The sequence below is a fragment of the Tympanuchus pallidicinctus genome, unplaced genomic scaffold (genome assembly GCF_026119805.1).
Source record: "Tympanuchus pallidicinctus isolate F22 unplaced genomic scaffold, pur_lepc_1.0 scaffold23, whole genome shotgun sequence".
NCBI classification, from domain to species: domain Eukaryota; kingdom Metazoa; phylum Chordata; class Aves; order Galliformes; family Phasianidae; genus Tympanuchus; species Tympanuchus pallidicinctus.
The window spans coordinates 4,169,158-4,629,465 of record NW_026294740.1 but is presented as its reverse complement, the minus strand read 5'-3'; the positions used below and the strand labels follow the sequence as shown (position 1 = coordinate 4,629,465).

Below are 460,308 nucleotides of genomic sequence, written 5' to 3'. Positions count from 1 at the left end.
AGTGTGACTTCATGCTGACTGGCTGTGTTCTGCTGATGTCCTGCAGGTCCTGGGGCTGCTGGATCAGAAATGGTCACAAAGAGAAGGAAGCCATGCAGACAGGACCTTTTAAAAGCTCCTTACAATGCCACGATGGGAAACTGGTTCCTGATTTTTTTCTTTCTGCTTATGTTCAGTTTCTCACTTTCATTTCTGTGTGAGTAAAGAACTGAATCTGAGCACAGCAATGCTTGCTCTTGATCGTAACCTGGTGTAACTGTGCTAGATGAAATAGCTTGATTACAAGGAACCATTAATTACACACCTAGTTAAACATGTCAGCACTTGTATCTCTGTATGCTCTACCATGTCAGGTGAAGTAAGCATGGGAAACTCTGTAATTATTATTATTATATTTTTTGAAAGTAGCTACCAGAACACAGCTGAACGTGAACCAAGGGGATACAGTGGCAAGAGGAGAAAAAGAGCATGACAGAAGAAGTGTTATCAGCTGTGAATTGCAGCTGGGCTCCAGCCTGCTGCTTGGCACCTGGCACAGGGCAAATGCCCCACGTGTTTGGGAAGATGAATCATTTAACTACAGAAGCTGCTGAATGATGTTTAAGTGCAAGTATCTTACTTGTATCATGCATCCTGACACCCCACCCTTCCTCTTTCCATGCCCCCCCCCATGCCTTCTTGCTCTGCAGTATCCACAGTCATTCCAGGCCTTTGGATTTCTTTGTGTGCTCAATGACCAGAGCTGTTCATGGCATGGAATGACAGCATCCAGGCAAAATACTCATCAGTATGGATTGGTCATATTCTTCCAAACAGGCTCTTTGGTGGGCTGAGACAAGCTGAGCAGAGGTGGCAGTGGGGCACCTGGAGCAGCAGCTTTAGAGTGACTAACAGGCTGTGCAGCTTGTTCTCATTGAGTACTGTATAGAGAAAACTGCCCTGAAATAGGAATGATTTGGGTTTTTTCCCTCTCTCCTTTCCAAAAAGCTGAAATAGGGGTGCCAACCATTACATAACAAGCTTGCAGCGAGAACAATGGGCTGTTACTCTTGTTTATCTCGTGTGCTGCTATCGGAAGCAATACAGATACACAGTGCAGATGGAGGGAAAAGCTTCTGTGCAGCTGCTGAGAGCATGGCATGCAGGTTGGTAGCTGTGAAGGAGGGAGAGGTGGGATCAGGTGCTCACTAGTGATATACAGATGGGAAGTGCTCTTTCCTGGCCTGTGAGAGCTTGGCCCCCTGGAACAGGAGCATCGGCTGGTCAGCTTGTTAGGTATCTGCCTGGTTGTGGTCCTGCTGAGGGCTGTGTGACCACTGCTGATCTGCAGAGGGCTGAAGGAACCACATTCCTCAGCTGAATGCTATCTGCTGGTCCACCTTCAGTGCCAGGGCAGCTGCCTCCCAGCCCTGCTGAAATCATTCTTGGCAGCTCGGTTCTGCCTCTGCCGCCCTTCTGAAGCCTTATTCTCCCACCTCCGTGCTTTGAGGTGTTGGTTTTGTTTCCTATTCGCTTGCTGTGATTGAGGGAGCCATCCTCCTTTAATGCTGTTGTGGGGAGGGGTTTGTGCGTCAGGGATTTGCTTTCTTTCCATGCCCCACCAACTGAAAGAGCAGGTGGGGAAGGACAGCCCTCACCAGCCCTGCCTCAAGCTGAAAGGTGAGCACCTGAAGCTATGTTTTACCTGGCCTGCTGCTCTGCTGTCTGTTTGAACAGGCTGAGGCTCTATAGAGGACACTCTTGCCAAGGCTTGGCTGACCACCACCTGCACCAGCTCTGTTCCAACTCTTCATCCTAGCCGAAAATAAACCCAAAGTCTCCTTGTCCTCTTGCTGAGCACTTACACCAGCGTGCTTAGGCATCACTGCTGCAGAATAGTTTCCCATCTCTCAGCCTTGCAGTGCACAATGCTCCTCCCAGTGTTTATACCCAGCTTCCTTCCTTTTGTTCCAAGTGAGAGCCACGCACGCTGGTGCCTTCCAATATTTGGCCTTTGTTTATTTGGAACTGCTCTCTGCCTGGCGCTGGACTCGTGCCTTTGTTGCCAGCAAACAGCAAAGCAGGGCTTCACAAGGAAAGGTTTTGCCTTTTCACGCAGGAGGCGTCTGTCTGTCTGTCTGTCCTCTGTACAATGCACATTAGGCAGCAACCAAGCCATGGGCCTGCCTTGTAGAGTGCCTGTACCCAGTGAGTGTGCCCATGCTTGTGCCTTCTCCTTTCTGCACAGCTGTAGCACCGTTGGAAGGTGGTTCCATCAGAAGAGGGGTGGCCAGCAGGGGCAGGGAGGTGGTTGTCCCTCTCCACTCTGCTCTTTTGAGGCCCTGTCTGCAGTGCTGTGTTCAGGTCTGGAGCCCCCAGTACAGGAAAGATGGAGAGCTGTTGGAGGGGATCCAGAGGAGCCACAGAGATGATCGGGGGGCTGGAGCACCTCCACTGTGAAGGCAGGCTGAGGGAGCTGGGCTTGTTCAGCCTGGAGAAGAGAAGGCTGTGGGGTGACCTCATTGCAGCCTTCAGTACCTAAAGGGAGCCTGCAAACAGGAGAGGAGTCAACTCTTTGGAAGGGTAGATAACTGCAGGACAAGGGGAAATGGTTTGAAGTTGAGGGAGGGAAGATTGAGGTTGGATGTCAGGGGGAAATTCTTTACTGTGAGTGGTGAGGTGCTGGAACAGCTGCCCAGAGAGGCTGTGATGCCCCGTCCATCCCTGGAGGTGTTCAAGGCCAGGTTGGATGGGGCCCTGGGCAGCCTGGGCTGGTATTAAATAGGGAGGTTGGTGGCCCTGCATGTGGCAGGGGGTTGGAGATTCCTGATCCTTGAGGTCCCTTCCAACCCAAGCCATTCTGTGATTCTGTGTGGCAAATGGTGGCTGTCTCTTTGCTGCCAGTTGGGGCCATTGGTTCCTTGTACGTCTGACCCACCCAATAAAACCAGGAGAAAAGCAGAGCTTTCCCAAATCTTTCTAACACATCAACGTGGTGAGGTGCCCGTTTGGCCCTGGGGGGTCCTGTTGTCATAGAAATGTCCATCTCTGGTGGGGTTAGGATCTCCACCTGGGGACTGAGGGCTGTTTGTTAAGCAGAGATTTCCCTTCACGTATGTGCTGATGGCATGGAGCATCCATGACAAAAATATGGATGCAAATGGTTATGCTGTGTTATGGAAAAGGCTGAAGAATGTGGGAGAACTTCATCCTTTATTTTTAATTACCTAGATAATTATGTTAACCCTAATTTAGAGTAATAAATTATATGCACATTAATAACACTACCAAGCATTCCTTAGATTTATGCAGATAGTCTATAGCATATTGCCAGTGCAGCAACTTGTGTAGCTCTGTGACCAGAAAAAACACCTCTTTCTTTTAGCAGAGTGTGTGACCAATTTGGAATGGGATCTGCTGAGCATTGGATGGAGCTGCTCTGGAGATGTCCCAGAGCTGCCCCTGGTGCACCGAGGTAGAAGGAGAGATGGAAGAGATTCTGTAGAAGCAGGGAGGGATGGGATGGTACACAGTGCCCTCTGGGCAACCTGTGCCAGTGCTTTGCTGCCTTTAGCATAAAAACCTTCCTTACATCCAAGTGACAGAGCAAGAGGTCTGAAGGTGTGGGAGCAAACACCCATCTGCTCTTTGCCGTAGCATGAGTGTCTCAATCCCAGCAGTGATGCTGCATTCAGCATTTGTAGTGGTTAAAAGCAAAGCAGGCAGCCCCCAAACCTTGCACATTCAGATTCTTCCTTTGAATCTGAGCAATGACCTCTCCGAAAGTGCAAGGAAAACACTGAGGTTTCCAAAGTGAGAGTTGAGAAACAGGGAAACACTGGAGCTCGAGTGCCCGTGCCATCCTTGGTTTCCCCTGTTTCCCGTTTGCTGTGATTTTTGACGGTGCAAACACATCCTCCTTTTTCCTGGTTAACCCATTTATTCCCACTTACTCAAGCTTCATTCTTTCTCCCAGCTAAAAGAATCCCACTGCTGGGCGGATCAGAGCTCCACCATCCAACCTTTGCCTTCATTGGGCAGCAGTGCCACAGAGGGACGAGCCCTGAGCCCCACCAATAAAACAACCGGTGGCAAACGCAGCCCTTTCCCAGGGCTGGATTGCTGCCGGCTCAGCCCTTTTCCTTTGGGATGGGGATGAGTTGCACGGGGGGAGGCAGCGCGGCGGCTGCGGGGCTGTGCCTGCCTGTACAGGTGTGCACAGCGCGGAGGAATGCCAGCCACTGAGTCACGGCCCCCTCCCACCTGGCCAGCATAAAGCCCGGCCTCACCTGGGCACGGGGCTCAGCTCAGGGCTCAGCACTCGGCTCGCACCTTTGGGCACCGCGGGATGGAGGAACGTGGAGGACGAGGTCAATCTTTGGGCATGTGAGCCCTGCGGGACGGAGATCGGCGTTTAACCGGAAAGGGGACAGAAAAATAGAGAGGAGGGAATAAAAGGGAAAAGAAAAAAAAGAGGAAGAAAAGGCCCAGCCCAGAGCTGAGCCGGTGGCAGCGGAGCACTGCGTTCCCTGCTGCTGTTGGAGGAATTCCTTGGCTCGCTGTGTGGGTGCTGTTCTTCGGGTCACGGTGGAGGTTTGGACGCTGTCAGCACCGGCGCTAATGAGGTTTGTGGAATTAATTCATCTGAGCTCCGTGGCGTTGGGTTTGTTTTTAATTTGGCGGTGCCGATTGACTCGGGGGCGGATGAAGGCACAGGGCAGGTGGGCTCAGCTGCGTGCGTTTCCCCTTCTCCTTTAGCGATAGCTGCGTGCTTTCTGCTGCCTTTTTGCTGCTGGCTGTGCTGCTCGTGCCTGGGCAGTTCTGCTGTGCAAAGCGCTTTTCCTTTCTAAAGTTATTTGGTGGAACAAAAGCTGCCCGGGGGGGGGCCGTGCCTGTGCCATTGGGACTGCACACAGCCTGCAGCGCTGCTGCTTTTGGAGACAGTTCCTTCCAGGTTTCAAAGGTTACAAGAGGAAAGTCCTCCTGCGGAGGCACGACTAAGAGCTCACGGAGGTTATTTTGCACAGCAGGTCGCTGGCTGCAAACCCTGTGAAATGCGGGTCAGGTTGGTGGTGCTTTTCTGGGGGTCTGTTCTGGTGGTTCCTGAGTTTTGTGAGATCTCTGCGTGTTGCCCACCTGGGTGCTGGGCTCTCCCTGGCACAGCACTGGATGCTCTTCCAGCTGCCTCCCACCACCATCCCCTCCTCCATGCTGTGGGTCCCACTGCACCTCAGGGGGGTCTGTAACTGCAGAGTGGGATCAGGCGGTGCTGGGGCCCTTGACACACTGTCCCCAGTCCCGTGGGTTGCTTTGATGCTGGGTTGGATCCCTGCAGACTCCAGTGTCGCATGAAACAGAGGACAGAGGTGACACACAGGATCACTGTTTGGGAGGAGGGTGTGTTTGGGTGCTTGGATACCCTGAGGCTGCCGTCCCTGAAGTGAGCCGACAGCCCTGTCTCCAGTGGTATTTCATAAGTCTAAATGCAGCAGATAGCTGCTGTGCCCATCCCAACCTCCAAGCTGTGCAGATGAAGGCCTACGAGGGGGGTATGCACGGAGCTTAGGACATTGAGTTCCCATTCCTCAGCCCTCTTCCTCTATGTGCTCCAGGGCAGTGCTGGCTGCAGCTTCATCCTTCCCAGCACCAAGCTGACAAGGGAAGGTTCTGCTGTCCCCACACTGTTCCTGCAGTGGTTCCTTTGGAGGAGGGCCTTTTTGCTCAGGTGTGAGCAGTGCAGCCCAGGGGTTCCTTGGTGCTTTCTGGAGCTGCGTGTTGGCTGTGCCAAGGCAGAGATGGAGACTGGGGGCAGAGGAAGAAGAGCAGGAGCAGATGTGGCTGGGGAGAGGTTGGCTGCTTTTGTGCCACTGGGATCAGCTCCACTTTGTCTCCTAATCCTTCCCAATTGAGCAGATTTCTTTTTTATTGTCATGTAAACCCAACCAAAGCACAGCACCTTTTCCTAAGTTAGTCTCTGTTCGTGGCAGGGGAGTTGGACTAGAAGACCTTCAGGAGTCTCTTCTAACTCAGAGGATTCTATGACGTTACGGCCACTTTACTCTGCTTTTACTCTGAGCACGGATTGCTGGCAATGTGGGGTGGGACCAAACACTTCAAAGCTGGCAGTGCACAGGGCACCAGGATGTCAACACCAAGCTGTGCTTTATGGCTGCTTATCTCAGCTCTCAAAAGGACATAACTGCGTCGGTGTACCCAAAGGCCAGGGAGTGCCATGATGACTCTGCCTGGCCTCGTGGGCAGGAGAGGAGCTGGGTCTGCACCACAGGGCTGAGCTGAGCTCTGGTCCCTGGAATGGGAGATTTTTCCCTGTTTCTGCAATGGGGCTGTTGCCATGTATCCAGCTACTATGTGAGCACTCAGAGAGAGAAATCCCAGCACTGGTGCCGTGTTGGAGTCCTTGCTGCCACGACTTCTGCACCTGCACAGCTTTGTGCACTCAGTATATTTCTGTGGGCTCCCCTGGAATCTGTGCAAGGGACCCCAGTGCTCTCCAAACCACGCAGCCTCCTGACAGCTCCGGGCAGCCCAGAGCTCTGGGTCTGGCATTTCCCAAGACCTCACCCTCTGTTTGTTGTTCGGCCATCCTGGAAACTCTTACTGCAATAGGAAATAGCGGGAGGGACGGCGCTGTGTTGTGCTCTGTGGGGGGGTACAGGTGGACGCTTTGCTCTCTCCCAGGACAATCCAGGGCTGGATCCAAACACTGCTGCTCTCGTGTGTGGAGGATGCTGTGCTCTGCCCAGCAATGGGGTGGCAGTGGGGTGGCAGCCACCCTGCTCCAGCACAGGAGTCTCTTGCGTGAGCCTGCATGGAGCACGGGCTGCTCTTGGTTCTGCTGCTGTGCCCTGCCCTGCTCAGAGCACAGATTGTGCCCATGCTCCAGCTCTCCCAGGCACACCACTGTCTCCTTTTGGGATGTTTTTCCCCCAGCCTTGGTTTTTCCACTGCTCAGCACCCCATGTGTTGCAGGAGGAAGAGGATGGCCACGCTGCCAGGGCCGTGTGTGGGGCTGCTGCTGCTGGCCCTGCTCTGCACCACCATTCTTGGCCAACGGAGCAGAAGTGAGTGCAGCCCTCCTCCATCCGCCCCAGCAAAACCTCCGACTCCCTGGGAATAGGGTCGGCCTTTGCACCTCTCATCCTTATTTATTTTCTGCATTCCTTGTGCTGCAATCTTCCCCCTCCAGATAACCGCTGTGTGCAGAGCCGGGCAAAGAGCTGCACCGAGTGCATCCGTGTGGCCAAGGAGTGTTCCTTCTGCACCGAGGAGGTGAGGGCAGGCAGGGCTGTGGGGCTGTGATCCCAGCTGCTTCCGCACCCTGCATCCCATCACTGGAAAATCCAGGGGAGGAACCCAAGAACGGAGTCAGCCTCTGGCTGCAGACCCAAAGCTCTGAGATGTGGATTGCCCTTAACTCAGACACTGACTACAGGGAGGCAGGGAAAGTTTGGGGCAAGCTTCCAAAATACAGGAATTTATCAATGAATGCCCTTTGGCCAGAGCTGAAATTTTTCAGGGATTTTGGCCAGGGCTGAAGTTTTTCAGGTATCCCAATACAGGGATTACCCATAGGATGGAGGGAGAGCTGTATCCCAGGTGCTCCCATTCCCCAGTGTTCTAGGGGACACTGGATCTTCTGGGCAACACTTGTCTCCATCTCTCTGCCCTACAAGGAAGGGCTCACCAGGCCCAACTGACTCACTCAGGATTCCACTGTGGCCTTCCTGCTGAGAGTATGGAATCATAGAATCGCAGGATGGTTGGAGCTGGAAGGGACCCTAAAGGCCATCTGGTGCCACCCCTGCCCTGAGCAGGGACACCCACAGCTCCATCAGTGCTCACAGCCCATCCCTGCCTTTGGCTGTCTGCAGGGATGGGGCACCACTGCCTCTATGGGCAACCTGTGCCAATACTTCACACCTTTTTATTCTTATTCTTATTTATTTATTTATTTATTGCTTTTTTGCTTATTTTGGTGCCCTTAACACGGCTCTCATAATGATGCAGAGCTTTGAGGAGCCGCGCTGTGACCTGCGGGAGAACCTGCTGCGCTATGGCTGCGGGGAGGCCGGCATCGTCTACACGAGGGGCGAGATGCACACTCAGCAGGTGGGCACTGCAGGGACCCCCATCTCCAGATGTTGATGTCTGGGAAGGCACCCAGCTGGGCATATATGGGCATGGGGGAATTGTTGCTCTGAGGGCAAGGGAGTGGGCTCATAGATTCATAGAATGGTTTGAGTTGGAAGGGATCCTCAAAGGCCATCTGGTCCATCTCCCTGCGTACAAAGGCACCCACAGCTCCATCAGTGCTCAGCGCCCCGTCCAGCCTGACCTTGGGTGTCACCAAGACTGGGGCATCCACCATAAGTTACCTGCCTACAAGAGGTGGAGTGTATCCCATTCACCCCGCTCTTCCCCTGCAGAACATCAGCATCAACACATTCCTGCAGAGGACCCAGGTGGCCCCCCAGGCCATGTTCATGAGGCTGCGGGCCGGGGAGGAGATGAGCTTCAATATGGACGTCTTCCAGCCCCTGGAGAGCCCCGTGGATCTCTACATCCTTATGGACTTTTCCTACTCGATGTCTGATGACCTGGATAATCTCAAGAGCATGGGGCAAAACCTGGGTGAGAGCAGGGAGCACAGGGTTCCATGTCAGGATAAAACTTTTATTAGTTTCTTGTTGCTGCTCTGTTGGGTGGATCCCTCCTGGCCCATCATGTGTTCTCTCTATGCCCTGTGGGGTTGTTCTGTGCAGTGGCTTTGGCACCTCGAGCCTGTAGGCATGGGTTGTATTGGAAGCTCCTGTCTTGGAAAGGAGCTGCCAAAAGTGGTGTAGGTTTCTACCTCAAAAAGACAAGATCTGAGCCCAAAGAGTTTAAATCCCTGGGGTTCAATCTGAGATGTGACCAGCATAGATGGCACCCAGGAAAGGGCACCTTTCTGTGGAGCAGCAACGCAGTGGGCTTATCCTCTTTCACATCTGTTCCTCTCTCCCAGCCGAGTTCCTGCAAGCACTCACCTCCAATTACACCATCGGCTTTGGCAAGTTTGTGGACAAAGTCTCATCCCCACAGACAGACATGAGACCCGAGAAGTGAGTAAGGCTGGGGGGCCGTACAGGTATGCAGCTCCCCATTGAGGTTGCTGGAACGTCTCTTTGCCCTCCTGCTCTCTCATAGGCTCCGTGAGCCATGGAACAACGCTGACTCCCCCTTCTCCTTCAAGAACGTCATCCGCCTGACCAACAACATCAACTACTTCAGCCAGGAGCTCAGGAAGGAGCGCATCTCTGGAAACCTGGATGCACCTGAGGGTGGCTTCGATGCCATCCTGCAGACTGCTGTTTGCAAGGTGACAGTGGCTGACAAATGGTCAGGTTCTGGTCTGGATGGGCTGAGTATTCCAAGCCCTGCCAATGACCAAAATTGCTGTGTGGTGGGCTCAGAAGTAAAGGTTCTTTCTCCCCACCTGTAGGACAAGATTGGTTGGAGGAAGGACAGCACACACTTGCTTGTATTCTCCACCGAGTCAGCCTTTCACTACGAAGCTGATGGCACCAACGTCCTGGCAGGGATCCTGGCGAGGAATGATGAGGAGTGTCACCTGGACACCCATGGCACCTATGTGTATGACACCAAGCAGGACTACCCCTCGGTGCCCACGCTGGTGCGCCTGTTGGGTCAGCACAACATCATTCCCATCTTTGCTGTCACCAACCACTCCTACAGCTACTATGAGGTGAGGGAGCTTCATGGGATCATCTTTCTTCCAGGACCATCTCTTGCTCCTCTTTGATTCCCAAGTGCTGAAGCAATGTCTGTCACTTTGAATTTGTGTCGTGGTGTCTCAAGTTCTGGTTTGGGTGGTGAAAGGCCCCAAGATGGGTTGTTGGGATGCAGGAATCTGAGCTCCTAGGAGTCTCCTTTGTTCGTGTGGAGACACAGAGCCAGAGAGCAAAAAGACCTTGAGACCTTGGTCAAGACCTCAAGCTGAGCTGAGAACATCCCTAAGGACATACATGATTGACCCCTTTTTCCTAAGCACTTCCCCACCTCTTTTTCCTGCTAAAATCACATTTTTATTTTTTTCTACTAAAATCTTGTCTATTGATCACAGCAGCCCATGAACAAAAGCATCACCCCGATCTTGGGCTAAGGAGAGCTGTGGGCTCACTGCCTCAGACAGTGCTAAGGAGCAGTGACGGTTGGACTTGCCACCATGGTGCCATACCTCAGTGTGCCCCTTTTTCTCTGCAGAAGCTGCACAAATATTTCCCCATCTCTGAGATAGGGGTGCTGCAGGAGGACTCATCCAACATAGTGGAACTGCTTCGTACAGCCTTTGAGGTAACGGTGCTCTGCAGGGCTTTGCTCTCGCTCCCAGGGTGGGATGTGGTGTCAGTAGGGCTGATGATCTCCTTCTGTCCACCCAGCGCATCCGCTCCAAGATGGACATCCGAGCTGACTTTGTCCCCAAGGCCCTGAAGACGGAATTCATCTCCTCAATGTATGAAAAGACGGAATCTGGGTCCTTCCACATCACCCGTGGGGAAGTGGTAGGTCACAGAATCACAGAGAATCTGGTCCCTGGGAGGGCTGAGCTCCTGACGCATCCCAGCTTCCTCCCTCCTGGGATTTGGTGATGGAGTCACTCCTCTGGGCTCACCCACCTGCCCCATCCCTGCAGGGCAAGTTCCAGGTGCGGGTGAAAGCTCTGGAGCACGTTGGTGGGCAGCACGTCTGCACCCTCCCTGAGAAGGACCGGCAGGGCATTATCCATGTGAAACCCACCTCACTGAGCGACAGCCTCCAAGTCCAAGCCTCCGTCGTGTGTGACGTGTGTCCCTGTGAGCAGGTATGTACTGGTCCTGCTTGGCCCTGGGCAGGAGGTTTGGTGTTCCGGGTCAGGAGGCTCAGGGATGCTGCTTTGAGCTCATGATGTGCATGATCCTACTGCAAAACTCAGTTTCATGGGCAAAGCTTTTCCCTTGGTTTTGCCTTCTGATGCTTGAGGTGTCTGTGGGGGAATTGAGCCCACTCAGCAGCACCTCTAATCTATGCCCTTACAGCAACCAGATTTCCGATCACCCAAGTGCAGCTTTCATGGGGACTTCATCTGTGGGCAGTGCATCTGCCATGCAGGCTGGTAAGGACCTCACGGGGCCTCATGTCCCTCTGCCATGTCTGGGGACACAGCATGATGCTCACACATGCCCTGAGGATTCTGCCCGGGCGCAGTCTCCATGCTCTGCTCCCACCCTTCTCCATGTCACCCCAGGCGAGGGGACACGTGTGACTGCTCTCCGGCCTCATCCCTCAACAACGAAGCCTGCATCCGCCCTGGGGATGTGGAGCCATGCTCAGGTCGGGGCGAATGCCTCTGTGGGAAGTGTCAGTGCTACCCTGAGGACCTGATGCAGCGCTTTGATGGGGACTTCTGCCAATACGACGTGCTGCAGTGCCCGCGCACCTCCGGCTTCCTCTGCAACGGTGAGAGCCATTGAGTGGGACTCAACGATCCGTATGGGTCCCTTCCAGCTTGAGATAATCTATGGTTGTTATGGATCGCTTCCAACTTGGGATATTCTGTGATCCTTATGGGTCCCTTTCTACTTCAGATATTCTATGATCCTTATGGATATCTCCCAACTTTGAATATACTGTGATAAGGGATATTCTACGATCCCTTCCTTCAGTGCCTGCAGGTCCCGGTGAGCCCAGTTGGTGGCACTGGGACATGAGGATGAAGAACGTGATGGGTCTGGGGGACTCTACACTTGCACATGTGCATGGAGATGGGGGCACTCCGCTTGCCCAGGCTCAGGGATGCAGCCCACGTCGGGGTGCCATGCAGTGATGTCTCCTCTCACCTTGCAGATCGTGGTCGCTGCTCCAAGGGCGCATGTGTGTGCGAGAGTGGCTGGGAGGGTCCTGGCTGTGAGTGTCCCACGAGCAATGACACCTGCATTGACAGCAGGGGGGTATGTCCCAGACACCCACAGCAATGTCCCAGCAGCAAAACCTGGTGTCATGGCCTGTGTGTGAATGCTCTGTGACACCCACCGTCCCCTCTGCTCCCCCAGGGCATCTGCAACAACCAGGGGAGGTGTGAATGCGGACGGTGCATCTGTGACAAGGCATCCCTGTACACCAGCTCCACCTGCGAGATCAGCTACTCCCTGGTGAGGATCTGCATGGGGTCCTTTGGGTTTCTCACTTCTCCCTCCCAGGGTGAATTGCTGGGGAAGGAGTGCAGAGCTTGGGGGGATGCCATGCCCTCCAGCTCCCCAGCAGTGCGGATGCTGAGTGTGTGTAGGGTGTGCATGCGGCAGAGGTCTTGACTATTGCTTTATTCAGGTTTGCCTCAAGGCAAAAAACTCTTTTCTTGGCTCAGTGCCTCAGTTTCCCCACTGCTAATCCCTTGGGAAGAAAGATAGCTCAGTCGTATTTTGGGAAGGTCACCTAATGTGGGTGCTGCAGTACTGGGGATGGCATCTCTGCAGCCTGCTCTGGGTGTGATGCTTCCCCCAGGGCTGATCTCCATCTGCCTCTGCCCAGGGCTTCCAGGCTGTGTGCGAGAGCATCAGGGACTGTGTGCAGTGCCAGGCCTGGGGAACAGGCAACAGGAAGGGGAACTGCAGCACATGCCACCTCCACGTGCAGATGGTGGAGGAGCTGAAGAAAGGTACTGAGATGCAGAGACATGGGATCTGTCTGCCTTGTGCGTGGCCTGGGGGGGTGCTAATCCTGGTGGCCACAGCCTGATGATGGTGTTCCCAATCTGTTTGCAGAGGAGGCCAATGAGCACTGCTCCTTCCAGGATGAAGAGGATGACTGCACCTACCACTACACACTGGAGGGAGACCCCAGTGTTCTCCCCAATGCCACCGTCCAGGTGCAGAAGAAGAAAGGTGAGCAGAGAAGTGGCAGAGCTCTCCCTGGGCAGCATTGCTCGCTGTGAGCGTTGGGAGAGATGCTCCCAGGCTGAACCTGGCTCCTCACATCCCTCTCGGACGCTGATGCGCTGCTGATGCTGCTGTTGTTTGCAGAGTGCCCTCCTGGCAGCTTCCTCTGGCTCATCCCACTGCTCATTTTCCTCATCCTGCTCCTGGGGCTGCTGCTGCTGCTGTGCTGGAGGTTCTGCGCCTGCTGCAAGGTGAGTGACATCCAAACCCAGCCCACCTCCACTGTAGCCGGGGCATCAGCTCTGCCTCTCGACTGACATCCAGCACCACTGCTATGAATTGCAGTGTGACTTCCCCCACTAAAAGGCTGCCAGGTTAAGGTCATCTTCCAGATCTCCTTCTGTCCTCACTCCAGCACTAAATCCTCCCACCTGAAGATGGGAGTTTAACCCCTGACTACAGAGTGACTGTGTGTTTGGTCATTTATTTTCTAGGCTTGCCTGGCCCTGCTCCCCTGCTGTGCACGAGGTAGGAGCCCTTTGAATGGGGAGAGGGGTTTGTGGGGTCACTGCCTGCTTCTGGGGGGATACACAAAAGTAGGCATCCTCCTCCTCTTCCTGTCTCAGTTGGGAGATGAACTGGGGCAATGTCTTATCAGAGCCTCAGAGAAAAGATAATGCTCATCCTCCCTCCCCAACTGGAACCCCCCTGCTGGCTCTCCAAGCTGGGTTGCATGCTGTCCCCATTCTTGGACACCCCCACTCTTGCCACCAACTTGTTGGCTCCACTGTGCTCCCAATACCCTTAGCTTGGTGGAAGACTCCCCAGGACGAATCCCTGCTGTTGGGGAATTGATGGTTGGCATCCGTTGCACCCAGGAGTTGGACACAATAATCCTCATGGATCCTTTCCAACTTGGGATAGTCCACGCTTTTATGGTTATTCGACTCTGCTCCTGCTCTGCAGGTCGCACTGTTGGCTTTAAGGAGGACCACTACATGCTCCGCCAGAGCCTCATGTCCTCAGACCACCTGGACACCCCCATGGTGCGCAGTGGATCCCTCAAGGGTCGGGACACCGTCCGCTGGAAGATCAACAACAACGTCCACAAGCAGGGTTTCACTTCCCACGCTGCCCTCAACCCCAAGGACCTCAGTAAGTGACAGACGTGAGGAACGGGGCCTGGAGGAGATGGTGGAGGACGTGAAGCCTCAGTGGTTGCCCCCAGTAGCCATCATGTCACCTCCAAAAGCGTTGCAAAGGTCTTCTGGGCTGATGCTGGATGGGATTTAGCTGTTGGCAGCATGTGATCTGGACGCCATGCATCCAGCTGTTGGCTGGGTTGTCAGAGTGGGGAATTTCTTCTTCCAGTTCCCTATGGGCTGTCGCTGAGGCTGACACGGCTCTTCACGCAGAACCTGGTGAAGCCAGAGAGCCGGGAGTGCGAGCAGCTGCGCAAGGAAGTGGAAGAGAATGTAAGAGTCTGAGCACCGTGGGGATGGGAATCTTCAAAGAAGTGATTTTTCCCTCTTACTAAAAGAAAGCACAGATCCTCAGGATTATCAAAGCATTGCATTGGGTTGCTCCAGGTGCAGCCTCTAGCTGTGTCCTGGGGACAAGCTGTATGGTCATCCCTGCCTTGGGTGGGGGGAAAAGGTGAGGACTGGGTTTGGCTCGGGGTGATGTACATCTACAAAGTACCTCTTGCTCCTACAGCTGGATGACATCTACAAGCACATCCCAGGCTGCTACAAGCCCCAGCAGACCAAGTTCAGGTGGGTCACTGTGGGAAGACCTTCTGTCCGGGGTCTGGGCCAATGCCCAAGAGTGATGGGAAGGATGTGAAATCTGTGGTGTGGGATGGAGCGTGGTCTGTGAGCCATTCCCAGTGCTCACATGGTGCTCAATGGGAAAATTCAGTCCTGTGCACAACAAGAAGTGCTGCTGCAGCATGGGGATGCTGGCACTGAGCAAGGAGCACCATCCCCTCCCTGCGGCTCTGAGCAGCTGTGGGTGCCCCGTGGGCTTGTTCCTCACTGCATTGGGAAACCTAGGGCTGGAGGGAGCAGCCTGACAGGAGGGAACATGAAACGGGGCCGTTGTTTCTGTAGGATGGGTTGGCATTGGTCCCTATGGCTGCAGCCCGCAGGGCAGCTTCTGCAGCTCAGACATGTGCAGGGCTGTGATTCATGCAGAACTTTGTCTCCCCAAAGGTTTTACTCACTCTGATTGTTTCTTTCTCCCCCTCCCAGGGTACAGCCCAATTCTGGGAAGAGGTAAGTGAATCTTCCAGCCTTCTATGCTGTTCTCCAGCAGCAAGCAAACCTCATTCAGCTCTTTTCTTCCTCTCTTCCAGACAGGACCACACCATTGTGGACACGGTGCTCACCGCCCCTCGCTCTGCCAAGACAGAGATCATCAAGGTCACTGAGAAGCACGTTTCCCACGAGGCTTTCAATGACCTGAAGGTTTCGCCAGGATACTACACTGTGACCTCTGACCAAGGTGTGGAGCAGAGCCCGATGCTGTGTCCTGGGGCAGGACGTTTCCCACCTTCCATCATTGTCCCTTCCCCCAGATGCTCACGGCATGGTGGAATTCCAAGAAGCTGTGGAGCTGGTTGATGTCCGCGTCCCACTCTTCATCAGGGAGGATGATGATGATGAGAAGCAGCTGCAGGTGGAGGCCATCGATGTCCCCACCGGCATCGCACAGATTGGACGCAGGATCGTCAACATCACCATCATCAAGGAACAAGGTGAAGGACGGTGACCATGGCATGAGACAAAGGGCAGATTGTATCTGTGTGTCCCATGTCCAGATGGACTTGTGGTTTGTTAGGAAGGTGCAGTCTGTGTGCTCCCATTGGTCACAAGCCAGAGACTGCTGTCTTCAGGTACTGGGGTCTAAACCACAGCATCTTTTAAAGCATAAAAAGAAAAGTTATCACCCCTAGTGACAGAGACCAAAATATTTGACCACCACAGTTTACTTCTTACTAATTCCATGGCAAGAGTTCCATGGGTTGGCCATAGGTCCCTGCAGTGCTTGGGGCAGCAGGTGAATATCCCCAGTGATTTGCTTCTGCTTCTCATAGGGTGGTTTTGAGCAGGGAGAAGAGTCAGGACTGGTGAAGCCACCAGCCTACGCAGTAGTATTTCCAATGTGGTTTATAGCTTTGGGTGGTAAGAACTCCCCACTCGTTGCAGGGGAGTTGGACCAAGTGACCTTTGGGTCCCTTCCAACTCAAATGATTCTACGATTCTATGAACTCTCTCCCTGGGCACTTGTAGTGTGAATCTTAGTGCATTAACACATCTGTTCTTTCCTGCCCCTTCCAGCCAGCAGCCTCATCACCTTCCTGCAGCCAGCCTATTCCCACAGCCGCTTTGATAAGGTGGCCAAGATCCCTGTCCTGCGGGAGATCATAGACAACGGGAGGTCCCAAGTTACCTACAGGACCCGAGATCTCACTGCCAAGGAAGGCAGGGTAAGGATGGAGCTCCTGACCTGGGCAGGCAGAAATGAGCAGGCACCAAGAAAGGAACCAACCTGCAGAGAAACAGTGAACTGGGCTCAAAGGAGATATGGCCAGGAAAAGGGAGAGCCAAAGGTTGAGAACCATCTCGTGGCTGCTGTGGGCTATAATCACGCACTACTCCTTTCTCTTCCAGGACTACGTCTTCACAGAAGGTGACCTGGTCTTCCAGCCCGGGGAGACCCGAAAGGAAGTGCAAGTCTCCCTGCTGGAGCTAACTGAGATAGACACCCTCCTGCATAACCGCCAGGTCAAGCAATTTGCCATCGACCTCCTCCATCCCAAGTATGGGGCCAAGATTGGCCGATACCCCCAGGCTACGGTGACCATTGCTGACCCAGGTAGGGGCTGGCAGCCAGGTGCTGGGCGATGGCAGCAGGAGGGGGTTGACCCCACGCAGGATCGGTTCACCTGGAGTGTGCCACGAAGCTCCAGACTCCCACCTCCCCGTAAGAGCTGCGATGAGCAGCGTCCAGCTCCGACCGGTGGATGTGGGTCTCCCTCTAGAGGCATTAGAGAGTATAGGTGGGAAGAAGATGGATGGTCTGTACTGAAAAAGGAAATAGAGTGCATTCTTCACTCCTTTTCCTTTAGGGATTTGAATTAAAAGCTGTAAAAATAGGGGGAGAGGTGGTCAGCATTAGATTGAGCCAAGCTGAAGATTTCCAGCTGCAAGAAGCCAAATTCTTCCGAGACTGGGAGAAGAAGCAGGTGGTGCAGGACATCAGGGGATCAAAGCCAGACTTTATGCCAGCTTGCTGCATGGTTTGGGGGGATGGCATCACCAAGTGGCCTCAGTCTCCCTCCCCTGTGATGGATATTTATCCTTCAGTAACGCTGAATGGCCAGGCAGTGCCAGGAAGGTGCCCATTTCTTTTATTTCCATCTCCTTGGAGGACTGGCACTGATGCGTTCTCTCTCCCTTGTGTCTACAGAGGTGGTGGATGGTGTCCCCCCACTGACTGGCATGGGCCAGCTCACCCAGTCTCCCAAAGGCCGCCTGAGTGCACCCCTTAATCCCAGTGCCCAGGCCCTGAGCTCCAAAGAAATCCACTTCAGTTGGTTTCCTCCAACGGGAAAACCTCTGGGGTACAAGGTGAGGAGTGTGTGGATACCAGGGGAGGTGTGGGTCCTGTCATGTGGCTCTCACACCCGTATTCCTTCATGCTGAAGGGATGGGGAGAAGAGACTCAAAAAAGGGAGCGAGTTCTTCCATCCTGGTTCCTTTCATAGAATCATTAAGGTTGGAAAGACCACTAAGATCGCCAAGTCCAGCCCCAATCCACCCCTACCATCCCCACTGACCACGTCCCCCAGTGCTGCATCTCCACAGTTCATACCTCCAGGGATGGTGACTCTTTCCTGGGCAGCTGTGCCAATACTTCTCCAACTCTGATGACCATTTTCGGTCGGATGTGAGACTTGCAGGAAAGTTTCCTGTTGGGCTCATCCCCCTTTCCATCCCTTACCTTTGGGCAACGTTGCAGGGAAGGTCCCAAAAGACACCTACCTGTTCTGGAAGGGGGTGCAAATGAGGCAGTGAGGTCTGGAGGTACCACAAAGTGTTCTGACCCCTATTTTGGACAGCTGAACACCGCCCTAAGAACAGATCTAAGAAGAGACGAGGAATTCCTCACCTATCACAGTGAAGATTTGAAGGAGTTACAGCTATCACTTGTTTTGTCAGGTGAAATACTGGGTGCAGGGTGACCCCGAATCCGAAGCCAACGTCATGGATGTCAAATCACCAGGGGCAACACTGAAAAACCTCTACGCCTTCTGCGACTACGAGATGCAAGTCTGTGCCTATAATGCTATGGGTGAAGGGGCCTACTCTGACATCATACACTGCCGCACGCTGGAGAGTGGTGAGATTCTCTATGTAGCAGCAAATTGTGCTCATCTGTCTGCCATTTATGGAGCTCCAGGCTCCTGATTGCTTTGCTCCTAGCTGGAGTAACCCGGCCTCTTGGCTCTTGCCATTACAGTTCCCAGTGAGCCTGGTCGCTTGGCTTTCAATGTCGTGTCTTCCACCGTGACACAGCTGAGCTGGGCTGAGCCTGCAGAAACCAATGGGGTGATCACAGCTTATGAAGTCAGTTATGGACTCGTTAATGATGAAAATGGTAAGTTGCTTGTTTTCTTGCCAGGGCAGCTCTACCAGTTGGAGTGCACTTCTCACATCTGGGCTGGTCCCATGTTGCAGCAGGAAACCTGGAGGTTTTCTAGGAAAGGATAGATGTCACCTTGAGGGATGAGGGTTGGTAGGCATGGTGGGGATGTGTTGATGGTTGAAGTGGGTGATCTTACTGGTCTTTTCCAACCTAAATGATTGTATGAGACTATAATTCTAGAAACAAAAGGGCTCCAAGGATGTTTATTGTGAAAACTGGGATAAGATATCATTTCTAGGAAGAAGGAGCACAGCAAATCGTAACTTAGGATTGAATCCTGCAAAGTACTCTCAATTCTCATTCATTTCTGTAGTATTTTGTGCTGTTTTTCATGTTTAAAACTTTGTTCATAGGTCTAGACCTAGATCTATGGTTGCAGTAGGAGACTTCTGCTATAGGCTGACTTCAGCATTCAGTGTGGGAATTTCCCCAAGACAATGTCATGCCTGTCATGAGCGTCCCAGACAGCCTCTACGCCTTGTCCCTGAGCCGAGCTGTGTCCTGACACCAAGGCTCATCAATCCTGTTGTCCGAGGACGCGCTGCTGTGGGGCTGTCTGTGCCTCATGACCTCATGGGGGGGATATGTGTACCTCTACTTTCAGTCCCCATTGGCCCCATGAAGAAGGTGCTGGTTGAAGACCCGAAGAAGCGCATGGTGCTGATAGAAAACCTGCGGGAGTCCCAGCCCTACCGCTACATGGTGAAGGCCAGGAACGGTGCTGGCTGGGGACCTGAGAGAGAAGCCACCATCAACCTCGCTACGCAGCCCAAGCGTCCCATGTCCAGTGAGTTGCTGCCCTGTCTGGATGGGGGGCAGTGGAGGCAGGAGCAGTGCTGGGGGGCTTCCTTCATCACCCAGCTGCTCCTCCACACCCTGCCCTCTCCACTGTGCCGTTCACCCTGGTGAAGGCTGAAGGCCTGAGCGCGGTGGGTCCAGCGCGGTTGTGAGCTGTGTGTCTAATGGCACTCCCCACCTCCCCTCCAGTCCCCATCATTCCCGATGTCCCCATCATTGATGCTGAAGGAGGTGAGGACTACGACAGCTACCTGATGTACAGCACAGACGTGCTTCGCACTCCAGCTGGCAGCAAGCGTCCCAGCGTCTCTGATGATTCAGGTACGTTGCTCCAGGTTTTGCAAAGGTCGCTTCTAACATTCGCTTTCCTCAACAGCTTTCAGCAATGAGCTTCACTGCTCTTTTCCTCCTCACTGAGATGGGGAGATCCGAATCATCTCCGAGCTGGTGGAGGTCAGCACTTCCAAAGCACAGGAGCTGGGAACACTTGACTAATGTTAGCCTAAATAGGACCACCTGTTCTGGCCAGGAGGCAAAAAGAAATCTCAGTGTGGGGTGGTGAAGTTCTTCATAGCCCTCTGTGTTCATCTTCCTTGTCTGTTACTGTCTGAATGGACCAAGAAAATTACTGTTAGCCAACCAGAGATGGCAAAGCACAGATCTCTGAGTCCTTTGGAGGTTCAAGGTCTCAGTCAAGCCAACGGGAGGGAGCACACCAGGAAATAGGGAGGCACTGGTCAGGGAATTGGATCCCACTGGATCCCAGTGGCCTCTCATCTCTTCCTCCATCACTTAGCTTTCAGGATGAGGCTGGCTCCCTTGTCTACTGCAGTGGGACAAGGAGGGTACGACTGGCCATAAATTAGTGGGATCTGGAGGGTCTTTCCTTGGGAGTTCTCCAAAGCCTGGGATCCGGAAGCAATTCCCAGAGAGCAGAAGTAATGGGAACACCAAGTGTCTGACCATCCTGCGTGCACACTGCAGAGCATGAAGCCTCCCCTGAGCAGGGGATTGGTGCAGCAGATTGCTCGTGAGAGGCGTGATATGGTGGGACTTCAGCTCTCACTTTTTGTCATGATGGACACAGGGCTGGAAAACAGTCCTGGGGTTGAGGCACATTGTGCTTGTCATGTTCCCTCCATCTACCAGTGATGCGATGGTGCACCGCCTGAACTCACCAGCCAACGGGTGCTGTTCCCCTTCCCCTTCCTAGCAAGCAGCACGAAGGCGGTTGGTGTCCCGCTCTGTCCCCTCTAGACCATGCCAACACGGGTGCTTACATTATCCCAAAGGCTCCCGATGGAAATACGTGCCGCTGCTGGGAGAAGACTTGGATCTTCGCCGCATCACCTGGAGGCTCCCACCTGAAACCATTCCCCGCCTTTCTGGCAGCAGCCACCTCTCCTCGGACACCGAGGGTCTCCTCCGTGAGGAGGATGGCGACGTGGCTACGGGCAGCCCCATGAGGAGCGGGACCCCCCGGCCCCAAGCAGGTGAAGGACGACTTCATATGGCACTGAGTGTCCTGTCTCGTCCTGCCCTGAGCCAAGGGGGCTGCGGCTGCGTCAGCCCCCTTCCTCCCCCTTATGTGCCCGTCCTCCCGTTGGCATGATGTCCACGTGCTGTAGAGTCTCAGTGTGTCTGTTCACGAGTGTCAAGGTAACCCCCATCTCGGCATGGACTTGGGAGCCTGCTAGCAAGTTGCTTCTACAAAAGGCTGGACCTTCAAGACTCGAGCAAACTCAAACAATGCCTGGAAAGTACCGCCTCCAAAGGCAGCTCCTCAACTTAATTAAGTGCCCTGAGCTCCTGGGGTAGAAATGCTGGACTGTTAAACAGAAATTTGGACTGGACAACCTTTAAGGGTTCCTTCCAGCTCAAACGATTCTATGATTCTGTGGTAGCTGATCTCTCCTGGCCTGCTGAGGATCTGCCAAGGACCAGAACAAGGAAGCATTTTGCTTTTTAGATCCAACTGAGATGGGATCCAGAGAGAGATAAGGAGAAACCGCCTCCATAAAAGGCTGTTTTTCTTCTTCTGCTTTCTTTTTGAACCTGAAATTATAAACCTGCGCTTGCGTCAAAGGAGAGATGTGAGGGAACGTGTTGAGAACTGCAAGCAGTGCCCCAGTGAGGCCGAGGTCTGGAGTTACCTTGGGCACCATGTGTGTCTGGTGCTGGTGTAGGGCAGTCTCTGTTTACCCGTTTGTTTCCCCCTTATCGTGTTGGGTGATTTGTTCAAGACGGAGAGCTCCAGAACGACCTGCCAGAGCAACTGAAGCCAGGGCAAAGCCAAGGCAAAGCCATGGAGCCTGGAGCAGAAGCCCACCCTCAGCCAGGCCCCTTACGTGTGCCCTCTTTCACAGAACACCTGCTGAATGGCCGCATGGACTACTTCTCCGGCAGCAGCAGCACGCTGACCAGGACAGCAAACACCAGCTACCACCAGCACGTGCAGCAGGAGCACAGGGTGATGGGGAGCTCCTCACTGACCAGAGACTACTCCACCATGATGTCGGGGCACGGTGAGTACGAGGTGGTGGGGGCTGCTCTTCCATTCCATGACCACCTTCGGATCCGTGCCCTGCAGATCTTTTTGGAGTGAGGGCTGTGTTTGCAGCCAAAGGGGCTGATGAATCAGAGAAATGGCAGCTCATGTTCTTAGAGGTTGGACTCGATGGTCCTTATGTGTACCTTCCAACTCAGAATGATTCTATGATTCTACCACTGATGTGCTAGGGCTTTGGTAAGGCTGCTCTGCTTCCAGACCACTCTGGAAAGGGTGCCCATGTCTGACTCAGGAACAGGAGTTACATCCTTGTTTCCACACTGCAGAGCTTATGTTGTTGCCCCTTACTATGTCTAGCAGCATGATTCCCTTTCAGCTCCATGCGTGTACATCAAACTGGTGTTGACAAGAGGTTGTGAAAAAACTTCAAATCTAATCCTTAGAAATTTCTCTCTGGGCAGGAGTCAGCACCTGGGCTGAACCCACTCTGATGTCTTCAATGGTGTTTTTCTTTTTCTTTCTTCCCCTATGCTGGTCTGTAGATTGCTCAGGGAGATTCCTTTCTCCCATCCTTGAAGATGCTGGGAGGAGAATCCCACGGCCCAGGGACGTGGGTTTCAGGAGCAGGGTAAAGGTGAAGGGTTACTACCCCAGCACTGGCTGTCGAGACTCTATAATCATGACTGATGGGTCTGCGGGGATTTGCAAGTACATAGGTACAGCTTTGTCCAGTGCCTCCTTCAGTCATGCATCCCATAACCAGCCACGCCGCTGGCCCTCTGTGAGCTACTCCCAAAAACCCTTTCTCATGGCTTTCTGTGTGCCACACTGATCTACCTCCTGACCTGGCTGAGCCTCCATCACACCACCTTTCCATTTGCAGGAGATTTCAGCTGTGTCCCAAGCCATGTGGGCTGATTAACCTTCACCACTGCTGCCACTGTGATCTAATGAGCTGATCACCTCATCGCCCCTTTCCTCTTCATTCCTAACAAGCTTCTTGTTCTCATTCTTACCCCACAGGCTTTTGGAGAACTCCTGGGGAGAACGTGGGTCCCGGCCTTGAGCAGTCCCTGGAGGTGTTGGGTTGATTTAGGTGTAGATCAGGGCTGTGCTCGCTCTGAAGATGTCCACAAAGCATTTGGCAGACTGGACAGAGAGCTTTGGGGTGAGCCAAGAGGGCAACACACAGCACCAGGTCCCTGGCCAAAGGGCATGAAGATTACCTTGCCTTCTCCCATGCAAGGGTGGCACCCCAAGGCCACAAGACATCCCTGTAGGTGTGCAGAGTCCCCCTCCAGACAGACTAGCTTGCAGAGAGGACATCTCCCCACGTTCTCCCCGCGTTCTCTCTGGACCATCAGGACCATCCCACGCTTGCGTGTGCTGCCGCCTTCTCTCACCCAGCCCAATTAACCCCAAATTCCTGCTGTGACTGTCCCATTTTGCTTCAGATTCCAGGTTTCCACTGGGTGTCCCTGACATCCCCACACGGTTGGTGTTCTCTGCTCTGGGGCCCACCTCACTGAAGGTGAGCTGGCAGGAGCCGCACTGCGAGAAGGAGGTACAGGGCTACAGCGTGCAGTACCAGCTGCTCAACGGAGGTCAGTGGGCAAGGAGAGGGCTCATCTGGGTGCTGGGAGCTTCTGGTGGTGACATCTTGGCCAGGTCTTCTCTTGGCAACCTGCTGTCGTTGCTTGGGCTGGGGGGTGGACCAGATGACCTCCATCACAACCATCATCTCAGTCAAAGGTTTTGTCGTCACGCTGGATTTGGAAGAAGGATTGGAATATAAGAATGTAATATTTTTACATGAAACTTGGGGGCAGTTCATGAAAACGTGGTTCTCTTTGGTACTGAAAATCTCCAAGTTTTCAAGAAGCCAATGCTAGCCCCAAGCAACATCTGGTCCTGCACTACCCACTGCGTTGGCAAGGTGTGATGGAGGTGGTTTGGGAGGAAGTTCTCTGGCTCAGTTTTCTGGATAGACCATTTGAAGTAGGATTTAGGAGAAAGTCACGGCTCTGTCATTGTGCCTGCAACCCCCCTCTGATGTCCCTGTTCCCTGTGTGTCCCAGGAGAGGTGCACCGCCTCACCATACCCAACCCCAGCCAGAACTCAGTGGTTGTGGAGAACCTGCTGCCCAACCACTCCTACATCTTCAAGGTGAAGGCACAGAGCGAGGAGGGCTGGGGCCCTGAGAGGGAAGGAGTCATCACCATAGAGTCCCAGGTGGACCCACAGAGTCCACTCAGCCCTGTTCCAGGTGAGGTGAATGGGAAGCAGGGAAGGAGGCACTGATGTCTTTGTGGTTATCTACTGGCCTTGCTGTTTTCTCCCCCCTAAACTCATCCTGAAGTGCTCCTTTCCTTCCTTTCATTTAGAAATGGGAATTCATTTCCCATGCGCTCACTTTCTTTTAGCTTTCCAAATGGCTGAGACCTCCCTGCTTCATTACATATATGCCCTCACAGGTTCACCCTTCACGCTGAGCACACCCAGTGCCCCCGGACCTCTGGTTTTCACTGCCCTCAGCCCTGACTCCCTGCAGCTCAGCTGGGAGAGACCACGCAAACCCAACGGGGCCATCCTGGGTTACATGATCACCTGCGAGATGCTGCACGGAGGAGGTATGGTGTCAGGCTGTGCAGAGAACAAGATGCCTCCAGCAAAGGCAGTATAACGGAAGTGGTGGGAAGACTGACCCATAGCTCAGTGCAGCCCAAATCCAATGGAGGTTATTGGTTGAAGGTCAGCGCTGTGCTGAAACAGCAGGACTGGGTGGTGCGATTGCACTGCCAGTGTATGGCACAGTGTTTAGGGAAAGCTGAGACATCAGCCAGCAGTGGAGAATGTTTGCATGTCCACCTTCTTATTGGACGCTCACGGGACAGTCTCATTGGAGACTCTCATTCTGTCACATATGTGTGTGCATTAGGGGAGCCCAGGAATATCTACGTCGAAGGTGACAATCCAGAAACGACCCTGACTGTGCCCCACTTGAGTGAGAACGTCCCGTACAAGTTCAAAGTGCAAGCCAAGACCACTCAAGGCGTTGGGCCGGAGAGAGAAGGCATCATCACCATCGAATCTCAAGATGGAGGTACAGAACCACGTCCTTCTGGAAATGCAGAGATAAGAAAGCTCTCAGAGCAGGGAATGTGCCTTCTGGGCTCCTTTTCTGAACCACTCTGGAAGCCACCATTCTCGTGGTGATTCCAATTTCCATAATCTCCATAAGGAAGGCAATGCTGTGCCTTGTGAGCAAAATGCACTGAATGTGGGGGATGAGAGCAAGACAAATCTCCTGAGCTTACTGCTGGTCCCCACTGAGCGGGGTTGAGATGCTGGAAGCTCCTTGCCATGCCCTGGCTCATTTGTCCCTTCTCCTTCTCCCTAGGAACTTTCTCACAGTTCGGAGGACAGCAGTACACAAGAGAGGTGTACAACTTCCCCATGGAATACACCACCAAAACCAGCATCAGCCATTCCTCTCTGGACCCCCACTTCTCAGGTAGGGACCAGAGGAAGATCTGAACCGTGGTTCTTCCTGCAGAGATACATGATGACCATCTTCAGCCACCTCACTGTGGCTGCCCCATGTTGTCCCCTCAAGGTCAAGGACTCACAGGCTCATGTTGCAAGATGGAAAGTTTGGGAGCTGTTAGGAAATCCTGAGCTGCATCAGGGGTCAGGTGGGGGTTAGGGAAAGGCTCTGCACCAGAGGGCGGCAGGCATGGAACAGTTCCCCAGGGCAGTAGGCATTGCCCCAAACCACCAGAGACCAGGGAGCATTGGGGCTCTTGTCCAACATAGGGTTTGGGTGGTGCTGTGTGGGACCAGGGATTGGACTCACGGTCCTTTCCATCTTGGGATGTTGTGTGGCTCCATGAATCCATCCTCTCGTTGCAGACGGCATGCTGATGACGTCCCAGAGAGTGGAGAGTGCCAGCAGCACCCTCACCAAACAGGTCACCAAAGAGTTCATCAGCCGCACCGTGACGTCCAGCGGGACCCTCACCAAGCAGGTGGAGAGACAGTTCTATGAGGCCTGAGCTGGGACAGCAGGACACTCCATTGGGGCTGACAGAGCTTTGCAGGACCATCCAGGAGGGCTTCACCCAGACTGTGCTTGGGCAGCTCCTCCAGACCTTCCGTGGCACTTTGAGCTCTGCACACTCAAAGCTCACGGTTGGCTCACCAGCTGTGTGCTCACCCTGCTCCCCATCCTGCTCTGCAGCCTCAGTTCTGCAGAATGTACTTGGATCTCCTCCATAAGCAACCACTGCTCTCTCCAATACCACTCCTCAATGCCCACCCATCCAAGCACACCTCCTGCAGCAGATATTCCTCCGTGTCTTCCTTCTCCCCAGATAAATCAAAGAAAATTATTTATTCTCAGGTCCTCAGTTTTGAAAGGATCCCTGCTGACGAGATCCTGATTTATAGAGGGTCACCACTTATTGGCACAGGCTGCCAAGGGAGGTGGGGGAGTCAGCAGCCCTGGAGCCATTGAGGAACTGTTGAGATGTGGCACTGAGGGACATGGTAGGGATGGGGTGGGGTTGGACTGTAGGATCCTATTGGTCTTTCCAGCCTTAATAATTCCATGATTCTACAATTTCCATCTTTGGCCTGGGCTCTATGGCAGCTTGGCTCTCTGCTGGAGATGGTGGTTTTGTTCTGTTCTGTTATACAAGAGCTGCAAGGTAGTGGGTCAAGGTGACATCTGCTTTCTTACTGTGCCTATTTGTGTCTGTCTTTTGCTGCTAACATTGGTACCACACTAGCAAAGCATACCCTTCCATTTGAATAGCACTACTTATGATGGCCTCTGATGCTTTTTTTTTTTTTTTTGCATACAATATTGTACAGTTTTGGTAGTATATATATATATAAATATATAAATGTATTTTATTATTTTATATTAAAACAAAAACCAAAAAATGGAGGTGGACGAGATCTATGCAGAGTGATGAGGATACATTTGGACCATTTGGCTGATGGGAAGCAGTGAGAACAATGAGTTCAGGCCCCTTTGCAGCATCCACATGGATCCATCCAAACGTTGTTCTGCCTATAGCAGAGCACAGCATGCTGCTCCTGGCAGCACACACTCCCTGTGCACACGTGTGCTCTCACGGCTGCGTTGTGCCCCAAGTGTCATTGCTTTTTAATTCTCACCTGGTCCCCAGGGCTGTTGGTGATTCGGGTCAACCCAACAGCAGCTCTGTGCGCTCAATAAATATTTTCTCTACAGTTTGCCTGTTCCTTTTTGTTTTAATTACATTATTCCCCCACCCCCAACAGCAGATGGAGGAAGATGCGCTCCAGGTGTTTGTGCTCCTTGGGAAGGAGGTGATCCCAGCAGGGATGCTGTGCTGGCTTCTCTACAAGGGCAGCACCTTTGCCCCATCGGAGGGTTTGGTGATGTAGAAGGTCGCTGAGCCGCTGTACTTCTCCTATAGGCACAGGAGGAGCATAAGTGCAGATCCATAATGCCAGGAGCATGCATTCACTGCACTAACAACTTTCCCAGCCTGCAGCTACCAGCACTGAGCTCCTCAATGCCTAGAGATTATTGTTCCCTAGATGGATTTAGCCGCCCCAGAGCTCACCTGGCACCTTTTGCTCTTTTTCTCAATGTAATAAAATCTTTTTGCGGTGCTTTGCAGTCAGCACAGTGCCAAACTGCCCCCCAAGAGTTCAGAGCATCAATGGACATGGGGTGCCCCAGCCCCTGAGTGCCTTAGGATCTCAGCTCCACCATCATCACCTGGGGTGGGCATCATCTCCTTGAGGGGTGGCTTGGGGAGCTTTAAGTCAATCTCTGGGCGCTTTGCTGTGGTGTACCTGGATGTGCTGCTGGGCTCTCTCTGCAGCCTCGGCCACCAGCAGTGTCACAGTGCAGCCCCCAAATCCTCCCCCTGTCATCCGGCTGCCATAGACCCCATCGACCTCCAGGGCTGCCGCCACCAGCTGGTCCAGCTCCGGGCAGCTCACAGCATAGTCATCCCTACAATGATCACGCAGAACAGTGGGGTTGGAAGAGACCTTACAGCCATCCCGTTTCAACCTGCAGCCACGAGCTGGTTGTCCCCCCACCATATCACATTGTGTAGAAAATGTAGAAAGCCCCGTGCCGTCACATCCTCACCGCAGGGAGTTGTGGCTCTCCACCATCAGCATCCCAAACGTGACATAATCCCCATCCCGCAGTGCTTGTGCTGCCCGCGCCGTGCGCTCGATCTCCCCAACCACGTGCCTGGCACGGCGGTACACCTCCTCATCCAGCTGGCTCCTGGATGCTGCAGAGACACACACAAACCCTACAGCAAACCCCACGCTGCCTGGAGCCGACGGATGCTCAGTGCCCACCTTCCAGCTCGGCCATGGTGACATCCCGCAGGGTGGTCCTGCCCAGTGCTGCTGCTGCCTCCTGGCACTGGCGCCGCCGCGCGGGGTACTCACTGCCCGTCAGTGTGTGCCGCACGTTGGAGTTGGTGATGAGGACAGCCAGGTTGGCATCACGCAGAGGGACGGGGACAGCATCCAGGGACCTGCGGGGAGGTGACAGCGTCCACCCCCACTGCGGCCACGTGGCACCCAGCAGGGTCAAAGTCTGTGTGGTTTAGGGTGGTGACGCAGTGGAACAGGAGGCCCAAGGAGGCTGTGGATGCCCCATCCCTGGAGGCATTCAAGGCCAGGCTGGATGTGGCTCTGAGCAGCCTGGTCTGCTGGTTGGCAACCCTGCACACAGCAGGGGGTTGGAACCATAGACCATAACGACTTTGCCTGGGCAATCAGCACAAGGAGGAACCATTTCCTTGGATGCTCCAATGGGTCTTTTGGACACTGAGGGCTATCCCCAGCCCCACAGTGGGCTTTTGGGTTGGGGGTTAACACTTCCTAGTGCTCCTGCATGGCTGTGTGTATATCACAGCCATGGGACCAGCAGGTGGTGCCCAGGAGGTGCTGACCTGCAGTCGATGAGCAGCGCATGGTTCTCTTTGCCCATCACTGATATGAACTGATCCATGATCCCGCAGGGCATGCCGGCAAACGTGTGTTCTGCCTGCTGGCACGCCAGAGCCTTGGCCACCAAATCACCATCGTCTGTAGCAGGGAGGAGAGGAGCAGGTGAGCAGTGATGGGATGAGCACCACACAGTGTGCCCAGCACTGAGCCTTCGTTCCTCCCTTGGGAGGATTTTCAGTTCATGGGATGTGGGGAAAGCCTTGCAGGATGAGGTTTGCATTTCTGGGGACATGAGAGTGGGGAGAAGATGCTCCAGATGGAATGCTCCACCCATGGGCTCTAGGGACATGGGCAGCTCAAGTGGGAGCTGTGCCCCGTCCCACAGCAGCGTCTCCCTAGGACCTCCCCAAGGACGATCCCATCCTACAAAGAAATGGGGGCCTCACCGGGGCAGAGCTGCTGCAGGAAGGTGTATGTGGCCACTTCCAGAGAGGCAGAGCTTGAAAGACCACCACCCAGGGGGACATCGCTGGAGATCACAGCATTGAAACCCGGCACGGGACCGCCTGTGGGAACAGAAGGGAAAAGAGGGCTGTGAGTTCCCATAGGGCTTGGGGCTGCCCTGCCCCATGGGGATCCCAGCAGAGGGGAGAGCCCCTTCAACGTCCCATTTTAAATGCATGGTGACCATTGTGGTCACACAGTTCCCCCAAAGCTTGGTCCCAACAATAGCTGTGGGGCGGCAACATGATGCTCCAAAGGGACTTCTGGCGTGCACCAGCCTCCAGCCCACTTGAAGCCCCGTGCTATGAGTGTGACCCTACACGAGAGGCTCTGACCTTACCCCGGTAGTGCTGGATCACACCTTTGACGTAGTTGGCCCAGTGCGGTCTCCCCGGGCTCAGAGGGCGGCTTTGGGTAGGAGCCGGGAACTGCACCCTATGGGGCTCGTCCGCCCCCGGCGCGGTGGTGAGGATGGAGATGGTCCCGTCCTGCGTGGGAGAACCTACCAGCACCGTTCCCAGCTGCAGGGCCTGCGGGGGGCACACGTGCTCGGCGCCAGCCCCACGAACACGTCCCCGGCGGTGTCACCCAAGGGACAGCCGGTCACAGCCCTCTGGACACCGCAGGGCACGTTCGGGTGGCGGCGGGGGGCTGATGCGGGGGCACGGCCCTCCCTTACCATGGGCAGCACGAAGCCGCCGTTGTAGTCGGTGTGCTCGCCGATGAGGTTGACCCTCCCGGGAGCCCACGCAGCCACGGCCGCCGCCCCACCGAAGGCCGCCTCGTACGCCTCGCGGGCGGCCGCCAGCAGCGAGCACGGACCCGGTTCCGCCACCGCCGCCATCGTCTCTCCGCTCCTCCCTGCCGGGCGGGGACAGGCTGCCCGCTCCGCCCTGCTCCCGGCCCCGATCGGAGCCGGCGGCGGCGGCGGGATTCGAACCCGGGGATGTGAGGGGCGGCAGAGCGCGAGTCCCTGTGCGAGACGCGCGCCCCTATAGATGCGTTATGTCTGTTTACACCCAGATCCACATCCATATCCATACCCCTCTATGCTTTATTTTTACTTTATTATCATATTATTATCACTCGTATATCTATGTGTATGGAGATACGTATCTTTATATATCTATGTATGTATGAATATTCCTCTACCTATAAACAAATATATACATAATAATAGAGAATACGATAATACAGAGATAGATACCTACACATTACGTCTATGTTCTTCCCACATACCTACAGATCTATGCCGACGTGTCACGCGCCGAGCCACGCACTGAGCCGCGCACCTGAGCTGGGTGCGCCCCCCCCGGGCCGGGCGGTGCCTCCCGGCTGTGCTGCCCCGGGCCAATGGCCTCCAGGGAACCGCTGCTGAGCGCCTTTAAAGGTGAGCATGGGGTAGGGGGTGCCCCATAGCACGAGCCCCCCCCATTAGGGTCTCCCTGTTAGGGTCTCTACACGGCCTGACTCGCTGGTTGCGTTGCGCTGTGCCTGGCTGGGAGGAAGTTCCCCTGACTTTCCAGCCGGTTTCTCCCTGCTCGGAGGTCCCAGCGTGGCTCCCATGGGTGCAGCTCTTCCCCGGTCCCCACACAGGTGCGGTGCTGCGGCTGCGGGGTGACGGCTCTCCGTGCACCGACGCTTCCCCGCACCTGGCGGCCGCCTGCGCGCTGCTGGAAGGAGCCCTGCGGAAGGGGCTGCGACGTGAGTGGCACCGGGGGGGTGAGGGAATGGAGTGGGGGTTTTGTGTACAGTCGAGGCCCCTCCGCTTGTTTCGTACTGCAGAGCCGCTGTGGGGCTTCAGGAGAAGGGATTATTGGCAGTGCCTGGAGCAGCTTTCCCTCGGGGAGGGAGGGAGGTGAGTGGAGTTGGGGGATGGGGGGGAACAGGGAAGGGCATGGTGGGGTCACCCCGGCTGAAGGGAGGATGTTTGTCCATGTGTTAAACCCCACAGAGCCTGAAGGCTGCCCCAGGGGTAAACCCTAAACTGCTTCCCCTCTCTGTAAGCAGGCTGAATCCCAAAACCCACTATGCTGTCCCATTGGTTAAACCCTAAACCCTTCCCATCTCCCGAAATCCCAACTGCTCTGGATGTTCCTCTATCTATTAACCCTCAAACCTTTCTCTCCAAGCAGACCAAATCCCAAAGGCTTCCATGTGGGTTAAACCTTAAACCCTTCCCTTCTCCCCAGACTGAATCCCAAAGACTGGATGTTCCCCCTTTTGATTGGATGTCAGGGGGAAGCTCTTTCCTATGAGAGTGTTGAGGTGCTGGAACAGCTGCCCAGAGAGGCTGTGGATGCCCCATCCATCCCTGGAGGTGTTCAAGGCCAGGTTGGATGGGGCCCTGGGCAGCCTGGGCTGGTATTAAATGTGGAGGTTGGTGGCCCTTCCTGCGCTTGGGGGGGCTGGAGATTCATGATCCTTGAGGTCCCTGCCAACCCAAGCTGTTCTGTGATTCCTCCATGTGTTAAACCTCAAAGTGCCCAAAAGCTCCCCCATGTGTTTACCCCCAAACCGTTTGTTCCCCTCTCCCCAAGCAAACCACATCCTAAAGACCATAGATCCCAAAGACCATGCATTCTGTCCCCTATGTTAACCCCTCCCCTTTCCCCAAGCAGACCGAGCCCTCTCTCCAGCAGCCTCCATAGAGCCTCTACCTGCACGAAGGCACTGACAGCACAGGGCCGTGGCCGCTGCTTCCTGCGCTCAGCTCTGCAGTGCAAAGTGCTGGCAGTGGCCATGCAGCAGCTGGTGCAGAGCCCTCAGCTCCTGGAGGTGCGACATGTGGGGACTGCTGGGTTCCTGGTGGCTCTGAGGTGGTTTCATGGAGTCTTGTGCTGTGTTTCAGTTCTATGACTCGTCGGGCTCCATCCTGGGTAATGAAGAGCTGCGGGGTAAGATGCTTTGCAGGTGTTTTCTGTGTTAATTCTTGTATCAAGGATGCTCTGAGGGGTGCAAAGACTGTGTGGTCCCTGCACCCCTTAGGAGACCAGGCCACAGCAACAGCCTTTCATCTTGGCTTGGATGAATAACCCCAGGTTAACAGCCTCCCTAAGCGCTGGTGCAGCTCCTCAGGAGGCTGCCAAGAGCTGGCTCTGGGTGCTGCTGGGGAGAATTTAGGGGGGTTGCTCCCTACAACATCATTAGTGATGCTGCAGATTGGCTCCCTGCAGACCTTGGCTGCATCCCTGAGAGACTGCAGCCACTGGGACCCTGCAGTAATGCTGCCTCTGTCCCTTCTCCCTTTGCAGAGCCGTTCCTCTCCCTGGTGCTTGTGCTGACAGAGGTGGATTTCTCCCTGAACCTGCAGGTGCAGGAATGAATGGTGGGGTGGGAGGCACAGCCCCCTCCTCACCAGCACCAACAGCACGGCACTGCTTTGTTCACAGAACTGCAGCTTCTTGGATGAGAGCTGGCTGCTGCCGGTAAGCACTCCCTGCTGCCGCCTGCTCCGGCCCTTGCTGGGATGTCAGATGGGAAAAACAAGCATTGGTTGGGGTTGCAGGGATGGCAGCACAGCTTCAGCCATCTGCAGTTGGAGGGATGCATGTGGAGCTGCCTCTGTGCCGGGGTTGGAGCTTGCTGGGTGCCTGCGCTGTCACCAGGCGCTGATCCAGCATTGCCCTGGGTGTGTAGGACCAAGCCAAGCAGCACTGACATAAATGCAGCTTTCCTGTGCTGCCTTCCCCGCTTCATTGCCAAAAAAATCATCATTTTTCTGGGATGACACGCAGTGCCTGGGTCACTTGATCTCGCTCTTGTGTTCGCTCAATGAAATATCTACGCGTTCCGAGGCTGTGAGCAGCAGGGATGCCTTGATGGCTTCCAGAAAAAATGAAGAGCATCCCTCTGCTGCCTTATAACTCCAAAATAAACCCCAAGGAGTAGCCCAACGCTGGGACTGTGGTCAGGAGGCAGAGCTGCTGCCTGACAGTGTTCATGCCTCAATGGACATGAGTGCTCCCAGCTGAACCGGCTGCGTTTTGGGGCTCTGAGTAATGCGATGTGACAGCAAGAGCTGCTGTGAGCAGCCTGGGGCAGGGGCAGCGGCTGTGCAGGGTGAGGGAGGGGGCTCAGAACTCTTGTATGGGGCTTATTTGCTTATGAGATGAGAGAAGGTGGCTGGAAACTCCTTTATAAGGCTCACTGTGAGCTTTAGGTCGTATCTGTTGGGATCTGTATCTCCAGATCTGGGCTCAACAATTAAGCACAGGGGGACAGGAGGCCACTGATGGTCCTCATCATGTCAGGCACTGGGGAGCAGCTCCTGAAGGCCTGGTTTGGTTTCTGTGCCAGAAGTGACCCCCAGGGAGGGGTCCCCATGTTGCCCTACCCTGGTCACACTGCTGTCACTTCTGCTCTCTTCCAGGTGTGCGTCATGTATGAGACGGTTCCATGCCGAGCGCTGGGGATGGTGGTGAGGTGGTGATCTGTAGACCTGGACGGCCCCAAAAAGGGGCACATGAGGAGATGAGCACCCCCAGAGCTGAGGCTGTGGATGTCTCCGGTGCTTTTCTCCTCTGTTGGTTCCCCATCCATGGGGTGATTGTCCCTCTGTGTATGGGCAAAATGCTGCCGATGGCACAGAAGGGCTGGGGGTGATCTCTAGGGCTGAGCTGCAGCTTGGATGCATCCCACAGGTACGTGGATGGCCGTGTCATTGTCATTGAGGTGCTTCCTGGGAGCCAGGCAGAGGTGGATGAGGTGGTGCTGGCTGGGGACGTCCTAGATGAGATCAATGGATGCTCCTTGAGGAACGCCTACAGCGGGCAGGTGGGTGGCATGACTTCACCCTCCCCACGGTCCTCCCTTCTTGCCTCCCCCTGCATTCTTCTCCCATCCTCCTCTCCAGGCCGGGGCGATGCTGCAGAAGCTGAAGGGACAACCACTGAGCCTCCGTGTGCTGCGGTGGCAGGGGCACGATGGTGAGGTCTATGAGCCTTTGCTGCCCTACCTGGAGGCCGTGAAGAAGAAGGAGCCCCATTTCCAGCTCCAGTGTGGCCCCAGGCGCTGTGACAAGGGGGAGAAGCGGAGGGTGCAGGGGGGCAGGTAGGGTTGGCACCAGGAGGTGAGGGGTCTCTGAGCATCTCCCCCCATGCAACAAGCAGCAGGAGGATCTACAGGTCTCTTTTTCCCCCAGGCTGCTCTACAACCTGCGGTACCTGGGCCGGATCGGTGTTGGGATGGTGAGGAGATGGGCAGAGATGGGTGGTTTTTTTTCTTCTGAGCTTGTTCCTCCATGCTTGTGCTTCTTGCTGTTCCAGTTTGGAGGCAAAGAGGTGCTGCAGAAAGCCATTCCTGCTGTGCTGGAGAGCAGCTCAGCACCACGGGTGAGCGATGGGCAGCAGCGTGTGTCCAACTGGAGAACCTTGGGGAGGCTGAACCCGGTGCTGGGGTGTTTTGGGGCTCAGGAGGCTGCTGCTGGAGCCTCCAGAGGGTTTTAATGAAATTAGCAAAGAAGGCAGAGCACAGCCCTGGTCCTGAGTACATGTGGGCAGAGCGTGGAGCCAGCCCATGGGTGATCTGCTCAGCCCAAGCTGGTGTCCTGAGAGCAGGAACACAGCCACAGCGCTGCTGTTTCATGGATCCACAGTGCTGGAAGATCCTTGGAGGACTGGTGGTCCATGCATTTTTTTTATTATTATTATTATTATTATTATTATTATTATTATTATTTTCATCCTGTTCTTCCCCTTTGTTTTCTTTCTTTTAACCCTGCATCTGAAGCACAATGAAGTTACTCCCTAATTTGCAGTCTATCTCCCCTTTCCATCAATGGAACACCAGCAGCAGGCAGCTCCGTGTGAAAAGCTGCACTTCATCACTCTGCTCTTGAATAATCTGCCTCGCAAGCAATCTTATTAAAAATAGAGCTCAGGTGCTGCGATCACTGGGGCTTTACTTTCCCCTTTCTCCTCTCCAGGAGGTTTTATTTGATGTGAAGGAAACGGAAATCCTTGTACAAGAGAAGGCATCTCCCAGGGTGAGCACAGGACACCCGAGGCTCTGTTTCTGGCTCATGCACTGAATTGCAAAGCCCCTTGTCCCCAATTGCCCCCAATGCAGGTCCTGTTTCGCCACCCCTACCCTGCAGTCTCCTGCGTGGGACGCTGCCTGAAGACCAGCAATGTCTTTGCATTCTGTGTCCTGTGAGCATCCCTGTGCATGGATCCCCTCCCCACAACTGAGCAGGGGGCCCTGAGCTGACACAGGGCTGGGATTGGGCATCCCACCCAATGTGGGGATGCAGGCGTTGGGAGCACAGGGCTGAGGCAGCGTGGCTGCTCGTGGGGTTGCTCTGACATGCTCTCATTGCAGGCCGATGCATTTGTTTCCATATTTAGTGCCTCCTCAGGGAGCCCCAAAGGGAGCACGTTTGACTGCCTGGTGTTTGCATCGAGTTCTGAGCAAGAATGCGAGGAAATCATCCAGAGAATTGGTGAGGGAACGTTTTATTTCTTCAACTATAATTACAGTAAAATGTGGAGTACCAAGAGTTGCCATTCCATTCCACCACATGCAAGAGCTAACTTAATCTTTGTTGAGATCACTGAGTGGATACTTTGATAGTTTGGGGTTGGTTTTCTTTGATTTTATTTCTTTCCTTTAGAGCAGCTAGAGCATTATTTTCAAAAACAGCTTCCAGGCATTCCCAGATGTTTCATTGTTTTCCACTTGGAGGCAACTCTTGTTTTCGAGGGATGCTATTTTATAACACACTTCTCCTCCAGGAGCTCAGCCCGCTGCTGCAATCCAACACCAGCCCAAGCATCAGTAAATCTCACCACTTACAGTTTCTATTTTTGACTTGCCTAAATGCAAAGCTATGCTGCTCCCCGGGCTGGGTGCCCCTCAGGGCTCTTGTGGGATGTCCTTGCCACGTGTCCCCCCAGCAGGCTCTGCTGTCACCTCAAGCAGATTCACCGTCCATTCCTGCCTTTCAGGTGGCTGAGCAGTGCTGGTGGATTTGAGGCAGCCAGCTTGAGGTGCTGCTGGCCACAGCCCAGTGCTGTGAGACAATTCACTTCACCTTTTAGACAGAGTGAAGCTTAGCAGTGAGGAAAATAGCTGCTGAAAAGCTCGAGTCACTTGAAAACACTTTTAGCGGGCGATAAAGGTGGTGAGCAGTGTCTGTATTTGGAGCAGGGAAGGAAGGGGTGCTGAGGCTGTTGTGTAAGAGCCCGTGCTAATGAGCGTTTGTTTCTCCAGCTGCAGGATTTAAACACACCGAGTGGTTTGTCTGATAAGGGAGGGCTGTGGCTCAGCTCTCCTCAGGCTCTGCTGCCCCAGCTGTGCAAGATGCAGGCTCTGGCTCCTCGAACTGGAACTAGGAAGGTTTCCTTATACTTGCAGGACATTGCTGTGGAAGGAAGTGCAGCAAAAGCAGCTGGTCTTTAAAAAAAAAAAATTGCATGGAGAGGCCAGTGCTGACTTCCTGCGTGCCTTCATATATGAACTACTGCTTTTCTTCTTCCTAAAACGTCCCTTTGTCTCGATTTTTCAGTGAAATAAATCAAGCTGGACTAGCTCATAGTACTCCCTGTGCAACTTTTGTCTCAACTTTAGCCCTGCTGGCATAGCCTGTTCTTAAGAACTGGCCTAACAATGTAATTTGCATGTTAATTACCTGCTCCAGCTGTAGTTTGAGCAGCTTTCCGGTGCCACAACTCTGGCTGTTCCCAGAGACTAGTGAGAAAACCAGACCTGTCAGCAGCTAGCCTGCAGGGTTGTCCTCAAGTGCAGGTTTACATCTAATCCCGTTTCATCAAAAAAGCTTAGATGGGAAATGAGACTCTAGCAATTTGCTTAGCAGCCTGGATGCTCTCTGGTTATATAATGAGTGTTTCTGCTTGCTCTGGCATGGCTGCTGCCTTGCCCTTAGTCACAGGCTGAGATCCCACAGGAAGCTGGGAGAGGCGGAGGGCTGTGCTCCCACAGCCTGCATCCGCTCACAGCCCTGACCTGGGCAGATGCTGCTGGATTCGCTTTAGACAAACCAGTCCCACCACTGCAAAAAAACAACAAAACTTCCCTTCAATGTGGAAGGAAGAGGGAGGGGGGGAAAAAAAGCAGAAGTTCTGAAGCTGGGCCTGTGCTGCTGCCACTGATAAGCAGCTAAGCTTCAAACAAGGGAGCCCCACAGGGAGGGAAGAAAGCTGCCTCCTAGCCTGTGCCTGTCAGACCGCTCCTCCTGGCTGAGCAGGAGATGACTCAGGCCTCCTAAAAACATCAAGGGGAGCCAGGGTGAGGCACTGCTTCATCGGCAGAAAGCTAAGCTGCAGCAGCAGTCCAGTATCACAAGCATCTACTGCTACCATACTGGAGCCAGGAATAAGCTTCTCCAAGCCCATACAAACCAAATGACAAAGACTCCTCGCATGTGAATGTAAAACATTTAATTTAAAAATGTTGACACTACAATATATAAAATAGCTATTATAAATGCACATAGTGTATTCTATAGCTGCCAGGTTTACGTTTTAGGAAACTGTAAGTTACACTGTGGTTAAGAGTTGTAGTTTCACCCTCTGAAAAAGTCCACATTTGATCACAGTGATGTATGGTCAGACTAACAGCCCCAATTGTTAAACACTTGGATCAAGTCATAACCAGTTTTATTGCAAAAGGACCCTGTACACATTTATATCAATTCTAGTACCTTACAAGTTTAGCTACCCAACAAGTCATTAACATACAGAAACATGCATGAGAAGCAAGAAAGATCACCCATCCCTTCTGCATATTAGCAACTTGTCACTCCTGAGCAACAAGGCTCACATCACTGAGGTTTATGTGAACAGTCACTTTTAGCATTCATCCTGAGTGAAAGATGGAATGACTTAAGTACAAATGCAACATATTATAAACAATTTCTTACAAAAAAAGTCACAAATTAAAACCAAAGTATTTTACAGAATTTACTACAAAACACCATAAAAACAGCCTTCACTTAAGCTCTCTCTCCCCGTATCCTGCGAGCCAACTGGATATCTTTGGGCATGATGGTGACTCTCTTGGCATGGATGGCGCACAGGTTTGTGTCTTCAAACAGACCCACCAGATACGCTTCGCTCGCCTCCTGTTCCAAGAGGACAAGAAGAAACGTTAGAACCGACGTTAGAGCCTTTCGGCAAAGCCCTCAGCAGGCCACCAGCACTACCTGCAGCGCACCGATGGCCGCACTCTGGAACCTCAAGTCCGTTTTGAAATCCTGGGCTATTTCCCTGACCAGCCGCTGGAAGGGCAGCTTGCGGATCAGCAGCTCCGTGGATTTCTGGTAACGACGGATCTCACGGAGCGCGACGGTGCCCGGCCTGGGTGGAATAGGAAGGATCGGTGAGGCGGGGCACGGCAGCGGCAGCCGGGCCGCAGCACAGCGTGCCGGCAGCCTTACCTGTAGCGGTGAGGCTTCTTGACGCCGCCGGTAGAGGGAGCGCTTTTCCGGGCCGCCTTAGTGGCCAGCTGCTTACGCGGAGCCTTCCCCCCGGTGGACTTGCGGGCGGTCTGCTTTGTACGGGCCATTTTTTCCTCACTTACCTACGAGGACACGCACCCGTCAGGCAGGGCCCGTTTCCCCCCGCTACGGCAACGACCCGCCGGGCCCTGCGATGCGGCGCTCCCCCCGCCTTCGATCTCCTCAAGCCCCAGAAGCGGCAGATGCCGGCGGGCCGCCCCCCCCCCCTCCGCCGTCGAGGCGGGCATGCGGCCAGCGGCCTCCCCCGGGAGGAGGAGGAGTCACGGTTCCTCCTCCGCCCCCGCTCCGCGTTGTGGCCCGACCGCTCCCCTCCCCAGGGGAAGCGCACTGAGTCACGCCACCTCCTCCTTCCTCCCGGGCCACCCCGGAGGAGAGGGGGGATGGGAACCGGCAGTGACTCGAGGCACGTAGACAAGGCCCGAACTATCCGCCAAGCTCAGGGAAAAAAAAAACAAAAAACAAAAACCCACAACCGAGGCTTCCGAAGGCCGCGCAACAACGCAGAACGCGCCCGGCGTGCGTCACTTACCTGCTAGAGAAAAAGGACGCACCGGCGCCGATATCGCTACGCACCGAAGCCTGCGCTGCCCTGACAACAACCGACTCCGTCAGCACCTACCCCCACACTGCGCCCTCCCCGCCGCGGGGACGCGGTTTTTATAGAGGGGGCGGCACACGGCGCGGTGACCTCACAATGCCTGGAAGCAGCGCGCCGCTCGATTGGCCGGGACCTCCGCCGGCGCCGTGACGTAATAAGACACAAAGGCCGTGCTCCTGTTCCTTGGCGCTGATTGGGTGCCTGCCCGGCCGCTGATTGGTTGTTAAAGTCGGCGGCTGATTGGATATTGTGAGACGAGAAGGGGCCAATAGACTTTGGGCGGGCGCTCTGCGCGCTGATTGGACGAAACGGGGCACGGTTTGGATCCTACCCTTTGTTGCAAAGCTCCACAATGGGAAGTCAATAGGAGCGGGGCGAGCGGCGGTGGGGCGCGGCGGGGCGGCGGGCGGCGGACTCCTGGCTCCCCGGACCTCAGCGGGCGGTCCCGGAGCAAGGGCTGCTCGGCCCCGCCGCCTGCCGGCCCGCCCCTCCGGCCTCGCCACAAAATGCCTTTCGCGGCGTGCGGTGCGGAGACTGCGAGCGGCGGGGCCGGTCCGCGCCGTAGGGAACGGCCGGGCTCTCCCCGGTCATGGGGACAGCGGGGACACGCAGACGCTGGGCGCACGCTATGGGCTGGCTCGGCTGGTGTCGGAGGAGAGGTGGAGGAGCTTGTTGTATGGGCTCGCTAAGGGACTGCCCGGTTAGGCACCGTGCAGCTCCAGCCCCATCGCGGCGCTTACAGCGTCCGTCCTCTGGCTTTATGAATGGGAGCAGCCGTATTGTGCGATAGGAACGCTTGCCACAGGATTTGGTTTTGAATCGGGGCAGTCCTACTGATGTGTTGACCTCCAAAAGGCACCGCTGCTCCCTGCCAGCGGGAACGTCACCCTGGGACGTGCGTGTCCTGGGGGAGAGCCTGGTAGTGTGCAGATGCTGCAGCTGGGCCCCTCTGTGCTGCTGTTCTCCACCTCCCTAAAACCACATTCCCACTCACTTTGTGGGTTGTCTTCTAACTCCATAGCTAATTACAAAGTTCTGGGAAGTAGGAAACCAAATCCTTAATGCCTGTTGGTTGCATCTAGGAAGATAATAGCAATTAAGTGAAAAGTTGTTGTATTTTGGAGGAGGTTGCTCCCTCCAGTTGTGCCTTGCTGTATGCTGTTATGTTATTATATTCGCAGCAGCTGCTGGGGGTGGAGGCAGGTCCTGCCCCCATGGTCAGGAAGAACAGGTCCCAAATGCCCTGCAGTTGTAGCACACAGAACATGGAGTGAACGCAAACAGCCACTCCCGAAGGTATCTGCACTCAGCGCGCAGATGCAATCAGGCAGACTTTGCATGAGGTTTTGCATCCTCCCCAAATGCCTGCATCCCTCAGGCCAATGCCTGGTGCAAGAGCAGATCTGTGGCGGCTCCGCACGTAGCGTTCTTTGCTTCTCCCCTTCCTTGCAAGTCGAGCAATGCGCTCCAACACGGTGCTACAGGAATGTCATGTGCAGCTGCTGGGGGGACGCTGCCTCACGTGCATCTATTTTGTCCCCAACCACCTTTGCAGGTTAATTTTCTTTTGGTCCTCGTGAAGAAAAACACGAATTACTTCTCAGAGACAAAAAGCAGCGCAGCAATAGGATGGCCCAGGAGGTGCGTAAACAGTCATTTGCATTCGACGTGGCTTGAAAAATTGAGATCTGAAATAAAGAGCTGCCCTTTAATCCGAGTTGTTCATGCTTGGGAAAAAAGAAACCTAGAAATCTGTTCTGATAGCTTCATGTATTTTAAATTTGATGTTTGTAGAATCGTACCATACTATTGCTGACGTGAGGGGACAAGAGCATGGTGTTTGTTATCAGGAGTTGAAAGGCATTGCTCCTCTGATATTTCCTCTCCTATTTCTGTTGCAACGATTGCTTACACTTCTAAATTTAGACACTTTTGAGCTTTGTTCTCTTGGAATTAAGACTGGAGAAAAGCTCTACGTCCCAGTAGGTTAAACAGAGGATGAGGAAAAGGCGTATGCAGCAAAGCTGAGGAGAGAAAATGAACACTCTGTGTTAGCAAAGATGTGTGTGCAGATAGAGGTAAGTGCACCCAGGGCACACATAGCTGCGTGCTCTGAGCACTGTCACCTGGCAGAGTGCTGCGTGTTCCCGACTGCAAAACAGAAGACAGCTGAAGAGGAAGCAGCATCTGCATTGGCTTGTCAAGTAAACAAAAAAGCAGCACACAATGCCTGGAGTCAATGCTTTCCGAATCCCTGTGCTTCAGCATTAGCAGCTGTTTGTCGAAGGTCTTTTTCCTGCAGCTTCATTGCTGGTGGTGTTTGTGCATTGGACACAGAGATGCATACACATAGGTATTAACTGAAGGACTTCCACGTATACTCTTCTTGAAAAGTTGCCCAACTTGATCAGAAGCTGTATAATTATAGTGCTCCAGCCTCCTGGGGAGGGGCTGTACATGGATGTTGTGTTGGTGGCATATGGCTGAGCCCTGCAGACGCAGGGAAAGAGCTGCCAACATCCCACAGTAGGTGCTGCACCACTGCGAGCAGCAATTCAAAGAGCAGTTTGCCTCAATGGCACAGACCAGGCCTAAGAGTTTATCATTAACACCACCCAACCCCTGCCAAAGGTTTCATAAACAAATACAGGTGCTTGCCATTTAAACGCTTGGTGCCCTTTACCATGCACTGGTGAGTGAAGCTGTCCCATGTGGTGCAAGGGATCAAAGTCCCAGCAGAGCAGCTCGGTGCTTCCTGTGGGGTGGGGTGCCGTTGTCCAGGAGGCTCCGTGTCGAGCACAGCCGGGCCGAGGCACGTAGGCCTGAGCTGACCTGGAGTCCCTGAGGGTTTTGTGTCACCTGCCCAGAGGTAGGCCACCAGCTGCTCCCCAGATCCTCCTCCTCACCTTCCTTCTCCTCACCTTCCTCTTCTTCATCTTCCTCCGTGTTCTCTTTCTCCTCATTTTCCTCCTTCTCAGCTCAGGCCCTGTCACAGACCCGGGCCATGGGCCCCCACCGCACGGGGGCGCCGTCGCGCTCTATCCTGAACTGCAATTCCCGTCATCCCCCTCGCGACCGGAAGCAGCTTCCCCCGCCGCCGCGGAGCGCCACTGGGAGTTGTAGTCCTGACTTCCCGGAAGTCGCCGCGGGCCGCGTCCCGGGTTGGCGGAGAGCGCGCGCGCGGCCGGACTACAAGTCCCACCCCACCCCGCGCACCGGGGCGGCAATGGCGGCGGCGGCGCCTGCGCGCGGCGCCCTCCGTGCGGACCGCGCAGAGTGAATAATAAAGGTCTCCTCGGCGGGAGCGGCGGCGGCGGGCGGGAGGCATGTCCAAGGGCCCGGTAGCGAGCGGCCCTGCCGCGACCGGGCCGGCGAACGCCGCCAGCGCGCTGCAAGCGCAGCCCGAGAAGCCGCAGCACTACACGTACGTAACGAGAGCTTCCCCCGCCGCCGCCGCCCGCGCGCCAACACGCGCCTGACGTCAGCGTGCGGCACGCGCCGAACCCCGCGCACCGCCTCGCGCCGCACCGGCTGCGACCGGCCCTGGGCGGGGGGGGGGAAGGAGGAGGAATGGGGGGGGTTGGAGGGAGAAAGGGGGGCCGGGCGGGGAGCGAGGGGCGGGGGGAGCGGATCCCCCTTTTCTCCCGCCCGCCGCCGCCGCTGCCGCCACGCCCGGCATGCACCGGGGCCCGGAGGGGCGGGGGGGGGCGGGGGGCCGCGTTCCATCGGGCTGCGGCGGGGCCTCGGTGGGATGCGGCCGGCTGACGGCGCGGGGCGGGGGCTGTCAGCGTGTGGGGGCTGTCAGCGAGGGGCTCGGCCCTGTGATGGGTGCCTTTTGGGGGAAAAGTCGGCTGTGGGAGGCGGGGCGGGGGTGTGTGAGGTGAGCCCGGGCTGTGCTGGGTGTTGTGTGGGCACTCAGTGCTCTACCAGGGAATGGCGTAGGGCTGAGGGCTCTGCTGACCCCGCTGTGGGTCCCCACTTATGGGGAGAGGTGACTGAGGAGGGCAGGAAGGATGAAGGGAGCTCAGGTGTTGTCCCGTTGGAAGAATAAAGTTAGAGAGCGTTTGTAAATCAACTTCCCTCCTTGTTCTCCTTGTGCTGCACACCTGTAGGGCAAAACAGCACGGATCTCCCCTGCTTCTTGCACACATTGGTGCCCTGGTGCAAAACTGAATTCAAACTCTATCAGCACAGATTCGTGTGCCTCCTGTAGGGCTGTCAGCTGCACACCCAACCTGGGCTGTGCACAATGTCAGGTCTGCCGTAGACTGAGGGTGGAAATCCTGTGGTGATCCTTACGAAGCTGCAAAGCACGGGTCCACAGGTGGCTTTATTTCTGGTGGTTAAAGTTTGACAGCCCTATAGGAGTGAAGGAGGCAGAAGTGCATGGATGCGTTGGGTCCCTGGACAGGGAAGCGATGGTCAAAGTAAAAGGGAAAGCCCAGGGGAGATGTGAGATGTGACACAAAAATGAGGCTGCGGGGACATCAGGTAGAGGGAAATGGAGATAGCAGCATGGCTAAGCATGGCCGTGGAAGAAAGGATGTCAAAGATCAAGAAAGAAAGAGTGGAAGAAAGCTTAGGAAATAGAAAGAGAAGGAGGAAGATTTGGGACCAAGCAGCTGAAAAGGACAGAGGAGGAAAACAGCGCGCTGTGGAACAAAGGTGATGGTGTAATTAGCTTTATTTCCGGAGGGGAAAAGCACTTATTTGCGGATGGATGCTAAAAATAATTCAGTGAAAACAGTTGGAAGAGCGCTTTAACCATACGTGAGAGATGGGTTTGGGGCTGCAGAGCGAGCCGTGCTTTGGGAATTGTGCAGTAGGTCACATCGTGCTGCAAACTCCTCCTGATAACATATGGGAACTTACTTGGTGGTCGTTGATGTAAAAAAGTTGTATGTTGTCAAAATGTAAATATTTTCTTCCCCCCTTTTTTTTTTCTTTTTTAAATGTAGTTTGTTTCCATAAAGTGACACGAAGGTTACGAGTTGTAAACTCAAGGAAGCTTAATTATCTGCATGCTTTGCTGTTCCCTGGGGACAGGCAATCTGGTACCGTGGATCTCTGGGAAGTTTCTGTTGTATTTATTAGGAAGGGTTCCAATTTCTATATTAGTGTCAATTTCTAAACTCTTGGTATTTGTGTGAGATTTTTAGGTAGTTTGTAATGCAGTTCTGTATCTTGTCTGGAAACCTTTCTGCTTATTCTAGATGTGCAACAAAATAAAAGCTGGACAGAATAGAATTACTGATGATATCCCACTCCCTTTGGTGCAGTTTGCTCGCAGAAGAGGAATCTTAAAGCCCCCTTTGATTACGTCCTTGCTGGCTGTTGCAGGGTGTAGCTGGATGCTCCTGGAGACGTTCTGGTTCCACGCTTCCCTATTGAATTATGAATGTTGTATTTCACACCTGAGGATCTGATATTCTGTTTGTGGAATTCAAGTGAGAGACTCAGCAGCTGCTGTTACACTCACTCGGGTTATTGGATCACAGGTCTGTGGGGCTGTTCCTTGTGATCCCACAGCTGCTGGAGCAGGATGAGCTCTGTGGGTGCCATGGGTGCAGAGTGTGGCTCGTTGCTCAGGTAGCTTTGGTCTGTGGGAGATATACTGTGCAGCTTAGCAGGTCGTGTGTCCTGGGAAGTAGGTTTGCTTTGGGGATGTACCATCAGACCTCAGCTGCTCATTGACTCGGTGCTGTTCTCAGCTCTGGCTGGTTGTTGCAGCTCATGGTTGTTGCTGCGTGCATCTCCGTCTTTAATGTGTTATTACAAATGTGAATAGAGGCTGAGTTCAAAGAAACTGAAAGTAAACCATCAGTCACTCAGTGCTGTAGGTGCTGAGCGCCGCTGTAGCGCTGGGTTTTGGCACACTCTGTCCATTTGGCTGTCACTGTTGTCATTGGTTTTCAGTCAGAGCAAACTCATTAATTGTGAATTATTAAGGCTGTATGCTGCTCGGCTGTTTATTGATCACACAGAATTTAGATAAGTGCAAGCAGAACAGTGCTTTGTTTGCTGTGCATTCACCTGAATGTCAGCTTAATAACTCCGCAGGAAAGGAGATGTTCAGGTGATGACAAATTAACCCGTTCAGTTAGAACAAAGCCAAACAGAAGTGCATTCATTCAGGTCTGTTAAAAATGCATGCATTCAAAAGCAGCACTGAAAATATTCCGAGGTAGGTTATAAACTCCTGGGCACGTTGGGCAGGTCATCCCTACTTGTGATAATTCTTTTGGGTGTGCAGGTTTTAAATACGAGCTGCTGTCTTGGGGACAAACGTGCAGCTCCTGTATGGCTGCAGGCTGTGCCTTCACTCTGGGTCTGGGCCTGAGAGTGCATCCCATCCTTCCTCATGCAGCAGCAGCACAGCTCTGTGGATGTGCCTTTGCAGCTTAAAAGGCAAAACCTTGACTTCTTCAGGAGGGGAAGGAATTGTGGGAAATTCCTGAAGGATTAATGCCATGTACTTTGTGCTCTGCCTGCATCCACAGGGTTGGTTGTGAACTGATGGTAGAGGCTGCTGGGCTGCGCTCACCAGGGCTTTATCTTGCAATCTTTTTCTGCCAGGCGAAAGGAGCCGTGCACTTGAGCTGTAAGTGGTGATGAAAATGAGGCTGATGGAATGTTGTAACTCAAATTAACTTTGTATCCAAGGCGTTCCTGTGTCTGCGTGTTTGAGGAGCGCCTTGCCTAGTGGTTCTCAGCTTTAAGTAGGAACTCGGATTACAGCAGTGACAGAAATGCAGAATGAAGAAGAAATAAGAACAACAAGATCACAGATGGATTGATTCCAATGAGGAGCTTGCAAGCAAAGCCTTACCTATCTCAAAATCTTACATTTAAATTCCTATTCAGAAGCAACAAACACACCTGAAAGCATTTATAGTAGCAGAGAGCAATCCTTATCTTCCTGTCAGTGGACAGTGTTTGATCGCTATCGGGGCAGCACAGTGTGGCTGATCTCAGCTGTACAGACTGGCTGCCTGTGGAAATAAAACCAAAACCCAGGTGTGAAGTGAGCACATTGTCAGTCAGTGCTTTTCTGTACGTGGTTTGCTCTTCTAGGACCCTTAGCACTTGCACTAAAAGATGTGTGCTGTTAAATGATGCTTTGATGTGCCTGGGCTGGCTGGTTTTTGCAATGCAGTGAGGAGGTTAAGTCTTAGGAAATCGGTTTTAGAAGCCTGTGGGCTTCTTAACCTAACAACACTCTGAAATAAGTGTTGAGTCTGAGTGTTGCCCTCATTGCTCTGCTTTTCCTTAGATGAACAAAATGATATGGACTTAGGCAAGCATAAGATCTATCTGTTGTTTAAAAAAGCTGAGAGTAAATGCATTGTTAGACTTCAGAGCTGGTGGTAGAAAGCACAGAGTGAGCTTCTAAACAAGGGATTTCCTATTGGCCTGCTGCACTGCTACCTGTGAGCATTGGTGTATCTCATCAGGCGAGCACAGGCTGCTGTTTATGAGGTCTCTGAAGTTCTCTGAACACGAGTACACTACAAACTGTTATTAGGAAGTACAAATAGTAACAGGAAGTTGGAAATATAAAGTCCTGGAGCATTAACAGGAAGGGCTGCACTCACAGTATGTGCTTGCTGTTGAGTGCATGCACTGGAGCAGTCTGCAGCATGAAAGTCTGCATTTTAGGGTTCTGAAAGCTGACAGCTTTCCGTGCAGCCGTGCTGTGTGTTGCTGTTTAATGCATGTGTGGCTGCTGGAGGGTATTTCTGCATTGTCTCAGAGCAGGACTGGGGCACTTAATGATGGGGTAGTTTTGGGGATCAGCGTTGGCAGGGAATCGTGCCTGATGTTAATGCACGTGGCTTTATTCTAAGGAGAGCTGTCAGTCTCCAGCATTTTACTTCCTTTAGACTCCCCAGAATAAGGCTTCTGATTTCCTATGAGGCACTGGAACGTGCAGCCACCTTCTGGCAGAGGTTCTGACCGTTTTATCTCTTACTGAGAGCCAGAGATGTTAAATTGAACATAGCCATTAGGACACCAGCAGAAGGGGAACTTACACTGAGTTTGTTGTCAGCTCGCTGTCTGTTGGCCAGCACTGCAAATGGATCTTGGTAGAGATCACTCTTTTATTAAGAGTGGTTGCACCGTTCATTAAAGTTAAGTAATTATTTGAACCTCTTTTTATCATTGCATGCCTAGAATTTCTTTTTAGATTAAGAAATGCATCTTGAAAGGAAAATAGTTTCTTGAATCAACACCTGATGAGTATCTGCAGAAGTCTGAATTGGAGTCGATATTGTTTTACTTGTTAATCTTCATCTTCCACATGTCACCACAGTTAATAAAGAAGCAGTCAGCGCACCCAATGTGCTCAGAGGCAGCTTTTCTCCTCTTCATTTCAATCAACTGGGAGCTTTTATTAATAGCACTTTAATGTTACCATCATAACAGGAATAAAAGCAGCAGATGCCTCGGGGCAACCGTGCAGCTCTGCTGCAACAAAAAGAGTTTGCACGTTTAAAATATCTCGAGTGCTACCAGATTAGTTGGGATATGGATTAGTCACACTGCAGAGCTGTGGCATAGCCTGGGGTTTGGCTGCTCTTCCCTGCTTGTGCTGGTGTACATCTCAGTGCTGCTGATGTACCTGGTGTGAGCGCAGGCTGGCGTGGCAGTGCAGTGCTCTTTTGGACCTGCATCTACGTGCAGCTCTCGTGCAGTGTGGGAAGAGTCTGCTGGGCTGCAGCAGGCACGACTGAAGTATGATGTGCTGAACGGGGAGGGAAATCAATGGGATGGCATTGATTCTTTAAAATTGGCCAACAAGAGCTGGCTGTTATCTTTGTGCTGGCACGTGTGTTACGGGATGCGGGTCCGTGCCTGCTGGATAATCGCTGTGTTTTGTTTCAGACTCAAAACAGAAAGTGTCTGTTCACAAACATAAAGCTTTACGGGGAGCTTTGCTGCACATCTGGTTGGCACTTCATCTGGAGAAAAGCAGATCCCATTTTGTGTTCAGATGCAGGCTGCTCTGGATAGGCCATCGTTCCTCGTGGAGCTTTGGTTTTTTGTTTATGGTTCAGATCTTCAAACAGCGATGCACCATCTGAAAGCTGCTGTGAGGACGGGGCTGCAGCTGATCTATGAGCTGCATGTTAAATCACAAAGGCTCTTGGCATATCCGGGAGGGGGAAGGCTACCACGTTGATTTCTTGTGTGGCGACATGTTAAGGGATAGCCTGAAAAAGGCCCATAAAAATCTGCCATGGAAAGCCTGAGCTATGCAATGGTTTGAATGGAAATAAAGCTTTGTTTCAGATTTTTGCCTTTGCGGATTCTTGCGTGCATTTTGTTTCAGGGAGCTCTCAGAGCAGTAACAGTGCTTTTGGAGCAGCCCAGCCCTGTTCCCAGCCTCCACAAGTGTTTCTGCAGTTGCAAACTCCGGCTGGGCTTTGTTGGTGATTGAATGAATGGTGAGAGATGTACCACATGAAAGAAGTTGACTGGAAGCTGTTATTTTAATTTTTACAGCATAGGACATCCACATACTGTTCAGATCTTAGCTCTTTTTTAGTCTAATCCAGCAAACTTGATGAATATTAACTCCATATGAACTCTGTTTCTCAGTGGGCGTTCTCCATGTTTGGGATAGGCTGCAAGCTCTAAAGCCCACGGATGGATGTGTTTGCTGGGTAATTAGCAGTAAAATACTTGCTCGTATTTGAGATGTGTTTTAGTGAGAATTAAAGCAGGTGTGGACCTTTAACAGCATATATCTGTTCATCTTCAATACGTTTGAGGTTTCCTTGCTGAAATAGCTGCATTCAACCCACGTTTAGTTGAGAAGCACTTAGCATCATACAGTATCCCAGGTTGGAAGTGACCCATGAGGATCATTGAGTCAAATTCTCACGATCTTCAGTACTTACACAGATTCTGTAAGGAAGGAATGGTGTGCAGGTAGATGGGTGCAGAGCAGAATCCAGCCCACAGAGAGGGGAGGGTTGTTTGAATTGGGGGTGAGCTGTGCTTGAAAACAGAAGCTTCCTTTAGGCACAGCTGTGTTGTTTCCATAAATTAACAGTGTCAAGTTGGAAATCTGATGGTTAAACTTGGGGGGGATCGGATGTGTTTTCAAAACATTGCATGAGCTGTCTGAATGCTTAGTTAGTGCTGAGGTCGTATCGAATAATTCACGGCCAGCTGATTTGGAGATCAAATTCCATGAAATGTAAATGTCAGCTTCACGTCGAGTTCTGGATCCTGCTGAACGGCCAGGCTGGATGTGGCTCTGGGCAGCCTGGTCTGGTGGTTGGAATCCTGCACATAGCAGGGGAGTTGGAACCAGATGATCGTGGTGGCCCTTTTGTGATCCTATGAATGGCTTTGAAGGCAGTGTGTCTGAAATGCACTGCGATTACATGTATGCGTGCGCCCATCCTTGGATTGTTTTAATTACTAAGGTGAAAGCTCTTGTGTAAAGAGACAGTTGGATTTGAAATGGGTTTTATTGTTATGGATTGGACATACAGCTTTCATGGTCTGCTGGTACAACAGGTTTCTGATTTTTATTTTTTTTTTAAAGAGAGCCAAAAAAAGACTCAAATTATTTAACTCCTCTGGTTTGAATGACACAACTCCACATAGCCCTGCCTGAGGGGTACACGGCTCCAGGGAAGCAGAACAAGCATCTCTTCCCCTCAGCCTCGCAGGCTGTGATGTGGTTGTAACCCAGTGAAGCTTGCATCTTGGCTGCTGGCAAACGGGATGTGATCAATGAGTGCTGATTTATTATTGAATTAACTCAGAACTGAAGGCCTCAACTTGCTTTCATCATCAAGGCAGAGCGTTGGTGAGCTACCCGAACTGCAGCATAGTAGTTCTGTCAAAATGAAGCCATTTTTGGCTGTAATTCTGGAAAGCAAACCGTGTTTTGCCTGAAAGTGGTACAGGGCTGTCTTCCTGCGATGCCTTGGCACCATGCTGTAGGGTCTCTTTGTTTTTTCTTGTTTTCTATGTATAGACAAGAAGCAACTGTTGGATGTTTTTCTTCTCATTGTAGAATTTCATGCAAATTTCTGGCAGTTGCCAGTGTTTTATTTTTAGAATGCACGTGGTTATTTTCAGCAGTCAATTAAAGTGCTCATCTATAAAGTGATGGTGCTATATCATTCTTTCCTTGCAGTTTAACTGAATTACTTGCATTGTTTTCCACTCCGTAGCATGCTTTGAAATCCAAACACGCAGTTGCAATAGCAATCATGTTACAGCTCAATGAGACTGTTGTATGTTTTTGTTGGTTTTCTGTCTTTAGCTTTCTGTAATCTAGCAGTTTGTGCTTTACCTTCTGTGACACGTGCTGTTCTTTAGCATTTCTTCTAGGAAGAAGTTTTTCACCCAGAAGGTGGTGAGGCACTGGCACAGGTTGCCCAAGGAGGCTGTGATGCCCCATCCCTGCAGGCATCCAAGGCCAGGCTGGATGTGGCTCTGGGCAGCCTGGGCTGCTGGTTGGCGACCTGCACACAGCAGGGTTGGAGCTGGATGAGCACTGTGCTCCTTTGCAACCCAGGCCCTTCTATGATGATTAAGCTCTGAGTTCAGCCACATCAATCAGGTGTCCAGGAAAAGGAAAACTTGAGTGCTGCCTACCTATTCCTGCAGCAGAACTGAGGGAGCCAGCACAGGTGGTGTGAGCTATGGGTGCACACACAGTCATCTTGGCCATGGAGGTGCACAGTGAGTTATATATGGACTCTTTAAATAAATAAAAAAAACCTCCACAACAAAACAAGCCCGACTTCATGCATCTGTAATAAGTCTCTCCAACTTTCACTTTCTTTATTTGCCCTTAGACTGACATTATTGTCAAGCTCTAATGGAGAAGGGGAAATCTAACAGCCTTCAAGTCACACGGTGCTGTCTGCTGTGTGACCTTTTTCCAGTTGATGGTTCAATTTATTTAGGTGATAAAGAAAACACTGGGGCATGTGAAGTCTGTCTTCTTGACAGATGTGAGCTTACTGGAACTTTGTCCTCATCCTTTTCTCCTTCCCCACATTCACAGACAGCCCTTAGTTTTTAGAAAGAGGTCCATATATTCTTCTTTGAGGTTTAAATGTTTTCTAATCTTTTCAAGGTTTACCAAAGTGCAGCTGGCTGTCAGCATGCGAAAAGGGCAGCAGTTGTTGGGATGTACTGCAAAGGAAATGTCTGTGTTTTGTGTCAGGTGATGCACAGCAAAAATCCCTCGTGATATGGGGTGTGAGGTTGTAGAGAAACAACATTATGTGGGTATTTTTGTCAAATGGGGGATATCATGAGACTGTATCAGAGCTGTGGAGAGCCACAGCGAGTTGTAAGGGCTGTTGGTAATGCTTTGTCAGGAAACTTTCCCTGAAATCACGATGAAACTGTTCAAGCTTGCTGCTAAAAATGCTTGTTGTTGTTTGTTTGATGCTTAGCAGTGATCAGTGCAATGCTCTATTTCTGCAGTAGGTTACATCTGCTTGTAAGGCATTGGGACCCTGTGGTGGCCAGGAGCAGAAGCCCAGGGCTGGCAGCTTGCTGACCTCCTTGGCATGCTGAGGAATTCCATAAAGACAGAGCCTTGAGTCACCCTGCTGGTCTGCCAGGAGATGTGTAAGGCTGCTGCAGGGAACTGTGAGTGCAAAAGAATTGAATGGCTTTGCACAACGGCCGTTCTTGTCCAGGAATGCCTTCTTTGCCCTAAGAGCAAAAGCTCCCGAGCAATGTCAGAGCTGCATATCATATCGTTTTTCCTCGATCAATAAGGATATGTTAAACAAAAGGTGCATTAGTAGGGTTTTTATTGAGTATGCTGTTGGAATAAGTAGATTCTGTCATGCACTGCTGGCTCATTTCAATTGGAATACCACAGTTCAGTAAAGGAAAATAATTGAGTCGTAGGTTTCTTACTTAAAGTGTGTTAGATATCATCTTTTGTAATAAAATTTTATGAGGGTGAAATGAATTTAGAGAGCTGATTAAATAGGGACAGCTCTTTTCCTTTCCCTCTTGTGTGAGGTTGGCTCTTTGAGCTTCACAACAGCAGTTTGGAAAATATTTTCAATAGATAAGCCTTATTGAATTAGAAACATCTATATCTGCTGTTTGTTATTTTCTCCCGAGTTTTGCAATGCTGCCTGCTTTGCAGACAGCCTGTTGGGTAAGCATGTCGGGTTCACTTCAGATAATTTTATCAGTGTTAACACAAACCGCTCATTTAAACTTTTGAAGCAAAACTGGTAACGTATTTTTTTTTCTCCCTTTCCTATGCTGAATTAGGAAAACTTCCTACAGCTTGCTGTCTGGGCAGTCGGATGCCAATGGGAGTCCCAGTGCAGAGCAGTGAGCACTGTCATTCAGGCAGCAGTGTTCAGAAAGGTTGGCTGTCTGCATGAGCAGTGAGCTGGGACCGTGTGAGGCTTTACGCTGAGGTCTGTGGCGCAGCCTTGTGCAATGCTGTCGGGAAGAGCAGGATGTGACTGGTGTGAAAGTGCCAGCAAAGAGCCCACGGTGTTTCCATGTACTTTGATGCCAATAAAATTGTATTTTTGCTGTTATGATCCTCTGTTAGGAGAAGCAGAGAGGCAGGACTGAAAGAAAATGTGAGCATTTTCTTCCTCATCTCCGAAATCTTATCAGGAAGTTTGATGTTTATTTAAAACAAAACAAAACAAAAACTAGCGCTCTATTTGCAGACTTCTTGGCTAGATTTAACTCTGCAGGGCTTTTTTGGAAAGACCAGTGCAGTTAATCCATTATACATAACTCAACTAGTGATTCCCATGCCAGCAATGAAGTGCAAGCATACGTGCCAGGCTGGACTTCCCAAAAGCAGCCAGACTTGGGCTGATTTCTTAGTGTGCCCTGTGCTGTGTCCTGGAGTGGTTGCTCACTAGAGCTGCAGGGATGGAGCCCCGTGGACACGAGGCACTGCTTCCAGCTCCAAGCCACTGAACTCTTAGAAAGCTGTCCCTACCTGTGGGCTTACACCAAAATAAACAGCGCTGGAACCAGGTGCTATTAAGGGTGTGTTAGTGCTGTGTCATGGATGTAAATGCACACCCATGAACACACCAAATCTAGGTGATACCAGGCTTGATCTTGCTATTATCCTACTTTTACAGGCACTGTCTTAGTCAGGATTAGCCAAACAATTATCTAATGGTTGTCTCTGTGGTGTCATCCTGCTGCAGAGGATTTAGATCCGATTGATTAGCCTCAGTGCTCTCTTGGATCTCCAAATGAATTTTGGCAGGGAGGGAATTGACAGTGAGGAGAAAGGAGGGCTGCAAAGGAGAGGAACTGGCGCTGAAAGATTGCAAATAGGACAGTGTTAGCAGTATGGGAAGGGAAGAGTCATTTTTTTCTTCTTTCTTTTCCATCTTTTCTCCCCAGCCTTCCTGATCCCTCTGCTATAAAGCAAAGATTTCTCCCTTGGTGTCATTGTGAGTCTTCCAGTGATTTCGGGGAGCTCTGGGTAAGGCTTTTAAGAAAGAATTTAGAGCTCAGCTGTCTTCAGGCATTACCAATGCACTTTCCCGAGTTGAGATCACACCAGTGCATGCATGACTTCAGGAAGTTTGGCAGAAAGTTTGCAGCCCTGGATGCAGGTAGCCCTGTGCTGAGCTGCCTGGGCACGCCGGGTGCAGCCACAGCCAAACAGCAAAGCTGCAGCACTGAGCATACAGCAACGGTGAGCAAAGCAAGGCTGCAATCACTGAGTTTGAAAATGAAGCTGCTCAGTTTCTTCAGAACAACTTTTTAGTTTTAAAGTTGTTTGGTGATGTTTGGAAGGGTGTACGTATATATATTTTTTAATTTTATTTTTCAGCTTCCTCTTGCTCTTCTTTGTCCCTGCAGATCCCAGAGCAGCTCAGTCCGTGCAGGCAGAAGGGAGCAGCCTGCAGTGCTGGCTGCAGACACAAGCACTTGCTGTGCTGCCTGGGGAGCAGAGCTGTGCTGGCAGTTGTGAGCAGTTGGCGGTTCTCCTACGGCGTGAATTACAGGGAGCAATTATTGCTCTTTCCCACTTCCCACCCCAGAGGAAGTGGAACGATCTTTTATCCTCCCTAATGCTTCGCCCCTCCTTTAGCCTCTGGGAGTTCTCAAATTTAGTTTAATAACTTCTCCTCTTGTCTTCCTAGTGAAATAAGTCTTCATTTCTAGTTGTGTCCATCCTGCTCAGCTGCGTGCTCGTTTCAGCCTGGTGACTTTGCTGCGTGTTCTTCTGGCCAGCTGTGGCTTATTTGTTTAGAATTGCATTTGTCTTTGTTGAATAGGAATCAGAAATGATAAGCGTTCCTCCGGGAACCTGGGTGTTGCTGTTGACATAAAGTGATATCAGAAGATCAAGCTATGTGCTTGCCACTTCAAAACTGGAGCTTGGAAATGCTACATCCATACACATACAAGTGGAAGTGCTCCTGAAGTGACTTGCAGAGTACTGATGAATCTTCTGTCTTTTAAAAGTAAATACAGGAGTAACTGCTGTATGAAATAAGGGTGGGAATGTCTGCCCCTCCTGTGTCTTCGTGAGACCTTTAGAGAGAAGTTGAGAAATGCAAGCTGCAGTTACTAGAGTTCCCCTTCCTGCAAAGGCACGGCGTGGGGCTGACGTGCTGTGAAATACGTACTGCTGCTCTACATGTTTGAAGGGTTGTTCAGAAATTCCTTTTCTCAGCTCTGTTGGGAAAATACCTGCAAGGACCACGTGCACTGGGAGGATCTGTGTGTTTCTGTTTGGAGCCTTTGCAGAAAGACCACTGAAATATTCATAGCATTCTGCTCTGTGAGCCATCAGTCGTGCAAAGGCTGTGTATCCTTTCTCTGCTCCCAAAGCACGTGGGTTGGACGTCTTTCATGTATTTTAATACAGAGTGGTTGGTTGAGTGGCCTGTGTTCTCCCAAAGGAGACAAAACTCACTTCATCAATCAAGAAAACACAGGGCTGTGAGGCAGTTTACCATTCAGGCCATTGTGGAGAAGGGTAATTTGAAACGTTACAGTGGGCTGAGAAAAGAAAAAGCTGAAGCAGTGATTGAAGGGCTTGAAATGTGTGAGTTAATGTGACTGTGCTGGTTTTCCTCTGTTGGGCTCCATGGTGGATGATGGGGTGCTGGTGGGGGCTTAGCAGCACCTGTTGGCAGGCCTTGCTTTGAAATTAAGAGTGAGAGATCATTTGTTTAATAGACAACATTAAAGAATGAGTTTCTGATGAAGCAAGTTAGGTGTTAAACACTTCTCAGGTGAGCCATTTACTTATGTAATTATCTCTCATTTACATTATAATAAATGTTTCTCCAGGGAGTTTAGCCAATCATGAAATGCAATTAATTTTCAAATGCTCTTCAGCATCAATTGACGCTCCAGAGACCCAAATCCCTCATCAGTGTGTGTGTTTTTAACCTCACCAGCTAAAAGAAGCTGTTTCAGCTTGGCTGGTCGTGCAGTTTTAGTGTTTCTTTTAAGGCTTTTCTGTTTCTTCCTTTTGTGTTTTGTTTTTTAATGGTATTTCATAAAAGCCCATCTCTTGCTAGAGCACTGGAGTGTTGGGCTTGATGCTTTGTACCTGGGTTGTTTGGGTCTGATGTCTCCCCTTGGTTTCCAGAGAACCAGAGACAGCCAGGAGTTGGCCCCAACAGTCCATGTGGGTCCCTTCCAGCTTGGGATGTTCTATGAACCTCATCTCTCCAAGGGCGTGCATGGAGATGTATGGGTAGAAGGGGGTGACTGGTGACCTTGCAGTGCCTCTGCAGAGCAGTCTGAGATCATACTGCTGAAATTTCATTGAATCATCAGAGAATCACAGAATGGTTGGGTTGGAAAGGTCCTCTGCCACAAGCTGGGTGCCCAGGGCCCATCCATGGCACTGGGTATCTGCAGGGATGGAGCACCCACAGGTCTGGGCAGTGCCAGGGCCTCACTACCCTCTGGGTAAAGAATTTCTTAGTGGCACCTCATCTGAATTTCCCCCCAGTTAGCTTAAATCCATTCTCCTTCTCCTATCACTATCTACCCATGAAATCTACTTAATTCACTTTCTAACCTAAATGTTGTTACAAGTCTTAGTGCACTGGTAAGACAAAATAATGTATAGAATTCCACCTTCTAGACCTGTTCTTGACCCAAGAGCTTGGAAAGCTTTTCAGGCATGAATTAATTTTATTACAGTGTTCATTTTTTAAATGAATTATGCTCATAGTGGGGAGCTCCCATTTGAACCAAGTTGGCTTTTTGAAAGTGAAAAGGAACCCAGCAGTGTTGTTAGCCCTTACCTATCCCATGTGAACCGTGTGCTGGCACCATGTTTTCTGGTACTGAGCTTTAGTCCCTGTGCAGCTGTTGTTGTGGGGCTCCTGGTCAGCCCTCAGCCTTTGTGGGTGGAGGGCAAAGCATAGCCCAACTGTTTGGAGGTCGAGAGGAAGGAATGCTGGCAAAATCCACTGTAGGAACGCTCCTGCCACTGATATTCTCTCCTCACAGCAAACAAATAAAATCACTTTTGTTGGATGCGTGCATTTTCCTGAGGCTTTCTTGTCAGCCAGGCTTTCTTGTCAGGGGTAAGGGGAAAAGGATGCTTTATTTATGGATGTTGCTTTCTGAATGAGTCTAGTATGCCGCCGTCTGTAAATACATCTTCAGGCATATTTCCATTTATTTAGAGCCATGAGAGATGGTATCTTGTGGGGATGAATACTTCACAAATTCCTGAACTGTGTTGCATTGCCCCAGAGTACACATATTGCTCCGAACGAATCCCTGTCTGCTCTTACACCACCCTGTTGCTTCCAGCAGGACCCCAGCACTTCTTCTGCCTGACAGATTGCCTTACTAGGCACTTTAACCAGACCTCCAAAGATAAGAGCCCAGAAGATGACTGCTGCGTTCCCCCTGCGTTGCTCTTGGAGCCTCACCTGGTGGGATTTGGGTCCTCCGGCCATCCCTGCATTACCTACAGATACAGCTGATGGGTTTCAGGCAGCGTAGGTTTTGTAAGCACCTCCACTCAGATCACAGTCAGATCATCGTGTTGATCTAAACCATTTTGTAATCCTCTACAATCTGGGTTTAGAGGCTGTTATTAGTGTCACAAATAAAAGCTTGTGGCTTCTTTAGTTCTCGGGATGAAAAGAGGCACGTACTCTCCAAGAGTGACATGTGGAAGTGAAGCAACAGAAGCATCCAGGAGGTGAGGTGTTATCCCCTCCTTAGGAGCGAGTCCTGAGGTCACAAGACTGCAACAGAGAGATGGATTGATGTTATCCTTGTGGTTGATCGTGTGCCTGAAGGAGGAAATAAGATAAACCAGGTGGAAAAGGGAGGAAAAAGTTTCTTATCTGTGTATTTATTTACATCTTTTTCTCACAGTAACTTGAAGCTTTAAAGATGGAAGCGTAGTTTGTGTTTGTTTTTTTTTTACCTGGGCATGTATCTCAAAGCAAGGCAAACCCTTGTTTCCCCAACAGGTCTCCAATTCAGAGCTGGGTATGATTGGAAAGGGGCTTAGGAGTTGTACGTTCTCACAAGCTGTTCCCAAAGTTGGTGTAGTGCCTCTTTGCAATGATTCTGAAAGACGCTGTAGGAAGTGATTTCAGCTGCCTTTAGCACTGATGTTTGGGCTGACCAAGCTGGGCACTGCTCTGCCCCTTACAGACAACCAGCAGCCTTTAGCACTGGACGAAAGTATGCTGGGTTCAGCTCAGGGCTGGGTGCTGCTGGCCTGGCATTGACTCTGCGGGGAACTGAGTATTGCCTCCAGCCTGCAGCCCCTGTGATTCTAAGATTCCTGTCCTGAGTTCCTGTTTTTGCCTTTCTGTCTGCAGTTACCTGAAGGAGTTCCGCACAGAGCAGTGCCCTCTCTTCGTGCAGCACAAGTGCACTCAGCACCGGCCCTACACTTGCTTCCATTGGCACTTTGTCAACCAGCGCCGTCGCAGATCTATCCGCCGTCGGGATGGGACGTTTAACTACAGCCCTGACATTTACTGTACCAAGTATGATGAGACCACAGGAATCTGCCCAGAAGGAGACGAGTAAGTGAAATCTGCACCCTGCTCTGCTGGCATGAAGCTTTTGGGATCAGTCCAGGTGATGATTCCAGCCAGGTCCTGTAGAGATGAGGCAGGTCAGCAGCAAAGCAGCTTTGTAACATACATAACATGAGAACAGATGTAAAAACTGTAGTAGCAATCCGTGTGTGCCAGGCCTGTTGCAGTGATGATGGCAAGAGGGAAGAGTTTGTTTTGTTGGGTCATCCCTGGTCGTGAAGCTGGTAAGCTGAAGTGGAGCAAGATGCAAATGTATGTGGCCGTTTCCAGCAATTAAAGGGTTAACCCAGTAGTACAGCTTCACCCACGTGACAGATATGAAAGATAAATAGTGTAGTCAAACTGTGGTCAAATATAGAGAGTGTTTTATATAGAGATGCTATAGAAAGATGGAATTTCAGTTCGCTTTCTTTGTGCCAGTACAAACACACACAGAAAAAAAGGCTCTTTATTGGGAAAACAATATTTTTTGCCCAATTAAGTAAAGTTCTTGTGGCTGCAGCAAAATGGAATAAATCCCCAGCCTGAGGCCTCTTTCAGTGCTTTCTTCCTTGTTACAAGAGAGCTGGAAGGGACTGGAAATACAACATTTGGGGGCTTTGGCTTCTAGGTCACTGCTTCGTACCTGGCTCAAACTCAACCAATGAAAACTGATGCTATCTCGAAACTGCTGGCTTGTAGTGTTGGCTTAATACTGCAAATACGAATTTCACCTATTCCGTCTCGTTCTTTTTGTATTTCTCAATGTAAATGATATTTTCTCTGCCTCAGAGGGGGAAACAAAACATGAGTTAAAGTAGTGGGGTTGTGATTCTCCTTCCTTGTCCCGTGCTCTGCACGAAGGATGCATCTGGCTATAGATAGACTGTTGCAGCCCTATAGGAGTGCATCAGCAGGAAGCAGTAACAGCATGAAGTCTAGATGGGCTGCTGAGGAAATGGTACGTGCCATGTGATGTCCCTTCAATCATGGCTAGTATATCAGAATGCTTTGACAGTGTCCTTGCTCTTTCCAGATCCCTGGCAGTTACTAGGCTAGAATAACAAGCTGCTGCTGGCTTAGTAATCCAGTTGTCTGCTTGGGAGGGAAACCATTGTATACTATGCAGTGACAGATTTAAGGGTTCTGTGTAATGTTGAAAGGCACAATATAGGAGAGTTGGCGAAAGTATGTCAACTTACAGCATCCTTTATCATCACTGTGTCTTCCAGTAATGTTGAGTTCACTAGCAGTGTGACTAAAGTTTGGCTTTTCTTCCCTTTCTCCTGTACCTCAGATGTCCCTTCTTGCATAGAACTACTGGAGACACAGAGAGGAGGTATCACTTACGCTATTACAAAACTGGAATCTGCATCCATGAGACAGACTCCAAGGGAAACTGCACAAAGAATGGAGTCCACTGTGCTTTTGCTCATGGGCCCCATGATTTACGCTCTCCTGTGTATGACATCAGGTTAGTGGAGCTTATAGCTCTGAATGAAAAGGGTGATTGCTATGCTCAGATGATTGAAGGATCGTACTGCTTCCCAACTACTTAGTGTTGGGGTGAGATGGTGCATCCATTCCTAATAAGGCAAATCTATAAAATCTGCAGGGAGGATCCTCAAAATGGGGGGAGGGAGCACAGTGAAGCAGTGGGGATTTGTGGGTGCATCAAAATAGTGCATCTGGAATTGCTTGGGAATGAAGAACATGTATTGCAGTTGCTGTTTGACAAAGATTGTTCTGCCAAAAAAGAAGTATGAAATAAATATACCCACTTAAGGGTTGTTGCTGTGTTGGTATCACAGTTTTTACTATGTGCTTATCTGTCTCTCCATCTACTCAATCTGTCTGTTGTTCACTTAACACCAAGGGAGCTTCAGGCCATGGAGGCTTTGCAGAATGGTCAGACTACATCAGAAGGTGGCATAGAGGGTCAATCTGCAGTTGCTGCTAGCCATGCTATGATAGAGAAAATACTCAGTGAGGAGCCAAGGTGGCAAGGTGAGTGCCAGTAAGCTCTATGGGACTGAAAAGGTCTGTTTTGTTGTTGTTTTTTTTTTTTGTGGAGTGCATGCTCCTTTCAAAGCTTCTGTGTATCAAATATAAATCATGGTGATCTCTGCCTAACTGGTTGTATTTCTTGCAGATACAACGTATGTATTGGGAAATTATAAGACAGAGCAGTGTAAGAAGCCTCCTCGTCTCTGTCGCCAGGGTTATGCCTGTCCATACTATCACAATAGCAAAGACAGAAGAAGGAGCCCAAGGAAACACAAATACAGGTACCCTGCTCCTGGGTCATCTGTTTCCCAGCTGAGTAGTGAGGTATAGAAGGAGTCTGTAAGGGGAAGGATCTGGGATTTTCTCTGTCAGACTGTTTTTTAGTGTGCCTCCAAGACCTGTCCTGACAGCTGCAATGGACTGTTACTTCTGTCCAGGAGATAGGGCAACAAAGAAGGACTTCTGCTTTAAAGATGAAGCAGTGTCTCTAATAAATAAGTAACTGTTGCTAAATCATGTTACAGCTCTGGTTTTATAGTAAATAGTGACTGTGTTAGTCTTCCCCTTCTCATACAAACTCTTATTTTAAAATAAGCAGTGCAAGGAAGAAAAAAAAAGACCCCTACTAGAAACAAATTTACTGAGCAATGTTTTCATGGGTGAGGAATTCAAAATCATCAAGCTGCTTGTTGTCTGTGCCTAGTGATGGGGATCGTGAGGCACAGTGTGACCAGTACTGTAGCTGGATGTGCATTCCTAACCAGATGCTAAAACTGCCTTTGAGGCACCAGGGTGTTCTCATCACTCAGCTGTCACTGGATTTTTCTGCACGCTGTGTCTCCCTCACCAAGTTTCATCCAAGTTATAAGTCCGTGTTTCCTCTGACACAACAAAGCTTTTGTTGAGGTCTCAGTAGGGTTTTTCCTTAGTTCCTTTTTGAAAAACATAAGAGCAGACCAGAAAGCAAGGAGAGAAAATGCCGTGGATGTTCTCACTTCCCTTCTCCACCCCCAGCATTCACAGAAATTTTTGAATTGGTACAGAAGTCCTGTATTTAAAAACAATAATTAAATATATATATGTGTATATATATAAAAGGAACATTAATACAAAGACATTCAGGAGAAATTGGAATCCTAAGTCAGTTTTCAAAGCAGCCATGTGCTTTCTACCCCTGTTCGGCCCTTTTGGGAAGGGGAAAGGAGAAAGCTTCTCCCTTCCTGATCACTGCTTACTTCTGTGTTGCTTTCCCCACCCCCAGCTGATGTGACTGCCTCTTCTGTGCAAGCATCTGCTGCTGCTATCTGCTTCCCTCTGCTGTTGTTTGAGGGAATGAGTAAGAGCATAAAGAGCAGAGGAAGTAGGTCACAGCAAAAATTCAGACCTGGGAAACAGAACAGTTCCAAGCTGGGAGAAAGAAAATGGGCTTGCCTTTTCCCCAGTGACCTGACTCAGCCTCTTTTCCACATGGCCACACTATAACCCTGGAAACATACCTCTGTAAGGGTATTACGTGTTTTAGGATTAGCCAATTAACTTACCAGCTTTCTATGAATGTACAGTTCTGAAAGAGAAACCAGACCAAGCGTCTCTGACACTAATCACATCAGCTGCTAATTTTGTTAAGTTACATTGGCTCAGGTTGTATTCAGTTTCAGATGAGAACCAAGCCGTGCTTCTTTCACTGAAAAAGGAAGAGAGGGAGGACGATGTAAGAGCAGCACTGTGGGGGCAGGGAAGCAGCAATAAGCCAAACAGATTGTGCAGCTGGGGGGGTGGGCAGCTGAGCCTGTTTGCTGATTGAGGAAGCAAAGCTCAAAACACGTTAGTGTATCTCATACGGTCTATCACTACCTTGTTTACACAGATCTTCACCATGTCCCAGTGTGAAACATGGAGATGAGTGGGGAGATCCTAGTAAGTGTGAAAATGGAGACTCGTGCCAATACTGCCACACTCGCACAGAACAGCAGTTCCATCCAGAGGTACAGTAACCTCCTCAGACCATTGGGTAGCTGAACGGAAAAGCAAACGTATTCCAGGCTGATGAGATGCATAAATGTGCCAGCTGGGAGAGTGTGTGGGCTGCTTGCAGCGTGGTCCTGGGATTCAGAGGAACTGCATGTTGGAAGCTCAAATTCAGCTGCTTGACAGAGGTGCCTTTTCATTCAGTAGATTGGATGGGAAGGGGTAAGAAAAGTGGGTGAAAATGCCGGTCTGCAGGAGAGCAGATACCTGGGTGGGGGAGTGAAAACAAGGTGTGGATTTTAAGCATCTGTTTTTATGAGGAAAAATCTTCCTTTGATGATGGTTGCACTAAACAGTTAATACCCACAGACTGATACTGTAAGCAACCACGCTCCAAGTGAGCATGCCCAGAGAGTTCCAGTGTCCTTACAGGATGTGGAATTGAGACCTTGTCCTGGTCTGCTTCGTGTTACGGTGTTGAAAAGCTTTGTTGGGCTTGTATCAGCCAAGTAACCATTGTCACTGCCTGTCAAACCTGGGGAGGGGGAACAATCCATTTCCCACAGTCATTGTCAATGGTTTGTCATTTTCCTTGCAAATGTGGCTGTAGCTTTCTGTGCTGTTATCTATCAACTGTTTCCTACCTTTTACCACTTCCGTGGAGCTGCAAATGAGACTGAGAATGGATGGCAAATGGTGATCTTTGGGTGAACTGACTGTATGGGGTGTTCTTTGCGTGAACTTAACTGTAATGGGCATATTTTGGTGTTTCCATAACCATAGTGGGTTTTTCTTTCATCGAAGCAAAGCAGTGAAGTGGTGATCCCAAAATCTGTTGGCCTTTGTGCCTTTTATCTGTGTTTCTATTTTGCTGTTAAGTCTGTTCATAGTACTTTTGTACCTGGGCTGCCAGTCACTGTTTTTCCTGTTCATGTCTGGTTGTTTTTGTTTTTTTTTTTTCCCAACCTCAGATCTACAAATCCACCAAGTGCAATGATATGCAGCAGTCTGGCAGCTGTCCCCGAGGACCCTTCTGTGCCTTTGCACACGTAGAACGTACGTGGGCTGATTCTCTCATCTTTCATGGATATTTGAACTATGGAGAGCTTCTGGCCAGAATAGATAGTGTAAAATTTAGGGCCATAAAGCTAGAACTTTTGTGAAGGATTTTCAAAAGCTGAGTATTAACTTGGACAATTCATAGAATCATTATGGTTGGAAAAGACCACTAAGATCACAAGTCCAACCATCGACCCATCCCCACCGTCCCCACTAACCGTGTCACTCACTGCCACGTCTGCCCTTTTCTTGAGCACCTCCAGGATCAGTGACTCTACCACTTCCTGAGCAGCCTGTGCCAATAAATCTGACCATTGGTAAACTGGTGATGGTGTTCTTTTGTGGCACTTTTGTTCGTAGCTAACAGTTAGCTCCTAAGTCCTGTGACTCCTGCTCAGTTTCTGCACTCCAGTCTCACTGTTAAATTTACAGTAATTAGAACAGGTTACTTATAACTCAGTAGATTGGCTCTGATACTGACACAGTTTGTGGCCTTGAGCAGATCTTTGTTATTTGATTATCTTTTGTTAATGGCAGAATTAGTAATTGCTGCCTTTGTCAAAGAATGGTGAGAGTAAATTCCCTACGGTTTTCAGAGTTCCTTTTATAGGAGGCCTTGCAGACAAGCAGTAATTATAGCTAGGGCTGTGGGCTGTAATGGCCCAAGACACAATAGTGCAACTGCTCAGCAAGCTTAAGAGAGAATTTAATCTTAATAACGAAATGGTGTTTAACAAACTCCCTTGTGGATTATGTAGTATTTCTGTTTAGGAGATTGTTATTTATAACCAGATAACTGCACTCAGTACTACGTTCCTTTCAAGTCAGAGTAACATTCTTTGGCCAGCTAGCTCACTGCATCGTGGCTGTTTCTTGTGCCATCTTATGGAATTGCACTTTTTTAGTCCTTTCTTTTTAAGGTGAGCACTGAAATATTCACCTGAAATTTAACAGGAGTCCATTTACTGCATATGCTCTTAGTTTGAGTTTTGCTGGTTGTTAACGAGAGACGTGTAGAAGTCAGTAATTTAAAGACATTGCAGTATAGGTGTGGTGCCAGTTGTGTAGATGGTGTAAAGATGCTGAGCTGTATTAGATGTAAATACTAGAAGTCAATGCCACTTTCTTTTTGTGCAGTTGACAGCTGTATTCCTTTCTGTGTGTGTTACTTCTGGTAATAGTTTGTACCCAGAGCAGATGGAAACTTATCTCTCTCAGCTAATTATAATGTATCCATCAGCTTTGTGCCTAGCACAGAAAGAAGCCTTGCTTAGTTCAAGGCAGCTGAGTGAATAACGTGCAGTTCATGCAAAGAAGATAATTTTGGAGCAGCGTTAACCAACTTAGAGCAGAACGCTCACTGTACAAGTGGTGAAAGTAGAAACATAAGGAATCCTAGCTTAAAAAAAGTAGCTCTTTGTCAGATAAGGTTTCTCTTTGCTTCTGTGCTACTTCTAAACAGATGTTTGTGGAATGTTTCTTCTCTCAGAACTAAGTATTCTTGTTCCTAAATGTCTTGTGGTCTGGTGTAATTGGGTCTCTTTGAGTAATGTTCCACTTGCTTTTCTTCCTTGCAGAGCCTCCACTCAATGAAGACCTACAGCAATCCTCAGCTGTGTCCAGCCCCACGCAGGCAGGCCCAGTGATGTATATGCCATCAGCAGCTGGTGATTCTGTTCCAGTCAGCCCTTCCAGTCCACATGCTCCAGACCTCAGCAATGTAGGTAGCACTGTGGGGAGGCCTTGTCTGTGCTTTATACATCTGGGTTGCTCTGAGCTGATGTACTCCTTTCACCTAAAAAGAGCAATCTTAGGTTTCCAAAGACAGAAGGATATGACATCTTTCTTTTAGATCTAAGCACCATGCTGTTTAAGAGAGATCTTTGTTTGGAACATGCGGTTCAGTAGTTTAGTTTTGTCACTTCACCTATAAAATTTCTCAGCCTTCCTTCCTGTGCAAAGCTTGTTGATATACTTTCAGGAAGGTGGAATGCAACTGTACGTGAAGTCCAACGCCTCCCTTTCTGGAGGTACACATTGGGCTCAGTTTCCAAGTACTCCTTAAAGGCTGTGAGCCAGTATAATCTAAAGTACATAACTACAGTTGAGTTTGTTTACATATGTAAACGCAAAGGCTTGGCCTGTGCACATTGTTTTCTGATATAGAATATCCTCGATTCTCTCCTTCTCCTCCTTAGGAGATGGTTAAACTCTGCAGAATGTTTAAGTCATGCTTCAGAGCACTGATTTTATTCTGGTTAAACATAGGAGAGGTGAGATCTTCAAATGCTGAACGGAAAGTGGAAACACACAAAGGAAGACAAGTGCACGGAATGCCAGAGCACTTCAATTTTGCTGAGGATTTTTTTTTTTCTATTAAGCCCTTCCTGTTTGCATTGCTGTTGAAAAGCTTACACACTCTATCAAATACTTGGTCAAGGTTTCAAGAAAGTTAAACGGCAAGAGTTTAACCCCTTCCAAGCTGACCAGAATGAGGTGAACTCGTTTGGGACCTCTGTTCAGTCAAATTCTCCTTTGAGAAGAAAAATTGATAGTTTGATTTTTTTTATCAGCACCGAAGCCAGCCTTAGTTCTGTTAAATTTGATTGCAAATAAAATTCTGCATAGATCTTGGAAAGACAAGGCATGCTGTGTTCTCTTGGTAAATATCACTAGAAGGAAGTGAGAAACAAAATCCCTGCATCCTTCAAATGAATTGTCTGAATGCTCTGAAAGTCCAGAATTGTCGATCTCTTCCACGTTTAGGTCTTTTTCTGTCCTCAAGCTCTTCAGTCTTTTAAACAGTCTCTTTACTAATCCCTAGATATAAGCCAGAAGGCAGTATGTGTATTTCTGAGACATAGGGCATCTGCATGTAGCTTGCAAACAAATACAGCTTTGCTGGTGATCATTTTTACATGATGAATTAATCAAAGAAAAAGGTCCCTCTAGCAGCCAGCCTCACGTGGCCTGTTCTGTTTTGTATTTGTACTGTAGGTGTGGAATAAATCAGGAACTCTGCCAACTAGCCCCACCTCCACCACAGTGAGTAGAAACTTTGCGACTGTAGGGAAGCACAGACAGCAGAATGTCTGTATAAAAAATAAAATATCAAAATATTGCAGGATATTCCCTCTCTCTAATGCCAGCCCCAACTGTGCCATGTTTGAATCTCTGATAGGAGTAGTTGTCTAAAAGTTGCTTGAAGCACAGTCATGCTTGCCAGTGCAGGCAGGTAACTTCCCATCCCAGGAAAATGGGGTATCTGCACTGAGCCAGGTAGGAGCTTTCTCTAAATCTCCTTTGCTGCTGTCTGTGGCTTCATCTGCAGTGCAAAACTAGCCTTGTTGCATGTGGTTGTGATCCCTGGTTACAGTCCAACGAATAGAAATGTTGGAAATCCTTGTGTTTTGGGGTTTTTTTTTGTCTTCTTTAATGCAGCTGTCAATACTTGGATTGTGCCTGCATTAAAACTCTCAAATTTCCCACTGAAAAACAAAAATAATACAGTATTACTCACAGCTCAAATACGTTTGGTTGTTGTGACTGCCACAGTACCCTTCCAGGTTTCACACTACTTCTCAGAGCACAGATAGGTTCCACAGCACTCTGCAGCCTAAGGGCAGTGAGGAGGGTTTTGGTCAGGTTTAATCATATCCAAGGCCTCAGAAAGAGTAGATGTTTCTAGAGCTGTAGGTTGTCTTATTGTAAGCTTGCATTCCAGTACAAAGTATTGGCAAGAAAACCATAATAGTGGGAATGTATAAATCCTGTCTATCCTGGGGCTTTTTCTTGTTTTTTAATTCCTGTTTTCTGTGAGCTTTTACACTTGTGTTGACTGTCAGTAAAACTGATCCACACAGAATTGAATGAACTCTTCCTGTGATGCCTTTCTTCTTCGAGGTGGTGCCACGAGCTGGCTGTAATTTTCTGACACTTGTTCCTTCTGTTAGATTCTTTGTAGGAACAGCAGTCTCGGAAGCCCATCTAATATATGTGGGTCTCCTCCTGGTGCGATTGGAAAGCCACACAGCCTGGAGAGCATTGGTTTTCCTCCAGATTCAGTAACAGCAGCTGGCAGCTACAAGAAAGCACCGGGGTTTGAGCGAGAAGATCAGGTGGGGGCCGAGTATTTGAAGAGTTTCAAATGCCAGGTTAGTAGGAAGCATGGGCTGGAAGAGTTGGGGGGATGAAGAAGATGGAGAAATTGCCCAGTCTAGCTTGAATGTGTTTTCATTTTTCAAGGAACGAAAAGGAGACAGGGCTATACTCAGTAGCAGTTCTCAGATCTGTGCTTTCGGCATCAGTTTGAGTCTCTTCCATCCCACATCTGTTCCTGTCTGCCCAGCTGCCATCATGTGCTCAGTTTGTAGAAGCTGAGCTGCTTGTTGTTTTCATAATCCCTGACAATTCTGTCCTTTGTTGACCCCGGGTATCTTCCCACATACCACGTCTTGCTCTTTCTTTCTTCATATTTAGGTCCTTGTTAAGAGTTACTGCTTCTTTTGCTACGTTGTCTCATAGAAACTCATCCTTCCTTCTCTGACTTCATTACGGACTCCTACCTTCATCTCCATAATTTGGTTTATCTTCTGCTTCCAGCATTCATCTCTGCACTGTGTTACAAATGTCCTTTGTTTCTCTGGCTGTATCATTCTGATCCTTGACTCTCTCTTGGCTTCTTCTTAAATTCCTTTTTCTCATTTGAAGAACCCTTACCTAATCCACATCCCTAGTGACACACATTGTACCCTTTTGAATACCCCGGTCTTGCCTCGCTGCTTCCTTCTCAAAGTCACGTCTTGCACAACTGCTCCCTGTGCCTCAGTCTCTTCCATCTCTTCTGCCACATTAGCTTTTCCACAGCCAACTTCTTTCTGTGAATTTCCTTTCTTGATGTTATGGTTAAATAGTTTTCTCTGCACCATCCTTTCCAAGTCTGCAGTGTCCAACCCAGAGCTTGGTTTTGATTCCTAACTGGGTTTGTAAATGTAATAAAACAGTAACTATTGAGGGGATGGGTTAGCTACCCTTGTGAGGAGGCACATGCAGAAATGTCTCTGATAAGCTCTTGTTTGTTTTTCTTTTTGTTTTTTTTTAAGAAAAAAGCATATGTTGCTTGAAAACAGAGATAACAATAAATGCTGCCTTCAACCTGGCTACATATGAACTCTTCTTGTAGTCTTAAGAAGCCTTAATAAGCTTTTTGCCTTGCTAGTATTGCACTGCTGTGAGAAAGCAATGGAAATGCCCTGGCCAAATAAGATCTTGCAGAAAGCAGTCGAATTTGGAAGCAGGCTCAGTGGGTTTTCTCTTATTTATTTTTACAACTTTGGGAAAATATGATGAAACTTTGCAGTGGGACCAGTCTCAAACACTGTTTAGTCTAATTAAAATGATTTAGTGACACATACAGATGAAGCTGTATGCACGTAGGCTTTCTTGTAAATGCTTCCATTGTTTTTATTTAAAGCACATGTGAGTTAGGAGATTGCAAATTGGTGCAGCACATCTTTGGAGGTAAAGCGCAGCCCGTGCTGTGATCCTGGCACTGCTTGCAGGCACGACAGCTTGTAGCAGTTGTTTAGAAACAAAAGAAGAAAGCATGTGCTCCTTCTCTGTTGCCTCTGCTGCAAAGGAGGAGTGAACCCAAAGCTGAAGGGCTGAGAGAATCCCTGTTTCCTGCCAGCAGAGGCAGGGTGCCAGGGAGGCCCTGCTTTGGAGAAAATGGGCAGCAAGCCTAAGCCAAGGAGAAAGGAGATGGAGCTTGAATAGAGCTTTTAAAAGGAGCCAGATGATGAGTATTTATGTCTGAGGTCCAAGCTGTGTTACAAAGATACTGTATTCAGGTAGTTTCTTACTCATGTGGCTTTAATTAAGTAAGAAAAAACCTGGTGTTAGCAGCTATTTATTCCAGTCATTAAACAAAAAAGATGGAAGTAATCACAGTTGCCTTATGTTAGGTTCTGAAGACAAAATTAGGTGTCTCATAAGCATCCTGATTAAATTTTGTGTTAATGTATAATTACTTACTTTTTTTAATCTCCAGTAATTCCCTTTGGCTGCTGTGGGCACCAGAGATTCTCACGCATGCTGTAAATTACACTGGTAATTAGGCACTTAACTTTGTTCACTCCTATTTGAAAATTTAAGAGGCATTCGGGCTCGTCACTGCCTAAGATTGCAATTCTTTTCCTCTGTAGAATTAGTACAAATAATTCCTATCTCTATTAGAATGAAAAATGTGTTTGCAGATTCCACATAGTTTGTGGTAAGGCTGAGCCAGCAGCGAGGGCTAAAAATACTGTTCCAAATTCTCGGAGCTGGAAAATGCAGCACTGGAAGGAGCCGAGTGCCACAACCAGGAGGTGTTTGGGAAGTCCAGCAGCCTTGTTCCGTGCTGGTCATACAAGATTCAATTTCATTCATAATTTATGGCCTCTGTTTGCTTTCCTGACTGCCACAGCATGAGCTGGAGAGTTTCAGCCTGCCCTTTGCGTTGCTGTGTCGGTGTGTGCCCTTCTAGAGCTAAAGGAGACTGGCTTAGCAGTGACAATTGCTTTACTCCATTTTACACTGATGTTACCTGGATGCAAGGTGGTGAGGAGTGGGGCTAGCTCACAAATGCATTCATTTTTTTCTTTAAAGGAGGAAAAAAGCACAAAGCTTCCAGGAAGGCTGGGCAGCACTGGAGCCAGCCACGTTGGCAGGAAAACCTCACACTGAGGGGGCACAGCTGTGTGTGCCTTCACTTCAGCTGCTGACATCTGTTGGTAGCACATCTTGTGTTCAGATGAGTGTCAAACAGGGCAGGGATGTGCTGGCTAATCTAGCAGGCATGTTATCAGGCGCACACAGATGCAGTAATGCGGCGCAGCCATTGCACACAAAGGAAGCCAAGCCTGTGGCTGGTGTGGTAGCAGTTTGGCTGTATGTAAACATGCTGTATGCAGCTCGGAGAAGTGTGAGAGAATGGTACCTGCTGCAGAAGGATCTTGGCTGCCTATTTGCCAGGCCTTGACCCTCTCCCCCCCCCCGCCCAAATCTGCTCAAAGGCAGAGAGTTCAGCAGAGAAAACGATCTAATCAGGGAAAATGGGGGATGGATCGTGCTGCTGCTACTCTTTGTACTGCCTGACTATGTCATACCTCTCCAGCACCTGGTTATCTTTTTTTTTTTAGACTGTTTAAGCCAAGAAATCAAGGTGTATTGCTTCAGGCCAGCATGACATCTCCTGCTGCTGTTGTGCATTTTGTTCTGCAGAGATGGTGATGCAAACGATTGAGCAGACGTTGTGCCTCGACCGCGTCTCTGATTCAGATGGAGAGAGCTGGCAACCAAGCAGACCTGACTCTGAGCAGTTACTTTGCCCCCTTTCTGTGTGCAGAGGGTGTTATTGATCTCCCTGTGCATTGCTATTGCACACGTAGCAGCATAGGAGGAGCAGAGCACAGGCTGCAGACGGTTACAGGCCAACAGGCTCCTGAGACCACATCCTTCCCAGCTCTGCCTGGTGTAGCTCAGCGCTGACTGATGTCTTGAGGCAAGAGGGTTGAAATCCGTTAAGGACAAAGTGCTGCAACATCCTGAAGCTGAATTTTTAGCCTGGATAGTGGAAATCTAAATACATGTTGGCAGTTTTGCGATTCCAGCCAGTGTTGATAGCCTTGAGGCCTCTGTTTCAAGCGATGGGAGAGGGATGATTTTGCTTTTAAAATTGGTCTGTTATCACTTTATTTTTGTTGATGATGAAAGGAATTTGATGAGATGATCCACTTTCTTCCCCATAAAATTGCTCTCTTTAATGTTACATCCGTTCTCTTCTTCTAGAAACTGCGACAGGCTAGCTGAGAACTAGGAGGGACTGAGAGAAGACATAATCTGCATACTTTATTTTCCCAAAGCTGCAAAATATTTACATAATTTAAAAGTGCAGTGTGCCTCCCACTGGTTCTGGCCCTATTTTTATTTATTTATTTTAGATACTGTTAGGGGTGGTGAGTTATTTACGGCAAGGCAAGATAAGTCGTACTTGGTCTTGGTTCTTATGATGTCCTTTGTGCCAGCACAGGAGTATAGCAGCACTGAAGAGCACTGAAGCCAACTGTAATTGTGTCAAGTCTTTGCATAACTCCAAGCATAATGTCTTGGTATATAGAAAGCCAAATAGGTTGGAGTGTTCTCAGTTTGCTGCATACTCCTGCTCCCTCAATTCTCCAGTGCCCAAAGCAGAGCATGAGAGAGGTGGAGACTGTGCTTCCCATGGCCTCTCCAAAGGAAGCCAGCACTCAGCCATTCTTAATTTTGCTGCTAATCCCTCTGCTTATATTCTGTTTTGTTTGTTTACTGTAGCAAGCAAAAATGAAGTCCCATTCACTGGAACACAGGAGCCAGGAGCAACCTTTGTTACAGCCCAAACAGGTACAGTACTGCTAGCTTAGTGCTCACGCTGCCACAGACAAGGACAGGAGGTCTCTATGGATCCAGACGACTCTGCAGGGAGCAAATGTCAGTCCAGACACCATGAGGGATGCTTAGCTTGATGGATTATTTTATGAATATGGGGTGATTTGGGGGATGAATTATTTGTGAATGGCTGGGCCTGTGTGAATTCAGGAAAAATGCACAGACCTGGACAGTAGTGCCAGAGAGTGTTCCAGTGTTACAGAAAATAGAGCTGGAATGGATCTCCAGAGTCATCTAAGTTCAAGGATTTGGCAAAGAGAATTTAATATCAGGTTCTAAGTCGTGTACTGAACTAAGTCTGAGTGAGTGATTGTGGGACCCATCCCTATGATTGCATGCAACCTGTGGGTCACAAGAGTTAATTCTGGGGCAGCCTGAAGGATGTTTGTAATACTAGAGGGAAAAAAAGAAGTCGGCAGAAATTAAAGAAAAGCTGTTAATCTCTCCCCCACCCCCAGCCCAGTAGTAGCACCAGCCATCTGTCAGGTTGGAAGCAGGCAGAAACAGGTTTGCTGCTAATCTTTGGCTCATGCCTGCATGTTTTTGAAGGGATTTTTCTATATAGATGTCTTATTTTGTGCATCTTTCCATTTTAAAACTCTCTTTTTTAGGACATACTGGGTATTCTCCCAGTGGGGAGCCCACTGACATCCAGCATCTCCTCCAGTATCACCTCCAGTCTGGCTGCAACACCACCAAGCCCCGCTGGCACCAGCAGCATACCAGGCATGAATGCCAATGCCCTTCCTTTCTACCCAACCAGTGACACCGTTGAGTCTGTCATAGGTAACTTTGCCATTTTCACTTGCTAGTTGGGCTTCCTCAGACGTGGATCACCAGGTATGAGAGCTGGGATAACACAGGTGTTCCAGTGAACTCCAGTTTTTCATCTGTGTCAGTGTTGGCAGATTCCTGAGGCTGTAGGTTTTTTCTGTGACCAGGACATCACATGTTTTCCACAGGTCATTATAGGTGAAATTCACCCAGAGGACAAACAGAAGGCCTCTGCCACTTATTTGAAATGTCAGATGATGTAAAGGGCCTTAGTTTTAGGTTTGTCAAATTGATGAAAAGGGTTTGGAGCAGGCAGGAAATCAACAGGGCATTTTCTACAGCTACAACACTTTATATTCTAAACTGCAAATTTATAGCAAGGACCACCAGCAGGTAGATTGCAAGGACTTGCCCTTTACAGAATGTGGGACAGAGGCTGTAAAGAAAAGGAGAACAGAAGAGTTAAGAGTGGGGAATCATTCCTTTTAGGTAGGTACACTTTTTTTGACCACCTGTTTTTTTTTTTTTAATCCAACATTTCTGAGGTGATCTCATTAATTTGTTAAAAATAATAATAGAAATGAGTGGGCATGAGTGGGATGAAACTATTTTGATCGAGATTAGTGATGAGGTACGTTCAGGTAGATGTAACACTCAGGCATTCATAACCTTTCTTTATTTTTTCTCATCTTTGAACCTCAGAGATGATTTTGAAGTGTTCCCTTCTGCTGGTTTTCCTTTCCAAGCGGCTCTTCATCAAAGTAGGGACAAAGCAGAAGCCAGACCCAGACATTCACAAGCTAGTGCTGTTGCATATTGAGGACGGACTTGAAAGAGCTGTTTGGGGAAGACTTATGGGAACTTCTGTTATTTCATCAAATATTTGTATTTTTTTTTTTAACATAACAATTAGAAGTGCTTTGAGACAAAGAGAAATTGGATCTGGCAAAAAAACCTGAACTGAAAAGCTGCCCATGACACTTCTGCCAAACTGTTGCACAGGACGGATAGTAGGGCTGTGCAGACTGACAAATAGAGAGCAAAGGCTCCTCTGCATGTAGGCTCTTTGGGCCATCCTATCTCTTGAAGTTGTTGGTCCTTTATAACATAATTGGTACCTCTGTGTCTGGCAGAGTCTGCCTTGGATGACCTGGACCTGAATGAATTCGGAGTGGCTGCCCTGGAGAAGACATTTGACAGCAGCACAGTGCCCCACACGAGTGGCATCATGATAGGTACATGAAAGCAACAGAGCTTTCTTTATCTTCTGCCAAGCAGTGTTGCCCAGTCACCTCAGTGGAGCCAGCCTAACGAAGCTCTAAAACCAGTCCCAAATAACATTGGTTAAAAAACAGCTATGATAACAAACTGGCAACCGCTGAGCATCTTTCAAGTGAAAGCTTGCCCTAGTTGACTAGCAGGGCTGAGTTCTTGCCATTAGGCCCAGGTGTCCTGGGGATGTTTCTTAAGACTGAATGGGACTTGCTTGAATTTTTTTTGTTGTTTTGTTTTGGTTTTTTTTATATAGCATGTAAGTAGACTGTAGAAGGTATCTGATACCTTTAAAACCAGTCCAAAAACGATTTGCATCTTAAGCAGAAAATTCTCCTTAGTAGTAACAGGAAACTCAATGACCTGGTAATGCTATCCATCTGTCTCAGAGTGTTGCCATGAACTGCTGGTTTGATTCCTGTAATGTCTGTTTCATCTTTAATGTGTGGAGGTAGGCAGGGGCCTCTTCTATCTGTCTCCATCCAGGGAAAAATGAGATCTCATAGCTTTTCAGAAGTGGTGTAGTTTCTGGTTGCCCTGGTTCTTGAAGATGGGTTTTGATTTGGAGCTAACTTTGCTTTCCTGAAAGTTTCCAAGGGAGCTGCATTACCTGGAGTTGTACTGAGGTGTGGAAGGATCCCTAAAGAATATCACTTCCACTTCCTTTCCAAAGATGAGAGTCTGGTCAGAGAGCTTATTGTGAGAGTGCACTGGTAGCCTTGCTTCTGCCACTGCCATCTGCAGAGGCTTCAAGATCCTCCACACTGCTTTTCCTCTGCTGTGTCAGGGCTGGGTGTTACCTGGTGGTCTTCCAAGAAGGAAGATCAGAAAAGAGTGGGCAGCAGGGCTGAGATCTTCCTCAATGTGTGTGTGGCAGGCAGACCAACCTCTTGAGTAAGGGAAGTGTTTTGTCTTTGGAGGTTAGGTTTTTGTTTGTTTTTCATTACAGATAGGTCTAAACATGCAAATATACCTAAAGCTAGTCACTGATTTTCGAAAGATCAGGTCATGAGCTGGCTCAGCATGACAGTCTTCTCACTGCAGGTTGTTCAGAAGCGTGAAAGGCAGAGGAACGTGCTTTAAAAGGGAATTTTTCATTACCAAGTATTTCAGCAGATAGCAGATGCATCTTCTCTAGACTAATAGGGGCTGAAGTTGGCTCAGAAAACCTTTTGTTGCTTTGGCTAATGATAGAGCAGTGCACTGAACTCTGCAGTCTTACCCTATGTGGCTCGTGGAACAGCAGCTTCAGTGCTCCTCCTAAAGGCTTAGAGGGGAAATCAAACACAGTGAGAAGTGGAGGGAATCCTGAGGGTCTTAGCGGAGAGGGAAGCTGACGCCTTCTGCTCTGAGCTCCTGCGCTGTGCTCTGGCCCATGCTTCATGGTCATACATAGCCATCCTCTCTGTGTGTTCTTTGTCCAGGTGGGAGTTTGCTGCAAAGTTCTGCTCCTGTAAATATCCCCGGGTCCCTTGGAAGCTCTGCCTCCTTTCACTCTGCCTCTCCTTCTCCACCGGTCAGCCTCTCATCGCATTTCCTCCATCAGCCCCAGGGACACTTAAGCCAATCAGAAAACACGTTCCTGGGGACATCAGCTTCTCATGGATCATTAGGTAAATGCCCAGTGTGTGTGTCCCATGTACATGCCTGTCTGTGCCATGTAAGTATTTTCTTTTAAGTTAGTTTTAATTTTAATGTATTATTTCACTGCTGCCATTTATCTCTTCTTCCCATGAGAACAGCAGCAGTACCAGAAGCTGCTTTACCGAGAGCTGGTTAATATCCTGAGAACAAGGGAGCGATTCTCTCTGTTCCCCATGCTTCTAGACTGAGAAAAAGAACAGGAAAAAGAGCTCTGTCCTTTCCTACCAGCAGCATTCTGCTGTGACTTCACTAGGGTTGAGTTCTCAGCTTTGCTGGGTTGAGGTGGGGATTGCACTTTGCTCTTGGGTCTGCTTCGTAGGTTAGGTTGGCTTCTGAACCAACTGAGTTCATTGAATTGTTTTCCATATTTGGTGCAGTGTGGACCAAAGTCAGTGTTCCAGCTGTGTCCACTTTGATAAACAACTGATGGCCTCAAGACTACATGACACTTGCTCTGCTGACTTCTCTGTTTGTAACAGTAAATACTAATTCTGTTTATAGTAGAAGTAAATGCTTCTTCAGATGTGATATGTGCTCTAATCTCTAATATTCAGCTTAACATAATAAAATGATTAAATGCTTTTGTAATCTACTGCTGCATGCATTTATCTGTGTAACTGCATCACTTGTTTGCAGAGGCCAAAGCCATGCTTCCATGCCTTGTGATTCCTATTTGTTTGGCTGTAACAACTTCTACAATTGCAGTAATAAGAAAAGAGACCTCAGAGGGCATCTCTGCTATTACTTAATGGTTTTCCATATGATTTACTGAATGAATATAAGCTGCTGTGTAGTTATTGCTTATCTGTATTGCAGTTTAGTTGGAAAGACCTAGTCCTGGGCTGGTTCCCATTGTGTTAGATGCTCTATGTGCAGAGAAGGCATTCGTGGTCAAAGGGACTTGCTATTTCAAATGTCCAATGAGAGCATCAGGTGGAAAGGGAGTAAAAAGAAGCCATGAGGTGAGCTTGGTCAGCATCACGGCAGCATCTGTGACTTGCCAGAAGCCTGCTCAGTGCTGGACTCCTTTTCAAGAGCTTTAAAAACACAACGTGAGTTGGGGTCCTGTTACAACTTGCTCTCAACTGAGCAGTGAAATGCACCGACAATAAGTGGCTTCAGTCAGTGAAGAGCCCTTCCTGCTCTGCTGCATGACTTGTTTATGCAGCTAAGCCCAGAGTCAAGTCAACTTAGTATTTTTCAGCTGCTGTTGGCTTGCCCTGACTGGGAAGTAGGTTGTGTTGGGTTAGCCTTCAGTGAGAGGCTTGCTTGCAAACACAGTTTGATCTGTAAGATCACAATCTTCACTGCAACAATGTTTGGCAGTGCCCACACACAGTGGGAAGCACCACTGAGTGAAAAGGACTCCTGCATCAAATGGATGCACCAGAGGGAGTCATCCAGCTCTGCCTGTGTGGGAGCTTTCCCTGCCAGTTCTCCCCATGGATGCTTATTTTGTGTAAATGCATTTTGGTTCTTAAAGCTACAAACTTCAGAGTCTGTGCAAAAACAGTCAGCTTTGGTTCAGCTGTTCCTCTGTTGCTTTGTCTCTTAAGCCTTGACTCTCTTCCTGAAAGAGCAATGACTTGAACATCCTAAAATAGGGAAGTGGCTGGTTGGTCCTTCTACAGTGATGGTCACTAATTTTAGGCTAAAACTCTGCAGGGGACTCTGTGTGGCTCCCCTGTGAATTGCCACTGTGACGGACTCCCGGGTCCTAGGGATGAAATAAATCATAGGATGATCTTCTCTTTCCTCTGTGCACATTTTTGAATCCTGTATTTCACAGGGGTAGGGAGGAAATGGGGGAATTGCCAGCACCTGTGACATAACCCTCTCTATTTCCCTGTGAAACAGGTTTAAATGGGATGAACAGCAGCATATGGGAACACTTTGCTTCGGGGAGTTTTTCGCCCAGTACCTCACCTGCATTTCTGTCAGGTCCAGGTGCTGCGGAGCTGGCACGGCTACGGCAAGAACTGGATGAAGCCAACGGCACAATAAAGCAGTGGGAAGAGTCTTGGAAACAAGCCAAGCAGGTATGGGGGCAACTTCTTAAAGAGTGCGGAGGTGTAGGAGGGTGTCTTACGAGCACTGAAGTGTTTGACAGTCTCTCAGGCCCGGCAGTTCGCTTAGATGGATGAGATTTTATTGCTATGCCAATTTTCATCCCATTACCTCTGTGGGCCAACTGTATGGAACTGCAGCCCAACTGGAGGGGTACCCAGAATGTGAGGCAAAGCACGATGGGGTTTCAGAATTTGGGAACTGGGCAGGTTGATCAGAATACATTCCTGGGAAGGAGTGCATGGAAATGGTTATTTTTGCCCTGGATTCTCGCTTGGAGGCTGATCAAGTATTTAAACAGCTTCTTTTACCATGTTGGTTGGAATTTGCAGGCTTGTGATGCTTGGAAAAAGGAGGCAGAGGAAGCAAACGATCGCGCCAACACAGCTAACATGGAATGTGAACTGGCTCGGGAGCAGAGGGAAGCCTTGGAACTGCAAGTGAAGAAACTACAGGAGGAGCTGGAGAGGATCCACACAGGCCAGGACCCTCAGTTTCTGCGCTCCTTCTCTGACCTGGAAACCCTCTCACTCTCTTCACTTTACACCCTCCAGAAGCAGTTGCGGGCAAACCTGGAGAAGGTCGATAAGGTGAGTGGCAGGGCTCTGCAGGGGGTGGCTTTGCTGCCTCTGCTCCTACTGATAGCAGCTGCCCTGCTTTTCTGTACTACTGCCAGCAATCAGCAGCCTATGGAAGCAGTTCTATGTGAATGTAGCCAGTGTGAGTTCTAGGAAAATAGAATTCTCTTCTCTGTACCTAAGGAAACTGAATTTCCAGTCCATCAGAACTGCTCTGATCCTAATGCTCCTACAGGAGGGCATCGTGCTGCGCCGCGAGGCGAACGGGTGTTGCGGTTCCCCAGCCCGTGCAGCACGTGGCCCTGTTGTTTTCCCCATGCAACGCTTACGTTTTGCCCTGTGCTGGTCTCTCGCAGGCAGTATTTCAGATGCAGTCAGTGAAATGCCTTAAGTGTCAGGAGGAGAACCGCGTGGTGTTACCGTGCCAACACGCCGTGCTGTGCGAGACGTGCGCCGAGGAGGGCGAGTGCCCCATCTGCCACCCCAACAGGCCCCACGCCCTGCAGTCGTGACCTTCCCAGGACGTTTGTTCTGATCATATCATAGAACTTTTTAACTTTATACGTACGTACATATATATGTATGTGTACATATATATATGTATGTGTAGATATATCTATGTATGTGTGTATGTGCGTGTCTGTGTATGTGTGTATATGCACACGCACGCACGTACCCGCAGAAAACAGAAATTAGTTGCAGAGCACTTTTTAATATTTTACATCCCGTATCTAAGCTGCCCCTCACCCGTGCCCCACTAATTCTAACTCTTGAGGAACTTTGAGAGCTGTTTTTAATACAGATCAAAGGGCCATTTGCAAAGAGTCTGCGTTTCTCCTCTTTTCTATTTAGGTGATAACAAATTTTTGACTATTTCCAGAAGGATTTAGAGTGGGCAAGAGGGGCTTCCACGTGCTTTCCAGAGGAAAGAGTTGAGATCGTGGGGAGGATCGAGGTGGATTGAAATGACTGTTTCACGTCTTCGGTCTCCCTGCTCTTTCACTGACCCAGCTTGGTTAAAGCCGTCCTCCCCGATGGAAGCTCTGCTGGGTCCCTGCCTGGTGGGCCTCACGTTGCTGATCTCTGAATGTGCAGAAACTTTGTCTGTCGTTTAAAACAGCAAAGTTCACTTTTTAAAGTTTTTTACACTCTTTGTATATTTATATGAAAAGAAGAAAAGGGGGGAAAAAAATATATATTGTACCTAAAGCAAGCCAGGCCCCCAGATTCAGTGACCAGTAATCATTGCTGATACAGCTAACGTTGCAGGTTTGAGCAGCCTTTCAGTCGTCATCCTTGTGTCAGCTGAAGCCCTTTGTGAAAGGGGAATGGATACACAGGTTAGTTCTCTGCAGACACCCCTTTACTTAGTGGCTGCCTGAAGAATTTGTACCGCTTCAGACCAGATTGGTTTTCTTTTAGCCACAGAGACCTCTTTTGTAGTCACTGCTGGATCACGTGAAACAATTCCAGACACAGTCTAAGGACTCTTTTTTTTAACTGTTTGGACAGAGTTGGCGTTCCCTGTTTCAGCAGCTCAGGGGTGAACCGTGGGCTGTTAAATCCAGAAGCCTCATGCCAGCCTGTGGTGGGAGAGAGCCCTGCATGGAACCAACTGCTGATAAATCAATTGCAGCTGGAGGCTGGAGCTGGAGAGGAACGTACATTCCTTGCTTTCTGCTGCTCCTAGGTGGGGATGCTTCTTCCTGCTCATCGCTGTGGCACAAAACACAGTGCATGTTACCACTGAAGCTTATGAACACAGCCACTGTTTGTATGTGCATATGAAAGTGTTGTTGATGGGGAAACTCTAAAGCTGGTTGGTCTCGTGATGCCCTGTTTTTCGTGTTAGTAATGTTACAGAGAGGAGGGAGCAAGCAAGGAAGAGGACTTTAATTCAAATTCTCATTTAAGTGTTCAGAACTCATCAGCCGCTCTATGTGGTGCTGTGATTGGTGGCAGTGTGGAGGTTGCTGTGTGTGGCTGTGTGCAGGCTGGGCTGCTGAACCAGCCAGCTCAGAGCAGAAGGAAGCATCTCCATCGGAGGGACGTGACTGCAGGGCTCCGCAGCCCTCTCACTCTCCTTCCTCCCATCTCAGCCTCCATTCCTGAGCACAGGCCTTTCCACCGCCCTCCTGTAGCTCTCACTGGTGTCTCTGACCTGCTGAGTTTGTTTCGGGCTGTTGTCCCCAAACACCACCTGCAAAAAGAGCTCAGGGACTTTCTCCTCGTGAGGATCCTCTTTGTGGTTGAATTTAATCTCAGATCATTTCAGAAAGGCAAAGGAGGAAATCCCTCAGACCAGTCCAACACGAGCCACGCTGTCCGGTGCGCTTCTTTATAGGGAAAAGAAATGCCTCCAGCTTAGACCTGCCAGCAGCTGAGCTTTCCCATGACATCCTTTACCAGCGCATCCATCGGATTTTCCCCTCGGGTGGATTGCAGTAACCTGCTGGGATCTCAACCAGAAGGCTGCTCCGTTCTCTCAGTACTGTTGCTCTGTGCAGGGATGCTGCCTGCGCTGCCCCTCCCAGCCCTTGGGAAAGCACTGGAACCTCCAGCAGCCCACTGTTGTTGTAGGAGCACCCAAATCATTACCAGAGCCTCTCAGAAAGCTTCCTATTTTAACACAAAGACATGATTAGGTTTGCTTCTGTAATTCCACCTTTCCTTCGTATGGCAAGGGTTAATATGCATTCCCAGATGATCTCTTAAGTACAGCTCTGTGTAGTTCTTTTGTTTTGTTTTTCCCATTAACGTGTTGGGTTTTTTTGTTTTTTTTTTTTATTTGTAAAAATGCTCTTTTTCCCCCCATGTGTATTTTATTGTAACTAGCATCAGTTTTTTAAATTTTTTTAATTTTAAATGGAGAGACACTGTTGGGTGAACATAGTGGCTATGTTGTTTGGTTATATAGCCTTTGAATGTCTGTGCCATGGGGCAGCACATCTGCCTCGGTCTGATCTTAAGGAAAGACCTTTTATTAAAATATGTGAACATTTCTCTTTTTTTTTTCTTTTTTTTTCTTTCTTTTTTTTTTTGGAGCAAAAAGGAAGGGAAGGGAGAGCGCAGGAGTGGGGGGAGAAGGAAAAAGCCCAATGAAGGTATATATTTAAAAAGTATTTTTTTTTTTAATCTAAATTAAATAATAGGAAATAAACCCTTGATTCAGGTCTCTGATATTCCGAAGAGGCAGAGCCCAGCAGCCTGCTTTGCTCTTCATGCTGTCCCCTTCAGCTGAGACTGGCCTGCTGTGTGCCCATAGGATCTATGGGGAGGTGATGCTTGCCCTTGGTCCCCATGGGGCTTCCACAGGAACATTCCAGACCACAGTAAGCGTGTTTCTGTTGTTTTGTTTTGTTTTCCCCCCCTTTTCAAAAGGTAAAACAACTTCTCTCTTTTAAAACTGATACCGAAGGACCAAAGAAATCTAAGCTTATGGGTGGCCGTTGCATTTTACCTTCCCTGTCCCCATGCCCTGCCGTGGCCCCAGCTCAGCCCTCCTTGCACAGCCTGCCAGCTCTTCTCTTTCCTCCGGTGCTTCGAGAAACACTTCTTAAATCGAGGTCTCTATGAGTTTGTTTGCTGCTTTATAAACAAAGTATCTGAAATGTGAATGATTTTCTTATGCAGCCGGTGGGAATGAGGAGGTCAGCTTTGTGAGCTGAGCAGCATTCGCTGCCTGAGGCAGGGCAGGACAGGGGAAGGCAGCGCTGTGCCCCGGGCCATCAACCATCCTCCCAGCACTGCGTGGTGGCTTCAGAGCTTTGCAGCCATCCTCTGCGTGCTGTGGTAAGACTTTGTACAAAGCAACCTGGTGCTATGAGGTGTGCAGCCCCTCTCATGTACTGTTGAGCTTCTGGCCGAGGCAGGAGCTCCCTGTTCTGAGCTGTGCAGCAATCCAGCAGAACCAAGGGCGGCAGGGCTGGCTCCATGTGATCCCTGCCCCGTGCTGCCCGTGCACACAGGCTCCCTGGTGGAGATGGACTTTTTCCCCCTTTGGGAAGCGTTGACCTCGGCGATGCTTCTCAGCTGAGAGCTGGGGGGAGGAGGGGAGCCTGGCTTGTGTTGTGAAAGCACAGTATCTTAAAGGTCAATAAGCTTTTACTTCGTTATAGCGAAACAATATAGAAGCAGATGGCTTGAGACAACGATCTCCTGGGTAGAGAGATACCAAGAAAACAAAGCTGTAGCTGCAGAGGGGGCTGAGAGGTGTGGGGAGCTGCAGTTCGGGGCCCTGAGCTCAGCCCCAGGCAGGCAGCAATGCGGCACAGCACCGAGCTCCCCTTGAGCAGCCCCCAAAGCTTTGTGCTCTCCGTGCTCTGAACCTGAGCCGCGTGTGAGGCAGCCTTTCGTGCCGAACGGACTCAGTAAGCCATTGCTGTTCCTCTCTCTCTCTCTCTGTCTCCTTTTCCCCCATCTGAGAAGGAAGAATATCACCCGTGTTTTCCTTTACTCCTTGGAGCGATGGCCAACAGCAGCCTCGCCGTTACCGCCGTATCGCGCAGTGTTTCTTTCCAAGTGAAGTATTCCTGCAACCACTGACTGCAGTGGAGAGATTTCTGGGGCTTCCCCCACTCCGTAGCTTCCAATGTTAAAACAAAATAAGTACAGTATACATTAAAAAAAAATAATAAGAAGAATAATACACACTGCAGTATTTCTGGTGGCGATTCGTGGCCCAGCTCCTCCTCACCACCCCCAGGAGGATGGAACTGGGCAGGAACGCCCCGAGTCCGTGTAGAAGTTGGCAGAATGGTGATCAATGGTGTGTAAACGTGTTGTTGATTCCATGTATAGAACTGTGATTTCAACTGTCGTTTCTCTCGTACTCTGTAAATATGTGTTTTGGCTGTCGGAAATCTGGTTTAGACTCTTTTCTTGGCAGAATGAACTTGCATGTGGGGCTGGAAAGATCTCAATCTGTGTCACAGTTTCCAAGGGCAGGATGGATTTTTTTTTTTTTTTTTTTTTTTTTTAGAGGACAATAAATTTTTATTTTTTTGCTAAGAAAAAATAAGAAAAAAAAAAAAAAAAACCAAAAAAGAAAAGCGAAATAAAGCAGTGTGTGTGTGTGTGTGGTGTGTGTGTGTGTGTCCATGTGTGCATGCAGCACGGCCCCGCCGTGGCGATTGATGGGGGGAACAGAGCGGGGGGGTGGGGGGGTCTGTGCCATCACAGCACGTTGCTCCCCTGGACCAGGAATGCTTTCTTCCCCTGCTCCCTCCTGCATTGACCCCCTCAGTGTGGGGCTGATTTAGGATAAGTGGGGTGAGGTGAGGCGGAGCCTTTGGAAGTGGCACAACCACAGATCCAGATGGGTTTTGTCCCCCACTTTCTTGCTCAGAATGAGAGTGAGGTGAGCTCGGCAGAGCCCCCGTGGTCACAGTTTTGCTGTGTATGGCACTGGACATAACATTGCTCTCTTCAAGTGTCCAAGAATGAGCTTTTATTTAAGGCTGTATTCACTGCTTATTCTACAAGCACAGCAATCATCCGAATCGCCCCATTAAGGACTGTTAGTAATGTGACAGCATCGTGTCCCCAGCACAAGTACCAGCATGGGACGGCATCCCCTCCACAAGCAGAGACCCTTCTTCACATCCCACTGCTGCACTGTGCTGCTCTGCAGAGCTGCATCCCCAACATGGGGACAGAAGCAAATGACTGCAGCGAGCAAATGGCTGCTTTAATCCCTCGGTCAAGCCTGGCCATGGCAGTCAGCACCAAAGGAGCTTTGTTTCCACCCCCATAGACAGCTTGACCTCAATTGCCTGCAGAGCAGCCACAGGCAGGAGGGTGATGCTTTTAATTCCCCTGCAAACAGGGACCCTATGAGCTAGGCTGGGGCTGCCTGGGGGGGAGCTCTGGGTTCGTAATTAGTTTAATTGCGGCTAAAAAAAAACCAAGCACATACACAGTTAGCAGCCAGCTGCCTGCTGGGTGTTGCAGCTCTCACACCTGGGAATCCCAGGGGTGTTCTGGAGCCAGAAGCATGCAGCTGGTTAGCACAGGCTTGGGTGATGCTAGGCTCTGGTTCTGGTGTTTCAGAGCCCCAGTCGCAGCTCAGTGTGGTACCCATTATTGCACTGCTGGGTGCTGGGAGCTCTGCAGGGATGCTTGCTGCCTCAGTGCGTTACAGCCTGTGACCCCTGCAAAGGGAAACCCTCACCCCTCAGAGCCCCAGCAGACAATGTGGCAGGTGCTGCTTTATTACCCTGCACCGCCTTCTCACACCTGCTTGCTTTTAATTTAAAATAGAAGGAAAAAAGAGACAACCAAGGAGGCAGCCCTGCACTGATGTTGCTGCCCCACGCAGAGCCCTGGGGACACGGCCAGGCAATGTAGTGTTAGTCTGCAGGGAGATCCCCAACCACCCCAGGACCCTCCTGAGCCCCATGGGGGGCAGTGCTGGGGGCAAGGAGCCCATTCTGGACCCCCACATTTAGGTCCCTCTGCTCCTCATGCTGCCTCCTTGGACTGCTTGGCTCGCTGCTTGCGCAGCTTGACAAAGGCCTGGGCCTCCTTGTCTCCCTTCCTGCACTCCAGCAGCTGCAGGATCTCATCTCCTAGGGGGAAAAAAGAGGAGCGATGTGGGGTGGGGAGGACGCACGGTGTGGGGTTGGTTGTGGGGGTGAGATCCCACCCCTCCGTACCGCCAGGTTTGGGGTGGGTAAGGGGGAGGCGTGTTTGGGGCACCCAGCCCATGTCAGCCTGGTCCTCATCAGCATCCAGGCCCGGCACGTGGCACAGTGGGAAGAAAGCTTCTCCCTCCAGGTCGTTGGCACCCAGAGTGTCGTAGTCGAAGACAGTGAGCAGGAGACAAGCCCCGTCCTGGCGGCATTTCTCAGAGGGGATGAGGCTATGGGGTGGGACACACGGGGACGTCTCATCCCATCATTCACTCCCCCCATTTTGAAGCTGTGGGGTGGAAGCCCATAGGACACCCCAATTTCCCCTGCTGTGTGTCAACCTCTTTCCCCCCAGCGTCAGCCCCAGGAGAGCAGACAGGAGGTGAAAACCCACCGCAGGACCCACGTCTGTGGGGTAGGGATGGGGAGGTGGGGGCTGCTGGGTGCTGAGCTCTACGTACAACTCGAAGGCTTCATCGAAGAGGGGGTGCAGCTCATTCCTCTTGCATTGGGTGCTGCGGGCCACCACCTCGGGAAACTCATGCCGGGGCTCCAGGGTGAGCTGCACGAAGGGGTCACTGGAGCCTGGCAGGGTGCAGCCATCAGCCCTCTGTTTATGGGGCATCCTGGGCATCATCCAGAGCACCCGGCCCTGCGACGGGGCTGAGACATCCCTGCCTGGCCCACGGTGACTCCATACAGGGAAATAATCCCCTTCTTCCCTCAGCAGACCCTGGGTTGCAGCCCTGTGCTCTCACCGTTGGAGTCCAAGGGGATGAGGTTGGCAGCATTGAGCACCTCCACGCGCAGCTTCTGCTCCGAAGGGCGGTACAGCGCTTTGATGGTCACAGCCCCGTACTTCTCTGAGCTGATGCCCAGCTGCACAGCATGGTAGAGGGAGCGTTACGGGGGCCTGGGGGCATCCTCCCAGCTGCCACAGACCCCAGCACTGGGATAAAACCACTGCTGACAGGGCAAGGACTGAGGGAGGCCGTGGGCAGGCTGTGTGGGGGGCCCTGACTCCCACCTGCTCCTGGATCCTGTTGCTGAAGTACTTCTGGATGAGCTTGCGGCTGGTGGAGGAGCAGAGGGCCAGGCGGCTCTCCAGTGACTGCAGAGAGGATAAGGGGTGACTATCGGGGTCTGCAGCCTTGGGGACACCCCTCTGCATAGAACACCCAAAGGACATCGTGGCCCCCCCCCAGCACCATACCAGGAAGGCAGTGCTGTGCAGGGTGTCCAGAGGCAGCCCGCAGCCCTCAGCATGGAAGCACAGCTCCAGGCTCTGAGGAGGAGAATGCTGTTAGCAGCAACCAGGTGCCCACGCAGGAACCCCCCTACCCCCCCCAGGTACCTTCAGGGCACAGTGCAGCTTCCTGCAGTGCTGCACCAAGGGCACCTGTGGGCCAGCAGCTGCTGTCAGCACGGCCAAGGTGTGATGCCAGAGCAGAGCAAGGAGGCTGCGGGGTAAAGGAGGGGGCAGTGAGCTGGGGGATATACAGAGCACACACAGGTAACCAAGCTCATCCCACTGAGCTCAGCCCCACAGCCCCACACCAAGGACAAGGGGTCACCTTTTGAAGTTCTCCTGGACCAGGTGCTCATTCAGGTACTGCAGCTCGGACTCCAGGAACTTCATGAGAGGGAGGATGGACTGCATAGCAGGAGAGAGGCATTGGGGTGGGCACGGGAGGGGGGGCTGCATTCAGCAGGGCACAGCAGAGGGGTTGGGCCAGGTGCTTACATCCTCAGGCTCCTGAGCATTGCTGGGGGCTGACAGCTCTTGAATGTGCCTGGCGATGCCTGCTTCCAGCTGCCAGGAGAAAAAGAACACAGACACAAGGAGGTTTATTTCCATCCCCTTGGGTTAAACTTCCTCACTTCGGGTCAGGTGCAGGGCAACTTGCGGCAGGGGCTCACCTTGGTGGCCAGGGCTTGCACCACGTCCTGAATCTCATGGTCCAGACAGCAGACGGTGCTGTTGAGCTGATGGTGCAGCGTGTGCTGGATCTGCTGCTGGTCAATGACAGCCCCCATGCGCCGCTCCAGCTGGGCCCAGTCCAGCTGCAATGGCAGCTTCAGGATGAGCAGCCGCAGCTGCTTGATGTTGTTCACCACGATGCAGAGCTGGGGAGGAAGGTCATTACTCAAGTTATCCCTCTGGCTCCAACCCCAACCCCATTTTCATCCTCGTCTCTATCATCCCTCCCACTCTCATCCCTACCCTAATTCCACCCTCATCATTCCCATCCTCATTCTTATCCCCATCATTTTCATCCCGTACTCATTCTCACCCACGTCTCCATCCTCTTTCCCATCTTCATCCCCACCCTCATCCCTACCATCATTCCCCTCCTCCCCTCTCCCCAAACACATTTTCCCTCCTGATTTTCCACGATGACAGCCATCAGGTCCAGCTGATCCCCATGAAAGCCAGACCCAGGATACTGGCTGCTCAGCTGCTCAGGAACAACGGCCAAACCTTGCCTCCCCCCTAAGCCCAATGTCCTGCCCCAGTACCAACCCTGTTGGCTGCTTCACCCTCGTTCTGCTTGCTCAGTGACAGAGCCTCAGCCCTCTCCTTGATGAGCCGGCAATACATCAGGGCGATTTTGCACATATCCTGCATGGTTGAGAAGGAACAAGTGACACCAGCAGGGCAGCACGGAGAGACCACTATGTTGGCATGGGACACTGGCCCCATTCGCTGGGACCTGACTCTAAAAGTAAGAGGAAACTTCTGCTGCTTGTGTTTGCTCGACCAGTCCCAAGAGCACAAACCTCCACGAGTTTCACCATGATCATGAAGGCTTCCTCAGGGTCCGGCCAGTTGAGCTGCTGCCAGGTCTTCACGATCTGGGCATAGCAGGTGGACAGGTCAACAGTGGACGTGCTGTGCTTGTTGTGCTCCCCGAAGGGCGTCAGCTGGGAGGGCACAGAGCAAAACCAACCCAGTCATCCCCGACTGGAGAGCTGCTCCTTTTGTTTTAGGACCATCACCAGATCTTTCCTACAGCCACCCTCAATCTGTGCCATCACCTGACCGCTCTGGGGAATGGAGGAGATGGGAACGCAGCGCCCCAGGCCTTCCCTCATTCTCCATCCCAGTGTTGAACGGCAGTAAAGAACAGGGTGAGGAGCCCCTGGCCCCAAAGCTGCCTTCCCTCTTTCTGAAGGCCAGAAGAACCAGCTCATAGCATAAGCCAAATCACAGGGAGAGAAACCAGGCTGCAAGAGGGACCTCCGTGGTGGCATCAGTGCCATGAAACGGGCACGGAGGGAAAGACCACAGAGGAGTAAAGAGCCATAGGAAAAAGAACCCATTGGGGGTGTGTGAGGGAGCTGGTGGGACCCCAAATGCTGTGGGAGATTTCTCCTCCTGGGTTACCTGGTCCATCTGCACAGCCCTCTGTGCTCTCTCCAGTGCGATGCTGTAGGCCTTCTGCAGCCACTGAGGCACAGCTTCCTTGAACCACTGGTGGAAATCACTCAGAGCCAAAGGCCCATCTCTGTGGATGGAGAAACCAGCTGAGAAACCAGCTTCTCGCAGTGCATGGTGATGGCATGGGGCTTCCAACCCTCCATCATCTCATACATAAGAAACAGAATAAGGAGAAGACTCCCCTTTTGGATGCCCCCATCAAAACCCACTGAGAAATGAGCATAAAAAATCATAGAATGTAGTTGGAAGGGGGCCATCACGTCCAACTAAGGATCCCAATAAGGATCATTGAGTCCAAGCCTGAAACTCTTCTGATGATGCTCCAACACCAGGCCTGCTCTGGAGTGTAATGAGGGGTGGAGTGAGAGCGAAGGCTTTGGTGTTCTTCCACACTGACTGCTCAGTGCCCCATTCCAGCACCACCCCTCTGGCAGGCTGATACCTCTTCGGGAGGAAGTCCTTCATCTTGTAGAGCTCCTGCAGGTTCAGGTAGAGCTGGAAGAGGCTTTCAGCTGTGGGTTTGGACATGCCAGCGTCGACCTCGCGCAGCTGCTCCTGGACGTGCTCTGCAACCTGGCAGCGACAATGGGGAGAAGGGCAGCTCATGGGCCACAGGGTTAGGGGGGTCCAGCTGGGAAGGCATGGGCTGTCTGAAGCCATGGGGAGAGGGGCAGCTCACGGCACTCCTTTTCATGTGGCATTTGAGGAGATCTTTTGGGTCAGGCTAATAGATAAATAATGATGGTGACTCTAAGGGAGTGCAGGGAAAATGGAATTTCTATGGCTTGCTTTCTTCCCAGGCTTGCAACAAGAAGCCAAGCCTGAAGGCTAGCTAAATATCTCAGCCAGGCTTTAGACCTCAGCCCCAGGAGTGCAGAGCAGCCACAGGATCACTCACCAGGCTCTCCAGCTCCAAGTAGGTGATGGAGAAGAGATTCAGCTTCAAGGTGCTACAAAGAGAGAAACAGAATCAGGAGCCAGTCCCAACCCAGCAAACCCAGCCCATCCTATTCCATTAGAGAGAGGAGAGCACTGCGGGACAGAACTGGGACTGCTCAATGATCTCCTTTTGCAGGTGGAACCCAAGGACCAGGGAATGAAGCATCAAACTGCCTCATTGCTCTTGGTCCTGTGGAAGGTGGTTGAGGAGGGGTTTGAGCTCCACACCCCACCTGATGAAGAAATTATTCCAGATTCTGTGGCATTGCTGGAGATCTCCTATCACCTCCAAAAGGAGTTTGGCCAAGGCTTTGCCATTTTCCTCCATGCTCTGAAAAAGAAGGAACAGCTCATTTGGGATGCTCAGCGATACTGAAGTGACCTGACCTCCATTTGAAACGGATTCATTTCTGTGATCTGTCCTTGTGAGGCAGCAAGCTGTCATTGGATCCACATGTGGAACACTGAGCTTGTAGGGCTGGTCTGAGCACCATCACTTTGGAGTAGCAGAGGTGAGAACTGACCTTCACCATGGGCTGGAGGTGCAGCTTCTTCATGTGGAACCACTCTGTCGTGCCTGACTGCAAGAGAGGAGCCTCAGTGTCACAGCACTGAAGCTGCAGCACCAAGCCAGCCGTGGGGCTTTGCAGGAAGCCAGGTAGAGGTAGGGGGTGGACAGGAGGCCCCACTACCTTGAGTGCCTCAGAGACCATTTTGGGGAGATCAGGGCTGAGTGTGCACAGCTCTCTGAAAGCTTTCATCTTGCACATCTGGACCAGGACCCTGCAAAAGGGAGAACCATTGATAAAACCCATCACCAGCCCCTCCAAGACAACACCTCTTCCCCAGGAGGCCCTACACAAACAGTTCTCCCAACAACCAGACTCACCGGAGCAGGGACTGCAGCCTCTCTGTGGACCTCGCGACAGAGAGGGGGAAGATGATGCGATACCTCCTGATGAGGGACACCCCATAGGTCAGCAAGGACTGGAAGGACTCTGCCAGCTCTGCTTTCTGGGGGATGGAAGGGAACACGCTGTTGCGCACGGTGCTGGGACCGTTGTGCCTCAGTGAAGAGAGCCCAAGGCTCTTGCTGCTTTCCTGAAGCCCCCAGAGGGGCTGAGCTGAGTTTTGTGCTGAAAGCTCATTGCTATGTGTGAAACGTTCCAAATCTCAGCATGGGATTCAGATGCCCTGGGAAAACAGGCCATGGGGAGGCAGCAGGAATTGGGTCAGATTTAATAGTCATTGGGCTTGGGACCTAGGCATGGTTGGACAGCAGCAGCTTCTCCGTGATGGGGAACAAATTCCCTGGTCTGTCCCGGTCCCATAACTGTTTCCCACCAGTAATGCCCTGCAGCCCATCCCTGTGGTCTCTGGGCAGCCCCAGAGTTCCTCTGGGCTCTGGGCAGCCCCACAAGTTCCTGCCCTTCCCTAGAGGGAAATGCAGCCAGGAGATGTGAGGTCACACCTCCCCGTGTCCCACCTGCTCCGGCCGCAGGCGCTCCTGCACCCACTGGTACTCGATGCCGGTGATCTGGTGCAGCAGGCAGCTGCTGTTGAACTCCAGGCTCTGGTACAGCTTGCTGTACGCCAGCCACTGCCTGGGGATTTGGGGAGAGGTTGAGGTGAGCCCCAAGGGGGTGGCACAGGGTGCTCACCAAGGCTGTTACGGCCAGAATGGGGAAACGGAGATGGAATACTCACGCCATGACCTGGTGGAAGTCAGAGAGATCCTTTTGTGTGGCATGCAGGTACAGCACAGTGCTGGCATGTGGGCTCAGCTCCCCGTCCCAGGCGGTGCTGCCAGCCTGCCAGGATGCACAGCTGGGTCAGGAACTCTGCAGTAGGCTGGGAATGTTGTTCATGGGGCCCCAGTTATGGCCAGGCGTCTCCTGACCCCATCACGGTGCTACATGCCAATGTGGCAGCCACCAAGATCATCATCCCCCATCCCATCCCTGCTGCTCCTCTCTCCTTAGAGCACCTGGTGCTGCAGGATCTCATGAGAGACCAGCTGCTGCAGGAGGTGGCGGTGCACGGTGTAGCTCGGCTGCGTCCGGCTGCAGGTGGTGGCCCTCTGGAATGAGACAAGGCATGCAAAGCACGTGAGCAATAACCATCCCCTGCCCAAGCAGTTGGAGAGCTGGGAACACAGCTGGGGACACAGGGACGCAAACAACGTGGGGCTGGAGAACCCCTATCTGAACTCAAGTCGAAGCGTGAAGTGTGTCAACGCCTCCGGTCCCAGAGATGGGACACAGAGGATGGGGATCTGGGGGCGACCCTTTCTGCCGAGGCGATGGTTCCCTCGCTCCTACCTTCTTGTGGGTCAGCAGGAACTGCAGGTGACATTGGCCCCGGTTGGGGTACGTCTCTGTGCGCGGCTCCAGTTGGTACCACCGGTCATCCCAGCAGTGCAGGTCCTGTGTATGCAGAGGTGAGGTGCAGGGAGCTGTTCCACTGTGCTGGGGACTCAGCATCACTCCGAGGATCTGGGAGCTGTGCTGCCATGCTGCCACATCACCTCCCCAGCCTTCACTCACATCCAGGGCTCACCTTCAGACGGAGGACCACATTCCCCAGGAAGTCATCCTGCCCTTTGTCCTTCCGAGCATCCTTAAAGATCCTGAAAGACAGGAGCAAGAGGATGAAAGGATCCACACAGCCACCAACAGGCTGTGATCCAGACAAAGCAAGGCAATATGGAGACAGCAGAGAACTGCTGCCCTCCCTCCCATCCTCCAAGGACATTCAGTGAACCCAGGGAGCAAACACACGATGCCCACAGCCCCACGTGGCAGCACGCACCGTTTGAGGCCATGGAGGTCCGTCAGCTCGCCCAGTTTGTGCCGCACTGATTCCACCGTGTCTGAGTCCCTGGGAGCAGAAGCAGCAAGGGAAAGGAATTCATGTGATCAGAGAACATTCCAAGGGGAAATGGAGTCCAAGGGGATTTTTGTGCTTGGAAACGTGTGCAGATCTGAGGGTCACCCCACTGACCCTCCCAGCCCCATGCTGGAAGGCAGAACCCTGCTCCAGCTGTACTCACCACATGTCCAAGTAGAAGCTGGCTGTTTCCATGTCTTCAAACTCCCTGGAAGGAATGGTTAGCAGCACACGTCAGGACAGCGGCCTTTGAGAGGTGGGGATGGAAGTGGAAATAGACAGAGGTGGAAGTGAAGATAGATGGAGGTGGAGATAGAGATGCAGATGGAGATGAGGTGGAAGCAGAGATGGAGAGACAGAGAAGTGGAAATGGAGACCCCAGCCCACCCCACACAGCCTCAGAGCCCTGAGACCCCTTAGTAGCAATGGGAGGAACGGGTGGCAGATTACAGGATAAACGTCTCATCCCACACCGGGTTGAGGGTCTGGCTGATGATTTGGGTGCGATGGATCTGGTCTTCAGGGATGAGGTCCTTGACCACAGCCTTCAGCCTCCTCTTGCTGTTGGGGTGGGCTGGCTCCTGGCTCTTGGACTCGATGCCCAGCAGGCAGTACGGGTCGCTGTACCCTGCGAGAGCCAGCAGTGCTGTCCCCACTGAGAGCAGCAGCTGCACTCTTTCTGCAAAGCCACCCACCCAGCTCTGCTTACCGCTGACGTCTTTACCCAAAATCCCCTTGGCTTCTTTCACAGTTGCTTTCAGACAAAAAATTGGGCTCTGGCAGAGAGAAAAGATTGCTTAACGGAAGGGGAAAAGCAGCCACAGTGTTTGCTGCTGGATGCACCCCAGGAGGTGATGCTGCTGCGTGCTCAGCTGGGTGTCACTGACCCCAGGAAACGGTTCAGTGCCCCCTGTCACAAACAAGCTCAGTTCCTGCACAGACCTGGGGCATCCCAAACCCAAACACCCAAATCCAGCAGCACCCCAGCACAAAGCCCACCCTGCTCCGTACCTCCAGCTCCTGGACCTGCTGCATGATGGTCCTGTGCTCCTCTGCATCCATGCCAAAAGCCTGTTACAAACATTAGGGCTGGTAACGGATGTGGCCCTGCTGATGGTGGCTGGAGGGCAGCCAAGGACTTTCCAGCTGGAGCAGCAGGAAGGCTGGGAGAGCTCATCAGGGAGAGCCTTCTGAGCGCCCCGGTGCCATCCCCAACCCTGTGAGATCTTTAGGAATTGCCTTCTGAGGGTCCCATGGAGAAGCACCCACCTTCTGCACATAGGCACAGAGCTCCTGGCTGTCAGCAACGTGCTGGGGCTGCGGTTTGCCCAGACGGTGCCGGATGGTGTAAAGCACCTCCTCGTAGAGCACGGCCAGCTGTGGGGACAGTGCCGTCACATCACTGCCTTTACAGCGGCCTCCCTTATCTTTGCTTGCCCTCCCCCCCCCAGTGCACCCAGGGGATGCTGACAGCAGGGTGCTCTCCCCCCCCCGGTGGCCCCAGTGATGGGGAACCCACAGGAACCCACAGGAACCCACGTGCTCGTACCTCTTGCTTGGAGAAGCGGTGTGAGAGATCCATCTGGAGAAACAAGAGGGGAAGGAGGGATTTCCCATCAGGTCTGGGGGCACAGTGATGGTGGGTAGAGGGAACAGGGTGGGCTTGTCCCAAAAGTGCCATTAAACCCCAATGGCACTTAAGGCAATGAAATGAAAACCATTTTCCTTCCGCCTATCTTCACCTGGGGATGGCGACCCCAGTGGTGCTGTGTGCCATCTGGGACAGTTTGCAATGTTTGAGCCCCTCAGGGTGCAGTGGGGTGACTCAAAAACAAACAGAACAACAACAAACCCCCGTACTCATATTTTGGAAATGTTTGAAACTCATTTGGTCCTTTCTGTGCTGAGCACAAACACAGCTCACATTGGGCTGGGGTGTTTGGGCGGATGGATGAGCCCAACCCAAGACCCCGAATGACCTTGGGATCCTCCTAGTGGGAAAAGAAAAACACCCACTGGATCATCACTGTTTGCTTATGGCAAATCTAGGGCTGCCATAATCCCCTGACCATCTGTGCTGGGTTCTGCTCCACCACCACTGCAGGTTAACACGGGAGCTGCTCCTGCTTATGTGGATAACGGGTGCTGAGCTGGCAGCAGGAAGTTTATTGTTTGGGGGCTTTCAGTCCTACTTCTTCTCCCTTGGCTCCAGCACCAGCCCGCTCTGGCCACAGGCTCCTCACCCCTTTTCTCCACCTGAGCACATTTTCACCATACATCTGCCAGCCCTGCACCCTGCGCTCCCACAGCCACCTCGCGCCGAACGCCGTCCCCATCCCACAGCACCTACCTCGGGGTTCTCCTCCTCCCTGGGGAGGCTCCCCATAGGTGCTCCACCAGCAGCCGCCATCCTGGCGCTGGGCTGAGCAGCCACCCCAGCACTGCTCTGCCTGCCCCCCCCATGATCATGTGCTCAGAGGAAACCGCAGCCCCCTATCGCATCACGGCGACTGGAGCAGAACGGAAGCGGAGTTGCAGCACCCACAGCTCTGTGGTGCAGGAGTGGGGTGAAGGGAAGGCATCGCATGCAAATTCAGCCATTAATTGTGAGCGAGGGGTTGGGAGAGAGTGGGCAAAAGCTGTCACAGAAGGCAAAAATCATTGGAGGTGAGGAGGACACGCAGTGGTGGCACGGAGGGCCTGGGCTGCTCTGTGCTGGAGCATGGCAGGGGGACCCCACAGAGAGCAGAAGTCGACTCCATGAATGGAAGTGGGATATAATGGGATATGCAGCACGGCCCCAAAGCTGTGGGGTGAGAAACTGCAGCACACAGATACCCTGCGGCACCCCGAGCAAGTTTGGGCTGGGAACTGATGCAGTCACTGCACACATGGATGGGGACAGCCATGGGGTTTTCCAGCATCGCAGCTCATTGAGCAAAAGAGCAGGAAATAAGTGGGAACCCAGGGCTGCTGATGGCCTTCGTCCATGTAAACACTTCATTTGATTGCAGCATGCAGACTTTGGCACCAGCAGCGCCCTTCTCTCCGATCCCTATCAGAACATCACCCAGGCTGAGCTCAGCATCACATCCTCTCTGCTCCCCACTCTGGCGCTGCCACGTGCTGCCCTTTGTGCTGCTCAGTGCTGGGCTCAGCCCATAGGAATCCTGGATTAGTGTTCCCTTCACCTTGGGCAAGCAGCAGATGGGACACACAGAGGAGGAGGCCCAGCCCAGCCCTACAGACAGAGATGCTGAGCATTGACGTGGGACATCAGCACAGCGTGCAGTTCTTATCAGAGTAAAGCAGAGATGCGATGACGTACGGTGCTGCTGGGAAACAAATGCTTTCGCCTCTGAGTTTGGTTTTGGTTGCAAAAGCAAAATCTGTCATAGCAAAGAGCAACTGCAGAGATAAAGGCACAGCAGGCACAGCACCCCCGAGCTGCTCACACCTCTGCTGCTTCTCACCAGTAGAAAGTTAAGGGCAGGGCAACACCATCCACCCCAGCACCAAGAGCAGCTTCCAGAAGTATCTCAGCTTTCTGCTTAGCAGGGATAACCCCATGGAGCTGAATGCTCCCCACCTGCAGGCAATCTGCGGGACCTTGCACTCCCCTGCTCCCAGAGGTCACTGACAGCAATCAGTGCTGCCCAAACCAGCTCCCCCTGCACACCAGTCCACCCCCACGAGCACAGCCAGGGGCACGCACCACAGATACGCACAGTACAGAGCAAACCCTTCCATCCCCTTTAAAAATAATTCACCCTAAAGGAAAAACCTCTTCCTCTATAGGCCATAGGGCTACATAAGGCTACAGGCTGCCCGGGAACAAATTGAGTCCATAGTTAATAATAGGGGTTACAGCTGCTGCTTTGGGGTACCAGAGCTAACAGGGCAATGGACAGCAAGAGGCATCGCAGCCTTCAAGATTTATCTCATCTCTAGATGAGAACCTGGCACAGAGGGACCCACGAGCACAAAGCACTGCTGATCTTCCTACCTCTGCACCTGATAATCCTGAAGCCACCGCCTGTCCTTATCTGAAGCTGAGCAGAAATGGGCAAAAAACTGATTTCAACACACATCCCTCCCTCACTTCTCCTTTTAAACCCCGGCTCCGATGACTGCGCAAACCCTGTGATGGTTTGGCAAACCATGCCACAAATGGGCAGTGAGGGGAGTGGGAATGGGGTGGAGGGAGCTTTCACAATGAGGGCAGTGTGGGCCCAGCCCCCCCTGCAGCTTCCTGCTGCCCCAGACCCCCCGGTGCTGCCTGCCCTGGGTCTGGAGAGACGAGACCTGAGCGAGGCAAAGACAAAATGTAGATAGGCAGCATTTGCTGAGCCAGGCTCACAGCCCAGCTTCAACAGCACAAAGCAAATCAATACCTTTTGCTCCAGGATCCACCTGTCAGCAGTCTGTCGTCCCGGGGCAGGCAGGAGGACACAGCAGTGACCATGACAGCACAGACGGCTCTGAGTACAGTGGGTGCTGCAATACGTTTCCAGCTCAGGCTCAGGAGAGAGCAGCATTTCCAGCTGACTCACCCAGGGTTTGCAGACGGCTGAGTAATGGCAAGCCTGACTGTGGAGAAAACCCTTGTCTGAAATTCACTTCCTCACCTCGCATGGCCTGGCGTTTCAAACCAACACACAACAAATAATAATAAGGGGAAAGAAATAGAAACGCCAACATTTATCACTCGGTCTCACTCAGCAGAACGGTGTGGTGAGGAGGGCTCAGCCCCTTCCTCAGGCTGCAGGCATTCCTGAGCAGGTAGGCACAAGCCCTGCAAACACCTTCCCCAGCCCAAAGGATTTCAACAGGACTTTCAGGTCCTGCCATAGGACGTCTGTGAGCAGCTCCTGCAGTAACTGCTTTTACACAACATCTCAGAGAGCTTTGGAAATACCTCATTTCACCACAGCCCAGCAAAGGGGGGAAAACAGCCCCGTCTCGGAGTAGGGAAGCAGGCACCAAGAGTCACAGCACAGAGACAGGACTGCAGACATCAGCTCAAAATCTGTTTGTCCAAAGGTTTGCTGGATCCAACACGAACTGCTGCCCACGCCCTGCCTTTCTGTGCCACGGTGTAACACCACAGCACAGACCTCATCGGTTCTGACCTGCTCCTTCTCCCCTTCTCACAGCATGCAGGAACAGCAGCATCCATTAAGAAGCCGTTGTAAAAGGCTCCCAGCTCAAAAGCCACTGATTTAGCTCACTAAAATCCACGTTAAGAACAGGAATATTTCATTTCTTCCAGCCTGATTCACCCCAAATATTTTTCTTTATTTTTTTTTAAGGCAGCAAACACTACATCTTCTCTGCCGACTTTACTGCTTGCCCACACCAGCAGAAGAGAGATTCAGCTTGAACCATGGAGCCGAGCTGCCATGAAAGTGATTACAGAAAACTTTCTTCCCTGGAGCACACTTAGTAGTAGTGGAAGGATATCAGAAGTAAAAAGAACCAAGCCAACACTCAGATGTTTGTGCTGCTTGTATGAGAGCTGTACTGTAAGTGGTGCTGGCAAGAGACTTGGGAGCTTCACACAAAGTGTGCTTACTTACAGACATTAATCCTAGAAGAGTGTAAAAGGGAAAGAGCCCTTTTGAAAGCAGGAGCCGTGGTGTCCCAAGCTTCCTGCAGCTTCTTATGCTGAGCTGATGAGATACAAGAAAACCAGCACTGATGTATTTTAACTCACAGAACAGGGATTGCATTGTTCTCACTGGGCTGTAACGTCTTCTGTCTTCATGTTTCCCTTCTCCACCCACTTCTTGCTAAAGAAATCAAGCCCGAGTTGATGGGCCAGCACAAAAATTCATTAATGCAGTTATGTGGGAGGACAAACAACGCTGAGAGCAGAACTTGGAAGGTGTCCCTTGACTACTTTCTCCAGCAACAGATTACAAGGAGCTCTTACAAAGACAACCGGTCTGGAAATCAACAAATTTGGGTACAATGCTGAGCAGCTGCCTCACCAGTTTCTAACAGGAATTGGAAAATGGGCATCTGTGAAGATTTAATACCTTGCTCTCATTCCACCAGCGAGCCTCAGCCAAGAGAAATGCCCCTTCCCATCCACAAACACACAACGTTCCGCTTCGAGCTGATTTCGCTTTACTTCAGTCTTGGCAAAACAAATCTGCATTCAGAAGTCATTTCACATTAATATATTAATCAAACATTGTCAAAATAAATATATATATATATATATAATATATGCATATTTAAAATAACCATTTCTTTACATCACTGCAGTAGCAATTCTAGAAAAGTCAGTGCACAGAGAGCAGCGATTTGATTGATCACCTAAACTCAGACAAAAAGAAAACAGGAGGTGGCCCTTTTTCTCTCCAAGCAGGCTGCATGCAGCAAGTCTCAGCAGCTCCCGAGCACGTGATCTTTCTCCACACTTGCTGGGACGGATCTTCGCCCTCACAAACAGTCAGAAGTGAGTAAAATCTGATTGATGCAAAGCTTTGTACCATGCAGTTTCACAGCCTGGTCACTGATCAGTGCTGCAGAGGTTCTGAGCACCACAGACTTTGCAAATGAGATGAATGTCGTGGAAGGAAAATGCCTGAACCTTCAGTGCAAAGCGCTGACATTCAAACAAACTCACAGCTGATCCAGGAACACTGACAGCATTAAACAACATCCAGCTGCACAGCTCAGTTACACCTAACAACTCACTTCACCTTTTCATACATTCCCTCAAGTGTTTCCAGGGCAGAAGCAACTATTTTCTTCCCATGAGCGACTAATTCACCAGTTAAATCACAGCAGTAAGATACTTCACTGGCCAAAGTGTAACTTGTGTTACAGGGAGGAAAAAAAGTGCATTAATGACTACAAGGATAATATTCAGGGCTTTGTGATCTCAAGCCCACGTAGTGGAATGGAAAAAAGAGATAAGTGAGAATGAGTGTTCCCATGTGATCTGTAAGCAGTCAGATGCTGCTGATCAGCCCTGCAAAGGGCAGCTTTGTTCAAAAAAGGAAGCTTGTCAGCATCATCACAGTGCAGAGCAGAACAATCTGGAGGGCTATCAGATTCGTTGTGACAGTTGGGAACAGCTTGGTTTGTTAAGTTTATCAGATATCTGCATAATCTGATGGACACTTATTTTCTCTGAGATTCCAAAGGTTCCCACTGAAGCCCTTTCTCAGTAACAGAGGAAGAAGTTGGGTGTGATACTACAGGTTTAGAGAGCTATCTAGAGACATCTCTGTGCCCACAGAACCCCAAAGTAAAGACAAGACTCCCCAGGTGCCTTGTTTCCATGTGATGAGCTTGTTAATTATCACTCTGCAACAGCAGCTTACTCTAAAGAGGTGTAATTTAAGTATCAGAAGAAACAGAGATAAAGGAAACTATCAGAAAGAGAACCTTGAGATCTAGTGTTGGCGTGCAAAGGGAGAAGGGAAAACTGTGGTAGGACTGCAAACCCTCAGAGCTCTTGGAGGTAAGCCAGGCTGCTGACATCTCCCCTTGCCCTGCTCATATCTACCACTAAAGTCCAGGAAAGCTACGTGCCTTGAGGTAAGGCTCTACTCCTCAGTGCTATGGACCATGCCCCAGGATTCAGCCAAAGTGGGAAGTAAGAAAGCAACGAGTTGTGGAGGAGTTCTGTGGTAGCTTATTGGTTTTTCTTGTCCTCTGGTGGGAAGTACGGAGGAGGGGGTGGCTGGTCCTGAAGGAAAGACAGTAAAAACACATCAATTTGTGGCTAAGGAAAACCAAACAAAACATGCAACAGATCAGTTCAGACACACTTTGCTGTGTCACTGAGTAGAACTGCTAACGCAGCATGGCAGCTGTAAGCCTTTGTAACTTGCACATGATTCTGATTCTCTCCCAAGTAAGAAATCCCTATGGAAACTCGATTCCAGCACGTACCGTGGGCATGTAGACGTTGTGTGGGTTTACTGGGTTGTAGTAAGCACTGGCAGCAGCTTCAGCAGCCTTTGCTTCAGCTGTCACAGAAAAAACAGAAGAGACAAATTTGGCGGCGCACGGGGAATTTTTATAATCACAATTTCACATCCTCCTGGCCATCAGCTGCTGCAAATAAAGCACTGCCTTATCCAAGCTCAAGCTACAAAACAGCTACAATGCATCTGCTCTTGAGAGCACCAGGCCGGCCTTCAGACTGAGCTGGAGGTTAGAGGAGCTCCCTAACTGCTCCTTCCCAAACAATTTTAACTTAATTGGAGCTTCTAAGTTGACTTCACGTTCCCAAGGACATTACAGATACGAAACTTCAACAATGGAACAAAATTCTGACTTTTCTGAGCAATAACATTGATGCTCCACGTTCTCGATCTCACAAGCAATAATTTGACACCAAGTTTTGCGCAGAGAGAGAACTTCTGCTGCAGGCACCACGAAGCAGCTGTGAGCTGATTCCCTCTAAGATATTTCTTACCTGCAGGAGTGGAAGGCAGATCTGGACCACCAGAGGGCGGCTCCATGGGCCCAGGGTACGGCGGGGGCGGCAGATGCATGTAACCCATGTCTGCACCTCCCATAGGGGGAGCAGGATAAAACTCTGTCAGGAAAGGAGACAACGTGATAAAGGACTTAAAACCACCCCGGGTGGAGTCACAACGTGCAGCCAAAGCAAGCTAAAGGTAAATATCCTTAAGCTCAGAAGCAAAAGCTGCACAAGGCATCCGATCCAACGTCAAAGATAACGCAACATTTCTATTCCTCTCCCTTTTTAGCTGTTGTAAATCTTGTCAGCTCCAAGTATCCTCGTCTGCCACTCCCAGGCTCACCAGGGGGAGGCGGTGGGTACGGATAGCCCCCGTTGGCCACAGGTGGTGCGAAAGCATAGGATCCGTTTGGCATATAGGAATAGCCGTAAGCTCCGCTGGGGACTTCACCTCTGGAGGCTGGAGAAGGAAAGATAAGTTCACTTCAGCAAAACACCGATCACAAGCCAAGGCCTACAACAGACTTAAAGAGTCCTTATCTGAAAACCAAAGAAAACAAAGCAAAACCAAGTTCCAATGCCAACAAACCCACTGCCTGCTGGACGTGAAAAAGGTGTTGTTTTAAGGCAAGTCAGCTCCAGATACAGCCTGAGATTCACGTAGACTGGAATCCAACCTGCCCCAGCTTCAAACTGCCCTTGCTGTAAGATTAAGGCAAGGCCTCCTGAAACCACAAAGCCAAACAGCAGAGAGCATTAAGCCCCCCTACCTTGGGATGCCACCTGCAGCATATGCTGCCCAAACTCGATAGCACCCCCAGCTGTAAAGGTCATCTTGAAGGTGGCAGATCCTTCCCAGCCGCCTGCAGGGAGAGAAGACAGAATTGATGAAGAAAGAGAAGCCATTTTGATGCTACTTAACTTCTGTGCTTCAGCTACAGAGGCCCTGTCTATAATTCTTTAAAGAGCTTATCCCAAATATACAAGAGAAACCCGCAGAGAAAGCAGCAGAATTACCTTTAGCATCAGAAAATTTCACGTTGGACAACGTTTTCTGATCAAGAGATACCTGAATAATAGGACCATCAATAAGGGAGACATTCAAAAGCTTGCTAAAGTTGTGCCTGCTATCACACAGGCTGCCAATAGCCCAGGCTGTCAGGAGTGCTGGATTTACTCTAGCTTTGAACATGATGAGTGCACAAGACAGGGATTCTGTTAATCCCATTTGCTAAAAGGTTTTTGCAACTACACCTAACTGCCCGCTGCAAATTCGTTTGGGAGTTTGAGTGCCCAGTGAAGCAAAGAGCTTAATGAAGAAAACAAGTACCACATCAATCCATTAGAGTTCATAGAAAATATTTCAAGTGAGGATAATAATAAAAAAATAAATAAATTAGCCACATCTCTTATTACAGGCTAAAAAAGAAAAACATGCACAGCCCAGAGTGCCAACAATGCATCAAAGCAGTAGCTGTGTCAGTAGATAAAAGAGCCTTTTGAGCTAAGCCAGACTCCTCTGGCTGTTGGAGCAACCCCCCCGTTAACTAAGCCAGCCTCTGGGGGGAACTCGCAGAGATTTTGCTAAAGCACTTTGCCTTTCACACAGTTTGCAGTTTGTCCTTACTGCTCAGCTCTCCTCTCACGCTGGAAGGTCCTGTTTTGCTCCCATACAGAAGCTACAAGGTTGATTTCAGGGTAATAGGCTGAAGTCCTCTGAACATTGCACTGCATTGCAGTGCCACAAGTAAGGGAATAAATCAGGCTCTGGATGAAATAAGTGCCTTTGTAAAAAGTAGAAGCATGGAACAGTGATAAAAGTATCTTCTTATTGAAAAAAAAAAGTTTACCACAACCTTCTCATTAAACATTATGAAGCTGCCCTCCAAGATTCCCTAAGCTCAAGGTAATCCACTATTTTCCAAACAATACAGCAACGCTTTTCCTAAACTGCACAAGAAACAGATGTCAGAGATTTGAACCTTAAAATCCATACAGAACCAGAACAGACCACGAGTGTTTGGCACAGAAGGATCTGGAGGCATAATTAAGGCAGAAGCTCAACTGACCAAGGCCAGGCGACGCCCTCAGTGCCGCTGCCACAGCCTGCTCCCTGTCTGATGTTTACCCAGTGAGATCACTTGGCTGACTGAACTCAGTACAGAGGGCAGGAATGGGATCAGTCACACAGCTAATCTGTTCACTGTAACTGTACAGAGCAGACGGGGGGAATATTTTTAGCTGCTGGATTCAAAGAGAAAAACCACATTTTAGCAGTACTGCAAGAACCCCTGCATTCAGCATCCACTTTACATTACACAGAATAATTACTTTACTACGAACTACAAAAGTTCTGCATCTTAGTTCAGCTTGGTATCAGCTTGGTATCAGTGCCATACATACCTCCTGCCTCTGCTTTCACTGTACCCTTGATATAATTTGCTCCAAAGACAGGCTGCTTAATCTCACAGTCTTTCAACAAATAAAAGGCCATCCCAAAAGACTGCAGAGCATCCTTCCCCTTCGATACAAAGATAACCTGAAAAGGAAACAACATTACAAAGGACGTTTAAAATAAACAGGAAACGCTGCTCCAGTTCATTATCTGAGAGAGATTTGTGGACTGAAATGCCTCCCACACTCAAAGATCCTTGAAACTTCTGCAAGCCCCAAGTTTCTCAGAACCGTCACAAGGGTAAAGTGATGCCCCAAGGCAATAAAGCCTTCCAGAAAGATCACACTTGCTCAGATAAGAGTCCCCCAGTTCCTACAGAACTCACAGCTCCACACAGCTGTGATTCAGTAGCTGAACTGTTGCATTCAGCATTTCCAGACCACCACTTATTTTCAATCTTGAAGATGCCTGGTGGACTGAACAGCTGCCTAGGTAAGAACTAATCAGATTTATTATCTTATGACAAATAGACAGACTATGCAATGAAGCCATAGAGCTCCCCACAAGGACAGGAGGGGCCATAATTCAAGGAGCAGAACGTTATCCAGACGTTTATGCACTGGAGAGCGGATGTGTAGAAGCACAGAACGATGAGGAGCTCTCATCTCCTACAGCCTCCTACTACTTACTCGGTAGGGAGTCAAGAAAACACTCCCTTTCTTGGTCCCTTTGAAAGCCTCTGGCATCGGTTCGATCTCACTGAAGGCCATTTCTACGTGATCATAGGTCATCAGAACACTGCAAACGAGATGAGAAAATGCTCAATGTCACAGCTTAGGGCAAAAGTGAAACATGCAGAGTTTACTGACCTACCAAAACTGGCTTAACCTCAGGCCAGCACTCAGCAGATCGCTCTGCCTTGCCCTCTTGCACTTTTTCATTTTGCTGCTTGCAGTAACTTCAGTAGTACTGACTGCTTGTTCTCAGCCTAGTGTTCCTTCTCCAGTGTGCTGACACAGCTACTGCTATTTGCACAGCTTGGCAGTGAATCTAGTCAATTAAACTCAACAAGTTCTGAATAAATTTCTCACATTATGTTGAATTTCTGCTGGATCATTTCCCTAAATTGGTTCACCACAAGCAACACGACAGAAAAAGGGCTGCTGTAGCAGGAACCCCTCAGGCTGGGTTATGTAATGAGGCTACCAAAGGTCACAAGAATGCACCTCAGTCACTAAAATGTGATCTGGATCCCTCCTCTCATCACTTGACTTCTATAGCCCTGAGTCCCTGCACTGACTCCTTAAGCCTCAATTAGAAACCAACCAGATTAAGACCAATGCAATATATCCATACGGATGCAGGTGGTATTGTCTTAACATGACAGCATCCATGTCAGGTACACCAATCCCTAACAGCAGAGGGGCACAGCACATTCATGCCTATCACCATCCTCAGTCATTCATTCTCCTCTCCCTTCTGCCAGGAAGCACTTGGCCCTGCAGCAAAGCTACAGAAGGGCACAGAGGCTCTGCTCACTCTGAATCAAGCAACACAAGCAGCCTGGGCTGCAGCAGCTTGCCTGTATGCTCATACAGCAGCAACCTCTGATCCAAGGGGATGACAGCTGGGAGCAGCACCGCACCGAGCAACTGCAAGTGCTGGTTTCACTGAACACGAGTTTAAGCCACCAACTGGAGTTGATTCCATTTCACAATGATTCCCATCCCAAATGGAAGCCAGACACACAACTCCTACACCCAATCTCCGCTGGCCTTGAGGAAAGAAGCCCTTTTGTCCCCAAGGCAGGTGACCACCACGTCAGGAGCAAGGCATGCAGCGAGGCACACTGCCAGACAGGCAGCCAACACAGCCCACTGCCAGGCAGGCAACGCAGCCCACTGCCAGGCAGGCAGGCAGAGGCAGCGCTGTGTGCTCGCTGTTCCCACGGCTGTGGCCCAGCACCTTTTTCCAGCATCGCCATTTGCTGAACACACAGCAGGGCTGAGCTCTTGCCACCCTGTGACCCAAACGGGGCTCAAGGCCAGCCGTTCCTGGCACAGAACCCAGCGGGGCACCTGGCTGGGACCTGGGCCCCACCTGGGAGCAAGGAGGGAGAGCCAAGCAGGGCCTATGGGGACGGCACTGAGCCAACCGCGCCGGCACACCAAGGGTTAACCCCCAACATGGCGGGGGGGCGGGCGAGGAGCCCCTCAGATCACGTGACCCGCCGAGGGGAGCCAGAAGAAGGCCGCTCCTCGGCATTCTTCGACGGAAAGGGGCTTGGAGAAGGAGAGAGAAGAGGAGCGCGGCCCCTCGCCGCCTCACCTCTCGCTGTTGTTAACGATGACGCCGCCGCCCTCCGAGTGGTTCCTGTTCAGCGCCATGGCCGCTGCCGCCCCCTCGCTGCGCCGGGCCCGCTCTGCGCTTGCGCGGAGGAGAGGCGGACGGGGCGGGCCGCTGCGCGCGGTGCACGCTGGGACTTGTAGTCCCTGGAGCTGGTGGTCCCGGGGCATGCCGGGAGTTGTAGTCCTCTCGTTCAACAGCCATCCGAGGGAGCTTTTTGAGGGCTGTTCTCTGCCCCGAATCGTGTCTCACTGCTTCACTCAGCCTCGTCTGCCATCCCTGAGGAGCAGTGCCGCCTCCTCTGCAATTAATATCACTATTAATTCACTGAGCTGAAGCCAGCTGCGGAGATTGTATTAACATTTCTGTACGTAACCCAAAGTGCCAGCCTCCTTTTTGGGAGAACCTGTTTACCGACCCATCAGTCACCCAATTATGCAGCCCTTTGACCATATATAATAAAATGATTTCAGTTATTTGCAGTCTGCGTGACTTGGCAGCGCTTCCCCCAGCTTCCTATTTTAGGTGGCACCACAGTGCTCACAAAGAAAGCACGAGGAGTTTGCCCCGTGCCCTGACTGCATTCCAATTCCTTTTATTTCCCCTTCCAAGATGTTTTATTTTGCTGCAGTTTGCACATTTTCAGCGCTCAGAGTAAAAATCCCATGAATCTGGCGGTACTACACATCAACTGAGGCTCAACCCCTTTAACAGCAAAGGTTCTCCCTCAGTTTCCAGGCTTCCTAAATTCATGCTCAAAGCCCATTTTGTGCCCCAGACACCTGAGCCCAATCTTGGGTGTGCGCTGTGCTGTGGGTTCCTACAATTACCCCTCTGAGGGTTAAACTGGAGGGACTAAAAAGTCACCCCATAGACAAGACAGAAATCTGTCTCCTCTCATGGGCAAGAAGAAATCTGGGGACAGGAAAATATCTGTGGTGTTGGCACAGCTACAGTTTGGGTATAACCCACTGCTTCCAACTGGAGTTGACTCCTAAAACAATAATAACGCTTGCATAATTTCATTGAAACTACTGCAAAATTAAATGTTTTGAAGGACTCTGAGCAGCATAATGCATGAATATGTATTAAGAGCTGATATTAGCCTAAATTACATCTTTTTAGATGGATTTGAGCTTTCTCTGCAGGGTTTGCAGCCCAGCCCCACCTTAGTGCTTGCAAATCCCCAGAGGCAGTGGGGAAACAGAAAAGCTCCATAATGGAAACCAGATTTAAATAAGCTCAGTGACATAATGTGTGCAGCCCTTGGCAAGAACAGCACAAGTTTGTGCCTTTCATATCCGCTATTTTAATAAGTTGTAAGTTTCCCTTTTAAGAAATGCTCCTAACAGAAAGCCCCAATTCCTCTCCTATTAAAGTCAGTAGCACGCATCCACACAGCTTCCCCCAGTGCTCCCAGCCACTTCTCATGAGCTAACAGTGCCTGATAATGCTCTTCTCATAGCCCCAGCTGACATCTGGTATTAAGAAGCTCTGTCTCCATGTTAAGAAGTGCTGGCGTGCATGGGAAGCTCCAGAACTCCCTGTTTCGTGGAAATGTACACAGATTAAAATGCAAAGGAAAAAAACGTCTCATCTGTTCAACTTTGCTCTTTCAAAGTCAAGGACAGAAGCAGAAGAGAGACAGAGAGAGCTGAGACAATTCATTGTTTGGAACTGCCCAGCACTGTCAATATTGCTGTTGGATTCCAGGATTCTTCCGCTTCTTTTGTAGTCGAGCGATAGAAAAAATGTGTGCTTGGCACAAACCCTGCAGACACACTTGGAAAATAAAACCTCTGTTATTTTTTGCCGGATGCACAGACACAGAAAAAAAAACAAGCAAAGGATAACGGGACAACGGCAGTGGTTTGGTATTTAAAGGAATGACAACCCACAGCTATGTTTGTGTTAACATTTAATGGCAAATCAGAGTCTCTGTCACAGAATCACAGAATGGCACGAGTTGAAAGGGACCTCAAGGATCACGAATCTCCAACCCCCTGCCACAGGCAGGGCCACCAACCTCCCCGTTTAATATCAAACCAGGCTGCCCAGGGCCCCATCCAACCTGGCCTTGAACACTTCTTCACACACTGTAAGAGATTCTCAGTAACTGTATATTTAAAAAAATCTAATTAAAAAGAGGAACACTCTGTGACAACAAAAAAAATAACTCGAAGGAGCATGGAAAGGCCATTGAAATTGCAAAGTGCTGCCTATCTAAACTCACCACGCACAGTGCTCACAGCAAAAAAATCAGAGATCCAGGGCTGGCATAACATACGTTTCCTAATCATTCCAGTACAACCCAAATTATTGGCAACACAGAGCAAACTCTGATCCAACACCAGGGGGTGGGAACCCCTGTCTTACGTCAGTCAGAGTTTGCTTTATGCCCTAAACCATGAGGATTTCTAGCACTTCCAGCCTGGATGTGAAGCAGCAGGAAGGAGAGGGTTTGTAACACATTATAGGAGCCCTCCAAACCCCTCTGTGAGCTGCACGCCAGCACCCAGCTATAGGGCAGGAGCAATGGAGCGATGCCCTGGCTGTGGGAAGCAGCAGAAGCAGAGCCCAGGCTCCCAGTGCTGCTCCCCTGGGGCTGCAGGGATGGAAAAGGAAAAGCACCGGATTCCAAGGAACCAGCTGAAAGCTGCAAGGAGAGGAATCTCACAGCTTTGGTTTGGGCAACACAGGGAAGGGAGGGATCATGGCTGGAGCGCACCGTTCCCCCCGGGAGCCATCCATCCACCCACAGCCAAATGAAACGGGGCAAAGGACCAGATCCACTCTATTTACTCTGGCAAAACTCCTTGCAGCAAAAGGTAGGGCTTTCGCCTGAATAAATGACATCTGGGGCTCGGACACAGCCCACGTGCCAGATCTCTTCCCACAGACGTGCAGTGCAGATCAGGGTTACCTTCCTCTTCCTCCCAGCACGTTGCTGCTGCACGTCTCCAGACTTCTAATCCAGCAAGGCACTGCTGACCCCGCTGTAACCAAGCAGCCCCGATGCTCGCAGTGTCACCGCTACCGCCTCGTGCAGGGCATTTTGCAGGAGGCTGGCCGAGTGAACCACAGCATTTCCGAGGTAGGAGCTCAGGTAGGAGCTCAGGACACAGGGAGTGAATTCCATCTGGGCAGCATTCCTGAAGGCCACGATGTTTCCATCCAGAGATGCAGCACTGGAAGCCCTACACCCTTTCCCAGTGGTTCAGGAGGAGCAGAGGAGGAGTAGGAGCGGTTTCAGGCACATCCCAGTGCCATGCTAACATTCCTGCCCTGTCCTGCGGCTGGATTGCTGCATTCAGATCGTTCGGCCCCATTTGAGGGCTGAAAGCAGTGGCTGTTTGCTGGGGACGGGCAGCTCTGTGTGCAAAGAACACCCACTCACCAGCAACAGGAGCCATTGGAGCCGCGGTGTTTATGTAAACGTGGCTAAACTCTAAACCTCCTGGCTTTATGCCTGCCTGTTTTTCACATTCGTTTTTTTTTTTTCCCTTGGCTCCCTTTGAATACATCACTATGACTTCCAGCTTATCCTTTGGGGAATACATATATACATATTTTGTATATTTAGCTTAACGGACCGTTTTTCCACCCCTGTTGACCGTTGGTGCGTCATCACTGACTCATTCACGCCAGCAAAGAATCCGGCCCCATATATTTTTATTACCCAGCATTACAATTCTGTAAAGTGAGCTTCGGGAGGTAGGTAGCAAACTAACCCCAGGAAAAATAAACTCAGAGGAAGGCAGGGAGGGCTGAGACAGGAGCTGCACTGTGCCGCCTCTGCAACATCATTGGGGCAGTGCTGGAAAAGCTCCTGTAGGACACGTGAATGGGCACTGTGCCTGAAGCCTCCACCTCTCCCAGATGGGACGGTGGCTGGAGAGCAGTTGTTAATTGTTACTTGTTCCTGGAGTCTAAAGGGATTTAATCATTAGCTTTCATCAATGTGCCTAAGAAACACCGTTTACCCCAGGCTGTACTCATAGCAGCTCTTGGTTGTTTGAAAGGCTCTCTAAGCTACAGGTTGCATTTATAGCTCAGATGAGCCCGGGGTGCCTGAAGAGCTGGGAGTTTATCGGTATTAAAATCTCCTAAAATAGCAGGGTCATCAAAAACATGAGGGGAAATTTGACAAAAAGGCTTCCGTCAGCAATTCCCATAGAACGTGTCTACCATGAGCACATCCAGAACTGCTCTGTGCTCCGAGCAATGCTGGCGTTTCCCAGCAAGTCCCTTCCTTCTCCCAGCAGAGACGTTTGGATGCAGAATAGCCCAGAGCTCCAGCACACGTAGGAAGGACCACGGCTTTTCCACGGCGCGCCAAACACGAGGGATGCAGAGATCCTCACTTCTTGTTTGTGGCATTGATGGGCATCGAGAGGCTTTGGATGTGGGTCAGTGTTGGGACGTGGGTTGGCAGTGGGACTCCAGCTGACAGTCAGTCAGGATGACGCCCGGCGGTCTTGAAGGCTTCTTCCAACCCAGATGATTCCATGCTGCAGTTCTGGAAAGCGCTTCGCCAAGTGGGGCTGCCCCGATGTACGGAGGGAAGCCACGATGCGTGCTGCATGGAGGGCTCCTCTGGGCCTGCTCCTAGGGCAGTTACCTGCGCTTCAGCACCGAAACACAATCCTTCTTCAGCGGCCCGATCTGCAGGTGGGCATCGACGCTCTCCAGGAAGAAGGCGGGTTTCAGCTTGAAGGAGAACAGAGCTGCAAACTGCTGGTTGATCTTGTGCTGGAAAGGGTCCGACTGGGCTTTTGCAAAGGAGCCGGCCTTGAGCTGCTTCAGGCACGTCATCTTGGAGTCCTTGACTCCATAGAAGGTCAAAGCCTTCTCCGAATACTCCAAAAAGACCCCGATGGTGTGGAAAAACGGCTGCTGGATGACAGACTCTAAGCCACCGAACCAGGCGGCGTAGTTCTGCCCATTCCACTGCAGGCAGCAGGACCACGTGTTGCGGCCCAGGCGGCTGTGCTCATAGGAGTCCTGGGGGTTGAAGACCTCGGCGATGACGCCGATGCTGACCCAGCCATCGATGAGCTCCACCTCCCAGTAGTAGTTGCCCCGGTTCATGAGGTTCACACCCAGCACCTGCTCGCAGTTGATGAAGCGGGTCGGGCTCTCTGGGTAGGGGATGGGGCAGAGCACCCGCTTGGCTCCCTTGGTGCCAAAGAGCTGGATGAACTTGTCAGCCGTATCGCTGTCCAGGTCGATGATGAAGGCAACTGCGTGGGACAGGGAGAAGACAAGAGGTTGAGGAGAGAGGAAATTCCCCCAGCCCTCCCTGCTCCAGCACTCAGCAATTCCTGTGCTCTTTTTCTGACTGCCATCGGCTCTGTTCCTGCAGCATCCTTAAGCCATCGCCCTGACCTCCTCCTTTTAAATCACCGAATTGCAGAATCACAGAATGGCTCAGGTTGGAGGGGGCCCTAGAGGTCATCTGGTTCATCCAGTTCCACCTCTTGCTGTGGGCTGGGTGCCCCCCAGCTCGGGCTGCCCAGGGTCCATCCACTGCCTCAGGCACCTCCAAGGATGGTGCACCACAGCTCTGCACAGTGCCACGGCCTCACTGCCTTCTGAGTAAAGAATTTCTTGCTAACATCTAACTCAAATCTTTTCCCTTTTAGATTGAAGCTATTCCCCATTGTCCGATTGCTATTAGATGGTGTAAAAATCCCATGGCTGATTTCAGCTGTTGAGAATAAAGGTACTCAAAGCTGTGGTGTTCCCATACACAGATGAAAAGATGTCACTGGACAGAGGAGAGAGCAGGCAGGCTGCTCAGCTGTGCTATCAGACATCAGAGGACCCACCTGACAGAGCAGCAGCAGGAATATTCTGTGTGAAAGAAGGCTGTAGGCAACCGGAGAGCCCAAGAAGACAGGAGAGCTTTGCCTCCCTTCTTTGCTAGCCCCAGGGAGCCTCTCTCCCATCTCCTGCCTCATTTTAGACCTTCCTCTTCTTCTCCCCTTCCCTACCACTACAGTGCTCCCTGCACAGCCCCCAGATCCCCCCTCTGCATCATGCAATTGACGCTGACCAGTGTCTGACCCAAAGCAGACACACCAACCCTGATCTAATTTAACACAGGATCCAATTTGCTGGAAGGCAGCAGAAATTATACGGTGTGCTCGCAGTCCTGTGGCGGCTGCTCTGGCAGAACCACAGGCTGGGGAAAAAAACAAAAAAAAAATCACTTAAATAGATTATGGCCGTTGTCAGGAAAGCGAGGAGACTTCCTCGTTAGCTGAGCAATATTTCCTCTGGCACGCAGCAGTGGGGCCAGGGCCTGTGGGATGGAGGACGGACCATAGCAACAACTGTCAAAGCAAAACCCCATCGCTTACATTTCAGGAAGTAATCGCGGCTCTCCAGGCAGGCGGGATTGTTTGACTTGTCTGGAAATTGAGACTTGGTCATCGCTGGGGAAAAAAAAAAAACAGAGACAGAAAGGTTTGTCACAGCAAAACTGCTGCCATCAACCGGGGTGCTCCTGAAGCATCACCACTGCGGCCCCATCGGCATCCGGGAAAATGATGGACAGGAGGGAGCTCAGCTTAAGTGAGAGCACAAGAGGGAGCATCCCACACCTCCAGCTGCTGTGGTTTTTAACCTTGCAGCTCTGGGAGCCCACAGCCTGCCCGGTGAAGGGGGCTGTCTGTCCTGGGAAGGAACAGTCCCCTTTCACAGCGCTTTGGCCACTTGCCCCCTCCCACAGGCCGTGCATAGCTCTCAGGCTGTTTGTTGCCTCTCAAGCTTTTGGTCTCCGTGGAAAAATTCATAAAACCTCAAGGAGGAGGCGTTAGCCCAGACAGCGATTGTGCAACCGTGCCCGGGAGAGGGGCCAGCGCCTCCAGGAGCCCCAAAGCCCACAGGCATCTCCCAGCCCCATCAGGAGGATGCACCCTTGGGTTCCCCACGTGGGCATGAGGCCAGGTGGGCACAGACCTTCCTCCATCTTTGGGAAGCTCATCCCATCCACTCCTTTCCCCTGCAAACAGTCCCACTGGCTTTTGCGGGCAGCTGACAGGGCGTCCTTGACGGCGCAGACGGCTTGGGAGCACTTGGTGAAGTTGAGCTCGTTCTGGAAGCTCGGAGCCGGAGAGAGGTTGTCTTCCATGGCTATTTTTAAGGCTTGAAACTCCTGAGCCAAAAAGACAGAGTTTCAGGAGGTTTCAAACAAGCCGAAGCTGCCTCTTGTTCCGCAACCCCACCCGGCCCTGGAGGATTTGGGAACTGGCAGCTCGAAGCACTTGGCCCTGAAGCAACCTTGCAGAAGGGAGGAGGGTGGCCACGTGTCCCTGGCTCCTTCTCCTCACTCTCTTTCAAACCCAGGCTCAGGCCGTGCCCATCTGAAGAGCAGCATCTCCTCCTCAAAACATCAAAGAATACTGCATCCCATCCCCATCCAGGCACTGAGCCTGGGCTGCAGTCCTGGCTGCGGTGGGGGTGTGGGTGATGGAGGACAAAGCTCTGCCAGCCCAGCCCAGCAATGGGAGACAAGAGGATGCTGCAAACAGGAGGGAAATCCCACAGCCTCACATCCCCCCAGCTCTGTGTGACAGAGGACTGAACCTAACAGACATCACCCGCTCCTCCTCCTTGCCTCTGTGCCCATCACACACCTGAAGGAAGTAGATGGTGTCGGTGCTGGGGACATTCTCCAGGTTCTGCTTGCCCTGGGCCAGCTTGGCTCGCCTCTCCTCCTTCCAGCGGAGGTCAGCCTCGGCCTCCCCCAGCATGGAGCGCTCGCTGTCCTCAATGAAGGCGGCCACCTCCTTCTGGAAGGTGGCCAGCAGCTCAGAGGCTTCTGCAAAGAGTTTCTCCACCCGCTCCTTCTCCTTGCTGGCAACACCCTGAGTGTGAGGAGAGATGGGTCAGCGTCACTGCAAGCAAGGGAGGGGGCACACAGGGCCCTCCCAGCTCCCAGCAGTGCCCCATTAACGGGGCAGGGCACCTTAATGAGCTCCACCATCTTCCTGGTCTGTGCGATGGTGACAGCCAGCTCCTCCAGCTCGTTGTCCACACTGCTGAGGAATTTGGCTTGCTGGGCCTGCAGGCACAAAGGATGAGCATTGAGCTCCACATGCACTGGAAGCAGAGCACAATGATAAACCCAGCCCAGCTGCAGTCCCCTCTTCCCCCCAACCATGGTTTTGTTATTGGATATGTAAGAATCACAAGTTACTTTCCCTATTTCCTCCCTGTGCAACCCTCTGAACCCACACAACCCGCAAACATCCCTTCTTCTGCATGCTCAGCAAGGTGTTCAAGGCTGGAAAAAGCTAAGTGAGACCAGTGCAGGAACTCAGCACTGCATTCCTGGGACATTTCTTGTAAGAGCAGAGCGAAACAGCTCAGGAACACGAGGTGCTGCTGGGCTGCAAAGGAAGCACTGTTCCAGCACACCGTTTCCTGATGGCTATTGTTAGCCCCAGCCTGCTGCCCACCATGGGGACAGGCCCCTTGGGAGCCTTTTGGGAGCCAGGGGAGCATCACGTGTGTTATTGGGTCGATATCCTCCAGTACTCAGCCTGGGGAAGTGGGAGAGGAGCTTTCCCAGTCCCTCCTTCCCACCCTGCAGACAGCAGTGACGCTGATCAATGCCTTTTGAGGAGAAACAGCTTTCTATTTCAAGGGTCCTATGACTAATGGAAGGGTTTCCCCATGGCCACAAGTGCCCACAAAAGAAGGGCAGCCTGCCTGGGGCTGCTGCTGGGTGTCTGAATGACCCTCTGGGGAGGGGGTCACCGCTGAGGTCCCCGATGGCCCCACACTGAGACAGGGATGCCCCCATGCTGCCAACCTGGCAGCTCCAGCTCCCCGCACTCAGAACCACAGGGAGGCTCGTGGGTGCGAACTTGGGAGGTGACTCAGCCACATCTGGGAATGGGAGTGACGGAAAAAATCCCCGCTGCCAAAAGGAGCAACACAAAGGGCTCATGGAGCGGGAGAGGCGGGCGGGCAGCGAGCCAGGGCGAGGAGAAAAACTGCCTTGATGGAGCTGTGGGAACCAGACAGGGAAGGCAGGCACCCTGTGGGGGGGGGATGGGGGGTGGGGGACCCTTGAGGGCTGCACCTCTAAACCCATGGAGAGGGCAGGACTGAGTGTAGTGCCCCAGCAACGGGGTCGGGAGTCCCACTGCTGCAACACCTCATGCAAGCAGCCCACCTGCTGGGATGAGGTCCCATGTGAGGATGGGGTGCAGCACCCACCCCACCCAGGGCATCCCGTCTGTCCGTGTGCCAGGACAAGACCCCACATGGGGAGAAGCATGCAGCCCTCGTCCCATTAACAGCACTCTGCTTTATTCCCCATCATGCAGTCACTATGGTGCAGCACCTGGGGCGTGGGGGGGTCCCAGGTGTCCTCACCCCCAGCCCCAAACCCATAGGGACTGCAAGGTCGGTCCGTCCTCCCTATTCCCTTTCCGCACCGCACGCACGGGGCACCGTGCCACCCCTGTGCCGGGCTGAGCCCCTCAGGGACAGGATCAGGGTTCCCATACAGAACCACGATTACACCCCTCGTCCCTCTCTGCCGCCCACCGTTTGCCCCCCACGCACCTCCTTGTGCTCCCGCTCCTTCTCGAGGGACACCACGTCGTGGCCGCGGTGCTCGTGGGCGCGGCAGCGGGCGCACACGCAGGTCTGCTCTGCCCGGCAGAAGCCGTCGAGGGGCTGCAGGTGCCGCGGGCACAGCCCTTCTTCCAAGCGCCGCAACGGGGCTACGAGGCGGTGAGAACGGAAGGCGGGGGAGCGGCGGTGGGGCTCCAGGTGGGCCCCGCAGAAGGACGCCAGGCACACCAGGCACGAGCGGGCAGCCGCCGCCCGACCCCCCTCGGGGCACACGTCGCACAGCACCGCCGCTGCCCCCTCTTCCAGCTCCGCTTCTCCCTCCGGTTGCTCTTCAGCTCCCGGAGCCATCCCGGAGGGCGAGGACTCGGCTCCGATGGGTCCCGTTCCGCTGAACTCGGCGCTACCGGGGGAGTTTCCAGGCCCGGACTGAGGGGATGGAATAGCCGGGGGGGTCCGCGCGCCGTCGGGGGACGTCCCGGCCCCGGCGGCCCCCAGCAGCGGCAGCACCTCGCACAGGGCGCGGTTCTTGCTGAGCCGCAGAGCCGCCGGGAAAGGCTCCTGGCAGAGCGGGCAGCGTGCCGCCCCGCCCGCCGCCCCGTCGGGGGGGCCCGTCCTCCCGCGGAGCTTCCCTAGGCAGCCCTGGCAGAAGTTATGGCCGCACGGCACCGTCACCGGGTCCTTCAACAGATCCAAGCAGATGGGACAACCGAAAGGACCGTCGGGCAAACCCGGCACGGCCAACGCCAACCGCAGAGCCGCGGCGGTGGCGGCGGAAGGGACCGGCGGGGCTCTCCCGGTCGCACCCTCCATCCCTGCGCGCCCCGACCGAGCGGCCCCGCAGGCGGGATGGGGCGGTCGGACACCGCGCCCCGCCCGCTCGCTCCGCCCTCTGTCGCCTTAGAGGGGGGGCTCGGGGCCTCCCGCCGCCCCCGCGGGGATCCGGGAGCCGGATGGAGGGGTCTGTGCTCTCCACGTGCGAGTGGGAGCCCCGTGTCTGTGTCACCAACGGAGCAAAAGTGCCCCGTGCATCCACCTCATCCATCCTTGGGATGAACCCATCTGTCCACCAAAAAGGAACTTTCTCCTTCTAAGCCTTTTTTTCCCCAAAGGGAACAGGCGGACCTGATTCTCCCCCCTGAACAACGGCAGCACCTTTGAGCCCAGTGCCCGATTTCACCCACTTACTTACATCCCCAGGGATGAGAAGCTTCAAAGCTTCGAGGTTTTATTTTGGGTCAGATCAACCTTGGGGCAGAGACATAGGAAGCCACATTTCCTTTTCTCTGCAGTGCTGTAAACGAAGCCCTGGCTGTTTCTGCTGCTGGACGTGCAGGGATGCAGAAACAGGGCACCCAGCTCAGCCCCACCGGCACTGAGGTCAAACCAGCAGGAAATCAGAATTTTATTGGGGAAAGCAGCTTCTTGCAGTGAGAAACGTGGCACCCCAAAAGGCAGCTCTGCCACCTCTGAAAGCAGTGTGAGGGGCCGAGGGTGGCTGGGAGCACAGGACCTGCCTGCAGCCCCCACTCCTTCTCCTGGGCTCCTCAAACCTCAGTTCTCCCCGGGGCAAAAGGAACCACATCTCTGCATCCCGTCTGCACCACACACACAGCGACTGGGGCCTTCATCCCCGCTGCAGGAGCATCACCATTCCCTGTGTGCCTTTTTCCCCACCCGACGTGTCACAGCCCCAGCTCTCCTTCAGGCTCCCCGCAGTCCCTATGGCGCAACGTAACGGTGCGGCCCTCGCACAGCCAGAACACGGGGAACAGCGGCTCCGTGAAGACAGCATGGAAGGAGTGGATGAGCTGCAGCCCTTCCCCGAGGCCGTAGAAGGAGAGCAGCCCTTGGTCGTAATCCAGGCAGATCCCCAGCTCGGTGTAGAGCCTCAGCTGGATTTTCTCCTCCTGCCCCTTGTGCCAGGCCAGGTAGCTGTCCTCCCGCACCTGCAGCCCCCAGGAGCCGCCGTCCAACCCGATGCTGAACATGCAGCCCCTCCTTTTGTGCCGGGGAATCTCACCGTACGTCACCCCCAGCACGACGGAGTGGCTGGAGATGGTCACCTCCCAGTAGTGGCGGCCCTGCCCGTAGCTCTGCACACACAGCACCTGCCAGGGCTCGAAGCGGCGGCCGCGTTCCTGCCAACCAACAGCAGCACTGGGGCCGTGCTTGGCTCTGCGCTGACCCCACGACAGCTCCAGGTACTTGTTGGCCGTGTCGGGATCGAAGGTGAGGTTTCTGTGAGCTGGGGACAGCAGTGACATGGGGACGCTTCATCCCATCCCAAAAGTTTGCGGCAGCCCCCCTCCAGCAGCACGCTTGCCTCCAAAACAGATGGGTTTCAGGAGGGAACATGGGATCGTGGGATTTAATCATCCCGGAGCAACCTGGTCCCACTGGTTATTCTGGGCTCATGTCTGCTGCTAATAAATGATGTTGTTTTTTTTCTATTAATAACACTGAGAATGGCTCATAGGGCTCAGTGGAAGAAATCCTTACAGGTCCTGTATGCACTGATTGCCTTGCAGGGAAAAGTGACCTGACCAAAGCGTCCCAGATATTACAAGTCCCTTGTAAAAGGAGATGGGAAAGGGAGCATTTAGGAAACGGGCCCTAAAGAATGGGAAGGGGCATTGGGGGCTGAGTGCAGGGTGGGCTCTGGATCAGCCCTGCACATCCCTCTGGGTGCTGGCACTGCCTGCCCTGGGAAAATGTCACATCCAAATCTGGGGCCTTGGGAAGGGTGGAGGTGGGGTGAGATTTAGGGCACGATCTGCAGGGGCTGACCCTAAGCCAGACACTATGGGGAAGCCATCCCTGGTGCTGCTGCTCCCTACTAAAGAGCCCCCCCCAGCCCCACAGTGCTGCCCCAGCCCTGCAGCATCTCCCCCTCCCCACTCCTCACCCTTCAGCAGCTCGGCACGCAGCTGGCACACGGGGACAGGGGTGGACACCAACTTCACCACTGTCTTCTCAGGCTGCACCGGGCCTGTGGGTGACAGGGACAAGAATGGAGAGTAATGTCACCCAACTGCTGAGAGCAGAGGTGAAGGGAAATCATTGGGTGCATGCTTGGAAATGAGCAGCAAGGAGGGGACATGCAGGAGCCACCCTCCTGTACCCCAACACCTGTCTCCATCCCATCTATCCCAGCACAGTGACAGCAGCGAGGGTAAGGTGGAGCCTTTTAGGGCAACTTGAAGCTCACCTGGGGCAATGGGGTCGGGGGCTTCGGGGGCACTGGGGCCCAGTGAGCAGGGCAGCTCCTGCAGCAGCAGCTTGGAGGCAGCAGAGAGGATCTCACTCATGGGTTCCACCACGTCAGCCACGTTAAACTCTACTAACGGTGGCACCTCTATGCTCTGCGGGGTCAGGAGCTGCGGGAACTCCTGCAGATGGACACAGATATCTGGGGGAGGCGTGGCAGCCCCAAAATGCCCATTTGCCATTCTTACGGCTGGGATTTGGGATGTACCGATGGTACCTCGAGGAAGGCCTGGTGGTCAGTGCAGTTCAGCAGGCACTGTGCCCGGTCCCGGTGCTGCCCAAGGGCCTCCAGATGATCCTTCAACATGTTCCGGTCCTTTTCTATGTGTCCCAGAGCCGCCAGCTCCTCCTGTTCCACCTTGGCCACCATCTGCTCCCGGAACTTGGCCAGCGCTTCCTCCAGCTGGGTGAATTTGCTCAGGATCACAGCTCGGAGCCTCTCGGAGGAGTCCTGCAAGAAGGGAGGGCAGTGAGGTCCAGAGTGCTCACACCCAGCCCAGCCCTGAGGTGGCTGTGGCCTCACCTTGATGCTCTGTGTCCGTTCCTTCAGCCCCCGCAGCGCCTGCTCCATCCTCTCTGTTTCTCTCTGAGCTTCTTCCAGGGACGTTTCCAGCAGAGCCTGCAGAAGGAGGCACCTCGTGCTGCAGCCTCTAGAAGCAGGCTGGGAACGGAGAGGCTGCATCCCTTTGCTGCTTTATGCCTCTACAGCCCTTTCCTCTAAACCAGAGGAATCACAGCCGTGACGCAGCGGGATTCCCCCCGTACTGCTTTTCGGGGTGCCTCCACGCCCCGCAGCCACGCAGCTCAGCACGCAGAGCCTCCACCTTCCCGCAGGCAATGCACCCACCCCCCCACGTTCCCCACCTGCTTCTCGGAGTGCTCCTCTTCAAACAGAGCCTTGCGGTGCTGCTGGCACTGCCGCAGGATGCAGACGCAGCAGATGCAGCGCTGCTCATCCTTGCAGTACAGCTCCAGCGGGTGCCCATGCAGCGGGCACAGCCCAACGTGCCTCAGCTCACGGCCCTTCGCCTGCACCCTGCCCGCCCGTGCCAGCTCCACCACGGCGCTCAGCGCCACGTTCTTCTTCAGCTCCAGGTGCCTCTCGCAGATGTAGCGGCACTCAGGACACGTGTAGCCCCCCTTGGCCCCGTCGGCTGTCTGCTCCTGTCTGTTCCTGTGGTTGTCGATGCAGCGCTCGCAGAAGTTGTGCCCGCAGGGTAAGGTGACGGGCACCCTGAAGAGCTCCAGGCAAATGGGGCACTGCAGTTTGTCCTCCAGCTTCTGCAAGGTGGGAGAGGCCATGCTGGGCTGGGGATGGGGAAAGGAGCAGGGAGGTGGGAAGCGGCCTGCAGAGCAGGAAGAGATGCGTGACGCTGAGCAGAGGCGGGTCAGGGCTCCGGGCCAGGAGAACCCTTAAAGCGACACCCAGTGGGTGCAGCTGCTGCCCAGGCACAGCACAGCAGGGTGCAGGAATTGCTGCACTGACAGCACGATGCAACAGGCTAACAGGGCCCAGAGCAAGGCATGTGACTGCAAATGCATATCCATGGAGACGCTGTTCTGCGTCATTCAGTTTCACTTCTTGTTTGTTTGTTTACCATTGCTCTTTGAGGGAGAATCCTCACCTCCCCCAGAGCATCTGGCAGGGTGGTGTGCTCAGAGCAACTGTTTGCCCCCTCTCTCTGCAGTGACAATGGCTGTAACACAGTCAGCAGCCAGCCCAACCTCACATCTTCCCATTTTATGCAGCTCATGCTGCTCTCGTGTGCTCAGGCACTGCTGCTTGCAGAGCAAGGTGGGCATTCTCAGTCTGCTCCTTGCCACTTTTCAGTGCACATCAGCAAAGCTGTGCATTGAAACACAAGAAAACAGGCTTCTGGGCAATCAGCCCTCACTCAGTCAGCAGCTGGAGCCTGCAGCCTGGAAGGACTGCATGCCCTGCACAAACCCCCCCCCCCTTTTCACACAGTTCATTTGCAGAGGTTAAGGCTCCCAACCTCTCAGTGCCCCCCTTATCTGCTTGCCCTTGCAGACCCCTTATCGCTGCACACGCATTACTGGTTTGCAAAATATTTGCAGGCTGGAGTTAAGCTGCAACAGTTCTGCAACCTCCTCACGTGCTGTGGCTTTGTGCCCACCTGCTGAAGCCAGGGCTCACAGGAGGGCAGCTTCATGTACCATGGGGCAAGGTTGGACACCACCCCAGTGAGGTGACACGAGCTCTGTCACCATTTGCTGCATGTCACAGCATAGCTTCAGCCCCCAAAATGTTTATTTTGGCTGAATCTGCAAGTTCTGATCAAATATTAAAAGCTCAGAGAGGAGCAGAACATGGCATTTTCTGCTGGAACTGCGTGACACCAGCACTCCCATTGCAGTCACCCCACCAGCTAATTCATCTCTGTTGGAATCAGGCTGGAAGACCCCTCAGGGCAGCAGCACAACGCCCTGCATGTAATGGTGCTGAGCAATGGCAGGAGGTGGGCACTTCCATGCAAGCTTCTCTGCTGGCTGCAGGGCCTTAGGAGGTGTCTGGGGAGTTATTTAGAACATGAAAGTGAGGGATTGCATTGAGGTCACTGCAAAGCAGAGCAGAAAGCACAGGCTGCAGCAGTGCCAGTATCTGCTCCAGCCCTGCCAGCTCTGTGATCCATCCATGCACATCAGGCACGGGCTGTGGAGGGAGCAAGGGGAAGGAGACTGATGTTCACATGCTTCAGCTGCTGTTAGGAGAATCCAGCTTCACAAATGCTGACCTTGTACATCTTCAGCACCTGTGCAGTTGTGCTCTTCCCTCCTTACGATGCCCAAGAGGGGAAGGAGATCCAGATCAGAGCTGTGCTTCTCAGCTGAGCTCCCCCAGCTCTGTTCCATCTGGCTGATATACCAAGCTCCTCCCAATAAAGACAAGTTAGCATCACCAACATCACTCAGAGTGTATTTAATTTGATTCATCTCTTTAAAAGGACTGCAGAAATGAAAGCTGGCATAGCCCTGAACTGCAGCACAGAAAAGGGAAGGAGACACAGGTTGGCCTGGTTTGTTTGTTTCAAAGGCAGGTGAAAGGAGAATGGTGATCCTTCCAGAGAAGCAAGGCAGGGCATTTCTGGAGGACTCTGTCCTGCTGCCACTACTCATCAGCTCTGCTACAGAACCAGTAGCAGGATTTCAGCCTGGACATGGATTAGTTTTCATCCACGAACATGTTCTGAAATAGCCTTTTTCCCCATACAGCTGCCAACACTGATGCCTGCTGCCCTCAGCTGCATGCTTTCCAGCAGCACCAGCAAAGTGGAACTCAGAGCCAAGAGGCTGAGATTCTGTCCTCTCTCCTTCGAGAGGCGCAGAACGCTCCTGACCGCCCAGCTGGAAGGGTGAAGGCAGGGAAGCCGACAGCTCCATCTGCTGGACCTGCACTGCAACGAACACCAGAGCAACAGGAGGACACCAGGGCCCTAGTAAATGCCATAGGTGGGCTCCTCGGAGTCTCGGTATCTGTCCAGGTATCTCAGAGGCTGCCGGCGTGGGAATTTTAACTGTGGAGGATGGTAAACGGGCGGCCGCACGAATTCAAACACAGGCTCTCTCATATCTGCAAAGGGACAATGGAGAATTTTAACAGGACTGCTCAGATCCAAACCCCATCCTCCCCCCACATGCACATGAGACCAGGGCTGGTCAAGCAAACTCTGGTGTGGCTCTTCTTGATGTTATTTTAAAAAGCTTATTCAAAATGGCCTTTTAGAGGTTGTTCCCTCAGACTGCTGCCAGTCTGGTGGAAGACAGGTCTGTAAGCACCAGGTCTGTGCTGTAAGAGATCTTAGACAAGTGCCTCAATGACAGCCAGGACCAAGCAAGAGCTTACAGCCACAGCTCACTCACTGAGGCTGCATGTGACACACAGGGGCACATCCCAACCCACAAATGGGCCCACAGTGCATTTCTTACTGAGTAGCTGGTGGAAGATCCAAGTAACAGAGCTGTCCCACTGACACTGGAAAAACGCCAGCCCTGCTGGGGTCATGTCATCCTCGTGCTTTCTGTAGAAGTCAAAGGTGCTAAAGGTTCGCATCTTGAGGCTGTAGCTGGAAACAAGACACAAGCACGAGAACTGAGGTGAAGCTTTTTTCCTACAGCAGCTGGCTAAGCAACAACTTCCCCATGTCACGCCAGAGTCTATAGCACAGAAGTGCAAAAGGCAGTCACCAAAAGAACATCTCCCAGCTTCTCCAGCTCTGTACACAGCTCTTCTCTCGTAACAGCCTGCTTCACAGTAACAGGACTCCACAGCGCATGGCTGAGGTCATGGCTTCAGGGCAACACATAAACACACAAAGCAGCCCAGAACATCTCCACAAACTGGAAAGAATTACTCTGCTACAGCAGTACAAAGCTTGTTGTAATAGGAAACAAGAGCTGCTTAGCCAAAGGAAGCATGAAACTGCCTAGAGAAAGCCTTACCATGGCTTGGGCCGGACATCCTCGCTGAAATCTATGGGCCGGTCTTGCTTGAAGAGCAGGAAGATGAAGCGATGGTAGCCGGTGCCCATGGCAGGGAAGGGGGGCAGGTAATGGCACATCTCCTTGCCCGCCTTGATATCATTGCCTGGAATGTTTGTCCTGAACACAAATACATTTATTTCACTAAATATCCATCCATTCCCTTCCGCTGTGACCAACAGTTCCATACAGGACTGTGGGTGACTCTGAATCGCTCTGAACTGTACTTGGATTTGACTGATGTGTTGTTTGACATGTCGACAAATAGTACAAGTTGATTTCACTGGAAGAACAGCCAAACTCAGTGATCTGAATACCAAGCAGTAGCAACATTTGGAACTACTGTATCTTCATCAGGACCAAAACCACCAGAGTAAAGAAGCTAATGGCAAAAAAAGCAGGGAAAGCCATGGAAGTGTCTTAACAAAAGCTTCCTCCCAGCCTGCACCCCGCACAACGATGTGCAATACTCACACCAGCCAGTGGAGGTACTCCGAATCAGTGTCTCTTAAATGTCCATCTGTAAATGCACACAAAGGAGAAACAGACCTTAGTAGCAACTCAATGTTTGCCTCAACCACAAAATGAGAATGACCAGAACCTACTGCAAGGGTGGGGGCGGCTCAAAACCTCCCAATGCTCTTTTCAGAAAAATAATTTGTTATAGGACTGAGCTCAAAACAAGGCATGAAGAACTTTACAGATGTCACTTCTTTGGGTCAGCTGCTTCACCTCACTGTGCCTTGGTTTCCCCTGGTGAACAGCGTGGACTGCCAAGCAAGAGGAGAGCTTGGAGGTAAACAAGTGACTGGAGTCAGCAAACCACTCGCTCTGTATCTGGCATCAGTCATGCTGCATCACTGCCCCATCTCTGTACTGCTAGATTTTAGGATGCTACAAAATCTCCTGCGTATGCAATCTGTTGTATAAACAAACACTCAGTTCTGCAAATATCCACTTTCTGTCTCACAGGTGACACAAACACTCTGTCTTAGAATACACAGCTGCCCTCAAAGTAGAGAAATTGTAGTTCAAAGATACAGCCTTTGAAGTTGTTTTCTGTACCTGAGCTTAGGGGACAGTCCCTACTTAGCAGGTATCATGTATCTGATGCAGCCAAAAGAAAAAGGAAACCAAGAGCAGAATGAAACAACATACTTAAACGTGCTTCTGAGAACTCACCTGGATTTGTGAGCAACAAAGTCCAGAGAGAGCCTTTATCTGCCTCATATGACACTTCAGGAGGATTGGAAGCCTAAATAAAAGACAACAGAAACCACTTGAACAACAACTTCCATTGAGATCAGTTCTAACTGTAACGCAAAGAATGTGAATTTGTCACAGGCACAGTTATGACACAGTAACAGATCCAACCAGAGAGCCCCAGGAGGGATAAGAGCCTGCCAACAGGCAACAACCTCGTTGCAAACTTCTGCCCTTCTCCCATCCAAGAAACGTATCTCTTTCACCATAGAGGAAATACTTTAGTAACAGAAAGCTCCCAGAACAAACACCAATCACAGGAGTCTGACAAAAAAAACCAGAGCCTTCCCATGGGAAGAAGCCCTCGCACACCTCCGACGGAGTCACCACGTTCCCGTAGTAGACTGGCACCAGGTGCTCATCTTCCTGGTTGTATCCCACCTTCAAGCCAACCCAGGGGGTGAAGGTGGCCCCCTGCAACAAGTCACGAAATATCCCGCAGTGCTCGGCCAGGCGCTGCTTGTGGAAAGGGCCGCTGGTCTTCTCCCACTCTGCCCTGACCTCATCGAGAGGGATCAGCGCTGTGGAGAGAGACACACACTGCAAGAGCTGCTGGGGGGAGGGAAAGGGCAGCATGGGGGCTGGAGGGGCACGCACCGGTCCGGAGCCGTGCTGCTCTCTCCATCTCGATGTTCTGGTGGTTCTGCTTCAGGATTCTTTTCCTTTCCTTGACTTCTCTTACCCGCAGCACCTTATCACGTGGCAGGCTGATGTCAGTCTTTGGCTCTTTAGAGAGGGGTAATAAAATCACACATGAAAAGTCTGAACGCTCCCCCCCAAAACACAAATTGCAAGAGATTTAGAAAGTGTGGGAAAGAGAAGCAGACCTCCAGCCATCAGCTACTCGATTCCACCACCTCCATACTTCAGCTCCCTCCTCCCCAAGCTGGCTGCATACTCAGCTCTAGAAGTCTGCCAGCTGTCAATCAGGTCTGGCCCTGGGGCTGCTCAGCATACAAACCAAACTGCAAGTAGTCTAAAAGGTCTGTTTTCAGGTCTTTCTTGAGTACTGTAAGTGCTTTAAGAAATCCCCACTTTACTCCATTATATCTTTTGGAAGGTCCTGGCCAGTCCCTTCTCCTAGGAAAGGGCTGTCAGACTTTTTATGTGCTCTGATAATGACAACACAAGAGGGAGTAATTTCTTAATAGAGGGGAGTTTTAGATGAGATGCGAGGAGGAAATTCTTTACCCAGAGGACAGTGAGGCCATTGCACTGCCCAGGGCTGTGGGTGCCCCATCCCTAGAGGTGCCCGAGGCCATGGATGGGTGCTGGTGGGAAGCACCCAGCCCACGGCAGGGATGGGGCTGGGGGTGGCTGTAAGGTTCCCTTCCAATCCAAACCATTCTGATTCTATGATTTTTCTGAAAGAATCTGTGCTCTACAGAAAGACCAACCTCGTGCCAAAACAATTCACCAACTGTTTACAGACCAAGCCTTAGAGCAAAGCCACTGCAACATCAGCCAGCAGCTCTGACCCTCAGGGACAGGGCGAGGCACGGCCGTTCCCGCACTACCTGGCTCGGGGTTCGTGTACTGCCGGTACGTCTTCCACCACCGCGGCTTCCTGCTCTCCTTCTCTGCCAGTTTGAAGTACCGAGTGAAACTGCGGTATTTTTCCAGCGCTTCCAAATTGCTGACATCGATATCCTCGTTCGGCATCGGGCCCAGCGGGGCCGCCCGTTTGCAAAGAGCGGCTGGAAACGGAGAGAGCCCTCATTATGGGACGGAATGAGCTACGCGGCGCCCGAGGGGGAGCGAGGAGCAGAAAGGCTGCAGGCACCCCCGCCTCCCGGACCTGCCTCGCATCGGCCTTTCCCGAGAGCTGCCCCTCCGCATGTCCCCAAGCAGCCTCCCGCAGGGAACCCGGGCCCAACCCCGGCCCCATCTCACCCGCGGTGCTGAAGGCCCGCCCGCTCCAGGCGCCGCGCAGCGCCGCGCTCAACAAGGGCGCCGCCATGATGCGCACCGCCCCCAGCGGAAGGCCCCCGTTACCATAGCAACAGGGCTGCACCGCTCAGAGCCTGGCTTGAAAGGCCCCCGCTGCCATGGCAACGGGGCCGCCCGGTGCAGTGCCTGTCTAGAAAGGCCCCGCCGCCATGGCGATGGAGCTGCCCCGCGCAGGGCCTGTCTAGAAATGTCCCCACATCCCCACAGGGTCGGACTCTCCTCTCGTCCCCAATTACATCTCCATCCCTCGTTTCCTGTTTAGATTACTTAAGTGGCCTCCATGCCAAAAATGAAGCCAGAAATGAAAACAGTAGCAGTACCCCTGAGTGATGAAGACCTGACATACTTCAGAGCCATGGGGAAGGACTTCACACTGAATACTTCAGAGTTTTTAAAGAAAAAAAGGACAGATTCTTTAAACAGACATTATTTATTACTTGTTTCCTTCCTCTCTCCCTCCCCATTTGCACAGCCCAGCCCTCAATGCAAACACAGCTCGAGAGAAGAAAGGAAATGGCTCCTCACGCTGACAGAGGTGAAGTGTTGTAGGACGCCTTCTTCAGGGTCTCCAGGAAGAGCTGCTCGTCCTCCAGGAAATTGCGGTCCTGAGAAGAGAGGATGCTCAGAGCTTCACCCTGCTCTGCTCCCAACCCTCTGGCTCAAAATCCCTCCCAGTCCCGCTCACCTGCTGTGCCCTGTGCTTCAGCACCAGCAGTTTGGCATAGAGCTCCATTGAAGCAGTCGTGTCCACTCTCCTGTGCCCTGGCAATGTCCTAATGGGAGGTGGAAAACCTGCAATGAGAGCACAAGTGTGCAGTCCCCTCTGCTGTTAGAGGGAGGCAGATAGGGGCAAAAGAGCATGCCAGTTTTGCTTCCTGAGTGGGGTCCTCCCCAGCCTCCCAGAACAAATGGGCTTTAGCCCACCTGTATCTCCCTTTACTCCCCCTCTTGGCATCGCCCTGGCTCACAGAGCTCAACAGAACTCCCTAAGAACATGAAGCAGCCAACACCAACTCAGATCTGATGTTTATACTGTATACAAACAACTAAAACAGGCCCAGTAGTATCCCAATATTTCTGATAAGTGAATTAAAAGTGCAACAGCTCCTCTGCATGCCCCTTTCCACCAGCAGTGTGCAGAAGACCTTACTCAGCGTGCTGGAGAGCCCCTTGGTGGAAGCACTCAGATCCTGGTCTGTGGTCAGCAATAGTGTGGGGTTGTTGGGCAGCTTCTTGTGCAGTTGTTCAAGCTGTCTCCTCTGGTGAGCCATGCTCAACCTCTCCTGCCCCGTCCCAAGGAGAAAGGGAGAGGTCATTGGCAAAGGTTCAGATCCTTGGCATGGTGGCTCCAGGCTAAGAAGGGAGGGTGAGGGGACATTACCTGTTGCAGGTGCTGTTCTTGCTGCTTGAGCTGCTCCAGGTGCTGCTGCATTACATGCAGCCTGGCCTGGTGCTCAGACTCTATCCTACATGCATCCTGCAGGGCTCGCTCCCCTTCCTCATACTTCTGTGCTGAGAGCTGCAAGGCAGAGGATGGGGATGAGGGGAAGAGGAACCCTCACTGCCCTGGGACAGAGTGTCTTTGTGCATCCTCTCATTTCCCTTTCAGGACAGGACCAGGATGCATGGCCTCAGGAGGGATGTGATGCCAGCTTTGCTGCCAGCCTGTGTGCAGCTGTGAACTGCAGTGCAAATGTTCCACCTACCTTGTTCATGTTCTTGATCTCCTCCTCCTGCTGCCGGATGCGCAGTGCAGCCCCTTTCACCTTCTCCTTCTCCAGCCTCAGCTCATGCCAGGCCTCATCCAGCAGCTCTCTGTCCCTCGCCAGCTGCTCCTCCTTGACCTTCAGCTCACGGCTCCGTATCTTCAGCTCTGCTTGCTCCTAGGATGGACATGGGTGCAATGGATGTGTACCCAGCCCTGTCCTGGGCACTATCTCCTGTCTTCCCAAGCTATGGGAGTCATCTGCCCACTGAACTCCTACTGTGCACCAGGTCTGTTCTGCAGAGCAACACCAAAGGGTGCCCTCAACCATCCACTCTTGGGGCCCAGTGCCCAACAAAGCTGGGATTGTACAGACACACATTACCACTCCGTTAGACCTTAACAATGCAGTTCTTGCTGCACTGTCCGTGCCACATCCCTTCTGAACTGCCCCAGGAGGGAGCAGAACTGACTCTAGATAAATCCTCGTGTCACGGTGAGGCTTTTTTTAACCTGTCATGGGTGTTTCCTTTCACCTGACTTCAGATGTTTATAACAGGGGCTGTGCTGCTCAAACTCCTCATGGGCAAAGGGGAGAGGACTGATGTGACTGATGTCAATCTAAGTCAACACCTAAAACTGGCTGGCAGGAGCTGCCCAGGGAAGATCCCAATTCTCACCACCAGACACGATGTGATGACTCCATCCTGAACACCCGAAGCCAGCTCTGAACCTCTCCCCATGTCCCTGCAGGTAGGATCATGGGGATCCTTGCTGCCTGCCAGGCAGTCCAGGTGCTACAGGAAGAGGCTCTGCTGCCATACCTTGGCTAGGCTGATGATGGTGCCCTCCCTTTGGGAATCCAACTGCAGGGCTCGGTCAATGTCACGCTCCATCCGCTCCTTGCTAAGCTGCTGCTGGGTGTGAAATTCAGCCCATTCAACGGCCAGCTTCCGGCGCTCCTCTGAGCACTTCTGCATCACTGACTTCTGCTCCTCCAGCAAAGCACTCTGCAGAACACCACAAGAGGGAGGTAGGCAGCGCTAAGTATTCCAGCCATAAGATTTTCTCCTTTAAAAACCATCTCTGCCACTAAACCACACCTGACATCTACAGGCTGGCCAAGTCGGTTGCCTAGTGTGAGTCCTGCAAAGGGAGCTCTGGCCCCGTGCTCCTTGCAAACAGACTCCATCACACATGCTCACTCCAGCCTTTTGCACCCAGGTGCCAGACAGTTGGTGTGGTCATGATTCACTGCACCGCAAGGTGTGGGATTGAGCAGGCAGAGGACAGAGGGGAGATGAGGGATGCTGTCGCCCAGAATTCAGTTTTTCACCCACCATACACAGCAGCGCGGCCCTAATCAGACTCATGGGATGTGAAAAACACGTGGAGATGCCCACCCCAACTCACCTTTGCCCTCTCCAGTTCTGCCCGCTCCATGGAGAGCTGCTGGCTCATGACTCGCCGCTGCTCCTCCAGGGAGCGCTGCAGAGACTCCACTTTGGATTGCTCTGCCGTCGCCCTCCATCGCTCCTGGGCCAGGCACGGAGGAGAAACAAATGCCATTCACAAGCTCCGAATCAGGGATCTCCAATGGGGAGACGTTATCTTCCCCATAACCAGAGGGCCGACCCAGACAGAGGACAGGCTGTGCACTCACCTGCTCCAGCAGCCGGGTCTGTTCACTTAGCCTGGCCTCCATTTTGGCAATCACCTCCTGGAGTCGGCTCCTCTCCTCTTCCATGTCCCTCTGCTGCTGTGACAGCCTGTCCTGGAGCACTGGGGAGAGGCAGCAGCAGGGCTGTGAGCTCCAGGGTTCTGCACATTCAACCCACACCACCCTGAGTGCATCACCACCACCCTCTCCAGCATCCTTCATAGCGTTGGGGTTGCAAGCTCCCTCTATATTCACCATATCAACAAAAAAAAAACCCAAAAACCAGCAGTGTGATTTTGTGCTCATCATCTTCTGCATGTCCCCAGGACACTGTTTTGTAATGGGGAGACACTGAGGAATCCAATGACCACAGTAGAGGGAGCTTTGGCTGGATCTCCTTATTTTCTGGTTGCAGGGCCCTTACAGCCCTGTCAGCAGGTGAAGGGCAGACGTACCCTTGAGCTGCTCATCCCGCTGCCGAGCTCCCATGGCCAGCTCCTGGGAGGTGGTGTGGTGTGTGGCCTCCACCCTGTGCGAGAGGTTGTGCAGATCACTGGAGAACCTTTCCATCTGCTCGATGACACCATTCAGAGACCTGCAGAGAAGAGCAAGAGGACAGGTCCCCCCTACAGGACGTGCTTCACATCTCTGCCACGCGGAGGGGCATCTGTGGCTGGTTCCTGAGCCAAGGCTGGTTACTGCAGGACAGGGAACGTGATGGGCAGAGCCCAGCGTGGGGATATGACGGGGAGCACCATCAGTACCTGGTGTGTGACGTGGCACTGGTCACTGCATCGATCTCCTGCTCTTTCAGCCGCTTCAGCCGCTGGAGCTGCTCCTCGTGGTCTTTGCGCATCTCCTGAACAGATGACCTGCAGGACACAGAGGAAGGAGGCCATCAGGGGATGGTGTGAGCTGGTGCTCCCTGGGATGGGCGCTGTGAAAGAAGCATGGTCGTGGGCTTGAGCTGGGGCATCCCACTGATAGTGTTCACGTCTGGGATGGGCTACGTTTGAGGGTGATGGGTTTCTCTGCCAAAAACTGATTTCTCATTGCTACGGCTACGTGAATATCAGTGACACAGGGACCTGAATAAAAGATGTTTGGGGGATGTAAAACATTTGGCTCCTCTTCTTTCAAAATACAGTGCATTCACTATGAAATTATGTCTACAGCCAGGTCTTGATCTGCTGACCTGCAAAGCCAATCTCACTCCAAAATCCACCACAACCCAGTGCTCCTGGAGCCTGATTTTTCCTTCTCCCGTGTCCCCAAACCATCTCCTGCTTCCCTTCCCAAGATGGAAGAGACAAGACTAGCACCACATGCATGCTATGCTCACCTCTGCAGCTCTCGCAGCCGCTCCAGCTCCTGGGCACTCTGCTGCTCCAGTGTGGCCACACGCTGTTTGTGCTGTGCCACCAGATCTGCCCTGGCCCGCTCTGCATCCTGGCTCTGTGACAGCAGCTGAGCCTCCAGCTGCTCCTTCTCCCGCCGCAGCCTCTCCTCCCGTTGCCCATAAGTCTCTTCCACCACCTTCACCCGGCTCCTGCCCAGAAACAGCCCCCAAGGGTGTTAGGGCAAAGAATAAGTGCTGCTTTCATGGCATTACCTGGCACTCTCCATCCAAAGTGCACATGGGGGGTCTAGCAAGGAAATCGGTGTTACAGTATGCATGGGGAAACTGAGGCACTTTCTGCAGACTGAGCCCTGAACTCTCCCACTGCTGCCCAGTAAAGTATTCCAGTTGAGGACGTGCCAGCAATGGCACTGGTCCCTCTCCTGTCAACAGGACAGTGTTGGTGAGAGTAGATCCTCACTTTGGCTCACCTATGAATCCCCAGTGGGTCAGCAGCAACATTACTTTGTGTCTGCCCACCCAGGGATGGATTTGGAAAGCCTTCTTGCAGACCCACCCACGGAGGGAGGAAAGGGCCATAGGCAAGGATGTGACACAGGGGGAGAGTGGGTGAGAATCCTGTACCTGTGTGCACTCTCAAGAAGATCCAGGTCCTCCTGGTGCCTCTGCTGAAGGCTCTCCAGCAACAATTTGTGCTGCGTCCGCTCCAGCTCCAGCATGCGGACCTGTTGGACGTGCAAAGTAGGTCTCTGTGCTGCCCTAAGGACACAGCTCCCATAGCAGCACCTGGTGGCAGCAGGCATTCCTGGACTGGGAGGTTTCTCCTCTCCCCTGATGCTATTTGGAGAAGATATGGTTCTCCTCCTGCTAAGTAACTTGTAGCCCCCCATCCAGCAGGCAAAAATGGGGTTCACCTGGCTCTCCAGCTCTGCCACACGGGCCTGGGCACTGAGCAGTGCTGCCCGACAGCCTGCTGCATCATCGTAGGGCTGGACTGTGGGAGCTCCTGGCCTCCTCTCATGTACTGAGCCCAGAGGTGGGGATTCAGCCTGTGGGAAATGAAGAGAGAAGACTGAGATTTAAGCATCAGTGGCTTTGTGGCACGGCCATCAGCTTCTGAGTGACATCACGTGCTTCACCTGCAGCTGTGAGGCAGCCTGGAGCGGTGTGCTGGGAATGGTAACCTGCAGAGACACGGATGCTCTCAGGGAGGCAAAGCTTGACACTGGGGAGGGCCCAATGATCTCTCTGATCCTGCACCTCTAGGTATGGTCCCAGCAGACGTACCTGAGCAAGTGAGGCAGGGCCCTGTATCCCTTGCTCTGCTGCAGGGCCTGAAAGTTCAATGAATTCATCGTTCAGACACAGCAGTGGGAATCATCCCCTTCCAGAAGGATGGGGGTCCAGGTCTCCCAGACAGAGCAGAAAGGCTCCTGTTCTGCTCCAGCAGCTGGCCATAGGGACACAGATTCAGCCAAGCTGCTCAAAGCGGGCCGTGCTGTGACCCAAACCGACCCATCATGTGAAACACACCGATGTGGCTGGCATCTCTCAGGGGATCCCTCTTTGCAGGCTCCGATGGGTGAACTGAGGCTTGTGTCACAGTGCTGAGCCAAGGGACTGGGTGCCTGTGTGGGCAGAGACACACATGAGACACAGCATGCTGAGACACAGCAGTGTCCCGGCTCATGGCGAGAGGCAAGGACGTCACCCTGCATGGCATGTCTTAGGTTTAACAGTGCCCCTACAGAGCTGCATTCCCTCTCTGTTACAGAGTCCCAGGTCAAACTGATCAGCGTTGGCTACTGGCTCTCCCCATTCCCCTATCTCACCCACACAGCTGCTTTCTGCTGGACACCTCTCCCACAGAGGGGGTCTGAAATGAAAAGGAAGCCTCACCCAGAGCTGTCTGCACTCGCTGCCTTGTCCTGCAGGGCAGCTGCCTGTGGTGCTGCTCCCGTGGAGGTGGCTGGCTGGCTGCAAGCAAAGAGCATCACATGTGATAAAGCCAGAGAGGAGACAAGGAAAAGACAAGATCCTTTCCCTCAATTCCACATGGGTGAAAGCCTCTGAACCCCTGAGCCGCGGCAGGATTCAGCCTTCTGGCTGCAAAGGAATTCCAAAACTCTACCACCTGGATCCTACCTCACTGCATCCATCACTCCTCCTGGGCAGCATCAGCTGCAGCTAACACATCCCTGCCCAAAACATATTTGTTTGTCATCATATTGCCTTACAGTCCCACTTGAATGGCACAAGTCTGAGTCTGTGTCCATACAAACACAAACTGGAGGAGGTTTGCCTGAAATTAAGAGGAAGGAAAAGGAAGGGGACATTTGGGCATGAAAAAGGCAGAGCCCCTGGGGATGCACTGATTCAGGACAGCTTTGCATGATCCAGGGTAACGTGTGAAATCTTGGACACAAATGGAAGAAGACCCAGGGGTGTGAGGGACTGCGGGATGGATGATCAGCATGAGAACGTCCTGCACTGATACCCCAATCTGTGATGAGAAAACAGTGCTTAAAATGAATTCCTAACAACCGAGCCAAGGCTTTCCTGGAGCTGCTACATGCAGAGCAAACAGGAGCCATCAGTCATGCCCCTACCTGACAGGAGGGCTGGGCTCCAGTCCTTTGCCTGGGGTCTCCAGGGGCACAGCACTTCTCTCCTGAGCCTTCACCTGAGCTTGAGCCTTCTTGCGAGACAAGGCAACGCTCAGCCAGTTATCCTCTTCCAGTTGGTTGGGTTTGGACGTTGCTTCTTCTGTAGCCAGGAGCTGCTGGGAGCTCACGGCAGGACTGGTCTTAGCTGGAGATGGAGGCTCCGAATCCAAAAAATCCTCATCCTTCAGGCCCAGCCAGTCACCCCCAGCCCTGCTGCCCCGTGCAGGGCTCTGGCTGGCTGCAGGAGGAGGTTTGGAGTGAGGGTCTGGTTTTGGTTCACTGCTGTTCTCAGCTGAAAACCTGCTGCAAGGAGAGGGAGTTGCACGCCTGCCTGTGAGGGCGACCAGGGAGCTCTGCCACTGTGGTCAGCGGATGGAGCTACAGTCACACACACAGCACAGTACCTCACAGACTGCCTCCTGGAGGGACGGCCCTCAGGCGTGGTGGCCACTGTGGGCTGGTAAGCTCCAAAGATAAAATCCTCCTCGTCCCAACCCTCTTCCTTCTCTGTTCAGATAAGCAACTTTGAGTCAGCACCCAGAGCAGCAGCAGCTGCTAACACGCCAGCCCTCCTGCTCCTCCCCTGCCATTCCCACTGGCATCACTGCCTCTGGGAAATCACAGCTGGAAAAACACCTTCCCTGGAAACCTGCGAGCAATGTGCCTCCTCATTGTGGCTGGGAAAAGCATCTTTGCTGGAAACCAGCTCATGTTCCGAGGCAACCGAGTTACTCAGTAAATTACCAATCATCAGCTGAGCTGCAATGATTGTGCAAATGCTCCCAGCTGCCCTCCAGACCACAGTATTACATTTTGTGTTAGCCACCTTCCCCGCAGGGCTGACAAGGAGCTCATCAGCAACCCTGCTCACCATTGCAAAAAAGGTATTTCCCCTGTAAGTGCACTGAGATATCCATCTCGCTCTCTGGAGCCAACACCATCACCTTCCCAGCATCGCTGGCTGCACTCACCTGGCTGCTTTTGGTACTTCTTATCCAGCTTGAACTCTCTGTGCTCTCCTGCTCCTGGCCGTTCCAGGATTTTGGCGATGGAGCCTCGTCCCAGTAACTCATCCAGCTTGGAGCGGGCCGGACGCACCTCCTGTCTGCTGGGGACAGAGCAGGAGATGGTTTCTCCAAGAAGCAGGGCCATTCCCAGACACACAGCCTTGTCAGGATGTTCTGACTCTTCTCTGCAAAATGAGGCTGCTCTGGGATCCAAGGGCAGAAGTGTTGAAATCCTCCAGCAGCCCTCAGTATGGTGGCATCACAACTAAGCCCCTCCTTTACTCCCATTCTCCTCCAGTGCCCAAGAATGCCTTACTCTTCCACCTTCTTTCCCTGCTTCTGGTTTCCTTTTCGGCCATCACCAAATCCCAGCACATCCATCAGGTCATCATCATCATCTTCAAACGTGAGCTCCTCCCTTTGCCGGGCTGGGGCTGCAGTGTGCAGGAGTGTCTGGGCTGGGATTGGCTCTGTGGATAGGATCACAGAAGCAGAAGATTTGATCAGGGCTTTGTTATTGTATTTCATTTTTTTCCCAGCAGCAAGAGCTCAGAACAGCCCCATCTGCTCTTTCTTCTCAAAGTCGCTTTGAAACAGTGCTTCTCAGCAACCAAACCCTACAGCAAGTGACTGATGGGACATGGCTGAGTTTTGTAACATGGGTTTCCCAGCTCTGTCTAACACCAGATTTTTGGCTTTGCAAGTTTCTTATCAGGTAATTCCTGCCCCCCTGCAAAAGATTCCCCACTGCACCCTTAGGCCTTGCTCTAACCCACCAGCTGCTGCGTCCATCTGTGCAGCAGAGCAGATTACTGGAGTGCAGGGACTAACAGCCCTTCAGTATCCCTACTGCAGGAACAAGAGGTTCATACTTAAGTGCAGCCCCTGTACAGCTGGATTCAACCTGGAGGCGGCCTGACTGGGCTTTGGCCTGGGCTGATGGTGCTCTCAGCCACCTCAACCCCCACCCAGTAAACTTGTGGTCATTTGGCAAGGCACGAAACAGGCTGGATGAGGTCAAATGGAAGAGCTGGGCTTCCAGTGCTGTAACCTGTGGCACACTGGAAATAACAAGCACTCAGTGATGTGTGTTACAATTAACCCCGTCATGAAGTTGCTTTATAAATGACCATAATGATTCATAAGAGATGGAACCAGGTCATTTGAAACTCACACAGACTAATTGAAGTTGCCAATTTAATATGAAAGGGGAGCACTGAGCATCCCTGCTTACCTTTCTCTTTGCCCAGTTCTGTTTTCTTCTCCGGACTTCCTTCGCTGCCTTTTGGAGATGGCTTCTTGGGAACACCCTGCTCCTCTCCAGATAGAAGCCCGGCCAAAGGATCATTTACATCTAGGAATTTTACCCCACAGGGACAGGAAAGGCTGATGATAATAATAGCAATACCAACAACAGTAACAAAACAAACAAAAAAGAACAAACCCAACGTTATTTAGAACAACCCCGCTCTAAGCCAAGTGCTCCACAGCCACCAGTGACAGAAGAGGCAAGCTCTGTGCAAAGAGCAGAGAGCCCTCAGCTGCTGCCAGGCATCTCCATGTGGAAGAGAAGGGAGAACTACCTTCAAAGTTAAACTTCTTGTACTGTCGGGAAGCGGGTGGGGATGAGAGTGGTTTCTTATCCGTCTCAGGTGCAGATTCTCCTAGAAAGAAAGGCCACAGCTCACTCAGAGCATGGCAGATGGAGGTGCCCCTGTCCCACCCCAGCTGAAGGCTGCTTTTCTTGCAGTGTTCCCCCTTAAGCACCCCTATGGAGTGGGAATCTCTCTGGAGGAGCTGCCTTGCAAGCAGGGAAGGGGAGAAGTGCCTTGAGAAGAGCAGGACATACTGGGAACTGGGGTATCTTTATTGTAACCCCTCTGGCTCTCCTTGCATGCAGAACAAGTGACCAGGAAAAGGAATGTGGAATGCAAATACGCCATACTTGCTCACAGTCAGGCTGTAGAAAGAGGAGCAGAATTTCCTTTTTACCTGTCTCAGGAGCTGGCATCTTCCCTGAAGTTTTTACTGCTCCTTCTGAGGTGTTACATTTCCCTGGGCCTTTCGTAGCTGCCTTTCCCAGCCCAGAACTGGGTTTTGACATTCCCAGAAGATCAGCTTCCATGTCATCCATTTCCTGGAGAGCAATAGGATGAGGATGGGAGCTGTGTGAGTGATGCTAATGCCCCAGTGCTGCTGCTCCTTTGGTACAACACTGCCTATCAAAGAGGGGTGTTTCATGCCATAGAATCACAGAATGGCCTGGGTTGAAAAGGACTTGTGAACTTACCTTCAGGGTTTGCAGCACAGCCTGTGGGTCTGCATCAGAGATACTAGATTCCTGCATGCCAAAGAGAGGAGAGATCAGATAGACAAACTCTGCAAGCTCCTCATGGCAGAAGTAGTAGCCTGGAGCTCAAAATCCAGGTGCAAATGTAGACCACCTGCATCTGCTACAGCCCTAAGTAAACTGCTCCAGCACTTGGAGCCCTGATTCTCTTCATTTCATGAAACTACACGTTCAGTTCACCCTGGTGCCTTCCTTATAGAGGAAACCCACTGCGCCTTGATTCCTTTGCTTAAATTCCTGCTGTCCCTTTTAGAAACATCAGGAACACCCAGTCTGTTACTTTGGGTCCTTCCTGCGATACTTTATCTGAAATTCAGCCAGGAAGAAGGCTGGGCTGCACTTAAAAGCTGTTCTCCCATCATCTACCCACTCTGCCATCCCACCTTCTTTACTCCACAGTGAAACCAGAGAGGGCATAAGCCAAGCTTCAAGGTTCCTCCCTGACATCCCATCACAGTCCTGGATGGAGTGATGCCAGGGCAAGCTTGGCCCCACTCAGATCCAGCCCTCAGGACACCCTGGGTATCTCTTGAAACGTTGGGCTCACCTCTGCAGCTTCCATGTCCTCTGCAGGGAGTTTGCTAAAGAAATCATCCTCCAGAAATGACCTGCAACACAAGCCTTGGGGTTAGCAGCACCACACGTGAGCTGGGGAAAATGAGGCTGAAAAAAATACAAGCAATAAAATCTCAGTGCTGGAACTGCCGTGTTTAAGAGCTGTTGTAAAACGTACAGGACGTGTGCAGGGCTGGGAGACACCCAACTCTTTCTGGAAAGCTTCAGGATCTGAGTTCCCAATTTCCAAAGGGATCACAGATAATTCTCCTCATTCAGTTTCTATTGGGGCAGGGGGGGGAAGGTGGAGGAGCCAGGGATGGTGCAGGTCAGAAGGACATGGGGAGCACAGAGAGGCTGCGTGCCAAAGGAACTCACTTCTTACTGGCCTTCAAGCTGCTGCCCTGGGCTCTCCCACTGCTGACACCAGCTGGTTGGGAAGATTTATCAGGGCCTTCATCTGGAAACAAGACAGAAAGAGATTAGGATGATAGACATAGGCATATTTCCTGACCTAGGAATGCCAAGGGGGAATTTGCTGCCTCCTTATGGGCCAAAAAAGGTTTTAACTGGAGATGAACTCCGTTCTGCCTCCCCAAGCCAATGCCCAATGCTGTTCAATGGACTCTGAGAAACCACGTTCTCAGCTCTGCTCCCTGCTTCATCCCCTCTCACAACTGGAGCCCTTTTGGAGAGCAATAGCTCTTGCACCAGCTCCTCCTGCTCCTAACAGAGTGTGAGGATGCTGCCCTTCCAGCTGCAATCAAGGCATATTTTACCATCATATCCCAGGAGGTCACCCAGCACGTCATCGATGGAGCCTAGGACAAGAGAAATTAAAGGAGCTGAGGCAGGTGAGACAACCAAAGCAGATGTAAAAAACCTTCCTATTTCAGTAGGCCTTTTTCTTTTGACCCCCAGAATAAAGGTTTGCTCTCAATCAAACATCAGTGTACAGCCCTCCTTTACCAGTCTAGAGAGAATTGCCAGGACCAGGACTTGATCAGTATTTGATAGATGCACAGTTTAGCTTCATTTAGCCAGAAATAATATGCCTTCTTTCCACTCATTCACTGGCCACAAGCAGCCCTTTATCTGTGAGCTCTCTCCCCACAGTAGCCAAGGGCCCTTAGGCATCCCCAAAAGCACTGCTACAGAATCCAGAGCTGCAAAATACCTCTTAACAAGGACCTCTGGAGCAGCTGTGGGGAAGAACTGAACTAAATGTGAATGTCCTCCCCGGGATTTGGAAAAATCCCCAAGAAAGCACAATGCACCCAACAGCAGCTTTCAGACAAGGAGCACGAATTACGATTTCAGCAGCAAGGACTGCTGTGTGTGACTGTGACTGGTGAGTGACCCCCCCTGCTCTGCTCCTAGCAGATCAAAGCACCTTCGGATGGCGGAAGGAAAGCACACAGGTGTACGTACCTCGTGAACTTCTCTTGGATTTTGTAGCCTAAGAAGAAAGGCAAATTTCCTTGTTACAAAACGAAGATCAGACCTGGGCTTTCCCCACACAACTGAGCAGCAGTGAAGCCCTCCCCCTGTGGTGCTGTTTGAGAAATGGCACATGAAGCGTGGGGGGGTTAGAGAGAGATTTACAACTTTTGAGAGCCCACTCGTGCACAGCCCTCCTGGACACCAGCAGGGAAGAAGCCTCCGCTCCCAAGACCCATTCTGCCTCCACATAGATGTGCCAGAGCCATAAAACTGGATTTCCCAGGCCTACGTTGTGCTGTATCGCACTCACCATGGCAGAAAGTTTGTTTGTTCTTTGCTCAGGGCAAGTTTGTTTGCAGGTTCACCTGAGCTGCACCTTCAGCTCTCAGGCGGTCTGACAGCATTGCTCACATCCACGCCAACCTCCTATCTGCAAGGACAGGAAAATGCACCGAATTGCCTTAGTGAACGTTGCACCTTTGTTAAAAAGATTTCCTCTGCAGCTTGCAGACTGCCTCCATGCTGCTCAGGCCTCTCTAAGCCACTCACAAAAGGTTCAGTGGGAATTTAAAAGCAAAACACAAAAAACCCTGAATGGCGTTGAGCTCCTGAAGCGGTTTGCACAGGCAATGTCCCGCTGGCACCATGGAGCTGCTCTGCAAAATAACCCCCCCACTTTCCGGATCCGTAGCACCCAGGGATCCCAAACAAGAGGCACAGCCTGTCCCACTCGGCCCAAGCAGAAAACAAAGCTGCCTGCCCTCTGTGTGAGCAGGATGAAGCCCCCAGCTTTCAGCCCGCCTTGCTGCAGCCATCCCTGCCTCCCATCAGCGCGGCGCACGCAGCCCACCGGACATGCAGCACCCCGGAGCTGTGCTCACGCTGCTCCTCTCCCCACATCCCCAAACTCCTGCCCACTGCATCCCACACCCGGAGCACCGTAACGGCCGCCCTCATCACCCCAAACACCCACCAGCCCCGGCTCTCCCCCCCCGGCTCAGGAAGGCCCAGCCATTCCTTTCCGTTCCCTCGCAGCCTGCTGGGAAGTGTAGTCAGCCAGGACCTGATGCAGACTACAGCTCCCGACAGCACCAGATGCTGGGCAGGCACATGGAGCCCAACAGCCACGGAACCCTGCAGGGAGGCCCCGGCAGTTGGGGCCGCAGCTGGACCGGAATGCGTTCAGATCAGCCATGGCAGCTATGGCTGCAGGGAAGATGCCACAAAGGCGCCTCTTACTGGGATCTGCCCACTGAGGCGCTGGGACGGAGCGGTGAGGGCCAGACCTCCAGCAGCACAACTCGAGTCTTCCCAGCATCAGTCAATGCTCGACTGATAAAAGCAACCACCTTGCAGCCAGAGCCCACTCTGAAGCAGCCAGACCCCAGTTCAAACGCACAGATACGAGGTGCTTGCAGGATGCTGTGTACCAGGGTGCTCAGCTCAACACGTGCTGCTCAAGTGTTTTGTTTCAAACCCAAGCACGGCAGCCACAGCCTTCAGGCTTCGAAGAACATAAAGGTTGGACTCGCAAACCTCGAAGGACGAGCTCGCTCAGTAGTGCTCCTTCTGCCAGAGCTGCTCTTTGCAGCTGGTCTGTTTTCTAACTGAATGACAGCGACCATCAACAGGCAATGTTAAGCAAATCAAATGCCAGCAGTCACTGCAGCAAGGTGCATCGGCACTGCTAGAGACAACTAATGAGTAACAGCAGAAATTTGGGTTGAAAAAAAGGCTAAAGCTGAGGTCAGGGCAAAGCCAGCCCTACTCCTGAGGTGCTCCAGCTTATTTAGCTTGTTGCTTCCAGTGAAAGACAGGTATTTCGCCAAGGTTTAAGATCTCAGATCCCACAGACCCACACAGCACTTGTGGCGCCCATCCATCTGCAAGCGTGGGAGCCTTTTAGTCTTCAGCAGAAGGCCACATTTCCAGGGGTACACCATTCAAATACAGATATATACACACACACACAGCTTAGAAGTGTCATTATTTGACACAGAAATTGCTCATACGTGAGCAGAAGCAGCTCACTTTTGGAAATGATGCCAGTGCAGTTTGTTAAAGGATGGGGAGTCCTAATCAGGATGCAGGGCCACGTGGCAGAGCAGAAATGCCCTGCGGAGAGCAGACAAGGCAAGGACAGCAGGCCGTGCCATTCAAGTAGTGGCACTGAGCAGCAACAAGCTGACAAGGATACAACATGCTCACCCATGGCCATGCACAGCACAGTGCTGCTACATCACCATCTACTCCAAAAAACAGTAGGAAACAATTGGTAGAACAAAGTTCTTGCTGCCAAACAATATAAAGTCTCTGCATTGGCAGTGAGCAGCTTGCTGGCCCATCAGCAATAATGACCAAGTAATGCATCATGTGCAGTTTTGCTCTCAGTTTTATTCTTTCTGTACTTGTGATCAGCGTGAGAGGCAAGACAAAATCCAGCTAATTTAAGGTGGGTTCTTGTAGGAATTCTATGGCAGGCAAAGAGAAGCCTTACATTTCCTCATGCAACTGCCTGAGAGCAGCACGATCCTCTGCAAAGGTCATCTTTGGAGCAACTCATTCTAATTCACCTCTTATTTTAAAGATGATCCACCGAAGGGAACGGAGGGGAGTCAAAAGAAAAAGACTTACTGTGTGAACACACTTTGTGTTTGTCATTTATTACATCTGTACACATGGAGCTAGCACTGTTCTCATTAACAAATCTTCAACCTTTCCCTGCTCCTCCATCATCCCTCCCCAGGTCAATCTGCTCACCTGGATAAGCAGAAGGCAAAACCATTTGGTAACCTGAACAGCAGCAGTTTCATTCAACCCAAAAGATTCCTAAGGCGTGTTTGCTTTAAATGAAATAAAAATTAAAATGAAGCGTTTCTCTTTCTGTTGAGCTGCTGTGCACGGTGCTAAAGATCCTGACTAATGATTGTTAGTACCACAGAGCACTTCTCCAGGAGAAATGATGGAAGATTAGTGAGCGATACCAAAGTTCAGAGAATCAGCTTCCCACACCTTGCCTCCGAACTGCAGGTTCATGCTGAAGTTTTGGGTGGTTTTGTGGGGATTTTTTTTGCCATGTTAAGCTCAGAGTTTCTCTGATCTGCAGAGGAGAAAGGTTTTATTGTCGCTGAACAGAGTTCTTGACGTTGAAAAGCAGTAATTTTGCTCATTGCACTGATTTCATTGGGCACCGGGAGGTTCTGCTAAAACTAAATGATCTGTTAATTCCAACAGCGCTGTGCAAGTCGTAAGTCAACTCTTAAAACACAAAGCAAATCAGAGACAGCTTCTTGGAAATGCATGAGTGGGGAAAAGACCTGGACTCTACAGCTGGGATTGTTGCTTTCTTGAAGAATGCCTTTAAAAACCAGAACATCCCAGGACAATCTGAAGACCCCAGGACTCTGGCCAACCAGTTTCTGCCCTCGAACACTGGCTTCATTGTTCCCTATCAGATTTGCAGTTTCTCCTATGACATGTGGTTTTTTTTCCTCACATCAATCAGCATAATTAACATTTGTAAAGTGCTTTGAGATAGCATCGTGAAAATATTAACAGTTAAAAGGGCAGAACAGTCTATTATCAGCACCTAGCTGATTATTACTACTTGTTTTGTCCTCAGAGCAGCATCACTGTCCTCTCCTTTTACTTCCTGCTAACAAAGCCTAAGGTGACAGTGCTGGCACAAAGGGAGCTTCTGCAGGGCAGTGAAAGAAGGATGTACTGGAAAACATGGAGATGTTTTCTGGAAGGAAAACTGAAGCACAACTCCCGACAAGGATACTCATTACTTCCCAGCTGCATTAGGTAAGTAATGCTACAGGCAGAGTTTCTGTGCACAAAACCATGCAGGAGGCTTTAGACAGCATAAACAATTGTGAAACAAGGAGAGCTGGTGCTAATCTTGGGGAAAAAAAGCACCAGGACGTGGATGCTTTTAGGGGTGGGGAAAACAACTGCTCACTCCAAGCTACTGCCTGAGGGCTGTTAACTACTCAGTAGTAAAATTCTGCTACTCCTCCAGTTGACAGTAACTTCTCCACCTATCAGCTTCACAAAAGCAACTCTTCATGACTTCATAAAGCTTTTCCAGATTTTAAAAGGTTAATTTTACCATTATAATTGCACTTTAAAAACAGGCATCAATCCCTAGGCACTCTCCCCAAACACTTCCTCCATTTATAAAAGTGAAAAGAAAGGCTATAATTATTCACTGTCCTACAGCTACCAGGATTTGAAAGGTTTGATTCAGGTGCCTGAAGAGAGGACACAAACATCCAGTTTTCAGGGCAAGAAAATTGTGCATTTTAAAAAGACAGCAGGCTTCACAGCTTGGATTGCATTGGCTTCAGGTGTTTGTGGAAGGACTCGTGAACCTGTAAAGAAGGCAAGAGAGAGGTTACAGCAAGACCAGGCCCACACTTCGAAACACTTTTTTCAAGATGTGTGAAGCTAATTCTGAATCAGAGGCACTCTGAGGACTTAGAACAGCCACCTGAGTCCTTTGGGATGAGCACTTGGGTGCCTGAATGGCAAACGATGAGAATATAGGCTCAAAACAAATGTTTCTCCACCACTTTGTTTGGAAGAAGGGAAAAAATGCAAGCTATTTTATAGCCACACAGACAGCTCTTAAATAAGGTCAGTAAAGACCACTATGACAGGATTTACAGTTCTGTTCTGACTGATGGAAGAGGGACATTGACTCTTAACCAGTTTAGTTTCTTTTATTAGCCACAGTTGAGCTACAGCCTTTGCACCTGCCATCTTCAAAGCACTACAAGGGAACAGATTTCCTTCCACAGTCACTGCTGCTGCCTCGAGGCACTGGAAGATTTGCCAGATAAGAGGTAGGCTTCCACAGTTATTGTCATTAAACAGAATTAAGAGCAAGTGACAAGCGTTTTTAAATTCCATTACATTACCCAGTAGGGTCTCTAGGCAGAGCATGATTCCCACATGCAACTGAGGAGCTCAAAAGCATCCTGCAGGACTGCATGTGAGGTACAGGTGGGAGTGTAGCTACAAAGTATGCTGAAAGCAGAGGACCTGAAGCAGGTTAACTACTTTTGGTCCACTAACACCAGTGATTTCGGCACCTCCCCACCCTGAGATGAATAACTAGAGCAAAATTAACAACTCTAAATTGAGTTATTTGCTGGACACACATAACCTAAGAATAAATAAGGTTTCCTTACCTCTGTTTTATTGAGTGGGGATTTCTTTGCCCACTCAAACATGTTCTCATACACATTGCCATCATACCGGCCAAGCACAGATGCAAGATGAACATCGTGGAAGTCAAAGGAGTCTACCAGTGCTACTGCATTGGGACGAATCACAGCCAGGAGCTCCTTCACACGCTGGTTCACCTGAGTAATCTGGGTGTCTGTCAAAATACCCGCCTTGGAAAAAGAAAACAAACAGGCCAATCGACCAGATTATCACACCAGTATGCAAGTGACAAGAACCTTCCCCCCTGAGAGCATAAGTTAGCCTTCCCCCACCCAAAAATCCAGTGGTTCTTCAGATGCAAGATTCCCCCCTGACCCCAGTGGCGATTTGTCACAGGGTACAAGCATGAGAAGATGCCTGGCACAGTTACCATTTATCATCCAACTCTACTTCTGTCGGAAAACAAGGGAAACCTCATAAGAGCCTTCCATCAGAACTGCATTGCTACTGACCTTACTTAAGTGAGCAGTCAAAACATTAGGCCTAACCATTTGTGCAGCTCTGCATTTGAAGCATCTTTGTGAACAAGAACTCTGGCTCTAGAGACTGAAGAGTACTGGAGAAAGACACCAACCTGCAGAAAATCCCCTGCATTCTTACTGATCCCATACAGCGCATACAGGAGGCACAGCTCAGTCAACACAGCACAGACAGCTGCATTACTGACTTCAGACAGCTTTGCTGTGAAAAGCTTCACAATTACGTAGTGACAGTGTGCCTACAAGAGACAGGAGGAAGGTGAGCCTTTGGTCCTTGGTGGACCTTTGGTCCACGAAGGGGTGAGCAGTCCTATCACCCCCTCTTCACCAAGTACATCACAGACCTCAGATGCTCGCACAAGGTCAACAGAAGTTTTGTTCCAGGCATCCTCTTTGCTCTTTCTGTGATTCAGTTCAGCTTGCAAATTCTTTGCTGCAGCTTCCACAAGCCTGTTATAGGGAAAAGAAAAACAGGTTCTGTAATAACACCACTTTAACAAGATGACATACACCAAATTCATATGAATTTAATCTAACATACAAGAACTCAGAGATTATGCTTGAAACCAGAATACATAGCCTGGGGCAAGCATTAGTTCTAGAACACCTACCATCAGTGCAGTCACAACACAGCTGGGTAGGGAGAAAAAGACACTTAACAACAAAACGCTGGTGCTTGAATACCTCTTCATGTGTAGGTAATCTGTTCTACTCTCACACTTCCTTCACAACACATTTCAGTATCAGGATTGTTTCTCTCCAGATAGATCACTAAGCAGTTTAAACAACGTTGGTATTATTTGTATGCTTGAATATACTTCATATTGAAATGAGAAAGATATTTCAGAGTAACCAGGCTGCATGTAGCCTCCTGTAACCTCCGAGCCCTTCAGTCTGCCCCAGCCTGGTGAAGTGGCACGCAAAGCAAAGCTTTACAAACTGTACCTTGAGAACCTCACACGAACAAGCAGCACAACACCACCACCTGCCAACACACCCGACTTCATTAGGGCCTTGCTCAGTCTAACCAGCACAAACTCACCGGGCTGCACGTGCTTTGTAGGCCTCTACCAAGCTGAGCGGATCATTGATGCGCACAGTTTCAGTCCTACCAGCCACGTGCTGTGGCTGAATGCGTTGCCTGGAGAGATCATTAAGGTAGGAGACCATGCCAGTAACACGTTGACCAGAACTAACCTGGTTGTAACTTTTGACAAGGAATCTGAAAATAAAGACAACAAACAGCAACTCTTAGTTGTCTCAGTGAAGTCATTTTACCTGAGGTCGATGCAGCAAAGAACAGTTGCAGGTATTGTGCGTTTATCAAAACCAGAGTCCTGCTCCATAGCAATACACCATTCAGCTGCAAATATCCCAATGCCAAGACCAGAAAGTCACGGCCTGGAAGCTACCACACCTAGCAGTCTGCAGCATCATGACTGTGTTTTCTCCTTCGTAGGTGCAGGATGGGGTGAAGGTGACATAGATGTCAGGAATGCCGCTGCAGCGCGAGTAGCCGTGCCCACCGCAGGCCATCCGACATTCCTCAATGCCAGCATTGGCAGTCCAGGAAGTGAATGCCTTCAGCCCTGCTGTCAGGGCATGCAGCTGATGGGCAGAAGGAAAGCAAGTTAGTTATTTTAATAATCCATTATTACCTTGCACATTATTACCTCCTAAGCACTGCAGCTCCCAGAAAAAAGAAAAAACACCACCCCCCGGGGTCTTGTTTTGTTTGTAAGGATTCCTTCCTGAGCTGAACTTTTTATATGAAAGCCTCCACACTTGTAAAGACTTCTCTTGAGCATCCCATCCTTTCTACACCACGTGTAAAGATAGAAAACTGTTCTGAATTGCCTTTTGTCACGTCAGCTTCTCAAACAGAATCCCCAGCTGAAAACTAACATTTTACAACAGCAATCCCTCAATACCTTTGATAACACGTCAGTTCTACTCTGCTCACTTGGAAGAACAATCAAGCTACAGCACAGACCTAAGCCCAGTCTCCACTTTCAAGTGAGGGATAGATCCCAATAGTGGGAGCTATTGGGAATAGGTGAACGGTTGGACTGGATGATCTTTTAGGTCTTTTCCAACCTTGGTGATTCTATGATTCTATGATAAGCTGTCACTCCTGGAAAGTGAATTTTTATATATGATATTTATATAATACCTTTACATTATATATATACACACACGCTTGCCTTCTGCCTTCTTTGCAATCTATTTTTTCTCGTTAAGCACTGCTAAATGAACAGTGCAAACAAGACAGTGTAAGTCCCACGCACACACTAGATTTGTGTTCACTGAATCTAAATTACAAGACATCTCAGGAGTGAAAACAAAAAAGGCTTGATGCCTTTCCTCCCAATGCTGTGAGCACTTCTCAGATAAAATCAGAACCCCCCAATTCCCAAAGCATACAGTACCTCTGGCAGCTCACTCAGATCTCCATCGCTGATGTCCCCACTAACACGATGATACGTGTCTTTTATGTAGGCTCCCACAAAATGAAAAGCATATGCTGTTGCCAGAAGTGGAAACAGTTTGTACTGCTGGGTCTGATAATCCAAAATCTGGGGTTCTGGTGCCCTAGAGCAAAAGATTGATGAGTTATAGCATGCCAGCAACTGGCAAATTGCTCGTAACTCCTATTCAACTCCAACAGAAGCAGCTGCATCTGTCTCACATCAGAGTATCCCAGACTGTGCAACGAAAGTCTCCGGCAGGGCAAGGGCAGTCAAGTACAGGAGATTACTCACTCTGCAATGTAAAACTGCTTGAAAACTATCAAACGCCAAAGCAAACACTTTAGAGTCCCTTCCCCCTCCAGTATTCAGGAATTTTCTGTCAGCATTCAAGCTGCTCTTTTATTTCACTGCACTTACCCAGGCTTTAGCTCAGACTGGTGCCTGACTGCACTGTAGCGGATGGCAATGGTGCAAGCCCGGGACAGGGAGCGAGCTGAATCCCCTACAATCAGAGAGCGGATGAACACCATGGTCCCATAGGTGAGCTTATCACTGACAGGTTTCACATAGGTGCCATCTGGTTCAACCTACCAAAAAAAAAAAATACAGCCTGTTGATTTTTAAAGCTTTCTCCCTTTTACACATTCTCATTTCGAAGCTCAGAAAGTACTTCCAAGCAGCCCACCTAAACAAGGAGTCGCTAACATGCAGTGCTTAGGGCACCGTGCAACTACAGCATGTGAAGCATTGCTTCTTAATGGCATCTGCTGAAATTCACTGCTTTACCTGAGCATATTTCATCAGCATGTTTTCCCGAGGAATCCTGAAGTTGTCCATTTTCAAGTAGCCATTATCCATTTCATCGTAACCAAACTTGGGCCCGATGTCACCCACTGTAATCCCTGCCACAGACAGAGCCATTTGCATTACAAAAGAGGAACACTTCACACGAGGTTTAAGATGCCTTCAAGAAAGCCCTGATGCTGTAAGGACCAACAGCTAAGTAGGACCTTAATGGGCAAAAAAAAAAACAACCAACCTCAAAACAAAGGGCATTCACTGTTTTTATGCATTCCTACTGTATGGTGACTGGGGGTAGTTATCTCTAAAAATAATCCATCTCAATTCTAACTATTATTTTGCCCTTTTCAGGATGCAGAAGCATGTGCTGCCTCACAGAATCCCTACCTGGCAAACAAGGGAACAGAATCAAATTCCAGACTGACCCTCACATTGAAAACGTGACACGGAAGTCAGCAGCAGCCCAGTCACCAGTAAGACTCCTGAAGTTTCAAGTCCTGTGGTCTACAATCCACCACCCACTAAAACCAGCGAGTGCAATAAGCTGCTCGTTAACAAGACACACACGGCTGTACGTAGCCAAAGAGAAACAGAAATGAAGATGCCCCACGAGCACTGAATCCTTAAGGGAATTTGTTACCTGGCAAAGGTTCGTGGGTGCCCAGCTGCCGTATGGGAACAATGAAGGCATGCAGTCCCTTGCATTGGCCCTGAGTGTAGAGCTGAGCCAGAACAATGGCGTGGTTCGAGGTCTTTCCAACTACAGGAGTGGGAGTCAAAAAGGCAACACACAGAAGTCTTATTTCCTTTAAAGCAGGATGCAAAGTTCACATTTTTCATGTTATTAGATTAATAACACTGATTACCATCCAGATTCCACAGCTAGACAAACAAGGTCGCCTATGCCTGCAAATTATTATTCTTTAGGCTATACAACACTGAGCCCGTGGCACAGCTGGCAGTAAGGCCAAGGGAAGGTTCTTATTGAAGTCTCAAATGCTTCACTGAGATTTAATACTGCAGAGAAAAATATACCAAATCTGCACAGAGTGAATGATTCAGAGCAATAATCCAGAGCACAGAAGTTTATGTAAGCCCTGATAAATTTGTTACTAGTGCAAAGGGCGACTCCTCGCACCAAGCCTCCACCATCATTCTGTTGCTGTGATACATGTCATCACTGCCTCGGTTTTTCACATATCCTGAAGGTTCATACAGATACACTTACGTCCACCTGGCCACCACTTAATGGAGGTCACAGTGGGGCTGTTGAGGATGAACTCCTGGGTAGCAGGGTCGTAAGTGGCCGTAGTTTCCAGACCCCGAAGGTGAGTTCCTGAAAACAAGCAAACGCATTATTTTGGCAGAAAGTCAGTCAGAAAACAAGTAACAACTGAACTGAGCAATGGAAAGTTGAACTCCAGTAGCAATGGACAAGTTTTAACTTTACTTTCTGGCTTTCTAAAGGATTAAATATTAATTAATTGAAGAATAAATGAGATTCAGATCATATTCTGGGATCTGAAGCCAATTCTCTGAAAACGTATTATTGTTTCAGTGGTCTAAAATTTGTTTCCAAGCACCTCCAATCTGACACCTGCTTCTTATTACACACCAGAAGCCCTTTGTCAATAATAAGATCCACATCACTACGATTACCTGGCTTTCACTAAAACTGCAGGCTGATTAAGTGCAAAATGAACAAACACACTTCTCAGCCACAAGATGAAACTAACTGCACCCATCATCTCAGGCCTACATCCTCCTCTCCTGATGGAGCAATCTGTCATTCATAGCTCCCAGACAACAAGTAAGGGCCTGCATTTGTTACTGATGCAGTCAGATAAGCAGACTGCAAAATACCTCAACGACTCCATGTACAAACAGTTTTCTGCCTTCAACCCTTTGCTCCACAACTCACACAAACCTGCCTCAGCAGCGGCAGCCTCTGCATCAGTGAAAAAAATCACTGTGACTACATTTTAAACTGGACAAGCTGCAAAACTCGTGACAGCCTGGACTGACAAAGCACAGCAGAGCCAGCAACTTTACACCAGAGTTTCAAGAAGAAAAAAAAGGACATCACCTTGATGCACCTGCATGTTCCCAAAGCACAGAGCTTAATGGTAGGCTTCCATGGGCAGCTTAACACTTACTCTGCTGGTAAAGTCTTCAAACCTCACTAGATGCAAGGAATTCTTCACAGATTTGCAGCTGTGTTGTGCTTCATAAAGTCTCCACGCTGCCCTTCAGCACAAAGGTGAACCCTGCTCGTTTTTAGAGAGTAATTCTTATCTGCAACCTTCAGGTGTCAAACTTAGTTTCCCAAGGTGTAAAACTTGGATTAAAAGTATTGCAATCAATACTGCTGGAGTTGTCACAGTCCATTTCAAAGCTTGAAAGCAAACAAGTAGCAATAAAGAACAAAACCTACTTCAGATAAATACATAAAAAATTGTGGTCCAATTAAAAAAAAAAAAAAAAAAACACATTAGAATGAGCTGAAAAACTGGGGACCCCACAAAACATGAGCATTGAAACCAAGTCATCCACATGTTCTCTGATCCAAGGTCAGTCCCAAGGTGACAAACAGCTCTTACTCTTTTGGCATCTTGTTCAGTGTCTGAAAGCTTTGTTCCTTTGGTCTTCACACTGACTGTGAATTAGGGCAAAGCAGAAATCACACTGGAAAGAATGGTGAGCATAGAAATGCACAGATGTCATCAGACTGACACCACAGCAGTCGCACCATAGCACGAGGTGTTCTGCTGGTTTCAATGGCACAAGAGGAGCACTCAGTCTGCTTTTACTTACAACTACAAACTCTCCCATCACAGGGGATAAAAGTGTGGTATTATGGACTACTAAAAAAACAACCTCACAAGCAGCCCACTTCTCCCTGTAAGCCACAACCACACCAGTACAGGCCATGGGATAAACACACACAGTTCTTCCCAGGCAGGGGAATCCTTCGTATACAAAGCCATTCTTAACAATAGCATGTATTGAATGTACTGTACCATGGCCCATCTCAGTCTGGGCATAAGTGCCAATGATCTCCAGGTTCCAGGCAGGCATGAAGAAGCGATCCTGCTGCTCTGGGGTTGCCTGGGTGAGAAGGGTGGGGAGGAACATGCCCAGATGAAGATCCAGAGGCTCAGGCCGTCCACGATGAACAAAGCTGTGAAAAGGTGCCATGGGATGGAAGTTGTGAAGGCAGTGTTATGGGAGGGAAGCGAGCGAGAAGATTCGTGGTGGAGGTTGAGGAAAAGACAAAAAGAAAAAAACAGGGTAAATCAGAATTCAGCAAGTGTATTTCAGCAAGCCAGAGCACTGTCCTTTCCTCAGATCTGAGCAATACAAAACATGCTTACTTTGAAATAAGCATGATGCAATTCATTTCTTACTAATCTTGTACCAAATGCATTTGTAGCATGCACGTCATTTCATGCTCAGTACAATCGAGAAGGCTAAATCCAAACCAAAAAAGGAAGACCAGACCCTCAGCATGGCTTGGAAAGCAGAGCACACTCAGTTAAAAACTGGGCTGAGTCAGAACGGCAGTCTGTTGAAGATGTGGTCGGGCTGGATGCAATAAATCTCTGAATGAGCAAAGTCCACGGTCTTTTTCATTATTTGAGGGCACAAAGCATCCAAAGTCCCAGCTCATCTCGTTCAATTAGCCAGGCTTTTACTGGGACTTTCCTTATTAAGAGCCTGTTTCCTTATTAAGAGCCTAAGAGCCTAACTCCTTTCAGTAGGAGGTCTGATACACATCCTATATACTGCCTTAACCTCCTAAAATCCCAGCCACCATCTCCTCCCTTCTTGCTGTTTCTAACAGCTCTCTTAACAAGGCAGTGCTCTGCGTGCGCAACCCAAAGTTGTGAACATCATTTGGTCAGAAAGCCAACATTTTTGGACTTGGAAATCAAAAGTTCAACATCTCTCCATGTAAACACGGGTTACTGGAGTTACTCTTCCACCAGACATCACTGTTGGGTGGTTCCATGGTCCATTAAGCCTTTGGATATAAAAATAAGAGCTTCATAGAATCTCTTAAGTATTATTTGCTTTGAGGACTTGCAGCACTCTTCCTTCTTGTCTCCTCACTCCACAACAAACCATTCCTCTGGAGATTATTTCATCTACATGAAAAGCCTCTCAAAATTCAACTCTTTTCAAAATTATTTCCTAGCTTACAAATATAAAGGAAATAAACTAAATAGCATCAGTCCCTAACGTGCAAGGCTGACAATACTGCATGCTACAGAATGCAAGCCATTAAAACAGCTGGGCTGTAGATTCAGGATCAGTACCTTGTAGTTGTGCCACCCCTAAACACACACAGACATGAACTCGTTGTGTCCTTAGAGCTTTTTAACAACTGAAGGTGAGCTTATCTGCAGGTATCTGAAAATACCAAACACAGTAAGCTCAGCAGCAATGTTTTATACCCTTTCTGGCTGAGCAGTGATCAAGCTCAACTGAGGACTAGTGGTTATTTTCATCTGGAATCCCAGATTTTAAGTGAGTGCAGCTGACAGTCAGAGACTGAAAAAAACCACCCTTACTTACTAATAGATATGAGCCAGGTAAAAACAACACAGTGCTTCAATTACTCCTTTTTGTTTCCCTTTCAGCTCTGTGCTTCGGTTTTACTTTGTTTCAAATAATCATTCACTACAAATAAGTTAAAACCAACTCAGGCTACCAAGAAGGCACACGCTGCGTTCAAACCACCCATCCAGGCTGGGGTTTGAGTCAGTAACCCAGAGGCTTGTCTCCCCACCACCAGTTCCTAAATATCGAGTTTAATTTAAGTAGAGCTTAGTGGCAATTATTGCAGAAGCTTTGCTGATGAAAATAGATCTTCAACATTCACAGCAGGAATGCCAAACAGTTGTATTTTCATTATTCAGTATGGAAAGTGTTCACTTGCCCATACTATCACCAGGTTAGTTCAATTAAGTGCCAAAACAGAAATTTTACCACGAAAGGTGAGAACAACAAGCAAATCAAACCATCACCAGGCAAGAGAGCGCAATGATCTAATGTGAAACAGCAAGTAAATCCAATCACTTCAGCATAGCTGTGTGTCTGAATTAAAGCAGTTTGTGTGAAAAAGCAAATCAAGTTAGGGAGCTTTATTTTTTTGGTCATCCTTTGGACTCAGCTTCCCGTGCTGCGTTAGGCTTCACACTTCTCTCTGGAGCAGAAGGGTGGAAAGGATTTTCTCCGTTGCATCTTCTATGAAGATTTCTCACTAACATGAGTGGCTGTAACCCAACAGACAGACCATCCAGCTCCAGCAGATGTCCAGGCTTGTATATATCTTGCTTTCCAGGTCCAGATGCCAGCATAAGAACCAATAAATGGTTTGTTAAACTATTCTTGTTAGCATTTCATGCCCATAATTCCACGTTCTGGCCTAAAACATGTTCTTATCCATTGAGCACTCTTCCATTTGAAGAAGTGAAAGCAGTTGTGCTCAATGGTGGGAATAAGATGTTGCCATTCTTTGGAACCAAAATCTTTCCATGAAGCTCTACAGCTGCAATAGAGTAGCATCTGGAAGAAGAGTGCTTGGGACAAAGCATACCTCACTTTTGAAGACACAAAGTGCAATCCCATCACATTACACTGCAGGGTCTCTGTCTGACTCGTCAATGCAGGCTGAGCACACACAAAGAACTCTGCATGTACATGCCTTGGACTTGGGCAAAAAAACCACAGCACAGTGCTGTTGACTGATATGTTCCAACGAGTTCAACCAAAATGCAGCCTCCCAGGACTCTGCACAACCTCCTGACATTAAAACAAAGGCAAACAGCTATGAAGTAAGTGATCAGCTAAGAGGTGCTTTCTGGAAAAGACCAAAAGGAATCCTGTGATCGTTATGATGAGCAATGAAACAGCTGTCCTGCTGTCAGGCAGTAGACAACGGTTAACCAAACTATTTCACCTTCCCCCTTCTAGATTTACCTAGGGAGCATCACAAACTTACAAACTGGAGTTACCAAAGCGAGGTTTCCCACTGATCCCTGAAGGAACTAACCATGGCCCATTTCGGTTTGGGCGTAGGTGCCAATTATCTTGACTCCACGAACCAGAGGCAGCCATTTCTTCTTCTGAGCATCAGTCGTTTGGGTCTCTATGGTTTTATGAAACATGCTGAAGTGCAGACCGAAAGGTTCAGTGAAATTGCCCAAGCATGCTCTACAGGAGAGAAATAGAGGGATCTGGATCTCAGTCTCACCAAGAACGCGATCCTGAACGGCTTTTCTCCAGCTGCAGCACCAGATTATGTTTGCTATTTCCACCTTTCCTTATTCCAGCCTCCAAATACGGAGGCACTGGAAGCAGTGCTAATGGGAAACAAATGTTGATTTCAGGCATTTTATTCACCCTGTGATTCCTGCTGTTGTTGTGTAGTTAAATAGTATTATTCCACAAAGATGCATTGGGAACTTAAAATTCAGACAGGAAAACTAAGTTTTCTCCCCCCATCCCTCAGATTTGGTGGTAATCAACCCCACAACTGCCACAGGTCTAGAATGAGGTCATTACTTGTACTTCAACACATAGAAGCACTATGTACTGAAAAGGAAAATGGCCTGTTAGGATACCAAGTGCTTTTCTGAAGAGTTCCATATTATCTCTATCTGCCCCTATCAGCTGTGAGATCACGACCTCACCTTCAGTTAAAATTACTGCTACAAGCTAATGCTGGAAGGAATGCAAGGGAAATCAGATGTTTTAGATACATTTCATCAAAACAAATTATGTTATGATTTGTAGCCACAATGGCAGGCAAATAAAACAAACTCCATGACAAAACTGCTACCAATTTTCTTTGTGTAAAAGCTAGGCAGTAAATGACAGCACCTTCCCTTCACCATTCTGCAGAGCCTGAGCAGTTTCTTCCATCTTCCACTGACTGTAAATGAATGCTTCGTTCATCCAGACTCGAAGATGGGAGAAAAATGTGTGCTCTCTCTGCACATATACATAAGATCTCCTCAAAATGTTTAAGAGACCTCTGAGGGAAATGCATCCTTCCATTGCTGGGTATCAACACCTGCCCAGGAAGCACGTGTGAGAGTTTGTTGCCATCAGATCTGCACTGAGCAGCAGATACCACCTACAGTTTTTCAAATTACAGCAACGTTTGTGGCTGGTATTTTACAACATGCCTGGAATGATTGCCTGGGAGTAGAGAATAAATGATTGACAATTCAAGAATCCCTATGAAAACTGTACAGATTAGCCTTAAGGTGAGAAAGGAGGACAAAGCTTTACCAGCACCACTGAGCTGCACGTTCAACATGCACAGTTTTAAAGGGATGATACCAAATGAACTAGGAGCAAAACCAGTGTCATCAAGTAACCTATCACTGCTGTTAATGTTCTGACTGTGCTCTCAGGCGGTGTGAATGCAAGTACAGCATCCAGAGTTCTCGGGATCATTGCAGATGCTTTTCCTACCAGAAAATCTGCTGCTGCCTACAGCAGGAGCACCCATTTACAAAGCAGAAGTTACCATGTTGATCAGGGGCTTACATATGCTACAAGAACGAGGAGAAAGAATAATTCTCAGCACTGTTGTAGTTTCCTCAGTGAGTTTTTCTTCTGCTGCGGGATCTGTGTAGCAATAGCAGCACTGCTCCTCACTGCCTACAGTGCTCTTACCAGCTGTCCATTCTTTAGGCCCCAAAGGACAAGAGGGAGAAAACGTGCTGACTTTGAAATACACTGCCTTACAGTAGCCTGGGAAGGAGTCCTCTGCATGTTTTCAGAAGCCATTGACAGAACTTGTGCAAAGGTGCAGCACGTCCTTTGTGGTCACAAAAATCAGGTCAGACCCAGCTTCTTTGAAGGCAATGCTCCAGAAAAATCTTCTTAGAATTGACAGCAGCAACTTCCATTGCTTATCAGTACATTTAATCACAATTGCCAGATGCCTTGTGTTTACCTAATACCTTCTCAGACTGAAGACAGGTGTTCTGCAGGCTGATACCTAATAACATCCTGGTGTTGGGAAGTCATACTATTTCTTTGACCAAACCTGTAGAACTTTAACAGCTTCCTATGTTAGCAAAGCTGAAGGCAGAACTCAAAGCTAACTAATTACAGCAGAAACTTTCCACTTTGCTAATCCAGACTGACCAGCTAGGATTTGATTAACGTGCCTTTTAATGGTCAAAATGACAAGAGAGAATCCTGCTTTCAGGGCAAACTGACGAGGTACTGGCTGCAAAAGGAGGGCAAACAGATTCTCTTTTGTTTGTATTTTTTTACTGCTTCCTCTCTGTTTCTACATTCCCGTTTAGCACTTGCCACTGCCTATACAGCTTGTTCTCTAGAGACTGAGTTGTGCAACTACATCAACACTGAATGTGAACAGCTACACTTAGCACAAGCAATTCGAGCGGTGAGCAAAGGTCCCCATGCTGGTCTGAAGTCAGATTTGCTACATCAGTGAGTCAATAAGCAGACTGCAGTTCCAAAGCCACTTACAAGAGGATGTGTAGTAACACCCTACTTTGGCAACGTAGCTCTTTCCAAATTTCACAGCAACAAATGCCACCCACACAGGAAAAGGCACTCGGATCTGACAGATTAGCCTGATGGAGAATCTACCCACAGAGTACAACACAAGCCAAGACTGTTTTCCTGTGACTCCAACGCTAAATTAACAATTCCAGACACTGAGGTACAGGACAGCATCACTTCCTTTAGAGCAATGCCTGCAAGCAAAGCTTTCTAGCTTTTGTATTTCTTCAGGTAACTCTCAAGGAAGAGTTTGGAAGGAGCTCCTCAGTGGGCAAGGAGCAGGGCTGGGCCTGCCTGACCCACACTGACTGGGCTTCAGAGGTAACCACTACAGTTACTTGCACTCTGCTGCAGTTAGACCGTAACAGAAACCTCAGTTAATCCAAAATTCCCCAAGATGCTCACTAACAATCACTGCCTTTACAAGCAAATGTGTCCCTGCCATCTTTGGGGATGATCACGAGGTGAGAGAGATTACTGCAAAACTTCCTGAACTTCCATATGTAGGAATCTGATTGCTAATCACAGTAAATCCAACTTGACAGCTGAATCAAGGGCTTCAGTGTTTCATAAACTTCATTAAAGGCGTGTTGCAACACCAGAACCATTCTGTTTTCCTGTTTAAATAAATCCAAACCATTTCTCCACATCAGCTTTTAAGAAAGTCACTGAAATCTATTATTGGGCTGCTTCTGAGGCAGCCTGTTTTCACAAAATGCTGTCAGCTACGTGCTAAAGCTGCACATCTTTTAGAAAAGACTGCATTTATCCTGTAAGCTTCATAGAAATTATCAGCTGTATACTGCATATAATAACCTAAAGTTTCTCCATGAAAATAATCCAATAAGTTCCCTATTGCTTCCCATAGGAAAACTCCTGTCTAGCAGGAAATGCATCATTAACTTTCACCATCTGTAATGTAATACAATCACTGAAGTTCCTTGCTATACTGATAACAGCTTTCAAAAGAATGCTTACCAGGTTCTCCACAAAACCTTTCATGACTGAGGTCAGCATAGATTAAAAGTTCTGGAACTAAAATCACAGCAGACAAGGTGTTCTCAATTAACCAATTAACCAAGGTGTTCTCAATTAACCAGTCCCAATATTCTCGTCCTGAGGCCAGTGACAGCTTTTCTACAAACCCACTCAACAGGGCTTGTGATCCTACTGGTGTGTTACTTCATGTACACTGGCTATGAAATCTGCCAGGGGATACATCCTCAGCCCTATGTGCAGAGTTCTACAGCTGTGCAATCTCTCTGTTAAGCAGCTCATTTGATTATGACAGAAAAAGCTTAATAGAGTTAAGGGCAGAACCACGTCAAAGTCAGGAACCAAGTTCCCTGCAAGCTGGAAGCAATGAAACTCAGATATAAAGACAGTTTTCTTTTTATCAACTTTACCCAAGGCTAATATCATCAGATAAACAGAAGTCAGATACAATAAATAGCCTCTAGGTCAAAGGGAACCATTACAGCACCAGCAGCTTGAAAGAGACAGGACAGGGAAGGCACAACCAACAAGAACTTACAAGCTGTCTTGGAATACTTTCAAGTATGTCTGCAATGCAACATTATTAGGCCTAAGTGCAAAGTGAAGTAAACAGCTTTAACAGATTTTCTCATAAGCTCCAGCCCCACCAGATCCATTCAAAGCTGAAATATTTCAGTGTATTTTTTACACCTTCTGGCAATTCAGCCTGCAAGCCCCATTTTGGACCTTCTGTAATAAAATGAGTAATTTTTAGTAAAGTATCTCTAGCTAAAAATCTAGGAAAGGACAATATTCTGATCAACAGGTATTCATCTGAAATCAACAGGTTAGAATTCAACAGGCTTTAGCGCAGGTCTTTTTTTCTATATAGAAAACTAAAGTGCAGCCCTAACGTATGGAATTTTATCACACACAAAGCACATTCTACAGCTCAGTACCTTTTGAACCAGTAGATTTCTTCCGGGTCTGCAATTCCATACTCTCTTAACTTCATCACCATCAGAGAGCTCTTCCTGACGGCTTGCTCATAGCGTTGGCTGCGGGAGAGGAAGTTCAAATCTTCGTGCTGGAAGTCAGGGTCGTTAATCACTAAGGCCTCTGGAGACAGACAGAGGAAAACAAACTCAGTTATTACAGTCCTCGATAAACTGCACATGAAATGGTTCAGCCTTTTGCTTGTTGTGCCTCAGGCTGCAGATACCAAAATACTTGAAACCCTGAGTTAAAAGGTAATGAAATTGGAAAGAAGTCACAAAGCTCTCAGAGCATTTTGGGCAGCGGGACACAGAGTATGGTGCTCGCCATAAGCCAAATTTTAAACTGGGCACATTCTGGACACGACAGGAGATTCACTCAGTGATGTGAGACCAGCAGGGCACCCTCCCACGGCCCGGCACTGCAGAATCAGATTGCCTCACACACATCTGATCGCCACGGGCTCTTGGAAGGAAGGCGCTGCTCTTGTTCCCCCTGCACTGACTGGGAACGGAGGTACCCTGAGGCTACAGATTTTTGCCATCCCCTTTGGCACAGAAGTTGTGCAACAGCAGCCTGTGACAGTCACAGAATCACAGAAACACCAAGGCTGGAAAAGACCTACGAGATCACCCCGTCCAACCAGCCACCTATCGCCAGTAATTCTCACCAAACCACGTCCCTCAACACCAAATCTAAACATTCCTTGAACACCTTCAGGGTCGGTGACTCCATCACCTCCCTGTGCAGCCCATTGCACTGCCTGACCACAGAGAAGCAGTATTTCCTAACGTCCAGCCTAAATCTCCCCTGGTGCAGCTTGAAGCCATTCCCTCTGGTTCTTGCCCCACTCTGGCAGGGGCAGAGAAGGAAATGGGAGCATTTCAGAGGTGCCATATACCATGATTATGAGGGGAGAGAAGCAGGTTACAGCGTGCTGTCGGGTAACAACTCTAGGGTGAGCCCATTGTGGCCTTCCAGTACTTGAAAGGAGCATTTGAACAGGAGGGGAACAGCCTTTTACATGGATTGATAGTGATAGGACAAAGGGAATTGGTTTTAAGCTGAGACAGGGGAGGTTTAGGTCAGATATGAGGGGGAAGTTTTCCACACAGAGGGTGGTGACGCCCTGGAACAGGTTGCCCAAGGAGGTTGAACCCCTGGAGGCATTCAAGGCCAGGCTGGATGTGGCTCTGGGCAGCCTGGTCTGCTGGTGGGCGACCCTGCTCATAGCAGGGGGTTGGAACCGGATGGTCACTGTTGTCCTTTGCAACCCAGGCCGTTCTGTGATTCTGTCAACAGTGCAGGACGAGAGCCAGCACAGCCGCGGGAAGCCACCTCCCACCCGGTGAGAAGGGGAATTCATGGCGAACCAGGCCCCGTTCCAGGCTCACCCCAGTCCCGTGCAGGGCTCCCCGCCCCCATGGACACGCTGGGCCTGCGGACCCCTCCAGGCAGCCCGAGCCGCTCTTACGAGCCCCTCTCTCCCCTCCCCCTCCTCGCAGAGCCGGCCCGGACCCCTTTCCCCGCAGCCGGGCCGCCCTCACCGATCTCCTTTCGGCGCCGGGTTCGCTCGGCGCCTCCATCCAAGATGTGCGTGAGCAGCTCGGGCTGGAAGGTGGCAGCGGCGCGCTCCCTGCGCAGATCCTCGTTCATCATCGCGGCGACTCCGTTCGGCCCCGTCCGTCCCCGACGTCCACCCGGCTCCGCGCGAAGCCCCGCCCCCCTGACGTCACCGCCCGCGACGTGGCCACGCCCCCTTTCCAGGGCTGGGCGGGGCGGGGCGGGAGCGGCCGCGCGGTGAGTGTGGGCGCGCGGGGCTGCATTGCGTGCTGTGCCGCGTGCGCTGCGCCGCGCTTCGAGCCGTGCGTGCGGCCGGGAGGCGGCCGGCCGCGCTCTGAGCGCTCGTGCAGCCAGGCGAGCGTTGCACGCCGCTTTCAGTCGCGCGCCCGGCGTGCTGCAGCTGGGAGCGCGTGCGGCTGCATAAAACGCGTGCGGCTGCAGCTGGGTGTGCGGCGCGTGTGTGCTCGGTGTGCAAACAGCGTGTTGCATCTGGGGCTGGGCGTGCATTGCATGGTGCTTTGAATAGATGTGCTGCATGCTATGAGGAGCTGGGCGTGCATTGCATCGTGCTCTTAATGCACATGCAACATGCATGCTAGGAGTGCATTAAACTATGCATGCAGTTTTGCAGCTGTGTGTGCAGTGCACGTTGTGTGCACATTACGATCTGTACATGTGCATACAGCATGGTGCATCTCGGCTGGGCTTGCATGGAATCACACACAGCATGCTGCACCCGTGGCCGTGCCCACCCCAAATTGCATTAAATGCACACAGTGTGCTGCATCTGGGATTTGGCTTCCTTGTGAATTAAGCATGCATTGAACTCTTGGTGTTTGAGGCTAAGCTTGCTTTACATGGTGCATTAAATCTGTATGCAACAGGCTGGCTGTGCATTAAATAGCACATTGGATGTGCACATAACTGCTGCAACCTGGGGCTAAGGATGCATTCAGTTGTGCATTAAATAGCAACATTGAGTGCACATAACATGCTGCACGTGCAGGCAGGCATTTCATAATTGCTTTGTTGAATAATTGGTTAAATCTCCATGTAGCATATTGTATTTGGGACCGGGCAGGCACTAAATAGTGCATGAGAGTGCACTAAGTGTGCGTGCAGTATGCTGTACTTGATGTTGTGCATGCATTAAGCAGTGCATTAAATAAATGCATGGCATGCTGAAACCAAGGCCCTAGAAAGGAGAGAATGCAATGCCAAAAGGAACTGTTGCAGGGCACAGTCATGTACCTGGCCGCAGCTTTGGCTGGGCAAAGCTAAAGCCATGCTGAAGTTGCTTTGCATCCTGTTCCAGCTCACTCTGCGTGCTGTGGAGGATGCTCAGGGCTCAGTGTGAGCTCCTGCAGCCCTCTGCTTGGAGGACCTGGGCACAGGAGGACTTTTGGGATGCTGTTACCCAGTTCTGGTTCAAGAACTGGGTAGCAGGAGCTCAGATCTGCTTTTGCAGAGCCAGTGGTTGGTTGCGTGAGATGCTGCCAAGCGCTGGGGTGTACTACTTCCCATGGGAAATCAACAGCTCCATTCCAGAAGGGGAAGCACTGAGGACATTTGGCAGGTGAGGAGGGTATCGTGGGCTCCTTGCAGGCCGGGTTGCTCCCCCACTGGCCCCCCTGTACCCTGGCTTTGTTTGCAATCTCAGCTGTGCACCTCCCAAATCCATTGCTCCCAGGCTAAGCTGCTATGACCTGGCCCGATCCGAAGCCACTGTCAGCACTCAGCATGGCTCAGCCCAGCACCACGTCCACATCGACACCACACTGGTGGAACCGTTTGAAGCCCAGCTGGGATCTCTCTACATGGTCCTGGGAGAGGCTGAACGCAGGGAAGGTAAATGCTGTCTCTGTTTGGCTGGATACACTAGATAATGAGTAAAGGAAGGTTGGCTTTAACCAGAAATGCTGCTGCACAGTCTCCATTCCTGTCCAGTGGGTTCAGGCACTTGATGCTGAGAGTCTGATGAACCTTTGGAGCCCTGGAAGCTGTTTTGCTACCCCTGCTCCAGCATCCATCTCCATACCATGGCTACAGCTCTTATCAAATGAGCCCCCCTGCAAAGTGCTGGAAAATGCACAACACTGCTGGACTGCCCTCTGCTTGAGGAACCAGTGCCCTTATCTTGATGAAAACCCGGTGCTCTGGCACAGATTTCTTCAGAAGCCAGAAGTGCCTGAGCAGCACAGCTCATGAAACCAACGGTCAATTGCCTTCGCTCCGAGTGTGGCTGACTGCAGCAATACCGTGTTGGGAGCTGGCTGGGTTGGTCTTTGCCATCCTTGAAAGGCTTTAATTACACCCTGCCCTCAGAGATGGGGCGTGTGGAAAATGGGCAGGCTTTGTCACCCTGTTGTCACTCTGTTGTTATCCTGCTGGCCTTCCTGGGGTGCCCTGAGTGTTATTCCAGCTTTGCATGGGATTTCAGTTGGGCTGTGGGGCTATGAAGCAAATCCCAAATGTTGTCCTGGCCATACCTGATAACAAACACTCACATTTGTGCCCTTTAAACCCTCAGCAATGGGTGGAAAGCCACAGTGCATGTGGCATCTGGTGAGTCACCTGCTAAGCCTCTGCTGCAAAGCTCCTTTAGGAAGGCATGTTATTTTGGTTGTCACTGCCTAGGAGCAAGTTGACCTCATTTTGTAGGCATGAAAGGGCAGGAGGCTGAGAGGCTGTGTGCACAAGGCTGATTGTGTTCACGAGGCTTGGCCCCTAGCGCAGCACCTGAGTCCATCAATGAACCGCTGGTTCATTGAACCTGGCTCAACAGGCAGCGTTGAGCCTCTTTTATGCCCAGCTCTGTTGTCCCCTCTTCTTGCCTGCAGAGGTTGGCTTAAACGCAACCCTGATGCTTTTCATATAGGAAAAGCCAAAGCTGCTCAGTTGCAGCCGTGGAGTGGATGGATGCTGTTTGGTATCCTGGGCTCTGCCTTCACCTGGCAAAGGGAGCTCAGTGGCAATCATTGGCATTTGGCAGCTGACAAGGCAGAAGGAAGGAAGCACATCATGAATTAACCTGCTGCTTGTGGAGGCGTGCAGCAGAGCAGCGTCCTGCAAGGTCTCAGCCTATGGTTATTTGGCCACCTGGAAGTGTACATTGCCAGAAAGGGAGCTTTCTGTGTGCCGCAGAGCTTCTACTTCTCTTTCTCTTCCTACAGAAGCTTCCTCTATATTTCCAGGTGAGAATCCTGTGATAAAAGCCCGCATATTGACCTGTGTGGAAGGGATGAACATGCCTCTGCTGGAACAAGCCATCCAGGAGCAGAGAAAGTACTTCCAGGAGAGGCAGCAGCAGATGGAATCTGGCACGTCCTGACAGCAGCTCTGACCCCAGCCTGTGCTGGTCCCCACCAAGGCCGTCTGGCAGCTGCCATCTGTAGAAAACATTTGGAAAGTGTATTTAGAAGGTGGGTTTGAAACATTGCTGCTTTTTGTCATGGCAAAGAGAGAAGTCACTAAATAGGAAAGTACATGAAGATTGAACCAGTACGTAAATGTGGAGCTGCCAGTTTGTGCCAGTTGTCACCATGGAAAATGACTGGGAAGCAAATTTGTTGTTTAAGAGAGTGGTTAAGGAAAAAGGGTGCTTGAGTTAACAGCAGTTCTTTTGTAATGCAGGGCTTGGAGAGGTCAGTAAAAGGCAAAGTCTCTGAACCTCTAGTTAAACATCTGCACACATCCGCATGTGCTGCCAACATGCTGCAAATGAGAGGTAAAGGGCAGCAGTGCAAAGTCTGTTAGCCCTGCATGGCTACGGGTTCACGAGTGCATGCGTTGGGTTGTGGTGACTCGGCTGCCACACAGGAGCATTCGTGGAAAAACACTCAGGTCTGGACTGAACAGCAAAGGAACAAAGAGAGCAAGGAGCCTCTACTTCACTGGGACTGCCTCTTAGAAGGGTCAGGAGCCTGCATCCAAGATGCATGGTTGACTTTTGCTCTAAATTAAATATTTGCACTGCCCTGACAACCGTCACTTGACTTTCTTCCTTGACACATCTAAGTTTAGGAGACCTTAAATCATTATTTTTGGAAGCATCTAAAGGTTTTGACTGATATTTTCCTAAATAAAGACAGAAAGAGAATGTGGTTTGCCTTTTATTGATTAAAAACCTTTCTTGCTAAGGCATGTGCATTAGGCCCTGCAGAAACACTGTGGGTGATGTAAGAAGACACAGCAAACTGCCTTTTTCCTTCTCCTCCTAAGGTCTGGGTGTGTAAGGAACTGCTTGGCTTCGATAAAGTTGCAAGAAGAGGAGATGAAATTACATCAGAGCCAGCCTGGCTTAAGAACACGGTGCCAGGCCCAGCAGGATTAAACTGTCAATAACATGACAAAATGGCTAATGTGAGATGAGAATAAAATTAGAGCGTGACAGACTTCTTTGTGCAACAGAAATTGAGAGATCTGGGGTGAGGTTTGTCTGCGGTTCTCTGTAACTCAGCCACCTGCAGCCTTTTCTGTTTTTTTGCTCAGATTCTCTGCTGAAACGTTTGGAAAACATGGACTGAAGCCATCCAGTGAACAGAAACAGAGCAAAACGGCACCAGACATTGCCATAGGCTTGATTCACAATCCTGAGGTTGCTCAGTAATTACAGTATTTGTGATAATCTTTGATCATAGTTGAGACTTGTGTATGCTCATGCAGTTACCAAGCTCTGGAAGCCCTATCTCTGCACACGTTAGCTGTTCAGCCCAAGTCCAAAACCATTATCTCGAGAAGCAAGATTTTGTCCTGGTTTTATAAGTCAACTGTTCACATGTTGTGACGTGTTTATATTTATATCTCATCTGTTTATTCTCCTGCCTTTCCCCCTGGGCTTAAATTTTAGCCAAATGGCCATGTTTACCAGATAATTGTGAGTATCCAAGCTACGGCGTTCCTGTAAGTTCTACAGGAAGGGGGAAAAAAAAGGGGGAAAAAAAAAGGTAGAGCAAATTTGGCAGTGCTTTCAGATGAAGATCCAAACAAACTCAACCTTTCCAACCCAGTGGAGAACTCACGCAGAAGCCTTGGACATACAGATCCACAGTTATGGATCTGCCACCTACTTTTGATTCTTCTGTGCCAGCAACATCAGGATTCATTTTAAAACAGTTTGAGCTGGTGGCTTAGGATGCACTAAAACAGACTATTTAGATCACACAGAAGTGCCATGGAACCATGCATTCAGTGGGCTGCCATGTCCTGCGCCCAGCCCAAGACCCAGGTCTCTGTAGCTCCACCTTTTGTTGTGCCACCACGTGTAATAAGCCTTTAACCTGCCAGCTAGCGAGTCAATTATTAATTCCCCCACCAAGGACATCTTCCAAAGGGCTGACCAAGCAGCACAGCCCTTAGTGGGGAGGCTCACGGGACAGTTGTGCAAGACAAATTACACACCACATCCCCTTCACACCAGGCACAAACAGAACCAAGCATTGGCCCTGTGTAACCTTTCCCACAATCCCCGAGCAGCTCTTTGGGTGCATTCTATTCCATTTCCGCTGTATCCGCTGCAACAGAACAAGCTGCCGGCCCCAGGTTGTCACTGTGGGGCTCTTTGGGTCTACACAGCTGCTCTGTAATCCAACAGCCCTCACCCACAGCTGAGCTCTGGCTCGGAGGAGTGGTGCGGTGATCAAGCAGACGCTGTGCTGCGCTCCTGCACCTTTTCTCCTTTTGTTCTTTTCCTCCTTCCGTGTCAGCAGCCACAAGGCTGAGGCCATGCAGGCCTTCCAGCAGGTGTTCCAGAAGGTGGAGAAGATCGGGGAGGGCACCTATGGTGTGGTGTACAAGGCTCGCAACAAGCGCACGGGGCAGCTGGTGGCCCTCAAGAAGATCCGCTTGGACGCGTGAGTGGGGCCATGTCCTCCCCTTGGGGACACCACAGCCTAGCTCAGCCTGCTGTGCTGCAAGGGCCCCGAGCACAGGGTGCAGAATGGCTTCAGAGGCTCTAAAAAGCCTGACACGAGGGGGAAAAAGTGTGTCTAGCGGCTAATGAGAGTGATGAGAGCACAGCCCCACAACCGCAGCTCAGGGCAGGGGAGGAAGCCGCCATTTTGGGATGGCGCCATTTTGGGGTGCCGCCATTTTGGGGTGCCAACTCTCCCTCAGGAGTGCAGCACTGGGGCCTGGCGAGGCCCTGTACCGACTTCAGCCCCTTCGGAATGGGGACTGAATGTGTACAAGGTTAATCTACTCTTCTGGGCTGTCCAGACTGAGGAGTGTGGGTGCAGACTGATGCCTATAGTGGTGGCACTGCCCCTTCCCCCCCCCATCACTGCCTCTCTCACCTTCCCCATGGCTCTGCGTCCCCCCATGTCCAACCCAAGCCTGTGGTACCAAGTGTGAGACCCTCCCCTAGGCCCAGAATGGGGCACAGTGACAGGAAAAAGGGAGGTGGGATAATGCCAGGCTGTACGGTCTGGCTATGACATGGGGTGCTCTACAGCCCACTTCTGCCATAGGGAGACAGAGGGCGTCCCCAGCACTGCCATCCGAGAGATCTCGCTGCTGAAGGAACTGAAGCATCCCAACATAGTCAGGTAAGAGCCACGTGAATCCTCCCCACCAGCTCCACATCCTGCTCATCACCACAGTTGGCTCCAGATCAATCTTTCACAGCCCGTACAAAAAAAAGCAAAAGTAAAATGGAAACAAACAAAATCAGGCTGATACAAGTCCTCCTGTACTGCATACCTGACCTTCTGCTCTGCCTTAGAGGGCTTTCAAAGCAGAGACACCTAAGGAGAAATGAGGGATGCTTGGAAGTTGGCAAAGGCCTGAACGTCATCCCAGGTGCTGTGACATCCCTGTGTAGCACCAATTCCCATGCAAAGGCATTGAAGGGGGTGCTTGAACTTCTCTTGCAGGCTCCTGGATGTTGTGCACAGCCAGAAGAAGCTGTATCTCATATTTGAGTATCTCAGTCAGGACCTGAAAAAATACATAGACTCTACCCAAACTGGAGAGTTTCCTTTAAGCTTGGCCAAGGTACAGTGCTGGAAGGAGAGCTAATAGGTCTGCAATAGAGTGAGTCCTTGCTGCCTTCTGCTGGTCAGAGCCAGCACTGAGCTGCTCTTAGCCAGGCTGCACTGGGGAGAGACTCATCCTCAGCTGCAGTCAGTCAGCCTTTCTAATCTAAAACTTTTCAGCTGGGAAAGCCTCCTGGTGCAATTGCTCAGTGCATTTGTTTCCCAGCTGTTTCCAGGCTCTCTCACCCGTCTCATTTCTGAACAGACTGTTAATAGGACAATAGAGGGATCTACTGCTAATTGTTTTTCTAGACTAGTGGATAGTGGATTTGTGACTGCTGCTGCTTGGACTGGAGTGTCTCTATCTCCATACAGCAGGAGCAGTTTGTGTGGATCTCTGGGTAGTGGCCTGCAAGCCTGGTGTTGCATAATTGCAAAGTCATATTCCTCATTAAAGTCTATAAGTGAACTAAAATGTGCTGGTTCATGTAATCAGATCTTTGAAGTGGTTTAATTGCTGTGCTGCCTAAAATCTCTTCTTTCCTTAGAATTACCTTTTCCAGCTGCTGCAGGGTGTGAGCTTTTGCCACTCCCACAGAGTCATCCACAGGGACTTGAAGCCACAGAACTTGCTCATTAATGAAGCAGGAGCAATCAAACTGGCTGATTTTGGGCTGGCAAGAGCTTTTGGAGTTCCCCTGCGCACATACACTCATGAGGTACTGTTAAGACTCCCTGCCACCTGAGAGTGAGGTACACAAACTATAGTGGATGCATGACAGCACCACAGTGACATATCCATAGCTGACCTGCAGTTAAGGGTCACCTCGTGTCCCCACAAATTGTGCTGACCCCTTCCACCCCAGCCTGCCTGTAAACTGGTTTCTTGCTTTCTTTTCATAGGGTATATTTATTCCAGTGCCTCATTAAAAAATGACCTTTAATCCCAGACATGCTGTCAATAATTAAACATGGTCATAGCACACTCTGATTTGTACAGTCACTGTTACAACAGAGAAAAAAAAGGATTCCATGCCTCTAGTTTCACTCAGGAAAACTAGACAGGGCTTGTTGTTGGTTCCTTACCAGGTGGTGACTTTGTGGTATCGAGCTCCTGAAATACTCCTGGGATGCAAATACTATTCAACAGCTGTGGACATGTGGAGCATCGGCTGCATCTTTGCCGAAATGGTAGCGTGGGTTTTAATGTGTCTTTAAACGAGGGGGGAGAGCCCAGCTGCAAGGGGAAGTGGAGAAGGAGGGGCAGGATGCAGAGTATCTGTGATACTGATCTGTGGTCCCACCCCGTCCTGGGGTGTGTTATGGAAACTCCACCCTGAGGGTGAGCTGATCCTCGTGCTGTCAGAAAGAGATCTGCTGCCAGGAGGGAAGTGCCGGAAGGTAAAGCGGCCTCTGTAGTCTGGCTGCAGTGTCGGTACGTGACAGCGTCGTACTTCAGTCCTACCGCCGCAGCATTTTGATGCCGGGAGGAGCAGACTCTTGCCGATGTCTCCCAGCAGGTTGCAGAGAACTAGCATTTCAGAACAGGTCAGAGCATTGCTCTGTTTGGGTCTCCTACAGAACTACAGTCTAGTTCAAAGAGCTCAATATCCCTGCAGCAAGACAGCACTTCCCCCAGCTCCCAAAGCCCCTGAGCTGCTGAGCAGAACCTAAGCAAGCAACTGGTCTTCAAGAGAGGGTGGTAGGAAACTTGAGACAAAGAGGGTTAAAGGACCGATTGAAAGTGGGACAGCCTCAGGGGAGTCCTGGTCCATGGGAGGAGCAGGGGACAAGCATACACCCTTCAGTCTTCCAGCTGTTGCCTGACAGAACTGCCTCGACTTGAGCAGTTTTTTTGCATCTGCTGGAACAAAGGTTTGTTTGCAGGGAGAAATAGGGCACAGAGCTGATGGAAAGCTGGGTCCCGGCTGCTTTTTTTTTTTTTTTAAATTTATTTTATGTATGTATTTTTTGCTGCAGGTGACCAGGAAGGCCCTGTTTCAAGGGGACTCAGAGATCGATCAGCTCTTCCGGATCTTTCGCACCCTGGGCACTCCCACCGAAGCAACCTGGCCTGGGGTGTCACAGCTGCCTGACTACAAGGGTGACTTTCCCCAGTGGGCAAAGAAGGAGATGAAGGAAGTTGTTCCCAGCTTAGATCAACACGGCAGAGACCTGCTGGCGGTGAGTGTGGGCTCAGCGCAAGGCCTGTGGACAAGAATATAGCTGGGGCTGATCTACCTTGAAACACATCAGCTGAATTGGCTGTAACGTTCATATTGTCCATTGCAGAAACATCAACTCATTGAAAGGTGTATTTGTTTGAGGAACTTTGTATTTGCATACACAGTATTCGGGGCACAAAATTCAGAGCGTTTTCAAGTACATGCAATTGTGTTTTTATTTAACATACTGATTGAATCACTGGAAGAAAAAAAAACCAAAAACCACTTGCAATCTATGCAACCTTCCTAATGTGTAGAGCTGAATCCTGGCTGTCAGTGTAAGTTCCCCTAGGGCTCTGCTTCAGCTGGGGGTTTTATTCCTGAAGCCCAGAGAAGTGCATCTGGGCCCAGCCACATGCAGGTGCAATTGATCATCTGGCTTGTAAAATCCTAAACCTGATGTTTGTTTTCTCTTGGCAGCAATTGCTCCTGTACGACCCCAGCAAACGCATCTCAGCCAAGGCAGCTCTCAGTCACCAATACTTCTTATGGAAAAGCCCCCAGAGCACTGAGGAGCAACACGTGCAGCAGAAACACTGCAAATGAGATACACAGCTCTCTCCATATACCTCTGGAGAGCAGTGCAGATCTGCTTCAGTGCACTTAGCAAGAGGCTAGTCCTGTCCCCGGGCCTTACTTTTCCTGAGAAGTCCATTTAGAGTCTCTCAGCCTGTTGCTGGGGGAAGGTTTGCTTAAGTTACGTCCGATAGAGCTGTTTTCATGTTTGCCATGTGCAAAGGTGAGGTTACTGTCAGCATAAAACAGTGACATGTAAAAAAGGGAGCGTGTTTCAGATGCTTGTCCTTGCATTAGCCAGCAAGCTAAGGTGACTTACACACAAAGATTTCTCTCTCTCCAGCACTGGAGCACCCCCAGATCTCACTGCAGGTTTGATGATGCAGTTCCTGACACCAGGGTGTGCTGGAGCTCTGCTGTGAGTAGGACAGTGCTGCTCTGCTTACCGTTCACTGTTAGCAAAAACCAGATTTGTCAGTGTTGGATATGTTGAAGTTGAGCTGATTAACAGAGGTGACAATCTGCTGTTCTGAAAGCTGAGGAGCACTGTAAAGTATCTTAATTTATGCCTTAGCTGTGAGAAGCCAGAAGATCCAGCTAGAATAAAGCACTTGCTGCATATATTGGAAACTGACATCTGAAGCACCAGCTTTCCATCATCAGCCCAGGTGTAATGCTGACTCCTTTGCTTTATTGTCTTGGAAATGCTTTTGCTGTTCAGGTGTTTGGAGAGTTACCATTAACTTCTAGTGTGGCTTTGGCATTTGTGGCCTTGTGGGGTTTTTTCACTGTAGAAAAAAATAAAGGCTTGCCATTTGTTCAGAAACATCTGTGTGTATTGCTTGGTATTGAGCTAGTGAGGCAGGGCAAGCTGCTCCTGCACTCTTCCTTTATTCTTTGCAGCCCAAGTCCTTGGCAGGAGCAGAGCTCTCAATTCTGTCATGGCACAAAGGGCGAATGACCTGCCTGCCTGAACCAAGCACTTTTACCCTTTCTTTTGCTCCTTCTCTCCCCCTGAGGAAAGGCAGCAGGTGGCTCTGCTTCACTCCCAACATCAAAAAGACCTTTGTCATCCCTACTGTAGCAGCCCCCCCCAACAGCAACACCCTGGGAGCTGTTGCTCACCTCCCTCTGGGCCTTGCCCCACCACCTGGCTGCATTCCCCCTGCAGCTTCAGAAGCCGCCAGGACCTGGGTAGCTTGCTTGCCTCTGCAATTTGCACAAATTAGGTTTTGGGGAGGGTTGCTTTGCTTTTGAAGCTGTTGGTAGGAGTCATGCTGGAGTGCCTTGCCCAGAAGAAGCTGTGCTGCCTGTGCAAGGGAGGCACGGTTTGTGATTGAGGAGGGCAGGCAGCAGGGCTCTCCCAGCAGCCTGCAGAGCCATGTGGTTGGAAAACCGAGGGCTGCCGTGCATCTCATGTCCTCCACATGATAACAAGCAGCTTGCAGGGACTCTTTGGAGAGACCTGGATGAATTCTGCTGTGGGAATAAGCACCTTGCCTTTGCATACACGTTTTAAAGTCAAATCACTTTGTACAGACAATGCTCCATTGTTTGCGCTCTGCAAACAAACCATCACTTTGTACCTAATAAACTGTTGGCAGAGCAGTGTTTGCTTTTTTTTTTTCCCTCAAGACCTACATTAAGAAATAAATATCAAGGGCAGCCATGCAGACCAGAACCATACATAAAAATAGCATGGCTCATCGAGCACAGTAAAATGAAGCAACAGGTTGGATTTCAGACATTTACGACCCAAGCCAACAAAAGGCACCAACAGCAGCTGTGTTGACCTGATCACCACGATCCTGCCCCACCATCCTGTGCTGGAGAAGGCAGGCAAAGCACTGCCTGCTTCCTCCTGAGCAGCACTATGTGACGGCTGGCTGGGCTGTGGGAAAGCCCTCAGCAGCACGGGGCTTCCTTTGGATGTCAGGTTGCCATGCAGGTGGCTTTCTGCAGTTGAGGAACATTGAACAGAGACAAGGGAGTCTCCAAGGGAGACTGCTCAGCCAGCCACACCGCTCACCCAGCTAATTGTCTCTTCACATCTTCACCCAGCCCTGGATAAATACCCATTATCCCCGTCATACAGCCACAGAGGACATTTATACAAAGCGATTAACCGACGGCCTAATTACCAGAACTCCAAATCCCTTAGTTATGTAGCATTCCTTAAAACTTTCAAAGCAGCACTTCAGGAAAGAGTCACCACATGACCGTCCTGTTGCTTTAATAATGTGAGGAATCTCATTAGCAAGAGGAGCAGCAGGGAGGAGGGTTTCTTGGAGCCCAAACTCCAAATCCCACGTAGGCAATGTGGAAATCCAGGCTACGCTGCTGCTCTGATGGGGAAGGATGTGAAGAATGTTATGGATTGCTTTGGCTGCGTTGGGTTTTCCCAGCAGCATCAGCTAAAAGAACCTTTGCTGGAGATGGAAGAGCAGCTCGTGTCGGTAAGAAGTCATTTTTCTCATCCCACAAATCTGGGGACTCTCCATAATGGGGTAAAGGAAGAACATTTCACCCCTTCTATCCACAGGGAGATGTGTGAGATGGGACCTGTTTATTTCAGCAAGGGCTGAACACTGGAAGTGACAGAGGGAAAGCTTAAAAAAAAAAAGCAAGTGTAGATTTTCAGGTACTTCTGGGTGGATCCCATAGCCAAGGGCTGCAGAAAGCAGTTTCACATCACTATGGATTGCAAACATCAGCAAACTGCTCCTGAAGGTCAGCCCATCCCTTGCAACACATCTGCCTCAGCATGGGTGCAGGACAAGCCCCAAAACCTCCCACTTCAATGTGGTTTGATTGGGTTTTTGCTTGAGGCATGTCTTCATCTGTCGGCAGCTCAGTGAACCAACCCAAGGCATCTACAGCACTGGCACCAGGTACAGGAAAATCTTTAAAACTGTGAATAGCAGAATAGTATTTCTGCTCACTTCAGTGCTGTGAGATCTGTGGAATCAAGAGTCTTCAAACCCCCTACAGATAGGGCATGTGGTTTATGGGAACGCATCCCTTACCTTCAGCCTTAGGTTACAGAAAGAACACAGCCACAGAGACGCACTTTCTACGTTTATTGCATGCAGAAGAATGACCCAACTTGAAAACACTCTGCCTCTCCCCCTTTCTGTCTACAGCCATGTTTAATCTACTGCCATCAGAGTTCTTGCAAGCAAACCCCTTCTGCTGTCACAGCAACCCTGGGGGACAGTGGGACCTGCGTGCCCAGCTCCTTGCACGTGTTCGATCACGCTTTCTTCCTCACACGACCAAGCTGTGTTGGGAAGCAGGGATAGCTAAGATAGAAGAGTATGCAGCTCTAAATGCTAGATGCTCCATTCCCGTGATCGCTGCTGCTTCCGCAGGGAGAGATGCTTTGAAGGGATGAACTCCTGAAAGGACCGATCCGTTCAGTGCCTGAACCGCGAGAGCTTGGGGGAGCGGTAGGGCTGGTAGCCCTCTGATGCGGCTGGGAGGAGCAGCAGGCTGCCCAGAGAATCCTTCTGGCAGAGAGCCATGGCCTCCTTGTAATTTATCTTCTCCTTAGTGATGGGGTCGACGAGGTCTTTCTCATAGCTGGACTCATCCTGGAGCCTGTTGGCCAGGTCACCCGTTATCATGCCCATATGGGCAGCTTCCAGCACGGGGATGCGACCGGTTTTCTTGGGGTCAATGAGCCCTCCAGTTAGATGCTGGACCTCCAAATAGGGGAAGGCACTGTCCTTGGTCATCCATCCCTTCTGAACTGCTTCCCCCACAGACAGCCTTCTCTTGGTCACTGGATCCTCAATCCCCGTGAAAGCTTTCTGGGCGTTGAGCAGTCTCTGCATGTAGGTCCTGTCGATCAGCCCCCGCTCAATTGCCTTATGGACCGACAACCGGTCCCGAGAAAGGAGGTCTATGATGCCTCCCGTGGCAGCCTGGGCTTCCAGGAGCTTCTGAGCAGTCATGGGATCAAGCAGCTTCTTTGTAACAGCAGTCTTGATGTTGTACTTGGTGTCAGTGGTGGTATCGTACACCCCGGCGATGGGGGACGTGTCATCACTGAAGCCCTTCTGTGAGCCTGGGGGGAAAAAGCTTTGGGTTTGCGGCGTAGTGGGGGATTGGATTGGGGATTTGGAGATGATGGAACCAATAGAAAGGGATGAGGGAGGCTTAGATTCCCCAGCCACCAGCAAGGCAAATTCAGAGATGGGAATCTTGCCATCCCGGTACAGCTGGTACTCCTCCTTTGTGATCCTTCTCAGCCGCAGTGCATCATCGATGGAGTACTGCTTCCCACTCTTCTTGTCCAGCAGGACCGAGACTTCTCCGTTTGGGCCCAGGCTGGTGATCTCCTCCCAGTCACACTCCAGCTCTTGCAGCTGGATGTACTGGCCTCTGTCTATGATGCCTCTCTTATAGGCCTCGTAAGGGGACATGTCCTTCCCCGTCTCAGGGTCCAGTATAGAGATCTTGGTGGAGAGGTTGGTCTCTCTCATCTGGGTCTCGTGATTTATTTCCTCCCTGCTGACTCTTGACCGGAGATCTCGAATGAACCTCTCCTTGTTGTAGATCTGGTCCTTCTCCCTCAGGATATCTGCCTCCAGCATGGAAAACTCCTGTTCCAGCTGCTTCTTCTTCTGCCGGTCACTCTCAGTCCTCTGGTTGAGCAGTTTGGACTCTTCCCGAAGGAAAAGAACTTTCTGCTGTTTCTGCCTCTCCAGCTCCCGCAGCTCACTCTCCAGGCTGGCTCTCTCCTGGATTGCCAGGTTCCTGGCTTTCTGCAGCTCTGTCTCCTCCCGAGCCCACGTCCTCTTCATGCCTTCAGCTCTCTCGATCTTCTCCCTGAGCCTCCGTACCTCCTCTTCTGCCTTCTGCTTGGCCCCTCTCTCCCTGCTCAGCTGTTCCCAGATGCGGGCGCGTTCGCTCTCCAGCGCTCTGTCCTTTTCCACCCGAATCACCTCCTTGTAGATGGTCTTCTCCTGGGACTTTGCTTTCTGGAGGACATCAACTTGCATCTGCAGGTTCTTGCACTCTCTCTGCAAGTTCAGCACCTCCATCTTCTCCCGGTCCAGCTCCAGGCGCAGGTTGCTGGCAGACTGCTCAAGGACCGGATCCTTCTCCAATTTCACCACTTCTTCCATAATGATCTTCTCTTGCACTGGGGCCGGGCTCTCCTCCAGCTCCTTTATTCTCAAGGTAATTTGCCTCATCTCTTTCTCCAGTGCAAGCCTCTTACTTCGATCCTCCTGGAAGTTGAGGAGCTTCTCTTGCTCTTCCACCAGCACACGAAGCTGCTGCACGTCGCGTTCCAGACGCCGCCTGTTGCTCACCTCCTCATCCAGACTCCGGCTCAGCCTGTTGTGCTCATCTCGGAGCTTGGGATCCTTTTGAGTCAGAATCACCTCTTGGACGATGACCTTTTCCTCTGGCTTTCTCCTCTCCAGGAACATGTATTTATTCTGCAGGTCATAAATAGCATCCTCTGCAGCTCTCCTCTTTTGAGCCATGCTGCGCACTTCTTGACGGAGGCGGTCAGCTTCCTTTTCCAACAGCGGATCGTTCTCGTACCGGATGACTTCCTTGTTGACCAGCTTCGTTTCCACCTTGGATCTCTCCCTCTTCCATTCATCCCTCTCCCCCTGCAGCCTGATGAGCTGCTCTTGGGTCCTGCCATTGGTGTTCACTAGTTCATTCAGCTGCTGTTTCAGCCTGTCGATTTCTCTAAGAATTTCAGGACTCTTCTCATGCTTCACCACCTCCTCTATAACCTCTTTAAGCTCCACCTCTGGTTTCTGTGACCTGAGGACACTGAGCTCTGCCAAGGCCTCTTCCACCTCGCTGTCGATCTTTGTCCTTTTCAGAGTAACTTCCTGCAGCTCTCTTTTCAGGTGTGCAATTTCCTTCTCCGTTTCGGGATCCACCATGAAAATCTCATTGATTCTCTCTTTAACTTCCACCCTTGGTTTTTGCTTCTCTGCAATGCTGCACTGGCTTTGCAGCTCTCCCAGCTCACCCGCGAGCGCCAAGTTCTTGCTCCTCTCTTCTTCAATCAGAGTTTTAAGCTTGGAAGACTCTTTCAATAACTCCGGATCCTGCTCTACCTGCTTCACCTCCTTCACAATAATTTTGGGTTCTGCAGCATCAATTAGTTTTTCTACCTCCTCAATCTTGGTCTTCACCTTCACAATCGCTTCCTCTGCAGACTTCCTTTTGAAGGCCTCCTCATCAATCTGTAGCTGCAGGTTCCTCACAGACTTCAGCATCTCTGGGTTTTTCTCTGTTTTGATCAGCTCCTTCACCACCACTTTCTCTCGGATGTTGGGCTGCTTTCTCTCTAGCACGTGCAGCTCTCTCTTACACTGCTCCAGTTCGGAAGCAGCGGCCAAGCTTTCTTCCTGGAGACGCCTGATCTCCTGCCGAAGGCTGGCTGCCTGGCTATCCAGGCTGGGATCTTTCTCAATTTTTGTTATCTCTTTGGTGAGAAGCTGGGCAGGAACAGCCTTCTTCTCACTCTCCATCTGGGCAAGCTTCCTGCTCATCAGTTCGATGTCTTCTTGCAGGCTCTGCCTCTTTCTGCCTTCCTCTTCGATCTGCCGCATCATCTTGGTCAGGTTGCTCTCCAGCTGTGGGTCTCTGTAATACTCCACCACCTCCTTTTCTTCCACTCTTTCGATGGGTCTCTGAGTCTTCAGCGTGAGCAGCTTGTTCCTGTGCTCCTCCAGGTCCTCTTCAATCCTGGCCACGTTCCTCCTCTCCTCCTCCAGCTGCAATTTCAGCCCTTCAGATTCCCCGCTCGACACAGCTTTGCTTGCAGATTGCTGGGTCTGCTCACGCACGCTTTGAATGTCCTCATGCACTTCTTTCTGCAAGTAGAAAGCAAACGAAAATAAAAAAGCTGGGAAAGCAAGTCACTCTGAACCTAGCACAGAGCAGGGCAGGGCAAGAGACAGAATGGTACATAACCCCAGGGAGCACCTAAATGGGGCTGCTTGTAAGGGGCAAACGAGGACGAGGACACGTTAGCACCACTTCAAGCAGCTAAGTCTCAAAGAGTTTCCACCTGTCAGGGAGGTGCTGCAGTGCACAAGGTGCTTCGTGCTGCTTTGCTACGGCTGCAGAAGGACCGTTTCCAGCTACAGTGCAGTGTTCCCCCACTGCCCACAAGCTCTTAGCTGGTACCTTCTCAACAATCTTCTTGGCAAACTCCAGCCGGCTGAGCTGCTGTCTGTTTTCTGCCGCCAGCTCCATGTAGTGCTTGGATACATCATTTTCCTGGAAAAGGAGCAGCAGTGAGAGCCTCGTCCCACTCATCCCCAAGCCCTCCTTTCACCCAGCACACGTTCGATACTGCACTATCCCAGGGACTGCTGTCATCACATCTGACTTCTTATGCAAAATGAGATACAGAGCAACTAAGTACTTATGCAGGAGAACATGTCCCCTTTGATTGAATGGCTCTTGGATGCCTAGCGCCCTACATAGGGTTTAGGCTTCCAGATTCATCCTAAGCCACACAAGGATGGCAGTTGGTAAAGCCAAGGTGATATGGGAGATATGGGCTGCAATTGGGAAGAGCACAGAGGAGCTCTGGCTCAGTCCTGCCAAAGGCTGGTGACATCTGTCCCTGGGTTTAGGGTCACAACGTGCCTCTAATTGTGGATGAAGGCTTGCAGAGCACACAGGAACAAGATAACTGTTTCCATGTGTTTGTCTTAACGTTGTACCTGGGCCTGGATGCTTTCTTGCAGAGGGGTCACCCGCAGCCTTTTGGCAGCAAAGTCTGTCAGGGCAGGGTCCAGAGAAGAGCTGTATTTGCCTGCCTGGAGCTCATAGTCCTGTTCAGAGCCAAAACAGAAGAGTCAGCTGGGATCTCTCTGGTGAGGTGGTGATAAGGGAGTGCTACATAGGAAAACCCAGCCATACATTGAGGGTGGACTGCACACTCCGGGACAGTCTGACCACGGCGTTCTTCTCAGGCTCCTTGCTTTCAATCTCCTCCAGCAGTCTCTGCAAGACAGATGAATGATGTTAAGGATGGGTTGAAATACCACCCAGAGGCCTCCGTTCCCATCACCTGAGTGAGCCAGTTCAGGGGCTGCTCAAGCTGGTGCCATTCGGCATGCCACTTCCAACATCAAATTCCTCTCATACTTGTGATGTTGTGGTCCTTGCCCTGAAACACACCTTCTGTGCCTGCAGCTTGTAATTGATCTGGCTTGGCCCATCTGTCGTCTTCACCTGGTTCTTGGGTAGGTTGTTCATCCAGAACATCAGGTTCTCATTGGAGTTCTGGAACTGCTGGTAGGTGAGGCTGATATTTCGGAGGGTCTTCTCTCTGCATAGAACAGGAATATTAAGGAGAAGGGTAAAGATTCACGTGCAAGTTCCTAAAAAGACACCTTGGTATATATGTCAAGCCAAGATAACAAAAATGGCTCTCTGTGGAGGGTCACCGGCTCAGCAAACGGCCAGAAGTCATCTGCGTAGGACTACAAGTGCTCAGGGAGCTGCGGTTCCTCACCTCTGGTCCAGCTGGTCTGCAACAGCGTGGTAGCGGTCATTGAGGAGCTGCACCTCACGCTTCTGCCGGGGCAGGTCAGGGCAGTACTCCTGGAAGTTGTTCTGCACGGCGCTGCAGCTGTGCTCAGCATCCTTCAGCCCGCGGTTGAGCTTCAGCACGCAGTCCTCTTGGGCCACCAGGTCCCGCTTCATCTTCTGTAGGGCGAGATGCATTCGGGTTGGCAGCAGCAAAGAGAAGTGTTCTGCTCAGCGCCATCCCTAACTTGCAGCTCTTAGGGATCTCCAAGACAGACAACCGATACGGAAGAATATGGGAAACAAGACAGGCTGGATGGAGCGTGGAGAAGAAGGGAGAAGTTTTGGGGTCACTGTGAGTCAGTGTAACAGAACCTTAGAAAGGCACCATCGCTGGGTTCTTGGAGTGCTCAAATAAGCCAAATCCGGCTCTCCCCACTGGGCTGAGAGATCCCCCCACCCTAGCAAAGACTCTGATGTTCCCTTACTTGCAGGTCATTGGCTCGGTCCTGCAGGGCATTGGGAGATGCAGGAATGATGCTATCCTGGGCCAGCTTAGCCTCAAACGTGCTGACAATCTTGTCTGTGTTCTCAATCTGAGTCTCCAGGTTCAGGGCAGCCTTAGCCCTGAGGAAGGGAAAAACAACAAAGTTAGCTACACCAGACTACTTTATTTTTTCCTCTTCTCTCCAATTCCGCATTTTTAAGCTTATTTAACAGCAAAGCTTCTGCAGGCTGGGAACAAGCAGCGTGCACTCACAGCCCTGCCAGAAGCCAGGTGTGTTGTGCTTGACAGCATGAAGCATTGCTGGGACACACATCACTTCTGTGGACTTCGTACAGCTTTGTGGTATCTGACCACAGATTACGTACAGAAGGTCCTGCAGGGATACCTTTGATGATGGATGGAAGGTTCCCAATCTCCCCTGGGCTACATGGCCCTCAACCCATATGCCCACAGACCACACGCCCTTTGTTGGCACATCTGAGCAGCACCTTGCTCCCTTCATTCCCACTCACTTCTCATCGTACAGGCTGGAGAGCATGCTGACATCGCTGTATTTGCTCCTGAGGGCGTTCAGCGTGACGGGGAGCTGGGAAGCTGAGGTGCTGGTGGGCTTTTTGGAAAGATAGGTCTCACACTCCTTCTGCAAGGCATCCTTGGCTGCCCCCAGGCTCTCAAGTTTCTTTGTTGTTTCCTGGCAGGTCAGATGGGAGCAGAGTCACTGAGCGTAGTCATAACAGTGCTGCTGCCAAAACGTGTCTCCCTCAGGGGTGGCTTTTGGGGCTCTGGGTGTGGTGGCCCTTCTCACGGGCATCCAGACTGCTGCTGTCTGGCAGTGGTGGGGTGTGGGGAAGGAAGATGGAAGAAACGTATCCAAGCCCATCATCTACCAGGGCTGGGTAAATACCCATGGGTGAAGATGCGTTGAACTACTTCTACAGACCAGAGAACTGGGAGGAGGCTCCGGGGCACTCTCTCTTCTCCTGTTCCCTTCACATCCACCAAACTATTGACCCAAAGCTTGCCCTTGGATTGATTCCTTCTATCTTATTGTCTTTTATGCTACAGACTTGAGAGTAAACGATGACAGCATCCCCACTATAAGAGTGAGGATTCCCCAAGACTGGCTGGTCCATGGCTCCAAAATGAATGGGCCATCTGGCTACAAAGCTGGGCCAAAGGAAGGGACTGCATTTTTCTAACCACCCTATCCAGTCCCACTGCAAGGGCTGTAGTGTCTCCTGTGTATCTCAGGTGTCAGCTCTGTTTTGGGCCAATACCACAGTGCTTCCCTCCCCTCCCCATAGAAGCACCCACCTGCTGCTGTTTGATCCTCCTGGCCAGGTCATCGGTGGGGTCAGTGTAGCTCACTGGGGACCTCACTCGGTTCAGGACCTCCTTCTCTACCTGCACCAGGTCCTTGCCAACACGATCCAGGCTACCCAGAAGCTGGTCGGCTTGGGGGTCATCCTGGACTACAGGAATGCTCTTGGGCAGCACTGCAGTGAGACACAGCTTGGGTTCAGTCTCATTGCACATCTTCCGTCCCAGTCCTAGGACACGAGCTCTCCCATGCACAATCCCCAGATCTCCAACTACTTCTCATGACAGGTAGCCAAGGGTTGGCATTTCACCATCATTATCTCTTCATCCCATTTCCCTCAGGTAGTGAGCAGACCCAACCCCAAACTTCATTAAGGTTATGATAGGCACATCCCTCCATTAACCCTAAATACCCTACAACAGTCGATGGAGTGAAGATCAGACTCAGAAATCTCAGAAGGGCAGCAGAGAATTGAAGTGCACAAGGTTGGCAAGCTCTTGGACCCGAGTCGCTCCATCACTGCTCTTTCTGGGAGGACACAACGCATCCCAGTGCTAACCAGGCCTCCCAACACGTGCATGGGTTGGCTGTGAGCACACATACCCTGCTGGCTGGGCTGCGCCGTCTCCTTCTGGCTGCGCCTCAGCACGCTCTGAGCTGCTGCTCGCTTCTGCTTCACCGCGTTCAGCTCTGCTTCCAGCCTGCAAGATCAGCTGTGCATCAGCAACCACAGTACAAGCAAGTCCCGACACAGCCCCATCTGCTGCAGGAGCCTGCAGCCTGCTGCTCTTATCTAGGAGGACGCTGCAAACTTTTTCTTTTCTGTTTGAAAGCCCTCAAAGTCCATAAATCCAAATTCCATAATGCAATGATCACACCCTCGTGGCTTGGGAACAAAACTCCCACCACAGACTCACCCAGTGTTGCTGAATTTGGGCTGTGGGCAAATTTTCACAGCATATGAGCAGTGCTGATTTATCTGAGCACCCGAGGCCAAGAGCTCACGGCATTCTCCCCTCCTTCTGTGGGAACCTCACAAACCAACTGAGCAAACGGCAGTGAATGGTGGTTCATGGTTCGAGGAACATTTGTCATTCCCCCACTGGGGCAGGCAGAAAGGAGATTGCACAGATAGCTCCATCCTGTTTGGCAAGTCGCAAGCTGCAGTCTGATTCTGCAATGAATTTAGTCAAACCTATGCAGGTCACGTGTTTGCGTGAGGAAATCCAACCTGTCTGCCAAAAATGCTTTGACAGCAAGGTCTGTGTGGTGCACAACATTGAGGAGGAACGGGGACAGGAGACACTGGGTCAAATGGAACTACCCTTTAATGGGGAGACCAGGTGGTATTTTGTGCTGCTTTTTGCCTGGGGTTCAGGCAGTCGGGCTGCCGATGACCTGCACTCACCTGTTGACTTTGTCCGTGGCCTCGGGGTCTGGTGGAGGGATGGAGAAGCAAGCAGAAGGGGCCTCCTGGACCACACCAGTGCTGCTCTGCACCACCCACATCTCTGGGTTGCTGTTGTCCTTCAGGGTGTACTTGTCACCTCTGGTCAGCTGCACCTGGGACAAATCAAAACCCATGCAAAGGTTCACCTCTGCAGCACCAGGCACGAAGACAAGATCTGGAGAAGAATCCAATTCCTGCTTCTTCTGACGGACCCACCAGTCAATCTCTCACCTCTCCTGCATCCCAGTCACACAGGGTGTCCAAGGTGAGGGGCTGGGAGGAACGCATCCTGCGCAGTTTCAGAGGGCTGATCTCCTTGCTCCTCTTTTTCAGGTCAGCAATGCTTTTCTCTGCCTGCTTCACTGCCTTCTCATCATTCTAGATGAGCAGAGGAGACAGTGAATAAATGAAGAGGAAGGGATCGCACAGCAGTGGGTACCTGGGGGGGGGGGGGCAGTTCTCCATCCTTGTGTGTTCACTATACAATGGAAGCAGCAGCTTCTCCATTCTTGAACCCTTGGTGTCCCCTCCTCTCCCTTTTTGTTATCACAGAATCATTAAGGCTGGAAAAGACCTCTAAGATCATCCAGCCCAATCATCAGCCCATCCCCATCATACCACTGAACCACATCCCTCAGTAAACTTATATCACCACTCTTCTCTGTTTCCTTCCCTCCCAGCACATCTGCCCTGGAAGGGACAGCCTGAGTTAACCTTTGGGGATCCCACAGACTCATAGGGTTGCTCCTCTTAGGGATGTTTCGATTTCAGACGAGGAGCAGAGACTTGCCAAAAGGTGACTGCATTCCAGTGTCAGAAGTTCCTGAGATCCCAGCACCTCTTGGCAGTGAAATGTATGGGAAGATCCCACACTGGATGTATCCCTACCCTCTCTCCCGGGCAAATGTTCCTTTCCATCCCACATCTCCCCCTTGAGGTCAGACTTCTCTCTTCCCTCCCTTGCTCTTGGTGGCACTGAGGTGGGAGGAGCTGCCCCAGGAGGGTCACTCACCCACCTCATCTCATTCCCCACTCCTACTTAGGGAAGAAGCCATAGCATTTCTGTGCCAGAGATGCGCAATTTCTTTATGTCTGGATGGTGCCAGCTGTCCTAAAGACCTCACCTCCAGATGGAGCAGCAGATCCGACACCACGCCAGGGCTGTCCTTGTTGAACTTGGTGTATTTGGTGTCCAGATCAGAGCTCATCTTCTTCAGGGAGCGGCTCACAGTCTCAGCATCATCCTGGAACTGGAGTCACAGGCAAGAAAAGTCAGAGCTGGGAGAACATTACTGCCTCCACCTCTTGTGGGGTGTCTCCGTTCCCAGCTAAGCTCCCACAGCTCACAGAACTCCACAACCATCCTAGAGCATAGGGTTGGACAAGGGCTGTCTATGGTGTGAGCTGTGCCAACAGACACGTACTGGGCGACAGCAGCAGACATTCTGACCACGCTGGCACAGCCACGTATCCCCGTGGTCTCCGCTCCCCTCCCTGCTTTTTACCTTCTTGTAGTTCTCCACACTTTTCAGTTGACTCTCCTGGCAAATGCAGAGATTCAGGAAGTTCTGCCACTCATTCTTCAGGGCTTCCTGGTGAGCCTGAGGTGGCACAGAATGTGACTCAGTGGGCTCCTCCAACCTCCTGGGGCACAGATTGCGTAAAGCATCTTCATTCTCTTGTAGGGTTTGGAAGGAGAGCCCTTTCCTCACCTGGATGGGTTTGACAGCGGGATGCTTCAGCTCAATCATCCTGTCCCCATCGTCCTGGAGGTTGTTGACAAACTCCTCCTGGCTGAGCAGTTCTTTGGACTTGAAGTCCTGAAGAGGAAGAGAAACTTGACAGGATGAGAGGCGATGGCCTTCAGTTGTGCCAGGGGAGGTTCAGGTTGGTTAGTAGGGAAAACTTCTCTGAAAGAGCGTTAGTGTGTTGGAAGAGGGAATTGCTGGAGTCACTGTCCGTGGAAGTGCTCAATAACCATGGAGATGATGCCCCTGGGGGCATGGTTAACAGGCACGGTAGGGATGGGCTGACAAGCTGCCACCCCCGAAGCTCACCTCGTACTCCCGCCGCATGCTCTGCACGTCTGTCATCTGGTCACTCCAGTCCTGCTTCAGGATGCGGGTCTGCTGCTCCGTCAGGTAGCCCAGCTCCTTGGTGCAGCCCTGCAGGTGGTGGTACAGGCTGCCCAGGCTCTGCCCTCGCCAGATAGAAGCTTTCTGCAGAGGAGAGACAGGTGTTGGTGCTCCCCAGATCCCCCGCACTGCACATCCACCAGAAGAATCCCGGAGACCTCGGTGAGATAACTCTGCTCATTCCTATCTGATGGGGCCTTTCCCTCCCTCGCAAACAGGATGAGTTTGTCTAACCAGACTCCCAGGTGTGGAGCGATGCCCCAGGCAGTCTGAAAGCAGCCCCAGCTCTGCTACGTTTCTCACAATGGCATTCCTCAATGTCAAACCCTACGGACCCAGCAGGCCAAGCCCAGGATGCTGGGTCACTTCTTTTGCTCCAGATTCCCATCTCCTCTCCGCAGTCCTTGTTATGGATCAGGACAAGCCTCAGCATTTGCAATCCCACAGGATGTTCTGTGGGATGGGGTTTCCTGCTGCAGCTCCAGACTAACGGCCCATAAAGAGGTGCAACCTTCACCCACAGCCCTCAATTTGCACCCAAGAGAATGAGGGACATGACTCCACCGTGCAACCCCAGAGGAAGTTCCTGCGTGACCTGGACATTCCCTGCCCATTGGGAAAGGAATTACTCTGCTATGAGATCCCAATCTGTCTGGAACACCACCAAGATCCTTACCAGCAAATCCTTGTATTGGCTTTTCAGATCTGTCACATCCTGAGTTATAACAGCCAAGACCAAGAAAAGAAAAAAAGGACAGAACAATAAGCTGTGATCAAAACACCATCACTGATAGACGCCGGGGAGCCGATTCACAGAACCACCTCCCTGGCCTCTGCCTGAGCTCCAGCCTCCTCCTGCCCTCTGCAGCACCATGGCAATTTGCACACAGGACTCAGGGTTGGGGTCTCAGGTGAAGCAGAGGGGGCAGAGGATGCCTTACCCTGCAGCGCAGGTTCTTGATCTGAAGGCCATAGGCTTCGATCTCCTTCTGGAGGATGTTGTGCTCAGCTATTTGCTTCTCCAGCTCTGACATGCCGGGGCCGTACTGTCCTGCATTGACTTGTTTCTGTGCAAATGAAGTAAGGTGAAGCAAAATACCTTATTTCTGAGAGAAACCACAGTGCGAGCTGGCAGGGTATGGAAAGATCCGATACCAGCCTGGGAGGAAGGGAGGGAATCTCAGTGTTTTATACCAAATTGGGCAGTCAAGACACCCAACACCTTACAGGTAGGTGTACCCTAGGATGCAGGGCTAAAAGGCCTTGAAGACACCACCTTCCCTATTCTTCTATCATGGCATCTCTACTTAATCCCCTTCTATTTGCTCTTAATCTGAATGGGTCAACCCAGAGGGGTTTTAAGGGTTTTAAGGTCTGAAAGGAGTGTTCTCCCATCCAGATCACTTGAGTTAGCTCCACCACCAAACCCATCACATCCCTGCGTGATGCTGGGCACACGATGGCCGGCAGAGCTCTATGGGCATTATCAGATCTTGGAGGAGTTGTAGGGACATGGGGAAAGCAGCTGCTGTTACCATCTTTTGGTCCAGAATCTTTGTCCAGTCCACCCTGGGCCCGATATCGGGGACGTTCAGTTTCTCATAGAGGTCCCTGTACTCTGCACACAACTGTGTCACACGTTCGTGGAGCTGCTGGATGCTGCCGAGGAGAAAAGGCACATTTTTGTGTGGCAGCGTGGAATGAGGAGAGCCAAGGAGTTGTTTGAGGAGCCCACCTTTCACCCATAAAAGTTTGTTATTGTCCTACACTGGCCCTGGGGTTCTCCATCACCAGGGGTGTCCCAAGAGTTACTTTGCAGGAGGTGGGAAGTCCTCCATCTCCCTGCTGGGAGTTCTCCATCCCACCAGCTCCCCCAGTGCACTCACTCTTTCTCTATCTCGTCAGCCTGGGGGTGTTTCAGCCTCTTGGCACGGTCCACGTCCAAGAAGAGGTCCTTCAGCAGCGTCTCTGCCTCCTTGAGGTTCCTGGCATTCTCAGCCTGGAACTCGAAGGCTTTGTTCTTCTGCTCATTGCTGACATCCTGGAGACCGGGAAAAAACAGAGGGAAAAAAAAAACTCTGATGCACAGAGCAGACACCTCACCTGTTACTGCAGGCACCGCACTTCCAGCCAAAGCCTTCCGCCTTCCCACCGCCCTGTGCCACGTCTCACCTGTGCGAGCAGAGACTGCGTCTCCAGGATGTCCTTCTCCACCTGGTCAGCATTGGTCTGCATGCGGGCAATGAGCACGGCCAGCTCATTGCTCGAGGACCTGAGGGTGGGAGCAGCACAACAGGCGGGTGGGGAAGGGCGATCTTCGTCATTGGGAAGAGCTGGAGCTGCAGCAGTGGGGTCAGCTGAAAGCCCCAATGGCTCTGCCAGGCTCCAGCAGCGCCGTGGCTGAGTTTGTCAGTTCAGGGCAGCCATTTGTCACAGCCCCAGGTGACAGCAAAGCGTCACTTAGCATTACAGCCACACCAAGCCAAGCTCATGTTTCAGCTCAGTCCACGGCAACTGCAGCCCCATCAAATCTGTGCCCCATAACCTGCAGTGCTCAGAGAGATGCAGGGTGGCCCCAAGCCATACAAGAGGCACAGGGCCAGGGCTCGGTCGCTGTGTCCCTGAGCACGCAGGAGCTGCCCCCTCCCCAGCGGGTTACACAACATCCCACTCCTCCCAGCACACCTGGAATGAGGCGGCGTCCCATGAGCAAACACCTCAGCACCACCCAGCTTCCCTGCCCAGACTGTGCAGGGAGGAGAATGTGAGTCACCCTGCAATGCCCAGAGGAATTCGGCTCCCACTGGGGAGGAGCTCAGTGTGGGATCCTGGTACCCAACCTCCTGCAGAGGGTAGGTGGCCATAATGCTTCTTCCTGACCAAGGAACCGCTGGGATGCCCCAGTTCTGGGTTCACAAGGACGGGTGCACGGAGCAGCTTTGTTTAGAGCAAGCCACGATGAAACTATGGATTGAAAAATACTGCATGCTTGGAGAAGGACCCAAACCACCTATCCTGATCCCAGGCCATATAGAGAGGGAAGCTGACTTCTTCCATCCACACTGACACCGACCGCACAGCCCCATCTCCATCCTTTAGGGCTGTCCCTCCTGTCCCATCCCACGGACGAGAAGCCTTGCCTTCCACCCCAAGAAGCCTCCCCACACTAAGAACCACGCACAGCACAGCCCCACATTTCAGAGTGAAGATGCTGCAGGAGGGCAGCCAGCAGGAAACAGGAACCGCCACCTTACTGGGATAGCTGGGAACAGCACTCTGCTCCTCCCTAGGGCTACCTCGGGCCTACAAGAGGCACAGCACCATTATTATCATTATTAATTGGTCCATTCCTCACACCACTTTCTGCCTTCCAGACAATCCAACTGCACACAAGGGACAATGTCACTCCACAGGCGGAGGACTGTCCCCATCCCAGTACCTCGTTAAGGTGGGACCACGGCACCCACTCACCAAGCAGGGACAAAAAAGGGCTCTGGGAGCTCCACTGTGATCCCTGGGATGGAAATTGGGATCCCCAAAGGCGTCACCAGAAGCACTCACTGGCCACCAAGGCGCTCTGGGGACCACCTGCAGAGCGTGTGCTGGTGGCTGGACACAGCTCAGCCACCTTCATTTTCACATCCTGGTGGCAGGATGGCTCTGACTGAGCCCCAAAGCAATTAGCCTTCATGAGCTGAAGACCCAAAACTGAGCAGGACCAGCCTGGCAATGCTGCAGCTCTTCTTCCAGCTGCCGTCCCACACAGCCCTCTTCTATGGCTGTTTGCCATTGGGTTTGGTCCCCGTAAATGGGGCAGCTGGCTGTGCACGCCTAGGGACCCCTGCAGGACCCCTCTGTGATTTCCTCAGCCTTTCACCCCGAGATTCCTGCAGAACTGGTCCCCTGGCACTGGGAAACACGAAACTGCTGAGGGAAGGTGGAAAATAACCCTGAGCAGAACCCACAGCACAAGGGAGGGGCGAGCGCACCGCTCTTGTAGTCACTGAGATTGGAAAAGATCTCTGAGATCATCCAGTCTGACCATCCCACCACCAACAGCGCCCAATGGCCACATCCACACATGAGATGGAGACACATCACAGCTGGGATGAGGACGTCTCTTCCCTCCTGATCCCATCTCACACCTCCTCCCTGGAGCTGAGCAGATCTGCACGGAGGAGGATGTGGCCGTTGGGTTCTTGGGGTGCAGCCTGAGCTGTTTGACCCGCAGCCACCAGGATGGATGAGTGCAGCCACCAGCAGAGCTGTTCCTCACCCATTGTTACCATCTGGGAGCCCAAATTGAGCATCCCTCCTGGAAGCACGCTTGGCAGGCAAGCATCCCACCAACCTCACTCAGCGAATCCTGGGATCCCAAATCCCATCTGCCTCACCGATGAGCAAAGCCTGCTCCACTCAAGCAAGGAGACTGCATTTGTCCTCCTTGCTCCTTGCTGCCAAAATGAGGATTGCTGCTCAACTAGCAGTGCTCCAAGTTCACGTTCAGGCACTGCACACCCCGGGAAACACCACAACCAGAACACAAAGCCCACCAAAAATGAGGGCAACACAACCAGGGCCACCACAAATCCCAGCCAATCCCAGTGCTGTTGCCGACCCACCACGAGCGACGCTCTTAGGGCAGCATCCCAAAGCCCTCCACCTCCCACCTCCCCCCCTCCCGGGTCGTGGTTGACGGCACACGAAGAGGATGGCACTTACTTGTTGGGTTTGGCTGGAGAAGCTCTGCTGGGGGCATTTTTGCTCGGGGAGCCTTTGCCCACCGCCTTGAACATGCTGGAGAGGCTGCGGCCGCGATGCTGGAGCTGTCGGGGCGGCGGTGCTGCAGGCTGCGGGGATGGGACGAGGGACTCAGGGGAAGGAGGCAGAGCCCAGGAGCGGCTCTGGGAGGCTCCTCCCCGCGGAGATGGAGCTGCATGAAAAAAATGACTCGAAAAACCAGTTTGGGGGGGGGATGGAAAGAGCTGAGCCCCAGAGGGAGAATGGGAGACCTCGCCCCGGAGTAGGGAGCGTTCCAGTGCTGCGTCCCAGCAGAGGGACTGCGCCTTCATAGGGGGTAAAAGTCCAAAACTGCAGCTGAGATGCTGCGGCTGTGGGCACAACTCGACTCACAGACACACGGGCAATTTCAGGTGCTAGAGAGGCTGCAGGAGCCCTATGGACAAAGCCAACCGAAGCAGCACCACCACAATTGGCAGAGCGTGATGATGCTGGCGTGGGTTTGTGCTGCTCTGCCCCATTTCCTACAGCCTAAAACAACCCAGGGCCAAAAGCAAAACCTGGCACCCACCAGCCCTTCCCAGCTGACCTCTGTCCTTTTAAACCAGCACAGAACGAATCCCATCAGAAGGACAGGTGCACGGGACAGGGCTCTGTTGCAGGGCAATTTGTACCCACGGTTTTGCTCTCAGACAAAAGCAGAGCCTGACCTCCTCCCGGTGGTTTGGTGATGCTGCTGATGAGCACCGCTGCAGAACCAAGGACGAGAAGCAGCACAGCGCAGTGGGAGCCGGGCTTTGCTGCAGGAACCCCCAGCACAACAGCGGTGCTGCAGCTCCCAGCACCCATCCCGCCACGCTCACGCGGCCCCTGCAAGAAGCAACAGGCTGGGAGACGAGTCTGACCCGTTCTGCCCTCACCACAGCCACCCACATCTGTGCCCGCTTTGGGCCCCAGCCCAAAATCTGTGGGCAGGAGCATCGCAGCTCCTGTGCCAGAACGCAGCTCTCCAAAACCACCCAAGCGGCACCACGAGGGCTTTGGGATACAGGGTCCCACCTCTCCTTGTCTGCGTTCCCCGCGCTGCCAAACCTCACAGACCTCTCTGCTGGGGGAGGTGAGGGGTTAACATGGCTCAGAACGGACTGCCCCCAGTTAGAACTATTTGTCCCTCGGGATGGAAACACGTCTGCCTTCTCATTGCCTCCCTGTGTCCCTCCTGAGCCCTTTCCATACTCCAGTTCTCCTTGTTTCGAATTTCTTCATTTTTGGGATAATTCCCCTGGGTCCTTCTACAAACAGTGCCAGGCCCTGGCTGTGCAGAGATCCCATTTGTCAGGCAATAAGGCCCGTTCACCCCGTGCCGTGCTGATCGAGTTCAGCAGCCCAGCACCTCTGTTAGCTGTAGGGAAGAAGTTCTGCACGGAGATAACGCTCACGGAGATGCCGAGCTGCTGCATCCCGGCGTCAGGCATGCTGGGAGCAGCCCACGCAGTCAGCAACCCGCGCTGCAGCCTCACCTGTGCTGTGTGCTCTGGGGGATGAACGGGGCTGAGCGTCGGGGCCGCGTCCCGCATGCTGTGCTGCCTCTGCCAACAGCACCGCAGCCGGAGCGAGGATGCAGGTGGGGAGGGCAGAAGGGAGCTGCTCCTCTTCCTTTCCAAGCGTTGGGTGGGTGGATGGAAAGTCCCAGCTGCGCTCCTCTGCCTCTCTCTAAATACAGGGCACCATCTCCCTGCTCATTAGCGGCTCCATCCCAGGGCAATGCTCACCCTGACCCCTCAGACATCAAAAGGACGCACTGCCCCAACCCGCAGCTCCCTGATCTCATGGCATCAACACGCGGCTCCTCAGAGCTCCCTGCCCTGTAGCACCCATTGCTTTACCCTCATTTTCCTCTCCCCGGGAGCCAGCAGGGCGGTGACAGCAGCACTTACACACACACTGAGAGCAGATCCTCACAACACCTCGCCTGCACAACACGTTTTGTTCCACAAACAGAGCGACTGGATCTGAGCACCCATCAACCAGCCCAGCAATGAGGGGCAACGAACCCACGGGACGAGCGGAGCTGCTCTCAGAGCACTGCTTGCACACTGCCTTGCACCAGGCCCACCAACCTGCAGGGCTCAGGGTGGCACTGATTGCACTGCCCAGCGCGGCCCAGAGCTTCTCGTGCTGGAGATGGACCCCGTGCAGCTCTGTGCTGGGGCTGCCATCACCCCACCCTGTTCTGAACACGGCACATCCATCCCTCAGCACTCACCCTGAGCAGCCAGGCACTGCCTGCCCCCATTAATTGGATGCACTGAGAAAATTAGAAGCTCTCCCTATGGAAAAAAAAAAGAAGAAAAGGTGGTTCAGAGGCTTTGATGCTGCTCCTCAGCCATTCGGGCTCCCTGTGCTGACCATGGCATGGAGCCACTAATTGTGTTTCTTGCGTGGGGGCCGTGGGCAAAGAGCTGCAGCTCCATGCGTGGATGGGGAGCAGCAGCACGGATCCCCAGAGCAAACAGACCCAAGGAACGGCGCTGCCTGGTTTGTGCTGCAAGCTCTGCAGCTCCAGGTGCCCACCAAGGCTCCTGCAGTGATGCGACTCCCACAGCAGCAGCAACTGTGCTGGCTTACAAAGCTCTGAGCTGCTCCCAGCCATCAAGCAGCACGCTGAGCTGACCTCACCCTAAGGGCGAACCCCCAGAGCACCAACCTTTGCTGTGCCAGACCCAGGCACAAATCCCAGGAGAAGAGGGGCTGCAGCAGTGACCCACGCAGCCAGGAGCTGCTCAGCACTTCAGAGCAGGGACAGGGAGAAGGCAGAGGCTGCAGCCACAGCCAGTAGCACAGCCCCAGGCTCAGCACTCCTCTTATCGTGTTCCATACTTCCTCTTGGAGCTTCCTGTTAGAGTCTGGGGGCACCAGCCTCGCATCCTTCCCTGCTCTCATCAGACCTCCCTCTTTGCTTCTTCCACAAGCCAACCCACCTCCACCTTTTCCTACGTGCTTTGGAACAACCCATGCATCTCAAATCACACCCTGAGCCATGGGGTGGGCAGAATCACTCCTGCTGTCAGAGAATGGGGATTTCCCAGCCCTCCATCTGAGCTGCTGGTTGAGCTGGTTGTGTGCTCAGAGGGCGACAGCCACAGTTCCACTCACCTGGAATGTTTCCACTCTGAAGCACTGCAAAGCGCTGTGGGTTTGTTGTAGTAACAACTCTAAAACACCACCTTTAAAAACAAGGAAGATTGTGTTGTCTAGGAGCTCTCAGGTCAGACCATTCCCATCCCACGTTACCTCTCCCCTGGTTCTTCCAGCCGCCTGCTTTGCTTGACGTTCATCATTTCCCCTACTGACATCCATCCATCAACTCCTCAACACCAACCTGCTGTCACTGGGCCCTGGAGTGAACGTGGCTGAAGGCACCACCTGACCACGGCAGCCCTCAGCAGCGATGGATCCCATCTTCTGATGGATGCAGCCATAGCAGGCACGAGCTGCTCAGCCCGTAATTAAAACAGCACTGTGAGACCAAAGGCACCGCACTGCACAACTGACTGAAGGCCATCACAACCCTTTGCTTCCTGCTCGAGGAAGGAAGGGACTGCATGGCATGGGAGGAGAGAACGTCCTATGCAGCCAACAGCAGTCCGACCGAGGAGCTGAGCAATAAGGAAGCAGGTTTCTACCATCACCAACCCGCACTCTGCTCCGTGCTCCGGTGGCACAACTGAACACACACCAGTTCCGAGGGAACCCTTCTGTTCTGTACAAACATTTCAGACCTGCCTGTGCTGCTCCCTCACAACTCCTGCTGCCCGCCCTTATTTTTGCCATTCCAGCCTTTGGTGTCAGGCTGCCTCCGAAGCCTCCGTCCTCTGCTCAGCGCGTTGTGCTCAACCAACTGCACGCCTCAGAGGTCGGGAAAAGGCCTTTATTTGTTTGCAGGTTCCTTATCTGCATCCAACAAATCAGTTATCTTCTACACGATGCTTTATGTTGCTCCTGGCTTTCTGTAACAGTGACAAATTAGAGTGGTGGCAATACCAGTTTCACTGGAATCAATCCAGGCACCACAGACCTGTGGCAGGAGGGCAGAAAGGAGCCTGGCTCGCAAATCAAACAGGACGACGGCTCTCAAACTGATGGCAGAAAAGCAGAAGAGAGCTCAGATTAAAGCACCACGAAGCCATCAACCAGCTGACAGCTCAGCTACTGCATGACCTCTCCTCGTGCAAAGGGAAACTGGCTTCATGGGAAGTCTGCCATCCAAGGCTGAGAGAAATCATCACCCGGTGAATGAACAGCCCTCAGTGCTTCATTTCCACAACTCCCCTCTGCTGTGAAACCCCCTGCTGTACGTGGGCTAATGGAACTTGCCAGAACACCAAAAATCTCCATTGAAAGAACTGCACACAAAACAAGAGGCTCCCTCTCCTCCTCCTCCTCCTCTTGAAAGCTGCTCTGTACTCTGAGAACCCACCTATCAAGCCCAGAACAAAGCAGAAAACATTCAGCCTGAAATGATGGGAATTAATTCCCCTCATTCATCATTCCCACAACAGTCAAATCATTTAAAGCCATTCTTCTGCTCCCACCCCTATTAACTGCAGTGCCTCAACACGGGGACACGGCACAGTGCAGACAAGGCAGGCAGAACAATGCAGCGTTCCACTCCCAGCTGCAAACACTGAGAACCCAAACGTGGCTGATGAGAGCTTCCAAACACTTTATTTAGGACCAGTTCTGCCCATGTGCTTTTTTTTTTCCCCCTCCCCCCTTCCCTCTTCAATGAATGCGATTATGAAGTTACTGGCATTCTGGAAGTGCCCATCACCACAGCACCCAGCTGCTTCAGGGGAACCAAGAGCCAACACTCAAGAACCCAGCAGTCGCTTAGTTCTGCTGTCGGGCTCATCTACCAGCAAAGGATGAGGAGAGAGCAACAGACAAGGTTTAGATCAGAGATAGAATGAACACCCAGAGCCCCAGCTTCCCGTGAAGATCAAGCAGCCATCCCTACAGCCACCCACAGAGCTGCAGCTTCCCAAGAAAAGCCTTGCAGCAACGGGTTTGATACTGCATTTAGTCACCTAACAGAGCGTGGATCAACAAAGAACAACCCTATCAGCCCCAAGCACAAACTCCAGTTACACGCCAACACAACAGGGGTAACCATTAGCATTTGCTACAAGAGTTACCATCCTTACTGATAAGGAAAGAGGCTCTGGTTTGTGACTGCTGAATGTTAAACAATAAAGAAATTTCTCTTGACGTAACTATACATGATCCTCAGCAGGGGCTGGGAGCTGAAAGGCAAGGAGAAGCCCCCCCTGGCTGTTCCCACACTGTTCCAGTGTCGCCTCATTTCCCCATCACACCCGAATTTCTGGAACAAAATCCATGCCAAATAACAGTGCAGGGGGAGAATCAAGTTATGCCTGTGCCTTGTAAGTGAACGTGTACCGACCCCCAGCACAGCCACCAAGCACACTCCAACTCCTCCGAGCAGAATGGCATTTGTCTGTGCTCCAAATTATTTTCAGCTATTTATAGTGTACTTAAGTTTCTGAACAGATTGCTTGTCTTTAATACACCAGGAGAGAGTGTGAGTGCACAGACATACACACAGAACACAGGGAAGAAGATGGCAAAGCCTCCCCCTCTGTTGGTTTCAGGTGCAGATGTTTAAGTCCTAGAACCTCTTGGAGCTTCTCCTTCAACACAGATTAAAACCTCTGTTCCTCAGAGGGGTCCTGGTTAACTTTTGAATCCAAAGATGCCCTTTATGTATCCCGTGAGGCCACTCTTGGCCTTCTGCTCCACCTTGTCCTCCAGAGGTGGGAAAGCAACATGATTAAGGGCCAGGTCAAAGAACAAGGGTTTGCATGGGATGGGCTGGAAGCCTGGAGGGAAGTGCACGAGGCTGACTTGCTTGCTGACTAGAGAAGGATCCAGACAGAAGGTCTCAAACCGTTCTGAGAGTGGCTGAAAGAGAGCAACGCAAAAAGGCAAGTTAAACACAGCCCACGAGCCCACCAGGCACAGAGAAATCAGCAGCACTGACCAAAGCTGAAAATCCCACGTGTGACAGCTTGGGCCCTTGGGAATGCTTTGATCCCCTCCCAAAGCCCTGCTCTAGATAACCTCCTCAAACACAGGGAGAAAGCTAACCAAACAACAATACAGAGTGGCACGTAGGAAGCTGCAAGCTGTTCCAAGCTGAGGAACTCCACCCTGTCATCCACCTTCGGCACTCACAGAAGGAAAACAAGACGACGAAAACCTCTCACCCACTGCAGTCCTGACAGAGCTCCAATTAACCTGACATTTCTTGATTTCAAGAGACACTCAGGTAACAGGTTTAAAGCAATATTCATTAAAGAGCACTTCTTTAATTTGACAGAACTCTTAGCTCCTACCTTGCCATCCTTGACCTGAGACGGAGACTCAGTCTCATGATTATCATTTGCATCTGCAAAATTAAAGAAAAGGTGCTAAGGATAATAGACAAGATCTTCAGCTGTTCCCTAGGCTGAGCTGTGTCCTTGCTTTCTGGGATGTACAAAACAACATTTGTGGTAGAGGCAGCTTGCTTTCTAGACAAAGAGAACCACGCAGATTGAGTAACAGCCACCACAGCACTCCAGTGATGGAGAGCTTCTCCAAGTCACGGCTGCAGGAGCTCCTGCAAGAAGCACCAATTTGAGTTAAGCAAGAGCTGATGAAAGACAACACCAATAAGAGGCAATAAAAGACAAGGCAGTTTGTCACTTATCTTTATCCAGCAGCAGGCCCTGCAAAACCAGCAGCTCAAGAAGTCACAGAGTTCATCCACCCCCCTCAAGCTCCCCTAACCTGGTCCACACTCACATTCTTAAGCACTTTTCCCAGATAGGCAAATATAAGGTAAGGTCAACGAGAGCTGGTGCTGCTGTCAAGGAAGTGCTACGTACTGAACCCAATTTGTTTGCAGGAGGAAAATTAAACACTAAACAAAGTATTCTGAGCAGGTTACCAAAACAGATGCATGTCCTGAGGAAGCACATTTGCAACTCCAGGCAGGGAGCAAGATGCCAAGCGTCCAGTCAATGGTTGCCTAGCTGCACTACAAGCAGACTGAAAAGCTGCAACTGGGAAGAAACCATTTTCAGGAGCCTCCATAAGTCAGAGTTTATGTGGAAAGACACTTGAACTTCAGAAATGAACTAAAAGAAATTGAACAGCTGCAGGAGCATTATTCAAGACAAGTTATAACTCTGGTACAATTCTAGAACTCACCCAATATAGCTGCTGCTTGCAAGGAGTATTTTTCTGCATTGACTTGAGTGATCAGATCCTGCACGTCAGGCAGCTCCTAGGGCATGAAAAAAATGAAGTGCAAGGCTGAGACACGCCAGAGTGAGGGCAAAAGTAAAATCTGACAAGGGACTGAAAAATTAAGTGCTAGAGCTAATAAGCCTTTCCAGAAGAGGACAAACTCCAGGACAGCCCTTAAGAAGCTACAAATACAGCATGACAGAAAGCATGGAAAAGTGCTAGGGAGCTCTTACAGCAAGGCCACCTCCTCCAAAGCACACGGCCTGTCAAAACATCTCCACATCACTACAAAGTACAGCAGGTCACGAAGTCATACTCAGATTATTAATTTTGCCACTTGAAGATCAGCCTTGAATTTTAATGGCCTGGTGCCTAATTGACAATAAATACTGGGCCAAGGCTTTCTCATTAACTTCAGCTCCACTCTGCACACAGCACTGGGTTCCTACCTTCAAGCTGTTTGTAAAAGCTCCAGCTCCTGACTGAACTTCACCAGCGTATTTCAGCACTCTTTCATATAAAACCAGGGCTTCACTCCACTTCTTGACCAGTACATAGGACTGTGCAATGAAGAAACACCTGCAACAGTAAAGAGAGTCCCTGACGTGACCGTGTTTGTTATCCATACCTTTTACAACTCAAATCCCTGATAACAGAGCCCATTAAGCACGTCTGGCCAGCTTCCCCTTAGCAACCACTCTTCATTTCACAAAAGGGCAAAGGAAACTGCATCAGAGTCCTGTAATGTGCATAAAGCCTTGGGATAACAACCTCTGAACGTGTAATGCCTGCTGGAGGGCACCTGGCTGTTTCTCAGTCACCTGTAAGCTTTGTACACAAGCGTCTTCAATCCAATCTCTTTTTGGAAATTCTTGTCCTCTTCCAGGCCAGGAAGCTGTGTCAGTTCCACGAGGTTCTGTGCAAAACAGAGTAACAAATTCAGGCATTGTTTTCCTCTGGAATCTGGAAAGCTGGCCCTTTTAATACTCAGCACTGCACTCCCATGAACATAGTTTCCAGTTTTCTAATTATCAGTATGCTAATCTTACAAAGGACACTGACTGAAACTTGTACATGTTTGCCCTCAGGACAGATTTCCTGACACAAACAGGAATTAGGACAAAGACTCCTAAGATTTCACATGAAGCAATTCTTTCCTAAGCCTCCTTTCCCATTCAGAACCTCCTGAGCCAAGGGCTCCCACAGTTAATTGAAAACATATGTGAGAAATGGAGAAACTGCTTATGAAGCACAAGCACAGGGCTTTTTGAGCTGCTGCTTTTTCCAGCCAGCAGAAACTACGGCAGCTGTATGAAACAGTCAGAAAAGCTACAGGAAAACTGCATGGGAGAATAAATGGCAGGGAGGACAAAGTGCGGGGAGGACAAAGTGGAGGCAGGCCGTTCTGCACCCACCTGTAGAATGATATCATAAAGGCGGATCAGGTCCTGGGGCCGTGGGGTGCGTTTGCCATCCTCTTCTGAGCGCTGCTGCTGCAGCAGTGCCTTCTGCAGGGACTTTGCCATGCTCTCATTGCGCTTGATGGCGGTGGACAGCTTGATGTAAGTCAGATAACTGCAAAGAGATCTCATTTAGGGGGCTGTGGGAACTGCTGGGCCATGGCTCTGTTCTGAAAAGGCTCCTCCCCCCATCCGGGCTGATACTAGTAGGAGCAGAACCATCCGAAAAGTCAACCTGGAAGTCTTAAGTAAAATCCTTTCAAAGCCACATGAATCAGATCTTATCTGCACAGTCATCCTGTGAGACCTGAGAGGTCCGAGACAAAAAAACCTCACAGAACAAAACAAACAGAAATAAAACACTGACACGAGTGTGATTTCTTCACGCTGGCAGCAGTGTTTGCCCATTACCTGTGTAAGTACTGTATGTTGGACACCTTCCCAGAATCACCTTCCAGAGAGTGCTCCCGTTGCTTCTGTGGAAATCAGGGACAAAATGCTGTGTGACAATGCTTACACAGGTTGCTGGTGAAAGAAAACATCAGGAACAACTCGAGGGTCAGGTGAATCACAGAGCTGAATCAACTCTGCACTGCCATTCACTCTTACCGACCCTGAATACAATCAGAGGTGATAAACTACCATGGGAATTTTTAGTAAAGAAAGTCAAAATAAAGATTCTTGCTGTTAAGCAAGCTTGACAATAATGAATCAGTCCCAGAGCAGAACTACATGTAGAAGCTATATTAGCAGAGTTAAATGTAGGACTGCTGATGTTTGGTGCTTACCTGGTCTGGTTTCAGGTCTTCCCGCACCGCCTGAATGGCGTCTCTGCACTCACTGAGCAAAGACTCAAACAAACGTTCCCTGGTCTCCTCATTTTCTGCCTGAGAGGGGAGCAGAATGAAGACATTTGTCACACATTTCTCTCTTTCGCATCCCACACTACAAGCGTTAACAGAGGGGATGAAAGCAAGTTTCTCCCAAACTACAGCATCGACACCCAGGGCAGACAGAACCCAACCTGCAGTTCTGATGCACTTCAGGGGACCAAGTGCCAGGAACTGAACAGAAGCTGTAGGGCAGCTGGTCAGAGCTCCACAGCACTGCAGGCCCAGCACAGGCAGCTCTGCTCACCTCATCCTGCAGCTGCTGCCATCCCAGCAGCCCACAGCAGCTCTGAGAACTGCAGAGGTTGGGCTGTGCTGGAGGAAAGGCCCAACAAACAGAAGAGCTGAGCCTTACTGACCTGGCAAAGCACCAATGCAGATTGCTCTTGTTATGCTGATTTAGCTTTTCCTCTCCTGCTACAAACTCCTAGATGACTATCTTTTCTACACTCCCACTTGAGTGATGCTCAGTGGCAGTAATTAGTTTGTTTGAAGCATTTGGTTTTTTTTTTAAGCAGGCCTGTATTTCAGTAGCTGTGAATGAGCTGTTAGGCGTTTTCTGCTGTCACGACAAATCTGATCAAAACATGCAGAAGTTTTTGGCCTCCTGCCCCCCAAAACAAGATTTGGAAACACCTTCGAAGAAAGCAATAACAAACTACCACACAAAAAAACCAAGGTGAAGCCTGATTTCTGCCAAATGGACTGGCACAGCCAATTAAACAACGTGCCCAAAACCTCTCTGACTGATTTGGTAAAACGAAACTGCCCAGAAACAAATCCCAACCTCACCAACTGTAGGAATGATTAAGCTGGGAAGAGCAAAATTTAATGCAGTGAACTTGAGACTGGCCAAAAAGAAAACAAAAACCAACGGCCCAAAGACATTTTTGCTTGTATTACTTTCAGAAAAGCTGCACAGCCCCCTCTTTTCAGAGCTTAAGTTCCTGTGAAAAACTGCTGAGCTTTACCATTGACAGCCTCTCCTCTCGTAAGGTTTGCAAACCTAGGAAGGAATGTTATCTTTTTGTTATTTGCCTCACAAAGCCTCACCTATCCTGACCTAAAAGGGAGGTGGGGGGGTTCTTGGGGTTTTGGGGTGGTGTGTGTGTGTGTGTGTGTGTGTGTGCTGCAGGAACTTTTGAGGTGGGATGGACTACTGAGAACAACCAGAGACAAGTCTGGCAGCATTCTCAGCCTCACCCAGCAGAATGCAGCCATCTCACTGCACGCACAAAAATGAAAACAGACAGAGATCATCAGTCAAGCACAAACAGGAGAGGGCTGGGCCATGCAGTGGAACAAAGGCTTTCGTTTCTAAGCAGAAATTCCTAAGGTGAAGCAGGTTGTGCATGGAAATACGTTGGTGCTCTGATTTGCAAGATAGCAGAGAGAAAAACTGAGAAACAAGTGCACCTGCCTAGGGAGAACCAATGTGGCTCTTGAAGTCATGCATTCAAGTCTACAAAAAGGGTGGCAGAAACAATTTTAAGCTTGGAGTTGTTTCTCCAGTTGCCAACAAGACACTGGAGGCTGAGAATCTCTGCCTTTCCTCAAAGCACATCCACCCCTGTTTGCTTCTCAACGAGCTCTGAGGAATGCTGTTGATGCACGAGTTTCTGCTACTCCTCTGAGCTGGAAGGTGCCAAAGATCCCAGCAATGACAGCTCATGGAGGTGAAGCTGGACTGTCCATCACAGCTGACCCTCTGACTGCAGAACAGCCCAGCTCCAGCCCTCTGGTAACGTAAATACTGATCTCTGTGTTCAGCTCTCACCACTGCTAGTTGTGATGACACAATTCCTGTTTACAGAGGTTCCAAGGACCACAATGCAAGACTAAAGATTTCAGGTTGCTGCTCTGCCACTGCCTTATTGAACAAAGAGGGTAAATTCACTGACACCATCCATCTGCTGCTCTCACAGGATGGGAATTAAAGCAGGCAGCAGGAACTCTAAGCTGCACTTCCACCTGCTGGCCATACCAGTGTACACCTACCAGAACTGTAACAGCACCACCAGAGTCATTATAGCCTGGCAAAACTAATGAACACTAATGTTTCCTACCCTACCTGTCCTATCAGACTGCCTCCTTACTACTATCTCCTGCCCCTGTCCCGCCGTATGCTTTTGTGAGATTTTCATTTTATCATTTAAATGAGTATTTATCTTCATTTTTCTCCTGTTGATGTGCAGTTTTTTGGTGCTCCACAAAGCCCATCACCAGGGGCAACAGCTGCTGCTAAAGCCCTCTGCAGTGCCTCCTCCAAGATGCTGTCTGCAGAACAGACCATCTGGACACCACAGAAAACTCTTGGCTGCAGTATTAAAAGCGTGCATAGTGTGTGCTTCTGGAAGAGTTACATTCGAGATGAATTTGCCTCCTGCCATTTACCAATCATCTTCCTGCTTTGGAAGATTTGCTTAAGGCAACAAGAGAGTGCTCTGAACTTCAGAGCAGCTACTTCATCTGGCAGCAGTGCTTTTTGTTGCTGGAAAGAGGTGATCTTTACAGAACGTTTCCTTCTGCTTGTCTTCAGTTGGAGCAGCTGAGCATCATACTTCTCCACCTTTAATTTTAGCCTTTTGACCACAAGTTTGAGAAAAGGTTACAGCCCAGGCATCAAGTTTTATCTCACAGGGTGAAGTAAAGAGGACAATTAGAACAGACATTGGAGATGGTTCCTGACTTACCTGGACAATGGCAGCCTCATTGTCTGCCAGGCCCAGCAAGAAGATCCTCACTTTGTCTATCTTCACAGGAACAGTTCTTCCTCTCCACTCCACTTCACTCATTGTGGCTGCCTGCTTTGCTCGAGTTTGGGTAATCAGTGCCTGTGCAGAATGGACAGAGATGATGAGTCCAAACATAACAAATCCAAACTTAAGGAATCCAGAATGGATTACATTGAAATCTGAAGGCTTCTCCCCCCACCTCCCCAGGAGTGAGGCTTCCCACACATGAGCTTACTCGTGCTCTCCTGATACACACTGGCTCTTAGTGGTGTGCTGCAGCAATATTTATGCTCAAAGAAGTGATGTTTGCATGTTTGGGTTCCAATATTCAGGAAGTTACCTCCAGTTTTTCAGCAAGAAGGCCTTCAGTGCCACCAGACCTCAGCCTCATCTGCATCAGCTCATTCATAGCCGACTGGTCACCTGTAAGATTTAACACATCAGGGTGTATTTCATCTGAATTCAGAAATTATTTTAATGGATAACCAACACACCTTATACTGGAGAACTGGGGATTTGTGGGCAAGAAGGATACATGTTTATTTTTATTCTGACTTCATATGCAAACTACTAAGAATTAATATTTTGTCTTAAAGAAAAAAAACAACCTGGAAAACTGTATCTGTATCTAGGCTTGCTCCTATGTCACTTAGAGCAGTATTTAGAAGCCAATGTTCCCTTCCCATGAGCAAGCTCGTTGGTGCCTGGAGCTGAAGCAGCCACTTCCCTTACCAATATTATAGGCACAGTAACGAATGTTGGGAGAGATCTCCTCCACACGCTGGTTGTACAGCACAGCTTGTTCTTCTGTGAAAGCATTGGCCAGCTTCTCATAGATGGTCCTAGCAGAAAAACACACATTAACACCACAGTGGGATGTCCATAATCTGGAGACTGCTACTCTTCAGTGGCACCTCCTGGTTGAATGCAGTTACCTGACCAGCTCACAGCTACTGCACGTGCAGCCTTCAACCCCATGCTTACCCCCATGCTGTTTAGTAAAAGTGAGGGACTCACTTGCACTTGTTGAAAGCCTCCATTGCTGCTTTCCACTCCTGGTGCTCAAAACGAAGCATCCCTGTGAGGTAAGCCATGTATGCCTGCAGACAACACAAGGGTAAGTGAGCTGATCTTCCCACGACAGCCTGGTCTTAGCATAAAGGCTGCTGTGACATCTGGAGTAAGTGATCATCCCTTACCCTTGTTGTCTGATCTTCCCACAGAAACAAACTGATTTAAATTACATGTAAATGCCTAAGGAAGGGTTTTTTGTTGTTTTGTTGAACTGACATTGCTAAGGAGATGGAAGAAAACATGTTTCCTGCTTGTTATATAACCAACACGGCCCACAAATGTCACAAGACATCTTTTTCAACAGCAAACCACAAAACAAGCATTTAGCTGAGTACCACTGCAACCCTTATTCAGAGTCCAGGCTCACAACACAGCTGCTTTCTGTGTTCCAGGAACTGAAGCCACAAAGCTTATATTCCTGGTGTCTACCCTGGGACATCAAAGAAGCAGAAAACAGGTAAGTATATTTATGGGGCTGTGATGTATCAGCCAGGCTGGATGTGGCTCTGGGCAGCCTGGTCTGCGGGTTGGTGACCCTGCACATAGCAGGAGGTTGGAACAGGATGAGCACTGTGGTCCTTTTCAACCCAGGCCATTCTATGACATGATTCTATGAACTTATTCCCTACCAATTCTTTTTACTGTTGCTTTTTAAAGTAAAGACAACCACTTGACACACATAAACAACTTAGAAGTCCTCAGCCTGGCTGGTGTCACTGTTACTTCTCCAATCCTAGCAGCTGCAAGAATCCAAGCATGGAGACATCACCTGATTCCAGAAACAGCCCATCCTCATCACCTACTGCCAGGTGAGGACAATCTCTTCACCTAAAATCCAGAAGTTCCCTCTTTGGCTTGAGCTGTAAAACAAGACCAAAGCATCAGTGAATACCTGAGCTTCCAGCTTTGTTTTGGCATCCACTCTGTTACTCTCACACAGCCTCTCCAGCTCCTCAGCATGCTTCACAGCCTTGCGCAGGCGGGACAGCAGGTGGAAGCGTTTGCGAGGCTCCGTGTTGGCCTCCTGTTTGAGCTGCATGGCGTAACTCCACGCTCTCTCTGCATCCATCAGAATCAACAGCAAATACCTGCAGAGAGAGGAAGATTTAATGAGAAAATGATGATGTTTAAGCAAGTACTGCCACATCGCTGAGAGCTCTTTGCCAAGTGACCCGTGATTTGGCCAACAGAACTTTAGCTTGGCTAATAAAAGGCATACATTTTTGTTTCTGCACTTTATGAGGACATAAACTTGTATTATCCTTATCTCTTCTTCTGTATTTCTCGTTACAGAAGTGTAATTAGTCAAACGAGGAATGCCCCGTCCCTGGAGGTGCTCAAGGCCAGGTTGGATGGGGCCCTGGGCACCTGGGCTGCTATGAAATGGGGAGGTTGGTGGCCCTGCATTGGTGGGGGGTTGGAGCTTCGTGATCCTTGAGGTCCCTTCATCCTGTGACTCTGCGAAGAAGAGATTTTGATACAATTCTGTAGCAGCACAAACACTGCTAAGAAGCAGCGACCTGTGATCTCAGGTTGCTTTTCAACCAGGCTCAAAATGGGCAAACACATCTGTGAGCCCCACAGCTAAGGCTGCAACGTGTCTGACTTAACAACACCAAGAAAAGACAACACAGCACACGTTGCAAGTGTTTCTAAAAGCTGGGAAATGAGCCCAAGCCCCTGGCTATGCCCACACACCAAACAAGCACTCTGCCAGGTGTTGGAAGCCTACATAAAAACAGCGAGCTTTTGTTCAAAGGGAATGGGCTCTATCTCCTGTCACGTCCTTGCTGGCATTCATTATCAGCATTCATACGGCTCCCCTAGCTGCATGTTTTTGTAAGCATTTCCTCTTTAATACCCAGGTAATCTTTACTATGAAAAGAAGCCATTTCAGTGACTGGGAGGTATAAAAAAAAAAAAGAAAAAAAAGGACTGACTATTGCTGCTCCTTCCCCATTTATTCACAAGATGAAAGCAGCACACGAGCAGTTCCCCTCCCCTGCACAGCAGCCAGAGCATTCATCTTTTATTAATATCAACAGCACAAATAGAAATACATCTACATATGCTGCACAGAACCATTTTCCACGACGCCCACATGAAAACAAATGCTCAGGAAGAAAGCAACCACTCACTAACACAGGATTCCAGCCAGCAGCCATACCTGTTGTCTGAGAGAATCTCTTCTGTTACTTTCTTCCCAGTGAACTTGTGCCTGTTCCCCATCTTGAAGTTGAGGGTTTTTCGGAGCCGCCTCAGCCGCCGGGAGCAATAACCCCTAAGGGAAAGAAGAGGTCAGCCTGGCCACAGTTGTGCAGATGTCTGAGCCAGGCATTGTTTGAACAACTCAGAACTTCATAAGGTGAGAGGTGTTTAAGAAATGACCTGTAAAGCAGTGCTTAATAAACAGAATAAGAGTGGGAGGACACGCAACAAGTCTTGGTCTTGAAAAATCAGAATAATGCTCTCCCTGTTGTCTAACTTTATGCTCACTCATTGTGTGTTAGAGCACAGTGAGGTGTTAGCAAGCTCTTAAAAAGGAACTCCAAAACAAGAAGCAGTATTTATACTGCTCAGTGGAACAGTCATAAGAATTAGGCTTCATTAGGAAAAAGACACAAAGCAACTTGACAAGAGATATTTACCTGGCAGACTGATTTTGCTGACTGCTACAGCAGGTTTATATTTTCAATGGTATTGTGCCAATAGAGCAAACCAAGTCACAGCAGCTGTGAGACAGACAGCAACTCCAAGACATCCACGCTGCTCACTCACCTGTACCTCTGGAAGTCCCCATGTCGTAAGCCGTGCTGCTGCTGGGATTCCTTCACAATCTGAAGGACTGGGACTTGTGTTAAGGCAGGCTGACAGTACAGCGTGCTATCAGTTCTACATTCTATCCCCAAAGAATGCAGTAAGCTCCATTAAGCAAATACGCCCTCAACAGAGGCTGGTGGAGAGCACCCAAAAGCTCTTCAAAGACACAAACCCTCAGTTGTAAGAAGTGACTGAAAGAACCATCTCCTCTGCTTACCTGGAGCTTTTTGTCTATCGTGACAGGCAGGACTAACACATACTGCAAGCATCTCTGTGTACAGAGGACCACAAGATCCTGCTGCTGCCATACTTTGTTCCCAGCTAAAAAGATTAAGCATCTGGGCCAGTGTGACTGCCTGCCCTACCTACACCTCAGCACCTCCCATCTTATCTGTGACAGTTCACACAACTGGAACAGGGCAGCCCTCCTGCCCTTAAACATCCCACCTCTCAGGAAAAGGAGACATGTATTATAGAGTGCTGAGCAGAATCACTGCTGCCTATCAAAAAGTCTCCACAGCTTAAGCACTGAAAGCCTGCATTAGTAAAAGAGTTAGACTGCAATGAATAGGAGGGCACACATTCCTCACTCCTGCTGCCTGCTTAAGATTTACCACTAGATATTATGAAGAAATTCTTTATTGTCGTGGTGGTGAGACACTGGAACAGGCTGCCCAGCAAGGTTGTGAATGCCCCCTTCCTGGAAGCACTCAATACCAGGCTGGATGGGGCTGTGAGCAACTTGGCCTAGTGGGAATTGTCCCTGCCTACAGCAGGGGGTTGAAACTACATGATCTTAAAGGTTCCTTCCAACCCAAACCATTCCAGGATTCTAAAAAGATTTTTTTCAAATTGTTTCCTTAGCCTGTGCCATTACTTCCTGAAGCCATATCCTCTATTTAATTCACATTTGCTGTCTTAGGTTTTCTCCCTGACAGTACCAGAGAAGCTATGGATGCCCCATCCTTGCAGGTGCTCACAGCCAGGCTGGACAGGGCCCTCAGCATCTTGATCTGCTCCAGTGGTTGGCTGCCCTGCCCACAGCAGAACGGCTGAAAATGGACGATCTTTGAGGTCCCTTCCAACCCAAACCACCCTATGATCCCACCACAGCAGTGGCTGGCTCTGCCTCCTGCTCTGCAGTCACACACCTCCTAACATCTGCCATATGCTGACCTGAAACCCGCAGCCTCGTTTCACGTGGATCACCCAGAAGGTAAAACAGCCTGATCACAGCTGTGAAGCTGGACAGGTTTCACACACACACAAAGCCGCCTTCCATGCCACATCACACTTCAGAAACTCAAATCCAGCAGAGCTGCCGGCACACCCGTTACATTTATCAACTGCTGCCCCCTCCAAGCATTAACATTGCGACCACAGCACGCAGCCTGGCGCTCAGCTCTGCTCCGAAAGCTGACGTGTACCTGGGAAGGAGCTGCGAACAGAACAAAGCCACCATTCAAAGGGCCAAAATCAAATCCAGACAGAAGAACTCAGCCCAGGCCACGCAGCCCCGCTCCCCTCACCCCTCCCGGCCTCTTCTCCCCATGAGGAAAGGCCCCGATGCTCCCCGGTCGGCGCTGAGGGAAGCGGCCAGGCCCGACCCCGCCACGTCCACACCGCCCCGCAGGGCCGCGCCTCCCGCATCCTGCCGCATCCCACCGCATCCCGACGCCGTTCCGAAGGATACTCTCCAACCCCAGGCTGTCACTGAGGCCGTCGCTCCGCGTCCCCGCCGGCCGCTCGTTCTCCTTGTTCTCCTCCGCCCCGCCGCGGCCGCCCTGCCGCTCCGCCGCCATCTTGCACGCGGGCCGCGCTCGCCGCGGTGCATTGCGGGCCGGGGCAGTAGAGCCGCGCGCAGACGCCGTGGCCAGAGCGGCCGCCGCCGCGGGGGCTGATGGGATCGCGGAGGACCGCGGCAGCCCGGGGCGCGGCGGTCGGTTCGTGCGCTCATCCAGCCCACGCGGAGCTCCCTGTGCCCTCCTGTGCCGGCCCCCGTTCGCCCGCTGCTGCTCGCTTTAACGCGGGCCCCCAGCAAAACGGCTGCTGTGCCCTGCCGGGCGGGCTGACGCTGACCTCTCCTTAGTGTGGTTTTTGGGGTTTGGGTGTTGAGATTCTAAAGAAGAACTGCTCAGTCGAGCTGGGTCTGAGGGTGTAGGCTCAGAAGCAGGTTGGGCACAGGAGGCAGAGCTGCAATAAGGCCTGGAAGGGCACCTCGCTAAGCAGAGCGCCCAGGGCAGGGCATGGGCTGTGTGCTCAGCCATAGCCCTGGGTAAGCAGGCCATGCCCACCACAGCCCCACAGATGCCTGTTTTTGGGAGCAGCCCCCTGGGGCGATGCTGTCCTGGCCTCTCACTGCCATTCTGGGACTTCTTCCATTCCCATCTGCCCAGGGAGCCATTCCTTCCCATGCCGTGGGCTCAGCCTGCTGCTGCAATACAACGAGCTTTTCTTGCTCATTGCCCCTCCACGGTTCTGAGCTGTGGCCTCTGCTTACCAATTTCAAATCTCTCATTTCCTCTTCTGGATAGGAAAACTGAAAGGGGAAAAACAAAGCCACATTCTCGTGCTGCTGCAGCTTTTTGCTGCGAATCTTTTTGCCCGACCCCCAAGTCAGCCAATTTCTGCCCAAGTAATGCATCCACGTCTCGAGCGAGAGGAAGAATTTGTTTTGGAATTTCTGTGTGGGATCTTGATAATGATGTTTGTATACGAGCCTGCAGGCTGCAAGTTACACCAAAGTTTGGGAAGAAGCTGTTATGTGTCCTTGCACCAGTGCCTCAGGGCTGTGAGCATCCCCTGATGTACCAGCACTGCCAGCAGGGGTAGACTGGGGCATCCATCAAGCTGATGGAGAAGCTGCAGAGTGGGTTAATTATTGGAGTAATTGATGCATTTAATGTTTCCCTCCACAGGAACAAAGGGAGGCAGCCTGTGGGAAGGTGAAGTGTTCTTGGAGAGCTGATTGCACTGAGCAAACTGAGACTTCCACTTGTGAAGACTGGGAAGGAACAAAGCAGGCAATTTTTGCAGGCAGGAAAAAGAAGAGACATTAAAAAGATTTGTTCTTACTGCAGTGTATTAACCTTACACCCCCACCGTAGGGAGGAAGAATGGATTCTCATAGAAACCTTTACTCATCTCTGCAGTGTTCTGGTGCAGGGATCTGGCTGCATGCTGGGCAATTTACCCATTTGCAATCTGAGAGAACTCCCACTCCTAAACCCCTGCAGCCCCAGCTCTCAATAACCAGCTCTTGTGCTGCAAAAACCACCTGAGCACTGGGGGCTCTCCCTTTGGGATGCGCAGCCCCATCTCCCCCAGATCCCAGCACTCAGGAGCTTTTGCTGTCCCACCACATCCAGCTCCCCAGTGCTGTCTGGGGCAGCAGGCAGGGCTGGGGGTGCAGATTTCAGTGTTTGTCCCCACGGAACAGCCTGCGAGGGGCTGGGCTGGAGCTGCCACCGCCCCGGAGCCCTCCTCCTCCTCCTCCTCCTCCTCCTCCTTCTCGGGGGGGAGGGAGAGCACGGAGCAGCACAGACTGGCTGCTGGCTCCCGAGCAAGACGGAGGCGAAGCTCTCTCGTCCCACCTGCACCCTCCTAGGATTGCTGGCTCCTTGGCACCCCTCGTGCTCTGCGTGGCCCCCTTTGGGCATCCTGGTGCACCACTCTGCAGCGCTCTTTGCTCTCCCTCTTCTCCACGCACCCCTGGCCATGAACGGGTCGGCAGAAGGTTCGGGTGAGGGCTGGCATCCCGAGTCGGTGCTCATCCCCCTGGCATACCTCCTCATCTTCCTCGTGGGCACCGTGGGCAACTGCCTGGTGCTGGCGGTGCTGCTGCGCAACGGGCAGGTGAAGAACACCACCAACCTCTTCATCCTCAACCTGGGGGTGGCTGACCTCTGCTTTATCCTCTTCTGCGTCCCCTTCCAAGCCACTATCTACACCCTGGAGGGATGGGTGTTTGGGTCCTTCCTGTGCAAAGCCGTCCACTTCTTCATCTACCTCACCATGTACGCCAGCAGCTTCACCTTGGCCACCGTCTCCCTTGACAGGTAGGAAAGGGGATGGGGGATCTTGAGCAACGCAGCATCCCCTCTGCCAAAGCCCACGCAGGCAGGAGAGGGCAGTGAGTACTTGTTGGGGGCCCAAGGAGCATTTCCCTGCTTGTGGGTGCAAGGGGATGCGAATGCTGAGGGCTGGGAACCTGCTGCAGGATGGAGGAGGGTGGGATTGGAAGCTCCTGGTGCTTTCAGACCCCAAAGGTGAAGGATCTGGTGAAGGATCCAGGGTTGGAAGGATCCAAGGTGAAGGATCTTTGTCCTAAGGCTGCAGCAGTAGAAAAGGGGATGGTGAAACAGTGAAGCAAAGCTCTGTCCCTGTGCAACACCGGCTCTTGCTGGGGCTCTTTGTCCACTAAATAGCTCGCAGCCCTCGAGGAAGAGAAAACTTAGGGATGTTTCAGCTTGGACACTGCTTTTTCCATCTTCCCCTTTCAGGAAGGAATAGCCAGTTTCTGTCCCTGTGGTGTTTCTCACTGTGGCGACTGTCCCAGCCTGCTCAGCAGGGGGTGCAGGGAAGGCAGTGTAAAAGCTCTCTGCTAAAAAGCAGCCTATTGCCTCACCCTGGTCCATCTCAGCTCCTGGCACCGCAAGCGCTCCCAGTTCCAATCTCACAGCAGCCAGAGGGGATCTGGCTCTGCTCAGTGTGAGACCCGGGGCAGTTCCCTCAGAAAGCGCTGGATGTGTCCTAGGGATCCTGAGACAGGAGGGGGCCGTCCCTGCCTGCCCCCAGGAGCAGATTGGGTGTCAGCACAGGGTTGGAGAGGAGGACGTTCCTCAGCCCGCTGTGCTGCCGAAATCCCTGCAAACACCAGGGAATCGCCGATAGCTTGGGAAGCTCAAGTCCATCCCTTCAGCTCTTTTCCCAGCCTGATCTCCATGCCTTGCCCAGAGCTGCAGCTGCACCCCTCTCCTTTCCCACGCAGGTACTTGGCCATCCGATATCCCCTCCACTCACGGGAGCTGCGGACGCCCAGGAACGCACTGGTGGCCATCTGCTTCATCTGGGCACTCTCCTTCATTTTCTCGAGCCCCTACCTCAGCTACTACCAACAGTTCCAGCTGGCCAACCTGACCGTCTGCCACCCGGTCTGGGCCATCTCCCAACGTAAGGTCATGGATCTCTGCACCTTCATCTTCAGCTACATCATCCCGGTGCTGATCCTCAGCCTCACTTACACGCGGACCATTCGCTACCTGTGGAGGTCTGTGGATCCTCTCCAAGAGATGTCGGAGTCCAAGAAAGCCAAGAGGAAAGTCACCAGGATGATCATCATCGTGGCCGTCCTGTTCTGCCTCTGCTGGCTGCCCCACCACCTGCTCATCCTCTGCGTTTGGTTCGGCTATTTTCCCCTCAACCACGCGACGTACGTCCTGCGCATCCTCTCCCACCTCGTCTCCTATGCCAACTCCTGTGTCAACCCCATCGTCTACGCCCTGGTCTCCAAGCACTTCCGCAAAGGCTTCAAGAAGATCTTCGTCTGCCTCTTGCACAAGAAGGCAGCCAACAAGGTGCACGTGGCCCAGGGGACCAACACGGTCAGCATGCTGGAGGCAGAGCTCAGCGAGGTGACTCGTCTCAGTGAGGCCGGGCCTGGCTGCTCCTCGGTGCGCTGCAGGGCTCAGCCCTGGGGGGAGGCAGAGCAGGGGGGAGGTGGGCAGAAAACTGGTGGCTCCTTCCTCACCTTCCGTGTCACCTAGCAGCGCTCCCTTCACGCTGTATTTGCAGTCTCCTGCAGTATGGCGGGCCTGGGGACGGACCGCGCGTTGGGTTTGTGTCAAATCTTCTCCTTTTCCCCCCTCAAACGTCAGAACTGTTGAAACGATGCTGATTCCTATGGGCTCAGCCAAAGAGCCAAGTGTAGGATTTGCAGAGAGCAGGGAGATCCAAACCCCGAGTCAATTTTAAGGTAGGATCACCTGTTCCTCTGCTCCCTGCTGCATCTACACCCGGTCACTCATGAGAGCTCTGACCTCCAACCACAGCAGCCTTTGGCTTTCAATGTGGTGCAGGCGAGGCCCCGGAAGTCTACAGAGACTGTTGGGGGATGGAGACTGGGTGCTGGGGCCTCTTGGAAGAGGTTCCAGTGCCAGGAGCGTCAGGTGAGACTGGGATCGGCACTGGGGAAGTGTGGGCCCTTCAGGCAGGGCTCGGACCTGAGGCACTGGCACTGCCCTTCCCATGGGGAAGAACCCACACAGCCCAAGCATTACATCCCCACAGAGCAAGGCTGGGCTGCAGGGCCCCACGAGGTCCACGTGCTCCAATAAGGACCTAAAGGCTTCTATCCTGCAGATCGTGTCATCTCCCTTAGGATACCTGCAACCCCCTCCTCCATTTCCCTCCTGCTCAATGCAATTGGGGCTGGGATGAAGCTACTCCTTGCTTCACTTTGCTTTGCTCACCCCTGGGGTGAGGGATGCTAAGGAGCTGGGGGAGAAATCATGGGCAGAGGTGAGGACTCTTGAAAACACAGCATTAGGACACCCTGTGGGGGCTGTGACCCTGCAGCCCCGCTCCTTCTTGGTACTGCGCTGTCTCCCTTCCAAGGCTTTGCCTTCCCTCCCCTGCTCTCAAAACACTCATTTTCCCCCACTGAGTGTTATTATAATCAGCTTCCTGTCCCCACGTGGAGGGCCAGAAACCAGCCCCTGCCTCCTATCAATAGCCATTATATTTAGTCTAGGCCTGCTAACAGCATAAGTCACAGAATGTGATTATATAAACAGCACCATTACTCATATCTGTATTTACCACCCCTGCTGAACCCTTTCCAGCCAGGGAAGCGTTGCAACAGCCACACCAGCTCAGCTCAAAGCCTCCTCCTGCCCTCAGCACCCTGCACCATGGGGTGCAATCCCTGCTCGTGCTGGGGACAGAGACATTGTCCCACCATCTCCTCACTGCCCCAATAACACGTTCCCCATGCTGGCATGGCTGGGTGCTGATGCAGAGGAGACAGCAGTGATAAAAGGAAAGCTGTCCCCCAGGTTGCTGCTCAGGATCCATCTTCAGCTGGAGACACGGGAAAGCATCGCTGTGGTGCTGCAGTCAAACACAGGATCAATACATGCACTATGTGGAGGTGCAAAAATATCAGCAAAGGAAGGACGAGCAATCTTCTAACAAGAAATGATTTAGTGAACAAGGAAAATGATTTGCAGAGACTTTCAGCACATCCATTAATTACATTTAACACAACCTTCCCAAAAACCGACTCCAGTGACTCACGGCTGCCTGGCTCCCCTGGCTGGTGGGTGCCAGGAGAGCTGAGATGGAGCACCCAGGGATGGAGCACCCAGGGATGGAGCACCCAGGGATGGAGCACCCAGGGAAGGGAGCTGCACTTGGAGACGCAGCACATTCTGCCACTACCATCCCTGCTTTGAAGAGCACATCCCAAAATTCACATGGATCTGCTGACCTCCTTTTCCAGCAGCCCAAGCCCACTCTTCTGACACCTCCTTGCAGGTGGGATTTGAGTTTTAAAGTCTCTTGCTCCTTGTGATCTCTACTGTGTGACATATCTGCCCCTGCCCTCCCTGTTGTATGGATCCTCACCTGCTGATCCATAGCTGCTTGCTTACAAGCAACGAGATGGAAGCCTGTGCTGGCTGCTGGCTCATTACACCATTTACAGGATGGTGCAGAAATAGAGCAGATGCTCCACTGCCTCTGTGACTGCTGCCAAGGGCTTATAAGCAGCACAAACCCAGAGAGGTGGGAAAGCCTGGAATCAAGGATCTGGGTACAAAGGTGCACACAGAAGGAGTGGAGATGCCACAAGCAAGGAGAAGCAGATGCGAGATGCTGAGCCCCAGCATCTTAAAGTTTAATAAAATGCAAAGGTTAAAGTTTAATAAAAGTGAATTCAATGGGGAGAAGGAAATAAATAAGCTAAATTCAGCTTTCACCAAGCCCAGCAGAGCTCACAGAAACAAGACTGAAAGCTCAGGTTAACATGAGCTTGCCAGAGCACAGTTTTAATGCTGTTTTTCCAGGAATTGCTTTTAAATGCTTACCATGTCAAATTTCCTGCCTGGTATTGCAATGGAATCCAGGGGGGGGCTGAGGTTTTTGAGCCCCCATCTTGCTTTCTGCTGTACCTGACTGCCAGCAGCAGGAAATCTGCAGGGATTCTGTCCCACGTCCCCATCCCTGCTGAGTTTGACAAAGGCCTGTTGTTCTGGGGCAGCAAAGGAGGATTTCACCAGAGCAGGAAGCACTCCCAAACTCTAGCACAGCCCTCCAGTCTGGCCCCCCGCAATAAAAAAAAGTTCTCCTGAAGCAGATCTCCAGCCCCTCAATTCCAAATAGTGGGAAACAAAAGCACTTGTCCATGGGCATTAGTGGATGCACTGTCAGCCAGATCAGAACCTGGGGCTGTAAAGGAGGAAGAGGGAAGGGCCTTAAAACCAGCAGGATCCTTGGAGGAAGCAAGGGGGAAAAGTGTGTCAGGCCCAGCAGCACTGTGCAGCTTTCAGCTGTCACCTCTGCCAGCAGTCTCAGCTGGAACCACTGCACTGTTGGCAGGGTCACTCTCATTTAACGTGTTGCACACACATTCCTTACCATAAAAAGCCAAGGAGCACGCAGTGCTGGTCCTGAGCACCGTGCAGAGTTGGCCACTGCTAGAACCCTCAAGGCAGCCCAGAGGGGCGAGGGCTCCTTCCTGTACACCAGGTTGCTAAGAGCCCACCCAGCCTTGTCTTCAGCACTGCCAAGGATGGGGTACACAGCTTCTCTGGGCAGCAATGCCTCACCATCCTCCAAGTGAAGCATTTCTTCCTAATATCTAATCTAGACCTCCCCTGTTTTAGTTGAAAACCATTCCCCCTCGTCTTATCACCTAGACTCCCTGACAGAGTGCCTCTCAAGCTTTCTCGTAGGCCCCTGCTAGGTACAGGAAGGCTGCTAAGCTCCCCCCTTCCTTCCCTCAGCTTTGCCTGCAACCATTCCAGGTGAATCGCTTTGTCCTGGAATCAGCTGCAATAAAGCACATGTTTTATAGCCTCAGCCTGAGCACATCAACAAATTCCACCCGCTCTCCCGGAGAAAGAAATACACATCAGATCACTGCTGTGGCAGAAACAGATCCAGAAAGATGGAATCCAGATCATTCTGGTGAATGTCAGAGCGTGCATCCAGCATGCTTGACAGTGCACATAACATGTGCCAGCAGTGCTTTGCTTTATGCTTAAAAACACTCTGTCCAGGACCTGCCAGCCTCAGAGAAGCTCTCAGAGCTTGCAGAGGAAAAACAGACAACTCTGAAATCTCAGATTTCCTCAAGCATTGGAGATCAGAAGGCAGGGAAGAGGGCTCTCAGGTGGGTACTGCAAACCCAAAGGGCCAGGCAGACGTGACTGAGATTTAAACCCACAGAGTGGAGCAAATCTGGGCTGGACTTAACCTCTCAAATGGCATTGCTGCTGTTTTATTGTCTTAAAGGAGTTTTCTACACCACCTGAGTGTTTCAAACCATACTTTAGATCTAGGCTTATAATTAAAAAGTCAGGGGTTTGGAAAGGCCAAGAGCTACCTGAGAACAAGTTGTCTGTGCAGGCAGCAGCCCAGGCTCTGCCATGGCAGGACCTGTGCTCTCATCCAGGCTCTAACATCCAACTCTTGCACACCATGAGAAGAGAGATGCTCTGGGCCAGTCTTTATCCATTGGCACTGCAACCCCCTGGGTCAGGCTGCTCCTAGCACACAGCCCACCTCGCAGCTCTGAGGCAAGCTGTGTGGAAAAGAAAAGGCAGGGTTGGTGAATGCACAGCAGCAGCAGGGTTAAAATCCTGCTCCCTACCTTTCTACCACCTGCTCTCACTCTATTTCACGCTGAGGTCTGCCCCATTGCCTCCTCTCCTCCTCCTCCACCCCCATTCTGCTTTGCAGTGCCCCGATGGTGACACAATGGCTCTTCCATTGCTGGGCTAATTAGGTGCCAGCATACATTCAGTTCTGTAAACACACGCTTAGGTGAATAATGGACTTGCTCCAGATTGCAAAGTAGCAGCTATTGTGAGCACACCTAGCTCTATGGAAACCCCTACTTCAAGTGTTCCCATAGGGAAATGATAGATAAGACCCCACAATGGAGCAACAGCAGAAGTGCAGTGGGAGAAGGAGGACTGAGAACACAGAAAGACAAACATGCTCCAAAGCTCTGAAAGGCTTTGGTGTGAAGATGGCCAAATTCAGCTTCCATAGTCAAGCCTGCAAGTACCACTCCAAGTCACACTGCTGGCTGGACTAGTGCCCAGAAAATTGTCTAGGGAAAATTGGCTAGGGACGTAGCATTTGTTTCTCATGTGATACTCAGAGGTTTTATCAAGAGAATGGACTTGGCTGCTTGCAGGAAAGAGATGCATCAGGTACCAAGACAGGGTGCAAAGAAGAATTGGGAAGAAGGTCCTCTGCAGACATCAATATGGAAACATTTTGACACACGTTCTGCCTCACATCAAGGAGCAGCAACCAGTCGGGATGCCAAGGATCTCCCTCTGCTTCTCACTGCCCTCCAACCTGACTGCAGCATGCTGCTGCCCTTTCTACCACGGCCTCACACAGGACAAAGTGCTGCTACTGGGACAGCTATTGAAGCTTTGGGGTAAAACATTCCCTGCACATAGTAGAGCTGCAGGTCTGCTGAGCTCCAGCACTGACAATACTACACCTCAGAACGATCATCTTGCCTCCTTACTAAAGAGAATGAGAGTTAAGAGCAACCACGGGGAAATCCTTTGGTATCCTACAGAAATGTGATTCCCAAAACCCACCAGGGAAGCAGGCAGCACAATTCAGAGCTTACAGCCTGCTGTCCTAAAGAGAAGGACTGTACCCAAAAGGATTCACAAGCTCCCTGTGTCAGCTGTGCATTGAAGTTTGAGTATTTACAAAGGAGCCTGAAGATGTACAGATATAAATCAAGACACAGCACTGCAGTGCACACCTTCAGTATTTGCTCAGTATCCAAAGAAGGCAAAGACAGACAGGAGGTTGTGTGTCCACAGCTTTATAAATCTGATAAATACAAGTATAACACCCTGCCCACAACAATGGGGTAGGGGAGAGGGGAAGGGAGTCACAAAGGTTGCTGAAAGAGCACTGACTTGTACTTGGCAGCTGAAGAGTACAAGTTGTAGGTTTATGCTGATGTGTCAAACAGCTTTTCAATCATCTCTCCCACCTGGTCGACCTGGTATTTGATGTACTTCTCAGGGTTCTTGGTGAAGGGCACATTGCTATACCTGCAAAGGAAAACAACCCCCAGGTAGCAAGCAAATGGAACAGAGCAAAAGACTCATCAACTCTCACCTCCTCTTCTCCACACTGAGTGAGGCTGCTCCCACCTGCACCCTTCCTCTGCCTGAGAAATCAGCTCCACTCCAGCATTTGCACTTCAATCTGACAGGATATCTACAGTGGGTCTCCTGAGGTTGACACGAACAATGTCAAGTGGCTCAAAGCTTTGTGCTAAGTAGAACACCTGCACTCACTGAGCAAGGAACCAGGGTGACAAGCAAATGTTGACAACTAATACAACTCCCCCTGGGGGACATTTTAACGTGCAAGATAGCAAAGCCAAGACAGGAGAGTAGAAAAGTGCCTTACCTCTGGCTAGCCTAGGCCCCAAAAACTCCATAAATCCACAGAAGAGATGACAGTGTTGCAAGAGGTTCTCACCTGCTCAGGAAGGCACCATAGGACTCTTTCACAATGGTTTTCTGTGCCCGCCGAATTTTGTCCCGTTGCTCCACGTCTGGGATTGCCCAGGCTTTCTGGATCTTGCACAGCTCCTCCAGCCCATCATTAAAGCCCTGCCCAAAATAAAACCTGGTGAGTGTCCCGACTGCAATCGTGTCTCTACTGCAGTATTTTTCCCCTCCATTGGTGATCTCCACTGGACAGGCCTCCTCCTTAGGCAGATCTTAGTTCAGTCCTGTTTCTCTGTCCAATCAGCCATGGGATGTTCCTATGCCATCTCTTCCCTCCTTACCTTAAAGCGCTCCTTGATCATCTGCCTCTCCTTATCCTTGAGCTGCAACAAGGAGGGAAAGAAGTAAAAATCCAACATCACCGTTTGCCCACAAATTCCCCATCCAAGTGAAATCCCACCTATTTAGCTCAAATTTCTCCTAAAGCAGGGAGGAGAAAAAGCTGCAGTGAGCAGTGCACCCTACATACAGCAACTGGCTTTCGTCTGAAGTACGTTTAAAGAGGGTAATTTTCAGCCAGAACAGGCATAAAAATAGACTTCTCTATGCTTTGAGCCCCTTCTAAGGAAAGGTATCCAGCTTTTGCAAATCCAAAATAGCAGTATTTGCTCAAGTGAAAAGACTAGAGGCAGAAATTAGAAAGACTTGTGTGAATCTGGACAGGGGAGATTAGAAGGCAGTGCTGCTCCCTCTCTTGTCCCAGACACAGCATTCACTGCACACAGCAATACTGGCATGAGATATAACAAAAGTTTCTGGGACTTTTTGAAAGTGACAAAGGACAAGATTCTGGCAGTTTCTATCACCTAAAAAACATCCTTGTCCATCCTCTCACCTTCACTCCTGGTTGAAAGACAGGCAGATTTCTCTCTGAGATGTAATCTGTCACCTTTAACCAGCTGAATTCAAAATGAGATGGGAAAAGAACAAAGAGGAGGAGTTAGTAATACCTCACCAGAGCTATTATGCTCTCATCCAGGACACAAAGGCCAAACTGGATTAAAGCACCCACCGAAGCCTTCCACAGTGACCAGCTTCTAAGTTAGATCAATTGCTTGGCAAACAGAATATTTGGGTTTGGTTTCAGACTAGTTTCTGGTTTAGGTGAATCTCTCCCACCCTCCACCAGCACTGGCCACGAATCTCTCAAGAAGCTCTAACAAAACCACAACAAAACTGAGGGAAGAACTGAGGGGATGCCAGCTGACCTGCGCTGGTAGGTCTGGATCTGCTGTTCAATGAGCTCCCTGTAAGACCTCTCAGCTGTCTTCTGTGTCACAGCTACCAACTGGATCAGCTCAGACCTGGAACAAGAACAGAAAACATGAGGAAGCACACGAGCCAGCTGCTATCAGCAAGATCTGTGCCTTTTTACTGTAAGGGGACCTTGAAATGCACAAACTGGGAGACAGGAGCTACTCCAAGTTGCTTTCCAAAGCACCACTGTCAATCCTCTCAAGATGAAAGGATTCTCTGCAACATAAGGCATCTCTGATGCTTTCATCTTCCACTCTTGTGTAACATAATGTTTATACGTAGGGCAAAGTTTCAAAAGAGCAGCTTCAAGAACTCAATGTAGCAGAGTTGGGACAGAGGTGCAAGCAAACGCACTCAATACACCAGAGTCTGCTTGAAAACTGCACTGAGCATCAGCCTAGGCTTCAGAGAGATTAACTGCAATACATACTTACTTCTCCAGAGATTTCAGAATGTAGTTGTAGTTGTTGTGCAGAAAAATGGCACTCAAAGCTGGGTCTTCATAAACCTTGGATTTACTAAGAAGGTTAAGCTGCAAGTTGCCCAGCACTTTGCCTTAAAGAGGACAAAAAGTTTTGCAGTGAGACTTTTGTTACTGAAAATTCAGAGTGCTTTGTGCTGTTCTTGGGAATCCACAGCAAAGCAAATAGCACAGCCTCAACTAAATGTACAGGCAAGGGTACAGCCATTGTACCTTGCAATCCGACAAGCTTTACACAGATCTTTCCTCAGCAAGTCACCAAAACCTCCCAGTTGAACGAGTGCTTGGTTGCAGCTGGCAACACAGAGCAAGTTCCAGGTCCAGCATGGGTGATCAGGCTCAGCCTCACCACAACACAGGTTCATCTCAGGGAACCTGACAGACCTGACCACCATGACAACAGATCACCACAAGGCAGTACTGTGAACTCACCTGATGGTTTTACTGTTAAACAGAAAACTGAGATTTTACAGAGACCCTCCTGCACTCAGGCAGGACTGAAAGGTCCAAAGAACAGCGTGAAAATAGTTTAAGGCAACTGATAATCAAAGCAAAATGAGATTCTGCACTGTACTTTGTCTCGTCTGACTGTAACAGGACAAAACACCCAGTCCAACTATTTCTATCCAACTTCTGCATAATACTCCAGCTCAAACATGGAAAGATCACACAGAGTGGAGAGTACCCAAGAAGTCAAATGCAAAACAGCCCATGCAAACATGGGAAGATGTGCACAGTACTCACAGATGTAGGTACTCAGCAGCCGCCTGCTGAACTCCGAACTGTAACTACTAGCTGAAGAGCTGGTCTCTGAAAAGAAAAGAGTCTCGGGCCAGTTAACATGCAAAGGAAAAGAGGAGGGCACACGTGGTCAGCCTGATTCTATGCAGGCAAGCCCCTTCCCTGTTGCTACAGAATTAGTGCTGAGCTCTAGTTGTCAGTGACATTAGCTTCCTGCTTCAGTGATGACCATCAGTGGATTATCCAGGGTGAGGATGATCCTTGCATCTGCCTCAGGTGCTGAGCACCCTGGCAAAAACCTTTCCCTAGTGCTCAGACGACACTTTCCATCTTCTTCATTAGAAGCACACCCTCCCCTTCCTATCCCCACCACCCAAAATGGGGTTTTAAGCAACAGCAATTTGCAGGCAGAGAACAAACGAGCTGGAGCTGTTAACAGCAGGCACACAGCAGTAACTGAAACAAGCAGAACTCTGGAAAGTTTCAGCCATCCCCACAGTTGCTGACAGGGCCTGCTTGGCTCTGTACAAGAGACCACACCAGCACGAACACCTGCTCATAGGCAAGCAGTGACTGCAGGCTGGCACGTCCTTCTGTCTGTGCGCCACAGGGATGGCTTCCTGCCCCTGAGGGCCTGTGGGCTTGGGACATACAGGGCAGCTATCTCCTCCTTCCCCACCAGAGAGTTTGGCAGCCAGGCCTAGCTCGGGTGGTCTGAGTTCGTAAGCACCCCATGGGAAAGGCCTCAGGGCTCCTGTTGCCAGGAGTTGGACAATGAGGAAGCAAGCACACATAGCATAAGGCATGACACCAGCTGGGCCAATTTGCTGCCCATGCCAAACAGACTCAGTGCCATGAGTGCCTTCAGCCTGTTTCAGCTCATGTGGCATCCCTCTTTGTCTGCAGGTGACAAGCCCTATTCTTTCCAGCCCATTGGCAGAGCTACTTACCCTCCCCTTTTTCCCTTTTCAATTGTGTGTCTCTCCCCCTTTTTTTTTTCCCCCCCTTTTACGTGTTAATTTATCACTCCTGGAGAACAAAGAATTAACTTACATTACAAGGCAATATAAGTGGGCATGTGAGGGTGAGTCTGCTTACCTCTGGGATCTAAAGGAATATTGTATGTGTCCCCAAGAACTAAAAGGATTAAGGCAGAGCAGAGAGAAAAAGGGGAAGGGAGGAGAGAGAAAAAGAAACGCAAAGTGCAAAAACACAGGTTAGAGACCACCTTCCCTTTGAGAACTAAGCAGATGTTAACACAAAGCAGCACAGTTACACAAGACAGCAGGCAGGAGTCCCTCCAAGGCCACAAATGGAGCTGGAAATAATGGAGAAAAGGCTGAGTCTAACCTCCTTCCCCTGCTACAGACATGGTTTGTATTGTCATTGCTTGCATTTAGCAAGACACCTTGTCAGTTCAAGCTAACTTTTGAGACAAAAAAAAAGCCTTCTCATACATCAGCAGCACTTCACTGGGCCTCAAAATGAACTGCACGACCCACGTAACCTTTCCAAGAAGTAAAACCATCCCACCCTACCTCTGCGTGGTTACACAGGGCCCTGCTGAGCCACCCAGCAGGCAGTAAAAGCATCAGATTGCAGTCACTGCCTTTAACTGATAAGCTTTGCTCTTGTTGTTACTACTTGAAGGGAACACTGCAGAAAAAAATGCATGCATTTCCCATCACTTGGGATCGCTATGAGAGCTTTCAAACTCAACTCCAGACATCCACATCTGAGCAAGCAACTGGAAAGCGTCACTGGAGAAGCACCTTTGGGTGCAATTCACCATCCCAGAGCAGACGCCTCTGTTAACAGAAGTGAACGTTCCCAAATTCCTCTGATCTGATGATGCTCTGTCTAGAGTGCTTCAGGTCACTTGAACAGGAACCAGACCTCGACCAAAACTCAGTAACCAGAGTGAAACCCAAAATGAGAACAGCCTTGCCACGCACCGACGTCCTGCGCTGCGCTCCAGCTCTGCACCTCACCGGCCTGCTCTGCTCTGACCTGTCTGATAGCATGAGCTCTGCCTAGGCCAAGGGCTCACCACAGAGCTGGGAGCTGCTGTTCTGTGCAGAACCAGAGGTCAAGCTCTAGCTGATAAGCAGCAGCATCCTCAGCATCGTTACTCTAGGCCAGTACTCTCAGCTTCCAACACACGTACTTCCTTCTGGAATTAGTTTCTTTAGCAACCTCAAGAGCAGAGCTAGAACTTTTCCCACTGATAACTTTTCACAGCACATGAATAGCTGAAGAGTCCCAGCTGGACACTGAGGAGACTGTTCTTGCTACTGCTGTTGTACTCTGACCAGAGAATGTGGCAGAGAAAGAAGGCAATTCATCACCTTATAACCCGGTTACAGCTAACTGAGATGGACCTTGCTCAGTATAGTCACAGATAATTGGTTCTGTGTCAGATTAGAGCTAAATGTCTAAGGCATCCTCTCTCAATACAACCATATCTATCAGTCTGACAAGTACCTGACAAGAGCATGTGGAAATGGGGAAGGCCAACAAGGAAACACTGCATACCCTGGAGCTCTCCAGAAAAACATCTATATGGTCATGGCAGATTGGAGGACAGGACACACCATAAGGCAAAGGACAGGAGCAGAACCAGTTCACAGTGCACACAGAGGTTTGATCTTTTTAGGGAACACGTCCAGGTGATTTGGGAAAGGAACTGCATGCCCAAATAAAACCCCATGCATGTACCTTGAGATGCCAGCATGGCACCTGCTGTCTCCTGGAAATCCAACAATTGCTGTAGGAAAAGGATGGCCTGGAGGAGAGGAAGGGAAGTTAGGAAATGCAGAGTCAATTGCTTTTATACTCTGCTACTAAGGATCACGAAGGAACACATCTCTTCTTACTCAAAAGCCTTCAAAAAACAGATTCCTAAGCTCTTTTGAGTTGGTGGGCTGTACCCACACAACCACATCACAACTTAGAACGAGTAATCAGCTGATTTTCCACGGAAGCTGGTTAATTGCCCTTCTAACACCAAGACAGATTAATTTAAAACCAGAAAATTCCCTGCTGCTTTTTCTAAAACCTCTTCAGATGCTGTTTTTGACTACGAACGACTCAAATCACCATCACCTACGTTGCTGGTGAGTTCGTGAACTGTCCCATCTTTTGGCATGTTATATTCCTTGTCTGGATCATTCTAAGAAGAAAGAAAGAGACATATGGTGAGCACGTAAGGGAATTGAAGGCATCTACAATACAACTGCTGCTGCAAGCGGGCTGTGTGCTCGTTCATTTAGCTTCTCAACACCTCCATCCTCGTCTCTCACAGTGCCACCTTCTGGTGCTCAGTAAACACAGTTCCTGAGCATTGGCAGCTCAGGATCACCGGGTTTTATTCAGGGCACGACCATCGAACGTTCAGCTCCCTTACAGGTCACTGCACTGATCAAACCCCACCTGACAAAGGGACAGTTTAGCCTGAGTCCTCCAGAACTTCTGAAGTCAGAAGTTTTCCTTTCTTTTCAAAGAGGATTAAATTCTGAAATTTGACTTGAATATCTGTGGAGGTCTCTTGTATTTGAAACCAGCAGCCAGCGTTCAGTATTTGCAGCTGAGCCACCAATACAATCCAGCAAGCAGAGCCCTGCTTTAGAGTCAGAAAGTAGGTGGTTTCCTTCATGGGAAGTGAAAAGCTCAGCTAGGAGTTCTGCTCATAAAACCTCCCTTTCTAAACCTGCTTGTCTTGGTAGAGGGAACAGTGAAGGTAATCCTACCTTAATGTTGTCAGCAAACTCTTCCAGTGCCTTTGCACCAGTTGTCTCCATGGAAGTGATCAGCCCTGGCAGTTTGTTCTTTGTGCCTGCTGCAGTTCCCTGAAATAGTCCCATAACAGAACAAAGAAAGCAGTATCTGACCCTTAGTCCAGCACATATCCTTCTCTTTCCTCCATACCCAATCATCTCATTCACCACGCATCAAAAGAATATTTATAGCCCTAATCAACAATGAGTGAAATCCTGCATTCTTTGGTGTGACAGGAGAGGAAGATGCTGCGACATTAATGACAACCAGGACTTGCTCCCTCTTGTATTTCCTCTTGTGCAGTACCTAACAGAGGCTGGTGAATCAGTCATCAGCTCCAGCTGGAAGCAGATGGAAAGGAGCCTTGCTAAACCTGGATGCCATATCTGATACCTGGAGTACCTTGTGTCATGGTCCAAGCAGGCTCTCCTCGGAGGAGGTGATGGTCCAGATGTCAGCAAGCACAGTTTAAACTAAGCTCAACAGTGCAGTGTCAGATTAAACACTGCAGTGGTGATGTATGTTACACAATAATGTAGATAGTCCATCACCAAGTCATGACAAAGGAGATACAACTCCTGCTTAGAGGTGCTGGCCCAGCATCACAGAAAGAAGCAATGCTGGGAGTGACGGGTGCAGCTGTGCTGAAGGACAGAGGTGACACCGCTTTGTGCAAAGCCACTGCAGTCATTTCTTTCAAAACTCTCCAGAAAACCCAACTCATACGATTGTCTTCACTCCCACTGTACTCACCTGCAAGACCTGGTCAAATTCTGGCTTCATCTGCTTGAGGTGCTTGAGGATGGGGAAGATGGTGAGCACAGCTGAATAGTCGTGTCGGATGATGGCTTTCCGGGCTGCTGAGACAATGTTATCGCCCTCCATGATCAAGTTATCTAACGACTCCTGTAACAAAGCCAGTCAGTCAGAAGTAAGCAGTGACTTCTGCCCAACCAGCACAAGGGGCTCAGGATACCCCTCGAGCATGTCAATTTAGCTGGTTCCCTGCACAGGTCCAGGAGGACAGCATTAGCCGTGCTGGTGCTCTTGGGCACCCACAGCAGATGGAAGAATCCACGTCCTCATAATGAAGAAGAAGGAAAAAATACTTGGTATGTATTCTCTACAAGAGATACTGAGAGGAAAGGCCCAACTGACCTGGATGAGGGAATCAAAAGTCTTCTTCTGGTGGTGCTCTGGGACGATTTCTGTCAGGAGCTGGTACTCACTCTGGGCCAGTTTGACAAAGGCACTCACACAGTGAATATACGCATCGATCTCGATGTCGAACACATCATCCCTCCCTGTAAGGGCAAGATGTTTTTAAGAGAACCAAATATGCACTGAGCTTCCAGCAGCTCTGCTCACTCCAAGGCCTCGGATTACACATGGTTCTTCTTAAACAAGCACTTCTGGCTTTGTGCCCATCCTGGTGCCCCCTTGGTTTGTGCATGGAAAGCTCTGCAACCCTAGAGGAGGCATGCAGAGTCATCTGTGGTTCAGGCAACTGACACATCAGGATAACACCAGCTCTTCTCAGCCTTGTGACAGAAGGCAAGTTTGAAGCTCTTGTGGGATGCAAACTAAAATTAAACAAGGGCTTGAACACAGAGTACTAAACTGGTCAAGGAATGTCTGAGGTGAATTATTCAATGCCTCTCCTCGTATTTTTAGACCTCCTTATCTCCGTTTGTCAGGTAGATGAAGAACTGCCATACTGCATCAGCATTTCTGGGAAATCAAGGCTGTACTGGAAGACAGCCTCTTCACATAGGCAGTAACTAAAGAGAACAACAGGCAGAAGGATGACTAACTCCTATGAAGCAGGAATATAGACACAGTTAGGTGAGGTATCTGCCACAAAATGTTAGACACAAATGTGAATATTCAAATTCTTAGCATATGAACATCTCAAGACCCAGCAAGGAACCTAAATGGTAGGCATAAGTGCCAGTAAGATACAACTCATGCCAGCCACTAGCTGGATTTGTCAACAGGACAGATACAAACGGACTCAAATCATCCTGCATCGCTCCGATTCCTGTAGTAACCACTACAGAGCAGCAAAATCAATGCAGAGGGGCTTTCTCTAAGCTGCAGGCTGCTGCCTCCTTCCTGCCAGCAGCAACTGTAGATGGAGAAAGAACCAACACTACAGGTACCTCAGGATGATCTTTTGAAAGTTCTGGTCAGCAAGTGACAAGTCAACGTGGTGTGGTATTACACATGGCCTGCGGTGTGCTACGTGCCACACGTGATCCCTGTCTGCTGCACTTCAGCACTAACCAAGCCAGCAGCCACCTACAGGAAAGAGCCCCTCAGCACGGGGGCCATCAGCTTTTGCTCAGGCAAAACTGGGGTTCCCCGTTTGAGAGCTCGGGCTGTGTGCAATTAGTAGGAGTGAATTCTACTGAGAAGAGCCAGAGCTTCACAGCCAGAAAAGGCCCGTGCTCAGGACTACCACGTAGATGAACAGCCGCTGGCTACGAGACTACTGTGAGACATGCTGAAAAGAAGGGATGTTAGCCAGCTTGTTATGAAGTGACAACATGGTACTTACCAGCAACCGGCCCATGCTTGTCGCTCAGGGTATCGGAAAGGTGTTTAACTCGTAAGTCATGCTCATGACCTAGTGAGATGTCAGCCGGCACAAACAGAAGGCGCAATTTATCCAGGGTGGTTACAGCATGGATGCTCACACTGGCTGGAAGCTGCTTCAAGCTTGGCTTATTTCATCTGATCCACATTTTTTCCCTACGCAGTTCCAGGAATGCTACCTAACCAAATGCCTGCATGGGGCTACGTAGCAATAGCAACCCTTTGAAACCTGATGAGAAGTGAGAGTTCAATCGTTTCCTGGGCCACAGGTGTCGCCTGAACCTCCTCAGAGTTCATAAGCTCTGAAATGAATTGCGGGCACCACAAGTGCAATTTGTACCCACAACCGTTACAAACCAAACTCAAAGCCCATCTCCTGCTCAGCACTGAGAACTTTTTTCCCCAGGTAAGTGATTCTAATCACTGCCTGGGAGCCAGTAGACTACAGTGTAGGTGTTGAACAGCTCTACTTCAAACGAATACGTAGCAGGAGCTAAAAAGCTCTTCCAGATGCTTTGAACAAGCGACCTTTCTTCTCTGATAAAGACAGGAGATTGGAATATGGAAGGAGACTGTTGAGGTAGGCCTTCACAGACGATGCACTGGGCTCACTGTGGTGTAACACTTCTACATCAGGTTTGGAAAGGTCGCTAGGAAACTGAATGTCTCAAAGTCCAGGCAAAAAAGAACAGAACAGAAACACCACAGGCAGATGTCATCAGAGCAGAGCTTCCATTAGCCACGTTCCCATGATGGACCGATTGCTTTAAGCTAAGACTCCTCACCATCTGCACTAATGTCTACAGAGACTTGGAAATTTAGCCACTACATTTAGGGACCTCATTTGGCCCTCCAGTACCTCCCCAGTTCCCCAAGGATAGCTGTACTCATGATGCTGTCCACCAAGCACTTGGCTAATGGAAGCCCCACCTGGAAAAGCAAGGCTGATAACACAGAGAAGCTCAAAGGTGAAGTAGCTTGAGCCGTGATTACCTTCCATAGGAATGAGGTTAGAGGCCCCCTTTTTCCCATCTAGACCATGCTGAGAGTACTGTTTCAGAAGGTTCTGAGCCTTACGGATCGTGCCTGTCACCAGAGCCAGAGAGAAGAGACAAGAAGACCTAGAAAATGAGTGAAAGAAAACAAACCCAGAACACCAGCCCTTCACCAGCAGCTGTCACCTGGGCCCAGCGAGAGGATGCTGGGCTCCACTGAGCATGCTCAGTACGTGAAGGACCCAAAACTCATGTCCAAACGTGCTGACACAGCAGTGTTTTCAGGTTGTCTCCCTTCTTCAAGGGGAGGCTATGAAGTTCAGCCAAGGCTACGTAACACACACAGCTGTTCTGCAGCTGAGCCTCCCCTGAGCTGTGGCGTGGACAATTTCCATCCAGCACAGCACTGCGTGCTCCCAGAGCCACAAACACAGCTCATCCTCAGAGCTGCAGGAAGGGGTGCCCTCCTGAGGGGTATTTGCTGAGCATGCTCAATACAGATCCCCACAGCCAAGACAAGGAATGATCTCTGGCATTCTAGGAAGCCATTCTAGGAAGCATAAAAGAGTGACAACCTCTGCACTCGAGAGAGCAATTGCAGCAGCAATTCCCATCATAGGAATCAGAATTAACAGATGCTGCCCACCCATGTCTAACTCGTATTAAGTCACCCTAATCCCCAAGACACTTTTCTTCCAAAGGAACCTCAAATCAATTAAAACCATGGGGGGGAAAAAAAACAAAACAAACAACAACAGTGGGTTAAAAGATTTGTACTTAACACACACAAATAAAAAACAGACAACTGAACAAAAGCTGGTGCTGCATATACTGCTAGAAAGCATACACAAAAATGCATTAATGGGACAACTGAAAACCAAGCACTGTTTCCACATTAGAAGGTTAGTGGTCATGCAATAAGCTACTGTTATCACAAGCACATGGACACCCTCCCATAGCAGAGCTTCACCTTCGCCTGCACAACAGGGAACAGAAAGCTGTAGGAAGGCAGATGGACTCTCCATAGAAAAAGATGAAACAGAAATGGGCTGAGTAAATGAAAGAGGATCAAAGAAATAAAAATGGGGCTGCCAACAACACTAAGAATCATTTCTCTATCTTAAAGCAATAAATACTTCAAAAGTGCAGAAAATGCCTGCATCCCCCAGTAAATGTTAAACGAAGTGCAGGCAGGAGATGAGTGCCAGCTGCCAGAAGCTGAGGACTAAGCTAATCCTGGGAGGAAAACGAGAGCACACTGCAGAACAGAGCCCTGAGGCACAGGATCACAGGGCACTGCACTGTCTCTCCAGGCGCTGACCGGTTCCAACAGCCACCACATTTGGGGTCATCTTGAAAAGGACCCTACACTGAGACCTTTTGGCACAGTTCATCTTCCTTTGCAACCTCCCTCACACCAGGGCTCTGTGCTTTCTTGCTCCCCAGTCCCTAATCCTAACCCTGCACACTGACCAGGTGTCTGGCAGGAGGATGGAATCCTCACATCTTGCAGACACGGCATCTCAATCTGAGCAGCACAGCAATGGGACAGAGGTTCCCAGTGAATTACCAAGGTGCCTCCCCAGGGCTTCAATAAACAGAACATGCATGCTTGCTTACAATAAACAGGAGGAGAACATCATCTGCAAACCACAGGCTGGCAGGAAAACTCTAGACCCACACCAGGCAAGCGGGACGACTCATGACCTCGTGCTGACGGATTCACCCTGAGCTGCTTGTATGTGGTCAAGTGAGAGGGAAGAACATCACTTCTTCCAAGCCTCCTGAGGCTTTTCACACCTAACTCTCCCACTTCACCCCTAGCTACATTCAGAAACCTTGCTTTTGGTTTAAAAATCAGACAGCACTACTGCTGCTGCCAGCAGGATCTCCCCTCGCAGGGACCTTAGGGCACTTCACAGCTCACCCCCATGGTTTTCCTCTCTGGTGAGAGTTGAAACACCTCTGCCTTCATTTACATAAGAACAATTAGCATCGCACACACTGCCACACACCCTAAATGTTTGTAGACATCACTTCAGTGCTGCCATATCCCTCCTACTTAGCGTTGGCATTAGCCTTTAATGGATTCTAGTGCAAAGCAAACGCTTTTGTTCCACGATTGCTTTCCCTTGTTAGGCAGCTCTCAGACCAAACGGGATGGCATTTCAGCTGCTAATGAAAGCATCACATTCCAGCCAGGCAGTGATCAATATGGGAAGCAGGCACAGTCTCTTTATTCTGCCACACAAAGACTGCACACAGCCTGTCTTCAGGTAGCACCCTGCTGCTAGGTAAAACCGAGCTGCTAAGGAAGCAAACTGGGGAAGAGCTCCCAGCAAACTGCTTTAAAAATAATAAAAACCAGAGATTGCTCCAACTCAACTTGGCAAGTCTCAGATCAGAGGAGGCGATCTGGCTTTAAAAATCTGACTGCTGGAGGTGTTTCTAATTGCATGCCTTAACAAGAGGAGACAATGCAGGGAACACCAAGAAATGAAACAGTGATGGAGATGAAGACTCTGACACAATACAAGGAATGGAGCACGTTCTCCAGAATCCAACACGCTGCCTGGGGGAGGGGGATGTTTCTGCCTTGTTACTCTGTTCCTAATATCTCACTTTGCCTTTAGCTGCAACTCCCCTTCCACTTTGCTCTGTGGGTGAAAAGGTTATTAGAACATCAGATTTAGTTTGTTACTGATCCCCTGCAACAGGTTAAAGTGTGCATTGGGGTGTGCACTGGGATACTCTTCCCTGAGGATCAAGGGAATCCACTCCCTTGTTCAAACAGTGAGAAAACCCCTCACCTAAAACACAAATGTGTGGTACTTTCCTTACTGAAACAATAGCAGAGAAAAAAACCCCAAGATTATTTGCCTGTAATTGAACAAAAGCTAAAATCAGGTGAATTAAATGCCATCAGATGAATATTGTTATTAAGAGCATCACTGTACCAACGTGGAAAGAATATGAGAGTTTCACCTCAGGAGCTGTCCTTGAAAGCTGACAGAACTGCAGAAATACTGGTGAATCTTGGTAAGGAAAGATAAGCTCCCTCAACTCATTTCACTACAATTTAGTGCCATACGAGATGGGTGTCCTATGAGGTTTAACCACTCCTGCCCTTCAAGAGCCACAGTCTGGTTCTCTGCCTTTGCTCACAGAAGACTGGAGGCAAATCTGAGACTGACAGCATCCCCAGTGGATCATCTGAAATGCTCTGTCCTTCATACCCTGTCAGCTGTGAGTGCATCCGCTGTGCTCTGCGACTGCTACCTGACCCATCTCACAGGCTGTGATTAAACTGAGCAAAAAGAAGCCAGACCTCTTGGCAAGTTTACAGGTATTCAGAAGTTCTGGATGCCCAAATGCATCCATTTTGGAGGAGCCTTGTCTGTAGAAAACAAAAGCTTAGGTGGACTGCTTTGGCACTGCGTAAACAGCCAAGATTTGAGACTCATTTAAAAAAAATACTAAAGAACATTTTTAAAAGCTCCACAGGAATGTCAAGTGACTTGTGAGACATGCCTTTGTCAGGCAGTTCTCTGCTGACAGGGAACATCTGTTAGAATGCTGCCTGCATTCACCGACTGCAACTCACACATCAGCTCTCAGGAACAGCTCCAGGGCACAGCAGCAATGGCACAGATTGATTGGAAAGCACCAGATGGGCATCTCTGGATGTACAGACTTCTGAAGGCAGCTTTCCCTCTCCCAATATCCCAGGCACACCCTCTGCTTTAGCACGAAGAGGTCCAACAGAGCCTCTCCATTCAGAAGTGAGGAAAGCGAGCACCAGGGCAGCACACACACACAGACATACGTTACCTGGGATGAGCACTGCGTTCACATCAGGATTATAAAAATAAACACAACACAATTAAAATGGATGTTTTGTTCCCCCCTTTCTCTCCCCACCCCATCTATTCCCATCCCCTATCCACATTTCTCGTTTTCCTGAACCCATGGGAGGTGTTTGGACAACACGGCAAAAATTTTGGACTGGAAGAGAGTATTTTACTAAACAAACCCACAACAGTCCATTCTTTTCTGACTTCCACCCCTATTTACTCTGGAGATAGCAAGGTGCTGGGATAGACAGAGGGAAAGCATCACTGCTTTGCCATGGGAGGCACGTGCCAGCTTTTGCTGACCTTCCCAGCCGTGCTCCCACTGATGGCATATCCCAGAGCCCAGAGCCCCAGCTCCACACTCCAGCTGGAGCAGCACACAGGAGCGCTCAGCCTCATCAGCTGCAGAGAACACAGTAAAACTCCATTACGAAGGCAAGCAGAGTAATTCAAGAGCCAGACAGGTTCTTGAGGCAAAAGCTTGAACAACCCTTTCAAAATTTGACCAGCACAATTTTGGCCCTCCTGGCTGTAGGCACCTGTAGGCTGTAGTCCCTGCTTCAGCTCCTGATGAATCCTCAGCTTCCTACAGCACAGTAATTATTTACTCATAACTAGAGATCAAAGTGATATGCTTCATCAGGTCTGAGTTTCCCACTTTGCTGTAACACAGGAGATATTCCAAGGCTGAGGACAAATGTTGTCAAATCACATTAATTTCCTTCTCTCATCAGTCTCTTTTTGCCAACTTCCTCTATTAAAATAATGCCTTGATCTTTCCCTGTATACAGAACCCACCCCAGAGAACAGACCCAGCGACTTGAGTAATGGAGATAAGGTCTGTAATCTCAGTATTGAATCCAAGGCAGAGAAGAGGTGCTAATTTCTGAAATCCCATTCCTCTCCTGCCTGGAAAGCGCCCAGAATCTACTTCAGCAGCAAGAGCTCCTGCACAAGTGTGTCAAACACCCAGGCAAGATGATAGAACCTACAGAGATCCCCAATCAGGGACTCACCTGGTCTCTTGATTGGCTTTTTGGTGGGAGTGTCCTTCCTTTTGTTCTGGATGGCAGGGGAATAGGGGACCCCTGTAGAAGAGCTGTTCTTACGGAAGTGGTCTTTCAGCCCCTTGATGGAGCGGTCGAGCTGGACTGAACGGATCTGGAAGTACACTGTCATGAAATCTAAGGAGACAAAGCAGAAGCAGGGTTATGAGCAAACAGGAAACACTGCATGGCAAAAAAAGAAAGAAAAATGTTCCTGAAATACCGTGGCCCAAGGGGGACTTGAACAGCATTGATGTGGGAAACTAAAGAAGGGCTTTCCCTTCCCAGAGTATCAAATCCAACCACCCAAATCCAGAAACCAAAACACAAATGGACTCAGTAGCAAGAGCAATGACAGTGCAGAGGAGACAGATGTCTCTCTATCTCATAATGGAGAAACTGAAACAGATAGAGAATAGAGATGGTGAAACCTGAAGTGGAATCCAGGCAATCCCTGTGAATCCTCCATTCCCACCCTTCTTATCCTGCCACAGCTCTAAGGTTGACTTTGCAACCAAGAAGCCACAGAGTGTTCTACCACACCTCTCACACCAGACCCAACCAAATCACCTCCAGGCCTTTCTTACAGAAGGATGCTTCGAAGGACAAGCCAATTAACCCTGCATTCAGTACAGTGCTCTCCCTTTCCATCCTGTTTACTCTTCCTCCAGCTCCATCCCCTTCCCTAATGTCACTACCACACCCTGAACCTCTTCTCCAGCCCAAGTCCCTTAGAACCCATTCCTCAAGAGTCTCCTGCATTTGACTCCAGCGCACAAAGCACCTGCCCACGCTTCAGGCTCAGCTGCTGTCCTGTTGATACACGACAGCTGGAAAAATTCTCCTATTTTCTTAAAAAACAGGCTTCCTTCCTCTGCTGTATTCACTCAGACTCTCCCACCACAACCAAGAGAGCATCAGCTTTGGAACTGATGGGAAATGTTTGTGCAAGACATTCTGAAATCAATTCAAGCACTTCATTTTCACCATGAAAGACTTCAAACAATTCTCAGGTTTCAGGGCCTACAGAGATTAAATGGGGGGTTCACTGTCTGAAAGCAGAACATAAACTGCCTAATAAGAATGAGCCATATATACTTCAGTTGCTTCCTTTGATCATGGAAAAATTCTTAAGCAGCTTTTAAGGCTGTTTGTCATACTTGCTTGGCACAGTAATCCTCACTCAGAATTAAATCACTGGAGTGGGGGTAGTTCTAGTAGCTGCATGTATATGAAAGAACAGCCTTCCTGTAACAGGTCCACTAAGTCATCTCATAGCAAAGGAAAAGTCAACAACAGAGTATAAGGATGCAGGTAAACTCTGATGTTGCAAAACAGGGAGGATGTGTACAGACTGAAGAAAACATTCTGTGCTGCTTTCATTTTGGTCCCGTTGAACTAAAAACGGTCGACTCTCAAATAGTTCACACAAAGGAGAAAGTCATCAGTGCCTTGCACCTCTGTGATAGCCGAGCAGCCAATGACTGCAGCTCCAACACCCTGCTTCTGCCCTCAGCCTCAGGTGACGACCAGTGGGAGAGCACTGACTCAGCACAGAGCTACAAGGGCACATCAGGCAGTGCTGCCAACCTTGATTCCTGCCATTTTCCACCAGCCAGCCAGCAATGCGGATGACGTCGTGCAGGACGCTCTCTGGGAGGTGCTCCAGTGACATCTCCTCCTGCGTGTCCATTTCATCATCCCCACTGATCAGGTCCAGGATGAGGATGGGTGGGACAGGTTTGGTGTGCCGTGTCATCAAGCTGCGGAACTCTGATTCCAAGGACTCTTTTCCCCTCTCAAAGAGGGATTTCTGGCACAAGACAGCAGGGGACAGAAGAACAGGGTTTCTGTAATCAGTCACTCACAAGTCTTTCTGCATGAGATTGCACTTTCTGCAGTGTTTCTAATCACTGTCAAGTGCTGCATGCTTCAAACTCCAATGCCTGTAGCTAAGAGACTTTTAACGACTTAGTTACATACAAAAATTCCTGGGAGTCGCTCGGTACACAAGTGGGATTGAAAAAGATCTCCCATACTGCTCCAGCAACTGAAGGGCTGACAAGAGCTACTCAGAGGGAAGGTTCTAGCATCTGTATCTTGCGTGCAGGGAATACTTTTAGAAATCCTAATGGCATAAAGCATGAAAAGAGCAAAATATCACAAGCAGAAACGCTGCTGGGTTCAGACTCAAACAGAAACCAAAGCAATCATTTTTCCAGCTGTGCCCAAACCCCTTCTTTACCAGGCTGCAAGCCCCCCAGCCTCTCACAGCAAGAGGGCAAGTGGCAGGGCTGTGGCTGGCCCTGTCTCTCCCATGTCAGCTTCCAGAGCTGTGACCTACCACACGGTTCAGCTCCGGGCTGTCTGGATTGTTGTCCTGGAAGTATTCCACTGCTTTCTGGATTTTGTCCATGCAATTCAAGTACTCCTCCAGCCTCCCAGTGGGGCTAAAAATAAAAGCAAAAATAAAAAGGATCAGAGGAAAAAAAAATACAAAGTCAGCAGCAGGACAGACTCAGGATGAAAATAATACAGAAAAATTCCATCATTTTCTCTCCAGCTTGAAGGAGTTCATGAATTCACTCTTGCTTCCACTCAGTGCCACAGTTGAACAGCCAATTCATGCAGCAAGCACAGAAGTGTTGATGACTGAGCACCCCGGAAGGAGGGCCATCACATCTCCTAGAGACTGAAAGCAGGCCCCAGCACAGCTTCAGTTCATCATGGAGGCAGCGACAGCACCGACAGGGAAGAGTGAACTTTTGGGAAAAGGGTAGAGAAAAGAAATGAAGCCAACAGTGGTCGTGAGCTTCATATGGCAGCACACGTATAAAATCTGGAAGAGACATCAGTGCAGTCTGAGCAGACTCTGCCCTCTGAGGATTGCTGAAAGCAAAGTCAGAAAGGGGATGAGTGGTGGAAAAGGAATGCGAGAAAGATACGAGGAAACTGAGCGCGCGGAGTCAGCGCCTTCTCGACCCCAAAATTGGTAGGATGAAGCACCCCAGCAAGACACAGCTACTGAACTCACCCTTCCTTTATGATCTTCTCTGTGTCCTTAGCCACATGGTAGTAACTGATGACGTGATCCAAGCAGGACAAGGTTTTCTCCACGTTCTCCTGCAAGCGCTGTAGATTCTCTGTCTGTTTATGGACAGGGATGATCGAGTTCTCCAGCTTCATCAAACGACTTTCAAAGGAGGAAAGGATAGAAACCTACGTGCCAAGAGAGACAGAAGAGTTGAGGACATCCCTCCACACAAATTCACACTACAGGTCAGCAGTTAGAGTAGGGCAATCCGGCACCTTCAGGCCCCACTTCTGTTCCAGGCTTGATATAAATTTGCCATGACTCCTTAAGACAGACTGTTTAAACTTTCTATGTCCTAATGAATAAATTACAATACAGATCATCTGCTGTCAAAGATAGGCCAACCTTACATTTGTAAAGCATGCAAACATACCAAAACAGTACTAAAGAAGAGCAAAATTTTATTTGACAAGACACAAAGCCACTGGAAATGCCTGGAGGTGCCTTAGATACAAGAGATCAGTAAAAACATCACCTGGCAGCCACCTTGCTCCACAACACTAAGATGTAAAACAGAGCAGTAGAACACAAAGGCACAGTACAGCACGAACGTTCTTCTATGCTGTAAGTATTTGTTTTCCCAAAGGATCTGTCATTTCTGAACTGTGGAAAACCTTAGCAAGCCCACAGAGGATGTCTTAACATCATCTCTTCTGGGTCAAAATGCAATTCTTTCAGGATGCTCTCTTATGATGAATCCTCCAGACTTATCTGGTGGTGCTTCTATGACTTTTCTAAATTGCTGAACACAAAACTGAATGTTATACGCCAGTTAAGGGCTTACTAGCACCAATCAGAGTGCAATAATTACTTTCTACCTCTTAAGCAAAGTATTACCAAATAAATTCCAAATAAGACCAGCCTTTGTGAAGCAAGAACAAGATGCTGTTGCACAAATTAGTTTGGGGCCTATTAATACCTCTCTCCAAGAGAAAGGACAGACTGTAAGGAGATGAAGCCTTTCCTTTGCGCCCACACCTCCCTTGGAGAAAGGCATGGATTTGAAACCAGCCTGTGGAGTGTAAAAGCATTCATGTATCCTTCAAATAAGTACAACACCACCCTCGAATATGACTTTTCCTAAGGATGAACAGACAGTGACCCAACGTTAAGGCTGAACTTCAAGGAGCTCCTTACCATGTTCTTTGTGAGCTGGTCGCTCTTCTCAAGACTCTCTTTGATAAAGGACAGAGTTTCTTCTTCCTGCAATTAGGATGAAAAGCAGTTTCCATTTCAGACCACCAAGCGCCCAGTTCCCTAAACACCACACGCGGGTTTGTACAGGTCTTGCTAGATCTGCGTGCTTGATCTGAGGCCACACTGTAACAGCCACCTCTTGAGAGAAAACAGCATCTAACCCGAGGCGAGAAGCACTATGCAAGGAGCGGGGCTGCCAAGGATCGCTCATTTCCCCGAGCCCAGAGCCTCACGCTCAAATCACAGCACAAAACCAACGCCTCCACCACCCCGACTCACACCACGCACTTCCACCCACAGCCCAGCTGCGGCTGTGAGACCGAGCCCTCAGAAAGCCTCCGTGCCCCAGGAGCGGGCAGGGACGCACAGACACGGCCCGGCCCCGAGGAGAGCTGGGGCGGCTCGCAGCTCACAGCACCAGGCCCGTCTCCGAGGCAACGCGCTGAGGCTGCAGGCCCAGCTCCACATCCACGCACCGACAGGACCTGCGGCTGCCCCCCGGCCCAGCCTCACCTGCTTCAGCTTGTCCTCGATCTCCCTCCTGCGGGCCGACATCTCCTCGGTGGGGATCATCGTGCAGCGGAGCGCCGGGGCCGCGCTCCACAGAGGAACCCCGCTCGCACCGCCCGCTTCCGGCCGGTCACCGCCACGGCGCCATCTTGGGAGCGGCAAGGGACGTTGCGCATGCGCAGAAACGCAAAGTGCCATCTAAAGAGTGGCCTCCGGCGCGGGGGGGCCGGAAGGAGAGCTGCGCTGGTGCGCGGATGCCTTGAATGAGGCTGGCGGGGATGTAAGGCGCATGCGCAAAAGAAATATCGGCAGCCACCTTGGGTGTGGCGTACGGTCTGCGCCGCCATTTTGGGAAGGGTGTGGTGCGTCTTACTGTGGCACCCTTTCTCTGCTGGGATGTACAGAGTGACCCCAATGTCAGCGACGGCCCTGAAAGACACGAGAGGGTCCCAAAAGCCACCTGTGAGAAACCAGTGTTGGTGGTCCTGCAGGAGGGCTGTGGCAGCCAGGCTCATCTGCCTCCTGGCCTCTGACACATCCCATTCCCTCAGCTGCTCCCCATAAGATTCTTGCTCCAAACCCCCCATAGCTCTGCTGTGCACCTCTGAACACACTCCAGTACCTCAATGCCTTTCTTGTAGGGAGGGACCCAACACTGAACACAACACTCGAGATGCAATTTCACCAGTGCCAGTACAGAGCGATGAACACGTCCCACCTTCCCCTCTGCTCTGTCACACTGCACTGGGCTCATGCACAGAGGCTGCCCACGGAAGGAGGAAATGCAGCAGCTCAATGTGTCCTGGCATTGTTTGCTGCCAGAAAGGTGCTGCACCCATTGCAGGAAGGCGATGCACAGCAGGGAAGTGCCCCAGTGTGACCTTGCCACCAGCAGCAGCTGGCTCTGCTGATGTCAGATGCTGCTCTGTGCATGCCACAAATCAGACCCCCAGCCTCGTGCAGCCTGCTGCTATCGGGGGGACCGCTGTGTCCCCATCTATCTTCCCCTTGTCAGCCCACCCTGTGCTTAGGAAAGGAACGGAGACAGCCCAATGGGTCTCTTTCATTCAGCAACGGGTGCATTTTATGATGCACCTTATCATGCTGCAGACAGCTGTGTACTGGCCGACAGGAAGGGCAGTGTATTTTCTGCGTGTGACACAGCCTGGCTGTGCTTGCCCACCGGGGTTAGTGGGGACATCTGCTAACAAGCACTGCGTCCCTGAGAACTGAACTGTCTGGGCTGAGCACGGCTGCATTTGGAAACGATTATTTTTCTTTTCTGCCAATCCACACCATTTCTGTAATCGCACACTCCCTCAATTCTAAGGGCAGAACAAAGCCAAAAGGAGATCTCCCCCCTCGCTGAGCCGTGTGCACCCACACCCCAAAGTGACACCGGACAGATGGGGATGTGAGCACTGCGACACGTCCCAGGTGCGTGCACACCCCAAACCACCCTTGGCCTCTCCTGAAACAAAAAACAGCACAGGTTGCACCCCGTCCCGCCGGCTGCTGCTGCCGTCCCGCCGCTCACAGCCGCCTTCCCACCCCTCCAACAATCACTTTCCCCGCCGAAGCTGCCGCCGCGGAGGATGAAAGGCAATGACTCAGCAGTGGATGGAGGAATGCCGCTTCCCCCCTGCTCCTTTTTCTCCCTGGCAGGGTGTCACCAACGGCCGAGTTGGCGCAGTGCATGGTTGGGGCTGCGGTGTGCTAACGAGAGTGCTGGTGAGTCCATTTGGCACCGAGCAAAGCTGCTGTGCTGCTCCAAAACTGGAGGTCGGGATCTGATCAGAACCCGATGGCTTTGGGCTGTTTGGACACAAAGTTCGGATGACATCACGGCCCTGTTGTTCAGCAATGGGAGTTTTTGGTGCTGCAGACACAAGGAAGTGGCTGCTGCTCCCATGGGGACGTGATGGTCATTTTGCTTGGTGGACAGCAGGTTTGGGGTGCTGGGCTCCCAAAATGCTGCTAAGGAGAGAAAGGACCTGATGTGCAGCTGGGGGCAGTGAGGCAGGAAGCACCTTGCTTTGCTTTGTGTGCTCTGTGCTGACCCCATGGCACATCCCTCCCAGCTGCCTGTGTAGAAGCAAAGTTCACCCCACGAAAGGTGTAATCTTGATGACATCCAGGTACAGTCAATTAAGAGCAGCCCTCAGAGCAAGGACTTGCTGTCCCCTCATCGTGCCTTGGTGCTACCCACCCCAGGAAGAGTTCCACTGCAGAAATGAATTCTGCCTGCCCCTGTGCCCACAGAGCATGGGTGCACCCGACTGCTGCTGGGGTGAGCTTGAATGGGGTGAGAAGGAACCAAACCCACCAAAGGGCTTTGCCTCTCTGGCAACAGTTGTCTCAAGCCCTACCAGCTTTGCTCTGAGCCATGATGTCTCATGGCGGTTCTCAGCACGCAGGAGAGCCATGCCCACGTGTGAACTGCTGCAGCTCCCCAGTCCTCCCAGTGCAGCACTGACACCCCAGGGCAGGACAATGCCAAGGGGTGCAGCATGGCAGCGATTGCCCCAGAGCTGCACCGCAGCTGTTGGCTGAGTCCCTAAAACAAAACAAAACAAGATGAAGCAGCAGAGCTCAGCCCTTGGCTCATTGTAGGCTGGTGGGGATCAGTCCCTAAGGGTTGGCCCCAGAAGTCCCCCCACAACCCCATCCACTGCCATGGCACAGACACAAGCTGTGCTCTCCTTACCTCCGGCTTTATTTGCAGAGGGAATTAAGGTCCTGCTGGGAAATCTTCCCCAGTGCTCTGATAGCTGCCTGCATAGCCGGCTCTAAATGGCTTTTTGTAAATGAATGATCAGGATTAACGAGGTTCCCCCAGCACAGTTTACTTAGTGCTGCCGTTGTGGATGGGGATGGGGTGCAGAACCCCTCCTGCAGCCAAGCTCAGGGACCACCACAGCGTCCTGTCTCACATAGCAAAGCCCTTCAGTTCTCGATCTAAGGAGGAGAGGAGGTTCTGGGCCAGGTCTGGGGCAGTGCACACTATGAGCATCAGTCCTGGCACGGACTGACGGTGCTGTATTTCATGCTTTGGGGCCAGGATGGGGACGACGCTCATTTTCTCCCTACGCCGCGTTGCTGGGAAAGGCGGGGGGTGTTTGCCATCTGGGTCTGCAGCCCCGCACACGATGGGGCTGAGGAGGAGGTGTGGGGCAGCAGCCAGAACCATCCGCACAACTGGAATGTGTTCTGTGACCCCTAACAGCCACCCGGCAGGAGGAGGGCACAGTGATCAGTGGAGTCCGAGGAGCCCCGTGCCCGGGGATCCCCTGCATTGCCCTCATGGGGTTCTGCCTCCACTCACTGTGCTGTGGGCTTTGCAGACGCCTTACCCCCGACCTTTGGCTGTTTGCACATTCCTGCCTGTTAATGTGTCTCCTAACCAAAAGCTACTGCGACAGAGCATGGCATCCCAGTGCTGCTCTCCTCATTCCCTGGCTGGAAATCAACACCTACACCCCAGCAGCCACCTCACTGCACCCCAACATCCCATCCCCTCAGAACAGGGGGGCTCCCCATGCAGATGCAAGCTGCCAGTGCTGGCTCTGCCCAAAGAAACCGAGTGCTGTTTGGGAGCAGAGCCATGGCTCCTCCTGGCTGCCAGGCTGGCACGCCTCCCACCAGCACCACGCCAGGCCAAATTCTTTGTGATTCCTGGGTTAACACCTGCTGCTCGTAATGCTGGTGCCCTCCCAACCCCATGCATGGGATAGGAGCATCCCATTGGACCCACGCCCCCACGTTAAGCCCACTTGTGACTCCTGGCTATTCAGACCCCATGCACCCGCAGGTGAGCAGGGCCTGCAGAGCTGCACCCTGCGGGGCACTCCTTCCCCAAACAGGTGGTGGGGACAAAGCTTCCAACGCCCCAGGGCTGGATGTTCCTCTACTTTCCTGCTGCAACAGTGTGGGTCAGCTTGGAGGACCCCCCACACCCACCTTGGGCATGCTTGGAGGAGGAGGAGGAGGAAGGGGCACAGCCCTACGTCTCCTTGTGACAGCCGTGACGCAGGGACCATTGCCTGCAGTCAGGGGAGTGCTGGACAAGCCTCAGCCTGCCCCATTGTGCCAGCCCTGTCGTGGGGAACGGCTGCTGGCAATGGCCCACTGAACCCAACCGGGCATCCCTGGGGCACAGAGCGATGCAGGGAGCTGTGCTGTGCTGTGCTGTGCTGGGGTGGTGCCAGGGTGCAGGAGGGGTGGCTGCACCCCTTGTGCAAGATCTAAAAATATGGATGAAAAGATGAGGATGTGTGTAAAAGGGCTGCAAGACCACGTGCGTGGCAAAGCGCTGCCCAAGATCAGCTTTGGGGTGCAAAAGCTCCCAGCGCAGCCCATGACCTGCAAAACCACAAAGGCACCTAAAGCAGCTTCACAGAGGAGCAGGGATGGGGGGCAAGGCAGGGCGTGCTGGGAATGCTGGGGGGTGGCACTGCTGTCCCCTCTGTGCACAGCCTGGCACGTGGTCAGCTTCAGGTCCAAAATCACAGCTTCAGTTGCCCCATTGTGGCACTCACCCCCACTGGGCAGGTGCTGCTGGTCCCACAGGCTTCAGCTGGAAGAGCAGACGGGGGGCTTTGCCCCTTCCCTGTTTTCAGAGCTGCATTTCCCAGAGCCCTCCTGACCCCACAGAGCTCCCAACCCAGGGCTGGGAAGCCTGGAGCAGGAGTGGGTCCATATCCAGCCCAAACCCTCCAAGTATAACCACTGAGGACCTAGCACAGCTTTCCCATCATTCTTCCCCTGCAGGCTTTGCTCTGACAGCTCCATCCCTTTGGGTGTAAACCCATCCCAAATCAGGAGCGCAGGAACCCCCAAAGCCATCCCCTGGCCCTGCTGCTCTCTGCATCCTCCCTCCTGCCCCATGCCATCCCCACCCCATCGCTGCAGGGTCCTGCCAGCTCTCACCCACCTAAGCCCCTAGGTTTTCCCAAACATTTGTTTTCCCAAACTTTGGAGGTTCTCTCATTGCTATGCAATGCGCGTCCATCCCCTGCCCTCCTCCATCCTGCCTCCCCCTTCTCCCCGCACCGCTCCAACCCATCCCAGCCTGGGATCCTAAAACAGGCTGATTTTTTATTTTACTCCTCTAGGAGGAAGAAATAATAATAATAATAATAATAATAAAACCCAATCTGGGAGAAGGGAAGGACCCTGTGAGCTGTGACCTCCTCCAAACCCCCAGCACCGAACCCGGAGAAGGAAACAAAAGGCGGTGGGATTTGCATTTCCACACAGCGCAGAGATGGCCCCAACTTGGGGCTGTTTATTCTAGGCGTAGATTTTCAATATTTGGGATGATTAGCAAGTGAAAGCCGGCTGTTGCCAGCATGGCTCCGTGCCAGCGCCGCGCTCAATGGAGGAGAAAGAAAGACACAAGAAAAGCAGAGAAAAGAAGGGGCTGTGTGTATGTTTCCCCTTCTCTGCAAAGCAGAGATTGGGTTGAGGTGTCGTCGTTTGCCCGTGGGGTGGATGATGGATGAGGGGCGTTGCAGGGGAAGAAGAGAAACCACCGATAGAGGCTTTATGGCTGCGGGTTGAACAACCCAAAGGTTATGGGGCAGAGCAGGGAGTGGGGCACTTCCCATCTATATGGCATGCCCAGGCAGGTCGGTGCCACCCGCGGGCAGGAGCACCGTGTCCCCATCCCATGGCTGACACCCAAACCCCAAAACCACCCCTTGGGTGGGAGGGGAAAACCCATGAGATCCACGTCCAAGTTTGCGGCGCTGCTTTCAGGAGCTGAACAAAACGGGGTTGTTTGGGGCCTCTCCTGGTGCCTGCTTTATGCTCACCCTTTTTCCTGGCTGGCAGGAATGCTGGCTGCTGGCAGTGCCTGTATGGGGTGGGTGCCCGGGGCACTGCTTTTTGCAGGGGGCGAAGCAGAAACGTGGGCTTTTCGCCAGCAAAAGAAGCAGTGAACCATAGGAGCGAGGGGCTGCTGGCTTTTCCCAGCCCTGCTAATAACACTCTTAAAAAGGAGAAATAGAGAGCAGAGCCCACGTGCTGACAATAGGGAGCGGGGCAGGAGGAGATGCGCTATTGAGATTTCCAGCCATAGAATCGTGGAAGGTTTTTTCCAGCCTGTGGGATCCCACCTCCCCCAGCCCAACCATCAGCATGACCAAATCCCAGTGCTAACGCAGGTCCTTCAGTCAAAGAGATCCTCGTATCTCTTTAACACCCCCACAGTGGTTCTCCACCACCACCTCCCATCCCATCCCATCCCATCCCATCCCATCCCATCCCATCCCATCCCATCCCCTCATTTCTCCTTTGGGGGCTCATGCTCCCCAGGCCAAAAGGAGACCCAAGCCCTGCCTCACCAACTCAATCGCACCCTGCCCTCTCAGCACTAAGCAGGACCACCTCCAGCAGTGAGCCCAGCCCTTCTTTTGGGCTAAGATTGCCTAGATTGAGAGCAGCTGTGGTTGTGAGCACCTGCTGCTGCTGCTGCTGCTGCGCTGCCCATCCAGTCCATAAGGCACAGGGGCTGGGATGTCCTGGAGCAGGTCCAGCTGAGGTTCTGAGCCCCAGTGAGGGTCTGGAGGGGACATTGCTGCCTTAGGGGTACTCAAAGGTGAGCAGAAGCCTCTCTTTCTCCCACCGTCCCATTATACAGGTGTGGGTCCCCCCAGTCCGTCCACCCCAACACTGAGCTCCATGTCCCAGCCCCCCACCCTCCCCACACAGACCCCCACACCAATGCTTGCTTTGCAGCCGCTGCTTTGCTTTGCTGCTCTTGCAGAGCCTGAGCTGCTCCTCGGTGTAATTGGCCCCACGAGGGTTTGTCTATTCCTGCAGAGCTGTGCAGCTCCTCTCACCACCCCGCACCCAGGAGGGCTCGCAACCTGTTTGTGTTCCTATGAGAAGAAACAGGGACAACCACCCCCCAGGAGCAGAGAAGGACACACCAGAGCTTGGGAGCAGCTCCCAGTGTCCCCAAGACAGCAGGGCCCCCTGATGTGAAAGTTGTGCCATGCATGAGGTTTGGGCCTCAGTTTTCCTATGGGGGATTGCTGAACCCCCATAGGGCTGGAGAGCAGGACTGGGATGGTGAGATACTGAGCCCCACGTGGGAGAGGCTCAGACACAGCCAGGCAGTGCTGGAAGGAAACAAGGAACCAAAAGTCTTTTTTTTTTTCTTCTTTTTTCCCCATTTTTTCTTTTCCTTTTTAATTTGTAAATAACTCTCCATGAAAAAGGTTATAATTGCACATGTATCTTTGCATTCATTCGCCACAACCCAGGAAAATACAAAAACAACAGATGAAAAGGAGCATCACCCATACAAGTACATACATCTCCACCAGCCCCAAGGCTGTGTGGGCTTCAGCTCCTGGCCCAGCCCCACTGAAGCTGTGGGGTATGGAAGCCTTGGTGCCCGACCCCCCCGTTGCCCATTGCAAATTAAACCAAGGCCATTTCTCGTTGTATTTTTTAAGGCTGGTTTATTGACTCTAGTGCTACAGCTACACTCCTGCTATGTTACTCACAACAACAATCCTAAGAGCTTCTGCAACCAAAAAAGAAAACCTTTACAATCTCCCATTTCTTTTTTTTTCTGCGAGTCTAAGACACACAGCACTGGTACTACAGCTTTTCCTTACTCCTACACAGCAGCTACATCACCCAAACCACCCATGGGGAAGAGGAGCAGAGGAATCCAGGAGCTTTGGGTCAAGTTTCGGCACGGTTTGGCTGCAGGAACGGTGCTGACATTGACACAGAGTTGGGTGACCCAATGCTGATCAAAGCCACCGTGCAGGTCTTGGTTTGCAGAACAACTAACAGAAGCCAAAGTACAAAACAACCCCCAACCTACATTTCCCCTACCCCACTCTGCAAAGAAGTCCTAATGCTAAAAATATAGGTTTCTTTGAATATATAATATATAATAGATTATATAAAAACACCTAAAGAGGCAGACTGAATTTACGGATCTTTCCTTCTTCCCCAGGCACAAGTCAGGAGGGAGGTTGAACTCGGAGAATCCAGAGGGGACTCTATTTGCCTGCTAACTAATTAGCTACACCTACAAATGAACCCAGACAGAAAGAGAGAGAAGAACAGAGAGAAGAAGGAGAGAGAAGATTGCACGTCGTCTACGGAGTCCGAAGCCACCAGGAATCTTGTCTGTTGGTTCTGTAGAGGAGGACTGTATGCCGTGTCCATTTCCATGCAAAGAAAAGTGGTAATTTACATTTTGTTTCTTAAAAAGTAAAAAAATAAGTACTGTTCTATCTCTTCTCTTGAGGAAACTCGTGGACCTCAGACTTCTGGTGTGTCCTTTGAAGATATTTCAAGCAATTTTTGTGTTACTGTGTTCTCCCCATTGGTATGTCTATGAATAACCCTACCACGAAGCTGATCAAGCTGCTGGGGGAGACTGTCCATAGCAAGTATTGTCCATTGCAAGTTCCAGCAGCACAAAGGGAGCATCCTCTCAAAGCCCCGTGGGTTTGGTTCGGTCCTTTGCTTATAGAAAGGCTCCCGCAGCGCTCCACTCATTGACGTCCGCAGGCAGCGAGGCGTCACCGAGCTCAAAGAGCTGCTCCATGCTGACGGAGCCGGACAGGAAATCATTGCCATCTTCATCCCAGGGGTGCTGCAGGAAGGAGGTGGCCATGAAGGTCTCGTCAAAGTCCAGGTTGTTGGGGTTGGGCTCGGTGAGGGGCTGCTCGGACCCGGCCATGCACCACTCCTGCGGATTGTCGCGATATCCATGGCCCGCCAGGTCAACCTCGCGCTCAATGGGGCTGATGGGCGGCGTGAGCTCCAGCTCCTCAAACGTGGCAAAATCTCCATTGAGGTTGGTGTCGAAGACGACCTCCCAGTCGAAGTTGCCCTTCAGGGAGCCCAGCTCGGTCTGCTCCTCCTGGGTGAGCAGGGCTGTGTTGAGCAGCCGGGCCGCCTTGGCTGTGCGTTTGGGTAAGGGCTGCTTGCGCTTGCGGCCGCTCTTCCCATCCCAGCTCTGCTCGCCGGTGACCTCTTCAAACTCCTTCAGCAGCTGCTGGGACTCCGTGTTGACGTTGAGGACGTTGCCGTTGGCACGGCTGGAAGGCGCCGGCCCGGTGACGCCGCACGCTTGGTGCTGGGCCCTGTTGGTGAAGGCTGGGTGGATCTGCACCGGGGGCATCCTCCGCTTCTTGAAAGCCCCGTTCATCAGCCGGTCGGCGTACTGAGGGTCGATCTTCCAGAAGCCGCCTTTCCCCGGCTCGTCCTTCTCACGGGGCACTTTGATGAAGCACTTGTTCAAGGAAAGGTTGTGTCGGATGGAGTTCTACACCCAAAAGAAAAAAGAGAGAGGTTGAACGTTGCTTCCTGCATGGCTACGCGTCATCAGCTGGGATCCTGGGGGGAAGCAAGGCAGAAATGATGCTGTCACGTCATCCAGACCATAAGCCCAACAGCCCCTTGGGCTTCCAGTGTCATTTCCCTTCCTCCCAGCCAACCAAGAAGCAGGAGAAGACAAGGGTTTGAACCAGAACTTGCCAGACATCGGGAAGCATTTGGGAAAATCTCCTCGGCTGTGAAGTGGGGCCACAGGGTTTGAGCACTGGGAGAAACAGGCCAGACCCACCCTAGGAGCTTTAGTTCTGCACAGAGGGTGAGGAGGGACTCACACCCATGGCCCTATTTCAAATGGGGCATTTCAACCCACAGCAATGCATGGCAGCATCATGGGGTTGGCATCATCCATCCCTGTACCCCCAAAGGTCATCTGTGCCAATTGCTAGGGCAAGGGGAGGTGGGCAAAGCTATCCCAGGCTATCTGCCCCAAGAGGTGCCTCCTGGCCCAGGATGTGTGAAATCACCACATCTTCATCAGCCACAGCTCAAAGCAGCTGGAAAATAAAAAGAAAAAAAGAAAAAGAGGAGTTTCTGCTCCTGTTGAGCTGTTCTGAAGCCCTGAATGTGCCTAGAGTGATGTGAATAATCAGAAAGGAAACTCAGTTATCGGGTAAATAACACAGCGTTGAGCTCCACAAAGCCAAGACTGTATTAAGAGATTGGATATGGTAGAGGGCTTTTTTTTTTTTTTTTTTTTTTTTTTTTTTTTTTTTAATGTTGCCTGGATATCTTTATGCTTATTCATCCATAATCCGTAGTGCCGAGTAGGAAAAACAAGGCTTGAATGCTCAGAGCTGTTGAAAAACACACACACACACATAGGCACACACACAACAAAACCCAGTGCTGGGCTGGAGCTCCTTGGGCGCGCTGGCTCCCCTCCAAAGCACTCAGCTCCCACAGGAATAGATCCATCTCCCCCCGGAGTACGGGTGGGATGACCTTTCGAGGCTGTCTGCTCATAGGGGAGTTGGGGTAGGGGAGGAGAAAACGGCCAGGAAAAGAAAGAAAGGGGGGAAAAAAAGAGAAAGAAAGGAAGAGGGGAAAAAAGAGAAGGGGGGGGGGAAGAAAGGGGAAAAGAGGATAAAAAGGGAAAGGGGGCAAAAAAAGAAAGAGGAAGAAGGAAGAAAAAAGGGAAACAAAGAGAATGGAAGAAGAAAAAGAGAGAAAGGGAGGGAAAAAAAAGGAAAAAAAAAATAAAGAAGTGGAAAAAAAAAATAAAGAAGGGGAATCACAGACATCCCCGCAAACATTCCAGGCTGCAGAGATTCCAAGTTTACCATTTAATGACATTTTACAAGGGTCAGAGCTTTGTGGGCTGAATTCCGGGCTCCCCATCTCCCCTCCCCATCCCACATCTCATTCAGGCCGGGCCACCCCTCGTTACATGGACATATTTATCATTCCTCCCTGCCACAATCCTGCAAACCCCCCGCATGTCTGCGGGGAAGGATTGAAAACCCTTCTTTCTTTCTTTCTTTTTTTTAATAAACACATTTAATTAAAACCACGGTGATTAGCCAGCCAGGAGCTTGCAGGGCGAAGTCAACATGCTGGCATGGTGCTGCTCCACCCCAAAAGACCCCCACCAGCAATGCACACTGCCCCAATGTTCCCATCTGCCAGAGCTGTGCTGCTCTATGGGGTGGCCCCATAAGGAGGGTGCAGGGAGGATCTGGGGGGTCCCAGGTGCTGTCCTCACCAGGAGGATGCAGGTGTTGTGCAATCCTGGAGGATAAGGAGTTCCCTGCCCTGGAATGGGCTTTGGGAGCTGCTGGAGATGTGGGCAGGGGGCAGCCTGGGGGGGTTTGCAGTGTCTTTGCCCTGTGCTGTAGATTGGGTGTGGGAATTCTTTGGGATCTGTGGAGGTCCTCCCTGCCCTGCCGCATCCTGAAAGCCTCAACGTGACCTTGCATGGAGGGCACAGAGATGGAGGGGCTGGGAAAAACCCCCAGGTTCAAGCTGTGCATAGAACTGCCGAGGGCTGTCCCCTACCTCTGAGGATGGGTTCATTTGAGATATGGGACAGCCCAGCCTCTCTCTGAGGCTTCACATTTCATCACAGCGATGGAGTCTCCTTGGCCTCTCCAAGAGAAGCAACCTCCCCTCTGCCCTGCTCGCAGACCTGCAGCGTTTCTGCTCTGAGCCTCCCCAAAGGGGGATTTATCCAACAACGTGCAGCATCACCCCGTGAGCCCACCCCATCCCTCTCCTCAGCACTCAGAGCCTTCATTTGGGGGTTTCACACACTGAGCTCTAAGGGGGGCTGCAGGAAGGTGGAGCTGAGGACAGAGACATCCACATGCCAGGGCCAAGCATGCACCTCCCCGCTCCTAAAATGGCCCTGGGCTCTCCCCTGTAATGGCTCCTTCCCTCCGCCATCCCTGCACACTCAATCCCTGTCCCTTCATCCTTCCTCCCTCTCCCTTCTCAGTACCTCCATCCCTGCGCACACCACAGCAAACCACAAACCCCACAGGAACCAACCCCCCTCCACCCGACGGCGCATCCCCCCGCATCCCAAACCCTCAGAGCCCAAAGCACCCACCTGCCAGGTGGGGTCGGCGTGTCGGAAGTAGCAGAAGTTATCAGTAATCCATTTGTAGATGGCAGAGAGGGTGATTTTGGTCTTCTTGCTGGCTTCCATCGCCATGCAGATAAGAGTGGCATAGGAGTAGGGAGGCTTGACGTGCGGGTTGGTTTTGTAGTCGATGTCCTCGGGTGGCTGTGCGTGCAAACCCGGGTGTGCCGACCTCGAGGTGGAGGAGGAGGTGGGTTTGCCGGGGGTGTGGGGCATCCCCATACACGCCGGGTCGGCAGCCAGGGGTGAGCATGGAGCGGCGAAGCCGGGGATGTGGTGGCAATCGTGAGGATCGGGGCCGCTGGGGCACGAGGAGGATTTGCCCACGCTGGCGTTGATGATGGAGAACTCCTGCAGCCACTGCAGGCTGGTCAGGCTGTCGTCCAAGTTGCTCGAGTCCCCCATGCTGCCCTGCTGCCCCTCGGCCGCCCGCAGGCTCAGCCAGCCCTCAGCCATGCCTGGGCGCTGCGGCAGCTCCAGCGTCCACGGGGAGCAGCGCCGGGAGGGGACGGGGACGGACCTGCAATGACATCGGGGAGGGAAAAGGGGGTTGGGCCGGGTCAGTTTCCCCGAGGTGCAGCTGCTCTCGGCAACCCAAACCCCCAAAACGACCGGTAAGAAGCTGAGCCTACCCCAGAGCGAGCTGATGGGTTCAAGCTTCAGTCGTTCTTGCTGAGTTGCTGTTCAGCCCCCAGCGTGGCCATGAAGCTGTCACCCAATGCCTCCCGGTGTCACCCGGTGAAGGGACGGCCCCTGAGCCGGCCTGGGCACTGGCAGCCCTTGGGCGGCAGCCGTTGGGCTGTGGGTTCTACCATTCAAATAACGCAGCCCCCAACAGTCAGGGGTTGGGGGGGGAGGGGGGGGGAAGGCAGAAAACCCTTTGCCCCGCTGCTCAAAAAGGAGCAAACCCCCCAAAATGGGCTCAGCACAGCGAGAGCCCTTCCAGCTCTCAGCTCCTATCACCTCTGCCGGCTACAGCCAGGAGTGGGGAGATAACAGAAATGAACGACCCCCTCCCATCCCCCGCTCCGTGCGCCAACCGTGCAGCCCCACGGCCGATGTCCCCATCCGAGCCGCCCCGTCGCGCCCTCACCGCCCCGTCCCACCGCGCTGCCCCTTACCCCGTCCCAGCGACGTGCCCCGGCTCCTAAAGTTCACGGGAGAGCAGGAAGCTTCTGGAAACACCAACCAGGAAAAAAATAACGGATAACAAAACAAAAAACCCCACGCACACAAACCCCCCGGCCTCGGGCTCCGCTTTCCCCCCCTTTAGGGACGAGTTGTGCCCCCGGCGCTGCCCGCCCCGCCGCCGTGATTTGCCGGCAGCGCAGCGCCCGCCATTAAGTAGCGGCTCCGCAAGGCTTCCCGTGTTGCCACGGCGACGCCCCGCCCCGTAAACAGCTTCGCGCTCTCTGATTGGCTGCCGCGTCACCATGGCGAGGAGCTGTTACCCGCCGCTTCGCCCCGCGGTTGGGGGCTGGAGGGGCGGGCGGGGAGTCGGGCGTCGCGTTGGTCCGAATCAGCTCCGTCCAGACCGGGAGAGCGGAGCTGGAAAGAAGCAGCGGGGAAAGGCTTGGGGTTACAGCCACTGAGCCCCGGGATACCGCCCGCCCTCACACAGCGACTGCGGACACTGCGATGGACGTAAGATACCCTTTATTAAACGTACTCTTCAAATCCATAACATGCTGGAAGCAGAGTCGGAAGCAGCAATCTGGTTGTTTTCTTTCTTAAATCCCTGATGGGTGGAGGAGTGGGGGAAGGAGGGCTGCCCTCACCCACACCACGGGGCTGCAGCCAGAAAACCCCACTGCTCACCTGCCAGGACCCTCCGGAGCAACGGCTGCCTCCCCATAGTCACACACAGCTCTGAGCTGGCTGCGTTGGGATGCTGAAGTCCCCAAAGGTGTGTGGTTGAAGCCCTACACCCCTCTGGGCCCTCCTTGCCCATTGAGCAGAACCCACGTGTGCAGCCCAACGCTGGCTGCAGGGATGGCGATGGAGGGCTGGGGGCAGCTCCCCTCCCCTCTGCCCATCCCTGCTATTCCATTATGTGATGTTAAGAGCAGTGCAGGGCGACTGGGTGACGATTTTGGCACTTGTTCCAGAGAGAGGACACAGCCCCGAGCTCTGAGCTCGTGGTGTGGTGGAAGACAGTGAAGATAAACTGGTGATGTCCCAAGGTGTTGTCCCCATCCCTGGGCACAAGCCACCCTGCGGGAACCCAGACGCTGCCCATGAGGAGAGAGGGGATGGGGATGGGGGGGGGGAGCTCCATCGCCACCATTGGGACATCCCATGGCACGGCACAGGGATGTGTCAGCATCCCGGGGGGGTCCAGCCTCCCACCACAGTCACCAGAGTGAACCTTGGCTGCTAATGCTGACACTTGTCCTTAACACACAACCGTGGACACTTTCCTGCCATCTGGCTATGCCCCAAGACCCCACATGGGGCAGGAGGAGGATCCCAGCCCAACCTTGGTGTGTAAAGGGGAAGGGAAGGTGCCGATGGAGGGCTCTGAGGTGACACAGCAGCCAGCCATCCTGCAGTGGGAGACAGGGAGGAAAATTCGAGGTTACCATCACATTCCAATGGCTGAAGGTGGAGGTGGCAGTGCCTGGGACCCTCCGTGTATGGCAGGGGGCTGCGAGTCCCCCAGGCTGAGCCCACCCATGGGCAGGGCTCCCATGGCTGCTGCCTGCTCCGGGTGGCTGATGCCAGAGGGGAGGGCACGAGAGCCACACATTGGTGTTGGCTGCCTCTGGGCCTGGGAGAGAAAACAGGGGGTTAGAGGCTGATCACCTGGAGCTACACCCCAACACCCCCAGGGGAGCGGAGGCCCTCTGTGCTGGGGGACATGGTGCTGCCAATGTGGGCAGTTTAGTTGGAAACCCCAAATCTTTGTTCCCATGCTAGAATGTTGCATCAGACAGGGGTTTCCCTTCCAGCACCATCAGGCTGCCTCTTTCCAGGGCGAGATGTGGGTTCCCTGACATGGGATAGGGCATGAGGGGAGCACCGTGCAACCTGGCTGGATTTTAACAACCCAAACCTCTCCCCTACTCCCTCATCCCACTAAGAGATGTCACCCAGGGCTCTCATACCTATTCCTCAATGTCAATGGGGCAGGAGTCCGGCACTGCAGCTATACGGCAGGGAGAGACCAGAAGGCACATGGTGAGTGTGAGAGGCACGGCATCACGGCACGCAGGAGCTCAAAGGAACTGGCACTGGGGCTGCTCCCCTATGGGGATGATATGGGAAAAGGAGGCCCTGCTGATGGGCACTGGGGGTGTCACAGATGGTGACCCCGGGGCTTCGTGCTGGGGACGACGGAGCACCTCCACCCGTGGATGGGCACAGCTTGGGATGTGCTCACCACCACCTGCACCACAACCAGCTCGTGGTGCTGCTGGAGGGGGTGCACCCACAAAGCACATCATGGTGAGGTTCAGCCCCGTGCCTGGGGCAGCTCTGAGCCCCGGGGGCTGTGCGGAGGCACCCCTAGGCTAAGGCTTTGTCAGAGGGAGTAACAACGTCCCCACTGAGTGCTGATGTCTGGGAGGTGACGGCTGCGATCTCCAATGGCTCTACACTGTGAGCTGGAGCTGAAGAACAAGGCAAGGCTGCAGATCCTGGAGGGACTGGGTAATTAAAGACCACACACACACACACACACACACACACACAGCAATCGCATTAAGGGCTCACATTGCACAAGTCACTCTGGTGCCTCTGTACAAATGCAGGGCGTCCTGGAAAGGCTCCCAAGGGGCAATGCCAGGAGCGGGATGTGGGGACACAGCCACGCAGCCATCCCTGCTGTGCCTTATCCCAGCAGGGGCTGTGCTGCTGCCTGAGGATGCTCTGCCCCAGGGAACCCTCCTGGGGACGCAGGTCTGTGGGTTTGTCTCAAACTTTGCATCCTAAGCCCCCAGGACGTGGCATTTTGACTCTTCCCAAAGCATTTTCCCAGCAGATGAAAATCTGGAAAGATTTCCCAACAGTGCTAGGGATGGACAAGCACTTCCACATCGATGAGCCACGTCCTGCACCTTCATTCATTACAGAGAGAGTGAAAAACAACTCGTGGATCTAATCACAGCTAAACCAGTCTCTAAACCATCTCTGGTCAGGATGATACTAAGCTTTCAAGATACTCCAAAGGAAAAATCCCTGCTGCTTGTGTCTGTCCTGTGGATGCACTCACATCTGAACCAGGAGGGAAACGCTGCCCTGGTTCACTGCTAAAAGCCTTCAACCTCTTCCAAATCTCTGGCACCAGCGCACCCAAACCAGCCCAGCACCACCACCACGAACATTAAGCTGTGCCTCAGATTATCTCTGGTGCAAAGCCGGCTGGTGAGCGCAGGCTGAATGCAGCTGGGGCTGGGTGAGGAAGCAGCTGCCCCGCTCCCAGCAAACAAAACCAACATTGCCCAACACTGATGGCCACTGGCAAACGACCAGCGTGGTCCATCCCGGTTCATTCCGTGACCCCCTGCCCCACAGCACCCCGACTGCAGGGAGCAAGTTGCATTCTCCAAACCCTCAAGGCAGAGCCCCTGCCTTCCCTGCATGCCTCCAGCTGTGCTCCCGTCCCCTCTGCCATCCTGCAGCGCTGCAGTCCAGGCAGCCCCTTCCCCACTCTTCCCATCAGCCCCAGAGGCAATGCCTACAGAGGGTTCGCAAGCAGAGCAGCTGCCAGGCAAACGCAAGGACCAAAGGATGGAGACCTCATCCTTCGCTGCCAGAGCATCTCTGCGGCTGCTTGGGCTGCAAAGCTCTCCGTCCCTCGGCACGACGGAGGGGGATGCACTCAGGGATGGCTTCGGCACCAAAAAGGGCACCTGAGGGATGCCAGGTGCTGCTGGAGGGACGTGGGGCAGCTGTGGCAGGTGCCTGTTCCTCTGCAAGAGCCTCGCTGTGTTTCTCCCAGGCAGAAACCACTAGGAACAGGGCAGCCAGGTGGCAAGGCAGTGGCGTGGGAAGCTTTCCCAGAGGGGATGGGGAAGGAAGGGCATTCCCAACCCAGTGGGGCCAGGCAGTTCTCACCTCCCTCCCCCCCCATTCCCCTTCTTCAGCCCCTGCCAACAACCCTGCCTAAAGTGACAGGCAGGGTCAGAGTTGCTTTCAGTTTGTCCACAAATGTATTGCCACGGAGCTGAACAAGAGGGCTCTTCTTGGCTTTTTTACCCCCATTTGTATCCCTCTGCACTGACGGAGAGGAGCCTGCTGTAGCTGCAGGTCCCCTGCCCTTGTTGTCAATACATTTGTCACCTTTCAGCAACTCTGGGCAAGGAAGGGGACACAAGCACGGGCAGAGAAAACCGTGTTGGCACAGAGTGAACATGAACTTTCGCATGGACGGAGGAGTCTGGGGTGGGGAGAAAGAAGAGAGAAAAGGAATGGAGAGAAGGAGCGAAGAAACAGAGGAAAGGAAGAAGGAGAGGGGAGAAACAGTGTGAAAAGATGGAGAAGAGGGATGGAGCTTTGGGGCTGTGCTGGAGGACATCAGGAGCTGGAGAGCCTTATCTCCCTGGCTGATGAGAAGGGAAGGCAGGCAGCTCAGCGTCCCAATCCAGCAGCACCTGGCCAAGGTTGGAGCACCTCTGCTTCATGTCCTGACCCAAAACACTGCAAACCACACCGTGGGCTCTGGTTGTGCCATGCAGCCATTCGTGGGGAGGCTGGAGCCTGTCCAGGAGCAATGTCCCAGCAGGCAGCAGCCATGGGACAAAGCCCTCAGTGAAGCACATCTGCAGGCACTGTGGTGGGGATGGGAGGAAACCCAGACCAAGGGGTGGTTATGTGCCAGCAGAACGGGTTGTGAGGACCACTAGGAAGGGACGGGATGGAGATGGATGGGATGGAGATGAAGGGATCCGAAGGGCAGGGGCGATGCAGGGAGGAGTGGAAGCACCCCCCCCCACCCCAAGTTCATGTTCAGCAAGTGGCCACTCACCAGGTAAGCAGGCCTCAGAGCACAGTTTATTGTCCAGCGCTTTCACGTGTGCGATGCTCAAGTCATTGTTATTGTCACACCTCAGACCGAGGAAAGCGCCTGTCCTCGGGCCTGGAAGGGAGTTAACGCAGTTAGCGCGGCGGGGTGCACGCGGGGAGGGGGGCACGGGGAATTTCCTCTCCCCACCTCCTTTCAAACAAAGCAAACAAAGCACTGTGAGCTGCTCCTTCCTCGCGCTGAGGGCTCAAGGCCCCTTGCTCTGGCACCGTCAGTGCAGCCGCGGGGACGGAAGGAAGCTGAACAGCCAAGCTTTGCACGGGGCATGGAGGTTTTGGGGGCCAAGAGAGGCAACTCTGCTTCTTAGCACTGGGTACATGACAAGTGACCAGCTCTGGGGTGACGTGCATCCATAGGATGCAGGCAGCAGAGCTGCGGGGAGAGGGGCATCTCAAATGGCACTGGCAGCACTGCTGATAGCACACATGGGTTCATGTCCTAAGGCACAAAAGCTGGAGACTTGCCATGAACGCCTTAATTCTTGGTGCCTGATCAAGCTGGCTTATAGCTGAGCCGAGCTCCCTGTGAGGAAGGTGGTGCTGGCTTTTGGGGTGCTAGGAAAGGCCAGGAGCAACCCCCATGTTCTCCCTGCCTGGGCCTCACCAAGAACAAGAGCCTTCCTGCCGGACAGGGATGTGCTTTGCTCTTTTTGCTGATGGCAAGACAGCCAGGCTCATGGTTCTCAGCTTGGCTGGCAGTTCAGATCGAAAGGGAAAGAGGTCTGATGCCTTTTTGTTATCAAGAGCCTTGCAAATACAGGAGGGGGCACAATGGGGGCCTTTCTGTCAGGAAGGGGGGAAACATCATCTTTCCTTGGTTATTTGAGTGCATGGGAGGAAGCAAGAGGAGCCTTCAGTGTGCACATGTTGACTTGTGAAAGCACATCGAGGACAAGCAAACACAAATAAAATGAGGAAAGTAGCCCAAAAAGGAACAGTTTTGCAACCCCTTCCTATGGAAACCAGCACAGACAGGGATAGTGAGGGGAGAGGTTTTCAGAGATGCTGAGAGACCTTCTTGGCAAGGAAAAAAAACCCTCTCAAAGACACTTTCTCACTTGGCACCGTGGAAGCAGCTCCAGCTGCATCCCATGGAGGGACTGCAGGAGCATCACCCTTCCTGCACGGAAAGCCTTCGAGGAGCTGCTGCTCACCCAGGTGCTGCATCCCCCAGCACAGCCCGTGCATGGGACACTCTGCCCCACTGGGTACCTGGTTCCACACTGCCACCTATCCCACTGCAGGGATTCACATCCTAAGCTCCAGTCGTCACCTGCTACGTGCCCCAGGGTCCCCATGGCCACCCAGCTGTCCCCATCCTGCTAGTGTCTGACCCATCCAGGGGCAATTCGACTGTGCCAGCGCTTCCCCAGCCCCGGTGCCTCCAAAGCAGCCGGTGCTCTCCCCTATGACACGAGAACTGAGGACAGCACAGCATCACCCCGCCAGTGATACTGAACAGAAAGTGGAGGGGAAAAACAGCGATCTGGGCCTTTTACCATCTTCCTGTGTGGGTGACACATCCTCATCCTCCAGCACGTCATTGCCCTGCGGCACAGAGAGGCAGTGGCTGTCAGCACAGTGGGGCACCCCATAGCACTGGGAGTGCCGGCTCCCCGCGCCGCGCCGTACCTCAGCATCGTGCTCCTCTGAGATGCTGACAAAGTTTAAATCTGGGGACTCCACAGGTGTCGACTGCAGGAACAAGTGGGAACGGGGAAAAAAAGAATAAAATCAAATTAATTATTTTCTTTCAAAAAAGCAATGGCGTCTCACAAGGGCTGCCACCCCCTGTACCTCTCCATCAGAGGCGGTGGCACTGGCGGCTGCAGGCGAGGGGAGCATGTCCCCTTCTTCCTCTGTGCCAGGGGCCACGTAGGAGCCGGACATGGAGGAGACAGTGTCGGTGCTGATCTGTGAGTGTTGGCTCTGGGAGGAGGCCATGGACATGACAGACTGGGCCAGGCTGCTGCTGGCAGCTTCTGAAGGGAGCACAGCACCGGGTAATTAAAAGGAGGTCTAATAAGAGGAGTGGGACATGAAGCAAGGGCCGTGCAAACCCTCTGAGGACATGGAGGTGTGTGTCACATGTACCTTCTGGAGACGAGATGGTGGAGGACAGCGGGGTCCCGGTGCACGAGGACTGGTCAATGGCTCCCGATGAGGACAGCGTGAGGTTCTCACTCTCTGGTGTCATGCCACACTCCTGGAAGAAGAGCCGGTGGGTGGGAGCCTTTGAGGGGCGTTTTAGGAAGGGATAGAGCCACTTGCCGTTGGGGATGGCACCAAGGCGGTGCAGATCCACATCTCTCGGGTGTTCACCCAAAGGATGCCCAGGAGAGGAAAAAAACCCACATCCAGACTCTGTGGTTCCCAAGAGGATAAACCACAAACCTCCTCACCCAGGGGCACACAGAACGCTCACCTCCTCCAGCCGGGCAGGGGATTTCCTCCTGCAGACCCTCAGCTCTGACTCAGTACACGACTTCTCGTCCTCCTCTTCGGGCAGGATGGAGGAGTTCTGGGATACCGACCTACAGAATGGAAGAGTAGGATAGAGGGGTCGCTCCCCCCACAGCTCCCCCCGCACCTCCCACATCATCTTACTCACTTGGAGAGGCTTTTCTTCAGCTTGAGCCCCGGTGGGGCACATTCTGAGAGCCGCTCGAGGGGTGAGAGGGCCCGCAGGGGGGGCAGGCGGCCGGTGCTGCTGTAGGAGGGCAGCGGTCCTGCACCGGGGGGGCCATCGCCAAGCATCCGCATCGGCCCTGCACCCGGTGAGGGAGTCAGGGGCCCATTGAGGGCCTCGAGCAGCGACACCACCTCGTAGCCTGGGGGGATGTTCTCTGAGGACTGCGAAGGGGGAAAGGGAGTGAGAGCCCCCCCCAGCTGTGACGTTGTCCCCTCCATCCCCACCAAAAAAATGGAGACCAGGCAAACTCCCATGAAAGCCCCAAATCTGTGGTCTTTCCAACCAACCGGGCATTACTACATAAGGCAGGCAATGCTTTCTCTTACCACACTTTTTGCAATTTTTCAGCCTGCGTTTTTTGCTTGTGTTTCCCACCTTGCATTTCAAAACCCCTGCCCCCCCTCCATTTTCCCAACCCCAGCACTTCCCAACCCACCCCGGTGGGGCACCCGAAGCTCTCCTGAGCGCTGACCGAGTGCTCTTCAGAGTCAGAGGTCTGTGAGGAGATGATGGGGTTGAAGCTGGTGGGCGAGAGGGGCCCCAGCTTTTTCCTCATGGCTCGGATTTGAAGCAAGGCTCGGAAAGCTGGGTAAGAGGAAAAAGGGGAGGAAGAGAGAGAGGTTGAAAACTGGGAACTGGTGCATTCCAGAGGAGCTCAAAAGCCCACGAAAGCCACCCCATTCTGGAGCCTGGGGCTCTCCCAGGGAAACCGTGGGACCCAGAAAGGGACCCTCTCCCAAGGTGGGAGCTCCTCCCTTACGCAGCCTGCAGATGGGGCAGTTGTTGGCCTGGTAGCGCAGGGTGTCAGCGCAGGTGTTGCAGAGGCAGAGGTGGCGGCAGGGCAGGATGAGGGTGTCACGGACATCCGAGAGGCAGACGACGCACTCAGCGCTGTTATCGCTCACCTCATCCTCAGCGACCTGCATGGCAGGGAGATAAGAGGCATTTGGGTCCGAGTCCTCAGCATGGAGCAGGGTTAGGGTCACATCTGAGAGATCTGACCCACGCTAAAGGAGTAAGAGAGGGGTAATGAAAGGCCCAGGGCAGCTGGTTGCAGCTGACAGCCCTCTACCTTGGAGTCCTGTGTGTTGTACTTGTTCTCGATGCCATAGATCTCCTGCAGGAGGTAGCTCACCCCATCCACCTGGAAGTGCACAGGGAAGGTGAGGAATGGAGACAAGGTGTGACAAGTTCCCCCAGGGTTGCAGTTCACTCACCACTTGCTTCTGCTTGAGGGGCTTCACGCAGAAAGTGCCATCAGTATGCTGGGGGAGAAAATAAAGAGGTGGACCCACCTGGGATTGCCCCAGTGCACCCAAGTGCCTGCCTGCCCCCTGCTCCCATGGCACCTTCTGGAGTGGCCCCAAAGCAGCCCAAGCCCCTTCCTGAGCCCCAAGCAGATTCTCCTGGCTAGGGTCTGGGAGGGGGCAGGATGGTGCCAACCCCACACTCACCTTCTCAAAGGTTGCCAGCAGCACGTGGCTGTGCCCGGCGTGCTCTGCAAAGACACAAGGAGGAGGCAAGCTGAGGGCACAGAGAGCCATGGTGGGACAGAGGTTGAGTCCCCACAAGGAGAAGGGGGATGGCATGAGGGCAGGAGCTGCCTGACTGTGCTGCCAGCACAGCCCTTGGCAGCAAGGAAAATGGATTTCCCCTCTCTCACCATCGCCTTCATCCACTACTGCATGCACCACCATGGGAAACACTTCCCGGTCCAGGTCAAAGCCCAGCTGTGAACAGACCAAAGGAAAAGCTCAGTCAGGAGCAGCAAGGACAGAGGCTTCGTGTCCCATCCATAATGAGCAGTTCCCAACAGCTGAGCTGCAGCCCCAAGCCTTGCAAACCCCCCCCCCGGCTGTGACCACACCAAGGGAAACGAGCTCCTGTGGGGGCTCCCAGCCAGCCTGCAGCCAGCAGTGTTTTAGAGCCATTTCTACAGCTGTTTAGAACTGCAGGGCTCACACACCCACCCCTTTCCCTACTGCTGCAGGGCACGCTATGGGCTGGCAGTGCTTACCTCCTCCTCGGTCCATTCCGAGGGGTCAACAGTGTGGGAGGGCACGCAGAACTGCTGGCACACACCCCGCTTGTAGTGCACCGTCTCCGACTGCAGGCTGGTGTCCCTGGGGACGTAGCTGTCCCTCGGAGAAAGGAAAGGGTCAGCACTCCTGCACTCCTCCAGCTCATGGAGAACAGGGGAGCAAGCAGAACTGGTTCTCTGCTTCCCTGCTGGATGTGTCTGAGGGCTGGGGCAAGAAGTCCTAAAAAGGCTAAAATAATCCATGGGGCAAGAGGGCAGGTAGGAATAGGATGGGGCATGGTCACAGCTCCAACATGGAAGGAATAGGAACGAGACTGGGCTGGGGGGTGTGGTGCCTGCAGAAACCTTGACCATATGGGACCAGTGATGGGGATGGACTCGCGGGGGTGAGGAGCCCACCTGCAGCCACAGCTCCCCGAAGGAGAGGAGGTGCTGCTGGGAGCAGCAAGGCCACCAGCAGAGCCACAGTTCCCGGCTGGGGGGTCACACCGTGCTGGAAGGATGCACATCAGGCTGGGGCTCCTCACCTCGCCACCCCGTTGTGGAACTCCTCGCTGGCCTGGTAGTAGATGGTTATGGCCACGCGGGCGTCCGTGTCGAAGGTGAACTCCACGTTGTAGTGCACCTTGGCTTTGCTGACCTCTTCCCCTGGGGTCTTCACCTCCTCTGAACACCTGGGGAGCACAGAGGGTGTCACCAAAGTCCCCTCATCACCCAACGAGCAGCTTTTAGGGACGGACTGCCCTCCTCTTTGGGAAGCCGAGGCACACAGGAGGGCGCGATCTACCCAAGGGCTGCAGGAGGAGGGGTGCTGCAGGCGGCTCTCAGCCCTAATCCCAAACCTCAGCCTCGCTTTGGCAGAAGTGGGGGAAGGAAGAAAAAAGCAAATCTCTTCAAAGGCAGTGCTAAGCCCTGCTTAATCCTGCCAGGCTGCAAGGGTGGCCCAGTGCAGCCCGGTGCGACCTAATGCAGCCCAGTGCAGCCATGAAGACCGCAGGGAGGGCTGTGCAGGGATGGGGACGGCTCTGTCCCCTCGGTTGTGACGCAGTGGGGTGGGACCATCCTGGGGTGCTCACTTGACGAGGCGCAGCGTGTCCTTGCGGATGTTGATCAGGCTCCGGAGGGTCTTCACGGGTTCCTGAGGAGGTGGAGCAGCGTAAGGGAACTGAGGATGAGAGAGACACAGTTACGTGGCCGCAGCCCTGCTCCTGCTGTGATGGTGAAGCCACTCCCTGCCCTGCAAAGCCCCCAGAGCAGCCCCCAGTCAGTGCTGAGGGACAGCAATGTGCCCCCAGGATGGGCAAAGCTGCGCTGAAGGGTAGCATCTCTCCTGCAAACCCCAAAGCCACCATGCACACCATCACAGAGGCTGTTCTCTCCCGGTCTGCTCCTCTTACATAGCTGCATTCACTGGGACTTGGCTCGTTTCTGACTATGGGGGCTTTAAATACCCCAGCCATCCACAATGGGGCTAAAACAGATCCCAGCACTCCACCCTCAGCAGACCACACATCCACGCTCAAATACACAGCAGTACAGCAACGGGGACATCACCCTGCAGGAGATAGCTTTCCAGGGGACCAGGATGGGTGCAGGATGAGGGGAAATAGGGTCGAGGTGCATGGCTGCCTCCCCCCAGCCCCGCAGGCAGCTGCTGTGTATTTTTAGCCTGCTGATGCGGCACGGAGCTGATGGACAAGGCTGGGCAGAGGGAGCTCGGAGCTATCTCTGTGCCTGGCAGCAAAGAACAGACCCACATTCCCCTGTCTTTGTCCAGCAATGGATAGGATTTGGGCTGTGGGGTCCCTCTGTGTCCACACTGGAAACTGATAGGGTGGCTGTGCAGGCAGCAATGCTATGAGGGGTGACACGTAGGGGTGTCATACCGCCCTCCAAGGTGACCTTGTGCTTCCCATGTCACCTGCAGCCTGCAGGGAAACACTGCTGCAGAGAGGGGATACCCACCCTCTTCTCGGCACTGCAGCCACCTAAGGAAGATGGGAGATACTGGGAGGGACACAAGGACCTCTCTGCATCTCTCCCCATTTCTGCCCCTTCTTCAGATGCCTCCCAGGTGGGCTCACCTCCCCTGCGGACTTTGTAAATGCGGAGTGACAGGAGCTTGGAGCAGCTTATGCTGGGATTAATGTCTGGCTCACCGACGAGCTGTCACTGCATGCCAAGGGGACAGCAAGCACCAGGAGAGCCCCAAGTGCCTGCACAGATGGCAGACACGGGCAAAAGCCAAAGAGGTTTGAGTTTCACTGGTGCTTTGGGACAGGGACCAAAGCAAACCGAGCTGCCTGGGTCCCCTCAGTGCTCAGGTCTCCTCATCCCTCCCGATGCCCATTTTCCATGTTCCAGGCGCCCTCACGTGGGAAAGTCACTGCTGATTTCCCTGTGGCTGCAGAGCTCAGTGGGGCAGGGGACGGGCAGGACCCCATGGCCAGCAGGGTCTCACAAGCATCAGGACCTCAGGGGCAGCAGGACGGTCCCTCTTGTTCCCACAGCTCTGCTCCTGATGGCCACGGGCAGGCTGAATCCAGGCTGGCTGAATCCAGGCTCAGCCTGCAGGACCAGGCATGGGAGGTGGGTGGCACAGGACGCTTTGAGGATTAATCCATGGCCCCTTGAAATTGCCACGCTCTCCTTTCCCTTGAGGGAGGAGAAAAGGGCTGCTGAGTCATTAATCTGGAGTTAATGAGATTTGTAACGAGTCACGGGCCCTGGCAGAATAGCATGGTGTGGCTGGAAGGAAGCAAATGCCTGAGAGCCAAGCATGACCCACAGCCCTGACCCACACAAGGAGAAGCTCATGGACTGGACCTACACCACTGCACGATCCTTCTTCCACCACGAAGCCATCCAACCTGTCTGCTCATTTGCACCTTGGCATCTTCAAAACATCCCACAGCCCCACGAGGCTGTCGGGAACCCATGGGAGCAGCACAGCGCTCACGGATGGGTGGTGGAGGAGCACCCAGCACGTGCCCCAGGGTACATCACTCCATCCAGCCCTTGTGGGGGCCCTTCTGGCCACCCCCACAAGTTTGGGGTTGCAGGCAGGCACTGGTGGTTGGGCTGGGCAGAATGGGGAAGCACCGCAGGCAAATTTCTTGCTACAGAAACTGGTTGTCACTATTGGGCTCCTTCACACCCACATGTGGGCCCCTTTTTGGTAGTTTAGTGGGGGTTTTTTGGTGCAAATCTGGCTTGCAAAATTTCATTAATTACAAAAGGGGCATTTAGAGGAGTTTTTCAATCCCCTTGATTTAAGCCAAGCTGAAATACAACAGAAAAAAAACCCTCGCTCCAACCACTGCTCTCTCTCAGAACACAGTCCACACATCCTTAGTGATGTTTGATCCAGGCCAGTCCTTGTTGAAGTCAAAAAATACCCTCAAAAATATTCCTTGAGGCTTTTTCTGCAGGTGCACACGGGCGGTGTTCATCTCACCACGCTCTGCAGAGATCCCTCCCCATCCCCTGCATCGCTGCAAAAGCCCCCTGTGTGCAGCACGGCGCCTCCCTGCAGCTCAGTGATGTTTAACGGTTCACCCCAGCTGCACAGCTTAGAGAGGATTTAGGACAATGTTTCCAAGACATTAGGCTCTCAGCTCTTCCAGGACTTCAAAGGAGCCCAAAATAAAACCCCCAGCAAAAAGCATCGGTGTGCTCCTACATTTCCAGCCCAACCACATCTCTGTCACAGCAGCCCAGAACACAAAATAGCATCCAAGAAAAGGATTGGAGGCAGCATCAGAGATACCTACGTTGTTTCTGCCCCAGTGCCACGTCCAGGCGCCATGCAGCACCCCCTGAGCCCCACTCCTTGCACACCCCATGACCCCAAACCTCCCCCCATTCATGGGGACAGCAGCCCCAGAGCAGAGCGCAGCCGCTCGCATCCGGCGCTAATTAAGCCTGAGCAATGTGATTTCATTTGCAATGCTATATTAATTCTTTCTGCTGTTTCCAAGCTGTTAGTTTGCCTTCCCTGCTGCTCCTGACAGCCTGCTGTCAGGATTCCTGACACTGGAACTGCACGGTGGGCAGTTTTGAGGCTTTTACTGAGGCTACTCCTGACTCCCTGTTGGAGCGATGGCACGAAAGCCAAGCGTTCCTTACTGAGTAAGCAGGCAGCAAAGAGAGAAACATCCAAAAGTTGCACTGTTTGGAGTGGGCAAGCTCATCTGGACTCAATAGCAAAGCTTCGGTGCCATCAGATTCCTCACCTTGAAGTTTTTGCTGCCTGACCCACAGATTTGAAGAACACAGAAACTAAGGACATCTTGAGCCCAAACTACTCATTGCAGCCACCGCTGCCCTTCAGATGAACACAAAGCAGCAAGCACAAAACTGCCTCCATCTCATGGGAAGGAGCTGAACCGCACTCATTTACCAGCAGCAGTTGGAAGAAAAAGCACTGCAGGGCCAAGCAGAGGGGCAGAGGAGAAATGGGCAACGGCAGAGCAGCACTGAAGGGAGCTGGCACCCAGCCTCTCACAATCCTATCCACCAGCTCAGAGAGAGGAGGGACACGGCAGTAACTTCCAGTCCTGCAGATGGACAGACAGCCCCACAGGGGACATGGATCGGGACCCAGGGGGGCAGCAAGCGATCAGCCTTTATATTAGACACCAGAGAATCCACTGGGCCCACCCCCAGAGCGCTTGGCTGTCTCTGCCCTCGTGCAGGATAGAGAGAGGACAGACAGACAGCAGGCAGAGCCCACTCCCACTGATCCCTACCACCACGGGTCGGTTCCCCAAGAAGTTGAGGTCGCTGTTCTCGCCGAAGAGGTAACCCTCAGGGTGCGTTGAGTCGAACTTCTCGCCTCCCATGATGAAGTGGTTGGCAAAGTAGCTCCCTGGGGAGGAAACACAGAGCGTGGCTGAGCACGAGGGGCACGCGGAGCTCCTGAGCCCTCGGCAGCAACGCCACCGCAAAGCCACCACTGGCTCCGAGTGGTTTGGTCCCCAAGGCCGCATCACTGAAGTGGGGACATGGGGCTGCAGTGCTCCAGATAGGAAAAGCCGACCGTCAATTATTGATGCGTTCTGGTCCCATTTTCCACGTGCATAATTTATAGGTGGCTCCCACAGGAAGGATGCGGCCACGTGAAAAAGCCCAAGAGCAAAACACAGCTTGGGAGGGGGGGGGAGGAGGCTGGAGCCATCCAGAGCTTTTTGTGATGTTGACTTTGGAGAAGAAGAGATGGAAAAATGCCGTGTTCAAACCTGCAGGAAAGCATCCAGGCGGTGAGAGGAAAGCTGAAAAGCAGAGCAGGCTCTGTGCAATAGCTGCAATCATGGCTTGCTGGGGGCTCCTACAGTGTAACCTTAACCCAGTATCAGCTATGAGGACCAAGCTGCACCCAACTTCCACACTGGGGGTGGAGAGCACCTTTGGGTGCTGCAGGCTCCCAGGGCACAGCCGCATCCCTCAACGTCCCTTTGGCAGCTCCTGGGATGCAGCCCTGACCTCACTGCTTCCAGGCGTGCAGCCTCACAGCAGGCTCATGCATTTTACATGGGCTGAGTGCTGCAGCCATCAGCGGCAGCAAGAGAGATTAAAGAGGCAGGAGGTAAAAACCTGGCGATTTTGCCTTCCCCACGGGAAGGAGGCTGAGCAGAAGGCGCTGAGCTCTGAGTCGTGCCAGGCTCTGCCCTATAAACCATTGGGACACCGGCAGCACGGAGCCAGCGACTGCAGGCGCGTCAGACAGGGAAGCACCTCTCCAGCGAAAGCCCTCTTATTATCGGCTAATTATAATCCCTTCCCCAACACCTGCCCCAGGGGAAGGAGAGCCTGTCAAGGACAGTTACATTGCCGAGGGAAAGCTGAGCTTTAATGAGATATTAAACTTCAGAGGCCCAGAGAGCGTGTGGGAACGGCTGTGTGCAAGGGGAATGGAGTGGCTGCTTAAAAGGAATAAAACCAAATTGCTCAGTGATCCCAGCAAACAAAACCACATCCACACGCCTGCCAGCACCGTGCTGCAGGATGTGTCCAGGCACAGCCAACGCTGCTAATGCTATCAGCCCCTTTTCTCCTTGAGCATCTCCTTGGGGGGGATCCATGGGAACCCCCCAGACCACTGACCCACGGCCAGGTGCTTCTGTGTTTCTGTGTCCCTGCTTCCCCAGTGGCAGTGAGGAGCTGCGCACTGCGGGCTGTTTTCATTCTCAATTTAATTTGCTTCAGAGAGGGAGGAGAAACCAAACCCCAGCTGAGGATCTGCTGTGTCAGCCCTCGCCCCACCGCCACAGGAACCCATGGGGTGTCCCTGGTACACGGGGTGTCCTCACCAGGTTGACCCCTTCATCCTGTCCCCAGCCTGTGGGTCAGCATCAGCCTCAACCAGAGACTGGGGCTGCAACCAGGGACCTGCCCAACCTGGGGACCCTGCATCCACCCCCACACTGAACAGCCATAAAACAGCCCTCAATCATTCTCCTTTCCAACCTCCCTGCCAGTTTTGAGCCGCTAAAACAAATCCCATCCTTCACTTCAAAATATTAGCTTTAATTAATCTTATCTGTGCCCTGCCCAGAGGAGGTGGAGACCTCCAGGAGGAGAAAAGGAAAGTCTGATGGGGACAGGGAGTGGCTGCAGCATCACCCCGCAGTCACATCCACAGAGAGGGCTGTGCCCCACAGCCTCGCACTGCTCCATCCCCAAGCTGGTGGCTGCTTTCACGAGCACTCAATGCAATCGCTGCCAGCAGTGCCAGAGGCAAATCCCTCTCAGATTAAAAGCAGGACAGCCCTAATCTCCTGCAGTCACCAGCCTGCGCGCAGTGCAGATGGCCCCGTCCCTTCCTGTCAGCTGGGCACCTCCTGCCCTCTCCCCAAGGATGCGGCCCCACAGCTCTGCCAGTGGGAACACCTGAAACCCCACTGAGCACACCTGAAAACCTCAGTTTCTCTCTGAAAGCTGTGGGTAAGCATCAGCCAGATGTCCTCTTCCAGCTGAGATGCATCCGGGGATGCTCAGCTAGGCGTAATTGGGCAGGGACAACATTCCCCAGCACAAAAACCTGATATGCACACAGAGCTCCAGGCCCCTGCCAGACCCACAGAGGGGCTGGTCTGGCTCCAGCTGGCATCAAGGTGATGGAGGCCTTCGGACTGCACAGAAGCAGGAGCTGGGGAAACCCCAGGGCTGACAATGTCAGCTGCCTCAGCCCCCAGTGAGCCCCCAGCAGATGTGCAGCCCTGCTTCAGCTGGGCTGAGGGGTCCAAATCAAACAGAGAAGAGCCAGGCGCAGCTTTCATGACCAGGGTAGGGTTTGAGCTGGCTCTGATTCTTCCTAAGGAGGTCTTTATTCATAATTAGCAAGTAATTTGTCACAGCGCTAACGATCCGAGCATTTACCTTTATCCTATTAACTACCAAAATAGTTACCTATTAATAATATTCCGTGCCACAGGGATGCTGTGGCAATTCCTACAGTGCTCCTGGGCACCATCCTATTTTTGCAGTGTCCCCCGAAGACACACAGCGCCCCTGCTGCGACCCCCAGGACACAAACACACACACACACACACACACGGTCCCCCCCCCTCGGTCACCAGCTCCATCCAACCGAGGCACAGAGGGGAGGGACCAATTTTCCAAGGTCACGCAGAAGGTTTGAGACAGGGCCGGATTCAGGGTGGCACAGACATCCCTGCTGCGGCTTCAGTGAGGGCAGAGGAGCTCGACGGGCAGAGCTGGGGGGCTGCTATGGGGCAGAGCAGAGGGGAAGGAGGGCTCCCTTCCAATCCCTCCCACCTCATCCTCCTGCGTCCTCCCGGGAATTTAAACCCAAGCATCAAGCAACTCCGTGAGGAGCTATAAAGAGAGTGACGGCTTTCAGATCCCATATACAAATAATCAGGGAATTAAATTAGCGGCAACTCAGGCAAGTTGTAGGAGCTGCGTTAGCGACGGGGCTCCTGGAAATGGGCAGCCCCAAGGACGTTCCCAGGGATTTCCCTGCCCCCTGCGAGTCTCCCAGCACCAACCCCATAATTTTAGGGCTTTCAGGCTAAGCGTCGGGGTGCACAGGAGCATCCCGACAATAGCGAGGATGCGGGTGAAGGGAAACCCTCCATAACCGGAACAAGGTCGCACCTGGTCCCCCCTCCCCAGCGCGGAGCAGAGCCGGCACCCCCCCCCCCGCTTACCGGATTTCGGGGGATACCTATAGACGGAATTAGCGGGGATATCCACCTCCTCCACCCCTGCGTTTTGTCGGCTGGTCAAAGCCCCCATGGCCGGGCCGGGCTCAACGGGCGCCCTCCGGCCCGGGACCGGCACCGGGGCTGAGCGGCGGCGGCCCCCGCCCGCAGCATCCCCCGCTCTGCGCCGCGCCCGGCACCGCCTCCGCGTTAGCGCCGGGGCCGCTGCGCCAATGCGGGGCCGGGCCGGGCCAATCCGCCCCGCCCGCTCGGCTCGGCACGGCACGGCGGTACCGCTGTCCCCGGTGTGACCCGTTTGCCTCCCTCTCTCATCCGCCGGGACCCCCCCAAGTGCCCACCGGCAGCACCTCCTGCCCTTGATGTCACCCTCCTCCCAACCCGCACCCCAGCAGTCACCCCCTCCCCAGAGACCCCCAAGGTAGGGATGGGGACGATGTGGACCGCTCCACCATCCTGGGGTGTCCCCTGGGAAAAGCCGAGCGTCGCCCCCCCCGCCCCCCCACCTCCCCCTTCTTGCACCCAGAGCCGCAGCACACCTCGGGTGCCCAGCACAGAGCAGATGGGAGCACTGAGCACCTTCGGGTTTTCCCTTTGGAGGAGGAAGGCTGAAAACGCCGGTGATGAATTAATCCTGCAGCGCAAGTTAGTGGAGCGTCACATGATTTTGATTCGAGTTGATAACATGAATGCTATAAATATCAAAGCAGAGATGTGCGGGGAGGCAGATGAACTGCCCCGATGTCCTCAGCTACTCAGCAGTGCCGTTCCCCAGGGCTCCCCGCTTGGTGCCCCCCTGCACAGGGCCATGCATGTCTCTCTCCCCCTGTGCTCTGCTTCTTGGCAGCACAGCCCTGAGCGCAGCTGAGAAAAGCCAAAGCACAGAGAGAGTGTGAGAGTGTGTGTGGGGGGGAGGGGGGAGTCCTGCAGCCTGACTGCATCTCACTGCCCCCACCCTGGATCTCACCCACCGAACCCAACACCTGCCATCGGTGGAGATGGTTGCACAGAAGGAGCTGAGGCTCAGTGCGTCTCCCAAGGCTTAGGAAAGCAGGTCAGCTCCTGGCTCAGGTCATGCAGAACAAAGAAGGCCCCCCCAGACCTCAAAGCTCCCATATTTCTGCACAGGGCGGCCCCGTGGGGTCAAACCCATCCCTGGACCCATTCCTCTGTCTTCTTCCAGCAAGCAAAAGCCCTGCAGGAATGAGAACCTGGGTGAGATGGAGCCGGCACGTCATTTGCAGCACACAACAGACTGCAGGGCTTTAGTGCAGACAATAACTCAAAGTTAGCCCCATAAAGATCCATAAAGCAGCGCTCATTACACGCAGAGCTGCTGCATGCAGGCTGCACGGCTCGTGGCTTTTTTTTCAGCGCCGTTCTGCTGCAGAGGATTTTGTAGGACAGCGCCGCAGCGGAGCGAGGAGTGCAGGCACTGACAGCACAGCTCGGGGCCGAGCTCCGCTTCCCTTCTGCTCTGCCCCATCCGTATCAGCCCCAGGCACACAGACAGCTCCGATAAACCGCAGCAACGTGGGGAAGAGGGGACAAAATCCGATGCACAAAGAGAAAACAGCGTTAAACCCCAAAAGGCACCTGTCAATACTACCAGTAAGCTGCCTCCCAGGGCTGTGTGTGACCACAGCTCTCTCTTAGGGCTCAACTCTGGCACCAGGGCTGTTGCTCACATGCGGCCCTCAAAGGAGCTGCGGGTATTTGTGGAGAGAAAAGCAGCCTCCACCGATCTGCAGGCATCACATCACCTGCACCAGTTCCCATCCCGTCCTGCTCCACCCCATCTCATCCAACCCCATCCCCATCCTTATCCCACTCCACCCTCACCCCTGTCCATATCCCACCCCTGTCCTCATCCCACCCCCTCCTCGCTTCGCTCATTGCCCATCATTGCCCTCCAATCTCCAAAGCCTCTTTCCAGCCTTTTATTTTTCCCCAATATATATATATATATATTTTTTAAACCAAAACCTTCCAGGCGCCCTTCGCACCCGACCATCCCTGAACCATCCGGGGCTGTCTGGGACCCCATGACGGGGGTGGCGACGGGGGTGGCGACGGGGGTGGCGACGGGCCCCGGCCGCGCTTTGAAGCCCCGGCCGCACGGCGCCGTTCGCAGCCCCGGGGCTCCGCCGGGACCCCCCGCCGCGCCGCTGAATGAAGGTGCTCAATGAACGTGACGTCACAAACGCCCAACGAAAGCGACCAATCAGCGAGCGCTCCTCGCCTTTCCCCCATCGCCCCGCCTCCGCGTAGACCGACGACCAACGGCAGCGCCGTCTGCAGCCAAAACACAAGCGGCGACCAATGAACGAGCGGATGGGCGGGGCGTAGCGGCGGAGCAGCTGGAAGATTCGAACCCAACGCCCGTCGGGGCGGGAGGCGCGGAGGCGACCAATCGGAGCGCGGGGAGGAGGGGGCGTGGCTTCGCTTTCGCCCCGCCCACCCCCCCCCCAACCCAGGTCCCGGTGCCGCCGCCGCTCCCCACCCCCACCCCGCGCGGTGTCGGCGCGGCGCGGGGCGCGCTCCGGGCACCCACGGCGGGGGTCCCCCCTGCCACCCCCCCCGCCCCCCCGGGTTGGGCCGGCCCCGCCATGTCGGTGAACATGGAGGAGCTGCGGCACCAGGTGATGATCAACCAGTTCGTGCTGGCGGCCGGCTGCGCCGCCGACCAGGCCAAGCAGCTGCTGCAGGCGGCCCATTGGCAGTTCGAGGTACGGGCACCCCCCCTTCGGAACCCCCCCCTCTCCGCCGGCCCTATACTCCCTGCTCCCTTCTCGCCACCCCCCCCCCCCCGCTCCCCCGGTGCCGCAGAACGGGGCCGCGGCCCACGCACAGGCGCTGGGTTTGGCCAAAGGGAGGGGGGATCGGGCCCCCCCAGTGATCCCCTAAGGGGTGTTTGGAGGGGGGGAAGGGGGGGAAGGTCCCGCTTCGGGCTGCCCCTGTTTGTACCCTATTTATACCCGGGCCGTAACCGGATCCGCCGGCCGGGCCGCGGGGGGGGGGGGCAAAACCCATTAGTGGGGGGGGAGGGAAGGGGTGTAAAAAGGGGCGGGGGGACCCCATGAAGGGGAAGGGGGGGTTGGATCCGAGTGGGTTTAGGGACTGTGGGCCTGGCAACAGGGGAGAGGTCAGCGAGGGAGTGGGGTCCTGAGAGCATTGAGGGGGTCGGAGAGGGGGTGGGGGGCTCCCTTTGCCTCTTTTGGGGCTCTCCTCCACCTTTGGGGCTTTTTGTCTCTCCTGACGCACACCCTGTGCCCCCCCAGACCGCCCTGAGCGCCTTTTTCCAGGAGACCAACATTCCCAACAGCCACCACCACCACCAGATGGTAAGCCCCCCCCCTCCCACAGCCCCATACACCCCATAACAACCCTCCCACCCCCCAGCCCTTCTCCACAACCCCCCCCCATATCCCATCCCGGCTCCTGTTGTCAGCCCCGCCACCATGTTGCTGTGCCACCGGCAGCACGCAGCCGGCGAATGTAAACACCACGAGCTAAGATGTCTGCCAGGAAGCGGCTGTGCCGCGCGGAAGGCCGCAGCCCCGCTCCCCTCACACCACCATGGGGACACGTTTCATCGTCTGTTTTCTTCCCCTTTTTATTTTCGGGGCTGGGTTCTGCTGCTTTGTCCCTTTTCTGTCCGTCAAGGCCGGCCCATAGGCGCTCAGCAGGCCGCAGTCTGGGCCTCACGGTCTGCACCTCTGGGTTTACCTCCCTCCCCCACCTTTGCTCAGGCTGGGGTGGCTCCCACTGTGATTTTCTCCTATATTCAGAGTGTGAGGGGTCCCACAGAGCCCCCCAGCAGCTGCTAGCTGTGCCTCATCCCCGTGTTTCCATCTACTGGCAGAGGGAAGGTCAAACCCCGCACCGGAGCTTCGCCCCTCCTTCAAAAACCCCATTTAGAGCTGGGGAGGGGAGGCAGGCGGAGCTGCTTCAGGCCTTGCAGGACTCACCAAACAAAAAACCACCCTAAAAAGTAGGGCTCAGTGCAGCCATTCTGCCCCACCAGCCCCGGGAGGCTGCAGGAAGCACCGTGCAAAGCAGGCAGCAATGCTGCGTCCATTGCTCCAGGAAAGGGCCCACGATCTGCTCCCCTCCCACACGGCACTTGTGGGATTCAGAGCTCCCCCAAGCCCACTCTGTCCTCACGTGGGGCTGTGCTGCTGACACCAGTGCACAACAAGGAGAACAGTGCTCACCGAATCCTGCCGTGTTGCATTTTTGGCATTTCTTGCTGCTTTCCCCCCTTCTGGCTCTGAGCAGCCCCTCCTCGCAGTGGGACACAACAAGGGGCTCTGTGATCCACGACAGCCAACAGCTCCCTGAAATAATGATACTGGAGGAAGAAGGCAAATCGTTACACCGCTTTTTTTCTTTTCTTCTTTCTTTTGTTTAATTAATTGTGCAAACACCCCACAAAGCCTAAGCTGCATCCGCTCCTCTTGCACCTGACTCCAGGTGCCATGTGGGGCACGAGGTCCTTTATGTACTGAGGACACAAGTGAGCCTGAACAGGAGCGTCTGGGACAAGGACCCACTTCTGGAGCAGCCCAGCCCAAGCACATCCCCATCCTCTGCTATAGCAACAGCACAGCTGGCATCTGCAGCTGGTCTGGGAGCACTGCAGTGCTGCTGGAAGCACATGGTGCTGTGCTTCCTGCTAGAAGATCTTCCTGACCCCACATTGGTAGCAGCATCTTCAGGCTGCGGGGAGGAGCACTGCTGGACCCTCTGCTGGCTCTGCTCAGCTCCATCCCAGCACTGAGTGCTGCATCTCCATGTGGGGTGCAGGCACTCGGACCCCTCAGGCCAAAACCCTGTGCAGGTGCTCCATCTGTGTACCTTACAGCTTTCATCAGAGCACCGAGCCCCAACAGAGTTCCTCCTGGAGACCCCACAAATCAAACCCCAACGCTGAGCAACCCAGATAAAGGGGCTGGGGCCTCAGGATGGGCACCCTGCCCCCGTAACCAAGGTGGACAAGGAGAAGTTTCTCTGCACTTTCCTTCCCCTGGTTTGGGGTGTGTGACTTTAGCAGCCTCACACACTCTCCCTGTGGGTATTCCTCCTCTCCCTGGCTCAGCACAGCCCCTGCTAAATTTAGCCAGATATACAGAAGCTCCGGGTGGCACCGAGAACCTCGGGGCCCTTCTTTGTTTTGCTCTGCACTTCAGGGAAGGAACTGCAGCAGGAACAGCTGGGTCCTGCAGGGACCCCCAATCACTTGGGCTTGTGCCACTTTGGGAAGTGGCAGTGAGGAGAACCCCCACCTCGTTGCTGGGGGTGTCCCTGTCCCACCAGTGCTCTCAGCCCCTTCTGAAAGGGGAGAGCACCCGCTGGGCTATTTTGGGTTGTGTGAGCTGCTGCCAAGTCCTGGTTGCACAGCACAGGGAGGGTTATTTGCAGGGGCTGCAGCGAGTCCCTTCTCTGCTGGGTTGGCAAAGCTGGCTGTGTGCTGGTGAGGGAACTTACAGCCAGGGCAGTGCTGGCTTTGCAGCATAATATGGAGGAAAATACTCTAAAAGGTGCAGTTAATAAAACTGCTGAAGCTTGGTGCTCCCAGCGCAGTGGAGGTGGTGCTGGGCTCTCACACGTCCCTCTCCTCCCTGTCAGCATCTGACTGAACGGGAGCAGTGGGGCTGAACCTCCCCATGTCAGATTCCCAGCTTTGGGATCAGCTTTAGGGGTAGGAACCTCGATCCTGAGCCAGCACAGGAGTGTGACCAGCACAAACCCTGGGCCCTGTGGGTCTCACCCAGAGCACGAGCACTGCGTGGGGACCCCAGCACTGCGCTGAGCTCAGCTCTGAGCATCCCTCACGTGATGGGGTCCCCCCTACTGCTTCTGCACCCACTGGCGGGGCTGTAGGACCCCTGCAAACCCCGTGGGCACCCAAAGCTGCCCACAGGGACCACAAACAACCCTTAGGGACCCAAAATGACCCACGGGGAACCTGACACCCAGCGTCTCCTCTCCCCACAGATGTGCACCCCAAGCAACACGCCGGCCACTCCGCCCAACTTCCCGGATGCTCTCGCCATGTTCTCCAAGCTGCGAACCTCCGAAAACCTCCAGAGCAGCAACAGCCCCATCACCTCCATGGCCTGCTCCCCCCCGGGCAGTTTCAGCCCCTTCTGGGCCTCTTCACCCCCCAGCCAACAGCCCTCCTGGCTGCCCCCCTCCTCGCCCACAGCCCACGGCCTCCATCACCACCTGCACCACCCGCAGCCCTCCTGGCCCCCCGCGCCCCCCCCAGCCGCCCCCCCACAGAAAGCCATGGCCACAATGGATGGCCAAAGATAAGGGGGGGGGGGGGGAGGGGGAGAAACAGGGCCAGGGCGTTTGCAGCAGGGGGGGCTTCCTGAGAAACGCACTGGAATCATTTTCTAGGTTTTATCCTTTGTTGGTTACTTTTTGGGGTGGTGGGGGGGGGTGGTAGGGAGGTGGGGGGGGGGTTTGGGGACGCTGCCGGGAAGGCCCATGCAAGTTGCTTGCTGGTCTTTTCTCCCCCTAATTTTTTATTTTAAATATATAACTATAATATATAAATATATCTAATGTATATAAATCCAGAGAGAACCGAGCAGAGGGTGCAACCCCCGGCAATGCAAGCAAGGGAATGGGAAGGGGGGAGGGGGGAGGGGGGGGGAAGATACGAACCCAAAGGGATGGAGACGGCTGCCTGCACCCGGTCCCATTGGGACAGCCCCCCCGTGACCCCCCCAGCTTGGGGTGCTGAGAGCAAAACGCATCTCTGGCTTTTGGGATCAGCCTGGCTTCTTGCACAGCCCCCCATCCCTCATCCCAGCTGGGGGGTGGGGAGCTGTGATTTCAGAAGGTGAGGGGCTGTGATGCGACGAGGCGATGCTCCCCCCATCCCCACAGCCGCTGCTCGTGGGCCCTTCCTGGTGGAGGCAGTGGGGAGAAAGGGGGGGGGGGGGGAGGCTGGGGGGTGAATTGGGGGGGGGGAGGGAGGTTGGGTTGGGTTGGGGTGCTTTGTTTTTTTGGTTTTCTTTTGTTTTTAGTTTTCAAATCAAATCTTGCTTAAAAAAAGGAAAAAAAAAAAAAAAAGACAAAAAGGCTGAAAAAAAAAAAAGAGGAAAAAAAAAAAAAACGGACAGAAAACAACAGAAAACAGCTCAAAGGTTTTTTATTAATTTAAAAAGAATTAAAAAAAAATAATAATAATAATCACTTTTTTAACAGCAGCTGTCCCTGCCTCTTCTCTTTGCTGGGGGAGCACAGCGCCCTTCCAAAACCACAGCCCCAACCTTGGCATTCCTTTCCAACTCGACCCCCGGCTCAACATGCAATGAGAAAACGGGGCGAAACCCCCCCGAACGTGGGGTGCAGTGGGTCTGGGGACACGCAGGTAGGGCCAGGGATGCTCCACAGAGGAAAAGCAAAGCCCATCCAGGTCTGCTTACCTGCTCTGAGCACAGCAGCGCTGGGATCGAAGGGGTGCTGGTGCTTATGGGACCAGCGGTGTGGGTGGGCACTGATGGGGTGGGGGGCTGAGCACCCACAGGTGGGGGCTGAGCTCAGTGTGTCCCAGCTGAGCCTTAACCTGTTGCTCTGAGTTCCCCCTCTTTTTGCACTGCCCAGACCCTGTTTGTTGGCGCCTCCCCCACCATCCTGCCTTCATAGCCTCACTCCCCTCCCCCCCATGGAAAACAAACCCCAAACAAACACGTCTGGGGAGGTGGGAGCAGCGCAGAGCAGCTGCAATCACTGCAGCAGTAAATCAGGGCCTTGTAAAATGTGATTTAAGTGGATGGACTGTCGGGTTCCAACGTGGCGAGGCAGGGACAGGGACATGGAGTCCCAGCTCCTGCACTGGGAGCAGGTGGGGCAGGGGATGCCCTGTGTGAGCATTCACCCCTTGGGGCTCAGGATAAAGGATGCTGCGTGTGTATGATGCTGCTCTGAGTGCATGATGGGAAAATCCCAGCCCTGTGTCCCCCTGCATCCGCACTGAGGTGCCGGTTGGAGGGGGGTGAGGGCCAGCCCCATAACCTGCATGAGCAGCAAGGAGTGGGGATGGGGGGATGGGTGGGTGGGTGGATGGATGGATGGGTGGATGGATGGATGGATGGATGGATGGATGGATGGATGGATGGATGGATGGATGGATGGATGGATGGATGGATGGATGGATGGATGTGTGGATGGGTGGATGGATGGATGGATGGATGGATGGATGGATGGGTGGATGGATGGATGGATGGATGGATGGATGGATGGATGGATGGATGGATGGATGGGTGGGTGGATGGATGGATGGATGGATGGATGGATGGATGGATGGATGGATGGATGGATGGATGGATCGATGGATGGGTGGATGGGTGGATGGGTGGATGGATGGATGGATGGATGGATGGATGGATGGATGGATGGATGGATGGATGGATGGATGGATGGATGGATGGATGGATGGATGGATGGATGGATGGATGGATGGATGGATGGAGGTAGTGAAGGACAAGGTGTCCATACAAACAGAAGAGGGATGCTGAAGGCAAAACCAACCCCATCTCTACCCTGACCATGCAGATGCATCTCATCCACTGCTCTTTATTGCTACTGGCTGCAGCCTGTGGGTCCACCCGGTGCCCATGGGTGGGTTTCAGACGGGGTTCCCCCTCCTCTCTCTGCTGTGGGGCTTTCTCTGCCCTGTGGTGGCCAGAGGTGGGGCAGGCGGCCGTGGGATGACATTGGGCGCTGCTCCAGCAGCCTGGGGGTGCCTGGGGGGAGCACAGGTGTCAATGCAGCCACTTGAAGGCCTCGGCTTTGGGGTCAGGATGGGCACTGGGTCCAGGACCCGTCCTGTTCCATGCAAGTCTTCACGCTCCCATTCTGCCCACACCCCAATCCCCCATCCCACCTTGCCAAGCTGTGAACACAAAGCCTCCCATCACCCCAACCTGCTGTAGGACACCTCGGTGCCCTCCCCACCCTGATGTCCCCAGGCCATACCTGGCCGGCTGAGTGGGGACAGGGCGCTCTGGGGCCGCACGGGCAGGAAGTTGGTGTCCTGAGCACCCCAGTGCCTGGGGGACAGCTTGGGCTTATCCTTCAGTGAGCCTGGAGGAGAGACCAGAGGAGGGGAGACATGAGAGCAGTTGGGGTCTCCACATTGCAGATTTAGGGTCAGCAGGATCACCCCACACCCCAGCTGTACCCTCCTTCCCTGCGAGGGCAGGCAGCTGAGCGTCCCACCGGCCCTTGTAGATGTGCCCATCCTGGCCCAGCAGCTCCATCTCGCCGTGCTGGGAAGGAGAACAGGGAGCAGTGCCAGTGCTGGCTGCACAGCTCAGGCAGGAGCCCCCCAGCACCGTGCTCCCAGCTGACCCAGAGCTCCCACAGCATCCCCACCACCCCTCAAACATCTCCCCAGGCAGCCTGCAGCTGTCTGTGAGGATTCAAGAAGTGTTCATGGAGCACAATGGTAGAGCGAGTTGTTGTGAAACGCCCGTATGGATGCAACTTCCCCCTCCATCTGCCCATGTGCAGCTCTCCCTGGGGAAACTGAGGCACGCTGATGCTCAGCATCCCCTCCCAGAGTTGCTCAGCCTCAGATCCCTGCCCCCTCGGTGATCCCACATCCCTCCTTCCTTAGTGGTCCCAGATCCCTCCCTCCATGAGGCCCTAAACCTCCACCTCCACGGACATCCCATTTCCTACCTCCTTGGTGATGCCGCCATGGGGTTGAGGCGGCGTGGGGCCGTAGGCTGGGAGGTGCGGGGGCCGTGGGCAGCGCTGCAGTGGGTGGATGACGGTGTGCTGCCCCCCGCAGCGCCGCGGCACCTGCAGGAACCCAGACAGGGGCCCCTGCTCCCTGCGGGGCGGGGATGGATGCTCAGGGCTGGGACCACCTCTGTGCCACAAATGATCCCCTTGTCCCTACGTCCCCCACCTGTGGCCTTGCTCTGGCTGGAAGGTGGCACGGGGACGCACGGTGACGCGGGAAGGCAGCGGTGGCAGCGGTGGAATGGTCACAATGTGCCTGGAGGACAGAGAGAGGGGGAAGGGGGGCAATGAGCCACGCTGCCCTGCGGCCATCCCCCGGGGTGTCCTGCAGGTGTGTGCCCCCCCCGGGGCTGTGACCGCATGCCCTGCTGCCAGCTCAGAGCCGGGTAGGACGGCACAGGGCAGGGTCCCACCTCCAGCACCCACCCAAACCCCAGGGACGCCCCAGAACTCACGGTCCAGGCACCAGCATGTGCAGGGGACGGTCGCAGGACACGCAGTGGAAATGGGCCAGCAGCTGCCTGCAGGGAGATCAGGGGTCGGTGGCAGCACTGGGTGCTGCAGGAGGGATGGACTCTTGGGGTCCTGCTTGGGAATGTGGCTGCAAAAGGGGGCACTCGGGGTGCCACGAGTCCCATGGGTCCATGTATTCCATGCATCTCTCCTGTCTCTAGGAGCCTGGGACAAGTTCTGCCACCTGAATACCAAGGAAACCAGCAAAGGGGTAATGGAAACCCTGGCTGTGCTGTGGGGTCTGTCTGACAGCGAGCGTGGCAAATTTAAGGGCCTCATGTCGTGATCCTGTGTTAAATCCCTGCCCCAAGCTCCTCGGTGCAGCAAGGAGGCACACAGGGCTGTGTGCAGGAAAAAAAGAACAGGCAGAAAAAGGCACAAATTCCATCTCCACATGGAGAGAGCCTTCCCCTCCGCTGTCCCCAGTGCACCCACTTCCGAATCCCTGCAGCATCATCAGCCTCCACCCGCGGTGTTTTCTCCTTGAGCTGCTTCAGGATGCTCCTCCAGCGCTCCTCCAGCTGCTGCCGCAGCGGGGCCAACTCCAGGCGATCCAACTGGGGGTGGGCACAGAGCCTTCGTGTCCCCATCAACGCCACCAGAAGGAGGCAGGAGGGACGGGGAAAGGCAGGAGGGCTGACCGTGCTCAGTGGGTTGCTCAAAGCCCAGCTGTGCCCACTCCTCCTATGGCGGGGACGACCCTCCCTGTACCTTGGAGTCCAGCTCCTCAATGAGCTTCTGCTGGACCTGGTGCCAGTCCTGCTCCTGCCCCGTCACCTTGCTCAGCATCTCCCCGATCATTCCGTTCAGCTGTTCCATGGCTGCATCAAACTGGGCACAGCTGACTTTGCCGGCCAGGGCGGCTCTGTCTGCTTTCTGGGATGGGGAGATAGCAGAGCACCATGAGGTCCTGGCCGTGCCACTCTCCCTTCCCACACTGCAAAGCACAGGGATGCTCTGACATCTTACCACGTCGATCTCCAGCACAAGCTCCTCTTTGTCCACCTTCTCCTTTTCCAGCCTTTCCAGGGACTGGAACAGAGCCTGCAAACACAGAACGGCCCCGCTCACAACCACCTCCCCTGCTCCCCTACGCCTCTGTGATTTCTGTAGGGCTATAAGCAGTGGGGCTGCCCTCAGGATGCTTCAAGCCCCACCTCAATGTCCCTCTGCCTCTGGTGGCGGTCATCCATGAGGTTCCCAGTGACAGAGCTGAGCTTCTCGCAGTCCCCTTGCACCTGAGTGACAGCAGCCTGGATGTGCTTCAGCAGCTCCTCGTCCTGCTTTGGGGAGGAAGACAGCAGCCCAGCGCCGTGTGAAGGACGCACGACGGGAGCCGTGCAGAGCAGACACAGGTTATCGGGCCGGAGGCTGCGACACCAAACCCAAACTCGCCCCAAAGCAAACCGGGGTGGGGTGCAGCACTTCCCTACCTGCTCCCTGCCCGCCCGCTGCCTGCCCGCCTTGCCCGCCGCCTGCCGTGCTGACACCGACTCCACCAACTCCTGGAGCTGCTCGTAGCGCTGCAGCAGCCGCCCCAGCTGTGCCCCCACATCCGTGCTGCACACCGGGCACGGGGCCTCATCCTGCTCTGCGCTGCTGGGGGGCTGCGTGGTGCTGCCCAGCACGGAGCGCAGCTCGTCCAGCTGTAAGGGAGAGGGGTGCTGTGGTGGCCCCGAGGGTCGTCCCTACAAGGGTGGCTCTGTGTCCCCTCCTCGCATCCCCACCTGCTCCTGCAGGCCGTTGGCAGTGTCGGCCACCAGCTGCTCCAGCATGGCTTTGGCTGCATCCTGCTTCTCCCTCAGCTCCTTCAGCTCCCTCCTCATTTCCTGCAGCGCAGACCTAGCCAGCAGGATGGGCGCATGGATGGAACCCCCTCCTGGCCCTCACCATCAGCTCTGCTCTCCTCTCGGGAGCAGCAGACCCTCTCCCATTTTCTTACCCCAGCTGCAGGCTGCCGTCCACTTTCCCATCGGCCCCCATCACCCCCAGCTTCCCGAAGGCGTCCTGCAGCTGCTCGATCTGGGAACAGCAGTAGCACGTGGTCCATGTGCGTGGCTCCTTTGGTGACCTCTCCCTGCCCACCCCAGCGCTGCTGCCCGCTCACCTTCTCCTTCTCTCCATGCAGGTCGCTGGCCATGCCCTGCAGTGCAGACACGCGGCGCCAGAGGTCGGTCAGCACGCTGGCGATGCTCTCCTGGCCTGGAGGGATGCGATGCCATCAGGGTCTGGCTCCAGCTGCCACCAAACCTCACCTCCAGGTGTTCCCATTGAGAAACCCCCTCCAGTTCAATGGAGAGAACGCAACCCACTGGGCTGAGCCCCCAGACCCCCATCACCACCACCCGTAGGGCCCAATGTGTTCCCACCTTCCTCCAGGAAAGGCAGACGCAGCTCCTCCAGCTCGGTGCGGTCTGACTTTGTGGCCTCCAGCTGGGCCACCCGCTCCTCCAGGGCACTGCAGAGGTGGCTGAGCTGCTTGAGAGCCTCCGCTGTGCCCACGTCATGGCCAGAGACCTCAGGCATTGCCAGCCCTCGTGCAAGGGATGTGGAACCAGTGTCGATGCCAGGGGACGTCTCAGCTCCCAGAGCAGTGGGTGATAAGAGCTGCAAAGCTTCATCTCTGCCCTTGGAGCGTACATCATCCACCCCTGCCCCCATGGCACCGGGGGTGGCTTTGGAGGGGACGGTCTCAGTGTGAGGTGCTGTGCTGGGTGGGGATGGCTGAGCCCCCACTGCTCCTCCTTGGGACCACGGGGGTGCTGGCTGTGTCCCCAGGGTGCCAGGGGACCCTGGCTGTGTCCCCAGGGTCATGGTCTGTGCACCAGGGGACCCCGGCTGCATCCCTGGAGTGGTGACCTGGGTGCCAGGGGACCCTGGCTGTGTCCCTGGGGTGGTGGCAGTGACACCAGATGTCCCTGCTTGATCTGAGGCAGTGCCTGCCCACTTCTCAGGGGTCTGTGATGCCCTCCTCATCTTTGCTTGTGCCCCCAGGGAATCCGGCTGTGTTCCTGCAGTCTCTCTGCCAGCCGTGGGCACAGACTGTGTCCCCGGTCCCCCTGCAGGTCTCCTCAGGCCGTCCTCATGTTGGGTGTCATCATCAGACTCAGAGGATTCAGAGGATGAAAGTCGGTCCCTGTCAGCTCCCTGGGAAGAAGAAATCATGGGAAGAGAGCCTGTGGGCAGGCTGAGCCTTGGGGTGGGGACACGAGGAGCCACTGTGACTGGGGACGTGGGGAGCACTGTGCCGTGTGCCCTGGTACATCCACTCCTACCAGCACGGGCTCAAGGTGCTTTTGTGGCCGTCCCACATCACTGTCTGACCTCGCTCCATCACGGCGGCCCCACTGCTGTGCCGTGGTGTCCTGGCCATCCTCCTGAGAAGGCAGCACAGAGCAGGGATTTAACGGGACCACCCCAAAGGGATTCAGGCTGGGTGTCCTCACCCACAGCCCAACCGGGTGGGGAGCGAGCAGGGGTGCAGCAGTGGGGTGATGTGGAGTGGGGCAGGGCTGGATGGAGGGGATGGGGGTGACTCACCAGGCCCAACATCCCCTTAATCATCCGCAGGTCCTCTCCCATTTGGGATTGTGCTGCCTTCATCCCACCAAGTTCCTCGAGGAGGTCCTGGGAGAGGGGCAATGCGTGGAAGGGAGAGGAGGTGGGGAACCCCACAGCCGTGCTGGGGCCTCTTAGTGCCCGGCTGCATCAAACCGTGCTTTGAGACCAGCAAAATCCAATCTACAGAACGGCACCCTGCAAAACCTTTACCTTGGAGCCCCTGAAGTCATCGCTATCCTTTCCTTCGCTCTCCTCCTTCAGCGCATCAGGCGCTGTGGAGCTGCTCGCAATGCCCCGCTGCTCGGCACGCTCCCCGGGTGCCGCTGCCCGCCCCGCGGCCGGGAGGTGCTGCATTCCCAGGTGCTGCAGCATGGCGCGCAGCAGGCTGTGCAGCGCCGTGAAGTTGACGGCCCCGATTTCGGGCGTCCCGATGGCCGCGTCCAGCAACTCGGATAGACTGAGCGAGGCCATCGCCGCGAGGAACGGAGAGCGGCCTGCGGGGGTCGAGGGGCGTCAGGGCGAGCGGGCAGAGCGCCCAGCGACTGAATCTCACCCGTAGCAGAAGGCGGGCAGCGCAGGGCCCCCCGGGGCAGGGCTCCGGTTGTAGGGGAGCCCTCTTTACCGCTCCCCCCGACGGCTCAGCCTCTTCTCCATCTCCCCGGCACCCCCAGCTCGGTTCTGTCCCCCCCCGCTGCTACTCCCACCCCCACTCCCCGTTCCCCCCCAGCCCGCCCCCTCCCCACGCCCGGCACCTCCGGCCCCGCACGCTCCGGCATTAGCCCCGCCCCCCGCACTGAGCCCGCCCCTTCCCCTTTCTCATTGGCCGCCGTCCCCCGCGCCCGGCAGCTCATTGGCCGCGGCAGCCGCCCACGTGTCGGTGTTTACTGGAGACGGGACCGGAGCGTTCCCCCGTTGCTACGCGACGCGGTGACCCGGAGCCGCGCGTCGCCACCGCGCAGCGCTCGTTTCCATTTCAATGCAGCGGGGATTCACGCGGCTCCCGCGCTGTGGGACACCGCCGTGCTGCCGCAATGCCTCCCCGCTGAAGTTGGGTTGAGAGGCGGCAGCTCCTCCGCCCGCGGGCAGCACAGCTCAGTACTCAGCAGGGACCTACAGCATCAGAGCAAAAACAAAAGGAAACGAGCGCGCCGAGCTGCTTTCTGTCTAACCTTGAGCTCCAGCACCTGGCAAAGCCAGCAGCAGCAGCTCTATGCCGTGCAGGGTCCATTCACGCTGCAGGAGGCACCCGGTGCACGCAGCTGTGAGCGCTGTGAAGGCACAGAGCCGCGTTGCAGCAGGAAGAGCACAGCAGCACTGCTGCAGTGACAGCTGATGGGGGTTCAGGCAGTGGAAGGGGGGCAGAGTTGGCTCAGTGCTAGACGTGCACTGGGGCAAAAGTTGAAGGGAACAGAAAAGCAGTGCTGCTCCTCTCCTGCAGCCCAGCTCGCAGGATGGAGCACAGCCCAACGCAGGCATTCAGTCATTCCGTTCAGCAGTGCTTCAGCCCAGCACTGCATTACCAGCCCCAGGCCTAAAGAGCTCCCCAGCCCTGCACAGCCGCTGTGGGAGGAGTGCTGGATTCCATACAGGACCTCACTGCGCTCAGGGCTGGGCTTTCCCACCCCCTCCCCAGCCCTCAGACAGGACACCATCCTGCAAAACAAACCCCAACAGCTCAGGCAGGTTTGTCTGCATGCACTGAAGGCTCTGCCTTCTCACAGCACCCCTGCTGGCCCCGTGGCACCGTTCAGATCCCCATCTCTGAAATAGGATGAGACAGGAGAGACAGCCCTCCACCAGCAGGCTGCCTGCTGCAGGCTTTGTTCATCACACCACCAGCTAGAAGGTAGTACAGGCTTTACTGCAGCATGTTTATTTGCTTCATTGAGGGGGAAGATCACAGTTTGGGAACTTCTCCTTGTATCAACCTGGAGATGATGCCCTCCACAAGCACTGCACGCTGCTTTCTCCAGCGTCCCCTCCGGCCAAGGATTTGTGTCACTCAAGAAAGGAACAAGTAGCAAGTCCTGCTTCCCCAGGGAAGAAGGCGACAAGCTGCCAAGAGAGCCTACTTACAGCAGAAGCCTCATGGTTCAGACACAGCAGCTGTTCAGAGGGTAAAGGGGTCACTGCAAGCACCAAAAAAGGAGAAATCCCATGCATTTTATCGCAGGTTGAGTGTTATTGTTTCAGAGAGCTCAGCTGTGCTGGAGGCAGACGCTGCTCCAACCCCCACCCCGAGAAGATTCTGCCCTCATTCAGTAACTTCAGGCAGCTCCAGGAATCACGCCTGGTGTTGCAGGGCAGACAAGTGTTCGAGTGCTGACCCAGAGCCCCACACGACTTTGCAGTGAAGCACAATAACGACCCAAGGCTCACAGAATGAAACGGCCCAGCACCCCTGGCCCTGCTGGGAGGGACGTGCGAGCCTGTTCCCAGCGCCCCGAGCAGCCCTGCACTGACACAACTGAGCTGCCCTTTCTGCTACCTTGGATCTGATGAAAGCGCTCGCTATGCCATGCAAGAGAGCACAGGGTGCTCAGCTGGCTCTGCTCTGCCAGCAGTGAGTGGAGCAGCCCAGCAGCTCAGCGAGCCGTTCCTCTCTGTGCTCAGGTAAGCCACAATCAGAAACAGAAACCCAAACGTTGCTTCCTCTTGCAATCCACACGCAGCAACGAGCGCTCTCTATTCCTTTCTCAGAAGCTGACAGCTATTCTTTTCACACTTTTCTTCTCCCCCCACCCTTCAGAGCAAGTGATAACACTAAAAAAAAGAATTAAAAAATAAAAATGGAGTTTAAAAATTCAAACCTTCCTCATTTCTTCATTTCTCTCAGAGTTGTAAACCCTCCCCACTGCCAGTGGCCTCTTCTGTTCAACTGTAAAGTGCTGGTCAGGTTGATCTTTTTCTATTGGATCTCATGGCTCAAGACCCTGAGAACTCTCACCCTTCCTACAAGAATAAACGGTTGTGTTACGCCTATAATTTATGGAATTGCCTTTTCATGCATTTCTCCTTCTCCTGTGGAAGCCAGGACGGGGGCAGGGGCAGCTCTAGTCATCAACAGTGATGTTGCGGAAGAGATAGGCCATGGACTCGCCGTTGTGGATCCGCCGGATGGCCTCAGAGAGAATCAAGCTGATATCCACAGTCTTTATCTTGGGGCACTGCAGCTTCTGTACTTCGTGAGGAACTGTGTTGGTCACCACCACCTATGGAGTGCCAGAAAGAAAAGACCATCAGCTGCGTTGCTGATGCTTCGTTCTCACTGAGCTGCTATCCCAGCTCTGCAGGGCACACCTGCAGCTGCACAGGCTGAGGAATCCATGTTTAAATTAATTAATTCCATCAGTTAATTAAAACAGTCCAACTGTTCAGAGGACCGCTGTGACCAGCAGCCTATGACAGCTACCACCAGCAAGGTGGATTGGCCCATTTAGAGCACAGGACCTGATGTATTTTGTCACCAAGATTCGGGTCCAAACGTTTTTCCTCACAAGGCACCCATTGGCCCATCAGCACTGGGGGAAGAGAGGGGCAGAAGGCCTGTGAGAAAGCAGTCACACACAGCAGCTGTGCTGAGGGAAATGCCCAGGCAGGGATGGCTCATCCACACACCCTGCAGTTCAAATTGATGCCCACCTCATCGATGGAAGACTCCTCTATGAGACGGGGTGCATCTGCAGACAGGAGCCCATGAGTGGCCATCACAAAGATCTTGTAGGCTCCACGCTCCTTCAGGATCTCTGCAGCAGCTACAAAGCTTTCCACGTCATCAATGATGTCATCCTGAGAAGAAACAGAAACGGCATCAAACCCAGAAGCTGCTCGTGCCTGCAGTGCAGAAATGGGTCTGCAAGGTATTGTGGCTTTGGCCCTGAACAAAGGAAAAAAAATAATAATCCTCAGGCAATTTCAGCTGCTGTTTAGATGTAAAGCCAAAGTCTGTGAATAGCATGGAGCACATTACAGATCCTTTTGAAGAACACCAATATTGTGTTTTGGAAACAATAAGGTCCCAGCACACATAAGCAGCACAGAGCTTATCTTGAGCAAGGTTGTTTTTTCCTTGCTGTAGTAGCTGCATGATAATTGTTGCACAGCAGCATGGCACAGGATGTATGAGAAACTCTGCAAGGTTTTTTGTTTGTTTCAAATCCTTTAGGAGATCTCTTCACATATCCTAGATTTGTTGAAGCTCTGCAGATGTTGATATTTGTAGATTCAAGGGGACAAGAAGATTCGGGGTTTTCCGAGGCTGCACTGTGAACAGTTCTCAACAGAAAGTTGAGAATAAAGAAGGAAACCAAAGTCAACAGCAAAACCAGAGAAAGAAGTGACAACAATCACATTCCCACCAGCAGCCCCTCCTACCCTCTGGGACAGTGCAGCTCAAGGAAACAAGCTGAAAGCAAACCATCCCCACCCACTCCTCTCCATCATCTCGTACCACAATGATGGCAATTCTTCCTCCGACGTCTCCAACCACAGTTATTGGTGGTTTCTCCTTGGCCATCATCACTAAAGAAGAAAGAAACAAAAGCAGTCAGTCAGCCTCGAGTCCAACTGCAGCAGCCCCACTTAGCAGAGCCTCACGGTGGTGCACAGACACAGACGTGCTCTACATCATCCTGATCCCCACCACAGTGGGTAACCATGCTTTAACCACTGCCTTTCTCTTTAAATAAATAGCACTGCTGCTCGAAGATGAAGCTCAGTTTCTGCAGGGACCAACTATTCATCTCTGTGACAGAAGCAGCTCCAAACATCTAACAGACCCTTGTGCAAGAGTGCTACAACACAGACCTCGCTGGTGGGTAATGGCAGCGACTCCAAAACAGGACCTGGGGAAAGGAGCCTCACGGCTGGCAGCAACCCATGGGCCTCTCTGCACAGCCCTTCTCCAAGGGCACATGGTTTGCAATGCTCCATTCTTCACTGGCTGTCACTGATTTGTCTCAAGGATTTGACTCAGCAGCTTGCTTGCTTTCTCTGGTATCACCAAACGTGCAAGGATCTCCCAGGTAATGGAAGCACCTTACCAACACCTGCACAGGCAAAGGAAACCCCAGGCAGCTTTCAGAATCTGCTGAGTATTTTTAAATGAGTTAACAGAAAGAGCAGGATAACATTCAGTTCCAACTCGGTTCTACAACCACAGTGCAACCAGTAAGTGGAAGCAGAAATACATGTCGATGAGCTACGCTGACACACGGTCAAGAGATGGGCCAGGAAACAAGGTTCCACACTTTGCTGACTCTACTTTTGCACCAACAAGGCTCACGCAGAAAAAACTACACGTGGAACAGCCTTTATCCTTCATCCTGAAAAACCCCCAGCAGCAGCATGGGAAAAAAAGGAAGGAGACACAAACTAGGAAGCACTGTTCAGATGTGACACGGCCTTCAGACTCCTGCCAGCCAGGGATCAGCTCCAGCACTGGATGGGGACGTGCTACCAACACTCCATGCCTCTCACTTGCCAGAGGGTGCTTGGGTATGCAGTAAGCACTGCAGGAAAACTCACAGCATGGCAAGGACACAGTGGTGGCTATGGAAGTTTCATCAGGTGACAGTCTGAGCTGATCTAACCACTGCAGCAAACAACACCTCACGTTCTGTAACACCCATGGGCCCGCAGCCCCCAGCTTTCATGCTATCTACAAGGCATGCAGCCAAGTGTCCCACCAGGGATGCTCCTCTTTGTAAACTTCTGGCCACAACAGATTCCTGAATCCAGAGGAGTTTTAGACCTAGGAAAAACATTTTGCTATCTATCGTAAGACAACCTACTGCCATGCAGTAATTCACACTTGAGACACGAGCTGCTGCCCATCACAAAGCCTTGTCTGAGCACTGATTTCTGCCCTCCTGGGTCAGAGGAGTCCTGCACGAAACTCCCCATCCTGCACAGCAGGCTGATCCAGTACTGTTCCCACAGCTCATCAGGGCCTGGGAACACTCACAGTCCATGCACAGCAGGGTGAGTCACACTGAGGGATGTGATGAAAGCAGTTATGAGAGCACAGCTCCAAGGACTCGTGTGCAGTGCTGTGCTTCATGGGCACAACGTGCTCTGCTCCCTGGTCTCCCTTAGGCCCCTCAGAGCTGCACAAAAGGCACCCAATCCCTCTGCTCTGCCAGAGGAACGTTACTCCTTGCAAAGCAGTGTGAATCAGAACACCCAGCTACCCAGAGCTCAAGGGTTAACTGCTCCCAGCTACCCAGAGCTCAAGGGTTAACTGCTCGTTGCACTGCACATTCCTCAGTCTCTGCATTGTTATTCTTGAGTCTCTTATCAAATGCAAAGTCACGTCTAAATCCTGAAGGGAAAATACTCTTATGAGGAGGAGGAGGAGAACTTGTAATAAACTCGGATTAAGCTTCAGAAGAGATAAGCAGACCATAGATTTCAATTACAGGCACTACCTACCTGCTCAGATTAGTTATTAACAAAACTCCAGGTGGGAGCTATGGAAAAAATCAGAAGGATTACATCTGGCTGCCATTCCGTCCTGCGTGTGCACCCAGAGCGCCAGCTCTGTTTACAAGAGCCAGCATAGGGACAACTCTCAGCCATAGTTAATGGATACAGGAACTGAAATTCAGCACTGTTTTACTGACAATCACATGAAGTTTCAGCAGACCTGTGCCCTCCCAGTTCCATGAAGGAAGCAAATACATTCCTTGCTATGCTCAAAGGCCAACCAAGCAGCTAGCAGCATGAGCAGTGCTTCACATCTTTTGTCTGCTTTATTTTTCAAGTATGGTAGGCAACGTGTCGACCTACCCGGATCCTAAAGAGAGGTTCTCCCTTTTTCTTGTTCAATTTTCTCTGCAAAGAAAAGAAAAAAATTGCAAGCCAAGATCCACCCACAACCAACCACATCAAATTGCAAGAGAACTTTGATCACTGCAACGTGATGAGAGCGTATGCAAGGGTTACTGTGGCCAACTTCTTTTTCTTCCAAGTCTTTTGACATTATCTGTGTGTGCCCATCAGAGCTGATACAAGAAGGTGGCTTGAAAAATAGTTCCAAATAGTGAAGAGCAGCCTCTTCCCAAACACAAAACCCTTTGATTATTGTGAGTTTAGGTCAAAAGCGTTGCTACTTTTTCCTGGTAAGTCAGAACAGATGCTTGCTGCTTTGGTAGCTTTAGGAATACAAGAGAAAACAGCCATCATTTTTACAGCACAAGGATTTAAAGAACATGGGGGTGCTGGGGAATGAAGCCCATCAGCCTAACCTGCACCGTCAGCCTGCTGTGAGTGACACACACCAAGCACCACGTGTTGAAGGTGAGATGACCATGGCACGAAGCAGCACAATTCCCAGGTGCTTAAAGCCACTGCTTCAGTTAAGCAGTCAAAAATGGGTTAAGGAATGCTAAAAGAAATTCTGTTTGGAGCTGAACGTTATCATCACATGTATTAAAGCAATAATCACTGGGTGAAATAACAGCACATTGACCACAGAGCCTGGGAACAAAAGGCTCCTCCAAAACTGTTACACAGACAGAGCTGGAAGGACAGGTGACATTCCTGCAGCCCAGCCAGGACACGGATAAGAGATGGGGGGAGAACATGGGAACAGACCCAGGATCACCCCAGTTCTCCCATCCAACTCTCTTCTCTCACAGCAGCTGGCTGGGCTCTGGGTTTGAAGCTGACCATTGCCTCTGTGGAGAAAGCACCACACTTCCAATCCTCTGAAACAAATGAACACGGGGTGCTCTGCACCTCTTCTTTAAGATGAGGATGCAAAGTTTCCACACGTTTGCTGCAGCACAGCCCCAAGCCAGCTGCAGGCTTTCAGACACACAGTGCCTGATCAAAGAGAGCAGTTCTGAGTGACATCCTGCCTCAAAGGCTCTGGTTTCTGATGCTGGAGTGACAAACACTTGGAGCTCCTGCTGCCACTTCAGCACAGCACTTGAGGAAGTGTGTCTGGAAACACCTCTGGCATTCCTGCAATAGCTCCACGTGCCACCTGATCAGAGCATCACATCAGCTCACACTCTCAGGACAATAAATAAGCCACGATGCTGCATAAGAATTATTAATTAAAGGCACATGATTGCTATTAGGACAGGGAGGAGAGGTGCGTGCCAGCTGCAGGAGCCTGGCCAACTCACTAGAAAGCCCACAGGGAATTGCAGGAAGCATAATTGCTCTGGGACTGCTCCCAGCCCTGGGTTTTACCTCAGTTCTGGTTGTGACAGTGCCCCTGGGGACCCCAAACTGTGGAGACAGGAGAGGGAGGACGCTGCACACCAACATCCATGCAGCCCACAGCGGGGCCCTCAGCCTCAGCAGCCCCCCAGGAGCGTTGCCACTTCCCAAGTGTTTGTGGCACCTGGGCCAGGCAGACCTGCAGACTGACTGCTTTGGCAGCCAGAGGCTTTTTTGGCCTGTTCACAAACACACACACACACACAGCCAAGCCATGTTTTACTCTGCCATCAAACCTTGTGATGCTGAGACTGCTGGTGATGGAATAACACAGGAAGAGCTGATCAAGGGTTTTGTTTAATGCCCCACTTGAGGTGGGAAGCCACCTTTCCAACAATTGAATCAGACAGGAAGGGAGGTTTAACACTCACAGCACTGCCATCTTTAACCCTGCCACACAGATAACAGATGGGTGGCGGAGGATAAAAGACAGGTAGGATTAAGTAGCAGCTTACAGACTGCCCTCAGACAGGTACAGCTCAGCATCCTGCAGCTCCAGTAACAGAGCCCAGCTCACACTCAAAGCCAGGCATCTAGTAAGGTTAGAAAACAGGAGATAAAAAACAGTTTTCTTCAGAGAGTTTTGGACAAGCTTGCAGCATAACCCTCCCACCTCCGTGACAGACAGCAGCCAAGCTACAGATTGATTGTCTGACATGTGCCTCAGGTCATTAGTCAAGTGCAGAGCTTCTGCAGGAGATGAATAGTGGTGGTACACAGCAAATTAGTTTGTTTGGATAGCTGAGGACTGAAAACATTCTCTCACTGAAATCATAACTGAGCTGGACAAAGGCAAAGTTCTGCATGAGCTGACACTGATGGGGCTGCACAGCAGCGCCAGCTTCCGCAGCTGAGATTCCTTGGAGTGACACAGCTGGAAAGAAAGACACAGTGGCATCAATTCCCTGACAGCAGACAGATGTGAGCTGGAGGATGGAATCCCTTCAGAGTAGGACAAGAAGGAAAAGGCCAAGGGCAACCGTGCAAATTCCTGCTTTGCTGCAAGTGCACGAAGAAATCTCCTATCAGAAAGGAGACGAGCAAGATGAAGTTCCAAACATCACTGCCAAACCCCACCTGTCCCCCAAGGCCCAGGAGGAGTTTCACCAACAACATAAGCTTTGTTTAACTGATTTCATTACGGCAAGCAGGACTGGGCTAATGTAAAATGCCTGCAGTCTTACTCGCCTTCCTCCTCCCTGACTTGTCCTCAAACTGGTTGGATGTTCTCCCCAGACTTCAAAAGACAGGAGGAGCTGCTTATCAGTAGCCCCAGCCAAAACCAGTATAATCAAGCTGGGCTGCCTGATAGATAGCTCTTTATCACACACAGCAGCATGCTGCATTTCCCACAGTCAGCTCCCAGCCTCATTCACTGCCCCCATCACTTCTGTCCTATCACCATTTACCTAGGAAACTAAAATCCTTCCAAACAGGAGCTGGATTCTGACTGTATTGTTATTGTTTGACTGCTGCTATTGCAAGAATACAAGCAGTGCTAGTAGGACCACTTTTCCCAGAATATATTTCCTGCTGTTTTCTTTGCACTGTGCTCTCAAGAGCAGCTTATCAATTGATAGCAAGAGCAAAGGAATCAGCCCAACAGTGCTCCCTAAGAACCTACTCACACCAGCCACACAAGCATCAGAAGTATGTCAAAACAGACACTGCAAGGTGACTGCGTGGTTCTCCAGATAAAGAAAGCCTCCAGCAGTAATGATGGCTGGAACAAGAGGGGAAAGCAGAGTCCAACCCATCCCTCCAAGATGAGGACAGCAGCCTGTCTCAATGTCTGCTCCCTTGTTAGTTCCACTTTTGCACTTCTTGTTTGATTTTAATGAGTTCATTATTCTGCAAGCTTCGAGCAGAACTTTTTCAGTCTGGCACAGCTGACTGGTCACCCCAACAGGAGCAATCCTGGTGCTGTGCATGGCCACTAGGAGTTAAACAAGGACTTCTCCCTGTACCTCCTCCAGCTATTTGCTACCATCGACCTTTCCATGAGAAAAATTCCACTCGTCCAGCCGCCCTTAGGCTGATTACACCTAACAGCCTCTTTCTTTCCCCTCAAGCATAAGCAGAGAAGCTCGATCTTACATGGCAGCTCCAGACCAGGATGCACAGTTGCATTTTTGACCATGGGAGGGGAGTGACGTCCATCATCCATGTCCTGCTCTGTGCACTGAGCCTCGCCGTGGATCACTGCCAGCCCCAGCCGCAGCCTCTCAGCGTAAGACTGAGCCCTGTGGGACAAGCACAGCAGGTCAGCAAGATGCTGGGCTGCAGCAGCTTCTCAGCCCAGCGAAGCAGAACTCTCCCACAACTCCCCCTCTCCACCAGGCAAACAAAGGCTGCACAGTGGTTTTAAGAGACAAAAGCCTCTTGGATCAGATTGGTGAGTTATTTGCACACCCTCCCATGTTTTCCCCCTGCTGTATTTCCCCATCAGCCCAGATTTTTTTCTGAGCTAATTTTAACCAGCTAGTAAAGAATCTGTTTACCTTTTAGCTGCATCAGGAGACTTGGCCACAATAACGGCGTTTCTATAATCTGGAATCTGGATGTGATAAAAAACTATTTAAGTAAAGATCTTGAGAATGCACAACTGATTTGACAGGCAGCTTTAGAACAGCTTCCCCCACCCCCAAATCTTCATTCTGTGGTAAGAATTGCAAGGCAATTGCACTCCTCAACATCAGCACTGCATATTCTATGCAAAACAATACAAATAGGTTTAACACTGGGCAAGACCACACATGATGCAATCTTTTCACAGGTCCCACTGTGTACAAGACTGCAGTTAGGTGCCTCCTTTCATTACTGGCATCTGCAGGGATCACCTGCAGTGCTAACTGCAGCTGCCTGAGACGCACAGCACAGGGAAGGGAAGGTTTAGCAAAGGCTCTGGGCCCACAGGCTTCAGCTTGCACAGAGCAGGTGTCAGTTTTGTGCTCAAAATGAGCAAGGGGGGTGGGGGGGGGGTTAAACAATGGATGGCACCAGATGTGGGCCCAATGCAGGTTGAAAGCCAGGGCTCCCCCCCATGGAGAAGCACTGCTCTCACCACACCACCAGAAGTCATAATCTTGTGCGTTTGGGAGGTAAAGCCTCCACTCCCAGGCCCCCCATGCTCAGCATTCCTGAGCACAGCCCAAGATAAAGTCTATCAATAATTCAGATCAGCCAGACATCCAAAGCAGAACAAAGGGTGAGGAAAGACAGTTTAACAGGATTTAAGAGGTGGTGAGAGGCAGGAGCACAGATAGCATCTCTCAAACAGCACTAGCTCCATAGAGAGCAATGAATTTCAGCTGAGGGCTCAAGTTCCTCTTCTGTTTACGGTCAAGAACTCGACTTCTATTCCAGTACAATCACACAATCTTATTTAACATAACATTTTCTCACTTCCTTGAGAAATATGCAAGATGTATTCCCTAAGAAAAAATACAATAAAAATGAACAGAACAGTTAATGTAGCCTGACAGCACAACCTCTGCATAAGCAGCACCTCAACTCTGCTACTGCATTAAGACAAGTGGATATATACAGAACTAGAGTAACCTCACTTCTTCCTGTATGTACTGAATCAAGAAAGGGGATGCTCTCAGGTTGTCTACAGGGAAGCTGAAGAAGCCTTGAATTTCCTTCTGATGAAGATCCATAGTGATGATGTGTGTTAAACCTAAGAAAAGAACAACAAAATAATTCATGGAGACAACTCCCACGTGGCTGGAGTTCCTGAAGCATCTCCACTTTGCAGACCAGTGTGCCATGAGTTAAAATAAGCTGAGGAAGGTAACGTGAAGTTTCAAAGACGTGATAAGAACTGTATGAATGCAATAGGAGTCACAGCACCAGGCTGACAATGCATCTCAACGTGACACTTCTAGGCCACCTCCCCAGCCATGAGTTCAAGAAAGAACAAACTGAGGAAAACTATCTCCCAGAAAGGAGCTCACAGGTCTGGCAGCACATCTGTACATCTGATGGGGGACAGAAGGACGGCACCCCTCGGATGCCCACAGCACTCACCTGCCTTGGCAAGCATGGATGCCAGCAGCTTGCAGACTATGGAGCCTCTCTTCCTCATTTTGCTCTGTTTGCTGTAGGGGAAGTAAGGAATGACCCCAATGATGTTCCTGGCACAGGAAGTCTTCAGTGCATAAGCCATTATCAGCAGCTCCATCACAGCAGTATTCACATCCCTGTGAGATTTCAAGATCATCCCAAATATTAGCAGCAGTACACCCATCCCCCTCTCTCCTCACCAAGCTTTCACATAAATTGTGCTCTACTTTATGCCAGACCCACACTGTAATCCCACAGCTCCTTCTGTTGTGCCACAGCACACTGCAATCAGCTGCTGTGTGCACAGAATTTGACTCCAACATAGAAGCTGTGGAACAGCATTTGGTTTTTGTATCCTGAGATGAGGTGTGTGATGACTTCCTCCATCACCACAAAGAAAAAAACGCCCCCCCAACTTATCTCCTGATTAAAGTAACAGCACTACAAACCCCAGCCATCTTTATTTGGAAAGAGAACAAAAAAGTGATGGAAGCAGAAAATACATATAGATCACAGAAGGAACACAGACAAAACTCTATCTTCAGTTAGCTTCACCACGATGACCAGTGTGGTAGGAGTGCATTCATCTGCATCTGACTTCATTTTGGAAAGTGAGGAAAAAAAAGACATTGGCCAAGGCCTTTCAATTCCTTATAACCAACACCAAGGGAAGCCCAAATTCCACACATTGTCTGCATTATCACAGAGCAACTCCAGACCAAAAACTGAAGAATCCACCCTTGCTCACGTTTTCCAGCTGCCCCAAACGACACACTACATCTCCAGGGCAGGAGGGCAGTGCTGCAGAGCCACAAGATAAGCAAGCAGAAGCTGACCTGGCCATGCAGCAGAGCAGCAAGCAGCTCCTGGCCACCCCAAGAGCTCAGACACTTGTTCCTCTTCACATGCCACACATCACAAATCAATAACTCCTTCCATTCCTCCACTGCTCCCCACTCCTTTGTGAACTAACCTCCATTTGCAGCCCTCTTGTGCGTGCTCTGTGTCCCTTTATTCTCCTGCTGGCTCTGGCAGCCCCCGTGCACAATGCTGCTCACACACAAGAAAGCTCTGTTGGCCCCGAAGCATCCAGCCAAGAATTACATAAAACAGAATCCCTGCCACACAGGACAGCAAGCTAACAAAGAACCACTTCTTCCCTTTGCTGTTTCAGTTGTGCCAGGGTGGCTGGGAAAGGAGAAAAAGATTCTGCTATCGGTACAGAATAAAAACAAAGTGGCCAACTTGAAGTCTGTTTGAAGGTCACCCCAGAAATCCAATACCTTTTTCATTATCGCTTCTCAAGTCACTTTAAAACAAAACAGAAGGAACAGAAAACAGACAGAACTGCTTCTGTAAGAGGTTGCCCTCATTTCAGGAGGTACCAGCAGCCCCGGAGCTGTGCTGGGATCCTGGCAGCAATAACCCCACACCAGAGCAGGGAGTGCTGGAGGAGGAACATGGATGCTCTGTGTCCCTCATAGTCCACAGTGCGTTCCTCGTCTCTACCACCACCACTCTGCCCAGCAGCTTTCTGATATGACACACTCTTGGTACAGGCAACAGTAGGCAGGAAGGAGATTCTGAGCTTAAACAACTCATCATGGAAAGCACCACCTCCTCCTCCTTGTTCTCACAGAGCAGAGCCCCCAGACCTGTTCCAGGCCACTCAAATCCAAATATCTCCAGCAGATTTTCTCTTTACCTTCCCTTGCTCAGTGCTAAGCTACTTATTTTTGCCTAACCAGCACTAAGCTAGTTATTTTTTCCTCATACAAATGCAAACCCACTCTAGCAGCCTCAGATGATACCTGTCACTGTAACTGCTGGACTTCTGCCATATTCGTTTTGGGCAGGGAGCTTGCACCAAATATCTGGGTCTTTCTGTTCTCTCTGTGCACTTCAGCTGCAGGCTGTGGATTCACACTGCAGCACAACAAGGCTGTTTCCCCTCTCTATTCCCTTCCTAGTAATTCCTACTGTTTTGCTTGCTTTTCAAACTGCTAATAAGCGTGGAAGTCCTACTTTCAGGTTACCCAGAACTGTTGATTTTGCTCTATTTAAAAGCTCCCCAAAACCCTGTGCAAAATGGAGATGTCCTTGAACCTGTCCTCTCAAGCAATGCAGCGAGGCAAAGCTGCAGCTTAAGAATAACAGACCACTTGTCTGCACAACAGTGGCTCATCACCTGGAGGAGTCGAGCCCTTTTGCTAAAAGGACCCATTCTCTGACCTGGAAACACTCGGTTCAGCCTACAGAAAGAACAAAGGGATTGACAATATGAGGGCAGAAGAGGTTTTCCCCTCCCAAAAATCATTGTCAGACTGAGTTAGCTCTCTTACCTTACCTGTCTCATGTTTACAAAGCTCTCAGTTACAAGTTATTTCAGAGAACTCTCTCCCCAGGGAGGACAGAATGGCACCATTCACCTGAAACACAATCCTGCATCAGCGGGTTCTCATCTCATGGAGATTTAGCTGCTCCCTGGGGGAGGAAACACTCAAAAAAAAAATAATCTCTCAAGAGAGAGGAGCTCTAGGAAAGTGTCTCAGCCTCCAAGAGGCACTGCAGGAGAGAGCAAGCTGACCTTGGAGTCCTACTGTTTTCTTTAGCAACAGGCCAAGCATTACAAAGAGGAAATGAACTTGAATTCTCAGTGGACTGTACTTCTTAGGCAAGCTGGGAAAATATTGGTTTCCAGGTTATTTTGCTACCTGCTTGAATGCTGGTGCTTATTATACCTTGAGATCTCCAAACACTGAGCAGAACTTGGTAGCTTGGAGAATGCTATCACAGCATGAATACTTTTATTCTTGCCTGGTATCAATATATATATACCTCATCCCTGAAAACAACATATCATCATTAGGAGCTACAAGAGCAGAGAAGGGAAGCTGAGGGTTTGAGGGCTTCCATCTGAGTTTTACACCACTATAGGGAAAGAGGAAGAGCAATCTAGCTTGTAACAAGAGCCACCACTGATGTTCATTGCTGGTTCTGCTGCTAGGTAACTGAGGCAGAGGAAATTACACATCCTGAAATGAAAACACCAGTCAAAAATCACCAAGGAACTGATCCTACAAGGACAGCAGCACGCAGAGCAGGGATGTTTCACTTAGACCATCCATCACACTTGTACTTGCCTCAGGTGACACGCATGCTATTCGATGGGAAGCTTCTCAGCTCGCCATGGTGCAAATGATCCTCTGGAATTTTTAGCAGCTTAACACTATGCTGTGTCTTAATTTAAGAAGTCAAAGCAACAACAATACTGGAAAGAGACACTGGCATGGCTGGCAAGCCAACCAGAACCATCAAAAGCACATCACTGTCACGAAATGAAGTCACACGTCCCTTACCTGGGGATTGTCTGTATGATGAAGATATCCTGACCCCGGACAGATTCTTTTATTTCAACTCTTGTTTCTGGAAAGGATGAAAAACCACAGTTTTATTCCCAGATGTCAGATTTCCAGTGAAAAGGCAACTTGGCCCACAGGGAGGTCAGCAGGAACTGCTCCTTTTTGCCACATGCATACAAGGGGAGCTAAGAGGATTTTCCAAAAGCCCTGGGAAGCAAGGAGCTGGCATCACAGACTGGTGAGCTAGCTATATTCACAGTGCTAAACCAGGCTAAAATGTTGTTACCATTACTTAACTCCTAATGAGAGATCCTTTTCATTTCTCTGTGCTCAATGCTGAAAGCTGTCAGTACCACATTCACTAGATATCAATGAACCATGCACAGAACATCCCCAGCAGTACCAGGAGGTTAACCTGGCTCGTTTGCAGCTGACAGGGCCAGCTGTGTGCAGGCTGGAGAGCCTACCACACCAGCAGCAGTGCTCACAGGGAGGTCTCCCCATCTTCACTACCAAGGAGAAGATATTTCAATGCTGACATGAGCAGGAAGTCTGCTGAAATCACTTCCTATAGCCCTCACTCAAAGCAAGAGCCCAGCCCTACAGCAGCTCAGCAGGGCCCAAGCAGTGACACCAGGTTTTCCAAGGGGCCCTCTTTAGCCACTCCTAACACACACAGCTGTGAGCCAGAGGGCAGGGATAAGTTAGAGGAGAGACAGATCTACCAAGCCAGAGAATTCACAGTCTAATCGCCCAGACATCTGCAGCAGCCTGAAGGGACTCTGATGAAAGGAGAGAGATCTGTTGTGCAGTGATGAGGAATGACTTCAGGCCTCCAAGCAAGCAGCCTGATTTAAAACTAACCCCAGAGGGCAGGAAACTCTCAGTAGCATGAACAGACAGCACGAACATCCCATCACAGCCACACACAGCTACAGAAGTTCATGCATCGCCTGCTTGTCCTGGCAGCCAGCATCCTCGTGCTTCAGCCCAGCAAGGATATCTGAAAATGGGCACTTGCTACACTTAAAGAGATGAAAACAACCTTCTGGAAGCACAGCTCCCAGCACGGCCACACACCTGCTCTCTTGAAAGAGAAACAGGTGCCATAACCTGCCTGCAGAAAGGGGAGGACTAGGAGTAGGGAACGACTGAAATTTTGCAAGGCAGACATTTAGAAAGAAGGCCATTACTTCAACCTGGAAGACAGTTTCCTAAGCACAACAGCAAGTATTCTGCAGCTACTAACAGCTGAGGGAGGAATCTATGTCAGATGAGACAGCTGACAGGCAGGAAACGAGGCCATATGGGAAATGAAGGAACACACTTAATTGGTTCACCTAAGGTTAGATGCAGAAGTTCAGCAGTAACATCACAGATGAATCACTGCACTTACCAGGCAGGTTTGGCCAACAGAGCCATCTATCTGTATGGCTAAAATGAGCCCAGAACAGGCTTGCAAGTACTAAAGAGTTCTCTTACCTCCATTGGTTTCCTGGTACACCACAGATTTCCCCAACTCAGCACCAAGACGCCTGGAGAGAGAAAAGGAAATTAAAACTGGAAGCACTGAGCAGATCTCCATGCAGAGCCCACCTGTGTGCACACTGACAAAGCAAAGCACTGCCTAATGAGGACCCAAACGTAGCAGCTGAGCTGCAGAGCAACACAGCTTCCCCATTCATACAGGCATGCACTCAGGGGCTCAGCTGCCTGAACACACGTCCTGTGTGACTGCTTTCCACCCACGTCAGTCGTTGACCCTTTGGGAGCAGCCCTGGTTGGGCCCAGGTTCCATCTGAGCAGCAGCAGCAGCCCTCTTTGATTTTGCTTAAATTTGTTTTTCAATAATGATTCATTTTGAAGAGAATTTTAAAACACTCTATAGTCCCAACTGTATCCTCAGGTGACACTCTGTATTTAACCCTGCTGACAAGTAATGCATTAATACCTATTTAGAGACAGGTGTGTTCACCACCAACATACTGCTGACCAACCAGTGGCTTCTGGACTCAGCTGAGCCCCAGGCTGGAAACCTCAGCCAGAAGCTGTCCTAGGAAGTGATGAGACCAGGACAGCAGTGACAACAGAAACTCCAACACAAACTCCAACACAACAACTGGCTGCACTGGTTACAAAGCACTTGGTGCTCATCTGGCAGCACGCTTTGCCAGGACTGAGGCTGGTGAGCAAATTCTACATGTGGGTGATTACCTGCAGACCCAGCCCAGGTCAGGGACCCACTGCAGCACATGCAGATGCTGTGCAGAGCAACAACTCCACCCAGACCTCTACTACAGCTTCTCTCACCAGTCCCACGCTGTGGAAAGCAGCAGCAACACAAAGCCAAGCCCTGGGATCTCCAGGACCGACTCTGTGTACATCAAAGGTGAAGTCTGCTCACAGACCTGCCAGACACTCCCTGTTGCCCCTTGGGATCCTGAAGTCCTGATAACAGCGGCACATTTGCAAACGTTAAGGTGCAGCCCAACCACTGCTAACAAATCCGAGTTGAAACAAGCTGGACAATCAAACACAAAACAAATCAGTGTGTGGGTAAACACTGAATGATTCACTTGTTCCTCCATGACCACACAGCACGTCTCACGAGCTCCCTTTGGAGGCACATATGCCCTCACTTCACTGCACGCTGCAGTGCTGGAAAAATCCTCCATTAAGCAGAACGTGCAGATGCCCTTAGTCAGCCCCACAGCCCATGACAGGAGGAAAAGCTTCAGGAACCATCCAGCTGGAAACACCTCTGCAAAACACCCCCCAACGGTGGCACATTTGTGACACGTGGTGAGGATGTAGCTGGAAAGATCCCAACCACGCTGGAGAAGAAACAAGAGCCCAGTGCTCCTCAATTCAAACAGCAATGCAGTTTCTGTGCTCCTGGAGCAAGAAACAGGAACGGCATGCTTGCTTTCTGATGGAAAGAGGGACTCAGAAAACAGCTCAGCTTATCAAAGCTGGATGCAGATAACAGCAGAAGAGACAGTAAGCAGCCGCCAACTGGCACAAGCAGTAGCAGATTGCTCTGGCCAGACAATAAATAAAATGTCTGCTCCAACTGTTGACTGCAAATAAACAAGAGAGGCAGCAATGGGAAGGATATGAGATAAAACTGTCCATAAAGTCATATATCAACCCTGCCTGCAGTGTTCTGCGATGATCTGAGCTGCAGACACAGCGAAAGGACCAACAGGCAGCTCCACAGTGCTCCAAGCTGAGGTGTGTTTACTCAGCAGCACACCTTTCCCTCCATCTGATGCAGAAGCTTTGCACAATCAGAGACTTCAGCCTAAGGAGGAGTCTGATAAAACCTAGACTTAGTCCAGGCTACTAAAAGTGGGGGGCTGGCCCTGCAGGTCCTGCTGTAAAGGAGCAAATTGCACGGGACATCAAAAGGAAGATGGACACAGGAGCCAAGGGCAGAGCACGCCTGCACCACCTGACAGACTCTTACGTGGTAAGAGACCAAAGAACAGCTTCCACTTGCCATCACCTCTCCCTTTTCAGCATCCACTCCCAGCTCCTTGCCCTCTAAACTGCCTCCCTGCAGAGGTTCACAAGCACTTGCTGCTTTAGGCAACAGAGGAATTAAAGCGACAGCAAAAGCTTCTGCACGTGGCTGCAGGAGCACAGCTCTGTGAACAAGGCTGTCAGAAACACCAGACCGAGGTGACCACACACACAGGCAGATCTCCACTAGGGAAAGCCACCACCACAGTTCATGGCCCTCAAAGCAGCAGAAAGCCACAGCTGGTTCTGCCTAAAAGAATACTTCAGACTCTGTAGCTACAACAGGACATCAGGCAAAATGAGGTCCATCAGCAAAAGCACTACGACGTGGTGCAGTGCTTGGCTGCAGAGAACCTTCTGCTGATACTCAAGTATTTAAGACTGGAAAATGGTCAGGCTGATTTCACGCTGCTTGCAGAAATCTCACTTGTGCTCTCATGCCTGCTGGCTCACAAGCACACTTTGGAAGCTCACTTCTCCACCCCAGAGATAGGAACTTGGTTTGGTGTTGGCCTTGCCTTTAAAGACAGCAGTCTTTAGAGGTGAGATGTGCTGTGTACAGCCCACCAAGAAGAGATGCTGCTGCTCCAGGCTGCTCCATCTTTTCAGGATTTTAATGCGATCTCCATTCAAGCACTCACAGCTCCTAAAAGGCAAAGCCTCCCTCCCTGCTGCCCTGCAGTCCTTGGACCAGCTCTGCCACTGACTGAGTTCCTCTGGGACCTGCTGGAATGCAAGAGAAAAATCTCTTTTTGTGGCTTTAAAAAAATATTTACTCAACACAATTAGTAAAAAATGTGTATTGATCTGTAATATCCCTTGCTATGATCCAACTTCCTAAAGTCTCAGCAGGTGCCAGGAGGATATTAAGCCGTGGACACAAGAGTGACTTTAAGACCTGTGTTCAGTGCAGTTTAAATGTGAACAGCCCAGAAGCCATTTGTTGTTCAATAAGGAAGAGACACACAGCAGGACTGCAGGTTCTACATCAGCCTTTAAAGAGCTCCACTGAAGGAGGTCAGAAACCACAGCACCAGGCTCCCGAGACAAAGGACAATCCATTAAAGAGACCTGATGAATCAAAACACGAGATGTAAATTCACTTGCAGGGCTTTGTTTCAAACTGAAGCAAATCCTTAAGGATCACAGACAACTTGTCCAGCTAACACAGCAGCAGTTCTGGGGTGCATTTCCTAACCTCTGCCTTCAAGGACCAGGGAAGGAAACAAAGCACCTTTCTGGATACACAGCAATCTGCTCTGAAACCATCTAACCATTTTAGCCTCTCTTACCTCTCTCCATCCACGCAGCACAAGTGGATTCTGGAACAGTTTATGCCATCCATCTGCCACTTGTACAACAGCACGTGCATCGTTTGCTCCAGCCGCTGCAAAAGCCATGCACACAGCACAGATTTTGCCCTGCTCTTGTGTGTTTCTGTGGACTGAGCAGCTCCCACACTTGGCACCAGCCAGCACACAGAGCTATCACACAGCCTGCTCAGCTGTGTTAATGCTGAAGTCACACAGATAACCTCAAAGCCCAACTCCATGCTCACCAACGCCCCTACTCCAGCACTGTGCCCCATCTCTAACTCCCCCCAACCACACTGTCTGACTGGTTGTTCATTTCTCTCTGCCCAAACAAAACCTTTGGTGCAGTGTTACCTTGCCACATCTATCAGCTCCCTGTCTCAGTGAGTGCTTCCGTGTCCAAGACAGAAAGGAGTTGGTGCCAGCTCCTCTCCTGACGCTGGATCGTATCGAGCTCTTTCCAGACAGTAAGAGCAGAGTCTGGAGACAGAGAGCAGGAGGATATCACTTCTCTTCCATCCCAACAAAAACGCTCCTTCCTTCAGCCAAAAAAGGTTACTGCAAGACCTCCTAACACACCATCTCTTCCAGAAGCAGGATCTGCCTTCAGCTCTGCCTCAGAAAGCACTGCACTTGTTTCACTGCTGCACACAGAGCTCTGTGACCAAAGATCAGGATAAAGGTCTCCATCTTTTCCTCATTAATCTGCTTTGCTGGGGTTTACAGTATTGCTCTCACCTTCAGACCACCACCATACTGTGTGCTGCACACAAATGCACGTGTAGAATATTCAGTGCCTGCAAGGAGTGCGTGACACCATGTCCAACACAACACAGGCCTGCAGGAGCAGTGGGGACACATCAGCAAGTTTCAATCCTCAGATCCACGCAGCAAGGGAAATGCAGTAGTTAGAGACCCCGTGTGCCAAACAGTGCAGCTAGAGGGAGATCTAAATTCATCTGCTACAGACTCCATGCTGGTAAGACCTCCCTCTCCCTCCCCAGCAGCACACAAGGTCCATCAGAGATAAGAACTATTCACAGAAATCATCTTTCTTCCTAGCAGATGCAGCTTGCAATCAGATGCCAAGCGTCCCAATTACAGCAGGAGATTTCCTTCCTCCAGGGAAAGGATTAAACAAAGAGTCCCAATCCATTTACAAGATTGGAGAAAACATAGGGTTTATTTATGTTTCAGTCATCCTGACTCCAAGAAGTCATCAGAATTCTCACAAAGCATTTGGCTCCCATGAGTCAGCACCAGCTCCTCTTCCTGGCAGAAACTAAACTAACAGAAACAAAAGCTCAAAACGAAAGCTGAAGCGAGCCTTTAGGCCTCACCCTACAGCCAGCCCAACTCCTAATATTGTGTGTTATTTTAAAGTTCTTTTACCATTTACACCGAAGGTCATTTAAAAAACTAACTTTTAAAAGAACGCACAATATTAGATGACAGACTCACCCTTACAGGACTGCTCCAACTCTATTAACAGGTGCAACCGACCCCCCAGCAACGTACGTGCTGGGAAGGGACACAGTGGGAAGCCAGAGCCAGCAGTCGCTCATCTTTTGCAACCTGAAAAAACAAGGGATGCATTATAAACGTGTTGAAACAGCTCCTGAGCTCTTAAGGGAAGTCAATACAAAACTACAGCACAAGAGGCTGAGAAATACCACTGAGTTTCTGGGAGACTTTGTTGTTGTTGTTGTTGTGGACAAATCCACATTATTCAGAGTTGCAGGTTTTGCATTTGTCTCCAACAAACCTCCTCTCACAGTGACCTCAGACACTTCCATCTGAGTGATAACTGTCCTCATTTTATGGACAGCAAGGATTTAAGCCCCACTTGAAGCACTACCTGTGCAACACATTCACGTGCTCATACCGCTGCTCAAGCATCCAGCGCCCTCACCACTGCTAGAGCAAGGCAGGGAGCCCATCTTGCCTCTGTCAGAAGTTCAGATCACGAGGCATAGCCAGAAGGTCACTCTGCATTCTGCTTCTGTTCAGCCTCAGAGCATCACTGGAAGACCTGCAGGAGATCACAGCCCCTAGCATGCCTGGGAGCACCTGTGCTTCCCTATGGCAGGGAGAAATTCCAGACGCTTAAAACCTCACGTATAACTCACTGGCTGACAGGGAGAAGTGAGTGCAAACAGAGCACGTCACGCAGCCAGCTGTGTGCCACAGCCTGAGGAAGCCTGCTCTGCGTCTTTCCACATTACATCTTTAGAGGAAAGTGAGTTATTTTTGAGACAGAGAGCGGAGAATAAAGATTGCCTCTCTGCTCTTTCAGTCCTGAGAACTTGGAGCTCGTCCCCTATCCCCAGGGGACTTCTGTTACTTCCCCCGTTGACGCAACAGGACAGGTCTTCCCACGTCCCATCTATTGCAGCAAGAATGTCTTCTTTTTATACAGATTTCATTTTCAGAGTTTTAACGGTGAAGGGAAAGCGATATGGAACTGACCAAATATAGCAAGAAAACAACAACAACCAACCAAACCCACCTGTGAACCAGTAACACCTTGCCAAGCACAAGGATTTGCCACCTCACCTCACATAAAGGAGCCTGTCGCTATTATCCAACACGTGTCCCATCAACACCAGTGGTCCCTGCCAAACAGCACAGTCAGCCTTGTGCAGATTACCTGTGCTACAGACTGAATGCACTGTTTGTTACGCTAGCTGGAGAAGCAGCAAGATGTTCTTGCAGTTTAAGGCAGCAGCACATCTGTATTCAGCACTATCTCCAGTTTGAGCAGGAAGCAGACAGCTGCATGGACAGCGGTAAGGATGCCATCCTCCACACCAGACCAACAAGCATAAAGGCCTTTTAATTTTGGGAACAGCCTCCTATAAGCCGTATCTGATCAAAAGCAGAAAGGAAACACATATCCAGCCTTAGAACAGCAGCCTACAAAAAAGAAAAACCCAACGCATCCCTGCCTCCCAGAAAAGCCCCCTCAGCAGGCAGTGCCCACCTGTTGGTCGCCCCAGTCCGAACCAAACAAACCCAACCCAAAAGTGTGAGTGGGATCCAGCTCCAAGCGCTGCACGGTGGGGAGCGTTGTTACAAACAGAGCGGGACCAGCGTGTAAATTTCTACCGAGCCGAGCTGAAAAGCAACGGCCTGCAAAAAAAGGGGCACGCTTCTACCCTCAGCTCCTCTTTGTCAGCATTTCCAGGGCACCAGAGCAACAAACCCCACTCCAGGCTGGGGCCGCACGTCGCTCTGCCGACAAAGCAGAGCCACGAGTCCCCGCGCAAAGCCCCGAGCCCGCGCTCACACCGCACGGCCCCGTAAGCACCGCACGCCGAATCCAGCTGCCCGCCCACCGCCCGCACCGCATCCGCACGGCTCTCCATCGCCTTCGGGGACGGCGCCACTCCACCGCCGCGCGGAGCAAAGCGCCTCCCAGCATCGCTTCCCCCCCCCCTCCTTTCCCAAACAGACACCGGCTCCACAGCTGGATGAACGCTGCCAGCACGGAGGGGAGGATCGGACCAAGTCTCTCCGTCCCACAGCCGCTCGGCACGGACTCGGGCTGCTGCCGGCTGCCGGCTCCGGGCTCACTTACTCGGTGATGCGCTTGGCCAGCTCGGTGCAGGCCGCCGTGGAGTTGGCCGAGAAAACCCGATAGCCGCTCCTGGCCGCGTTCATCGCCACAGCGTCATGCAGCCCCTTGGGAGCTCGGAAAGGAGGAAAAAGAGATTTATAAGGCAACAGCAGCTTCCGTGGCATCCTTTTCTTCCTCCCCGCCGCTATCGCCGCCCCCTGAGGGGTGGGAAGGAGGAGGAGAGAAGCCGTCCTGCCGCCCCACGGCGCTCCGCGGGCCATCCGCGCCGCGCGCCTCACGGGGCTCCTGCTGGGGGCTGAGGGGAGGCCGAAGGGCGGCCGGGGGGCGCTGTGCGCGGGGTCCCGCTCCGCCGCGCCGCCATTTTCTCCGCGGGGATCGAGAGAGAGAGAGAGCCCGCCCCCGGCCCGCCGCCATCTTGGGTGAGGGCACCGCCGCCGCGCTTCGCCCCCACAGCGGGGCGAGGGGTATCCGCTACTACGGCTCGAACGGAGCCGGTACCTGTGGAGGAGGAGGAGGGTAAGCACGGCGCGAGCTCTTCGGGCTTCACGCCCGTTTCGCAGATGCGGCGCCGCGTTCCGCCGCTTCTCCCACTCCTCCAAACAGCGCGAGGCACAGCCAGAGAGCTGCGGCAGCTTCGCTGCCCGCACCCAAGATGGCCGGCGGAAGCGGCTTGAGGGCGCTCTACGCGCACTCTATAGCCGGGAAGGCGGGGCGTGGTGCTCGGTCCTCCACGCTCCTTGTGCTGCCTGCGGGAGCGGCCGCAGAAGGGCGGAGTTTCGCTGCTCAGAATCTTGACGCGGTCCCAAAACTCAGCAAGACCTTTCGGCAAGTCCCCCCAGCCCCTTGCTGGTCCTCCATCCGTGTTTTAGCCCAGCATGGCCCTTCCCTGCTCTGTGATCCACTTCCGCCGCCCGTGCACCCCCTGAGGCCCTCCTGCCTCAGCCCCACACGGGGACGTGGTGACTGCAGGCCTGCTCTGAGCACAGTGCGGCTCCAGAGGGGTGAAAAGGCAGCAAACACAGCGCTGGGGGGTCCTGAGCAGAGCTGGGGGGCAATGGGCAATGCTAGGGGGGAGAGGGGGGGTTCTGATCTGTGCTGGGGGGAAATGGGCAATTCTGGGTGGTCCCAAACAATGCTGGGTGGGTGTGAGTGGTGCTTGGGGCATCCTGAGCTGTGCTGGGGGGGAATGGGCAATGCTGGGGCGTCCTGAGATGTGCTGGGGGGGAATGGGCAATGCTGGGGGGTCCTGAGATGTGCTGGGGGGGAATGGGCAATGCTGGGGCGTCCTGAGATGTGCTGGGGGGGAATGGGCAATGCTGGGGGGTCCTGAGCTGTGCTGGGGGGGAATGGGCAATGCTGGGGTGTCCTGAGATGTGCTGGAGGAGAATGGGCAATGCTGGGGCGTCCTGAGCTGTGCTGGGGGGGAATGGGCAATGCTGAGGGGTCCTGAGATGTGCTGGGGGGGGTGCTCCTGAGCAATGCTTAGTGGCCCTGAGTGATGCTGGGTGAGAACAGGCTGTGCTGAGGGGGCTCTGGGGGAGAACGGGTAGCGCTTGCGTGTTCTGAGCAATGCTGGGTGGCCCTGAGTGGAGCTGGGGGGGTCCTGAGAAGAGCTAAGAGGGGAATGGGCAATTCTGGGGGGTCCTGAGCATTGCTGAGAGCCACGCGGTGCTTACTGTGGGAGCAGCCTGCTCTGCTGTCCCCCAGGTGGTTCCCATTGCAGCCTCTGAGTCAGCTCCCAAATATGCCTTTGCTCATCCCACTACAGGAAACCGCTGCTGGGAAGTGGTGGAAGCGCTGCCACAGCCCTGCATCTGGGGGAGAGGGGGGAGATGGAGCGGCCATGCTTGGATTCCAGCGCTCCGGTGCTGGGCTGTGCTTGGTGGGGTGTGTGGGAGCGCAGGGAGGTGACCTCAGAAATATTTCTGTGTAAGTCATCAGCTGTGGGAATGAGCTCAGCTCGCTGCCTCGCCAGGGTGATGTGTGAGCGCCGTGCTGCTGGGCTGCACGGGGATTCCTGCTGGGATTGAGGAGCTGCTCAGGTTCCAAAGGCTGAGAGCCCTCCTGGGCCAAGCTCTGGTCTCCAGTACAGCTTTTCAATCCAGGTGCTGTCCCTACACAGTCACAAGAATTTCCCGGTGCCCTGCAGCAAAGCTGGTAGCCCCAAGCCCGGATCCTGCAGCCCCAAACCTCGTGCGATTCCATCCCCTCCTGCTCTAGGCCTGCTCCTGGTGTCCCCAGCTTGGTTCATCCCCTGCTGGAAGCTTCCCATTGCAGCACCTGTCCCCCTGCCAAGACCTGCAGCCTGGCCAACCCCAGTGCAGCACATCACTGCTATTTCTGGCTCCACCTTGAGACTCGTGCCGTGCTGAAAGAAACCAATGCGGGCTGAGCAGGCGTCGGGAGCATCTGGGACACAAATGGCTGCAGTTCCCACTGCACACAGCTCCCACAGGCTCTGTGCAGCAGGCAGAGCTCCACATCATGCCTTACACCAGAGGGGGGAGCAGTGGGGGGGGCAGTGGGGATCTGGTGCTCTCTGCATTTTTTCCCCAAAGAAAACCATCTCACTCGCCGCCTGGGAGCAGGAAGAGACCGGGGACAGCACAGAGCAGAGATGGGTTTAATTGCCGTGTATAATCCTCAGATTCTTGCACAGATCTGGGCAAATCTTGTCTGCTTCTCCTGCCTCAGTTTCCCCAAGTTGAGCATCCTGCAGCCCTCCAGCAGGGAGCAGGGGGTGCCCGAGCTGATGTCTGCATGGCAGGGGGATACACTGTGAGAAATGTGTGATGATGGGGACCAGCCCCTGCGGGGCCACCTCCCGGTGGGTGGGGATGAACCCAATGCCCACACATTCCCAAGCACTGAGATCCTCCCGTGCAAGGGAGCGCGTGGAGGTTGCTGTCATTCAGATGACCCCAGTCAGCACCGAGCCGTGATGGAAGCAATCCCATGTCTGTACCGAGCCCTGTGTCTGGGGGCAGACAAACGGTGTCTGTGCGGGATGCTGTGGAATCGGCCGCGGGGGGAGATGTGCTGCTTCCCCACGGCACGTGGGCAGGACAGGGGCCGGCAGGCGGAACCCCATTCCCCCACCGCACAGCACAGAGCTCACTCCCACCGAAGCCCCAGACGCTCCCACCTGCCAGCAGCCGTTCTCATTTCCTCCCTCCGCGTCCCGTGCTGAGCGGAAATACAACGTTTGTTAGTCACCAGGAAGGCTGGCAGCGTGCGGCTGCTTCCTGCACCGGCACCGTGCGGGCTGCGAGCTCCGACCCGCGGCACAGCCCTCCCTTCCCCCAGCACTGCGCGGCTCTCGGATCCGCACCCCCCCAACCAAGGGCCGTTCCGCCCCGCTCTGCCTTTGAGCAGGAAAGCGCCGAGCATCGGAGCCCGCTGTGGGGCTCCTCTGTTTTTAGGTATCCCGATAAAGCAAAAGCCGGTCAGCTCTGCCGTGTGCCCGTCTGGGTGTTCGTCCCCCGTCCTCCCTGAATCTATAGGGTGGGTTTCACTGGAGTGAGAAGGCTGCTGGAAGTGGGAGGAGTATTGTGTCCTGCTGCTGGGAGTTAGGGGGTGTGCGCTGGGTTTGGCTCTTTGTTCAGGGTTATGGGGTCTGTGCTCAGGGTTACGGGAGTCTGGGCTTAGGGTTGTGGGGTCTGGGTATGGGGTTGTGGGTCTGTGCTGTGTTACGGGGTTTGGGCTCAGGGTTGTGGCTCGATGCTGGGTCACGGGGGTTTGGGTCACTTGGGGTTGTGGGGTCTGGGCTTGGTGTTACGGGGTCTACGCTGGGTCACGGGGGTTCGTGCTTGGGGTTGTGGGATCTGGGCCGGCTCGCGGCACCCGTGCTCGTGGTTATCGGTCTGACTGCCAGCACAGCAGCGCAGGGCGGAGGGCACCCGCGGGGCAGAGGGCACCTGCAGGCGCAGGACGGCGGGGGCCGTGCCGGGACGTCCCGCACCTCGGCCGGGATCCCTGGGAGCCGCCCTCTTCCCCCTCCCCGCCCCTCGTAGGGCAGCCCTCGGGGAACCCGAAGCCGGGCGGCGGGCTGCGCGCGTCGGGGGGGTTGGGGGTGTTGTGTTAAATGGGGCCGCCTCCTGCCATTGCCGAGCAGCGCGCCGGGTGTCAGCAGCGAGCAGCGGCGGGCGGCGCTCCCGGTGCGTGCCGGCCCCGCTCCGCGCTCCGATGGCCGCCGGCCGCCGGGTTCCCCCGCACGGCGACGGCGGTGCGGTGCTGCTGCGGGGCCGCTTCTCCCCGGGATCGTCTCCCGGTTCGGTTTCGTGGTCCGTCGCTCTGACCGAACGGGAGCTGCAGGTGCTGCGTCCCGGCGGCCCCGACGCGGCGCTCCGTTTGGCCGATTGCGTGGGCAGCGCCGCGTTCCCGTCCGGCCCCGCCGCCGCCTGCTTCTCCCTCGTGGGTTACCCGTTCCGTAAGGCCCGATGGGGTTCCCCCGCCCGGCAGCGCCTGCAGAGGACTTTCCGCGTTTCCCAACACCCCGACGCCGAGGAGAATCTCCGCATCGCCCAGGCCTGGAGCCAACGCATCCGAGAGCTCTCGCTGCCCGCAGCGCCCACGCGGGACGGTGAGAAGCGGCGGTGCTCCGCGCGTGGTTCGGGGCGGGGGCCGGGGGCTCGGGGGGGGCGATGCGGGGAGAAAAAGTTTCCCGGTCGGCGCGGCTCCGCCGTACCGCCTTGTGCCCCCACGGACAGCTGGGGGGTGGGGGTCGGAGCCCTCCCGTGTCGGGGCGTGCGGGGATTTGGGGAGCGGGAGCGCAGCCCTGAGGTGTCGGGATGGGGAGAGGGGTTGGGGGACGACGCGTGGGACGGAACCCGCGTATGCCCCCCCCCTCCGCCGGCCCTATGGGAGGGGGACGCTGCGCGCCGCACCGTGAGGTCCCTCCATCCGTCCCCGCTTTCCCCTTTAAAGCAAAAGGGCGGCGCGCAGCGCGGGGCCTTTTTGCCCTGTCCTCGCCGCCTCCTTCCAGCGGTTTAATGAGTAGCGAAGCTTTAACAAAAGCGGCGTCCGTAGGGGGGAAAGTCCGCCGCTGACACACGGAGCGCAGCGCCGGGGGGGCACAGAGCTCCGTCGTCCCCACCCAGCCCGGAGCCCCGCGAAGGGGCAGAGGATGCAGGACGTCCCCCGGTGTCCTCCGGCCGCGTTGGAGCAGAGATTGAATCCCTCTGCAGCGCAGCGTTACCGCGGCCGCCTCGCTTTGCTCAGCGGAGCCACGGCTCCGGTGGGTGGGAGGGATGCTGTCACATCGCTCTCCTGCCCGCGTTCTAAAATGCAGCCTTTTCGCGTGAGCCGCAGCTAGAAAGCAGCTCGCTGCCGCTCTCTGTAAATAAGAACAAGCGAAAAAGCCGAGGCCCGATGTGGGAGCGGACGGCCGCCGGGCTCCGGCGCTGCTGCGCGGTGGGGCTGCGGCGCGGCGGGGCGGTGCGGAGCGCTGCCGAGGGACGCAGCGGTGCGAGATTTGCAGCTCTCCGCTCGCCGGGGATTTACGAACCTCCTCCCCCGGTTCAGAGCTGCGCTACGGACGCCTCTCGCCACGCCCCGCGCTCGCCGTGCTGTGTGCGGGGCAGATAAGGGCGCCGGAGTGCGGGGCGATCGGGGCACCCCGTGCCTGCAGCGGGGGGCAGCCGCCCCGCCCCACCGCACCGCAGCGACATCCTTGGGGACGGAGCCCGTTTCTCCTCCTGATGGCCCCCAGGGATGAAAGATCCCCCGGCGACGACTGCGTGGGGGGTGCCGGCCCCGTCCTGCCCTATGGAGTCGGTGGGTCTGATGGGGTCACCCGCAGGCTGGTCCCGACACGTCGGCTCCTCATGCACTGCGGCGGTTTGTGGGACGATGTGGCAATTCGTGTGCCGTGTGTGGGGCACGTGGGGTGGGGGCAGAGCGGTGCCCCTTCCTCTTGCTGACGCTGCATCCACCCCCCCCCCACAGCCCACAAAGTGCCGGTGCCGTGGAAGGGAAAGGGACAATGCGGAGATCCACCCCGCCTGCCGCGGGGAGAGGGGAGAAAGCCCCCATCAGCCGGCTGTGGGGCTGCATTCACCCATAGGGGATTCGGCGTCTCCAATGCGGCCGGAGCGGTGCAGTGCTGAGCTGCGGCCATCGCTGCGGGCAGCGCCCCGAGGGCGGCCGGTCCGTCCCGTCCCATCTGCTGCCGGCTGATAAGGAGCTGGGCAGGGCAGGGGACATCGGGTGAGGGCCAGCGCCGGAGCCAGGCTGCAGGACAGGGGAACGGCTCCGTGCTGCGCTCTCAGGTTGTGTGCAGCCCCGGTGGCCTTTGCCCTGCGTTCATCGCGTGTTTCTGCACTCACGGCTCCGGGCGAGTGGAGCAAGGGGCTTCCCGGGCTGTGCTGTGCTGTGCTGGGAAACGCTGTCAGCATTCGTGACTCACTGCTGCTGACGGAGCGTGGCTGCGTGCCGTCAGTTGGCAAAACCTCAGCCCTGCGGAGCCCCCCAGAACCTGTGTTTGTTGTCTGGGCCGTTGGGCTCCAAGGAGCTGTGGCACAACGGCAGGGCAGGACCCACAGCATCACGGTGCTGTGCCCACACTGCGTCCCTCTGGTCCTCGCACGGAGCCCGCGGGGGCTGCTGGGTGCCATGGGGTCACAGCAGTGCTCGGGGAGGGCATGGAGTGACCGCTGCTGGGGACGTGGGGACAGCAGGGAATGGAGCAATGACAGCCCGCACCAGCCCTGTAATTACAGCCCGGATGGGGCCTGCGTGTGCGAAACCTGAGCCCCGTGGGGAGCGAAGCATCCATCTGCCAGCACAGGTGTCCGTGCTGGCCCTGCTCCAGCAGGGCTGGATGTGGGCAATCAATAGCTTGACCCCTCCCCAAAGCCCCCCGCCCTTGGCTCACTGCGCAGGGGACCCCCACATCTCAGCGCAGACCTCCTCTAACCCCCATCAGCGCTCCGTGTCCCTTAGGACCATAGCAGCTGCTCACTAAGCCCACCAGCCCCTTCGTGCTGACCCCCTGCTCCCCCCAGGTGCCAGCTATGGGGTGCTGCCCCGGCCCTGCCGAGCTCTGGTGCTGCTGAACCCGCAGAGCGGCGCTGGCCGCGCGCTTGAGGACTTCCAGGCAGTGGTGCAGCCCATGCTGGCTGATGCTGACATCACACCCACCGTCTTTGTCACTGGTGAGTCCTTGAGGACCCTCCTCCTGCCCAGCACCCACCTGGGATGGGCTCCTATGGGGCTGCGGTCACCATGCAGGGTGGCAGCGGGCGGATGACTCGGTGTTCTCACTTGCACTGCAGAGAGACCCCACCACGCCCAGGAGAAGGTGCAGGATGAAGACCTGTCGCAGTGGGATGTGCTGGTGGTGATGTCTGGGGATGGTCTGCTGCACGAGGTGAGCGCCTGCTGTCACCCCATGGCCAGAGCTGGGGGCAAAACAGGGGGAGATGCGGAGACGGAACCCTGCTGGAAGACACTGGGGTGGCACAACCTCTGCTGAGGGCACTGTGGGGTCACTGGGGTCTTTGTGCAGCCCCACGTACCACCAGCTGCCCCCCCCCTTCCTCCTGCAGGTGCTGAATGGGCTGATGGAGCGGCCGGACTGGGAGCAGGCCCTGCAGACACCGCTGTGCATCCTGCCTGGGGGCTCTGGGAATGCCCTGGCTGCCTCCATCAACTACTATGCAGGGTGAGTGGGGTGGAATGGGGACACCAGCCCAGCATGGTTCATCCCTGTAGAGCACAGGGGAAGCTGGAGCTTTCTCCTCTCCAGGCCTTGAATGTGCCACATTTTCACTCCAATGAGCTCCGTGGCTGATCCTACTGCACAGTCACATAGCACAGGGGTGGGACTGGGGCTGGCCCAGCAGTCCCATAGCATCCTCCGGGTTGGGAAAGACCTCAGTGGGAACCATACCCAACCATCAGCCTCGGTGCATCAGTTCCCTTCTGGGAGCTGATTTGTGCTTCTCCTAGAAGCTGTCCCCAGCAGACACCGTCATCATCTGGGACGTGTCCCAGCCGTGGCACAAAGGCAGCGTCCTTAGGGGGGGTCACAGCCCACGCTCACCCTTCTCTGCCCCCCGCAGCAACGACCACGTGGCCAAGAAGAAACTGCTGACCAACTGCACCTTCATCCTGTGCAAGGGGCTGCACGCTCCGATGGACCTGGTCTCATTGAGCACAGCCTCAGGCAAACGCTTCTTCTCCTTCCTGGGCTTCGGATGGGGTTTCATCGCCGACGTGGACATTGACAGTGAGAAGTACCGGCGGCTGGGCAACGCACGCTTCACGCTGGGCACGCTGCAGTGCTTGGTTCGCCTGCGCGTCTACCAGGGCCGCCTCTCCTACCTGCCTGCAGCCACCGAGCCGGGCAGCGCCAGGGACCCCGAGCCGCGCCGGGCCGCACCGACGGCGGGGACGGAGGCGCCGGGCGGGGACAGGGAGCCGCTCGCCGACGCGCTGCTGGCGCCGCTGGGGCAGCCGGTGCCGCCGCATTGGGTCGTGGTGCCCGAGGAGGAATTCGTCTGCGTCTACGCCATCTACCAGTCCCACCTGGGCACCAACCTGCTGATGGCTCCGGCGGCGCGGCTGCACGACGGCTGCATGCACCTCTTCTACGTGAGGGCCGGCATCAGCCGCGTGGCGCTGCTGAAGATCTTCCTGGCCATGGGCAGAGGCACGCATCTGGAGCTGAACTGCCCCCACCTGCACTGCGTCCCGGTGCGCGCCTTCCGCCTGGAGCCGCGGGGCAGCGCCGGCATCATGACGGTGGACGGGGAGGCGCTGGCGTGCGAGCCGGTGCAGGGGCAGATCCACGGCCAGCCGTGCCGCGTGGTCACCGGTTCCTAGGGCCGGCAGCGGGCGCGCAGCCCTCCTCGCACTCAGGAACCTCCTCTTCCAGCAATAGCTCCCCGCGCCCGCGGGCGCTCGGCCTTTTGCTTAGCTTTACCCTCCTGGGGACGGCGCCGTCCCAGGAACGAGCCACGAGCCGCGGCAGGTACTCGAGTGCCGGCTCCGTCCCGGTGCCATCGGTACGACGTCCCGGTCCTGGGCGGCTGCGCCGGCACAGCCTCGGCCCCAGGTTCGGTGGCACCGCCCGCGTCCCCGCCGGGCTGAGCCAGGACCAACGATCTACCGGCAGACATCAATCATTTGTTGGTTTGTTGGTTTTGTTTTTTTTTAAAGAGTGTTTCTACCCAAAGCTTCCCGTAGAAGCAGAGTTTATTCTTGTGAGAAATGCAATAAATATTTAGCGTTTGCAAAAAAAAAAAACACCAACAACAACCCAAACCCAACCCAAGGACGCAGCCTGGGCGTTCGGTGCCCGCAGGGGGGGAGGTGAGGCTGAAGGCAGCCACGGGGAGCCCGCATCTCCCCCCACAGCCCAGCGAGGGGCCCTTCCCAGGAGCTGCGCTGGGGCGGATCACAGCCTTCTCGCGGTAATTACAGCTCATTTGCTGCTCTCAGCACAAAGGAGGGCAAACCGCACATTTATTCATCTACAAAGCATGCAATTAGGATGGTGGGAACGGAGAGAAGAGCGCGGCTGTTCTCCCCAAAGAGCCGGGGGTCCCAGCACAGCCTGCAGGCAGGGGCTGAACGGGGGGGGGAGGAAAAGAAAAGAGACCGACAGCCCAAACTACTCACAGAGGCGGAATTTAATGGCAAGTCATCTTCCCTCCTTTATTACACCTCGGTTAGCCAAACCACCACCAACAAAAAAATAATTCTGCAGGTAAAAAAAGTTTTAATGGTCACACAGCACTTTATACATATATCGGTAAGCAACCAAGCATCCACATCTGCACGTGAACGACACACCTCTAAGCATGGCCTCAATGGTCGGGTCTGGTTTGGTTTTGTTTTCTTCATTTAAATACTGTACAGAATTCAAAGGCTACAAACTGATTTCGTAATGCTTCTCCCCCAACCCCAGCACTTAAAACAGTTACAGGCTGCTCGGATTTGTACATCACACAGTCGTGTAGCCAGTTTTAAGGCTAACAATATGCATCATCATGCTTTGGCTTTTTTTTTTTTCTTTTTAATTATTATCATTATTATTATTAATTTTTTTTTTAAGGTTTTAAGCCTTTTTTTTTTAACTTTTGTTACCCTTAAATATTACATACATACACGAAAAAAAAAAAAATTACATAGCTGCAGTGTGCTCACCACCAACCTGGTCACCAGGGAGCTTCACATTATCAAAAGCTTAGAAAATCTGTAAACCTCCGTGCTGTGGTGGGGGCTGAGCCCCCCTGCAGGGCAATGCCTGCTCCCGGGGGGGCCCTGGGCCAACGCTCTTTGCTGATCATCAGTGGAAGAGAAAGCGATGGGGAAAACCTGGCACCGGCCTCTCTGAGCAGCTCACGCTGCCCCCCGTGGCAGCGTCGCGTTCTGGAGGGTGAGAGCAAAGGGACGCGGAGCTGTGCCAGCAGTCAAGCTGTGGCCATGGAGGGTTTTTCTCCCTCTGACCAAAAGCACTGGGTGCCGGCTCCTTCCCAGGGGGTGAAGGACAGCGCGGGTCGGAAGCACAGCAGGGAGATGCTGAGAGCAAACTGCTGGGCTGGGTGTCAGAAGGCCGCGTCCAGGCTGGGATGGAGGGAATGCAGCAGTGCTGACAGAAAGGGATCTGCCTCCATCCTTACTGCTGAACTCTCCCAGCTCTCCACAGCCTGACTGCTCCTGTGGGTGCAGCAGCGTTGATGTGAGCTCCCCAGCTCCAGAAGTGAACGTTAAGTGCGTGCACACAAAGGCTCCAGCAAGGCACCCAGGCTGCTGCTCCTGCAGGTCGCTGCTGCAAAGTGCTGAAGGTCACCGGCTCCATCAGTGCTGTGCTGCCCTGCCAGCTGTTTCCCAGAGGCCCAGCAGCAGTGTAGCAGCACACAGATAGGATGTGCTGTGCCCACAGCCCTACCAGCCACAGCAGGTTCGGGCAGTCGCAGGAAACAGTTGGCTGGGGGGGGGAAAGAGCAGCAGCCCGTGCCAGTGTGTGATGTGCTCCAGTTACTGGCTGAGGAACCACCACAAAGCGCTGCTCCCACAGGAGTCGGCCACACTGCATGAGCTCCTGTCCTACGGGTGGCCCTGGCTCAGAAAGGCCCCCAGCCCCAGCAGCAGCAGGTGATGGAGAGGCAGCAGATGTGCCGTGCTCCCCCCCAGCCAGGCAAGGCTGAGAGCTGAGGTGCACCCAGTGCTGCCAGGGAGGACCGAAGGGAAGATTCAGACAGCTGAGCAAGAGGCAGAACCCCGCATCTCGTGTATTTCTAGAGGACAGGCATGCATGGTGGGGAGAGGGAAGTCCGCCTTACTCGGAGAATAGACTGTGGATGGTGGAGCTGATTCCAGAAGAAAAGAGCAGAAGTCGCAGGAGCAGATGGAAACCCCACGGCACTACAGGGCAGCACAGAGTTCTGGTTCTGCCCATTCAGTTCTGATCAGAAGAACCTCATAGCTATCGGTGAACGACTACGACTAGAGCAACTCCGTACGGTGCAGACAACTTCAATGCAAACAATCCAACGTCTGAGCTTGGGTAGACTTCAGAAAACCCACGGTAATGCAGAGAAAAATGAAAGAGGGCAGCGCCCTTCGCTTCCAGATCCTACAGCAATCGCTTCTGGCTCGAACCCCAGCAGCAGAATCCGCTGGGTGGGAAAAGTCTGCGTGGAAAGGTGCCCCAAGATGAAAGTGCAGAGGGAACGTGGCTGCAAGATGCTTCTGTGCGGGTCTCCGATCTTACCACTGCAGGGTCAAACTCGCAAGAGGAGCACGTGTGTGGGGCAGGGGGAAGGAAGGAGGGCTGAGGGCAAATTCATGCGTAGACAACCTTTCCTCGGAGGAGCAAATCAGGCCTACCACCTTCTTTGGAACAAACCAAGCTGAGGAAGAAAAGCTGGAAGGAGAAGCCAGTTTACTGGTAACAGCATTTGCCAATTTCCTTTCTGCTGCTTTCCCTTCTCCTCTGCACCTGCCTGTCCCTAACCCGACGGTCTATTTCTCCTCTGTCCACTCTGGGATATTGGCCCCTGCTAAGGCAGCCCGGTACTGCTGCAAGACACCACGGATGCTTTTAATGAACCCCTTGGACAAAGGGAAGAGGGGGAACCCAATATCGGGGTAACCGCTCTTCTCCGGAAGGAAACTCCTGTAGCTCTTCCTCCTTTTCTTTGGTTTGACGCTTGGCTGCGCGGCAGAGTCCTGGGCAGCCTTCCCCTCGTCCGTTCGGTCTCTGGCCAGGTCCACCCCCCTGGCTCGGCCCGCGCCCTCCGAGTCTGAGCACTGGTGGACGTCGCCGGCGTTGGGCGCCGAGGTGGCGAATTCCGCCTCGTCCAGCTCCTCCTTGCCATCCGGCGCCGAGTCGGAGAATTCAGCCGCCGCTCCCAGCTCCGCTCCGCCGCGCTCCCCCCCGTTGTCTCCGGGACTCTCGGCCAAGGCGCTGCCCGCAGACAGCAGGGAGGCAGAATCCGCCCCGTTGCTCTGCTCGTGGCTCTTTTCCACCAGCTCGTTGGTCTCCAGCCAGGACTCGATGCGGGACACCAGGCGCCAGCCGTTGCAGCGGAAATGCTCGCGGATTTCGTGCTCGAAAACCTCCACGGGTCTGCGCAGCAGCTGCATCATGGACTGCACCACCCGGATCAGAGTCATCTCGTTGTAGCAGCGGCTGTTCTCGTAGCCCTCCTGAAGGCCCCGGTCGCTGTCGAAGCCTGCCTCGTTGTAATAGGGCTCGTTCACTAGGATGAGACCTGGCAAAGGAAACGGAGGGCAGCGGGTTAAAGGAGGGCCGGCTCTGCTGACGGGCGCCCACAGCGCATCGCTGAGAGGCAAATCCAGCACAGGAAGGACCGAAGGAGAAGGCGCGAGGGAAGCTGCGCTTTGGTTCCTGCCACCTGCTTTTGAAGGCAGGCTGGACAAACAGGATTCTGCCAAATGCACTGCAATCACAGAACGGCCCAGGCTGGAAGGGAACTCAAGGATGATGAAGCTCCAAGCCCCCACCACAGGCAGAGCCACCAACCTCCACATTTCATAGCAGCCCAGGCTGTCCAGGGCCCCATCCAACCTGGCCTCCAACACCTCCAGGGATGGACGGGGCATCACAGCCTCTCTGGGCAGCTGTTCCAGCACCTCACCACTCACAGTAAAGAATTTCCCCCTGACGTGCAATCTCAATCTTCCCTCCCTCAACTTCAAACCACTTCCCCTTGCCCTGCAGTTATCTCCCCTTCCAAAGAGTTGACTCCCCTCCTGTTTGTAGGCTCCCTTTAGGTACTGCAGGCTGCAATGAGGTCACGTCACAGCTTTCTGTTCTCCAGGCTGAACAAGCCCAGCTCCCTCAGCCTGTCTTTGTAGGAGAGGTGCTGCAGCCCCGATTATCTTCATGTGAACGGCTCTGCAGCCTTCTGTTCACACACTGAGGATCCCAGACAGCACCAAGAACAGCATTGAGGAGACAGCTTCCACTGGTGTGACGCAGAGGGCACACAGCAGCAGAGGAGGTCAAAAGGGTGGAAGGAAAAACATTTCACAACGACTTTCCCTCTATTCTTAGCAAAAAAAGAACGCAAACGTAGCCCATACGTTTTCTAAAAAATGTTCTTAAATGCATTTTTTCCCCACTCCACCTCTTACTAAGAAGGGAAGCCATACTTTGACCTGACCATCCTGCCCAGTATCGTCCCACCAGGGCAGCACAGAACAAGGAACAAAGCGACAAGCCACCCACAGGGAGCTTTCTCTGCCTGCCTCTGCCAGATTGCAATGCTGTGTAGGTAGAAACGACACTGATATTGCCATGCTGCTGGCAGCCTGTCACAAGCTGCCTTAGAGCTGGTGGAGGTGACAACACGAGTCTCTCCAAGACCAGGCAGCAGGAGGGAGGGTGGGAGATTTTCCACTATCACCACGTTGCTCCAGTGAAACATTCAGTAGTTCAGCTTCTAAATTTGGATGCTCAGCTCTGTAAATGAGAAAAGGCTTTTGTTGTGGCCCCCCAGCAGGAGGGCACGGGCAGCTGGGAGGCTGTGCAGGAGCAAGAGTCCCCGTGTGCTCCAGGCAGCAGCCTTTGTTCTGTGTCAAAGATTTCTCAAGTCACATTCCTGGGCTCCCTGCATAGAAAGTTGGCCGTAAGGTGGAGAATTGATTTAGACTGTCTGCCTCCAAACTGGATATTATAGGGCAAAGCTCTACAACAGGAAGCCCTGGGGCCGGTCTAGACACACCCCTGATTATTCTGCTTTAGGAGTGTAAACACCAACATCACCAGCAAAAATGTGCCCCAAGTAAATGACTCAGTGGGGATAAAAACAGTCCTGCAAATTAAGTCCAGTTTAGCAGCAACTTTGGTAACTGGCTGAGAACAAAATGGTCCACCTTTGTCAGCTCGGAATAACAAGCAGAACAGCCCTGTGGCTGCAGGAAGAAGGGAAAGCATTGTCTCAGAGACTTGGGACACAGCCAAAAAATCAAGGCATGAGAAAAGCTTGTACCTGCTTGGAATGCTGAACTGCAGAGATAAGGACACTGCTTTGTCCAGCGAGGTGAGAGCAAAAAGCAGCAGCAGCCCAATTGGCACGGCATGTATCAACCCCCTGCCAGACATAAGCTTGCATTCCCCCCTGCTTTTTCCTGTCCCACAGGTTCTGCAGGAGCATTTACCTTGGATGGAGATGAGTACTTGGAGGAGGCTGGATTTACTGGTCCACCTTTCCGTCCCCTGAAATACACATAACAAACGCATCAAAGGGCAGAAGCACCACTGGTTTGCTCAGAGAGAACCACTGGATGAAGCAAGACCCCAGTTTCTCTACATCCCCACCACTAAGATCCTGTGGTTTGCAGCAGGAACAAGGGACTGACTCAGCAAGCACGCGATGCACTGGTGCCCCTGCAACACCGAGTCATCTTCCTCACTTTTTGTCAGCCCAGCATGCTGCCTGGCCATGCTGCCTGCCCAGAATGGTTCAGAACTGCACACCACATCAGTCCCAGTCCTAGCATAGCTGTCCCTGTTGATCCACCTCCAGGCATCTACAGCCTGAGCCGCCACCAAGTTTAAGCACCAGAGACCAGACGTCACCCAGGACTCCTGGCCTGGATGGAAGCGTTTTGTTCCAGCAGTGGCCTGGCACAACCACTGTGACCTGTGGTCGGGTAGAAGGAAGCATTACCTTGCCTATCCACGTCCCCAGGAGGCTGACACACACTTTGCCATTGTCATACAGGTTGGGATTCAGTCTCCCGCTGCACTGGGAGAGGTAGCGAAAGAGAGGTGGCACAGCAGGGTAGATGTTGGGGAGCTGGATGTCAAAGAGGAAGAGGCCATCTTCATAGGGCGTGCGTGTGGGGCCTTTTATAAGTGCTGAGAAGAGGTCCTGTGGAGGAAGGTGATATAAGCCACCGGGCTGTGTGATCACAGCCCATTCATCCCTCTTACCCCCTTCAGCCCTTGCTAAGACCTGCAGTTCACACATGTCAGGGCACCTTCTCCCTAGAAGATGTGCTTCTGCTATGGCCCTGCTGTGCCCTCTGCTCACACATCCTCTGCTGCCTGCCCACCTGCCTGTCCTGCTCAGTGGGACAGGCGGGCCAGTGGGCAAAGAACCCAACATGGATTTCCTGCCATGAGAATCTGTGGTGTTTGCCACCCCACCAAGGGAATGCGAAAGCAACCATTCACGGTAATTACAATTTCACATGCTGCTCACATTCCTGTGGCTCTAATGTAGGGGATTGAGGCTAAGCAGGGAGTTCCAAGCCAGCTGGACTTTGAGCCCAGTTCTAACACACATAAATTGGAGAGCAAACACTTGCCATTCGATCCTCAAAGGTTTTAACCATGATGCCATCTGGCAGGGAGGTGGCCAGCAGAGCCATCTCCTTCCTCACAGTGCTAAAGAACTTCTTTGCTTCTGGGGGCTGGAACTCCATTTTCTTGAAGGCATGACTATCTGTGAGTCAAGAGAGAGAGCAGAATTAAAGCCTGCCACCAGCTCCTTACAAAGGCAGATCCACCCATGCATTAGATGTATCATTTGGACAAAAAGAGATAGGGGACATCAGCAGGAGGAAGTACCCAAATATCTTCCCGAAGAACCCCAACCCCTGCAGTGAAGACAGGAAGCCCTAGAGCTTTTCAATATATCCCAGCTTACACATCAGCCCAGGGCAATTCAGCTTACTTTGGTGCTGAGCCAGGAGGCAGCCCAGAGATTATTTGCTTTTTCCCACATGGTACAGCAGCCACAACCTGTATCTCCTGTTCTCTTGGTCTTGCAAAGGGCCCTGTCACTCTGCTGGGATGACCTCCTGCCTGCAGAAATCTGAGTGCAGCTCCTTGCTTTTATTTGCATGCACCTGCAGGTTCAGAACAGCTTGGCCACCTCTCCTCCCCAGCTCTGGCTTAGCTGGTGGGCTTGCCGAGCACCTCGGGCTCTGCTGTCACCTGTGTTCCACACAACCAGATGCTCTTTCTTTATTTTTGGTAGATGAATGTTAACAAGGACGCTCATCCAACCAAGGACACCCAGCACAAGAGCACCAGCTGTTCCTGTTCTGCTCCTCAACCAATCCACCCCTACAGAAAAACAGCCTGAACAAACCCCATCACTTCAAACTGTCTGATCCACGCGGCCCTCCAAAGTTCATTTCCAGTGTGGAAGAAAGGCAAGTCCATTTTATGGCTTCAGAAGTGGTTCAGTGCCTAGAGAAGCAACCTGGAAGCCAAGTTTAGCTCCCAGAATGAACTGCTCTACCAAAGTCCTCTTAATTTCTCCTCTCCACTTAATCAGCTATGAGACAACAGAGGATACCCAACCCCAGAGGCCTAGATGCAAATATCTCGGAGCAAAAGAAACATGGCAGCACAGAGCCTTCCCAGCAGCCTGCCCTGGTGCACTCACCTGGAGCAAACTCCAGCACAGAGAACACCTCTCCCTTGGCACTGGTGAAGGTGACTCCGGGTTTGCCCCCACTCTGCTGGCACAGCACTGGTGTCTCACTGGGCCACTCTGACCTCACTGGCGTCTGTGCCTCTGCTTTTTCTTCTTTCTTCTCCGTCTCCACCATGGCTTCCATCTTTTCCTCCTCTGCTATAGCCACGTTATCCAAGGTTTTCTTGAGATTTTCCTGCAGCTTTTTAATATCGTCCAAGAATTTCTTCTCCCGAGTGGGTTTTTCCAGCTCCACAGTCGGGGAGGTGGGAGAGCCAGTCAGCAGCTGCTCCACAGTCATATTTTTCAGGCTTTCCAAGATCTTGATGGCTTCCTTCAGCTCCCTGAAGCTCTTCGGGGCTCCGTCCTTGCCAGCTTTCTCTGCAGCAAGATCTGCAACTGCCATGGCCACAGCTCCCTGGACTTGTTCCTCTACTTTTTTTACCTCCTCTGCTGCTGGCTCCTCGGGCTCTAACTCCTCAATTCTTGGGTGGTCGTCCTCCATGAGGCCGTTGTCCGTCTCCCAGCTGTCGCTTTCATCCTCCCACTCAGAGGACGCCCCGCTGGTGCTGCCATCAACAGAATCATAGTCCGACTCCTCGATTTCCGACTCAATGTTGTATAAGTGCTAAAGGAGAGCAGTTAGAAAAGGCACAGAGTGTTTAAGGCTGAAGCGCAGAGCTTTAACTGTTATTAAATGCAGACGAGTCGGTTCTGCCCACGAAACGGGAGCTGCCAGCGAAAGTTTGTGAGGCTGCTCCAACCCCTTCCATCTACTCAGGGTGGGTGAGGTACGATCCAAATAACATCCTAACGATGACCCACACAGAGTGAACCAGCAGAGCCCCATCCTCCACCTGCCAAAGTAGGGCTCTGGTCTAGGTGGGCTGCAACCTTCCCTGTGGCTGGGACAGAGCCACCAACAAGTGCACGTTAATGCCACCCAGCTACCCAAGTGCCCCAGGGGCTCTGAACACAGAGCTAACTCAGAAGGTGCTGGGTTTTATGAGTGGGGTTTGTATTTCTAGCTGTGCTGGCACTGAATGCTGCTTTGGCTGCCTCCACACTCTGTCCTTCCACACAGACAATGCTGGAACCAGCGAAAAAATTCACACACCAGATTTCTGCCACACTACTTGCTGTCAGAGCTCTGCTATGCTGCTTTAGCTGCTGTATGTGACTACTGCTTAAAATTCAGCTGGGACAATAAAGTCTAACTCAAGCTGCTGAATAAGCTCTTACATAAAATGTTCTCTTCCCCTTCGGTACCGAAAGCAGAACCCATCCACGCTCCATCTACCCTCATCTCCTCTAATCATGCTTCTGCACACACTACATCTCTCATGAGGTTCTCTGCAGAGGCTCAGAGATGCACTCGACGCCATCAGAGAAGCAGAAGGCCCAGAACAACTTTGCTTCTGACGCTTGAATGACGGCCCAAGAGTCCTCTCAATCTTGTAAGACATGATTCCAGAGGCTGAAGCACACGGACACTCAGTTCTCTTGTCAAAGCCTCGAGCTGAACCAGCCCTGCTCAGCCAGTTCTGTGCCATCCAGAGACAGGCAGCCAGTGGGGGTTGGTTGGGTTTCACGCAAGTGACTGCAGGCAGGAAAAGCCATCAAAACACACCGCCCTTAAAGCTAATCCAAATTTGAGATGGAACGTTAGCCAGTTATGCCATCTTTATTTTTAGAGCTGAGAAAAAGCACTCAGACAGCTCGTCTCTGGCATGGGGGCAGGCATTGATAAATCACAGTTTTACTAACTGATAATTCACTCCTGACATTCCCCCAACTCCCATAATTACGCAGACAAGCAGAATGGAAGGGACTGGTGTGACACAGCAGGAGCTGCTGGAGTCCCAGCACTGCAGTATGAGAGCAGCCCTTTGTGGAGCACACAGCAGACCTCTGATTGTGCCTGGCATCCAAGCACATGTGACAACAGGGGGAAGGGAGACAGCAGCCTGCTTTGTAACGCTCTAGTCCACTGCCATAGTGCAGGCATTGACTATTCTACTGTAATTAATGCAGAGATGCTTGGTTTAAAATGGAATCTTGATCAAGTACTTTCTCCTTGCAGAAGCAATGCTGTTCACTGTCATGCTGCAGGAGATGGGACCCTACAGAAGCAAATCTGCTCTCCTCTTCAGGCTGCCTGGGTTAATTTGAAGCAACAAGGAGAAGAGTCATGGGATGAAACTATGTGGAATAGTGAACATGATTACAAGACCATACAATATAAGCCTTAAAATAGAACAATGCAGAGGACAAATGAATGGGGCTGCACGGATCGCAACATGGCTCCACATTTTTAAAGCCTGCATTCAACTCCTCTCCCTCCCTGCCTCAGGAAGACATTTGGGTCTGACCCTTATGTAGGTAAGGTCACAATGTGTGGCTCTCATCCAGCTTCTGGGGGAGTTCTTAAGAGAAAACACTACAGCACTGTTTCACAAGCCAGACAGAAGCAGCAATAGTTTTTCAGCTGTGCTTTAGTTGTGCAACACAGTGAATCTGGGCTCAAGTTAAAGCTGACGACCGCTGAGCTCTGCAGCCCACTCTGCAAAGCAGCAGGTGCTGCAGGCTGTGGTCAGAGACATGAACAGGCAGCAGTGTGTGTGTAAAAGGACCAGAAGTCTGTTTACAATTCCCTGGCAGCATAATATTCTCTGTATTCAAAAGCCGTGCTGACTAATTAACTGATCAGTCATCCTAAAAGAAAAAAAAGAGGATTTTTGTGTGCTACCAGAAGTGGGAAGCCCCACTGTCATGGGAAGGTAAGAATAAATAGAGCAGGATTCCCTCATGGACGACTTTCTTTGCAGCCTGCATTTGACACCACAACTTGCGGAGCTGGGAACGGCAGCTCACCTGAGGCAGGATGATGGTCTTGGAGTTATCAGCCCACACCACCTCCACTTTACTGCTGACATCCACGCGAGCCACCTGCCCGACCGAAGGCTGTGGAAACAAGGGCAGTTTGTCAGTTTCATCTCTTTCCCAGGCACTTCAGTGCAGAATCCCCCCCAGGCTGCTGACCTGCAAGCCTGGACCTTCCCAACGCAATGCTTGCTTTGGGTGGAGAGCCAGCTGAGCAGAAGTAACAGCAGTCCTGGGGCTGCGGCCTTTCTGAGGGCAGCACCACTGGGGAATCTGCCAGGAAGGGGACACCACAGTCCCCTGGAGCAGGCTGCCCTCTAGTGGGGTGCCAGGAGCCGGGCCCTGAGCTTGGCCCCCCCTGGGAAGGCTGGCAGCAGCTTTCCCAGAGTGCACAGACACATACAGACATGCTACAGCTGGCCCAGAGCGTGCTCATTAAGTGGCACTGGAAGGAGGTTATCTGGGTCAGCCGAGCAAGCGTGGATGTGTTCCGTGCTGCTGAAACTAGAACTGCAGCAAGAGCCATCCTACACCAGCTATCCCTTTTTAGGGCAGCTGTCTCAATGGCTGGAGGGCTTCCAGGCAAAATAAGGAAACCTGCTTCCCAGCAAACTCCATGTTCTCTACAAAATTGAGTCCTCTCCCTTTCTCTCCCCAGACCAACTCAATGATCCAAATTAACATGTGTATAGTAATCCAAAAACAAGAACCCCACTCTTATGTGGTCGATTGAAACTGGTTACACAACAAACTCACCTTGCACAGGAATCCACAGAACATTCTCATGTTAGAGGTTACTCAAATCCTAAGCAACCCTTAAGCCTCGTCTCAACTCTGCTGTTGTTCTGCTACAGTCTCCATCAACCCAATCATTTCAGCACAGAATTTCCACCAGCCCTGCAGATGTTTCTCACGACAGCAGGGGATACAATAAAACAAACCCAGCAAGCTAGAGAGTGAAGGATGCCCACACAGAGCCTAAGGCCATGACCTCCCACGGACTCCTTCCACACGCCCCAACACTAAGGGCAGGTGATGCCACAGTCACATAACTGCACTGAGAACCGACCTCATCCTCATTAGCCGTGGCTCCGTCCGAGTTGCCGATGCGGATCACGATGTCAGTGGTGCGGAAGCGAAAGTCTGGGTGGTCAGCAATGTCATAAACACTCACATCTTCCTCCTCCCCAATCAGCTGCATTGGAGACAGAAGGCAGACACGTCAGCCCTGGATGCTGTGCTCATCTTCCCAGCGTACCTCCAACACTGAGCTCCATCCTGTCACTTTTCTGTTGCTTAACAGACTGCAGGAAGGAACTGCTCGCGTCCCTTCTGTCATCTCACCCTGTAGCACATCAATCAAAGAACTATAATGAAAGGAGATGGGTAGCACTGCTCTTCCCTGCTCACCCTCACCTTCACCTCAGGTTCCACGTCACTGCAATCACAAGACGTGCAAGGTTGTTTCATTCCCTTCTGAACACCCAGATTTCTCAAGGCAGTTCAGTGGGGCCCAAAGAAGAGCATTTACTTTAGAAACGATCTGAGGCAACAAGAAGTGTTTGATAAAAAGTTCATCAACTGATGAGCAAAGGAAAATATCTTTCCTTTTATTTATTGGAGAAGTTCTAGGAGCTCCCAAGTAATGAGAAACGAGCAGTAAAGCGGAACACCTCCCCAGACAAGCCTGATAATTTGTTCCTAGCCCACCAAGAATCTGTGAAATACAGTATTTCTACAAACCCCCTCAGAGTAGGATAACAAGCTATGGATCCTCTCTTTCCACCAACTAGTGAAGACACCATGGGGAAAAACTGACACTGAACTCAACTGCATGTGAAACCAACTGTATGTGATTACTTCCAGGCCCAAAAGTACATGACTGCTCCCAGCCCCAAGGACCAGCTGCACTGCAGATCTGACTGCCAAGGTTTATCTACAGGAACCTCACTGCTGTGTGGCTCTTGCACTTACCTCCACATCATCTCCACTGGATTTCAGCTTGAACCACTTCACCACACAGGTTCGGCCGATGTGGTCACCAGACTGCACGACTCCATACACACCAGGGTCCTGGGAGCTCTGAGCTTTTGGTCACAGTGATAGGAGAAAAAAAGAAACAGGCAAGTTCAGTGGAAGAGCACAGATTCTGCACACAGCCGAGGCTGCCAACGTGCCAGCTCTCAGCTGAAACCTTCCACCTGTGAATGGCAGAAGGAAAAACAGTTCTTCCTAAACAGTCAAAACTGTCCTCAGGTAAGGAGCTGCATTTTAATAGGGTATGAATTGATGGTGAAACAAGATGATGGTGCACTGGACAGTGTGAGCACGTTGGGAGCCCTTTTATCCAGCACAGTGGTATCCAGACTCCTTTCTGGAAAAACTGAGGGTCCTGACAGGAGGTCCTTCAAGGAAAGCAGCACTGTGTGAGTTGTTCGTGCCTCCTCTGGTTTTGGGACACTCAGAGCCATTCGCACTTCCAAAGAGAAGGCAGGCAACCTCTACAGAACACTGAGCATCCTGGCTTTGTTCCTCGTATTTATTCCTTTCAAAACTTGCCTGTCACAGTTCAACCTTGGTATTTAAACAATGGCTGTGTGCTGACACCTGTCACCTGAATCACTGCCTGTTCCTGGTAATGCTCTCATGTTAACTTCACCTGACCATTTCTAACAGCTACTGCAGCATGGGCTGCAACACACACTAGGGGATCCAGAAGGAAGAACGCTTTGCCATTAAAAGCACGTTTACTCCCCAAGGAGAGCATATCTGTGACACTCAGTACCTCTTTTGTCCACCACAAAATCCCCAGGGCAGAATTCGTTGTTGTCCAGATGATGGACTGGAATCAGCTCGTTGGAACGAATGTTGGTCTCCACGGTGCCATCCTGCCACATCACGTCAGCTGAAGTCATCGTGGTCACCACCTCCACTGCAACCCTGCAAACACAGTCATGAGTTACCAGAGGGAACTTCAGCATCTCTCTCAGCTCTCCCATAAAGACAAACACACTGAACACAAGGATTTTTTTTAAGAGAACTCCTTCCCAGCTGCTCAAACACGTATACATCTGCCTGCAGCTCAAAAATGAATCCCAAGCATGCAGCCACAAACCCCATGCTGGCACTCCACCACAGAGTGTGACGGCTTGGATGCATTCTGTGCGCAGGAGACAAGAGGAAGGAGGAGGTTCTCATTAGCAGAGTTTGCCCAGCTTGCCTGCGCTGCGTCCTGCCTGACTCCACACAACTTGCCTTTTCAATCTTGTGCTGATTTTAAGCACAACCTTTACTTTGCTGGCCAGGCCTCGTAGACACAACATAAGTGCTGCACTGGTGTTGGTTTCAAGTCGAACTGTGAAGACGACACCAGAGGCTGTCCCCCCTTGTTATGAATGTCATCAGGGAAAACATTTTTAAGTGGAAATAAGATCAGTTTGCATTCTCAGGGGTCCACGTGCTGCCCGGAGAGCTGCAGGAAGTCTCCAACTGATGGTAAAGCAGAATGGTGAGCTGGCACCCTGTAGGTAGAGGTGGCCCTGAGCTGACACATCAGATCTGGTGAGTGACCCACCCAGCAGTGCCTGGCAGTGCACCCAGCAGTGCTTCATCTGAATATTCAGACAGCAAAGACCACTCACACTGAGCTGTGACCAGCTGCCACATGTGCCCTGCAAAGAGATGCACAGAGATAAAACCCTAGCTGGAAAAGCCTGCATTTCTTGTACTTGGAGACACAATCATTGCTGCAAAGTGTCTTAATGCCAGGTCTCTGAATTTCCCCATGTGGAGTCAGAATTGCTATGGGGATTTCTCCCAGCTAAGCTTTCCCTAGTGAAGCCTTTAATGAAGGACAGACACTCAGCAAAATGTGTAAATGAACTGAGAATGAGCCCACAGCATTCTCAGGAATGCTATCCTGTGTTCCCATTTTTGCTTCCGTTCCAGAAGTGTTCTGCTGAGGTTTGTCACCTTCTAACACAGTTTCTCCAAAACCTTCAGGAAGTAAAAGGAACAACAGAGCTAAAACACCCAAACAAAACGTGAACAAAGTCCAAGGCATTCTCAAACTACTGGGTTCCTTAAATCCCAGTGTCACTTTCTTGGAAGGACTGTCACATGTTATTTGCATCAGTTTACTTCTGATGCAGCATTTTTATACAAGCAGTCCAGGAAAACCAGCAAGACAGGATCCCCAGCTGTCAGTGTCCTTGCTTCCCCTGAAAACAGTTCAAACATTCTCCAGTTCAGAAAGAGGTAGAAAATGCTAAGAGATGCAGTTATTTCCAGAAGTGGGCTGATAGATGCAATCCTCCCTCCCTCAAGCTACTGAAATCAATTCCTCTGAGGCTCTCAAGCACTGCATTTTGTCTATTACAGAAAACAATTTGGCAGAAGCTGCCGATACCTATGCAGAGCAGGATGAGGACAAAGCAGAGCCCACTGCAGTACGAAGCCTTGCCAGCAGTGAGCTCTGTGAGGATGAGCTGTCCAGTCACACTGCTGTGGTTTGTCCTCAGCCTCTTTGCACAGCCACCACCCAGGTACCCAATTAGTGTCACATCCAAGCTGTGTGATCTTCATTCACCTCCTGCTCTGCGCGCAGAGTCGAGCGCAGCACAGATATTCTGTTGATGCCCTGAAGCACAGCTGAGCTGGACCAGCATCAGTGTCACATCACGTGGCCACGGTTTCATCAGAAGCTGGACTCAAATCAAGTTGATTTCACGCAGGCCACTGCACAGTCATCGCAAGGTAATCACTGCTGGTTACTAACGAGCAGTGTCCCAACGTGAGGCACACCATCATTGTCCACCCATGCTGATTTACATCCAAAAGGGATTTCAGCAACTCTACCTAGGTTTGGAAACCCAACTCACCTGTCTCCTGGCTTAAATTCTCTTGAGATCTTGGTCTTCTTCTTCTTGTGCTTCCGCTTCAAGTTTTTGATGGAAAGGGGGATGCTTTTCTTGCGGCTGGTGCCGCTGCCGCTCTGGGATGAGGCCGTGGAGCTGGCAGAGGAGGTGACAGAGCTCGTATCATCTGTGTCATCAGCTGCCTCGTCATCAGCATCCTGCTCCATGGACTGCAGCCTGTAATCAGCTGATCCCTCATCTTTCAGCAGAAAGGGAGGCTGCTGTCTCACTGCTGCTCCCCCTTTGTCCTTCCCTGTTTCTTCAGGCTGCTCCTCCTTCCTCTCCCCTACACTTGGCGCACCATTGGAAGAGTCCTCCAGTTCACACTTTGAGCCAGGCTTAAGGTCTTCTGATTTTTGGTCAGCAGCTGGAGCAGGCTCTTTGTCCGGGGCTTCAGAGGTACCCTGAGATTCTGGGGAGCACGACATGATCTTCACTATCTGCTTCTTCAGCAGTCTCCTCACCTGCAGAAAGCAGATGCGGGTCAAACAACGTGCTTATACACAGCAAACTGGCAGACAACCCCAGAATGGTGAGCTGTACAGAGAGAAATACAGCACCCCAGGGGTCTCTGCAGAATACTCTGGTATGGAGAAACGTACAAACTAGCAAGAGTCGTGCTAGTGATAACATCACAGCCATCTCACCACTGCTCTACTCAGGAGCAAACACCAGCTGCAGGCTACCCCTCAGCAAGTCAGCTTTGCTCTTTCAGGCTATTTTAAGCAAGCTCTGAACTTTCTTGTTTCAGAAGGTCACAACAGGCTACACAAGTTAATCTATGCAACAGACACAGCTGCGCAGGGAGGTCACCATCCACACTGCTGATATCCTGTTATTCTAGGAACACCACTGCTCTACAGCCAACATGTAAAGTCACAGCATGACTCATTTGGCCTAGGAAGCAGACATTCCTCAGTATCACTGCAGAAAGGACTGAAATGGATGCTCTGGCTCCAAAATAAATGTGAGGATAGGTGCATGTTTTTGTTAGAGCGAGTCCAGGCTGTCAGAGCACAGCTTCGCCCCTGCAAGTTGACACCCCTGTGTTCAGTGTCCTGTTCACATTCTCGTGGATTAGCTGCATGCCTCTCCCAGTGCACTGAGACTGCTGCACAAGGTGACTTCGCTGCTGGCATCAAGAAGCCATTACTCTTTACAATCACTCCAGGAGTCACATTTTGGACCACAAGAAGATTGATGCTTTAAAATCCACAGCGATCAGAAACGGTCAGAGAAGTCACACGTCCCTCCCTTTACCCCCCTAAGTTCACCTTTTTGGCAACTGATCCTTCACCCAGGACACAGTTCCTCTCTGGGCATTCACAGGTGATTTTTGCAGGTTCCACTTTGTCCGGGAACACATAGAGGCACCTTTCTCCAAGCTGCCTCTGGGCATGGTCAAAGCACCCCAGACGCTTTACCCTGGTAAGATGAAAGGAGAGCCGTGAGCAAAGCAAAAGAGCAATAACAGAACCTTGCTGCAACCAGAGCCTTCACAAGGCTGGCGTGTCCTCTTGACAACAGCACTTCTCCTGGAGTGGCAGAAGCTAACGCCACACCAAGCCTTCCCCAGGCACACAGCTGTAAAGGAGGAGTGGAAAGTCTCACAAAAGGGACACAAAGGGGTCGGGTGGAACAGCAGTAACTGCTCTCCCTCTAGTCCTCCTTCCCAGAGGCAGCTGCCAAGACACATTTCAAGTTGGCAGTGCTTTTTGCTGCCATCTGAGAGCTGCTCTCCTCCAGTTTCCCCATGAGCTCCAGGCAGGACTATGCTTTGTTGTGCTGTTACTCAATCTGACTTCTCTTTCTGAATTTTGTCCAGCTTGTTTTTGCAGCTGCAGCCTGCAGAGGGCACCAGATGCTCCCTCAGCATCAGCGTGGGCCCAGCGCAGGACACTTTGTTTCCCTACTGCACGCACAGTTAACAGGTGAAGCCTATTTCAGGCACCAGCTGAAGGACAAGGGTAGGCGCTCGTTGACTGGAAAGCGTTAGAAGAGGACGGTGGGACGTCAGGATTTTAGTTATTCCTTCACTTTTTTGAAGTTTTGGAATATAGGCATATAAGGAGAAGGGGAAAAAAACCAGCTTTGTGTCTAATCAGCTGCAGGCACATCACCCACGTTTGTGCACACCCTGACAGTGCAGAAGGTTTCCAGCTGCTCTCACCTGGACAGGTTCTCCTGGCTGATTATTGAGGGTGGAGGACTCACACTGTCAGTACCTCCGGGACAGAAGCTTTTAGTGATCCAAGTAACCTTTAGTTCTACCACCTGCACCTGCAATGTAAAGAGAAAGGGGTTTGTTTTTTCAGCTTTCCCAAATCCATGCCTAGGATCTAAAAAATCGAGTAAAGGAAAGCAGCAAAATCTGCTTTTGTCATTTAAGTGTAGTTTCCCAACATCGGAACCACTTCAGCTCCTCTGTAGCTCGGCTGTGGGCAACACTGAGCGCTCCTACAGCTTCTAGCTTCAAGGAAGATGGCACCTGGCTATGGAAGGAAGCTGTAATTCACACAACTCTGCAGTCCAATGTCACAAAGACACACTAATGGACTTGGAGCTGCTCCCTCTTTCAGCAAGGAGTCAGCAACATTTCTCCCTTTTTGGATAGCACGCGCCATTAACTTTCAATGGAAGAGGTGCTTCTACTACCCTAACGATCAGCCCCAGCAGCCTCTGAGTGCACTGGCACATGGTCACCTTACACGGGGCGCCAGCAGGGACCCTTGGGAGGAAAAGCCAAACCACGCTCAAAAGTCCTGTCAGCCCACGGTGAGGAATTTGTCACTTCAGAGCAGAACCACAGCGCATTTGCTCCTGGGAGGTTACCATGGCCAGCTGACTTTGCTCCAAGCTGCCAGCCAGGGAGCTGCTCCGTGCAGAAAGCAGCCCTGTGTCAGCCTGGCAGCTCTTACCTCTTCCACCACCACTCGGAACTTGCTTTTTGTGCTCAGAACTGGCTTCACACCCGAGAGCCATTGCACGCTGGAGAAGACTTTAGAAGGCCCGATGAGGACTTGCCCAGGATAAAAGCCGTATGAATCATCAAAGAAGAGACCCTGCGAGGGAAAGGGAGGAAAAAACAGCATGAAGGATACAAGTTTTAAGACTGCAGCCTTTCCCTTCCCTCGTTCGTGATCAGCAAGGCTAATATAAAGGAAAGTCTCACTAGCAAGTTGCCCATCTCTTAAAGCTCGTTTCTGAAGCCAACCCAGCAGTTTCTATAGCAACCTGCTCTATCACACATTCATACAGGATTATGACTCAGTAGGGGAGAAGCAAAGGTATTTGCAAGAAACAAAAGATACGGATTTCACACCTATGTTCTCAGTAACAAGGCGGCCACAGAGGCCACAGTCCTGGGCAGGGACACCTGATCTCTTTTCCATGCTCCAGTTCAAGCTCCTGCAGCTATCAGCCAGCCAGGGGATTCCTGCCTTCACTCCTCCAGCTGTCACACTAACTTTGTGAGCGTTCTTCCTGCCCTGGGTGGATTAGTCAACACAACAATCCTATGAAAACAGAACAGGGCTGTAGAGAAAACAATTATTTCCTAGAACTCTTTTCCACTGATATTCAGAGTGATTTGATGAGCCAAGATTCAGGATGTGGGGGCGGACAGAACAGTTTAGAGTAGATGGAATACAGAGCACAAAAATGCAGCAAGTCTTGTAGTTTGTCAGAAAGGATAAGAGCAGTGCACTGAGATCGAGATCAGGTGTGCACCCAACACAGCAGTGCTGAGCACAGGATCAAGGGTAACACTGGAGATAACTCAAGTTTAAGACAAAACTGTGGGTCTCTATGGGACTCCAAGTATTTTGAAGGCAGCCTGACTCAAAAAAGATCTCCAAATCAATGCCCAAAACGTGGATGCTGCTTCAACACAGATTTAGCAAGCACAATAATGCTGTGCAACCCAAAATAGCAGAGACTAAAATACCAGAGAAGGTCCAGCAACAGACCACACCGTTTCTGTGCAGAACAAGAAAACCACGGCAGCGCATCCTATTACAATTATATTCCATTTACTCCTCATGAAACAGAGGAACAGAAATGCAGTTTTAGATCTCTGCTTTGAAGGCTGGGAAGGATAAGGGTTGACAGCATTTTAGCTTTTATGAATTATATGCTATTCTCGCAGCCAACTCCAAATAAAGCTGCTGGGAGCACAGCGAGGCCCTCCTGATGCCATCTGGAAGGAGAAGCAAGCTGCTGCCTGCTTTGCAAGGTGAGGAAGCTGAGATCCCATCAGCACACAGCTGAAATGCCAGCAGAACCTTCCCCACCACGATATGGAAAAGTCCAGCACGATGGCAGCTCTCCATTCAGAGAATGCAACAGACAACAGCAGCAAGAGAGTATTCTACACCATCTAGAAACGTGCTTCGAGCAGAACATCATTTACACAGCATGCCCTTTTCCAGAAGAAGGCATTACATCTGCAAGTATTAAATGGAGCAAGAGCCTTTTCAAGCACATACAGATGTATTGAGCAGACAGTGAAGCACCTTGACATGAGCCATGTGACTGCATACTGCCTGACTTGTTTGCAAAACACAGTGGGATACGCTAAACATAACATCTGCTGAAAACCTGCTTGTTAGTAATCCTAAAATGGTTTGGGTTGGAAGGGATCTTTAAGATCATCTAATCTCAAGCCCTCCTGCTACAGGGACACCTTTAAGCTACATATTGTTACAGCTTACTTAAGAGAAGATCCAGCTAACTGTTTTTCAGACATAATGCATCACTTAACTTTTAGCATCTATAAATAATGGTGGTTTTGCCCTTCCCCTCTCCCTCCTATGCAAAAAGCTTATGAATTAAAGCTGATCAAACAGGCTCCCAGGAGAACCAGAAGCTCACCGAGTCACTGACGTGAGGACAGACGTCATACAGCTTGGCTCCATCTTCTGTGCTCATAGAACACCTGGAGAGCAGACAGGAGACACGGTCACATTTCCAGAGCCAAACAGCACCAGATTAACTGCTGCTGCCCGAGTGGGTCTGTCCATATGCATACTGCTGAGCCCTTATGGTCCAGAGCAGAACTGGCTACAGATAAGTTGTAAAAAACACTGCCTGGTATTCAAAGGCTCCATTCAGTGAGTAAAAAATAAGAAAATCAAGTAATATGCGAGGTACTGGTCAAGATCTTTCTGCTGCAGAGGTGCCACTGGTTATCCACACCAAGGAAACTCAAGGCAGTTTGGGTATGCTTGCTTCAGTAACAGCTTTATGTCCAGACTAAGTTCTGGTGGGATTTCAAATGATTCATTATAAAGACTTCAGAAACAGTTACCTCATTTGACACAGCTATGCACGAGTTGCTAACAGAAACCAAGCAAGGTTTTAAGTTCCACCAATAACTGCAGGCGGTGCAGATAGAGAAGTGCAGCTATTTTCACTGCCAGTCTAACAGATGTGTAAGAGCCTTCCATTCTGGGTTAACCAAAAGCTCAAACAGTCAAGAAAATCAGAGAAGCATCCGCCAGTCGTCGTTTATAGCTTTTGCAACGCTCACTTCTCTTAGAAAAAGCAGAAGGCAGAGCTGTTTTTTCCCTCTGTTTTAAATCACTACCATCCAATTTACACGACAGATGGGTTGGATCCCAGCTGCCATGCCTGTGTGCCTCCCAGCCCTCCACTGGCTCCTCCTTTCCTCTGCACCACTAAGACCAGGCAGGCCTCAGTAACAGCACAGAGTTCAAAGGGCTGCAATTCACACGTTCCTGTCTGACATGCACAAGGAACAGAATTCAAATCGTTTACTGGCTCTGCAGAACCACACGTTAAGGTAACAAGAAAACTCTTGCAATGCTTCTGGTTAAATCCCTCTCAGGAGGTACGGCTTTAGATTACATCCTCATTAAAAACATTCCCAACGCTGCTGTAAATAACAGGGCAGATAAAGCAGAGCTGACCATAAGTTCAATCTTGGGCTGCTTTTTCATCATTAATAGGAAGCACCAGCCTGCGAGCTTCCACATTCCTGCAGATGCTTTAAGGTAAGAATCCTCCCTCCCTGTCTGTCAGAGGCAGCACACTCTCCTACTGAGCAGTCTGGAATTCGTGATATGTCAAAACAACCATTTTTTCCACGGCAGAAGTGCAGTTTTAAAATCCAACATATTTCAGTTCTGGAGGGCTGATCTGCTGGGACTGACAAAAATAACATCCTTCAGATAACACGTTTCCAGAGGGCAATCGGTGACGTTTTCAGATAAAGATGTGTTTGTACTCTATATCCAAGGATAAAGCAAGCAGATGACTTAACAGGAGCACATGAATGAGAAGCTCAGCCTGCCTCGCTCTCCTAAAACAGATCAGGACCATGAAAGCTAGGGGGCATTCAATAGAAGGAAGTACCTGGCTCCGTTGGAAAGCTTAAGGATGACTTGGTTCTTCAGATCATACACCTTGCCCAGCCAGCAGTCATAGGCTATGTAGTCACCATACATGAAGGGCTGTGAAGAAAACGGGAAACCAGCTTTATAAACATCAGCCCTTGTATTTTGAACCAGTGAGTAAATCCTCACGTAACACAGACCGGAAAGCGACCTCGGGGGGGATTTCAGGCAGCAGCTGCAGACCTTGCTGTAAGCTTGAATTAAGGCACACTGAAGAGTCAGAGCACAGTACAGATTCTCCATTTAAACAGCCCTGAATTTCTGTAGTCGATAAAACCTTATACCACTCAGCATCCAAAAATCCCCCACCCGCACAAATGGGAGAACCAGGAATGTTTCAGTTCAACAGAAAGCTGCCCGACTCCCCTTAGCATTCTCACTGCTTCAGCACTAACAGTACTGCTGAGCCAGTGCTGAGGGGCTCTGGTTGTGTTGTCACCTGACAATCTCAATACAGAAGCTCTCACAATTTAGAGACAACCCCACCTTCCAAGTCAGCCCAATCCCAGCAACGTGCTCAGAAACACAGAACAGATGGGCAGAAGAGGAGATGCTCCACCTTCTCCCAGGGAGGATGCTTTAAAATAAAACCAAGTTGCAGATGCATCTTGCACAGATGCCTCCTTAGCACAAGTTACTTGGAGCACAGCAGCATTCTTCCCATCACCAAAACCCTGGCTCCACTTTGTTTTGGCTGCGTTCTCACCCAGATATGTTGCAGGTCTTTGCTGTTGACAGGGTACAGGATGCAGTTGGTTCCTACCAGCTTCACAGCACACTCTATGTTGACATCAATTACAGTCCCACACTGGCTGTCCTGGAAACACAAAGAGAAAGGTTTAGAACCTAGAGGAGGCCTTGCACACAAATGCATGTGCTCTGTGCACAATCCATGCACAGCAATCTGTGACTTCTCATGTAAAGCCTGATTGTGCAGCATGTTGTAAATGGGCTTCACCTGCTGCCATACTAAAAAGATCTGGCACTTTTCAGATGTCAAGGTTTCACATCAGATAACTTACAGTTGATTCAATTACGCGGTGGTTGTCATTGCCTCTGTCACTTTTTAGCAAAGTTTTAATCCTTTTTGTCCCAAAGAAAGTACCACATGCTGCCAGGAGCCTTCTGGGGATAGCTTGGCAATACGTGCACTGCTTACACATATGGCAGAAGCCTGCGAGGACAGGCTGCTAACCCAAACACTGTCAGTCACAGCAGCTGCCCTGGCCCTTGACAGCTGGGACAATCCATACTTTTATTTATTAAAGCCCACAGTCCACCATAAAAGTGGACTGAGGGACAGTGTGACAAATGCCCTGCTATCAGCAACTTCAAGGCTGTCCTTATCTCAAACATGAAGGTCACTGCTCCAGCAGGACTTGAGCACAATGCTGGGAGTGCTTACACTTGGTGAGAGGTGGATTTGTTTGCTCGGTCCACTTATAAGCATGTTGTTCTATTGGCTACATCAAATATTTATTCAAGGCTTTCACCCAGAGCCCTGGGTGGCCCCTCTAGAAGGCCATGAGTTTGCTGGTGCTCAGCTCATCAAACCTCCTGTTGGGAGCCCAGATGTCCCACAGCCCAGAATGGCACCTGGGCAGACTGTTCAGCACAGGTTGGCTGCAATCCTCTTCCTGGAATTACAGCAGCCTGCGTCCTGCAGCTCCCAAGGCAATGAAGACAGCAACGTCCTCGTGCCACATCCTCGCAGAGCTGTGCCAGTGTATCAGCAGGGCTGGGGGAGCCAGGCTGGAACAGCCCAGGGCAGCAGGGCTTCATCCCTTCCAACTGATCTACAGATTACTGCCACTTCAAGAGAGGTTTCCTTTGCTTCCCAACTCTCTCAGCTACAGCCCATGGCTGCAATAAACCTGGCACAGCCAGCAGCCTGCATGGTGCCAGCAGGAGCCCTGCAGAGCCCTGCAGATCCCACTGACACCTCTGCAGAGACACAAACAGGCTGTGCCAGAACCACACCTGGGGCAGGCAGCTGCTGCCAGCAAGGTTCTGGCCACGGGATAAGCGAAGCCTGCTTAAGTACAGCCCATCCATCCTCTGCTCACATTTTGCTGTTTAGGGTTTGTTAAGTCTGTGCTATAGACTGCTTAGCTAGCAGCCAGAGAAACAGAAAACCCTCACGTTGCTGCTGTTCAGGGATTCAAGTCTCTCACCCCACCTGAATCAGCTGAAACAAAGCATCAGGCTTCCCATGGCAGAGACCCTCCTGCCATCAGCACCAAACAAATGCAACCAGTGCTGTCACACCCCAGTGCCTGGTACCCCCAGAGCCCATCTGAGACTGCTGGGTGCCACCTGATCATGGGAAGGAGCAGAGGGTTGAGTTCAGCTCGTGTCCCCTTCCAGTTGCTGAGTTCTCGAGTGAGAACACAGACTTACATGCAAGGGTTTAGAAAGCAGAGATCAACGCTGCGAGAGGCCTGAGAAGTGACAGGAGCACAGGATGCTGGCTCTCTTCTCTCATCTGCTGCTGAACTGCTGCTCTGGGTTTATTTACCTCGCTGTCACATGAAGCATTGCCCTGCACCACAGAGGCAGTGCTGCGGGCAGGGAAGTTCTGCTGAATCACAGCGAGGCTGCAGCAGCGCTCAGCAATGCGGTCCCAAAGCAAAAAAGAGTTTCATCCCCTGACCCATCAGTTTCCTATCTGAGAGCACAGCAGCTCAGCAAGCTCCAAGGCCCCCGCACCTCCCATCCAACTCATTCCCTCCATACTCCCTTCTAACAAGGAGATCTCCACCTACCACTGCTCAATTTAAAGGGGCAGCGGCACCCAGCACCCTCCAGAGCAACAAATCTGGGTGCCTGACAGATTGCAGCCCTATTTCTGATCTTTTCCCCCAAGCACCACCTGGAAAAACGGAGTCTGCCACCATTCTGCATCCATCTGGATCAGACTCACGGGGGCCCAACCGCATTCAGAGAAAATGACCTCATTTCATGCATTAGGCATTCCTTCCTCGCGCTCGGCGCTAGACGAGAAGCACTGAATTTGAGTCAGCTCCTCTCTTGAGGAACAGAGGATTTCGAGTCCTTCCCACCCAAGGTTACAAACAAGCCCTGGGAGTGCAGTGCATACAGAGCAAGTTCCTCATTGTGCACTTGCCAGGCCGAGTGGTGTGGGGCAGGCTGACAGCCACAGCTCTCCTATTGTAAACATGGTAGTGATCTTCTGCACTACATCTAACGTTCTTCTTTGAGACAGAAGGGGTTCATTGCTTTATTTACCACTGATACTTAAAATATACTTGAGATGAAGGCGAAGCTCAGGTCTTCTTCAGATACAGCACGTTTTTGAGGGGAGGAATATGAGTTATTTACCCACCATCCTATTGAAAAAATGACATTATCAGCCACTAGCACAAACGGTCAAGTAAAAGCCAACGTCCAAACATGCAAACTGAAAATAAGAGCGTGCAGAACGCCTGCTGGGACACACCAGTGTACCTACCAACATATGTGCAGCAAGCTGGAGAAGCCCATTTGTGCTCCAATGAGTATGGAAATTGCAAACAAAAGCAGCGTATCCACATTTGCCAAGAAGAGAAGAGCTCAAAGTGACTTTAAGCTTTCAGGATGGTAAAAAGCATTAGAAACAGGCAATTGAGAGAAAGGACACAGAAAACATCCTGCTTTGAGCAAGAAGATACAGAGCAGTGTCCAGCTGTGCCAGGTACAGCACTGTGAGCTGCTATTTCCATGTGCCAGCAGTTCCTTGTTTTAGACTGAAATAGGGCTGCAGTTTTACTAAGAGATGTTGAATCCAAATTTCCACTTCAAACAAGAACTTGATTTCTTAAGGAAATGCTTTATTTCAGCATTTTTCAAGTTACCCTTCAAGTTCTTTGTTTTTTCTTCCTTTTTCTTGTCTTGGGAACATTCTGTGCAAAAGGACTGGGTTGACTTTTTTTCCTTAATGGATAAAAGAGGCTTTATTTCAAACACTCAGCCAGATCAGAGGATGGCCTTTTCCATGCATGCAGCTCACCATGTGGTGCCACCACAGCAACCAGTGCCTGTTTCAGCACCACATGGGCAGCCCCACTGCTGGGAGCAAGTCAAGAGAAGATGCAAGCACCCACCTGGCAGCCCATATGGCTCAGGGCTATAGGTTAGCTGTGAGCAGCAGCACCAAGCTGTCAGCCCAGCTAAGCTCCTGAGGGATCCCATCTCATCAGATGATCAATACTGGGACAGTGCCCCCAGTATGTCCTACAAGAAGACAAATCTACACGTCCTCAGATGTGCACAAATACTGTAAAGCTAGCACAGAATGACTAGGACTTAAATAGTAAAGCAGAAAGGTAACAACCACAAGCTGACCATTAAAAGCCAGCTTGTTTTCTGCTAACCTAGCTGTGTCAGATGCATTGGTGTGTGTCTTGCTTCAGCAATGCTGGGGTTTGCTGCAGGTCTGCACTCCCCTCATCTCAGAGCAGCTTGACTTGAAACTGAAAGGACGCCCGGGTGGCAGGTTTGTCTCATGAGCTGACACTGCCAGGCTGCCTGTGCTCAGGAGACCTTTGCAGATACACAACAGCAGTGAGGCAGCCTTATCAGCATCTCATTTTCAAGGGATGCTGCTAGTTCTATTAGACACACTAAAAATAGAACATACTCAAATCAGTGCTGTTCAGTTCCATTCAGGCAATTTGGCAAGTCTGAGAAATCCATGCAGCAGTGTTATGAACAAAAAGGGACACGGAAAAGAGCACTTACACTGGAGCTCATATGTCTGACCACGTCTCGAGGGACCACAGAGCGATCTTCAAGCTTCAGCTAAAGGGGAAGAAAAAAAGAGACTGGACTGAGTGTTGGCACTTAACATAGCAAACAAATGCACAGCTTCTCATCCCTCTGCACTGAAGAGGCTTCCAGCACTCCCACACATTGCTGGTAGAGGAGATATCACTGGATGGACCCAACAATTCCTGGCCAGTTAAACCACCCGTGTCCTTCTAGCAGTGACCCTTCAGCAAGCTGCTTCACTCATCTGAAGTCTACTTGCAGGCTGCTTCATTAAGTGTTATTAATAGGCTTAAAACAGCAAAACCCAATTCCCATCTAATGCATGACAAAAATGCTGTATGAGGGATAATGCTCTCAGCATACTAATGGGGAGGACACAAGGCTGCTTGGTTAAGATTTCCCCTTGCAGAACAGGGCCACTTCTCATCTGCATTTCAGTGCTCAGGAGCATATTTGCATCAATGTGAGCTCTGCAAACACATTAACCACATACCATGCATTTCGGGAAGCACCACATGAGCTGTGTATCAGGGACAGAGCCTCCCTCACATCTCACTTCTAGCATTCACCCCTCTGCTCCTGCTACAGGCATCACTTCGCTGGTTGAACCCGGCCCCAAACCCAATGTGCTTTGTCAGCATCTCATCCTAGCCCACACCCTGGCTTACAGCCTGATCTGTAAAATTAAGACATAAATCCATAATCTGAGGGCAGGATCCGGAATCAAAGCAAAGCACCTGAGTATTTATTGCCTTCTTGATGGCATGTTTCGGTAAGGCAGGAAGCAAGGCAGCCAGTGAGGCTTTTAGGGCAGCTCCTGAGTCTCAGCTGCAGCAGGGAGGGAAATCTGAAGCCTCCTACAGCCCACTTCCAGCCTGGGGAAGCATTCATACCCTCCCACAGCCCACCAGAGCATAGACAGACATCCATTTTTATAATGCTTTCTAAAATTATGTGTTGAAGTACTGTACAGAGAGCCCTTAACCTCCAGAACCACAGTCACAGCAATAGTCGCGTTCCAGTAACTGCACACCTGTGAGCAGCAGTTTGGGGGTTTTAACTGAAGAGTTCTCTTAATGCAAAGCTCAGTGTGTAATGACAGCTTCATTTCAACACGCATCAGGGCAATGCCAGATTAAACCAACTCATCACCCACCACTGAGCCGTTCTGCTTTGTTCTGTATTGAACAACACTTGAATTACCCACGCTGACGCTGCCTGGCACGGGCAATATTTGTACATTAGGCATCCCAGGTAAATCAGGGAAGCTGTTCAAGCATTCCCTTCCCAGTCATCCACACCTGAAGGATATAACCACGCAGTTTCTTCCAAAAGCAAAGCATCAAGCTTTCTCTGCAGGGGACTGCACTTAACCTGCTCTCTGATGGCTCTGTTTGCAAAGGCAGCATGACTATTTTCAGCTCTGTGCACCAGACCCACCTGCCTCAGTTGCTAGGATAAGCAAGTAGGCAGAACACCAGCCTAGAAATAAATACTTTGCAGGTCTGGTATCATGCAAAGACCATTACAAGCACAAAACCCAACCAGAGCACGCTAGAGTGGCTGTTCCTGAACACACAGCAGTGCAGTCACTCTTCCTCTCCTATGTAATCCCTGTGGTGTGATCATCACCCATGGGAGGTCGGCCTCTCACTCAGCAGCCAGGGAGCTCAGCACTGGATACTCTTTTAAAATAGGGACTTGCAGCCCAGCTGCTATATTTGCCTCCATGAAAGTCAGTATTAACATGGCTCAAGTTTTCTGCTCCAGCCAAGTGCTTTGCCAATAGCCCCAGGAACAAGAACTCTCAGCTCCCCAGAGATGCATTCACCAGCACACCGAGCTGAGCTCAGCAACCCCCAACACCTCACATTCCAGGCATGTTCTGCTTGTGTTGCCCTCTCATCTTTTTTAACCCACTTTACCTACATTCAAAAAGCCAACGATGCTCATAACAACACGTTTCACCCAGGCAGAAAGGCACAGCCAGCACACACACACCAGGCCCGTGGGTTAAGCACCACTACAGACAAGCAGCTCCAAGAGGCACAACGGCACTCAACTGCTGCCCTGTACTCAGTGCTGCTTTCCAGTACTCAGCACTGAAGCAGTGCCCAGGCTCAGGGGCACACCACCAAAGCAGGAACACCTGGGCTGCTCCACCAGCTCTGGCCATACTCTGTACTGCATGAGGGTGCTGCAGGGCATCTGGGTTTCTGCTTAGGGAACAAGGACCAACATCATCATGTTCCCACTCTCAGCTGAGTACTCTCACTTGATGGGAAGCTGGGCAGCTGCTGTCCCCTGAAACTGGGAGATAGGAAAGCGCGTTACATCATTAAGCCCCAGCAGCTTTTGCTCAGCCCAATGATTTCTTACATCAGCAATCAGCACACCTTTCCCACAGTCACTGCCTGCTGCTCCCACACACACCAGCACGCAGCTCAGGGGCTCCTTACCACGCTCAGAGGACTTCACTTCTCCATGCACCATGCAGACAAGCCGTGCTGGGCAACTCCAAAGCACAGCGTGGGCAGGATGGCCGGGACCTCTCACCACTGCAATCCACTCTGGCTCAATGCAGACCATGTCACAGGTCAGTGCCTTCAATATGCGGAGGCACAAGGATTTGGGAGCACACGTTCCATGTGGGTGAGCCATGGCAGTGCAACTTCTGTATTTCTGCTCAGCTCCCAGCACTGCCCAGCTCAGGGTGGCTGTGAGGATGACACCCGATCCAGCACAGCTCTTGCCAACAGCAAGTTAAACCGAGTTCACAGTGTGTCAACTGCTGTCTCTGACAGCTGCAATGTTTGCCCAGTGAAAAATCAAACCTGGGAAAGGTGCTGGTGTGATCCCACAGCCCCTATCTCCAACGTAGTCCCTGTGCCAGACACAGGTTTAATCCCCTACAACAAGAACTCTGGGAATAAACACAAGCACAAAGGAGAAAAAGCAGCAGACACCCACCCTTCCCTTTGGTAACTGCTTATACCTAACAGACATGAATGCACAACTGCTGCATGTGAAGCCTCTGCAGCGGGCTGTGCTGCTATGTGATGGATGAGCTCCCCAGCAGTGACCCACCAGCAGTCACACGGACTCTGTGCAGCATGGAAGTGCTTCCACGTGAGCAAAGCAGAGCTGGGGAGCAGCACAGCAGCAGCAGCCTGGCTTCCAGGCCCTGACCAGCACAGACCTGCAGCTCTTTCTTGGCTCCTTCTCCATCTCGCATTCCCAGCACTCTCCTCACCCTTGTGCAACTGTTCTCACTTAAGCCATTTCCACACACTCCTGCTGAATTTGCAAATAAAGATACAGAAAGCATTACTTGCAATTTTATAAAGCCTGTCCTCTGATAGGGACAGTCAGCTCTTTCAGCAGAAGAAAGGCAATAGAAAAAAAAAACATCTTGCAGATCCACAATTGCCCAGAGGTCTCCTCGTTAGCAAGGCTGAGGTGTTACACATGGAACACGTCCCTGTTGTTTTCAGTCCTTAATTTTTATTTTAAACTCTGACTGCACACCCAAATTCTCTTCAGCTACAACAGCAGCACGGCAATCAACACAAGCTGTTTGCTCAAACCCAAATGAGGCATCCAGAATAGCAAGCCAGCTGTCCAAACGCAGCACAGAATTGGGTGACAAAGGTTCAGAATTTCAAAGATCCCAAACATCTGAAGCTGAGATGTTTTAGAAAGAATTTCAGCATCAAAACTACTGGCGGCACCAAACAACTCTTAGAAAAACATGCCCTGCATGCAGAGCTCACCTCTCTTGAAAGACATTTCTATTACACTGATCATATCGTGCTGCACAGGAGCTGTCTAGAAAGCAGGAGAAGAAAGAAGCAGAAGGAGGATCCTGCAGAAGATGAGCCTTGGTTCACTCTGACTTGAAGCAGCTGCAGGCTCCCAGGCAGGAGCTGTTCTGGGGAAGGAAGGAAGGAAAAGAGAAGGAGGTACAACAAAGACCACTGGAAATTCTAGCTTCCAAGGACCAAAGCTGCGTGCCCTCAAAGAGCAGAAGAGTTAGGAAATAGAAAGCAGAGGGTTTGACAACAACCCTTGTGGGATGAGACTGAATGGCAGCGAGAGCAAAACAGCACTGACTGGCAAAGTTCTGCCCTGCCAAACCCCAGCCAGGAGCGTGTGCAGCTCGTGGCCCTGCCAGGCAGATGGATCAGAGAGGACAGAAGACATTCAGTTAGAAATGGTACTGAGATTAACAAACATTCAGCACGGCCTGCAATGACTTAACTGCCAGCAGTCATGAGCGTGTCATTCAGAACGCAGTTCTCCTCTGGACTGCTCAGACAGGGAAGGACAGCAAACAGGACCTGCATTTCCTACCCTCAGCACAGCAGTGTGTTGGTGAGGCTGTCTGGGGCCGTGCAAACACTGCTCTGCACGAGGTCAGGGTGACAAACAACTCCAGGGGCAGAAGGACAGAGCGACGGTTGCTAAAATTCTCCCTAAATGTGAAAGAAAGGCTTTAAAGGACTTCACAGAAGCTAAGATGGCATCAATAGTGCTCCAGCACTACCTGAGACTGCTGACGTTACAACTCCAGCTCATGACACCACGCACATGCCAACCCTCCGGCACTCAGCACGATGTGGGATGCATTGCCCACCCTACCCTAAGCAGCACCAAAGCAAACTTCGGTTTAATCTTAGCATGCAGCCAGCACATGTGTTCAAATCAGTAGAAGGCAGCACCTACAGCTTGCCCATAAGGATCCGACTGCCAGCAGCAGCCTCAGCCCCATGCCGCAAGCCCTTTGCTTACAGCAATGCATTCTCACTCTCAACAAACACCTCCAGGTCCTGTGGCAGCAGGACACCAAGGGGCCCTGCTTTCCTTTTCCCTGAGAGGCTCTGCTTTCATTTTCCAACATGAATTTGGCTTAAAAAAAAAAATAAAAAAAAAAATACATATACATATAGATAAGTAATTCATTAGATGCAGCAAAAGTTCAGTTTAATTATAACATGGGTAAACACAGTGCTCAGAGCAGAGGAATCTGGCTTCATAATAAATCTCAGCAAAAATTAATCTTTTACTTGGATTTCCCTCATCCTAGAATGTCAAATGCTATTTACTGTACCAGTAACAGATCATTTCTGTAGCTCTGCAAACGTACATGACATTTTGGAAATCACTGCAAGACATTCCCTGGCCTGATGAGATCCAAAAAGGAAGGCTGAGAACAGAGCAATAACTAAAGGAAGGAAGATGGGAAGGCAAGAAGGTTATCAGGCTGCAGTTGGATGGGACAGGAGGAAGTGTGAAAGCATTTCCCAGCAGAGGGAGCACGGCACTGGCAGAAGTGGCTGGGAGGACAGGGCAGCAGGTGGGCACTGACCTGAGCTGCACAGAGCCACTGCTCCTCTGCTTTGCTTGGAAAGAAAATCGCTTTGGAACGGGCAGCAGTGCCTTCAGCTTGTCATCCCCACACCTCTGTCCTGCCTGCAGAAGCTTAGCACCGTCAGTCATCACAGAAGGGATGAGGCCATGGGAAACCCACCTGTGGGAGCTGAAGGAGGGGTAGAGCAGCCAGAACAAAAAGCTTTACACACAACAGACATAAAGAGAACCCAGGAACAGCACAATAACGCTGCTTAGCACAAAGATACGGAAGGCACCCTGCACTGACAGCCCTGCTTCCCTCGCAGCCTCTGGGCAGCTGTCCTTAACACACAGCACAGGCAGCCCTCCAACCTGCTCCCCCCGGAGCAATGCTACACAGCCGCCACCTGCTGCCTCACAGTAAGATGGCTGATTAAAAGCAGCCCTTCTCCTACCACCTCTGCCTAGGAATCTGAGAAAAGCTTGATAAAGAGCAGAGATCCAGCACCAGATGGCACTGTTACCTGAAAAAACCCACACGAGACTGCAGCTCAGAGCACAGGAGATGCTGGCTGGAAGCAGGCAGTATTTTGCCTATAGAGCAGCAACACCACTTGCAGATGGGCTCATCCCTCCCTCAGAGCCTCATGTGAAGCAGGCTGGAGCTGCAGTGCCCTTCAATGGGGCAGCACTGCCTTGTATGGACATGCTGACCCTGCTGAGCCATGCCTGGTTCAGCAACGGGAACCTCAGAAAGTGCCTGCAAACAGAGGCTGTGCTGTGCTGGTCTTTATGGCAGGTCTCCAGAGTTAGACTCTATAAGTGGGTCTGAAGAACAAGATGTACTTGCTTGCTGGAAGAGCAACCCCAAAGGAGAAGCTGCTCTGGGCACTCCCTAACACTGAGGAGCACGCTGCAGCCAGCAGCCTGATTTCTGGGAACCCAGCAGCCATGCTGATGAAGCTGTGCTCCTCCCTGTGTGGAGGAGCCTAGCAGTGTGCCTAGCAGCTCTCTGATTTACCTGAAGCAAAAGGATTCTTCCAGTCGTTGCCTCAGGATGGAGATGGCGGTTACCATGCAACAGGTTTTTTGTTGCTGGGCTGCATCTGTGCTCTAGGAATCAGTCACTGACCACTGGGAGCATGTGGGGCACACAGCAATGCACACGGGGAGCTGAATGCTGGCCCAATGCTAATATCTGCCTTGCAAAAGGTGCCAGGGAACAAGAAGGAGACAAGAGACATAGAGCAGCACATCACTGTGCCTCCTTTCCAGCTGGTTAGCTCATACATCGCTGCTGTGAATACAAACCAGCCATTTAAATTAGCTTCTAATTGTTCACAATTATTCTGAGACGGCGTGACCTGCAAACAGCTCTGAGCAGGTTAAGGTGCCTTAACGTGATTCACAGACTCGTGTTTTACAAGCCTGAGCAGCAGCAATGCTGCCAGACCAACAGCCCCCAACACGTGCTTCATGTGCATTGCCACTCTTCCCTCCTCACAGTTTTGGACTGGCTCAAAAACCAAAATATTAATAGCTGGGCCTACAGTCTTTGCACACACAAGTGGCTTCAGCAGCATTAGGGGACTGATGTCAGACATGCACTAATGCTCAGATTCCTTCTTATTCAGCAGTGTTTGGACACACAGCTATGCACTGCCACAAGCTGAAACTCTCATCCAGTTGGTAAGGAACCCTGGCAATTCAACTGAACTGAAGTGGGGTTATTTTATGGAGTAAACAGCCTCCTGGAGCAGAAAAAGTCACGCAGAAAACCCATGTATAAATAGCTCGAGCTGAAAGCACAGCAGTGCTGTGTCATGGCACGCTCCCGAGCAGCCCTGGGCAGCGAGCACACAGAGCTGAGCCATTTCTCCTGCCCTGCAATGGAAGCACACCTCCAGACAGGCACACGTGGCTCATCTCACCCCCAGTGCTCCAGCACAGAGCAAAGGCAAGCGGTGATTCAGGGGGAGCAACAGCCAGCACTGGCTGCATGCCACAGCGAGTGCTCTGCAATGGCTTTCCGTTATCTAACAATGCCTTCTGAGCCAGATGCATCCACTGTAAAGTCAGGTACCATTCAAAAAAAATAATAATTCAAACCCTTTACAACCAGCTCATGCAAAGTCTGGAATGCTACAGAGAGCCCATCCTGAATTCAGTGCCAGCACAGACACCCCGTGCAGCATTCATCCCTGACAAACAGCAAAGCCACTCCCCTGGCTCACACTGCAGATGAGTGTGTGAATGCTGCTGGGACAATGCAGCACAATTGCATCATTGCCCAAAAAAAAAAACAAAACAAAAACCCACCAAAAACCCCTCAGCTGCATTTTCTATTCACTGATGGAGTTCCAATTATGCCTCCCTTACAGAAGTGCTGTATTGGCTGTTACAAAAAAGGCACCTACGGAATCCATCTGAGGGCTCTGAGAGCTCTGATTTCACAATGGAGTTCCTGCCACTGCCGTGCTGTTCCACAGCTTTTTAGACAAGAAGGGAATCCACCACTTGCAGTATGGCTGGGGGAGATGCAAACATCTCCAACCAGAGCTGAACTCACTGTTAGTGCACCCTGCAACATGACAGCAAACCACCTCCTGTTCCCTTCATTAACTGAGAAAACCCCCAGGGATTGGTGACAGCAATGACGTAACAGGGACATGGCTGAGAGAGCCTTCCAGAGCCTGACTTCACACTCCTGGAGCCACATTTGATGCAATGATAATTGAAGATGACAAACCTGGAGATCTTTGCTTGCCCCATCGCTCAGCTGAGCAAGCAGAAAGCCCCACTGTGTGGCTCTGCAGTCACAGAGCCAATGCTGGATGTGACACAGAAGCCAGATTATTTTTCCCTATTAAAGTCCACTGAATTTCTATTCTAAACATGCTGAAGGTGAGTTAAGTGCCCCCCTCTATATGGGCTTTATGGGTAAAATCTTTTATACCTGCAATAGTCCTCATCAGCCTGGTGTCCTCTGGATGCAGAACATGGGCAACAATAAGCAGATTGCAGAACCAAGGTGTTCAGATCCAGCTCAGGGTCCAGAAGGGCCCCACAGTCTCCCAGGGTCATCAGGCACCTCTGGGCCAAGCAGACCTCCTGTTCTCTAAGAACATCCCTAAGCATGCCACTGCCCCTGCATTGGGATCTGTGCTAAAAGCATTCCACTGCCCCTTCGCTAACAGATCTTAGAGGCAAGAGCAAGGGGGGGCTGACTGTTAACAGAACTCAGCACGTAATTATCCTCCCACAAATGCCAAAGACAGCACACAGCAGGTAACATCACCTGGAAGCACCTGTAAGATGTCTCAGTGCAGAGCTGGTTAGAAAGGATGCTCAGATAGCATCGGAATGCATCACATTTGACTCAACAGCTCTGACAAATACTGTGCACTTAAAGTGCATTTGTCCCCCTCCATCCTTCCCAGCCCTCCTTCAGCTCATTGCTCAGGCTGAGGTTTGGGACAAGCCAACAGGGTTCAATTTAAGCACAGTCACCAATTCTGGAGCCTCTCCCAGGTGCAGCTCGCCAGCTGTGAGCAGCTCTGCTGAGGGTGAGCTTATAGGAACACTCCAGACAGCATGAGCAATAGGCAGTAAAAGCCCGCTTGCCTGAAGTCAGCAGATCTGCCTCCAAACACATAGAGAGGTTATGTTTTTTTTCCCCTTTCTTTAACAAGAAAAGCATTTGCCTTTCAGAGCAGAAAGGCACCGACTCCCAGCACAGACACAGAGCTCCATACCTGTGCTAACAGCCTCTTGGGGATGTCGTCACCGGGAGGGAAAAGTGCTGAAGAGGAATGATGGAGCTCATCAGCTCCAAAGGCACTGATCCCCATCCCGGCAGGGCTCCAAGAGGATGCTCTGTACATCTGGATGCTTTCACATCTACACACCTAATAAAAACAGTCTGGAGAACAAATAATCAATGGCCACCGTCTGCAAAATACATTTTACCTTCTTAAACCAAGTCCGTTATCCTTGACAGGGATTCCCATATTTCCTGGAACTGTAATTCACTCCATGTCTACTTCCTACAGTGACTTTTTTATGAGGATATATCGCCATGAACACATGCAGGGAGAAAGGCAGCATTTTGCTTTAGCACCAGCCTGTTATGGGCTGTACATGTGATGTGCTCCTTGCTTTAATGACTTCGGTTATCACAGAGGGCTTCCAGCCCATCACAACTCCAATGAAACATTGAGCCATAAATGCAGCTGGAGTTTGCAAACAGTACAGCAAAACACCCTCGAGATGATTTAGAAAGCTGTGCTGTGACGGCTGGAGAGGTGCTCTGCTCCCTCCTCCTCTCAAAGCCCAGGTTGGACAACCTCTGCCTGAAGGCCACGGAGGGAGCAGCCCTGGGAGCCCTGCAATGGGTAAAGCTGGCTGCAGGCTGCAGGGCACCCAAGGGCACGAAGGCAGCTGAGCCTTAGGCAGCTGTATAGGGGCCGTCATTCCTAGTGAGAAATAGAAGCTGTGTACTGCCTGAAAGCTGCCCCTGCTCATTGACTACCACTGTATTGCAGTCAGATGTGGCATGATCCCTATGAGGACGTGCAACAGCCCAGACCAAGTCAGCCCAGCCTCGAGCAGGATGCTCCATGCTCACCACAGTGCCTTTCCCCTGAACCATCGCCCAGCTCTGCAGCCTGCACATACACACGTGTGCAGCTTCATCAGCCCCTCAGGGTCAGCTGGCACTGGGATGGAACATGGAAGCCAGGAAGGAACCTGTGCATCATTACACAGGGAACAAGAAGTCAGAACAAAGCATTTCACCTGCAGGTAAACACTCTGCATAGAAAACTCAAGACACTGTCAAGATTAAGAAGCGTGCCAAGCATACACAGAGAAGGCAGTAAAAAGGATTTTTTTTTTTTGCCTTGCATATGGAATGACATACTTTGTTCTTCATAGAAACTTAAAATGAAAAGCACCTGATGCAGCAGAAAGCCACAGCGAGAGGCCTTCAGGCGTGAGCATCTGCATGACACACAGCCAGCCCTACAACTGCTGCTGACAGGCATTCCTTACCTGTGTCAGGATTGTGTTGGTACTCAGTGTACGTGGCACATCATGTACCTCCAGCAGCTGCACCCAGCATACAGAAAGCATCGCCTCCAACACACAGCACTATTCAATTCACCTGTCCAGAGTCATATCTTATTCCCTGCAGCTCCATGCTGGGCTCACACTGCCACGCATGCAGCATTCTGTTATCAGGTGTTTAACTCACACCTCCACTCCTTCAACCCATGGCCTCAGGCACTGCCAACACAGATTTGGACAGAGGGCACACTGTCAGGGTGCCTGACCTGCAGCCTTCAGGACCGCGTGCCATGCCATTTAGCAGGGCTGATGCTGCTGCTTAATTAGGTTTGCTTAATGAGTCATATAGAACAGTGTATGTGTAAGAACAGGATTCCCATCAGCGTGAGGATCTCACTGGATTATCTAGGTGAAACACTGCCTTACAATGAAGTCTCTTTTTCATTCTACATACTTAACTCTGACCTACATTCCTCAGCTCGAGGGAGGCCCATCTCCAGCACTTCAGCAGGGATGGATGGAGCAGCCTTGTGTCTCTCCAGATCCAACATGTGGAAGCTCCAGGAGAGAGCACACAAAGCCACCAGGTGCAGATTGGGGCAGGCAAAGCTGCAGCCTAACCACAGCCCACTGGCAGTGATGCTCAGAGCCTGAGGAGCCCGGCCAGCCATTTTGCTGTGCAAGGTGAAGCTGCAACCAGATTTGATAAAGGCAAAGCCGCCTTTGGGACAGGACAGCAGCTCCAACCCTAAGCTACCAGGGCTGTAATTAGGGCTGCATGCCAAGAGGAGCAAAAAAAGGCAGGGAGAAAGCAGCACAGCTCTTTGACATAGTGGTTCTCCTAAAGCCATGGCTGCTGGGGACAAGATGGGCTCCCAAGGGAAGAGCCCTCAGCTGAGGTCCCCTCGTGCAGAGAGCACCTACTGCCCAGCAGTGCCCAAACTGAGGGTTCAGCTCTGTCACCCAGAGGTGGTGCAGACAGCTGTGTGCCAGCCTCAATACATCTGCTGTAAACTGACCTCATCTCTTCACTGCTACCTTCACACCTTCAGATGAGATAAGGCAGTTTTTCAGAACCCACCCCTGCATGGGTTGTGCTGACAGATGTCTCTATTGCAGACAGCCATACAGTTCCCCATTCTGAAAACTGCACTTTCAAGCCGTGGGAGAATGGCAAACACTGCTTTCCTGGGTGAAATTGTAAGGAAACTGACATCTGCAGTCCTCAAATGGAGCCTGCAGCTGAATCCTTACCAGATCTACGTCCTTCAGGGAAAGCACATACATGATGTTTCAGCCCCAAATATGGAATTCCTCCTAGCTTTCAGGTCACTCAACAAGCGAGGCTGAGATGGGAGCACAAAGATGGGAGCTCGCAGTCATTATGTGGTGGTGTGGCACACGTTGTCCATTGGTGCCTGCATCTCCAGCCCTGGCCACGTTCCAGAACCTTGGTGTCATGGCAGTGTCACAGCTACAGCACCCTGCAGGAGTCAGCACTGCTCCTCCTTGACAATCACAGGCAGAGCACGACTTGGGAACACCTTCAAAAGTGCCATGAGATTTGAATATGGAGAGATTTGTTACCAGCCCCTTCCTAGCTCACCTAACAAAGCACTAACAGGCACAAGAGTAGGGAAACAAAAGAGTACATCTTCCTAAAAACAAGTTGCTGATGTGGGTGGGAGGAAAACAATCCATAGGTCCGTGTGACATCTCAACAACTGCTGGAACTGAGCACCAAGAAGCCCCTGCAATAGCAGCTTCTTACAGCCACGCAGGTGTCAGCAGAGGGATTTCACCATTGCTCAGGGCCTGGGTTCCAATCACAGACTGCATGTTGTCACTTGTGATTAAAAGCTCTTCCTTTTCCCAGTCTCTAAAGCAGATTTGCCACTTTGCTAAATCACAGCCTAGCTGACCATGACGAGTGCCCCCTATTCTTGCAAGCCTAAAAAAAACTTCAAGGCAGTGTTTAAATGAGGTTTAGACAGAAGCAGCAGCACCAGCTACACACACACACCACTAACCTTGTGGTGCTCCTAGCGGGGCCTTATTTTCACATGGGAACACAACAAACATCCTTTGTTTTACTCTTCTTCAAAATGCAGATAACCCCAACTGCTGCACTTCCTGTCCTAGCTCACATACCAGAGCTATTCACTAGTGGGAAGACCTAAAAACAAAGCTCAGTGTCACCCCCCAGTCTGCAGTGGCTGCAACAAACCTGATCTTACAGCACAGCAGGAACCAGTTGAGCCACCAGCCAAGAACCCTTCCTACCATGCTCAATAGCAGATACAGGTTGGACAGTGATGCTACAGACATCAGTCTGTGCCTACTCCTTGATCTTTTGTTCCAAGCCTTCATTTAAGCACTGCCAGCAGTACAGACCACAGGCAGTCACCCTGTGCTGAACTGGAAAGGAGCTAAGTTAGCAACACAACTGGGAACAAACTGCACTCTGCAAGGATTCCTTTGCTCTCCAAAAGAAGTGGGATGGACTCTCGCTTTGCTGTCATCATCGCATCCACAGCACCAAGCAGATGCAGATGTTGAGCTGCACAGCAGGCTTCAAAGACTTCACAAATGCCTCCACAAAAGGCCTCGCCAGCCCAAGTGGGGTGAGCACAAAGATCCCAGTTCCAAAAAGAGCTCTGCCCACTGTTTGCTGCCCCAACCTCACACTTGCCCTGAGCTGTGTGAGAGCGATGCTCGGAAGCAGCACAAGCAGCAGAGCAGAACCTGCTACCTCTCCAGGCCATCATCTCATTCCCTCGAGGATTCCTCTGACAGCAAACACTTCTCAGTGCCAGATTAGAGGAGATTAAGATAAACTCAAATTAAACCACCACGAGAGAAAGTTCAGGTTCATGTCAGTCACTGCAGGCAGCGAAGCACACAGCTGGAACTGCAGAGGCAGGTTGGGTGGAGCAGCTCACCCACAGGCTATGGCCGAGGAGGTTAAATACACCTTGTCAAACCCAACACAGGGCTCTCCAGCAGTTTCCAATCACACTGAGAAAAAAACCCGCTTGTTTTTGCAGTGAGCACTCACTTTGCAGCAAGGATGGCAGCGCTGGGAGCTCTCAGATAAGAGTATTTTCCCTACAAACCTGCAGGGCTGTACATGTGCTAATCAGAAAGGCAGCTGTAATCTGAAAAGAAAAAACTGCGTGGGGCAAAAACAAAAGGAGCTGAAGCAGCACCGTGGGAGAGATGACATTAAGTGTGAACACACAGTGTGTTTCCACCTGAATGGCAATTAAAGAGGAGAATACACAGCATTAGTGCAATGCTGACACTCGTGCCACAGTCACTGTAAGATATAACTCTCCATTATTTTAATCACTGCACAAGAGCAAATGGATTCCAAATGGTAATCAGTGCTGACAGATGTCAGTCTGGTACCGAACCGTGTTACTGAGGGTGGAAAAAGCACAGGCACAACATGAGTAAGGAAGCCAGGAACCTGGCCTGGGTTTGTTCTGGATCTCCAAGCGTCAACACTGGGGAGGAAGGGGGAGAAAAAAAGATTCCTCCAGTTAATGGTTTTATAGTTGTGTTACAGTGACCACATCAATTAACAATACTTGTGATGCTTACCTCCTATGAATTATTAACCTTCCTCTAAGATGCCTACCAAAACAAGAAACATGAGAGCCGATGGCACAATGCTCTTGTGAAATACAGAGTGCTTGTAATGGAAAGCGTGAAGTTTTCATCTAATGCTCAGATCAAGGCAGCCCCAGGTGAGGAGCATTAATGCCATCCAACGAGGTCCTTGAGCCGACCAGGGCAGCAGGAACAGTTCTGCTCAAGAGAACCAAACAAGACAGCTCTGTCACACAGAACTGAGCAGAGGAAGCTTCCAGCCCCACATTAAGGGGGCAAAGGCCAGCACAGCCCCACGTGCCTGGGGGACGAGGCAGCGACCGACTCAGCAACACAGCCTGAATCTTACTGTCAAACCTGCACAGTGAGAGCTCACAGCACTGGCAGCTGGTAATGCCAGGATAAAAGCATCAGCTGCTGCGTTGGACAGAAACTTTGGGATCCTTTATTTCTTAAATCCAGGAACCCAGGTATCAGGTGCTGGTATTTCCTGCACGGCGTCACTTTTACTGTGGGTAATCCTGCAAGGTGTTCTCCTCTCATGTTTCAGGAACATGCAGTCTGTGCACTGTCTGGAAAGCAGCCTGGTTCATCCTGTGAGGTTTGCTGCAGTTGAGAAAGCTTCCAAGGTCAGAATAAGGCGGGTTTGTGTTCATCACTCCCACACTGCATGAAGCACAGCTCAAGGAGGAAGCATTCAATAGCACCACACCTCGTTAGGAAGAGCTTCCCAAGCTCTGGAACACCAGAATGCAGCCTGGCCTGCTCTGACAGGAAGCCAATGAATCATCCACATCTGCAGGCTTCAAAAACAACAAACCCAGAAGTTTTCCAAGAAGGATGAATTCCTCCCCTCCCTTCAGCCCTGCTTTTCTGCTTTCACGTGAACTCTGTGGATCATTCACTACGAGGAGACGGCACTTCTGCATGGCAATTTACACAGCCAGGCCCTGCAGGCTTCCTGGGGCACGAGGACAGAAAGGCTTCTGACAGAAGCTGCTTGACTTCAGGACAGAACAATCTGAAGAGCTGCTTCATTTAAAGCCCGTTACACAACCACGTAGTAACTCTAAATTTAGAAAATGTGGCTATTTTGTCTCAATTCTAACAGTGTTTCAAGGAACTTGGACTGGAACGCTGAACAGAAGCATGAATATTTCCTGCAATAGCCATGAGAACTCTTCACTTGGATGGGATGTGCATGCTACCTTCCAGGGAAAAACAACTTCCATCTTCAACAGCAGTCCGAAGAGCAAAGCCAAAAGATGACTGCATGTAGGGCCCTGCTGGAAATCTGACCAACCCTGAAAACTCTTGGGCAGTGCTTCCTGCACGCTCACCTCCCATTCTGAAAAGCCAGATTTTAGGGGAGCAGCCAGAAGGGCAGCACAGGCAGTGCAGCAGTGAGCAGAACTCCCCTGCGAGCAGCAAGGAAGGCAGCTGCTGGGTCAGGGCAGCTGAGGAGTGAAGCTGGGTAAGGAAAACACAAAGGTGCCTCTGATCTGTGCTGCTCAGGTTCTGTGCCTGTCACAGCACAGCTGCTGTCAACAATTTCAATGTGGATCTAGCACTTTCTGGCTGTATTGCTTTCCTGCAAAATCCTCACAGTTTACAGCATTTATACCCAAATTAACTCTAAAGCTGCTGGGTTACCCATCACTTCACACATCTGAGGAAACAAATCAAGCCTGAGTCCCCCAACAGAAAAATACATGAAATGCCAGCCCGTTTCCAAGCGTTCCATTTCACACATTCAGAATAAGCCATGCATTATAGTTTGCAGTGAGAATAGTTTGTCTAAATAGACATCTCAGTCTATAATTACACTGAGGAACATCAGAGGTCTTCCCATCACCCATACAGCTCATGCTCTCCAGCCCTGCTCAGAAAGAGTCAAACGGAGAAGGCACGACCACAGCATCAGCAAAGCAAGGTCAGGGCCCAGCAGCGCTGATGCAGGTGTCACCTGGAGGCACTGGAGTCACCGACAGAGAAAGTTTGTCACCTTGCCAAGGCACACCTCCAGGGCACTGCCACATCAACCAGGAAACGCTTTGGAGATTAAAAACGCTACTTACTCACTAAGTATCCTTATCAGCAGAGGAGCAGGGCTGGTTCTTGAAACAAAAACGATTCGTACGCAAAATTCTTTTATTCTTTGTTGTATCCTTTCAAGAGTAGGTAAAGAACCCTGAATCGGCTGAGATGGAACCAATTCCAGCGTACATCACATGAAGCAGAAGGCTCAGCCACAGACAGGAGACAGCACTGCAGGTCGCTGCAACAGTGATGTGCATGCAAGTCCCAGCTCTGGGCTCCAAACCGCTGTTAGAAACCTTCAGCTCCCATCCCTCAGCTTCAGCAGCACTCTCCCTCCAGCAGCAGAGCAAATTGCTGTGCTGAGTGCAGCACCACATGGCACACCGCTGCAATTTTGTGCTACAAAATGAAGGCTGCCTAACAGAGCGAGGGCAGAGCCGCCCAGCTCCTCCTCAGCTCAGCAAGGGGCTCTGAAGGGATGTTGCTGTAATGCAAACTGAGCAGGCTCTGCTTGTTTAATTGCTGTGAATTCAATCTCTCCCTGCCTGGAAGCTTCCTGGTCTGCTCTCCTGCACATCTCTGCCCTCACCTTCCACAGCAGCAACAGTGCTGCCCATCCACTCACCAAGAGCTACAGCACCAGCTGCTGAGGAACAGAAGCAGAGCTTTGGCACTCCCAAAATGCCCCCAAATCTCTATTGCATCCCACCAGGACAACGCTGCAGGCACACCTACACCCCCCAGCTGTCCACCACCCCCTTGCTGAGATGCAGATTTCTAGGTGAGCCATGCTCCAACACACAGCATAAGGACATCGATGCCATCCAGCTTACAGAGCTCCCCAATAAGCTGAACCATGATCACAGAGCTTCTTCGGTACAGCACAAACCTGAACAACACAGAAGGATGAACAACTCATGCAGGTAAGGACATTTCTCAAAAAAAAAAAAGAAAAAAGAAATCAGTGTACAAAGATGCAGATTTCTTAGGTTTAGGATCAGACCACTTACCCACTGGTTCTGGTCTCAGCAGACACACCATGCAGTCAGGGAGCAGGGCTGCAGCTGCAACTGTTAATTGCTTTCCTCTCCATAAAGTGGAGTTAAAGCCTGCACCACAAAGGGCAGAAAACCAACACAGCACCACCTATCTTTTCCCAGCACAAACATCTATCCAACGCAGTTTGATATCAGAGTCCAGCATCAAGGAGCACATATCCTTGCTACACCAGCACATGTAGAAGATTCCTGCCTGGCTTCCAGTTTCCATTTGGGCCCTGCTCTGCCTGCTCTCAGCAGTGCTGGCATGGATCCCACTATGCTCCTTTCAGCCTTCCCATGCAGGAGGTAAGTAAGAACCACCTGAGATGCACTGAGACAAGAACTGCCTTTACCCAATCAGCCCAAGGACCTCAAAGTTAAGAGAAAATGGAAAGTGAGTGGAAAAAAGCCCCAGTGCCACCACCATGGAGCCTCTCTGCAGGTTTTTTTGTTCCAGGACACAGTTAGCATCCTCCTACCTCAGCACAGCCCTGAAGACCTCTGGAGTGGCACGCACAGCCTGCACAAGGCCGAACCTGAGCTACGCATTATGCACTCCAAGCACCACCACATAAAAAGAAACACGTTGTCATCTCATATCTCAGCTCCAGGCCTTGCTGGCAACACCAAAAGCAAGTGTAGAAGCTTCAGCCCAAAGCAGCAGTTTGATGCTGATGGTGGGAGGTAAGGAGTGTGCAAACAACGAAGCAGGTTCCTCCCAGGGAGCGTTTAGAAAGGTGTCACTGCCTTCAGAGCCCCTGAAATCCCACAAGCAATTAAACAGTCACAGGAGAAGAGGTTCTGAGCTTCACAGGTGCCAGTTATCTCCCAGCACCAACACTGATGCTGAGCATTAAAAATAGTGTCTTTGCTCTGAGGAGAGAGCTGAGGACAGCTGGCATAGCAAGACCTTGTCCCAAAAAAACATCCGACAAGCTTACACCACTTAACTTCAACACAGGATTTTAGCCAAAAAAAGGAACTTCACAGAGTTGCTTACAGCCAGGTCCCTGCAGAAGCCTCTGCTGGAGCTGCACAGCTTATGTGAAGGAGAAACTTTGGGAGAAAGTCACAGCAAAACGCCTCTCTCGTTCTCATGCAGGTATCTCAAAGCCTGGCACGGGATCCAACTGGATCCTCCTGAAGCTTTTAGTGCACCTCACGTTGTGTGCCAGTCCTAAGAGCATTACCAACTGAGCTGCCTCTTTCCCTTCCCTTTTAGCTAACCCAGCACATTGGGAGCGAGCGCTGTGAGCCGCAGGACGGTCTGCTCATGGGAGAGGCCCTGTCCATTTTAAAAATAACACTCCTGATTGGGGCTGGAAGAGCACTAATTAATTGCTGAGCCCAAATTATCGCTCACCACACACACAGAATAGCTCCACACAGTAACAGCACATACTTTTGTTGTGCTGCAGTCCATTTTGCAGTAAAATATTAATGATGATCCCCAAGCTGATCTGGCAAGCATCAAAGAAAGCAAAAACTCAGCTTGAGAGTACATGACCTTGTGATGAGCACTTGCAGGCAGAACCATCTGACGTGGCTCCTGTTTGATGCAGAACTACACCAATTCCAGTAAGCCCTTTCTTCCCTCCCATCTCTAATGGCTACGGATGTCAGGTGGTTTCGGAGCACCCCCAGGAGACCGACTGAAACATCAGATGCAAGAAGAGGGTTGGATACAGCTTCGCAAGTCATACAAACCAGTGCTATCAGCTTGTGGGCACTGAATCCGAGTGCTGCACTGAGCAGCATTTGCTGCTGACTCTGGAGAAGGAGCTGCAAGCACACAGCAGAACTGCCTCTTGTCACCTGCTGGACCCTAAGCGTTCTGCATCACCGTGCTTTAGATAGTGGACAACATAGTGTCTCTCATGTTTAGAGACAGAAGGTTTTTAAGGCTCCCCGTGCTCTCATCCCGCCGTTGCAAGGTGGTCAACAGTGAGGACTGGTGTCTGGTGCTCACGCCAGGCTGGTGGTGGCTGCAAAGGGACAGAGAGGTGAAAGCACAGCCCTTCAGTGAATGGGAGCATCCCCTTCTCCCGTGGGATAAATACAAAAATCACAATTCCTAAGTTTAGGCCAAAGAAGTGACTGCATGACAGGATTCAGACAAGAAGTACTCACGCAAATATTGAAATTGTGTGGGAACAACACCTTCAGAAAGTTCTCCTGCAACCTGATATTCATATCTCTATGTTTGAGGTCAAGAAATCGCAGCAGTGGAGGGTGAGAAGGAACAGAAGGGCTGTGTGGGATGAAGCAGAGTTGAATTCAGACTTGAGGTGATAGCAACAGAACAATTCCAGCTAGCGAGCTGATCAGCTATGGGATTTGTGCCTGGGGAGCCTCAGACAGTTGGAACTGGGCTGCAAAGTGAAGCTGAACAGACTGAGAGCCATCCATACCAAGAGCTTTGGAAGTTAAATATTCCCAAAGACCCCATGGGGTCCCTACAGGCTGCCACGTAAACCAGAAAGCGCTGCTGAGACGCAGCATCACACCTGGGTGCTGCCACAAGCAGTTCTTCCCCGAGGCAGAGAGCAGAGCACAAGGCAGGAATTCAGCAGCCTGCCCTGCCGAAGGCCTTTTGATAAGGTGCTGAAACACAACACCTGCACTTTCTGCTTCTCCCATCTGCAGTAGAGGCGTAGCTGCCTTGCACAGGCTTTGGGAAAATGAAAGGCAGAGGAGAGCAGTGAGGCTTCCAGGTGAGGGGCAGAGGGAGGAAGACAGCAGCGTTTTAAAGCACCCTATGAGCCTCACTGCTACCCAACCTGGCCAAGCACTTCTGCAAAGAACCCAAAGGCAGCTCAGACGTGCAGAAGGAATATAACCTGCACCTGAGGAACTCTGAAATTAAAATCCAGCTGGGTCTGAACCTCTGCTCATTTATTATAGAAGTCATCAGGTGCTCCCAGCAGTCAGCAATGCAACTTGTGAACAACACACACATCCAGCACTGCGGCAGCACCATGAAGACAAGCAGGGTGGCTCTAGAAGCCAGAACTGCTCTGCAGGTTCGCTGTGTGACAGGATTGGGGTCAGACAGGACACGGCTGGCACACCTCTCTGGAAAGGGAAATGTTTCCTTCCAGGACTGTCTGGGTTTTACATTACTTGGCAACAATTATTTCCCTATGCTCTGAATTGGGAAAGCAGCCGAGGAAGGCAGGAAAGGAGAAGAGAGAGAAGAAATCCTGGCTCCTTTTTACTCACGTGAATGTCACGATGCTGCTAATGCCTATCAGAACCAAAGGCTCAGAAAAACCCCTCATTCAGGCGGAAGAGCCAGTGGGCCTTTGTACCAAACACCAGCTCAAATTCAAGAGAAAGCTTCTATTACTTATTAACATCACGAATCGTGAGCTGTGGTTTAAGCAGCAGCAGCCTGTCTTCCACATCCAACAGGAGAGAAGAAAAGCGTTCAGCTTCTAAAGGCAACAGTAACCACAATTAGCTTACATATTCCCTAGTTGAAAAAATAATTCCTGCCCCAGTAGCTGAAAGAAAACACAGGAAAGCTCTCAGATCATCACCCAGTTTGGGTACACAGAGCAGCTTTTTGGATGGCAACAAGTGCCCTCTGCCATCCATGGTCTGGCTGCACCAGGCCAGGTTAACATTCCTAAAGACATCAAACAAACTCACAGCCAAAGCTGCTCGAGAGTCAGAGCTGCAGCCAGGAGATGTACCTGCAGACACAGCTGAGAACAGCGGCCACAAGCCAACAGACCTCAGGCCCAGGACATCCACGTGGTGCCCATGGTTTGCTCCCCACAGCCCACACAGGGACGTCAGGCTTACCTGGTGCCATAACGCAAAGGGGCCGGGCAGCAGACAGCCAAAAGACCTCACTTACCACCACGAAATGGCAAACCCCATGTGTTTCCAGCAGCGTCAGGTTTGTTTTTAGTAATCCCACACTGCAGAGCAGCTTGTACACAATGCCTGGCAATTTGGTTGTTGGGCAGCTTTTCAAATGGAAAAATCAATACGGTAAGTACACCTGAATTCTTCAAGCACTCAGGAAACTTCTCCCCAGGGTCTATTACCTGAGTGCAGAGATGCCTACACAAGAGCAGCACGACCACAAAAAAGAAAGAAAAAGGAAGAGCATTTATTTATGTAACTGCCTTCTCATCCCCCCCCCAGCCCAGCTTTCCCTAATGCTGCACAAGGGCACAGCTATCCAGCGACCAAAGTCAGAAAGAGCACTTTGGAGTTAAGGAATCCAACACCTAAATCCATGTTTGCTCCCCCAAACTGGGGTGGCCTTGGATGCTAGCAAACACACTCCGCTTTGGGCCAACCTGTGCTGCTACAGCACACAGAATTTGTATTTGAAAGCCGCAGTGATCGAACTGTGGGAAAGAAAAGGCTTTTTTTTTTTTTCTTTTTTAGGTAGAAACACACAACACAGCAATATCTTCCCTTGATGCCCGTTTTCATTTTGCTTATCTCCAGCTGGTCACGTGTTTAATGACACTATCACCTAAATATAGCTCATCCTGCTACCGCTCACCATCCTACCCATCCCTGCAGGACCACCGCACAGCTCCTGCTTGCCGTGCTGAGCTGCTGGAAGGAGGCAAAGCAAAGGGCCCGGCAGCCCCCTGTGTGCCTCCTGCCTCGCTCAGCACAACACCCGCGGCTGGCAGCCCCTTTGTGCTCCATCTCTGTGCCCCTCTCTCTTTTGTCTCCGTGCTGTCGGGCTGCATGCAGCAGGGATGCCCCAGAAACATAGAATAGAATCAGTAAGGTGTAGGAAAGAGCTCTAAGATCACCTCGTCCAGCATCGCACGCTACGTCCCTAAGCATGACATCTACTCTTAAGCGCCTCCAGGGACGGCGACTCCCCCACCTCCCCTCACAGCCCATTCCGTCGCCTCACCGCTCCTTCCGAGTGCAAATCCTACCGCCCAACCTGCAAACCCAGCCCCGCAGAACGCAGCCGGAGGGGCGCATCCACACAGCCGGAGGACAGAGATTGACGTGCAGCTCAACCCGACGGCGGCACAAACAAGGGCAGAGCCACACGGCCGCGAGCAAGACACGGAGCTGCCGCGCCGTGACGGACAGACGCCGCTCCGCGCACACGGGAGGCACCGCTCCGCATCCCAGCGGGCCGAACGCTGCACCCCGCCCTGCGGGCCTCTCGCACGTCCCCCTTCCCCAGCCTTCACACACAGCCGAGGCCCGGCGCAGCTCCACGTTCAGATCCCGACCCCCCGGCACCCCCCCACCTCACCTTGGTCTCCTTGACGTGCTGCTTGATGCCCTCCGGGTACCACTGCACCCTCACGTAGCCCCGCCGCAGCGGACTGGCGCGGCCCTCCTCCGTGCCGCCCGCCCCTGGGCCGCCCGATTCCGAGCCCCCCGAGCTGGCTGCTCCCCCCGCTCCCCGGCCGCCGCCCCCCGGTGCCGCCGTCGTCGTTTCCTCTTCTTCCGAATCGGAGTCTTCGCCGTGGATGAGGCGAACCAGGCCGAAACGCACCGAACCGCGGTAACGGCCGGATACCAGGTCGTGGGAGAAGAGGAGACGCTGCGAACCGCCCGGAGGAGCCGAAGGGGGTAAAGGCAGAGCGGGGGCCGGGGTCGGGGCGGCGGGGAGCTCCGCCATGGCGCCGGGCTGAGCGGGAGAGCGCGCGGCCGCCGGCACGGGCTGGGGGAGGGGCGGGGCGGGCGGCGCGCGTGAGACGTCAGGGGGCGGGGCTTGCGGGGCCACGCCCTGTGCGTAGCGACGCTGCCGAGGCGGGCGTGGCCGCTGATTGGACACGCCCGAGGAAATGCCACGCCCATCAGGTGGGAGGGGCAGAGCGGAGGGAGGGGGGCACTGAGGGGTGAGGTGTTCTCTTTGCTCCCATGCATCGCGTCGGTTCCTATTGTGACCTCCCCGCTCCTGTGCGGGACATTCGGAAAACGTATGGAATCCTGGGGCAGATCGGTTATGAGGCAGAAAAAAATAATAAAAACCCAGGAGCAGCGTTTTCCCTCTTTTCATCCTTCCCAGCGAGGAGCTCGAGCCCCAGCTCAACCAATGGGCTGCAGCTTCTCAGTCCAGAGCTCCTGGAGGAGACTGGAGGAGCAGCGCTTGGATGTTGTGTACAGCACAGCGCTGCGTCCTTCTCACAGCTCCACGGACATGTTTCCAAGCACGGCTACGGCAGCGATGCTTCTCATCATCCCTCCGATGCACGTTGCAACACTGCTAATGAAATACAGATACGGGCAATAGGCACGAACCGGTGCGCAGATGGAACTGTCCCTCTTCAGAGCCATTACAAGCTCTGCTCCGGACCCACCGAACCCCTCAGACCCCGTTTCTTTTGGGCCCGGTTCCGGTGCGTGGGGCGCTGCTGCCACCGCGCGGCCGCTGCTCGGTGCCGCAGGGTGTGTGCGGGCCGGCAGGGAGGGACGGATGGATGGGTGCCCTGCTAGGGTGCACGGATCCTTGCGGCGAAGCCAGAGGAAGGTGTAAAACGGGACTGGCAGCAGTGCCTTCAAAAGACAACGCTGCAGCTACCCCCAGCAGCGTGACCGCGGAGCACCGGGACAGCCGGGAGCAAACGGAGCGAGGAGCCGCCGGGCTGCGCTCGCGTCCTCTCTGCAAAGCCCATCCCCACAGCGCTGCTCTGAAGATGCTGAGTGCTGCTGCACGGCGAGCCTCTGGTGTTGGCCCTTCGCAGCTGGAGGAGCAGACAGAGACTGAGCAGGCTGCTCTCTCTTGCCATGGTGCTGCCTTCAGTTGCTCTGAAATGCCATTTCTGAACAGCAGAAAGTTTTTTTTAATGATTACTTTTGCTGACACAGAATCACAGAACGGCCCAGGCTGGAAGGGACCTCAAGGATCATGAATCTCCAACCCCCTGCCACATGCAGGGCCACCAACCTCCCCATCTAATACCAGACCAAGCTGCCCAGGGCCCCATCCAACTTGGCCTCGAAAACTCAGCAATGGACAGGGCATCCACAATCTCCCTTGGCAGCCTGTTCCAGCACCTCACCACTCTCTCTGTAATGAACTTCTCCCTAAATCTTCCTTCCCTCGACTTCAAACCATTTCCCCTTGTCCTGCTGTTATCTACCCTTTCAAAGAGTTGATTCCCCTCCTGTTTGTAGGCTCCCTTTAGGTACCGAAAGGCTGCAATGAGGTCACCCCACAGCCTGTCTTTGAGGGATCATCTTCATGGCTCTCCTCTGGACCCTGTCCAACAGCTCTCTGTCTTTCTTGTACTGGGGGCTCCAGACCTGGACACAGCACTACAGATGGGGCCTCACAAGAGCAGAGTAGAGAGAAACAATCACCTCTCTGTTCCTGCTGGCCACCCCTCTTCTGATGGAGCCCAGTTGTTCCCTTTCCAGGAGCTCACGCTTGGGATAATCCCCGTTTGGTTACACTAACAGGGACAAATACAGCTGCCTTCTCTTATCCTGCTCCTCGTGTAACAGCCCCAGGAGCAGCTGGGGGTGCACACAGAAGGATGCATTACGTCTTTCCCTGTCCAAGCCCTGCTCTCCCTGCCAGCTCACCCCAAGTACACAGCAATCAGCTAAATCAGCTTTATCCCCCCGCAGGCAGTCACGCCAGGGTAAAGAAATCAGCCTCAGCTGCCTGATGGGATCCTTTGCCTGCTCGTCATCTTAAAGCCTCTCACCTCGTCTTTCATCATGGTTATAAACCCCTTAGAACTTCATCACGTGCTCCATAAATAACAAATATATAAGCGAGGCTCTGCGTGTGGCTGCAGCCCCATCCCTGCTGTCCCACGGCTGTGAGGAGCCGCAGGATCAGGCTGGAGAGGAGCAGCACCAGGTCCCCATCCCCATCCCACAGCCGGTAAGCCCAGCGTTTCTGGGACCTGGTGGTCCTCATGGCCTTGGGGATATCTGGTGGCCTGTGGGTCGCCGTGTTGTTCTGGGCTATGGGGAGTTGCCTCAGAAGGGAGGGAGCTGGGACACTGAGCTTGACTTGCCTTGGATTTTGGAGGTGAGAGCATCTCTGCGGGCCATGCAGATGCTTTGGGCTCTGTAGTGCACAAACACAAAAGGAGGGGACAATTTTACAACGTGTACTTTGTGTGCTAATAGTACATCTGACATACGGGGATGTGGAAAGGAGCCACAAGGTGCCCCGAACCTTAATATAGCCTGGGTTATAAACAACTATAGAAACATGCAGGAGGCTGTGTTAGAGTGGGAGAGACGGTTTGACGGAGCTGGGAGGAGAGGGGTTTCCTCCTAACTCTAGCTATCCCTCACTGTGCGCCCAGCAGCCATCTCAGTGTGCACATTCCCTGCATGCCAAAGACCTTTGCGTGTGCAGGGAGCTGAGGAGCTGAGCAAAAAGCAAAAGCTCATTTCCAGAAAAGAAACACAACTCCACCAGCCCGCTGGCTGTGTGACCTGGGCTGCCAGAAGTGCCGGAGGGGAAAAGATTCAATGGGAAGGAGCTGAGAGCAGGCTGCACCCCACAGCACTTCTGCTCACGCTGGTGTGTCGGAGTGCTGAGAAGTTTCCATAAGCACAGGGGGTGTCTGAGCCACCAAAGCCTGCTGCAGAGCCCTGATACAATCAGGGGGTGAGCAGATCTGGCAGCTGATAGCAAGCTGTGAATTCTACAAACATCACAGCATTCCTGCAGTAGTCTCATTTTGCTCCCTTCCCATCCATGGGAGCACGAAGCACTCATTCCCAGCACGTGTTGGTTTGTCTCGCACTTGCCCCTTGGCAATGAGAACTGGCACAAGGGATGCTAAATATTTCCCCTGCCCCTGACACCCCTTGTGCCCAAAGAGCACATCCACTGCTAACCCAGCAATCCATTGAAAGGGAATCACAGCAGCACCCCATCTCACCACTTCCAGCACCCAGCCCTCAGCCTTTCCAGATGGAAAATTCCCAGCTCGCTTTGGCTCTGCCCTGTGCAACGCTTGTGCTGGTAATGCTTTTGTTTCTATAAATCCTATTAGCTGGAGGCAAGCCTATAATTAGCAGGGAAAGCCGGCACCTCTCAAACAATAATCAGAACTGACCTGGCTCCATGCTGGCTTTGCTGTGAATTGCTTTGAATATTGGCTGACTGGTGGCTCCCGTTTGGCTGGGAGCTGCTGCCACTATTCCTGCCCGCAGGCCAGGGCTGCTCGGGTTGCACTTCTCTCTGGGTTTATTAACTTGGTTTGATTAGGCATGAAACATGAGGCGGATTTATGACACAGAATCTGACCCAAGCAGAGGGATCTGGCAGAGATGTGTAGGGTAGGTGGTGATGGATGGGACAGAGCAGCAGAGACAGTCCCATGGGCCATGGGACCCATAAGGGCTTTTTGGGCAAGGCTGGGGCTCTGCTTTTCTCTGCAAGGGAACACAAGAGGACTGCTCTCCTGAGCAAACTTCTACACAAGCATTTACAGAGTCCAATCCCACATCTGTTCAGCAAGGACACCCTGACAGCACACCCCTGGACCTCCCAGCCTTTGGGGTGGTTGTGACCACAGGCACTGGAGCAGCTGCAGATGGGCTCATCCTGCCTGCTGGCCTATCTCAGCACGGCCATGATTTAGCCATAGGATTTACCCCCTGAGCAAGCTGGAAAAGTGAACAAAGCCCCCAGCAGCACAAGCATGACACAGAATCACAGAACAGCCAGAGGTAGAAGGGACACAAAAGGACCGTCAAGTGGAAGCCCTGGCCCCACACAGCACCACTCAAACCCTACATGTGAGAGCAGTATCCCAACACTCCCTGAGCTCTGGCAGCTCAGTGCCATGCTTGCTGCCCCAGGGATCTGCTCCATGCCCAGCACCCGCTGATGCAGATCCTTTCCCTAATCCCCAACCTGATCCCCTGACGCAGCTCCAGGCTGGTCATCTCCGGTGCACACACAGCACCGATGTCACCTCTGTGCCCTGGACAGGGACAAGACGCCCAGCCCCAGCTCCATCCCACTGTCCAGACCCCTGGGGCTGGAGGTTGGCTACTTATGCCAACTCCCAGGGGTGACAGCAGGGTTGCCGTGGGTGGGTATTTGCTGTATCTATACCCACACACGTATATATAGCTAAAGGATGGCAGGCAGCCTAATCCCATGCGTGATCAACAGGTATTTTCGACAGCTAAGAGCTCAGGAAGAGATTGGCTGAAATTAAAGGTGCCGTGACACCGCTGGGGCCCGGAGCTGACAGAGCTGCCCCGGATAAAGGCGGCTGGGAGCAGAGCGGGATGCCGGTGCTCAGCGCGGTGCCGTTCCTGAAGCCCACCCACCCTCAGGGCCCACGCCGTTCTCCCGGCCGCCAGCGCCGGCACACGCTGCCTGCCAGCGAGCTCCGCTGCCTCAGCCCCGAGGATGCCGTCAGCGTGTTTGAGATCGAGAGGGAAGGTAAGGGGCTGCCCACCCCCCCCCCCCCCCATCCCGCCTCATCCCGGAGCCGGAGCTGGGAGCTCAGCGCCGTCCCCTTCCAGCCTTCATCTCCGTCTCCGGTGACTGCCCGCTGCACCTGGATGAGATCCGCCATTTCCTGACGCTGTGCCCGGAGCTTTCCCTCGGCTGGTTCGAGGAAGGGCGCCTGGTGGCCTTCATCATCGGCTCCCTGTGGGACCAGGACCGGCTCAGCCAGGTAAGAGCCGGGCCCAGGGTACGCGGAGCACAGCCTCGGGTTGCCCTGCACGGCCCCGCTAACGGCCCCGTTCTCTCCCTGCAGGCGGCGCTGACCCTGCACGAGCCGCGGGGCACGGCGGTGCACATCCACGTGCTGGCCGTGCACCGAACCTTCCGCCAGCAGGGCAAGGGTTCCATCCTGATGTGGCGATACCTGCAGTACCTGCGCTGCCTGCCCTGCGCCCGGCGCGCCGTGCTCATGTGCGAACATTTCCTCGTGCCCTTCTATGAGAAGTGCGGTTTCAAAGCTCTGGGTCCCTGCCAGGTGACGGTGGGCACGTTGGCCTTCACTGAGATGCAGCACGAGGTGCGGGGCCATGCCTTCATGCGCAGGAACAGCGGCTGCTGAGCCCTGCAGCCCAGTTACGCACCAGCCGGGGGGAGGAAGAGGGCAGGGAGCGAATATTGTGAGCCCTCTCCACCCTCACCTCGGCTGCACATCTTTCCCTGCTGGCCCCAGCCACAGCTCCCTGCCCACACATCTGCCTTTTGGCCAAGGGATGAGCGTGGCCCCAGCTCAGCCCTGTGCCTCACTCTCCTAGCGCTGGGGAATAATTCAGCCTGCAAGCACCGAGCCTGCACCCCCCCCCCCTCCCCCCTTCTATAGTTGGGGCTGTGAAGGGGAGCCCAGGAAGGCTGTGCAACCAAAGGATCCGCTAGGGATGGAAAGAGCCTCTGCAGAGCCTGTAAGCCTTGAGCCCCTTGTCCAGGGTCCCCTTCCCCAGCACAGCCCAACACCAGGCATGAGGCCAAGCCCTGCTCTGAGCAGCCCTTGCAGCCACCCCTCACACCCAAAGACACCTTTACAGCGTGAGACTCCCAGGGTGCCCCCCACCCACGGCTACCCCAAATCACACAGCCAGGATCCTCCCTGCAGGGCCAGTCCTGCATGCAGACATCACCTGCCCACAAAGAGCCCTCTGCAAATGCCTTGGTCTATTGTGAAGCAGCAAATAAAGATGCAGTGGTTGTTTTCTACGTGCCTGCCTATCTTTGCCCCCAGCTCCATGCACAGATGGGTCCAGCCAGACAGCCCAGACCCATCCACTGCTTTTTGGGGTTTTTCAGCTTTAAGCAAAGTGGGGCCGATGTGTCCCAGGGTATCTGATGGGGTGATGCTGCCCTTGGGCAGGGAACGGAGGCCCTGTATGTCATTATGCCCTGCCCCAGGAGGGGTTTTTAGAGGGGAAGTAGGGAGAGCATCCCCCTGCAGAGCAGAGGCAGCCCTACTGACTGCTGCCAAACCCCCCACCAAAAGCACAGAGGGAATCGAGGCCTCGTGGATCTCGTTAAATACAGGTAGAAATTTATTCAGGGTCCAAAAAAATTCCACAGCTTTTTTTTTTTTTTTTAAAAAAAAAAGAAGTATCAAAAAAAAAAAAAGACAACTGAGGTGAGGTGCCAATCTTTGGCTGGAGCAGCACCGGAGGAGCAAGGAATGGGGCTGCAGCCGGCCTGCGGCAGAGCAGGGGGGGCACACATGGGGCTGAGACCCCAGCACCTGGATCGTTTTGATGAGGGACTTGTGCTGCTCCTGCGAACAGCGCTGTCACACACAGCACTGGATGTCACCTGCTTACACCCTGAAGGACAAGAGGTGACACCGTGGGTCCAGAGCAGCAGCAGGAGGGGGTCCTGAGGAGCCAAGCCCTGCCTCACCCTGGTGATCCAATAGGAGCCGAACAAAATCACTGGAGTGCTTTCTTCTATTCTTACATACCAGCACAGTGTTCCACTTACAGGGGGAACCTCACTGAGATGAGGGGAAAAAGCAGCACCCCCATCCCACCCAGTGAGGAGCCCACCATGAGGAGCACAGCTTTGCTCCTGAGCCCCTGGGGAGCAAACAGGGGGCTGAAAAATATCTTCAATCCTTAGCTCTGAGTGTGTCAGAGCTGCAAAAAAACCAAACAAACCAAGAGGAAAAAAAAACCAAACCTCCAGAGTCCTCCACTGTGGAAACCACCAGGGTCCCCCCACAGCCCATTCAGGAAAACACCTCCAGCCTCCCAAAATTAAAAAATCCCAAAGGCTGAGAAGTGCTGGAGGACCCCATCCCACTGGGACAGGTTGGAGAAAGGGATGAACCAGAGCGTGGCCACTGAGCCCCTGTAAGCCCCGAGGTGATGGACACGACCAAGAGCCATAGGTACAAAAGCGCCCCTGCAAAAAGGGGGGTTGTGTTCACAGTAGGATTGGCACTGCTGGGCCCGGCTGCTGCCTCACCCCACAAGCTGTCCTGGGGTTAGGAAGGCCTGGAGGCCCCGAGCAGGCCGGTCCCAGCTCCGCAGCCCCTCCGTGGGTCAGTGCAGGACCTGCTCCAGCTCGTACTTCTCGCAGAACTTGCTGGTGAAGGGCAGGCAGGTGAGGTACTCGATCCAGCGCCAGTTGATGGGGTAGACATACAGCCAGATGAACAGCGAGGTGAAGAGGCCCAGGAAGACCAGCAGGGACACGATGATCATGGCCCGCTTGCGGTACTTGTCCATCGTGCCAAAGGTGATGTAGGGCAGGAAGGCAAAGGAGAGCAGCAGGCCGCTGAGGAAGCCGAAGAGGTGGGCAATGTTGTCGATCCAGGGCAGGAGGCCGCAGATGAAGAGGAAGAGGACGATGCCGGAGAGGTTGAGCAAGGCTTTCCACGGCTTCTCCAGCGCTTGCCAGCTCTGGAAGAGCTCCACGAAAAGGCAAGCCAGCAAACCGAACTGAGACCCAGCAGGGCCCACCTGCAAGAGGTCAGACCCCACTTACATCCCCCATCCGGGTTCCCCACGTCCCCAGGGTCTCTCCCCTCACAGGACACATTTGCCGTGGGAGCGCCGGTGCTGTTTTGGCAGAGCCAGGCGTCGGGTACCTCCCACACCACCCCACACAGCAGGGGGATTAAGGCACTCGACGTGATCCCCTCTAAAGCCTGCCAGCTCTGCTGCCAGCAGATTAGCCATCTGCCAGCCCGCACACACCAACACGTGGGGCACCCAGCCCACGTGAGCCCCGCACATGGGGCAGAGACCCCTTCCCCACACATGGCACAACCTGCTAAGGGGTGAGACCTCTGTGCTGGGCTCTGCAGCCCCCTCCCCATGAAGCTCAGGGTGGTGATGCTCTATGCACACAAGCACATTTGCTAAGTGCCCAGCCCAGAGATCATCTTGGGGGGGGAGCAGAGTTATGGGGAGATCCCCCCAGCTCCACAAGCTGCCCTCACCTCTGCCCGGTACGGTAGGAAGATGGCACTGGCCAGATTGCCTGTGATGCCACTAAGGATGAAGATGATGGAGATGCGGAGCCAGCCTGCCAGCTTCTCCAGATCCCGCAGCACCGTCATCTGGAAGGTCACTGACACCAGGCAGTGGATGATGCTGGAGGTGGAGGATCAATGTTAGACTCCTGCCCTACCACAGCCCCTACCCAGCGCTCCCACCCACGAGACAGCTCACAAAGCCGTCCCCCACTGATGGCATGCATTGCTATAGCTTGGGAGTGCTCCCCCATCTCCCCTCCCAACCCATTAGGGACCACAGGCAGGCTGTCCCAAAGGATGCTGCCATCCCAAGCCACCCCCAGTGCCCACAGCCTGCTACTCACCCTGCATGCAGGAACAGGGACAGCCACAGGCGGTAGATCTGGTCGGGGACCTCCGGGTTGAGGAAGGGCAGGAGGCCACAGACTTCATCCAGGCAATGCACCTGGCAAGGCAGACGTGGGTGGGAGGTGATGGGGTGGCAGCCCATCCTGCCGGTGCCAGCACAGTGATGCCCAGCCAGGCAGCTCACCCCAAGCCCCTCACCTGTGAGCAGAGAGTTGCCTCCTCGTGGAAGTAGCCGTGCATGAACTCGCAGTACTCCCGTGTTGTGATCTCACAGCTGGGCAGAAGGCAGGCAGTGGGCTCACCTGGGGCAGGGTGCACCCCCTGCTCCAAGCACCCTCAGTGCAGGGTCCTGTCACTGCGTTTCCCACCCTCAACCCCAGGGCCTCCCTCTATCCCTGGCACAACTCAGGACACCGATGGGGGGGTGCTGAGGAGCACCAGAAGAGCACACAGAACACTGCCCAACCTGCCCCAGGCTCGGTGCCCGCTGGCTGTATCTCACCTGCCCTTGGTGCCGATGCAGCACGGCCTGCCCTTGATCTGGCAGTCCATGTGAGGGAGGCCCGTGTGGTTGGTTTTGGTCTCGTAGGTGCAGATCTATGAGAAGGGAAAGGAGCTGCAGCAGGAGGGCTGCTAAGAGCCCACTACAGCCCCACACTGTGCTTGAGGCTGTCCACTTCCCACAGAGGCTAAGTTGGTGTGGATGGTGGGCACCTCACTAAGAGCTCTTACCGGCCACCTGGTGATGTCATCTGGCCACACATGGGGGGGATTTGAGGCCGGCTCTTCACACGTCCTGGTGACAGGAGAGGATGCGGGGGTCACTGAGAATCTCCTCTCCCCAAGCACAACCCTGCCACCAGTCTGAGGCCAGGCACAAGACAGGGGACCTGCAGCCACCCCTTTAAGGTTCCCAGACTCAGGGAGATCCTTGCATGCTCAATATCCTACATGTAACTTCATTGAGTGTCCCCTTAAGATGTCACGTGTCCCTGCTTATCTCAGCCCAGGGATCGGGGCAGGCAGGGCCAAGCTCAGGACAGCAATGCTCTTCAGGTGGCTTTCTGGCCCACCCATCACACTTAGAACAGACTTCACCTCCACTTCCCCACCAATTCTCTCTTCCTCATCACCACCCCATGGCACGGAAGAGCCACCAACCCCTCGGCCAAACCGACTCCAGGCCTTCAAGCTGCAAACCCCACACAACCCACCTGGGGTCCTGGTGACACACAGCCCCCGACGTGCGCTTCTCACCGGAGCCCATGGTCGGCGTGTTGTTGTTGGGCCACTTGATGAACGTCGCCAGCGTTTCCTGCAGGGATGGAGATGCTCAGAGCGTGGGCATGCAGGAACTGCTCTGCTCCACGTGCATCCCGTGCCCCAGCCGTGCCCGCACCGAGCAGTCCTGCGGCAGTGTTTGGATGCAGCCCGATTTGTCATTCTGCACGCAGCAGCCAGAGTTCCGCTCCCGGTCCCGTTCGCGCTGGATGAGCCGCTCCACCTGGCGGTCCTTCCGGATGCAGGGTGAGAACTTGGCTCCCAGATGGATCAGGTCGATCTGAAAGGAGGGAGTGCTCTGAGGGACGCTCCAGGTCGCGTGCCATCTCCACCTCCCTTCCCAACTGCTGCCCCACTGGTGAGATCCACCCAAATGGATGGACGGCGGGCAGGGGACAGGCTCTCTCCCAAGCACCCACTGTGATGCTTTGGTTCTGGGGAATGCTGCGGAGCCCTGGGAGCAGGCAGGAGGAGCTCATAGAGGGAACCAAAGAGCAGGACAGCAGGTTAGGACTAGGATTACTGCCCTGTAGCTAGGGGAGAGGAGAAGGGAGCACCCCTTGAGCCCCACCTCAGGCTGGCAAATCACTTACCGAGCTGGGCCCGATCCAGAAGTTCTCCTGCTGGATGTACTTGACACTTTCATACACACCTTTGTTCCTCAGCACCTGCAGAATGAGACCAGGGTCACACAGCCAGCTGGGGCCCCATAGTGCCACGTTCCCTCCAACCACCTGCAGGGGCTGAGTCCTTTGACCCTTCTGGGGCTGCATCCCTCACCCCAACAGGATTACCCCCACTATGTACTTGAGGACAACATTCAGGAGTCAGGCACCCAGGAGGGGACAGGCCTGGCTGGGAGCTCTTAAACTTACTAACTCTGTCGTCACGTGCTGGGTGAAGCCAATGGGAGCGATGCCGTAGGTGCCAATGACCAGCAAGGTGATGATGATGTGGACAAAGGTGATCCAGTAGGTGAAATACGGCCTGGGGAGCAAAGGGAACAGGGTCACGGCCCCAAATTGCACCTGGGGAGCCCCAAGGAGCGGGGCTGACCCGGGCGGGCTGCAAGCCGTGCGCTCACCGGTGGCTGTCGGTGATCTCCAGCTGCGACTGCACGATGCTGCTGAGGCTGCGGCGGTACGTCCTGTTCAGACACTGCCCCACCACCCCCAGTCCATAGTAGCGTTTCTTGCGGTCGAAGGCAAAATGCTTCACTTTGGAAGCGATGCGTCTGCCCCTCTGGGGGGCCGGGCCAGCTGAGGCAGCAGCGAGACGGGCACCCTCACGTCTGCAGGGAGAGAAACCCATCAGCGAGGTAACAGCCCGGGGGCTGCCCTGCTCATCCCGAGACCCCGGAACGGGAGCTGGGGAAATTTCTTGGCTTCGTCCTTGTAGCAGCATGCTGGATGTGCCCAGCGCCCTACAGCAGGGACGGGTGGACATGGTATTGGCTGGGGGGAGGTCAGGGCAGGGGGCTCGGGGTTGGCACTCACAGTGCGGTCTGCTCCACCTCTGGGGATGCCCTGACATCCTCCCCCACCGAGTGCATGCGTAAATACGTGGCTGAGAGTGGTGGTGACTCGAAGACGTCATCTGGCATGGAATAGGTCTCGTCGTGCGTGTCCATCTGGAAGGAGCACGGAAGGGAGGGGGACCACAACGTGATCCCAATGACCACACACCACAGCCCATGTGAAGCGCCCACGATCCCATCGCCAACGATTATCACTGAGTCCCTGCAGTGCTGGACACAAAACCCACTGATGCCCTTGCTCTTGGGGTGGGGATAAAGCACAGACACCAGGGGCCCTTGGCACACGCAGCTCCAAATACAGCCCAAACCCCATTTGGGTAAGAGACCAACCCTGGACCATGCTAAGAGCAAAGGAGGTGGGACAAACAGGGCTGCCCAGTGAGCCACTGTCCCAGTCAGAACGCTGCTCAGCCCCACGTGGGGCACTGGGACCCCCCAGCTCCAGCAGTAGGGGTGGAACAGTGCTTGCCTTACTGAAGAAGGAGGAGTCCAGCGTGTCAGCGGTATCCACCACGTCCTCATCCATGAAGCTGGGGTACATGAAGCTCCTCTTGGTGCTCCTCTGCTTCTCAGTCAGAGGCTCCAAGACAGAGCGGCCCTATGGCAGGGGAAGCAAATGAGGGTAAGGAACACAAAGCCTCAGCGCTGCAGAAAGTAGGGGGGCTTTGTCATAGCCACCTCCAAAGCCCAGCAAGTGGTGGCAAACATTAAATGCCAACCACGGCCCCGTGCTGAGGTCACGCAGCTGCCTGTTGCTCCGGAGAGCCATCAGTGCTGGGCCATGGCTGTGACAGGTGGCACAATTCTAAATCTCATTTTAGGTCTCTGCCCCTAAATCTCCTGGAGACCCATCTCCAAGGCTTGCAGGGGACTCCCCAGGTGACAGAAAGTGCCAGAGAAACTTCCCCTGCAGCAAAAGGTTGCTGGCTTGACACAAAGGCTGCTATTTTCGAGGGACGGCGTGTGAGACAGTTCCACTTTCTGATCCACTTTCCACCAGAACTTCTCTTTTTAAGGTTAAAACCCACCACCTCCCCCTCCCAACACGCAGCAGAGTGCAACAACCGTCTTTGTGCAAAGCAAAAAGCCAAGAAACGAAGACAACAGAGGGCTGAGAAGTGAACCAAGAGGACAATCCCTTTCCCCAGCACTCACACGGAGCAGCGCGGCGGCCGCCCTGAAGCTCATGTGCGCCACGGAGAGCCTCTTGCGGCGCGGCAGGCGGCTGTAAGCAGAGCGGGCACTGCCCAGGGATGCCAGCGACGTGACACCAGGGGTGTGGGGGGGCAGGACGTGGTGGGGCGTATGGGGACGGTCGGTGTCATCGGGGTGGCGGAAGGGACGGCCCCTGGCCAGAGGGTCCACGATCTGGAAGAGGGAGAGGTGTGTTGGCGATGGGGAAGGGCCGGCGGGCTGTCCCCGTGCTCCAAGCTGTACCTTGGGCATCTTGGCCGGTTTGGGTGACTCGGTGCCTTGGAAGGAGGGCACCTCCTGGCTGGGCAGCTCCATGTCGCGATAGGCAGCCTTCAGTTTGCCGTACCTCATGCTGCAGTGCTGCAAGCTGCGGCGCTGCCAGTGCTGCCGCTTCCCCTCCCAGTCGCCGCTGACGCCGAACCATTCTGCCGTGCCCCTGGGTGTGTGATGGATGCACTCCAGCAGCCGCTCAGCCCCCCGCTGTCACCGTCCCACCCTGCCCTCCCTCCAGCTGGGGATTGGAGCTCGGTGGCTCAGCACGGTGCTGACAGATCTGTGGGTCGGGGCAGACGGGTTGCTGCTCCACTAAGCCTAGCTGAGACATCCTGTATCAGGATGCACACAACTCGAGGCATTTGCTCCTACAGCACCAAGACATTTTCACAGCCAATTCTACCACGTGCTCATCCAACAGCTGAGCCACGTGGCACCCATCGAGGCTTTCCCTTGGGCTGGTGCCCACATCCCTGCCATGGACACCCCCCACGTCCTCACTTGCGGATGCTCTGGGACAGAGATGTCTGTCGGCGGAAGCCCGGCCGCCGCTCCGAGTTCTCACATCCCTTTGAGCGCGGCTCCTGCAGGCTCTTGCTCTTCCGATAGATGGGCACCTTGGAGGGCTGGGAGGCAGAGCACAGGGTTATGGAGCACAGAGGACAACGATAACCAAACCCCACGTGGGACGGAGAAGTGCCTCCCAGAGCTCACCTCCTTGTGGGTGCCGTCCTCCTCCGCCTCCCGGGGCGGGGGGATCACGATGGAGAGGTTGGGGGGCTTCTTGCTCTGCAGGCGGCTGCTGCTGGAGCGGCTGCTCCCATTCTTGTTGCTGGATGCCATCTTGAGTGGGTGGCAGGCTGCGGGGGGGAGCAGGGAGTGAGTGGGGGAAGGCAGCCACAGCCCTATTGCTGCATCCCTTCCTCCTGTTCTCTGCAGGATAAGTGCATCGGTGTGGAAATGGCAGCAGGAGCATTAATGTTAATGGGGCTCTGCCTGAGGGGAACCCCAGAGGGAAGGGAAATGCTGCAAGCACTTCCCCCCCCTCACTGGGAGGGATGTGCATCGCTCTCTTCTGATGGCTTACAGCTACCTGGGAGACCCCGCAGGGCAGCACTGAGGCATCCCAGACAAGAGGAAAGCCCCAAGGCTGCGTCCCCAACACCTCCTGGCCATAGCATCAGCACAATACCCACGGCACTGGGCATGCAAAGTGTTCCCCTCATGCCCATGTTGGGCTCTTGGCCAGCAGGACAAGGCAGAGCACACCAAAATCTGCCCAGCGCACAGAGTGGGGGCTTAACAGCCAGGAGCAAAATCTTTGGGCAACCCCTTCCTGAGAGTCCCCCTGCAGCTCTGCAACACCAGGCAGAGCCTCACGAGTCAACAGGGAAAAGTAATCCCATCTGAGCACAAGGGAGCAGTCCTAAATCCTATTAGGGACTGTGGGCTCCTGCTGGGATGGATGCTCAGCCCCTTGGCCTCTCACCATCCACGTGCACCAAGGGCACCTGCCCAGGGCTCGCTGCTGACAGGCATTCCCCCGTCCTGCTTGGTGTGTCCAACAGATGCCAGAGTCCTGCTGAGGGGCAGCCATGAGACAGCAGGATCAATGGCAAGGCACCCTGGAGTACACCTGCACCCTGCTCTGATCCCTTTGGGCTGCTCCTCCCCACCACTGGCCTTAGGAGCTCGGTGTCCCATGGGATGAGCTCCTTGAGGACGCTGGCACTAGAGGGCAGCCACTACCCAGCACAGCCCCATGCTGCAGCCCAAACATGCAGGGCTTAAACCCAGCACTGCTGTCCCATAGAAAAGGGCAGAGGGCTTAGAGGGCTCCCTTTCCCCAGTTATCCCACTCTCCACCAGTCTCGATGAGGCTGCAGAGGGTAACTGATGGAGAGAATCTGGATGGGAAGAAGAGAGGCACCACTGCCACAAATGTGATTAGAATCAGATGTTTGAAGCCCCCATCTCAGCCTATCTGGGATGCTCCTACCTCATAAGCGTGGCAGGGATCCCATGCAGTGCGTCTCAATGGACTCCTTCTCCCTTCTCCTCTGTCCTTCACGCATGGGAGTCCCAGGGCATGGCTGAGGTTCTCTTGCTCTGCCTGGTGGGACTGGTGCTGCAAGAGAAAAGCAGGAGTGAGAGATCAGGTCCAGCCTGCAGAAACCTTCCTGGGAGAAGCTTTGGGGACAGGGCTGTGAAAGGAAGCAGAAGCACTGGGGTAAGGGCAGCGCCATCCAAAAACATCAGGGCAGGATGCTGGGACAAAGCCACAAAGCCACACCGCTGCATGGCTCTGGGCAGCCACAGGACATGGGGGATCATGCTGCGGTCACTGGCACAGAGTGAGGGAAAGCCACTGCACCTGGCACCTTGGCAGAGACAACACAGGGCTGAAGGGGAATTTTTTCACCCAAAGCTCTCAACAGAGTGAGAAAAAGAGCAGCAAAGAAACACAAGTGCTGTGCAGAGGTATTTGATGACTGCTGAGCTGGGAAGGCGCCAGCCAGGCGGTCCGGCCCCAGCAAGTGAAACTTTCCATCTCACTGGGGAACTGCAGATGCTGTTTGTTTTCCTCCCAGGGTAGCCAGCAATGAGGCAGAGGTGCCAGCTGCAGGCAGGGCTGGCTCCGGGGAGCCTGAGGAGATGGGGGCAGGGATATGCTGGGCACAGGGACACGCAGCTGTGGGTGCTGCTATGACCACCAGCATCCCTCATGCTGCCCCTACCACAGATGCACTCAGCACAGCAAGCAGCACACAGGGGAAACAGAGGAGAACCTGGAACCAATGCTGCTGTTTGGCGATGCGAAAGGAGCGGTGCTGTTTGTGCCCCTGATCCCATCACTAATTGCTCCATCAGACTCCCACACAGCTCCAGGTGAGAACCTTAATGCTCTCCGGGGAAGCACATTTGCAATGCACCCAACCACTGAGTGCCTCCCACGCAGCGTGGGAGCAGCAGTTGGGCAGCTGTACCCCATCCAGCACCTGCAGGCCTGATCATGTGGCCAGAGCACTTTTCACGGCTCCTTGAATTAAAGCAATGCTTGGCATCCAGAGAGCAGGAAGAGGGGAGCAGCCCCTGCCAGCTAAGTCCCCTGGGTTATCCAGGCACAGGGCTGGGCAGCATCCATCCCACGAGGTGTGGGAAGTTTCACCCCACGCCAGCAAAAAGCCTCTGGGATGGGGCTGGGAATGCATTTATCCGTTCCCCTACACTCTTGGCACTGGCATGCAGCCCTTCAAGTGCTGGCACAGCTCTCACTCAGTGTGCTCAGCGTGAGAACAGGCAGCCTGAGCCCGAAACAAGCTGCAAGGAGCTGCAGCCACAGCCAGCACAGCCCTTCACCCTCCAAAGCACGGCACAGAGGGGTTTGTCAGCGCTGTGGGGCCCAGTCTTGCTCACCTCAGGGTCACCCATGTGTCCCCATGGGGGCCAGGCAGGAGAATTTTGCCTTCACCCAGCGAGGGCTGGGGCTCTGGGCTGAGCCACGAGAGATGCTGACCCAAGGAAACACACCCAGAGAGGAAAGTGGTGGAAAAAGTGACGCAGCTCACACATGGCATCAGCACAGGGCGATGCCAGGATGCTGTGAGCAAGGAACCAGAGCAAAGGGACTGGCAGCAGTACCACGCACCAACCCCCAGAGCCCCCATACAAGACACTGCTGACACCCCTCTGAGGCAGCCCTGCAAAGAGCCGTTCCATTAACAGAGCACCACAACACCAGCATGCCATCAATGATTCAGGAGCACACTGAAGCTGCCCATCAGCACTGGAGCCTCGGTTGCACTGAGATAAAGAGCTGCCTTCGCCTTGCCAAGCAAACCTCTTCAATCTGCCCAGCACCTCCATGGACTCCCCAAGTCCAAACCTAAAACCCAAAGCTAAAACCTTACCGAGAGCAGCAGAGCAGGAGCCTGACAAGTTCCCTGGGTGCGCAATTGGGAAACTCTCCTCACTTTCCTTCTGCCTATTCCCACAGCAAGCAGGACGTTGGGCAACTGCCGCGTGGTTTGTTCATCCCGGATGAGTTTCAGGCACTCGGCACACCCTGGAAGGAAGCAAAACCACGCGGCCGAGATAGAGGCACCAACCCACGGAGCGTGCTGGTGGCTGTGATAACGCTGAGCCAGCTTTCCTCCTCCCCCCTCCCATCTGCACGCAGCTCGGGCATTGGGTGAGGAGGCGAGGGCAGATGGGCAGCATGGCTGTGCGTTGGGGCACCTCCCCATGGCACAACCCTACAAGAGCACAGATCCCCCCTCAGGACCACCTCCTCCCCACAGCAGTGCTCCCAGGAGCTGTGTTTCTCCGGGTTTCCTGAGCCACTATCTGCACGGAAAGGGAAGGACTCGCCCACAGTAGCTGGATGGGGATCTTCCCAGCCCACTTCCCAAGGCACATTCATTCCCAGCACGTTCCCCTCTACCCAAGGAGTTGATACCCAAACACCCCCCAACCCATTGCAAAAAGGCTCTGCTCTTTGTGATCCCATCTGCAGCTCCACGTCCTCGCCATACACGCACCCCAACACCACGTGCAGCACAGATTTCCCAAGCTGCTGGGCTTCATTAACCCGGCTCAAGCACAATTCTTCAGAGCTTCCTCAATTCCTGGTTGGGCTCTGGGTCCCCCTGTGCAGGGTATGGCTCTGCAGAGCAGGGAATATCAGGGCTTTCCCCCAGCTCGCTCTCACTTCCCCAGATGCAAAATTCTTTGTGTGGGAGGGCAAAGGGCAGACGCTCATTCCTCCACATCTGCAAAATGCTGCTGCTTTGAGAGCTGCTCTTGGAAAGAGCACGCGGCCAGGATCTGCAAACTCCCTCAGCACTCTGCTCCCGGGAGAAACGTCCTGCTGGGGTCCCTGTGTTTGCTGGGGATTTCTCCTGAGCTCAGAGCATCACCATGGGATGCGACAGCAGGAGGTGATGCTCGGTCCTGTGCAGAAATTCCACCCACCCAATCATGAGATAACTGTGGGCATTCAGTGCAGCCCTCACCACGGCCAAACAGTGAGGAGAGCTGCTTGGCCCCAGGCTTGTATCTCCTGGAGCAGAATGCTTATCTGCACACAGCCACCCCCAGGCTTGTGTCACTGTCCCACCACTGCACGCACACCCACCCCTCCTCCAAAGCATCAGCCGGTTCTGCAGCCTCATCATCTGTCCCAAATTCCATCCAAGAAGGTTTATCCCACTCCTCCCCAGTGCAAGACCTGCATTCTCCACAGGAAAGCCCAGCTGGGAGCAGTCCACCCTGTCCCACACATCCCATCCAACGCAGCATGAGCAGAGAGCACACAGCACCCAAACACAGCAACACCACACGATGCTGTGCCCCCATCCCAGCCCCACTCCCTGCTGTGAGCTGCCAAGCCCTTCCCAGGCCCAGCACCCCTCCTGCACATCATAGCAGCGTGCCAGGAGCACACTCTGCAGCCTCTCGGGTGCCAAGAGCCGTTGCCTTCCTCCTCCTCAAGCTGGTGTGGTCCCAGTATTCACTTACCCATCCCTCCCCAGGGATGCTTTGCCATTCATTCCCATCTCCCAGCTCCTTGCTGGCGCACAGGCTGCACCCACAGGGCCCCCACCTGCAGCACGCTCACTCCCAGCCCTCCCCCCAGCTCCAGCATTCCCACAGCCAGCGAATTACAGGGATAACCCAGCCAAATCCCCAGCACAAGCTGCTGCATGACGCACGGCGGCACCTTGGAGCTGGGCAGCATGAATGCGTGGACACAGCCCTGCCCCGAGCTGCTCAGCACTGGGGATGTGATGGCACCATCTATGGGGAAACCCACAGCTCCCAGCCAACCTGCTGTCCCTTGGTACACAAGGCAGCCCCCGTGATGGGGTCACGGATGGAGCTGAGCCTCGCTCAGCCCGTTCTCCCCATGCACACATCAATGCAGCCCCATGCTCAGCATGTGGCTTTGCACCCACGCCTGCCCCACGGATGTGGCATTTTGCAGGTGGGGAAACATGAGGCAACGTCTTAAAATGAGCTGCCCGCTCACAGACATGGAAATTTCAGAGCAAAGTGAGGGCAGCGAGGTGTGGGCAGGCAGCAGGGGAGGTGTTGGGACCCCCCACACAAAGGCTGAGCCCACGGCCCTGCTGCAGTGCAATTATGTGAGAAATAGAATCATAGAATGGCTTGGGTTGGAAGGGACCTCAAGGATCAGGAATCTCCAACCTCCCCTGCTGCATGCAGGGCCACCAACCTCCACATTTAACACCAGCCCAGGCTGCCCAGGGCCCATCCAACCTGGCCTTGAACACCTCCAGGGATGGACGGGGCATCCACAGCCTCTCAGGGCAGCATTCCAGCACCTCACCACTCTCATAATGAAGAACTTCCTCCTGACATCCAACCTAAACCTTCCCTCCTTCAACTTCAAACCATTTCCCTTTGTCCTGCCATTATTTACCTTTCAAAGAGTTGGCTCCTCTCCTGTTTATAGTCTCCCTTTAGGTACTGGAAGGAGCTAGAGTGAGAACGGCAAGGCTTTGCATGATGCTTGCAAGAAAAAGCACAGCTCTCAGCCCTACTCAAAGGCTGGGGAAAAGATTGTGACCCCAAACACCAAAAGATTCCCAATGACCCTAAAGCCTGGCTTTCAACACCACTTTGCTGACATCCCCAAGCCCAACAACCACTGGACAAAAGCTTTTCCAAAGCAAAAAGTGACGTGGGCTGTACGGATTTAAGAGAAGTAATGTGGTCTCAGCCTTCAATAATTTACTCACATTGTGCAAACCCCCTGCAGCACAAAGCCCCCCCCCCCAGAGAACACAAAGGAAGAAGGGGCTGCAGGGACATCCAGGTGGGGTTGGCTCCAGCTCTGTTTGCATAAGAGAAGTTCTGAGGGTTTCTGCTGAGCAAAGTGAGGTCCGCTCACTGCTCCCCACCTCCTCCTTCAGCCCTCAGAATGGATTTGGAGCCGAACGCCTCCAGGGTTGTTTCCCAAGGGAAGGATGCAAGCGAGGCTTCCTTGAGTTTACACCAAGTTAAACAGGAGTGACATCAAAGGTAAAAAAAAACCAACAAAACCAACCAGCAGCCCTCAGACAGAGGACAGCCACGTGCTGCAGCCAAACAATGCGACCCAATTCAACGTGAATTCCCCCCCTCCTCCAGCCCATCCCCAGGAGCTTCAGCCCCATACCCCCATGGGATTTAGGACCTGGCCCTACAGCACACACAACCATCGTTCCCCAGCTCCCTGCTTGCATGTGTGCCTGAAAGCCATGCCCTCACAGCCCTGTGCTCAACACAACACAGCTATTTTGCCATCACCCCTCAACCCATGCTATGGTTTTAACCCTCATCCACCCCACAGCTCCAGCACCCCTGGGTGCAGCTCCCACTGCAGCCACCTCTGCTCTGCAGGAGCAAAGCAGCAGCGCTGAGGGTCCCAGAGCATTTGTGGCAAAGGGACCCCAAAAACAACAAAGCAGAAAGGTCCCAATGGACCTCTAAGCATTCGTGGCCAAAAGGATCCCCAGTCAAGGGGTCCCCAGTCAAGGGGTCCCCAGTCAAGGGGTCCCCAGTCAAGGGGTCCCCAGTCAAGGGGTCCCCAGTCAAGGGGTCCCCAGTCAAAAGACCCCAAAATATTTGTGGCCAAGGGTTGTAAAGCATCCCAAAGCATCCGTGCCAAAAGGATTCCCAAAGTGCCAATGGCAAAGGGACCCAAAGGACCCCAAAGCACTTGCGACAAAGGAACCCAAAGGGCCGCAGAGCATTTGCGGCTCGGAGGAGCAAAGCGTCCCCATAGGATCGCACAGCACACGTGGCCGGGGGTCCCACAGAGCGTTCCAGAAGACCCCGAGAACCCCGAATTCCCCGCCCCCCGGAGCTCAGCGGGAATCCCCGGCGGTGCCCGAGCGGGACGGTGACGCCGCGGGGCCGGGACTTCCTCCTCCCGCCGGGACCGGAGGCCACAAAGCGCCCTCTGAGGTCTCCGGGTGCGGCTGAACCCGGATCGCGGTAACAGCGCCGGGTGCCCCGCAGCACCGAACCCGGCACGCGGCGCTCCGGGGAACTGCGGGACCCTCCGACGGGAACGCTTCGGGATCGTTCGGCCACGCGGAGCGGGGGGAAAAAAAGCGGCCGGAGACAAAGCGAGGAAAGGGGGACAGAGTAAAGCAAAGCGGCGAACGCAGCAGCCCTCCGCCCGGCCCGGGAACACGACGCGCTCACCTCGCCGCATCCACGCCCCGCTCCCACCGCCGCTACCGGCACCGCCGCCTCCACCTGGGCCAGGCGGGACGGGGCGGGGCCTGCGTGGGGGCGGGGCTTCAGCGGGGGGGCGGGGGGTTTCGTGGGCGTGGTCTGGGAGGGGGCGGGGCCCCGCTTAGGGCCCGCCCCCTAGAGCGCCCCGCCTGGTGCTGCACGTGGGTGCTCCCGGTGCCGTGTGTGGGTGCTGCCAGTGACATTCATTGGGTGCTGCTGTCGTAGCAGGGTGCTCCTCGTACCATCACGTGGGTGCCCCCAGTGCCATGTATGGGTGCTTCCAGTGCCATGTATGGGTGCTCCTAGTGACATTTATTGGTGCTCCCGGTGCCATACACGAGTGCTCCCACTGCCACGTATGTGTGCGCCCAGTGCTATACTCGGGTGCTCCCTGTACCATACATGGGTCTTCCCCGTGCCATATATGGGTGCTCCCAATGCCGCATGAGTGCTCCCAGTGCCATCCATGGATGCTCCTGGTGCTGCATGTGGCTGCTCCCAGTGCTGTACGTGAGTGCTCCCTGCTGGCTACTCGCGGAGCCCTCCCTTCCCCCCTCCCCAGTTGCTGCTGGTGCTCACAAGTTCTGAGTCCCTGCGACAGTGGAACCAAGCACTGTAAGCCCACTGTGGAAGGTTTGGGTTTTAAGCACTGAAAGCCACTCCAGGGAGCACCAGAGCCTTGTGCTGTGTGGTGCAATTCAAAGCCAAATTCAACACAGGGCATTCCCAGGCATGGCTGCTGTGCAGACAGAGGGCACCCACTGCTCACAACCAACTGTGAAGCTGAACACCTTCCCTACCACAGCTGCCACACTGGGGCTGCCTGCTTCCTGTCCCTCCGAGACCCCCCAGTCCTCCCCTGGGTATCCCCAGCCCTACTGCTGGGAGCTGGGCAGACACACTGCAGGTCTGGGCACATCCTGCTGGCTGGGCTGGATTTGGGGTGACACATTCTTGAGGTTGGAGCTGTGTGGAGCTGCAGAGCCAATCATATGCGCTGCACAGGGTGTCTTGGCCAGAAAGGGATGGCTGTGAATTCCATGGGGAAACATCTCCTGCTTCTGTGGTCCTTTACACTGGGAAACCAGCTCCAAGCTGAGATTCATCCCTCTCATATTGATAAGCTTTGTGGTGCTGAGACATCTGCAGTCTGCTTTTGGCATGCCTGCACTGCCGAGGCTTCTGTATGGGAATGGGTTTTGCCGTAACATAAACTTAGTTTCACACCTTGCAACTCTGTCCCTGCAGCTCAGTGCTGAGCTGCACCCCCAGCAGCCTCCTCCCAGCGCTGAGTCCCTGCCCTTTTCTGAGAGCTTCTCATGTGTCGCATCCTACAGAAGCAAGGCTCCAAGCCAGCCCTCCCCTTGGCACCCTCACGTGGGTGAGATCAGCCAGCAAATCTGTTCCTGGTAGAAATGAGGGTGGAAAAACCTTTGGGTTCCACCCAGCTGCTTGGAAGCTGTGGTTGGAGGTGGGTGGAGCAAGGCAGATCCAGGTGCCTGTGACAATGGGGTGACAGTGAGGAGAGGTGAGGTGGGGGTGTCCTGGCACTAACCTCCCTGGGATGGGCTGCAAGCTGGGGCAGGAGGGAGGAGAGCAGGGACCTGTGCCAAGGTGCCAGGCACCGACATCTCCCTGCGGCTGAGAGGGGACTTTGGAAGCAGCAAGACCTGTCCTCTGCCTTGTTGTCACCTTCACAGCCCCTTCTGCACTTTGGTCTTCAAAGACTGCTGGAAAAATGTCCGTGTTGGGACAGGGGATGCATCCTTCCCTGCGGGAGAGCTGTGCTGAGCCTCAGGAAGGGAGAGGCCATGAGGGTCACCTCTGTGAACTCAGCAGAGCGTTAGGCAATAAGGAAGCAAAGTAAGTGCCCGAAAAAACCCCAAGGGAGCAATGTCACAGCGTTACACCAGTGTGCCTGGGTGCTATGAGTCACCTGCGGCCAGGCAGTGTGCCTGGGCTGGATTGTCCCCAAAGGGCTGCAGGGGGGGACCCGTTGCTGTGCACCTCATGCTGGTGCCGGGAAATGTGCTGAGACTGTTTGCAGCTGCTTATCTGAGAGCTCTCAGCTGGGAGTGGAGCTCCTGGGCACGACCCAGGTGTTTGAAATCCACCTGTCCCATTGCCACCTACATGGCCCAGTACCACCAGCACGGCCCAGTGCCACCCGCACAGCCTGGAGCTCACTGCCTGCAGCGCTGCCATTCCCAGCACGAACAGCAGAGGCCAGGCCACAATCGCTGCAGGCACTGAAGCTGTTCCCTGCAGCAGCAGCAGAGGATGCTCGGCCTCTTCCACCACCCAGCAGCTGCTTGACACTTGTGTCCATCCCATACAGACTTGTGTCCCGCACCAAGCGTGGTGGCACAGCTGTCACCCCCCAGCCTGTGCAGGACGTGTTGTCACAGTGAGCTGACATCCCCCAGAGAGCCCACCCCCACCTTCCTCCCATCTGTACCCCCTTCACTGCTGCTTCCTCCTCCATCAGCCTGCGGTGGGAAAGCACTCGGAAATCAGACATCAAATGCAACAGCAGAAAGGCCGGTGGGAGTTTCCCCTTTGGGTTTTCCTCCTCTGCTATTGCTTTCCCAAAGAACAAACCTATGGGAAGGCGCAGGGGCTGCTCCCTTGGTGCCTGTCACAGGGCCATGTGCTGCCCCTAGGGGTTTCTTTCCCCCTGCAAATGGCTCTGATGAGGCTGGAAATAGCTTGGCGGTGCAGGGAGGCTCTGCCTGGTGCCTGCAGTGATGGGATGGCACAGAGAGGAGGAAGGATTGCAGCAGGGACGCACAGCAGCACAGGGGCTGATCTTTGAGGAGCAGCGCTCCTCGCTCGCTGCTATTTACCTGCCTTCCCAAGGCTCCTCCTGCACAGCCCGACCTTGGCTGGTGCTGGCAGCCCTGCTCTGTGCCTCAGACCGGGTGAACGGTTTTGCACTATTGCTTAGAAAACATCCCTGAATCAAATCCCTGTGCTGTCCTGCTTGAATACAGAAGCACCGCCGTGCAGCGGAGCCGATGGTTATTTTATTTGAGGGTCTGTTTGGGTGATCAGCCTCGAAGCTGCCTGAACACACAAACAGCATCTGCCAGGTGGTCCTCCGAAGCTTTGCCTTAAAGCAAATATACCAATTTTTTATTAAAAAAAAGAAAAGGATTCATAATAAACATTAATAAATCCTGGCGAATGCTGAAACTCCCATCTTCCCCGAACGGAGCACAGAGACAGGCTGAGAGCTGCTGCAGTGTGAGGGGCTTTCTCCGTGTCCCAGTTATCTCACTGCAGTGATCCATGTTCCATGTCCTGGTTATCCTTGCTCCACATCCCAGCTATCCCCGTTCCATGTTCCAGTTATCCCTGTTCAATATCCTAGATATCCCCACTCCATATCCCAGTTATCGCTGCTCCATGTTCCACTTATCCCCCTCTTCTTGTCTCAGTCATTCCCACTCCATATCCCACTTATTCCCACTCTATACCCCAGTAATCCCCCTCTCCATACCCCAGTTATCCCCACTCCATGTCCCAGTTATCCCTGTTCCATTTCCCAGTTATCCCCTCTCCACATCCTGGTTCTCCCCACTCCTCTCAGCCTGGGGACAACACGAGGGCTCTTCCATAGGGTAGGACAAGGAGGATGCAGCTGGCTGCCCCCCCCGATCTCCCTCCTGCCCTCGGCTCAGCACCCAGGAGAGGAGGAAACCTGGCTGTAAATACACCCGGAGGATTTTTCTATCTGCGATGCTCACTTCCCTCCCTTGGCGCTGCTCTCGCATCCCTCGGCTGCCAAACTGCTGGGAATTAATCCCGTGCTGACAGCGTTTACATTGGGCTCTGCTCAGATAAACCATATCAGAGGTGGAGCTGGGTGAGGAAGGAAGGGTCCTGCTCCTGCTTAGTGTCAGACCGGCTGCTCCTCATCGCTGCAGCACGGAGCTTCTGGGATGGGGAGAGCACAGCATCCAAGCCCTGCAGGATTGAGGGCTTCTCTTGCACCTTACCTCAATGTACAGTGGAGAAAAAAAGGGAAATGTTCTTCGAATCAGTAGGAGCCTGTGGGCTTGGTCTGCAGCCCCATGGCATGTAGGACACAGTGTCCCTCCAACATCTGGTTTGGATCTTAGCATCCATGCTCTGCAAATGGAGGGCTTCTCCAAGGGCTGGTTTTAATGAGCGTTTGCACAGCACAGCTCTTGCAGACTTCATTTCTCCCTGGTAGGAGTATTCCTGTTTCTCTTCTTTGGTGTCTGGAGATGGAGGTGGATGGTGATGGAGATGGAGATGAGGTGAGATGAGATGGAAACAGAGATGAAGATGAGAAGGAGATGGAGATGGAGATGGAGATGGAGATGGAAATGTGCCGCCCGGGGCCCACACCTGCAGGGACCCTATAGCCAGATGGACACGTGGCAACACAAATCCATGACGTGACCAAGAAACCAGAATCCTCCTCCCTCCATCCTTCAGCTCACATCTACCATCCTTCACCACATCACTGGGGTGGCTCCTAACATCTCCTTGGCCAAGGGTTCCTCCTGCAAAGCAGCATCCCTGGGTTGTGCCACGTGGCAGCTTTGGGGCTCCCTGCTGCCCTTCTCCTGCATTGCATCCCATCCCCTGCCTGTGGGGTCCAGGTCACGGCGCAGTCGTCACAGTCACCCCAGTGACGGGAGCCAGGGGTAAATATTAGTACAAAGTGAAGGGCTGTGTAAATATTTTCTCTCTGCAAGGTATTGCTGAAGTTCCCGGCTCCTTTGTCAACAGCCTTTAGGAAATAACAGCCGTGTGCTGGTGATTTCCAGGCTGCGCTGGTTCTTGTCTCGGAGCAGCGTGCCAAGGGCGGGGAGCATCTGACCCCACAGAGCTCCCAGTCCCTTTTCCCCTGGTTTCCAGGCCAACATTTCCCACCTGGAGCAGAGCAGCATGCCGTGCTGACCGCTCGCTTCCACCTGGAAGTGCACACAGGATGTGGCAGAGACTCCAAGGGCGGCCTATTAATTGTGCTGACAGCTCCGAAAGGTTTTCCCCGATAAGAGGAGATGGTCAGAACCGGCCCTTTGGTCCCCTCGCCTTGGCCATGGCTGTTGGGTTTGCCTTTGGCCGAGCCAGATTGGTGCTTGCTGGTTGCAGTGTGCCACGGGCACCGCCAGCAGTCGCAGGGAAGGAGCAACGTCCTCTTGTGCAGCTCTACTCGGCCATACAGTGACCCCCAGAGCCCCTCGGAGGACACACACTGCCCACCAGCATCACAGCAAAGAAACCAGGAGGAGCCAGGGGGGCTTTGATCGATTTATCCACTGAAGATACAAGTTTCAGTTTAATAACACCATTCTGTCTGGTTACAAACATACTAAAAACCTACAAAAAATAATAATAATAATAAAACCAAAGAAAAGAAAAGGAAAAAAAAAAAAAAAAGAAAAGCCAACCAAACGAAAAACCAGTTACATCCATCGTACACGAGACGGCATGTATAAAACCAGCACGGAAGCGCCGAGGAACACAAACATGAACAGCATCCGCAGCAGCATCGTAACGGTAACACACAGAGCTACACTGAGCCCCACGGCTCCGTGTGGGGCCGCCGAGACGAACGAACAATTAGAGACAGCTCTGGCAATGGGAAGAGTGAGCGGCGCGGTCTGTTGGGCGCTCAGACGGCGCGGGCGGTTTGATCCCTCTCTTCCTAAGTTGGTCCGTGTTGGGGTAGCGGGGTTCCTCCCTGCTCCTCTGGCACCTGATGGGCAGCAGGGGGCTGAGCTCCGGTCTCTGGGGTGGCTGAGGGCAGGGGCAGAGCCCATGGGGGAACCTCAGGGGGCAGCGATGGAGGGGCGCAGGGTCATCAGGGCTCCTTGTCCAGGTGTGTGTGACATATGGCGTGTGTCAGCTGTAGCTACGAGGGGACAGGGATGAATGGGGACTCTGTTCTGTCCTATACCCAGCAGGCACACATGGCCCCGTGTCCCATCCCTTTGCCTTTGGGTACGCATCCAGCCAAAAGCTGGGGGGAAGGATGCAGACTGGGAGCACTGGCTGAGCCGGGAAGGGGTGCTGGGGGTCGACCCTGCCTTGGGGACACCCAGTCCTGCTCCTGCTGCTGGAGGGGGGCACGGGGTCACAGCACCAAACCCTGCCCTGCTGGTGGGGCAGCAGCTCCGAGCACATGGGAGGTGCAATGTCACACTTCCCAAAGGGCTGTGACACGGAGCAGCTGTGACACACGTGCACACGTGCTGGGGAGCTGCACTCAGAGCCAGGACCAACCCTTCCTTTCCTTTCTTTCCCACAGCATTTTTCATCCCTCTGTCATTCCGGAATGATATTTTTTTTCCCTTTTTCTGCTCATTTTCATCTCTCCCCAGCTGACAATTTTCCTGATTTAAGCAATGCTTGCTCTGCCGAGGGCGGCGAGGAGGGGGTGTTCTCTCCATCTCCATCATTTCCCTACACAAGCTCTGCCCCAGCCGCCCTCCCTGCTCCATTTTACGTCCCACAGAGCTGATAAAAATAAACATGTTTTTGTTTGCGTCTGTTTGAGTGGTTTGCAGTGGGGCTGACGGGGGTTGGACAGCAGCTGGACACATCTGGATTTGGTTTAGAAAATATGCCTGGAAAAACAGCCGGTCCTACGCACACATGCGCGCGCACATGCAGTTATAGGACTGCTGTTCTGGGGGGAAAAAAACAAAGGAAAAAAGGGAAGAAGAAATCAGCCCCGAATAAAAAATTTCCGGTTGGAGGATATTAACCTCAAAGGTTAATGCATGGATTTTGTCTGAAGATGAAACATCTCTAACAGAGCTGGCCCAGGTCTGCAGAGCACGGAGATACGGAACGAATGGGCTTCTCCCATCTGCATGAGCCCAGTGAGCACAGCTGCCCTTTGGGAGATGCTGCTGCAAGCAGTGCTGGTGGGCTCAGCTTTGGGGGCACCTCGTCTCTTTGTGTCCCCTTCCTTTCCTAAATCCTCTGTCCCTGCACACGTTGGCTCTATCCTGAGCAGTTTTTCCATCCAGTCCATCACACCCAGGGCCAGCTCCTGCCTCCACCTCTTCTGGTTTGGCAGTAGGGTAGCCAATGGAAGAGGGCTGGGTATGTTACCAGCTAGGCAGCAAAACACCCAAAACAGTGAAAAAAAAACTGAAAAGATTTTCTGTGGATGTCTAAATAGCAGTGGGTGAGCAAAGCAGGAATCGCTGGCTGGATGCTTGGAATGGGGAGGTCACCACAGGGACATCATGGTATTTGTCATAGGCACCATCCCCATCAAAGCTCTAAAAACCACAGAGATAGTTTGGGAAATAGAGGGTGACAAGGACCCCAAAGCTTCCTAGGGAATGTGTCACCCCCAGCCTTCCACCAGCCTGACCTACATGCATGTGGGAGTCAGTAGGGCAGCCCCTCCATCCCCTCCACTCTCTGGCCAAAAGGGAAACTGAGGCAGCAAAACGCCGCAGACTCACCCACAGCCCCAGCACTGGGGCAAGATGAGACATACAGCCCCAGAGCCTCACAGGGCATGGGGCAGCCCCCAGGTAGGGCAGGGGAGCACTGCTGGTCCACGACTACACAGACCGACTTCTAGCAGGCACTTTGTTTGCAGGAGCCCAGTTTGACCCAGAGGGCAGAAATACTCCCTATGTAAAGCAGTGTCAGCATCAACAGAGCTGGGACCTCCCTTCACACCCCATCCTTCCTGTGACAGATCCTTCATCTTTCCCTATCCCAGTTCTTGAATTCCTTCTCTCCAGGCAAGGGGCCCTGGTTCCACATCCCCACCCGACAGACACACAGTGGCCAAGGCACAACGTGTGTCACTGAGCCCATCCTCATGCATGTCCCTGGTGCAGGGACCCAGCGCTGCGCAGGGCACCCATGGACACCCTGCCTTCCTGCAGTGGGGACGAGCGGCACTTCTGTCCCCTTGCTCCCTCCAGCCCCAGGATGGGTTGCAACAAATAAGCCACGAGAGCTGCGGATGAAGCGAGCGATGGGTGCTGCAGCCTCTGGGCCGGCTGCCCTGCGAGGATGAGCAGCGCAGGCAAAGCAAAGTGCGGCGGTCCTGATAAGCATCGCAGCCCAAAAGCAAGAAGCTGGGCTGTCCTGGGAGCGAGGCATGGAAAGCAGAGGGGTGAGCAGTGCTGCACACTGCTGCGTGGCAAGGCATGGGCTGTGGGAGGTGATCATGGACCAGGACAGCGAGACGGAGCCAACAACCAACGCACCCTTTGCCCACATCCCGTGCTTCACCCCGACCCACCCACACCCCCGTGGTTCTTAGTTTTTGGCTTGCTTACTGATATATTTTTTGAAAACCCTATAGAGATCCAATTGTGATTGGCATCTACCAGCGCTGGCCGGCCCCGCGCGGAGCGAAGACCTCGAGAACAGAGCAGGGCGGATTCCTGGCGCGTCGCAGCCCTCCCTGCCCCTCGCCCGTCCCCGCGGTCCGCTCACAGCGTGGCACTGGGGTAGGACACCCAGCCTGCCTCTTTGTACGCGGCTGTCACGTGGGTGTAGATGAGGGTCCTCATCTTGGTCCACGCGCCGTGCGCCTCCGGGGTGAAATCGTTGCCGTACGCCTCGGCGATCACCTCCAGCATGACGCCAGTGAGCTTCTGCGGAGGACAGCAAAGGGTTAACGAGCTCTGCAGGGAAGGCAGAATGAGTGAACTTTGTTTTCCCTAAAGAAATGCAAGGCGGGGGTTGAGTTCTGGGCACAAGGCTCTCTGCTGCATGGAGGGGCGATCAGGACATTACAACGCTCACAGAGGGGCTGGGCAGGAGGCTGACGCGGCGCTGCCGAGCATCTCCTTAATTTTGGCAGCTCTAGTGCCATAGGTGCCATCCACCACACTTCATTGCTAAAAGAACTCAAGAAGGACCCCACAGCTGTGCAAGAAGAGGTGCAGGATACAGGCAGGACTCTGGTGGCGAGAGGAACTCCAAGTCCCAAAAGCTCCAGAGTTGGCTGCCTTTGGGGATGCTGCTATACATGAAGCAGCATCTCAATAGGAAACTGCAGGAATGAGGGGAGCAGCCCTACAAGCAGCACCACCAGTCCTTCTCCCTGACTTCCCATCAGTGGTCACGGTGGGGATGGGTCAGTTGTTGGTCTCAGAGGTCTTAGTAGTCTCTTCCAACCTTAATGATTCTAAAGAATCCCAATAAGTTTTCCTTCCCTTTACCTTAAAGTAGATGGGCTCCACTTTGTGCTTGAGGGCATGGGCTTTGCCCACCAGGGCCAGAACAGAGGAGACCTTCTCTGGGTCGTTGAGGTTCTCCACCACAGAGTTGATGGCACCCATGACCCGCTGGGCGTGCTTCCGCAGCTGCAAGCTCCTCTCCATCTCCAGCGTGTCGTCCATGTGCTTGAACTGGCTGAAGTATTGTTTGGCAGATGGAAAGTTGACAAAAAACCTTGGGAGAAAGAACAGACAGAGCACAGTCAGGAGAGCAGGGGTGCTGGGAACAGCCCCGTTACCTCCTGCACAGCCAAGGTGAGAGCTCACTGAATTGCCAGGGAAATACGGTAGGTTTCGTCAGCCTTTCTCACTTATCTACTACAGAGGCATCCCAGTTGGATTTTCATCTACAAAGCAGAGGCAGGACTGAATTCCTTATTTTTTCACCTAGAAACTTCAGCCCAACATGCTAGATGCCATGGCCATCTCCTGTATGTCAAAACATCTTCTCCTGCCTCAGAAAGATGGAGAAAAGCAAGCAAAGCTCATCCTTCATCCAAGCAAGCCTCTCCCTGCCTATCTTGGGCTCTCTTCATGCATTGCCACCCAAAGAGCCCCTCCTAACCCAGGATGTGCCCAGCGTTCACAAATCCACTTCTCCAAAGAGCTCCCAGCAAGACCCCAGCCCAGGTCTCCAAGTCCAAGGAGCCACTGCCAAGACATCCCCCAGGCACCAGCCTACAGCTGGGGACCCTCTTTGCTATGGGACGAATCAAACCCCACGAAACTCAGCTGGAACGAGTGAAGTGGCTGATGGCAGGCAGCTGTGCCCAAGCAACGTTCAACATGCATCCCTTTCCCATCTCATTCCCATCCCTTTCCCATCTCATTCCCATCCCTTTCCCATCCCTTTCCCATCCCATTCCCATCCATCATTGCATCCCTCCAGCACCAGCTGGGATTATCACCCCACTCACCACCCCACAGGCAGTGTCAATTCATGGATCCGCTCACTTCCACCTCATTACCCTCCCTCTCCCTGCTCCCAGCCTTCCCTCACTCCATTGGCTGGTGCACAACTCATGGCATTGCCAAAGAAGCGGCTCAAGGGCTTTCTTGAGCACACTGCTCCCCAAGGCAGCTGGGATCCATCAGCCCAAAATAGGTTTCGGAGGTGTGAAGAGCAGAAAGGTTGGGGAGGAAGGAGAGTGGAGGGTGGGGACAAGATGTTGTTTGGAAACTCACGTCAGGTCAATGTCAGCAGGAATCCCAACAGGGAGGCTGCCTCTAGCTCCCATTCCCATGGATGTCCTCAGGCCCATCCCGTTGGCTCAGAGATGCCATGGGGTGAGGGATGGTCGGGACCCATCTCAGGGCTGGGGCACAGAGTTGGCTGTGGAGATGGCACTGGGACTGAGGTTCTGCCTGGAGCCCTCCCCAACAAGTGCATGCCTCAGCCTGGAAATCTCAAGTCCCTCTTTGCTGTTGGAAGCTCCCTGAAAAGCCCCATCTCTCATGCTCTCAGCATGATGAGAAGACTCAAGGACTGAGCTTGGAGTAACCCCCACAACCACAGCACAGAGGGACCAAGCGCAACCCCAAGGCCGTGTCCTCCACCCACACGGATAGAGGATCCAACTCTGCTCATAGCATCACAGTTCTGAGCAGGGACCCCAAGCCTGGAGCAAATCTGAGCTGTCAGAGCCAGAAAGAGAGGGAATGAACCTTTCTCGTAGTTGCTAATAAACAGAGAAGATTAATTTAACACAAAGGTTAAATATAACCCAAGGGAGCGGGGGGGAGAAGGGAAAGGAGGAAGAAATAAAATAACTCAAACAATAGTGAGATAGAAGAGGTGTTCACTGGGTTTGTTTCTATCCACAGAACATTTCTGAGAGTTCAAACAGCTCAGGCTCTGGAATTTTGTTGGCTCATTACTCGTGTGTGTGGTTCGGGCTTTTTTCCTTCATTGGAGTCATTAAAAATATGACATTTACCATTGCATATCACACGAAATTATGATTGATGGAAAGCAGATGCCTGAATCCCCATCTCATTAAATTTCTTTTTAAGCGGTTCCATTCTGCACCCGCTAATTTGTTCCCGGCGAGCTACATCTGGACCGAGCACACAGGATGTCGGAGATGTTTTCCTCCCTCTTTTGCCCTTTTAACAACTTTAAGGACACAACCTTCACCAGTAGCAGAGCCAAAGGAAATGATTAAGGTGCACAGCGCCATGATGCTGTTCTCTGTGCAGAAGGAGCAGCGCTGCTCCCTGCGCGCCTTCCCCACCTTCCTCCCTTCCCCATCCCTGTAGCAAACCAAGAGGGGCTGAACCCCAGCTCCGGCCCTTGCATGGAAGAATTAAGGTTGGAAAACAGCCCTAAGATCATCAAGTCCAACTGTTCCTGCCTAGCATGGCTGGCACCAGCTGGAAGCATCAGTGCTTCGTCACCCTGGGAGCTCCAACCCGACCCATAGGGAAGGCAGCCCTGAGCCCACCAGGTTGCTGGGATCCCTGGGATGAACACCTGGACACTTTCTGATAGATTTTCAAATCCCAGAATATCCCAAGTTGAAGGGACCCGTAAGGATCATCATCATTTTCCTACCGATGCTTTCACGCTTTCTCTCATCCCTCTACGTGGGAGAAGCTCTCAGCCATCCCCACATCCTTCCCCAGAGCTCCGAGCCCCGTTCTGCTCCAGTGCCCACAAAGCAGCTGCTGGAGGTAGGCAGGTGCTATTTATTGAGCTCAGGATGGCTCAGCGCTTCGCCTGCACCTTCCCAGTGCTGTTCCAGCCACCTGTATGTAGGTTTCTTTCGGGGCTGGGCTTCTGCAAAGGGATTGGGATGCTCCAGCAAAACCCAGCAGGAAAAACCCAAACGAGTTTGGGGACACGGGGATCCCAGTGGTCTGGGATGGGGAGCTGCAGCCACACAGAGAGCACAGCCATGAGCCTCTACTTCCAGATACAGTGCTTTAAATCTTTCCCCCCCCCCTAAAACCCTTTTTCTACCCCTCATGGGGAGTTGATTTTTTGGGAAATGTTCCTCTTGAGTGTCCTCATGAGCAGAGCCCTTTTCTCCAGGAAAACATCCATTCAGACTGACCACAGTGATGCGTGAGTGCACGACATGCAGTGGGATGGGGATGTCCTTCTGAGGGGGCCCTGCTGCAAAGCATTTTGGGGAGGGGGCTCAGTTGGGATGCTTTGCCCTGAAATGTACCTTTTGGCACCAGAAATAGGCTCCTTGCCCCGAGGGACACCCGAACAAAATGCATGGCACCTGCAAAACCATTGCTTTAAATGGGATTCTGGGGGGATTCAATCCACTGATTTGATTCTGAAAAATAGAAAGGGTTTTCTGCAGAGCTGGACTCATTCCTTGGGCTCTCTGGTAGTTTATCCTGGCGTGCAGGATGGCTGCTGTGCATGTTGTGCTTCTCCAGCTCCGAGCACCGAGACTGACAGAGAGGGCAAAAGAATTGGAAATGTGGACAGGTGGTGATGGGAGCAGAGAGAGAGGGATGGGGAGGCCCTGCAGCACAGGGCTCAGCTCAGCTGCCACACGGAGAGCGGGTCAGACTGGGAGTTAATGGGGACTGCCCCTGGGTTTCCTCCTCAGGAGCCCAAGGGGATCCACAGAGTTTTGCAGTCCCACACCTGTGGCTGCTGCAGGTGGGTGTGAGGGTCGGGATGTGGGGACTTCCAAGCCGTAGAGGTTTCCAACCACGCTCGTGTTGGGCACATGGCTGCACGGCACTGCACTGCCAGCTCTGTGCACACGCACCCAGCCTCCTCTGAGGACCTCAGCAGGCAGCATTTTCCCAAAAGGAACAATTCCTAGGTTACAGATGGGGAAACTGAGCCACGGCAATGCACCCAGAGCTACGGGCAGGCTCCATGTGTGCTGCAATGTGTCTCTCCATTGCGCTGGCTGGAACGACCCAGCCGAAATGCAGTCTCACATGTGGAGCTTAAGGGTGCCCTGCCCATCCCCATCCCCACCCCCAATCCCACAAGGGTTAAGGCAGCTGCTGTGAAATGGATCCTGGCAGCGATGCTGCAGAGGCCCCATGCTCCCCAGGAGGAAGATGAAGCTCCCCCGCCGAGGAAATGGTCAATTAGCAGCATAGTTCTGACCGCACGGCGCAGATTCCCATGATCCGGTGGCTGCACTGCCTGAAACCCTCATTATCTGTGATCATATCCCATCGAATCCCAGAGGCCGCACAAACTCAGGACCCCGCTGTGCTGCTGGAAGGACCATAAAGATGTGCTATGGCTCCGAGCAAAGCTGCAGTCACAAGGGCTGGAGCCTGATGGCCAGTGCTGGTGCACAGCCTTGCGCCTCAGCGTCCCCATCTGCAAAGCAGAGGGTGGGTGAGCCAGCGTGGAAATGGTGTGAGGAGGAGGGAGATGCACTGGGACACACAGCAGAACTCCTGCAGGATGGTGGCACTGCAGACCCTCACTCCAAGCTCGCCATTTGGTTGGGCATCCCCCCTTCTGCCATCACAGCGAAGGATTGGCCCCCAGCTTGGGCTCAGCCCTCAACGTGCAGAGGTGGCTGTGAGCCCCCATGCATTTCCCGTAGGAAAAAGTCATCCCCAGCCCAGAGCAGGTCCTGAAAGATAAATGGGGAAGAGCAGAGGAAACCTCCGTGGGGCAACGCAACTCCCCAGCAACAGAAATGCAGCTGGGCTCTGGGCATGTGCCACGGTTAAGGCTCACAGGGAGCCAGGTCCATCCCAGGTCTGTGATACCCTGCTGGCACTTGGGAACACCCACCACCACACTGCCACGGCTCTCTCTGGGGACAGGCAAGTTGGAGCAGAAACTTGGATGGCAAGAGTTTAGGTTGGGAGCAGAGCTCAGCCACACGTCCCCATGGTTGCACCTCACTCTCCTCACTCCTGCTCTGAGCCCCATCACTGCACCCTAGAGATGCCAAAAGCAAGGAGTTGCCCTGGGCTAATTCCCCCATGGCATCATCCAGGCAGCATCCTGCCCAGACACCTCTTCCCAACACTGCCATTGGCAACACAGCTGCTGCACACTGCTGTGGCTCAGCCCAGCTCCATGCCCACCCCTGTGCATCGGGGACATGAAGGCAGTGAGGATGCTGGTGCCGCACTTTCCACTCCCCATTACCCTGTGCCGGAGCTCACAGGACTGGGAGAAGGAGCATCTTGGCTTCCCAGGGTTGGGACTGGAATTCTCTGTGCTCTGCATTTCCCATGGGCTCAGGGCATCAGCTATCAGCCCGTGGAAAACTTTTAGATGGCCATTCACACATGCATGCAAAGGGCTCACACCCCACACAACAACGGACAGCAAAAGGAAAACCTTCCTGTCCCTATTTCCCCTCCAGCAGAGCATAACCCTTCCTGATTTTGGCATGATGTGGGGCTTTGCATTTTGCCCATTGCAGCCACCCAGCCCCATGCTGCTGGAGGATTCTCTGTGCCTTGGGGCAATACTCTGTGCTGTGGCACGATGCTCTGTGCCATGGGGTGATGCTCTGTGCCATGGGGTGACGCTCTGTGCCATGGGGTGACGCTCTGTGCCATGGGGTGATGATGCCCCATAGCTCAGGCAATGCTCAGGGCTTGGAGAGCGCTCGGTGCTGCCACCCCCTTTGCCCCCACCCCATGTGTGCCCTCCGTCCCCCCCCCCGCCACCAACTCCAGCGCTCCCTCCCCGCCGACGCTGCCGCCGGAGGGACAGATGGTGCCCTCGGAGACACCTGCTTGGGTTTTATCTTGGCTCCCAACTTGCATTATTTCACCCGCCAGCCTGGGACGTACCAACGCCATCCGCACGGAACTCAGTGGGGGGGGAAAAAAAAAACCCCAAACCCAACCGCAACAAACCCACCCCCGGCGAGCCGAGCCCTGCGCCGCGCTGCCTCCGCGCTCCCCCACCTCCACGCGGGTTAAGGTGACCTTTCCGATGGAAACCGAATCCCACCAAGTCCCCGCGGTGCTGCCCCGCTCCCCCCGTGCTGAAATCGGAGGAGGGCTGCGAATCGTCCCCGCTCCAATGGATGCTCCGCGCTCCCCACTCGCTGTCATTCATCGCGTTCCGCTCTACAGACCGTTCTGTTTTTGTCTATAAAGGGCTTCGCTCGGATTCGCTTTTCTCCCCCCGGTTACCTGATGAGTATGGAGACTCCGACGTCCTCGCAGTTGGCGTACACTCTGCTCCATGTCTCCTGAATAACCTTCTTCTCCGCGTCGGAGATCTCCTCACTTCGCTCCCACCTCTCGATCTCCATTTCTCCCTGGACTTTCTCCATGGGGAGCTGCGTGCGTTGCGCCTGGAGCCGGGAGGGGATGTGCGTGCGAGCGGCGAGGTGTGCGCCCAGCAGCTGCGCCCTCAGAGCTGGAATTTCGGGTATCTCCTACAGCTCGGGTCTCCCCATGGCTGTAGCAGCTCCCGCTCAGCCTGGATGCGGGCGGCTGACTGATGGGAAACTGCCGAAAAGTGAAATATTCAAAGGCATCGCAGGACCAGCCTCTTCCAACGTGTGAACGTGAGCTCACTTTCCCCTCTCTCCTCCTCTCTCCCACTCCTCCCTCCTGCTCTCAGGGAGGGCGGGGGGGTGGAGAAGGGAGGGGGGGGTTGGGGGGAGGTGGAAGTTTTTTTTTTTTTCAGCCTTTGTAAACAGTGTGGAGGAAATAGAGAAGGAGAAACGCACTGCTGAAGTTGTCCTCCCAGTGCTGGCTGGGCCCAGCGCTGCCTTTGGGACGCCCACCACCTCCCGGAGGGACACATCACTTTCTGTCCTGCAGATTGCGAGGGGAAGGTGGGGAAATTCATGTCTTTGGGAAAGGGTGTGCAGGAACACCTCTGTGCTGCTGTCGGGTTGTTTGTACCCAAAGCCATTTGCAGGTTGCTGCAGACCCAGGCTGTCAAACTGGCAGCACAGGAAAAGGGAGAATGCTGCTGGGACTTGGAATGACCACCGGGCCTGCAGAGGGGGTGGGAGAAGCAGTGGGGATCCTGCAGTGCCCTGGCAGCTGCTGCACATCCTGACAGAGGGACAGCAGGCAGACAGACAGGGGACAGAGCAGGGGGACAGACAGGCAGATAGGAAGACAGTCAGGCGGATGGGCAGGTGGGCAGGCAGACAGGTGGACAGACCAACGGACAGACAGGCAGGCAGGCAGACAGATGGACGGACACAGATGGGACAGGTGAACAAACAGACAGGCGGATGGAAGGCGCAGCTCCAAAGCACACCTGGGCAGGGGCTGGAGTGTAGCTGAGCCCTGCTGTGGCCTGTGCTCTGTTCCTGCAGAGCTGCCAAGGCTTTTTGCTGTATTTCTCCTCCAAACCATCCTCAGCTGCCACTCTGCTCCCAGCAGGAAAATCGTTGGCATCAGCACATTTGTGCTTACAGCTGTGAGGGGAGCAGGGGGGGAGGCTGTCCTGCTGTAGGCCCAACCCAGCAGAGCAGGACCCCCTTGCCACAGCCAGAGCTGTGCCCTCTTCCTGGCAGCAGGGCTTGGGTGCAGAGTATCATTTCTGTGTTAGAAATGAATGAGGAGCCCCTGAATGTTTCCATGAGGGTCCCTGCCCCTCTCTGGGGATATCACACCCAGCTCTGCCACGTGCTTGGCTTCTTCCCCATGGGAAGCCACACTGAGACACGTGGGGAGGACTGTGTCGTGGTGGAAATGTGCCGTGCCAACCCACTGCCTACCAACCCCAAACACAGCCCTCAACTTCTGCATCTCCTCCCAGATGTGAATCAGAGCCGTGAGCACAGCCCCACACTGTGACAGAGTCCCATTTCCCCCAGCTAACGTGGCAGGATGTGACACATTCCAGGAGAAAGCTGCTGCATTGACACTGCTGCTCAAAACCTCAGTGGGTCAGCATTGCCTGGTGTCACCCTGCTGGTCTTTGTCCCTGCAGGGACCTGAGTGTCCCCTCAGTCCCACTGGGGTTAAGTGCAGCACAAAGGGAGGTGGAGGCCCTGAGGACACAGTGGCATTTGCCACCCTGCCCTCCCACATCGCCTCTGCTCCTTCTCCTCCTCCTCCTCCTCCTCCTCCTCCTCCCTGCGCTGGGTGCAATGAGGAATGCACTTGGCTCCTGAGCCTGGAGTGGGAGGTGAAGGCAAAAAACACGACTTCAGCTCCACGGCGCGTGGGACGGGGATGGTGGCAGAGTTCCACCCTTGACTCCTCACTGAGGGTGAGGTGCAAACCCCATAGCCAAACCACAGCCAAACCTCACAGCCAAACCCCACAGCCAAAGCCCCGTCAGCTCTGGATGCTCTGGGCTGAGCACCACTGTCCCTTGTGCACGGGGAGGAAAATAAGGAGACTTTAGGAAACGGCTTTGCGGTGCCTGCAGCAGCCAGCGCACCAGGAGGGGAGGATTTAGCCTAAAGCCTGTGCAAATGCTCTGTGCTTATTGCAGGTTTCCTTCCTCCTGCTTCTCGGATCCCCAGGGAACCATGCAAAGCCGGAGCTCCTGCTCCAGCTGCGGCTGTGCCAGGGGCTGAAGGGGGGCAGCAGGATCTCCAGCTGAGGTTGCACTGCTGTCAGTGTCCAGACCCCATGGGGTGAGACCCCCAGGTTCCATCCTGACTCCATCACCCGTAACCCCAGCACACCCAGGTGCTGATTTGCTCCCCTCTGCCCACGTCCCCCCCCCTGCAGTTCTGGGCAGTGCCAGGAAGCGAAACCCAACTGTTTGTGCAGAGCAAATCCCGCAGCAGACATTCCTCCTCTGATTGAAACCAGACCTCACGCGATGCTGCCGGGGCTGCTGGCGAGGGCGCGTTAACCAGAGCAGAGCATGAGATCCCAAAATGGGAGCGGGGTCTCTCTGCCTGGGGACACGGGTTGGCCAAGTGGGTCAGGGTCCAAGTGATGGGATGAAGAAGTGTGGGATGAAGGTGTGTGGGATGGAGGTGTATGGGATGGAGGTGGGTGGGATGGAGGTGTGTGGGATGGAGGTGTATGGGATGGAGGTGGGTGGCGTGAAGATGTGCAGACCCAACGGCAGCAGCCACAAGCAAAGAGGAGCGAGGAGGATGAGGCAAGGAAATCCCATGGCCTTCTCAAATGTTGTGTCATCTCTTCCCTGAAACCAAACAAAATCAGCCCACACAACTTAAAATTCCAGCATTAGGAAATCCAGGGGAAAAGAAGGAAGCGGAGGTGCAGACAAGGCTGGGAGGTGGGTGCTGCCATGCTGCAGGCAGGGCCTGAAGCTCCAGGGCAGCACTGGGAACTGCTCCACAACCCGGTCCCATGCCGAGAGCTCTCCTAAATATCCCAACCCCACCCCAAGGCTTTGGGGAACAGAAATGGTGATGCAAGTTGGGATGAAGCAATAGCGCTGGGAGGAAGCAGGGAATGGGGATGTGGCGTGGATGAGATTTGCTCCTCTCCATCCCAATCCCAGCAGGAGCCAGCTGAGCATCGTCCCCATGTCACAGCCAGACAGTGAGTGGGGATGACAGGGTTACTGGAAACAAGGTGACACTTCCAAACAGATTCTCTTTGCTGCTTTTTCCCTTCCTGAAGCCGGCCTGGCTGTGGCAGGGGTTGCTCAGGAAAGCCAGCAAGCTAATGTATTCATGTCATCTTGCATTTGGTGCCAGGACATGAAGTAAACACTGTCAGGGACCTCGCTCAGGTTCAAAGACGAGCCCTGCTTCTTATTCCGATCACATTATCCGTGGTCCCCGTACAGATTCATTGATTCATATCTTAAAAAGAAAAGCCTTCAAAACCCATTAAGCCTGCCTTGCCATTCCAGCCCTGCTCTCAAGGGCTGGGGCAAGAAGCATTAACTAATCTGCTCACATTACTTTGCCTTTGAGCCGAGCATCTCTCGGTGTCAATCAAGCGTGTCTGGAAGTGATACGCTCCGGTGCAGGGCAGCGAGTTCACTGCATGGAAAATCAATGTAGGAGCCCTCAGCTGGGCGCTGGGTGGGCAAAGACACCTCTGGAAAAGAACCCATGGATGAGGCTTTGCCGTGGTCTTACCGACGGCTGCTTTTTCTCAAGACCTCAGGTGGTGTCTGGGACACAAGTGGTGACATCTTGGTGCCACCAGGTATAAAGAGAGAGGAGCAGGCCAGCCGGAGGAGGTGCTTGGGATGGTCCCACAGAACTCCCATCCCGGTGGAACCACTGGGGAGGGTCCATCCCCTCCAACCCGCAACTGCAGGGACCGATTATGGGATGAGCTTGGAAGGATCTGTCTTTACAAATATGTTCAGTGTTTTTTAGGGCTTGGAAATGTCCAAGAGGATGTTGTCACCGAGTGGGGATGAATCACAGCATCCCAGTCTCTTGCTGATGGGATGGAGAGCCAGGATCCCCCGAAGCTCACTCTGCTTTCCCTTTCTGACCTCATCACTTCATGAACCAGGGCTGATCAAGGCTGCTTGGATCTGACCCTGGTTTCAAAACCCATTTGTGTGGGGAATCTGTTTTCCAGCACAGAGGTGTGGGGAGAGGTGTGCGTGCTGCTGAGAGCGGGGAGGGGGAGGCAAAGCCATCCTGCAGACATTGGGATCAGCTGGCTGAGACGTGGCCATGGGGAATTACATGCAGGGCTGAGCCTGTCAGATTACCCGAGCAGGGAGGGGGGAGCGGGAGAGACAGGAGATGGAGGGGAAGGAGAGGGGAGAAGGTAGGTGAGGAGGGGAGGGAGGCACGGTGGGGAATAGGGGGCCCCCAGCACTGACCCCATGTCAGGAAATGCATGGGATGCATGGGGTGGGAATGGGCTCTGCGTATTGGTGCCCACCCCACTGGCATCTGTCTGGATGCAGCTCAGTGCTGAAGGTTTCCCAGAGCTCCCTCTCCGATCCCACCCGAAGGTCAGAGGAGAGCGTCCTCATTTGCTGCCCGTTAATTACTTCTGATCCTGCTCTAATTCCTCCTAACACCATCCCCGAGAGCCTCCAGGTGGCTGCTGGGCAAAGGGCAACACCAGGGCTGGGACAGCGGGGTCCTGGCAGGAGGGACGCGAGGGGCTGCGTGGTGATGGAGCCATGTGCACCACCGCCCTGCTGCTCGGCACGCTGGTCGTGATGCTGCGGAGACGCTTCTCCAACAAAGTGGAACCGTATGTCCTCCTCTGCCATGGGCTTCGGGTCCCTGTAGCTGGGGACAGGGTAGAGAGGGTGGCCCTGGGGTGGATGGCAGTGGGTGGCTCAGCTGGTGGGGAGGTGACAGCTGGGATGGGAGTTGCTGCAGTCCTGTGGTTACAAAGCCGTGCTGGAGAGCGTGGTTGGTTCTGTGCATCCTCACCTCGATGTGCTCACGATGGGAGGGAGCATTGCTCCTGTTGGGTGCTCACTGCCTGCCCCAACGCCAGGCTCAGCCGGAGGTTTCCACTGCAGACATGCAAATCTATTTACCGACGGAGGCTGGAGACATCCGAAAGTGGGGAGGTCAAATTGGTGCTTAATGAGCCAATTAAGCCAGCGCATGGACAATAGGAACTCGAGGCAGGGAAGGCATCTCCTCCTCTGTGCACACTGCAGCCCTCCCTTACCTGCATTGTCCACTGAATTAAAGCTGCCTGAGCAAACAGGGGCTGTGTAGGGTCACCAGGGCTCTGTCCCCAGTGGAGTTGTGGCCACAACACGAGCCTTGCCCTGGGCTGCTGGGAGCTGGATACAGCACCAGGGCTCCCTTCTAGGCTATCTAAAGCTAAAGGAGCAGCAGGTCACCTCCTGCCCAGCCTTGCAGAGGGTTTGTAGCAGAGAACAAAGCTGTTTCTGCAGGGGAAGGTAACAGGTTTTCTGCTTGCTCTATTTTGGACATCCATCTACCCACCTCGCTCTGTGCTGGCATAAATCACTGCAGCTCCACTGACAGGTTTATACCAGGAGAGAATTCGTCTCCAGCCTTGAAAATAGAAGTGACAAGAGGGAGAGAAAGAAGTGTTGCTGGTCAGAGACTGTGGAGAAATGTGAGAGGCGAGCAGGGCAGAGTGGAGCAGGCTTCGGATGGGCACGGCAGAGGGTGGGCAGCCTCCTCCATCGGGTGCAGTTGGCTGCTGGTGGTTGTGTTGGGGTTGCTTTGGGCCAGGCAGCCCCTGGACTCCACGCGCCGCAATAAAGGCCAACATTTCCATTGGGATGAGCCCAGGATTAAGGATGGCTCTGAAATCCAGTGCGTGCTGAAGACTGGAGCACATGGGATAAAGCTGCTGCGGTGCAGGAACGGCCCCGGCTCTGACGTTCCCGTGCATCCTGGGCAAAGGACACAACCGTACAACACAAGCAAGATGAGATTATGTAAAATCCCCTGCTCATTGACCTCCTTCACGTCCCGTCTTCTATTTATATGCCCTGGGGCTGCCAGGGACAGAGCGGGGTGTCCTCGGTCTGTGTTGGCAGGGCTGGGGTGCTCAGCTGTGGGGTGGGGGTCAGGAGAACCCTGGAGCTGGCTCCCACATCCCCCATGGAGGGACTCCAAGGGTTTCCTCCTCACAGTGCTCACCTGGACCAACCTCCCCATCCAAGGACAGGGAGGTCCTTGGGCTTCAGTGCTTGGTTTTTGTCACCCAGCAGGGTTCTGCTTGCTATGTGTAGTTATGGGTGGCTGCTCGGCTTCCTTCCTCAACTTCTTTCCCTCAGTCTCCAATGAAGCACAAGGGCTGCACGAGGGGACATGAGGTTGGGAAGGTAGAGGTGCCATCAGCCAGAGCTTTGTGCGAGGTGGGAGCAGCCCCTCTGCACCTCGGGCTGCCAAAAACAGAGCCGACGGCGCAGCATCATCTGGATTCCATCTCCCAGCCCCATCCCCTCTGGGAAGCAGGATGTGAGCTCCTCATTTCCAGCACCATCAGGACACGAGCTCCTCATTGCCAGCACCAAGCAGGACGTGAGCTCCTCATTGCAAGCACATCTCCGGGCTGGAGCAATCAGCACACAGCAGGCAAGCACAGACAAGTGTCAGCTGAATCTCTGTGCGATTTTAAATACATTAGTGAGGCCACGAGTACAGCTCCAAGCCGATAAATAACCCCCAAACCAACCAGCAGGAAAATAACCCCCTCCTTCCACCGGAGACGAGGCAGGAGGCAGCGTTAGCATCGCTTTCCCCCTTGTTTCTAAGAGCAGATCTCCGTGCTTTAATCCAGACCCACAAGGGTCAATTCTCTGCCACTTCTGCGGAGTCATTATACTGCCTGTTATATAAATGTCTGGGCATGCACAAAAGGCAGTGCTGGTACAGAGGCTTTGACACAACTCTCTCCAACACCTGCTTTCAGCTGGGGAGAGAGCCGAGCGCGAGAGCATCTCGAGAGCTGTCACACTGAAAGCTGCTGTCTTTCAAGCTGAATGGAGGTCTAAATAGCTCTCACTTCTCCTTTAGAATCTCATTTCTAAATGCAATTAATACTGGCACATGCATAATGAGAGGCTGACGAGTGAATGCAGACTCCGGCAACAAGAAGGCAGCCCAAGTGCTATGTAAATATTACAAATCCTCACTCAGAGCTGACCTGGGAAGACAGCTTTCTGATGATTAAACCCAAGTGACAATGCCACTGGATTCCGACATCTGTCACAATACTACCTGCTGCTACATAATGTGCTACGCCAAAAGAATCAGCCCTCGCTGCTCCTTAATGCAGATAAAATGTCTATTTGCAGAGTGTAATTAATCTCTTCTTCAAAATCGGGAACCTTAGTGTCCTTGGTAACAACATGCCAGTGACTCAGAGCGAGTCTCAGCTTTCTCCTCTGGTTTTTGAGTGATACTGGAAGTGACCCCCAGTTCTTGCAATGGAAAGGAAACGGGCATCACAGGTGGAGGAGCCACGGGGTGCATGGGGTGGAGAAGGGTTCAGCCCTGCTCCGGGTTCTCTGATGGTTTGGGCAGGCCAAAAGGGAGGTGACCAACATTAGGTCCCCAAGGCACAAATCCCCCTTGATCTCACTGATCACCATTGGGTGACAACATGAAAGCAGCAGTGCCAATCAGAGCATCACACTGCACACTGCTCTGCCCCGGCTCCCACCGTGGGATGGGACCCAAAAGTCAAATCCTCCACCCCCAAAGCACTCAGGGCTGCAGCAGCTTTCTATGAACACGGCTAGGAAGCAGCCACTGCCTCTGGGTTCTGCTCACTGACCCAATTCCAAAGCCCGAGGGAAGGACGCGCCGTGATAAAGGGAGAGATGCTGGAAGGAGGAGGCGATGAGGAATTGTATGATTTATTTATTTCCTGGCAAAAAAAAGAAAAAAAAGAAAAAAAAAGAAAAAAAATGATGTGTTGGCTGAAATCAGCGTATTCCAGGCCAAACTGTGCTGCAGCAGAACCTCGTGGGACTTCAGCTGAGCAGAGCTGGGGAAAAACATGGGGAAAACATGGGGAAAACATGGATAAAAGGCAGGTTTGGGTGATGATGAGGCCTCAGCTCCTTCAGTGCAATGCTGTGAAAGCTAACACCTTCCATTTGGAAAGCCAAATGGGTCCAGATGCTCCCAGTGTAGCCCAGTCTGGGCTCACCTCATGTTTTCCATCCCCAGGCACCCCAAGGGAGAGGAAGAAGAGTCCAGGAGGGAGGAAGGCTCTGAGCCTCGCGCCACCTAACCGTGCTGTGGAGCCAGACCAGGTGGGATGGATGACATGGGAGAGAGTCATGGAACGGCTTGGGTTGGAAGGACTTCTGGGGAAAGTGTGGAAATGAAGGAGAACTGGGGAGAAAAAGCCTGTTCTTTTGCCTTTCTGCCCTGCCACATCTCTCACAGGCTCTGCCTGCTGTTTAATGGTGGTTTCTCCATGTTTCTGCCAGGATTTACAGGTCTCTTTGCCTATCGGTGAGGCTGTGTGCGCTCTGGAAAGTGGGTGCTCCTGAGGTGCATGGAAATAGAGACACAGAGCCTGAACTGGGCAGACCGGGGGGAGAAGAGCGCTTTCTGGCACTTCCAACAGTGCCCATCTCCCAGGTGAGGCTACATCCAGCCACGTGGATACGGGGAGCATCCTGACTCCTGGATCACCTCAACTAACAGCTCCTTCTCCTCCTGCAGCCTCCCAGCCTCAGAACACATCGAGAATCCCTCCAAAACCCACCTCCATGGTGCAGCTCAGGGTGAACCGAGGCCAAATTAAATCCTGAATGCTGTGTCCGGGGGGGCTTTGGGTAGTCCCACAGCAATGCCCTTTGGGAGCCACAAGGCAGCCCATGGGCACGGGGCAATGGCACGCTGTGCTCCCGGCGCTGGGACTCTCCCAGCTCTCCCACCCGTGCACACACATTAATAAAAGATCAGTTTGCAGACGCAGTTTGCTGTAGATGACAGCATTAGAGGCTCATCTGGTTTCTGCTAAGCACCGCTCTCGTGCTGGGTTTATTTGGTCCATTTGTGGCAGGGAAGAGTTGCTTTCGGCATTCAGTGGTGTCTCGTGTCTGGGAGAGGTGGGGGGGAAGATGTATTTTTGGTGCAGCTTAGCCACAAAAATTCGGTTTCAGAATAAAGACAAATATTCCTGTTTTCCATCTGCTGCCAAACGGAGCCTTCGTTTGTCTGAGAACTTGGCATCCTGCTGGAAAAAAAGATGTTCTGATGGGAAAAGTCCATGGGTTGGTATTGATCAGGCATTGGGACTGGCAGATGTCAGCTTCAGCCTGGCCAAGAAAGCAGTTCCCATCCTTTCCGCAAGGGGTGTGAAGGAGGAGGAGGTGGCGCTTTTGTGGTTTTGGCTGCTTTTGGCCGAATGTTGGCGCAGCAGTGGGAAAGGCAAGCACCTGACCTGGGCTGCTCCCAGCTTCACTGCACCTCTCCACCCTTCCCACCTGCAGGGCGCAGGCAGACACTGCAGCTCCCTTCAGGCTGCTTCTCTGCAGGGAGAACTTGCTGAATGTCCACAGAGGTTTCCTAATAGATTTCTTTTTCCCTGCTGAAGCTTTTTAATTAAACCTTTCCGATCCCAACTCACTTTTGATTTTACTTTCATAAAGGCATTGTGATATTCAGGAAGAATAAAACTGCTATTGTACCTGGAGCTGCCTTCATTTTACAGCAGAATGAAAGCAAATGTGGAGTCAGTAGTGCCAGGAGCAGAGGGAATGCCCATGCAGCACAGGAGAGACTGGGGGCTGGAAAGACAAAAGCTTATCTGGATGGGAGCCTCAAAAGCAGAATCAGCTCCTTGGATGCTATACATCACCTGGGCTCCCTGGAGGTGCTGGTACTGCTGCAGCACTCTGTGTATTGATTTAAGGGAGAATAAAGGTCAGGAGCTGAGCGGGAGGAGGCTGAGCACGTTTGGGTGGGCAGTGATGAGCGGAGCTGCGTGTGGGCAAGGACAGAATCGGGAAGGAGATGAGCCAGAGCTCCAACAGCCCCAACGCGTGAGCGCAGAGCCCGGCACAGCTCTCCTGGCAGATGGCTGAGCCCACCAGCAGGGCTCATCCAGCCACAGCCATCCCAGGTTTAGGGAAAACCCAGATTTCAGCCTAGGCTTTACCATCAGCAAGTCTGACCTTTCCTCCCATTTGGACTCACACACATGCGTAGCCAAAAAAAGAGACAAAATAAAAGCAGAAAGGAGCACGCCAGCAAAGCGGAAGGGCCAGCTGGACGTGGCACAGACGGCCGGCGCTTTGGGTCACTGCGCTGCGAGCTGTGCTCCATCAGCTGCATGGGGGAGTGGTGGATTTGGGGCCGAAGGTTTCCTGAGCCAGCCCTCAGTCTGGGGACCTTTGGAACGGATGGTTTCATGAGAAATAGCCTCGATTTACTCAAGCCGTTGCAGCAATCGGCGGCTGGCTGAGGTGGCTGCCGCCTGTGCCGGGATGCGTGCTGATCCCGGGAGGTCTTCAGTGGGTGGGAGGGGAAATTTGCTCCATCTCCGAAACTGCATCGCTGCTGCTGGCCAAAAGCTCACTGTGCTTTACGAGAAGAGCAGGTCCTGCAGTGTCAGCCCTCGTGGCCCCTCCTAGGGGATGCATTACTGCAGGGGAGGAAGGGAGGGTTGGGACATCTCCACCTCCCAAAAATACGTTCTGGGAGAAACCAAACGGGAAATGGAGGAGTGGGCTGAGCACAGCTGGGTTGAGGACCTGCAGCCCCACAGAGCCTTACTGGAGGCGAAGCCTTGGGCTGCACTGCGCTGCTCCCCGGGGTCTTGCTGGCTGTCTGCTTTCATCATTGCTCTGTGAGAAGGGAAAGGGACCACACAGCAGCAGAACGTCCTGGAAATGTGCGAGGGAGAGCGTTCCCAGAGCCCTTCCCTCTCCCATCGCCTCCGTGCACAATTGGCTATGGAGGATGTATGGCTCTGTATAGGCTCCAGCTCTGTGAGATAATGCTTCGCAATGACATCCCTAATTGCAGCCAGCAGGAGCACTTTCCCAGCTCTGATCGCACATGCAGTTTTCTGCTGGACCAAAAGAGACGGGACCCAAACTGGCTGCATCCCCTCTGATCCCGAGGCATCCTGAAAGTTCCTTGCATCCCATAACTTGTCCTTTCATAGGAGAGAAAAACAAACAAACAAAAACAAGGAAAGCAAAGCGACAATAGAAGCAGGAGAAGGAAAGCACTTCAAGCTTCTTAAGTACCTCATGGAAGAAAAATGCTTCTTGGGGCTGTTCAGGGAAAGAGAGGGTCAAATGTCCCTCATTACTGCTGATTTACTCAGCAGGCTGGGAAGTGGGAGAGGGAGACGGTCCAGCTGCCTGCTCTGTGTGCTGGAGCCTGGATCTGGGATGGGATGAGGACAGGAGATGGGGAGGAGGCCGTTTAATGGGGCTGTTTCCCAGCAGAAGGCACAGAGCACCCATCAGCAGACCTTCACCTTCACCAACGCAGGGTTTGGGCTCTGGGCTGTCCATGGCAGCTCAAGAAATCATTGACTTTCAGCCAAGGGCAGAATGGGAGCCCTTCATGGGGTGGCAGGCAGCCCTGGGCAGCTGGAGCCCGGCAGGGAGGAAGGGAAGAGCGCTGGCCCAGATTGGAGGGTGTAAAGCAGCAGGGTTCCTCTCCAGAGAGAGCTCAATTACATAGATTTACACTTGCTGCGGATTTGGTCCATTCAACCCAATTAAAACTGCAGAGGAAGAGCAGAGGCAGGATGTAATTACCCGCACTGGAATCCCGGCTCAGAACAGGAGGCAGAGCTCTCCGCATCAAATTAATCCCTGGTGCAACTCTGCCCAACTTACACCGGGGCTATAATTGGTCTGAAACATTTTAACTATCTCATTTAATGTTATTCATGCTCTGCTGGAGATGAGAATGTTTATCCCAAATGAGAGACTTTAATGCTGCGTAGCAATAATAGTGCGAGGCTTATGTGGTTTCTCATTTACGCGGGTGCTGGGGGGGCAGATTGTCACCGAAGATGTGGCTCCCCAAATCTTTATCCATTTCCAAGGCTCCTGTGGACGCTGCTGTTGTCTTTCTCATTCCTTCTGCCTCCCGGCTCTTTGTAGGCATTACCCTCATGTGAATTTCCAGGGTTTCCAGACTGCTTTTAACAATCCTGAGCTTTCAAGTTGCTTCCTTCTAACTTTCTCCTATGCCTTCTCAGAGCCTAAACAGCATCGATTGCTCCCAGATGTCTGCAGTTTGCTAACCCCGGAGCAGCGTTGTGCAATTGTTTGGAAAGAAGGCTGGTAGCAAGCAACATTCCCTTTCCTGGTTCACCAAATTACTTCCTGAACAGAAGAGCAATGAGATTTATCATGCGGATGCAATCCCTTGGCACCAGGTGGCTGCAGGGAACAGGCGTGGAGGTGGCTGAAATCCTCTGGCTGATAAAGAGAATTCTCCTCAAGCATAGGTTGTTCTCCACACCCAATTCCCCCTTGTCCTCTCAGCAGGATGCTGTTGGGGTGATGAGCCCATGGAGAAGCCCAGGAGAGGGACTGCTCTCACCTCAACTGGATCCCAGCCACGAGAAGGCCACAAGCCAAAGGACAGCAGCACAGCGCAAGTTTTGCTTGTCCTGAGAGGATGCATGTGCAGATTGCAATTGGTCTCATGGGGAGCAAGGAGCATCACCCGACTGGCCACACTCCTAACGAACCCCACAGCCCTCCTGACCCCTGCTGCTGTCATGCTTCAGCCTCTCACATTGCTAAACATGCACAAAACATCTCCGTTCCCATAGCAGGGTGTAGCCGAGTTGGCAGGAGATGAGGTTCCTCTCATCCATCAATCCGTCTTCCCGGGGTCACCCCAAATTTCTCAGTGCCTCCGCCCATCCTGCCTGCATCCTGCAGCCCCCACAGCCCCAGGTTGGCAGGATGGATGAGGACATCTCACAGAGCACGTGGAGCAGCACTCCTGGGCAAGGCAGGCAACAAGCAGAAGCACAGGAGTAGGAAAAGAAGAAGGGAAAATAAACAACTGATCGGAAAAGAGCATCCAGGGAGCATATTTATTTAGCAGAAGGCTGAGTTAAAGGACAAACCAACCTCCCCAGCTTCTTGGATGGGGTTGAATGCCATGGACCAGGAGGGTTGTGTAGCTTCTGAAACCCAGAGTGTCCCCAGTGCTGAGATAGACAGAGCATCCCCATCCCCATCCCCGGCTCCAGCCAAGGTGGTGGGAGCAGGACAGACCCCTGAGCCCCAAGTGAGAAGCATCAGTGCTTGGAAAGCACAACCAATTTGCTTTTAGTACAGTTCATGCCTCTCCTACAGTGCCTAGAATAACAAATTCCTTCCACCCTCCAAGCCTGAATGCTGGAGGAAGCTGCTGAGAAACTTAATTGATTAGCTGGATGCGTGCATGGAAAAAAATTGCCAAGCATCAAGGAAGTCACTGCGCTGTCAGTTAATGCTAGTGGGAGAATGGAGAGACCAGCTGCAGGTTTTCTATCGCACAGCCCCTTCTTCTAGCTTGGGAACAAGGAGAGGTCTGTTGTGATGGGGTGACCCATTCTGCAGTCACATCGAGGGCCTGCAGCGTCCACACCGTGCTGACCACCTTCATCCAGGGAGGGCAGGGCTGCCTGCACACCTCACCCCGTGGGGCTGATGCTCTCAGCATCCCCAGCTCTGCCCCCACCTGCTGCAGGGTCACTTGAGGCTGTCACCACGTAGGATTGTTTCCTGGCAGGAGAAAACAGGAAGCCAAAGGCCTGCGAGGGCTGTGAACTTGCCTGTCATGTTCCTTGACAGCACCAATACCTTTTGCTGTTTGTGTTTTTCTCAAACTGTCACCACCTATCACACCCCTTGTTCAAACTCCTGATCCCGAAAGCTTCCTCGAGCCCTCTGCAGAAGGAACAGAAGCAGCGTACGCCGTGTCCCAGGGGTCAGATGCTGTCACAGAACCAAGAGCTGACACCACCAGGCTCTGCAGCTCCTTAGAACAGGCAGAGCCAAGCGTGAGCCAACACTGAGCCCCCGCTCCCCAGAAATGCTCAGCCCCACAGTGCTGAGCAGTGCTGCTCCCCTGCTTCCCCCGTTGCTGCTATTTGACCTGAGCAGCCCAGAGGAATTTTAGTCACGGTGCATTCCTAGCACAGCATCTGTTTTCTAGAGCAAAACGGGAACAGCTGCCAAGAAACAAATCTTCCCCCGACGCCTGGCACTTCTCATGGGTGGAATGAAACTTCTTGAAATCCCAAGAGAAAAACCACCAGATCTCGATTGCAGCAAAACCCATCCCCTGCAGGCAGGGGGCTCCGACGGGGACTAATGAACTCCATGATAGCATCCATACGGCACCGCTTTGAAAGGCGGAGGAAAAGAGGAGCTAAAGAAAGATCCCTTCCTTAGTTGAATGCTGCAGGAAGGAGTGCACTTTGGCTGAACCCCCAGCATCCACCTCCAGCTGCCCTCTGTCCTGCTACCTGCCCAGGCTTGCTGCGAGCGGCAGGATGAAGTCAGGTAGATGGCGCTGATAGGGAACACGGAGGGCTGACACATGGCGCTCTGTGAAAGGGCTTCTGAGGTTTGGCAGGGCTCAGCAGGGCTGTTGACACAGCCTGCTGCTACCGGAGTCAGAGGGGTGAGGAGGGGTGCCCAGAGCATGGCATGGGCTGTGCCTGACCTTGCAGAGCTGGCAGGGGAACGCAGCCCCTTCCCACAGAGGTTCATACCCCAGAATTACCTGGGTGTGGGACAGAGCTTGCAGCAGCACGCAGTGCCCATGGGTCGCTCCGCATTGCTGTGGCTCAGCTGGTTTCCAGTGGAAGATAAAAGCTGATGTAGGCAGTTTCTGGCTGCTGGGAAGAGAAGGCGCAGAGCTGCTCAGGGAGCTGATGCAGTCAGGGAGCTGCTCTCCAGGGAGCAGTCATAGTGCTGGCTCCAGCGAGGCAGCGAGGCCATATGCATTTCCTTGCTCCCCCGACTGAGACTTGTCTCCAAAGCACCCACTGCAGTGCTCAGCAATCTCAGCCTGGTCTGACAGCACTAAGCCTGATGGATGTGCAGCTGCCCCTCCTTGGCGTACCGTTTTAGCCAGAGCTGCTCAAACAAACCTAAGCAGAACAGGGCAGTTTCTCCACCCGTGAGGCTTTTCAGGCTGGAAGTTCACAGCTTGCACAGATGTAGCGCTGCTCTGCTCAGTTACACTGAGCGAGCTCCAGCTTAGATGCATTTCAGTCTTTCCTGAAGGTGATGTGAAGTTCACATTGCATCACACAGCACATCTGCGGTCACCGAGCCCCAGGAGGCTGCTGTGAGTGCTGCAGTGACTGAAGCTGCTGGCTGCAGCAAGGCATGGCAGCTTTTCAGCACCTGGGTTGAACATGGAGAAAAAAAAAGGGGAAAGAAGCATCCGATACTTGAGAAAACAAGAGATCATAAGTGATCCAGGATCTCAGGTCAAGTCTGCAGAGTAAGGGAGCCTCAGCAAGACCAGACTGCAGCTTCCCCTTCCGCTTCTTGGCTAGACCAGGCCGTTCTGTTACAGCAGCACAGGAAACGTCCACTGCCGCAAACACCATCTGCTGAGGAGGAGGAAGGTTTCACACTGCTTCGCTCTTTTATCTCGCTGGAGGTTCTGCACAGAGCTGGCTGAAGTTGGAAGTGTAAAGGAGACCCCTGGGGGAGCTCACCCAGTGCTGCCTGGGGCGGTGCTGAGCTGCCTGGAGGAGGAACACAGGGAGGGGGGACAAGGCACCAACAGCAGGTAGAGGAAACACCACTGTGAGGGCACCCTCACTGCAGGACCTGCAGGTAGGTACAGGAGTGACAGCAGCAAAGTCAGCTCCTAAAACCCCCCAGTGGGCAGCGGGGCCTCTCTGCAACAGCATCTTCTTGCTGCAGCTCAGCACCACACCAAGCGGTTGAAGCAGGAACACAGATATTAGGAAGCAAACGCAGCCTATTTCTATAGCCACATAGGCTGTGTATGCCAGCCACCAAAGACACGGTCTCTTTTTCTCAGCCCAAGGTCTACCCCGCATTAAGAAGAATGGCCCCTTTCCCCAGGATCCCCATGGGGGCAGATGCTCCAAGGCTTGGAACCTGGAGAGCAGCCACTGGTCTCCAGCAAACCCTCTGTACCCAGGGCTTCAGATCCCCACCAGGCCCCCCTCAGCTTGGAGCCCAGCCAGGACGCAGCTCTCACCCTTCAACTGAGAGAAGCTGAACTGAAGTCACTTTACCAGCTGCGTATTCAGAGAGTATCTAGGGTTTCTGCTGTGTTAATGCACCAGGTGCTGGCAGTGCTTACTGATGTAGAAGAGGAAGGAGAGGCAATGGGCTAGCAACTGGAAGCCCCCACATCCTGCCCGTTTCTTGCCCCACTCCCATGCAGGCACAACGCTCCACTGAGCTCCCCAGCTCCTGCTGAGTTTCACCAACCACGAACCTCAGGGCTGGGAAAGAAAAGCATCTCTGGGAGCACTCACAGCATTGATCCCAAGCTGAAATGCCCCAGCGATGAACTTGGGATCCTACAGCACGAGGTGCTGGCCAAGCCCAGACATCAAAGGCACTGCCTGTGCCAAACTGCAGCCTCTTGGAGGGAGATGTTAGAGCACCGATAATGAATTTGGAGCCTCCTAAAGTGTGCTGGCAGCTGGATCTTCTGGGCAAGGAGAACCCTGCCAAAAAATTAAGATCTGTTTCTGCAAAGCTCAAACAGCAAACTTGTTTGTCTTTCCTCCTTCCCCTCCCAATCCTGTTGTTGTTTTAAACATTTACAGAGAACTTTATACTGTTTAAAGAACGATTTGGGAGAGGGAGAGTGCTTCTACTTTTTTTGCCAGCTGCTCCAAGTCAGCAGCACCACACACACAGCTTCTGGGAAATCAGGTGCTGCGGTTTGAGATGTCACCACCCCTCAACATCCCGGGCACTCGCTTCAAAGCCTCCACCAGAAGGGCCACCCATAGCCACCGGCACGTGCAGGAGTGCCAGTCCCTGGTCTGCTGCTCTCCCCGCAGCTCCTCTTCAGCCCCCATACGAAGCTGTGCTTTGTGCCCCTCCTGCAATGGGGAGAGGTGGAAGAGAACGCTGGCATGGCAGAGCACATCCCCGAGCAGAAGTGCTATGGGAGATCAGCCATCTCCTGTGGTGTGTGCTCACCCGCCCACTGCCTTCAGCAGCCAGGCTGCTCGAGATGACAGCTGAGGGGAGAAAGGAGAGCACTTGGAATGCGCAGGAGGAGAGCTGGCTGAAGGCAGACCTACCTTTATGCAACAGCAAAGGCATGGGGTCAACAGCAAAGCAGCGGCACACACGCTGGAGGTTAATTCGGGAAGAAAGGCACATGAATCTCTGTCTTTTGCGGGCAGCTCTCCAAGAATTTGGGGGCTGTTGGAGTTGTATTCGCAACCTGGCAGGGGGGAAGAGAGCAGGGAAGGCTGTTGAGAAATGCTGGAGGATTCTGCAGGATGTTTGAATTGAAAGAAAGGACAGAGAAGCATGAAGCATGCTGTGGAAGCAGGATGTGGGATAGAGACAGTGTTTATACAGTCAGCCATGGGCTAATCCACAGGAGGCTTTGGAGACCATAAAAGCCATCTGTAAGTGGATAGATCACATTCTACAGGAAACTGGTGGTTTAAAACAATGCTACCCTCATGCTTTGATCTGTCCTGAAGCCTTGGGAGCACAAAGAGAAGAGGAGGTTAAGTAGGTCCCTAAGTCCTGCTGGCACAGGCAGAGTGGTAGGAAGGACCAGTTGTGGACCTGCTCCCAAACAAGAACTTGGGGCCATTCAGACAGAACTACAGCAGGCAGGTACAGGGCAAAAAGAAGGACTCTGGTTCCTCTCAAAGCTCAGGCAGACCAAGTCTTCCCTGCAGGAAGGGAGCGGGTGTCACAGACCCACAGAGATGCCAGACAAGTTCTTGACATTTCCACTCAAGAGAAAACCCATGAGTGGATGCACAGAGTGACACCTGGCTCCTGACGACTTAAAAGGACGTGAAATAACGCGACCTTTCGTGATTTAAAAGTGTTATTTCACATCCAGCAATGAAACTAGCAGGGATGGTATTCTTAAAAACACCTCAGAGCAATCATCCCCTTCCTCTGGTGCAAACAATGAGAAGCAAGAGGTGAGCCAGAGAAATGGCATCTGCAGTTCTCCACTTTCAGTACGGAGATGCTGGGGATTCATATTGTTCTCCAACTGAACCGCTTGACCTCAGTGCAGTTCAGGCTAATTACTCCTAAGAATACGTTTGTTTGCTCCCTGCATGGCTGGCATGTTTCTTCTAAGAGTGATAGATGAAATATCGCTTTTGTGACAGCACAGTTTGGGTTGACTGAATCAACGGCTGTTGGCTGAGTAATCCAGGCAAACAGAAACACTGCTTGTGATAAAAGAAGACCTGAGAATTTCCTCATTAGTGCCTAGATATTTTTATACCAGTTCACTCCCTTTCTGCTTACCATGCCTTTAATCTCCAAGGCTGATGCAGAAAATAGAGGGGACTCATCTTTCTACTCAAAGCAAGGTCATCTCCTGGCAACTGCTTATTGAGCTGGGACAGCACACGGAGACCAATTTTGTTGCACTGTGCTCAAAACTCAGTTGAGGAAAGGGGAAAGAAGTGGGAAGAACAGTGGAGGGAAGCTGAGAGGGAAATCATGACCATTCTGGGCTGAGTGGCTGAAGCTGCCATTTCTTCTGCTGCTCAGCACAGCAAGGAAAGGGAACCTTTCTCTTTCTCCATCACCTGCAGGAATCCATACCACAGCCCTGCCTGAAGATACCACCACTCTTCCAGAAAGGCCATCCTTTCTCTTCATATTCTGTAAAAATAAAGCTCTTACCATTCTTTGTACAAAGCAGAGCATTTCTGAGGCTGCTAAAATTCTCTTTTGGTAGCTTAGATGAGTGGGTTCAAGCATGTATTTAACATTAAATGGAGGCCTAAGCTTTGCTACCAGGAAAAGGGTGTTTAGTTTGCAGCATGCCTTGTCCTGCGTGGGAAGATGTTGCTTCTGTCTGCTTCTGAGCTCCAGAGAGCCTTTCTTGTACTGCTTGGGACTGACTTGAGGCAGCAGGCACCAGGCGTTGGGACCTCTTGGCAGGCTTTTCTTAACACTACAGATCTTTTTCCCTTACAAGTCTGGCACCTGAATTACCAGCAAATGATCTCCAGCTGTTCCACAGGGGACTGCTCTTTGTGCACTGCTATGCATGCAGCACACGGAGCAGAGCCAAGCATCCATCCAGCTCCTCAGCTTCTCCTCGTGCTTTGTGCAATACAGCCATGCAGGGGGCTGGTGCTTGCCAGACACAATTAGCTATAGGGGATGAGCCTCTGAATGTGCTCATATACCCCAGTTGCTTCCCCCAGCCATATGTCAAAGAAGATAACCACAGCAGGCAGCTCTGAATCAATGGATGCTTTGTTTCTCCGGGCTTTGGGAACCATGTCTGCAGAGTGGAACTGCTGGAAGGCAGAGGGGAATCAAGCTGCTATCACTAAGTATGGAGAGCTGCTCCCCAGAGGGTGTTACAAGGCAGCCAGCAGGGGAAAGGGGTGGGAAACTGGGAGGAGACCTTGTCCTTCAAATAAAGCGTGGGATCAAAGCCCACCAGAAGTTGAAGGGGTTCTGTCATTATTTCTGTTCGGTTTTCCTTTCCTCCCTTCCCTTCTCTGTCACACATTCTGCCCCTTTTCCTGTTCTCTGATCAAGGAATGACCCCATACTCCACAACAGTGCTCACACTTCTTTGTAGAGGTTAATGCTGTGGCTTTGCAGGACAGAAAGAAAAACCTTCAGAAAGCAGAAAGTGGGGCCTTACTCCAGTGCATGATTTGCTAGAGGAAGTAATCCACTTTGGATCAGCTGGTGGGAAGAAGTAATCATTTTGGGGCTGCTCCCAAGAAACAGAAGCCCACCATGCCCTTTTAATTGCTTTCTCTATTTGCTCAACAAAAATAGAAGTCCTTTGAAAGACTGAAGGAAAAAAAGCACCATAATTGACGGAGATCAGCCACAGGAAATCTACCAGAATTATTCCAAATTACCTCTGGGAGCAGCTTGGCAACTGCCTGAGGAAGCAGAACACATTCAACCAGAACTGCCTGGACCAGACTGCAGCTCCGTTCATGTCCGTAGCTTTGCAGAGCTCCAGAAGAGCCACCATGTTCCGCTGACCTCCGGGCGGCTTCACCTCGCACTGCAGCTCCCAGAAGTTGGCCCGCTGAAGATGTGTGTGGCAGGATCGCCCTCTAAAGGGAACAGCTGAGAAAACCTCATCAAATCACGCAGGCGAAGTTAAGAACGTGGGCACGGCTGAAGCGACGACCACTTCTCACCCAGAGCCTTTTTGTTCTGCCTTCAAATACGCTTGTAAACATTATTTACGCTCTGCAATCATGAATAAAGACAGCCACACTACTGCACGCTCAGCTCATGCCATTCTCTTGAGCCATTAATTCGTGGAGTCTGCCCCTGGCTGAGCTCATCCATCTATAAGCATAAGTAGAGAGCTACTTTGTGGTGTGAGCATCGTCTATGCTACAATTAAGAACGTTCTCTCCTTCTATACTCTGAACTCCGCACAAGGCAGGACTTCGGCTGCTGTATTTTAAAACTTGGTGTCCCTCAGGGATCTAAAGGGCTAATTCTAGTTGCTGGGTTTTACGTATTTGCTTCTCAGGAAAGCTAAAAGCAGGCAGGCAGGCTGCCAGCCACATCTTCACAGAGGAAACGAAGGCAATGTTAATTACTGCCTTCCTGTGTCTCACTCTTCCTTCCAGAAGGCTCTCACAGGGCAGGAAGGCACTGAAGCTCTCGTGCAATGAACCAGGGGTTCTCTGCTTATTGGCTGCTTCCTCTGTGCTCCTTGCCTGGGCAGCCCACGAAGTTCTCTGCAGTTCCTGGAAGGCACAGAGGGCTGGGAAAGGCTTCCTAGGCAGACGCTTAATAGGAGAAGTGGCTTATTTCTAAGAGCACACTGCTGTCTCTTTGCAGCCTTCTTGTCTCACTGTAATAAAGTGATTCTTGCAGCCTATTGACATTTTAAAAGAGACTTTTAGGAAGCAATATGAGCCATCCTGGAGAGCAAAGAACTTACCAGCCAGGTTAAATCCACGCTCTGGAAAGAATCAAATTCTAAAATAGGAGCAAGGCCAGGAGTATCCAGGCATTAAAAACAAACAACTCCACACTGCCTTTTCCTGGGAACTTGAGTGCTGTGCCCACAGAGGGCCTCCCATGTAGGCAGCAGCTCCTGGCCGTCCTGCTGCCACCAGAGGGGACCCCGGGGCAGACACCAGGCTCCTCGGTGGCGCAGCTCCCTGGGACAGGGCTGGGTGCTGTTGCCAGGTCAGACAAATCTGTTGTCATGCTGTAGGATGCCACTATAAGCTTTGCTGTGGAGAACCAGGCACCTTTATGTTTGAGGAATGCATCTTTCCTCTGAGCACCTCAAGGAAGCGCATCCCCCACTCGCAAACATCTCAGGGTGACACCCATTAAGCACTGGGCTCGTATCCATCCTCAGATTCCTCCTCTTTCAGACTCAGGTTTGCTCAGTCTCCATTTCCTGCTGCTTTCCCTCACAAGGTTGGGCAATGCTTTGGGACCAGCAAAAAGCCAATATTACAAAGTCCTATTTTCCCTCCCTTTGCTTCAGCTGCACCACAAGCGATCCCACAGCTTTCAGGGCAGCTTCTTACCTGCGCACACAGCCAAACACCACGCACCCAAAGCACAGCTCACACATTAACTACTGCCTAACCCCAACCTCCAGCCCACAAGCCCTTCTGAAGCGCCCCTCCTGCACGGTGAGCTCATGCTTTCAGCCCTTTGAGGCACTCTATGGCCACGTGTGCCTCCCCAGCAAACAGAGGGCAGCTGGGAGCACTGATAGTGCCGAGGCCTGGCGCCCGGCCCAGCACTGGGCACGGCAGGGCAGCATGGCCTCGCTGCAGCCTGCCCCGCTGGGCCTAAGGGAGCGCCTCTGGAAGAGCCAGGCCTCACCCTGGTGAGGAGTTGTGCACGTTTATTTCCTTATTTCTTTTTAAGGCCTCCGGGCCGTGAGAAGAACCGGGCGGCTCAGGGAGCACTGAGGGCTCCCACGTTGCACAAAGCCGCGGCGACACGGCGCTGCACTACGCCTCCCAGCAGCCCCCGCGCGTCCATTTTCTCGCTCCCTCTCTCGCGAGACTTGGCGGGCGAGGTGGGCGCGCGCAGCCCGTTCTTCCGGTCTCCGTGACGACATGGCGGCGGTGCTGGTGGTGGTGAGTGGGGTGCGGTGCCATCGCCGGCAATCCGCGGTCGCGGCGGCTCCGGGGGGCGCGGGGAAGGCACGGACGGGAGCGGGGGGCTGTCGTGCACCGTCACGGCTGCTTGCAGAACGCGAGGCCTCCGTGTCTTCTTGCGGGGAGGCAGCCTTTCGCCTCCCCCGGTGAGGCCTCCACGGCGGCGCGGCGCGCCGAGAGGACGCGGCCTCGCATCCGCCTCGCCCTCTGAGGCGCCCAGGCCGGGCCGTTAGGCCTGACGTGCAGCGATTCCTCCTCCGCGAGGTGCTCAACACCGCTGTGGGTTCGGCTCAGCGCAGCCGTCAGCGCAGCGGCCGAGCGGAGAGCCGCGCTGCAGTGCGCGAACCCGGCCGTTAGGGGGCGCTGCTGCCCACCGTCCCCTCGCTGTGCTCGTGGCTCCGCGTGCGGGGCGGACCGCGCGGTCTGGGTTTCGGCCGAGCCGGTGATGAGGTGGTTGGTTATCCCTGTCCGAAGCGTTCCGCTGTGGAAGTGTGACTCTGAGGCTCAGCGTCGGAAGGGAGGAGGTAAAAAAAAAACGGTTTGTTATGTGGACTAACTCTTATCTCTCCGTTCTTTCAGGTGGCAGCATGTTGTCCAGCAAAGGGAAAAACACCCTTTGCACTCACCTTCCTGGGAGGGTGAGTCTTTCACCGGGCTGGCAGTAAGCCTGCATCAGCAGCACAAAGGTGAGAAACAGCAGCACTCAACTCCTCATACCTCAGTTTTCTCCTATTGCTGGGCTGTAGAGATCAGGCTTGTTCTGCTGTGTCAGGTGATACCCTTCTGGGCCCCTGGGGCTGCTGGGAGGAGGTATGAAAGCCTGATGGCTTGATTAATGTAATTAAGCCAATCAAGACTGGCTTTGTTGCAGCTGCCATCTGAGTGTGCAGCCCTTTGCTGCCTTGTAGCGCAAGCTGAGAGGCAGCACACAATGAATGGGAGCTTTAATGTGGTTGGTGCCCTGCAGAGCACCTGCTTGTCAGCATTGTTGAAGATGAGCAAGAGTAGAAGGGATTAGAAGTAGATTGGATGACAGCTCATTGTGGAGACACAGTTCATCTCATGAGTGTGTTTGTCACAGAAGTAGACCTAGTGAAAGGATAATTGGTCTGTGTGCTTATCTGGACGTGTGCTGGGATGGTTTTAAACTCGCATCGGGTTGCTGGGAGCAGCTCACATAGACCAAAAGGTCACCAAAAAGGGACACTGGAGAATCCTTCCCCAGCACAGATGCATCTTTTTGTGACCTGCTTGAATGCATTTCCCAAGATAAATCCATAGATAACTTACATCTCACATGAGTGGGTTATTCTCTGCGAGCTGTATAAGGCATTTCTGTACAATGAGAAGTCGCAGACTGCATGAATGGCATATAAATGTCTAAACCACCAAAGCCTCTGAGCTCGTATTTGTTTCCTAAGGAAAGATTTAAGTAGCATCTTCCTCCCAAAGCCTCTTGTCTCGAGTGAAACAACTCGCTGACAAACATGCCCCTTTGTTTCTGAGGGACTGGTTTCTGCTATGCTAAGTTGAAGGCAAAGATTGCCCATCTTAGAAAGGAAAACTTGTCCAGTTCTTGCTTTGTGACTTGGGGCTGGTTTTTGTCAGTAGGGCTGGAGGAGAAACAAAGGCAGGACAATCTCAGCTTGGAGGGTTGCTGCTAACAGCGTTCAATGCAATTTCCATGTAGGAGGAAAATGTTGTGCAGAACCCTGGGGTTGGATCATCCCCTAGAGGCAGCTTTGGCGAGAAGGCAGCTGTGAAGTCGGACCTCAAACTGGTGAGAGAATCTTTGAGTATTTCTGTTAATCTTACACTCTTATGTGCCAAAACTGCAGGCAGTGTGACTCACCTGCTGACGAGAACGCCTAATCTGTGAGAGTTCCCAGGAAGGACACAGCTCACATGGCTGCTTTTGGGCGTCCCCGGAGAACTCGGGGAGTTGGTGAGAGCAGGGCAGGAACAGAGCCGGTGATGTGCTGTTATCCCTGTCTGACAGCTCAGCTGTGAAGGAGATTGTCCTACTGAGGCTTCTGTGTTTGTTCCACTCTTCTGTCTCTGCAAGACGTAGGAGAACTGCAATGATGCAGGTGCCCACGAGGAGGGCAGAGAGCAGCAGCTGTCCTCTTCTTCCTGCAGTTAAGATGCACAGCTGCAGCACGAGCACTTGTCTGTATGCCTGTATCTGCCTTAGGAACCCAAATATGGCAAGACTGTGCAGGGACCATAATAATAAACATAGGCTGCTGTTGTCACAAGTAGTTTAGTTCTACATCTTCGAAGAGCTTTTAAGTTGCTTGTCCAAACAGTAAGGCACATTTGGAGGGCAGATAAGCACATTTTAATCTTGCATAGTCACTAAATACACACTCTGCTAGAGCACTTTATCTCCAGGTGGCTGACAGCTGCGTTCTGCTCAATAGTTCCATGCTTTATTTAACAGAACTCGTGTCTGTTTGTAGAAGATCTGTTCTGTGCACTGATGGGCTGAACCAGCAGACTTGACGGCAGCACGCTTCCGTAGAAAATAAAGGTTGGTATACAAAAAGGGAGGAGATGTTACTGCAGCCAGCATGGTGGCAGCTTTGTCAATACAGATAGGCTCCAAAAAGCAGTCACAGGGAAAAGCACATGGAGCTTTGGGCTTCCGAGGAGCAGGGGGGGAAAAACAAAGCATGCTTTTGGTCTTACAAGGGGGAGGTGTGTGCTCTTGAGTCAATAATGCACAGCATTGGGAACTTTTCAGCTGATGGTTGCTTCTGCTCTGGCTCTCTTTTCCACAGGACCTGGTCTGCAGCTGGAGGAAGGAGCAAGTGGTTTCTGCAGTGCTGTTTTTGAATAAAACAAATCATTGAAAATCAGAGAGTCGGTCTTTGTTGGGTGTCTGCTTTGAACAGAAATGACTTTGGGCAAGTAGAAAGGATTTCATATTGAAGTGCCTTCTGAAATAAGAGCAAGCACGAGCTTACTGTCTGCCTCATACAGTCTTCAGATTTCATTGTCTTCCACAGGAGAATGCCAAAAGTTGAGGAGATTGAACTCTCAGTAGCTGTGACCATGGCTGGTGTGGGGCTGTGAAAGATGGGCTGCTTGTGGTCAGCTCAGGTTCTCCAAGATAAGGGAGCAGTGACAGGCAGCAGGGTAACATCAGGTTCCTGGGCTGCTAAGGTGAGAGATTGGGGTGCCTTAACCCCAGGCTAGAAGGGAAGAAACCTGTTTTAAAATAGAGGAGCTGTGTGTGAGTACAGCAGGTTCTGGGCAGGGCTCATAGTGAGATGCTGCACCGTGTCTGCATTCCTTTTTCACAGCTGTTCTTTGCCACCTGTGGCACCGATGGGTTCAGAGCCACGTGGGCCGTGCTCTCACTTGGGCTGAGGAGCTTTTGGTGCTCTTTTGGGTGATGTGAGAACCAGAGGCCGTGTCATGGAAGAGGTTTTGCTGAGTGTTTGTATGTAAAAACAGGCGTAGCAGGCTGCCATGGTACCATTGTGCAGTGTCTGCCACGAACAAAGGTTAATTGGAGGCGTACCTGAGAAGGCAAACAGGGCTCCACTAGAGATTACATCTGAAGCAGGTCGAAGCAGCTGAGTGCAGCTTTGTCACAAAGGAGGATGGAGCTGGAGGGGAGCGCGAGGTTCCCTGGCTCTCAGCCCTGTTATCTCCTGCCATATCTGCAATTGTCCCCTCCACCCTTCAGCTGACGTACAGCAAATGGCATCGAGGTGGGAACAGGCTGCTTTCAAAGTGCCCAGCGAGCCACTGCAGCCACCGCCCTGTGCTGTGTTCTTCCAGAGCTCTGCTTGGGCACCCGCAGCGTCCCTGCAGCCCCACTCCCACCCCAACCCACACTTCTGCCATTCCCAAATCAGAGCCTCGCTGTGTTACAGGAGGCAGGATGCTTTGTCCAACCCACCCCATTCACTAAACCAGGCGTAGAAGAAAATAATGATTCAATGTTCCTCTAATTACACCAAGTAATCAGATCACACCGCTCCCTTTGCTGTGCAGCATCAGCCCTGCAGCCACCACCACGAGCTGGAGGAGCCTCCACCACTCCACTGCAGCAGTGCTGCATTACGCAGGACGGGGGGAGGGTTCAAGACCACCTCCCTTTGGGTTTCCTTTTTTCTCTTTTAAGTACCACGCTGCTGACAGCTCTGCCCTGCAGGTTCTGCAGCCCACCCAGTGTGACTTCGAGGCTGTAACTCCAGAAAGTTCCAAGAAATGAGGTCTGGCAGGTGCGTGCTTCTCCAGCATCTCCTTCCAGCACCACGTTGCCCCACCTGCGGATGAACGCTGTGCTTCCCATGGGCTGCTGCTGCCCCACAGACATTCTCAAGGCATCAGGAGCTCACAGCCACGTGCAGAGGTGTCCCAAAGCCACGCTCAGAGTCACAAATGAGATGCTGGAGGGCCCTGAGGAGTTGCAGTATTTCCCCGCCAGCCTTGGCTCGCCCTGCACCACCACCTTTGCTCTGCTGTCAGCTGCAGGCCCTGCTGCTCAGGCTGGCTTGCGGGTATGGGAGAGCCCTCCAGGGACAGAAGGAGGCCTTCAGGAAAGAGGAGAACTTCCGTGCCGCGCTGAGAGTCCTTGCAGTGGGACTGAGCTGCCCTCACGCTGATACAGCTCCATGATCCCCGCCTGGTGCAAACTCCTCCACAGCTCTGCTTCCAGCAGCATGTCGTGGTTGGCGTAGAACACCAGTGGCTGCTTCTCTGGCTCATAGTAATGGTCAGAGAACTGCTCGTAGTTGGCCGTGATGAACCCGTAGGCACTGACCTGTGGGGTGATGGGACAGGGGAAGAAGGCTGGCGATGGGCTCAGGGTAGGAGGTCCCCCCGGTGCAGGGCAAGGCGTCCCCTCACCTGGTCGCAGGTGTGCAGTGCTGTCAGCAGCATGAGCGCCCCAGTGCTGGGCATGTAGAGGTGGCCGTACTGCATGTCCAGGAGCTCTGACCTCAGGAACCTGCAGAGCAGAGGCAGCGCTGGGAGAGGGGCATGGCGTTAAGACCCCCCCACCAAACAGCAACGTGAGGCAGGGCACCCACCAAAACGTGGCCTCTCATGGCGTTTAGAAGGGGGAATATGTGGATGCTCTGATGTCTGCTGCTAAGGTTCAATACATTCTCTGCCAGCTGCTAAAACGCACCTCCCCTTTATTTAAAATTGCCCCAAACCAGAAACACCGAAAAACAAACCCAAATCTTTGGACCTTCCCTCTGCTCCCATTAGAACAGTTCGAAACCGGCTGTGAAATGGAGGGCCAGGTTGTGCAAGGCTGCACGAGCCTCCCCACAAGGAGGAGACGTGAGCATTGCAGTGAATGGGATCTGCAGGGGGGAACATCTGCCTCCTCATCCTCACCTGGTCGTCAGGTAATGCAAGAAATCGGGATGCAGCAGCTTGAACTTCTCCGCGGATGCCTCCAGTCCAAAATACTTCTGTGGCCTGCAGCAGGGAGAGGAGAACTGGTGTCACCTAGGGTAGAGCTGGGCACGTCGTGGCCCACTGTTGAGTTCACTCACTCGTCACCCTTGTCCAAGCCCTCGGGGACCGGGCTGCCCTGAATGGCCGACCTCAGCATGATGTAGTCGCGTGCATCCGAGGGGATGAAGATATACTTCAGATCCTGCAGCAGGAACACAGGCATGGTGGGGACTGAGGCTCCTGAAGCTTGGAGGAGCCTCAGGGGTCAACTTATCACAGAATCATTAAGGAAGGACCATTAAGATCATTTGGTGTAACCAGCAACCCATCACCGCTATGCCATTAACCTCATCATTCAGTGCAACCTCCGCTCTTTTCTTGAGAGCCTCCAGGAATGGTGACCCACCACCCCCCCGGCAGCCCATTCTCAGGGGTGGGCACCCTGACGTGCCCTCAGGGTCTCACCTTGCCCTGCGGTATCTGGCTGAAGCCATACGCCTCGTAGGCAACGAGGGAGTTCTTCATGGTATTCACCGTGAAGCCGTAGAACGAAACCTTGGTCCCAACATCCTCCTCAAAGCCTTTGATGATGGCCCCATTGAGCCTGCGGGATCGCCGTGGGACAACGTCAGGGCTGGGCTCACCCCAGCACCCACAGCCCCGCTGTGCCCTCCCAGCCTTACCTGAAGACCAGATCATGTGCATCGATGGCCCTGCCCTGCCGTGAGCCATTCAGGATTCCCCCATTGCCCACCACGGCGCAGCGCACGCAGCCCCCGGGGAAGCGGTCACGGCCAAAGAGCTGAGTGTTGGAGGAGCTGTTAAGGAGGTGCAGGGTGCTGCCCACAGCTGCATTGGGAAAAAAGGGAGAAGTACGTGTCAGCAGTGCTGGGAGCACTTTAAGCATGCGTGTGTGGATGGCTGCACCTCAGCTGGGAAGAATCACAGCACTGCTATGCTTGGAAAAGCCCTCTAGGATCTCTGAGTCCAACCCCAACCCACCCCCAGTGACCACATCCCTCAGTGCCACATCTCTGTGGTTCTTCAACACCTCCAGGGACGGCGACTCCACCACTCCCTGGGCAGCTGTGCCATGCAGCACCGCTCTTTTGGAGAAGAAATCTCCTCTCCCAGCCCCATATTACTGACCCCGCTCCCCACAGCAGCTGCCCAATGCTGTACAAGGCACAAGGACACATCTGGACAGACCCAGACCTGTGAGACGCCAGCGCCGGCCGCTTACCCTCCTGACAAAACCTTCTTGCAACCACCCCCTCCTTGCTCCCCCCATCCCCATCACTTCTCTGCCGGGGAGAGCAGTGAGTAGGTTTGGACTTGGAAGGGAAACAATCTCCACTGACAACAATGGAGCGGGTTGTCTGAGGTCTTCCGTGCCTCAGTTCATCATCATGCACACACTGGAGCTTTTATTTGGGGAAAATGTCACAAGATGCTGCAAAGTGGCATTTGCAAAGCTGTCCCCACCACCCCGCTCCCTGGGAGTGGGAACAGACTGAGATCCCCAGCTCCTCTGTGGGGTTTCTCCATTTCTGACCCTTTCTGTCAAGGTCCCCTTGAGCCCCCCAAGGCCCATACCTGCTTGGGATAAGCCCTGCCAGCCATATGGGACACGTCGTGCCTTCAGCCTGTCCCACGTCTCGGGGTTGAAGTGTTGGTCCCACATCAGCACTGGGATGTCAAATTGGAAGAGCTCCTTAAATGTGGGGTCTGCCTTCGCCATGGCCACCACCGAGCGGGGGCACAGGGTGGGCTGCAGGGGGAGAAGGGTCAGCACTGAGCCTGGAGAAGCCTCAAGAGGCACCAAGGGGAGGTCAGACCCAGGGACAGAGCTGCTCCTTTCTGGCTGCTGGAGGCACAGCACTGCCTCGCGCCTCCGTGTCCCAAATGCTGAGCCCAAATCCTCAGGGTGATGAAGGATTGGGCTTCATGGAGATGCACGTGAACATCTCCTACCCCGGGCACCTGGATGGAGCACAGGGACAGCCCCGGCTCACAGGAGCAGCCCCTCGATGTGGGGACAGGCTGGTGGCCCAGGGGACAGCACCAGGGACACCCCACGTCCTGCCGATTGTCACCTGCTTTCCACTGGGTTTGGGCTTCTCCGGCTCTGAGGATGGTTGGGAGAACTCCCTGCTGGAATGGGAGAAGTACAGCAGTGAGAAGGGTTCAGGAGGCTCCCACACACACTGGGGCCGTCACGAACTCCCTCTCTCCCCCCAGTTACCTCTTCACAGTCCCTCCGAGGTCCTGCTGGTGGCTGTTGTCTGGACGCGAGGTGTCTGGGCGGACCAGGAACAGCAGCTCTGGCTGCAGCAGGCTGCAAGGGGACAGCAGGAGGGTGACACCAAGTCCTCAACACGTTCCTTATCCTGACAGCCCCTGCCCATCACTGCACTGGGAAAACAGTGGGGCTATTAGGGCTCTGCAGGGGGGTGCAAGGGTGGCTGGGGAATGCTCTGATGCCCCACATCAGTGCCACTCCATGCTTGGAGACACAGCAGCGTGCCCCCACATGAAACAGGGGAACAAAATCCCTCTTGTGCCCATACCTCCACTGCCAACATCTGGGGGATGCACTCTGCACGTTGGGGAGCTCAGAGCCCCATGGGTGCCCCTGAGGCAGCTTAGGGCCAGGCAGGAGGTGGGAGCCCACCTGTGGGGAACAGGCTCCCATTCATTCTTCCCTGTACAGAAGGGCCCTTCTGAGCAGCAGGTGCTTCCAGCAAAGCAGGGCATTGTGGAGCAGACAAGGGCTCCTTGTTACCTGGGATCTCAGGGACAGGTAGAGCAGGTGGGGAGCATAGCTCTGCCTCCTCCCATACAGCAAGCATTAGGTTTCCTCCACTGTTCCCCACTGCAGGGGAGGGACACCTCCTCCCCATCAGCTCCATCCCTAGAGCTGATGCTCACACCCCATCTGCTGTACTGCAGCCATCTCCCACACGGTGCCAGCTGTCTGTGGCAGGGCTGCTGCCCAGCACCTCCTGGGATGCAGTGTCCCCATGCCCAGCAATGCTTGGCTGCCCCAGAAGATGACAGCCCCCCCCCCCCCCCCCCCCCAGACCCATCGATGCACAATGGGGCTCTGGGAGGGGTGCAGTGCTGGGCACCATGAGTTGAGCCAGGGTGCATTCAGTCCCTGTGGTGGCACTCATCAGTGTGGCATCTTTGCTCTGTGGTCACTCTCTGCTTCCAGCAAATAAATGGGAGAACATACGCTCTGTCTGAAGCAAACGGTGCCAGAGCAGTTGGAGGTAGCTGCAACAGCAGCATCTGCTCCATCCCATTGCAAAGGGCTGAGTGTGGGGCCTCCTCCCCAGCACAGAGCCCATGTGGGACGCTGGGATGGGCAGAGCTCCACACTCAGGGCTCAGTACCCTCCCAAGCCCTGCATGCCCCCACCAGGCTGCAGCAGGAGACGTTGTGCACACAGTGCTCCTCAAAACGCAGCACTGCTCAGCCACCCTTTGTGCCCCAATGGGAGGAAAAGCCCGGAAGGTCACCCCATGCTCGTGTTTAGCAGTAAGGAGTGCTGCACCTGTGGATTTCAGTCCCAGCTCAGCCCTGTATCAGCTGCCAGAGCAGCGCTGGTGGCTCCAGGTTGGTATTTTTGGAGGCACAAGCAGAGATTACGGGGCAGCGTGTTTGCAAATGCTGGGAATCGGAGCCAACGGGACACGAGCTGCACTTTGGTATTGGGATTAAAGCCAATGGGAACGATCCCAGGAGAGCTTTGGAGCAATCGTGGGGTTCAGCTTCTCCTCTCAAGGGCACCCAGGCACGAGCCCAGCACTGTGCAGCAGCTCCTGCCCGGGCTGTGAGGTGGGATGGGTGCACAGAGCTCCCGCTGGGGGAGATGCAGCCCCAAGGCAGCCCATCCAGCTGCTGCACAGTGCCTCCCTGTGCCAACCGGCCTGCACCCAGCTGCCCCTGTGTAGGACCGGCTGTGGTCCTACAGAGTCTCCCCTCTGTCCCACAGCACCGTCCCTGCTCTCACAGCCGTGCACCCGGGGCTGCCCAGCGCCCAGCCCAGAACTGGGGGTGCTCAGGGGAAATCCGAAGGGGCAGCCAAGGAGGAGATGCCCATTGCCGGAGTCTGGGAGTTTGCGGGATGCCGGCAGCCGTGCCCTGCTCTTGCAGCTGCGGTGTAGGGTCAGCCCTTCACCCTGCAAAGCAGCCCCTTCCAATCCTGCTGCCGGCGGTGCTCTGATCCCTCACCCTGAGTCCACGTAGGGACCCTGGCACAGCAGCCCAGGAGTCCCATACAGGACCCAGGAACCCTGCGGGGGGCGGGGGAGAAACAGCCCTTCAAACAGCGAACAAAGCGGGCACGGAGGGGCCGAGCAGCTCCCAGGCCCCCCAGATCCACCCCACACGCATCCCCCGTACCTGGCCGCGACCCTCGGGCCGTTGCGCAGCTCCATCGTAGCGTAATAGTGCCTGTAGAGCAAAAGGGACGAGGTGAAGGCTACGAGGAGCAAGAAGCAGAAACGCTTCCAGCGGGGGAACCCCATCGCTGCTTTCCGGATTGGGTCCGTGTGGATCCGAAAGCGGCGGTGCTGCGCTGCTCCCCGCAGCCGGGACGGTCGGACGGACGGATGGATGGACGGACTGATGGATGTTCCCGAGGAGCGGTGGGAGGAAGGAGGGTGTGAGCCGAAGGGAGGAGGCACTGGGCGGACTGGTTCAGACTCGCTGAGAAGAAAAAAAAAAACCACCGCTTTTGAGCCGCTTTTGCTGCGCGCTGGGGGTTAAACATTGACTCAGCGCGGCTTTTGCGTTTGTTTTTTCTTTTTTTTCTCGCCTCCCTTTCACGCCACCCCCTCGCTGAGCACAAATCGGAGCTTTCTCCCTTTTCCCGTAACTTTTTCATCCGCTTCTCACGTCCGCCGCTCCCACGCCGGACCCCGTGGGCGCATTGCGGCCATCAGAGCTCGGTCTGTAAGGGCCAGGTTGGGGCGGAAAGAAATGGGGAGAGGAAGGGAGGGGGAAAAAAGGGGAAAGGGAAAAAAAAAGGGGGGTAAGGGGGGGGGGGGCAAAGAGGGGAAAGGGGAAAAAGGGAGCCTGCCCCAGCGCTGCTGGAAATGCCCCCGGCACCCGCAGAGGAGCTGCGAGCGGAGGGCTGGGGTTGAACCTGGCTGCTTTCCGAAGGAAAACGTTCAGCTTTTTCTTCGAGGGTATTTCCAGATAACGTTTTGCCAGGTTCATCTAACAGAAGAAAGCAAACCAACTCCAAGCAATCCCTAAATGGTTTTCTTACGCTGTGGGACGGCATCCAGCATTGATATCTAAGGGTTGCCTCAGCTCATGTGATTCCTTTTGACCCTTCGTTAATCAGGGCTAATTGTTACCCACTGTGTGGGTAAATCACAAAGGAGTCAGTGTGGCTCAGCCCCGGGGGAGCAAAGCAGCAGCAGGCTGGGGAAAGCCATGGGTTTGCCATATGGAAATGCCTACAGCCCTACAACACAGCTCTGCTGCCTTCCCCCATCAGGGTGGAGGAGCTGCTCTGACATCTCCATCAGTTTCCACTCCACGTGGCTTTTTGCTGTCGTTTCTTTGCTGAGATACACGGTTCATCTGCTCCACTTATGTTATGGCACAACGCGTGCTGGCCCACACCCTGAAGATAAGCTGTGCTTGTTTAGAAGCTGGGTAAGTGTGATAAGGTTTTAGGATGATAACGGCCATTAAGGTTAGGAAAAGAACACACAATAATCATGATAAGAACTGTCATCCTTAGCCTGAGCTGTGCATTCTGGCAGTTGATTCTTGGAAGGCCTGAGCCATTCGCACTGCTGGGGGAAATTGGGAATCACAGAATCATTAAGGTTGGAAAAGACCTCCAAGGTCACCCAGCCCGACCGTCTGCCTACCACCAATATTTACCACTAAACCACATCCCTCAGTGCCACATCTGCATGTGTCTTCTACAGCTCCAGATGATTGCGCCACCTCCCCTGGGCAGCCTGTGCCTGATTTCTTTGAGAGAAATTTGTCCTCAAATTGAATGCAAGGAATGGGAAAACGGGCATCTGTTTCCAAACCTCCCCTCGCCAAGTCCTTGCAGAGGTGAAATGCCTTCACAGTCCCTCGTGGTCCCAGTGGAGCTTCTAGGTCTTGGTGCAGGGAAGGGCAGCGCAGAGGACATTTGGTCACTCTGAGCACTGGGCTCTGCCTTTGTGTTTTTCACCCCAAAGCTGCCCAAGGAAACGAAGCATCGATCTCCACTATGGACAGAGCGGGATGCACCATTGAAACCGGGTTAACGTGGCTCATCTTTGTGCCAAACCAACTGGATCCTGCTGGTCAGCTGTGCCCTGTGGTGCCCTTGTGCTGCCTGCAGAAGCGGGAACATCAGAGGGACGAGGTTCCTCCCTGCCCCACTGGGCTCAGCCCCACTTATCACAGAGATGCCCGTGCATGGCAGAGCTGTCGGTCAGCCCTGGACCGCTGGCTGGGGCTCAGATAAGCTGAGCACACAGTCCGAAGGGCACGAGGCATTGGGTGAGGCTTTGGGATCTGTCCTGGATGGGCACAGAGCTGGAAAACACCTCTAATTGTGGTGAGGTGACGGCACTCCAAGCGCTCTCTTGGCTGCTCTGGACCAATCCTGCCAGGGTCTCTGCAGGCAAAACATCCCCTCGATCTGCTGAAGCAGGGCACGTGGGGGCTGGCCACGCTCTGTGTCCTTAATGACACAGCATCACTGAGGACAACTCAGTGCTTGCCTGGTCTGCCTGCAGGGTTCCCATGGCGTGACAACCCAGAGATCCCAGGATGTTCCCAGGACCCCCTCCAGGATCTGGGCCCCAGGGCTGGGTCTGCCCATGCCTTCAGGTTGCCACATCTCAGGAGCTGTTTGCCTGCAGGGCCCCGCTCCAGTTCCCTCCCAAGGCACTCAGGGAAGGGAGGTCATCCTCTGCTTTGTGCAGAACAAAGCCTCAGGTCGCTCCTTTATCTCGTTCACCCTCCCTTATTACCAATAGTTTTTCTTGTCCAACTGGCTTTCCCTGCTGCCACATCCCTGAGAAGAGAGCACAGGTCTACACGCAGAGGTGAGGAAGGGTGCAAACCTCACTGAGAGGTGCCCCCAAACCCACTCTCTGTTTGGGTAACACAAATAAACACCAATTCCATCGGGCAAGTCACCAACACGGGAAGGTTGTGCTGTCTCACACCACAGAAAGAGAAGAGAGGGAAACCAAACAAAGGGTTGGAAGCCCTGCCAGGAATGCGGCTCTGTGAGCAGGGGGAGTTGTCCCTGCATCCCAGCAGGGAACAGCTGGGGGCTGTTAACTCCTGGGTACCCAGTGAGAAGGACACAGCTGTACTTACAGCTCATGGCTCTCTCCAACATCTTCCTCCCAAAAAAGCAGGGCTGTGTGACAACGCTTTCAGAGTGTGATGGCATCAAACTGCTCCTGTGTGCACCCCTGTGCACTCCAAATAGCTTCCATGCCATAATCCATAAGGGCAGGTGAGCATCACGAAGTGTGGGACACGAGGGGCCAACGGCCCACTGGGACACGGCTTTTGCCACACCTGGATGCCCACAGCACAGCCCTGGACAGCAGCTGCCACCTGGTGGCACAGGGACAACGCTGCTGGCTTGGATGTGGACATTTGGAGCGGCCCAGAACCACATCCTTGGTCACCAGGGCAGCGCTGGAGAGACTGGGGCTGCTTCAGCACAGCCCAGCATCACCAATTTTGCCCTGCCCGGCACACCAAACCTGCAGACATTCTGTTGCGTGGCTCTACCCTAAGAGAGGAGCCAAGGGGGATCAGGTTCTGCTGATGGGGACATCGTCCCGAGGAGTTCCCTCTCCTTGACCCTCAGCTGCAGAGGAGATGGGTGCTGGGGGCTGCCAGCCCATCCCAAAGGCTGGGCTCCTCGTTTTCTCAGCAGGGCTCAGCCCTGCCCTGTTTCCCTGAAAAGAAGGAGACAAAAGAGGAAGAGGGGGAAGGGAGTTTCTTTCTTTTGAAAGAAACTTCTTCCAACTTCTTGGGAGGAGAAAAGCCCTATTCAGGAGGGAAGAATACCCAGTGGAGCCGGTCACCAAGCAACCCACAGCAATGCATGGGCAAGGAACAAAGCTGCCTCCCTGCCCACCCAGAGCCCCAAGACTCGGGGCTGCAGCCACGCACAGGCACTGCAGGGCACAGAGCCTGTGGGTGCAGCAGCAAAACCCTCCGTGGGCTCTGGGGGGTGACTGGGATACAAGATACAAACCGCATCTCAAAGGGCTGCAGTGGAAATCAGCTTGGGTAAAGCAGTGCCGTTTATTTTGTTTGCAAAAGCCCACTCAGAAGGCCAGTACTCCAAAGGCTTGCTGGCTGCAACAGTGCTTTTCTCAGCACAACGTAGGCAGGCACTCCAGTCAGCAGCAAGGACAGACAGCATCCATCCCTGGACATTGAGAACTCTCATTTCTCCCGGTAGGAGAGGAAGCACCATGCTCCTGGCATAGCCAAGCACCAGCTTCTGCACCAGACTCACTACATGCAGCCAGCAGCCAGGGGAGCCCCACAGCAAGAGGCACAATGTCCAGCATCCTGCTGCACTCTGGAGAGCTCTCCCCTTCCCTTGTGCTGATGGTGAACTAGACCAAGGTCAGCAGGCTGGGCACCAGGCATCACAGTGCTCCCCAGGAGGTGTCACAGCAAAGTCACATTGGGAACTGAGATGCGTTTGGAAGTTAAGAGTTCAGTCTTTATGTCTGCAGGGAGCAGAGCGACAAGAGCACCTCCAGGACACAAATCATCCCCTTGAGACAGGATGGTCCGTGTCCCCTTTTCTATCCACTGCTTATCAAAAACACCCAGCTCCACAAAGAGCACTGCTTACAGAGAGAACCCACCTACAGCAAAACTAGCCCCAAACCATCTCCTTGCAGAGGGAGAACCCGATTAAGATAATGGGCACTGGAACATCTGCTATTCAGATTCATCCTGGATTTCTCTTTCCCAGCACCAGAGCATACAACCATTCACAAGTCAGGTGGGACTTGTTTGGAGGCACTTTTCCCTTCTGTTCTCTTGGTCTGTAGAATATGCACGTTTTAGGAAGTGTTGTGAGAAAATAAAGATACCAAAGGACAGAAATATCTCAGTGCAGCTGAAGCTGGGCCTGGAAGTGCAGTGCTAACCCTGGCTTCTGAGGTCCTCTTCTGTTCCCTGTGAGGTGCTGTTGAGATTTCCCAGGCAACGGCCCTCACCACACAGTCAGGGTCTCTGGTAGAGCTTCATGATGTTCTCATCATGAAGCCTTTTCCACACCTGCTTCTCCAAGTTGAAGTCATGGTTAATGTAGAAGACCAGGCGTTTCCACTCCTTGTCATAGTAGTGATCTGAGTATTTCTGGTGACCTTCTGTGATGTAGCCATAGGCACTCACCTGGGAAAGACAAGAGGGCTCAGCAGGGAGATATCAAGGACAGAGGGAGCTAAATGAAATACAGCTCCCAGACAGGGTGGGAGCACAGAAAAGGACGCCTCCCAATGACTCTGCAAGGGCACCCAATATAGACCAGGCTGTGAAAAGAGGCCCCAGAAAGCCAACATCCTCTTGCACTGACTTGTGCAAGAAGCCTGGGAGGCACAACAGCTCTCAGGTCCTAAAGCAGGCTGCACAACCCTTGTGTGAACTATTTTAGGGCTGCTCTTTTTTTGTGCTCACTCTGTTCCCCTCTAGCTGACAAGGCAGGGCTGGGGACACCCACACTCAGTTACCCTTTGTTTCCAGACAGGGGTGTGAGCAAGAATGGTACTACCCTTACCCGGTCACAGAGGTGCAGGGCAGTCAGCAGCAGGAGGGCTCCTGTTGTGGGTCTGTACAGCCGCCAGTAGGGCTTCTGCAGATTCTTAGATTTCAAGAACCTGCAGTATGAGAGAAGAAAGCACGGAGCGGCTGCTGAGCGCTGCCTCAAGCTGTGCATGGCTTGTCCTCCTGGGCTCATTTGGCACTTTCCCTCCTTGCAGCAGCTTGTGGCCACACTGAGCATTTCAAACAAGCCACGACTGCTCATGTGTGGGTAGTGCTGTGTGTTCAGTGAAGCACAAGGCCAGTCCAGAATGCTTCCATCACCTGCACTGAAACCTGCACTGAACCCAGCTCAGCCCAAACTTCACAGGTCAAGAAGCAGTGGGGATAAATGGGGACATGATGAAAGGACTTAGTACATTCAAATCACTCCCTGTTCCTTGCCTTGCAGTGCAGAGGTGGCTTTAGAGTCCCTGGTATACTCCCCCCATCCACATTCGGGAATGAAACACGACGCAGGAAAGGTGCAGAAGGAGGGTCACAAAATCTGCTAGGAGCTGCTGTGTTTTGTGCCAGCAGTTGTTAGGAAGGTAGGAGTCCACACATTAAAAATAGAATTTGAGCTCTCCTGGCCTTGGAAAGAGCCCAAGTCAGAGAAGAGAGAGAAGAATGAGCAGGGGAGTGCAAGCCATCTGGCACTGCATTTGCTATCTATCAGAAAGACATAATGCAGCTCTCAAGGAGACCAAAGGGCAAACACAATCAGAACTGGCACTACAGGAGCTCTTCTTCCTATATCTCCTGGTCATGTGTGGCCCACAATTGGCAGATCTTACAACAGTAATAGTATCCAGGGCACACTTGTGAACATGAGATGCAAAGAAGTCAGGCCAAATAGGATGCTGAAGAAGAACTCATTACTGTGCTTGAGGGAACAACTAATCCCTTGAGTTAAGACATGATCTAAGGAGAGGAGGGCTGTTATGGAGCCTTCCTCAAGGTGCTGAGCAATGGGTAGCATGAAAGGTTGGTCCTGAACAGGCTAACTAACTATCCTGACACCTTAGCAATGCTCTGCTCACATCTAACATTGCCACTTGACTCCTTTTGGAAGCAGAAAGCCAATCTGTCTGAGAGCTGCTGCTGCTTTTGCTCACAGATGAGAAGTCTGTAGGTCTACCTGCAGCTAACATCCCACTGCAGTACCACAGAGCACCTTAAGTGACTGCACACTGGTGAAGATAACCCCAAATCTGCTGGTACGGCTCAACTGCAGTTACAAGTCATTGGGTTGGAAAGAGAGAGCACAGAGACAGAGAGAGATGCTGCCAGCCAGAAAGCACACAGTTCCCAGCTCACCTGTTTTTCAAGTATCTGAGGAAATCAGGGTGAGTTACCAGGTACTTATCCATCGTGAAATCTTCATCAAATCTCTCCCGGGGCCTTTGCCTGGGGACAGCAATAGGGAGACACTCAGGATAAACTCCTGTGTTTCATTATGGCTGGAAAGCATCAGCCTGATGTACTTGGTGGTGAGAGAAGAATCACATTGTTCAGTTATCCTGCAACATTTCTTAGATGATGACAAAGCCTCCAAAGCCTGCTGCAAGAGTGGCAACAAAGGAGATGGAAATATCTAAAGCATGCATGTGTATAGATAAGACTTGGTGAAACCAGCTCTTCACCCATGAGTAGGACCACACACAGACATCAAAGCAGAGAGCAGTTCGTGTTCATCCCACAGAAACTCAAAGCTTTCTCTGAGCTCAGACCACAGACCACTAAAAGCAGCTACTATAGAAATAGCTAGGAAGGAGGCGTCACAGCAGTGCTCACAGCTGGGAGGGAAAGAAGACATTTCTTCAGATAAATCAGATAAAGAAGGGAGGATTTAAGCTGGTCTTGCAACTCAGCAGACTGAGCACTGTGGAGACGAAGGTACAGCAGAGAGCTCCACGCTGAAGGACGTACAGGTGGAGCTGGTTTGCTTTACCCATAGTGGTTCAGGAATCCTTTCCTGATATCCTTGTTCAGCAGAAGAGCCTTCAGCCACTCATAGTCTCTAACTGCCTCCAGGAAGTGAATGTACCTGATATGCTAAGAAAGAAAAAGTGAGCGTTAATGAACAACACAAGAGAGACGTCCTTTAACACCAAAAAGCAAGCAGACATCTGAGCTGACTGAGCTGCTCAAGCACACACCGGTGCTCTGCAGCTTTTAACCATCCCACAGTGACAGAGTGGAGAGAACATCTGATCCATAGCTACTTCAACATGCTAAAGGTTTGTGAGGGTGGCTGAACACTGGATCAGGCTTCCCAACAAGGTGGCTGATGACTTGCCTGCCACTGTTCAGGAGGCATTTGGAGAATGCCTGTAATAATATGATTTAGCTTTGGCAGGCCCTGGTGTGGCCAGGCAGTTCCAAGTGAACTATTCTATTATATTCTAAAGGGCTAGGGTAGGACTAGCACAATTGGCCACTGTGAACATTCACTCTCAAGCCACGGATCCCTCACTAAGAGTAGTGCTGAAGTGTAAGCTCAGCCCCTTTGCCCACCACGCACGAGAAGATCAGAAATGAAGGTGACAGGTTAACAGAATCCTGTCAAAGCTGTACAAGCATTGTCCTGACTAACCTTCCCCTGCGGGATCTTATTGAACCCTTTGCGTCCCAAGTTCTGGAGAGAGGACACAAGGGAGAATGCTGTGAATCCATAGAAGGAGGTTTTTGTTCCCACATCCTTCTCGTAACCTTTGATGACAGCTCCACTCACCCTGTCCAAGGAAATCAAACAAATAGTTAGCAGATAAGAGAAAAACCTTTGTGGTTTTTCATCTCCTCCTGCCACCAATCATTTGCGCAGCTGGCAGTCAGCACAGCTTCCTGCTGGCCACAGCAGGCTAGCTGTGTGTCTCCCAGGAACCATCAGGTCGTCTCACCGGAACACGTAGTCATGGGAGTCGATCTCCTTGCCCATTCCAGAGTTATTCAGTATCCCTCCATTCCCCACAACGGCACAGCTGATGCACGTTGACACGTTTCTGCTACTGTTGGCCAGGAGCAGCTGCTGGTGGGGATTTGGGGGCAGGCGTGACATGACTTCTTCTACCACTGTGAAGCAAACATGGTGGAGCATTAGCATCAAGAACCTTGAGAATGGACCCAGGGAAACCACCACAATTTCCTCCACAAGATCCACCTAGCTTGATGTGTTTGTCAAGGAGGTCCTGCAAAACACCAGAAACCCAGCATACAGTTCCTGTGGGAAGTTTTCATGGTCCCATTCTGACAACCCTGGAAGACTCACGTGAGTAATTGAGCTCCATGAAGCCATAGGGAGGTGCAAAATGCTCCAGGCGGTCCCACTCGCTGACATTGAAGTACCTCTTGTCTATGAAGAGTGTGATGTTTGGCAGGAAAAGATCTCGCAGCCAGTCAGACTTGGCAGCCTTGGCTCTCACTGATTCAGAGCAAGTCTTGAAAAACAAGAAGAAACAATAAGGGCTGATCAGCAAGAAGCTGATAAACCTGTCTGAGTGCCTATGCATAAGTGTCATGTAAAGAATCAGAGAAATCCAATGGATCATCCACTCCTCTCAGTGTCCCCATTACCACAGAAATGAGGCACAATAACAGATGAACAATTAGATGATGCAAAATTACTTACAGGTAAGGCAGGATTACGCCAAGTCTCGGAGACTTTCCTCTTCAGAAAAACAGGCCTGTAGCTCTCACAGGTTTTAATGGCTTCAGGCCTCACTACCTGTTGCCAACTGAAACTTGTAACAGGTGTAACCTGGTCATGGTCTTATGTTTTTTTTAAATGAACCAGATAAGGCCAGCAGTCCCTTTTGACAACACAGCTCACAGGCCTTTGATCTCAGATACAACATGCACGCGCACACTGACACACAGGTGGGGTCAGATCACCACTGCTGTTCCCTTAAAAGAAAAGAAAAAGCACACAGCTTATTCCATCTCCTAAAGGAACAGCAGAGCAACTTACAGCTGACAAGAGAATCCAAGTCAGCTGGTAACAAGAATGGTCTCATTGCAGCTGGCAAGCATTAGGCTGTGTGTGCAGATGGAGAGCAGAGAGCTCCAACTGTGGTGGATTTTCCACTGAGTCAATTTAGCCTTTATTCTCTTAGACATCTTCCCCAAACAGTTACTACAGTATCTACCAGAGTACAAAAAAGAAGACCAAGTGGACCTATGTGCCCACCTCAAAGACCCAGAAGTGGCCAGGCTTTACCAAAGCCTTGCAGCATGCTCACAGCTGAGCTGGGCTCCCTGCTGACGTTCTGCTTGTCATGACAGCACTGCAATGACAAAAATACTGTGCAGGGTTTGATGTTGGTGTCATTTCATTTTTTAGCATGTTACATGTCCAGAGACAGGGATGTTCAAGCTGTACTTTGTACTGTTTGAGGCCTGGTACTTCTCACAGCTCGTCTGGATCAATACAAGAGGAATTAGGGGAAAGTCTGACTGTGCAGGAAATGAAGGAAGTTGGAAGCACTTGTAGTTACTCCTTCTCTTTGCAGAATTAGAGATGACATTTGGAAGCAAGATTCAGTGCATGATGCCTAAATCCTTATCCTCACCAACAACCCTTCTGCACGTACTTCCTCCATGTTCCACTATTGTGGAAGGGTTTTCCCCGCTGTCTCAGCTGTTCTGCAAGCCCAGATGCTCTGCAGCCCCAGTTAGAATGAAGAACACTTGGCTTCCTGCTGAAAGCTGTTGTCCCTCATCTCTCTGCCAGCTCCTGCTCTGCACTCTGTGATAGCTGCATGTCTTTTCCAGGGAGCTACAGAAGACAGAAGCATCTGGGAGTCACCATCCAGCTGACCTAACCCCACTATGTGTAGAGCAGTAGCACAGGGCAGGAAGGGCGAGGGACTGCCACATATGGCACACGCACACTCAGCCTCATATTTTGCCCACTCCCATTTGTATTTTGGGTGCCTCTAGTCCAGGAACAAGGATGCACATCCTGCTCCACACACATGATTGTGAGCCAGGCCCTTCTGCTGTGTCACAGTAAGGCTGGGCCAGTAAATGAGCTCAAAGGTTTAACAGCCAAATGTTCTATTTAATAGAATCACGAATCTTCTCCTCTCATGTGGCTCAACGCCACCCTGAAGAGCACAACCTGTCAGCAAAAGAATGGCTTGCACTGCCAAAAGGGGCAAAGACCACAAAGGAGAAAGAACTCAGAAAGAAAACTTCAAAACAGTAAAGTTCACCCCGGATATTTCATCACTGCAGCTAATCTACCTCTGCTCTCTGTGTGTCTCCCAAGGCACAGTGGGGTTGGCATTAACATTTTCAAGAGAGCAGGGGGAGGCCTGAGCAGAATGACGCAGTGCCTGCAGCCCTGGCAGACCTCTCCAGCAGCACCAACATTCACCTTAATGCCACCAACATTCTCTGCTCTGCTGTCTCTGGAGCAGTAAGATAAGCATTCACCAACCATCACCTAACTTTTCTTTCACTTCACTCCGACTTCAACTCAAACAAGTGAGAAAGCCTCCGCTTCAGTACATCGGGATCCTCCTCACTCCCACTGCCAATGTCACTCCTTACAGCACAGCACAAGCACAAGTTTCCCACTGCTGCCAAAGCTTTTGACTCGCATTACTACACGTCTGCTTGGGAAAACAGATTACACAGATGTACTCCTGTTCCTTCCCCACAACCCTGATTACTTTAGCCTGGCTGCATAACACAAAGATCAAGGCAAATCTGGGAACTGTAAAAGCTGAGTCCTCATCACAATGGAGATGTTCAGTTTCCCAGGAAATGAGACACCCATATTAGGACCATGATTTAGGGCTAGGCTCTGAAGGTCTGTCACAGACATTACAAGACTAAGTGTAATGGCACTTACTTTAGGGCACTGTGCTACACAGAAGCTGCGTTATGTACCTAAGTCTCCTATGCAACAGAGCAAAGCATTCAAGACTGGAATCACCTTGTAGGACATCTAGCAGCAGAGATATTCTCCCCAGCTCTTGATGCTCCTGAGTTATAGAAAGATTGTTCTGGCTGACTTTTAAAGAAAGGAACCCACGAAAATGGGTGCAGTTCCAACAACTTCCCATCCTGGAGCATGGCGGAGGAGAGGCCAGGCCAACTGAGCCATACTCACACAGCTCTCCTGCTCTGAGCCTCAGCAGCACCTGCCTACATGAGTGGGTTGATCTACCAGCTTGGACATCAGCCTCCGCTCTGAAGGGCAAAGATGCCCAGGAGACAGCAGACAAAGAGGTCAGCAGGGACATACACACAAGGCCATTACACCTACCGATGCTGGAGATGAGCTATCCAGTATGTACTCATCATCAAAATCCCACTGAGGCTCAGTCTTGAAATCAGCAGCCCTCAGTTTCTTCTTTTCTGTCACTGTGGCAGCCTGAGTCACAGGTCTTATGGTTTTCACTGACGCAGGAGGCTCTTCTGCCTTTGGTTTGTCTTTGGATGTGCTGTTTGCATGAACCACCTTCATCCCAAAGGATGGTTTCACAGTCGCCTTCTCTTTGTCTCCCTTCATCCTGGGAACTGTTCTCTTTCCATCAGCTTCCTCTACCCCTTGATCTGGCCTTGCTGTTGTTTTCTCCTTTGTTCTCTTCACTACAGAGGCTGTTGATGCTGTTGTATTCTTGATTCCCGCCACCTCAGGGAATGGTTTCACAGTCACCTTCTCCTTGCCTTCTTCCACCCTGGCAACTGGTCTCACTGTTTCCTTCTCCTCCTTCTTCCCTTCCCAACTTGGTGTGCTCACAGCAGTATTCAGTTCGAGCCACGTAGCGTTTCTCTCCAAACCAACCTTCAAAATGCTCCCATTAGCAGAATAGTCTGAGCTTTGCTGATCTTGGGTGTCCACTTGTAGCATATGTGAGATGCTTTGGTAAATCTTGAGCTGCCTGAATGCAATCAAAGGAAAAGCAGACACATCACAAACACATTCCACTTAACACTGAGCAGCTTCCAGCACACTTCTTGTGCTCTTGACTGCACTTCAGATCACTTCTGCACACAACCATTACATTCAGATGACTTGCATTGGTATCTGCAACTGAGTTTCTGCAGGGAAGTAAAACACCCTTGTTAGAAGGATGCTGTCTGAATTCAATTTCATTTTGGTATTTGCCAACAAAGTTTTATTCAAATTTCCTCTTTGGGACTTAACTCACAAAATATGCTCTACGTTGGCACTAACTACAAACCAGCACAGAATAGCTTTGCCCTGCCCAGGGCACGACAGTCCCCAGGAGTGTACATAGAGCACTGCAGGACTCTGTTTCAGAGACACTGACTTCAGGACATGGGACACAACACAAAGACAGACACCTGGCATTCCTTATGCCTTATTTATCAGCAGACAGGTGTTAAAAATACGGAGATCTTACAGAGCTCAGAAAAGGAAGTCTAATAAGGAGTAAAATTCGCTCCATAAGCATGCATCACTTCCTTTACACCATCTCTATGACACTGGAAATGACAGTCATAAAAAGACCAACTCCTACCATATGCTCTATAATTTGGTTCCCAGAACAACCAGCTCATCACCAAAACTGGCTTGCCTCAGAGAGACCAATCAGATATAATGCAAACTGGTAATATCCCAGGATCAAATCCTAAGGGATTTCAGAAAGGCAATTCCATCTTCAGATTTACTTAAGATATCTTCCAAAGAGAGCACGCCACAGGTCAGACACAGCTCCAGTGCAGATCCTGCCTGAGGAAGCTAAATGTCCTGCAGAGAGAACTCAGATATAATAATGCAGAAAAAGACTGTACAACCCCCAGTTTCACCACTTGAGTTTGGGTCAGAACCAAGGACTGAATCCAGAGCTGTAATCTGGGGCCACAAGGCACTGTTTCCTTTTCCCCTCAGCTATTGCAATGGCATCACAACAGCACTCACCAGCTACAAACACCTTACAACAGGCACTTCAAAGCTATTAAATACATTCTAAAGCTTATATGTATACAATCTTTCTTCTGTACCTAGAATAGAATCCTAGAGTGATTTGTGTTGGAAGGGACCTCAAAAATCATCCAGCTCCACACGGGCAGGGCTGCCAACCACTAGATCAGGCACCCAGAGCATGCCAACCTCTAGATCAAGCTGCCCTGGGCCCAACCAACCTGGTCCTGAGCACTTCCAGGGATGGAGGTGCCTCTCTGGGCAGCCTGTTCTAACACCTCACAACCCTCTCTGTGAAAAATGTACCTCTGACATCTAATTGAAACCTTCCCTGTACGCACAGTTGTAAGGTGGAACAGGAAAAAGAAAGCTGGAAAATTCTGCAGCTAAGCTTTTACATGTAACAAAAGTTTCCACAACAAACTGACACAGTTGTCAGATCTCACACTTTGCCCCTTGGGTGGTACAATTGTTCAAATAACTTGTTTATTTCATGATTCTGAGAAGTGCTCCCAAGGTAATAAATGGGAAAAATGCACCTCTGCAGGTAAGAGGTTGGAGCACTTTGATTACTGCTGAGGCTGCAGAGCAATGCACTGAAGTGATTAGGAAATTATTAGCCTAGGATGGCTTTTAAAAATCAGTTGATATAAAATGGATACTTGGACATTTACAACATCATTCCCAGTAAAAAGAGGAGCCTATCAGCTCTTCCTCTATTTCCTCTCATTTAACCAGCTTCAATCAGGGATGCAGTGGTTGCTTTCTATCATAGCCCTGCACATTTAAATGTGTCACTGCATACTCCAGTAAAAGGAAATATTTCACTTATATTCTAGATAAAAAGACATTTGGTAACACTGAGACTGAAATACAAAATGGAGGGCTCTATGCATCCAAAACCTTCTTGCAGTCAGAGGCACGTGGCCAGGCACTTGTGCCTGCACAGACCTTGATCCCTGATCAACTCTCTAAAACCAGACAACTGGTTCAACCCAGTTCATCAAACAGCAGCCTCTGGAGTAGAGCTGGCAAACAACTGTGGAAGCACAATACTACTTACTGTCACCTCTTTCTCCAATTTACTGAGCCCTGAAGCAAATAAAACCAAGACAATGCTGCTTTCTGTATTTCACGTTACATACAAAGGCACAGAAGTGGAAACAGAGACAACTACATACTGCACATGCCTGGGTGTGTTCTACATACAGTTTCAGCAGTGTTAAGTGTCTCCAGTATCTTTGCAGGACAAAATGGTCTAAAGAAGCCAGGAATGGAAAAAAAAAAAAAGATAACTTATATCTTTATCATGTCAGCGTGGCATCAGTGTGCCAGTACACTGCATGTTTGTATTACTTTAGGAATCAAGTGTTGAAGTCACTATAAATGTAAAGGTATCACAACAAATTCAATGTCTAGCAATGCAATCGAGGCTAGAATTGGGTGAGGTCCTTATGGGAGCTACAAAGTAGTGCCAAACTATGGGAACAGAGTAAAAGCTGCTTTCTTAATACAACTGTGCAGGGAAGTACTGGGAGCAGGCAATACAGCAGAAGAAAGTTTGGCTGCGATCTTCCAACACTGTGCTCTGATTGCATACAACACAGCTTTCTAAAGGAAAGTGGTCATCAAACTCAGATCCAAAGTGCAACTTTCAAGATTAAAAGAGAGAGGGAGAGAAAGAGAGCAGAAGCACCGTACCCACAAGCATGTACTGCAAGGAAGCAGGGCTCTTACCTGAAAACACTTTTATCCACGCCAAACAAGGAGCTAAAACAAGTAACGATGAGGGAAAGGACTGTTAAAATAAGGAGCCAACGGAATATTCTGGGATCTTTAGGAAGTCTTCTGATTAAAAACCGCATAGTGAGAGGCCCGGGAGAGATGGAAGCTCTGCTGCTGCTGCCCAGAGGTGTGCCCCATGCAGCTATTTCCAGGTGTACTGAACCAGTGGGCTGGTCCTTCTCTCTGGATTTGCCTGCAAGAATGTTCACACCCTCTCTCCTAAGGCTCCCTGTATCTTCACACACAGGTCCAATTTGTCAGGCAAGACAGCAGTTTTACACCTATTCTATTATTTAAAACTTACTGCTACCCAAACTGGGGAAAGAAACACTTTCTACTACAGACAGGAGAGGTTTCCTCTATTTCCCTCTATGAAGTTAGTCTGGTGTAAGAAGAAGGAAATCCTTTACCTCTAATCTGGTGGAGGCATCACTGGGAGCACTGGTGTGAAGTACGAGAGCAGCCATACTTGCAGTCAGAGAAACATGGAATGGGTTGTAACAGACCTTGAAGATCATCCAGTTCCAACTCCTGTAGCACAGGCAGGGTTGTCACACACTAGAGGAAGAAAATGGGTTTCAAACTACTACCAACCTGAGGGACCAGGAAAGATTCAAAGCATAAGCATAAACAGATCTTTGGTTTCTTCTTGCCATGACTGTAGCTCCAATCCAAAAGCAATCCCTGCCCACAAAAGCTGATAAGACACACATCCATTTTACTTCGGGAGTGCTTTGCTGCAGATCAGAGCTGGACTCCTTGCAAATCCACCACAATGCAGAGGAGTCAGTGCTTACAGTCAGATTATCTGACAGTTGCAGCCAGCCAGTCCCCTCCCTCTCCAACCAGCCAACCCAACTTTCAGACTACCAGAGTTCAGCCTCACTTTTTCACTTCTTAAAAGCATGTCAACTTCACCCCAATCTCACTCTGCTATGGCCAACAAACTTGTTACACAGGCTCACCTGGCTCAGAAACATGTCCTTTGGCTCTGAGCTGTCACACAGACAGATGGCACACAGATAGTTTGCACTCTCCAGCCGTTCTTTTTGAGCTCCCTGTCAAGTTTCCTCCACTGCCATGGCCAGGACCAGTCCCTTTTTGGGGCTGAACTCTTGCCCCATCCCTTCATAATGATCACTGAGTAGACAGAAAATGCCAATGATGCTACTTCAACAGTGATACAGGGCATGGATGAACTTGGGTCCATGAACAGCTGCAGAACGTAGAAGACGTACATCGCTTTGGTGAAACCACAATACCATTTCTTTCTTTGTGTTCCTTATGTTTGAATCATGTCATCACGTACAGAGAGACAACTGCTTTCCACACTACTGTATCTCAATAGGACAAGTAGAACCAGGCTTTCCTCGTCACTAGTGCCAGTTCAAACAAAGCTCCACTGATGCCACGTGCACACAAAACATTTCGAGGGTGAATGAATCCCTGCCACAGCTTTGAGGGCACACACCACACTTGAGTGGAGCTATCAGCATATCCAGATCTAGGAGATGGTGTTTCCCATTGATCCGTAGCACCTGACAATGTCTTGCCCTGTCCCAGTTTCCCCAGTTCATATCATGCAAATGTGCACTTTGCCAGAGACTGACTTGGCAGCCCAGAACACCTCTCCCCACTAGCAAAGGGAAAAGCAAACAGAGATGATCCCCCGCACCTGAAATGCAGTTTTACATACTACAGCAAACAGCTATTTTAACTCACAGGGAGCAGTTAAATATTAACCCTGATAACTCAAGTGGGAATGGCTCTTAGTCTGGAAGCTGGTTTTGTGCAGTTCTTATCAAAAACAAAACTGGGAATAAGTTTTTGTTGCCAACATCACAAATGTTAGAAGCTAACATTCACACTGCTCCTAAACACACAGAGTGCTGATGTTTGCTCTAAGTTACAGGAAAGCCAACAAAAGGTTTCATGCCTACCTTGTCCCAGCTGATGCATCCTAGCATCTGCAGGGAGTCCCTGTAGCTACATCAGCAGTAACTGTATTTCTTCCTAATAAATTCCACTCTCTGGATTAAAGTGAAAAACACCAGTTATCAGAGGACAGAGGAGAGAAACAATGAAACAACAACAGATTTGAAAAAGTCCTTGAAGCAACATGGGGAGGTTGTTAGCCCAGGCTATGCTCCTCCATCTACAGCAGAACATTTCAATCTTCCCCAAGTGAACCTAGGATCAGAGGAGATCCATTGAATAGTGAGAGGCATTTAGAAAGGGTTTGGTCATGCAGCACTCAGGAGCCCTAAGCAATTTTGGAGAGCCAGGTTACAGGTCTGGGAGTGCAACATGCAAGCAGCAATTCTGCTCACATCTCCAAAACATTGTCTTATGAGGGCAGCTGTTGGTCCTGAAGCACTGATATGCAGCACATATAGCAATGGCTTCATTTCAGCCTTTGTCTTCCCAGCCCTCTGCACCTTTGGGCATTCTGCTTGGGAGAAGCTGCTTGTATGTGACTACAAGGCATGTATTGTTCACAGAATCCCAAAGGGAAATTCTGGAGGCAGTCAGCATTTTCCTTCGACTTCCTCCACGTAACATTGCTGCAAACCCAAGAGCCACGAGGGACAGCAAGATTCCCACAACCAGAAAAAGGCAGCTTTCTTTGCTCTTGAGGAGCTGTGCTAACAATTGTGGAGAGGTCTGTAGCACTCTGCTCAGCAAAGGCTGTGCGTTGGGGAATAGTCAAATCTCTGGCAGGTACAGGAGCTGAAAGCAGGGTCGCTATGCAAAACATACAGCTTTTCACCTTCCTGTCTTTGTGCAAGGGAAGAAAAAACAAAGAAACAAAAATCCCAAATCCTAATGGGTTTCATTTCCTTGGAATAATATTTCATCTTCTTTTCACCCTCGTTGCTGAAATCAGCCTGCCAGAGCTCAGGCAGCCTGGGGAGCTCAAACACAAGGTCAGGTTAGGAAGTGTGGCTGCACACTCAGCCATGGTGAGGGATGATCCAGTGAAAACACAGACCAAGAACAAAGCTGCTCCCTTACAAAGCTCTGTAAGAAGCCTGATTGCTGGGACTTACTGGGCTCCCAGCCCATAGAAAACTGTTTTTCATTCACCTCCACTGCCAGGGAGATAATTGGCAAGACTGCAACCTGACACAGGCGCTGGCAACTTCTCAAAGGCCACAGGGCAGACGCCAGCTTCCTTTCCCAGATGAGAGGTTCTGTGTGCTCCTCTGGCAGCCCTACCGGCAGTCCCAAGAGATGCTGCTTCTCTCATTGTGCAGAGACTCCAAGCTCCTGGCCCAGCACAACCAGCTGCCAGCAGCAATGCCTACACCACAAACTATTCTGTTCTTCAGCACTGAAAATAAGACTTTTTTGAGTGAAACTTACCTGAAGCCAAGTGAAGATGGCTCTTTCCTAGTACTTTTCTAACATTTTGTTTAACTCCAGATCCACTTAACTATATCTTTAGTTACATCTTGGGCAGACAAAAGGCAGATTCATCTGTTTATTTTTTTTTAAATAAACCTTATCACAATCTGATCCGTGTGCTGAGGCTGTTAGCACAAGCCTGAGCCACACCAATAATTTATCTGTGTGCAAAGCTTCCTGAGGGCTGTGTATCAAACCTTGTTTATTCTCCTGTGCTCTGTGTGCTTTCCACTTCCTCATGTCTGTGCAAAGGAAGAGGGCATGCCAAGATGTGCTGCGAGAGCAGCAGAACTGCACAAAGAATGTGTAAACCATTGTGGTTTTCAGTGCTGTTTTGCCTATGTGGTATCCAGCCTTACCCAGCTGACCTGGTAAGGAAACGGCCTGAAATCTACTTTATGACAGCAGATGTCATGGGTCCGACCTGGAATATTTCCCCTACTTCCAGCCAGCAATGTGAACACAGGCAGCTCTCCCACACGAGGTGAAGTCCTTGCTTGGAGCAATCACTTGCTTGGAGGTAGGCTATAAGTGCTCTGAATTTGCCTACATTACAGCCACTAATCACTGGGACTCTTTCTGGTTCTTTCTGTTATCACAGCTCCTGCTCAGGTTCTTTGAGGTCCTTATGGCCACAGCTAGAGGTGCTAACCTCTTAAATGGAACAGATTAAATTTTCCATCACTGCTTTTCTGCTTCTTCAGCTGTTTGCCATGGACCCTGCCTTGCTTAAGCTGCATAACTGAAATGGCACTGGTCCCTGCATTCCTTTTTCCTTTCTCGGAAACACCAAGCTGAGAAGACTGATGGGCCTCCTCATCTGAGAGAATTTAAAGAAAAACAGCCGACAAATAAACAAAAAGAAGTGTGCTCCCAGCAACAATGGCTACACACTCAGTTGTAGTTACACAGGCTGGAAGCAATCAATGCTCCTTTACCCAAATGCCTCCCTAAACAGCCTTTTGTCTGTCCCATCCCAGCAGGAAGCCTAGCTATCAACACGGAGCTGATAGGCAGAGAGACGAAACTGACATCACTTCAAGGGCTGATTTGTGGGTTTTGTGGATTGTGGGTTTGTTTTTTTTTTTTATTTCTCCTTTGAAACCTATTGATAGAAAGTTAGAGAATATTCTCTTCCTTCTGAGGAACCTCTGAGAGAGCTGTTTACTCAGCAGCAGGGCAGCACTGCAGACAGGTGAGCAGCTGATGTACTGAACTCGTGGTCAGCTGGCTCCTCACCTGAAAATCAGCCCTTCAGTAGAAGGATTGCACATCAGCTGCTAGGACTGGGAGCATTCCTGGATTCTCTGCCACTCTGCAGAGAGAAACATAAGGACCACAAACCCTTCTCTGTACCCCTAGCAGGAAATGCAGGCACACCTCTCAGCATTTCACATATACCTGCAAAAATAAGGACCTGCACCAAATCACAGTTGTGCTGGTCTACCACGTTTCAAGCCAAATGTGCAAGACTTCTTTGTAAAGATCTTCCCCCTATTCTTCCCTCTAATTCAGCATCAGAAGCCACCCCTCTTTAGAACTGGAAGAGCAACTGTGTCATTTGGCATCCTTTGGTGTGAAAAGTGCTTACAGAGTACAGTACCCTGTAAGCCTGCTTGAGTGATGTACATCATGGTGTCCCTGCCTTACAGCTGGAAAACTGCAGCCTCACAGTGCCTTCCTCTCTGTCCCTGGTAGATGCATCAGAAAAGTGATTTTTAGCTGCAAGAATAACAAAGCCTTGTGAAAGGCGAGATGGATTTACTGCTGGAAACCACGTGCTTCTCTTCTCTTTTATCTACTGTCTTCCATTCAACAGTTCTCCTGTGTTATCTAGAAACCTAGAGGGCCTTGTGCTACCTCTCTTCATCTCACTCCTATTAACTTTTGCCTCCAGGAACAGAAGGTGACTCTTTGCCACCCCATTTGCACACCACCTATAAATATGCTGGGAAAACCACAGGCAAAAACATTGATGAGAAGGAGAGCAGCACACTGTGCTATTGTAGTGGAAATGTGAGATTCTTTCATTTGGGAATGGCATACCAGTCTCTCCCAGTCCCCTGGGAGCTACTTATCATCTTTTCAACTGGGGTTTGTCTTGCAAGCATTAGATCTCTAGGAAGGTTTGCACAATGCCAGACAGAGCCAAAAGGGATCAGCTGGTCTGTTTCTAATAAAAGTGTTTTACTGCACATCCCCACCCACGAGCTGTGTTTCATAAAGACAGGTACTGCTCCTGTGCAAAGTGTGGCACGGAGCTGCTCACTGACTGGTCGTCTTTGGTTGGGGAACAACTGCATTGTGCATCACTTGCTTTGTATATTATTCTGTCATTAATATTATTAATTTCCTCTCCTGTTCTGTCTAATTAAACTGACTTCGTCTCAACCCATGAGTTTTACTTTTTTCCAGTTTGCTCTCCTTTCCCACTGGGGTACGGGGGAGTGAGTGAACAGCTGATAGCAGCCACCAGTCAGAAAACTAATTCTCCCCAGGTAAAGCCAGGATGACATTCCACTGACCAGTTTTTATGGTACCCATCTTGTTCCAGCCAACATTCCGTCAATATCTGAACTCATATTTAGACCTTTATCTTACAACTGTAAGTAAATGTCAGTCCAGTTTACTTCAAATAAATTCACATTGGTTGAGACGATGCATAAAACAACCAAGAGGAGACTCTTATCAAAGCAGATAGAATTAATTAATTACCTCAGTGGTGTTTTCCAACCCGAATGATTCCATGACTCAGTGAAAATAAGGACTTGAGAAAATAACTCTCCTGATAATTTAACTGTGAATGCTGTTCTGTGAAACTTTATGGCAGTCTGAGCATTCAGTAGTACAGAACAAGCAGTTAGGTTTATAGCATTTACGTAATTTGTCTGAAAGCACTTGCAAATTAAATTACTGTCTTTCCTTCAGCTGGTTCTGAAACATGATCTTTGCTGGAACAATGCTATCAGCCATGCTCCAGCACCACACACTTCTTCAGACAAGTCTGAAATAAACAGAAAGGAGACAGAGTGGTCAAAGGCAGTTCACCCCATGAGAATGTAACCAGGATGACACCACAAGTCTTGCTTTTGCCCAGAGCTACATGGCATCTTTTTGGTTTTAGCTTCATCTAGACACTGGTGGCTCCACCACAACATCCTCAGAGTGCTGATGGCTGAAGCCACAATGCTCCAGCAGCTCTCCAGTCTCAAACGGGCTTTTTGCTTTGCCGCCACCAAAATATTTCACTGATGTCCATCAAGTCAACCTATTTAAATCACTCAAACATTTAAATCACTCAAGTGCCCCATGAATACATTAAAATAACTATACTGCTTCCAAGATGGAAGTTCAGGTCCTCTCTAAAAGCCATCTGGCTTCAGAATTAGAAAAATACACATTGTCCTCTACTTTAATAGCCCTTTAAAGATAAATAGGCAGATCTTTGTTTGTGAACTTACACATGGTTTGCTATCTAACCTATTCAGAAGATAAAAGTGCTCCCTGTCACGTCATGTGGCTAGACTTTGGTTTGTTATCCCCCCCAAAAATTTATTGCCTAGTTCAACTGCAATAAATTTTTCCTGTGAAGTCATATCCTTTGGTTGTTCATTGTTGCCCACTGAATGCTGTACTCATAGATAGGAACGTCAACACAAAACAGTGTCTTAAGGATGCCTGACCTTTGCCAAGGATCCAGGGACAGGTACAGCCAGTCACACGCAGCTGCTCTGCCTGCCTGACTGCACCCAAAGGGGCCAACATCCAGGCAGGCTTGGCAGTCACTAACGTTACCTGAAGGCCGACGCACCTTGCACTCATGCCTGCGAACCTTCAGGCACCAATTGTACAAAGTTGCCCAGATAATGGAACTTTGTTTCAACACCGCAATTCACAAGTGGAATTGATCAAGGTACCATTCTTAGCCCATTCCTTCCCAAGTGCACTGACACATGCCATCAGCATTCCAGCCACACCTTTCCCTACAATGAACCATGAACTAATGCAGAGCAATCTGCCTTGGGGCCCACCTGTTTAGAGAAGGTCTTGTACAACAGCTTGGCTATAAACCACATGCTGAGAAATACCAAGGACAAAGCCACCCATTACCATCCCAGATCCTGAACCCAAGTGCCTGCACTTGCATGTCTTCACAGACTGGGAAGGGTCCCTTGTTCTCAGCTGGGGATGGTCTGAGGGTGGTTATGGCTACAAAGGGCAGGCTAAAGCCCACCTGTTATGATACAATTAGCAAGAGGGGTTCTGCCTCATCTCTCGTTATTGAAAGGTGAACAGAGACATCAACAACATGGGCTTCTCAGTATAAAAATTATTAAACTATCAATGCAAGATAATTCCTGGGTACAGGCTATCCATCAGCAAACAAGGATGACAAATCACCCTTTATCAAGAAACTGTTTGCCACAGAAGTCCAGGAGAGGAGCTGACAAAAAGAATGTTGGCAGCCAGAGAAGAGCTGCCCTACAAGAACCCACCTGGAGGGGCAGCGTGGCTGACACTGCCATCTGTAGGATCTTCACATCGAGCAGCTGCGTCACATCCCAGGCAGAATACTGCTGTGTTGGCTGCTTCCCAGAAGGCTTTTTCTCGAAGTAACTAATCTATAGCGCACGATTCTCTTTTATGTCTTTGTATCACACAGAAATTTCTCTCTGTTGAAGTTATATTCCCACTACATCGACATCAGACTTCCTGCCCTCATTTTGCTCTCCCATGTGGACGCTGTCTGTAAGATCAGACATAGGGGAGAATTGCAACCAAAGTCTCCAGAGGACCTCAGGGGCAGCGTGAGGGATCCTACAGTTGTATGAATTAGGTGTAAAACCACACAGCAATTTCTCCACCTCCACTGTGCTGACAAATTACAGAAGACAACAGGGTTGTACAGGACAGTGTGCAATTTCCTCAGGACGTTTTAGGGAACTGTCTCATTATCCCACTCACAGCACTGTTAATTTAACAATGCAATGGTAGGGTTGTTGAAACTGGCATGGTCTACGCACAAGGGGGAAGAAGGACTAAGGCAGCCTGAATATAGCAGAAATATACAATCTCCTCCTAGAAACAAGCCTTCAGAATGCCACTTCTCCTGCTTCAGGGTGACTCGGATTCATATTCCTTACTATTTTGCTTCTTCATTAATGCCATGTGGCTCTATCCTACCACAAGGACAGTGGATATGATGCAGGAATCCTTTGCCGCAGGTCAAGGAAACCCAGCCCACACAGGAGGAATAACTGGCAACACTTAACCTACAATTTTCATGCAGTGCTCCTTGAAACAGAAGTCTTCTTCCTTCAGAAGCAAGTAGTCCTCTTGACAACAAACTTTTATTCCAGTGACTCTTAGCTAACTTGGTGCACTTGACAGAGCCAACAAATACTCATCCTGCAGATGAAACAAAGCTGAACTCTTGGGAACTGAAGGACTAAGGAAAGATTTACATTAAAAGTAATAGCAGTAATAATAATCTGGTCCCAGTGAGGATGAATTACTCAGAGTTGAAACAGGCTGGGTGGAAACCAGTGAAAATATGACTTTCCCCATATTTAGCAATTAAGTTCAGCCAGTCCCAGGAATGCCAGATAAAAAGCAGATCGCAACATACAGGATTTTCAGAAATTTGCTAAGGAGGAAAAAACTGTGCACTTCTTGGTAATTTTGCTGAAGAAAAACAGTACCTGAGGTTGGAGTTGGAGCTCTGCAGGACCTCTGCTATTTGCACAAAACAACAGCACCATCCAGCGGATAAACAGTACTTGCATTCCCCTCCCACCACCACCTGCCACCTACCTATAGAAATTGTGCTATATAAACTTTATCACAATTATAAGTGAACTACGGCTGCATTTATATTAATCTTGGGTAAGAAAAGCTCAGACATTTCAGGAGAGTGGTAAAAGAACTCCCAAAGAATCAAACTTCCCACCTCCAGGCAGCTCTGTCAGCGCTACCTCTCACCAAGTGTTCTCTGCACCAAGACTGCAATCTCTTCTCCGCTGCTGAGGTGGAAAAAATGACTCCAGAGAAGATGAACAGTCACCATACCTCACCCCGGGTGATGCATCACAGCTTCACAGCCAGATGTGCTGCAGTGAGTCCACACATGACTGCACAGAGAAGGCACGCAACTCCTCCGCTACGTTTGGCCCTGTTAGTGCTGCCAATTTTGGTGCTGTGTTGAGGCTGCTTAGGATTCCCCAGGACAACGGCTGTTTCATCTGTTTCCACAATGCAAACTCTTCAGTTTGGCTTTATATGAAAACAGTCACACTCCCCAAAGCAACTCCCGGAAAACAAGCAATTAATCCGTTTCTATGCAACAAAAGAAGATAAAGCAATGTAACGCTTCCTCTGTTTATTGTTACAGACACAAGTTAGCAGCTAAGGAATGTAAGCAGCACACAGCATTCTCAACAGCTGATCACACCGTGACTCACCCACTACACATCCCTACCTCGGTGCCTGCATTCCTGACCTACTTTGGGAATTAAGGCAGCGTTACAGACACGAGATTTTCAGCTTCAGAAAAAGGAGCATCTCACAGCTACTCCAAAGCTCCTGGCTGGGATCCACTACATGGGTTTAATATGCAAAAGGTAACAGTAATTCACACGGACTCTCGTGTTTTGTTCTGTTTCCTAGCAGAAAGCCATGCTCACACAGGCTCTAGCACTTCATTTTCCTTACCATCAGCAATCTTTACCAGCTGGTGCTGCTCCCGCAATGCACAAACTCACAGACTCCTCACAGCCACTGCGAGCTTCAGACGGGGTTATTTCACTCTCCACGTGAGATTACATTGTCTAAAATAGGCTGTTACAGATAACATGCTTTTTGAGCGCTGTTCCCACCATCCTTATAGGATTAAATGCAGCTATTACGGATTCACGGACCGTGGATTTAATTCTTTTGTCAGACACATGGAACCTGGACACAGCACTTAAGAGAATGAAGGGATTTGAAGAGGGAAATTTCTTTTTTTTTTTTTTTTTGTCTTTTTTAGTGCTACGACAGCCTCAAAACTCGTCTGGAAACTCATTCGAACACACAAAGCAGCGCCGCCATCTTACCATGCACCGCCCTAATAGCGCGGCCCGGCGCATGCGCGCCCGCCGCTCCGGAAAGACACTGCACTGCCAGCACGCATGCGCAGTAGGGCTGCGTCACACAGCGCGCATGCGTATTACATGACAACGGCGGCGCGGACGCCTTTCCCGCGCTGCCTCTCCCGTGCCGTGGCGAGCTACGGGTGCCGCGCGGTGAGCGGGCGGTCGCCATGGCAACGAGGCCTGCTGCTGACCCGCCCCGCCTGCCACCTCTCCAGGCGGACGTGGCCTAGGGCCCTCGATAGACTTAGCCTTATTCCTCTCTGAAATACGGGCCTTGTCGATGACAGCTTTTACTGCTGTCCTGTCACCATCGTGGAGGCACTGCTCTTAGGAGACGGGATGGGTTGGTGGCAGCCACTTCCCTATGTGGGGTGGGCACTGCGGGCACCATTTCATGATGAGGTGCTTGGGGAGGTGTTTTTCAGACATATTCCTGTGCAGAGAAGGCTTACGTGTAAAAGAAGAAATATAAAAATGGAAATAAACTGTAGAGTCTACTAAGCAAAGTCTAAAAAGTCTTCCAAATCTGATTTCTCTTTTTCTTCCTTTCAAGAATAACCTTGGAAAAAAATCCCATTGCCCAGATGGAACGAAAGAGAATTCCCATATAGGAATTTCCTACCTTTCTTCGGTTTCACAGTTTGACAAAGGAAATTGTGGTTCCCACACACAGCAAGATGTTGGTCTGCTTGGTTTTTCACTTTGTGAGACACCTTTGACCACGTGCTGAACAGGAGAACACCCAGATATTTAGGTTAAGTCATGACTTGGCAGTAGAGCCAGCTTGATCTCATAATCAGCATGCCCTGGCTTATGTGAAAACAATTAGAAGATAAAATGATTCCTAGAAGTCAAAAAGCATACAGTGTTATGGAATGTACTATAGTGGGAAACATTGACCACATATTGTAGTACTTGGTGCCATCAGGCTCTAAAGAATTGTACAAAATAAAGAAAACCTCATCCAAAGAGATCATTCCCTAAAACGAGGTCAGAAAACGTGTGAATAGTTACTAAAACCAAGACAATCCTTCCCAATAAAGTATTTAACAGGATTTCATGAGAGCTACACGAGAAGACAATCAGTTTAAATTAGGAATGCTGATTTACTCTGTCTAAACCGCCAAGGTTTGATCAAAACTGTTCAAAGCTTCACAGAGATTTCCTAAGTACGTAGATTCTCACATCATTTTTGCATTACAAGAACACAATCTGAGTTGAACGCAATTGTCCTCGTAAAAATGCCAGCCACTTTTCTGCACTGCTTTCACCGGTGTCAAGAGGCGAAGAGATGTCTCTGCTCCCAGGATGCAGCCAGCTGCTGTTTTCACAGGCATGAAGCTGAGCTCAGCGGGGTCAGCCGGAACCATCTTGGATTTGTGTCAAAAAGCCAGTGTGAAGGAGGATGAAGTATTCCTTTCAAGGAGATGAGAATGGCAGCTCACATCTAATCTCAGCACTAATGCTTTGGCTTTGGCTATTTGTTTTCTAACTGTAGGATTGGAAGCCTCTCTGCCAAGAGAGGTTGTGCAGTCTCCATCTGTGGAGGTTTTCAAGACCCAACAGGATAAAGCCCTGAGTAACCTGGCCTAACCTCACAGCTGATGCTGCTTTGAGCAGGAGGTTGAACTACAGATCTCCTTATGTCCCTCCCAACCCATGTCCCTTCCAACCTGAATTACTCTATACTATTCTTTCCATTCGTTTTAAATCTGCTCTTCTATCATCTTTGGCTTCCTTCAGCTATCAAAGCAATACATTACTAAGATTGAAAGTTCATTCCTACGGAGCATGACCAGGAAGAAGTTACAAGTTTAACTAGATTATGTGACTGAGACATATGGCTCAGCCAGAGATAAAATCTCTACACGAGTCAAAAATGCCATTACAGTTCTTCAAGAAAAAAATGATTAAAAGGGTGAAAAACTGCAAGTCTTAAGAAATACATATCACAGGCCTGTGTGCATTTGCAAAACAACCTGGAAATGCAAAATAACTACTGAAACACATTTATAGCACTACAATCTCCTGTATAATAACGACCAAGATGACTTTTGGGCATCGTCTTCACTGGCTGTACGGTTATATATCATACAATTTAAGCTGCTCCTTCATGTCTCCTTCAGACATCTCTCCAAATGTGTCACTCTTTTCCTTCATGAGCCTGAAGATGGCAGCCAGCTGCTCTCTCTGAACCCTGTCAACAAGAAAAGGAGAAGTAGGAATAGCCAGTCCCCAGCAGGCGCTCTGAACAAGCTCACCAAATGAAACATGAAGCCAAACGTGGGTCATTTTACAAGCCCTGTTGACTGCAGGAAATCTGCCCATGCAAGATGAGAAAGGGATAGCCTCTGGTTCCGCATCCTTCACCCTCACAGCTATCTGATTATCTTGCATGCCTCTCTGCATTTCTTACGGAGATAAAACTGTCTGCTTTAGCATCAGCTTTGGAGGAGTACCTTAGGGCTTATCTATGCTCACAGTTCCAGGATA

The 460,308-nt window shown here is 52.3% G+C and overlaps 31 protein-coding genes and 2 long non-coding RNA genes across 81 annotated transcripts in view; 11 read left to right on the top strand and 22 right to left on the bottom strand.

Moving 5' to 3' along the window:
* Positions 1-4,029: 4,029 nt before the first annotated feature.
* ITGB4 (integrin subunit beta 4) lies at positions 4,030-27,190 on the top strand. 4 transcript variants are annotated; one of them, XM_052687927.1, is made up of 41 exons: positions 4,030-4,604; positions 6,970-7,061; positions 7,187-7,269; positions 8,008-8,109; positions 8,427-8,631; positions 9,005-9,101; positions 9,187-9,358; positions 9,482-9,745; positions 10,264-10,353; positions 10,440-10,562; positions 10,694-10,861; positions 11,076-11,152; positions 11,285-11,496; positions 11,884-11,987; positions 12,090-12,188; positions 12,565-12,691; positions 12,798-12,917; positions 13,056-13,162; positions 13,406-13,439; positions 13,878-14,066; positions 14,283-14,386; positions 14,628-14,686; positions 15,164-15,187; positions 15,268-15,416; positions 15,490-15,669; positions 16,253-16,401; positions 16,586-16,790; positions 17,385-17,545; positions 18,137-18,317; positions 18,438-18,575; positions 19,228-19,410; positions 19,611-19,742; positions 20,714-20,914; positions 21,788-21,946; positions 22,473-22,646; positions 23,385-23,534; positions 24,009-24,197; positions 24,406-24,561; positions 24,870-25,034; positions 25,332-25,445; positions 25,844-27,190. In XM_052687927.1, the coding sequence occupies exons 1-41, from the start codon at positions 4,600-4,602 to the stop codon at positions 25,984-25,986; spliced, it is 5,586 nt and encodes a 1,861-aa protein (XP_052543887.1). In that variant the 5' UTR covers positions 4,030-4,599; the 3' UTR covers positions 25,987-27,190. The 4 variants fall into 4 exon arrangements, with proteins under 4 accessions (XP_052543887.1, XP_052543886.1, XP_052543888.1 ...); XM_052687926.1 differs by lacking the exon at positions 4,030-4,604 and adding an exon at positions 4,912-5,044; XM_052687928.1 differs by lacking the exons at positions 4,030-4,604; positions 22,473-22,646 and adding an exon at positions 4,912-5,044.
* A 1-nt stretch (position 27,191) lies between these two features.
* Positions 27,192-30,265, bottom strand: GALK1 (galactokinase 1). 3 transcript variants are annotated; one of them, XM_052687930.1, is made up of 8 exons: positions 30,093-30,265; positions 29,754-29,943; positions 29,356-29,475; positions 28,912-29,047; positions 28,310-28,491; positions 28,089-28,260; positions 27,785-27,947; positions 27,192-27,393 (listed from the first exon to the last, which is right to left on the bottom strand). In XM_052687930.1, the coding sequence occupies exons 1-8, from the start codon at positions 30,255-30,257 to the stop codon at positions 27,322-27,324; spliced, it is 1,200 nt and encodes a 399-aa protein (XP_052543890.1). In that variant the 5' UTR covers positions 30,258-30,265; the 3' UTR covers positions 27,192-27,321. The 3 variants fall into 3 exon arrangements, with proteins under 3 accessions (XP_052543890.1, XP_052543891.1, XP_052543892.1); XM_052687931.1 differs by having other exon boundaries at positions 28,089-28,239; XM_052687932.1 differs by having other exon boundaries at positions 29,754-29,901.
* A 476-nt stretch (positions 30,266-30,741) lies between these two features.
* On the top strand, positions 30,742-36,938 carry LOC128082942 (uncharacterized). 2 transcript variants are annotated; one of them, XM_052687662.1, is made up of 16 exons: positions 30,742-30,803; positions 31,010-31,117; positions 31,199-31,271; positions 32,035-32,191; positions 32,265-32,310; positions 32,668-32,726; positions 32,806-32,841; positions 33,786-33,838; positions 34,057-34,189; positions 34,269-34,465; positions 34,557-34,602; positions 34,681-34,746; positions 35,340-35,399; positions 35,483-35,565; positions 35,761-35,855; positions 36,626-36,938. In XM_052687662.1, exons 1-16 carry the CDS (start codon positions 30,767-30,769, stop codon positions 36,658-36,660), a joined length of 1,284 nt encoding a protein of 427 aa, XP_052543622.1. In that variant the 5' UTR covers positions 30,742-30,766; the 3' UTR covers positions 36,661-36,938. The 2 variants fall into 2 exon arrangements, with proteins under 2 accessions (XP_052543622.1, XP_052543621.1); XM_052687661.1 differs by having other exon boundaries at positions 31,606-32,191.
* An 857-nt stretch (positions 36,939-37,795) lies between these two features.
* LOC128082945 (histone H3.3A) lies at positions 37,796-39,554 on the bottom strand. Its single transcript, XM_052687664.1, has 4 exons — positions 39,421-39,554; positions 38,811-38,953; positions 38,577-38,730; positions 37,796-38,495 (listed from the first exon to the last, which is right to left on the bottom strand). Exons 2-4 carry the CDS (start codon positions 38,936-38,938, stop codon positions 38,367-38,369), a joined length of 411 nt encoding a protein of 136 aa, XP_052543624.1. The 5' UTR covers positions 38,939-38,953; positions 39,421-39,554; the 3' UTR covers positions 37,796-38,366.
* A 3,147-nt stretch (positions 39,555-42,701) lies between these two features.
* Positions 42,702-81,355, top strand: UNK (unk zinc finger). 6 transcript variants are annotated; one of them, XM_052687656.1, is made up of 17 exons: positions 42,703-42,913; positions 58,314-58,523; positions 59,815-59,991; positions 60,394-60,524; positions 60,670-60,805; positions 62,392-62,509; positions 63,464-63,548; positions 65,129-65,271; positions 66,549-66,596; positions 67,505-67,669; positions 71,904-71,972; positions 72,629-72,803; positions 73,925-74,026; positions 75,488-75,676; positions 77,565-77,746; positions 78,107-78,364; positions 78,709-81,355. In XM_052687656.1, the coding sequence occupies exons 1-17, from the start codon at positions 42,816-42,818 to the stop codon at positions 78,862-78,864; spliced, it is 2,442 nt and encodes an 813-aa protein (XP_052543616.1). In that variant the 5' UTR covers positions 42,703-42,815; the 3' UTR covers positions 78,865-81,355. The 6 variants fall into 6 exon arrangements, with proteins under 6 accessions (XP_052543619.1, XP_052543616.1, XP_052543618.1 ...); XM_052687658.1 differs by having other exon boundaries at positions 67,505-67,705; positions 77,649-77,746; XM_052687655.1 differs by having other exon boundaries at positions 42,704-42,913; positions 67,505-67,705.
* Positions 43,225-53,167, top strand: LOC128082946 (uncharacterized). Of its 2 annotated transcripts, none has more exons than XR_008207900.1 (2): positions 43,225-46,090; positions 48,376-53,167. It is a non-coding gene; the product is annotated as an uncharacterized LOC128082946 (long non-coding RNA). The 2 variants fall into 2 exon arrangements; XR_008207901.1 differs by having other exon boundaries at positions 43,225-47,621.
* Positions 81,356-84,661: 3,306 nt separating the features above from the next.
* On the bottom strand, positions 84,662-98,252 carry UNC13D (unc-13 homolog D). 7 transcript variants are annotated; one of them, XM_052687648.1, is made up of 32 exons: positions 96,649-98,252; positions 93,804-93,836; positions 93,524-93,631; positions 93,266-93,325; positions 92,964-93,030; positions 92,705-92,882; positions 92,418-92,462; positions 92,177-92,245; positions 91,925-91,994; positions 91,687-91,791; positions 91,353-91,445; positions 91,073-91,176; positions 90,852-90,969; positions 90,255-90,379; positions 90,058-90,148; positions 89,890-89,946; positions 89,599-89,696; positions 89,325-89,376; positions 88,869-88,999; positions 88,373-88,493; positions 87,766-87,909; positions 87,509-87,607; positions 86,905-87,111; positions 86,729-86,797; positions 86,559-86,638; positions 86,339-86,444; positions 86,198-86,269; positions 86,012-86,095; positions 85,743-85,863; positions 85,446-85,569; positions 85,009-85,214; positions 84,662-84,921 (listed from the first exon to the last, which is right to left on the bottom strand). In XM_052687648.1, exons 1-32 carry the CDS (start codon positions 96,790-96,792, stop codon positions 84,815-84,817), a joined length of 3,288 nt encoding a protein of 1,095 aa, XP_052543608.1. In that variant the 5' UTR covers positions 96,793-98,252; the 3' UTR covers positions 84,662-84,814. The 7 variants fall into 7 exon arrangements, 6 of the variants coding, with proteins under 6 accessions (XP_052543608.1, XP_052543609.1, XP_052543611.1 ...); XM_052687649.1 differs by having other exon boundaries at positions 87,766-87,840; XM_052687651.1 differs by lacking the exon at positions 96,649-98,252 and adding an exon at positions 96,261-96,576.
* Positions 98,253-98,369: 117 nt separating this feature from the next.
* On the bottom strand, positions 98,370-105,561 carry WBP2 (WW domain binding protein 2). Its single transcript, XM_052687663.1, has 8 exons — positions 105,430-105,561; positions 103,791-103,899; positions 103,110-103,245; positions 101,477-101,569; positions 101,050-101,166; positions 100,698-100,820; positions 100,169-100,245; positions 98,370-99,962 (listed from the first exon to the last, which is right to left on the bottom strand). The coding sequence occupies exons 1-8, from the start codon at positions 105,486-105,488 to the stop codon at positions 99,909-99,911; spliced, it is 768 nt and encodes a 255-aa protein (XP_052543623.1). The 5' UTR covers positions 105,489-105,561; the 3' UTR covers positions 98,370-99,908.
* A 1,798-nt stretch (positions 105,562-107,359) lies between these two features.
* Positions 107,360-119,787, bottom strand: TRIM47 (tripartite motif containing 47). The gene is made up of 12 exons (XM_052688269.1): positions 119,176-119,787; positions 118,835-118,930; positions 118,529-118,762; positions 118,253-118,433; positions 117,950-118,033; positions 116,731-117,289; positions 115,033-115,933; positions 113,423-113,518; positions 113,091-113,321; positions 112,414-112,609; positions 111,813-111,887; positions 107,360-110,690 (listed from the first exon to the last, which is right to left on the bottom strand). The coding sequence occupies exons 1-12, from the start codon at positions 119,611-119,613 to the stop codon at positions 110,065-110,067; spliced, it is 3,717 nt and encodes a 1,238-aa protein (XP_052544229.1). The 5' UTR covers positions 119,614-119,787; the 3' UTR covers positions 107,360-110,064.
* A 1,450-nt stretch (positions 119,788-121,237) lies between these two features.
* MRPL38 (mitochondrial ribosomal protein L38) lies at positions 121,238-126,079 on the bottom strand. 2 transcript variants are annotated; one of them, XM_052688113.1, is made up of 9 exons: positions 125,968-126,079; positions 125,589-125,771; positions 124,672-124,800; positions 124,387-124,595; positions 123,994-124,066; positions 123,286-123,331; positions 122,773-122,931; positions 122,260-122,396; positions 121,238-121,903 (listed from the first exon to the last, which is right to left on the bottom strand). In XM_052688113.1, exons 1-9 carry the CDS (start codon positions 126,032-126,034, stop codon positions 121,767-121,769), a joined length of 1,140 nt encoding a protein of 379 aa, XP_052544073.1. In that variant the 5' UTR covers positions 126,035-126,079; the 3' UTR covers positions 121,238-121,766. The 2 variants fall into 2 exon arrangements, with proteins under 2 accessions (XP_052544073.1, XP_052544074.1); XM_052688114.1 differs by having other exon boundaries at positions 125,592-125,771.
* Positions 126,080-126,435: 356 nt separating this feature from the next.
* Positions 126,436-139,690, bottom strand: FBF1 (Fas binding factor 1). Its single transcript, XM_052688240.1, has 30 exons — positions 139,081-139,690; positions 138,759-138,786; positions 138,107-138,148; positions 137,706-137,787; positions 137,320-137,380; positions 136,713-136,763; positions 136,415-136,559; positions 136,006-136,086; positions 135,657-135,776; positions 134,739-134,892; positions 134,387-134,520; positions 133,820-133,922; positions 133,359-133,718; positions 132,649-132,726; positions 132,283-132,377; positions 132,037-132,083; positions 131,889-131,933; positions 131,664-131,798; positions 131,374-131,474; positions 130,732-130,938; positions 130,154-130,261; positions 129,845-129,984; positions 129,393-129,511; positions 129,143-129,265; positions 128,554-128,739; positions 127,731-127,907; positions 127,406-127,543; positions 127,175-127,307; positions 126,710-126,816; positions 126,436-126,629 (listed from the first exon to the last, which is right to left on the bottom strand). Exons 1-30 carry the CDS (start codon positions 139,081-139,083, stop codon positions 126,546-126,548), a joined length of 3,387 nt encoding a protein of 1,128 aa, XP_052544200.1. The 5' UTR covers positions 139,084-139,690; the 3' UTR covers positions 126,436-126,545.
* Positions 139,691-141,404: 1,714 nt separating this feature from the next.
* ACOX1 (acyl-CoA oxidase 1) lies at positions 141,405-159,998 on the bottom strand. Of its 3 annotated transcripts, none has more exons than XM_052688232.1 (14): positions 159,831-159,998; positions 158,247-158,406; positions 150,777-150,937; positions 148,985-149,092; positions 148,397-148,516; positions 147,742-147,857; positions 147,373-147,542; positions 146,914-147,076; positions 145,902-146,092; positions 145,527-145,706; positions 144,829-144,934; positions 144,580-144,723; positions 143,969-144,175; positions 141,405-143,146 (listed from the first exon to the last, which is right to left on the bottom strand). In XM_052688232.1, exons 1-14 carry the CDS (start codon positions 159,940-159,942, stop codon positions 143,096-143,098), a joined length of 1,989 nt encoding a protein of 662 aa, XP_052544192.1. In that variant the 5' UTR covers positions 159,943-159,998; the 3' UTR covers positions 141,405-143,095. The 3 variants fall into 3 exon arrangements, with proteins under 3 accessions (XP_052544192.1, XP_052544191.1, XP_052544193.1); XM_052688231.1 differs by lacking the exon at positions 150,777-150,937 and adding an exon at positions 153,815-153,975 and having other exon boundaries at positions 159,831-159,997; XM_052688233.1 differs by lacking the exons at positions 150,777-150,937; positions 159,831-159,998 and having other exon boundaries at positions 158,247-158,400.
* Positions 159,999-160,043: 45 nt separating this feature from the next.
* TEN1 (TEN1 subunit of CST complex) lies at positions 160,044-163,945 on the top strand. 2 transcript variants are annotated; one of them, XM_052688239.1, is made up of 4 exons: positions 160,044-160,083; positions 161,315-161,422; positions 161,537-161,694; positions 163,041-163,945. In XM_052688239.1, exons 2-4 carry the CDS (start codon positions 161,337-161,339, stop codon positions 163,175-163,177), a joined length of 381 nt encoding a protein of 126 aa, XP_052544199.1. In that variant the 5' UTR covers positions 160,044-160,083; positions 161,315-161,336; the 3' UTR covers positions 163,178-163,945. The 2 variants fall into 2 exon arrangements, with proteins under 2 accessions (XP_052544199.1, XP_052544198.1); XM_052688238.1 differs by lacking the exon at positions 160,044-160,083 and having other exon boundaries at positions 160,136-161,422.
* Positions 163,946-165,315: 1,370 nt separating this feature from the next.
* Positions 165,316-170,387, top strand: CDK3 (cyclin dependent kinase 3). Its single transcript, XM_052688237.1, has 7 exons — positions 165,316-165,698; positions 166,314-166,391; positions 166,719-166,839; positions 167,369-167,539; positions 167,910-168,011; positions 168,801-169,004; positions 169,466-170,387. Exons 1-7 carry the CDS (start codon positions 165,571-165,573, stop codon positions 169,589-169,591), a joined length of 930 nt encoding a protein of 309 aa, XP_052544197.1. The 5' UTR covers positions 165,316-165,570; the 3' UTR covers positions 169,592-170,387.
* Positions 170,388-172,628: 2,241 nt separating this feature from the next.
* EVPL (envoplakin) lies at positions 172,629-190,446 on the bottom strand. The gene is made up of 22 exons (XM_052688217.1): positions 188,224-190,446; positions 185,674-185,773; positions 185,388-185,542; positions 185,037-185,160; positions 184,443-184,568; positions 184,178-184,216; positions 183,424-183,585; positions 183,079-183,186; positions 182,872-182,967; positions 182,491-182,616; positions 181,598-181,744; positions 181,325-181,479; positions 180,520-180,617; positions 179,910-180,091; positions 179,108-179,286; positions 178,576-178,714; positions 178,074-178,267; positions 177,737-177,887; positions 177,476-177,559; positions 177,277-177,387; positions 176,732-176,824; positions 172,629-176,415 (listed from the first exon to the last, which is right to left on the bottom strand). Exons 1-22 carry the CDS (start codon positions 188,571-188,573, stop codon positions 172,978-172,980), a joined length of 6,357 nt encoding a protein of 2,118 aa, XP_052544177.1. The 5' UTR covers positions 188,574-190,446; the 3' UTR covers positions 172,629-172,977.
* A 2,504-nt stretch (positions 190,447-192,950) lies between these two features.
* On the bottom strand, positions 192,951-206,372 carry SRP68 (signal recognition particle 68). Its single transcript, XM_052688234.1, has 16 exons — positions 206,231-206,372; positions 204,496-204,562; positions 203,885-203,998; positions 202,610-202,805; positions 201,661-201,743; positions 201,376-201,485; positions 200,984-201,066; positions 200,602-200,742; positions 197,807-197,905; positions 197,430-197,494; positions 196,974-197,133; positions 196,380-196,474; positions 196,008-196,137; positions 195,520-195,595; positions 194,661-194,713; positions 192,951-194,226 (listed from the first exon to the last, which is right to left on the bottom strand). The coding sequence occupies exons 1-16, from the start codon at positions 206,337-206,339 to the stop codon at positions 193,999-194,001; spliced, it is 1,809 nt and encodes a 602-aa protein (XP_052544194.1). The 5' UTR covers positions 206,340-206,372; the 3' UTR covers positions 192,951-193,998.
* Positions 206,373-206,480: 108 nt separating this feature from the next.
* On the top strand, positions 206,481-215,526 carry GALR2 (galanin receptor 2). The gene is made up of 3 exons (XM_052688236.1): positions 206,481-206,812; positions 207,456-208,595; positions 209,528-215,526. The coding sequence occupies exons 2-3, from the start codon at positions 208,255-208,257 to the stop codon at positions 210,300-210,302; spliced, it is 1,116 nt and encodes a 371-aa protein (XP_052544196.1). The 5' UTR covers positions 206,481-206,812; positions 207,456-208,254; the 3' UTR covers positions 210,303-215,526.
* Positions 215,527-215,604: 78 nt separating this feature from the next.
* EXOC7 (exocyst complex component 7) lies at positions 215,605-236,046 on the bottom strand. 12 transcript variants are annotated; one of them, XM_052688218.1, is made up of 22 exons: positions 235,877-236,046; positions 235,304-235,369; positions 234,107-234,291; positions 233,417-233,522; positions 232,663-232,885; positions 231,043-231,210; positions 230,004-230,015; positions 226,171-226,263; positions 225,140-225,208; positions 223,738-223,883; positions 223,333-223,485; positions 222,552-222,650; positions 221,912-221,974; positions 221,521-221,587; positions 219,901-219,939; positions 218,806-218,871; positions 218,015-218,135; positions 217,532-217,627; positions 217,159-217,222; positions 216,605-216,646; positions 216,292-216,425; positions 215,605-215,855 (listed from the first exon to the last, which is right to left on the bottom strand). In XM_052688218.1, exons 1-22 carry the CDS (start codon positions 235,934-235,936, stop codon positions 215,753-215,755), a joined length of 2,175 nt encoding a protein of 724 aa, XP_052544178.1. In that variant the 5' UTR covers positions 235,937-236,046; the 3' UTR covers positions 215,605-215,752. The 12 variants fall into 12 exon arrangements, with proteins under 12 accessions (XP_052544178.1, XP_052544182.1, XP_052544179.1 ...); XM_052688222.1 differs by lacking the exon at positions 225,140-225,208; XM_052688219.1 differs by lacking the exon at positions 230,004-230,015.
* Positions 236,047-243,092: 7,046 nt separating this feature from the next.
* On the bottom strand, positions 243,093-249,127 carry FOXJ1 (forkhead box J1). Its single transcript, XM_052688122.1, has 3 exons — positions 248,951-249,127; positions 247,797-248,349; positions 243,093-245,177 (listed from the first exon to the last, which is right to left on the bottom strand). The coding sequence occupies exons 2-3, from the start codon at positions 248,283-248,285 to the stop codon at positions 244,374-244,376; spliced, it is 1,293 nt and encodes a 430-aa protein (XP_052544082.1). The 5' UTR covers positions 248,286-248,349; positions 248,951-249,127; the 3' UTR covers positions 243,093-244,373.
* Positions 249,128-249,468: 341 nt separating this feature from the next.
* Positions 249,469-266,953, bottom strand: RNF157 (ring finger protein 157). Of its 2 annotated transcripts, none has more exons than XM_052688323.1 (20): positions 266,761-266,953; positions 263,338-263,456; positions 259,663-259,751; positions 259,114-259,260; positions 258,563-258,680; positions 258,209-258,275; positions 258,000-258,043; positions 257,763-257,810; positions 257,618-257,689; positions 257,306-257,465; positions 256,982-257,130; positions 256,465-256,706; positions 256,279-256,387; positions 255,948-256,059; positions 255,651-255,835; positions 255,486-255,548; positions 255,353-255,401; positions 253,798-253,908; positions 250,937-250,977; positions 249,469-250,599 (listed from the first exon to the last, which is right to left on the bottom strand). In XM_052688323.1, the coding sequence occupies exons 1-19, from the start codon at positions 266,846-266,848 to the stop codon at positions 250,937-250,939; spliced, it is 2,013 nt and encodes a 670-aa protein (XP_052544283.1). In that variant the 5' UTR covers positions 266,849-266,953; the 3' UTR covers positions 249,469-250,599. The 2 variants fall into 2 exon arrangements, with proteins under 2 accessions (XP_052544283.1, XP_052544282.1); XM_052688322.1 differs by having other exon boundaries at positions 257,018-257,130; positions 266,761-266,943.
* A 2,380-nt stretch (positions 266,954-269,333) lies between these two features.
* On the top strand, positions 269,334-273,712 carry UBALD2 (UBA like domain containing 2). Its single transcript, XM_052688330.1, has 3 exons — positions 269,334-269,501; positions 270,054-270,116; positions 272,773-273,712. The coding sequence occupies exons 1-3, from the start codon at positions 269,382-269,384 to the stop codon at positions 273,091-273,093; spliced, it is 504 nt and encodes a 167-aa protein (XP_052544290.1). The 5' UTR covers positions 269,334-269,381; the 3' UTR covers positions 273,094-273,712.
* Positions 273,713-273,834: 122 nt separating this feature from the next.
* On the bottom strand, positions 273,835-281,256 carry QRICH2 (glutamine rich 2). 2 transcript variants are annotated; one of them, XM_052688320.1, is made up of 18 exons: positions 280,828-281,256; positions 280,597-280,683; positions 280,332-280,433; positions 279,426-280,203; positions 279,164-279,258; positions 278,999-279,078; positions 278,784-278,898; positions 278,490-278,702; positions 278,214-278,339; positions 278,026-278,100; positions 277,768-277,932; positions 277,492-277,613; positions 276,999-277,064; positions 276,710-276,799; positions 276,478-276,631; positions 275,975-276,062; positions 275,770-275,877; positions 273,835-275,537 (listed from the first exon to the last, which is right to left on the bottom strand). In XM_052688320.1, the coding sequence occupies exons 1-18, from the start codon at positions 281,086-281,088 to the stop codon at positions 275,374-275,376; spliced, it is 2,889 nt and encodes a 962-aa protein (XP_052544280.1). In that variant the 5' UTR covers positions 281,089-281,256; the 3' UTR covers positions 273,835-275,373. The 2 variants fall into 2 exon arrangements, with proteins under 2 accessions (XP_052544280.1, XP_052544281.1); XM_052688321.1 differs by having other exon boundaries at positions 278,214-278,336.
* Positions 281,257-282,470: 1,214 nt separating this feature from the next.
* Positions 282,471-305,350, bottom strand: PRPSAP1 (phosphoribosyl pyrophosphate synthetase associated protein 1). Of its 5 annotated transcripts, XM_052688329.1 has the most exons (12): positions 305,196-305,350; positions 304,698-304,809; positions 297,762-297,814; positions 296,277-296,343; positions 292,882-293,054; positions 292,416-292,531; positions 291,351-291,406; positions 290,947-291,092; positions 289,616-289,723; positions 285,068-285,138; positions 284,260-284,406; positions 282,471-283,829 (listed from the first exon to the last, which is right to left on the bottom strand). In XM_052688329.1, the coding sequence occupies exons 2-12, from the start codon at positions 304,778-304,780 to the stop codon at positions 283,671-283,673; spliced, it is 1,179 nt and encodes a 392-aa protein (XP_052544289.1). In that variant the 5' UTR covers positions 304,781-304,809; positions 305,196-305,350; the 3' UTR covers positions 282,471-283,670. The 5 variants fall into 5 exon arrangements, with proteins under 5 accessions (XP_052544289.1, XP_052544286.1, XP_052544285.1 ...); XM_052688326.1 differs by lacking the exon at positions 305,196-305,350 and having other exon boundaries at positions 304,698-305,086; XM_052688325.1 differs by lacking the exons at positions 304,698-304,809; positions 305,196-305,350 and adding an exon at positions 301,097-301,273.
* Positions 305,351-308,809: 3,459 nt separating this feature from the next.
* On the top strand, positions 308,810-313,943 carry SPHK1 (sphingosine kinase 1). Its single transcript, XM_052688324.1, has 5 exons — positions 308,810-309,279; positions 311,702-311,851; positions 311,972-312,066; positions 312,245-312,360; positions 312,761-313,943. The coding sequence occupies exons 1-5, from the start codon at positions 308,883-308,885 to the stop codon at positions 313,521-313,523; spliced, it is 1,521 nt and encodes a 506-aa protein (XP_052544284.1). The 5' UTR covers positions 308,810-308,882; the 3' UTR covers positions 313,524-313,943.
* A 371-nt stretch (positions 313,944-314,314) lies between these two features.
* Positions 314,315-363,373, bottom strand: UBE2O (ubiquitin conjugating enzyme E2 O). 2 transcript variants are annotated; one of them, XM_052688318.1, is made up of 18 exons: positions 362,961-363,373; positions 340,563-340,622; positions 336,529-336,639; positions 335,782-335,879; positions 334,279-334,342; positions 332,325-332,468; positions 331,577-331,686; positions 330,681-330,831; positions 329,371-329,870; positions 327,276-327,430; positions 326,465-326,577; positions 325,560-325,685; positions 324,482-324,571; positions 321,578-322,235; positions 320,490-320,626; positions 319,847-320,050; positions 319,335-319,392; positions 314,315-317,422 (listed from the first exon to the last, which is right to left on the bottom strand). In XM_052688318.1, exons 1-18 carry the CDS (start codon positions 363,330-363,332, stop codon positions 316,671-316,673), a joined length of 3,903 nt encoding a protein of 1,300 aa, XP_052544278.1. In that variant the 5' UTR covers positions 363,333-363,373; the 3' UTR covers positions 314,315-316,670. The 2 variants fall into 2 exon arrangements, with proteins under 2 accessions (XP_052544278.1, XP_052544279.1); XM_052688319.1 differs by lacking the exon at positions 362,961-363,373 and adding an exon at positions 343,052-343,169.
* Positions 363,374-367,890: 4,517 nt separating this feature from the next.
* On the top strand, positions 367,891-369,251 carry AANAT (aralkylamine N-acetyltransferase). Its single transcript, XM_052687993.1, has 3 exons — positions 367,891-368,087; positions 368,171-368,325; positions 368,410-369,251. The coding sequence occupies exons 1-3, from the start codon at positions 367,931-367,933 to the stop codon at positions 368,713-368,715; spliced, it is 618 nt and encodes a 205-aa protein (XP_052543953.1). The 5' UTR covers positions 367,891-367,930; the 3' UTR covers positions 368,716-369,251.
* A 399-nt stretch (positions 369,252-369,650) lies between these two features.
* Positions 369,651-378,363, bottom strand: RHBDF2 (rhomboid 5 homolog 2). The gene is made up of 18 exons (XM_052688126.1): positions 378,240-378,363; positions 376,955-377,100; positions 376,742-376,866; positions 376,211-376,403; positions 375,929-376,141; positions 375,243-375,371; positions 374,733-374,866; positions 374,321-374,527; positions 374,112-374,223; positions 373,830-373,904; positions 373,355-373,516; positions 373,170-373,270; positions 372,688-372,751; positions 372,458-372,552; positions 372,154-372,229; positions 371,952-372,052; positions 371,572-371,725; positions 369,651-371,089 (listed from the first exon to the last, which is right to left on the bottom strand). The coding sequence occupies exons 2-18, from the start codon at positions 377,081-377,083 to the stop codon at positions 370,670-370,672; spliced, it is 2,490 nt and encodes an 829-aa protein (XP_052544086.1). The 5' UTR covers positions 377,084-377,100; positions 378,240-378,363; the 3' UTR covers positions 369,651-370,669.
* A 1,994-nt stretch (positions 378,364-380,357) lies between these two features.
* Positions 380,358-425,195, top strand: LOC128083167 (uncharacterized). 6 transcript variants are annotated; one of them, XR_008207974.1, is made up of 5 exons: positions 422,227-422,313; positions 422,914-423,020; positions 424,025-424,114; positions 424,778-424,867; positions 425,118-425,195. It is a non-coding gene; the product is annotated as an uncharacterized LOC128083167 (long non-coding RNA). The 6 variants fall into 6 exon arrangements; XR_008207976.1 differs by lacking the exon at positions 422,227-422,313 and adding an exon at positions 380,358-380,370 and having other exon boundaries at positions 424,778-425,195; XR_008207978.1 differs by lacking the exon at positions 422,227-422,313 and adding an exon at positions 422,035-422,057 and having other exon boundaries at positions 424,778-425,195.
* CYGB (cytoglobin) lies at positions 389,767-400,263 on the bottom strand. Its single transcript, XM_052688144.1, has 3 exons — positions 399,841-400,263; positions 393,679-393,910; positions 389,767-393,108 (listed from the first exon to the last, which is right to left on the bottom strand). The coding sequence occupies exons 1-3, from the start codon at positions 399,981-399,983 to the stop codon at positions 392,944-392,946; spliced, it is 540 nt and encodes a 179-aa protein (XP_052544104.1). The 5' UTR covers positions 399,984-400,263; the 3' UTR covers positions 389,767-392,943.
* On the bottom strand, positions 416,020-420,327 carry LOC128083165 (uncharacterized). Its single transcript, XM_052688145.1, has 3 exons — positions 420,094-420,327; positions 417,292-417,437; positions 416,020-416,703 (listed from the first exon to the last, which is right to left on the bottom strand). The coding sequence occupies exons 1-3, from the start codon at positions 420,210-420,212 to the stop codon at positions 416,327-416,329; spliced, it is 642 nt and encodes a 213-aa protein (XP_052544105.1). The 5' UTR covers positions 420,213-420,327; the 3' UTR covers positions 416,020-416,326.
* A 1,082-nt stretch (positions 425,196-426,277) lies between the features above and the next one.
* ST6GALNAC2 (ST6 N-acetylgalactosaminide alpha-2,6-sialyltransferase 2) lies at positions 426,278-433,097 on the bottom strand. Of its 3 annotated transcripts, none has more exons than XM_052688132.1 (11): positions 433,043-433,097; positions 432,172-432,477; positions 430,007-430,099; positions 429,858-429,915; positions 429,358-429,532; positions 428,445-428,610; positions 428,227-428,365; positions 427,860-427,963; positions 427,699-427,782; positions 427,201-427,300; positions 426,278-427,114 (listed from the first exon to the last, which is right to left on the bottom strand). In XM_052688132.1, the coding sequence occupies exons 2-11, from the start codon at positions 432,294-432,296 to the stop codon at positions 426,887-426,889; spliced, it is 1,272 nt and encodes a 423-aa protein (XP_052544092.1). In that variant the 5' UTR covers positions 432,297-432,477; positions 433,043-433,097; the 3' UTR covers positions 426,278-426,886. The 3 variants fall into 3 exon arrangements, with proteins under 3 accessions (XP_052544092.1, XP_052544091.1, XP_052544089.1); XM_052688131.1 differs by lacking the exon at positions 433,043-433,097 and adding an exon at positions 432,648-432,748 and having other exon boundaries at positions 429,858-429,912; XM_052688129.1 differs by lacking the exon at positions 433,043-433,097 and adding an exon at positions 432,648-432,746.
* Positions 433,098-436,049: 2,952 nt separating this feature from the next.
* Positions 436,050-448,462, bottom strand: ST6GALNAC1 (ST6 N-acetylgalactosaminide alpha-2,6-sialyltransferase 1). 2 transcript variants are annotated; one of them, XM_052688128.1, is made up of 10 exons: positions 448,240-448,462; positions 447,685-447,832; positions 443,864-444,482; positions 440,858-441,026; positions 440,490-440,661; positions 440,186-440,324; positions 439,541-439,644; positions 438,907-438,996; positions 437,564-437,663; positions 436,050-437,181 (listed from the first exon to the last, which is right to left on the bottom strand). In XM_052688128.1, the coding sequence occupies exons 3-10, from the start codon at positions 444,449-444,451 to the stop codon at positions 437,011-437,013; spliced, it is 1,533 nt and encodes a 510-aa protein (XP_052544088.1). In that variant the 5' UTR covers positions 444,452-444,482; positions 447,685-447,832; positions 448,240-448,462; the 3' UTR covers positions 436,050-437,010. The 2 variants fall into 2 exon arrangements, with proteins under 2 accessions (XP_052544088.1, XP_052544087.1); XM_052688127.1 differs by lacking the exons at positions 447,685-447,832; positions 448,240-448,462 and adding an exon at positions 447,227-447,483.
* Positions 448,463-458,846: 10,384 nt separating this feature from the next.
* The window catches only part of MXRA7 (matrix remodeling associated 7), a 21,120-nt gene continuing 19,658 nt past the window's right edge, over positions 458,847-460,308 (bottom strand). The window contains exon 4 of the mRNA XM_052688137.1: positions 458,847-460,012. Within this exon, the coding sequence (XP_052544097.1) occupies positions 459,898-460,012 (115 nt within the window). The 3' untranslated portion in view covers positions 458,847-459,897. The remainder of the gene's footprint in view (positions 460,013-460,308) is intronic.

Excerpts from the sequence above, each read along its gene's own strand:
- MRPL38 (XM_052688113.1), bottom strand. The coding sequence starts at position 126,034 with ATGGCGGCGCCCTTGTTGAGCGCGGCGCTGCGCGGCGCCTGGAGCGGG. Across the intron at positions 125,772-125,967 it reads GCGGGCCTTCAGCACCGCGG|CCGCTCTTTGCAAACGGGCG; the intron begins GTGAGATGGGGC and ends CTCCGTTTCCAG. Across the intron at positions 122,397-122,772 it reads GATGTCCGGCCCAAGCCATG|CTACAGCCTCAAGATGCGAA; the intron begins GTAAGGCTTTCT and ends TCTTGTTTCCAG.
- UBALD2 (XM_052688330.1), top strand. The coding sequence starts at position 269,382 with ATGTCGGTGAACATGGAGGAGCTGCGGCACCAGGTGATGATCAACCAG. Across the intron at positions 269,502-270,053 it reads CGGCCCATTGGCAGTTCGAG|ACCGCCCTGAGCGCCTTTTT; the intron begins GTACGGGCACCC and ends GTGCCCCCCCAG. Across the intron at positions 270,117-272,772 it reads GCCACCACCACCACCAGATG|ATGTGCACCCCAAGCAACAC; the intron begins GTAAGCCCCCCC and ends CTCTCCCCACAG.
- ST6GALNAC1 (XM_052688127.1), bottom strand. The coding sequence starts at position 447,354 with ATGCGGTTTTTAATCAGAAGACTTCCTAAAGATCCCAGAATATTCCGT. Across the intron at positions 439,645-440,185 it reads ATAAGATCCCGCAGGGGAAG|CATATCAGGTACATTCACTT; the intron begins GTTAGTCAGGAC and ends TTTCTTTCTTAG. Across the intron at positions 437,182-437,563 it reads CCCTGCACCTCTGTGACCGG|GTGAGTGCCTATGGCTACAT; the intron begins GTAAGGGTAGTA and ends TGTCTTTCCCAG.
- GALK1 (XM_052687930.1), bottom strand. The coding sequence starts at position 30,257 with ATGGCGGCGGTGGCGGAACCGGGTCCGTGCTCGCTGCTGGCGGCCGCC. Across the intron at positions 29,048-29,355 it reads CCTGCAGCAGCTCTGCCCCG|ACGATGGTGATTTGGTGGCC; the intron begins GTGAGGCCCCCA and ends TCCCTGCTACAG. Across the intron at positions 28,261-28,309 it reads CACCATGGCCGAGCTGGAAG|GGTTTGTGTGTGTCTCTGCA; the intron begins GTGGGCACTGAG and ends GGTTTGCTGTAG.
- LOC128083165 (XM_052688145.1), bottom strand. The coding sequence starts at position 420,212 with ATGGTGGCTCTTCTGGAGCTCTGCAAAGCTACGGACATGAACGGAGCT. Across the intron at positions 417,438-420,093 it reads TTGCCAAGCTGCTCCCAGAG|GTTGCGAATACAACTCCAAC; the intron begins GTAATTTGGAAT and ends CCCCCCTGCCAG. Across the intron at positions 416,704-417,291 it reads GCCTTTGCTGTTGCATAAAG|GGTTCTCCTTGCCCAGAAGA; the intron begins GTAGGTCTGCCT and ends ATTTTTTGGCAG.
- WBP2 (XM_052687663.1), bottom strand. The coding sequence starts at position 105,488 with ATGGCGCTGAACAGGAACCACTCGGAGGGCGGCGGCGTCATCGTTAAC. Across the intron at positions 103,900-105,429 it reads ATCGTTAACAACAGCGAGAG|TGTTCTGATGACCTATGATC; the intron begins GTGAGGCGGCGA and ends TCTCGTTTGCAG. Across the intron at positions 100,821-101,049 it reads GTACCCACCGCCTCCCCCTG|AGTTTTATCCTGCTCCCCCT; the intron begins GTGAGCCTGGGA and ends CTTTCCTGACAG.
- SRP68 (XM_052688234.1), bottom strand. The coding sequence starts at position 206,339 with ATGGCGGCGGAGCGGCAGGGCGGCCGCGGCGGGGCGGAGGAGAACAAG. Across the intron at positions 201,744-202,609 it reads AAACAAAGCTGGAAGCTCAG|GCATACATGGCTTACCTCAC; the intron begins GTATTCACTGAT and ends TGTTGTCTGCAG. Across the intron at positions 197,906-200,601 it reads ATGAGGCTGCCATTGTCCAG|GCAGAAAATGAGGAGACCAG; the intron begins GTAAGTCAGGAA and ends CTCCCCTCTCAG.
- RNF157 (XM_052688323.1), bottom strand. The coding sequence starts at position 266,848 with ATGGGGGCTTTGACCAGCCGACAAAACGCAGGGGTGGAGGAGGTGGAT. Across the intron at positions 258,044-258,208 it reads AGTAGTGGATGAAGGCGATG|AGCACGCCGGGCACAGCCAC; the intron begins GTGAGAGAGGGG and ends GTGTCTTTGCAG. Across the intron at positions 255,549-255,650 it reads CCACCGCCTCTGATGGAGAG|TCGACACCTGTGGAGTCCCC; the intron begins GTACAGGGGGTG and ends TTGTTCCTGCAG.
- CDK3 (XM_052688237.1), top strand. The coding sequence starts at position 165,571 with ATGCAGGCCTTCCAGCAGGTGTTCCAGAAGGTGGAGAAGATCGGGGAG. Across the intron at positions 165,699-166,313 it reads AAGAAGATCCGCTTGGACGC|GGAGACAGAGGGCGTCCCCA; the intron begins GTGAGTGGGGCC and ends CTTCTGCCATAG. Across the intron at positions 167,540-167,909 it reads TGCGCACATACACTCATGAG|GTGGTGACTTTGTGGTATCG; the intron begins GTACTGTTAAGA and ends GTTCCTTACCAG.
- EXOC7 (XM_052688218.1), bottom strand. The coding sequence starts at position 235,936 with ATGATCCCCACCGAGGAGATGTCGGCCCGCAGGAGGGAGATCGAGGAC. Across the intron at positions 222,651-223,332 it reads AATTTGACCAGGTCTTGCAG|GGAACTGCAGCAGGCACAAA; the intron begins GTGAGTACAGTG and ends GGACTATTTCAG. Across the intron at positions 216,647-217,158 it reads TCTTTCAACCAGGAGTGAAG|CTCAAGGATAAGGAGAGGCA; the intron begins GTGAGAGGATGG and ends TCCTTGTTGCAG.
- PRPSAP1 (XM_052688326.1), bottom strand. The coding sequence starts at position 304,957 with ATGGCCCGCGGAGCGCCGTGGGGCGGCAGGACGGCTTCTCTCCTCCTC. Across the intron at positions 297,815-304,697 it reads CTGGCCAAGCGCATCACCGA|GCGTCTTGGTGCTGAGTTGG; the intron begins GTAAGTGAGCCC and ends TTCTCTCTCCAG. Across the intron at positions 291,407-292,415 it reads TTCAGTACATACAGGAAGAA|ATTCCAGATTATAGAAACGC; the intron begins GTGAGGTTACTC and ends TATCACATCCAG.
- CYGB (XM_052688144.1), bottom strand. The coding sequence starts at position 399,983 with ATGGAGAAAGTCCAGGGAGAAATGGAGATCGAGAGGTGGGAGCGAAGT. Across the intron at positions 393,911-399,840 it reads GGAGTCTCCATACTCATCAG|GTTTTTTGTCAACTTTCCAT; the intron begins GTAACCGGGGGG and ends CTTTCTCCCAAG. Across the intron at positions 393,109-393,678 it reads TGGAGCCCATCTACTTTAAG|AAGCTCACTGGCGTCATGCT; the intron begins GTAAAGGGAAGG and ends TGTCCTCCGCAG.
- UBE2O (XM_052688318.1), bottom strand. The coding sequence starts at position 363,332 with ATGGCGGAGCTCCCCGCCGCCCCGACCCCGGCCCCCGCTCTGCCTTTA. Across the intron at positions 325,686-326,464 it reads CCAGTGGAGATGATGTGGAG|CTGATTGGGGAGGAGGAAGA; the intron begins GTAAGTGCAAGA and ends TCTCCAATGCAG. Across the intron at positions 324,572-325,559 it reads CCACGGCTAATGAGGATGAG|CCTTCGGTCGGGCAGGTGGC; the intron begins GTCGGTTCTCAG and ends TTGTTTCCACAG.
- RHBDF2 (XM_052688126.1), bottom strand. The coding sequence starts at position 377,083 with ATGGCATCCAGCAACAAGAATGGGAGCAGCCGCTCCAGCAGCAGCCGC. Across the intron at positions 374,528-374,732 it reads GAGGTGGAGCAGACCGCACT|ACGTGAGGGTGCCCGTCTCG; the intron begins GTGAGTGCCAAC and ends CTCTCCCTGCAG. Across the intron at positions 372,553-372,687 it reads ATGACATCACCAGGTGGCCG|ATCTGCACCTACGAGACCAA; the intron begins GTAAGAGCTCTT and ends CCCTTCTCATAG.
- SPHK1 (XM_052688324.1), top strand. The coding sequence starts at position 308,883 with ATGGCCGCCGGCCGCCGGGTTCCCCCGCACGGCGACGGCGGTGCGGTG. Across the intron at positions 311,852-311,971 it reads ACCCACCGTCTTTGTCACTG|AGAGACCCCACCACGCCCAG; the intron begins GTGAGTCCTTGA and ends CTTGCACTGCAG. Across the intron at positions 312,067-312,244 it reads GGGATGGTCTGCTGCACGAG|GTGCTGAATGGGCTGATGGA; the intron begins GTGAGCGCCTGC and ends TTCCTCCTGCAG.
- TRIM47 (XM_052688269.1), bottom strand. The coding sequence starts at position 119,613 with ATGGCCTCTCCCACCTTGCAGAAGCTGGAGGACAAACTGCAGTGCCCC. Across the intron at positions 115,934-116,730 it reads CCTGAAGGAGAGCTGGGGCT|AGGGCGGAGCGAGCGGGCGG; the intron begins GTGACACGTCGG and ends CTAAGGCGACAG. Across the intron at positions 112,610-113,090 it reads ACACCATCTACTTCCTTCAG|GAGTTTCAAGCCTTAAAAAT; the intron begins GTGTGTGATGGG and ends TTTTTGGCTCAG.
- LOC128082945 (XM_052687664.1), bottom strand. The coding sequence starts at position 38,938 with ATGGCCCGTACAAAGCAGACCGCCCGCAAGTCCACCGGGGGGAAGGCT. Across the intron at positions 38,731-38,810 it reads AAGAAGCCTCACCGCTACAG|GCCGGGCACCGTCGCGCTCC; the intron begins GTAAGGCTGCCG and ends TATTCCACCCAG. Across the intron at positions 38,496-38,576 it reads CGGCCATCGGTGCGCTGCAG|GAGGCGAGCGAAGCGTATCT; the intron begins GTAGTGCTGGTG and ends CTCTTGGAACAG.
- QRICH2 (XM_052688320.1), bottom strand. The coding sequence starts at position 281,088 with ATGGCCTCGCTCAGTCTATCCGAGTTGCTGGACGCGGCCATCGGGACG. Across the intron at positions 280,684-280,827 it reads ATGACTTCAGGGGCTCCAAG|GACCTCCTCGAGGAACTTGG; the intron begins GTAAAGGTTTTG and ends CCCCTCTCCCAG. Across the intron at positions 277,614-277,767 it reads TTGAGGAGCTGGACTCCAAG|TTGGATCGCCTGGAGTTGGC; the intron begins GTACAGGGAGGG and ends GCCCACCCCCAG.
- ITGB4 (XM_052687926.1), top strand. Across the intron at positions 7,062-7,186 it reads TCTTGGCCAACGGAGCAGAA|ATAACCGCTGTGTGCAGAGC; the intron begins GTGAGTGCAGCC and ends TTCCCCCTCCAG. Across the intron at positions 15,188-15,267 it reads CAGCCCAATTCTGGGAAGAG|ACAGGACCACACCATTGTGG; the intron begins GTAAGTGAATCT and ends CCTCTCTTCCAG.
- UNK (XM_052687655.1), top strand. The coding sequence starts at position 42,816 with ATGTCCAAGGGCCCGGTAGCGAGCGGCCCTGCCGCGACCGGGCCGGCG. Across the intron at positions 59,992-60,393 it reads TCTCCTGTGTATGACATCAG|GGAGCTTCAGGCCATGGAGG; the intron begins GTTAGTGGAGCT and ends CTTAACACCAAG. Across the intron at positions 60,806-62,391 it reads CCAAGGAAACACAAATACAG|ATCTTCACCATGTCCCAGTG; the intron begins GTACCCTGCTCC and ends TTGTTTACACAG.
- ST6GALNAC2 (XM_052688129.1), bottom strand. Across the intron at positions 428,366-428,444 it reads GCACATGATCTGGTCTTCAG|GCTCAATGGGGCCATCATCA; the intron begins GTAAGGCTGGGA and ends GCGATCCCGCAG. Across the intron at positions 427,115-427,200 it reads CACTGCACACCTGCGACCAG|GTCAGTGCCTACGGGTTCAT; the intron begins GTGAGGGGACGC and ends ATCACCCCACAG.
- AANAT (XM_052687993.1), top strand. The coding sequence starts at position 367,931 with ATGCCGGTGCTCAGCGCGGTGCCGTTCCTGAAGCCCACCCACCCTCAG. Across the intron at positions 368,088-368,170 it reads GTTTGAGATCGAGAGGGAAG|CCTTCATCTCCGTCTCCGGT; the intron begins GTAAGGGGCTGC and ends GTCCCCTTCCAG. Across the intron at positions 368,326-368,409 it reads ACCAGGACCGGCTCAGCCAG|GCGGCGCTGACCCTGCACGA; the intron begins GTAAGAGCCGGG and ends CTCTCCCTGCAG.
- LOC128082942 (XM_052687661.1), top strand. The coding sequence starts at position 30,767 with ATGGCCTCCAGGGAACCGCTGCTGAGCGCCTTTAAAG. Across the intron at positions 30,804-31,009 it reads GCTGCTGAGCGCCTTTAAAG|GTGCGGTGCTGCGGCTGCGG; the intron begins GTGAGCATGGGG and ends GTCCCCACACAG. Across the intron at positions 32,192-32,264 it reads AGAGCCCTCAGCTCCTGGAG|TTCTATGACTCGTCGGGCTC; the intron begins GTGCGACATGTG and ends GCTGTGTTTCAG.
- EVPL (XM_052688217.1), bottom strand. The coding sequence starts at position 188,573 with ATGAAGGCGCAGTCCCTCTGCTGGGACGCAGCACTGGAACGCTCCCTA. Across the intron at positions 185,543-185,673 it reads CGCAGTCTCTGCTCGCACAG|GATGTCAGCAATGAGCAGAA; the intron begins GTGAGACGTGGC and ends CCCGGTCTCCAG. Across the intron at positions 177,560-177,736 it reads ACAAGCTGCAGGCACAGAAG|AGACTGCTGGAGGAGATTGA; the intron begins GTGTGTTTCAGG and ends TCTGTCTTGCAG.
- ACOX1 (XM_052688232.1), bottom strand. The coding sequence starts at position 159,942 with ATGATGAACGAGGATCTGCGCAGGGAGCGCGCCGCTGCCACCTTCCAG. Across the intron at positions 150,938-158,246 it reads GAAATCTACTGGTTCAAAAG|CTTTGTTCATCGTGGACGGC; the intron begins GTACTGAGCTGT and ends ACCTTTTCACAG. Across the intron at positions 144,724-144,828 it reads ACCTTGTGCGAGCATCTGAG|GCACACTGTCACTACGTAAT; the intron begins GTCTGTGATGTA and ends TGTCTCTTGTAG.
- FBF1 (XM_052688240.1), bottom strand. Across the intron at positions 131,799-131,888 it reads AGGCTGCCTCACAGCTGCAG|GCTGAATCCCCACCTCTGGG; the intron begins GTGAAGCACGTG and ends CATTTCCCACAG. Across the intron at positions 127,544-127,730 it reads AGATCAAGAACATGAACAAG|CTCTCAGCACAGAAGTATGA; the intron begins GTAGGTGGAACA and ends TCTGCCTTGCAG.
- FOXJ1 (XM_052688122.1), bottom strand. The coding sequence starts at position 248,285 with ATGGCTGAGGGCTGGCTGAGCCTGCGGGCGGCCGAGGGGCAGCAGGGC. Across the intron at positions 245,178-247,796 it reads ACGCCGACCCCACCTGGCAG|AACTCCATCCGACACAACCT; the intron begins GTGGGTGCTTTG and ends TTTTGGGTGTAG.
- TEN1 (XM_052688238.1), top strand. The coding sequence starts at position 161,184 with ATGCTCAGGGCTCAGTGTGAGCTCCTGCAGCCCTCTGCTTGGAGGACC. Across the intron at positions 161,423-161,536 it reads GCACTGAGGACATTTGGCAG|GCTAAGCTGCTATGACCTGG; the intron begins GTGAGGAGGGTA and ends CATTGCTCCCAG. Across the intron at positions 161,695-163,040 it reads AGAGGCTGAACGCAGGGAAG|GTGAGAATCCTGTGATAAAA; the intron begins GTAAATGCTGTC and ends CTATATTTCCAG.
- UNC13D (XM_052687648.1), bottom strand. The coding sequence starts at position 96,792 with ATGCTGCTCTCTCCTGAGCCTGAGCTGGAAACGTATTGCAGCACCCAC. Across the intron at positions 91,177-91,352 it reads ATGAGATCCTGCAGCACCAG|GCTGGCAGCACCGCCTGGGA; the intron begins GTGCTCTAAGGA and ends GCATCCTGGCAG. Across the intron at positions 87,112-87,508 it reads AGGGTGAAGCAGCCAACAGG|CTCTGCATCGTGGTGAACAA; the intron begins GTTGGTACTGGG and ends CTTCCTCCCCAG.
- GALR2 (XM_052688236.1), top strand. The coding sequence starts at position 208,255 with ATGAACGGGTCGGCAGAAGGTTCGGGTGAGGGCTGGCATCCCGAGTCG. Across the intron at positions 208,596-209,527 it reads GCCACCGTCTCCCTTGACAG|GTACTTGGCCATCCGATATC; the intron begins GTAGGAAAGGGG and ends TTTCCCACGCAG.